The sequence below is a fragment of the Acanthochromis polyacanthus genome, chromosome 14 (assembly GCF_021347895.1).
Source record: "Acanthochromis polyacanthus isolate Apoly-LR-REF ecotype Palm Island chromosome 14, KAUST_Apoly_ChrSc, whole genome shotgun sequence".
Lineage (NCBI taxonomy): Eukaryota > Metazoa > Chordata > Actinopteri > Pomacentridae > Acanthochromis > Acanthochromis polyacanthus.
Window position 1 is genome coordinate 38,950,539 of NC_067126.1, and position 576,716 is coordinate 39,527,254.

Sequence of the window (576,716 nt, forward strand, 5' to 3'; positions counted from 1 at the left end):
GAAGACACCCACAGCACAGCCCATTAACAGGTTTTTAATTAGCTTGTTTTGGTAATGAGGAAGGGAGGGATTTGTGTGCTGGGTGACTGAGCTTTTAAACATCACCATACAGTGTCCCTGTGGACAGCAACATGATGTAGAGGAAAACCAGAGTGTGCACATGGCGACTCATGGCTTTGACTTGCTCATTTTCAAATCACCTCTTTATGCATTTTCATTTTTTGTGTGTTTGTGTCTTGTTTCACTTCCTTTTGCCCGTTTTAAAAATAATACTGGCTTGCAGACCATTTTGCCCAGATTTGAGCAACACATGCTCTAAGCCGTTTGAACACAGCTCCTGCTTGAAATCAGTTAGATTTATGTTGCTGTAGTCTGTGGCAAAGAGAGCGTGGGTGAGATATTGTCTGTGAATTACTTGTTTTATGGGTCCCGGGAGTATCATACACAACAGTCTGTGCAGCTAAACAGAATATTCCATGAAAGCTTTCTTTCATTTTGGGCTGCTTGAGGGAACGTCTGTGTTTCTGGCTGCCAGGCAGAACAACAGCGGCCTTTCTGATACGCTAGACCACAGACAACCCCAGAGAGCTCAGTCCTCTGTCACCAGCATGCAGACGAGAACAAAGTGGGGCTAAATTTAGGCCTCGATGTGGCTTTAGACCCGAAGTCCAAGACCCCTCTATCTTCTCCCAAACCCGGCTCCACAATCCTCATCAATCATGCATCCAACAAAGAGAATTTCAACACAGCGAGAGCCATGTCTGTTCTTTCTATAGCCCCCCTCAAAGCCCCACTTCCTCCTTCTCTAGGTGATTCACTTTCTTTAAAAGAAAAAAAAAACAAGATGATTCCAGTAAACTTCTCTTTAGAGGTAGGAGTTTGTTGCTGCGAGCAGGCTGTAGATGGTTGGTCACACTCTGCTGAGCGCATTGAACAGCCTGTGGTCCTATCTATTGCTCTGGCCTCATTTGTGGCAGTCCAGTGCAGAATGACTGGTTACAGCTTACATATCGACTCGGCCTCAAGCTTTCATGTCACCACCACGCGCTGTGCATTACAGAGGGGTGTATTTTTACTCCCTCATCATCTGTCTCGAGGATTTATGGGGAGAAATGAGTCAATCTGGAGAACATACATATTTACCACAGTGCATTTTTATCTGTCATGGCTGCCAAGAGAAGCAGGTTATAAATAGAAAGACAACGTCACTTAGGGTGCCACTTTTTTTTTGTATAGATACAGACTTAGGCTGTTATTTCACGCAGCTGTTGAAGCCACGTTAACCATTAAAAAAAAAATTGAGCCCATGGATGTAACATACACATCGATGCACTCGCAGCAGACATGCACACACATGAAAACAGATGTGGAGAGAGTTTCCCTCTGCAGCAGAAGCCTTTGAGTCATCATCTGGGATTCCCTTCCTCTCACTTCCAAATATGGGTGGGATTGTGAGAGAGCGGGAGGAAGAATGTGGAAGGCAGTGGAACCCCCTTGTGATGTCAGAGCTGTGGAACAGTGAGCCTCATGCTGCCTGGAAATTCGCAGGCAGGAATGTTGGGAATGCGAGAATCACCGAAATGCTATTCTTCTCATGCATGTTTGTAAAATCTGACTTGTAGCACGCATGCATCATGTGCACCCACACGCACACTCACAGCGTTTTTCGACAGTTCTCTCACTGGGGAGATATTCCTTCCCGTAAAGTCTTATTCCTCCCCCCCCCCCCCCCCCCCCCCCCCACTACCCACCCCACAAGATGGTGACTCCTTATTCCCAGCATCAGTTGCTCTGTGTGAGGCCTGTGGATGCATGTGGTATTTTCCCTTTTCCCTCTGTGAGAACAAACATAATGGCTTGAGCATTAGCTGGTGAGTGCTTGATGCAGTCATGTAAAAAAAAAAAAAAAAGTGCATTAAATTGTTGAGTTTCCCAACATGTTTGAACAAGCAAACCCTGAGTCTCTTTGAAACAGTGCCTAACAACAAAGTTCGTGACACATAAAAAAGATATTTTGCGGTCATTTTAAGTAAATATGAAAATCAGATCAGTCACACAGCAGGTAAATGTGGGTAAGTTCCTGCATTTATCCAACCTTTAAATCCATAAAATAAGATCAGGAGTTCCAGATTAGGTGCCAAATCATTAAAAACTGTGTTCATTTTATTAGAACCTGTCTTAATTTAAACCTCTGACATTGATTCTGCTGGTTTATTTCTTATTCAAATGTGTGGAGTCATCTTGCCAAGCTCTAGGGAGCTGAACTCTGAAACAAACAAACAAAAAAAGGCTGTGGGTGTGTATGAATCTGGCAATCGACCTAAATAGATCTCCTAATTATTTGGAATAAATTGTCCTACTTCGCAAAAATCATCTACAAGATTTCAAACCTCTGCCAATGATCAGACTGTTTGATGCTAAGAAAAGTTTCAAAGAACTCCAAAATGCCATCACAGGATCTGCAGGTAACTCTTGCAACTGTTAGTCCATCTGCAATCATTAAGGAACCCCCAAAAAGTCTTCGCTGTCCAAACAGAACAGAATTTCATAAGCACAGTTCGATGCTAGACATACAAGCAAGGTAGAGAATTTCTGGAATAATATGCTCAGGACACATGGATCAAAGATAGATCTGTTTGGCCACAGTAACAGTAGACATGTCTAGTGCCAAAAAAGACTGCTTTTCAAAAGAAGAACCTCAGATCAGCGGTGAAGTCCGGTGGTGGAAATGTTATGGTTTGGAGCTGCTTCGCTGCCTCGGGCTCTGGGCAGCTTGCAGTCATTGACTCAATTATGAATCTGCATCATATCAAAGAGTACTTCAGCATAATGTGAGGCCATCTGTCTGAAAGTTGAAATTGAACCTGAAGTGGACCTTTCAACAGGACAATGATAGTAAGCATACGAGCAAATCCACCAAGGAATGTCTAAAAGAAGAAGAGGTGGAGGGTTAAAGTCACAGCCCAGATTTGAATCCATTTAAAATCTTGCGAGGGGATTTGAAACAGGCAGTAGAAACCCTCAGATATCTTGGAACTGAAAGAATTTTGCAGACTGGACAATCATGCATAACGTCTACATGAAGTTATTTCAGCTGAAAGGGGCAATACCAGCTTTTAAAGTCTTTTTCCACAGAGGAGAATGACATTTGTTGATACTTTTGCTGAATAAGTAACTGAAAAAAACACATTTTCCTTGTGGTGCTCTTTTTCTGTAGGCACTATTTTCAACCAGATCAAATGTTTGCTTGTCCAAATATATTTTTTAAAAAACTATTAATTTCTTATTTTTCACATTCTAGTGTGCAAATTTGAAAACATTTAAAAATATTACAATATTTATTCACTGCAGCACTGAGAAGAAAACATTTTGCATATTTATCTGAGGCCTGTCAGTAGTTTACAGAATTTATATATGTAAAGTTAGAACGTTTATCAAGGCCAGATTAAGCAGATTAACAGGGTGGCCCCGAGAGCCTAAATGAGCCCTGGACCCCCGTTGGACCCCTTGTAATATTGTTTAAATGCAGGAGTGACGGGGCACACTTTCAGACACTCTCCTTGGGAACACATTCACAGCGTTGCACTGGGTTGTTCACATGAAAAGTGACAGAAGTAGTGTCAAGAATGCAACAAAGAGAGTTCAAGCCCTGGCTGCTCTCTGACCTCCACACAGCTGCCAAATCACAGCGACTGATGGTTTCAGAAAAATCACAGAAATGGACGGACATCAGTGAGATGAGTATGTTGTTCTCTTAGGACGCTTTCCTCTTTCGGTTTATATTGTGCTTCACATTCTGACAAACGTGTTTCCAGCTGATCAGATGATCACAAACTGGTGGTGCACGGCAAACCAGAGGATTTTGGGGTAGCTGTTCCCTTTTCTTTCTGAGTAATATAGCCTTGTATCTAACTGTCAGCCCATTAAGATAAAAGAACCCAGCTGAATTTTCAACTCTTTTCAAGCAAACAGTTCCAGGAGGAAATCTTAGGAGCTAAACTTAAGACAAAAAGCTTCAAGAAGTTATGAAAGTAAGGCAAATTCCACCAGATGATAGCTTTTCTGCTGCTGGACCTCAGAAGGACTCGAGAAGGCATGAATGTTAACAGACACGACTTTCTGCACAGGATTGGTTCTTATTGGTTCTTACGTAAGAAACTCTGAACGTCTGAATCTGTGTTTGTGAGATTTTCATCGGCATACTGTCATCTCAAGGTGGAAATGCTCAGCCGTGGTGTTGACTGCTTATTTTGCTCAAGATGTGTCTTCTAGTATGGAAAATATATCATATGGATGGATAATATGTTAAAAAGGCAAGTATATATAGATATTGTCCTCATATTTCTCTCTTCTAACTCTTCAGTGCACTAGCTCTTTCTAAGCAAACAGTTTGAGGAACTATGGAACAAACTAATCTCTAAAACTGAATTTGGGACAAAAAGCTGCACTTTGAAATGTGAAAATTTGACAAATTGCACCAAAAGGAACCTTTCTGCTGCTAGAACTCAGGTCAGAAATGAGGTGGCGCAAATGTAGGAGCTCCTTGATCAGCTCTTTCAGATTTTCTGTTTCCATTGTGGACGCACTACACTGGACACACATGAATTATCTTAAGTGCACAGAGAAACGATGACGAAAGTAGTTACGAGACCTGAGTCCAGTTCTTTGAATGCATAGAAACAGAACAGTTTAAAGAACTGTTGTTGTTTATTGTGCTAGTTTATATGGAGTATTTTATGTTTTTGATGAGGATGTTTGAGAACTGACTGAACAGGACATTGAGAGATCTCGCATGGCTAAAAAGTTCATATCACAGATTGTTTTCTTCCCTGAAACAGCTCTGATGGAGGTCCATAGTGGTGGTTCCTCCAGCCAGAACATGTCACAAAAGAAGCAACCTGCCCAAAAACAGCTCATGAGTTCCTCTTGTGGAAAATGGCCCAACGGTGCATTTAAAGCCAACGGTATTTTCCACAGAACAGAGCAACATGAGTGATTGTGTTGCTGTGTGCATTTCCGGTTGCCTGGCACCAAGTCAGATATAACGTATGAACGGAAGCAGCGCTCTCAAGCGACGTTCTCACGAGCGGGTTCCCAGCTTGTTTGTATCTCACGCACGTCGCTGAGGACGGGAATCACACGACACACATTCCTGCCAATGGTTTCACACTCGTCCACTGATTGCGGGTGACGACAACGTGCCAAGAAAAGTAGGCCTGAGCCAGTAAAATTGCAGGGAGGAAGGCAACTGCAAGCTGGCAAACAGGGACGTAAACAAATCAGTTTTTTGAATTTTTGCAAAATATCGGATCTGCAAGATTTTGGAAAGATGGGTAATGCATTGATCGGGTTTGATAGACATTTATAATACATGGATGTGCAACAGAACTTGAGAAGCATTTGCAGCAACTCAGAGTCAATGAATTCACATTTAAATAGTCTAGCAAGACACTAAAAATTCAACCACTCCATTGTGTGTGAGGATTTGTACCTTTTTTCTGTTAATTGAATACATTTGGATTGCTGTTTGCACAATTGGACATCCTTGTCTTGACTTCTGGGAAATTAAATGAAATTACTTTCAAAAAAATCATTGAATCAGTGACGAAACTAAGCATTAATCACAGCCCTAAATGAAGCCCTGATGTGTGGGGTTTGATAATAATTTTAACTTTCGCCCTCTCAGTGGGGCTTTTTTGTCCCAGACGCTTTCATCTGCCCATGATCCCTGCCTGTCTCCTCGCTCCCTGTTCTTTCCCTCTTTACTCTGTCCCACCTAGTGCACGTCCCACAATACACCCTCCCCAGCCCTAATTATTGTTTACCAGGATCAATCTCTCCCTCTCTCTCCCTCCCCTTCTCCCAGTGTACCAGGGACCAGAGATGATGTGGTAATTACATCTGCCGACTGCTGGTCTGCCGCAGACGGCTCCGCAAGTCTCTGTGCTCAGAGAAAAATTAGAGACTGCTCAGCACAAGTCCAGGGCTGTAATTAGAATAAGTACTCCACGAATGAAATGTGTTTATTTGTTTATTTATGAGACCCCAGAATTCCATGTGCTTCTAAGGTTGGGTCATGTCAGACGGAGGGGAGAGGTGGGGATTGTGCAGCAGAACCCCTGTTAAGAAAAGCAGAAGTTCTCCAGCGTCACTGCTTCACATTGTTTCGGTGCGACTGACACATTTCCAGAAATGTATTTGTGTTGATGGCTTCAGCAGAAGGAGAAACAAACACAAGACTTCAGCGTTTTGAGTTAATCAAATCAAGCGAGTGTCTTTTCAAAGTTGCACTACAAATTCAATATGTCTTTCCCTGGACAGTGGTTCTGGCCTGCGCCTCAGAGGACAGATCATAACACAAAGAGGAAATGTTGCACTAAAGCAACTGTAACTTTGGAAGACACCAACTCGATTTGACTGACTGCTGAAGCCTCGCTTTGGCTTCCGCTCAGCTGTGGTATGTGTTCTTGAACAGAATGAGGCCTGTGGATTCTGTCCACCTTCATACTTGAGAAGGGGATTTCTTTAAGGCCACTATGATTACAGTGATATAATAATTCCGTCATTGCATGAACATGTGGCCTCTCTTCTTCTGAGTTCTGTCTTCTGTCTGCTTTGTCCTTTTTTAGGTCTCTCTGCAGTACTGAGGAGAATTTGTCATCCACCTGAAATTGTCTCACATTCTTCCCAGTACACATTTTTCAAACCCATTTCCTTTGTTTCGTGAAATTTTGTATTACAAGTAAAATAAAAATAAGCTTTTAAAAAATGGAAAGAACACATTTTTCTTGTTCCAAATAAAAACGTGAAATCGCAGACTGTAAGAGTGCCCTCAATTCAATACTGAGAGCAGTCAAGGTGCAAAGCATGGGGACTTGCAGGTGAATTCCAAAACAGGGTTTTTATTTCACCCAAAAATACCAAAGTTACAAAAAAAATAAAAATAAATTCAGGTCCATTAAAGAGATCACAAGAATAGAACTTAACTGAGGTTATAAGCAGCAAAATAACAGCAAAGCATCTGCACTGATCAAACAAACTCAAAACAAACCTGAAAAACACCGGCTGATCAAACCAGTTACCACACAACAGGGGAAACAGAAAACACCTACACCTAAACTAGCAACAAAAAGCACAAAACAGTACAACTGGTGTATTTAAGCAAAATAATAATGATAAACAAACACAAAATATATCTAAATACCCAACATAAATTAAATGAATGAGGTAGTATCTATATCAAACAAATCCGGTCCACCCCTTGAAGCAGCAGGCACTTGGTATGGTCTGATTGGAGCTTTGGTATAAAAGCCTGCTGCATCCTGATGCAATCTTTTCCCTGAAATCAGCAACAGCAGAAGACTGGATATCCCAGCACTGGTAAGAGGAGTTAACTAAATGCTGCATCACCAAAGGCTAAATGTATTATGAGTGTGTTGTTTGAAATTATGAATTATGTGTTGCTATTTATGTGTTTCTGTATTTGCAATATGAGTGCAAACTGTTTGAACTGAAGGTGGTTACGTGGGTTTTCTGAAACTTGGTGTGGTTGGACAGTAGCTTATAGGGGCTAATTTTAGCTAACAGTAATGCCTTAATGGCCGTTTTCCCCTTGTGCCACCTTTACATTTAGTTAACAACTGAGGGCTAATGTGTGAGTTTTATGAGGTGACATGTGCAGCTTTCAGGCATGGATATGAAGCTGGTGCCAGTAGCTTAGCATAACAGACAGACTGGACACAGGGCAACAGCTAACCTTGCCCTGCCAACATGAAAAAACAAACACCTTCTGGCACTTTAAATATCTGAACCTTGGTCTGGTTGGCCATTAGCTTATAGTCGCTAATGTAACATTAATGGCTTAATGACTGTTTTCCCTTTGCACCAGCTTTACATTTAGATGAATAGTTAACATTTGATGACTTACATTTGAGTTTAATGAGATGGCAGATGCAGCTTTCATGTCTAAATATGAAGCTACTGCTTAGCATAGCAAGACTGGAAACGGGCCAAAAGCCAGCCTTGCTGAAATCTACCCTCCAGCACAAGAATCAAGTTTTAAATCAAGTTAATTTATATAACAGGTTTTAAAAGGTCTTGAATAGGTCAAAGTGCTATACATGGTATCTTGTATTTGCATAAAGCCACTGCTAGAAGCCAGTTGGCTCACCACAGCATAAAGACTGAAAACCAAGTGGCAGCTAGCCTTGACCTGCATGCATGAAAAAAATCAGTCTTCCAACATTTAGCCATGTCCCAATTAAGAGGCTTATTCTTCAAAAGACACAAAGGCTGTATGTGACAATTTGTTAAATGAGATGGTCTAACATACGATGGACTTCTTGCATGCATCATCATGTCCTGTCGTGCTGCTTCTGTTGTTTAGCTTCCCAGACTGTTGTTTTTTTTTTTTAATCTCAAGGGTAAGGATAAGACGACGTTGTAATTTCGCCACCTGAAATTCTGATCTTGTTTTTAATATTTTTTTAAATACTTGAAGAACTTCATGTGCTTGAGCTGTACGGATGTGCTCGACTAAACTGTGGGAAAAACAAGAAGTCTTCACAGCTTGTTCAGATTTGTTAACATTGGCTCTAATAACAGCTTAAAATATTATAAAATCACCACAATCTCAGTAAAATATAACTAAAACTAACATTGAAGCTGTACAGCTGCAAAGTAAATGTTTTAAATTGTACTGGCTCACATCAATACACAGCTTAACCAATTTTTTTAAAGCAAATTGTAAGTTTTTATAGTCTGTTGGGTTTTTAAGATTTGCATTGTTGACTATTGGAGTGAGCTGCAACACAAACTATTTAAAAGTCTAATCTCCAGCTGCTGATAAATCCATCCTTTCAGTGATGTTATGAGCAGTTTAAACTCCAGCTATTGACCAAACTGTCACTGGCTCACAATGGATCTTGAGATTTGTTGGAAAAAGGATGCATTCATCAGCCACATTTGAAGGAGTCTTCATGTCTTAATGAAATAGGACAGCAGAGATAGAGATAATACCTTAATGACTGTTTCCCCAAAGCCACAACATTACATCGAAAGTAAAAGATTAAGATTTTAGGCAAGGGTGCCAGTACAGTTGGAATCTTTCCATTTTTTTGCTACTCATTAAGAGCCTTACAGTAAGTTAGAGCAATCTAACCTTGAGGACGTTAATGCAGTGGTATCAGTGCTTTTGTGATTCAAACAGATGATGGAGTTGACATTGTTTCTCAGTTGAAGGTAGCACTGCTTTACCACTGTTAATCTGTTTGTTAAATTTGAGTGCTGAGTCAAGATTCCTGCCATGGGCATGTAGGTTAGCAGTAGGGCTGGGCGATAAATCGAATTAATTCGATTAATTCGCCTTTTTAAAACCTGACGATTTGAAAATTTGCCAAATCGGAAAATCGAGGCGAGCTTAAATATATAAAAATACAGATTCTTCTTCTGCCTTTCACAACTTGTGCAGTGGCGTTTGCTTCCTCTCATCTCCTTCCGCCAAAACACCCCCACCCCCGTCATGGCGGACAGAACAGCAGACGAAGAGTTGGTCGTGAGAAAAGGGCCTCATGTTACATCGATTATATGGAAGTGGTTCGGCTTTGACAAGACTGACACAGAGCAAACTACAGTCATGTGCAAGGTTTGCAAAAGTACTGTGAAAACGAAGAGTAGCAGCACAACTAACCTCTTTCAGCACCTCCAGCAGAGGCATCCTAAAGAATGGGAAGAGTGCTGGCAGCTACGGGAGTGCAGCATGGCTAGCACTAGCCATAGCAAACAGACCGCAAAGAAACAACAAAAATCGATTAAAATCGTAATCGTCCAAGATGACTAAAAAAATCGAGGTTTTATTTTTTGGCCATATCGCCCAGCCCAGTGGCTCTGAGTGGATAGTGATGGTAGTGGTGGTATTTGGGGCACTTTCATCCACACGTCATTTAGTGGAGGCCATCCAGTACTTTATTTCCTGGATGGAGTTTAGAATGGATGTGATAGGCGTGGGTTTGAGTGGATTCAAAGGCAGATATATTTGTGTCGCAATATTAGAAGACTTAATTTTTGCAGGAGATGGAAGGTAAGGATACCACAAACAAGGAAAATAAAACAGATACTGAGATGGACTCTTGAGGTACTGCACAGGCTTAGTATTCGATACACAGTATCGATCATGTCTTATCACTACAAACACAGCAGTTGCATGTGGTGGTTTTACGGGGTTTTGTGTGCTGGACTATCTCTTAACATTCATTTCCTGGTGGCTTTACATCACTGGGAGCTTGCCAGGTAACCAGGATCTAACATTCAACAAGCATCAGCGTTATCTTTTTATAGTCATTCATGGCCAAAGTAACACAGGCTCACTTGAGTAACGTATGTTGTAGTGGCATGTCATTTCACTTAAAATCCCTGATCGATCATTGATTAAACCCTTAAAAATTCTGTGTGTCAAGGTTTCATATTTAGAAGGGTATTTTCCAGTGAAAATACTCCTGTCATGCCTCGAAATGATTTAGACCCAGCCACCCTTTTACCACTCGCTGCAGCCTGAGCACATCAGCTCACCCATGGCTCTGCTCAAACACTGTAATACTATTCTCAATGGGAATTGTAATGCTATAGTAATTTAGCCAGAAACGGATTCTGAAGAAGAATAATGACACAGAAAGCCCCACACTGCAAGTGTTGGGTTCCTTATGAAACCCCAAAAGTCTAAATTTGTATTTTTGAGACAGTTATTGGTACACAATAATGTGCCTTCTATCACCAAGAAACACCATAGTAACATGGCAAAAAAACCAAAACAAAACAAAAGACAACTTGATTTTTACCAGAGAGGGTCTTACTTGCCGTCTTTTCTCATCCAAATAAACCAATTAAACACATAAACAGATTTTAAAATGTGAAGGGACTAGGCAACTACACCATTTTGGTTTTCAAAAATGTCTTCTTTTGCAAATATCCTGAAAGAAAAGAGCCTTTGCAAGACACAACAGCCAGCGACCTGTCAGTGCCTGTACAACTGCTGTCTTCTCCTCACTACCTTCCCACCTGCAGGACTTTGGGAATCTCTCTGACAAAGCAGAGACGCACAGTTTCCTCCTCTTCCACCATAGCAGTACTTATTTCATTTCACTTTGACGGGCTCCATTTTCAGACAGAAAACAGTCGAGGAGACCCAGAGCTGCCGAGGGGCGCTTTCTCCACTCCCAGATTTATGAGCTGCGCAATGAGACAGTTGACAACTCAGGCCATTAAAAGATTATCTGGATTTTTCACAGGCATACTGGGATAATTTTGGAGCAAAGTCATCATGTTCATTCTGTTTAAATCTACAAGGTGGAAGGTATCACACTGGAGAGAGAGCCGTCTGTTCCACAATCTATTTGGAGTATGCACTGTGACACATCTGTTACTTTACGCCTCCCTTAAGACGTATAAATTCAACATAAATATACAAAGAATGAATAAATATGTTCATGCCTTTCTGCTTTGTAGAGGACAGTTGTGATTGACAGTTTTTGTTTAGTTAGTCGGATACCCATTAGTTGGCTCGTCACCCTGGTGCACATATTCAAAGACGCATAAACATGCAGGACATGACGATGGCGTGACAGGCGGAGTGACTTCACAGCAATGGCAGGTAGTGGATAGCTGACAGCCGAGCGTGTAGCCTTTAACTTCTGCCTCGGAAGATGGATTGACCCGCTGCTTCATAAAATAACTAGCCCGGTCTTTTAGTGAAATTGTTCCCATGATGGATCTATGCTTTTATGTCAGAACTGTCATTTTCCACTAAACTAAAGCAACTCGTCATGATTTCGTGTGCTCCGAAAGGACTTCACATTAGAGCCGGTGCTGAATTTTCACAATCAATAAACACATTGGCATTTTGAACAATCATTTTTAAAGTAATGCCTGGAATTGCGTATGTCAGCAAATATTTATATAGGGACAGGAACGGGCAGACGGTGTGTAAGGCTGCCAACGTCATTATTCATGAGCAGAACACATTACTCATGTGACCTAAGGATTTGGGCAAATTTCCATGTGCTATAGGTAATAACTACTTTATTTGCCAAAACCATTATGTCAGAAATTTAATTCTACCACTAAGCTCTTCTCACTAGACAACAATAGCTAAACCAGACGCTTTCATCTCAATAGTAAAATCGGTCATTACTCTCCAGACCGGATCCAGCCTCTCAGTCTGCATTTTGTCCTTGGCTTTTCAGGGATAAGGGTCTTGGCATGAACCGGCCGAGTGTAATGTAATCGAAAAAAAAGGCAAGACCGTGAATCTGGTAGTGTGATGTCATCACTATGAGACACTTGTGTGATATCATAATTATGAGGTAATGGCGGGAGGGGTGTGGAAGTTTATGACTTTGGCACACGCTCAGTTTACCGTCAGCCGACTGCAACAGGGTACTAATGAGAATAGATGGCCTGCCTCAAGCTATCCATGTGTGCCTATGTGTGTACGAGAGAAAGAGAAAGCGAGTGTGCGTTCATGCTACGATAAATTGATGGTTGTTGGCTAAATAATAAAGTCAAGAAAGGGCTGAAGTAAATGGCCTCCAGGTACACAGCAGAGGAGGACACGTTAGGAGACCACGTGGAGTCAACAAGTTGTACGTGAATCTGATTCATTTTCCATTGACACACTCAGTTTCAGACAACACAAAACCGCTCACCAGATGAGTATCGCTGTGAACTCAGTCAGATAGAATGACCGGAGGCTGAGTCTATTTCCAAATTTACTCAATGTGGTCTGAGCAATCTCCACAGCGTCTTACACGTTACTATAAAGCAGCTGTAAACTTAATGCTTGAGTGTGAGTCTATGTGCGGTCTTGAATTCTGGTAGTTGGTCAGATAATAATAAAATCAAAGTGTCTTGTACTTCTGAGCTCTTTTGGACTCATTTGGAATTACAAAATCAGTCCAGTAAATTAAATATAAATGTAAATGTCTTCATTATAAGCTTCTTCCATTTACGTTCGGTTTCCCCATTCTGTCACTTGTTATTTTTGTCTACTCTGTACATTTGACATCTAATGCAGGTCACTGAAAAAGATTCTTCCTGCTGCTTCATCATATTTTCCTCTGTTGAAGAGTTTTTCAATAGTTTTTCCTCATCCGAACCCAGGGTGTGAGGATAGCGGGTGTTATACAGTATGCCAGTAAGTTTGATTGGCTGGTTGATGGAGGTTCGTATGAGTTAAACTGATTTAAATCTCGGATTTCTTTGGACAAGCTTTACCCTATGAAAAAACCTTGTCAAGGCAGATGGCCACCCAACCTCAGTCTGGTTCTGTGGGATGTTCCTTCCTGTTAAAAGGGAGTTTTTCCTTCCCACTGTCCTCAAGTGTTTGCTCAAGAGGGAAATGGTTAGTTTCTCCCCATGATACTGTCGGGTTGTGACCCTAATGTGTAAAATGCCCGGAAGTCTTATGCTGTGATTATATACATGTGTGTATAATTTTAAACTGAAATGAACTGAGGTGTGTCAAGTGCCTCTATCTTTAAAAAAAAAAAAAGATGTATACACTACCATTCAAAAGTTTAGGTTACCCAGATAATTCCATGTTCTCCATGAAAACTCCCGCTTTTATCCATGTGCTAACATAACTGAACAAGGGTTTTCTAATCATCAATGAGCCTTTCAGCAGCATTAGCTAACACAATGTAGCATTAGAACACAGGAGCGATGGTTGCTGGAAATGTTCCTCTGTACCCCTATGGAGATATTCCATTAAAAATCAGCTGTTTCCAGAATAGTCATTTACCACATTAACTATGTCTACACTGGATTTATCATTCATTTAATGTTATTTTCATTGAACAAAAATGATTTTCTTTCAAAAACAAGAACATTTCTAGTGACCTCATGCAATTTTATATGTATATATATTTAGGTCTTCCGGAAATATGACAAAATCTGCTGGGTCAAAAGTCATGTCCCTTGGCCATTTTTACCTCAACTAGGTGCTTCTGGTACTGCTCCACAAGCTTGTGGTTGTACTTTTGACCACTTGTCTTAAAAGAATCGGTACGGTTCAGCTAAATTTATTGTCTTTTTGAAACACACTTGTTTCTTCAGCACAAACCACAGCTTCTTGATGGGGTTTAAGTCAGGGCCCTCAGAATGGCTGGTCTAAAACCTTAATTCTAACCAGATGTAACCATTTCCTTACCACTTTTGATGTGTGTTTGGGGTCATTGCCTTGTTGGAACATCCACCTGCATCCAAAATCGGACCTTCTGACTGTTTTAAGTTTTCCTGAAGAATGTAGCCTCCTTCATTGTCCCCTTTACTTTGTGTAAGACACCAGCTAAATAACCCCAGAGCATCATATTACCACCACCTTGTGAAAACTGCTCAGGAACAGGTCGAGGAACACGATGTAGAGCCCAGAGTGTTGACTCAGCCTCCAAACGCTTTAGATCATAGTCTATTTGATCATTTTTGCCAGAACTATCCACAGGATACACCCACACATCAACCCACAGGACCCAAAGGATCCACTGCCAACACCCTTTACCAAACACCACAGGACACCCCCACAGTTCCCGTGTCCATGGCCTGACAGTTCAGAACTCATGAGTGAGACCCACTCAGTGTTAGTCAGGCCATTTTAATGTGGTGCTTATCGGTGTGTACATGTTTGTGGTGAAATTCACAGGTAGAAGGAAAGGAGTCAACCATTAAACTGTAAATGACTGCATGCCGAAGAAGGAATAGCCAAAACATCTGTACATTTTTCCCCGTGCTAAGGTTTGATGCTGACGGCTGAAAAGTGAAATGTGTGGAATGCCCATAAGTAGGTGAAAATATATTTTAATTCTCCACCATTTGATGTGAAAATTATTGCTGTGCTAGAGACCTCGTAGAAAAACGAGGCCAAATAGTGTGAGAACTGTCTGAAGTATTATTTAAGGGTGCACAGATGGAGAAAGCCTCACTTACAATAACTAGGCACAAGCAGTCGGCTGCTGGGAGCACAAAAGCACGCAGAGAGCACATCATAAATTCACACATTAATACACCCTTTATGATGTAATCAATAAAGAGCAAAAATCAAGTCCAAGCGTCAATCCAGAATCTGTCGAAGAATTTGCCGATTAGAGGAAATGAGTTCAGAAAATTAACCCCGCTTCTTGTGAAGGCAAATCAAATAAATAGATTGCTGACACATTATCAAACCGTTACTTCTGACTGTCTAATTGGCTGATAAATTTGACGGAGCTCAATCTGCAGCAGTGACCCACTGTTTCATTGTCAATTACAGAGAGTTAGAAGTGAAAGTGTGACCTCACCCAAGCGATCACATGTGCCAAAGTCACCCTGCAGAAATGACATCATGGATAATGATGTCATCCCAGGATTCCAGACCCTCTCCCATTCCCGCTTAAATGCTTTTAGGCTTGGCTGCACACACACACACAATGAAAGCGTGTGCGCGCCCACATGCTTGTGCTCACACACACACAGACTGGCATGTGAACACGTGCACACACATAAAAAACCCATTCGAAGAGCCTCACCCAAGACTGAGTCGTGATATAAACAAGACAAACACACAACAGATGCGATAAGGATGTCATTTGGCCTCAGAACAAATAAAACAAGTCTGCAGAACTAAAAATGCCTAATAATAAGCTTGTAAACCTTCAGGATTCTGACAGAAGCCAGGCCACAGATTCTCATATTCTGCTGTGCCAGGAAAAAAAAGCTACTTCTGCTTCTTAATGTAATCACATTGAGTCCACTTTAAAATGCCTCAAAATAGTATTGTAAGCCACTGTGTTAATTTTTGCTACCATATATATATATATATATATATATATATATATATCTGCTCACTAAGTAAAAAGAACTTCATTTGCCTCGAAGCAAGACCTTTCCTGTGAGTGTGAAAAGAGCCGTGTGTGTTCAGGAAGAAGCTTTGATTAGAACCCAGTGTGTGAGTCTATCTGAATATTGAAATGACTGTATTATCTGGATACCTACTGAACTTCTACACTAAGCAGGCAACAATCTGTTGAAACAGTTATGCTCCTGTGCATTTGTTTGCAATAGGCTGAACTAAATAAATAATAACGATCGCGGCAGTGGACTGCAATTAAACTGACTCGCCTCGCTCTCACTCGCTCTCTCAAACCCCTGCACAGGCTCCCCCACGGGCGCCGTGCCCAGTGCCTGACCTTAGTAAATACGTGGCTAATTTGAAGCATGTGGCGGCAAATTGGAAACACTGAGCCTTTAAAACTGTGGACTTTTCTTTTGCACATGCTAATTCCTCCCAGGAGATCCCATCAGATGAAATGACCCAAAACATGTCAATGTTAGGGCGACATTTGGGCCCACAGGGTGAAGGGCGGTGGGGGGAGAGCAGGGGCTTGGAAGGGTGGACAAAGAGCGGCTGAAGGGCGGAGGATTGACTTAAAGAATGTGTTTTTAAAAGGGGAAAATCAATTCAAGTCATCCACTGCTGGCATTCTCCTCCTTTTTTTACTGTCTCCCTCTTTATCCGTCAGTTATACACACACACACACACACACACACACACACACACACACACACACACACACACACACACACACACACTCACCTCCCACGCACAGGTGGAAATTCTTAGTGCTCTACCTCCTGTTCAAGGGAGAGCTGCATGATCCATATAGGACAACAGGTGCATGCAAGGCAGGAGTGCACATGCGCTCGTGCACGTGCGTCTGAACGGATGTGTGCGTCCGTGCACGTGTTCACACTACAACTCTTTACTTTGAGAAGTGCAGGGAGAGAGTGTGAGCTTTTGGCTGTGGTCCACGTCTCACTCTGGGTGGACTTCTTGCCCAGCCCCCTCACCACTGCAAAAAATGTCCTCCCCACTTCCACCGAGGCTCGTAGTCCTGTTTTCTCGCCTTTATTTTCACCATCTAAGCATCAAATTATTCCCTGATTTTTGCTTTAAAAATGTGTTAGAGGGGCACTTCAGGACACTCTAAATGACAGTATTTACCATAACTTAATGGCGATCCTGCACCGTGCTGCATCAGTTTAATCATCAAACAATGCTTGTTTTGTGCACTGCATTTACATTGTAGGCTATCAGCACTTAAGCAGTCCATTGTTTCTGGCACGACAGATGGTAGAAGTGTAGAAAACACCACGAAGATGAGATCGAGACTAATCACCACAGTCGCACAGACTAAGTTATAGTAAGAGTACGAAACTGCAGCCATGCTAGCATCTCTGTAAGACTGTAGAGCCTGAGGGTTAAGAGGTCACAAGATGATTTTTAGAGACCAAATAAAATTTACTTTAGAAGAAAAGTACTACTCATTTTGTTGTACTACTACAACAAAATGATACAAATGGAAAATACTGTAGATTTTGTGTCTTTTTATAACAATTTTGTCCCTCCTACTGTAGATTTGGGTATTTCTACGGTAGTTTTGTCTCATATTGCAGATTTTTTTAGTTTTTTTTGCAGTAGTTTTTTTGCCTCTGTGACAGTTTCATGTTTCATATTATATTGTTTCTCCATTTTTATGGTAGTTTTATGTCTAATATTGAAAGTTTCTTATGTTTTTATAATAGCTTTGTGTCTGAAGATTTTTTGTGTTTTTTTATGTTATTTTATGTTTCTATTGTAGTTTTGCTACTAAAATTTTTCTACAATTACTTTAGCTGTAATTCTTACAGAAGTTTTTTTTTAACATTGAATAAGCTGCTACTACATACTGTATGTTTACCCAGTACTACAGTACATAGAGATCACTCTGAGTGATCTATGCTGCTACTACCCAGTCTTCAGTTGCTGCAAAGTAATTGTGATTGTGAGGCTTTTGTGTTGTCATTTTGTCTGAATGTACATGGCTAAATGTGAGTGTTTAAACCATCGTCGAGGATGGTTGAGATTAATATTTTGGAGGATGGAAGCTGAAAAATTTGGTGTCGGCATACTAACACAAGCTCTTTCCACTGTGACATAAAAAGACAGTTGTTGAGGCGTTTCATTAAAAAACATTCACGACAGCACAGGAGAAAAAGTCAGGAGATCACCATTAATTAAGATGCACATTCTGGAAGAAGAAACTGCTTGTCTATTACCCATCCCTTGCAATCATTACAAATAAATGCATAATATTCCATAAATATTATTTTTAAAATGCTGTTACACTTGAGGTCTTCAATATTTTTTGCAGTAAATACCCTCCCTCTATGCTTGGCACAAAAACGACGGCCCCAGTTTTCCAACAATCTGGAGGATCTCTATCCCACCTCGCGTCCACAAACGAGCTTCCTCGTTGGGCTAAATTTAGCCCCAGTCCCCTCTGGAGGCTGGAGCAGGTGGAGGTGACGGGGGCCTTGGCCTGCACTCATGGGACAGACGGGTGAACGCCATGACCAAAGCCCTGAACCTCACCATCTAGTTATAGGACTAATAATGAAATCCCCCTACCTAAACACATACACACATCCGTCTCTAGAAATCAGTCTGCTAATGCCTCAAACTGATGCTAGTAATCTGTGTCATGCTATGTTACATCTCCCCGGCTGAAAACAACTGATTTCACTGGCAGACTGTAAAACCACTTATCAAAACTCTTCAGCACAGCCACCAGAAAACCTCCAACCATGTCTCAATATTTTGAGACTTGCCACGTGTAATTTGAGACCAGCTTTTGCGGTCACACAGTCTAGAAAAGCTCACTATTGTCCGAGACAAAACACAACCAAAAAAAAATACATTTAAAAAAATGCTGCGACTTATACTTCTCCATCATAATGACTTCGATATCTACTACTACACATGATGTCTATCCCCGCCGTTTCTCATTTCAGAAACTTGCTGATCCCCGTATTGCTGGCCCATTCAACAGGATGACATCATTGGTTCAGACGGTGCCAACTGTGCTCAATAAAGCCCAGGCGTGTTTCAGTGTGGGAGTGCCTCTGCTGCACTGAGACTCCTATGAAAGACGTGAGTGAGAAGATCTTTGTACCAAATTAGTCATGGCAAAAAATTTGAGAGTATTGCTTGTCACCGGTACTCGGCGAATAATTGTAAAGAAATTGAATCATTACAACAACATCCTTTCCTACCTCCAGCGGAGTAAAGCTGAGCTCAGTAAGGCGAAGGGCTGCGTGGTGATGCCTTTTATTGTAACAGCTTTCAGCAGGCTGTTTTTATTGAAGTATAAAGTGGTAATTTGTGAGTCTTAGAGATAAATGTCGGTAGTTCAAGACCGTCTGACCAATAAATTCCCCAAAACGACATATGTTTACATTTTGGACAAAATCCTCTAGCAGTCATTGGACGTGTAATGGGAGGAAAGGAGGTTGTGTGGAGGTTGGGGTGTATGGATGGGTCAACAGGATCAGGAAGTAATCCGTGACATAATCCCTTGTGAAAAGGTTAACATTATCTTCTTAATATTTTCAAGATTTTTGCATGAATTAAACAAACAGGACATAATTTGCTACATTAGTATGATCAAAATGGGCTGTAATTTTATAATTTGAGACTGTCTTTAAAAAAAGAAGTCCCAAAACGGCATATGTTTTCATTTTTGTGACAAAGTCCTTTAGACTGGAGGACAGAAGTAAGATGACATTGTTATTGAGCTACATAATGTGCTTAGTGAGGAGGTTGGGGTGTATGGACGGGTCAGTGGCACCAGAAAATAGTTGATGTTGAGATATCATTATTTTGATTATTTTCTTCTTTTTTTGTAAAAATTAAACAAACACGATGCAGTTTGTTACATTAGCATGTTTAAAATGGGTTGTAGGTAGTTTGAGACTGTCTTTCCAAAAAAAGAAAGTCCCAAAAGGGCATACATTTTCATTTTTGTGACAAAGTCCTTTAGACTGGAGGACAGAAGTAAGATGACATTGTTATTGAGCTACATAATCTGCTTAGTGAGGAGGTTGGGGTGTATGGACGGGTCAGCTGCACCAGAAAATAGTTGACATTGAGATATCATTATTTTGATCATTTTCTTCTCCTTTTCTTGCATGAACTGAACAAAAAAAGATGCAATTTGTTACATTGGTGTGTTTAAAATCGGCTTGTGGTGGATTTTGTTACCTTTTGGCAACGCTACGCTAGCTGTCTCCCTCTGTTTTCAGTCAGTATATAAAGCTAAACTAACCGGATACAGCCTTAAATTCAATGTTCCAACAGTTACCAATGAACTCTTGGCAGGAAATAAATAAATCTATTTCCCAAAATGTTTGAATTATTCCTTTAGGCTCATTTGTTTACCCAAAATCTCGAACCAGAATGTTAAGTCCTATATATAACCGTGTTAACAACAGACAATAGAGCCAAAAGGAATTCAGACAGTCTGTGGCACTCCTCCGTGCACTACTTTTTTTTCCCTCTTAATGACAGTTTATGCTGGGCTTTGTGGTGTTATAGTTGCAGCAATGTTGTGTAATTAAACTAACTTGCCCCTCTGAGCCCTCTCCCCCCTCCCTGAGCCATTTCGCCACACCTCCACACTTCTTTCTCTGCCCTCGCATCACGCCACTACCACTCCAAAGACCACCTCGCCTCCTTCTTTTGTGCGTGTGTTTGTGTGTTTCTGCCTTCCTGGCAGTCCGTGTCTGTCTCTCTGATTCTCTTTGCCCTCCTCTCTGCGAGCACTTGTGCTAGCGAGGCAGTTTGGCTGATGGTCTGAGTATAGCGGGTGTGTGTCAAACAGCACCTTCCCTCTGAGGAAAGAGGCAGGGGGAGGGCTGCAGGAGGAGGAGGAGGATGGGGGGGGCACACACACTCATACACATAGCACAAACACACATACACTGCATGGTGATGTCATCTGAAATGACATCATCCCATGGAGGGGAGCCAAGGGACCTGATGGGTTAGCATCCTCCAGTGAGTTAAAGGGAGAGAGCAAGAAGCAGACAGAAAAAGAGAGAAAGAGAGAGAGAGAGGGACTTGTAAATAAAGAGAAAGGAAAAATAGGCATGGAGACAATATGAGACACAATGACAGGGATGTGAATTTCCATGCTTTGTTTTCTACAAGGCGGCTTCTCGCTCCCGTCAATCTTCCCACAGCCACGCGTGTCTCTTTCAGGAATACTTGCTTCATTTCCATTTGCAGGTGTTGCCGTCCTGAGGGAAGTATGCATGAGCGCCGCTAAAGTGCAGCTAGAGTGCAAGTGAATCAATACCAGAGAGCTAATACAAACTCACACATAAATGCATAACACACACAAATGCATTTGTGGCAGGCCTACGTGTGCGGTAGGTGAACGCCTGCTATGTGCACGACAGCATATTTACACGTATGCACATGGACCCGGGCTTCACGGATAAACACGCTGTATTACATATTGGGTTCTTTGTAAGGACACCTGTGTCTCTGCGTGTTTCCATTGTTGTCCACTTGGCTGTGCTGTGCTCCACACTGTGCTCCCAGCATGCCTGCCATCTGAAACCAGACACCTATATACCAGCATCCTGCTTGGAGTGTTACACCTCTCCTTCTCTGGAGCCACTGCCGATGCTGAGGACATTCTACTGGGCACCCGCTGATGTGTTCATTGTTTAAAGCCCACTTTAATCTATTTATCTGAGCGCAAGGTTATGATTATGCCCACTTTTCTTTGTAGCTGGGCCGTATACTTTAATGAACTGCCGGTACCACTCAGTGTTTCCTTTTAAGAGAATATTGATAGATGAAAGCCGGTGTTTCTAATACGTGATGATTCAATCTTTCTTATCGCTCAGTTGCTGTCAGTGGCAAACTGACTCAACAGTATAAATAGAGAGGCATGTAGTGTGGGACAGAGAGAAGCAGGGATGAGAGATAGGAAGGGAATGAGGGAGGGCTCATCGTGATGTGAGGGTGTGAGTCCACACAATGGAGAAAAAATTTGGTCAGGGATAATCAAACAAAATAACTGGCAAAGATGAAGCTGTGAAATTCTCCTTTTGCCATGAAGAGCATCTATTCTTGGCAGGGTTATTACTCACAGCCATGTATCAATAAAGACCAGCATAAATGGGATACGAGGGCACGGACTACACGGATTGGGTGGCCTTGTACTTTTTCGAACCTTCCCCGTGTCACGACTTGTAAATTGAAAGGGAAGCCTTCATGGCGGTAACTTGTTCAGCTAACTTCACAAGCAGGATACGCGTGGAGCAGAGAAGAGGAAGCAGACGAATTTAGTGATTACTTCCCCTTTAAGTCCCTTCACTTTGTGTTGTGTTCGGCTGGAATGACTGTTTGCATGCTATCCTGCGCCTGAGCGTAAAAATAAAGGCAGCACATGTCATGCAGACTGTCTGATGAGCACAGAAAGTTAATAATTCACAACCACAGACATGCATTTACACACGTTCTGTTCATGATTTATGAACAACACTCTAATCTCACACACAACATGCCTAAATGTAAGTCTTTTGGGGTCAACAAAATGTACATGTTTACTTAAATAGGGATGTGTTGCTGTGGCTTCCCACTCCACACACTCTTCCTATTTTTGGTCTTATTTGGTGTGTCCGTGCACGGTCCAATCACCATCCACTCTTTCCTACCTTCTTTCTTCTCTCTGCAGTATTGGTATGGCAACATTGGCACAGGCACACTCCTACTCTTTTCCGATGTTAGTCATAGGCCTCACTCATGAGGCACCAGCTGAAGCCCTCCAACAGTTGATATGTTTGGTCACTTCCGTGTGTTTTCTCTCCGCGCCTTTTATCACCCTCGCACACATACTGTACAAATGCAAATGGTGCCTGACTCCGGCTCCCGTGTGAGAATAAAGAGGAAACAGGATTCAGATGAAGGTGCATTCTGCTTGTCAGGTACGTTGGGTTGTTGTGTGTATCGGGGCAATGGCGGGATCTTTGTAGGTCAGTAGAAAAGAAGCATATACTCTTGGTGGTTGGCCATTGTGTTCTCATTTTTTCTGGGAAATGCGTGTGGCTCAGGTCGCTAAGTTACCTGTTGCTTCACATTGTCTGGACAGACTAAGCAGAGTAGGACAGGATACTTATCACAGGAACACTTGCTGTCCCTATGGACACCAGTCCAGCACTCTGTGAATATGGGACACCGTTTGTCCGTGCAGACATGATAATAATAATGGTTACATTTATATAGCACTTTTCAAGACACCCAAAGCGCTTTACAATGAATCCATCATTATTCATTCACTCACACATTCTCACTCTGGTGGTGGTAAGCTACATTTGTAGCCCTGGGGCAGACTGACGGAAGCGTGGCTGCCAATCCGCGTCTACGGCCCCTCCGACCACCACCAACATTCAAACGCATTCATACACCAGTGTGAGAGGCAAGGTGGATTAAGTGTCTTGCCCAACGACACATGACTAGGCGAGAGCGGGAATCGAACCACCAACCCTTTGATCATTGGACGACCCGCTCTACCACCTGAGCCACATGATGCATGAGCGTCTACGTGCATGTGACTTCCTGTCAGCTAGTGTCAGGTCACGCTGTCTATATTACATAACCATAGACTGGATGTAAGGTTGGAAGCAAATGCTGACAGTTTTGCAGTGTTTCTAACCTACAGCTTAGAAGCCCTTCATCTGTGGTTGCATTAAATCGTCTTTCTTCTTACAATTGAAATAAAAGTGCTTATATTGGACACTTATCTAGGAATAGACCCGGCTATACGGACTGTGTTTGGAGCTCCATGCAAGTTTGCTGATAAGATTTGATGAATGGCTTTTAAAGGTGCATCAGTAAATATGCAGAATACCTGTCTCAATGTGCATATATGGATGTTGTTTTAAGTTAAGTTACTATAAGTTGCCACCAATTTCTGCAAAGTCTTGATTTACAGTCCATATCACCGTTTATTATTGTATATAGCACCTTTTATTTACTTCTGCATTTAAATTCAGTTTTTTCTTTCTCCTTTTTTGCATGTATTTGCCTCACATACTGTACTTTTTTGTTCTCCAGTGAAAAAGCACAAATTTGGTCCAGGTTTAAATACACCCTGCTGCTTTACATGAAGGCACAGACAGTAGCTGGCTGTTTCATGTACACTGAACATCTTTCAGTGTAAGTTGTGATGGAGACAAAGGCAGGGAAAGAATGGGGAGACCTCTGAACTTACTCAGGCAATTTGCCATTAAAAAAGCGTAATTGGAGGGGTCCAGTGAAGGGCTCAACGTGCTCTCAACCCACTCCCTCAACTAAATGGCCGACGGTTTATTTAAGGGGACAAATAGGTCAAACAGTCTCTAATTATCCCTCAATCGAAGGCAAAGATTTTCTTCTCCTGCCTTTTTTTCTCTCCTCCTTTTCTTTCCTGTGTGTGTGAGAGAGCAGCATCGTTCCAACTCACCAACCAGCGGTCTCTGTTGACCTAGTTCTGCTCTGGACACAGGGTGCTTTAGAAGGGACAGGCCTCACCCACTGTCTTCTCTCCGGGCCTGCAGACACACAGTCCTGGACGTAAACATATTCACTCCGAGAGAAAAGCTATACGCTGTCCCATCCATAACCTCTCTGACATTTTATCCATCCGGTTAATTGAGTGAACATCATTGATCTTGGATGTGTCCCCAGCTGACAAGGATACCATTGACAGAGTGATGGTTGTGTTTGCATGCTGGCAATGCATTTTCAGTCTGTATGACATGAGTGGAGAGCATGGGAGTCATGTGAAATGTGCTCTGCAGCTGTCAAGATCTTTGGTATCTGAATGTAAGATTTAATTTCAAGAAAAACAGTCACCATGGAGTGAAAAGATGTAGTACAGCATGTTCATTCCATAAGCCACCTTTCCCATCCTACACTCCTGGACATATGTGATTGTGATTGTGATTATCATTATATTGTTGTTGTTTACTGTTACTATTGTTGCTCTACTGTATGATGTATGCTGCTGTAACATGGGAAATTTCCCCGGACACGGGGAGTAATAAAGGATTATCTTATCTTTACTTTGACTTGGCTTCAGACTAAATTTGATCTGAGGCTAATGAATGAAGTTAAAATTTGCTTGTACAAGTTAACAGGTCGTTTAGGAGAAACTTTTTCATTTCTTAAACATCTACTGGCTGTGTAATGGATAATCTAGAGGCGTCTTCACGGTCTGAAAAGCTGCTGAGAAGCTGAGCTGTGTCATGTGCGCGATTACACACACACACACACACACACACACACACACACACACACACACACACACACACACACACACACACACACACACACACACACACACACACACACACACACAAACAAACACAGACACAAGCTCATGGGTTTTTCGTTTTGAGTCATATAGATTCCACCCACACAATATGACCTTTCTGTTGCTCCTAATATTCTAAATATCTAAATTGAGTAAAAGAAAAGGTGTGATGTGTTTTTTTTTAACTGTTCTATTCGTGCGCAATAACGCGCTCCTTTGGTGCGCTTGGATACATTTTCCTCACGCAAAGGCTTCAAATAAATAATCGATTGGAAAGTTAAAACTGTAACACTTTGTAAAATAGTTATAAAAAGTGCAAGGAAGGGAAAATTTGGACCAAGCAGCTTTATATTTGGTTGCTTTTCCTCTTTTTTAACCACACTCCAGACTGCTCGTAGACTCACATTACAAAACACGACGTTTAGATGCCCATCTTGTTAATCCAATTCACAAATTAACATTTAAATGCATATATATTGCACAAAAGAGCTGCTGATTGCTGATTTGACAGGCTTTGGGAAAGTAGAGATGCATTATGATCAACTTAGAGTCGATTAAAAAAGTTCCAAATGTTTTTTTTAATGCGCATCTCTCTATTTTCCAATTCAAACAAATGTTAAGGCAGAAAAGAAGAAAGAAAAAACACACAAGCGTACACAAACTTTCTTGACATGTGAGTTTGCATGTATAAATGTAGAAATTATAAAGTCTCTCCACAACTATTTTGGCGCTCCCTTTGCAGTCTTGTTTCTTCATCGATGACCTTTAAGGGGAACCGCAGCCCGACAGATAATTGTGCCTGATTACTGTTTCTTCTTTGCATTCTGACTCTGCATCAGCCCACACATCGGGCAAATATTCAAATACTGCTGCATAACTGAGCGTGATACTCCCAAACACACACACGCGCGCGCAGAGAGAGCGTCTTTACTTACTTTTCTTCCGCTCTGTCAGCTCCTCTCTACATTTTACGCACAGAACTCTGGAACATGAAGTTGTAAACAGTCACTGTGCGTAAAATAAAGCAAATATAGGTGGCAAAATATTATTATGGGTGTATTGAGGACTTGTCATTCTGTTTTTTCCAGCTCCTGATAGTTCAGGAGTGAACTTAAAGTGGGTTTCTGAAGCGCAAATGAGTTCTGCCAAGCTCAGTATTTAAAAAATCTTGTCACGACAATTAAATGTTCGCATTTTTCCATAGATTTAACATGTAAATGGGTAATAAAATCCTATTTTTAATTTAAAATCTCCCGTTTCTCTCAAAGAAACGGAGCAGCTCCGTGCGTTTTCCTATAGTGAAGCTTCTCCAATCCGAAAACAAGTTGGACATTTTATCCAATCAAGTATTTAATATTTAAATACTCATAAGAAGAGTAAGGCTGGACATACTGCAGCACATTATACTTAAAAGGCTGTAAACGAGCTCTGTTAATGCTCATTAAGTTAGTAAGTTTAAAACAGTTAAAGTGAGCTTAACATACACATTGTTCCCCCTGTTTGTTAGATGTTTGTTTTATCCTTTGCCTTTATTATCGCTTTGCAGCACCACGTATCTGCAGCCCACTCTTTGTAACAGGTGACCTGTGGCGCATATAAGCCCTATGCTGCTGGTGCGCAAAAGAAAAAGCAGGATCAACGTGCATTGCATCGCTTTAACATCGATTTAACCTCGATTTCCTCTGTTAAATGTGTGCTGTTTGGACAATAAGAGCGTCGTTAGTGACAGGCTGCATGGTGAGCGAGTAACCTTTTGGATTTATGCTCCTGATAACAAGCAGCACCTTTAGCTCTCTTGCAATCGAGGCTCAGGCAACGTGGGTGGCAGCTTCGCCCTCTTCCACTTGTACACTTTGAACAAGAAAAGTGATGGCACGATTGGTGGACACTGCGCAAAAGTAATATGTTACGTCAGAAGCAGGATTTTATCAACATTTCCATCAAAACTCATCAGACTTGTACACTTTCCCTGCTCGCACTGCGTCTTTTACGCATGCAGATTAGTGTTTCTGCTCCAAGCCAACTTAATCATACAATCTCCACAGCCTGCGAGGTGTATAGAAGGGGCTTATTGTGGAGTTGCTTTTGCAGATTATCCTTCGCAGGCCTTGATTTTTATGTTACTGTTAGGAGAAGACATTTCCTATAGCTTCAAGAGAGTTTTGTAATATATGCAGCAGGCCTGAAAGTGCAGGCCTATTGTGCGCAAAAGGAATATCTCTCAGGCGTAATGGATGTTCTTGGTTTGTTGTGATAAAGGTGTCACTCTCATCAGATATGCATTTTTTTCTCACTTTCCCCCCCTCAAAAAAATTCTCCCGCAACCTTTACAATTTCACTTCCTCCTCACTGTAATCTGCAGCCTTTTTATTTATACGGTACCAGCCGCAGCCTCTCTCGCTGTGAGGTCAAAATATTTTCAAGGACATTTAGGAACTGAAGGCAGCTGCTGATTTTGATTTGATGTAGGAATGATCTAAACGGTCTCTCCCGTCAAGCACACGCCGCTGTAAGTCGTCAGGCTGGAGGGAGAGAGAAGGGCGTCTTGATGGTGACTTCACTGACACCAACAACTTCCTGACGCAACGCTACTGTAACAGCGGCGGAGAAACAGGGAGCTCACCTTTTTATCCGATGAACCAACATGATCCTATTTCTGCATAGTAAGCCGTCTCAGCTCTCTCCCGCCTCTGTTCCAAGAGCGGTGACGGACGCGTTGCATCAAAGAGGAATCTGCTTTTGCTTCATTTGTTTGGTTTTTCTGTTATTCTGGTGGAAGTGCCATTCGTTGCACCATACTTGTTGCATTGCTTTAAGGTCCTCTTTGTGTGAGAAAACAAGAAATCAAATTTACCTGGCCTGTAAGAGATGCCCAAATTGTCCTTCCATGCAGGGAAAAGTGAACTTTTTCTGCCTTCTATTTATCATCTGTGGTAGAAAGTAACCTGTCAAGAGGAGAAGTGGATGAATGAAGGGGAGAAAAGTCTGATTCAGTCCGGCTGTTTATGCTGAAGGAACCGAGTTTAACGGCAACGACTTGTTTTTCTGTTTGAGTGGAAGGAAACTGTAAGTCTCTCTACTCCTACTCGCTGCTGCTGCTGGTAACGCGTTACTCTGCGTCTCGTTACCGCCCTGCACTGTCCGGGAACTAGCAGAGTTTGAAAAAAAGGCGTGCAGGCTGCGTGCGTTTTGAAGACTCTGGCTCGGTGAAGTAACAAAGAGGAAGCCTGTGAGTGTCACCGAGAGCGAAGGAAGGACGCTTGTACGCGGTTCTGAACCGGTGGGTGTCTGGAGAGATCCAAGTTACCGAGCAGGGCTATGCAAATGTCGCCCCCCCGTTCCTCTACGCGCGCACGGGCGCACAGACCTGTAGTAGCCTGATCTTGGAGAGCCTATCGGACCTGGGCACCGTGAGCTGAGCAGCCTGCCTTGTTTCACTTTGAGAGGGATGCTGGTCGTCCCGGACACGTGAGCTGAGCTGATGAGACGACTTTATCGCGGATTTGGATGAGGGGGTTTTCTGTGCGTTAACGGCCAGGCGTGCGAACCAGTGTATGGTGCGCTCAGATGTTTTTTCTTCTTTCCTTTCTCTCTCTCTCTCGGTCGCTCTCCATATCCACCGCTCCGCCTCCCTCCCCCCTCTCTCTCTTTTCGCAACATTGACGCAACCAAAAATACTGGAACAAAAGAAACAACTTCCTTGAAGCTTTGCTGAAACTGCACTTAGTCGGAGAATGGAAGCTTGTTGTCAACTTGCCGTGGATGGAAAGCGTCGAGGTGGAGGGGTGTCACCAGTAGACCGGCTGGCAGCGACGGGAGATGCGGTCGATCACTCCGAAACGCACCAGGGCTGTCGAGTAAGTGCCATTAAACATTCAGTGGAGTAATTTCAACTTTTTGCCGTGTGACCTCTCGACTAAGTTGAGTGTCAGTCACGCAAAAATAAAGTCGTTTTGGTCGATTCCCCGCGACGCTGGGCACAAAGTAAAGTCAATTTACCGTAATGCTGTCGAATAGAACAGAACTTCCAGGCCTATTTATTCATTGTGAGAGATGTCAATGTGCGTGTTTGTTTCTAAATGACAAGTTTGGAGCGTTTTCTCATGGAACAGTTTGCCATTTCGGAGCCATTGGGGGTTTAACTATACTGCTGTCAAACCAAAAAACACCTATCTTGTGGGTGAATCAGTTTATATGAGGTGAATGTAGGAGTAAAAAAGCACTATTTGAGTTGTTATGAACGTGTTTTGCTCCGGAAAATCTTCCACACAGGCTCCCGGTTTATTATTGTTATTCATGCAGCAGCCTTGAGCAGTCGCCGGTTGCAAGAAGATCCCGGTGATCAACACAAACAACCGCGCAGCAGCAACCGCGAATCGTTTTATTTGGCCGAACGGACGCGGTGTCATCATTTCGGGACGTGTGTGTGTAACTTTTCCCGCGAGCTTCGGTCCGCAGTTTGGGCGGACGACCACTGTGCTTTGTCGCGTCGGTGTGTTTTTTTGCTGCATGAACAAAGGACTGGATGGAGTAGTCGGCTCGGCACAGAGCGTCGGTGGAGAGCAGGCGGGCTGTTTACAATAATAACACGATTGCGGTGACGTCACTTGACCGACGGCGCCCTCGGCCAATCGGGGCGCCGCTCAGCCATCAGCAACACGCTATATTTGGAAAGTGGTTACATCATCGAGCTACAACAGCGGACCGCGGAGGGCGGGACTTCCGCAGGAATTCTCAATTTGTAGTCCAGAAACAGGACAATGAATATACCAGTTTGCTTTCTTAGAAGCTGAAATCTTTATTTTTTAAGAGCTTTTCTTCTTTTCAAGTGTTTGCTGCTTGCAAAGTGTGCCTTAAACACTGTTTGTGACCGTGTCAGTACAATACCAGCAGGGTCAACTAATTTAATATAACCTCTAGAGTGTCAATGGAAAATGTAAGTATCTGTCATCAGCATGCTTCTAGCTTCATTGCTAAATATATTTAGTTGTGGAGCAATTTACATGTGTACAAATAATTTCTCTGACACTGTTCACTCCCCCAGTGCAGTGACGGGTAGATCTGCACCAGAAGTGCTGCTACTGTGGCACCTGCATCTTTTTATCAGATGTCAACTTTTGTAGGAGAATTAGACATAACTTTAAATCCATTTCGATCCATCTACCCACTTTCTATACCCACTCTATCTGGTGTGCGCGTCGTAGGAAGGTGTATGTAAATACTGACATAATACTTAATGAATATTAGGCTTTAAATAGCTCATCACACTCTCACAGTCATCTCACTGTAAAGGATTTTTTTCAGTAAGAGATAATATTACACGACGTGAAAACTGCATTTTATATAAAACTATGACCTGGTGTTTTTTGTATCGCCTTAAAATCTGCAAAAAAATACAGTCAACAGTAATCGGATGTAAATCTTACAGCGCAATCTTGTTAGATTTTAGAAGAAACTGGTTTCTCAGCTGTTAAAAACTAGAATATCTGTGACAGAGCTGACGTATGACGAAAAAGCAGATACACTGTGGATAGGTGGCCAGTCCAAGTCACAGAGAGATAGCTACAGGGGCTGATTTAGAATCATCAATTAACTTATCATACATGTCTTTGGACTGCATAAGGACACCAGAGCACCTGCAGAACACTTGCTAAAGCACAGGGAGAACCTGCAAATGGCACACAGAAAGGGCCAAGCTGACCCAGAGATTCACTGCACCACCGGGCCGCTCAAATCTTCTTCCATTTATTCCTCAATACAATCACACAACAGCAATGCAGTCACCAAATGTCAAATAAGTGATTAGCCGTCACCTGTCCCCGAGCGTCGTGCCGTCAGCCCCTGCAATCACTGAGAGAAAGAAGAAGCAGAAGGAATAAAACCTGCAAAAATTGGCCATTACCTTGACTGTTATTAGAAATGTTGTGAACTTTTAAACTTAGAGGAAGGCATTCAGCTTCAACACTACGCATTTGTTTAACTACATAGAGCCAGAAAAGATGCAAAAAAAGAGAGTGTATCCAGAATGAATTTCAGTTGATGTTCGTAAAGTGTCTTCAGAAGGACTGCATGTACAGTCTTTGCCACCACAACAAACACACGGAATTGTGGTGAGCTGCATTACCGCTTTCCACTCGTCATTCTTGTCATTATTAGAGCTGGTTATAATGTAAGACTGTAATGCTTTTGTTATTTTACACTCCACTTTAGATCCAAACCTTCTCATAGAATTAAAGTCACAGTTTTTGTCCATGCATGATGCCTGCTTCGATATCACTCAGTCAAATTGAATCCAAAAGTTAAGGTGTCTCTTCTCACTGCTAAACTATAAAAAGATGGAGTGACTTTCCACTCTGGTCACAATTTTTCATGAGAGCACAAAATCATTAATTACAAGCGGCGTGGACTTGAGATAATCAGTCAGGAGCTGTGGTTGTTGTCTATTCCCTTAATGTAAATACTGACATAGTGCTTAATGAATATTTGGCTTTAATTAGCTCACTGCACTTGAGAAAAATACAGTCATCTTGCTGGAGAGGATTTTTTTTTTAAGTTTTAGATAATTTTACACGATGAAAACAGTGCAGAGACTTGAAAACGGGGTGATATTTTTCATCAAACTATAACTTTAATGTCAGCTACTGATATTGTTAATGGTAAAAATCTTGTTGGATTCTAATAGAAACTGTTTTTGAGCTATTAAAAAGAAATTCATGAGAATATTGGTATGCTCTGGAATGAAAAATGCACTGTACATTAAACACTGTATACTCCATGCATGTTTTTGACATATTCTGGTCACACTCTTAGCATCCAATCTAACAACTTGAATGTTATCAATTGCGCCATCTGTGATAACTCATTAACCGCTTCACAATTTCAAATGTGTGTTTGAGTGTATTAAGTGTTGCTTATATTTGAATTGTGTGCACAGCATTAATTGAACTGTGTGCAGATTTTGAGCAAAAGTGACACAAACTTAACCTAAACATTATCTAACCGCTGACATTTGTACAGTACGACCATAGGAATGAGGTTAAATGCAATTTCTGAAATCTGTTGGAGGCTTCAGTGGCTTTTAGGTGCGCTGTGAACTTGAAAATAACATTGCGTGCCGCGACCTAAACGCAGCTTCAGGACAGTTAAATGTAGTAAATGGCAACTGTAAACACCATAGAACTTGCACAGAGCTTCAAAGAGGAAAAAAAGTCAATTAGAAGTGTCTTCTCGTGGGACGCTTTTGTTATGTGAGGATCCGTTAGCCTTTTGAATGCCACTAGAGCTCATGAGAAATCTTAGAATTATGCTGTACATTCATTCCCAAAGAGTCTATTTGGCCTTGCGGAGAATGAGCAACTGTCTCAGGCTTTTTGTTGAATTTCTTGTCACAAAATAGATTTAGAGTACCTTTGACTGCAACCTGATTTTAAAAATGTGCTATTTTGATTAAACTGCGCTCAAATATGCGTTTAAATATTGCTGCTATCATTTATTAATGTTGTTTCTCTCTCAGGTCTCGGTGGAGAGCTACAGCATTTGTGTTGAAACTGCTGTTCATGTCATACTTGTATTTGGTTTGCTTTTTTTGCCACAATTATCTTCAAATTTAATGATAAAGAATGTAGACACAAAATATCCCCACTCATCAGCTTCAAGAGGAAAAAAAAAACAAAACAGCGCTGCTAACATCGGCCTTCAAAAACTTATTCTTCAAGGTAACTCCACTGGCCCAGGATTAGATCTTGTTTGTGTTTAGCCTTCTCTGTAATCCCTCTCAGCAGTCTGCCTGAATAAAGAGAAAAAAAATACTGAGGGGTGTGGACAATTCAGGCAAGATAAAAAAATAAAAAATACTACTAGACCAGGAAGCAACATGAATAATGTTTTGTTGGGGGATTTAAACCTATCCCAAAAATAACATTTCTTTTGAATGGAAAACTGCTCCGCTCTGAGGTTATTAAGTCAATTTTTTTTTCAAGCATCATGCATGGGAATCCTTTGGCTTTTTGGCACATGACTCAATGTTTAGTCTGAAAAATACGGTATACTCATAGACAACTGGTGTGAGATGTATGACCGAGTTCAGCGACAGTTCTGTGTTTGCGGACCACACAGCTCGGCAGTGAAGCTTTTACAGTCTCAAACCAAAGATTTTCTGAATGGAACGCCGTTTTTCTGTCACCACTGGAGATAGTTTCTCCTTAATTGTCCCATGTTTGTAATGCAGTTGCAGCCTGCTGTATGAATTATGCCCACTTAAATTGATTGCCGTGTGTGAGAATGTGTGTAAGATTACGGAGAGACTGAGAAAAAAAGAGCTTCTTGTGCTGTAACATCTGAACTTGCTGGCCAAGCATGTGATAGTGTTTAGCAGAGCTCTGGCTATAAAAGTCTGTGTCTTTGCTTTAACTTTTAAGCTAAATGATTTATTTGTCATGGGATTGTGTTAAGGGAAAAGTTTGTTCGAAAGCAAATAGGAATATTTTCACACGATTTCAAATGGAGATGCAGAGAACTTGCGTGTGTGTGTGTGTGCACTTTTTATTGCGCTCGAGGGCTAATGTGACCACCTCGCGGCCTTTGTGCTAAAAAGAGGTCAGAGGTCTCTGTTGTGTTTTCAGGATGACCTGCTAGTGACTATTAGCCATTGATAAATGTGATGTCCCACAAGTGTGCGGGCTGGACACCTCCAAAGGGGGAGGTGTCACAACACGCCCCACGCTAACCTCTCCGCCAACCCCACCTCAACTAGTGCACACACACATGCAAACACACACTCTGCCCTGCTGACAGGAGCACAAGGGGGCAGCTGCTACAGATGTCTGAGAGGGGGAGGGGAGCTAAGGAGACATCAATGGAGAGTCTCTCTCTAGTATGGAGTTCTCAGTGGGGCTCATTGTGTTCTCTAAAGACCAAGACGAGGGAATAGGCCATGTTAATATAGTAAGCCTATAGTCTCTGACACTTTGTTTCAGGGCGCTGCTCCGTTTGACTGTCGGGCTCTGTCTCGCCAAACGTCCTTAAATATCATACAGGTCGATATTTTCTTAGACGAACAGAAAAGTGACTTGTTTTCTCCACTTATTCTGTTCTGTGGCGTTAAACATAAAAAATATAGCAAGTTGTAAGAGTTGTCGGACGTTTTCGATTCAAGAAAGTGAATTGAACGAACTTCAAATGCTCATTTGTGATGCCTAATTTAATTCAAGGGTGTGCATGCTCTCAGTTCAGCAAACACCCACAACAGGAGACGTAAAATCCTCGAATTGACACGAAAGCTAAAAACTGTTTTTCCTTCTCTGATGCAAGGGTGTTTACCCCCGGTTTAATTTCATCCTTGACCTTACTCAACCCCTTGTGGCTGCTTTCAGGGTGTCTTTTGTTGGTATGTTCTTCACTTCGGTAATAAAGGAGGGTTTGTCCATGCTGCTACTACGGCCTGTTTCCCTTAACGTTTGATGCCGCGCCGTCCCGTGTCTGGTCAGTGGTGTGAAAGGCCATCTTTTGATTCGCATAATGCAAGGAAGAACCAAAAAAAATTAGTAAAACTCCTCATGGAATGGGAAGCAGCTGAGTGCAACAGCCAACCATGCACACAAGTCATCTAACATGAAATCAAATTACGTCGAACTAAAACTACCCCAGCATGGCAACTTTGCAGCCGGGTTTGCCCGCTGTGGCCAAACACCGTGATACATGACACTGTGGCTCTTGTTCAGCTCGTCTACGAGAAGACAAGGGAGAGCCCACTCTGTCTCAACCCTCCTAATGAAGAGATGCATTATGATGTGATTTCATTTAGGCACTGCAAAAAAAAAAAGAAGCTGCTGTGGATAACAGAGCAGTCTGAGTAGCATGGTTCATTTGTGTAGTGACATGTGACTTGTGTTTTCGTGAGTCATAAGGATCTCCTGCCTAATGGAAGGCAGTGTGTGCTCATGTGACGGTGACACAATGCAGGATGAACTGTATAGTATTCACAAGAGCTCAGCTTGGCTACTGTTTTGGCTTCTGCTAATAGAAACCCATGAGTGTCTTGTTAATTTTTGTCATAGAGAAACTAAACAAACCACAATTTCTGCTCGTGGCACTGGAGGGTTTTGGCTGCAGTGGTTCCTGTGTGTTGTTTTCTAAAAGTCAAAGCCAGAGTTTTTTGTTAGTTTACTAATCTGCAAAGCTGGAAGGACTGCAGAAGTGTGTTGTAGATATGAATGCACGTGTGTGTGTGTGTGTGTGTGTAATGTCTTTGAGTACCTCATCATAATCTTCCCATGGTCACGGTGGTGTTTTTGCTGGCTCATCCCTGCCTCTCCACATGCCTGTTTAACAACACAGAGCTCCTCCTTACTGGCTTCCTGTCCAAACCAGTTTATCTGTAAACAAGTGTGTTTTTTCCTCTCCACCCTATTGTCCACACTACAACCCGAATGCATAGACAATGGGCGCCCTCTCTCTCCCGGTCTGCTTTTGTGCTCTAAAGTAGAAAGCATTATGTTTTTACTATACGGCTCACAGCAATGCAAAGAAATGCCTCTTGCTCAGTTCCAAAGAAAGTTTCAAGATGTCGTCTGCATGATTGAAAAACATGAATTTTAATAAAAGCAGGAATATATACCGAGTTGTGCTCAAAATATTGGGCTCTGATCACCTAAATGTACCCTATAACTAATAGCAGATTGCTGCTAGTTCTTCTTCCAGTGCACCCTGGGGAGCTAACTACTGACATAGCAGGTGAATGTTATGTATTGTTATTATGTGTGCATTGGGATGAAATGGCTGTCTCTGTTTATCTTGCCCGAGGTACACTATGCTACAGGAGATATGATAACAGCAGGGTTATTGTAGCAGAGCCCAGTCCGTCTGTGCTTTGGCCACTGCATGTATACTACGGTGGCGAGGGCACTTACATGGTGTTGCCAAGCTAGTCATACATGAAGGGAAAGCGATTATGCCATAATTTTCTTTCTTATAAGCTAGATTCCAAAGTCCCTTTAAAAGGTGTGGAAAGCAAATTCAAAAAAAGAGGGAAAAAAATGGGGCAACTAAAAAGCTAACCAAAAAAAACTTAATTAAAATTAGAGAGGGCAATGTGATGTCACAGCAATTTAAGATAAGAAAGCAATGTCCTCATTCGAACTGTGGAAAATAAGATAAAACCAACTACAGAATATGATTGAGAAGGAGAATATAACTGCTGCATGAGGCTGTTTACCTCACTGGTTCAATGCTTTTCCCCTCCTTTTTGCTCCCTAACATCATTCGGTTTGCCTTAAGACTTTACTTGTTGACCTACACACATACACCAGATGTTATACTTCTGTCATGTGCAGCTGCAATAATGTGTTTTATTTGGCTATCCTAAGATTATCTTTCATAGGCCCTGTCACTCCAAAACAAGCACTATTGTGCTGACTGAAGACTAATAACCATCCATTCTATAAATAAGGACCACAGTCTGAGTAGACATTTACAGTGCTCATATCAAACATTAGCAAAAATTTGGCATTCTAATGCATACTGCGTTCCTTTACATGTACTTTAACATGAAAATTATTGCTTTTATACACAATATGCTGCAACAAATGGTCAGTTTGCGTGCGTGTTTAAAAGTTGTCTTGTGCAACGGAGATAATCATGTGTGAGTGTAAAAACAGACATATTTTAATTGGCGTCATCTCAGTGAAGAACAGTGAATGGCAACTCAGTGGTGTTCAGAATCAGAAATACTTTATTGATCCGTGAGGGGACATTGCCTACCTTATCGCTGCTAACAAGAAGTATAAACAGTACAAAAATATATAGATAAACGTAAGTACAGGGTGGGCCATAAGTTTCAGTACATAGGAAAAGTAAACTTTTTACGTTGGACAACCGTTTTTATTTATATAATGTGCTCTACATGATTACCATTGTTTCCAAAATACATATTAACATGTGTTTTCCACTGTTGACGAACTTGCATTAGCACAGTTGAAGTTCTGCTTGTAATGGCGTTGGTGATACGTTCCTGGAGAGGATTTATGTCTCGTATCTTCATCTTATACACCATGGCCCCCAAAGATAGCATCAAAGGCATCTTCTAGGGTTTCTGAAACATTAAAAAATAGACATTATACATTTTCCTATGTATGGAAACTTATGGCCCAGCCTGTAGAAATAAGTGTAGGCTATAACAAGTGTTTTGTTGAAGGGTCACTATGGAGTGAATGTGCTCGGGTATGATGGCACAGACATCCTGTTTACTGTTTTGGGTAGTGAGAAACTTCAATATTCTTAAAAGTGTTGATTTTTGTCTTTATAGTACAGGCCTAATAATTGGATTTGAATTGGATATTTGGATTTCACTCATTCTCCCATTAAATTGCACGGAGTTTTGTTGTTATTAGAATAGAGGCTACGTTAAGAGACGTCATTTCTGTTTTTTAAAAAATAATAAAAAATTCAAAGTTTGAACGGGGAGCTTTTCTCCTCGCTGTGGGAGCTGAAGGGTTAACTTGTCTCTCGCCGTCGATCGCTGCTGCGGTGGACTGCGAGATCATTCGAGAGTGCATTTTCAACGGCCAATCAGCGGTGCCGAGTCGACTCTGCCGCCAGCCAATAAGGAGGATGGGAGGCTCTATCGAATTTGAATGAGGAGTGTATCTTTCGGCGCCATTTTCGAGTGAGCAGCGATTGCCTCAACAGCTGCGGGGAGAGGATGCTGCGAATGTAGAGAGCTCGCGCTGAGGACGGGGGAGAATCCGAAGCGCTCGAAAAAAAAAAATAAAACTGCGCTCTCGGAGACGGGAATTCGCGCTAATTTCAACGGAAACACAGGTAAAGGAAGCCTCGAAACATTTTAACGGATTTTTTAAATCGGGGAATGAGCGGGCTGGAGGAGAGGGATACGTGGAAAAGAGGAGAGAGAGAGAGAGGGAGAGAGAGACCGTGGCGGGGAGACGTTAGCCATTTGGCCAGCTTTGCCAGCTTGTTCTACTCCTAGCTGTTAGCCTGCTAGCTTAGCGTGCTAGCTCACAGAGAGGGATTTCTGACTTTGCTGCGCTGTAATGGTAAGAAAAAAATGTTATATCCAGGAGCCGAGGGGGATTTATTCGAGAAAAAAAGCCCACGACTAGTTTGGAAAATTACCTCACATTAACGAGACACTTTCCTTTAGGTATTATTAATCAAAGTTGAAGTAATAACGGATAATTTATTTCGCACCGGAGCCCTGTTTTTTTCCTTTTGTTTTTTTCTTTTTTTTGAGCGGGAGGTGCAAAAGCAGCCAGGCTCCAGCAGAGGAGAAGCACAGTCGGCAGTGTCAACAAATGCACACGGCACCTACACAGGGCTTGGGAGGGAAAAAATCAAACCGAGAGACCGGGACAGACACGGTGCCTTTTTCTGGTAACTTAATTTTTTTTACCAAGCTTGTTAGCTCAGGCAGACATTTTGTCCGAGCTTGGTAAATTGCATATGTGTTGATGCGAGCGGGTTTTTATTTATTTATTTTTTTTAAAATTTTTTTTGGATTGTTGGACAGAAAACACCTGGTAAGTTTATCATTAAATCGCTGTATGACCTCAAAATCAGGCAGCAATGACGGAGTTAGTTTTATTTTCCCCATCTGTGAGGTAAAGTGGTTAAGGTTGTTAGTGACAGCTCGTGTATTAATGCAACCCTCATGGCCAGTGGCAAATATTTAACTTATCCGGCGTGAAGTTTCTGCTTTATATTTGTTAAGTTCAAATACCTGAGATTAACGTTGGATGATCGATGTGGCTCCCAGCCAAGTGACAACAATCATAGGTCGCAACTTCTCATGGTTCAACTTTTAATAGCTGTGCTAATCGAATGGCAGTCATAACCGCTAACGATGCAATAAAGCTGAATTAACTTGATAAAAGTAAGAATTGTATAGCTGGTTGTGGTGCTGCCCGTGGCACACAGTAATGTTGGAGGGATTTTTTGTTTTGGCTCATCGTAGTTCGATGCCGAAGATTTTCACTCATTGCTTTCTGTCTCCCTTTGCCTTTTTTTTCTTGCTCTGACTAGCATCGCTGCACTTTTTTTTCTGTTTTCTGAACCCTGATTAGATTCAAGCACTGTGGAGGAAAAGAAAGACAGCCTGCGTGGTCTAATCGTGTTACTAAAGAGTGACCAAACGGACCTAATCATTTATTGCTTTAGAGGTTGCATGTGTGACATTTTATGCGACATTATGCCATTTTATCATGAACATGACTATTAAAACACATGAGAGGAAAAGAGAGGCTCTATATAATTGTGTGTCCAAACCCGCCCCTTCTACTTCCTTCTAAGTAGAGATCGGTTTAATGTGTTACATAATGTGAGGCCTTCCTATCTTTTAGTGTTGCATTTATTCTAAGAAATACGGGTCCACGTTGTTCAATATCTTGTTTAAGGTTTATTAAAAAATCGTATTTCAGCTGAACATGAGACAGAGTGCAGGCACCTCTCTTCATTTCCCCAGCAATGCCATTTTTTTCCTTAGCCCGTCACATCTGACAGTGTGCTTACTAATAGCATTTTTTCCAGGATTTTTATTTTGTCATACATATTCTGCAGCAGTAAGGAAAAGAGTTGTGCTTCCACTTCAATTAGATATGCATGACCTGAATGAAAACGTAACTAAATACCAAAGGTTTAGGCACTGTTGTGTTCACTGGAATTGCAGATTGTACCCTTGGTGTAATAATTGTTGCAAAAGTGGGCCATCATTTTCATAGTGAAACTCCTGTGGTAATATTTTGTTTATTTTCATAGACTTTAGTTGGGGAGGAATTAGCTAATGTGGGAGTCTGAGACACAAGCAGAGCAAAGAGGTGCAGGATGAGGAAATTACTGTACAGTAACATGTGGTGTGTCTGACTTACCAAAAAAAAAAAAGCTTTAATTTGTGGAATTATGAAACACAGTGAATCGTATGATGGCTTAAAATGTGATAGGCATGTGATCATCAGCTTCAGGAATTACACACACCACATGGTGTATTTACAGTGGATGGATAACTTATATTTAAACCAAGTTCCCATTTCACTGTACACATGAGGTGGTGTAAACTGACATTCACCATTATGAAATACAATTGCTAAATAAATCTACAGTTTATTGCTAATTATATAGGTATACTGTGTCATGTTAAATTGATATACACTACAGCTGAAGTCACTACACTTAAGCTGCACATTAGTAAAATGGGTGTAAAGTAACACATGGACAGTGTGGTCATTCAGACTTCTAATTGTTTTTATGTGGTGGATTCTAAACATTTTTACTAGTACTAGTCTGATTTATGCATCTAGTCAAACATAATGACAAACCTGAGTACACCTGCCTGCTTATTTTGTGGTAAAAGTTGAAGCTGTCAGTCTGAAGGTTTGTCATTGTCAGTTTACCAGATAGGTGTTAACAGTTTTGAAGATTGGAATTTAAATGACTCTAATGCTGTAAATAGATAAAAATGCTACACAGTGCTGGGGTGTGTAAGTATAGATGTAAAAAAAAAAATAAAAAAAATCACACACACACACATCGATGGTCTGATTCTCAGTGTCAGCCTATTTGTTAAAATGGGAAAGGATTAAAATACACTTGTTATAAATACTACTATATATTTTAGTTGAGGCACCATAAATAATTATTAAAATCTAATTTTAGTCAGTTTATTAAGGGATCTCTTATAATTAATTTTACTATACCAGCTGCAGTGTGTGTGCTTATTGCTGATATCTATGTTTGATAAAAAAACTACACATTTGAATGTGTGCATCTAATGTCTAGAGGAGAGCGGGTAGCAGTTTGTCAAAATGAAATTTAATGATCAAGAGTCTTAGTAATACTTGCTCTCTTTCTCACTGGTTGCTTGGTTTTAGAATATGCCCATGCAGGTGACGTTGGTGTAAAATATTTTGCTTGCACATTTTTGCTATGAAGCAATACAACATTGTTGATTCTGTCCCTATATGCAATTGTCAAATTACTGCTGGTGCATTTTAAGTTTTCTGTTTTATTCTTGTAGTGCTTAAAGTTAATCTCCTTCAAATGCTACAGGTTTATGTTTCCTCTCGGTTCTGTGGTATTTGCCTTTTCACTCTCTTTGTAGAGCACCGTTGTGCTGTTTCAGACTGTTAGCATGACATTCTGTGACTCATCATTCTGTCTTCTCAGACCCCTCTGGCAAAATGGGCTCCCACCCCCATTTCCTGGTGAAACTGTGCCTCTCTTCTTGTACTTGCTCACATGTGTTGTAGCCAGACTGCAGAGCACCCCCACCCTTCTCTTCCTTCTTTCTGCACCACTCAGCACAAACTTTATAGTATTCAAATTTGCTGTGATAGGAACAGGTTTTCACGAGTCTTGTTGGTTATTTTCCAGGAGTTGGCCTTGGTTTTAGTTCTGCGTCTCAGCAGCATTAAATAGAAGCTGTCAAATGGTCAGATTTCTTGCACACATAATATTTTAAGTTCTGGAATAATTTAAATAGTGGCCATTATAGGTGAGCCTCAAGTTTAGATGTGTGTGTCTATTTGACCATAGCGTCAGTTAAGGCTGATAACAGTAGTAGCAGCAGTGCAGAATATGATGGTGCCAGGTCCTTGCATGCTTCTTACAAGCATATGTTTTGCATTGGCTTAGATTTTTTTGCATACAGTAGGTGCTGCATTGTCACAGTGCACACAGCTTTACACTTGTTTGACTAAAATGTCTAAAAGTTAAAAAAAAAGAGTTTACAGTGGTTGGAGTAATATTTTCAAAATTACTGTCTGTTATGTACTTAACTGGAGTTACTGTTTATGTATACATCACATTCTTAGTAAATCTGTTAAGCTGGAGGAAAAAAATGTGCCTTTTTGTAACGTGCCTAAAGTAAAGATAATGTGTCATAAACACTGATGAATTTAGGCTGGGCAGTATGTTAAAAATGTTAATACATTTTGAAAAGGTCAAATGCGCTTCTCTACAGATCAAAGCTTTGTGTGCCTATGTTGCACTCAAAAAAAGTTGCATTTTTAAAAACAAAAAAAAGCTACTATCTTGTTTTTGAGTGGAGTGATAGGCATACTTCTAGACTTGGACAGCATGACTAGTAAGACGTCAGCTGTTTCAGTGATGGTGAATTGTCTGCTTGATAATTGCATTTTAGGTAGTAATATGATAACCTGCAACTGCACTACCAGTAAGATGTGACACAGCAGCAGCCTGCCTCCTGACTAGACACACATGGTGTTTTCATTTCTGCACCACCAACCTTTTTTTCACCTGAGGGAGCTAGATTAACCCACAGTATTAACTTGTATGCAATTAGATTGGAAAGATTTCAGATGATTCAGAATATTAAAGTCGGGTTTTATATTCCTATTTTATTAGCCTTGAGTTTGTAAGCAGGGAGACCTCAGTCACTGCCTCTCCTCGTGCAGTGTGCTTGGGTGCACAGAGACTTGATCTTTTCACTTAGTGTGACAAACAATATTTCGTTTGGTCAGTATTAAAAGTTGCACTAATTGGGGGAATTTCCAACGGTAATATCTGCCCTCGTACTTTTGCTTTTGCTGCTGTATTTCATGTTGGTCTGCTGGTGTGTAATCGTCACCATACAGTTATGTAGTTGTAAATAGGTTGGTCCAGCCTAATAAGGGACGTGGTTAAATCAACAAACGTTCTTCATGCCTGTAATTACTTGTCATTAATTTGTTAGACTTACCACACACAGGAGGCATAATACACTTTGAATAGTTCATTTATTTTTGCTTTAATTGAAAGCATCATAATTTTTACTATTTCTTTTATAAGAATATTTTGGTTGTACTGTGTGAATGCATTAAATTTCTTTCTTTTTTTTATTATGACCAAACCAGAATAATGTTGTGCAACAAACAGAGTATAGTCTCTTTGTTTGTGTAATTTCTACATGAGTGTATGGGTGTGTGATTCCACTCTTACACTTTTGCTCTGCTTCCCCTTTTGCCCGGCTTGAATGTGTGAGAATATGCACATACAACGTGCATGCTTGGTTGGATCGTAATTTCAGCCTTACCTGTTTTGTAAGTACTGAGGCACTGAAATTAAAAAAAAAAAAAAAGAAGTTGAGGCAGTCAGATTGTTTTGGAAATTTGAAATGTTGAGGCTCTTCTAACTCTGCCCTCTGAAAGTAGTTTCATGCTATTGGTCAAGTGTGAATCAAGTCCCCAGGTCGTACTTTTGAAATTGCATCACAGTGTACTGCTTTGTCTGCATCCTGTTTATTGCTGCTCTGTCTTTGGTGACAGTAGGGGGAAGCTTGAAATAGTTTAAGCAAAGTAGTAAATAACTGGAGAGATCAGAAATTAATTTGTTGTACTGAGTTGAACTGCACTGTTTATACTGTAGAGGCAGGTACAGCAGTTGTGTGTTTGGATTAAATATTTCACCACACACATTGTGGACACACTGGTGTATTTAGATGACAGACACTGCTGTTAGTCATGGGGGAGCCTTATAATTTGGCCCATACTTTTGCTGGAAGTGGTTAAAAAAAGAACTTAACTATTAATAAACCTTTAAAGACATGTTCTGTCCTGCTGTAAGACATGCTCTCATTACCGGATTTGACACAGCACAATGAATCAGATTAATCATTACTTGTTAGATGGTTATTGTGCTTGGACCAAATCCGTTTCAGGCCTTATTTATATCATACTTTATATTTATTATTTGTTAAAACAATCCAGTGTTTTTTTATATTATTTAGTACAGATGCCACATACCTTAAATGTGTGAGGTTGTTGTGTCAGTCACCAGACAGTAAATAAAGGGAGTAGCGTATACAAGTAGAGTTAAAAATGACTCAGAGGTCACCCACTTATCTGCTAGTGTTGTCCCTTGAAATAGGTTTATTCAGCTGTTCATCCGAGGTGTATATTTTCACGTTTCTATTGTGCATTTGTCATGATATGGCTTTCGCTTCCAAAGAATCCCAGTCACTTTGCATGTGCCTGTGCTTTACATGTTTTGCTGGGTGTGCAAATGTAACAGGCTTTTCTTGGATTAACACATACCGTCACAGCACTGGTGTTTTGTATGGAACAAAGCAGTTCTTCACTGGTAGCATCCTTGGTCTTCTATGAACAGTAAAACTATTCATCACCTCCTGCGTTGTTGCTTTTAGACTTAGCACACCCTCCCCGAGTATTATTGGTAAAAGGTGATGATTTTCTCCTGTTATCACAATTGAGTTTCTCGTTGTTATGGATGAATTGATTTTGCACCACGATGTTGAAAAGATCTCATGCCATGTAAATATTCCCCCAGTAGTTAATGAAGCATTTTACCCTAACTTCTAAAGTTGTGGCGGTATCCAAATAGTGTATTTGTACTATGTGTACTTGTCTTGCCAAACGCAGGACAACAATAATTTGGCTGGCATAATACCTGGTGTTTATCTGGCTTAAATTTTACAAGTGGTGGATTTGTAATTGTGCAGGGATGCATTTTGCCTGCATGCCAAAGTGAAAGCGAGGAAGCAGGGCATCTATTCTTGCAATCATTGTATTCTGGGTTGGCTAATTAGTATTTATCAACAATGTTTTTAGTTATTTTTTTTCTGCATTGATCTTTTCATGTGGATAGATGTGATTCCCATTCAGTCTTTCCCTCTGCTTAGGATGTCAGTGGAAGTCCCTTTAGTTTGTGTTTGTACAAGCAGAAGATTGTGTAAAACAGACCAGAAGAGGCCGTTCCAGACCAAATGATCTGGGGAGGTGATGGGTTGTCATGTCCATGTCTCTGTGCCCGACAGGGTGTAGGAGGTTACATGACCTTTCAACCTTGGGGTCAGGTGACTCTTTGAGGTCATTGTATGGGGAGCAAGTGTCGTAGGAATGGGTTAAAAAGGCTGAGCGGTGAAGGTGACACGTCCGGGCATGCTTCCTTAAAGGAGAGGGAGAAAAATAGGGAGAGGTTAGAGTCAATGATGCGAACTGTTCCACCTGGACTTGTAGAGAAAGAATCAACTCTAAAGGAAATTACACAGCTTACCTGGTTTGTTGCAAAGTGTGTCTTTGTTGAGTATTTTATAAGGATGGACAAGGTGAAATGGTTGTTTTATTCCAGCTTCAGTTAAAATTCATGCAGTAGTGTATAATTTTTTTATTTTTTTTTTTAAAGGACACTTAGAAGCTACACATGAGATCAGGAAATGATGAGACAAATTTTCTGTAACAGGCTGTTTACTACAAGGAAACAAACCGGCCACATCAGTAGTAGCTTCCAATGCTACAACTCTTTTTTTTTTTTTTTTTTTTAATTAATTGACTGAACCTTTTCTCTTTTAAATTAGCTTATTAATTTGAAACCATGTCAGGCACTACTTTCCACCTTGCAGCTTTTCCAGAGCCCATTCACAGTTATAAATTTCTTATTTTGTCTGAACTGATTCTGCTTCCAATTATTAAAAATGCAAATCCTCATGATTATAAAGCAAGTTATGATTTTTTTTAATTTTTAGCTTTTTTTTTAAGATGCATATTTCAATTTCAGTTGCTCCAGTGCTGCTTCCAGTAGCTGTTGTTGTGCTCCCTGACGGAGGAGGTGGACTTTATTAGCACAGGACTAATACGAGATTTGGTCATGCCCCACAGATCTAGCAGTTACACACCCTTGATGCGAAGTTGTAAATTAACCACAGTGGCTGAGGTATCAAATGTCTTAACTGTTTGATGCCTTGTGCGTTTTAAATGCTGTGTTCTCGGTGAAATTATGCTTTTCAATAAAACATTAACACGGTATTTAGAATGTACAACAGATTCTGCATCGTCTGTGCAAAATATGGGCGTTTGAAATTTTGAAATATCATCGGTGAAAAGTTTGCGTGAGGAATTGCTCCGTTTTGCCGCCAAATTAACTTGTGATATGTTTGTCCACACAGTCACTATAATTTTTTTTTTTTAATGTATTGTGACATGAATGATTTGTAATTAAATGGCTTGGCTTCTGCTTGGGGGGAATTAAAAGTAGAGCAGCAGTCCTGGCTGTCTTGCCTCCCTCCTGCTACTGTCAGGTGTGTCTGACGGTGAACAGCACTGTTGCATCTCTGCTCTCTGCCTTTTGCTAATCTAACAGATTTCAGATGCGGTTATTAATGTCCGCCATAAAGAAAGATAATTATTAATGCATTAAGATAGAAAGATGACACACATTCTGGATTGTTGCATATCAGTAGCACCTGATGTACACTGGAAAAGTTGTGCAAAAACATGCTTTTTTTTTAATCACTGCTTTCCTGCTTCCTTGAGTATTAATAGACATTGGAAGCAAATTGATATACTGTAATGTGTGTGTGTGTGTGTGTGTACTTGTGAAGGCATTGGAGGTTAAATTAATGAACATTCTAGACAGCATATTAGAATATATGTTATCTCCGCTGTCCCATAGTTCGTGCTGCTTTGTTTTCCTCTGCCATGCCACAGATTTTTAGATTGACTTCTGACCTTTCAGCTCACTGTTGCTTGAGACGTACAGTTGTGCTTTTTTCTTTTTTTATGCATGATAATGTCACATAGAGCTGTGACCATTTTAAAAACTGTGTTTTTAGTCTTTGAGGGACACTGACATCCAGAGTTTTAAAGTCAGATTGCAATAAGGCTTTTTTTTTTTTTAAATGCAAGAACACAAACAGATTAGTCAGTCCCTCACACAGGGTTTACATTCTGAACTTCATTCAAAGACAGCACTGCTGAAAAAAGCAGTGCCTTTATACAGCAGTTCATTTTTTCATTTATTATCCCTGATTAAATCCTCATTATCACGTGGGGGAAAAAAAATGCTGCTTGGAAGAATTAAAGTTACATATTTCCTTTCTAAAAACGAATGAATGAAATGCTTTTTAAAAACAAATATGTCATTTACGCAGCGCTCTAGTTTGTGAGTAAGAAAGGAAAAGAAAGGGAAGAACTGCTTGACTTATCAGCATCTGTTTGGAGTGGAATTATGTTGGCGATTTTATTAGCTATCGAGCTATCAGGTCTGTTTCATACTAAGGTCATAATTACAGGTCCATTGAGACCTCTAGTGGCAACACAATCGTTGGACCCAATCTCCCTCGGGATTACTTTCAGGACAAAGTTTCTTCTTTTAACACATTTGCACGCACACTAGTTTGCGTTCAAAAAGCTGTCGACACGTTGCATTTTTTTATGGCAGTTTTTTGATCCCTTCAGTTGGGTAATTTCTTTTTCAGTTGCTTTCTTTTATATTCCAGGTCTTGCCATTTGTGGTCTGTCTAATAACTTGATACTTTGGCTTTATTAAAATGGGATTTTTTTTTTTTTTTTTTATGAGAACAGATGCCTTTTTTCCTACTTTATTTTAAGATTTTTCTTTTTCTTTTTCGGGGTTATGCACGGTAGTCTTTGCCGAGTACACCGTTAGCTGAGTACAGTGGAGTGGTAATTATCTCTGAACCTCAAACTGCTCGATCGCTGACTGAGATACTGCTCTCTTGCTCCGACGGACCATCAGCGAGGAATGCTCGCTTTACAGTTAAATGTCTGCGGATTACCTGTCAAAAGCACTAGTGCATTTAGTGGGGATAAAAATGCTGCAGTGTTTGTACATTGGCATTAAGAAAAAGTGAATGATGAATTCTGAGCAATACAAAATATAGATTGTACCTTTTTCCCTCCCTGTCAGCCCCTACCCCTTGGTTTCACACAAGGCAACCTTTATAGCTTATCAGTGTCGCAAACTATTACAAAGTAAGTGTCTTTGCTGTTATATTTCATTTGCTATCTGTCCTTCTAAAGTTGCCACACTTGTTCTAAACATACTGAAGTAGAAACACTTGTTATATTTTAACTCTTTACTCAAGATGTGAATTCTGTTGAGTACACTGTACGGTCAGTGGACGACCTTGTACTCCAGACTTTTAAGTTCCAGTAAAGGATAGTCCTAATGCTATTTCAGACAATAGTATGCTTCTAGTGTTGTGGCAACAGTTTGGGAAAGGCCCCACTGTGTTTCAACATGAAAATCTAACTGCATTAAGCAATATCTATGAAGAAATTAGGCTTTTTTTCCTGAGTTTGACATAGTGTAGACCTGCAGAAAGCCCTGAGCTCAGCCTCATCCAGCAGCTTTGGGATGAAGTGTGAGCGGACCGTTAGCTCTGTCGTGTCTTTCAGCATCAGTCCCCAGCCTCACATCGAGGCTAGAAGTGCTCATCTCTACAGGCAGGCTCTGGAAGTTTGTGAAAGGTTTAGCTGTTAGAGCAGCACATCAGTCCCCATATTTCTGAAATTATGTTTTTAACAGCTGTGGTGTCCGCATACTTTTGACCATATAGAAGACATTAATGCTTAGCAGTGAGATTCTGACTGACTTCAAACTCTGCTTTCTCTCTGTGTGTGTTTCAGGTGGAGAGCTTCCTGGCCTGATTTTGGAGCAGTTAAATCTGATCCTGGTGATCATCTGGATGTCTTTAGGTAGAAAAACGATAGGTGATCTGTAAACGTGGTACGGATCAGAAACCGTGGCCCGTGACAGTGCAGAAGATTCTGAAGTGGACGGAGCACGAGCGCGGTTCTGGTGATGCTGTAGCAGCACGGAATGGTTTGTGGGTTACACTGAGATGCAGGCCATACTGTGCTGCCGCAGGAAAGCCTGAATACTCAACCTGTTGCACTGCCTTTCACCGAAGATCGACTGAGACAAAGGACAACACGCTACATACGATTAAAAACAAGAAGTTGGTTCACTCTTTTTCTGGTCGCCTTACTGTAGCAGCACGTAAATATTGGAGTTAAGACTAGCTGAAGCCTCCAGTATTGATCGTGCTGCTGAAGCAAAGCTGACCACTCCCAGTCAGCACCACTAACCCGCTCCCAGTGTTCCCAGACCAAACACGTTTACAGGTACAATGTTTACACACATTATCTCCTGTTGACAGTTACAATGTGTACACAGCATCTTTTCAGACTGTTCTGTTTGCAAACTTGGAGAAATAAAAAAATAAATTGGCTTTTTTTTGTCTTCCTAATGTGTTCTGAACATCCTAAACTTGCTGTTGATCAGAAGGCTGTCCGTATTTATTATATTATGCGACGCCTCAAGTGTTCCGGACAGTGAAAATCCCGCACGTCTTTAAGCAGCAGCGCCATCCGCATAGAAGAAAAGCGCACTGCGGCCTGCGTGGCCTCGGTGCTGCTGCTGCTGCTGCTGCTGGGGTGTCTGGGCCTGTTCAGGGGGGGACACACTGACTGCGGATTTAAATGAACACCGGAACAGATTGTATACGACAGTTATTCATTAAATATTAATTTTCTTTCACTTTATATCGTGTGTCAGAATGATTTTTTTTGTTTTTGTTTTCTGTTTATAAGACAATTTCTTCTGGGTTTTATCCAGACGGGTTTTGCGCATTTCTCCTTAAAGTCGCTTTACACTAATGCGCGTTCTCGCTGCTTTATACCTACGAATCTTTTGCTATATTCCGCAGTTATGTAAAATAACCGTGCAGTTCTGTAGCGAATAATATGGCTTCCCAGCTAAAAGCCTCCATTTTAAGTGGTGCTGGATCGGAGCGCGTTGCTGCAGTCTCTGGTGCGCCAGGACATCCGACGACGATAATCCCAAATCAGACTTGGTAAAAAAAAAAAAAACGCCTCCATTCACTTTGACTTACAGGCCTTTTGGGATAATATTGCGACTGTTTTTAAATCTCTGGCTTTCACTTAATTATAGTTCCTTTATACAATAACGTACGCAATAAAATAAAAAGCTTAGAAAGAGACTAATCAAGTGACCTTGGGTGGTTACGCACGTCTGGTGTAATTTACGCACCAGATCTCGCTTTATTATATGAAATAAATAAATTTGTGCCACAATTTCTTACTTTATTATATTTTTAAAAGTGGCCACTGAGCTTTCGTGATAACACTTAGAGGCCTCGTGATATTTTGTCACGAAACACACGCACTTTTCCTCCATTTGGCCTTGTGGGCCTTTTTAAAAAATGATAATTCAGAATTCTATTTTTTGTGCAACTATAATTCTAAAGCAAGCGAAATTATGAAGATTTGCAATGAGGATATTTTTAAAAAAAAATAGTTTTAAACAGAAAATAGTGTACGGATTTTCGTATTTGTTTTATTTTCTGTGCTAAAACGTCTGCAGTTTAGAAATGGAAAAAAAAAAGGTTGACCTGTTTTTTAATATTCAGGTGGATTCGCTGGATATAATGTTAAAATGTGTGTGTCTTAACATGGTCAACTGAACTGATTATAAGCAATTTTATAAATATAATACATTTTTTCGTAAATGCAGTAATTTAAATGTAAAGTGTGCTGCGTATTTTGAAAATCAGTCACTCCGCACACCAAAATGTGGAAGGAGTGTTTATGTTGACATGTGGCCTTAAAATTGCACATTTTGTCTTACAAATGAGAACATTTGTTACTGCATTTTTTTAAAGAAAAAAAACATTACTTGTTTTTACATCGTCCGTGCATATTTTAATATCCTGTATTATTGAAAGATAACACAGCCAATGGCACGGGCTCTTTTTACGCACGGATATGGTTGGCAACCAGATTTTCCAGAAAACATAAAAAAATACTTCTATGGAAAATTCTTAAAATACCAAATAACAGAGAGGGAATGATGTTTAATATGGGGAATATTAAACAGGTACTTTCTTAAATGGTCACCACATTCTCGGAGCCACGGCTTATCAGAATATAAGTGCGCAATCTTATCCAGGGATGTGACTGTAATTGCGCGTCTTTATTTATAATTTTTTGCTGTTTATTTACCGCTGAATGAGTAGATGGTGACTTAAGTTTAATTTGATAAACTCTCACCATATTCTCACCTCTGATGTAAAGTGACTGGCAGTGCGCTCCAAGTATTTAGGACCAAAAAGCCTGAATTAAACGCTTACAACAGATTTTCTAAATTTGGATTGACTTTCTCTGGCTATATTTAAATTTGCGTGACATGGCAATTAAAATATTAATGTGGACTAGTACCTTTTATTCCCATCCTATATTTGCCTGGCAACAGAAAGCTATATATATGTACCAGCGTGCCATGACGTACATCCTGAATTATGGTCAGTGCTGACATCACTGATGCACTTTGTGGTCTGATCTTGGGGATTTATTTTTATTTTCACGTTTTTTAACCCCTTTCTAAAAAGTGCATCTCTGCTCAGGAGGGGAAAAAAAATAATGATTCTTACTCACAATTCTTTTTTGCTGTGACCTATTTTAATGATAAAATCCCACTGAGCAAATTTAACTTACACACCAAATTGCAATTTAGATATTTACAGACTTAAGAGTCAGTTTTCTTTCCATCCAGATGCATAGCGAGATAAAAACCACTGTGCACTATTAAACAGCCTGGAGTTATGTTTTGGGGGCTTTTTTTTTTTTTTGATTTTGCAACGCATGACCTGAAATTCATTTTGTGCAGAAAGAATCACTTCATTTATCTGATTGTGCAAATGCATCTGTCAGCTGTATACCACACAGCGAGTGCTCGTTATTTCTCCTCTTGCTGTGTGTCTGCAGCCTGCTGAATATTTCACACGGGGCCCTGTTATGCAACGTGTGTAACCTTGAAGAGGTTGCAGCATCACTGTGGTGCCGATGCGCTCTGTGGGGAAGAGGCCGTGGATCACACTGTTTTCCTTTCATTACTCACTCGCTCGTGTCCCCAAATAGATGATGTCGCACCAAATGGACAGAAACAAACATGGAAGTGACTTCAATTTCTCAGTTTTATTCGTCAAGATAATCTTGGACACGTATAAAAAAATTGTAATAGTGTTTAGAAAAAGAAGGAATGGATTTCACATTCGTGGCAGATAGTGTGATCTAGCGTCTAACTGCAACCTCTTGGGGATTAGTGGGTGATTCTGTTTGATTCTAGGGCTCCACTTGAGGTTACAGCTTGTGCAGAAAAAAAGAGAGAAAAAAAATACTTGGTAAACAATGAGGTGTCTTCATGTGTTCTCTAGCTGTGCGCATCTCACTTGGAGAACGATTCTGTAGGTGTGAGATGCCACAGACTGAGTGTTAAAATAACTCACAGCTGCCAATAAAGTGGACGGTGGAGTCAATTAACCTCCCGATGCCTTCCTGACCTGCAACCACCAAACTTGTGCACATGTCAGTCACTTCCCGCAGGTACACACCGGTGTGGCCGAGGAGCGGTTCGACCCTGGAGGTCACGTCAGCTGGGAGGCTGTGCGGCAGCAGCAGGGGGAGGAACAGCAGCAGCGACAAACCAAGGAACACTTTCATCCGCCTGGGCACCTTCATCCGCGAATCCCCGGTTCTGTAGGAGCCGCTCTCATGGGGGACTGAGATCTTGTCCACTTCTCTGAGCCTCAGCGAATCCCACTTCTTCACATCGAAATTACGCACGAGGGGACCCACGTCCATGTCTTTCCGGGAGGGCAGCGGAGTCTCCTTCAGGAAGCCCAACTTCTCTCGGAACTCTTGCATCTGCTGCAGGAAGCACAGGGGGTCGGAGACGCTCCTGAAGGACTCCGCGATGCTGAGCGCTCGCCTCTGGTCCTCCAGCGCTGCGCTCAGCTTGGCGATCTCCGGGTCGTACGCCTGCATCACCACCAGCTTTAGTGTTTCGAAATCGGACAGGATCTCGCTCTTTTTGCATTCGAGGGAGCCGATGAGTTTGTCGAAATAGTCCGCCACCTTCTCTGCGTCTTTGCTCACCGACTGAAGCGCCTTTTTCTTACTGGCTTGCAGTGTCTCCAGGCAGGACAGGATGTCTGCGCTCTGCCAGCTCTCCGCTCCGCTCCGCAGCTCTTCAAACGCCTCCTTCTCCCGCTCGTACGCGTCCTCCAGGGAGCTGAATTTGTGCCCTCGGTGGCCATCCGTCGTTGCGCAAAATCCACAAATGAGCTTCAGATCGGTGGCGCAGAATATGTTGAGCGGCTGTCCGCAGTGTTGTTTACAAACAGACATCTTGGGCAGAACCTTGATTCTGCTGAACTTCTCCACTATTTGGCGCAGGGCATAGTTGATCTGCAGGCTGTTTGCGCCGTTGTGAGGGGTCTCTTTGCGGCATGTGGGGCATTTGAAGGGTGTCCTGAAGGCTGGACTTCGGTAGCCCTCCAACAGTCCCTCCAAGCATTTCTTGCAAAAGCTGTGAGAGCACAACAACACCCGTGGGTCCTCGAAGAGACCGCAGCAGATGGGGCATGTAAGTTCCTCTTCTAGCTGTTCCATCGAGCCCTGCAAACACATCACCCAGGCGTCAAATCGGTGCTTCACTTAAAACACTGCACAGGCAATAAATCAGCGCTACATAACACTACGCACCCACACTCAGGGGCAGCAGGGGCAATAAATTACGCAAAAAAGGATACAGATTTTTTTTGCAGTCACGTTCCAGCTGTGTCTGGAGTATTCCCATCCTGAAAGTGAAACTGACTTGCATCGCTGTGCCCGCGTAAAAGGTTGGCACGAGCCCTGCCAGAGGCTCCGGTTGCGCATTCCAGGTTAAGTAACATCCTGGTTTTTCTCACGTCTTTCTGCTGCCAGTCGACGTGGTAAGAAACTTAAAAAAGAAAGCCCCGCGCCGCAGACTGGATATAAGTCAAATAACTTTACAGATGTCAGCTGTTAAAAAGCAAACGATTCCCCTCCTTCAGCTTTGTACTGCGGAGCAGCAGGACGGTGGGAAGCTGAGCCCTCATATTAGCCGTCGCCAAAACCAATCCAATGCGACAAATTATCGACAAACGGGGCTTCGCGTTAAGCGTCGCTCCTGTTGGCAAGGTACTGAAGGAGGGCTGTGACAGATTTTGCAAGCGCATAGTAACATGCAACTACTGGACCAAAAGAATCACTCACCAGCTGCTGAGACGCACAGTGCAACGCAATCATGGCGCTTGTTGCTGTGCAGACTTCGCCCTTTTCCGGGTATGGAGTTAACCGTTTCAGCTGCGCGCAACAAGCTTAAAATGCGTCAAATCTGCCTGCCATTGCGCAGGAATATTTCAGAATGCATAATATAGTGCGGCACTTGTGAAATGGCTTGATGCTGCCTGGTTTTTGACAGGTTTTTGGAGAGCTGGGGCATGTTTACGTTTCTGTCCTCGCTGGGTAATTTGCGGATGGTCCCCGGCGGTCGGATGGGGGAGGGGCTGTTGCTATGCAAAACATTACAGCGTGAAAAACTGTCAACTAGGTTTTAGTCCCAGTTTGGCATCGCACGTTTTCTCTTTTCTTTTCTGTTTTTTTTATTGCACTAGTGCCACTTCAGTCGCTCGTGTTGCTACTTGTGAACATTTACATTTGTGGTCGGTTTAATGCGTGAAATGTGAGGCGCGTTAGCTGGTGTGTATAAATAAAAAGGCTCTAGGCACCGTGTGTAAACAGAAACCGAGGGAAACTTAACTATCAGCAACATTGTGCAGCCCAAACCTCTGCGAGTGCTCCGCGATTATGAATGGGCATCACCGATTCAGGATTTATCCAAACAGTTGTCATTTGCCCCCAAATCCACTTCGCGCTCACTCGGGGTTATGTAACATCGATATCCAATAGTTACTTAGTCACGTGTAGAAATTTTGACCTTGATTTTCTTCCCTTGTTTCCATGCCATCAGGAGCAACTGCCTATCTTAGCCGCTGTGATTGGATACAGTGGGGGAGCAGGGGCTTATGCAATTCCGACCTCCGCCGCACGGGCTCGCTGTTGAGAGCGGCGGCGCTGTGACGCTTTGACGCCGGACGCTCTTTGGCGTTGGACGGAGTTTGTTTCCGGATGTTTAGCTTAGCAGTGCAGAGTGCAGAATGGCTGCGATGTTTACGTGTTGTCTCGGCTGCTGCGGGGAGGGAGGAACGGGCCACATTCCCCTCAAAGAGATGCCCACGGTTCAGTTAGACACTCACCACATGGGTAACCACGTTTAACTTTATTTTTGATCGCTGGTGTTTTGACAGTTGATGTCTGTTGGCGCGATATGACGGTTCGCTACGATGTCAGCTTTAGCTAGCTAGCCGATAGCTGCTAGTCGTTTGTAGTCAGCCACGATGCGAGGTTAAATGTGTTTCTTGTGGCATGGAACGGTTTCAGCTGGATATCCTGACACTTTTAGTCAATATAATTTCTATAGAAATATCAGTTTGCTAAATATATTGTGACTTCACATCAACAACAACCGGTTTAGCTCCTTGCTATTGCAACCGTTAGCTTCCAGGATTCATTTGATGTCATTCTATACTTCTCCTGCCACATCAGCGACATCTAAACGTGCTCTACGTTAAATGAGAACTCGTGTCTAGTGTGTATTTCCCATACAGTGGCTGATGAATGTTTAAAATCTACTCCACGTCCCTCACGGACAAGAACTGCCACTGTAAACACTAGGTACAATATGGCTGAAAATTCCCTGCAGATTTCCTTCTGCTGAAGGGTTCAAATGTCCACTGATGTAATTACATGACGGACTTTGGCTTCCAAGCTTTTTTAAAAATTCGCATTAATGCTGTAGTTTAACAGTCTTCATACCCAGATCGCAGGAACCTGACATTATGACTTTATTTATATATCACCTCTAACTGCGTTCACAAAGAGCTTTGACAGTTTAAACGTGCAAACACGGACAAGCAAGACGTAGGAGACAGGTCAGATCAGTCAATTAAAATAAATAGTAAAAATGCTAATAAACTAATTGAATCATTAGCTTGATTAGCATGCAACTCAAACAAATGAACTACACAGTTTGAAAATTAATGAACAAGATTGACGGGTAAAATAAAAGTAAAACAAATTAGAGAGTTAAAGAATTAGAGATACGACATCACACCAAAGAACCAGGCAGCTAAAATGAAACATGAGAATGTCTAAAATAAACCGGACATAATACAGAATAAAACACTTAAACTAAATAAAGCTAAAAATAGACTTCACATAAAGCAAGTCTGTAAAAGTGGGATTTAAGAAGTGATTTTAAAGAAGTTACCGACTCTGCAAGCCTTATCTTCTCAGAGAGTTGTCTTTCATGTTTCCTCAGTCCTCAGTGGTGTGTACATCTAGAGCCTGCATGTCAACAGACTGTCTCATCTAAGTTTTAAAAGTAATTTTCTGTATCCAGGAGCCCTCAGATGGACTGTTGTACGTTACTCATGGAAAGTGCAAGTTTAGTTTTTGTGTCAAACAGCACAAGAACAGGATGTGGCGCGATGAACTAAAAGTCAGTTGAAATAAACAAATGCAGCATGAAGAAATAATGCTCCCTGAAAGTAAATATAAATACAAATTAAAACCTATTTATCAAGTTATTAATATATTAGGTGCCTCGGCCATTTTCTGAGGGTTCGTTTCATAGCTGTATTTATTTCATAGGAAGATTTGTTTACTTGTTCATTTATAGAACATTGAAAAAAATCAAAGCAACATTCCTCAGCCCCTTTTCCACCCCTTTAGGAGATAAACTTGAAAACTGTTTTTCCTTGTTTGATTCTGCAAGAGCATCCTTTTGTACTGTGAGGTTTACAATCCCTCTCTGTTCATTAATCAGACTCCAACAGAATGACATATTTACAAGTTTTTTTCTGTTAAATTCTTTAAATTCAAACTCTCTCTTTGTCTTAAAATAACTTACAAGTATCTACACATTTGCTTTGTAGGCATTTTGTAGACTAAACAATTCCTTGATTTAAAAAAAAATGTATAAATGTACTGCAAAGTTAAACATGTTCTTCTTTCTTGCGTCCTGCAGGCACAGATGTCGTCATTGTGAAGAGCGGACGGAGGATATGTGGAACCGGAGGCTGCCTGGCCAACGCTCCTTTGCACCAGAACAAAAGTTATTTTGAGTTTAAGATTCAGTCCACTGGTAAGCACGTGGTTTTTTAGCTTTCTACCACCTCGTTTTCCCACTGCTGCTGCCTTCTTTCGCTGCCAGATTGCAATTTTCTGGTGCATTCTTAGTGGGAGTTCAGGACCAACACTGTCTTGTGACTGCATGCTCATTGATTCAGTGATTCACTTACAAAGGCAGCATTTGAAAACACAAACTAGCTTTTTTTTTTTAACTTGTTTACAGTCTGCAGCTCCTCTCTAGTCTCAAAACAGGCTTTAACATGCAGCAATCAGTTGCAAATGTGAAAAGCACACGTGTCTCTCATACTAAATTACTAGCATTTATGAAAAGCACAAATACAGTTTAGTGGTTAAAAAATGATTTAAAGTATTAAATGCTTGAGTGTTGTCCTTCGTGTTTAGGTGTATGGGGAGTCGGTGTGGCCACGCAGAAAGTGAATCTTAACCAAGTGCCTTTGGGCAGAGACACAAACAGCCTAGTCCTGAGGCATGATGGCTCTGTGTACCACAATAACGAGGAGAAGAATTGTCTACCTGCTAACAGCCTTCCTCAGGAGGGTGACATTGTGGTAAGTGGGCAAATCATTTTGCTCTACTTTTATTTATTTATTTATTTTATTTGTTTATTTTGAGCAGACATTTGTTGAGTTAACAGGGCGAGTTCAATTCAGTTTGTGCCCAAAAAAGGAGCAGAAAAAGTTCAGAGAACTTATCAATGTCCACTCCCTCCCAGCATAAGTCCACAATAATTTAAATTCAACAGTCAGAAAAACAAAAAACAAAAAGAAGCAAAAACAAAAGAATGCATTTCTATACATAATACATTTACAACATTACATAATACAATAAATACTACTGCATATTTTCAGTTGATGCCCTGATCTGTGAAAGATTTGAGTTGGCTCAAGAGGCTGGAAATGAAGAACTTTTGTTGCGGTGAGCTTAAACACAGAGATGGAAGCATCTAACTAGACTCTCAATAGCAAATCAGAGTTTTTTTTTTTGTCTGTTTTCTGACATGGGAGCTGAAATCCAAGAAGTTCTATCCAAGTAAAGGTGCAGCATTTATAATGTGAGATCTAGAAATCTATTTTTTAACCCAACATTTAGTTTTTATTAAAAGCATAACAACTCCTTAAGATGATTCCTTCAGAAATATTTCCCCCCCCCAGGCAGCTTCCTCATAGTGACAGCCACACTGCAGCGCATGCTCCGATGGGGACTGGGTTGCCTTCTGTTTGTGCCAAAGTTTGTGGCATGCACACCGACTTGTTCTTTGGCGTCAGATTGTAAATCAGATCCGACTTCTCATTACTGTGAAATAACACATTGATTGAAATTGTTTGCAAAGCTGTCCAGCAGGAAGTCGTTTTTAAAATCTGATTTTAATGAGCACAGACTTGGGGTTGGAACAGATGGATTGTTGGAGTGAGCTGGTGCAGCGGGGGGGGGGCTATTTTACAGCTAATTCAGATCTGTCTGTCACTGTCATTGTGTCTCTGCCAAAAATAGTGTTTGGCACATTGTGTCTGATATAACGTGATGAAGCTGTCTTTGTTTTTGTTTTCTCAGAGCTCACATACACACAGTCAAAAAAATCTGTCCTTGCTTCATATCGACTGATAGAAACTAACACTGCATGCATTTACCATGATTACTTTGGATACCCTTTAAGTTCTCTAGTAGAATGACAGTATTTGGGCGAGCACTGCTAGAAAGAAAAGACATTTCTACAGATGAACTTGTAGTTAATTTAATCACAGCACAAGGTATTTTCATAAGGAGGCACGTTTAGGTCAGTCACACCATTGGATAGTAAAACAGTGTCCCAAATTAAAGGATGCTTGCCCATTTGGGTGCATTTTTCCTTTGCTGGTTGCTAGTGAAGCTAATTTGTCACTGCAAAACTGTTGAGTTCATTTTGTGATGTTGCAGGGTGACGATAAAATCTTAAAAATAAAACAAACGGCAAACTACACCCTCAACAAATGCAGCTCTTTGAAGGCGACTTTTAAGATAAATAACATGAACGATGTGACTGGTTGGTGGCTTTTTGTCTATTGTTTATTTTAGTCTAACTTTTTGGCTACTGCTTTTTGTGTATGTGTCTGTTATTATTATTCAACCTCTAAAATACAGAGAAACTCCTTGATTAATATTGCACTATGATTAAATTGAAGCTGACCACAGTTGATGACTAATAGCCTGCAGGGTCATGAAGCAGTCTGTAAAACCCACATGCCCTGTTTTCTGTTCATTTTCTCACTTCTTCCTAGAACAGGGATCAGGAAAACAGACTCTGTCACATTTTCAATACACTGGTGTCTATTATATTTGATTTCTCCGCTAATTCAGGCGAGTCGCCCACACTTTGAAACGCTTGAAGGATACACATTTCCTACTCAATACTACAAACAGTCATGGGAAAATGAGCAGACCACCCTTGTTTTCTTCACTTTCTTGTTCATTTTAATGCCTGATACCACTAAAGATACATTTGTTTGGAGAAATATAATGATAACAACAAAACGGGCTGATAAGAGTTTAATTTCAGAGCTGATATCAGACGTTTCCATGGTTTTCTTGATAATAACCACAATCACTTCAGTTCTTACATCAATAGCTAAGGCTACTCATCTTGTCGTGTGCTAAGGGGCATTGTCTGGTTGGAAAATCCAGTCATTGGAGGCAAGAAAGAGTTTTCCAGCTGATGGAAGAAGACTGTTTTCAAGAGTAGCCCCAAGCATGACCTGGTTCTTTGGCCCTTTTTGTCATTTTATGTCTTGTTTATGTCATTTTGTGCCTCGTTTTTGTCGTTTTGTGTCTCGTTCTTGTTGTTTCACACAATTGCTTTCACCCTGTTCCGTCCTTGTTGAAGAAAACAATGGTGGTCTAATCATTTTTTCCAGCCCCGTATGTTTAATTTGACCTTGCTGAGCTCACTGACGTGTCATTTACGAAATCCTTGATATGAAAATTGAAAAGTAACAACATTTGTGAGCCAGCAGAAAATGTTTTGTTGTGTTTTTATGTCACGCTCATTTACAGCTTGGGCAGAAGTGTCAAATCATCCTAATTCTGCAGTGATTATTGAAGTTCAAGCTATCACAGTCCAGTAAGCTTCAAACCTGTATGAGCCTTTTCATGTTTCTGTGTAACTGGGATGAAATCTGGCCCAAACTTTATCTACTGTTCTTTTGAGAGAATTAAACACGTTCTTCATGTGTTCCTCGGTGTGTTCACGTGTGTGTTTGTGTTCCTCAGGGCATCACGTATGACCACGTGGAGCTGAATTTATATCTGAATGGAAAGAACATGCATTGTCCTGCCTCAGGAATCCGAGGCACTGTATACCCCGTTGTTTATGGTGAGTTTGTCTGTTCCATATTCTGACTACTTTAGCCAGGTTTCTCAATCTTAGCTTTATTTTTGCCTGATTTACTTCATGCCATTACAATTCCATACCACTAGAGGGCTGTATTTGTACATTTTTACAAAGATTGAGCTTTCATTCTGTGAGTTCTACTTAAAATGACTTTTCTTTAAATATTTTACCAAGAACGGTTGATGTGAGCTAATCAAAACATAGCCTTGAGCATAAAAAGAGACAGTTTTGCCACAGAGAATCAACTCATGCAGGTTTTATTTTGGTGAGAAGCTCCAGCAGATGATTTCAATAACCGGCCTCTCGTCTCCATTTCGAGTCGAGCTAGTCCGTGAAATCAGCTGGTATTTTTATTCTGGAATAAAGTACATGCAGGGTGTTGGTTCTTAGTGGCAGCTTTGCTTCTCGGCCTTCTACAGCAGCACCGATAAAGAAAAACTGTGATTAGGTCATTCGTTTCTCAGCCAACTAAGTAGCTTGAAGGCACACGTGGTATTTCCGAGCTAGAAAGTGTCATAAATTTCATTGTCATTTAACATTTGGCCTTTTTACTATTTAAGAATTTTCAGAAATTGCACTCATTTCTCTAAGAACCCCATTTTAACCAGTTTTTGCTGTTTTAAACATCCATTATTTGATGCCACTGATAGCATGGAGTGTAGATTGTTAACTTTGTTCTGTCTCGGTACTAATATACTCACATTAAGTTGTCTACTCATTTCCAAATTCAGCCGTTTCCACCAAATCTGTTGGTGTAAAGTGCCACAGTAGCATTGCCATTCCTCTTTTGAAGCGTGGAACATACAGGGTTAGGAGCTAATGTGTCACTCGATGACTTGTTTTTGAGACAATTGCGCAACTAAAATCCACAAACTTTACCTCTGCTGCCACCACGCCTTAGTCTGATAACTTTTCTACGTAACAGCGTCTGAGTGCGTGCCGCTGGTTCTCCAGCTGAGCGGCGATTTGCATCATGAGTCGGTCGCTAAGCCGGGCAGGTATTCCAGGCCACAGCTGAGGAAAACAATCCAGCACTCAAAGCTTACAGTGTTTACCAAACTATAAGGGTGATATTCTGTTCAGATATCAGTGGTGAACCTTTCTGACAGCACACTTTTTGGCTTGTTGCAGAAGGAAAAGTGCAGCAGGTGTAGCTGAAGCTTTAAAAGTGACTGTAGGTTGTGTTTAATTAAAACTGTCATAAAGTGAATGCATTGTGAGCTTGTCCCAGGCTCTTGATGTTGTGTATTTTATGCTTAAGTACCACTGTTAGCAAAATGATTATTCTTCTGCTGTGAAAAAGGATTTTTATTTGTATGATTCAGTTGACCTGATGAAAAGTAGCCTTTGAAACAAGCAGCAGAAAGGTTGGAAACTGCTCTATGTTGTATGAATTTGACACAACGTACCAATACGATGTACGCTTGACTTTAAACTACCAGCTCGCTCTGATGCTCTCACTGCAGACGCAGGATGTGGCCACACGTTATCAGACTGATCCAACCTTGTAGCTACATGTACACACATTAAATCACGCTTTAAATCTTTAACTCAACGTGTTTGAACAACCAGTTCAGTTCGTTCCTAGTGACAAAAGCACAGATTCTACTAATAACACGGCTCTGTTGGGTTCAAGTGTTCCAGTAAGCAGTGATCATGCCACTTACAGTCAGCGTACGCAACACCAGATCCCTGAAACCAGAGCACCTAAATGGAATCTTAACCCTTGATTAATTATATTATTTACACGTTCTGCTTCAGTGAAAAAGGTCTTTGTGAATTAAAGCTGCTACGACTGCATGATTTATCACTTAATTGCCAACCATTCTGATGATCAGTTTTTTTTGTTTGTTTAAGTCAGAAAATATCTGATTCCAGCTTCTTAAATGTGAATATTTTCTGATTTCTTTCCTCCTCTGTGACAGTAAGCTGGAATATTTTGGAGTTTTGGACAAAACAAATCAGCTGAAATTGTCACTCATCACCATTTTTCACCATTTTCTTTCATTTTATAAACCAGCAAATTAGTCAGTTAAGCAAATTACTGACACGTTAATCAACAATGGAAATAATTATTTGCAGCCCTTTTGCATAAATACCTCAATAGATACATTAGTGCAACTGTAATAGTTATTTCTATTTTACAATTAAACATTAAAGTAATCACCTATTTCCACATTTGATTCATCAGTTTGAGGAACTTTTTCGGACATACGTCTCCATTATCTGATTCCAGTTTCCTACATGTCAGTATTTTCAGTTTTTTTCCTCCTCTTTGACAGTAAACTTTAATATTTTGTGATTTTGGACCAAACAAATCAACTACTTTGATATTTGACTGGTATTTTTTAAAGAAATAAGTCTTCTTGCCTTCTTAAATGCCTCTTCTGATCGTAAACTGCATATTTCTTGACTATTCAAGAAAATATTGGCGGTGAATATTTTTCCCGTTGCCACCTTAATGACAATGAATTTACAGCGATTTAACATACAAAGCTTGTTTCCCAATTAAAGGTCCGGTTTCTTCTGGCCATGTTCCAGCAGTTCAGGTTGTGTCATGTAGGAGTGACTCAGCAATATTTCAGTTCAAATGATTGGTAGCAGTGGTGCAGTGGTTTGCTCATGTTGTCGAAAATCTATGAATGTTTTTCTCCTGAACTGTAGTTTTTATTGCTGCCAATTCGAGTATATTAAGATGCAGAAAAATTCCTGCAATTTTTGGAAGAACAAAAACATAAACAAAAGCAGGTTTTAAGAGCTCAACACATCTACTTGACTGTACCTTTTTGTTGTTCCAGTGGATGACAGTGCCATCTTAGACTGCCAGTTCAGTGACTTCTACCACACGGCTCCACAAGGGTTTGAGAAGATCCTCTTCGAGCAGCAAATCTTCTAAACGGAGCACTCCAGCCTCTCTTCATGTTGTCACCCTCCTCTATATCTCATAAAAAAAGCTCTGTGTCACTGCAGTTTGACCTTGATTTGTGGCTGTTATGCATCTTGTTTCGTTTCTCCTGATCACTCTGTCCGTCTACTGCTGCTCTGGATCGACGTTGGACCATCCCTGGAGATAACTGGGGATTTCCAACGTTTGCTATGATTGGCTGTTACTGTGCGCTAAGAGGAAACCTGTAAAATCATCACCTTGTGTCAGTGGCTATCAAACTGTACGAACTGAAGCGCTTTCAGTTGCTGCTTACATTCACAATCTGTGTGTGGAAACCTGACTTGAGGACGTGGCGGTAAAATGTTCCCACTTTTCAGGATCAGAAGCCATGTTTTATTGACATCGCTTTATGTTTTTGAACCTCCCACTTGCCGTACTGACGTCTCAGCTTACTCCCTGTATTTATTTGTATTTATTTAGATTCCAGATCAAAGTGACCTGATTCTTTTCTTTCGGCCAGCAGAAGTTTGACTAAAGGGTCGGCTGTCAACACTAACACGTCGGTCAACACTACCCCATTTACTCCTACGTTGCCTTCTTCTTGTACCATACGAATACCTGAAAAAAGGGGGACATTGCCTCAATTATTTTGACGTTCATTATCAATTTGAGTTGATGCAGAGATGGATAAAAACACTGGTACACCTGTGCACATTCCAGGAGGACAGGCTGCTTTTTCACTGAGGTATGTTGAAGGCGATGGTGCTGGGAACCGTTTTACAAAGTGAAGTATCTCATAAATAGCCGACACTGTCTGTGCATTTACAAAATCACTTCTCTGAACGCCCCTACATTTTTGTTTTTTTTGTCCTATATTTATTCTAATATCGGAATATTACCAGAGCCGGTGCTGGTTGTCTCTGATTAGAGATATATATCCGAAAATGTCAATCTGTTGTGTTGTATTGGCGTTACATATCCGCTGCTGAAGTGTGACAGTCAAAATATTTCAAAAATGCTTGTCTTTGTTTGCACTAATGTTACTGTACAAATCCAAATATTGTTGATTGATTAAACTTTTTGTCTCTGGAGGCATCAAACATCGACTCTTATGTGTTTATTAGATTTTTCTATGATGATCATCTTCACTCTTATGTGCACAAATGAGGATTTTATAGCATCTGGATCAATATACATATACTAATGGGACTTTTTGTGTCATAGTTGACATTTTAGCTGTTTACAGGCCTAAAAGCAACATGGCCGCCTATTACCAAACACCACAAGGCATTTTAGAGAAAGATTCTTTTAAATCTATAGAACTGAGTAAAATTGGAATTGAAAGTTATTTGAAATAAGTCAGAAAGCCTTGGAGTCTGGCCAGTCTTTTCTTCAGGAGGAAATGACATCATGTGGAGCAGGTCATGTGATCTGGAATTAACACACTTCCTGGCGAGGTGTTTTTGGAATGGGCAACTTAGTGGAAAATGATTTAATTTGTTATTTTGTGAAAAAATACCTGCCATGATTATCTCAACTTAATAAAAAGTCGAGAATCAGCTCATTATTGTTTAGCTCATTAGAACATGGTTGTTATTAAATTCAGACGGTTATTTAGTTGACATTTTAGTGATATCCAGTCATTTTTTTTATTAATAAGTGATTGTTTCCAAAATAAATAATCATGGGATTTGTAAAGACATGATCATAGTGAACATAAAAAAACCTTTTTTTTATCTTTACATTTTAATAATGTATGCAAGATTTAGCCCATGGACGTCAAAAGTCCCTCAATTATAGATTGACCCATCTGCGTCCAATAAATCACAGGTGGATTTTGTTGTCGGTGCGTGGAGACAGCCGTGGAAACCAGGACAGCCCAGGCAGGAGGCGCTGACTCCTCCCCTCACTCTGCAATCTGTTACGTCCTCCTCCTCCCCCTCTCCGGAACAGCCAGCAGCAGCGCAGGAGCTGCCGTGCCTCGTCTTTCACGGAGGAGATCCCGAAAGCCGGAGTAATAGCGAAGCCCCCCGTACAGCCATGGCAGAGAACGCCGGCTTGGAAAACCACCGCATCAAGAGCTTTAAAAATAAAGGGCGTGATGTCGAGGTGAGCTGACATACCAACGCGAGTGTAGGTAGCGAGAATCGAATTACTTTTATGTTGGGGGGGGGGGGGAGGAAAAAACCGACAGTCTGTGGGCCTCGTTGGGGAGCCTGGCCCCAGCTGCAGCTGCCTGCCAGTCAGCCAGCTAGCTAGCTAAGTTAGCTAGCCGCGCTAGCTGAAGAGTTCGCCATCAAAGGTGCTACCTTGTTATCGGTATATCTCCCCTGTAATTAAGCGAGAATAGCTGTCCAGTTAGCACCGTTTGTTTACCAATTTCCAGTAGCTGATGTTTGTTAACAGCTACTAACATCCCACTCGGTCCACTGGAATAGGGAGAATTACGGGCAGGCGATGTTGCTGTCACTGGCAGCTAACTAGCTAGTTGGATGGACACCGGTCGCAGGCGAGGCTGGGCCCGACCGGCATCATAGTCTTTACATTTGACATGTTTAACAGCCAAGCCGACTCTAAATGACACAAGTGCCAACTCGCGAACGTCACACCCAGTTGTCACCGTTAGGAAAACACTGGTTTATGCTGAATTAAGCGTCTGGTCCACATCCATCCTAACCAAATATTGCCCCTCCTTGCTAGCTTGCTAACGTCAAAGCAGGCGGCTAGCATGCGATACCAGGTGAGGCAGCTAAAGCGAGCTGCTAGCTGAACCTCTAAACGGTTAGCTGGTCGGTAATGATGCGATGACCTGAGTTTTACGGTTTATATCAATGTGGAATAACATTAAAAACTAGATAAGAGTCCATCCATCAGTGAGAACAGACACCTTCTTAGACGTAGTTAACATTGCTTCATTCTGACGATGAGTAATGCTGTAATATTATCTCACATTTATTAATGGTTATATTATATGTACTGCTATTAAATGTGTGTCAGCTTCACTGCTAAGTCACACATTCTAGAAAACACCATGGGTAGATTCTGTGCTGTCAAAAAGTGATCCTCTGCCAAAAGCTGTTAGCCTTCCATGGGGGCAGTTATTCTTATGTTTCTGTGTTCTTTTGCCTCCTCTGTGCCCTACAGTATAACCAATACAGTTATTTTTACGAGCAGACTTCGCTTTAAAGGACCAGTTTAAAGGGGAACTTCGTTTTTTTTCAACCTGGGGTCTGTTTTCATATGTCATTTCATACACGTGAGTGATGGAGAAATGAATTTTCGACAGCTTAGCAGCTCATCTAGTGAAAAGTATGGGCCAAAACCGGTGTTTTGGCGTGAGCTGTCGCGCGATTTCGGAACGAGATTTGCTTTCTAGCGTCCTGAGATTTGGATACAGACCACAACAAAGAGCGATCGCCAAGTAGTGTGGAGGTTTTCGTTCACTTCTCATCTCTAGTATGTTGTGGGACACTCGTTGAGACTATCTGAGCCAGTCAGTGTGGGGAAAAAAACACGTTAGGGCGCAGGGGGGCAAGTTGCCCCATACTTTATGCTAGCTCAGCTGCTAAGTTGCCTGTCTGGCTAAATACCGGAGCTATGTCAAAAATTAATTTCCCCATCACTCACATGTATGAAGTGACATATGAAAACAGACCCCAGGTTAAAAAATAACCGAAGTTCCCCTTTAACTCCTTTAAACCGGTTTTCTTCCTGCCATAAAGTGATTGCAGCCCCCACATTGGGACTGAAATGCTCTAAATGCATCAGAATGACTTGATTTCATTCATGAAGGACATAATTCTGTATTTTAAATCCAGTAGGATAATGGCATCAGATGGTTTCTTTATTTTACATATAAAACTAATAAGTAAATCTTGTTAATTAGTCTACACAAGGATATGAAACATACATCCTAAAAATAGAAAGCAGTATTACAGTAATGCATATTATGATCCTAAATATCATGTCTTGATTACACTACTTACTTCTTACTTACTTGATTACTGTGAAACGTTTCACAAAGGCACACTTTTGATATTCCCACATACGTAAAGTTATGTGTATTTGTATGACTCATCCATATAAAAGCAGCTGTAGACGTTTATAAACTGGCCAGCACAGATTTATCATAAAGCAAACAATCTGTTTTAGGCACAGCACCTGCAGATCTAGTCTAAACCGCTGGATATTGCAGCATCATTCAAGTGACAAGTCTAATTATAATCTCTCTGACAGCATTTGTCTGCATTGCTCGTTGACATGATGACCAAAGCATTTGGTCGAGGCTGTGTTCACTCAAGCCAAGCTAAAGGAAGCTAGCGCTGTTAGATCTAAAGATGTCAAATGAAGTAACAGATATCTGGACTTGTTTTAATTATGTGTGGAATGTGTGGAATTCATCAGAAAGCATCTCTCTTAGCTGTGGGGTTTACCAACAAAGACATACTTGTGCTGAGTTGTTCTGACCTCTGGGTAATCCTCAAATAATCCTAAAACAACGGTATGTCTGAGAAGGGCCCTACAAAATCCATCAGGGTGCATGATTGAAGTTTTTCTCCCTCAAAGCGCAGATTGGTGGTTGTTTTGAAAGTTTGAGTCAGTCTGACAAGCACATGGCTACTATGACAGACAGACTGTGCCAAGTGCATTCCTGATGCTATTTCAGGCATCTCGGATGTCTGACCTGGGTCCTCTTAAGAGCCTCTGCATGAATTTGAGTTTTACTAAATGGATGACTCAGACTACAGCAGAGGGGGGAAAAAAATGCCAGTTTGGGTTTTATTTATTTAGGTCAGGCATAACAGATTGCTCTTCATTTCTGACACCGTTAGGAACAGCACTGAATTACTAAGTAGGAACATCTCCCATGCCATAGGACGTTAGCTCCTCCTCTGTTTTCATTGATACTGGGTAAAATTTGGTTATGGTTTTGGATTTATCAAGTTTTTTTTTTTTTAACAAAACTGGCACATCTTTGTTGCCTCATGAAGCTGCAAATACCATTCTGACTTTTAAGGACCTACTATGGTACCTGTGTGGGCTCCAGCAGTTTTTTTTTGTTTGTTTGTTTTGGGGAGGACGTACCTTTTCATATTTCACCAGCTCATGTTTTGGCAACATCAACCAATTAAGCTGCTTAAGTTTCTCTTGATTATCAGATTGAACTCTTGTATTTTGGGGTTTGGTTCTCTGTAAAGGCTTATTTTTGTCTGGGTCAGTCTCATGGCATTATTGTTGTTTTGCAGTGGTTGGGAGACACCTCTCTGCTCCACAGCTTCCTGAGTTATGACTGCCCTAGATTACGTAAGGGGCTATTTAGGAAGGCAACATGAACCTCTTCAAACAGTCACAAGATCTGAGACCATCTCAAACTGTTCTGGATGAACTGGAGACCCAACGGACACACAAATGCAGTTATTGGTTAAACTGTCTGTCCTCGCTCAGGCTTTTTTCAAGGTGTCTAACATTTAACTGTTGGTGGGGGTTGTTTTTGTGTGATTCAGTCACAGATTTATGCCTAAATAATAATAATAACCTTACTCTCCCAGTGTTGTTTAGGTTTTTATCATTTTAAATGGATAAGGCATGCCATTTAGGGCAAAATATACAACCTGATATCTTTTGCGCTAGTATTTTGTGGTATACATTTTTCTCACCACAGTAAATGGTTGAAATTTTCAAAAATGTGTGTATAAAAACTTTTCACTCAGTGTTTGTCTTTCTTTGTTACAGACTATGAGAAGACATCGAAATGAGGTGACAGTTGAATTGAGAAAGGTGAGAAATGCTGCACCATCTGCACACACACACACACACACACACACACACACCTCTCTGAGTATTATAAATCTGCCTCTGATTACAGACCAGTGGAATTGGATGTGTTCTGGAAATTGAAAATTCTAACAGGAATTGTAAGTTGACAGCGATTAGAAGGCAAAAATGCAAACTTTTCACATCTTAGCTGAGTTATGAGCTCATTGTTTCTGTAGAAATTTGACAATGGAAAATATCATTAAACAGCACTTTATTTCTAACTGAAGGATTTTAATCGTAGATTATACCCAACAACTTATCCTGTAGGATTATATCCATCACAGTCAGAACTAAGAAGTTGTTCTCTTAAAAGATCGGTTATGAAGGTTCGTCTTTAGTGTTTTTTTTTTCTTTATTTGCTTTTTGAGTCATGTGGTGTCAGTGTTGTTCCTTTTTAGTCTCCTGGAATTGGAAACATAGCTAGATAACAGAAGGAGAAGCTGGCCTCTGATTTTCAGAAGTTCATGCTGGACAAAGTGAGAACTATTTAAATTCATCTTTTCCAAATGATGGACCTTTTACATGAGCTGTTTTTCCCCAATAATGGACATCTATATGAGATACTGGTTCACAAGCAGAGACTTGGCTTGGTCTAGGTCCAGGGCATCACCTGTTTGGTTGGTCTATCCCTGCAGACAGACAAGCTTTAGATTAACTGAAATTTGTTGGGCATTTATGGGTTTCTGTTGTTAATTTTTTGTTATTTTGTGATTGAAATGAATTCAGCTTGCCTTCTGATAAAAGCTTTTTGTCTATCAGTTGTTGGCCATGATATGTACAGTGCATGTACATGTATGTGCAATCTACCTGCCAGTATATGGTGAGATTTTTAATAACTACATTTTTAATTATCCCCCGCCTCCACGAAGTGGAAAAGGGGGATATAGGTTTGGCCTCTGTCCGTCCGTCCGTGCGTCCGAGATGAAGGGGGCAGCTTTTCTCGGAAACTATTACAGCTAGGATTACGAAATTTAGTGTGTAGCTTCACACCATGGACACCTTGATCAAGTTCGAAAATGAGACCTGTGCGATAATATTTAACAGAGTTATGGCCCTTGATCACTGTTTTGGATATAGACTCATAGACATCACATGTGGCGGGGGATATTGATGACCATGTCGTCTTGTTAGGCATGTTATCATTTCCTAGGACGCTAGCTTGGGTTTGGTATTATTGTCACCCAAACCGGCAGCACGTTAACCAGACAGCAGTTGTGTTTCGTTTGTCTTTAGACAAATGGAAGAGAAAGATAATGTAATCACTGTAATATGACAATGTAATCACTGTAATGTAATCACTGTAGTATAACAATGTAATCACTGATTACATTGTTACACTGTAGCCCAAATGGTATCACTGCATCTATACAGAAGGCATAGCACGAGTAGCACGTTGACAGACCAGCAACAGCTTCGATGCTCCTTCTGTCGACACAGAATACATGATGGCGCCGTTTTTAACTAAAAGACGATTAACTGGAGGCCGGTTGACAGTCACTGTAGCTTCATGTGTAAGATGCAGAAAGACAGACAAAAAGTGAAAGAATATGCTTCGGCTTTCCGGTCGCAGAGAGCAACTAAAGTACAAGGGGTGTCAAACATGCGGCCCGCGGGCCAAAACCGGCTCCCCAGAGGGTCCAATTCGGCCCACAAGACGACTTTGTAAAATGCAAAAATTATAGAGAACTGCAAATTTTCAATTTGTAAAAATATAAATTTAAGCTAATTTCTAGACCATGAGAAGTTGTTTTGATCATAAAGTAAAATACTAGATTACTCTTTTATCATTTTCTCATTTTTGTAATATCTTGTCTTGTTTTTGTCTGACTTTTGTTGCTTTTCATGATTTTGTCGTTTCGTGTTTCCTTTTTGTCTCACTTGTGTTTTTTGTCTTATTTTTGTCATTTTGTGTTTTGCTTTATTCATTGTTTTTGTCATTTAGTGTTTCCTTTTTGTCTTACTTGTGTTTTTGTCTATTTGTCATTTTGTTCCCTTTTTTGTAATTTTTTGTCTAGTTTGTCCATTTTTTTGTCTAAATTCTCTCTTTTTTTCATGTCATTTCTCATTTTTGTCATTTTGTCTCGTTTTTATAATTATCTTCTTTTTTTAGTCAGATTTTTGTCATTGTGATCATAAAGTAAAATACTTCATCATTCACTTCCAGATCTTAAGAAATGTCAGGTTGCTCATAATGTTTTGTAAAAAGGCAGTTAAGTGTGAACACTTTCAGAATGCAGCTTTTTGCACAAAAACAAAGGAAACAATTGGAGTTGTCGTTGCGTGTCGGTTGCTGTGCTGTGGTTTTACTGGTCTGGTCCACTTGAGATCAAATTGGGATGAATGTGGAACCTGAACTGAAATGAGTTTGACACTCTTGGTGTAGACAGTTGGCTTGTGTTCCATCACACACATGTGAGACAGGCAATGAAAAATGCATCTGAAGAAGCTGTACATTTGCTTTTGCTGCTGATGCTGTTCCTGCACGGTGGGCTGTTCCAGGCAGTTCCATCAAGATGTCAGAGATTTGTGGACCCAAAAGACCATTTGAATTTGCTCTTCTGAAAATTGGAAATCCTTTTGTGTATTTTCCAATACAATGGGATGTAGTTGTTATAAACACTTGCATGTGAAGAGCAAAATTAGCAGAATACAACAGGCTCCGGGGTGTTTTTCCCCAGCATGTCTGCTATTTCAGCATAGTATGTTTTCAAATGACGTTGAACTGCAACAATGGTTGGACGAGGGTCAGACAGTTGGCCTCACAGTTTTGATGGAACACTATTATCTGACCTGAAAACATGAATATAGTTTGAATTGCAAATTGTCATTTTGGTTCTCTATTTTGCCCTGTGGACCCAAAACAAATGAGAGGATTGTTTGGGGTATTGGTGTGTTAAATGACAACATGAATGCATCCTGATTGACTAAATTACGACCTCTAGGCATCACACAGCGCTGTTGTCATTGCTTCTCTGCCTTGTGCATTCATTCACAGCATTATTTCTACTGAGCTGGCGTCGGTTTGGGAGTTCTGTTTGCATTTATCCAGTTATTGCTCCGCTGCATCTTCATTCAGAGGCATTGTTTGAAGAGATTTATTCAGGTTGATTTGAACTTATTGCTTTCAGTCAGCTTCTGCCAGCAGCAGGGACTTAATCAGTGAACACGAGTAAGCTGGTTTCATTGTTAGCAAAGTGTGCTATGTGAGCCATGCCTACAGAGGGATATTAATCTCTTGCAAATTGCTCTTTTAACGCTCCTCCGTTGGGTCATTTGCACTTGCTAAGCCCCAGAATGCTAACATTGAATGTGTAGCATCGGATAATTAATACTGATGTTTCTATGAGTGCATTTATCTTTAATGCAGATCCCCACCTTGCAAAGTCAGGTTTGATATTAATAGAATTTTTGTGATCGCACGTCTCCAGAGTCAGAGGGAACCAGACCTTGACTTCCACATGTGATATGACACCTCGGGGCTGCTTCACCGACGCTCACTCTGAGGCGCTCTTTGTGAACGCTGACAGTGCCTGATGGGATATTTCTTGCAAATACTAATGCTTTTTTTTTGGTTGGAATTGTGAAGAAAAAAACAGTTTCTTAAAATAGCAGATACAGTACAGGTAGATTTGCACGGACTAGAAGCAGATCCTGAAGCAGCTGCAAGGTGAGATCCACAAATTGTAGCTGCGTGTTGTCAGTCATGTGTGGAGATCTTTGCAAAAAGCAGCAGCTTAGTTTTAGTTTAAAATGTAGGTCTGAAGGGTTTTAATGCAGTTTAACCTCTTAAACTTCAGTGTACCGCCGGCGGTACACCTACTAATTTGCATAGGAATTTCAAGAATGTCCGACGGCTGCAAACACGATTATACAAACACTATACGCCGATGGAAAGCTTAGATTCTCATGAATCCGCCGGTATAAACCACTTTCAGATGTGATTACCACAGCGGGTGAGAAAAACACATTTGTCCGACAAAAACGAATATTCATCCATCCGTTCTCTATACACGGCTTCAACGCACACAGCGCGACTCACATTTCCGGGTTCATTATTACACACAGATGAAAATATTCCACAAAAAACGGCCATAATCCAACCTTGGACATCCAGACAACACAAGCCAGTAAACTGTTTTGTCCAAAACATGTCTTGAAGACGGTATAAAATCCACGAATCGGTCGTTTTCAAGGAAATGCACCTCGCGATGTGTGTCCAATATTCCCTGTATTTTTCGTAATTTTTTTAAATTTAAAAATAGAATATTAGCGATTTTTTTATTTATTTTTTTTGTACTGAAAACGGCTGGAATTGACTGCAGCTTAAAGGGTTAACAGCAGCTGAGTTGTACGAGCTTTGAAGAAATCGGTTTTGTCGTGCACGGTTAGTTATTGGTTACATGCAGACGCAAATAAAACTACCGGATTACATCAACATGTGTCACACTAATTCAAGATGGACATTATAATGGTCCAGACCTTTGCTTTAATACATTTTCTCTGACTGGACCTCTTTGAATTTTAATTGGATACCCCTGATTTAAATGAATCTTTTCCAAGTGATGGGCCTGTTTTTTCCCTCCCAAAAATGAATATATGAGATACTGGTTCACAAGCAGAGGCATGGCTTGGTCTAGGGCACCCGAACTTGTGATTTTAATTACCTCAAGCACCACCGTAGTTTTGTCCTGTTTCGGTGATAGTCTGAAAATGCTGGTAAACAAAAGGTAGATGGCTGGAGAACAGTGGCGCAGTCAGGAGTGTTGAAGCATGAAAACGTCAGAGCTGTGGGGAGCTGAGGTGGTCTCAAGTCTAGCACATTCCATTTAGCTGGATCAGAGCAGCGAGAAGCACTGCACTAGCTGATTAGTCATCAGTGACGCACATCAGCATGATGCACAAGAATGTAGGGCAAGGGAATCTCCTCCTACCACTGACTCACATGCCCTGTACATTGATCCCAGAGGAGTATGGGCTTGATGGGATTGCAGTGTTTAAAGGTTACAGGGTTAAGGTTCACCGTCCCTTATAGAAGAGTGTGTGTTTGTTTGCAGCCTGCAGGCACTTTTCTCTGGATTAGAACTTGGTTTTTGATGTGAAGCTGTGCTCCATGAAGTAAAAAGTTTGCAAAATAGTTTGTGAGGTAGGCCTAGATTGGCCGTTACTTTAAGAATTCATGAATGCATTAATGAATACTTTCATCCCCACCCCTCATCCCTCTTCTGTCTTTTATCCTCTTGTCAGAACAAACGAGACGAACATTTACTGAAGAAGAGAAATGTCCCGCAGGAGGAGAGTCTGGAGGACTCTGACGTCGACTCAGACTTCAAAGGAGTAAGTGTGGGTGTGCGGTGGGTCTGTGCTTCAGTGGGAGAGATGCTGGGAGACGGGAAAGTCTGGGTAACCAAGGAGTTAGAATCCAGAGGGCAGCCTGTTTCATTTACAGTGGATGGAGGATTTTCAGACCCTCTTTAAATGGATTCAGACACATCAGTGGGATCTCAGTCAAATAAGCTTGTGATTTTTCAGTTTTTGCTTATTTTATTCCTTGTATTTGTTCCGATAGCCGGCATTGATTTCAACCTAGTTTGTTAACTTAGTTTTCTAGTTGAGCTTCATTAAAAGGTAATCCTCCTAAAATAGGCGGTTTCACATCACTAGGTGAGTCACAGTTCTCATGCATTGCAGGGAGGATGAAAGATCTTTCTGAAGATTGAAAACTCTGAAATAGTGCAATGTCTCGCAACAGGCCAGAAAACCACTGATATTTTGCAAAACTGAAGAGATATCATCAATCTTTGAAAAGATTTGAGTGAATCTGAACGTAGGCCAATTCTGTCGGTTAAAAACTTTCCCTAATAACCTTCTATCACAGAAGTTATTCGTATTAAACGGGCAGCTGTAGAAAAGAGTGTTGTGCAGTAAATGGGATTTGAAACTGCTTCATCCTCTTGATGCAGGATCCTTCAGAGCCTGGACGTTTGTGCTTAAAGCTGCGTCTCAGCCACCCTTAAAACGTTCACAGTGGACTCAGAAATGCAAGAAATCTTATTTTGAAACAGTTTTAATTGCTGATGAAAGCTGTGTTACAGTGGATGGACCAGATGGTTAAAAACTGCAGCATCTATGAGGGGATGATCTCAGCTGTTGGTGCCAAAGTGATCATTTTAAAATATGTGGTGCTCGTAACAAAAGCTTTTCTGCCATGATAGGAAAGAAAAATTTTCTTATGAGGCAAAATCATTTTCATGGCAGACAATATAACATCCTATAATGTCCAAAACAACACTGACTCCTAGGTCGCTATGGGAATATTTGGAGGAATATCATATTGTTCCCACAATCATCGTTAAAATGAACTTGTACGAATGTGAGCAGCAGGACAGCTTCAAACAGGAGCTGTGGGAGGCCTCTTCAAATGAAATACAAGCATGAGCTTTGTATGAACCCTCAAGTTTATTGGACTAGAACGTTGTAAAGACGGTATCAGAGAGAACAAACTGATAAGAAACTTTCTGTTCATGCAGGTAAAGCAGGTTGTAGTTTGAAATTCATTATTGCAGGTGTTTTCAAACTGAATTCTGCATAGTGTTTGGGAATCCAGCGGCTGTATAACACGGGGTTTTGTGGTATGTAGGTAGTTTTATGTATTTAATATTGTGGCGAGCTGCGTTGAAGAACAACTGGACTAAGGATATCTGCCTTTTATGCGGTCTGCAGCTGGCAGATGCTTTTATTTTGACAGCACCAGTATAGAAAATGTGACAGGAAGTGACCAAACACTTCACACTCAGGGTCCTGACAACAAAACACTAAACTAACTAGGCTGACTGCACCACAAAAACACAATAAAACACAAACACTAATAGCACTGTAACACTAACATAAACCACAGTAATGACAGCTAAACCCCCAAAACGCTGAGCTCCCATGGTGCTTTGCTGCACAACAGCTCTGTCATAGCGAGCAGCTGTGCCATCTCTGCATTAGTTTAATTATTTTTGCGGTAAAATAGGCATTTTCTAGCATAAAAAATTGAAAGCATTTTTAAAAAATTGTAATTAAAATGTATTAAATTGAAATAAAATGCATAGCTTACTGCATTCAGCATCTGGCTTCGTCCATTTCACACAGACGTCTGATCGCTGCCCGTAGTGTTGCTCTGCGGTGTGTGGAGAGGGTTTATAAAGGCTGAAAATATGTATAATTAATAAGATAACTATGGTTGCTACATTGCAGGTTTTTGCATATTGTGGGGTCGTTGGGAGCGTAACCCCCGCTATAGCTGAGGGACCGCTGTAATGCATTTTGAGTTGTAAATATAAATACATGGATCTGTACTACAAGTTTTAGACACTTGAGATGTTTAAATAATTACTCCTCACACAGCAGCACGTCCCATCCAGCAGCATAAGACCGCTACACCACGCATGCATCCAGCAAAGGCCCGAAAGAATAACAAGAAACCTGATCTCAGCATCAACAAGTCAGCCTGGGTTTACAGAAACAATGGAAGTGTCTTAAATCCACTGAACAGTGACAAGCTGTCAAAGGCACTAGGAGCAATCTACCTGGAAATTACTTCACAAAGCTGCACGTTAAGACAGTTTTCTTTCTGTTTGTTGCACTTTTGATGAATTTAAGTGATGAATCAAAATCGTTCTTGGAAGTTTGTAAGCACTAATGCGTCTGAAGATGAAGTGTGTGACATTTTTACAATGCCTTTGTAGATTTAAAGAAAAGGGGGGGTTGGGGGATCTGTAGCATTCCTAGAAGAAACTCCTATTTTCTGAGATTAATGTCTTACATTTCCGAAACCACAACTGAAATCTCCGAGGTTACCGTTAAAAGTTTACCAGCAAACATCTTGGAGGACGATGAATGGACCTCATCACACCACAGATGCTGACACTTGCTGCACATTGTGTCTGCTGTGGATAAACGGATCAAATTATGCTGCAACTGGATTTAAACATAAAGAAATGCTCGTGATTCCAGCCTGCAATTATCATAATTATCTGGACTTTGAAGAGGCGTTGCTTTAAATTGGTCCTACTGAGAGGAAAACAGCATTCTGATATGGATGAGGTCATTGTTTGATACTGCTGCAGTACATGCATTGCACATTCTCTGTTTACTGGGGGGTGAGTGTTTTTTCTTGTGTATTTGTTTTTTCAATCTTGAGGAATTAATTTTTTTCTTGCAAATTTATTGCTTCATAATCAGACAATATTTATGCTTTTTTTTTCAAATCAGTTTTTTTTCTTGTAAATGTACGACTTAAATCTAAGCGAAAACCCACGTTGTATCTACAGTGTCTTCTTTTTTTTTGTTGGATGTTTTTTTTTTTTTTTGCCTTAAAATATTGCCATGCATTCAAACCATTTCATCCGGTGTTTCTGTTGTAGGTGTGCATGTTAGACATAGAAGAGCTGTCAGAGTCTCATGTGAGCTGTAGTTTAAAGCACCTGCTGTTGTCGTTTCAGATTTTAGGGTCAATACTGGTGTAGACATACGTCATACAGAAATGTAGACAATTACTCAATGCTGTAATTAAAAAAACAACAAAACAATGCTAGCCTGGAAATGAAGTTGAACTAATTTCTTTTAGCCTAATTGGATGTTTAGAGTCACAGGCAAAGGCAGTTTCCAGTTAAGTTGAAAACGACAAAAGACCAAGATGCAGTGGACAAGCTGTCAAAGTCTGATGTGTGAACGGTTTCAGAACGTGAACAAAAATTAAACTTATGCTTTAAAACAGGGTCGGTTAAGTTCAGTATTGTCATACCGATGCTCAAAAGGAGCTACAAACTGCTCTCTAGCTATAAAATACTATCTAGCCTGTATATACAAGAAATAAAATGTACGAATATGTAATATGTGTCTTCAGCTAGTTCTCTATTTTGTTGTTGTTGCTGATGAAGTATGCATAGCAAGTTTTTGACAGTGCTAATATTCTTCCGCTTTTCTCTTTGTGCAGCAAAATGTCACGCTTGATGCCATCTTACAGGTAAGCACTCAAGTTTTCAGTTTTGCACTGACTTTACACAAATGTCTGAGCAAAAGCATCTTTCCTGCTGGCTAGTTGTACTGATCTGCACTGTGGCTGCTTGCTCCTGCAGAATGCTACCAGTGATAATGCAGTTATACAGCTCAGTGCTGTACAGGCAGCCAGGTGAGTGGCTGACAACACACACACACACAGATACACACACTACTAGCTGTTTTTCCATAATATGTTTCTGAGATTTTTTTTTCTGCTTTTTAATCAGAAAACTGCTCTCGAGTGACAGAAACCCTCCCATCGATGACTTGATAAAGTCTGGGATCCTGCCCATTTTAGTCAAATGCCTGGAAAGGGACGACAAGTAAGTCTGTCTGCAAAGGAGTTTGTGGTATTTTTCTTTTGCTCGATGAACTGAGCGGTCAGTTGGATTGGAATGAAGACTGCTGTGCAATTTCTTTATAGATTGCTGATGCTGCTGCATCAGAGGCTTTGTATGCATGAGACCGTTTCCCACTGTGTCCACACGTGAGAGTGTGTGGAGGCATGCAGGGCAGCTGGCTGGTCCTCTCAGCACAGGCCAAGCCAAATATATCAACATTCCTGTCTCTCGGAGTCCCCCAATTCCCAGGACCTTGTGTTCACTGAGGGGGGAGAATGAATAGTAGGGGTGGAAGAACATGTAAGGAAGGAATTGGACGGGTTTTACCATGGCAACCCTCAGCAGCTATCCATCCGTCCATTCTCTATACACCGCTTTATCCTCACTAGGGTCGCGGGGAGTGCTGGAGTCTATCCCAGCTGACTCGGGTGAAGGCAGGGGACACCGTGGACAGGTCACCAGTCTGTCACAGGGCTACATATACAGACACACAATCACACCTACTGGCAATTTAGAGTAACCAATTAACCTCAGCATATTTTTGGACTGTGGGAGGAAGCCGGAGTACCCGGAGAAAACCCACGCATGCACAGGGAGAACATGCAAACTCCATGCAGAAGATCTTCTTGCTGCAAGGTGAAAGTGCTAACCACTACGCCACTGCCTCAGCAGCTAGCATCACGTTAATGTGGAATCAAAGCTTGTATTGGACATCTGTTGTTTTGACATTACTGTAGTTTAATGCAACATGACTTCATTGAGAAAATAATGGTCAGAAAGCCAAGTGGGCCCAGTTTGACCTACAGCTTTACCAGGGTTTCTGCAGGGCATTAAAAAGCATCAATAGTCACTAAATTGATTTTGTGGAAAATTAAAGCCGTAAAAAGCATTTTTTAAAAATCATTAAATTTGATTCTCGGCGGCATTAAAAATTCTTTCTGCAGTTTTCAAGAAAAATATTTGACAATAATAATATATAGTTATAGACTGCGATTAGTCAGATATGTGCATCTGCGTAAACACGCTGAAGCGTTGCGATAATTGTTCCGGCCGGTGGGGTACAATTACCAGAAACTGCATGCTTTTAAATTGACCGACAGGCTGGAGCAGGAGGAGGAGAGCTGGGAAATGAGGAAATGCAAATTCCAGAAAAATGGCTGAAAAAAACAAAACGTGGATTTCAGAGAATGACTGCAGCCTGCTGGTGGTCAGGGGTGGTTTCCAGATTCAGAAATGGTGAAATGTAGAGACAGTTTTCACGTAAAAACATCTTTTACAACCAAACAAACCTGTGTAGTTTGAGTTCACGGTCATGGCATTAAAATTTTTACAGTATAGCATTAAAATGGCATAAAAAAGCATAAAATTTGACTGACTTCTGCAGAAACCCTGTTTGCACAGAAATGTGCTGCATGAAAGCCAGCACCACTTGAACAAAAGCAGTCTAAGGTTCTGACAAGGCAGAAGTAAATCCATCCACAGGTAGCTACAGTTTCTGGTTACAGCGCAAAGAACACCACTCCCTGTTAACTGTTTTACATCACAGCTGAAGAAGGTAGAGCTTGAGGAACCAGTAGGACCTCCACGTCGTGGTCGGTTGCCTGATGAAACGTTTAGTGGGGTAGACCATCCTTCACCACAGTTTACTAGCATTTGGCTCGTGGGTGGTGTGAGGATCGCTTGGAAGTGTGTGATTTCTAATATTTTGTGTCGCATCAGTTTTTCGTAAAATCGTTTCATGATGTTCCGCCACTTTAAACACAGCCTCAGTTTGCAAAACGGTTCGATATCTGGAGTCAGATGTGTTGTCAACCACTCAGACTGTGTGTGGTTGACAGTATGTAGTTATTATGAATCTATTTGCAAAGACAGTAATGCTGTAGAACAGAACGCCCACATGAGCAGCGCTTTTTCCTTTGAGATGTTTAGAGCTGGAAGGCCACAGACGGACAGGTGTATTGTCTTGGTGGTTGGTGCTTGGGGGGGAATACAAGAATGAGCCCTGGAAAAACATGGAATACAACTGGAAATGTACAGGCTATGCACATCTATGTTTGCCATTATTCATTTCCCCCTTTCTGTCCCATCTGCTGTGGAAATTAAACGAGTTTAATTTCGCTGGTTTTGTTTTCTTTCTGTCTTCCAGTCCCTCTCTTCAGTTCGAGGCAGCTTGGGCTCTGACCAACATTGCCTCTGGGACGTCAGCGCAGACACAGGCTGTGGTTAAATCCAGTAAGTTGACCCCACATTCTGTCTTTCCCCAGTGTTACCCCTCCAGTCTGTGTTTATACACTGTCTGCAGTCTGCCAAGCAAGCATATTTATTTGTTTCTTCACTCAGTGAGGCACAGTTATTCTTTGGATGTTGGCTTTCTTTCAAAGTAAGAGCGCACTGTTATCTAATCAGAACAACATGACTGCATAGTGGAAAACATGATCAGCATTCATGAGATTAGCTGGCAGTTACAAACTTGTCGCAATTTAATGTCCGACTAACAAATGTCACATATCTTAAACATACCCTAAATCACACATTGAGGTTAGAAGCCAAGCCGGTGACAGAGCCAATAAAGTTTTTTCCCAAACAAGACGGCCGTGTCCTCTGTGAAGGTTTTGCAGCTGAAAATGTGCTGTTAGCTTTAAGAGTTCATTTAAACTGAATGTTTCACTTGTCCTAATGGGCCTCTTTTTTCCCGTAACTGACAGTAAACAACTTTTCTTGTTATTGAAAATAATAAGTATGGCCAATTAGGAAGGAATGTTTACAATTTTTCAAAGCAAAAATCTGTTTGTTGTTGTTGTCTAATCCTCTACTGTTACATCCCTGAAAGTCAGCAATTAAACAAGTTTAAATATTAAATAAATACTTATTTATAGGCCTCATTAGCCTCAACTGTTGCATATGGTGACGCGGTTTCCACACGAAAAGTGTAGCGCTAGCAGCACGTTTAACAGAATAACGGAGGTCGATTCATCTGTGAGTTTACAGAAAAGCATTCAGAATCTAAATGCGGTCTAAATTTTAGATGTAGTGTTAAGCACTGGACAGAGCCCAAGACACAATGGTTGTAGTTATGTACGTAAATCGAAGAAAAATAAGCTGGAAGCCTTCTGGCCACAGCTCTGTGCGTATACTGCATGTGACGCGCAAGCTGTTAGACCGACGGCGTAGATAAGTGCACTAATTAACACAAAGGCCTATTGTTCTGTCACACTCAGAAACGCAGCTGAAGTGCTTTATTTGTAGATACACTGTTTGTTTTTAGCTTGTTCACGATCCACTGTAACTGGCAAAGGAAGCACCAAATGTCTGTAAAATTAGCTGCTTGTGTGGCGGTTCTGTGGATAATAACCCCCCACCGTCCCCCAATAAGCGTCATTTAGTCTAGCAGGCGTGTGCACGTGTTGCCAGTGTCACGACTAGTAAGAACCGTTCAGAAAACGAGTTCACAATGACTTACAGGGTCACAAATTTCAATTCATCTCCATGGAAACGCATGAGGTGGTATGTTCATTCCATCCCCTTGCAGTAAAGGGTTGGACAGAGCAGGCAGAGGTTTGGATCTGATGGTATGTGGAGAAGTAGTCGCACAGCATTGGATTCATGTTGAATGTAACTAGGAACGTGGTTGTTCTCAGTGTCTGATATGTTAATGTTTGCAGGGATGAGAATTTTCCGCGGATCCGTGGAATTCCGCGGATTTTATCATTGCCAGGGTCATTCTTGTGAATCGTCTAAATTCGAGGAGAAAATTTTTTTGGGGGGTGAGGTATGTTTATGGTCGGCGAGTCCTAATATCGAACGGCTGCTAATATCCACCGCGCTGAATGCTAACTGCCACTCAGTGAGAGCAGTCATGTACAGTACTGTAATCGAATCACCATGAAGTGCAGAGTCCAGGGATGGGAATTTTCCGCGGATCCGCCGATTTCATTTCAAGTTTGAACACTTTATAGTCGCTGATACTCCCGCGAGATGGTAACGACGTTAACGATAGCTTGTTAACGACGATTGTAAACGGCCCCACCCCCCGTCAACAACTTTCCACTGGAATCAGAACTTACTGATCCCATCCCTGTGTTTGTGCATCTAGATGCAGTGCCCTTGTTTCTGCGACTGCTACACTCTCCTCACCAGAACGTTTGTGAACAGGCTGTATGGGCTTTAGGAAACATTATAGGTAAGTGTCGCCCTCTTACAGAAGTGTGTACACCGTTTGGAAGCAGAGATGTGTTGACCTGCATCTGCTTGCCCAGGTGATGGTCCACAGTGCAGGGATTATGTCATCTCCCTGGGCGTGGTCAAGCCCCTGCTGTCTTTCATCAACCCGTCGATCCCCATCACCTTCCTCCGCAACGTCACCTGGGTCATCGTTAACCTCTGCCGCAACAAGGATCCCCCGCCACCCATGGAGACTGTGCAAGAGGTGGGTGTGTCTGCGCGTGTGCTCGTACGCCGGCTTTCATGTGCCAGACGGATGGATGCGTTTCTTTGCCGCTGACTGTGACGCTGCAGGCTGAGTCACAAAGAAGCTTCCGCAGCGCCTTTTCGGCAGCCAGATCGGCCTCATCACCCAGGAGGATTTCTGACTTTAAAGCTCTTTTGGCATCAATTGAATTCTGGTTGACAGCTCTGTCCCTGTGTGACGCTCTTTGTCTCTTTGCACTGCCCTGTTTTTTTTTTTTTCTTTTTACCTTCATGTATCCATCTATTCCGCTGCCTACATCCAACCCACTCACAACCTACTTTTCTTTCCCTGCAGATTTTGCCAGCCCTCTGTGTGCTAATATATCACACTGATATAAATGTAAGTATCACACTCAAATGGGATTGTTTAAGTCATTTTGTGTTTGCTAATTTGTGTAGACAGTGCTGCTATATCCCCACAGTTCTAGCATCATAATTATCGTATGTGTTCTCATGTGTACTTTCGTTTAGATCCTAGTAGACACGGTGTGGGCTCTGTCTTATCTGACGGACGGAGGCAACGAGCAGATCCAGATGGTCATTGATTCTGGAGTTGTTCCATTTCTTGTGCCTCTCCTCAGCCACCAGGAGGTGAAAGTTCAGGTGAGACACTGGTTTTTATTGAGCTAATTTTGCCTTCTGTCCACACTCAGAAGACCGTCATTTTCAACTGATCAGCAAAGTAATTTCAAGCTGTCGTTGCCTTCTTTCGTCCGCAGACGGCAGCTCTGAGGGCAGTGGGAAACATCGTGACGGGGACGGACGAGCAGACACAGGTGGTTCTCAACTGCGATGTCCTCTCACACTTCCCCAACCTGCTCACACACCCTAAAGAGAAGATCAACAAGGTATTTCACCACCGCCTGCATGTTGCTTTTGTCGTGTAAGTCTGGTGAAATCTTGCAGCTTTGCATGGAAGTAGGATGGAGGTAGGTGCTCTTTAAGAACTGCAGTGAAGTTCAAAGCTCTTCTGTTTCACTGTCAGGAAGTGTCATATAACAGGAGCACGTTTGTAGTGCTCATTTACTTATTCAGTTACACAGCAAGTGAGCTTACAGTAAAGTATCTGGGGGGTTTTTTCGTCAAAAAATGCAACTGTTATTAACTACACTACAATCATTTTCCAGGCTTTTATTTTTATCTTGTCTCATTTTTACTCACTGAGCTTGTTTTTCACTGCAATATAAAATCCTGCACCTCTTTGTAAACAACTTTTTGCAGTTTGACACAGTTGTAATACTAGAAATCATTAAAAAATGAAAACGGCATACAGAAAATAGATTTTTTTACAATCATTTATTTTACAAAAATGTGGAAAACAACCTGGCATCAACATCTACAGTTGTTTTCCAAGTGCCCACAGGTGTCACCAAACTCTACATATTAAAGATATTTTACTACTTGCACCGAAGTGTGCTTCAGTTTTTGTTGTTTTGCTGCAATTTTCTTATAATAATCTTATATAAGACATGTAGAATGAATTGATTTTGATTAAATATCCAGATTTTATTATATTGGTTGTTTTTCCAGACAAAATTAAAAGCAGTACTGTGAGTTGATGGGCAAATTAAAAGTAATAAATGCTATGATTGCTTCTGCTTTTACAGGTACTTGCTATGATTTTTTTAAAATTGTTTTTAAATAGAATACCTTCCAAACTATCCAGAGCGTTTTGTGGTTCAGTGGGTTAATAATGAATGAATATTATAGTGAATAAACATTTTTAAAAGCAGTAACTAGGGATGTCTGATAATATCTGCCCATCCGATATTGGCTTAAAAAGGTAATATCGGTCAATATCGTTAGCATTTCTTCCATAGCTTCAGTTGAAGTAGTTTCTTATTTTGCGACTACAGTGTTTACATCTGAAAGCCTTGTTGTATTTGAGAATGCATCCAATGAGGCCTCACAATAAAATGAGGCGTGATGTGTTAATTCCACCACAGGAGATATGTGATGTTACCTGAAATGAGTTCAATAGCCCACAGATATCGGTATCGGTTGATATCGAAATTGGAAATTGAGAGTTGGACAATATCGGCATATCTGTTATCGGCAAAAAAGCCCATGTCGGACGTGGACTTTTGTCATTTTTGGCCCTGTGAAGGTGTGCACTCATTGAAATCCAAGCATCAACACTCTGACATGTTCAGGAAATACCCACAGTGCCAGAGTTTTGTGCTAAATCCTGGAATCATTCACATTTGAAGGAATATTTCTGTGTTGAGGTATAATGCTGCTTGTGACCATTTGCATTTGGTCTGTTTGCAGGAAGCGGTCTGGTTCCTGTCCAACATAACAGCTGGGAACCAACAGCAGGTCCAAGCTGTGATCGATGCTGGGCTGATTCCTATGATCATTCACCAACTGGCCAAGGTTTGTCCATGGTGGAAAAAGAGCTTTAGATCTTCTATTCTTTCCCCACAGATGGTGCCAGACCCTAATTTTTTATGAAGTTTAATGTTGGCGTTACTCGACACGTTCTCTTTTCATGTTTTGTAGGCAGATAACCGAACAGCTCTGATAAATGAAATGCACACTGAATTGCAAAATGGCCTAGATTTTTTTGTGCAATATGCTGTTGTAGTACATCTCAGTGACAGCCTGGCTCTCTACAGGGTGATTTTGGCACTCAGAAGGAGGCAGCATGGGCCATCAGCAACCTCACCATCAGTGGGAGGAAAGACCAGGTGAGCTGGGTTGTGGGGCCAATAATGTAGAAATTTTACGATTGTATTTAACCCTACTGTTGTCGTCATTTATGGGCACCAAGACATATCGCTCCTTTCTCTGAAAAAATACAAAAATTCAGCAAAAAAAAAAATCCCCAAATTTATAAAAATTAGCAAAATCTTCACAAAGAAAATTCCAAAAATTCCTTAAAATTTTCCCTTAAAAGTTTTATTTTAAAAAATCACGAAATTTGGCAAGATGTAAATTTTTTTTTAAAAATGTAAATATTTTCCAAAAATTCCCAAAAAGTCCTAAAAATATCTAAAGTGATTCCATATATATTAGTACAATTTCTAATATTTTCTTTAAGAACATTTTTTCTGAATATTCTTAAAGAAATTTTTCTCCTTTTTCCACCAAAAATGTTCAAAAATTTCCCAAAAATGTTGAAGTTTTCACTGTGAAAAAAATCTTTTTTTCCCCACATTTTCAAACTGTAAAACGGGTCAATTTGACCCGAAGGACGACACGAGGGTTAAATGTGTTTGCCACTATGAGGGATGTGTATATTTAAAACTATTTTATTCAAACCTTAGAACCCTATTTATCCTGCCACACATGTAAGGTTTCATAATTTCACGCTATCGTTAAAGGATGAAGCTAGGCTAGACTTGTCCAGTTAAGAAGTCATTGTGAGTGAACTGCAGTGACGCTTTCCACACTTGTAACCATGTGCCTGTGTTGTAATCAAGTATGGATGTGGTGTGTATGTGTGGGTTTGTGTAGGTGGAGTTCTTGGTGGAGCAGAACGTCATCCCTCCGTTCTGTAACCTGCTGTCGGTGAAGGACTCCCAGGTGGTGCAGGTCGTCCTGGACGGCCTCAAGAACATCCTCATCATGGCAGGAGACGAAGCCAGCACTATTGCCGAGATCATAGAGGAGTGTGGAGGTCTGTATTTAGCGGATGATTTCCATGCATTACACGACAGGTTTTTCTGTCTATTTTTTAATAATCTCCTTACAAATTTAAAGTTTTGTATGTTAAACTGAGGAAAAAAAATTATTTCCCTACCCCAAAGACGGGAGTCGCACAATTGTCGGTTTATAATTTTTCATTTCTTTAACCCTCTGAACCCCCAAAGGAAGCTGGGTTTGAATGGCATGTTACTTTTTAACTGCACCAAATATCAGAGCAAGAAACTGTAAAAAAACAAACAAACATCAACAACCACGTTATTTTTAACTTTTCAACCGTCTTCAAAGTTATTGTTCATCTTTTGGTTCCATCTGGAAAAACTAGCAAATGCATCCAAAAGAAAACATTTTATTTTACGTATACAGGAAGTCCTCGTTTTACGACGTCCTCGACCTACAGCGTTTCATCGCTCTGTCAGAACCGGTTACATGGAACTAGTTGACGAGCGGAGTGGATGAATACGCCGTCACGCGGCGCTATAAGACGGCTTTGTTTCCATTCTCTGGTTGTACTCCACCTTGGATTGTGCTACGTTCACTAACTTTTTACCTTCATTATGGCTCCCAAGCATCAGTCAGACTCTTCTGATGCTTTGAAGAAAAGGAAAGCTGTCTCCATAGAAGTAAAGTAAGATCAGGAACAGGGCCAAACAGCGACCAACATGGATCAAGTTGTAGAAACAGGTCAACATGTTGTAGCGACCCTCTGTGATGAATGAGTGAGACTTTATCTGGTTCTCTGCTGGTTTATTGAACCTTCACACAGGATGCTGTGGGCCGTAGCCAACGCCAGAATAAGTAGAAAAACCCCATAACTTAGCTCCAGAATAAGTAGAAAACCCCATAACTTAGCTCCAGAATAAGTAGAAAACCCCATAACTTAGCTCCAGAATAAGTAGAAAAACCCCATAACTTAGCTCTAGAAGAACTAGAAAAACCTCATAACTGAGCTCTAGAATGACTAGAGAAACCCCATAACTTAGCTCCAGAATAACTAGAAAAACCCCATAACTTAGCTCTAGAATGACTAGAAAAACCCCATAACTTAGCTCCAGAATAACTAGAAAAACCCCATAACTTAGCTCCAGAATAACTAGAAAAACCCCATAACTTAGCTCTAGAATGACTAGAAAAAACCCATAACTTAGCTCCAGAATAACTAGAAAAAACCCATAACTTAGTTCCAGAATAAGTAGAAAAACTCCATAACTTAGCTCCAGAATAACTAGAAAAACCCCATAACTTAGCTCCAGAATAAGTAGAAAACCCCATAACTTAGCTCCAGAATAACTAGAAAAACCCCATAACTTAGCTCCAGAATAAGTAGAAAAACTCCATAACTTAGCTCCAGAATAACTAGAAAAACCCCATAACTTAGCTCCAGAATAAGTAGAAAAACCCCATAACTTAGCTCCAGAATAACTAGAAAAACCCCATAACTTAGCTCCAGAATAAGTAGAAAACCCCATAACTTAGCTCCAGAATAACTAGAAAAAACCCATAACTTAGTTCCAGAATAAGTAGAAAAACTCCATAACTTAGCTCCAGAATAACTAGAAAAACCCCATAACTTAGCTCCAGAATAAGTAGAAAAACCCCATAACTTAGCTCCAGAATAACTAGAAAAACCCCATAACTTAGCTCCAGAATAAGTAGAAAACCCCATAACTTAGCTCCAGAATAACTAGAAAAACCCCATAACTTAGCTCTAGAATTAGCCACCGTTCCCACACGCTACTGCTGAATCTCAGCCAATCAGAGGTGAGCTAACTAAACATGGCACGTTCACTGACATCAGGTAAATCTGAAGCTGAACAATAAACATTGAAACATCAACAACAATATCAGTCTGTTACAACATTCTGTTATCTTCTAGTAAAATGATTCATACGTGCATGAAAGTCGTTGATATTCATGACTTTTATGTTGTGATGCACAGAACGCTTTGTTTACATTTTCGCCAGAGTTTTAAGTTACGGTGAGAATCGACTTTCGTAGATCAGAAGGAACAGAGCTCTGATGTAAATCAAGGACCCCCCTTTGTACATTTCTAAATGGCACAAAATAAACTGTACAGTAACCAAGTTTGTGAAAATAAAATAAAAACGGCACTCCTTAGTGCAACTGAGAACCTTTTAGTGACTTTGTAATTTCCAGCAGTCATGTAACACATTTTCAGGGAGTTTTCATTTGAACTAAACTACAAACTGTAAAAAAAAACACAAACGCACGCAAATAGAAAATAAGTATGGAAACAAGGAGAAAGCAAGGGATGTCTGTAGCATGTACAGTCAGTAATTTTTCCACATCTGAGAGCACTTTGAAAAAAGTTCTACATGTCAATTCCAGGTTTCCGTTTATTAAAAAAAGGAATTATCAAAGAAACTCATCTATCATTTTCATTTTAACTTGGTCATTCTTGGTCTCACTACTCTGTTATTTCTGCAGAGGTGCAGTATCTTCTACTGCAGTGAAAATGAGTCTGCAGTGATTTAAAAAAAAAAAATGACGGGACTCTCAAAGTGTTTGCGGTTCAGAGGGTTCACAGCTTTGTTTTCTTGCACCTCATTCTGTACTTGAACGGTGTAAAGTGTAGCAGCGAGCTCATGTTGTCTTTGTCCTTGTTTTCACGTCCTTCAGGTTTGGAGAAGATAGAAAATCTGCAGCAGCATGAGAATGAGGACATCTACAAACTAGCCTTTGAGATTATCGATCAGTACTTTTCAGGAGATGATGTAAGTTCACCGCCAGTAGATTTTATTTTATTTTTTTCCCCTTCCTCAGTCAGCAACTTACTCCAATGCGATCCTCCGTGATTTCTTGTTTTCAGATCGATGAAGATCCCAGCTTGATCCCTGAAACCACTCAAGGAGGAACCTTCAACTTTGATCCAGCTTCCAACATGCAAACGAAGGAGTTTAATTTCTAAAATCCAGGATGTTTGCTTCAACCAGTTGCACGGGTACTCTGTAATCACCCCAGACATTCATCCATCTTTCCTCCAATCTGGCAACCTGGTACCGAAGGATTTACTTAGCATCACTTCAAAACGGAAACTCGCCACTGAAGAGTTTACCCACCCCCTCCTCTGCACTGTGGGGTGTTTTTTTTTTTTTTTCCCCCTCCTCTTCTTCTTTTTAAAACGGTCATCCTTCACCGAACACTGCAACCTTTCACAGGAGTCCTGGTTGTTCGACAGGCGCCGTCACCATCTGGCAACCCGCATCAGGAGGATTGTCGGTCGTCTCTGCCAGTGCTTCTGAATATCACACAAAAATAGAAGGAAGAAAAAGCCTTCGTGGCAAGATTTAATTGCCAAATGTCAAATCTTTACAAAGACAGGAAAAAAAAACACACAAGCACATTTTCCGACACAAACACCAGAACACGCACATATACACACTTTTTGACACTTAGAATTTGTGTGCATACTTCTGTTAGGAGCCACATATCATTTACGGGGAAGAAATACTGCTGTTTGTTTGTGGTTTATTTTGTGCTCTCCCTCCCCTGGATCGTCCTCTGGTGTTACTTCACCCACGCACACCGACACACATCCACACACTGATGACCAGGCACACCAGTACCCCCTCTCTCTCTCTCTCTCTCCCAGTTTAAAGAGTTAATCCCAGAGCTAAGCCATGATTAACCACGGACCCCCGCTGCCCTCCCTCCTGGGGCAGGTGGAGGGGGTGAAAGGGCTCTAAGGCAAAAAGAGGACTCCGTGGCAAACTGACTGACGGGACTTCTGACTCGATGACGTCACTTTTTTTAACGTGACCTCTGTTGAATTATCAGACTTAAATGTTTAACAAAAAAAATCAGCAAAAATGTGAAGAAAATGCCATAATTCTCTCTTTTTCTTTCAACACGTGTAACTGTAAGACCTGCTAACTGCCTGCTTCTGATTCAGCAGAGCCGCAGCATTTTTTCTTTCTTTTGTTGTTTTAACGGATGTGAACACCTGTCACGGGAGGAAATCACCTTTTTGAGTGAAGACACAGAGACTAAAGAGGAACACGTCGGCTGTAGCGTTTATCTCCCCCTACAGGAACATCCGTGTTCTGCAGCGTGAGCTCGGGTCGTGATCCGGCGAACTGTTTGCTCCAGACTCCCCTGTAATGTGAAACTCAGAGAGGGGGGTGGGGGGTTGGGGGTTTAACAAAAAAAAACAAAAAACAACTAAAATCGTTCTGAATCGCTTATCTGACCTTAAGGTTATTTTAATTTTTTTTTTTTTTTAAAGAAAAATTGTCTCTTCAAACGACATTTCAGCTTCCTTTGGTTGAGTCTGTGGAGCTTCCTTATGTCTTTATTTTTTCTTTTCTTCAGTCTTATGCACATGTCTGAGAGGCATAATGATGTCTGCCTGCAGAAAGGGACCTACACTCATTGAAGACTAGACTTACATGAGGAGTACAGGTCCTGATCTTTAACTACTTTCGATGAAGAGGTCACATGTCATCACTCAATTTGAATAATTGTACAAAAAAAAACGTAATGTGTATCTCTCCTTGCCGTCTAATGAATATATGAATATATTTACATAAAGCCTGTACAAAGCTGCTGCAGCTGACAGTCGTTGGATGGACGATAACTGTCAAAGATGGCTTGGGAGGGTTTTTTTTTTGTTTTTGAAGCAATATTTTCTTTGTTTTTATTTTTGACTTGCATATGTATTGTGATGACATGCTGATGAATTGGAACAGGCTGGTTTTTTCTTTTTCCTCCTCTTTGTAGTGGTGACGGGGCTCTTTAAAACGTACCGTCCCGTGTCCCAGTCGGTGTGCGGGTTCGGGTTTAAGGTGTCGAGCCTTAACCCCGGCTCTGACCCTGGTCTCGAAGACTTTATGATCCCCCTGGTTGGCTGCTAACTACTTAGAAGGGGGTAAGAGCGAGGGCAGGGTCGCACCGGGGTTTTAAATATTGGGTGGGGCTGTTCCGAGCAGCCCAGGCTTGTTTTTGGGACTAGCTGTTTATTACTGAACAAAACTATAGAGAGGGTGTACAGTCATGAACTAGCAGACTAGACCGAGCCACTTTAAAGATTTACAATTTCGTTGCCTTGTATCCGAATTGGATACAAGCTTATGTTTGTTGCAAGATTTTTACTTGCTAATGAAAAGTTGTTTTAAATAAAATAATAGGAGAAAAGCAACAGACAGCGTTTTGGCCTCTGATTGTTTATATCTTTTTATAAATTTTAGATTGAATTCTTCTCTTTAAGGTGGCTCATTGATGCTTTCAACTCTTGTGCATATTAAAGACAAGAATGAGTTGAAAATCATTGTGCCTTTTGTTTTTCATTTCAACTAAAACTTTTAGGTTTTATTGAATAGAAAAGACTCAGAGCGACTGGAGAATCTTTAAAGCGGGAGATGTGGCTACAGTAAATGTGTGAGTCTCCTTGTTGTTGGAGTTTGCCATGGGAATGGTCAATGCTGCTCTCTGCTGTTGAGAGTAACTGCTCCCCTCCGATCTTATTCACTGAACATTGTAACGCAGCATTTCTCCCGCTCATTACCCCCCCCCCCCTCCCCCCTCTCCTCTCCTCCCTTCCTCTCCCTGAACACAAACCATCATTGCCATATTTCAGTCGGGGGATTTTCACATCTCCTCTCATCTCGCCCTCAGGACATGATCTGTGTTTCTGATCCTAACCAAAATAAACTTGCTGTTTAGCCGTTGGATCCTTCGTGCTTGCAAGTGTTGTGATTCACGCATACTGTAGTGGTTTTAAGCTGTGAGAGTGCATGTGATTATCTTTTGCCAACGAGGGAAACAAGCGACCCGTGTTTTTACCCCCTAAGCTCAGCTTTGTAGTTTAACCCTCCTGTTGTCCTCATTTACCGACACCAACAAATATAGTTTCCTTTTCTGAAAAAAGATTTAAAATACAGCAAAAAAATTCCCCGAACTTCTGAAAATTTGCGAAACCTGAAGGAAATTCTAATAATTCCTTAAAAGTTTAATTTAAAAATTTTATTTACAAAAATCCCCCAAATTTGGCTAGAAAAATCTTGTGAATATTTTCAAAAAAATTAATGAAAGTCTTCCAAAAAAATCCTAAATATATCTAAAATGATTACATATCAGGAAGAGTTATATTTTCTTTAAGAACATTCCCAAAAAAATCAACCAAAATCCAGCAAATTTCGCTGGATTTTGGTAGATTTTTTTTGTGAGCATTCTTAAGAAACTTTTTTTTTTTTACATCCCCCCCCCCCCACTATAAAATGTTCAGAAATTTCCCGAAAATGTGGACATCAGAAGTTTCACTGTGAATATAGTTTTTCCCCACATATTCAGACTTTAAAACGGGTCAATTTTGAGCTGCAGGACAACACGAGGGTTAAGATCCACATCGCCTCCTCTTTTTAGGTTCTCTTATCAGAGAGAAATGGAATGTGCTCTTCCTCCCGTCTGGATCGCCCTTTTTCAGGTCAGATCGATCAACGACGAACCTCCTGATTCTGGATCTCGATTCTTCTCTTCCTTTCTGATGCTTGAATTTAACCCATAGCAGAGATATTTCCTGCAGAGGCGACATTTTTTCCACTACCGAGGAGTGGATGCTTGGAGTAGCTCGTTGTGTTCTGTTTGTTTCCATTAGCCAGATCCATGCGCGTGTGTCGGCAGGCAGCGATTAACTTGGCCTGCAGATAGTGAATTTGGGTTTTCCGTGGGGTCTGTTTAAAAAGCCAAAAAAAAGTGCAAGAGACAATAACAGGCTTCCAAGTGGAACATTAATCCTGCTTGACCCAGATCGGGCTGCAGCAGGTTTACTGTGTAGCAATTGTTATTTTACTGCAATTCTGAGGGGGATGTGCTACAACAGTAAGCTGTAAATTAAAATGGTCAAGGCAGCATTTTTAGGGTCAATGTACAACTGAGGGATTGTAGAAGTCAATGGGCTCTATCTTCCATTCACTTTAAAACTAATGTTTTTTTATGTTAATTTTGATCATGTCTTTACAAATTTCATAATTATTTATTATGGAAACAACCACTTCGTAATAAAAATGACTGGATATCACTAAAACGTCAACTAAATATCCGTCTGAATTTAATACTATAATATCTTTAGAAATAACTTTGCATTTTACTCTGTTGTGTATACATAATATTTAGAAGAATCTTTCTGTAAAGATGTCGTGGTGTTTTGTTAATGTTGATTTCAGGCCTGAAAACAGCAAAAATGTCAACTATGATACAAAAAGTTCTGCTATTATACATTGACCCTTTAGTTATTAGGTCCAGAGCACACTCATGGTGCATTCTACTCAATATGTGTAAATTATTGGAATGTAGATTTATATATAGAGAGTCAAATAACCCCAAGCTGACATCTGGAGTCCATCCTTGACCTTGGAAACAGCAGCAGCTGCCACACCACGAGGTCCATTTATTAGCTGTTCTCGAGCTTTTGGTCGTCTTACACAACTTTCCTCCACAGATGGAGATGCTTAGTTGTCATACTGAGGACACAAAGTCCCTAAAGTTAAGACTTGATGACAAATGAGCAAAATCCATCTTCTGAGGACGATCGTGATTATGTATTCTGGGAAACTCCACAACAGCTACAACAAGAATCTTGTCTTCAAAAGAACACAGAAAGTTAAATAACCAAAAATATAATAATGCTGCCTTTTGTACTCTGCCATCTGCAGGGTACCAGATGTTTTAGACTTTTAGAGAATGCTTTGGATCATAATTTCTGACAATTCAGGCTCAAACATTCTCCCTGACTGAAGAGTGATGAATATGCCAGTAATGTTCACTTCAGTGCTCAAACCAGAGACAATACATGGGAGACACTTAGCATTTAAAGAATCCTGAATAGAAATCTACAGGATTTCTGTCGGAGAATTCTGTGACACCAAGGATGACAGATGAATGACAAACATCTTCTACCCCCCGCCCCCCCCCAAAAAAAAACAACAACAACAACAACAAAAAACAATAGTTTGCTCTGGAGCAGTCGAACCCAGAAACATTTAACCCATTAACCCTCATGTCGTCCGTCGGGTAAAACTGACCCGTTTTACAGTTTGAAAATGTGAATAAAAAATATATTTTCACAGTGAAACTTGTGATGTCCACATTTTCAACATTTTTGAGAAAATTTTGAACATTTTTTGGTGGAAAAGTTTCTTTAAGAACAATCGCAAAAAAAATTGAAGATTTTTTTAATGTTCTCAAAGAAAATGGAAGTTTTACTGACATATATGGAATCACTCGATATTTTTAGGATTATTTTGCAAGATTTCAACTCATTTTTGGAAAATGTTTACAAGAATATTCTTGCCAAATTTGGGGGATTTTTTAAGAATAATATTTTTAAGTTAAACTTTTAAGGAATTGTTGGATTTTTCTTCCTGAAGGTTTTGCAAATTTTCAGAAATTTGGAGGATCTTTTATCTGCAGAATGTTTGGATTTTTTCAGACAAAGAAACAATATTTTTGGTGCCCATAAATGAGGACAACAGGAGGGATAATTATTCTATAAATGCAGTTTTTATGTCCATCACAGTTATGACTCTCACTTTATTTAATTAGGTAGTCGTCCAACTCACTGGCTGTGGATTGTTGTCATAAATCTTTTACTGGATGCTCATTTCATTCGGCCTTTTTTCACATATATTTCAAAATACATAAACTGCATAGCTGTATTCCTAAAATTTGTAAATGTGGAAAAAGTTGCACAATATCCTTTCGAAAGACGGGGAATTTATTTGGAGTCTGTACAAAACTTGCTTTTCGACATGTGGTAAATTTTATAACCTGGAAAAAAACGAAACTAAATAACGGCGCTAAATTTGTAAAGAGACAACATTAAAGCAGCTTCTGATTCTGATCGTTCGAGCACTGCCTCCATCTGCGATCGATTACTGAGGCCTTGCGATCACGTGATGCCATTTCCCCCCCCTACTTCCGTAAATAAGCATCAGTGGAGCTAGCAGCTTCAGCAGAAAGTGAAAACACAAACGGACAGTCCAGCGCGGCTCTCTCTGCCATGGTCACACCGTTAACCGGGAGACGTTAACGACTCCAGAACCTGACGGGTGAGTTTAACGGACGCGTTAGCAGCCTTCTTCTGTAGCCGTTAAACTTTGTTTCCGGTTAAAATAAAACAATTAAGCGCGGATTAGAGCGACTTTCCAACAGGATCGGTCTAGCTGCAGCTCCTCTCGCTTCTCTGCGCTGTGTCAGCGGGACTGTTTGCTGAATAATGCATTTGGGACAATAGCAAACGTTAAAAAGCGAGCTAACCGTGTCCGTTTAACGGTTTCTGTGACTGTCCCGGGTCTGCTGGCTGTTTCACCTCATACAGGAGGAGGGAGAATTAGCGTCGGTTTAGCAGCGTTGTTACAAAACATAAAACCTCAGTGACCTGGCTTTGGACACTTTCAACAGCCGGTAAGTCTGTTTTCACAGAAATCCTTAAGTCCCCTGGGTACAAAACTGTTTTCAGCAACAACAGTTTTAGTCAGATCAACATCTCTGGATGATTTAAAAAGTTTCTGTTTGGCTTACAAGTAAGTTTCATTTGAATTCTGAGGAGAAAAGTATGAATCCTCCTGAGACGAGACACATTCATGTATGTCCTCTGTAGTGGACATTTGTGTAATCTATCTATCTATCTATCTATCTATCTATCTATGACTCATTTGAGCTAACATATTAAATCCTGAAGTATCCAAAAATGTCAGAAACCTAAAAAATCCCAATAAATACTGTTTATATTTCATTATGAACTCTCTCACAGATCATGGTTCAGTGAGGACAATTTAGTCGGTTTTCATTAAAAATGTATGTTGAAGCTTTTTTAATACATTGGAAAGACCTACATATTAAATCCTGAAGTTTTACCTGACATTTTTTTTGTAAATTTTATTTCACATTTTGATTTTTTTTCCTTTTCATGGAGGGTTTTATTTTACATGTTGTTTACACCTATTAACCCAAGCCGAGGACGTTTCATACTGAAGAATAATTTTAGAAATTTCAGACTGAGAAATTATTATTTTTTATTTTAAAATGGATCAGTTTGATCCACAACATAACAGGAGGGTTAAATTTTCATTAGAAAATGAATTGACTTTGACATGTTTTCTTGTCAGCCTGTGATAATAAAAAAAACTAAAACTGTATTTTTGCAACCGTGTACTTCACAGGGTTAAAATACTGGCTGATACTGTGTGAATTAATTTGTGTAAATGACTATTAACAACACAGTCTAAAAGAATATTTATATTCTAGCAGCAGGATTAGAATTTACTCTTAGATAATACTAGTTCTGTATGTGCCTAGTATTTATGCTTTTTTTCCTGTTGACTGTGGGCTGAGGCTGGGCTATTGTGTGAAACATGATCGATCATATTTCCCATCATTAGTGTCAACAGATAGGACATCTGGACATGCAGCGTTTTTCCTGCCTCAGAACGAGCCTTTAGTGGGGAAGACTTACAGGACATTATCAGTCCATGTAAACAGGAAAACCAATGAATCTGTGTGTCCGTATTTGACAGAAAGGTCTGCGTTTTTCTGATTATTTCACAACAAAAATGTCCGTTCTGTGTGAGTAGATGAAAGCCAAAATAACAAAACTGATTTTAAAAATGTTTTCTTGTCATATTGATGCTGGGGAGTTTTCTTTAACTAGAACTTCTTTGGGGTTTGCCTAAAATTCTGCTGTGCAGGAAAAAAACTCAAATCAGTAATGGAAAGAATAGTTGGTTGTCTTCCATAAGGAAAAGTAACAGTACCACAGTGTTCAAATACACTGTAACATGTCCGTCATTCAGAATCTTTTCAAGCAAATAACATAAAAATGTACTTTAATCCATCTTAATCCAGTGAAATGGACCCTGTCAGTGTTACACTTCCTGTTAAAAGTATTCACTCTTTTATTTTTTTACAGTTTGAATCATGGTCAGTTTAATGCAGAGTTTTTGACAAGAATGTACAAACAGAAAAAAATTGTTCATGTCAAAGTGAAAACAGATTAATTTATTCACCCCGATCATTTTATCGCTCCACTTGCAGTGAAGACAGCGACTGTTTTACCGTATTTAACAAAAATCTATGCCTTTATTTCTGACTATTTGATGAAGAAAAATGCATATTCTGCAAAGCGTCTTAAGACAGTTTGACCTGTAATTAGCGCTGTATAAATAAAATTGAATGTTATCCCCGATTAAATGAAACCCCTATTAATAACATGAGCCTAAAAAGCCTTTTTTGTTCTCACTTCTTAATTTTCCTTTGGCCTCGGCTAAAACATCTTTGAGAAGTACTGAACTTTTTATTATTTTTTCAAAATATACTTTCTTCTTTTTGTGGTTCCGTCCATCTGTTGGTGCCTTCCAGCTGTTCTCCAGAAGTCTCCTAGATAATCTGGGAGCTGAGTGATGTTCATGCATCTCACATAATGGTAATTCTAAGAACTTTCACTCGTTTAAAAGTGTCACTCCAAGGAGCTTTTCACGTCGCACCCCTTATCTCTTTATGCTAATGTTGAACTTCATGACCCAGCTTCTAATCTCCTCTGAGATCATGTGTGGGTTTACTTTAGTTTACTGCTAAGCTTTACATCTCTGGGGTAGCTGTGGCTCAGTGATTAGGGCTTTGGTCTGCTGATCAGAAGGTCGAAGGTTCAAGGTCTATTTATTTTATAGGAGGACAGTTTATGTCCCATTTTGTGTCTAGTTTTTGTCATTTTATGTCTAGTTTTTGTCATTTTATGTCTAGTTTTGGTCATTTTATGTCTAGTTTTGGTAATTTTGTGTCTAGTTTTGGTAATTTTGTGTCCAGTTTTGGTCATTTTGTGTCCAGTTTTGGTCATTTTGTGTCTAGTTTTGGTCATTTTGTGTCTAGTTTTGGTCATTTTGTGTCTAGTTTTGGTCATTTTGTGTCTAGTTTTGGTCATTTTGTTTGGTCATTTTGTGTCTAGTTTTGGTCATTTTGTGTCTCATTTTTGGTCATTTTGTGTCTCATTTTTGGTCATTTTATGTCCAGTTTTGGTCATTTTGTGTGTAGTTTTGGTCATTTTGTGTCTAGTTTTGGTCATTTTCTGTCTTGTTTTGGTCATTTTCTGTCTAGTTTTGGTCATTTTGTTTGGTCATTTTGTGTCTAGTTTTGGTCATTTTGTGTCTCATTTTTGGTCATTTTATGTCCAGTTTTGGTCATTTTGTGTGTAGTTTTGGTCATTTTGTGTCTAGTTTTGGTCATTTTGTGTCTAGTTTTGGTCATTTTATGTCTAGTTTTGGTCATTTTGTTTGGTTATTTTGTGTCTAGTTTTGATCATTTTGTGTCTAGTTTTGGTCATTTTGTGTCTAGTTTTGGTCATTTTGTTTGGTCATTTTGTGTCTAGTTTTGGTCATTTTGTGTCTAGTTTTGGTCATTTTGTGTCTAGTTTTGGTCATTTTGTGTCTCATTTTTGTCATTGTCATGGACATTTTACATCAGTTTGTGTTCATTTTTTGTCGTTTAATGTCTGGTTTTGTCATTTTGTGACAAACATGGAATAGGAATGCTACCATTAATGTGGGAGCTGAGCCAATCAAGCCTTTGATAGTTTATTGCCTGTTACTGATGAATATGTAGCAGGAAATCGTAAAAGAAAAGGTTTATTTTGAAGCCCAAAGTTTTGGAATGACCCACATAATCTATTGATCATTGTGGGATTGACAGCGTACATATGTTAGCTTTACTCTAAAACTTGTGACAGCATCAAATTATGCAGTTCTTCTTTTCCCAGCTGAAATTCTTGTCCTAATAAGTGTCTTTTCTGTGTGTATTTTCACACCCGCTCACCGCAGTGACTGCAGCAGCTCTGGCAGCCTCGTCCGTCCACACCGTCCCCCGGCCCTCGTCCCCCGCCCTGCCGTCTCACTGAAGTTCATCCCTCTAACCTGCCGTCATGGTGGATGTAACCAAATGGCCCCTTTTCAGCCTGATGGGGCCTCAGGAGCTTTCAACCATACGGAAAGCGTGCGTGTTTGGAACGTCCGCTAATGAGGCCATCTACATCACCAACGATGACGAGGTGAGGCGTCCACAGGGATGTAAGGGATCTAGGGTTGTTTGGAGAAGTTAAGTGGTGCATAGCTAAGAGTTTAAGACATTTCTGGGTAGTTTTAGCTGTAATCGTGTTTAATTTAAATCACTATAATTTTCTTAAACTTCCATAAAAGCTGCTGGTAAATACTGTTCTCACCACATTCACATGAACTTTTAAAAGTGGAGAAAGAAGAATAGAATAGATCTTTATTGTCACTGTTAGAACAATGAAAATTGGTTTGGTACTCTCTGAATAGCAGCATTGAAAATAGACTATATAACACTAAATATATATACAACCCTAATTATACACAACATAAGAGCAGTGTACTAAACAGAAACGGTTTGTGGTTAGAGACCTGCTCTACATGTGATTACTGCACATGAAATATGGATTGCACTGATATAAATATTGCACTTGTGATGTGTGATGATGTCATTCAGGGGGAGGGAGCAGACATCTGACAGCTTGGGGAGAAAAGCTGTTTTTGAGTCTGTTGGTTTTGACTCTAAGTGTCCTGTAGCGTCTACCTGAGGGGAGAACAGAGAAGGTCCTGGGTGTGAGGGGTCTCTGGTGGTTCCTCTGGCTTTCCTCTGAAGTCTGCAGGAGTAAACGTCTCTGAGGGGAGGTAGTGTGGTCCCAATCACCACCTCTGCTGCTCTGACCACCCGGTGCAGGTCCTTCCTGTCCTCTGCAGTACAGCAGGTGAACCACAGCAGTAGGTCAGGAGGCTCTCAGTGGTGGAGCGGTAGAAGTTTATGAGCAGCTTTTGAGGGAGATGAGGCTGACACAGCTTAATGATAATATTAAATTATTGTTTGTAAAAACAGAGATATATACAAGCCTGTTAATTTCCACTTCTTAGAATGTTTACTGACAATTATCACACCAAAAATAATATTCTGGACTTTTAGCAGCTAGTTCTCAGCTGTAAACCATAAACATCACAGGGTTCTGTGTGCTAATCAGTCTAAATCAAAATGAGTTCTACCCAATACACAGAGAACAACAACATGTAGACTTGATCTGTGCTAAAATAATCTGAAATGTTCTGTACAGTAATGCACATTTTAAAATACAATAAAATACAGTAAGTAGCATTCTATACATTTAACAGTAAACCTGAGAACAATAATAAACAGAAACAATATTCCATATTTTTAAGTCATTTAATAGTTCACAGCTCAGCAAACATCATAGTGTTCTGCATAGAAATCACAAAAAGCTGCTCTCAGTAATCTTTCACAGTGAGCAGATGGTTTTCTCTCCATCGGTTACGCCGCCGATGATGTACTTCATGTTCTCAGATCGGTCAAAGCTTGGAAAAAGGGTCAAAAACATCAACAAAAACCGGGTCAGGAGCGATCGGACGTGGAAGAAAGCTGAAAAAGAGAAGGTTGCAGCAGGAAACGTCACCTACTGGAGTCCTCCATGGACCTTGAGTTTAGTGAGTAAAGTAAGAGCAGAAAGGGAGCTGCCACTCAGACGCCGTTCTTCCACCCAGAGAGGACCTCTTTCTGCTGTCGCTGCTACACAGACTGCTCTAGTGGAGGTTTGAGGTGGAATATTCCTTTTAACCAGCCCCTCAGGTCTTCAGAAATCCTCAACAAACTTTGATTCTCTTCACTGAACAGTAAAGTTTGTGGAGATCAGAAGGTAACATTAGTTTGATCGATGCCTTCAACTACTAGTAGACTTTATCTGGAAAGCAGTTTTCTGAAATGAGTTCTTAGTAAATCTGTCCACAGTCAAACCAAGAACACAGAAAGAGGAAATGTTTGAAGAAACAACTTGATGTTTTCATTTCAGACTAGAAAACGCTTTAAGACCTTTATCTGTTTTTGCTCTTTTTCATCGTTTTATCGTCTCTTCTGTTTAATTTGATCTTCTAAAGTCTAACTGGTGTCTTTTCAAATGTTTTGTCTTTAGTTTGATTCTTCTTAAATGTTTAGTTTTGCTCTTTTCTCACCTTTTATTCTTTCCTCATGTCTGATTTGGTTTTTAAATGTTTTGTCTTTTTAATGTTTGTTGGTTTTTTCAAATGTTTTATCAGCTTGTTTGAAAAATGTCCTTTTCTTTCCCAGTGTTAAATTTTTCGATTAAATCTTTAAGGTTTTTCTATTGAAATGCTTTACCACCTTTTAACGTTTAATTTTATTTTTAAATGCTTCATTGTATTTTCAGTTTAATTCCTATTTAAAGTTTTGTCTTTAAGATTAAATTTTATAATTAAACATACATTTTTTTAATTAAATGGTTTGTCTTTTTTAAATGTTTAATTATGCGAAATATTTCATCTTTAAGATTTAGTATTTTTGTCTAAAAATATTTTCATAATTGCATGTTTGTATCTTCTGTTTAATTATGTAATTAAATATTTTGTCTGTTCAATATAATTTAATTGTATTTAACATTTAATTTTCTCTTTAAGGTTTTATTGTATTAAATGTTTTTTCTTCCTTTGATTTAATTGCTTTTTTAATGTAGTTTATTTCTTTTTTTCTGTCCAGATTTTAACCCCAACCTTAAAAATGAAACAAACCCTTAAATCACAAAAAAATACTTCCGTTGTCACAATCATGAGTCGGTCACTTATTCAGTTTATCAACTCAACTTTGTTTGTTTAGCACAGATGACAAAACTACACAAGCAAAGAAAAAAACAATGCTTAAACTATGATTAAAACTCAAAAACATTTAAAAAAAGATTAAACATGGTAATAAAATGTGTTGTGTTCAGGGGATGGAGGGAGTTTATTGAAGTCTTCTTGGGCTCACACGGTAAATCATTTAAAACAGAAACTTGATATTCAGTCTAAGGAAACTGCAGAGCGACAGAAGAACCAACAATATCTCCTGTTTTCTCCTTTAATGAGTCGACTCTTCTGGTGCTTTCAGACCAAAGAACTACAGACTCTTCACAACCTGCTCAAACTCTTGGTACAGGACCTCACCACACGGTCAACAAGGTTTCCTTCTCATTTCTACTCTGAAGCTCACCTTCTCCTGCTCAAACTGCTGACAAATGTTTGTGCTGCTCTAAAGTCTGGTCTCCAGAACTTCCTAAAAACTCCCAAAGTCTCTTCTGCTGCAGGTTGCTTTGTAGAACTGTTCCAGAAAACCTCACTAAACCACATGGAGGGGCCTCAAGATAGTCGTCCAAATGAAACCGTACAAAAACCAAACCAGCACAACCCAAACGCTCAAGTCTCCTGCAGCCTACCAGAGAAGCTCTTTAAACAGAGAATCAGGACAGGAACTCTTACCTTCTGGATAACCAACGTTGGTTCACAAACAACCAAAAACCTCTAAAGACTCACTGCAGCCAAGATAAAGACACAACTCAGCTGCACCAAATCCACTAATCACTGCACACATTAGCACCATGTGCTAACTGTGGCTAAAGAAGCACATTTACCAAGACAACTATCCAGTACAAAGCCCTAAAACACACCAAGAAACACATTAAAGAGGATTTTACTGCTGGAAGCTGCAAGCCAACGCCTAAAGCAACGGAGCCAAACCCGGATCAGTGAAGAGAAGCAGAGGAAATGTTTGACTGCAGACATAAAGCAGGAAGACACTGAGCTGCTCAGGTGTTCCTGATGACACCAAGCAGCCACCTGGACAGCCAATAGGAACACAGCTTACTGGAAGTCCAGAGGGCTGGCTTAGTGAAGGAAATTTAGGGGCCGTTTACACAAGGACGCTTGCAGGTGAAAACGGCAAAATATTTCAACAAAACACCCTACTGTTTATACGAGGACGGCGTTTTGGGGGTTTGAAAACGCAAAAATTTGAAACCGGCCTCCAGAGTGGAAAAGTAGAAAACTCTCCGCCGTTACGTTTCCGTCTAAACAGCAAAACGCAAAACTTTGCCAAGATCTGACCACGTCGTGTACGCGATTACGTCACATACGTGCTTTGGTTTGCCGGCCGGTACAAGGAGGTAAACAAAGATGTGTGATTATTTCCATCCTTCCTACCTTCAAGCAACTCTGGCAGCTCTATGTACACTACAGGAGTCGTACCAACAAACGTACAGAATCTGTACAGATTCCATTCATGAACATTTACCACGGCGGAGATCCGAAAAGGGAGAGAGTACGCATGCACGTAGACATGGCAGAGTTTTATCACAGCGCCACCTACCTGCCTGGCATGCATATCCAATCGAATTCCACACACTATCGAGTCACCGTATATACGCAGATTTCCTTCAAAACCGCTCGTCTAAACGTGAAATGACAAGACGCCACTTTCGCGTTTTCTGTTAGGATGGTCCTCATGTAAACGGCCCCTGAGTTTAACGTTGAAGCAGAAAGTTAAGATAAGATAGACTTTACTGATCTCACAAAGGAGAAATTTACTGTTACAGAGCTCTTAGGAACAAACAGAGGGGTGCTAAAAGTCATGAAAGGTGCAAGTACAAGATAACTCTTACATACATTGTTATAAGATAGAAAACTTTTCTTATATACATTGTTATAAAATAAGATATTGCACATAATAACTACACAGTAGTGTTATACAGTCTTAACAGAGAAAGTTGAAAACCACCTTCTGATCCCTGAAATCTCTGAGTTTTCACACCAAGAACACCTGAACATGTCAAACTGGTTCCATAGTAGAACCTTCACTGTAAACACATCATAGTATGGTGTGTTGCTCTAAAAACATTATGACTGGCTGTCTAGGAGGAGCAACACAAAAACAGGACAAACCCTGGTTTGCAGGGGGTTAGGAGACTATTTATTTGAAAGAGTAAGTCTGTCTTTCGTTCAGCTGAAAATATTCGTTTTTGTCTTTTGTACTGACCAAACTTTTCAGGAAGTAGATGAAGAATAACTAAAGCTCTCATGTAGAAGTCCAAGTAATTTTGGATCCTTGTGGAGAGTTTAATCTTAGAGTTTGTAAAGTTGTTGAGTTTTTAGAGTCACATGGATTGTTTTGACATTTAATAACCGAGTCCTGAAATAAAATTACAGTTGTGGATTTCTGTCATTTAGTCTGGACTAAACAAATAACAGCAGCATAAATCTCAAACGTCTTTATGAGGAGTCTGGATTGAGGTTTCTCACTTGATAATGATCAACACATGAAATTTAGGTTGGTTTAAAGGAATATTCCACCTTAAATCTTTGAATGTTGAACTAAAAGGTTGGTTTCAGGAAGTATTCCACCTACAAGGTCCTCACACATCCACCTTAAAGGAACATTCCACCTTAAATCACTGGACATGCACCTAAAATGTTGGTTAAACCGAGTATTCCATCCAAACTCCTCAGAGACCTGAGGGGCTGGTTAAAAGGAAGTAGTTGACGTTTCCTGCTGCAACCTTCTCTTTTTCAGCTTTCTTCCACGTCCGATCGCTCCCGACCCGGTTTTTGTTGATGTTTTTGACCCTTTTTCCGAGCTTTGACCGATCTGAGAACATGACGTACATCATCGGCAGCGTAACCGATGGAGGGAAAACCAGCCTCACCAACCGCCTGATCAAGAACCTGCCCAACTGCTGCGTGGTCCATCAGGATGACTTCTTTAAGCCCCAAGATCAGATTGAAGTTGGTGAAGATGGCTTTAAGCAGTACGATGTCATCACTGCTCTGGACATGGACGCCATGATGAGTAGGATCTACGCGTGGCTGGAGAACCCGGTGAAGTTTGAGAAGTCTCATGGCGTTAATAACACCCTGGACACAGAGATGGTCCTGAAGTCCGACCACAAGGAGGAGGAGGAGACTCACGTCCTCACTGTGGAGGGCTTCCTGCTTCACACCTACAGGCCTTTGATGGACGTGCTAAACCAATGTTACTTTATTTCCATCCCATATGAAGAAAGCAAAAAGAGGAGGAGCTCTAGGAAGTAGACGGTGCCAGGAAGTGTGTTAATTCCAGATCACGTGACCTGCTCCACATGATGTCATTTCCTCCTGAAGAAAAGACTGGAAGACTCCAAGGCTTTCTGACTTATTTCATATAAAGTAGCCAGCAGATTTACTACAATATCTTTATAAATAACTTTACATTTCACTCAGTTGTATATATAATATTTAGAAGAATCTTTCTCTAAAATACCATGTGGTGTTTGGTTATAGGCGGCCATGTTGGTTTTAGGCCTGAAAACAGTAAAAATGTCAACTATGTTATAAAAAGTCCCACTATTATATTTCGACCCATAACATGATGTAGTAACCCACTTATTCATGTGATTATTTATTGCATAGTTGTAGATTTAATACTGAACACATGCTGGAATCAGATCATCGTCTTTGTGTCAGTGCTGTTGTTATATCCTGGCTTGGTGCTACCAGACCTCCACCTGCAGCTCTTATCAGTGCTGCCTGCTGCTGCTGTTTGTGTGTCTGGAAGGTGACCTGTTACCTACTCAGCTGATTGCTCTCTGTTTACCTGTCTTTATCACTGATCCACATTGCATATTTCCTCCCTCCACGCTCAGGTGTTTGTGTTTGGGCTGAACTGCAGCAACTGCTTGGGAACAGGAGACAGTCAAAGCTCAATCATGCCAAAGAAGCTGGACTTCCTGAGTGGCAGGAAAGTGGTCAGCCTGAGCTACGGCAGCGGCCCTCACATCCTGCTGGCCACAGAGGGTTAGCTTCAACAGAACATGTAATCCTCCTCTTCACAGTTGGATTAGAAAGTGCAGCAGATTGACTGGTCTCTGTGTTTCAGATGGAGAGCTGTTTGCCTGGGGCCATAATGGCTACAGCCAACTGGGAAACGGGACGACCAACCAAGGAGTGGCTCCAGTGCTGGTGTCTGCCAACCTGCTCAATAAGAAGATCACTGAGGTGGCCTGTGGCTCGCACCACTCCATGGCTCTGACCGACTCAGGGGAAGTGAGTGTCCAGGGCAAGAAAAAAAAGAATACTTTTATGACAAAATTCTATATAGAGCGCTATCGAAGAACATTTGAAACCTCTAGAATGACACAGTCAGGTTAATATAGTATTTTTGACAAGAATTTACAAAAACAAAGACTAGGGATGTCTGATAATAGCGGCCCATTGATATTATCAGCCCGATATCGGCATATAAATGCCATATCTGTCAATATCGTTTTTTTGTCTGTCAGGGAAGCCGAAAAAATAATGCCTGGATTTCCACTCATAGAGGGAGGAAGGAGGAGGAGAGGGAGAGTGTGAACTGTTGTTGGAGACATTAAAAAAAAAGGCATAAATATGACATTTTTTCCATGACTTAAGTTGAAGTAGTTTTCTTATTTTTCACAGACAACGTTGTATTTGAGAATGCATCCGATATATGTGATGTTACCTAAAATTAGCTAAATAGCCCACATATGTAGGTATCGGTTGATATCGGAATCAGAAATTGAGAGTTGGACAATATCGGCCTATCAGTTATCGGCAAAAAAGCCAATATCAGACATCCCCAAAATAGACTCTTTTCATGTTTATGTGAAAACAGATTTCTACGATATAATATCAAGTAATTAAAACGACAAAAAAAACAGCTGCTTGTGTACAGTTGTGCTCATAAGTTTGCATATCCTGGCAGAATGTGTAGAATATGTACCATTTAATGAAAACATGAATGATCAAATACAGTTATGTGACAATAAGTTTTCACATTTTATTGCTCTACAACAGTGAATCATGGTCAGTTTCAGGTAGAATTTCTGACAAGAATTATTTTTTAAAAAGACTCTTTCATGCCAAAGTGAAATCTGATTTCTGTGAAGTAATATCAAGTATTTAAAACAACAAAGTAAGTGATAGGTTACGCATTCACCACCTTTAAATTTGATGAATAAAAATGTATATTTTGCTTGAGTAAACCAAACCCAAATGGACCAAAAGTTTTTATCCTTTCATATTTCAGTTTTTGATATCATTCCATTTGCATTTTTAAGTTCCCTTTTATACTGGTAAAGAAATTTTCCTATTTATATTTCTACCTCAAGTTTTCTATCGCTCATAATTTCATACAAGAGGTGATGGAGGGATGAAGAGCCGCAACAGCTGGAGGAAAGGAGTGGAAACATGTCAACTAAATGGATGTTCTATTGCTGCGCTGTCTAATATTCTTCTTTTTTAATTATCAAGATGTTCACAATTTGTTAAAAACCAGAAAACAAATATATCAAACATTAGGTCATTCTTGTGTGGATGAAAATATAATACAAACAATAATACAAATGATTTTCCTTAAACAAAATGGCATAAAAACACCACTTATGGAGGAGTGTACGGTCCAATTATTCATGCATCTAAGCGTTAACAGACAAAGTGTATAAAATATTTTTGGACTGGAGAAGTGAGGGTCTACAGGTAAAACAAAGATTATTTTTACAACAAAACTCTGCAGAGAGTTGTATAGAAGCATGTTTAAACCTCTCTAAATACACAGGTGACTCAGCTTTAGGAAAGCTAGAAAACTGAGCTCAGCCATAAGGAATCTATTTTTCTTCACTGCTTCTCTCACTGTGAGCTTTAGTTTGGCTCAGCAAGCCTGCCTTTGCCCCCTTGTTTCCAGTTTTATTGCAAAGTTAGCCAATAAATAAGTCTACTTTTTGTATCTTTGCACTTTTCCTTTAAGCTGCAGTGTATTAATGTGAGTTTCAGTACAGTTTAAACACAATAAAATCATCATCATTTGTTGGATAAACACAGCAGCCAGTGGCTTATTTACCTATTAGCATTAAGAAGCTCAGATGCTGAACACATAAAGGAATATTTATAGTAATTTAACCTCCATTAAAGCTGGAGCAGAGAGCACAAGTGAGGATGAGTTCTGTTCTCTGTGGACCCTGAGATCAGTCAGATTAACTGATACACCTGCTAACCCTTTCACAAAGTGTCCTGCTTCCACAGCTTTTCACAGAATACCTCTCTATCATTTGGTGTCTCCCTTTTTACCTTCTCTTCTGCAGGTGTACGCGTGGGGCTACAACAACTGTGGTCAGGTGGGTTCTGGCTCCACAGCCAACCAGCCGACGCCCCGCAGAGTGTCCAGCTGCCTGCAGAACAAGCTGGCCGTCAGCATTGTCTGCGGGCAGACCTCATCGCTGGCAGTCGTGGATAATGGAGAGGTGAATGTTTCATTTGTGCTTGGAGCTCTAAATATATAAAATGATATTCTGCTCTGACTGCAACAACTCTCGTGCGTCTGTTTGCGTCTCTGCAGGTGTACGGCTGGGGCTACAATGGCAATGGGCAGCTTGGACTTGGAAATAATGGGAACCAGCTCACTCCCTGTCGGCTTGTAGGTCTGCAGGGTTTATGTGTGCAACAGGTGAATCCCAGTGCACATGCACGCTTATAAACTACAATGAGAATCTGTCTGTTTTTAGCTTAGAAACTTCATGTGCTCCATGAAAACTCCCACTTTTATCCATGTGCTAACATAACTGCACAAGGGTTTTCTAACCATCAATGAGCCTTTCAGCACCATTAGCTAACACAATGTAGCATTAGAACACAGGAGTGATGGTTCCTGGAAATGTTCCTCTGTACCCCTATGGAGATATTCTATTAAAAATCAGCTGTTTCCAGCTACAATAGTCATTTACCACATTAACTATGTCTGGACTTCATTGCTTTTCTTTAAAAAATAAGGACATTTCTAAGTGATCCCAAACCTTTAAAGCAGGGGTGTCAAACTCATGTTGGTCCATACGGCCTAATTTGATCTCAAAGGGGTCGGACCAGTAAACTTACAGCATAATTACAGAGAAGTAACAATAAGTCTAAGTTTTTCCGACGTCTTATTGTAAGGAGAACAAGTATATTAGAAAATTTTTTATATGTAATGAACTGTCCTTTAAAAAAATTATATTAGAATCAACCAGAGATTAAAGTAAGTGCAATTTCAACAACACTATGACTCAGTTTAACATTTATTTGTGTCACAGTGATTGTACAATAGCACAGCATATTTAGTCACAGGTATGTGGAACTTAAAAACATTATGGGATCTGTAGTTTGTGTGTTTTCAGCGCTTCATATCGTCGGACCGTTGCTAACAATAATAATAATAAATCAATGTAAAATGATCCCGCGGGCCTTGAGTTTGGTGTATGTAGTCCAAAATGTGAAAAGCCAATATGTCCACACAAAGTCATTCTCTGTCAAATCAGTTTTTTTCTGCTTTAAAAATCTGCACCAAAGGATTTAAGATGTCATTAAAGTGTTGAGATAACCATTAAAAGTCCTGCTGCAGCAAAATAAGTTTCTCATTGGCGACATGTTAATATTCCACACAGCAAATGTGAAAAATACCTTTTATGGAAAGAGAGACTAATAAATTCACTGGGACAAAGAACAGATGCAAACACTGCATGCTATTAAAAAAACAGCATCACTTTGAAGTTTAATTCTACATCGAAGCTCCATTTGCTGCAAGTCATCCTTTGTGCAATAAAAATAGCTGAATTAACTTTTGTTGAAACATGAATGCTGAGGCAGAGTTTGCTTTTAGGTTTAATTATTCAAATTACCAACACAGACCCTTTTAAGTTGCAGGACCTCCGAGTGTGATCAGATCCTGCACTTTTTAGTTTACTTTTCAGTTTGCGAGAGCAATAGAAACCCAACTGAACCTAGCTGAGCTTTTTGTTCACTTTACTCTTCTGCATTTATCAAGACAGCAGCAGAAGTGTTTTCAAATTTAGCGCCCTATACAGGATAAGTAACGGATACGTTTAATGAAGCACCCAAAGCTGAATGTGACTCTGTGCGTTTTCTCACAAAGCATCAACAATCATAAACATTTACGAAGCTGTAAGCAGCAAATTTAGACTAATCCATTTCCATTTTACTTGGTTGGCGTGTAAAAATGGAGGGTTTCATATCTGAAGTTTATTTTTTTCTCCCCTCTAGATCGTCTCAGGCTATGCCCACTCCTTGGCGCTGACCGACGAAGGGCTGCTTTACGCTTGGGGCGCCAACACATATGGACAACTGGGCACCGGGAACAAGAGCAACCAGCTGAGCCCGGTTCAGATCATGGCCGAGAAAGAGAGGTGAGAAAAACTAGCGACACACACCACAGACAAAATCAACCCACCTGTCGCTGCACCACCACCGACTGTCTTCTCTTCTTGAACAGGATCGTAGAAATCGCCGCCTGTCACTCCACACACACATCAGCCGCTAAGACCCAGAGCGGTCAGGTGTACATGTGGGGGCAGTGCAGAGGTCAGTCCATAGTGCTGCCTCACCTCACGCACTTCACCTGCACCGACGATGTCTTTGCATGCTTCGCCACCCCCTCGGTGATGTGGAGGCTCCTTTCCATGGGTAAGAATGGGGCTCTTCTGCTCAAAAGTGCTAATAATTATCCAGTAGCAATGAACGATGTTCACAGTTCGTGCTGATATTTTTCAATCCATTGTGCTGATACCGTTATGTGCACATAAGTCTTTCCTGCAGTGGTGTTTGCATATTATTACTACGCCAGGGAACAGCGGAGTTATGTGACGATCGGTGTGTGTTTGTCCGTCTGTTTGTGTCCGTGTGCAACGTTACTCAAAAACAGACAAACGGATTTGGATGAGATTTTCAGGGAAGGTCAGAAATGACACAAGGACCAAGTGATTAGATTCTGGCAGTGATGCAGCTTATAGTCTGGATCCAAGGATTTGTTAAAGATTTCTGTATCGTTGCCAGATAGCAGCACGGCCTCACTGTAACCATGACAACCAGTGAATACTACATCAGCTGAGGACCGCGAATGTTTCTGAAACTGTCACTGTGAATAATTCCTACTTTGTAAAGAAACATTTTAAAGTATTTTTGGGCCCATTTTAGTCATTTTGTCAGCCCTTCTCAGCCATCCTAGACCATTAACCCTCGTGTCGTCCTGCGTTTTAAAGTTTGAAAATGTGGAGAAAAAAAACTTTCACAGTAAAATTTCTGATGTCCACATTTTCAACATTTTTGAGAAATCTTTGAACATTTTTTGTTGGAAAAAAGAAAAGCTATAAATGCTTTTTAAAAACATTCACAAAGAAATCAACCAAAATCCAGCGAATTTGAAAATATTAGAAGTTATACATGTAATCACTTTAGACATTTTTAGGATTTTTTTTGCTCATTTCTTGAAAATATTTACAATTACAATTTTCTTCCTGAAGATTTTGCAAATTTTCAGAAATGTGGAGAATTTTTTTTAACGAAGTTTTGGATTTTTTTCAGACAAGGAAACAATATCTTTTGATGCCTGTAAATGAGGACAACATGAGGGTTAAAATATCTGGTGCAGAAAAAGTTTTTGGAACTGTGTTTTGAACTGCTGACCCACTGTGAACTTTTGGTCACACTAGATTAGCATTTAATTGTAATAAATGTCATCCACATTATATTGTTAGTTGTCAGAAACGAGATTGATATTACTTTTAAAATAAAGCACACAGGAAACCGGTGATACTTCCCGTCTGAGTTGCAGAAAGACAAGTGATAAAAGCCACTGCTGCAGTTTTCTTTCCTTTAGCTCGATGCGTGGATGTTTATGTGCCAGTTTCCTCCCTCCAGAGCACGATGACTTCTTGACCGTGGCTCAGTCTCTGAAGAAGGAGTTTGACAACCCAGAGACAGCCGACCTCAAGTTCTGCGTCGATGGCAAATATATCTATGTCCACAAAGCGGTCCTCAAAATCAGGTCAGGATTGAGTACTATGAAGCCGAAACCTATCACAGGAACATGTATGATTAAGCTGGATCTGTTCTACATTTGGTGCTGTGCAGGTGTGAACACTTCAGATCGATGTTCCAGTCCCACTGGAACGAAGACCTGAAGGAGGTGATTGAAATCGACCAGTTCTCCTACCCCGTCTACCGCTCCTTCCTGGAGTTCCTCTACACCGACAACGTGGAGCTGCCTCCTGAAGACGCCATCGGTGAGGCTCACACACACACACACACACACACACACACACACACACACAGAGAGACACAGCAGGATGATCTCTGCTGCCACATCAGTGCCATCACTAAACGTTCATTCTTGCGCCGTTTTCAGGGCTGCTGGATCTGGCAACGTCATACTGTGAGAACCGCCTGAAACGTCTGTGTCAGCACATCATCAAGAGGGGGATCACGGTGGAAAACGCCTTCTCTCTGCTGTCTGCTGCTGTGCGTTACGATGCAGAGGTCAGTCTTCACCCACAGTCCACAAACTATCATCTGTTTACATAATATATAATGGTCTATACATCTTCAAATTTACATCTAAAACAGCTTTTCCAGAGCACAGTTATGACGAAATCTGTGCTTCTTTAGTCCAGTAAGGAAGAAAAAAAATACTTTAAAAAAGTACATTCAATAAAAAACGATAAGCTTATTCATTCTCTTACTGAGAATTTGATAATATTGATTGATAATATTTGATTAACCTTCGTGTCGTCCTGTGGGTCAAAACTGACCCGCTTTAAAGTTTGAAAATGTGGGAAAAAAATATTTTTACAGTGAAACATTTTCAACATTTTTGGGAAATCTTTGAACATTTTTTGGTGGGAAAAAGAAATGTTAGAAATCAACCAAAGTGCAGCGAATTTTGCTGGATTTTGGTTTTACTGATATATATATGGAATCACTAGATATTATTAGCATTTTGTTGGAAGATTTTTACTTGTTGAAAATATTTACAAGAATTTTCTTGCCACATTTAGGGTTTTTTTTTTTAAATAAAACTTTAAAGGAAATCTTAAGGAATTATTGGAATTTTTGCAAATTTTCAGAAATTTGAGGAATTTTTTTTGCTGAATTTTTGGATTTTTTCTTCAGAAAAGGAAACAATATTTTTTGTGTCTGTAAATGAGGACAACAGGAGGGTTAAACAAACTGAGCAGCTGCTACCTTCAGGAAGTATTTGAAGATGTATTTGTTCCACTGTGTTGGACGTGTGAGAACATCACTTTGCAGACAACCAAAACCTTTTTGAATTATTGAAGATGTCTCTGATTGAACGTCTTTTTATTCGTCATTCAGGACCTGGAAGAATTCTGTTTCAAGTTCTGCGTAAATCACCTGACCGAGGTGACCCAGACCACCGCTTTCTGGCAGATCGATGGCAATCTGCTCAAAGACTTCATCTGTCGAGCCAGTCGCTGTGGAGCCTTTAAGAACTGACCTCAAGCCGAGGTGATGATCGGAGTAGAGGATGGTGCAGGACTCCTCCAAGTACTTCATCGCCTCTCACTGACAGAAGTTTTTAGATCATCACTGTTCAATCTGTTACTCGCCTCATTCCAGATGAGAAGCTGTCCATACTGGAACGATAAGCTGACAGGTAGCAGCATCGTTACATACTGTAGCTGCTTCCCACAGTGCCTGGCCTGTGCATTTACACATATTGTGTAAAGTGGGAGCTTAAATCCGTTGCGGAGCTTGCTGTTGCTTGATCGAGTTATTTCTTTTTAGCTTGAAAGGTTCTGGCCAGTCGCCTGATATCATTTGACGTTTTCTATTTTTCTGTTGAGTTGACCAAGTTACTTTAAGGGTTTGCACTTGTGTTCTGATTATCCTAGTTTGGATGTGCCGTCCAGATTCACGGTTTTCAGGCTGAGATCGGAGACTCTTTGCACTTGTCGCTGTTAGGATAGGAAACCATTTGGAGTGTGAACACTGATATTAATACTCCAGCATTCAAGGCTGGATTTAATCCGTTTAGGTCAAATTCATCTCAGTGAATATTAGTCCTAGTGGCCTCCACAGCTGCAGTGCTGATGTTCTGTTTAAGGATGTAAGTTACAGAGTCTGGTTCACTCTTGGTTTGAAGACGCCACAGGCTGGATTGTGTTATTGTGGGCAGCTACTGCTCCGCAACATTAAAGGCTTTTTTTGTGTTTCTGTCCCATGCAGACTCTATTCATACGAAAACAGATCTGTCTGCTGTATGAATGTGTTGCATTGCCTGTTGGTTTGAAAACACAGTGGGCTCTGGATGTTTCTGGCGGGCAGGCTGTGATAGAGACAGAGCAGCTGGTTGCAGACTGGACCGCTGGACTGTCAGCGTGAGGTCTGCAGAGCACAGTGTTCCAACACTTTGGAGAATTTAGAAGTCTCCACTGTGTTTGGGTATTATCCATGGAAAGAATGTAGAAATCAAAGACTCCCAATCATAGCTCCTAGAGTGATGAATTTAAAAGGTGTGGATGACAGAAAATCCCCTCGCAGTTTCTGCTGCGTTTGTTTTTCTGATCTGTGTGCTTGCAGTGCCTCCAGTCAGTGTAGCTCATTTTGTGACTTCTCAGAGGAGTCTATAGAGACAGATGATGGCCTTTATGCCATGCACTCCATTGGAGAGATATGGAAAGCAGAAATTAGCCTGATTCAAGGCCTTAAAGCCACAGTAGTCACAGATAGAGGGGAAAAAATGCCAAGTTGAACTAAATAGAAACTTTTCTTTAAGATATGTGGCCTTGCAGAAGCTTAGATTGTGTGGCCTTGGGTTTTTCTTTTTTCCATCTGCACGATTTATCTACTGTATCTTGAAAATGTCATTTTACAGTGTTAGCATTTATTACGTTTTTTTTAGAGACTTCTGCACTACTGCTGTGTGTATTTTGAAGAGCATATTTAGTCATATCTATGCAGGACATTCAAAATGAATAATTGTGTTTATTGATACTGAGTATTATGAAGTGCCAGTTAAATTTTGTGACCTCCACAAGCAAATAAAATGATTCTGATATGCTTGTTTTCTGTAAAAATAATGTTTTGAGTTGTCAAACTCACTGCATTTAACCCAAAAAAGGAAAAGATGAGTTTTAACACATTAGTAAACATCAGAGAAGGTATAATTGAGTTTTACAGAACAGTAACACAACAGAGGTTTGTTTTTGCGTGAGGTAACCAGAAAGTAAAAATTAATCTTTACTGAAAACAGACCGTAGCGTATGAAATATAGAACGTGACTGCAACATGACAAAAAAGTTTCTTTCATGATACATCACAAAGGATACGTAACTCCGACTGTTTGGCAACATCTTCAACCACATCTTGCTCAGTTCATCAAATTCTTCTCATTATTTCAACTTTACTTTTCCAAATCATTCAAGGTCTCATTATGGATTAGTTCAAATATTTCCAGAGATGATCAAGGAGGTTCAGATCCGATGACTATAGAATCACAGTCTGCATTCTATAGTACATTTTCAGTTGCCAAACAGGAGTGGAATACCGTGAAGTTTCACAGCTTTAACATCTGTTGTTGAATGAAATGGCTTCATAATGGAACCTACTGTATACTGGAGGAACTCAAACATGCAACTTGGTTTTGCTCAACGTTGGATAATTCTTCACATTTTAGGTTTTTTAAAATTAAATCTGTTTTCCACGAGGCTCGCTAGATATCTGTACAGTTTTGTCCAACTGTCATGACTTTTACAGAATCATCAATAAAAATATAAATATACCACTTTCATAAAGCATTAAAAAATAAAAATATGACAAAGTGGAAATAACTACTGGGACTTCCAGATTAAAAAACAAGAATAACTCTATCAGATGTCCACATTCTTACGGTAGCTGCTCGTAGACTCATTTCCTCAGCGCTGAGACGACATCTTTCATTGCTGCCGCTGCTTTTTGCAGTTCGATCCGTTTCCTTTGTAACTCTGTAACCACAGTGAGGTGACATTTAGAAAGCATAATTATACTAAAACAAACAATGTTGAATGTTGTACTCACAGACCTAATATACCTTAAAAAGTTCGACGTCAAAAATGGTTAACTCCACTTGCTCTTCTGTTAACACAATTAGGAAGCAATAACTTCTACATAGAAAGAGATTTCAAACAGATTTTTGTTTACTCCTGAAATGGTTTTCATTTTGCTGCATGATTGCACACAAAAGCAGAGCACTCAAATCGTTACTGATGGCGGTGAAAGGCACTTTGCCGGAGCTGTATTTATATTTAGCCAGATTATGGGGGGACGCTAACTAAGCCCAGAATGAATTAACCTTCGTGACCACAAAAGCATTTGTCATTGCAGTTTTTCAATTAAATGAGGTATTGAGACAATAGATTAAAATGAGTCCCAGCTGCAGCTCATCCCATTTGCATGAAGTGTCGCAAAATAAGAGTCGATGCAGGACTGTGCAGAAACAAAGTTCTCTGCTGTTGCTGAGGAGAAAACATTTAAACTAGACTCTTGCACTACAGATGGAAAGAGTAGACAAATGGCTTAATTCTGTCTTTGACTGTATTCAAACAAAGGCTGAAGGTCATTGTTATTTATCTGTCACTTAACATATTGAATATGAACTTCTTTTGATCAGCAACAGCACTAATATCAGCAACTGTTTGTTGTATCCTACTGTTCTTGTAGTGGCTCATGGTGCTGCTGCTGTTCTACTATGTTTCCTGCATCTCGCTGTAGTTTAATGCCACCACTTCTCATCAGCTATTAACAATTCATTTGGACACCTGCCACTGTAAATATGAAATGCCGAGGTGGTGTACAACATCTAAATGGTTCATTATTACAATTCACTGAAAGATACCGGTGTCCCCAGCATAATGTCTTAGTGTTACGCCATGTTGAATAATTATACATTGCTGCTGTTTGAACAGTTTGTGCCATCAGCAGCTTAGGATCATTCTTTACTAGCAGGTAAAACTTTAAGGTTAAAAGTCACTGATATAAAGTTAAACTTTGAATTTTAGTACAGGGAATGTAGCAAACCTCAGAAAAACAATGGTGAAGCTCCTGGTTTTTCGCAAAGCGTTTATTTACAGTCAGCTTTCAGCCTGATTTTGAACACAAATTCACCTGTCCGTCCTTCACTACTTTCTTAACCGTTGGAGCTTGTCTCCATTGCAGCTGCTTCTAAGTTTAGACACATCCACTGCCAGACAGCAACAACGTGGAATCGTTTTGTTTATGTGAATTTTCAGACTTTTCGGCAGGGTCATCGTCATGTCAAGAAACAGTTTAGTCATCCAAAATATTTCAAAAACGTCACAGTTTAGTATGTCATCCCAAATGTGACCAAAAAACATCATAGTTTAGTATGTCGTCTAAAAATGTCACAAATATGTCACATTTTAGCATGTCGTCCAAAATTTGACAAAAACATCATAGTTTAGTATGTCGTCCAAAAATGGATCTTAAACGTCATAGTTTAGTATGTCGTCCAAAATATGACAAAAACATCATAGTTTAGTATGTCGTCTAAAAATGGATCAAAAACGTCATAGTTTAGTATGTCGTCTACAAATGGACAAAAACGTCATAGTTTAGCATGTCGTCCAAAATATGACAAAAACATCATAGTTTAGTATGTCGTCCAAAATATGACAAAAACATCATAGTTTAGTATGTCGTCCAAAATATGACAAAAACATCATAGTTTAGTATGTCGTCCAAAAATGGATCTTAAACGTCATAGTTTAGTATGTCGTCCAAAATATGACAAAAACATCATAGTTTAGTATGTCGTCTAAAAATGGATCAAAAACGTCATAGTTTAGTATGTCGTCTACAAATGGACAAAAACGTCATAGTTTAGTATGTCGTCCAAAATATGACAAAAACATCATAGTTTAGTATGTCGTCTAAAAATGGATCTTAAACGTCATAGTTTAGTATGTCGTCCAAAATATGACAAAAACGTCATAGTTTAGTATGTCGTCCAAAATATGACAAAAACGTCATAGTTTAGTATGTCGTCCAAAAATGGACCAAAAACGTCATAGTTTAGTATGTCGTCCAAAAATGGACCAAAAACGTCATAGTTTAGTATGTCGTCTAAAAATGGACAAAAACATCAAAGTTTAGTATGTCGTCCAAAATATGACAAAAACGTCATAGTTTAGTATGTCATCCAAAAATGGATCTTTAATTTCATAGTTTAGTATGTCGTCCAAAAATGGACCAAAAAAATCATCGTTTAGTATGTCGTCCAAAATATGACAAAAACGTCATAGTTTAGTATGTCGTCCAAAATATGACAAAAACGTCATAGTTTAGTATGTCGTCCAAAATATGACAAAAACGTCATAGTTTAGTATGTCATCCAAAAATGGATCTTTAATTTCATAGTTTAGTATGTCGTCCAAAAATGTCATAGCATGTCATCCAAAAATGGATCAAATACGTCATAGTTTAGTATGTCGTCCAAAATATGACAAATACGTCATAGTTTAGTATGTCGTCCAAAATATGACAAATACGTCATAGTTTAGTATGTCGTCCAAAAATGGATCTTAAATGTCATAGTTTAGTATGTCGTCCAAAAATGTCATAGCATGTCATCCAAAAATGGATCAAATACGTCATAGTTTAGTATGTCGTCTAAAAATGGATCTTAAACGTCATAGTTTAGTATGTCATCCAAAATTTGACAAAAACATCATATTTTAGTATGTCGTCCAAAAATGGACAAAAACGTCATAGTTTAGTATGTCGTCTAAAAATGGACAAAAACATCATAGTTTAGTATGTCGTCTAAAAATGGATCAAAAACGTCATAGTTTAGTATGTCGTCTACAAATGGACAAAAACGTCATAGTTTAGCATGTCGTCCAAAATATGACAAAAACATCATAGTTTAGTATGTCGTCCAAAATATGACAAAAACATCATAGTTTAGTATGTCATCCAAAATATGACAAAAACATCATAGTTTAGTATGTCGTCCAAAAATGGATCTTAAACGTCATAGTTTAGTATGTCGTCCAAAAATGGATCAAAAACGTCATAGTTTAGTATGTCGTCTACAAATGGACAAAAACGTCATAGTTTAGTATGTCGTCCAAAATATGACAAAAACATCATAGTTTAGTATGTCGTCTAAAAATGGATCTTAAACGTCATAGTTTAGTATGTCGTCCAAAATATGACAAAAACGTCATAGTTTAGTATGTCGTCCAAAATATGACAAAAACGTCATAGTTTAGTATGTCGTCCAAAAATGGACCAAAAACGTCATAGTTTAGTATGTCGTCCAAAAATGGATCTTAAACGTCATAGTTTAGTATGTCGTCCAAAATATGACAAAAACATCATAGTTTAGTATGTCGTCTAAAAATGGATCAAAAACGTCATAGTTTAGTATGTCGTCTACAAATGGACAAAAACGTCATAGTTTAGTATGTCGTCCAAAATATGACAAAAACATCATAGTTTAGTATGTCGTCTAAAAATGGATCTTAAACGTCATAGTTTAGTATGTCGTCCAAAATATGACAAAAACGTCATAGTTTAGTATGTCGTCCAAAATATGACAAAAACGTCATAGTTTAGTATGTCGTCCAAAAATGGACCAAAAACGTCATAGTTTAGTATGTCGTCCAAAAATGGACCAAAAACGTCATAGTTTAGTATGTCGTCTAAAAATGGACAAAAACATCAAAGTTTAGTATGTCGTCCAAAATATGACAAAAACGTCATAGTTTAGTATGTCATCCAAAAATGGATCTTTAATTTCATAGTTTAGTATGTCGTCCAAAAATGGACCAAAAAAATCATCGTTTAGTATGTCGTCCAAAATATGACAAAAACGTCATAGTTTAGTATGTCGTCCAAAATATGACAAAAACGTCATAGTTTAGTATGTCGTCCAAAATATGACAAAAACGTCATAGTTTAGTATGTCATCCAAAAATGGATCTTTAATTTCATAGTTTAGTATGTCGTCCAAAAATGTCATAGCATGTCATCCAAAAATGGATCAAATACGTCATAGTTTAGTATGTCGTCCAAAATATGACAAATACGTCATAGTTTAGTATGTCGTCCAAAATATGACAAATACGTCATAGTTTAGTATGTCGTCCAAAAATGGATCTTAAATGTCATAGTTTAGTATGTCGTCCAAAAATGTCATAGCATGTCATCCAAAAATGGATCAAATACGTCATAGTTTAGTATGTCGTCTAAAAATGGATCTTAAACGTCATAGTTTAGTATGTCATCCAAAATTTGACAAAAACATCATATTTTAGTATGTCGTCCAAAAATGGACAAAAACGTCATAGTTTAGTATGTCGTCTAAAAATGGACAAAAACATCATAGTTTAGTATGTCGTCTAAAAATGGATCAAAAACGTCATAGTTTAGTATGTCGTCTACAAATGGACAAAAACGTCATAGTTTAGCATGTCGTCCAAAATATGACAAAAACATCATAGTTTAGTATGTCGTCCAAAATATGACAAAAACATCATAGTTTAGTATGTCGTCCAAAATATGACAAAAACATCATAGTTTAGTATGTCGTCCAAAAATGGATCTTAAACGTCATAGTTTAGTATGTCGTCCAAAAATGGATCAAAAACGTCATAGTTTAGTATGTCGTCTACAAATGGACAAAAACGTCATAGTTTAGTATGTCGTCCAAAATATGACAAAAACATCATAGTTTAGTATGTCGTCTAAAAATGGATCTTAAACGTCATAGTTTAGTATGTCGTCCAAAATATGACAAAAACGTCATAGTTTAGTATGTCGTCCAAAATATGACAAAAACGTCATAGTTTAGTATGTCGTCCAAAAATGGACCAAAAACGTCATAGTTTAGTATGTCGTCTAAAAATGGACAAAAACATCAAAGTTTAGTATGTCGTCCAAAATATGACAAAAACGTCATAGTTTAGTATGTCATCCAAAAATGGATCTTTAATTTCATAGTTTAGTATGTCGTCCAAAAATGGACCAAAAAAATCATCGTTTAGTATGTCGTCCAAAATATGACAAAAACGTCATAGTTTAGTATGTCGTCCAAAATATGACAAAAACGTCATAGTTTAGTATGTCATCCAAAAATGGATCTTTAATTTCATAGTTTAGTATGTCGTCCAAAAATGTCATAGCATGTCATCCAAAAATGGATCAAATACGTCATAGTTTAGTATGTCGTCCAAAATATGACAAATACGTCATAGTTTAGTATGTCGTCCAAAATATGACAAATACGTCATAGTTTAGTATGTCGTCCAAAAATGGATCTTAAATGTCATAGTTTAGTATGTCGTCCAAAAATGTCATAGCATGTCATCCAAAAATGGATCAAATACGTCATAGTTTAGTATGTCGTCTAAAAATGGATCTTAAACGTCATAGTTTAGTATGTCATCCAAAATTTGACAAAAACATCATATTTTAGTATGTCGTCCAAAAATGGACAAAAACGTCATAGTTTAGTATGTCGTCTAAAAATGGACAAAAACATCATAGTTTAGTATGTCGTCCAAAAATGGACCAAAAACGTCATAGTTTAGTATGTCGTCCAAAATATGACAAAAACGTCATAGTTTAGTATGTCATCCAAAAATGGATCTTTAATTTCATAGTTTAGTATGTCGTCCAAAAATGGACCAAAAATGTCATAGTTTAGTATGTCATCCAAAAATGGACAAAAACGTCATAGTTTAGTATGTCGTCCAAAAATGGACCAAAAATGTCATAGTTTAGTATGTCATCCAAAAATGGATCGAAAACGTCATAGTTTAGCATGTCATCCAAAATGGACCAAAAACGTCATAGTTTAGCATGTCATCCAAAAATGGACAAAAACGTCATAGTTTAGTATGTCGTCCAAAAATGGACCAAAAACATCATAGTTTAGTATGTCGTCCAAAATATGACAAAAACGTCATAGTTTAGCATGTCATCCAAAAATGGATCAAAAACGTCATAGTTTAGTATGTCGTCTAAAAATGGATCAAAAACGTCATAGTTTAGCATGTCGTCCAAAATTTGGCAAAAACATCATATTTTAGTATGTCGTCCAAAATTTGACAAAAACATCATATTTTAGTATGTCGTCCAAAAATGGATCTTAAACATCATAGTTTAGTATGTCATCCAAAATTTGACAAAAACATCATATTTTAGTATGTCGTCCAACAATGGACAAAAACATCATAGTTTAGCATGTCGTCCAAAATTTAGCAAAAACATCATAGTTTAGTATGTCGTCTAAAAAAGGACAAAAACGTCATAGTTTAGTATGTCGTCTAAAAAAGGACAAAAACGTCATAGTTTAGTATGTCGTCCAAAAATGGATCTTAAACATCATAGTTTAGTATGTCGTCCAAAATTTGACAAAAACATCATATTTTAGTATGTCGTCCAAAAATGGACAAAAACGTCATAGTTTAGTATGTCGTCTAAAAATGGACAAAAACGTCATCGTTTAGTATGTCGTCCAAAATTAGACCAAAAACGTCATAGTTTAGTATGTCGTCCAAAATTGGACCAAAAACGTCATAGTTTAGTATGCCGTCTAAATATGGACCAAAAACGTCATAGTTTCGTAAGTCGTCCAAAATTTGACAAAAACGTCATAGTTTCGTATGTCGTCGAAAAATACACCGAAAACGTCATAGTTTAGTATGTCGTACAAAATGTCACAAAAATGTTATTCTTTCGTATGTCTTCCAAAATGTGAAAAAATGTCATAGTTTAGTATGTCATCCAAAATGTGGAACAAAACGTCATAGTTTAGTATGTCGTCCAAAATGTCACTAAAACACCATAGTTAACAAAATTATAAAAAAGAGACACAAAACAACTACAAACAGATTCAAAACAACTGAAATCAGACACATCACTGCAATTACAAGCAAAATTACAAAAATAGACAAACGAACTTGAAGGAGACATAAATTCACAAAACAGACAAAAAATTGCTACGAGAGAGAAAATGACAAAAAATAGGCTGAAAACTACAATGAAACACAAAACAGTTGTAAATAGTCACAAAACAACAAATAGATTTATGACAACTCCGAGGTGACAGAAGACTGCTATGGAGAGACAAACATCCACAAAGAGAAGCAAACAAAGCAACAATCAAACATTGCAAAGAAAAAATTAAACAATCATTAACAAGGTCAGAGTTTGCAGAGAACAGTTATAAAACTTCAATAAAGGTACATAGACTATTACTATGAATACTACTACTACTACTATTATTACTAGAGACTACTATGTAATGACCACAGATGTTATATGATTACAGAGTGATTTAAGACAACCACACGTTGACAGAAAATGAATACAAAGACACAAAACATTTACAATGTGAGGGAAAATAATGATGCAACATAACAATCAGAGCTATAAAGTGAGCACAGAGAATTATGTAGTAGAAAGCAAAGGCTAATCTTTTAAAGTGAATTAGTATATTTACAGATTTGAGGATTCCATTTATCAGGACTAATCCGTTGTAAATGATCTAAGGAACAACTGATTAAATTGTGGGGGTGTTTCTGACTCCTATCAATTCCCGCCGCCTGCTACATGTACACGTATAACACACGCCTGTGCTCAGTACAAGGTAATTTTTTTGTGGGTACATCTATATTAAATGGCCACATTTTATGTTGCTGTGATTTTTGATCATCAATAACTAATAAAAAATGCTGTGTTTCCAGAAAAATATGCTGCATTTCTGACAATGAAATACATGGGAATGAACGGCCTTGGCAGAATACTGCGCTAACTGAGTGTTCTTCTCGTCTCTTCTGTGTTTATTTCAACGTGTTTTACTTTTAGACATAAAATGTTGACTGCACAGGGCACAGTCAGTTATACCTGTATATTGTCTTATCTAAAAATTGAACATTTAATATACTTGCATATCGCATGATCTAAAAACATGCAATGTTTAGCTTCCTTTTAGATTGCAAACATGAAACCTCCTCAGTAAGTTAGAGAAAACCCAGTTTGAGCTTCTAAAGCAGAGGCACGTCCCTTGTTCAGCTCAGCTCTGCATTTTAGATCGAGCAACAATCGGCTATCCAGTAATAGTCATCTGTGCATCTCAGCTAAACCTGCAGTGTCCAGCGTCAGACTTGGAAAAGCCCTGGTGTATATGTCTTCATCATTTTATCTGAATGCTAAAGTTCCCACAAGTGGCATTGTAAAATTACTCTAAAGTGTGTGACACATGCCATTCTTACAGTGACACTGTTTACTTTACCTTCCTCCTGTTTGGCCACAAGCTCTGACAGTTTCCCAGAAACGGCCATCACTGACAGTGCAAGATCATAATCTGAGGAAATCAGACACGGTTTAGAACCTAAATAAGGTGAGTCTGACATGTAACTTAGAAGTATGTCTTGTCTGTTACCTTCCTGGCTGGCCTCGTCTGACAAGATTCTGCTGGAGATTTCATTCATACCGTGAATGAAATCAGTAAAGATGGCCTGAGTACACCCGGCTGCATTGCAGCTTTTCCAGAAGCTGGTGGCGTCGATGCCGGACTCTGAGGACAGAATGGACACACAGGCAGTTTCTGGTGGAGCCGGGGTAATGGACGAGCTGGGGCAAGGAGACGACCGAGGAGACGATAAAGTTGATGGAGGAGGGGCTGTGGAGCTCTGCTGTGGGACGGAGGGTCCACTGGTGGGTTGGACAGGACTCTGCACAGAAGAGCACTCTAAGAATAGAGACAGTTCCATGTGTTATCACAGCGTATTACGACATTTCACTAACTTAATTCCTATTTATATTTGGAGTAGCTAACAAATTTAATGTAACTTGCACCTTTCTCATATTAATGAATGAGAGTTTAATATAATTTATTTACTTCAGAGGTCCAGCCATGTGGATTTATCTTCCGTCTTCCATCAGTTTATGCCTATTACAGCACTAACCCTTCTCACTGCACTGCCTCAATCAGTTTGAGCACATTTCTTACACATATTTAAATTAATATATCCAATAATGTGGAAAGTTAAAAGTGAGCACAGTTTTACAGAAGACTTTTTCCATTAGCTGCATGAATATCTGTGTGCTGCAGGGGTTGTATATCAGGGATGCAAACAGGTAAAAACTAGGGCTGGCCTGATAGTGGTTTCTGGCCTCCGAATATTCGGGCCCTATTAAAGACGAATATCCGAATATTCGTTCCGCCCGTAACGTCCGACAGGGAGGATGGGGGACGAATATTTGGATATTGGGGATATTCGGGTCCAGCCCTAGTAAGAACTCTACATGTAAAGAGAAAACCTTCCACAGCTAGGTGGAGTTCAGGGGCATGTTGATCTCTAGTCACTACGATGGTGTTGGCAACTGCCTGAAAACTAATTCTAACAGCTATTTTGCAGTAAAACATCACACAAAACATATAAAGGGAGTAAATGCATTAACTGATGATATTAACAAGACAAAGACAAGAAGAGAACCAAAAAAACCTGCTGGTTTGTCATATTAACACCAGAGAACCTTCTTCCTTCATGCTTTTAAACGCTATTTTGCTGTCAAGTCACAACTGAAACACCTAGAAATCAATCTGCTTCAGCTCAGCATCGCACAAACATCCACCTGGCATGATCCAGAGGAGCATGTCCGTATTATCTGTCACAAAATAAGTCTGCATGCTCACGATTTATTTCTTGCTAACACTTTCATCTTCTTTTATAGCCAGTCAAAATTCACAGTAAGAGACACTTAGTGGCATACACCGTCTAAACCTCATCTGTATCTTTTAAAATACCTTCAGCTTGTGGTGGTGATACAGGCGGACAGGAAAGCTCTGACAATGGCAAAGACTCAAAGCAGACGTGCACAGGGAGCAGCAGACTCTCTGACTCAGCATCCTGAGAGGAAGCAAACATCTCATATCACAACACTGCTCAACTGGTGATGATTAAGATACACTATATATGAACTGCAAATAGAAAGCAGGTATTAAAAAAAAAAAAGAAAAAGAAAGCAGGTATTAAATGTCCTTCTGAGGCAGATTAGGCATAAGTTGGGGAGAAACGTTGTACCTATCACACAGAGAGGCTAACCAGAAATGAGATGAGATGCAAAGTTGATTAGTAGAGTCTAACATGTTAAAGGGAGGACCAGGCGTGAACTAACCGTTTCAACGCCGAGAAAATGAAGCCCGGATTTTGCTACTTCCTGGTCGCTGTTTTGGATTTTTTGGAGCCAGTGACGTAAAAAGCGTCATCAAACAGACTGGACCGGAGAGCAACTAGGGGCAGGATTGGCTGAGGACTCTCTTATCCCGCCCACATTTTACCGCACAGGCTTCTGTTGCTGTCTATCAGGTATAGCCACGCCCCCTGGCTCCGCCAACTTTAACGATTTATTTAAAATTCAGTATTGATATATTTTAAGATCGGCCACCTGATCTCTCATTTTGACCATGAAAACTAACGGGGAAAAATCCTGAGCTGTAGAACATCAGTCCATCACATTTTATTTTTTCCAAAAATGAATGGGGGTCTATGGAGAAAAAGCTTTTTGGAGCCAACCCTAGCGGACGGCGTGATATTGCAAGTTTTTGACACTTCCGGGTTGGCTTCAATTCTGGAGCCAGATGCTACGTCCATCTTTATATACAGTCTATTGGGAGGACATGTCTCACTGTACTGGGGCAATATCTACAAACTCACTGCATTACCGTTTCGTCGTCATCTTTATTTTCATCTCTGCTTTCTTCCTCTTGTTGATTTCCTGAAAAAGGACCAGATGTGTTTACAGAACGACTGTGCCTCGTGTCTTAGCTGGAAACACAATGGATCTGCTGTGGATTTTTACCTGCGGTGGATCCAGTGGCGCCCTCAGTGTCTGTTCTGCGAAGAGAGAACACCGTAAAAAAAACAAAAAAACAAAGAACATGTTAATTGTTGATGGTGTGTCTGATATTAAATAAATAAATTCTGTGGTCAAGTTTTAATTTGTGTCGAACTGAATATGATGTAAAATGCAGATGATATAACTTACAACCTTGACTCAAGTGCTGTGGCTTTTCCACCTCTTTTTTTTGCTGTTTATTAAACCAATACTGGCCTGTTTTTACTGGTTTGCATGGTCAATATATGACCAGTCTGCTCCCATACACAGAAAATGTTGTCCGACACATTTTATAGCCTCCTTGTTGTGTATCAGCTCATACCTTCGAGCAGAGGATCCAGATGTAAACTAAACTGTTTTAAAAACACAATACTGACCGATTGAGGCTGCCGGGGTTCTGCAATGGATCCTATTGGTTGTATAACATGAGCAATACACTAGAGTTCAAAAGTTTGGGGTCACCCAGAGAATTTCATGTTTTTCTATGTAACTCCCACTTTTATCCATGTGCTAACATAACTGCACAAGGGTTTTCTAATCATCAATGAGCCTTTCAACACCATTAGCTAACACAATGTAGCATTAGAACACAGGAGTGATGGTTGCTGGAAATGTTCCTCTGTACCTCTATGGAGATATTCCATTAAAAATCAGCTGTTTACAGCTACAATAGTCATTTACCACATTAACTACGTCTAGACAGTTATTCTGATTCATTTAATGTCATCTTCATTGAAAAAAAAGATTTTCTTTCAAAAATAAGGACATTTATAAATGACCCTAAACTTTTAAACGGTACTGTACATGAATTAAAGTTGCTCTAAATGAGTTACAGTTGCTCTAAATGAACTGAAGTTGCCCTATATAAGCTAAAGTTAACATCATTAGTTAAAGTTGCTCTATATTATTTCGACTTGCTCAAAAATGAGTTAAAGTTGCTCTATATTAGTTAAAGCTGACGTACACTACTGTTCAAAAGTTGTCATCCAGACAATTTCATGCTTTCTTTGAAAACTCATTTTTATCACGTGCCAGTCATTTACCACATTAACAATGTCTAGACTGGATTTATGATTAATTTAATGTTATCTTTGTTAAAAAAAAAACTGCTATCTTTCAAAAATAGGGACACTTCTAAGTGACTGTAAACTTTTGAACGGTGGCGTAATATGCTATATGAGCAATATAAACAGTACATATGATCGGGGGTTATGACTTATGACTGAGACTGTTATATGTGAGCATCACTTGAATCCAAGACTAATTTCCCACTGGGGGCAACAGATTATATCGTGTCATAAATTAATAAGTAAGTTTAATGTCAATAAAATGCCAAGGAAAATGAAAATACCCATCAGAAGCTATAAAAGCCTAAGATGACGATAAGGATTTCAAACTTTACAGTTAAAAAACAGGAAATCGTACCTGATGGCCTGAGTCACGGTTGGCAAATGCAGAAACTAAAGCCAGGGGAGAAAGAAAGGACATTAGCTTATTGAACATCTTCTAATGATGATGATACTGCGGAACAATCAAAGATTAGACTTACCTGGTCCTCTGGAACACTGTTTGCACTTTCATCTAAATCAGACTCTAAAGGGGGGATCATTCCACTTTCAGGGTTAGTTTCATTCTCATCTGTCGGGAAAAAAGGGAATCACACGAATCAGTACGTTACCAAAACAAAGCTTAACTCACACAGGTTACATTTTCTGTTTTTACAAAAGGATCAACCTGAATCTGAAGGACCATCTGATACCATCCCATTCCAGTCTCCAGTTCTACGTTTGGAGGGGCTCTCCTCCTGCCTGAAACAAAAAGATCAGGCATCATAACAAGTGGAACTGTTATGGGTCATTCCCTATGAAATCAACCAATTTTAAGAAAACTTCCCACCTGACCCTCTCAGATTTTGCTAAGCTTTTACATACATTTAGTACATTTATATGATGGGAAAATCCAAAATTTGAATGCTTTATTGTCATTAGTTTCAAAGTTATGGCCATTTGAAGTAGGTAGGGGGTACCCTATTATTGCAGACAAAATTAAGACTTGAAATTTTCGACCATTTTCAGACTTCTATAACTTCTGAACAACAAAAGATAGAGATGTGAAATTTTCAGAATCATTTCACAGTGACCTATAGTCCTCAGAAATGTGAAAATATTTACTTTGTATTTTTAATTGCATGTTACAGAGAATGACAAAGTTGCGATTTTATCCATCACGAACTTCTAAATCATTACACAAAAACTAATCATCATATCCATTAGAGATTTTATGTGGTATAATTTGGCTATCTAAGGATTGGATCTGTATAAAATGAAAGTGCTATGGTATGTAATGCATGAAATATGAACAGCTGAAAATCAAAAATATCTGTCCAACCTTTGGATTCAAAGGTCAACATTAAACATCTGAGAGGGTCAGATGGGGACCACTGGTTGAAATGATATGGAACGGTGCAGCGACTTCCAATCGCTGGGCCGTTTACAATCGTCGTTAACAAGCTATCGTTAACTTCGTTACCATCGCGCGGGAGTACCAGCGACAATAAAGTGTTCAAACTTGTGAAATCGGCGTTCAAACAAATGAAATCCGCGGAAATCCGCGGTAAATTCCCATCCCTGAAAAAAAGCGGAATTCCACGAATTCGTGGAAAAATCACATCCCTGTTTATAAACACAGAGAGCAAAACAAAAAAAAAAAAAGAGAAAGATTTTGCAAAAGAAAAGAGCAGTCAGACCCTCCTGTGTCCCTACAATCCCACATTTCTGATTATAACAATTTAGAAGGAATCAGCAGAGGAGCCAGACAGAAATGGTTCATGTATGTCTATGTGAGATAACGCAAAGAAAGAAACACCACATGGACTGTATGTATTATTTGCAGTGTCGTCCAATATTGGCAGGAAAAAATAAGTTTGATCATATCATTGAATTTTGCAAAGACAAACTAAAACATGGTCCCTTTTTTCACTTTATTGTTGTACACAACATTTTATTTGTCATTCTTCCTATTAATAAGAATATAAATAATGAGAAAACAGATAAAAAAAGAATCCGCTGCTGCTGGACTGTTTGGTTTGTCTTTCTGTTTATTTTACAGCAGTTCAAAAAGCTTGTTTTTTTCTGATCTTGGATTAAAAGTGAGCAAAGTTTACGATATTGTTACGCTATGCTTCAGCACTTGGAGCTCAGACTAACCGTCGTGAACAAGCTCTTCACTTCTGCCCATATTTTTTTATTTGTCTCCAATGATATTTTTGTATCTTATTTAATAGTCTTATTTTTTATGTTCTAATTCAACCAAGGTCAACCATGTTATATGGATGTGAAACCTGGACCACTACAAATGACATCATGAAAAGAATTATTGCCTTTGAGATGTGGACATATAGAAGAATGCTGAAAATATCCTGGACAGATAAAATCACAAATAAAGAAGTCTTAAACAACATAAAAAATAAGAGCACACAATTAGAGCACATATTAAGACTCAGAAAACTCAGGTACTTTGGTAATCTCATAAGAAAAAATAACATATCAAGAATATCATTAGAGGGACGAATAGATGGAAGAAGGCAAAGAGGACGACCAAGAGCAATGTGGACAGACAATATAAAGGAGTGGACAGAAATGCAGTACAGTGAGGCAGTAAGAACAGCCGAAGATAGAAGTATGTGGAGAACTACCATATCCTCCAACCCTGTAAAGGACGGAACATGAAGAAGAGAGATGCTTCAGTAGTGATGGCAAAAGCAGCACGCAAGCTGTTCATTAATTAAAGTGAATTAGGGATGAATCTCCCTCCTGCATGAATCATACATAACAGCACAGTTTTAGAGATGAAAAATAGAAATGTATCGCATACTGTAGATATTTTAGAGAGCCTTCCTGACAAAGTATTTCCAAACTTATCTGCCCTGTTTAAACAGCCTGCAGTTCAGCCATAAAGTCACAGTTTTTTTTATCGTATACCTCTTGTGCTCAGTGAATCACTACTGGCTTCACTCTTGCACTGGGGGGGGGGGGGGGGGGGGGGGGGGGGGGCAACAGGACTTTTAGTTTTTTGCAGAACCTGACTCAAGCAAAGAATTTATTTTTGGTCATTTTTTTTTTAAATGAAACATGTTGAAAAACAAGACATTTTTGGTGAGAAGTGATGATTTTAAGCTCAGACTTGGTGACATTTCACAACGAAGCGCAAGTCAGATATGATTATTACGAAGACAATCAAAAAGTTTTAAAATCTAATGATTCATTCTGTGTTTACAGTTCCTGGCTCTGATAAATTGTCTATTTTTGGTGTTTTACTGAAAGAAAATGTGCTGTATAAACTCGGGCTGGACCCGAATATCCAAATATTCGTTCGCTACGGCGGTATCCAGATAGTAATTTTGGTATCCGAATATTCGCCCCCCCAGACAGATGTTCCGGAAACGAATATTCGGATATTCGTCTTTAATAGGGACCGAATATTCGGAGGCCAGAAACCACTATTCGGGCCAGCTCTAGTTTAAACCCCCAGGAGTTCAGTTTGGAGCTCAGAGGGTTAGAAAGGAAAAAAAGAATGAGTTGGGTTGCATGTTGGTTGAATACAAATAATAATTTAAACTGGAATGATGCAATGAGACTCTACACTCATGTCTAAAAATACAGAATTAAAAGAAGCTAGTTCAAATAAAAAGCCAATTCCAGCATGCAAAATAAGAAAATAATCCCACACTTACTTCTCACTCTCACTCAATGGTCTCTGAAAGCCAAAAAAAAAAAAAAAAAAATTTAAAATCTCAAAAGACATTTAAAATCTGTATTTAAGCCACTATTAAAAATGTGTGTACCTTGAGAGCAGTGCGTATCGTCCTGCTGGATGAGCTGCTGTCATTGCTGTGCACAGACGGACTGCCTGCTGTAGAATTACCTGCCAATAAGAAAAGCATCTTTAACACTAAAAAACAAAAAATAATAAAACTGAATATAAGATTCTCTGAGCAAGACTTACCATTTGTTTTCTTACGTGATAGAGGAGCATGTTTGTCACAATATACCCTTCAAAACACACATCTGGTTGTTAGAACGTGATCAGATATCGAGGAGTAGAGCAAGTAGAAACAGAAAAATGAGACTGTTAAATACTCACATAGTGATGCTATGAGACAAATTGTCCAAGCGGATATTTCCCTCTATCTGCTCACAAATCGGGCAATATGCCTGAGGAAAACAAAACATTGTCATGGTGGTGGTGCTTCTTAAATTATACGAACTCTACTTCTAGAAATAAATACAGACTTTGCTTAAAACTACAACACCCACCCAACAAGAAAATTTGAGTCTCAAAAAAAGCAGATGGGTCATTCCGTATGAAATCAACCAATTTTAAGAAAACTTCCCACCTGACCCTCTCAGATTTTGCTAAGTTTTTACATACATTTACTACATTATATATGATGGGAAAATCCGAAATTTGAATGCTTTATTGTCATTAGTTTCAAAGTTATGGCCATTTGAAGTAGGTAGGGGGTACCCTAAAATTGCGGCCAATATTAAGACTTGAAATTTTCGACCATTTTCAGACTTCTATAACTTCTGAACAACAAAAGATAGAGATCTGAAATTTTCAGAATCATTTCACAGTAATTCAAATTTTGGATTTTCCCATCATATATAATGTACTAAATGTATGTAAAAACTTAGCAAAATCTGAGCGGTTCAGGTGGGGACCACTGGTTGAAATGATATGGAATGACCCAGTTTTATAAGAAGTGTCTGAGGTCTATGTGGAAAACAGTTCTATCAATCAAACCTTAGATGGTCCAGCTTCGGTAGGACTTCTGGAGGGTCCAGGCTTTGTAAGTCCATTGACATAACCGTTGCTATCTGGTCATGAAAAAGAAAAAATTACGGCATAACATCTCATTGAAATAAACACCGAACAGGAAGAAGTACTTACTCTGTTGCTGGCTGTAGTGTTTCAAGCAGTACAGGCTGTTTCACAAAAACACATAAAAATACCGCGTCACAAAAACAAGGCACCATATTCAGCATTTTTCTAAACACGCAGGCGCTGAACTGACCCATAACATCCATTCTGTTCATCCTCTATTGTCTTGGCTCCATCTTGAACAGCACATGGGTAATGGTAGGACTTCTTGCAGCGTTTGACTTCACACCCAGCAGTGGCACCCTTTTTCTTACAATAGTGGCAAATCTGAAGCAAACAAATGGACAGAGCACGACTGATGACTGTTTCCAGCACGGCGTTGGTGGAATAGGTCAATAAGATCTGAGAACTTCAACAATCTTTACCAGCTTGTTTCCTCGTTTCACTTCTTTTAACACATCCTCTACGGAGAAACCAAACAGGTCATCAAACTCCGGTGAATTCTCGCAACAAATACCAGAAGAAAACAACTGAAAAACAAACACGACAAGTTTAGAAAAAGCAGACACAGTTTTCCAGATCTTGTTGTCTAAACATCACAAGTTCTTCTCAAAATGGTTTCTGATTAATTGGTTAACCGATCAACAGAAACTTGATCAACTATTCGTTTCAGTTTTGGTCTCTGTTATCCATTTTAATAATCAACTATTCTATCGATCATTCTGCCAATTAATTGAGTAATCGGATTCTGCACTTGGTATGCATGTTACAGCATCAAAAGTGGAAGAGAGCGCACTGTGCAACACAAATAGTCATCTATATGTGGCATAGTGTTTGGGTATTCAACTAAAATTTAGAAGTCCAGTCAGAGAAAATGTATGCCATTTTTACGGCAACACACTATTTTCCGCAGTAAATCACTGTTTTAATAATGCTCTTATGGTTCCATGGTGTGTTCCAACACTACTTAATGCAGAGAGAGGGGGTTGGAAGTAATCTAGTAAAGTTGGGACACCTGTAGGATTTGGTAGCTCCAACTTTCAAGGCTTCATCAACCTCCACTGCTGCAGAAAGCTGTTTCCGGACAAAGAGCTCCAATGTGCGGTTGTCATGTTAGAAACAAGAAGCTGCTGTGATAGTTAAAGTACATGATGAACCATTGTTTACCATAATAAATGTATGTATTTTCCATAGCTCTCCATTACAACAGCCTGGTTCTTTTTGCTAAAGTATAAGTGTGAAGAAAATCTGAGTGAACAAAGCAAGTTGGTAACCACTGTCATAATACCCATGATCTCTGCTTGGAGTTTGAGGTTTGATCAAACCACCTCAGAAAAAGAAAGCCTGTCTATGTCAAACTTGTTGAGCAGTACGACATTCTGAAATTACTATTTTCCTTGACATAAATAAACACAATAAAAGAATGCTGAAAAGGCCCAGACTGATGCAAAAAGATAAACCACAATGCAGTAAATTACTTTGAATACTTTGGAACAGGTGTTGTGTTAGAAAGTGATTTACATTGTGACCGAAATGATGTTTATGCATCTAAATGACTTGATTTCATTCATGGATGTGATATTTTAAAGATTAAGGTTGCATGTTCCATGTTAAACTTGGATTGTTTAGTTTATATACATCTGGGGCTGCTTTTTCTGACACTCATAATGTGCAAAAACGTGCAGCTTTACATCTGTGGTGACAGCAACTTTTACATTTCTTAAAATGGAACAAATGTGACAAAAGTAATATCTGCAGTATATTGATATTTAAAAATATTGGCTGCATTATAGATGGATTCTGATGTTTAGGCTGTATATATATATATATATATATATAAACTTTATTACAGACACAGTGGTCCAGATAAGAGCAAAAAATAGTACATAAAAAAATAAAACACAACATATACACAATGAACAATTAAAAAACAAAAAGTCAATTACCTAAGAGGATATTACATACCAATGCTTCCATATCTTGGACAGATAGCGTGTAGTGCTAAATTTGATGTTGTGTTGGACATGTCTGATATCTTTGTTTGTGTTTGGAAATTACACTTATGCTTGTATTTTACATATGCTACCAATAAATTCTCTTTGGCAGATAGTTTGTAGGGTAAAATCTTTAAAATATGACCCTCATGAATCAAATTAAGCACTTTAGATGCATTATTAATATTTCAGTTTCAGTACAGAGGCTGCAGTCTCTTTTTGGCAAGTGGAAAACTGCATTATATGAGTTGAATTGGTGCTTTAACGCTGTAAAATCCACTGTTGCAGAAATGCATCAGTTTCGTTTTTTATTATTTTTTTAATTAGTTAAATTATTAGTGAGGTACGCACACACACATAAAAGCAAATATATATATATATATATATATATATATATATATATATATATAAATTTTGTTTTTTCTAACTTTTATTTACACACATATATATATATATATATATATATACACATATATATATATATATATATATATATATATGTCACAGGCCAAATTAGAATCCAGGTAGATTTAGAATCCGCCTACGCAGAATTAGAATTTTGATTTCGCCTAAGCAAAATCAAAATCCTACCATGGTTTTAGTAAAGATTTCAATCTTGATATATCAATAGCCTGTATATTAGAAAGAATAACCCTAACCCTCTAACAGGATTTTGTTATACAGTATGTGAAAAAAACAACCCATAAACTACTTTGATAACATAATTTTTTCCCTGCTTATTTTGCCAAGTGTTGGGGACAAAAGTTGACATTACTTCTAAAGTAATTATTTACCTTGTATCTAAAACCAAATTTCAAGGTACATAATGTTAGGGAAAACAAATAATTACATTAAGATAAGACAGACCTGCCAACCTTGGCAAAATATTTTGAGTACCACTTAATCTCGCTCTCACACACACAGACACGTTTGTACTTCTATCTTAGTGAGGACATCCATAGGCGTAATGCATTTCCTCGAGCCTTACCCTAACCTTAACCATCACAACTGATTGCCTAAACTTAATCCTTACCCTAACCAAACCTCAATTCATACCTGTTCTCTAAAAACAAGTCTTCACCCTCAAACATGGCTGTTTCAAAGTGAGGACCGGCCAAAATGTCCTCACTTTGTAAAAATGTCCTCACTTTGATAGTTAAATGCAGAAAATGGCCCTCACAATGTAGCAAGTACAAGAACACACACACACACACCCACACACATTTTACCGTTTTAACCGCCAGCTGCTGCGGGTGGGGGCACGGGGCACGGGGAACGGGGAGAGAGGCAGAGGACAGGAGAGAGTGGGCCAACGAGGGTTCGGCAGACTCGTTATTCTCCGCTACTCTATGATGACTGGTTGAAATTGCACCACAACACTGCTGCATCGTGTTGTCAGGCATGAGTATTGCACGTCCACATTTCTAACAGCACTCACAGATGTCTGCAGCTTTTTGAGTAGTTTAATGAGGCGGAGCGTACCAGCGTATTTTGATGTCAAATTACATACCTGCTACGCAAAATGCGTACAGGTTGGCAGGTCTGGATAAGATAATCCTTTATTACTCCCCGTGTCCGGGGAAATTTCCCATGTGACAGCAGCATACATCATACAGTACAGCAAAAATAAACAACAATATAATGATAATCATAATAACAATCACAGGAGTGTAGGATGGAAAAAGTGTCTTATGGAATGATGTGAAGTACAAGAAGACTCAAATACCGCAAGAACTGTGCAGATTATGTGGTAAAGGATGATGTGATAGAGTCCAGCTTTGTGTTAACATCAGCCAGTGATGCTGATATAAAGTCTTATAGCAGATGGAATGGGTTAGGGCATATCATCTTCAAAACCCTTCAAATTTCAATCTCGCCTAGGCAAAATCAAAATTCTAATTCTTGCTAGGTGGATGTGTGTGTGTGTGTGTGTATATATATATATATATATATATATATATATATATATTACAGGTGAAATTAGAATCCAGGCAGATTTTAAAATTCTTGCTAGGTGGATTTAAAATCTGCCTGGATTCTAATTTCACCTGTAAAATATATATATATATATATATATATATATATATATATATATATATATATATATATATATATACATTGTTTTTACAAAATTGCAAAAATGCTATATATGTGATAAAGTTCTTGTATTGTGTGTCTTGCGGGGTTAAAACCTATTCAAACCGATTAAAAAAAACAGCTGGCTTGTTTGTCTCTTGAACAGGTCGTTACTGTAAATGAGAACCAGTTCTCAATTAACTTACCAAGTAAAATAAAGGTTAAAAAATATAATAAACGATCATTTACGGCACAGAATACGTAAATCACTTTTTGCCACAACATAGCTTCTCCTTCAAGCTAAAACTTAGCGCCTTTAAGTTGCCTGCTAACTTCAGCGTTAGCTCATTAGCTTCCGGTTGGATTTGAACGAGTAGCTAACATTGAAAACATGCTAATATTTACCAAACAGTTCTCATGAGCGGTGACTTCGTCTTTAGTCGACAAGGCTCCGGTTATCTTCGTCTCTTCGGACCGCTGGCAAAGTGCACAAAACACTTTGCTACGACGATGCATTTTTACCTCCCGTTTACCTAAAATGAACACTTTTTGTTAAGTTAAAACGGAGATACCCACTTTGCATGTCTCCGTCAATTCAAAACTGCTGCAGCAGAGTTTCAGGCGCCTCACCGCCCATCCATGTAGTCGCTGGTTGCCATGTTCTATCAGAAATATCCCCCACATCGAGCTCAAGAAAAGAAAATTTGGGTGAGCTTCTTCTTATAAATTTCCGGCAGGCTGGATGCCTTGTGGCACATTGCTGCCTCTCACAGGTAAGGGTGAGAATGCAGAATTTAGACCATTCCTACAAGGTGATCTTCTCTTACCTCATAGTATTTTACCTGCAACTTTCCTCAGAGATCTTCAGGCAGCTGGGTGAAGTTTCTCAGATATCGTTTGTGTATGGGAACATAGCACAACATAGACATCACATAAACATTCTCAGAAATAAAATAGAAAAACATATGTCAGGGCTGCACAGTAGAGTAGTGGTTAGCACTTTCACCTTGCAACAAAAAGTTCCCTGGTTCAAATCCCGGGGTGGGCCTGGGATCTTTCTGAATGGAGTTTGCATGTTCTCCCTGTGTATGTGTGGGTTTTCTCCGGCTTCCTCCCACAGTCCAAAAATATGCTGAGGTTAACTGATGACTCTAAATTGCCAGTAGGTGTGATTGTTTGTCTGTATATGTAGCCCTGTGACAGACTGGTGACCTATCCAGGGTGTCCAGGGCCCGAGTCAGCTGAGATAGGCTCCAGCACCCCCCATGACCCTAGTGAGGATAAAGCGGTGTATAGAGGATGGATGGATGGATGGATCTCATGTCAGACACTACATGTTACTGAAGAAGAGGAAGCATACATCAGATACAACATGGGCAAGAAGACTAAAAATTCCTTTAACTGTGATTTATTTCATTTATCTAATTTAGTTAAAAAGATACAAGACTGACAATTTTATGTACAATTCCAAAATGTGATTTTTATTCATGGTATGACACAGGGCAAAATGTTTAAGCGTGCTTATTTATGTATTTATGATTAGAAAGCCTATTTTTTTCTGAATTTTGAGGGATTGGGGGCTCTTAAACAGTCCAGTAATGACTGATCCTGTATAATTATGAAAATGTATGCTTGAAATGTATTAATCTTTTTTTTGGTGCTCTCTTGGATGTATGCAGTGACCTAAATGCATATTTTGTTGCCCTGTTTTTATACTAAAATATTTTTTTTCATATTTCAGTTCTGAAATACTGCATGTGACAGTATTATAATAAAATAATATCACAAACATATGCTTGCATTTTTAAGCATTTTCTTTCACAAGACTTTATATGTAGACTTCTCATCTGCTTTATTTTGCCTTTTGGAAAGATTTCCTGCTCAAACTTTTCTGAAATTTGGCCACTAGAGTCCCCAAAATCTGTAATTTTGAGTTTCTATTGGTAAAATGCAACATTTCACTCAAAAGACGGTTTCAGTTTAATGGCATTTCCATAAGATAAGATAGACTTTATTAATCTCACAAAAGAGAAATTTAACATTACAGGGCTCTGAGAAACAAAAAACAGAGGAGTGCCAGGGTAGCACTAAGTATAAAAGCTACGCTTAAAAAAACAAACCTGGCAACCCAGTTGAATATTTTCAGTTTCATTTCTGGCTTTCCTTACGTTGTCCCTCCAATCTCTGAGAGGACTCATCTGCTTGTCTTCGTAAAATCTGTGCACATACAGTAAGTGTGGCAGCACTGTGAGAGCTTGAAAACACAATAGGACAACAGCCTGAGGTCTTACCTAGTTCAGGTCAAAATTACATAGCAAGACTACAAGAAATGAGTGTTTCACACGTTTATGTAGGGCTATGCCCAGGAGTTGCCCATTTGGCACACCCTTGGCACACCGGATAAAACAGGCTGCTGTTCTTCAACGCTTCAAACCTACAGTTATAAATTTGGGCTCTACGGAAAGCTTACACTCTGAGGTATCATATCTCCTATTCAGATTCACTACTGGAATTACATTTATGAAAATTGATGTATAAACATGTAATAACACACCATTTGCCAAACCTTTTGCACAGAAGAGTCAAAAGAAGTGTTAGATGTGATAAATTGTTTTTATAAGTCAAACAGGATAGTATTTACAGTTATCAATGACAAATAGTAAAAATAACAACATCAACTATAATACCATGCTAATAAACTACAACAAAACACTCTACTTACAATAAAATACAACCTATTTACAAATGTCAGCGTGAAACTACTTCCAAAATTTGTTGGCAACATGCCAGTCATTGTAGCAATCCCGTCCAGCCAGGAAGCAAAGTGAAACATCACAGGTAGCACACTTCACGGGTGTCTTCTTGCGGCAGTTTTTGCACTTTAGCCGGCCGGCAGTGCTGTCCCCACTAATATACGTTATCCTGTGATGTTTAGCCCGAGCAGGAGCAGGAGCAGGAACAGGAGCAGGAGCAGGGCCTCGGACCGGCTTGTTTGGGGGGGCAGAACCCATCATTGCCAGGTCCTCTGCAAGGGTCTCCCTAAATGCTTTCTGGTTCATCGGCACCTGTCCTTTAGCCATGGCGAGCTCCTTGTGGATGAGAAAGGCATTCACGATGGCGATGTCCACAAAATGATAAAAGAATGTCTTGTACCATTTCCTGGTTTTGTGGAGGACCTTGTAGAACTGGATGAGGGCATCCGACAGGTCCACTCCACCCATGTGCCTGGATGGACAGAAGAACACCGTGAGAAAAAAAATATACTAAGACATACATATCAAGCATATAAATTACTACATTTCATATGACATGAAACACTGTTGAATATAGTACATACTGGTTGTAGTCTTTGACCACTGGCGGAAGGGTGATGTCTTTCACTTCCCACTGCCCATCTGCACTCCGGACTCGCCGTTTGATAGTCTCCCCTGTGTGTGCTCGGTGGAATGTCGAGCAGAGGGAGACATCCCTAGTGTCTCTCCACTGAACAAAGAGGAGGGAGTCCTTCCTGATCCATCTCACACTGCCACGGTGAGACTTGGAATCCAGGCTGTTCTCTGTGGTTCTGGGAAACCCGATCAGATTTGACCGAATGGTGCCGCATGCCCAGACCTTCATCTTTAGCAGGTCTTGAAAGAGTGTGGTACTGGTGTAGAAGTTGTCCACGAAGAGCTTGTAGCCTGTGCCCAGCAACTGGGGCTTTAGCAGCTCCATTACCGACTCATAACGAATTCCTTTCCCTGTGTTAACTGTTGACTTTCCCTCATAGACAAAGAAGTCCCAGGTATATCCAGCCTTGGAGTCTGCCAAGACAAAAAGTTTGTAGCCCCATCGCACAGGCTTGCTCTTCATGTACTGTTTCAGTCCAATCCTCGCTTTTGAAGCAACCATCCTCTCATCAATGGCAATCTCCTGGTTTGGATGATAGTTTCTCTTGCAGGCCTCCCTCATTTCATCATATAGGGGCTTTATTTTTCCGAGACGATCAAAGGCTGCAGTGCCTCTTCTCCCCTCATTCTCAGCATCCATTGCCGCACTGTTGAGATGGAGCGCCCAGATCATTCTCAGGAACTTCCGTCCTGCCATGACTCTTTTCGGAAATTGTAAACTGTACAGATTACTCCCCCGCCAGTAATCTGTATAGGATGAGCACTTCACCACACCCATGTAAATCAACACTGATATGAAGGAAAACATATCCTGTAAGTCAATGTTTGTCCATGGCTTTGAGGGCGTGGAGTAATGCGCAGAGCCATGTTCATTTGTGTTTTTCACAATGGTAAGCAAAACATCGTTACTGAAAAAGAGCTGGAAAAGTTTGACAGGTGTGTAATTTTCTGTCATGATGAGCTGGGGTCCTGGGGTGCGGTTAGGACAAAAGATTATCTGTGGTGGCTCTATGTCAGGAACATCCACATCATTCCACCTCTCCCCCGATGTGCTGGCTTGGTCAATGGGGCTTGGGCTTGTTCTTCTTCTTTCTCCCCTCCCCCTTCCCCTTCCCCTTCCTCTACCACTACACCTCTTCGGACTTTTGGCTGGAGTTAGGGGAATGGTCTCCTCTTCTCCAGAGGTACTGTCCTCTTGCCCGTGGACCCCTGCTGTGCTTGGCTCCCAGTCTTCATCAGACTGTGATGATGGGCTGTTGTATGAAGATAAGCAAATAACATTGATTTACAACTTGATAAAACTTTACCACTGTTCCAGTATTCAGCATTTCTACATCTTACAGTCTCACAGGTAAGTAATTCACTCCGTGAAACAAAGAGACACACACCTCCCCCCAGGTGACAACACCTCCCCCCAGGTGAGGGTCGAATAAACAAAGAAAGCAGGATTTTCTCTGAAATAACTCTTACTGCTGTCAAACGGATACTATACTGTAATATAATGTAGTATGATGGTGTAAAATAAAACAATAAAAAAATTGTATTGTGTACATAAATACAAAACAATATTATACTATAAAAAAAAATTTCTGAGTACTTACATATCGAGTGTGATGTCTTTCCCCTCTAAAAGAAATTCCTCTGCTTCTGAGTCGATAGGCGACACTTCACCGTCCTCCTCCAGCTTGTCTTTTCTGGGTTCATCACTTTGTCTGCGTGTGCAGGCATGGCAAACAAGATCAAGTCTTTATTCCATTTGAATAACTCATAATTTATTTTTTATAATAGGTTATCATGTGACATCCAGGAGATGAGGAGTAATATGTTTCTAAGGTTTAGAGAAAAAAATGGTCTGTTGATATTTGGTATAAACCGAAGTTACAAACTTATTGCCTTATAAAAGATAGGTACAGTGTGGAACCTTATGTTAAATATAATTTAAGCAAAAGACAGAGATCCCTGTGTGCACAGGTACGTTCAGGAACATTAGCATTAGCTTTAGAGACTGGGAGGTTTAATGCTACTCCAGAGGAGGAAACGCTTTGTTTGCTGTGTAATTTAGGTGAAGTTGAAAATGAGCTTCACTTTGTGTTTTACTGTCCTGTATATGAAGATGTAAGAGAGGTTCTTTTCAGTAAGACGTCCTCTGTTTATTTTGATTTCTTTTGGTTGGATGACCATGAAAAACTAGAGTTTCTTTGCCAGGCCTGGGATAAAAGGCAACATATTTTGTTCAAGGATCGAGGAACAGAATATTGTGTTGTTTCTGGATGTATTCTGCTGCCATGCTGGTATATCAGTGTCTTGTAAACCCATGAGGGTTGGGCACACTTTTGTGCATGACACGAAAATAAAGAAATCAATCACAAAAAAAATCTACCAACTCTTCAATGGTATATTTTCGTTTTCAGTCCATTTGGACATTATGTTCACTCCAAAAACTCAAAAACAACTCAAAAAAACACTCAAAAACAACTACAAAAACTAAAGCACTATTGCTAACACAGGACGCACGTGGAGAGCAGCAGTAGCTAGATACAGGTGTCTTAGTCTTACACACGGATCTGCTGGAAAACTCCTGTCTCGTTTCATATCATGCCACATATCGTTTTCAGCAGCTCACTGGCTACAAGGCCTGTCAATCAAAAGTTTCCTCAAACGTTATTTTCTCAGTCACTACCGGGGGGAAGGGGTCGTGCCCCATTTTGTCATTGTTGTCAACGGTTGGCTGTTCAGCCCTGGAAGGCCGACCAAAGTTACGAGATTGGTTGAAATGAGGTGTCAGTCAAAAGGTTAGAGTTCAGCGGCCATTTTCAGAACAAAAGAGCGCTAATATCTTACTTGTAAATAAAAATATGAAGAGAAATACAGGGAATATGGGACGGGCAGCGCGAGGTGCACGTGCACGAAAACTAGCTGTTTGTGGATTATTTACTGATTTCAAGACATGTTTTGGACAAAATATTTTACTGGCTTGTTTTATCTGGATGTCCAAGGTTGGATTATGGCCGTTTCTTGAGGAATATTTTCATCTGTGACTAGTTATGAGCTTCACAGGTGAGTTGTGCTGTTTACGTTATTTGCTGTTTGTTGGACAAATGTGTTTATATTACCCACTGTGATAATCACATCTGAAAGTGGTTCATACCGGCGGATTCATGAGAATCTACGCTTTCCATGGGTGTATAATGTTTCTATCATCGAGTTTGCAGCTTCGGTCCATTCAGCAAAATACTTTTGCACAGCTCAAAACGGCCCGAATGCGGGCCGATGAGGTTTAACGGGTTTGTAATGTCAATAAAATGCCAAGGAAAATGAAAATACCTATCAGAAGCTATAAAAGCCTGAGATGACGATAAGGATTTCAAACTTTACAGATAAAAAACAGAAAATCGTACCTGATGGCCTGAGTCACGGTTGGCAAATGCAGAAACGAAAGCCAGGGGAGAAAGAAAGGACATTAGCTTATTGAACATCTTCTAATGATGATGATACTGCAGAACAATCAAAGATCAGACTTACCTGGTCCTCTGGAACATTGTTTGCACTTTCATCTAAATCAGACTTTAAAGGGAGGATTATCTCACTTTCAGGCTTAGTTTCATTCTCAGCTGTAGGGAAAAAAGGGAATCACACGAATCAGTACGTTACCAAAACAAAGCTTAACTCACACAGGTTACATTTTCTGTTTTTACAAAAGGATCAACCTGAATCTGAAGGATCAGCTGATACCATCCCATTCCAGTCTCCAGTTCTACGTTTGGAGGGGCTCTCCTCCTGCCTGAAACAAAAAGATCAGGCATCATAACAAGTGGAACTGTTAATGCTTTATAAACACAGAGAGCACAACATAAAAAAAGAGAAAGATTTTGCAAAAGAAAAGAGCAGTCAGACCCTCCTGTGTCCCTACAATCCCACATTTCTGATTATAACAATTTAGAAGGAATCAGCAGAGGAGCCAGACAGAAATGGTTCATGTATGTCTATGTGAGATAACACAAACAAAGAAACACCACATGGACTGTATGTATTATTTGCAGTGTCATCCAATATTTACGGGAAAAAATAAGTTTGATAATATCATTGAATTTTGCAAAGACATAAACTAAAACATGGTCCCTTTTTTCACTTTATTGTTGTACACAACATTTTATTTGTTATTCTTCCTATTAATAAGAATATAAATAATGATAAAATGGATGTAAAAGAATCCGCTGCTGCTGGACTGTTTGGTTTGTCTTTCTGTTTATTTTACAGCACTTCAAAAAAATTGTTTTTTTCTGATCTTGGATTAAAAGTGAGCAAAGTTTACGATATTGTTTCGCTATGCTTCAGTGGTGATGGCAAAAACAGCACGCAAGCCGTTCGTTAAAGTGAATTAGGGATGAATCTCCCTCCTGCATGAATCATACATAACAGCACAGTTTTAGAGATGAAAAATAGAAATGTATCGCATACTGTAGATACTTTAGAGAGCCTTCCTGACAAAGTATTTCCAAACTTGTCTTATTTGTAAATAAAAATATGAAGAGAAATACAGGGAATATGGGACGCGCAGTGCAAGGTGCATGTGCACGAAAACTGGCTATTTGTGGATTATTTACTGATTTCAAGACATGTTTTGGACAAAATATGTTACTGGCTTGTTTTGTCTGGATGTCCAAGGTTGGATTATGGCCGTTTCTTGTGGAATATTTTCATCTGTGACTAGTTATGAGCTTCAAAGGTGAGTTGTGCTGTTTACATTATTTGCTGTTTGTTGGACAAATGTGTTTATATTACCCGCTGTGATAATCACATCTGAAAGTGGTTCATACTGGCGGATTCATGAGAATCTAAGCTTTCCATGGGTGTATAATGTTTCTATCATCGAGTTTGCAGCTTCGGTCAATTCAGCAAAATACTTTTGCACAGCTCAAAACGGCCCGAATGCGGGCCGATGAGGTTTAACGGGTTTGTAATGTCAATATAACGCCAAGGAAAATGAAAATACCCATCAGAAGCTATGAAAGCCTAAGAACGATACGGATTTCAAACTTTACAGTTAAAAAACAGAAAATCGTACCTGATGGCCTGAGTCACGGTTGACAAATGCAGAAACTAAAGCCAGGGGAGAAAGAAAGGACATGAGCTTATTGAACATCTTCTAATGATGATGATACTGCGGAACAATCAAAGATCAGACTTACCTGGTCCTCTGAAACACTGTCTGCACTTTCATCTAAATCAGACTTTAAAGGGAGGATTATGTCACTTTCAGGCTTAGTTTCATTCTCAGCTGCAGGGAAAAAAGGGAATCACACGAATCAGTACGTTACCAAAACAAAGCTTAACTCACACAGGTTACATTTTCTGTTTTTACAAAAGGATCAACCTGAATCTGAAGGATCAGCTGATACCATCCCATTCCAGTCTCCAGTTCTACGTTTGGAGGGGCTCTCCTCCTGCCTGAGACAAAAAGATCAGGCATCATAACAAGTGGAACTGTTAATGCTTTATAAACACGGAGAGCACAACATAAAAAAAAAGAGAAAGATTTTGCAAAAGAAAAGAGCAGTCAGACCCTCCTGTGTCCCCACAATCCCACATTTCTGATTATAACAATTTAGAAGGAATCAGCAGAGGAGCCAGACAGAAATGGTTCATGTATGTCTATGTGAGATAACGCAAAGAAAGAAACACCACATGGACTGTATGTATTATTTGCAGTGTCGTCCAATATTTGCGGGAAAAAATAAGTTTGATAATATCATTGAATTTTGCAAAGACATAAACTAAAACATGGTCCCTTTTTTCACTTTATTGTTGTACACAACATTTTATTTGTTATTCTTCCTATTAATAAGAATATAAATAATGAGAAAACAGATAAAAAGAATCCGCTGCTGCTGGACTGTTTGGTTTGTCTTTCTGTTTATTTTACAGCACTTCAAAAAGCTTGTTTTTTTCTGATCTTGGATTAAAAGTGAGCAAAGTTTACGATATTGTTTCGCTATGCTTCAGTGGTGATGGCAAAAGCAGCACGCAAGCCATTCGTTAAAGTGAATTAGGGATGAATCTCCCTCCTGCATGAATCATACATAACAGCACAGTTTTAGAGATGAAAAATAGAAATGTATCGCATACTGTAGATATTTTAGAGAGCCTTCCTGACAAAGTATTTCCAAACTTGTCTTATTTGTAAATAAAAATATGAAGAGAAATACAGGGAATATGGGACGCGCAGTGCAAGGTGCATGTGCACGAAAACTGGCTATTTGTGGATTATTTACTGATTTCAAGACATGTTTTGGACAAAATATGTTACTGGCTTGTTTTGTCTGGATGTCCAAGGTTGGATTATGGCCGTTTCTTGTGGAATATTTTCATCTGTGACTAGTTATGAGCTTCAAAGGTGAGTTGTGCTGTTTACGTTTTTTGCTGTTTGTTGGACAAATGTGTTTATATTACCCACTGTGATAATCACATCTGAAAGTGGTTCATACTGGCGGATTCATGAGAATCTAAGCTTTCCATGGGTGTATAATGTTTTTATCATCGAGTTTGCAGCTTCGGTCCATTCAGCAAAATACTTTTGCACAGCTCAAAACGGCCCGAATGCGGGCCGATGAGGTTTAACGGGTTTGTAATGTCAATAAAATGCCAAGGAAAATGAAAATACCCATCAGAAGCTATAAAAGCCTAAGAACGATACGGATTTCAAACTTTACAGTTAAAAAACAGAAAATCGTACCTGATGGCCTGAGTCATGGTTGACAAATGCAGAAACTAAAGCCAGGGGAGAAAGAAAGGACATTAGCTTATTGAACATCTTCTAATGATGATGATACTGCAGAACAATCAAAGATCAGACTTACCTGGTCCTCTGGAACATTGTTTGCACTTTCATCTAAATCAGACTTTAAAGGGAGGATTATCTCACTTTCAGGCTTAGTTTCATTCTCAGCTGTAGGGAAAAAAGGGAATCACACGAATCAGTACGTTACCAAAACAAAGCTTAACTCACACAGGTTACATTTTCTGTTTTTACAAAAGGATCAACCTGAATCTGAAGGATCAACTGATACCATCCCATTCCAGTCTCCGATTCTATATTTGGAGGGGCTCTCCTCCTGCCTGAGACAAAAAGATCAGGCATCATAACAAGTGGAACTGTTAATGCTTTATAAACACGGAGAGCACAACATAAAAAAAAAGAGAAAGATTTTGCAAAAGAAAAGAGCAGTCAGACCCTCCTGTGTCCCCACAATCCCACATTTCTGATTATAACAATTTAGAAGGAATCAGCAGAGGAGCCAGACAGAAATGGTTCATGTATGTCTATGTGAGATAACACAAACAAAGAAACACCACATGGACTGTATGTATTATTTGCAGTGTCGTCCAATATTTGCGGGAAAAAATAAGTTTGATAATATCATTGAATTTTGCAAAGACAAACTAAAACATGGTCCCTTTTTTCACTTTATTGTTGTACACAACATTTTATTTGTTATTCTTCCTATTAATAAGAATATAAATAATGAGAAAACAGATAAAAAGAATCCGCTGCTGCTGGACTGTTTGGTTTGTCTTTCTGTTTATTTTACAGCACTTCAAAAAGCTTGTTTTTTTCTGATCTTGGATTAAAAGTGAGCAAAGTTTATGATATTGTTTCGCTATGCTTCAGTGGTGATGGCAAAAGCAGCACGCAAGCCATTCGTTAAAGTGAATTAGGGATGAATCTCCCTCCTGCATGAATCATACATAACAGCACAGTTTTAGAGATGAAAAATAGAAATGTATCGCATACTGTAGATATTTTAGAGAGCCTTCCTGACAAAGTATTTCCAAACTTGTCTTATTTGTAAATAAAAATATGAAGAGAAATACAGGGAATATGGGACGCGCAGTGCAAGGTGCATGTGCACGAAAACTGGCTATTTGTGGATTATTTACTGATTTCAAGACATGTTTTGGACAAAATATGTTACTGGCTTGTTTTGTCTGGATGTCCAAGGTTGGATTATGGCCGTTTCTTGTGGAATATTTTCATCTGTGACTAGTTATGAGCTTCAAAGGTGAGTTGTGCTGTTTACGTTATTTGCTGTTTGTTGGACAAATGTGTTTATATTACCCACTGTGATAATCACATCTGAAAGTGGTTCATACCGGCGGATTCATGAGAATCTAAGGTTTCCATGGGTGTATAATGTTTCTATCATCGAGTTTGCAGCTTCGGTCAATTCAGCAAAATACTTTTGCACAGCTCAAAACGGCCCGAATGCGGGCCGATGAGGTTTAACGGGTTTGTAGAGTCAATAAAATGCCAAGGAAAATGAAAATACCCATCAGAAGCTATGAAAGCCTAAGAACGATAAGGATTTCAAACTTTACAGATAAAAAACAGAAAATCGTACCTGATGGCCTGAGTCACGGTTGACAAATGCAGAAACGAAAGCCAGGGGAGAAAGAAAGGACATTAGCTTATTGAACATCTTCTAATGATGATGATACTGCGGAACAATCAAAGATCAGACTCACCTGGTCCTCTGGAACACTGTTTGCACTTTCATCTAAATCAGACTTTAAAGGGAGGATTATGTCACTTTCAGGCTTAGTTTCATTCTCAGCTGTAGGGAAAAAAGGGAATCACACGAATCAGTACGTTACCAAAACAAAGCTTAACTCACACAGGTTACATTTTCTGTTTTTACAAAAGGATCAACCTGAATCTGAAGGATCAGCTGATACCATCCCATTCCAGTCTCCAGTTCTACGTTTGGAGGGGCTCTCCTCCTGCCTGAAACAAAAAGATCAGGCATCATAACAAGTGGAACTGTTATGGGTCATTCCCTATGAAATCAACCAATTTTAAGAAAGCTTTCCACCTGACCCTCTCAGATTTTGCTAAGTTCTTACATACATTTAGTACATTATATATGATGGGAAAATCCAAAATTTGAATGCTTTATTGTTGTTAGTTTCAAAGTTACGGCCATTTGAAGTCGGTAGGGGGTACCCTAAAATTTCGGCCAAAATTGCCTTGAAATTTCCGACCATTTTCAGACTTCTATAACTTCTGAACAACAAAAGATAGAGAGCTGAAATTTTCAGAATCATTTCACAGTGACCTATAGTCCTCAGAAATGTGAAAATATTTACTTTATATTTATAATTGCATGTTACAGAGAATGACAAAGTTGCGATTTTATCCATCACGAACTTCTAAACGGCTACATTTGGCCACCCATTACACAAAAACTAATCATCATATCCATTAGAGATTTTATGTGGTATAATTTGGCTATCTAAGGATTGGATCTGTATAAAATGAAAGTGCTATGGTATGTAATGCATGAAATATGAACAGCTACAAATCAGAAATATCTGTCCAACCTTCGGATTCAAAGGTTAACATTAAACATCTGAGAGGGTCAGGTGGGGACCACTGGTTGAAATGATATGGAACGACCCTTATGTTTTATAAACATGGAGAGCATAACAAAAAAAAAAAAAAAAAAAAAAGAGAAAGATTTTGCAAAAGAAAAGAGCAGTCAGACCCTCCTGTGTCCCCACAATCCCACATTTCTGATTATAACAATTTAGAAGGAATCAGCAGAGGAGCCAGACAGAAATGGTTCATGTATGTCTATGTGAGATAACGCAAACAAAGAAACACCACATGGACTGTATGTATTATTTGCAGTGTCGTCCAATATTTGCGGGAAAAAATAAGTTTGATAATATCATTGAATTTTGCAAAGACAAACTAAAACATGGTCCCTTTTTTCACTTTATTGTTGTACACAACATTTTATTTGTCATTCTTCCTATTAATAAGAATATAAATAATGATAAAATGGATGTAAAAGAATCCGCTGCTGCTGGACTGTTTGGTTTGTCTTTCTGTTTATTTTACAGCACTTCAAAAAGCTTGTTTTTTTCTGATCTTGGATTAAAAGATATTGCGACGCTGCACGCAAGCCGTTCATTAATTAAAGTGAATTAGGGATGACTGTATGGCGTCATAATTAGGTCAAAAGTCGCGCGCTAAGTGTGTGTGTGTGTGTGTGTGTATATATATATATATATATATACACACATACATACACACCCCCAACACATAAAAATAAAGCCATACAAAAGGATTATGTTTGCATCCAACAGAGGCAGATTTAATCTACACAATAGCAATAACAGTAATAACAGAATGCAATCCAGAAATAGAAAAATATAAAAACAAAAAAAAAAAAACAACTCGAACCAATAAACCAAAAAAAATATTTACAATATTTACAGAATCATCATGCAAGATGAATCACTGGCCATGATGCCACTGTGCAAAGCAGTTTTTTTTTTTTGCTGTGAGGCACAGTCATTCTCCTCATCATCCTCACGACTACTGAGGTGCAATGACCACAGGATGGCCTCAAACCGGTCCCGGGACATGTTCTCCCGGGGGAAGGCAAAGTTGTAAGGCCACTTTCTCCTCCAGTAATCCCCTCTGTTATGTACCTGGACAAGGCCAGAGAAAACAATAATTGAAAGAAAAATATAGAAGTCTCTCACAGTTACAGGTGCCCACTGAAACTTGAGCCCTGCCTCAATCCTTTTGGCAGCATTAGCATTTGTGTTGACAATAACTGTCCTTATGACTGATGCACTGAAAAACAGCTGGAAAAGTGAAAGAGGGGTCCATGCCGCTGTTCTGTCAAATGTGGGGCCAGGTTCCCTGGCAGGTGCAAATTTGAGAGGATCTAGTTTTCTGTCTTTTTCCTCTATTGTGCCACCTTTCCAGCCTAACCGCGCGAGACAACCCACGGCAACGAATTTAATTCTCTGCCAGGGTGGGTCTAGTTACCCTCCATAAGGCTTGAGGCTGGATTCTCCTAAAACTGGCCGGACGAATCACCATGAAGTGTAGAGTCAGAAGGCGAGCGTAACGAAGTGACGACAGAGGCGCGACGATTCTGACAGAAACAACCGGCGCACAATAAACAGTTATCTTTCCACTCGGCTTTGGCCACAGCCCTTAAAGATTTGAAGCTAAAATTCAACTTGAAAGATAAACAAAGGACGGCACTGAAGGGTTTCATTGAGAAGAAAGACGTATTTGGACTTATGCCGACGAGATATGGCAAATCCTTAATATACCAGTTGGCTCCGCTGGTTGGGAAGCTAATGGGACTTAGCCACAATCCGCCGGTGCTCTCGGAACTACGTCAGCCTATTCGTTGCGCTGATTGGTTGTATACCTACCCAACTGCTGCAGAGTGATTTGAAAGACAACCTTTTAGCCCGCCTCCCACCTTTCTCTTTCAGCGGCTGCAGGGTCACTTCTGCCACGCTTGGCTGGAGCTTTCCTGGGTTTTTGTTGTGCACAAGGTGAGAATTGCTCTGGCTGTGGGGGAGGGGGAGCTGATGCACGGCGAGAGAGCCTTCTAGATGGGGGTTGGGTCGACGTTGAGGACCTTGGCTCATCTTCCTCATCACTGTTGAAACAAGTGTATAAAGTAGTTTTACTCACTCGCCAACTCAACTGAATTATTCAACAAAAATACACGTTTGCTGATGTCTAAGAACCTAACTCTGGCATAAACATATGAGCGAGCGAGCGAGAGAAAGAGTGAGCGAGCGAGCAGGAGAGAGTTTGCAGTCGTTTCAGAAAAAAATATAGCGACACACTTTCAGTAATTATATACTATATATATATATATATATATATAAATAAACGTACTGAGCAGTAAAAAAGAGCTTACATACCTTATTTCCGGTGGTAACTGATAGTCGCTGTCACGACTAATGTCCGGCTGTGTCTCAATGTTGTCTTCAGATTACGAATCTTCAAAGATGACGTTTGTCCCACTATCACTGAGAATTATCTCAAGTGCTTGTTCAGCAGTGTACCGCTTGTTTCTCTTCATTTTGACTGTAAAAAACACGATAAACAGTCCAAGTTCTCCAAACTATCTGTGCGCTCTGCGCTCTCGTGCGTAATGCCCTCTCTATGCGGTACAACTGTTTACCTTTACGCCCAGTCATAACTCCGGCTACGATTGGCCGATTCTGGTGATTGACACCTTGTTGTAATCGTCAGGACCAATAGAATCAAATTCAGGTCACTGTTCTGAGATCAGCCAAACCACCAGCGAATCAGAAGGAGCCAAATCCACGTGGGGAAGATTGACTCACGCACGCCTTCCTCCAAACAAATCGCTCTCAAAGCGTCACATGACGGACAATCGACAATCGACCAATAAATGCTTGGAAGGCATCTTGCCAGTTGCAAACCGGAGTTATGCCGATGGATGCAAGTTTTCCTCACTTACAGCCAAGGTAAGAGCATTTCTGGCTTGTTTTTTTTGACAGCGAGTTGTTTTGCTCTTATTTGGCTGCTAGATCAGTGAATCTTGGTGCTATGGGGCATAAAATCGGTGTTGTTGGCATCTGTGGAGTCTCAGCTTTCAAGGGAAGTGCTGGGTTGTTGTCTGCATGATGCGGAGAACTTTCTGTGGACGTTTTTTGTCTCTATGGTGATGAAAATAGCACCCCCTCATCTACGTTCAGGCTGGTTTTTATACTATTATAGTTTAAATTGTGGTTTTTGGAAATGACTTGAGTGTTTAGAGGAGATTCTAAGCTTTCTGTGGGTATGTGGAATGTGTATGAAAGGGAGACAGCTGCTGACTTTTTTTTTTTGCATAAGAGGTTAAAAGAAGCCAGTTAAAAAAAAAGTCAATTCCAGCATGCAAAATAAGAAAATAATCCCACACTTACTTCTCACTCTCACTCAATGGTCTCTGAAAGCCAAAAAAATAGGGTAAATCTCAATAGACATTTAAAATCTTTATTGAAGCCACCATTAAAAATGTGTGTACCTTGCGAGCAGTGCGTATCGTCCTGCCGGATGAGCTGCTGTCATTGCTGTGCACAGACGGACTGCCTGCTGTAGAATTACCTGCCAATAAGAAAAGCATCTTTACCTAGGTTTGCACCTAACGACGCGTCGACGAGTCGTCTAAGCACGATAGGTTATCAAAAGCGGAAGTGAGCGCGCAATGCAACAGAAATTCCCTTCCGACCGGAGTGCGGAACACGGACGAACGCCAGTGTGGCATCGTGCATGTATAGAGAACGGGAATGTGACATCACGTCGCAAAGCATCTTGGGATTTGTGGCGGGTTTACTGGCAGCTTCCTTAAAACCTGCACATTTGTACATGTTTTTAGCGCGCAAACTTTCTGGCCATCAGCAACAATGAGGCGCACATGTTGTGTGGTGGGTTGCGACAGTAAGTCTCACCACTGGTCTGGGAGAAAATTGTCCAACGGACTGCAATATTTCAGTTTTCCCACTTGGAAAAGGCATCAGGGGAGCGCAATCTCGGAACTGACAAAGAGACACCGAATGGCTTGGATTGCTGCCATTAAACGAAAGTCAATCTCTTTCGATAATATTCCCAAGACGATGTTCGTTTGTTCCAGGCATTTCCATAAGGGTGAGTGGAATATTTTCGTCTTTGTGTAATAATGAACCTGGAAATGTGAGTCGCGCTGTGTGCGTTGAAGCCGAGAACGGATGGATGGATATTTGTTGTTTTTCAGACAAACGCGTTTATATTACCCGCTGTGGTAATCACATCTGAAAATGGTTTATACCAGCGGATTCATGAGAATCTAAGCTTTCCATCGGTGTATAGTGTTTGTATAATCGCGTTTGCAGCTTCAGATATTTAAGGAAATGCTTACACAGATCTCAAAGCGTCCCGCGGGCGGGACACTGAAGCGTAACAGGCTAAAGTAGCACAGTTAAACTAGCATAGATTGTTTTATAAAAACCAATTATCTCAATTTAGAAATCAAAAAAGTCAAAAACTGTTAAAGCTAGGCGTGTGTGACTGTGTGGCATAACATCAAACTAGCATGCTGAGAGGTGTTGATGCTTACCTTCAAACGAATTAAAGCTTTTTCTTTGTTCACGCGGAAAATCTGTAAATCCTGGACCCATCCGCTGGTGAATAGTTGGTGAGCTTTTAACGATTTATAACTTTTAAACTGTTGAGCTGTGTAGACACTTGTTCCACAAACCAGATAGGCGAAAATATCTGGGAAAGTGATGTTAGGCAGAAGGTCATAGTCACTGGACCAACTTTGGTGCTCGTATGGATCTATCCCACCAATTAATCCAATTTTTTCCATGTATCTTTGCTTGGCTTCATTGTTCAGTTTTTCCCTGTAGATAATAGACCTTTTTCCGAAACGTCATCATCCAACGTCACCGCCGGTCACCGGCCCTAGCAACGCGATTCCGCCATTTTAAGAGGGGTATGCTTTGCCTTGACGACCATTACTTTCCCATGTTTCCCTCCCGATTTGAACGACCAAAAGCAGATATGTCCAAAACCTGCGCTTTTTTTGGCTGTAGTTCTCAGTCATGGAGCAACAAGAACATTTCCTTTTACAGGATTCCGACTGAAAAGGGCCAGAAAAGGAGTTTATGGCTCAAAGCATTGAGGCGGATTAACAATAATGGAACCACATGGAGCCCACAGTCAAAATGGTCCTATGTTTGCAGTCAGCATTTCGTCAATGGTATGTTGTGTTTCATGCAATTATTAACCCTTAACTGATTTTCTGAAATTATTAATTAATAAGCTTAACCCGTTGCGCTTCAGTGTCCCGCCCGCGGTACACTTTGAAATCTGCATAAGCAATTTGCTAAATGTCTGAAACTGCAAACACGATTATACAAACACTATACGCCCATGGAAAGCTTAGATTCTCATGAATCCGCCGATATAAACCACTTTCAGATGTGACTACCACAGCGGGTAATATAAACACATTTGTCCGACAAACAACGAATATCCATCCATCCGTTCTCTATACACGGCTTCAACGCACACAGCGCGACTCACATTTCCGGATTCATTATTACACACAGATGAAAATATTCCACAAAAAACGGCCATAATCCAACCTTGGACATCCAGACGAAACAAGCCAGTAACATATTTTGTCCAAAACATGTCTTGAAGTCGGTATATAATCCACGAATAGGTCGCTTTCAAGGAAATGCACCTCGCGATGCACGTCCAATATTCCCTGTATTTCTCGTCATATTTTTATTTACAAATAGAATATTACCGATTTTTTTGTACTGAAAGTGGCTGGAATTGACTGCAGCTTATGATGTCTATAATTATCTGAAAAGTTGAGGGCTAGCTACTTAACTTAGGCTAGTGCTAGCTGTGCTTCCCACAAAAAGTCAGGGGTCTTTCTACTCACACTGCTATTTTTAAACCTTCTCTCCTCCCTTTCGTTCTGCTAACTACTATGCTGTAATCAGCAGCATTGTCCTCATTATTGTTAGCACCTCATACCCTTGGGCCTAGGGTGGGTAGAGCTCATTTACAGGTATCTGACTCTTAGTTTTGATAATGCACATCTAACTAATATACATACACTACTTCCACTTGAAATTAAAAGGTGTAATGGCTCACCCCGTTAGCTTAACATTAGCTTAGCATAGCGGAGCTGGTGTAGCCGTATCTTACAAGGCATTTATCATTCTGACATTGACCTGTATGCACAAAAACGTATAAATATAAGCATACCTCAAAGAAAACGTATGAGTCCAGGCTTTTATAAGCCTTCATCTTCTCTATTGTGTGGATGCCTGGGCTGTTGATAAGGTACTCGTAAATGGAGTGCCAATGAAGATCTGGACACGTAGTAGGGTCGTTTTCCCATGAAACCAGAGGAATTTGGTACGGACATGACTGCAAACCAACCAGTTCTATTTTTTCTTTATACCGTAGCTTGGCTTTTGGCTCAAGATTTCCGAAATAATCACCAGACGTTTTTCTCCGGGTCAAAACCGCGTGGTTTCGGCGGTCAAATCATGGTTGCTAATGACTTTGTTGCCCCCTCTTAAAATGGCGGCGTGCGTTGCTAAGGAAGGTATGGTCACGTGTCCCCGACTCTGACGTCACTGCGAAAAGGTCTATAGGGCATTTGCCTCTCTTTCGGTCCATTTTTTGGACGTAAACGATAGATTCCACGGACGACGCTTTTCGGCTGTTTACAATGCCAGGCCACAAACATGGCGGGCGCATCCCATAATCCACCGCGGTATGACGTCCGTTCCCGAACTCTATTATGTATGCACGCTGCAGCGCGGATGTCCGCGTTCTATCGTAAACATGGATGTCAGCGTTTACTATACAGCTGTATCTAAACGCGGACGTCCGCGCTGCATCGTGCATACATAATACATGCACGATGCCGCGCCGACGTTCGTCCGTGTTCCGCGCTCCGGTCGGAAGGGAATTTCTGTTGCATTGCGCGCTCACTTCCGCTTTTGATGACCTATCGTGCTGAGACGACTCGTCGACGAGTCGTTAGGTGCAGCCCTATCTTTAATACTAAAAACAAAAAAATAATAAAACTGAATATAATATAACATCTCATTGAAATAAACACTGAACAGGAAGAAGTACTTACTCTGTTGCTGGCTGTAGTGTTTCAAGCAGTACAGGCTGTTTCACAAAAACACATAAAAATACCGCGTCACAAAAACAAGGCACCATATTCAGTATTTTTCTAAACACGCAGGCGCTGAACTGACCCATAACATCCATTCTGTTCATCCTCTATTGTCTTGGCTCCATCCTGAACAGCACATGGGTAATGGTAGGACTTCTTGCAGCGTTTGACTTCACACCCAGCAGTGGCACCCTTTTTCTTACAATAGTGGCAAATCTGAAGCAAACAAATGGACAGAGCACGACTAATGACTGTTTCCAGCACGGCGTTGGTGGAATAGGTCAATTAAGATCTGAGAACTTCAACAATCTTTACCAGTTTGTCTCCTCGTTCCACTTCATCTAACACATCCTCTACGGAGAAACCGAACAGGTCGTCAACCTCCGGTGAACTCTCGCAACAAATACCAGAAGAAAACAACTGAAAAACAAAAACGGCACAGAATACGTAAATCACTTTTTGCCACAACATAGCTTCTCCTTCAAGCTAAAACTTAGCGCCTTTAAGTTGCCTGCTAACTTTAGCGTTGGCTAATTAGCGTCTGGTTGGATTTAAACGAGAAGCTAACATTGGAAACATGCTAATATTTACCAAACAGTGCTCATGAGCGGTGACTTCGTCTTTAGTCGACAAGGCTCCGGTTATCTTCGTCTCTTCGGACCGCTGGCAAAGTGCACAAAACACTTTGCTCCTACGATGCATTTTTACCTCCCGTTTGCCTAAAATGAACAGTTTTTGTTGAGTAAACGGAGATACCCACTTCACGTGTCTACGTTAATTCATGGCTGCAGCAGTTTCAGGCACCGTAACCCCGCCCATCTTTGTAGTCGCTGGTTGCCATGTCCTGTCAGAAATATCCCCCGCATCGATCTCAAGAAAAGAAAATTTGGGTGATCTTCTCTTACCTCATAGTATTTTACCTGCAACTTTCCTCAGAGATCTTCAGGCAGCTGGGTGTAGTTTCTCAGACATCGTTTGTGTATGGGAGCATAGCCTAACATAGACATCACATAAACATTCTCAGAAATAAAATAGAAAAACATATCTTGTGTCAGACACTACATGTTACTGAAGAAGAGGAAGCATACATCAGATAAAACATGGGCAAGAAAACTAAAAATCCCTTTAATTATGTTTTATTTCGTTTATTATCTATTATCTAATTTAGTTAAAAAGATACAAGACTGACAATTTTATGTACAATTCCAAAATGTGATTTTTATTTACCAACAGGTGGCACAGGGCAAATGTCTAAGCATGCTCATGTATGTATATATGATTGGAAAGCCTATTTTTTCTGAACTTTGAGGGATTGGGGGCTCTTAAACAGTCCAGCAATGACTGATCCTGTGTAATTATGTAAAATTATGCTTGAAATGTATTAATCTGTTTTATTTTGGTGCCCTCTTGGATGTATGCAGTGACCTAAATGCATGTTTTGTTGCCCTGTTTTTATACTAAAATCTATTTTTTCATATTTCAGTTCTGAAATACTGCATGTGACAGTATTATAATAAAATAATATCACAAACATGTACTTGTATTTTTAACCATTTTCTTTCACGAGACTTTATATTCAGTGTTTTCATCTGCTTTATTTTGCCTTTTGGAAAGATTTCCTGCTCAAACTTTTCTGAAATTTGGCCACTGGAGTCCCCAAAATCTGTAATTTTGATTTTCTATTGGTAAAATGCAACATTTCACTCAAAAGAGAGTATCAGTTTATAATTGTAATGGCATTTCCATGTCAGGGTAGCAGTAAGTATAAAAGCTACGCTTAAAAAACAAACCTGGCAACCCAGTTGAATACATTCGGGTGATTCCGTCTGAATTCACAGATGGGGGTTGCAGCACCATTTTCAATTTGGCTTTGGAAGATATGGTGGGAGATCATGATAAAAAAAAAAACTTTATGTGCAAAATTACAGGCATCTACTCCCAGTAGTTTTTGAGTTATGGCATTTTCAAATTTTAATAACTCAGGCCAAAATGCCCTTCCCCCAATCCTCCCCTGGAATTTTTATCCCCCGCCTCCACGAAGTGGAAAAGGGGGGTATAGGTTTGGCCTCCGTTCCTCCGTGCGTCCGGTCGACATGAAGGGGGCAGCTTTTCTCGGAAACTATTACAGCTAGGATTACGAAATTTAGTGTGTAGCTTCACACCATGGACACCTTGATCAGGTTCGAAAATGAGGCCTGTGCGATAATATTTAACAGAGTTATGGCCCTTGATCACTATTTTGGATATAGACTCATAGACATCGCATGTGGCGGGGGATATTGATGACCATGTCGTCTTGTTAGGCTTTAAAATGCTTATATCTCTGCTTCTGGGTATCACAGAGACGTGACTTTTTTCTCCAAGCTCAACATGTTGGTGATGTCCTAGAAACAACACACACACTCAGGAGAAGTCTCTACAGAGTAGGGGGGCTTGCCCAAAATGTATAAATTATTTGTAAAAACCACTCACGACTAGGGTTAAGGGTGTTAAAAATACCAGAAATCTTACAGATTAATGTCTTAGCACCATTTAGTATTGTTCTAGACCAGACTGGCTTATAACTTATACAGGGGGAGCCTTCTAGGCACATTATTTAGAGAGATGTGGACTGCTGAACATTGCCCCCCGTGAAAAGTGCCTAATTTTCAAGGACCCTGAAGTCAATGTAGCACAGGTGGTAGAGAGCTGCAAATTTGCACAGAAACTCATCTATCCTCTTACTATAGCCATGCAAAGTCCCAACTTCTAGCCATCACTGCATCATGCTCAATTCTACCCTCAAACTAGACCATTTTTGGATGTATATAGCCATCTTTGCTTGGCTATAGTAAGAGGATAGATGAGTTTCTGTGCAAATTTGCAGATCTCTACCACCTGTGCTACACTAAAAATTCCAGGGGAGGATTGGGGGAGGGCATTTTGGCCTGAATTATTAAAATTTGAAAATGCCATAACTTAAAAACTACTGGGAGTAGATGCCTGTAATTTTGCACATAAAGCTTTTTTATCATGATCTTCCACCACCAGCACCCACAGTAAAATAGAAGATGGTGCTGCAACCACCTTGCTGAATACTTGGTGTTTTGGGATAGAATAAGCTTTTCAGTTTCATTTCTGGTTTTCCTTACGTTGTCCCTCCGATCTCTGAGAGGCCTCATCTGCACACATAAATGCATCAGAGGATTCAGTAAACAAAAGAAACGACACAAAGGAGTTGTAAATTAGAAACAGCGAGCAGTGAGACGGCGACTCAATTATCACAAGTCGTTTATGTAAAAAAATTAGACAAGTCACAAAGTAGTGACATCACCATACTTACTGTACAATATAGCATCTCCATTAACAAACATTTCATGACAGACGGATATTAATGAACAATATCTACATTCAGAACACGATCCCTCTGCAGGGAATAAGTTAGCGCTATACAGTGATCTTTGATTATTCACACTGAGAGACATCTGTAAACTGTAGCATAGTATGTGAAGACCCATAAAGAGTTAGACCACGAGGCCGTCGGAGACATGAAGGGACACAAAGTTTGGACAGGTGGCAGATCAGGTTCCTAACAGCAGGTTGACGACAGACAGACAAACAGGAGGAGAGTAAAAATACAGCAAGGAAATTACAAGTAACTGAACATATGTGGGTGTTTCCTGCAAATAAATAAACCTGTAAAGGGAGAAAAGCAGAGGAAAACATCTCAGAAAACATTCATTTGAGCTAAACAAGCCGTACATATTCATCTCTGTCCCTCTTTTTTATGTACAGTAACAGCTGAAAAACAAACTTCTGGGTAAATTAGCACAGATGAACACACACAGCCGTCATTGACACACGATCGCTGATATTAACCCGCTGAACACAAACAGACGCATCAACTGAGATCAGTCCTGCTGGCCCATTCATACATCTATTACAATCGTCTGTCTTCATAAAAATAAACAGACACGTTTGTGACTAGAGGAGGATCCCTCGACTATCATGTGAAACTACTTCATGTAACGTGTACATCTGTTATGCATCAACAGCTAAACGTGCCATTGTCTTTGTCTAGGGTGCTTGTGCGTGATAAAAATAATGGAAAAATACAGCCTTCTGTGGAAAATATTCGTATGATGTTGGCAATACAGCACAGAGAGCGACGTGACGCGAGCGTTCAGGACGACAGAGAAAGTGCAGAAGAGTTCAGGGTTTGATGTCAGAGAAGCTTGTGTAGGTTTCACTGCAGCTGGATGATGTGCTGAGGTTTCCAGAGCCGCTGCCTTCTGTCGGAAACACAAGATTACCTTCATATGTAAGAATTGTGCTTTAGTGACTCACACACTTTATTTAGGATCGTTTGTCTGAATACCTGAGCTGGTGAGAGACTGACAAGACTTGGACTTCCCGATGAGGGTGATGAGATGAGCAGCAGCGATCCAGCCCTCCTTAGATGTGTTCAGGTTTCGTACAAACCTAGACACAGAAGTGCCGTTAAACCAGCTCTGCTGTTAGTTTTACTTAAAAATGGACGGCAGTAAACTGTGACGTGCTCACCATTGTGCGTCATCGCCCTCCTTGACCAGCTGCACCATGTCTCCACTCTTTACTGAGAGCTCTTCACCTTTCTCATAGTCGACCATCACTGTGTATTTACCAGCACTCTGTTCACAGTCAAGACAAGAAACAGGGAAGGATGAACAGGAATCAGAATATTATTTTGTCTTGCAAAGAAAGTCCTTGTTCTGTTTTCAGCAAAGAAATGTTTGTACTTGTGGATGTAAAAAGCTAAAAGAAAAACAAACAAATGAGTCTTGCGAGGCCTACAGACTGAACTTTCCGGAAACCAAGGACTATTGAGTGATGAACAGTTTTAATGTGATGTCTATGGTTTTCCCTGAAATGTTTCTGGTTACAAACGGAGTCACGTCGATCATATGAGGCAGCAATCATCAGTAGTGGACACGAGCAAGAAGAGCAATTACAGGCAATTAAAACTAACGTCCACACAACATTTCTAAATATCAATATGGGGCAAATTGCTGATAAAAAGTCTAAACAGAGCACTCATTAAATTGGTAGAGGTTAACAATCTGCAGCATGTTTTGAACATGGCTGTGGAGAGTAAACTAAACCTCAATTGGAAGGTTAACAACAAAAATTCATGGCGAAAGTATTTTTTATCTTTAATGCACGAACAATTCAAGCTCTCTGAGAGCTTTTCTTGTCTTGCATATTTGATTGCATGTTGCATCCATCCATCCATTCATCCATATACCGCTGAATCCTCATTAGGGCTGCAGGGGTGGAGTCTATCCCAGCTGACTGAGGGAGAAGGCAGGAGACACCTGGACAGGTAACAGTCTGTCGCAGGGCTACATAGAGACAAACAATCACACTCACATTCACATTTATGAACAATTTAGAATCACCAATTAACCTCAGCATGTTTCTGGGACTGTGGAAGGAGCTGGAGAAACCCGGAGAAAAGCCACACATGTACAGGAGAACATGGAGACTCCATGCAGAAAGATCTCAGGCCGAGACGTGAACTGAGGATCTTCTAACTGCAAGGCAACGGTGCTAACCACCGAGCCACTAAAATCTAAGAGATAAATTCAATAAAAAATTAAAGCGAACTGAAAGGTAATTAAGGAAGCCTTAGATTTGTTGGGCTTTCATGTATATTTCTGTCAAGTCAAAACTTTAGCTCTCATAAGAATTACTCTCCATAATTATTAGTGCTATGCTTAAATATTAGCATTAGTTAGATTAAGTTCCATGATAGTAAATACCGTATGTGTCTTAACTATATATTTTTATAATACTTGGCAGTCTATAGACAAAAGTGCTGTGCAAAAGTATTGCCTCCTACAGATATCTTCTATTTCTGTGCATTTGTCACGCGCCTAAGTAAAGCATCAGCGAAGGGGGCAAATGCTTTTTCCCAGCATTGGATAGATCTTTTTATGGTCACTAAACTGTAAGATCAGCTGCAGTTATTGAGCCTTGTTGCTCAACAGCTGCATGGGCTCGGTGCAGGTAGAAAACAGCTGTCAGAAACACAGAATGGAGTTAAACATGGGAGTTACCATGTGTTCATACTTGAGACCAACACTTGAGCTCTTTTGCTTCTGTTTGCATGTCCTTAAGAACCGCTCCACCTTAGCTAAAGACACCAGCAGTACTTTATTTGTTGAGGGAAGTAATGGATTCATCTGTTAAGGTGTTGCTGCAGGTCAATTCAACCCCCATGGTGGGTGTGAGGCTTTGGGTGATATTTTAGGATAGCGACAGATGTACAGATGTTTTACCTCCATGCTGTACATCCGTCAGCAGAATACTTGTGTGTGGAAGGTCAAGGAAACCATGTAATGAATCCCCCCATAAAAACATGTCAGGAGATGCAAAAACTCTGTCATAAAATAAGAATTATGGTGCCACATAGTTGATCTTGAGTCATTTGTTATTGTATGACTGAAGCAAAGCATCTGCAGTGAACTGAACACTCCTCCTCTGTTCTCATCATTTCTCTTCAGGTTATAGTTTATTGTTAGACAATGTCCGTGAGATATAAATTAGGAAATCAATGAGCGCCAGGACTCACCAGCTTCTTCCCATTTTCATCCTCTGGGTCAAGATGTTCAGGGGGAGTCCTCGGGCTGCTGGTAGTGGCCGTCATGTTCCTCCGAGGCGGTCCAAGTGACAGGGAGGCCTTGTTCCAGGCCTGAAAGAGCAATGCAAACACCGCTGTTTCAGTTTTACTAAGAACAATCCAAGCCTCAGCTGGCTGTTAATTATGTGCGTGACCTGCCAGTGAGAGATCTACCATGGTGTGGAAAGGAGAGAGGAAGACCCAACTAAAATACCTCCTTTGACGAGAAGAAGTGAAAATAAACCGCTTGAACCCAGGAATCCCAGCATGACAAGAGCAGTTCCACGACTACTACAGAAAGAAGACTGTGGAGACCTGGCATGCAACTTCATATCATAAAATCTCAAACAAGTGGAAAAAGTGGCAGGCAAACTTTTCCTTCATGTCAGTGGTGTTTCCTTTTTTGTTTTTTAAATTAATCTCAGTAATCTTAAAAGAAATGTGGAGAAAGGCAAAATGTAGAAAGGCCGCCTATAAAGGGGTTTACAGTAGTGACACAGTGGCCACACACAGCCAGTATACCTCTGAACTTTGTCTGTAAGAGACTAGAGGTGCTGAACCACCTGGTTCTGGCTCAGGGTGGAGGGGGAGGAGGGCCTGAATCTGAGGGACGAGAGGCAACGGAACACAGCAGGTCACTCACCCTGCATCAGCTACTGCCAGTTTAAACAGAACAACATCTTGGCTGTATTAAGCAGTGTGGAAGAAACAACTACCCAGACTGGGGAGAATAAAAGAAAAAGAGTAGCTACCTTTGAAGCCGAATGGCGTGGGGGTCGCTTTGGGCGTTTCGTCTTGTGATCTGGGGCTGGTGGGAGATCCTACCAAGGACAGACGAGGGCGGATGTTAAGAAAAAAAAGGCCTCACTACCAAAGTAATAGAATTCAAAAGGCAAATGGCTGATCGAGAAAGTGCACATATCAATAGTACAACAACACGTGTGTCAGCTGAAATGACAACAAATGCACAATAAATTACGCAGAAAGCTTTCCAGAGAGACACTTAACACAGATACACAATTAGTTCTAGAGAGGAGGCACCAGCAAAGAAAGCAGGCTTTAAGTATTGCACAGTTTTTTAATGGAAACCATTAAGGGACACCCTAATTCTTCTTTCACAGCAGGACATTTGAAGATGTTAACATGGTCAAAGTGAGGCGTGTTTTTCAGTTTCAGGGGTCCTTGATTGATTGCGCCACGCGGCTATGTGGGTACACCAGATCAGTCAAGCACAATATGTACGTCAAAATATCTTCTGTGAAAAAGACGCCGAGTGCACTGGAATAAATGAAACAAGGGGTCTAGAGCTGTGTGATACCTGCTGATAGGAAGATGGTCATGGGTAAAGTAAAACTTTTGTCATCAGCACTTGAGGGCTCTGTGGAGGGAAGCATGCAGCATGTGACCTACTGACCGAATGCCTTAAAAATATGGGATTTTTTTCTGTAATAATTTTTGGGAAATATTTTTTTCGCTTATTTGCTGAGAGTTTGACAAAAGATGCCACTCTCATGTTTGTACAGTAAAAACAAAGCCAAAGCTAAGCAGCCAGTTAGCTGAAAATGGTTAAAAATCAGCCTCAACCCGTCCAAAATATAATGAAATCATGATCTATGAGATATGAGAGTGGTCTAATATCTGACTGTAGTCCTTGCACTAAATAATAAAAGTTATAAACTTATTTATATAGCAACTAGATAGAAGATAGAAGCCAAGATGGGCCAGGAGAACTCCAGAGAGCTGTGGAGTGGAATGAAACGGATGACAGGCTTCAACAGACCTGCACCAAAAACTGAGGGAGACCCAGAGTTTGCTTCTGAGCTGAACCTATTCTTTAATAGGTTCGACACAACCCCCACCTCTGTGAGCTCAGAGAGTGGAGCTGGGTCTTCACACCCCACCCCAGCCCCCACTCACACCTCGACTGGAGACTCTGCCTCTGCCCCCTCCCCCACCATGGACACATCTCTGCCCCCCTCCCCCAGCTGGCTCGTGGCTCACACAGACAGTTCACCCCCACCCCTCCACCCACTCACCTTGGACACTGACATCACCCAGCACCCTTCCCCCTCCCTCTCTCCCTGCCTCACACTCACGTCCAGCCAGGTACAGAGGGAAGCTCTCCAACGCCGCACCAACAAAGCCAGTGGGCCGGACAACATCAGCCCCAGGGTCCTCAAAGCATGTGCCGGGCATCTTGCTGGAGTCTTTCAGCACCTCTTTAACCTCTCCCTGAGGTTGATGAAGGTGCCCAACCTGTGGAAGACCTCCTGCATCGTCCCGGTACCTAAGAAAGGACGTCCCAGCGCTCTCAGTGACTACAGACCTGTGGCACTGACGTCGCATGTCATGAAGACTTTGAGAGGCTGGTTCTTCAACACCTGAGGACTCTGCTCTCTGCTTTCTTGGACCCCCTGCAGTTTGCATACCAGCAGCACATCGGCATGGAGGATGCTATCAGCTTCCTCACCCACAAGGCCCTGACACATCTGGAGAGGCCTGGGGGCACTGTGAGAGTCATGTTCTTTGACTTCTCCAGTGCCTTCAACACCATCAGGCCCTGCCTCCTGGGGGAGAAGCTGCTGGAGATGCAACTGCATCCCGACACCACAGCTTGGATCCTGGACTACCTCACAAGCCGGCCGCAGTATGTCAGGGTGGACGACTGCATCTCTGAGGTGGTTACAAGCAGCACAGGAGTACCCCAAGGAACCGTCCTGGCACCCTTCCTCTTCACCCTCTCCACCTCTGATTTCTGGTTCAACTCTGTTTCCTGTCACCTCCAGAAGTTTCCGATGACTCCTCCATTGTTGGATGCATTACTAATGATGACGAGGGGGAGTACAGAGGACTGATTGAGAGCTTCATCACATGGTGTGACAGCAACCACCTGAAGCTCAACATCAGCAAAACCAAGGAGGTGGTTGTGGACTACTGGAGGAGCAGGAGGTCCCCTGCCCCATCATCATCCAGGGGGAGGAAGTGGAGAGGGTGGACTCATATCGGTACCTTGGGGTACACATCAACAATAAACTGGACTGGTCCGACAACACGGACGCCCTCTTCAGGAAGGGACAGAGCAGGTTGTTCTTCCTGAGGAGACTCAGGTCGTTTGGCATTTGCAGCAGGCTCCTGAAAACCTTCTACCAGTCTGTAGTGGCCAGCGCACTCTTCTTTGTCATGGTGTGCTGTTGGAGTGGCATCAGGACTGGTGAGGTCAACAGGATTAACAAACTGGGGAAGAAGGCCCGTTCTGTTGTGGGCCTTCAACTGGACAACCTGGAGACCGTGGCAGAGAGGAGGATCATGGACAAAATCAGGGCAATCCTGGACAACCCCTCTCACCCTCTCCATGAGGAGCTGTGGGACATGGGCAGCTCATTCAGCCAGGGCATCATCCCACCCAGAAGCAGAACTGAGCGCTTCAGGCGCTCCTTTGTGCCCACCGCCATCAGACTCTTAAACAGCAGCGGAGGCCACAGTACATCACTGCACTGACCCCCCCTGTAATTACTGTACATAACTCCTGCTGATTACTGTATTTAACTCGTTACCCTCACACTGTCACTTTAATATCACTGTCACTTTACCTCACTACACTGCATAGCTCAGTTGTCTACTCATACTGTGTGCTGCTACTGGTCAGTTTATTGTTTCCCCATTTATTTTGTTTATTATATGTCACCCTTGGTTTGTCCTAAAAACTATGTGTAATTACCCATGCATTCCTTGTACTTGCCCTGTGCTGCTGCAATACCTGAATTTCAGCTCTGGGGATCAATAAAGGATTATCTTATCTTATCTTAAATGCATCTCCAAGTAATTTAAATAAAAATAAAATAAAAAAAATAAAAATAAAAATAAAAAAATAAAAAAGCCCCAATATAAATAAAAAAGTGTTTAACACCAAAACAGACATAAAATGGTTCAACCACAATTCTCTGATTTCCACTAAATGCAAAAGATGATGTGATATGATGGATATTACCACTGACAACGGCCTGCAGTTACCTTTCTGAGCTTTGAGGTTACTGAAGCCCTGCAAAGTAAAGCGCTTTTTAGCCACAGCAGCTCTGTCTGAGGTCGGGCTGGTCACAGCCTCGTCTGACCCAGAGATAAAGCCAAAGATTGGACAGAGACAGAAAGAAGGAAGGAAGGAAACAGTAAGTTAGGCAGGTGTTAAATGAGAAAGTTTGTAAAGAGGGAAGAAGTTCTAGGATTCATGGGATCACAAGAAGTGAAGATAATGGGAGATGCCAGCATGTCGTCATTTGCTATGGTCACGTGGTACAAGACCGCTGTTGGTTGGCAAGAACCAGCAGTGACATAACGGCTTGCTACGAGAACGGTATCGGGTTTGAAAGAAATACGTAAAGTCATCGCTTTTCATGAATGAAATTGCACATGTATTTACCACAATGGAAATATCGTGTGTAGTTGTTGGTTGTACGAAGCGTTTTGAGAAGGGATCAGGCTTGAAATTTCACCGAATACCGATTTCAGGAGAGAGAAGATGGCGGTGGCTTCAGCCATCAACAGGAAAGCAGCAGAGATCGTGTTTGTGGCTCCCACTTTTCTTCAGGTAAACTATTCAACAGTTTAGCATGTTTAGTATGTCCAACATTGAGCTTATTTACCAAAAGATATTGATTTAGTGTCGCATCCTTCGCGTGAAGCGATCTCTACACTTTCGGTTTGGTTCAGTGTTGTCATGTGTTACCGATCACTTTTTGGGCGATGAAAGTATACTAAAGTCAAATGAAGTATATTCAATAACATCTCCTTAAGCCAGCAGCCTCATATTTGTAACCATATTTGTTTCTGTATGCGTCTAGCGATCGTTTTTTAGAATTGTCCTATTTTCGATCACCAATGCTGTGGGTCTGTTACTGTTACATAGAAGCCATACTACAGACAAAAAATACAGAGAACTTCTTGACGTTTCTTTGACAACTTGTTGAAGATTAACAGAAAATATATTATTTTTAATTCATAATTTTATATTTTTGGGTGGGTGAACTGCCCAGCAGTGTCAATCAAGTAAAAATAAATGTCGGTGAAGGAAATGTCCGGCCACAATGAAGGATCGTCAACCCACCCAGTCTTCAAATTGTAGGGATCTGGCAAGGTTTTACTGTTTCCCTGATATCTCAGCTTACTCACGTATCTTTGTCGGGCCTCAGGTGATAAGGATTGAGCATAATCGGACAATTTCACGGAAGGATAGTTCGCATTGTTATCGTCAGCCATTGATCCTCTGGTTCCTCTTGCCAACCAGCGCGGTAATCACGTGACTTCGTGACGTCACTGTTTGTAAACACTGGCGTCTCCCATAGGGGTCAATCATTAGAAGAAGGGAAGCAAAGAGGTACAGTAATGTGTAAAATACATTAACTACTATGCTAGAGACACACTGACAGTCTTAGTGGGGCTCTCTTGGTGTCTTTAATCACCTTTTCCTGTGGGCTTTGGTGAGGAAGAGGAGTTGACATCAGGGCTGCAGGGCTCAACTTTCTTCTCCTCTCCCTTTTTAAAGCTCTTCTGACCTGTCTTGAAAGGACTGTTAGCAGACAAAAGTAAGAATCTTCAACAACCTCAGCAGAGTTCAAAAAGGCTGATCACACATCAAACTTTAAATTAAACTTCCGAGGGAGCAAGACACCCTCCATAATCTCAACCTTAGATGAAAGACACAACAAGTTACGTTGGAGAAATTGTGGCAGAATTGGAGACCACACTCACATATTTTGGGAAAAAATGAAACTATTTTGGGAGGGGATTCAGGCAGAAGAAAGATTCATTTTAAGTGTTGATATACCACTTGACTCATTGTTCCATAGAGTTGGTTCAAGTCTAGAATAAGTAATGAACAAAAAGATGTTATATCTATTCCATATCCTACTACTGCGGGCAGAGAAAGTGATAACTGTGTCTTGGCTCCGCCCACTACCTCCCACCCTCCACCAATAGAGGTACAGGCTAAAGAAAGTGTATTTAACAGAAAAAATAACAGCAAAACTCCATTTGAAATTAGGTTCCTTTATGAATTTATAGCCCCATGTTATTGCTTAGTTTTAACTTAATTTGATTTTACATATTTGACAGGCTGGGGGAGATGTTTTTGTTTAAACTGCAAGTGGAGGTGTAATGATATTTGTGTCTGGATGTTTCATAACAACCTGCTGCTATTTAATTGAATTTATCTTTAAACTTAATTTGAAATTCTCCTCTTTCTGTGGGTTTAGATGATGCCACGAGTTAGTTGTGTTTCCAAAGTGTATGTTTGTTTTTGTTCGTTGTTTCGTCATACATCAGCTTCTGTGAGGACAGCTGTGTAACATCACGCACTAGGGTGACTTACAACAACAACAAACCCTGGTTCACCGCAAAACTCAGAAGACTCAGCCTGGAGAAGGAAAGGGCGTTCAGAAGTGGGGACAGAGACAGCTTCAGGGCAGCTAAGCATGAGTTTGGCAAAGCAGTGAGAGCTGCTAAACGGCAGTACGCAGAGACACTCCAACAACAGTTCTCTACTCACGACTCCGCTTCTGTCTGGAAAGGCTTGCAAAAAATAACCAATTACAAGCCATTGTCTCCCCCACTCCACCAACGACCTGTGCCAAGTAAACCAGTTGAACGAGTTCTACTTTGAAAGGCAATGGTCAGCTGATGACCCCATCCCCCCACCTCACACCTCCAGCCCACCTCTTCACACCCGCCCCATACCCCACACCCCAGCAGGGGCTCAGAGCCCCCCACAGTCCAACACTCCCCTCAGGCAGGAGGCTGCGGTCCATCAGGACTAAAACCTCTCGCCACAAGAACAGCTTCTTCCCCTCTGCTGCATCACTGATGAACACTGCCCGTGCCACTGTAAATCAGCTCTGTTGACTACATTAATTACTACTCCGTAGTAACTGTACATACCTTGTCTATTTTATCCATATTTCTTACATCTCTGTACTTAATATTTTACGTTATTTTATCTGTACTTGCACCAAGAGCACCAGAGAAAATCCCTTGTAAGTTTAAAAACCTACTTGGCAATAAAACCGATTCTGATTCTGTTCATCATGTGTATGTTTTGGTTTTTCCATTTTTGAGTTGCACATAATTATGTATAAAAACATGTAGTTTGAATAAAAATTTGATTAAAAATTAAACTTCTGAGGGAGAACAAATAATGTGTAGAGCACAGATTTACCTGAGATTTACTGTTCCACTGGGCACAGGTGGAAACTGGAAGATCTGGTCTGGTGCCCTCTGCTGGCTGGCGTCTGACAGAGAGAAAAACTGCTTTAAAACACCATAAAGCATAAGTGTGTCTGTTTCTGGTCAAATATGGATTTTACTCTTAATAAAGTTGGTAACATGTTAACATACCTCTGCATGCCTGCAACTGGGTTGTCAGAACCTTCCTGATCTCATTCACCCAAGTGGTTTTTACTTCAGCTGTAGGAGCCTGAAATGCAACGACGAAACATATTCAAGAGCACTGTGTAAAATCCTAATAAAAAAACGTTGCTCACATGCTCTTCTTTTATTTACCTGAACAATATAGACCTCTTCTCTGGAGTTGCACCAGATTTCAAACTTCTTGTTGTCCCCCTTTGCGTTCTCAGTGATCCCCACCGCACTCATCTGCTCAACAAACAGTGAAAAGAAGGTATTAATCTGTCCAACTTTATCGATAAAGATATGACAGTAGAATGCAGCATTGCAGATGCAGAGGTGCTCACACTCAGAGACTGCTTGAAGCTGTACGATGGAGCTTTCTCGTAGCCCTCCCCGTTCTCCTCCCTCCTCTTGCAGAACAGCAGGGCCTTCTCGTGCAGGAACAGGTGCCTCTGCATGGGCTTGAAACGGGCCAGATCCTTCACCTTGGCGTGACCCTTCTTGTGCTCCGTCCACACGCTGAAGGAGCCTTGCATCAGCAGCTTACCCAGCTCACTCATATTACCCTGAAAGCGGAAGGAATTAAAGGAAAAAATACAGTCAGGAAGAGCCGATCCAACACTCAATAGACATGTTCTGAATTAGCATAATTTGTAATTTCAGCTCCTCAGTCTTTGCTCTGTTTAATGAATCTGTGCCCTCTGAACAATGTGTCTATACATACTTAGAGGTAGCTCCCAAATGAAGAGCACCTGGGTCATTCCGTAAGAAATCAACCAATTTTAAGAAAACTTCACACCTGACCCTCTCAGATTTTGCTAAGTTTTTACATACATTTAGTACATTATATATGATGGGAAAATCCAAAATTTGAATGCTTTATTGTTGTTAGTTTCAAAGTTACGGCCATTTGAAGTCGGTAGGGGGTACCCTAAAATTTCGGCCAAAATTGCCTTGAAATTTTCGACCATTTTCAGACTTCTATAACTTCTGAACAACAAAAGATAGAGATGTGAAATTTTCAGAATCATTTCACAGTGACCTATAGTCCTCAGAAATGTGAAAATATTTACTTTATATTTATAATTGCATGTTACAGAGAATGACAAAGTTGCGATTTTATCCATCACGAACTTCTAAACTGCTACATTTGGCCACCCATTACACAAAAACTAATCATCATATCCATTAGAGATTTTATGTGGTATAATTTGGCTATCTAAGGATTGGATCTGTATAAAATGAAAGTGCTATGGTATGTAATGCATGAAATATGAACAGCTAAAAACCTTCAGATTCAAAGGTCAATATCAGCATGTGGGATAGGTGGTATCAAAGAATAAAAGACATCATGTGGAATTACAGGAATTTCCCTAAATTTTGACACCAAGCACAACTTGCTTCTATAAACCCTTCTATGTTTAATGTTGACCTTTGGTGTGGAAGCATAAAGCAGCATAAACTGGAAACAGTCAACTAGATTGCCTTAAAATTGTAGTAAAATGCAAATTAAATGTACGCAGTTACTTGGAACAACTGACTAATACAGAGTTATTAGCACGTTTTACTCTGCTTTAGTGTTTTCTAATGCTTTTTTCATTGTAGAGTGAACATTCTCAGTAGAAGTGTTTCCATTCTCTATATTCAGTCATTATGCCCCCAACAAATTTGATGAGAAATCCATAATGGGTTCTGTTTATTGTTTTTCAACCAGCTTTAATGTTACATATCATTGCACTAATACCCTCACTTTGTGATATCATTGAGATTGTAAAACAATCCCAGGAAAATTGACCCTATCTTATTTTTATTGTTGGTTTTGTGTTTCTCTTTCCATTTTCCTGTAGTAATGTCCCTTCCTCATTGTTGCTATTTTTCTTCCATGTAATTTAAGTTCACTGCACATTTCATGACAAATCATTGGGACTTTTACACAATGTCTCAGCACGCCTCCATCTTCCACATCATGCTGGTAACACGTCTACGTCTCACCTCGTATCCTGTAATGGCGATGAGGTGCATGGAGTCGTTGACAGCCTTGAGGATGCCTAAGATGGAGGTCAGCGCCTCCTGCAGATCGTCGGCCCCCTCACAACCCTTACTGTACTTCAGCATTTCCTGTAGCCAGAAACACACCAAGAAGCAGCTCAAAACCAGAGATCCCACTGAGAGGACGACTGATTTGTAGCCAGCAGACGATACCTTCAGTAGCAGCTGATATTTGGTGATCCTCTGAACCGGCTTCAGCAGATACGAGTCTAAACCCAGTTTATGCTCCAGCTTTTTCTGACACTCCTGAGCAATAAAAAAATGGAAGAATTATGTCAAATAAAACATGTTCTGACCAGAGTGAATGGACAGCGGCTACCTGTTCATGTTAGAGCAGACTTTAAGGTGCTGCTACTAACCTACAAAACTGCAATTTATTAACTCCGCCAAGGAGGTTATGTGACACCCGGCATTTGTGTGTCCGTCTGTCTGTCTGTTAGCAAGATAACTCAAAAACGCCTGGCCAGATTCACTTGAAATTTTGAGGGGATGTAGACTATGGTAAAAGGAAGAGCTGATTTAATTTTGGTGGCAATCTGGAAAGGATCCTGGATTCTGGATCACTTTGAATTTTTTAGTATGTTTTAGTATGTGGTCCAAAATATGACAAAAACATCATAGGTTAGTATGTCGTCCAACAAATTGGAACAAGGTGTCCAGATAGCTCAACTGGTTAAGAAGGTGATTCATAAACAGAACTGTGTCAGAGATGCAGGTTCGTTTCCAGCTCATGCTCCTTTACTACATGGGTTTCCTGTTTTCCTCTCTATCCTTGGTGGAGGTCTGCACTCTCTGAGAGCTTTTCTAGTTCTTATTGTACCTATCCAACCTAGTGAACCCATATGTCATCAATCGTGTTCTCTGTTCGCAGGGGAATGAGCTTCTGAGTGTATCAAAGGTCCATAAAAAGACGGCTGGCTTTTTCTTTCCGTGCACCGACATTATGGAACAGTCCAGCTGCTGAAATCAGTCAGGCATCTTCCACTGATTACTTTTCCATTTGAATCTTAAATTATTTGTTTTACACGTCTTTTATTGTTCTGTTTTTACTGTTTTTCTCTCTGTGTACAGCCCTTTGACTGAAAGTGCTTTATAAATAAATGTATTATTATTATTATTGTTTGTTTATTTATTTACCCTTATTTAACCAGGAAGTCCCACTGAGATTAGAGATTTCTTCTACAAGAAAGACCTGGCCAAGGTAGGAGTCATACAAAATTTAAAAGCTGTATAAAACAGATACATGATAGAAAAATAAACAATAAAACAGATTAACTGATGTTCAAGGACAGCGACATTCTTCCTTCACCGCATTCTTTATGATATTCTTAAACTCATTAATGGATATGAATGTTTCTAGTTTAAGAGTTTTTTGAAGATTTTTGGTGCATGATGGGAGAACGCTGTTCTGTCAAAGTCTCTTAGAGTCCGGGGAACATTCAAAAGCAGCCACTTGGAGGTGCAGATGGTAGCTGCTAGAACTGAAAGTGAGAAGGTGCTGAGGTATTCTGGGCCCAGCAGAGCTTTATAGATGAACATAGACCAGTTTTATTGTAATGAATGCTTAGTGACGTCTAGCCAACCAGATCACAGAGAACACAGCGGTGAGTGAGAGATTTAGCGTTGGAAATGAAACATAAAATTATAAAAAAGCGCTAAAACTTGGCAGAAGGTTTGTTCACCTGGAAGAAGGCGCAGTCGGAGCACTGCCTCCACAGGCTCTCAGAGCGAGGCTTGTTGTGGCAGTACTTCTCATAGATCTGCAGATCCGTCATCTGAGGAGGAGAACAAAAACAACTCAAGAAATCTCCTCCTCAGCTCAGTAAGAGTCTCCTAATAATTTACTTACCCTCTCTAGGAAACACCTTCCAACCAGCTCTGGGCAATCCGTGTACTGCTCCAACTCCCGAAGAAAAGTTCTGGAGGAAAAATAGACAAAATGGTGTTACTGAGAGAGGAGATGAGAGGGAGTAAAATGCTGATTGGACAAGAAACTGTCATGTCACGGTGCAGGTATCATCAGTGACAGCCAGATGGCGCTACGTCACCTTTTGTGGAAGTGGTAAATTTCTGGCATGTTGCCAAACAAAATCTCCTTTTTGTTCTGCAAAGGTGCAGGGATGAGGGGAGACATGGCTGGATTATCCATCTCAGAGGCATATCCCTGCAACAAACACAAACAAGACATGAAAATCCAGCCGCGGGTGAAAGACGAGAGGAAACAGAACTTGCTGTGGAGGGAATAAACAACCTGCAGCACACAGAGCAGCTCCTCCACGTAGGCTCTCTCAGTTTCCAGCAGCTCGTTCATGACATGCCTGCACACAGAAGGAGAATAGAATGATTCAGACAGAAAGGCACAAACAGAGAGGGATCGAATGAAGGATTCGGTGTGCTCAGAGGAGATAAATGCACAGCGCTATAGATAATGAGATAACTGTTTTCACAGAGCCCATCTGCTGTGTAACTTGATTACAGATGAAGGAGTTACTGCTGATCCCTCACCGCCTGAGCACTGCCAGGTTCTCCTCCTCCTCGGACAAAGAGGCATGTCTGCTGTTACTGTCTCCGTTCTGCAGTGGGCCGTTTCCCTGGGGAAAAAAAAAAAAAAAGGAAGATTAATGGCTGATCACTGTGACAAGCAACAAACAATGCAGACTTCACACAACAACACAATCACAACACTCACTTTTTCACAGTTGTTGCCAGAATTTGTCTCTGAGTTTTTCTCCTGCTGAGCTCTGTGTGCTGCAGATGAGGAGAGACAGTCGTCATTTCAGGTTATTAAAAATGCAGAGAACATTTTGACCTGTTACATAAAAGCCACTGACGTCAATAAGAGCAGACAAATCCATGCATATTTCAGTGGGTCCTCAGTCAAAATAAGATTTCAGGCACCACAGACTTGGTACTATATGAGAGAAACTGCATTCATGACCAGATATTTTAGAGTTTTTGGAAGAATGTGAATCAAGAAATGTTTGTGGTTTTATTGTTTATGCAAACAATCGACATGTAATATGATATATTTAGATTTTGATGTAATTTTGCACATTTATTGCACAAATAAAGAAGCTTTCAATAGTCTGACATACACAATGTTTAGCACTGCAGCGAGTATAAAAATAATTGCTTAAAATGTAGTTTTAGAGTTCATACTAATCATATTTCTTATTCATGTTGTAGCTATGAATCAGAGATGTTTTTTTCTGCTGAAAGAGATGAATAGATGTTAATAATGTTCAACATGCAGGGTGAATTTATACTGAGAGCAAATGGGAAACATTTAGAAAAAGTACTTTTATTTCTTTTTGTGAAGAAAAATACATCACCTTGCCTTACGTTAATGCAAAAGGTGCCCTGAAGACAGCGATTTAATGGTGTAATTACATTAAAGAAAGTAGGTTTTTTTCATTTTATATTAGAGGATGCCTTGATTCAATGTTTTTTTGTGTATTTCTAATGCAGACTTTACACTTTCTTCTTAGATAAAGGATAAAGTTTGCAGCGAAATGTAGCTTTGAAAAACGTTTGGCAGACACGGTACAGTGTCAGTGCAAAGCGTCACAAACAGAATCTAAATGCAGTGTTGTTAATGTGCATGTAAGGGCTAAATGTGTGGCTGTGTGAAGACTGACCAGGCGAGCTGAGAGGAGACTTGATGAAGGCTTCGGGTCTGGGGGCTACTGGCTGCACAGGCCTGGTCTGTTTGGCTGCTAGCTTCTTCAGACTGACCCTCCTCTTGTCAAACATCTCCTGCATGGACGACTGCTTCTGGAAAACTTTCTCCACTTGGTCCTGACACACGGGAAGCCATCAGAGATCAGTACGTGATGCTTGGGTAGCTCATATTTCTGTCAGCGGATCATCTAAAGTCTAAATCTTCCATAACTCAGTGATCTGAGACTTTATGTTGCACTGATTTTAGACAGGTGTTAATAATTTGGACACTTCTGCTGCATCAGGGTGTTCCACTCCATTTGAAATGTTAAAAAACAGCATGTGTTCTCCTCTTACCCTGAACTGCTGGTTCAGCACGCCGTCATACTCTCCCCAGATGGTGCTGAGGTCTGTCAGCTGATTCTGGCCGGCGTTATCCAGATAACGCTCCAGCTCCTGCAGGGCCAACTCCGCCCCCTCATGGGACTGACATTTGTCCACCGGCTGAGAGGCCAGCAGGTAGATGCCATCATCAACCCATTTGGATGCCTGCAGAGGAGGTGAAAGGTTAAAACCAACCAAAAGCACCAGGAAATGGAGGAGTTAGTGTGTGTTTAATCTTCTCACCTTCTCCAGTCGGTGGTGCAGCTCCATGGCTTTGAGGAGATGGTCCTTCTTGGCCCTCAGGCTGCTACTGACGCTCTCACTGACAGCCCTGAGCTCGCTGCATTTGGGCTGAATGGAGTCTTCAGCATAGTGGGAGTTCTGGATCAGTTCATCACCCTCACGAGACAAAGCCAAGGCTCTGTCCAGAATCTCCTGAGGACCAGGGCAGAGCAACAGGTCAGATTAGATTCTTTTTTTTGAAGAAAACTTGCCACAAATAATCCATTTTCACCAAATTCTTCATATCTGAATGAGACTTAATCCTAAAAGCTTTTTGTAAGAACATGTCATAATGTGTTCCGGTAGGATTTCTGTACATTATTTCATTTAAACAGTCACAACTTTTACATACATTTTACAGCTGCAAGCAGATTTTCCCCATAGATGTCTATACACTGGGGCTGCAGCCAAGAGCTATTTTCATTTTTTTTTACTGTGTTATTTGCTTGATTAATCAATTAGTCATTTGGTCTATAAAATGGAAAGAAAACTGGGGAAATTAATCAATTAATGAGTGTTTCCCAGAGCCAAATGTCTTTTGTTTACAATCAAAAGATATTCAGTTTGCTTTCATATAACAGTAAACAAACCAAATCATATTTGAATTTAAGAAGCTGGAATGAAAGATAATTATGGAGTCACAGGAGTATGGAGTGACAGGAGTGCCACATCAAAATATAAATAAATAAATAATGAAATATAAAGAGAAATAAATAAATAAATAAATAAAAATTTGTCTTTACTTTTACCTTTTCTGTTGTTTCCTTTTATTTATTTATTTGTTTATTTATTTGTCTTTATATTTCCACATTTATTTATTTATATTTTGATGTGGCACTCCTTTTACTCCATAGCTAATATCCCTTTAAAAAAATGACTCAAACAAATTAATCGGTCATCAAAATAGTGGGGGATTTATTTATTTATTTATTTGTCTTTATATTTCCACATTTATTTATTTATTTCTCTTTATATTTCCTTATTTATTTATTTATTTATATTTTGATGTGGCACTCCTTTTACTCCATAGTAATATCCCTTTAAAAAAATGACTCAAACAAATTAATCGGTCATCAAAATAGTGGGGGATTAATTTATTTGTTGACAAATAATCATAATAATCAATTAACTGCTGCATTCTATACTATAAAGCAATAAAATGACTAACTTTGTGGCCATGAGCAAACCTCAGAAACCCAAAAGAGTTTTAGTTTTTCCCTTAAAAAGAAAGCCACCATGTATTTAGATGCCGATGGATTCAGATAAGGATTAAAACTTGGGCCTATTCTGTATAGCAGTATATAGACGTATTATTTATAAATGAGCATTTGTTTTCACATTATTTTATAAGGGTTGTGGGGTCACTGTGGTTGATCTCATCATGATTTACTACGCAGCATCTCAAACTGTTGGAAGTTAAATAATTCAAACTAAATTTTTCATTTTATTTTATCATCTGCGGATCATCCAGCATGCTATGCGGATAAGGAGCTTTAATTGTGAAGGGCTGGGTGTGACTTACACAGGCTTTCTCCTCGTAAGTGGTGAGTTCACAGAAGATGTGGTCGGCGTGAGCGGGGCTGATCCCAACCTCAGAGAAGGTTGCCAGTTTCTCAGACACCTGATCCAGCAGAGCCCTCACCTGCAGCAGAAACACCGCAGTCAGTTTTCAAGCTTAAAAGGGATCATGCTGACTGAAGTCTAGTCTGAATGGTGTGAGCCGAGTTACCAGACTCCAGCTCACCTCTCTGTAGTTGTGCTCAAAGTGGCGCAGTTGGAGACACTGCTCCAGTTTGGTGTGATGCCTCACCCAGAACTCATCGAAAGCCCTTTCCGTCTCGTCCAGCTGAGACAGCAGCCTGACAGACGGTTCAAAAACAGGCGGTTGAGCAGAGCAGAAAGCAGCAGCAGAGACAGAAATGAATCAAGCAGAAAATGCAGACTGAGGTTTTTGGATCTGCTTGATTTTCTGTTTGCGTGCATGTGCGTTAGGAAGAAATAATGTCTGCTGACACGAGAATCAGTGCTTTCAGTGCAGTTTGAACACTCACTGACCTCACAGCTCGCTGCACTGACAAATATTATCTCTAACATAGGATGCAAAACAAAAAAAACATCAACTCAGATAAAGGAAAACAAAAAAATGTTTACTGGCTTAAATCTTATATCACCACTAAGAGGCTGCAGAATCCTTTTACATAACAGTGGTGGGACTTTATATTCTTCACTTAAATCAGTGATGGCAACAGCAAATTCTGATTTCAGCTGAAAGTTGTTGACCGGGGGAGGAGGGGGGGCCTGAAAAATGAGCAAAAACATAATAATACTACACTTGTTTAAGTCAGGGCTATTAGATCTATCAGGTGCTGTATTCTAACCCACCAATTACTGCACTAAGTCTGTTTTTTTCTTTGTAACAGGCTTTTGCTAGGAACACTAGATTCATAACATCGAATTTAAACAAAAAATGGTCTCAGATGAGTTATTTCACCGGTAAGCAGCTGTGTAATACACAGGATGATGTAGAGAGCTGATTAGATCATGGGTAGAAGCCAGACACGGAGCTGATGGGGTTCTATCCGTCTTGTCTGCGTTTATTTCACTCTAGCTATGACAACCTGCTAACAATATATTATTCCTCACATACATCTTACATGTGAAAAGTAATCCCACGAGCTCTTGTTTCCTTACAGCGCTCATTAGAGCATCCATAGGCTGAACAGAAATAACTATGCTGGAGTCAGAGGGAGATAGTGTGTAGCTTAAGTGTTGAGTGGCAAAACCAGCATTGTAAAAAATATCCGAGCACTTTGTATAGTAGCTACACGTGTGACGTTTCTAAAAAAAAATCAAACAGTTTGGCAATCGGTTCAAAATTCAGCGAATAATTCCACTTTGAGATTCAGCAGTACCTCTTGCCTCCGTAGATGTCTATACACCGCTGCCTCCGCTGGCCCCGGTTCAAGATGGCGGCGCTGTAAGCACGCCTCTCGACAGCCTACGAGGCGTCTATGTACATATGTCTATGGCTGGGCCGTTTACAGTCGAACGGAGTCTCGTGGACTCCCGCAATACAATAAAGGTTTCAAATTTGAAATTAAATCGGCAGAAATCCGCGGAAAATTGCCATCCCTGTTAAATATATTTTATTAACAAATGTGTTATACAAGAGCTTCTGACATTCATCGTCTATTGACTATTTTCTGATCGTTCAGATTATCCATAACTCTAAACAGTTAAAAAAAATCTGCTTTAGAAATACTGTATTCTCCTCATTGACAGGGTACAAATATCCAGGTTATTATTTCAAATATTATCGTAAATGAATATGAGAAGGTGAAAGTAAAGATCTGTTTGATAAATGATTCAAATGATCATCAGTTTAACGGGTCAGAGTGGAAAAATGCAAAATAAGACATTAAATGACTGTTTTCTTTCAACTTTTGTACTTGAGTAATTCACTAATCACTTATAAAGCTTGTTTGGCATTTAGTTTCTGAAGTTGTGGCTTTGATGCCTTATTATTCAGTGTCTACTGTCACTCAGATGATTATGTCTAGAATTGTTCTTGATTAATGAGATATCCTTAAGTATAACGGTTGCCACCCAAGCTTTCTGTCTTGGGAATAAAACTGCACATGTGTAGCATTTGAGCTCTGCACGTTCGGTTCCTTTTTGACTAAATACGTAGATAAGACCAGTTATCCTGATTCCGTCCTGCAGCTGCGCCAGCGTTACTACATCTAACCTTTGCACTGTGGCAAGGTTCTCCAGCTCATCCTGGTTCATGTTGTGGTCGGGGTCTCGCACCACCGGCTCATTGATGCTCTCCAGCAGCCTGCTGCCTTGACCCAGAGCCACCAGAATGTCCTCCTGCACACAGACAGACGGGTTAACACATCATCCAGACAGATAGCAGAGCATGCAGATAAGAAAACAAGGTGTGTGTGTGTGTGTGTGTGTGTGTGTGTGTGTGTGTGTGTGTGTGTGTGTGTGTGTGTGTGTGTGTGTGTGAACGGGGCTACCTTCATTTTGTCTTTCTTGCTGGTGTGTGTGCTCAGCAGGAGGGTCGTGGCCTGGATTTCATTTGGGAGCTCAGTTTCTGCCAGTTCAGTCCCAAAAGACTGCAGCGTCTGAGCCGTTTTCTTTACCATCAATGCGAAGCCTTCAATAGCCTGAAACATACACGATAGAAAAGAAACTTTAAGCATCATTTCAGTGCTTCGGTAAAGCTGATTAGGTGGACTGTACAGTAACTGTTGATAACATACATTTGAACATACTTAAATAACTTTTTTCCATGATTTTATCAAACAACATTTTAATGGTGGGATTTACAATGTAAACCGGATCTCCGATATGTTGGTGAATGAGGAAAATAAATTTATTAGATTCTTTTCTGTGGAACTTGTTGACCAAAATTAGAAAAAGATGAGTGGAATGTAACGGCTCAATGTTCTATTTCAGTTGCTGCAGTTGAATTATTATTTATAATAATAAAATACGTGAGCAGAAAGAAAAGTATAGGTAACATAACTGAATACAAGTGCTTAGGCTTAAATATCTGTTGTTGATCAGAAGTGATTTTAACGAGCTAAATACTGATTTAGCATAACACAAGCTCGTTAAGTTAGACGATCCGAACATTTTTATTTTTAACTGAAGAAGAACAGTTGCAAGGAATCCATTTACAAGTTAAAAATTGTGTTTCAATGCAGAAGCAGAATGTTTTTAGACATTGGAGTCACCATTTAAAATCCACGATCTTTGTATGTTTTAAAGTATGAATTTATCTTATTTATGAAGTAACTAGTGGCTGTAAAAGAGAACTGCACTGCTTTTTATTAAACTGCTTTTTGTTTCTTAGAACAAACACAGAGAATCTTTTTTGTCCTGTTTATATTTCTGACTTTGAATGGGACCAAATGTAACCAAACCAATTTCCCATCAGGGATCAATAAAGCATTTCTGATTTTGATTTAAAGAGCTGTTTTAGTGTCGATGCTGGCTTGTCAGTGGACCGTACAACGTGTACATACAGTGCGGTGTGAGATCCACTTGTCGTGGCAGTACTCCTGCGTTCCTCCGAGCTCCTGGGTCAGCTGGCTGCGGTCGATGTACGAGTGCAGCTCAGTTATAGAGCTGAGCATAATCACCTGAGAGGGAAACATCCCATTACACTCGAAGTATTGGATCACAAACACATTTACTGTATTCCTCAAGAAACCCAATTTCTTTGAAAGGTCTTTGACCTTATTGCCAGTGGGCTCGACTCAAATAGGAGGGTTTCTACTCGTGTACGCACCGGCACTTTCATCTTGAACTCATCCTTGTTGAACTTGAAGAGGATGTCGGAGAGAGTGCGCTGTAGGAGGGTGGTGGGCCTCAGAACCAGAACCAGCTGGAGGTTCCCTGGGAAGGAGCCCTGAAATCAGAAAGCAGACTGTATAAAAGAACAGGCAGGATCCTCCTCTTCCTCCTCCTCCACCCCGGGTCACTTTCTGCTGACAGCCTCCACTATCTATTCATTATTCCTCCTTTTTGTTTCTCCTTGTGGAAATTCTCGCTCAAACACATTAGAGCATGTGAAGAAGCTTGTAGAGCTGCAGAGAATGAGGAAAATGTGGGGGATGCAGGGAACCAGCCGATGGCAGGAACATTAATCTTCATGTCCCTGAGATGTTTCTGCACGAATAATAAGGAAGGACGAATCTCGATGCGCGTGTTCAGGTTTTCCTTTGAACCATTGTTCAGTTAAATTAGCATAGTTTCGATGCATTTTTGAATAAAAAATGCAGCTGTCTGTCCATCACTCTGTTCACCTCATGGCTGCATGGTGAACAGATGAAGGCATGTTCTAATTTGTGATTTGGGACAATATACATTTTGAATAAAATTAACTTGACCACTGATTTGTGCACAGACAGAAAGCAGAAACCTGTCTAGCCACATGTTTTCATTACATCCACATCCATCCTCTTTATATTCATGATGCGGTCTGCCCACATACGCTCAGCTCGGCCTGTGAAACCAATAAAACGTCAATTAAGCGTCGTGACTGACACCCATCGGCAGACTCCAAACTGCTGTGAAAGCAGTCAGACGGTGGTCTGGGGTAGACACTGATCTCCCCTCCTGAGGCAACACAATTGTTAACGCAGCTTTAATTAGCTAATGACCTAAATGGATGGCTCGCCTGATTGGTCGTCCTCCCTGAAGTGAGTCGAGGAATGCTGGTCTAAGCAGAAGCCACAGTGAACACATTGTTCATACAAAAAAAAAAACCTCTTGGGGAAGGAACTGTTAATGGAATTAATAAATCAATTCAGCGTTTGTCCTTCCTGGCTGACCTGCTGGAAGAAGGAAGATAACTGTGCTGAAAATGGTTATTAACTATCTGGAGAAATGAAACGCACCGTCGATGGAGTTTGCAGATGTTTGTAAATCCATGTTGTATTGGTGATTAATGGATCTGTCATCACTGCATAAAATAAGAAACAGGCCTCTTTAAAGCGTAAATCTGGCAAAATTCTCCATTTTTTCACCATCAACAAATCCATTTAAAGATCCAAACTAAGATGTGATCCTAATTAATGTGACTCTGTACTCCTGCTGCAAACATCTGATATGCTTCTTGTATACTTTGGTGGAAAAAAATAAATGCTAGAAATTTTCTTAAGGAAAACATTAGAAGTTTTATTGATATATATGTACTCACTTTAGATATTTTTTTAATTTTTTCCAAAGCTTTTTACTCATTTTTAAAAAAATATTTACAAGAAATTTTGCGAAATTTGGGGGGATTTCTTTTAAAATAAAACTTTTAAGGAAAACTTTTAAGGAATTAATTGGAATTTTCGTCCTGAAGGTTTTGCAAATTGTCTGAAATTTAAGGAATTTTTTGCTGAATTTTGGGATTTTTTTTTCAGAGAAGGAAACAATATTTATTGGTGCCCATAAATGAGGACAACAGGAGGGTTAAAAGTGGGTGATAAGTTCGATTATTATAAATAACACAGATGCAGTAGTAGATTCCTCTTTTGTGGAAAATAGCCCAAGAAATGCTCAATTTATTCCTGTTTGAGCGATGATGGCTTTAAAGCTGTTTGAGGACATTATTTTTGAAAGAAGAACTTAAATATTATACACAAGTGAATAAGCTTATAGCCACAGGGCTGCAGGCAGTTTTGGTTTTGCTGTTTTTATGGGCTTTGTTTCAAAATCGCTGTAAGATGTCAGCAGTCTTACTCCCTACAAATGTATAATGTGGCTTCAAACCATTCGACCGTGCTGCTGGGATCTGTGGCAGTCATGGTCTACTTGGTCTTTGTTCTCTGTCAATGGCGCGCACACACACACACACACACACACACACACACACACACACACACACACACACACACACACACACACACACACACACACACACACACACACACACACACACACAGAGCCAGATAAATGACAAGCTTCAGGGACTGAGAGTATAACTGGTGACTTAATAATGAACTCCAGTCTGTAAACACTTTCCGTAGCCAGATCCAACTCAGCTAGTGTGCACAAAAACTCTAAATCTTACCAAGTCTATTTGTCTTATTTTTAGTCAAAATGTCTCATCCCACTTGATTTAAGATAAATTCACGTAACAAGTGACATTTCAGCAGGTGGAGGGACTTGTTTTAAGACAGTACATCTTAAATATCCTGTTATCTTGAAATTATCTCGTTTTGAGTTGTATTTTACAACTTCTTCTTCTTCTTCTTCTTCTTCTTCTTTTTATTTCAAATCAGTACTGGGGTGCAATAACATAGTTCATACTTTTTACAACAAATAATAATAATAATATATATATATATATAAGTACAAATTTACATCCCTGTGATTTGAAAAGGGGATGGAAGAAGCTTACGCTTATAAGGCTCAAAATAAGTTTAATACATCTCAAATTAGGAGGTTACATGAAAGCAAAAATCTACTTTTGAGTGAAAAATTATTATTTTTTTAGCATGTCTGGCATATTTTAAGACACCAAAGCTTGACAATTCTGGTAAAATATAACTTAAAATAAGTTTTTCCAGCTAATCTCAGTATTCTAAATATCACATCTTATTCAGGAAATCTTCCCGACCCATTTATCATTTGTTCAACTCGCAGATTTTTTTCACTTATTTTAAGGTAAAAGTTTCTTGAAATAATTATTTTTCTTGTTTTGAGAGGAGCATTTTTTTCCTGTGGCAGCTTTCCTTGAAAACACACTGACCCACATTCACACGTATGCGCAGATGTTCTCAAATATACACAGAAGACCACAAAGACTGTCATTCAGCAGCATTAATGAGCTTATTTGCTCACTCATGCACATCCACGTGAGGATACACACAGACTACAAACAGAGCAGCGCCAGTTTTCATCATCATGTGTTTAGCAGCTTGACTCGATCACTCCAAACAGGACATTACTGCGGGTTGACTGAATGCCCCCTATTACCGGCATGTCAACCTGTAAAAGCCCCCCCTTGTGGGATTAATAAAGCTTGATTTGAGATGACTGAGCGAGTCTCTCATGTCCCTGGAGACAGTAGGTGGTGATATTCATCTTTTGGTATGTCTGTCTTTGTGCTTATTTATCATTTTGCTGCATGTGAGGATCTGTTCAACCCCAAGAAAATTATTTATGTAATTTATCCTCAACAACATGCCTTTAAAAATGCAAATATTCTTCTTTTTTTCCTATAAAGCAGCAACAAAAGTCATCTGTGCATTTCACTTGTAGGTAGCAGAAGCTCAGTGCTGATATAAATAAAGAACATGAATCAAGCGGATGGTCACCAGTCCATTGTTGTAGCCCAAAAAAGCAATATGCCCCTCCTTTATACACACTATGGAGCGCTGCCAGTGTTTCTTCACCTCACTATAGAAAACATGAAACACAGATGAACATACAGACAGTTATTGTTCACAACAAAAGCCTGAAACAACTTAAAGAAGCAACAAAAAAAAAGCAGAATCCTGATCATTTCAGCAACATGACTACTGTCACTTCTGCACATTACAAGAAGGTGGATGTCTGCCAAATAGGAGGAACAACAACCGTTTCTGTTTTCCTGCAGCAGCTGAAGAGTAAAAGAAGACAAAAGACTATTAGATAGCTGTTGGGCTGCCTCTCCTGAAGCACAGGAGACCTTAAACCAGTCTGAGTACCAGTTATTCATTCACAGAAATGACTCAGTATTGAATAGACGCAGAGATGCTGATTGAGGTACGCCATCTCCTTCTGTCCTTTGGCCTTTGACTGTTTATTTCCCCCTGTAGCTATGGAAACACATGCTCGGCTGTGATGGTGATGGGAGAGGGTATGAGGATGCGGGTGGCTCATATCAGCCCCCCGGGGAGGAAGGGGTATTAGTGGTGGAGCTGTGAAGGAGGGATGGGGACGTTCCAACACCTCTGAATGGCCTGACAAGTCTTTTTCCTCCAATGGGGAGAGGAAGGTGTGAGGCTTCTCAGTTCCCTCAAACAGCTGATTATTAAATGGACATTTATCTCCCACAGAGACTCAAAGACATTCAGACTGTAAAGCAGAGTCAGATCTGCAGACACAAAGACAAACTTACTGCGATACGAAGCAGGGTCCCCTTGACAGCCGCCCATCGGTCTTGCCGGCGATCAATGACCAGGATGAAACCCACGCCTGTCGACGACAAACTGGAACAGACAAAACAGGGGTCCATCAGGCTCAGGGGTGTCAAAAATGAGGAGATCACGATGATTTTTAAAAGACAGAAAAGTAGGGATTCCATAACGAACTCAAGAGCAACAACAAATTATAGTTTATTCTGTGACGCAACGGAGAAGCCAGCTGATTGTTCACAGCTTTCTGCTTTGCTCAGCTTCTCTTTATCTTCTCAGACAGCTGGTGCAGTAAATAAAGGGAGAAGATGTGGAGCACCTCCAGGTTTCTTGGCCGACAGCCTCCAGCTTTCAGCTCTCTCCCTGCATCCCCCCCCTGCCCTCGCTGTCCTCTGTGGTCTCAGGAGAGAGGAAGGCACCGTGGTTCAAACAACATCTGACTACTGCACGTGAAGCTCACCATCAGAATCCACCTGAGAACATGATGCATCTCCAGCACATGTGGGCAGCACTGACATTACCTGTCGTGCAGAAATATCCCAGCAGTCCTCAAGTGTCTGATTTCCTATCTGTCATTCTGCAACTTGCACAGGCAGAGTTAAAACAAAACGCAGTCCTTCCACAATAAGAGCCAGCACAGTAGAGGAGGTAGATCCCAGCGTGCTTCAGACCAAATGCTCCAGACCATCACAGACTCCAGCCTCTGCACCCCCCGCACTGCATCTTTAATCCATCCAATGAGAGACTGGGAGCTGCTGGGACACAAGCCAATCCCAACAAAGCAGCAAAGTAATGGCAGCTCTAGCAGCCAATCAGCAGATCTTTATGAATGTGGGCGGGCTCAAAGAGGATGTCAATATAAACACTGTCAGGTTCCAGCTATTAGGATAATAATGAATTAAAACATGTTTTTACTCCCTCTCACTGGGCTATTTGCATTTATATTGGCACTTCTCATCAGTTTCTTTGCACTTTCCTTCACCTCTCGTCTGTTTCTTTTGTCTTCATCCATCATCCCCTCCTCTCAATCATCAGCACAGACTCTCAACAGCCAGTGGGGCTCTCAGACTGTTTTACATCTTGGCTGCTGTGGAGGAGGAGGAGGAGGAGGAGGGGTGGAGCGGGACAAGAGCTTTTCTGCCTCTGAGACATTTATGACTGCTGAGATGAGAGGCTGGTTTATGCTGAACGTACAACACCAGAGGCTGAGAAGAGGAATATGAGAGGAAGATGATGAAATGGGATCCTGCTGCTTCTGTCAAACGACAATGACCCAAAGTGTGTCTCTGCTAACTGCTGTGCTATCTTCTGTTGGCCTGTGTTCTTTGTCTTATCTGTTTAAGGGCTATTTGTGTCGCTTTTGCACTGAACTTGGCACATTCACATTAGTGTTTTCTGAATATCAGTGCATAAATAAACAGATATGAATTTATTTTTTGGCAAAATGTATTATTTACACTATATCAAGATACCATAAAAGCAGCAAGTTCTAAATTAGGTTTTGTAGTGGAATTATAAAAATGTAACCAAACACACGGATACTGTAAATCCTGCTATGTTGCTTTGTAAAGACACGCTCTCCCACATACTGTATTCCTCGTTCATTTAAATATTCATAGAAATTGCCTGGTGATGCCACAGCTGCACATGTATGAGTGTCCTTATAATAATAATGGGATTTCTAAGGACACAGCACCACGAGCTGTGTGTTGAGCTGTGAAAAAGCTTTGCCTGATGGCAATGCAGCGATGAGGAGAAATTTGATGCATGAATGCAGACACAGCAACACACACTCCTATACGCTCCCCTCCTTCTACGGTGCTGAGCAAAGCAGAGAAAATAGGGTGTTAATATGAGAGCAATGATATATTAAATTAAAAACTGATTAAATAACCATGAGAGCAGAATGTGTTTCAGTTCTGGCTAAAAATCTTAGCGGCAACTGTGTCTCTTTAACATGTAACCTATCTACTAAGCCGGATTCCTGTGTGAATTCACGTGCAAAGCCAAAAAAAAAGTGAAGTTAGAGTGATGGGCACATGGTCTGCACATGTCTTAACCCTTCTGTTGTCTTCATTTACAGGCACCAAAAAATATTGTTTCCTCGTCTGAAAAAAATCCAAAAATTCAGGAAAAAAAATCCCCAAATTTCTGAAAATTTGCAGAACCTTCAGGAAGAAAATTACAAGAATTCCTTAGAAGTTTCCCTTAAAAGTTTTATTTTAAAAAATCCCCCAAATTTGTCAAGAAAATTCTTGCAAGTATTTTAAAAAAAATGAGTAAAAATCTTCCAAAAAAATCCTAAAAATATCTAAAGTGATTCCATATATATCAGTAAAATTTCTAATATTTCCTTTAAGAACATTCACATAAAAATCAACCAAAATCCAGCGAATTTCCTGCATTTTTCATGTTTCTTTTTTTCCTCAAAAAATGTTTAAAAATTTCCCAAAAATGTTGAAAATGCAGACATCAGAAGTTTCACTGCGGAATTCTTTTTTTTCTCCACATTTTCAAACTTTAAAGCGGGTCAATTTTGACCCGCAGGAAAACATAAGAGTTAAATCATTCACTGAGAGCTGTTTTACATGCAAAGTCAAGCGTGAATGTATTGGGATCCCAAAAATCAAATGACAAGACTGAAATGATTTCAATACTTAACACAAGCTGCTGTCAGTCTAGCAAATGCGCACATGCAAAGATTAGCAATTAAGTCTGCAATTAATATCGATCCAAAAGTATTTATTTCAAACAAGCAGCAGCTGTTCAAGGTCATGATACACAGATGTAGGACATTTGCCCCTGGACTTTGTGAGGCCTCTCGGGGGTGGAAGTCCCTCAGGTAGCTCCAACCATCTGTCTGCGCATTTACAACAGCTTGAGGCTCAACAAAATCTCCCCCCCAAAAGACAACCTTCCTTCAGAGAACGTCACCACCAAAATGCAGGTGAATTTACAACCAACGATCCACTCACTTCAGGGTCAGTGTATAACTGCAGGACTTTTTGTATCATAGTCGACATTTTTGCTGTTTTCAGGCCTAAAACCAACATGGCCGCCTTTAACCAAACACCACATGGCATTTTAGAGAAAGATTCTTCTAAATATTAAATATACAACATTAAATAAGTCAGAAAGCCTTGGAGTCTGGCCAGTCTTTTCTTCAGGAGGAAATGACATCATGAGGAGCAGGTCATGTGATCTGGAATTAACACACTTCCTGGAGAGGAGTTTTTGGAACGGGGCACTTAGTGGGAAGGGATTTAATTTGATATTTTCCATGTAAAATTTGATATATTGCCAAAAAGGAAATATCTGTCATGATTATCTGACCTTAATAAAAGAACACAATCCAAACTATTTGTGAATCAGCTCATTTTATTATTGTTTAGCTCATTAGAAGGTGGTTGGTGTTAAATTCAGACGTTATTTAGTTGATATTTTAGTGATATCAAGTCATTTTTATTAATAAGTGATTGTTTCCATAATAAATAATTATGGGATTTGTAAAGACATGATCATAATGAACATAAAAAAACATAATTTTTCTTTCTTTAAATAAAAATGCATGCAAGATATATCCCATGGACTTCAAAAGTCCCTCAATTTATATACTGACCCACGACTTGCATGTCTTAATACAGATGCACAGGTATTCATGTGAATTCAACACACACTTCCACACACACCATTTCCAAACACAGCTCTGCTCAGTTGCCTGTATGCATTATTCAGATTCAACCAGACAGAATCACTGCAGATTCTATTTTTACACGCTTTGCCGTTCCGGGCAGGATGAAGGAGGTTAAGGACGGACAGGAGGAAGAGCTAAATGGAGAAACTAAAGGACAGAAAAACAGCAAAGAAGAGACAAAAATGAGCCACAGAAAAGAGACAGGTTGAAGTTATGAGAAAAGAGATTCAGATGAAAGAATGCTTTTATGTCTCTTCTTATTTATAGAAGATGAAAATAAGACTGGTGCTATTTATTGCCCATATTGACGAATATCTGTTCAGAATGTGAGTCCAAATCCCTGAACTTATCTGACATGAGGTGTAATTAAGCATCAGCTGCCACCTACTGGCAGACTGGATGTATTTTCAGGTTCATCAGCGGTGTTGTGCTGCAGCATCAAGACGGAGAGAACGAGGCGATGGTGACACCCAGAGAGTAAACAGGGAGGACAAATGAGCAGCTTTATTAGACGTGAAGGAGACAGGTGATGTTACACATGATGTTACCTGGGAACACTTGTCAGGTAGGTGAGCACGTTGTGAAACTCTCTGTCAGTGATCTCCCCAAACGCAGGGAATTCTGGGAACACGATGATGGGGCTGCCGTTGTCTCCTCTACCTCCTACGAAAAAGAAAAGCATTGAACACTGAAGCTTTGCACATGAATATGAAGGAATTCTGTATCTCCATGGGGACGTTCGGAATCAGTGTAGCATAAAATACACAATGATATATTTGTGAAGTAAAGAAATCCTTGTATGCTGTTTTCTGGGGGCTTTGTTCCTCAATCTGGCAGGAAATTGACTGTAGATGTGCAGCTCGAATACAGGGGAGGAAGCGCTGGATAAGAAGAAAATGTGGCCACTGGGGGGCACTAGTGGTAAAGTCATATTGTGATGACTGGAGGGCCTGTACACAAATACCAATATCCATCATAATAACAATAATATAGTCTCCTGTGGTTCATTTTGAAACAGATGCACAGCAAAAAGAAACCACTGGTAACATGATAACTACAATTTTTAAATACAAAATGCTTTAATATGCAGGAAAGGAGGATAAAGCGGTGTATAGAGGATGGATGGATGCAGGAAAGGACAAGATTAAGATACCTGACGTGTCAACAATCGAGTTACAAATGGTTTATTGGTTCAACAAAACCGATATTGGATCACAAGTTTTTCATTCATGATTAAACAAATATGATTCCAAAAAATATCTTTTGCAATTAATTAGAATTAAACACTTGAAATCTTCCCAATCTGCTTCCTGAGGACTGCTTGAACTGGTTTGATGGGATTTAATTGCCATTAAATTCTGATTTACATATTGTTAAACCCTAATTAGTCCACAAACTTTTTTTAATTTTTCCAACTAAACCAAAGAGAAGAGCACAGAGTTAAAAAGAAAACAAATAAAAAGAAAATATTTATATGTAGTAGCTCCAAATGTTGGCAGGAAGCTGACTGAGTATGTTTTGAGACTCACCTCAATTACTCAACGTTTCAAGATGGGATAATAAAGTGAGATGAAGAAATGACACGATGTGCAGAGATGCTGCTGTGTTTGCACACAATGATTGATGCTGACACCAAAAATCTCACCTCTCTCTCTCTCTCTCTCTCTCATACAAACACACAAACACAGCATCTCCCTCCCTGTGTGGAACAGCTGCTCGGTCAGCGCATGCGACTGGAATATCAATCTGTCTGCCTTTTCTTCTCCCGTCACTATAGCAACAGCAAGTGCCTGGTCATGGTTTCGACGTCTGCTTAGATGTTTGTCCGCAAAATGGTTTCCAGACTCAGCTGCAGCCACAAGGTCACCTCCGCCACACGCAGAGACGACAGTTTTTATATTACTGCAGGCATGGATAGAAGAGGTGCCACAAATATCTATGAAATCCTGCTAAGAAGGACGCTAGCGGAGATGAAAAGAAGTTTATCGTGCACAGGCGGTAGTGAATTACAGAACAGGTAACAGTAGCGAGAAGATAGGAGGCGACTGAAGCAAAACCTGACGAGCAGCGACAAGGAAACGGACGAAGGAGGCATTTGAATAGCAAATCATTAGAAAACAGTTCAGATGCAAAGTGGAAAAATTCAAATAACATCTGACTGCAGGTAATTAAGCATGAAAGTGGCAGTGACGCACTCACGTATTTAACAACTCAAGCACACAGATAAGAAAAAACAAAAACAAAGCATCACCTGACAGGAAGGCAAACTGCTTTCTGAGGTCGGGGGTGATGTCAGCAGCTCGGAGCGGACTGCTGTCCAGCTGCATGATCTCATCTGTAGAAGAGAGAGAAAAGAGAATATTAGTGAAGTCACTGCATAAAGCTAACAAACACGTTCATAATGATTCATCTATAGGAGAGAGATTACAAGACAATTTAACTTGTCAGGAAATTCCAGACCACAGAACAGAGACAAGGACTTTAAGCACTGAATACTGTTTTGTTTACTCCAAGTTTGATGTTGGTTATTTTTTCTTCTATTATTACTTTTTCCAAGTCAGTTAGCATCTACTCTGTACGTCTTGGGGCCTGTTTGTTTGGCACATGCCTTACTGTTGACGACCTGATATACTTTTATTAAAGTCAGGTAAAGTAAAATGACTAACTTGTATTTATCTGAGCTACTCACATTGCGAGAGCAAGTAAGATAGAGCATGTTAAGTACTACGGTATAAATACAACTTGCTTGTGTTGAGACGCTTCACAATAATCGTGTTGAGTGAGTTATGCATAACTGTGTTTATTACATTTAAATTAATTGTGTTTATTGAAAACAACACAACCATTTTCATTACGTTTAACATAATTGTGTTAAGTAAAATCAACATAACTGTATGATGAAGCATTTAAGTAAGAAAGTTTGTTCAGATTTACCCTAAAGCATGCAGGAATAATTAGTTTATTTGACCACTTCCTATTTATTCAACCTAGTTTCATGGGACCGGTTGACATAACTGGGTTAAGTAAATATGATGTTTCATTTCTTTGAGTGTTCCAGAAGTAATGAACAATATTAACTGCTACACTGTCAGCGTACCACAGCGTACACTGTACCATATTAGACTAAAACACAGTTAAACTGTAATATCTCCAGTATATTAGGACTAATGGTTACTTTCAGCAAAGCCCTCTATCTGTCTCCTTCTGTCTTAGATAGCACACAGTATCGATAAACTAACAGGCTTCATTAACAGCCCTTCACCCCACATGCAGGCCCTTTATACGGATTAAAATAATCAGATTTAGGGTTCATTCCCCCAGTGGGACACTCTGATTATACCAGGGACCAAACAGGAGGCTGGGAAGCCGAGCAGGAAGTCTGTGACTATTTGAAAGGACTTTATTACTACATTAGGAGTGTAATGATGTTATAGAGGCAGAGGCAGTTGTGCAGCATCATAGTCTCAGACGTTGCAAAGTCAAAGCATAGAGATACAGCTGAAATTAATTCCCAGTCGGCCAGCTGCTAGAACCTCATGAATATGCATTAAAAGGCCCTGAAAACCTACAGTATGTCCTTAATCATCTTCTCACTGCAGTGTAAGTAATTAAACCATACGAACACATCATTTTCTCATTAGATTTGAACAGTTTCTGTGTTATCGCCTCGGTTCGTCTTGAGGGGGCTCAGCGGGAGAAAAAGGTGACCTACTTCTGGGGATCATGATCTTGCACTAATCGATTAAGAATCTGCTGGCTGAAGCTGCTTGCTGATGTTGCCGTTTTAGAAAATTCAGCTCAGCAGACATTAGTTCTGGTGAAAGAGATCGTCTAAGTTGATAAAAAAATTATGTTTTTTCCTCAGATTTCTCTCAGTTGGCCATGAAGATTTATGCTGTAAAAACATACAGAAGGTTTGAAGAGAGGATTTCAGAGGCTTCGAACATAGAAAGGATCCTATAATATGCAGAACACGCTCTGATGTATTCTGAATTATGTCTTGGTAAATGAAAACTGGCCAGAGTTCAACGTGAAACTGAGAGCAGCACAACAAAGTTAAAAACAGATCAATACCAAAAACTCCAGCTAGTACTCTACTATGTCTCTATCTGAAACTCTATTCTTTTGCTTGATATGCCAAAATGTACCTATATTACATTTCTCAAGGTGAAATTCATTCAGATGTCTACAGTCCAAAACATACATTCCTATATCATAGAACAACACAGAATCTGAGGTGTGTAGTGTTTAATCAAACAGCGCATTGGTGTCAGTGTGTAAATCCAATGACACTAGAGCTCTGAGGGAAGGTACATGAAATTAAGCAGGAACAATGTGATGAAATACTGCAAAAACAGCTACTCTAAGCTCAAGAGTATAAGTTCTTATAGCATTCTGCTTCACAAACATTTTGTGTTGAGATCGCTTTTGTGTCAAAAATACAAGTGAAGCTCAAAACCTGAACAGCAATGCCTCCGTTACTGGCAGCATCTCCTAAATGGACGTCCCAAAACGCCTGAATATTTCATAACTACCCTCCACAGAATGGGGCTTTTTATGGCTGTATGTCATTTAACTTTAACACAGACTGCAACTCAAGACAGAGCATGAAAAGCATGTGAAGCAGTAGCCCCTTCTGATTTTCCATTTTCTTTATAAAACCACTTTACCTCACAAAGATGCACCCGACTGGAGATCTGCAGCACAAAAATAAACCCTTTTAGGTGTAATAAAATCCACAAGCTTGTCTATCATCTAGAAGTACTTGAGGTAAAATAGCCTGAAGATGCTGAAACGCAAGTAAGAATGATGTGCGTTTTGGGAAAAGCCAGGAGATTACAGGACGTTCCCTGTGGATGCCAACACAAACACCCATGTTCAAGTAACAGAGAAGATAAATATTGACTTTTCATGCTGACTTTGTCTCTTTGGGTTTTCTCAGTAATCCAAACTGAATCAACACATCACTGTCACACTGGAGACTGTAGCTTCATTCTACACGAGTAAATGTCTTTCTGGATCAAAACAGTCCTTTACCTACAACCACAAGTAAAGAAAATTATCTTAGCTTTGTACATATACCCCCTGTCAAAAGTTTTGAGACACTTTCTCATTCAAATAAATTAGAACCCGTCTCAAAACAGGGGGTGTATATGGTGACAATTCACAAATGTTCCATTTAGATTTTTCTTCTTTTATCACACTATTACCAACTGTCCTCTAACAAACAAAAGGATCCACTCCCATCTCTTTTAACCACATTTCTTATCTCTTTTTCCTGTATATAAAAAAATGCCAAAAAGCCCCCTAAAATATCTTCAAACAAAAGGAAATCATAATATAAAGATAACAAGTACATTATGTATTGATTATCAGGTGTTTATATTGGTCAAGTCAAGACCTCATCAGTGGAAGAAAGCACGACAAAAACCACAAAATCTTAAAGAATCTTGACGGAAAGATATCAAAAACTACACAATGAATTTTCCCTCTATGACCTGTCCTGGGAATCAGCGTCCACCTACTCCACTTTCATTCTCACAGAAGCCATCAGTCCATCACAGAATCTCACAAATTGCTCCGTACACCGTTCCCTTCTTCATCAAGCTTGTGTGTTAATACGACTGTCGAATTACAGGCCCACTCCCTTCACTTTAAACCCTCCTCTAACTCTAACAAACCGAAAAGTCTGACTGTTACTCATTGTTTTCCTGGGTGGCTATCAGGTGACTTGGTCTGAGGACATCAATACACTGAAATTCATTGCTTGCTCTCCATCTTCCCCTCTCACATGCTCATAAACTGAAACTGTGTGTTGATAGGACTCCTTCAGGTGTGTCATTTTGGTTTGTTTAAAGCATTACTCCTCTCAGACCGGCTGGTGCAAAACAAATTCTACAAAGACAACACCAAAAGTCTGAGCTAATAATGGGAAATAAAGGTGAAGTCTGGAGAAACACGACTGATATTCACCTGGTTAATATGTGTAGATGGTTATCATGTACTGTAATGCCTTCTTTTCTCCATCTGTCCTCCGCTTCTCTTTCAACCTGTCCTGTGCACGAGCGTGAGCGTGCACGAGCATGATTGTGCACAGGACACCCTTGAGATTGGTCGGAGCCACTTTTGCTTGTTCGCCATTTGCAGAGCCAGGGTTGTGTACAAACGCCACATTTTAACTCGGCACACCCACAGAAACAACAGACAGCAGACGGTGAGGAGAAATTCACCCAATTCAACAAAACGTGCATCATCATACCATCACCGACTTTACCTTTAAAACAGAGTTCCTACACATTTTCCATGTGGTTTCAAAGTTTCTAAACTTATTGCCAAATAACTGCAAGAAGACTGTGGCTGCAGCTACTTCAGCTCCTACAAATCTAATTTTCTGTCTCAATGAAAGTCACAGCGCCATAAAAACATTTTTGTTTATATGAACTTTTTTTTTAAGTTCTGAATTTTATATTTTACAAAACAGAATAGAGGAAACAGTCTGGAAATCCAAATACATTTCCATCATGTCTTATCCTGGAAATTACCAAAATCTGACTCCATACTTTTTCATAATGCATAAGAACTCTTAAAGGAACACAGCAGTTTCTTTGTACGCAGAAACCCAATGACTATTGTACACCTAAACTCTCACTTCACATTATTGACCACTTGGATACTATTTTCCATTTCACAGAGCATACAATGCAATTCCAGTAAACACTCAAACACTTGATATATTCATTTTGCAAATGCGTTTGTCCGAAGCATTGTACATTTAATGCATCAGAAGGAACCTAAATGTCACACAAAGTGGGAAAATCTCACTGACAACAATCAACTAAAAGCGGTACTCCACAATTTAGAGAAGTTACTACACAATGCATGAGAAACAAACCAGGAAAAACCTATTAACTGATGAACCGTTCATAAGCACTTCCTGAGTAACTCTAGAATTACATAGTGAATAACAACGAGTTACCAGAAAACAGATGAATGAATCATGAAGGCGATGATCAGTTCATGAATATACATGTATTGGCATACTGTCAGTTTGTCTTAATCAGGACTGAGCGATACAAAACCAGAAATGACTATTAAAGACACAGTTTTCGGTAATGTGGACGTCAGGGGTCTTATTCAGCATGCATTATCATCAGATAGGCGTCTAATCAGTCCAAAATTTAATCTGTAGGATAAAGCAAGAACCCCAAAACTACAGGCAGCCTCAGAAAGAACTACTTTTAATAATAAGACATTAGTTTAGAAAGCAAAGAGCAGCTTAACTGTCACCGGACTTTGATTGAAATGTTGTGAATTCTGTGAGGGACACAGAACTAAGTGAGATTCTCAGTCATCCAGGACATAATCCTAAACTGAAGACAGCTGGGCTTCTTTTTTTTTTGGTTCACCTCTCATCTATGTGGCGTCTTTATTTCTAACTTGAATGAGGAGGAGGTTTTTAGTCTCACCCAATAAAGATTCACAGGCCTTAAAATGGTTGTGAAACTACCTGGGGATGGATCTGAGAACGGCATCATAAGTACCTGATACTTGGTGACGCACGCTCCCTCCTCTGCAGAGTCTACAACATGAGGTAGCTGCTCCAGGTCAGCCTTTCTCTAAAACCAACTGTCCTCTCTGTGCAGAATGTCAACATGGCTGACTGCTCGGTCTCGTCCTAAGGAGCTGACTTTCTTTCTTTCTTTCTTTCTTTCCCTTTATGGCAATTGTTAGGTCTCCATTCTATAAAGATCCGTGCACTTCTGGTTGCATTAGATTGCATATACAAATTTGCTCAGCTTGTGTTTTGGTGTTCTATCTGAAGTGCATCAGAACATTTTGTTTGCAGAAAATCTTTCAAAGTTTCTGACACACCGGCTACAAACGGGATGACATCGTTTAGAAATGTGATTTTCTCACAGGAAGCAGCAATCTCGTAAAAAGGCCACACTTGTTTCAGACAATTTGGCACGCATATAGAAGCTCTAATAAGCTTATGGAAAAAACAGGCTTTCTGGGTTGTTTAATACTACTATGAGAAGGAGAGACAATTCTAACAGAGAGGATACAAGGCTGCGGCATTGAACTGGTTAAGTTTGTCCTAAATGGTCCCATGCAGCCTGTGAAGCAGGTGGTTTTAAATCTTGCATGACAGCAGGAGACCTTTGACACTAATCTACCATCATCCAGGAGCACACACAGACACACTCGCTTATATGGAGTTTAGAAAACGGTACATGTTATTCACAGGGAGATAATTAACCTGCAGTCGACATGATGTTAACCCGTCATGACCTGATGTGCTATTCAATAAAAACACAATTTGCATTTGCGTCATTTTTAGCTTCTCCACTGGAAATCCTCTGTATCTGACATGATAAAAGGTTGCACTAATTCATGCATTGTAAATTAAAAGCCACTCTGCAGAAGTAATAATACTGATCACACATTTTTATGACCTGGTTCTGTGTTCATAAAACAATCCCTCATTAGAATCTCATCCGTTTAGTTCCTTTAACCCTCGTGTTGTCCTGTGAGTCAAAACTGACCCGTTATAAAGTTTGAAAATGTGGAAAAAAAACATGTTTTCACAGTGAAACTTCTGACGTCCACATTTTCAACATTTATGGGAAATCTTTGAACATTTTTTGGTGGAAAAAAATATTAAAAATGTTTCTTAACATTAACAAAAAATATGTGAATGTTCTTATAGAAAATGTTACTAATATATAAGTAATAACAAGATATTTTTATAATTTGTTTTGGAAGATTTTTACTTATTTTTTGAAACTATTTGCAATATTTTTGTCAAATTTGGAGGATTTTTTAAAAAATAAAACTTTTAAGGGGAACTTTAAAGAAATTATTAGAATTTTCTTCCCTTAGGTTTTGCAAATTTTGCAGATTTTTTTTTTATTTTTTTTCAGACAAGGAAACAATATTTTTTGATGCCTGTAAATGAATACAACAGGAGGATTAATTCTTACAGAGATTCAGGTTTTCTGCATCTGTTGATTACAAGCTATCTACTTTACAGATTAATTGAGACAGTTTGCTTTTCATCCTTTTTTTTCATATTACTCTCAAACAAGGGCCTAAACAGAAACCAGACAAGTGGAGTGAAGACTTGATAAATGCCCGCATCTCTGATGTTTGTAACTCGGTAAAGCGGTGTTGTCCTGTTGATAATGGCCAGCACCGCCTGAGGAGTTTGGTCACAAAGCTTCTGTCTAGCCATCCGCAAAGCGCTCACAGCTGCTCACACGCTCCTTACATACTCAAGTTCACACAGAAACCACCATCAGTTTCCTCACTTTCTCAGGCAGCCACACCTTGCCCCCCAGAAACTCCCACACATATCAAATCCAAACCAAGCCCCCACCCAGACCACCACTGGCTACACCCTGTTTCTAGAAAGGGGCTATTGTGTTACAGAAAAATCCCCTCAGTCTCCTCTTATGGTCACAATCCTCCCCCCCCCCAATATCCCTAACCTTCACATACAGATACACAATGGCCACACTTACTCCTTCATTTGAACCAGACTTCCTCTATATTCTACAACACAAAACCCCCTCTGGCCATCTGAGTGGAAGAAGATGAACCAGGAGCAGATACTACTGTATTTATCACAAAGGGAAAGGCAGTGAAACTACTCCAGTGTCTCTTCTCATCAACAAGTGTCACTGACGCCACAGCGATCATTTCATTCTTTATTTACTTACTTACCAGTCCTCCGTTGTTTAATATTATTCCTTGTTTATATTTGTTATTATTATTATTATTCCTGACTATCCTTCCTTCTTTTTGCCCTGTCTAAATTCGGTTTTTAAAAGGTGCTATGGGTAATTATTCTGTAAGCAAACAGAGAAACAAACAAAAAGCTTGTTAACAATAGTGTGTATTTTACTCATATTCATCAGCACTGCATTACATGACAGGTACACTGGAAAAAATGTCTCTAAAAACAAGAAAGAAAATATTTCAAGGAATTTTTACCTTGAAATAAGTGAAAAAATCTGCCAAAAGAACAAGTGAAAATGGCTTATTAGGATTTCTTCAAATAAGATATGATATTTAGAATATTGAGATCTCAAAATTAGCTGAGAAAATTTATTTTAATCTGTATTTTACTAGGATTGTCAAGCTTAGATGTGCTAAAATAAGCCAGACGTGCTAAAAAAAATGGCAGTTTTTCACTGAAAAATAGATTTTTGCTTTCATGTAACCTCCAAATTTGAGATGCATTAAACTTATTTTGAGTTTTCTTGTGAAATGCAACCCAAAACGAAACAATTTCAAGATTTTTTGACTTAAAATATTTCAGATGCATTGTCTTAACCCTCCTGTTGTCCTCATTTATGGGCACCAAAATTATAGTTTCCTTGTCTGAAAAAAAATCCCAAAATTCAGCAAAAAAATACCCCAAATTTCTGAAAACTTGCAAAACCTTCAGGGAAAAAAAAATCCAATAATTCTTTACAAATTTTGCTGAAGATTTTTAATTTAAAAATCCCCCAAATTTTTTAAGAAAATTTTTGTAAATATTTTTTTAAAAATGAGTAAAAATCTTTCCAAAAATCCTTAAAATATCTTAAATGATTTCATATATATATCAGTAAAACTGCTGACATTCTCTTAAGAACATTCACAAAAAAAATCAACCAAAATCCAGCGAATTTCACTTGATTTTGGTTGATTTTTTGTGAATGTTCTTAAAAACGTTTTTAACGTTTCTTTTTTTCCACCAAAAAATGTTCAAAGATTTCCCAAAAATGTTGAAAATGTGGACATCAGAAGTGTCACTGTGAAAATATTATTATTTTTTTCACATTTTCAAACTTTAAAATGGGTCAATTTTGACCCGCAGGACGAAACGAGGGTGAAAACAAGTCCCTCCATCTCACGTAAATGTCACTTGTTAAGTGAATTTATCTTAAATCAAGTGGGATGAGACATTTAGACTAAAAATAAGACAAATAGACTTGGTAGGATTTTGAGTTTCTGCAGTGTAAGTGGATGTTGGCAAAATATTCCCTCTTTAAACTTTGTACTTAAAAAAAACTTTCATCAATCTCATATTTCCTCACAGCTATTTTAACTTCATTAAAGCACCTTTTTCTGCTCTACAGGGATAAAGTGACTCTTGCTATTGAGAAAACACACACCGTAAAGGAGCTAAACGTTACTCTGATGTGCCACACGTAAACACACACTCACGTACACACCACCTGCTGGTTGAGGCGCTAATGTTCTTTAAAAGGCTTAGCGGTGAGGATTAGTGTCCGCTCACGCTCACGTTTGTGGGTGACGAGTCAAACGTTAGTGGGTCACAGTCGCACACCTGGACCGCCTAACACTACTGACACAGATTAGACAGACCACAGGGCTGGAATCCTGGCTTGGCAGGTCAGAAAGGCCAAAAAAAAGGCAAAAGAAATGACTGGCTTTTATCTAGTTAATCAGTGCTCAAGAAATAACTTCCTCAGCCTGGGCTGCTCTGTAGTTTCTTGACCTTCCCTGCTTTTGTGTAAGGATTTCAAATTCATTCCAAAATAAAGCTTAATCTGAATAATGGACAGTTCAGATTTGGGGGTAAGGGGACAGCGACTGAGGTGGGGGAGGGAAACAAGTGGGAATAAGGGGCTTACAGTCACGGTCATGGAGGAGGAGGAGGAGCAGAGATAAAGCAAACAGATGAGCAGTGACATAACAGAGAGGAAAAAGGTTGACAGGCTTCAGAAGAGATGATGGTTTAAAAGGTCTCGTCTGAGGCGATGATTAACAAGAGTGCTAATCTAACAAACAGAGAATACTGGACTCCCTCTAAAACAAGAATCATAAACGACATTAAAAACCAAACTCTCCTCTGCTGTACCTCAGCCACAACTCTATATATAGTTCAGTAATGCGTCAGTGCTGATCATTATCACAACATTACGTATGCTTCCGCACAAAATGGGACATGGATGAACACAAAGCATCTAATTCCTGTGTGATTTGCAGAGTTTATGCTTTCATTTTCAACTCATAGTGGATTTTACAGAAAAAAATAACAGACGTAGTATGAAACTGGACCGCCAAAAACAGTTAGGAAACAAATATCAAATGGTGTGACTCTAAAATACGAACACTAGTTGAGAGAAAAACAGGTGGAAGGTGTGGAGTTAAGATGACAGAAATTTTCCTTAAATTAAAGGACAAGGCTTAGAAAATGGAATAAATTGCCCAAAGTGTGACAAAGAGAGCAAGAGAGTGATGAGGAAATGATCAGTTTGTCATACAGAATGATAAAACATCCAACACGTACCACACAGCCAGTGGCAACGGCGGGAAAATCTGTAGTATCTCTCCACCTCCTCAAGACTGATTCGTACAAGACCTCCATTCTCTTCTCCAGGAACCAAGCACACATCCAGTCCTGCCTCCACATTCTGCTCTTTGCTCTCCTCGGTCTGATCATCTGTTTCTCCATTCTCCACTCCTTGATTTCGACCTTCTCCATCACCTCCTGCGTTTTCCTTTCGTTGCTCCAGAAAATCTGTGCATCCAGTAACCATGAACCAGTTCAACTCCTCTTTTTCCTCACATTCAACAGAACATACAATCATCTGCTCTGCTTTAGTGAGCTCTGAGTCTTCTGGGTTCATGCAAAACCCAGAATCTAACACAACTTCTGCATCCTCCTCCATGGAGAAGCCTGAATCCTCCATCTCCTCTCCTCCCATCCTGCTGCTCCAGTCTTCTTCACTGCTCTTCTGTAACATTTGTTCCATGCAGCTATGCAAAATCAAAACAAGGTATCACAACTGCTTCCTTCTCATTGTGACTCCACCTTTTCCCCAAACTCTACATTCAGTCTGTCAGGCTGCAGGTGCTCTACAGCCTGTGGACATTAGTCAGTAACTGAGAGGACTTCCTACTGCAAACTCAGGTTACCTTTCCTGTACACAAAAGCGACAGTGTAATGCTCGACCCCACCCTCTCTCTTTACCCCTCTACTTTCATCCCTCCCCTAAAAGAACAGCTACCTGACTGCAGCCAGCTCAAAGACAATGCCTCTGACCTGCTGATATACGACTGAGGCTGACCTCTGAAAAGGATTCAGACATGCCTCTTTGTGACACATCAGGCGACAGAAAAAAACCAATGAGTTATGTTATGCTACCATATTCTGTCACTTTGGTTAGATACGGCCTGCAGCTTCCAGCACTCATTTACTTAGTCCAACAAAACCCGGGATCCTTGTCTGCCTTATCTCAGGAGATGTGGACCAAAAGCACAAAGCCTCCATTCTGACTAGAACCATTCAAACACGGCCTGCATCCCCGTTAAACCGTTCACTCGCTGTATCCGTTCAGAGCCTCTATTCTTGTTTACTCCACTCAAAAGACTCCATTCTTGCAAACTTACTGAAAGACTTGATTCTAATGAGAACTCTCACAGAAAGATACTGTTTCTTAACAGAATGCAGCAATTTAGATTCAGTTTCAATGAGTTGTGTGGAAGATAAATTTCAGCCAAGACAAGCTAATAGACACCATTCTGTGTCTCCTAATTCAGCCATTATCCACTAATGGCTGCACCACAAGCACACACACCTGCACGTCCATGGACGCACACTTTACACAAACCATTTTACCAGCACCGGGCCCGGTGGTGGTAAAATGGTTTGTGTAAAGTGTGCGTGCATGGACGTGCAGGTGTGTGTGCTTGTGGTGCACTGTGTTTAAGGTGTGTTTGCTCTGCGGTCGAGGGCATGTATGAGGTTATCAGTGTCATAAACCTTGAGAGATAAAAGACAAAGCCATCAAAATGGAGAACTACATAACTAAAAGCAAGCAAGATAGCAAACAAAGGGACAGTCCAATAGATCAACTCAACCATTTCAGTGTGTTTTACACAAATGTGGCAGAAGGATGCAGTCTATCGAATATTACAACTCAAAGATGTATTCATCAGGAATTTGGCTAGCCTAGCCATGCTACACCCATGTTTCTGAAGGCACAAGGGTCTAGGGAAGCTCGACAGGGAGGGAGGCGGGCTAAAAGGTTGTCTTTCAAATCCCTCTGCAGCAATTGGGTAGGTATACAACCAATCAACGCAACGAATAGGCTGACGTAGTTCCGAGAGCACCGGCGGATTGTGGCTAAGTCCCATTAGCTTCCCAACCAGCGGAGCCGCGGAGCCAACTGGTATATTAAGGATTTGCCATATCCCGTCAGCATAAGTCCAAATACGTCTTTCTTCTCAATGAAACACTTCAGTGCCGTCCTTTGTTTATCTTTCAAGTTGAATTTTAGCTTCAAATCTTTAAGGGCTGTGGCCAAAGCCGAGTCCAAAGATAACTGTTTATTGTGCGCCGGTTGTTTCTGTCAGAATCGTAGCGCCTCTGTCGTCACTTAGTTACGCCCGCCTTCTGACTCTACACTTCATGGTGATTGGTCGGCCAGTTTTAGGAGAATCCAGCCTCGAGCCTTATGGAGGGTAACTAGACCCACCCTGGCAGAGAATTAAATTCGTTGCCGTGGGTTGTATAGTGTGGCTAGGCTAGAATTTGGCCATAGGTAGCACAAAACGCAAGAAAATATAAGTTTACAGACCCTCTCTGGTGAAAATAAAGATTTTTTTTGCCTCACTGAAAGTCCATGTGGTGCGTTTTAAATGCAAAAAGAAAAACACTAAGAGACCAATTCTGTCAAGTAGAGGTGTAAAGCTTTTTTTTTTATCATTACTGTTCTTCTTTACCAACTTCCAGTTTGAACATCCATCCATCCTCTATACACTGCTGTATCCTCACTAGGGTCACGGGGGGTGCTGGAGCCTCAGTTTGAACATGTGTGGCTGAATCCCTCCAATATTATAAACTGTGTAGTGTACAGTAGTTTAACAATAGCAGAGTTGTGGTGTGGTCAAGCTGCAGCGACCAGTGGGCATCAAAGGTCCGGTGTACAGTTACATTTAAGCCATTTCAGGACAAGAATGGATTATTTTAAAGGACAAACCTCTAAATATAAAAGTTTTAGTCACTGAAATTAGTTCTTAGTCCCAGAGAGGGACTAAAACATAAAAATAAAAAACTTAATCACTTAATTTTCTCTTTTTTTCCTCCTCAGATTTTGGTGCATCAAACTTTTCTCAACACTGTCATCACTGTTGATACCAACTTCACTGTTTATACATCAAAAATCAATGCCAAATAGTTTTTAATCTGTAATTACACGTCTTGAAGTTATATCTTAAATCCCCAACATGTCTTTTTCAAACTCACAAAAAAAATGCTTGAATGGTGAGAAAGGAAGAAACCTTAGGAAGACCAACAGAGGACCAAACCTCCTTCCAGGAAAATGCACATATAGTTGAATGTAAAAGCACTTTTTGCAAATGTTCTGCTACTTTCTATGTTATTAATTTCTGAATGACATTAAAGTGCTTTTAACGTAGTTTCCAATGTCCAAAAAAAATGTCAGTAAGAGATTAGACGTTCTATGAATGAGCTGCTTCATTTAGTAACATTTGTGTTTCTCTCTTTTTTTTTAACTTCTTCTGAAGCAGAGATCAGTCAAAGAGTCACTAAGAATAACTTGCAGATCTATTTCTTATGTGAGCAACTTAAAAATGCAAGCAATCACACAAAAAGCCACAAACCTACTTAACAAAAAAGATCATTACTTCTTTGCTATCAGCTATAGATGCGGCTTCAAGCTACAAAATCGAACATGTAAAAAATTCTCTCTTGAATTCTCCTCATTGATAATGACTTTACCAGCGCAGGGAGGCAGAGGAATGGAAACCTTTCCTCTGAGGTCTCACAGCTTGGATTTCAGAAAAACAAAACAGACAAGACAGACACACTGCATGTCTGGTCCATGCATGCAATAACGCAAATCCACAAGCAAATGCATTCATCCTAAAACAGAACAAACCAACACCAGAGTACGACCTCGGCGAGAGATGAGTCTGCCTCATCTCAGATGTGGACATTTGAAGGATATGCAAGGTCTCAGATGGACATTATTTCAGCAAGCTATAGGAAAATAGCTTACAAAACACAGAATGCCAGATTTTCCAAGATACAAAAAAATGCACAAAAGACACATTAAAACATCATCCGCACATCCTCTGACTCACGTGGCTTAAGCGGGACCATTTGCATCCCACTATCCCATTGAGAAGCGCTCTTCCTAGTTTTCCTCACCATGCTTTTCTCACTGCGTCTTAGTTGTCCTTTTCAAACTAGTGGCAAAAACCAAGGTCTCCGAGTGGCTGAAAGGACAAGAAACTGAAAGCTCAGCAGCTCTAATCAGCACTTCCCATTCCTTTGCTGCAGCTCATCTGCTGGTAAGGTGCTGCATGCTGCAATTTCTGCATTTGCTGAAGAACCTCTTACTGCTGTGGAAAAATGTCAGTGCAGCTGCAGGGATGTGTATGTTGGAAACAGTTTAAGCTGCGCAGTCACGCACTCTCACACACACACAGAAAATGTTGCGCACACAAAGACACACAAACAGCCCAGTGGGGAGAAAGGGAAGCCCACAGGAAACACTGTGTGAGGCTCTGGGCGAGATGCCCTGCAGAACTCTGGCCAGAGCTTCAGTCAGAAATGTATTATCCACAAATGTGCACACACACATGCATGCAGTGTGTATGTAGTCTCATGTGCCACTTGCCAACGCTGGAAAGTTGCAGATAAAGCAAGACACACACACAAACAATACAGTCCCTCCTCCTGTCAGTCTTACCATCCCAGTCTCTCCAGGAGTTCTTGCGGCTGGCAGGGTTGAAAGGGAAAGGAGTGCCCAGTCCAGAGATGTCCAAGTTCTGGATCAGATGACTGAACCGGTTCATGAGGCGGTACGACGCCTCCCCACCCTCCCGAAGAAACTCATGCAGAGACATGAGAGCCGGCTGCTGGTCTCCCACACTCAAACAAACTCTGTCATCCAGAGAGACCCCCTCACTGCACTTTCAAAGCTCTGCTGCACACTCTAATCGACTCCAAAGCGCAGCCTCCGAATGCAGACATGGGAAGAATCCTTCTTTGTTGTAATGCGCCTGGGTCACTCTGGATAACAGCGACACGCTCTCACTTGCATCCTGTGATGAGAGTTCTGCACTGGCCACATACAGGACGAGCCCAGTGTCCTCTGCAGAGCCACATTGGGGATTCGAGGAAACGGCACAGTGCACAGCCGGCAGAACGAGGAAAAGAGCTGAGTCACTATCTGCACAACCTCTGAAACAAACACTGTTCACACTGGAGGTGAGAACGAGCCCAGGTCTGCTCACAAAGACTCTGATGCACACACACAACCCATCACCGGTGCAACTCTGGACAGCTCAGGGAAGCGTAGGTTTCCTAGGAGGGATGAGAGGGGAGGGTGGAGTACAGCAGAAGCAGAGGGCAGCCGGTGGAGCACAAATCCCCTTCTGCTGCCCGGGCTAATTATATTCCTCCACTCCTTAACTAATCTGCCTTTTCTTTCCCTCTTTCCATCTCGTCACATTCCTCCATGCATTTAATTCCCAGTGAACCAGAAGAGAATGCAAAACGCAGGACAACTGCACTGAAACCAATCAGCTGCAAAATTGCAAAAAAAAAAATCCCAAATAAAACTTTATTTTTATAATGTGTTATTTGTTAATGTTGTCAGTAATTGAGGCTGGAGTAGCGAACATAGTGGTGCTTCTTTTGTGGCAGAGAAAAGGAGGCTCTTTTAAGTTTATATGTGTGTTTTGTGTGTTTGTCTGTGTTGCGTAGATAAAGCTGGCAAGCAAAAGGCAGCTTGCAGTTTATGGGCTTAGAATAGAGATGAGAGAGGAGCAGCACTCTTTCATACTGATGAGGAGGACGAGACACACATCAGCTTCCTATTCAGTCACCATTACCCTGACCCCCCCTTCCCTCCATCTTTTCATCTTCCTCTTCTTTTAGCTAATCAGGTCTGATCCCTCTTTTATGGCGTCTCATGTGTACTGCCTTTACTATAGTTCCTCTTCACACTGACTTGTGGAACATTAATACATGCTGACAAAAGCTCTAACCTTGTCTTTCTTTACACCAAATTAAAGATGCAGTCTGCGATTCTGGATCAAATACTGCTGATGTTTAGGATATTTAGCATATTGCAGTGCTCGATTTAGACGGTCGCCAGGTCGCCATTTGCAACAAAAAACCGATTTTGGCGACCAAAAATGACAAAAAAACACGCTGGTTAGGGACCCAAATATTTTGATTTGGGCTACTGACCTCCAAATCCAAGTTTCAGGGATGGCAATTTTCCGCGGATCCGCGGATTTCCGCCGATTTAATTTAAAATTTGAACACTTTATTGTCGCTGATGTTAACGTCGTTAACATCTCGCGGGAGTCCATGAGACTCAGTCGGATCCAGAACCAGCCCAGAATGTGGTGGCAGCATCCGGAGGACAGCACCAACTGAGCCTGAGCACCGCGAACGGAAAGCGCCAAGCCACCGGAGCTGTCATTTTTAACTAGGTAGGTCCCCGGTCACAGACTGCTCAGACTCCCCGGCTGGCTAGCTATCCCCCGCTAGCTGCTCGGCTAACACCTGCCGCTCCTCGCCGCTCACCTGCCCGGGACAAACCGCACCTGTTCCGGCTGTCAACGTCCCAGTCGCCCGCTAGGAGCTCTGGACAATGCGCTGCTTATTCGTGGGTGACTTTTCACGGCCATGGGGGGTTTTAAGGCACCCTTTGCCCAGCGACCAGTGATAGCTCGGCGGCTCCAGCTAACAAGTTGACATGGAGGAGGAACTGGATCTAGCCCCCCCCCCCCCGCCCTCAAAAAAAAAAAAGGATTAATTTTTTTGGCCACTAAAAGTTGATTTTGGCTCCTAAAAATGTCTAAATTGACGTATGTTGGTGGCCCAAAAAATGTCATTTGGGCGACCGGACCTCTCGGCCTTAAATCGAGCGCTGTATTGGGACAGCTAGAATCTACCAGGTTTGTTTTGTGAGACGTGTTTCTGTGTAACTTTTGAGTAAATCTGAAGTGAATAAAATGTTGGAAAAAAACAAAATGCAAACTGCACCAGAGCAAATAAACTAGGTTACATGTAACTGGACTCACTATATGTAGATTATATACAATATGCCTGTCATTGGTTGCACATTTCACACCATATTCTGCTCCCCTTTCACCGTTTATGTTATGCCATTTTCAAAACTCCTTTGCTACAGGAAACAATTTCCGGGGCACAGCCTGCTATGCTAAAATTTTCAAGATTTGCTCGAGTGATTGTTTTAAATAAAAACAAAACATATCAGAGGTTTGCGTTTCCTTTTGTAGCAGAAGGATGACATGATGCAGTCAGACCATTCTGCGGTTCTGTGACGATGCTAGGGAATAGTCTGGCAATGCAAAACTAGCCTGCACTGTTTTAGCATTACAGGCTACAATATTTGATGCATGGCTATAGTAAACACAGTAGAGAAACCCATCAACAAAACTAGTTGTGCTCACTCTGCCAAAAAACCTCAAAGACGAACAGGAAATGATCTAAACCACAAATGTCTGCCCTAAAACGTTACTGAACAGAGGAAAAGTCACGGGGAAACAAAAGTCATTAGGATTCATCTGTTGGGGATCACGAATGTCCGGTCAATCAGCTGAATGACAGCATCCACACAAACACAAAACTAGTGTAGCTAAAGACCAAAGAATAATTCAATAGTGTTGCTACTACAGGTTAAGAACTTCCTGAAATTAAACCAGAGCATTAGGCATTTTTAGCCAACTGCACTCTGAGCTGCAAGTTTTGTTTTTTTCCTGCTCATCACAATGAATGTGTTTGGTTTTCAGTATGTTATTGTACTTCTATGTCTGCGCTCTATTGTGGTTTCGTGAGAATAAAAGCCATATAGTTGAACCGTTCTGTGAATGTAAAGGCACGCCTAGAGAAATGAGCTTTAAACTCTGTGCAGCACGTCAGTTTTATGCTCTGGCAAAGCAACTATGTTAAACTGCATCACATCTATCAAATAAAAATAAATTCAGCTTTAAATACACACACACACGCACACTGCTTGTACTGACAAAGAATAGGCAAACGAATATAAACATACGGCATACGACAAACAGAACAGAGCTGGAGGAATTAAAACAAAGCTTTCGGATCCCTCTGCAGACAGTCCAAGGGATATTTTGTTTGATGAAACTTCAAACCAATCGCAACAAGCACATGCCACAAAACAAACTGAGAAAACTGTATTACTGCATCAATCTCTTGGCTTTGGGTACCTGCGTCTGTCTAGCTATTCCTGGCTAGCTGGAGGCGAACAGTGGCCTGCTGGATCCATCTGGCCATACACCTGCTCTGCCTTTAGGGATGAACAGCTCACTTAGTTTGAATGAACCCTTGACCTCAAGCTGAAGTGGAACCTGACACTCGCATTCTGTTAACAAAAAAAGTCTGACATTCATATCTGATTTATATCCTTCATAACCAACAGAGGGGCATTTGATCAATAACAAATGACTAAGATCAAACAGCTACCGTGTTCTTCTGTGACAGCCGGACTGCTTCAAGTTAACACTTTCATAAACCTGAGCTTTTTCCTTGTTCAGCTAAACTGCAAACTAAAAGGTTGCAAACACACAAGCAGAGAGGCGTGACCACACACCTGCCACATCAGATAGAATACGTGCCGTTTATGACACGATAAATAAAAACAATGACCCCCCCTCCTAAGCATGACCAGCTGCAGATGAACACATTCTTGCTGGAAAAGCTGAGACTGGTGATTCACTGGACTGGATGTGTCCATTTAAATAAATTGGAAGTAGGTCAAATGCCCAGTTAGAGAGTGGAGGAGAGGCGGTCTGTGAGAAAGGCAGCAGGAAGCAATGATACTCACGGCTGAGCTAATCTAATGTGCTTTTTTTGATTTCATTAGTCCAATAAAATAAAATGCTGCTATGGTAATGTCATTGTGCCCACATGGTGCATCACAATGACTTCTCTGATCTTCCCTCTGGCACCAAAATGTGGTGGTTTTGAGCAAAATGCTTCAACTACTGGATGGAATATTTGTAGCTACACACACACACACACACACACACACACACACACACACACACACACACACACACACACACATTTCCATGAGGACGAACTGCAATCACTTCAGAAATCCTTCAACTTTACATCTAGCACCATCATGAGGTCAAACTTTAAATCTGTCAAACACCTGCAAGAGTGTCATTCATTTCAGCCTCAGGCAAAGCTGCAAACACACAAAGCTAAGGTAGTGAACATGATACTTGGTTTTACTGAGCACAGACATGAGTTTAAGAATCTAAAACATTTACCCATCTCATCTTTGTGTGTCTATAATCAGCTGTGTGGAGCAGCTCTGCCCACTCATTGCTGCTGGCTAAACTGGAGGATGGACTGGACCACTGCAACTGAATATATTCACCAAAAAAGGAAAATGCAGCTACAGGTTGTGATGCAAATACATGTTCCCGATTTGTATCAGCTTGTGGTTTTTACATATGCACCCATGTTAACAGCAAAACACGGACCATCAGACACAACAATGTAACTTTTTCTCTGGGGAGAGGAACAAATAGCGCGCTTCTGTTTTCTGCATTTTACAACACTTCCTTTTCAGAGCTGTAGATGCGACAGTGCTAAAAATCCTTTTCATCCTCAGCTGACTTTGTTTCCCTGAGTCTCTCTTTCCGTCACTCTCCCTTCATCTCTGCTGTCTTATGTGATCAGTGTTAGACTCTTCCTCTCTGAGCCGATTACAGCTCTCATCCTCCTGCCACAGCACATTTTTGTCACATTTCCTTATAAACAGAGTGACTGGATTTATGAAAACGTTTACTAGAGCGCCGTGCACTTAACCCTCGTGTCGTCCTGCGGGTCAAACTGACTCGTTTTAGAATATGAAAATGTGGAAAATATATATTCACAGTGAAGACTTCCATATATTCAACATTTATGGGGACATTTTTGAACATTTTTTGGTGGAAAAAAAGAAATGTTAACATGTTTCTTAAGAATATTCACATAAAAATAAACCAAAATCCAGTGAATTTCGCAGGATTTTGGTTGATTTTTATGTGAATGATCTTAAAGAAAATATTAGAAGTTTTACTGATATACATGTAATCACTTTAGATATTTTTAGGATTTTTTTGGAAGATTTTTACTCATTTTTTTGAAAATATTTAGAAGAATTTTCATGCCAAATTTGGGGGATTTTGTAAAAATAAAACTTTTAAGGAATTATTGTAATTTTCTTTCTGAAAGTTTTGCAAATTTTCAGAAATTTTGGTACTTTTTTTGCTGAATTTTTGCATTTTTTTTCAGACAAGGAAACAATATTTTCTGGTGTTGAGGACAACAGGAGGGTTAACTCCTGAGCACGCAATAATGAAACGTGTGACAGGGTTTTCATTTTGATTTCAGTGTAGTAGAGTGATTCATCTTCAGAGATTACATATGAGCATTTTCACTCGTCTATCTTGGACATCGCCATGTTCCCCTCCTTCCTCAAGTCCACCCACTCACTCACTACTGCCATGCCTTCACCATATCTGGTGCTGAGATGGAGAGGAAGCAGCCAGAGCAGTATCGATAATTTCAGAGCCTAAACACACATAGAAGACTCAAAAACAATCATGCAAAAGGAACAGCAGACACTAAACACTATTTCTCCTCAGCATACATGATGTAGCTTTCCATATGCAGATGCAAATATAAACGATGTTCTAGTAGCTATGTTTTTTGAATGAGGTCTCCCAGCATTGTCACATGAAACAATATCAGCGTGAAACAAAACGTTTGCTGGCCAACGTGTGTGTGGAGTGTGCATTCATGCATGTGACAGTGTCTGTGTGCTGGCAGTGAGTGGATTAAGAGAGATCTCTATAAATGGATCAGAACGGAGGAGAAGCAGATACAAAAAAAAAATCATATTAGCTGCTTCAGTTTAGCAAAGGAGAAAAATCCGTCCTTTAATCAGCTGCATTAAATCAAGAGGATGCAGGAGCAACATCACACGCACGTTCAGAAAAGGGTCCTCATGTCAACTAAAAGGGCTCTGAAACAGCTCTTCACGATGAATTTGCACTTGAGCTGCAAATAAAAGGCAGCACCGTAAAATGTTTTCCTGCAGCGACTTTGATTCTTTTAAAATCAAACACAAAAGTGCCACGGGCTGAAAGAGTGGAGCCCTGCACCAAGCACAACAGCACAAACCTGACAGCAAAATCTACAAAAAAGGTGTGATTATCTGAAGGGTCAAGCTCACGTTAGGTAACCATTTGAAGGTTACAGAGAGGTGGATGATTCAGATATGGGTCACCGTGTCTCCCAGTGAAACATATTCCAGATATTTATCGATTAGGGTGGAGTACCGATAAAATAGGCCAGTGAGGCACTGGCACAGCACAAATCCTCCTGTCTGCAGCCTGCATTTCTGCACACTTCACACGCATCATTGTGCACAACAGATTTTAGGCTATTTAATGTGAAATCTGATAAAAGCACAACAGAGAAAGCGTTACGTGTGGCAAAAGTTCAACCTCACTGCGTTATAGTTTCAGCTCTTGTTCCACAACAGCATGTAACACATTGTATCTTATAGGATCAAATATTATGGGTCAGTATCTCATTTTCCACAGCAAGCATAAATTGTATTTGTAGGTCTTGTAACATAAACAGAGCTTGCTGGTCCAACACCTGCTTGGCTTGAGGCGGAAACATCGTGAACAGCAGAGTATTAAACCAAGCAGAAACAAAGCTGACATGACGATCCTGCATTCTCTGCAGAAATCTATTTGTTTTGCCTCCCATTTTGTGGAAATTTAACCAATCCAGAGGAACAATATTGCTGGTTAATGTCTCCGCATATTAGTATATTATCTATGTTGACGTTTCAAACACAATACTCAGCAATCAATGATACAACAACTAAGACGAAGAGCTTGTTTAGGCTGTGTTGTTGTCACCCACCTATGCTTTGGGTGACGGTCCTCAGTCTCTCCAGCAGCTCCCCCAGGGCCATCTCCTCCGTCTTCATCCACAGGATCATCCTCCAAAGGGACAGTGGAAGACCAGCTGCCCAGCCAAAAGACACTTTCACAGGAAGAAGAGACAGCTTGCCTGCTTTTTGCTGAACGCTGCTTCGGAGAGTGGATGACGGTGAAGAAGACGATGGGGGAGAAGGAAGCAGGGACTGTGACAAGCCCAGCCGAGGAGAAGGGACGAGGGAGATGCAGCAAGGTAAACTAGACGGGAATGTGACCGCCTGCCTGCTGCCCAATTCGCCTCAAGAATTCTTCAAGGAAAGAGATCTCAATGCAAGCGTGGGTGTGAGCAGCCTGGCAGCGCTGGGATGCTTGGGAGAGAAAACGACTGCTCTGGAGGATGGAGAGGATGCTGTGGAGACGGATGAGGGAGTGATGCTGAGGCTGCTACAGCGATGAGTCCTGCACAGAGGGATGCAGAGCGGCGAAGGATGGTGGCAGTGGAGATGGGAGGGAGGCGGAGATCAGGAGACAGCCTCGTTCACACATGCATTCCTCAGCCTCAGCACACATGATGCTGCAAACCTGTGCAGATCTGGCAGACAGAAAGGGGGAGGGGAAGTGAAGGTCAGCGTGGCAGTTTGTCACAAACAGCTGATGCAACAGTGACATCCAGTGGCACACCACAAAGACTGTAACAACTTGGCCTGAGAATGCACTCTCTAATCCAGGGATGTCAAACTCATTCCACAAAGGGCCGGTGTGGCTGCAGGTTTTTGTTCCAACTAAGCAGCATCACACCAGACCTGACTCATTTAATCAATCGATCTCAGTCTCCAGACAGGTGATTGGTCAGACTGTGTGCTGTAGATATGTTGGAACTAAATGCTGTAGCCTAGAGCACACAGATTGATTGATAAAGAATACAGCAAAGGAGTAATGTCCGTCTTTTCCTTAAGAGATCATAGTCCTTGAACAGCTGTCAATCTGTTTTATTGTTTATATCATGTATCTGTTTAATACAACTTTTACAGCTGCTACCTTTCACCTCTTATAAAAGAGATCTCCAATAACATTGGGAAATCCTGGTTAAATAAAGGTAAAAATAAATATGTTTGAGTGCAAAAACTATTTTAGATGTACAAACCTGGAAGACCCAGTTATCCGTATCCAAAGACCTAAAGCTAAATAGAATTCTACCATTTCACACCTGTGTTTTTCCTACTTTGACATGTCAAAAAACAAGAAGAATATAAAATAGGTCTCATGAACAGAGCTCCTGTGGAACACTTGAAATGACAAACAGTATATATGACATATGTGTCTCCTGAGGAAGATGTGCTAAAGCTTAAACTCACTCACTACATGTCACTTGAGAACACTAAATTTGAAAATAAAAGAATCTGGAGGTGATTTTACCTGAATCCTGCACCTTATATTTGCTTGGGATTAGTAGCTGTACTTGCTTTAAATCATATGTCCTGCTGGTGGTTGAGTTGCATTGTGGGTAATGTAGGCACCATTTTGACAAGCAAAAATGTAAAGAATAAAAGGCACACTATCCCTCCTTATGCTGCATTTTAAACTGTACAACAGAGTGTTACAGAAAGCAATATTCAATCTATCGAGAACACTTTTAAGATTTTAAGAGAAACTACAGTGAGAGATGCATGCTTTTGCAGGCAAAGAAGGAGATGTAGGGGGATTAAAGGGCAGGTGTGCTGACTGGTGGGTGGGATTCACCTGGTGGAGGATGGACTGGCGCCTCCTGCTGGCCACACAGGGAATGACAGAAAAGCGCTAAATTAATGGATGATAATTTCACTGTGGCATCATATACATCTTTAGAGAAGCAGTGTTTTCACTCTTTCTTTATTACAAGCAGAATGACAGTACAGTGCTTTGCCTTCATTTGCTACAGACAGGCTGGCAAAAAGTCAACAAGTGAACTTTTAAAATCTTTATCCAAAAAGAAAAAAAGAGGAATTTCTCAAAACCTGTTTAGTAAACGGTGCCATACTAAAGTTATGATATGAAGCGTGCCGCTCAGAGCACAGAAGTCGACATTTCAGACCTTTGCCAAGCTCAGGAGTGACAGGATGAGCACCTGCTGTTGTGCTGATGGACTTAGAAAAAGCAGTTTGACATTCTGATCAGCAGTAGAAGGCTGGTGCGATAAACCCATTGAGACAGAGGCTGACACCTACAGACAGTTCATTCCTAGTCAAGTTATTTGGTCACTTCTTTTTTTGTTTTAAATGTATTCTCACCCACTACAATCTTCTTAGAAAAATAACTTGTGAGGAAGAGTGAACTATAAACCTCAGTTGACAGACAATAGACCTTGTTTTTAGGGTAAAACTGATCTGTTGTAAAACAAAGTGCAGTGTGTAGTACGATTGGTAAATCTCTAACGAATCATATAATGTATATTTTGCTCTCATTTTGGTTACAAACTTGAACAGACATTCTAACAGTTAAAATATAGTCTTCTCTCTGAGATACAAAAGTAGCAAAAGAAATATTCACAATGGACAACACAAAAAATGATGAAAAAAAAGTTGTGAAAATTTGAGCTGTGAAGGACTCAGCCACTAAAAAAAAGAAAAAATAGACGTGTTCGAAGAATGACTACAAAGAATTCCCCCCAAATCACATAGTGAAAGTTAAATAGACCTTACAGCATTATTGTAGTAGGATTGTGACATGTAGAAAATGCCTGGATACAGTATGGCAACGGCACAGTGAGGTGGGACACTGCATTACAAGCACCAAGGTCTTTCCTTGAAAACGACTGAGGTCAGGATGTTGAAGCCCCCAAGTTCAAACACTTGGAGGCTTGTGGGCTTTGAGTGAAAACTAAAGGGGATAAATCCAGACCTCCCATCGAATAGATAAATCATCTGTGCCCCGGTAAAAAATAAAATACTTGCTCTTAAATCTATACATGTTGGCAGATGGTGATGTGTATGAAAATAAACTGTATAAACATACAAAAATGCTTCAGAATCTCACATTCAAAAGACTTCTAGAGTCAGACACTTCGCTATGTAACCCGACAGCTATGCTTTGGAAAAAAGACGACTTTCGGATGTTAGAAATGCAGAAAAGAGGTTCATCCATAATGAGCTACAATCTTCGGCTGGAGGACATGATGGACAAATCAGTTCAACATTCTCAGTGATTTGATTGTGACATCGCCGATTCAAGTCTCCCTCCTGCTTACAGCGAACTACAGCTAACACTCCTTCTCACTACAATATAGAGCAAACATTTTTTAAGTTACATCCATACATCAACAGTGACTGACATCAATCATTTTTAGAACAACAGAGAGAAAAAACTCATGGATTAATGCAACACAGAAGACAATCCCTTAATCACACTAACATTCATACATCAAGTTTTTGCATAACACAGAGCATGGCAGCAAAACACGCAAGCACGATGCAACAGTGAGGAGTAGCGAGTCATTTAGGACATCCACAAATTACAGAACCTCATCAGTCCCAGGACGCTGCTGCTGCTGCTGCTGTTACCCTACGTGACCACATGGTGGCAGCAGAGGGTGCTCACTGTTTCAAGAGAAAGAAGAAAAAAAAGAAAAGAAAGTGCCATGATATGTCTCGTGATAAATGATGTCTGGGACAAAGGAGGATGAGGTACGACGGAGAGAAGAATAGATCTGCATGCAGAGAGAGAGAGAAGGATCCGACATGCTACACTGACAGATAAAGGAAACAAAGCTCGACACGATCGTGAGGGTAAAAGAAAGTAGAAAGAGGAATAATAGACACACTGTACCAGACATATATGCCCTCTGAACCTCCTTGTACTCTCACAAATGTGTTTCAATTAAATATAATCCACTGAAAAATGGGTATCTATGAATTAAGGCAGGGTGGCTAAAATACTGCACATCCCTCTTCAGATTTTTCTCCCTCCTTTAGCTGATGGGCGTGTATGTGTAAGGCTTAGTAAAACACCACTTTTTATTTCTTTTCTTTTTTTTTTTTTAAACACCTTTCTCCTTTGGCTCCTAGCCTGCTGTTGTGTGGTTACCTGTAAGGCAAAGGTGTGTCACATACAAACATACAATATCAGGCAATTTCATGCGTACTCTCGCGCACATGCACACGCACGCACACCTAAAGGGCTGAGCTTGACGGCTACCCCTTTACTTGGCCAGACCACGTACTGTACATAAATGTTGTGTTTTTTTTGTTCGACAAACATTTACAAAGAAGCAAAATAAAAAAGGACACGAAAGTGAAGGAACAGGCAAGAATGTGAGACTGAAAAAAAAGAGGAATACAAAAGTGTGACTGTTCAAACAGGACAGTTCCACGTGGTTCCCCCTTTTTTAGTTCTTAGACTTTTTCAAGTAAGCGTTTGAGCAGGAACTTTGATGAGACTGAGACAGGGGCTACACTGGAACCAAAAAAAGAAAGAGACAAGTATGAAAATGAGGAGTTAGGGCAATATTATCTAAAGGGACGTCCACTCAGGTGTAGCCCAGGAAATGCACATGGTGAACTCAGCATGGAGTGTCCATGCTTCTGATGTGTGTTTTACTCTCTAATTCCTCGATCACTGCGATGCGGATCTTTGTCACGCATCCATGAGATTCGCGCACACATTGTTTCAGAGTCTGCGTTCACACCGAGGTCTCCGGCCCTGGAGCGTAGTAGGCGAATCCCGCCCCTGAGAGACGGAGCATGTAGGGGCTGAGGGAGCACAAGTCTGCCCCTCCACCTTCAGCCAGGTGGGCCAGCAGTTTGTGAGGAAGAGGGTCAGACCTGCGGAGCGACAGCGTGTCCACGGCGCTCAGGTGGAGGTGAGAGGAGTCCGTGCTCATGCCTTTGCAGGATCGACGAAAGGACAGTGGAGTGAGCTCTGCTGCGCTGCCCGGCAACAGCTTCTCTTCATCCTGCATGGAAACGGAGAAGGCACCATCATCAGAACATGTAGAACAGAGTAAAGAAGGTTAAAACTGACCCGTTTTAAAGTTTAAAAATGTGGAGAAAAAAATATTTTCACACTGAAACTTCTGTTGTCCACATTTTCAACATTTGTGGGGAATTTTTGAAAAATTTGTTTGGGAAAAAAGGAAAATGTTTCTTAAGAACGTTCACCAAAAACAAAATCAACCAAAATCCAGTGAATTTCACTGGATTTTGTTTGATTTTTTTGTGTATGTTCTTAAAGAAAATATTAGAAGTTTCACTCATATATATGTAATCACTTTAGATATTTTTAGGATTTTTTGAAGATTTTTACCCATTTTTTGAAAATATTTACAAGAATTTTATTGCCACATTCAGGGGATTTTTTTAAATAAAACTTTTCAGGGAAACTGAAATTATTGGAGATTTCTTCTTGAAGGTTTTCCAAATTTTCAGAAATTTGGGGATTTTTTTTTGCTGAATTTTTGGCTTTTTTTCCGACAAGGAAGCAATATTTTTTGATGCCCGTAAATGAGGACAACAGGAGGGTTAAAAGAAGAGAGATGTGAGGTGTGAGAACACGTGGCAGAAGGTTTGATGCATAGAAGGAAAAGGCAGGGTTATTATCTGAAGGTTTAGCATGTTTGTTTGCAGGTTTAGTAGTAATGGTGAACGACAACAAGTCATGGACCTCTTGATCAGGTTTAGTGAACAAACATTTTGTGTGGACACTAGATGGACTTCACTGACTCTGAAAATTCCCAATATGATTAACAGTCATGTTAGATTAACCCTCTGAACCCCAAAACCAGCTTGCAGGTATGAAAGGTGAATTATTTAATTACACCATTTATCAGAGAGAACACACAAAATATGACAAAAATTATCAGATTTTAACTTTCCAATGATTCGTGAATTAATCATATGTGACATGTAGCTCCATCAGGAAAAAACAAAACTCAGTAAAAAGTTGTGATATTTTTGTCGAAATCTATTTATCCTTCTTGTATCCTTTAATTTGCCAAAATGAACCTCTTGTCCTAAATGTATTTTGAAAAAAAAATAACTAAAAAAATCTGCGTTTCTCTTAACAGATGTGGAGCTACATAACAAAACCTAAAGGACCTTTTGGCAGAACTAAGATGAACTGCAGACTGTGTATGTATGCTGCATGAAACAGTAAGAAAACAAATTGAAGTCAAATCAAATCACTTGTCACTTGGAAGAATATTGTGCGTGTTGATTCCTTTTTAAAAAAAAAAAAAAAAGCAAAACTAACAATTAAAGAAACTCAACTTTTGCAAACATTTTAGAGTTTTCTCTACTTCAAGCTGTGGTCGTGCTGTGTCCATAGAACTGCAGGGAAAATGAGCCCACATCGAGGTAGAACGCGACCACCATAGATATATATGTATATCTATGGCGACCACAGCCAGTTACATCAACAAACTGCTTGAAGTTCAGAGGGTTAACTCAAAGATCACACTGGCAGTCCCGTTTCCAAACACCAGATGTCTCCAGTTTACCCGGCACACTTTAAATACACACTTCACAGTTTGCCAAACCGCCCAGGCAACCTGAGTAAATATTTCTTAGTCTGTGACATCAGTGTTGGATTAGGTGACCCACTGGTTGGCTTGCTGAGGAAAATATGACCTTGGTTACTAATTAAACACGAATAAAATCTGTGCTGACCATTAAATCATCATCTCATGTTTCACCAGGAAGCCTCAGAGCCCAGATACTTCACTTTGAGTCTGGTATCCATCTTCAGCTGCAGTTCAGGATCTTTAAAAAAGCACACCAAGCTGCTGCTGCTACTTGTTGAAATCCACATGACAAGTGGCAGCGGATTTTAAGTAGCCTGGGTTTATTAAAGCCGGGATGAAATTTCTCATTTGGCTGCTCCCCAGATCAAGTTAATTCCCGTCCCACATGCGGTGAGAAGCGCAGCACGCTTTGAAACCAGCACGGCACAGTTAATTGGGGATTGTGATTCCTGAAAGTAGGTTTGACAGACAGTAACACACCAACACAGGCCCAGCCCCCGCCAGCCCAAGTCTCAGCAGGACTCCACAGCGCATGCAATTCAGAGCAGCAGAAAGCGTCATGGCACCGGCGGCATTAACAACCAGACACCCCACTGTCAACACCCTCTGTGTGCTGTTACCATGGCGACCCCAGCCCACCTAGCGGGGCCGGGTGGGGGCGGGACTCTAGGGTTTGCTGGGCGGGGTGTCGTGGCTGCATGGCATCGTGGAGTCATACTTCCCAGCAGCCTTCCCTCCACTGTCTCCCTCACAGGTCCTATCAGGGTGCAGCGGGTCCCTCTCACTGCCTCCACCAGCAGGGCCGGGGGCCACACAGGCCTCCGGGGCCCCCGCTGGCCATACCGTCTGTGGATGACGTCAGAGGAGAGGAGGTGATAATGAAATCTGATCAAACCTGTTTAAAGCTGAGTGGAGTCTGTCTGGTGCCAGACGGTGTGTCCTACAAGAGCGGATCTCTGACAAAGCTCCGAACATCTCACAGCGGTCATAGCAGGGGTGTCAAACATGCAGCTCACGGGCCAAAACCGGTCCACCAGAGGGCCCAACTCAGCCCACAGGACGACTTTGTAAAATGTAAACGTTAGAGAGAACTGCAAATTGTCAATGAGTAAAACTATTATTATTTTAAATAATTTCTAGACCATGACAAGTTGTTTTGATCACAAAGTAAAATACCAGATTGCTCATTGTTCTTTTATCATTTTGTGTCTCATTTTTGTAACATTGTCTTGTTTTTTGTCTGACTTTTGTTGCTTGTCTCATGTTTGTGTTACTTTGTGTTTCCTTTTTGTCTCACTTGTGTTTTTTGTCCCATTTTTGTCATTTTGTGTTTTGCTTTATTCATTGTTTTGTGTGTTGTTTTTGTCGTCCTTTCTGTCTCGCTTGTGTTTTTTGTCTGTCGTTTTTTTTTCCTTTTTTGGCATTTTTTGTCTTGTTCATCTGCATTTTTTTGTCGCTTTGTAATTTTTGTCTAACTTTTTGTCTCTTTGTTTTGTTTCGTCATTTGTCTCATTTTGTGTCTCATTTTTGTAACATTGTCTTGTTTTTCGTTTGACTTTTGTTGCTTGTCTCATGTTTTTGTCATTTTGTGTTTCCTTTTCGTCTCACTTGTGTTTTTTCGCCGTATTTTTGTCATTTTGTGTTTTGCTTTATTCATTGTTTTGTGTGTTGTTTTTGTCGTTGTCCTTTCTGTCTCGCTTGTGTTTTTTGTCTGTCGTTTTTTTTTCCTTTTTTGGCATTTTTTGTCTTGTTCATCTGCATTTTTTTGTCGCTTTGTAATTTTTGTCTAACTTTTTGTCTCTTTGTTTTGTTTCGTCATTTGTCTCATTTTGTGTCTCATTTTTGTAACATTGTCTTGTTTTTCGTTTGACTTTTGTTGCTTGTCTCATGTTTTTGTCATTTTGTGTTTCCTTTTCGTCTCACTTGTGTTTTTTCGCCGTATTTTTGTCATTTTGTGTTTTGCTTTATTCATTGTTTTGCGTCATGTTTTTGTCATTTTCCTTTTTGTCTCGCTTGTGTTTGTCTTATTTTTGTAATATTGTGTTTTGCTTTATTCATTGTTTTTGTTGTTCAGTGTTTCCTTTTTGTCTCACTTGTGTTTTTGTCTATTTGTTTGTCGTTTTGTTGCTTTTTATTCCATTTTTTCTCATTTATGTGCATTTTTGTGGCTTTGTAACTTTTTTGTCTAACTTTTTTTCTGTTTTCTTTCATGTTGTCTCATTATGTGCCTCATTTTTGTAATATTTTATCTTGTTATTTTGTCTGATTTGTTGTCATTTTGATCATAAAGTAAAATACTACATCGTTCACTTCCAGGTATCTGTGACTAAATGTTGTTCCTCTGTAGACTCTCTGTGATCTGGAAGTTGTAATGTTTAAATGATAAACGGAGGCATAATATTGTTGAAATTGAACTTATTTTTCTGAAGAAATTTCAGTTTGTTCATGATGTTTTGTAAAAAGACAGTTAATTAAATACGAACACTTTCAGAACGCAGCTTTTTGCTCAGAAACAAAGGAAATCCTGGAGTTGTGGTTATTTATAGGTTATCATGCTGTGGTTTTACTGGTCCGGTCCACTTCAGATCAAATTGGGTTGAACATGGAACCTGAAATAAAATGAGTTTGACACCCCAGGAGTACAGGTTATAATGGAACTTATTCCCCTGGAAGCAATAATCTACTGGCTTAAGGACAAATCTCTGTTATTCTATAAAATTTGGAACCAATTTTTGAATTCTATCACTATAGAGAGTGCGCAGATCCTACAGAAGGGCCTCTATGGACTTATCTGGTCAGATATTCCTAGAAAGCATCATACATGGTTTATCTTTCATTGTATCGTCACATTTTTCCATATTTCATATTAACTTTCTGCAAATTTATTTTTACTTATTTGATTTTTTCTGTTTGTTTTCACCCTTTGGGAGTTGTTGTTCGCCATGTTCCGTGTAGTATGAAGCGCTTTCACATTTTGTGCAATACTTTTTTTGTATAAATTGAAAAAGTAATCAGGATAAAGCTGAGTGGAGTTTTCACCTGGCACTAAACATGTATTCTGAGCGACTGATCAGTTCTAACTGAAATGATTGCACATATCTGCCCTCGTGCATTTAGCAGCAGCTAATAAACTGAAGCAAACTTTGCATTATAGTCCCACTTCTCAAGTTTTTCAGTGCTATGAAGACACATTTAGCGTCATTTTACTACAAATAGTCGATAAATTTGACTCGTACTCATTTCTGTGAGTCTACATTTCGCTCTGGGCATGGCATAATGCATTTAGCGTGATTCAACTGTGATCAGCTCCCATTCAGAGAGCAGCATGAACAGGGCGGTGCTGCCGGACCATTCCTGTAAATCACATTTAGTCTATTGGATATTTAGAATCTTGGCTGCACTGGTTCAGTGATGGCAATAAATAGAGACTTCAGCTACCTCTGATCGGCATTTTAGGAAAAGAAATGACAGAAAACAGTGAAAACACTCCTCATAATTTGCAAGAGCTTCATGGATGCAGCTTTGCATGCCTAGTTTTGCACAAACAATACTATAAAAACACATGCATTCAGTTTAAAATGATACAAAAATCAGCAACTATTCATCACAGAACTGCTAGATCGATATTAATACTACTACACAGTGGGCTGCTCGGCTTATTTTTTGGAAAAAATGTAATATCTTGGCTAAAAATCATCCCCTGGTAGTGATTGAGGGCTCATTTCATCCGCAGTATACTTGGGAATACATCTAAAAAGATATCTTTAAATTATATTAAAAAGTTGAGGCTGCAGGGAGATTTTTCTAGACACAAGTGTAGGGTTCCACCGATGGAATTTGGTGATTAAACGTAAATTTGAAAGGCGAGACATGATATTGCCTTCAAATGTTTTATTAACTAATTCTATGCAGAGTAAATGACTACTTTACAAAAAACATAACAGTGAAACATGAAGTCTAAACTGGAAAAATCTACCAAATTTCAAGAATTTTTAATGAAATCTGCCCTAAATTGATGCCTTAAATGACCATTTTCAAAATTTGAAGGCAGTTGTTACACTTAGAGACATCTAGAAGTCTTTTTATACTGCAAAGTTTGTGTATATTAGAAGTACTACTTACAATTTGGACACATACGTGTTAACATCAATCAAAGGTCCACACAGGGGAACTTAGACCTTCTTCAGTAAAATTTGATCTGTGAGAGTTGCCATAAGTCAGATTTTCTGACACTTGTATTTTTCAACACCTGACATCCTATTCTTTCAGAAAATATATACTTTCCCATATCTGGCTTATGTCAAGTGAAAATATTCTGGGTGGTACATGAAAATAGTCTCAGAAAAAAAGTGAAAATTTACTATATTTTTTTCAAACTTTGCAGAAATCTTCTAAATTTAAGCAATTAAGAAAATTTGGAGCAGGTAAACCTGAATATTGTTAAAATCTCAGGTAAAAATTATTAATTTCTCAAAAAGAAATAGAATGAAAAGCTCAAATATATATTTTTTTACGCCTGTGGAATGTGTCATTTCCTGAGATTCAAACTGGCCGAACTTTTTAAAGAATAGACCGTTTGACTTGATTATTTTTTTTGTTGAACTGGATTTTTATTCTACTATAAGAAAAATAAAAATAAAAGCAATTTGGAGGGGGTCAAATTTTCTAGATTTCCAGGTCCCAGCCCACTGTGTACTAGTATACACTGTGTATGCCAGAAAAGACTTACAGTGTCCTAGTGTATAGTATGATAAATGCTGTAGGCCAAAAATACTAAGATGTTGTACTACATCTGGTTGGATGAAGCAGTGTGTGAGTTGGCCATTCTGACCCTGGCTTGCATGTGACAGTGTGCACTTTGTATGGGCAGCTGTACTCTGCAGCCACTGTTTGCAATTTTTACTTCTCTAACAGCTGCTAATTCATTTTTCAACTGGCACAGATTGTTGATATTTGGATAGATACCAGATTTACTGTCCCTCTCACTCCCATTCTCTCATATTTGATCCGCTTTTTATCCCTTTGTGCACGAGCAGGACACTAGTAGAGCTGTGTGGATCAGTCCGAACCACTTTGTTTGCTCCCCATTTACAGATTTGTGAGGGATTTGTTTTCAGCGTGCACACAGAACTCACAGCCAGCCAACAGAGATACTCACTGAATTTGACAGAAAGTGCGCTGCATTAAAATCGCCAACCGAAGCTTTAATTATTTGACTATAATAAAAAGAAGGAAACATTAGGATGGTGTTTTATATGCAGTCAATTCTGCAGGTGTCCCAACTGTGTCCCTATGTTATTCCTGTCAAAGAGCACCGGGAAAACCAAGCATGACGGCTTCCTACACCAACCATGACGTATCATCGTTCAAAAAAAGACGCGACAAAGTGACAACATGAAAGACAGACGTGGATGGGAAAGTGCATGCAACGTACATTTCCTAAATAGGAAAGGGGGCAAAAAACACATGAAATTAACACTGAAAATGGCAGTGACGGCACAATACAACCTGGCTTACAAACCAGACTTCATCAACAGCTAATAGTCAGTTTCACATTAAGCAAAGTGGTTCACATGCCGCCATGCAAACAGAGATGAGGGCATAAAAGAGAGAGTCACCTCCTCTTCCTGCTCCTCTCCTGTCTGTCTGGGCCAATCAGAAACTCATTCTGCTGGAGGACTGAGAAAGCATGAAGATGGTGGACGGCTCCACAGTAAGGCACGGGCGGGTGGACTGCAGTTACCACGACGGGGGGGTGAGTGCAGAGGGCAGAGTCACAACCACACAGGGAGAGATGGGAAGGGAGAGGGGACAGTAATGAAGAGGCAGAAAGAAGGAAAGAAAGGAGGAACGATGGGGGATGGTGTGAGTTGTGATTACAGCGATCCATTAGGTTGCAGTAAGAAAAGAGAAAAGAGGAGAAAAAGCACAGGAGGAAGAAATCTGTCAGAACTTTCACTCATTTTTTCCATTCACGGTGAAGCTTGCTTCACAGGAAATTAAGGCTAAGCCACAGGGAACAGGAAGGCAGAGTAAATCCCACTGATGCTTAAAGCTTTTATGGATCTTAATGGTCTTCCTAGATGATTAATAGACTGGAATAGATTTGTGGCTTGTGGTATTGAAATATGAAGTATGAGCCAGGATTTCAGAGAATTCTGCTTACTGAGTCACATTTTGGACACCGTAGTTTGTGAACCGGAATGCTGTTTAACAGCTGATTTTCTTTTAACCCTCTGGATCCCAAAACCTGCGGGTGGGTAGAAATGGCACGCTGTCTTTACAAAACCTAAGAATTTACATCATTTATAAGAGCTGCAAGCTGTAAAAACTGAAAAGAAATCATCAGACTGTGACCTTCCACTAGTCTTTGAACTACTCATCTGTGACTGGTCATGGGAAAATGGATCATATCTAAGATTATGATCTTCAAGAAAATCATTAATTTCTACATGTCTTATTCAAAAAATTATCAAAAATAAACTGTTTTCTCAAAGCAGATTCTGTATAAAAAAAACCCAGAAAAGTCTGAATTTCTTGGTCTAATTAAAAAGAAATTAGTCAGCCAGCTGCAACCAACAAGTCACAAAAAAATTTAAAAAATCAGACATTTTGGTTGAACTGGACTGAAAGAAGACGGGACAGCATGACAGCAAATTTAACTTTAAACAGCAAAATAATCATATCATGTAGAGTTTTCATTGTTTTGTTGTATCTGGAACACCTGAGGGCACTTGGAAAAATTTACACATTGATTTTTTGCAAAATAAATAAAGAAATTTAACTGTCTTTTTAAGATTTGCAGCATTTCATTTTTTATATATATGCAGAAAAGACATATTTTACTTTTCTGCACTTGTACTCGTGGTTGTGCTGTTTCCATACAGAACGTTAATTTGTGGTGAAAAATGAGCCCACAGTGAGTCAAAATGTTCCAGGAAAGACCCAGACAGGGGTTCAGAGGGTTAAAAATAGGAAGCATTCATTAGTCACTGGTTAATAGCTTTAGCAAAGCATTTAGTTAACACTACTACTACATGAAAAAAAAATCTAAAAGCTAATTTGGAACCATGACAACTTAAAGGTCGGTGCCAGGATCCCACCTGTGCACGCTCGGTGGCTGTGGGACACATGGCCCTGCAGAGGACCTTCTTGATGACATCTGGCAGCAAGCTGACTGTAATAAGGAGGATGATGCTGAGCCAGGCCGGGCCGCTGGACAGCATCTGCATAAACACGTAGTACATCCTCTGGTAGTTCAGGAAGGGCCTGAGCAGCGACAGGAGAAGCAGAAAAGCATTGATTTTCCCCAAAATGTACCAATAAACACAAACAGATAGTAGCTAAACCCAAAGCACGTCATACCAAATGATGCCGCCCCAGAGAAGAGAGAAAATAACATAGAAAAGTAGTGAGCCCCAGATGACAAAGTGATTGATCCAGGTCCAGTGGTGTGTATCCAAGGCAAGCTGAAACAAACAGAATACATACACAGTGAACACTAAACCAGTCAATCAGGTCGAAGCTTTTTCCTTTAGGGTTTACTGCTGTGCAAACTAAGCAGCGCGTGTAGTCAGTTGTTTATGTAACAGGATAGTTAACAGCATGCCAGCTCGTCCACGTATGGAGTCAGGAGCACATGCAGCGGTAATGACCTTATTGAAACGGAGGGATTATGTAACACTATTGAAGCGGTTTTCCATCCATTTAATGTCCAAACATACGTGATCACATACCTTGAGCGTAACAGTGAACACCAGCACAGTAAAGACCAGAGTCCCAAACGTCCAGTTTCCAAACATCTGCAAAGAAAAAGATGAAGAAGAGGGTTAACGGCCACATCGGTCACACCACCCTGCATTCGTGGGTTAGTGAGCATCCTGTGGTTCTACAGTGCATCTGTTAGCACCCGAAAGAAGGAAAAAAAAGAACACCCTCATGTGGTAGGAGGGGATGTGTTTAAAAATTAGCACCCTCTTGACTTTCTTTTAACCCTCGTGTCGTCCTACGGGTTAAACTGACCCATTTTAAAGTTTGAAAAAGTGGAGAAAAATATATTTTCACAGTGAAATATTCTGATGTCCACATTTTAAACATTTTTGGGAAATTTGTGAACATTGTTTGGTGGTAAAAAAAGAAATGATAAAAATGTTTCTTAAGAACACTCACATAAAAAAAATCCAGCCAATTTCGCTGGATTTTGGTTGATTTTTTTCTGAATGCTCTTAAAGAAAAAGTCAGAAATTTTGCTGATATATATGGAATCCCTCACTGCAAAAACTCAAAATCCTACCAAGTCTGTTTGTCTTATTTTTAGTCTAAATGTCTCATCCCACTTGATTTAAGATAAATTCACTTAACCAGAGACAGTTCAGCAGATGGAGGGACTTGTTTTAAGACAATGCATCTGAAATATCTTGTTAAGTCAAACAATCTGGAAATGATCTTGTTTTAACCCTCGTGTCGTCCTGCGGGTCAAATTGGCCCATTTTAAAGTTTAATAATGTAGAAAAAAATAATAATTTTCACAGTAAAAAAATGTTCCACATTTTCAACATTTTGGGGGAAATTTTTGAACATTTTTTGATGGAAAAAAAGAAATGTAAAAAAAGTTTCTTTAAGAACATTCACACAAAAATCAACCAAAATCCAGCGAATTTCGCTGGATTTTGGTTGATTTTTATGTGAATGTTCTTAAGAAAATAGTAGAAGTTTTACTGATATATATGGAATCCCTTTAGATATTTTAAGGATTTTTTTGGAAGATTTTTATTCATTTATATTAAATATTTACAATTTTCACAGATATTTTTTTATTTTTTAAATTTTTATTTCTTGCCGATTTTTTTTTTAAATAAACTTTTAAGGGAAACCTTGAAGGATTTTTCTTAATGAAGATTTTGCTTTTTTTTTTTTTTTTATAACTTTAAATGAGGACAACAGGAGGGTTAAGACACTTAGGCTTGAAAATCCTGGTAAAATAGAGCTTAAAATAAATCTTCCCAGCTAATTTTAAGATCTAAATATCATATCTTATTTCAAGAAATCTTACCGAGACATTTTTCACTTGTTCTATTTGCAGATTTTTTCACTAATTTCAAGTTACAAGTTCTTTGAAATAAGTCTTTTTTTTCCTAGTTTTGAGAGGGGCAGTTTTTCCAGTGCTTTAGATATTTTTAGGATTTTTTTGGAAGATTTATACTTATTTTTTGAAAATATTTACAAGATTTTTGTGTCGGATTTTTTTTTTTAAAAATAAAACTTTTAAGGGAAACTTTTAAGGAATTATTGCAATTTTCTTCCTGACGGTTTTGCAAATTTTCTGAAATTTGGGGAATTTTTTTACTGAATTTTTTTCCAGACAAGGAAATAATATTTTTTGGTGCCTGTAAACGAGGACAACAGGAGGGTTAAAGGATGTCGCCAATAAATAATAAGGGATATTTTCCCTTCATCTCTCATTTTTCTACCTGCTGAAATCCTAGAAGGGTTCAGGCAGACATCAGGAATGAACAGATGGAATGAGAGAATGGCAGAGGGAGGAGGGTGACGGGATAGGGAGATCAAGGCGAAGAAACTGGAGAACTTATGTAAGAACTACAGCTGGCTGTTGGAGCTGCTACACCTGTCTCTGCTGGAACTCCTTCAACAATTACTCCCTTTAATTTTTGAATAACAAAAATAGTGACATTTTCCATTTTTAAACCTGCTGGAGCAGCGAAATTAAAACCCAACCAACCCCGAAAGCTTCCAGCACAAACACACGGACAAACAGATACACGCACAGATGCACAAACACAGTAGACAGAAAAACAAACAGATGCTGGATCTCGATCTGTATTAGTGTTCATTTATTCACTACCACAACGAAACACAAGGATAATGTGGGGAAGCGTCTGAAAGATCTCTGCCATGTCAGTAGGGTTGTTAAGATCAGGTACTGTGCAGGATTCAGGTTTTTTTTTACAGAGATTAGGGAAATAATGGCGCACTAGGAAAGACTACACATTCAAATGAAAGTGCATGGATGATGTGAAGTGAGAAAGGATGAAACCGGATGAAACGGTCAAACTGAAAGCATAAACGAGACGACAGGAACTAAAAGAGCGTGAAAGACAGATAGAGCTGACAGGGAGGGAGACAGGCTTACCATCTGTGTGTTGGTGGTCATAAGCTGAAGAGGAAGAAGAAGAAGGAGAGGGAGAAGGAGGAGGAGGAGAAGAAAGAGGAGCAAAATAAAGAGAGAGGAAGCAGAGAGAAGGAGGGGGAAGAAAAAGAGAAAAGAATCAGGACAAAGGGTAAAATGAATTTCAGGATGTTTCAACTTAAAAAACAGGACCAAAGGCAATCGAAAACAGTTGACATGATACAAAATTAACAATACAGAGAAAGATGCTATTGCGTTGTCGATATGAATGGAGATCCAATGTTGCTGACCTACGGCGGGGCCCAAGGCAGAAACTTTACCGTTACAGAACTATGATAACTAAAAACACGACCACAGAGTCAACCCACTGCACTTAACCCCCCTCTGATGAGAATCCAATGGAGATGAGCGAGTGTTTGTTAAGACAGCACTTACTCTGCATGCTTTATCCTCTCTTTAACCCCCCACCCCCCCAAAAAAAGAACTGTGTCGCTTCTATTCGATTAACTACACTGACTGCCTCTGCCGACACGGAGACGGAGGCTCACCTGGCCGTTGCTGGTGAATGTGGTGTTGTCAAAGAGGAAATAGGCACCAAAGAAGAAGATAACAGCGTCAAACACACCCAGGCACGTCCAGTAGAGGAAGACAGGCCAGCGGAGGAGGGAGTTCTTCGCAATGTCCCTGAAAGAGAGACAGAGACGGGCAGAAAATTCTCATTCTAGCATCACCGACACCACACGAATGCCCACACTGGAAAAAAATGCCCCTCTCAAAACGAGAAAAAAAAAATAATTCAAGGAATTTTTACCTTGAAATAAGTGAAAAAATCTGCCAATAAGTGAAAAATGTCTCGGTAAGATTTCTTGAAATAAGATGTGATATTTAGAATATTGAGATCATAAAATTAGCCGGAGAAACTTATTTTAAGCTTTATTTTACCAGGACTGTCTTAACCCTCCTGTTGTTCTAATTTACGGCACCAAAAAATATTGTTCTCATGTCTGGAAAAAAAATGAAAGATTTATTTAAAAAAATTGCAAAACTTCAGGATGAAAATTCCTTACAAGTTTCCCTTATAAGTTTTATTTTACAAAAAAATCCCCAAATCTGGCAAGAAATAAAAAGTTAAATAAAAATACATATGAATGATGAGTGTGTGGTGTGTGTGTGTGTGCATATGGTGGGGGGTGTGGGAAGTCTGTGTTTTGTTATGTATTATTTTGTATGTTTGTTAATTAGAAACGAGAAATAAATTTGGATTAAAAAAATATTTCCTTTCTTAAAAAAAATAATTAAAAAAAATAAAAATACAAAAATTGTAAATATTTTCAAAAATGAACAAAAATCTTCCAAAAAATCCTAAAAATATCTAAATTGATTACATATATAACAGTAAAATTTCTAATATTTTTATAGAGAAATATTATAATACAATAGAAATATTTTTTAAACATTTCTTTTTTCCACTAAAAAATGTTGAAAAATTTCCCAAAAATTTTTGAAAATGTGGTAGTCACTTAGCCTATCCGCGCCAGACAACCCACGGCAACGAATTTAATTCTCTGCCAGGGTGGGTCTAGTTACCCTCCATAAGGCTCGAGGCTGGATTCTCCTAAAACTGGCCGGACCAATCACCATGAAGTGTAGAGTCAGAAGGCGGGCGTAACTAAGTGACGACAGAGGCGCGACGATTCTGACAGAAACAACCGGCGCACAATAAACAGTTATCTTTAGACTGGGCTTTGACCACAGCCCTTAAAGATTTGAAGCTAAAATTCAACTTGAAAGATAAACAAAGGACGGCACTGAAGTGTTTCATTGAGAAGAAAGACGTATTTGGACTTATGCTGACGGGATATGGCAAATCCTTAATATACCAGTTGGCTCCGCTGGTTGGGAAGCTAATGGGACTTAGCCACAATCTGCCAGCGCTCTAGGAACTCCGTCAGCCTATTCGTTGCGCTGATTGGTTGTATACCTACCCAATTGCTGCAGAGTGATTTGAAAGACAACCTTTTAGCCCGCCTCCCTCCCTGTCGAGCTTCCCTAGACCCTTGTGCCATCAGAAACATGGGTGTAGCATGGCTAGGCTAGTAGTCACTGTGAAAATGTATTTTTTCCCCCAATTTTTAAACTTTAAAACAGGTCAATTTGACCCACAGGACAACAGGAGGGTCAAAACAAGATAATTTCAAGATTGTTTGACTTAACAAGATATTTAAGATGCATTGTCTTAAAACAAGTCCCTCCATCTGCTGAAATGTCTCTTGTTAAATGAATTTATCTTAAATCAAGTGGGATGAGACATTTTGACTAAAAATAAGACAAATAGACTTGGTACGATTTTGAATTTTTGCAGTGCTAACTAAACATTTGGGGATTTTCTTGGGACCTCACCTGTACAAGGAGGGCTCCCTCTTCAGCGTCTCCATGGTGACGTGCTGCTCAACCAGGCTGTACAGGAGGATGGGGAGGGACGTGAAGCTGATGTTGTACAGCGTCAGGTAGGCGGTGTCGTACAGCGGCTGCAGGGGGGACACAACGCACACGGCATCACAACGTTTAAACAACTGCTCGGATGTTTTTGGAATTTTTTTTGGGAAGAACAAGTGGAAAAACCTGAAAACACATCAGACAGCCGCGCATTTTTAGACATCCAACGCAAATAAAGCAACATAAACGTGTATTTCTAGCTGCGATTTATTTGTCTACACTGCAAAAACTCAAAATCTTACTTAGTCTGTTTGTCTTATTTTTAGTCAAAATGTCTCATCCCACTTGATTTAAAATATATTCTCTAAACAAGTGACATTTCAGCAAGCTGGAGAAATTTATTTTAGGACTTAAATATCTTGGTAAGTCAAAAAACTCTGAAATGATCTTGTTTTGAGTTGAATTTTACAAGAAAACTCAAAATAAGCTTAAAACATTTTAAATTAGGAGGTAACATGAAAGCAAAAATTTATTTTTGAGTGAAAAACTACTTTTTTTTTTAGCATGTCTGGCTTATTTTAAAACACCTAAGCTTTACAATCCTGGTAAAATAGAGCTTAAAATAAGTTTTCCAGCTAATTTTAAGATCTCAGTATTCTAAATGTCATCAAGAAATCTTACCAAGACATTTTTCACTTGTTCTATTGGCAGATTTTTTCACTTATTTCAAGGTAAAAGTTCCTTGATATAAGTTTTTTTTTCTTATTTTGAGTGGAACATTTTTACCAGTGCAATATTTTTTTCTGTTATTTTTGTGCTGGTCTCAAGTGCTAAATGTTCCACTATGCTCACTAACTATGTCTGTCAGGTATCTGGAGGCTCTGCATGTATTTTAAATTGGGTTTATCAGAGCTTTTTCAGCCGCAAATGCCTGCTAGATGCTCTTAGAAATGAGACTGATGAAAGATGAGTGCTTGCACTAAAAACCAGAGCAAGGAAGTAAAAAAAAAAACCTCCACAGAGCTGAGTCGAAGAACAGATTCAGGATATAATTCTTTGAAGTGTCTGCGAACATTAATTACTACATGGAGCTACAGTGGAAACAAATACTCGGTGTACACATTGCATTACATGCTTGCATACTAACTCTGACACAGTGTAAAGCACTTACCTGCTGGGAAAACCCGCAGAAGAATTGATAGAGGAACTGAGGAAAGATGAAGCATACATTCTGGAGAGATTTAAGAGGAGAGAGAGAAAAAAAAAAACAACAAGTGGAGAAAGTGATAAGCTTGTGACAAGTACAAGTGAAGAGATTTGAAGAAATCTAAAAATGCTACTATCTACACATTTCTGTTTATGCAGAGATTGTGCGCTATAAGCTCAGTGAGTGGGCCGCACAGAGCTGGCCTGCCAAAAAAGAGAAAAAAATGAATCAGTTGGCAGGGCGCTGCTCGCTATGGAAGCCGCCCACACTGATCATCGCAGCCATGAATCCGGGAGAATGTTGCACCAGGGATTCATGAATCCAGTAATCTGTCAGAGTAGCTGCAAAATCTGGGTCTTTGTAACTCAGTGTTTCACTGGGAATTACGATAACGCGATTAAAATGTGTGAGCCACGGGAGAACGCCAGGCATTCGTCTGGTACCTTGTAGAAGAAGTACTGAACAAGCTCAGCAATTCGGATGTAGTAGTAGTGGCCGTGAACAAGTAGCATCTTCTTCAAGTGTTTAAACTTCGGGATGGCATAGTCGCTATTTCTCGCTGCCTGTCGGCCTTCTTTCCCCATGATGCCTGAGGAAACAAAAGATAGCGTGATATATTTAATACTCCTTTACAACTACCTGAAGTTTTACTGAGATAAAATTAAAAATCCAGCTGGAATACTTGGTGGATATTTTAGCAATTTAGCCACTTAATATGGAAATAAAATGAACCTACCAATGCCCACATGCGCTTCCAAGATCATACTGACATCATTAGCTCCATCACCAATGGCGAGGGTTATGGGGTGCTCCTTGGAAGCTTTAATTAGCTTCACAATCTGCAGAAAGAAAATCATTCCAATCAGTGCCACTGTGACAGGTATACGGTGGCCGACAGGTACAAACGCCAGGTCACTCCACAACGGAAGTGCACCAGACACGAAGAAGAAGAAGAAGAAGAAGAAGAAGAAGAAGAAGAAGAAGAAGAAGAAGAAGGCGTGCAATTTCTTTCAGTGTGAAAAGGTACGTTTTCCTTTATGTTTTCTTCTTCTTCTTCGTGTCTGGTGCGCTTCCGTTGTGGATTGAATTTGCAGCATTTTTCTCTTGCGGTTGTTCTGGGGGTTTGTGTGTGTTTTTATATATTTGCAGCATTTTTCCTTTGCATCTGTTTTGTGATTTTGTAAGTCTTTGCTTCTGCATCGCTTCTGTGATTGCAGCATGTTTCTCTTGCAGCATTTTTTTCTTTGCTTGTGTTTTACGTGTTTGTGAGTTTTTGGTTTTGGATCATTTCTGTGTTTGCAGCGCGTTTGCCCCTATCGGCCACCATACATGTGGGAAGCAGTATATTTAGAACAGGAAGTGCAGTTCTGTCACCTGTGCTTTCTGCAGCGGCGCCATGCGGCAGCAGAGCACAGCGCTACAGTTGCGACAGATCTCTAGAAAGATCTCTCTGTAGTTGCCGTGACCGGCGCTCTCCTGGTTGGGCTTTAACACCGCAGAAAGAGTCGCCCCGTCGATTATGAGACCAAAGTCGAGGCAGTCTACCGACAACCTGGAGAAACACACCACAAACCGATCAACAGGGACTTATCTACACGACCCAAATGATCAGAATTCAAGTGCACACATTATGCAGATATGCAGACGTGGGGATCCAGATTACAGAGAAGCAGGTGCATTATCTCATACCCAGAAATCGAGCGCTGTCTCAGAACTGTCCTGTTTAGTTCGAACAGAACGTCGTGCAGACTCTGCTCCTCTGTTCGTTTCTTGGTCAGCTCCAGGATCTGGGTGCTGCGACGGAACAGCTTGCTGGCGTAGCAGGTCGCCGCCGCCGTCTCCATCTTGTCCCCTGTCAGGACCCAAACTTTCATCCCGGCCTTGTGCAGCGACTCGATGGTGTCTGCAGCTTTCTCCTGCAGCCTGCGCATCAATAAGTCGATAAGAGTTTCAGCCTCCGCTGGGGTCGGTTGAAGCATCCATCAAAGCTTCAATCAATCCGTTACCAAGTGGAGATAACTTATCAATGCATGACCACCCCCAGCCCCCCCAGCAGTAGTTTATCTATTAGGAAATTAAACTGTCATGCAGTGGATCAATCAGTCAGGGTCAGTACTGAGTCCACCTCATCGGAGCACTAAAAAATCTTACATTAACACAAAGTGGAGAAAAATAAGTGAAAGTGACATAAAAAGGCCCTGCATCATTAACAGTAAGTCACCGGATCTTTATTGCCCCGTGAGTCATGACAACACTTTGAAGACAATACTTTGAAGGCAGCTTAATGATTCATTAATCTTCCCTTCTGTCCCCCTGCTGCTGCACCGTTTCTAAATCTTCCCCCTCCCTTCGCTCTTCCTCGCTCCACATCCACCAACCTGTCCTCCACTGCTGTGGCGCCCAAAAGGACAAAATCCCTCTCGATGATGTCATAGGCCTGCGCCAGCCTCTGCTCCCTGTCCTGCAGGGCCAGCTTGGCTTCCGTCAGGTGATGACACGCTTCCACGTATTCGGACTCCGACAACCTTCGATAGGCGACGCACAGAGTCCGCAGCCCCTCCTGGTGACACGGTGAAGACAGAGTGAGACTCGTGCTGTGATCTGTGACTTCATATGCAGACATTAAAAACTCTGTTACAAACACAGCAACATGGGCTTTGGAAAAATAACACCAGGACTTTAGGGCAGTGCAACAAGCTCACAACACTCACATATTAAGTTATTACACTGAACATTTTAACCAAAAATAGCTTTTTAACACATTCAGCAGACACAGACAGCATTAGTGTTCATTTGTAGGTGCACTTCTGTAAACTGGATGCATGTAGGGTCAATATTCCCTCTGTGGGTCTCCAGTATTCTTGAGGAAATATCTGACTCTAACCACTGCATGCTCCAATATCTTCACCAAGTAGTTACTAACTTTGACTGCAAATGGGTTTGGTGCAGGATAGGTTGCATATAGCGGTGATTAATAGACTTTTTCTGCCGAAATAGTGGTCGGCTACAGCTTCAAACTAAGTTGATTAGGGCATAAGAAGGTAAAACAGTGAGTCGTCAAACCAAAATAATTAGCTAAAAGACACTAAAATCCTTCATAAAGCTGAGGTGGACTGCAGAAGTCTTTGTTTAAATATGCCATCATCTTCACATTGCAGAAAAGTATCATTTTCACTGCAAATAAATAAAAAATATTAACTTTCTTAATGCCACTGATGGAATCATTTCTCAATGTTTTGTTAAATTCAGGAGAATTTAGTTCAATGAGCCCCTTTTTTTAACCTTGTATTTGTGTAACTTTGGCAGCTAAGGATGCATTACTGCCCTAATGCTGTGAAACATATCACTGAATTACATTTATGCCAAATCCGGCCTGCTGCCATACAGCATTAAACCCATTACACATCTGTTGGCCAAACTGTCCACTTACTACAGCATTCTGTTCCACCCGGGCTTTTACTTGTTCCACCTTTCCAGACACCACCCGTGGAAAAATGGAGGAGTCTGCCCCCTTACAGAACAGCAGGTAGTCTCCTGAGAGCCGCAAAGAAGCAAACACCTTTAATCAAACTGCAACATGTGCTCCCTTCTGATTGTGGCTTTATAAAAAGCATTAGCGCAGCATTCTGAGTGTGAGGACGTCGTACCTGAGCTGGACTTGACGATGACACTCATTCTCCTCCTGACAGAGTCAAAGTTCAGGACATGGAGCAGCTCAAACCTGCAGGAAAGCATCAGCAAAAAGGCAATTTTTTTATCAGCTTGTTAATTTACATAAATCTACTAATCTTTCATTGTTTTATCTCAAGTCTTGTATGAAGTAGTGAGAGTGCCACATGACAAAAATAAATATAAGAGTAAGCATATGCACCCCCTGTCAAAAGTTTTGAGACGGGTTCTAATTCATTTGAATGAGAAAGTGTCTCAAAACTTTTGACAGGGGGTGTAAAAGTGGAAATATAAAGACCAATAAATAAAACGGAAGCTAAATAATGTGTAAAATATAAAATAAAAGGAAGAAACGTGCTTTTCCTTTGCTTTAAAAGCGACATCACAACATTGTAATTCTTTTCTCTCATGGATTCTTTTTTTTTTGCTTTATATTGCTACATTATTAATTTAATTTATGAAAATAATTTCTCAGACAAATCCCTCACATCAAGTACCTTCTACAGCGTCGTTACATCTGCTTCTGACTGAATGTCTCCTTTTATATTCTAAGAAATGTAGACGATCTTTGAGCTTCCTAATGGGGAAGCTAGCCTTTATACTGACAGATTTGAGACCTGAATTAAAGGCATTAGAGGAGATTTAATTTCCTACGACTTTGAACGTAGCATGCGCATGATCACATACAACCTCTCCCTCACCCCCCCCCCCAACCTCCCCCCTCTTAACATTTACGAAGAAACGCCCCCCTCCAGAAACTTGCGTAGGACTCGTGAAGTTGTCTTTTACGGCTGGGTCCCCCTGGATCTTTATCTGCCATTATGTAAAAAAAGATGAGCAAAACAAGTCTCCAGCTAACTACGAAGCTACACCAAAGCAACACATACAGAAAACACGTAAGTCCAAGGCGTACGTAATCTACGTAACTAGGCCTGAGCCGGAAGATTTTTGATTGACAGGAAAGGGAGCAAACCAAACGCCTCGGTCCGAGCGCTTTGATTGGCTGATGTTTTTCAGGTCCTGCCATGTCCACAGTTATTTTTTTAAATTTCTTATTTTTTTAGAAACCATACATACAAGTCCACTAAAGGTCAGTATATTCATTTTATGTGAATCAGACAAATTAAACAAAAAAAAACATCCTCCATAATGCCTTTAAGCACGTTTTTACTGATCTGGTAATCTGTTTAGAAAGCCAAAACAATGTAGATTCCTTGTAAACAGCAAGTGTAGCTGTATTCTACACCATTTTCCCTCCAAAGTCTGAACAACTGCTGGATGCCCCCTCCTCCCCTCCTCCCCTGCCTCCTTAAAATAGCTCCCTATTGACAGGCCACTGCAGAGAGCGGTGGAGAGGGAGGGCAGCTACACGAACACATCCCGCGGATCAAAACGTTACACGCTTTCCACAGAGCCGCTCTCTGACGGAATCTCGCCGCCTTTCGCTCTTTCCCGAGCGTTTTGATCCGAGTGTGCGGTTTCTAAAAACAGCCCCTCTGCCCACTCTGTTGTGGTTGTAGCCGTTTCGTGGCCTCCGCTGAGCATGAAACACAACCCCAGAGCTGTTTGCCTTCCAGACAGCTGATGTGCGGCCGCGCCTCCATCAGCCGAATTACTCCCACAGTTTGCGGTGGTGCCACAGCAGACTAACCTTTCGATCTCGTCGTCTTTGTTGAGGATCTCCATGTGGTTGTCTTTCAGTCTCAGGTAGGTGTAACCCAGCCTGGCAACGAGAGCAAAGGGAAAAGGCGCCATTAGAAGTTTATTACCACAATTGTTCACTTGTGTCACACTTGGAGAGGTTGCCCTGACGCGTTTAGCGCAACCGGAGCTCACATGTATGCAGAGGACAGTACTACCCGTCTGTGGAAGAAGCCACATCCTGTGATGTTTGGCTCCACATATAGTGAAAATAGAACTGTGTTAGAGAACAGAGTATGACTGTGTTGATGCTCAAAAGTCCCTCAGTTATACATCGACCCAGAAACAATCCAGGAAGACCACTTTGAATAATAGACTGGACATTTTTCAAGCTAGTCAGACACTAAAACGTAGCATAAATGATAAAGATTAAACAATTTTGAAGATGATTTCTGGCCGTGATGTTTTGAAGTGTTCAATCAGGAACGTGTTCATTTGTTTTGCCACAATTTGTACTGCAGCAAAAGCTGAGCCAGGACCGACTTTTTTGTTGGATGACCTTGTATTTTTGGTTTTTCGCCGCACCAGGACCCCTGCTGTGACGTTCTCACCGACATCAATGAGGAGGCTGTGTTTCCGACACGGAGCTAATGACAGTCTGAACCCCGGTGTTTTTTATGCACGGGGCTGAATTCAAGAGCAGAATCAGTTTCCCTGCCAACTGCTGGGACACATTTTTTTCCATGCATCGGCTCTCTGTCACATTGGATTTAAAGTCAAACAATCACTAAGGTTACCTGTCTGTGCTACAGCTACACTGATGATTGATGCCAGTGTTCATATCTGTAACTACTTAAACATTAGAAGATTAGGAACCCGTTTTATATGAATTCCAGTGTTTTTAGGACATTGCCGCTGGATGAGGATGCCATTTTTTTTAGCCTTTATTAGACAGCAGCAATGGAAGAAAACATGGGAAAGATTCATTACTGATGGCTTTGGCGTCCGTGTGTTGTGCTCCCTAAGCACTCCTCAAAGGAAATAAAGTTATTTAGAGTCAGAAATCAAAGTGTTGCTGACTCACTAAGTCACCCAACAGTTTGACCAGACCGACAGTGAATATCACCAAAACTAGCAAAAAGTCCTTGAAAAGGTTTAGTGTGTGACTCCAGACAGTAATGAACTGCACAGTATTTCCAACTAAATATTAAATCTGACATTGATTAAGTTTAATTGAAACACATCTGCTAAAAAATGGGAGACTATAGACATAACGAGCTGCAATTCTTACACAGTGAATCACACAGAAAGTCAGAACTTTCAAATTCAATACGCTAATGGACAGAAGTAATGCAACAAAAAGAGCCGCCACTTCACTACTCTGGCTAATAATGCGATTTAGTGACTTTTACCTTTTCATTCCCTCGACCAAAGCCACCTCATCCGGCGAGGAGGAGATGTAGAAGGAGGTGGGCCGGCCCTGATGGATGCCTCTCTTGATGCCGTCCACCGTCTCCTCCTCCTTCACCTGCACCGTGTGGCACAGACACAGCGCCCGGAAAAACAGATCCTCGTGTTCCTGCAGACACGAATAAACACACAGCCGTTCGTTTTAACACGTTCCATCCAGGAGACAGGCTCAAAGGCACATCATTGAGACACAAGTAAAGAACTGCTCCTGAACTTCTGAAACATGACTGATTCTGTTTGTGTTTTCATACTAAAAACACAGCAATAAAGCAGGACATCTTTTCTGCACATTTAAGCTCTGGCTCCTCTCTCTCGCTCTAGTCGTCTGTGGTGACTACCGCTGCTCGTGCTGACTGCACAAGTTTTCTTTTATTAAATCTAAAATAATCTTTGTTGCCGTTGCCATAAATGCAAGGCTCATCACTTTGCTGTGTACCAGAGGACTTTTTTCCCCCCTGTAAGACAAAGCAAACACTCGGGCTTCGCAAAGAAAATGATAAAGTTTTCATGAAGTGGATGCAGGCTGTATAAGTGCTGTGTGCATCAGCAACTAAAACCAGAAAAAACAGACATTTATTCATATCGACACGTCAAAGAATATTACTTTAACATTCATTCTGCCTAAAAATACGCCCAATTTGTCAGCTAAAATGCTTTTTTCGCTCTCGTCTCCTGTTTGGTCGCAGAGGTAGCGATGCCAGGCTTCTACTCAGGCTGTTTGTTCTGCAAAACACACACACTTACCCTCCTGTATCCTCCAGGTGAGGAATCAATCATGTCTATACTGGAGGCAGCGCTGAGGATCTGGCCGTTGCAGATTGCATGTGGGATGTAGACGTTCCCGTCCACGCAGCATTCGATAAACTCCATGTTGTTCTCCGTCAGCGTGCCGGTCTTATCAGTAAACACATACTCCACCTGGGAGGGAGGACAAAGGAAGAGCACAGTGAGGGGACGTCTGGTTTCTAACGGCGTAACGTATGCAAACGCCTGCGTGCTCGTGTACCTGTCCCAGCTCTTCGTTCAGGTCGGAGGTGTTCACCTGAGCGCCCTCTCCCAGCTCCTCGTCAAACATCTCCTCATCCCAGGTGATGAAATAGGAGCCAAGAAATTTCTGCATCTCCACCGTTACGTACATAGACACTGGGATGATGTAATTAAACAAGACCATGAAGGCCAGGAAGTCTGTGAAGGCTCGGATCACCTGAAATGGGAAGAAAGACGAACAGCAGCTATGAAGGTTTCAGGAAAACGACATTACTCGGTGTCCAGATTTAGTTTGTGACTTGAAAGACGATGAACGGACCACGTGTCGCTGACGTTCGTTCTCGGTCCTGTGGTTGTACCAGGGCTCGTCTCGGTCAGGAGACCACTGCCAGGCGTATTTCAGAACCGTGTTGATGACCGCTTTACTGATCAGGATGCACAGATACACGATCAGAAAGGCGTTCATGGACCTGCAGAGGGAAGGCAAAGAGCGGTGAGTGCGAGGATATTAACCAATCCCCGAAAGAGCTCCGAATCACAGAGCCGGAGGGAGTCGGGACATTAATCATACTTTTCTACAGCAGAGCGCTTCTGAGATTTAGACTGGTAATTTAGGGCCATCTTGGTCTCCATGCCGGTGTAGACTGCAACAGCTGAGAGGAGAGAAAACACCGAGTTACAAAGAGAAAAACCGCTGTTAACCATTACAACATTCAAGAGAATCCACGTGATATTACCATAAATATGCTGCGTGTTCTTCAGTGTGGCTCCTCTAAGAAGCAGGTTCTCAGCCCCGAGTGGTCTGAAGGACATGGAGGAAATGTTTTCAGTCGGGCTGGGACTTTAACACGTTAATTAGTCACAGAAAAAAACTGAACATTGTAAAAAGTCTTTAAACGTTGAATATAATCTCTGTAACTGCACTTTGAGTTCGCAGTAATCCGTGAATGTGGCAGACAATGAAACAAACATTTTTTGTTGTTTCACCCTGTAAAGCCTGACATAGACGGAAAATTTTACTTTTTTTTGGAACTGAGATGTTTATTTACCTGTTCAACAAAACCCACAAAAAACATAGAAATAAATAAATTGCCATATAATTATTTTTTGTATCACATTTGATACTTTGGGCAGTTTTGGGAACTTTTTGCTCATTACAAAGTTGATTTTAAGAACAGAAACTAGTTTTGTCCTGCTTATTTAACCATTTTCCATGCTGATGAGATAGAGGTGTCAGAAACTCAAATCAAATATGATAGAAATGGTGATACAGGGTTAAAGTTGTACGTCTATTCATCGATTCAGTCGCCAACCAAAATTTATTTGAATTGAAAAATTTTGCTTATTGTGTCAAATATCGTTATTTGACCAAAATATATTTGATTAATTGATTACAAAGCCTCTAATTAATTAGATTAATTTTTTTAATAGCGTCCCACCAGTAGTTTTTAATTCATAAATTAGCACAGAAGGCCTTCAAGGACTCTGAGGGAAAAAGTCTGCCTTTTCAATCAAGCCTACAGCCAAAAACTAAACAAGAAAGTATTAAGAAAGAATCCACAACAACAAAAAAGCACACCCACCTCACTACAGGCTCCTCTTTGTCCTTGTAAATGTTGATGCGTCCCACAAATCTACAAAAAGTCACAGCACAATCAAATGAAGACGTGCGCAGCAGTAAGGTCAGATCTTATAACGGGTGCATCAGACTCACTTGTAGAGGTCGGGCTGCGGCTGTTCACATTCAATAGTGGCATGTAGCGAATCCACCTCCCGCTCTGTTCTAAAGGCCATGGTATCTGGTACAGCGTAATAGGTCTGAGACGCAAAGGTGGAGGAAGGGAGGAAGGAGAAGAAGACAACAGAGGGAAATGTCACCCACAGCCACTAATGAGAGCAGGGTTCATTAGACTCGTAAGCCTCAGCAGGTTTTCTAAATGACCGGGAGGAACCGGGAAGGTGGGAGATGAGCTGTTCCTCCCTGGGTCTGCGGGGGGCGGCGTGACGGGAGGGTGAGCACATCAGGGGTTTGCCCCCGAGGGCACGAATAAGTAGGATGGACTGAACTCAATGCTACGCTGTGTGTGTGTGTGTTCTTGTACTTGCTACATGGTGAGTACCATTTTCTGCATTTAACTATCAAAGTGAGGACATTTTTACAAAGTGAGGACATTTTGGCCGGTCCTCACTTTGAAACAGCCATGTTTGAGGGTGAAGACTTGTTTTTAGAGAACAGGTATGAATTGAGGTTTGGTTAGGGTTAGGGTAAGGATTAAGTTTAGGCAATCAGTTGTGATGGTTAAGGTTACGGTAAGGCTCTAGGAAATGCATTACGCCTATGGATGTCCTCACTAAGATAGAAGTACAAACATGTGTGTGTGTGTGTGTGTGTGTATGTGTGTGTGTGTGTGCTCTTCCATGCATAAGGTCATGTGAATGACATCAAAGAACATCGGGGAAAAATCATCATTATGCATTTGTGTGTGTGTGTGTGCATTTGTTGATTAAAAAGTGTATGGCTGCAACTAATGACTATTTTAATGATTTATAATAGTCATTAGCTGGCATATACGACAGCTTGTACCAGTTCCCGCCAATATCCAGCAACTTCGCACAGTCATTGCAGAGGAGTGGACCCCCCCCCCCCCCCCCCCCCCCCCCCCCCGCCCCCCCCCCCCCGCCCCAGTAAAACCAAGCTGCACCTTTCAGAGTGTCCTTTTATTGTGGGCAGTCTAAGGCACACCTGTGCACTAATCATGGGAGAAGAAGAATCAGGAGAAGTGCTCACTGTCACAGATTTAGACGGATTTGTGAACAATATTTGAGAGAAATGGTGATATTGTGTATGCAGAAAAAGTTTTAGATCTTTGAATTCATCTCATAAAAAATGGGAGCAAAAACAAAAGTGTTGCGTTTATATTTTTGTTGGGCGCAATAAATCTGCTTACTTTTTTCTTGATTAATTGTTGCTAGAAGACGTCAGAAATCTATTACAGCCCCAAAGTTACCTTTTTAAATCGCTTGTTTAGTCTGAAACCTAACTCTATTTGGGTAACTATCATATTTAATAAAGAAAAACATCCAATGTTCAGATTTGAGCTGCAAAAACTAGAAGACAGAGACATAGTTTTGCTCAGAAAATGACCCAAATATCAAAACAGTGAAAGAAATCAATTAATCTGCCTTTTTAATTATTATCTGTAATCAAATTTAAAACCAATTCACGATTGTAAAAAATAATGGTACAATAACTAATTAATAGGACTCAGACTCTAAAAATGTAAGATTTTAGAAATGACACTGAAATAAGTAACTCTAACTGAAAAATTTAATTTGAGAAGATGACAATAAATAGGCACAATTCTTCCCTCACCTTCCTTTATATTTTCATAATATTTAATCTTTACTAACTGCAGACATATGAAGATTGTCATTCCATATATATATTCATTATTTGCAATCTAGCGCCTGGAAACAGTCATGTCATTTTACTTTATTTTGCTGTTGATGTTAAAAAAATTTTCTGACAAATTTTCAGTAAAAAAAAAAAACAACAGCGAGTAATACCATAATAGCATTACATAACCAGCATTGTTCTGTGTGAGTAGGCAGGCACTGTCTGATTTCAAAAGGGCTTCTAGTTATGGTATTTTAGTGCTGTTGAAGGCCGTAAAGAGGCATGCAAACTGAGATCAAATGTGATATTTTAAAAAAGAAACCCAGTCCTGGCACCTTGTGGCTGGACTCCCCGTCCAGGCTGGCGGTGGTGACGTAGCAGGTCCCGTCATGGCGGCTGGAGGAGAGAAGGATGAGGTCGCAGGGGAACGTCTCGTCCTCCCTCACCACGACGATGTCCCCCACCTGACAGGAGGACAGACACGCCCCACAGCGGCTTTAACATCAATAATCAATGAGAAGTCTGCTTTTTTTTTTGTTCACATGAACACAGAGAGTAAAAGACAAACAGGCAGACCTGCGGGTAATCATCTGCTCATCCTTTACTATTCCTTTTTTTTTTTTCTCCAAAGGATTGAGAAGTTGCATAACGGATTATGTGAGCAGAGCAGCTTAAACTCTGATAAATCCCATCTCCACGGTGACCATACACATGACACACGCTCTCTGATTTTGCATGATTAATGTGTTCATCATTATTCCTGCTCCCGATTCACACAGCAATCCTCTGTTTGATCTGCGGCGGTGAGAAACCTTGGTGCAAGAAACAGCGGAAGAAAGGGAGGCAGACGGAAAGGGACAGTGACAGACAAAACCACACAGAAGACGACAGATTAAGAGTATTTTTACGCAGCTGGATTCAAACACGTCTTTCTCATCTGATGAAATTTGGGGGAAACTACTCGCGCTCTGCATCCTTTAAGTTTTGGCAGTTTTACTGAAGCTATATCACAAGCTGACCCTTCAACATCCCACACAGTCTCTGCAGTCCCGACAAGAAGAGCAAACGCAGCAGAAATGAGCTCGCCCGTTACATGCCTGCCAACACGATGGGGAGACCAAACTGAAATCCACCATGCTGTATCTGTAGATCTACACAGGAGGTGATGAGCTAGACACTCAAATTATGCACTGTTTTCATTCACGCCTGAGCGACACAGGAGAGATTTCTACTGAGCAGCGCGCCAGCTAAGCGATGCTGCTTTGCGTTTCTCCACAGAAATCTTGACATTCAACCCGACATCTGCTACCAGGACTGTAAATAAGACAAAATAAAATGAGTGTGTCTCATTTCCTCTACTACATAACCTACTGCAACGTCTTGGAAATTAACACTGTTGGAGTTGTTTATTTTTTATAGCAGAGTGATTTATGTAAAACAACAGTGACTGCAAACAACACCAACTTCTCACTGGTTAATATTATAAGTACAGGAGGTCCTCAGTTTACGGCGTCCTCAACTTACGTCGTTTCGTCGTTACGTCAGAACTGATTCCAGGCCGCCCTCGGTTTAACGTACGGCGTTTCGTTGTTAAGTCAGAACTGCTTCAGTGGAACTAGTGGATGAATACGCCGTCACACAGCGCTGTCAGATGGCTTCATTTCCATTTGCCGCCACATTGGATTATGCTACATTCTCTAACTTTATGGCTCCCAAACATAAGTCAGACTTACACTTTACATTTTCGCCGGTATTTTCCTACCGAGTTGTGTTTCAGTGTGAGCTAACGGCTGTTTTTGTTACTGCAGTTGTACAAATACATAAACCAATAGATATTGTGAGGCACGTAACAGCTTTGTTTGCATTTGCACCGGAGTTCCAACTTACAGCGAAAATCGACTTACGCCACACCGTAAGAGCAGAACTCTGACATAAGTGGAGGACCTCCTGTACAGAATGACTGAATGCATTTTGTGTTTTGGATTTTTACAGGATATTTTCAGGAAATTGCTTAAATGAACAAAGACTACAGACAACTGGACTTCTCTCTTTGGTTCTTGAAGAAGTTTCACCTCATCCAAGCAGCCTCTTCATTTTCCAAGTGATGGAAAACCTCATACACGACAGTTCAAAAGTTTGGGGTCACACAGGCAATTTCTTATTTTCCATGAAAACTCCCGCTTTTATCCATGTGCTAACATAACTGCACAAGGGTTTTCTAATCATCAATGAGCCTTTCAGCACCATTAGCTAACACAATGTAGCATTAGAACACAGGAGTGATGGTTGCTGGAAATGTTCCTCTGTACCTCTATGGAGACATTCCATGCAACATTTCCAGCTAGAATAGAAATTTACCACATTAACAATGTCTACACTGATTCATTTAATGCTACCTTCATTGAAAAAAAAAAGCTTTTCTTTCAAGGACATTTCTAAGTGAGCCCAAACTTTTGAACAGTGGTGTATATTTACTGTCAGTCCCTATTCACATGGCAAACAGCCCAATAACAGCTCAAAAGGCACACACGTCGATGTGAATGGTTGTGAAACTGCCTGATCATGGATCACTCAAGACAGCACTGTAAGTACCTGATAAGTGGTGTCACAGACCCCCATCCCTGCACAATAAGTGTGGTGATTCTATTGTATTAATTTTTCTTTTGGCAACAAACTCCATTAGAAAAGATGTTAAGCATATTAGCTGGAGTACGACACACTGTTAACCAGAAACTATCCAAGACATGCTCCTTCATCGCAAAAAAATGGCTGCAAGTTGTGGTTTCTTTCGAGTCCGTCCCATCTTCATTACCCCGTTGTCTGAATTTTACCTACAGTTCCAACAAATGCTAAATTTACTACGCTTAATGTTTGAGTAGTCATGAGTAATGTCCCATAAATTTGCTTGACTTGGCAACACCTGTGAATGCTAAGTGCATTTTGAAAATACAGCTTCCAGAGTTGGATCATAAATAACACGTGAGCTCAACGCTGGGAAGCAAAAGCACCTTGAGCAGCTCATCTGTCAGAAAACAAAAAGCAGAACCAGAGCGACTTCAGATTTCAGTCACCGCAAACAAAACACGGACTAAGAGGATTCCTCAAGGGGACGTTTTAATGAAGAAGACTTTAGAGGGCAATCAGCAGCTTCTTCATCATCAGTTGTCGGCGTTGCATGAAGTCCAGAGCGCCAGTTTGAAGTGGACATGAGACAAACAGACCCGGGCCAGAAACAATAAAAACGAGCAGAAAAAAAGAGGATCAGCGCCAGGTTTTAGGTGATAAAAATCATCGTCAGAAAGCCCAATGGGCCACGCTACCAAACTGTGATCCGCAGTTGCATCAGAGCGACATAAGAGAACATCAAAGGATGACGACAGGAGCATCTTCACTCATGAAATACATCAATCCTGCTCATCCTCTGAGGGACTCTTGTGTGCTGCACCAGGGGACGGTCTACTACAGTTTCAGGGCAATTAATTGGTGGGAAAAAAAGAAGAGAGCGCAAAGAGAGGCAGGAAAGAAAGTTAAGAGAGGACTGCAGAGAGGAAGAGGAAGGAGGGAGCGAGAGAGAGCGACAGTCGGAGAAAAAGCCAGCGATGCAGCACCACAGCAGTGTTGCTTTGTGGCCTCAGGTGCTACACTGCATCTAATGAGGCCATTCTTACCCGTAGCTTGTGACTCTGTGTCCTCACCAGCTTCCCCTGCTGCACCACGTCCACCGGACACTCGTTTATAGAGCAGTCAGCTTTGTGTCTGAGCCAGTCCTCGTAGCCCTGAGAGAGATGCAGCGACGGGGGTTTGCAGCGAGAGAGAAACAAGAAAACAAGATCGTAAGGGGCGAGGAGGAGGAAGTAAATGTGTTCGTTGGCAGCGCAGAAACGGAGAATATAGATCATTGTGCAGAGAGAAATTGGGGCCAGAGCGTAGCACGAGATCAAGACAGAGCGGGGGAGAGGTGAAAGTCATACTCTGTAATTAATTAGCATTGTGCTCCCTGAGCTTAGTGACCTGTTTCCTGGATTTCTAGCCAACTTGTCATGTTTTAGATTTATGTCCCAGTAAAGCTCGGGCTTCCTTAGCCAGAACCGCTCCATCTATCACTGATAGTACCCCATCCCTCAGTACAGGGGGGGACTCAGTAGAGAGGATGCATCTCCCAGGGGCATGGGATCCTCAGCGAGAGTGATTAACAGAGGAGACCATTCATTATCATATTTCTCACATCACCACACACACTCAATGGCGTGTCCTCTCGCTGGGAGAGGAATGTGTATTTACAGATAATAGAGCGGCCGATTGGTAGAGAGTGTGTGTTCGAGGCCTGGAAGCTGGTGTGCAGAGGAGGACGGCTGCGGGCAATATTTCCCAGAAGCAGCGCGTTTGTGTGTGTCCTACCTGTTTTATGGCGGTGACAGTGATAACAAAGAAGAGGGGCAGGCCGCTGGTGACCGGGCTGGTGGGGGTGTCGATGATAAGCTGCACAGGAAGAGGAACAGCGGGAGGAAGATGGAGAGTAAGAGCAGGGGGAGGGAGAAGAGGGGACAAAAGGAAATAAAGGAGAAGGGGGGAGAGGAAATAATGCAATGCTGAGTTTGGAAAAAAAATAATGCACCAGATATGCAAAAACATAAGCATCCTCATATTGAAATCAAACTTCATTCTGGGTTAGTTAAAATCAACAGATATGATTTGTTGTTATTTTTACACATGCCTACATTTTTAACCCTCATTTACAGGAACCAAAAAATATTTTTTCCTTGTCTGAAAAAAAAATCCAAAAATTCTGCAAAAATATTCCCCCCAAAAAAGAAAATTTTTGTAAATATTTTCAAAAAATGAGTAAAAATCTTCCAAAAAAATTCCTAAAAATATCTAAAGTGATTGCATATATATCAATAAAACTTTTAATATTTTCTTTAAGAACATTCACATAAAAATAAACCAAAATGCATTTGTGAATGTTCTGAAGAAACAATTTTAACATTTCTTTTTTTCCACCAAAAACTGTTCAACGATTTCCCAAAAATGTTGAAAATGTGGACATCAGTATGGAGTCACAGGAGTGCCAAATCAAAATATAAATAAACAAATAAATAAATAAATAAATAAATGTGGAAATATAAAGAGAAATAAATAAATACATAAATAAATAAATGTGGAAATATAAAGAGAAATAAATAAATAAATAAATAAAAAGGAAAATTTTGTCTTTGTTTTTACATTTTCTGTTTTTTCCATTTATTTATTTATTTATTTATTTCTCTTTATATTTCCACATTTATTTATTTATTTATTTATATTTTGATTTAGCACTCCTGTGACTCCATACATCAGACGTTTCACTGAGATTTTTTTATTTTTTTCACATTTTCAAACTTTAAAAGGGGTCAGTTTTTACCCGCAGGACGACACAAAAGTTAAAAGCTGCAAATGCAGAGAGCAATATAGCAAAGATATACTTTTTAGGTGACAAAAGAGTTCAAACACCGGTGCCGTGTCCCGTTTGTCCCATTAAGGAGGTGCAGTATTTCACACACTGCTGATAAAACCTGCAGCCAACAAAGAGCCCAGCTGCTGCTGTGCTGCATTCTGCCGTGAAGAAATGATCAGAAAAGAATGCAGCTTCTCCTCTTCTATGAGGAGTTTGTCCTCGGTTGATTATTCAACGTTTGGTGCAATATAGAGTCCCATGGAAAACAAGAGTCTGAGCAGTAATAACACTGATTATTCCAGGATGGTATCTTGTGTTGGTAATTCTCATCCAGGTTGAATTACTGCTTGAAATAAGGAAACAATGAGGGCAGTGAGCAGGTGCAGAGGAAAAGGTGCTGTAATAATTTCTGGGTGTAATATACTAAAAGTAAGAAATGATATACTGATCGCAAATGCTACTAAAATGAACTACATAATGATGAAGGTTGTGGTAACCTCTGATGTTTTGATTATGTTGTGTGTGTCTGTGGAGGAGAAACACAATTTTCCAGCACTTTGACTCACTTTTCTTACATTCTTTTACTAAAAACAGGCATCTAACTGACACTATAGTGTTAGATAGTTACGAGAAATGCAGCAGGTGTGAAAACTAACAGCTTCTCTGCAAATATTTAAGGCAGATTTACGGGGAAATTTAAAGTTGTATCACAAAATGCGACTCATAAATGCCATTTGTCTCCTGCAGCTTGTGAGATTTCAAGATGTTTCTGGACAGATCAGAGCTGGTAACATTTCCTTAGAGCTTCAAACACAAAGACAGATGAAAAACAACCACTGCTGCCTCACCTGGACCAAAAATATGACCAAGAAGTAGAAGTTAGCGATTCTCCTGAACTGCTCAAACAGGTTCTTGGGAATGAAGTTCCAGAAGGTGTACTGTGGAGCAGAGTGGCAGCAAAATTACCATCGAGACACGTGTAGTAAAAACAGAAAAGGAAACAATGGCACATCACAGCAGTCCCTCTGGCAAGAGCCACGGTGATAAACGGCTCGACAAACACGAGGAAAGTGAAGTGTGTCATCCTTAAAAACACGGCGACAGAGGAGATTACATGGCTGTCTGAATATGTAAGAAGAGAAAAGCACGATGACAAACAATGCGGTGGCGCTGACTCATGGGCTGGAGCTCGCTCACCTTGGAGGAGACAATGCGGTTGTCGGGATAACGCTGAGGGATGTAGGCCTCAGCTCCCGGAGGGGGTTCTTTATGTCCGATATACACCGTCCGACTGTCCACCCAGTTCTCCTCCCCCACACACTGATGAAGAAAGAGATGATATATGGGTACAAACAGCAGCACATGGAGACAGAATAAGGAAACGGGGTTAAATAACGCTGGATTCGCTTACAATTCATGATCTACTTGTTATTGTTTGATTTATATTCCTCTGAGCACATTGATTTAATTGCATGTTAATGTCATCCAGCTTCTCATGCCAAAATGAACATCCAAATACGTGCACAAAGGCACAGCATGCACATACATATACAGCACAGATGATGCTTCCTTGGCATAATATGATCATTTTTAACTGAATATATAAGTTAATATTTTGTTCTTAGTACCAGCAACATTTTATAAATCACAATTAATCACGTTTTTTTTTAATGATGAGTCATCTGACCTCTTGCACCAAACATCAGGTTCAAAAGAATATTATCTTTAAAAAAACATTAAAAACTACCAAAGTTCTACTATTCATCAGAGGGTGAAACCGTAATAACAGAAATAATCATCATATTTTTAACCCTCTGATGGTTGTACAGCTCTGTTCAGAAAATGTTCCAAAATAAGGAAAAAAAAAGAATATTTCATCAATTTATTCCACATATTTCATTGAAAAAAAACATCAAAAACAAATGATATGTAGAATCCAGACTCTGTAAAAAACAAAAACAATCTGGGATCCTCAGCGCTACTTTAAAGCCATTAGTGACTTTGCTGAGACCCACAAACACTTGATAAAAACTGTTTATTCAGCTCGGGCTGCGTTTACACAGACGAGACCAGAGAAAAGAATGAAAAACATCTGCAGTACGTAGAGTCAGTGTGTCCAGTCACAGTAACACCTGTGGGTGCTTAAATAAATGTTGTAGATGCTGGAACTTTTTTTATTTGTTGTGCATCACAGAAGACATATTTTTAGTTCTCTCTACTTCAAGCCATGTTTGTGTCGTTTCCATAGAAGGACTTTAAACTACAAAGGAAGTGAGTAAAAATGATGTGACAGAAGCAAAAAAAATGTCCGGAGCTGATTTGATTATTGGTTAAAATGAGTTATTTATCAGGCAAAATTATTTGTGAAAATGACTGATAGATTAATCCCCGCTGATCTAAGCCGGTATGCAATTTGTCATAAATGCAACAAGCCTAATCTGAATTATAAAGGAATGGAAACTGTTGATGCCTGTTCGCTTGTTTTTGATTTTTAACAGCCTCAAGAGAAACACTGACCTAACGGCTCTGGATTAAACACTGCAATCAAGAAACAGAGCGTTACACAAGACCGCGTTACACGACTTCAGTGGCTTCTTTTAACAAACAACTTTGCAGTGAAGGCAGGCCGGCTGAAGGATGAGTGTGTGTTTGGTGATGTGTGGAGGCGGGATCAGCTCTGAGTCACACTCGTGTGGATTTGTCATTTATCTTTGCACTTCTTCCTGCAGTAGCTTTCTGCAGCCGGCGCTCGGCTCCATTCTTCGATTACTCTTTTCCCAAAACAACAGTTATTCTGTCGGTCCTACAATTTACAATCGATTCAGTGTCTCGACACAAAAAATTAAATACACATCGGGTCCTGTGCGTGCAAACTTCCCCTATAGTTCATCTCTCATCCATACTAGATCTAAGTAGCTCCACAGGGCCTCACAGAGTGCATTCTGGGAGTTTAACGCTGCACATATTTTTCCAAGGTGTCCTTCATTAAACACTATTGTGGGAACTGAGCTCTCCAAGACAAAACAAGAGTCAAGAGAGCACAGCATTCAGCTGTTTGTTTCCTACGTGGCTCCCAGTGCTCGGGCCTGAGTGGGCAGTGTGAGCGTGGCCTTTGGCAGAGCGGCCTGCCTGACACGGCTCAAAGCAGAAGTGTTGACCATTAGCAGAAAAGTTCTGGAACAAGCACTTCAGTGGAAGCAGCGCTTCACTGCTTTAAACGTCCTCATCGCTTTGGCAGAGATGGAGCTCATTATTGCCAAAACTTTTAATGCATTTGCGCTCCGTCCACATGATTTAAAATTCCCCTCTATAATCCCGTTAAGTGTGTTTTTCACTGAACTTAATCCACAAGTTTTTACAAGTTTGAAGTTTGGACACAAGATCAAATGAATGTAATGTCCATAGTGAGATCAGCAGACATCGCAAAAAGCTCCGAGTCACAGATCTAAACTTATCCACCGTGATCAACAGGCGCTCGGCAGAGAGTTAAAAATAGCCGACAGCGTCAGCCGACTTGAGACCCCTCCAAAACATTAGCAGAGGAGGGGGCGGCATGACCCAGAGAGATACTGGGAAATGGAAAGAGGGAGAGAGATGGAAAGTGAGGCAGAAAGCAGAGTGAGGGGCAAACAACAGGAGCAGGAGACGAACGGGGACACCGGACACATTATGAGAGAATTAAACGGCTAAAAAAGGCAACAAGAAAAATGTGTCAATAAGAAAAAGACAGGCGAACAGGAAGAGACGATGTAGCACTTACTAGGATTCTGGTAAAATCTACTTATCAGGCCAACTCCTCCAAGTATGACAACATTTACTGTAGAATTATATATAATTACACCAACATATCCTCATGATCTCTTTAGAAACAAACACAAAGTCTTAATAACAATCACTTTTCTAATGGTGCCTCTAATGAAAGGAATCGTTCCTGTCCTTAAATGACTGCATGTTCTTTACATAGTTAACCTGAAAACCTCTTGGTTCCAGTCCAGCACAGTGTTCATACTCCTAAAGGTTTATGTTAAGGACAAAAGCTCCAGATGAAACAGGTTTCTTCAGACTTGTGTCTAGTTAAAGAAGTTCAGATAGCACAAAAAACACACAAGGCTGCGATCTAGAGTTGAACTATCAAACAAATTTACTCAACAATGACAATCACCACAGATTGCTAAAAACTCAGCATGCTCTAAGGTCCAGAAGAAAGAAAATTAGCAGCATCATACAGTCATTAATTAGGATGGAAGTAAACGACAAACGCAGCACTGTGTAAAGGAGCGCTGGTTCATTAACCCTCCAGCCGTCCTGCGGGTCAAAATGGACCCATTTTAAAGTCTGAAAATGTGAAAGTTCTGATGTCCACATTTTCAACATTTTTGATGGGAAAAGAGAAATGTCAAAAATGTTTCTTAACAACATTCACACACAAAAAAATGCTGGGTTTTGGTTGATTTTTATGTGAATGTTTTAAAGAGAATATTGGAATTTTACTGACATATATGGAATCACTTTAGATATTTTTTAGGATTTTTTAGAAGATTTTTACTCATTTTTTGGAAATATTTACAAGAATTTTCTCGCCAAATTTGGGGGATTTTTTGAAAATAAACTTTTAAGGGAAACTTTTACGGAATTATTGGAATTTTCTTCCTGAAGGTTTTGCAAATTTTCAGAAATTTGGGGAATTTTTTATTTTTTTTTGCTGAATTTTTGGATTTTTTCAGAAAAGGAAACAATATTTTTTTGGTGCTCATAAATGAGGACAACAGGAGGGTTAAAGAGAAAGAAAAATCAATAATTAGGACAAATAACCTCTCACACAATGAAAAGCATATTTTTACATACATCTGAGCTCACAAATAATTGGATGTTATCATTTACTGTCTTAAAGAGGAATTATAGCATAACGATATGAATAAATTAATGTTTCTAGAGTTTGGTCTCATTCTGACACAACAGTGAAACAGTAGACTGCTTTACACCTATAAATGCTATTAACACCGTGATAACGATTTCAGCCACATCACTAAGTCCACAGCAGCATCAGCTACTTTCCACTTTCACTTTTATTCTGACATGTTCTTCTTAAACAGGCACTTCTCTGATTTCATCCTCCATCCATCACACTTCTATCTGGACTGTTCCCCCGGCAGCGAGCGTCACACTACGACAGCGTGACTGCAGAGAGGGATGGAGAAAGACACAGAGAGATTGCATTGTGGTTCGCAGTTATCTGACCGTTAATCCTCACTGATCCGTATCAACCCTCGTCCCACAGTCCGCTCTTCTCTCCGCTGCTTCATCAGACAAAGTGGCTTGCTGGTTGGGTCGCAGGACATGGAGGCTTTGTCTTTATTAACAACAGTGAAACGGCCTCCGAGCGGCGAGGCTGGTCTTACATCACCATCAATCATCCACGATGACAGGATGGATTTGATAACAGAAAAACATCCCACCACTGCAGCTTCTCCTTTCATGTTGCTAACTGCACCGCGCTGCACTCTCTCGGGTGGAGAGTTTTCTCTTTGAACTCTGGATGCACAGTAAGAGAACAGAAGCAGGTCTGCTATTTTTAAAAGTTGAAATGCTGCTTTAAAAAGCCATGAGGGTATTTCTAGTTCTGGCATTCTCTATTACTGCGCCCACCACTCGCAGGTGCTTCATCAAAGCACTTCACTGCGCTACAGATGCATGTATTTTCATTGTGGAGAAGCTACCTTCCACCCTGGCAGTGCCATGATCTATCCATGCCGCCTCCACAGCGCAGCTCCTCTCTGCCACAGAGATGTAATAAAAGACACACACCATTAACTGGCTTGATTAAATGGTCCCGTTATATACTTCCTCCACTGTACTGCAATGCTGCACTGCAGAAGCATGTTGAGCAGAGATCCCTCATTAACCTGCAGATCAAATTCCTGCGACCGAGCTCTTCCTTAATGAACTCCTCGTGCTAACACAGGATGTATAAACATGCAAAGACGGTCATAAAACGCCTGCATGCATGACACGAGAGTAAATACATTTAGAAGAGAAGTTGGCAGAGTTTAGCTCGTCTAATGCAGGAAAGGTGTTGCACTTTGTTCTAAATCTAAATATAAGTGTTTAGAAGTGCACTTTTAGGCATCACTGTGTTGCATACAGCACAAACTACTGGTAGTTCTTCCATAGAAATTAGTTACAGTTAAATATTTGCACTGGAGCCTGACTAACATATCACTGATGTTGGACTGTCATAGATCCATCGGTGCTGGCATATGAGCGGTCCAACATGTGCCAAAGCTGTTTTTTTTCTCACTGAAGCAGATCTGACTCCAGCGTTAGCAGCACATGTAGCAGAGGACGTATCACAGCTGAGCAGATGGTGGTGCGGAGTCAAGCAGTGTCTTAACGGCACGATTCCAACAAGCTGGTTAAAATTAGCTGGAAAGGTAATAAACAATAACTGCATACATGTACAGTGTTAATGACATCAGGTCAGCATTAAACAACTGAGTGGCATATGTTAGGTTAGCATAATTAGGTACTTCATGAAGTAATTATTCAACTCTAATTAAACACGAGGCAATTAGCAAATCGCAAAGGCAACAAATCAGGATATACATCATATAATAGTCATAATCATTTAACGTGACTGCAGAATATGTCGTACTCAGACGCTGCTCCAGAGACATAAATGAATGATCGACCTGTTCAATGTCAGACACCGTTTACAGAAAGGTTTTATTACATTATTTATAAATTACTACATTGATTGTATTCACAGCCTCAATTTAAAACAGGTATTTTTGAGAGTTATGTCACAGTTTGTGATGCTACATTGATTTCCAGTTCACAGAACTGAATGCAACAGGGTCGATATATAACTGCGGGGCTTTTTGTATCGCAGTCGACATTTTTGCTGTTGTAAAACCAACATGGACGCCTATAACCAAACACCACATGGCATTTTACGCAAAGATTCTTCTAAATATTCTCAATACAACTGAGTAAAATTGAAATGTAAAGTTATTTCTACAGATATTGTAGTAAATTTGTTAACTACTTTATATGAAATAAGTCAGAAAGCCTTGGAGTCTTCCAGTCTTTTCTTCAGGAGGAAATGACATCATGTGGAGCAGGTCATGTGATCTGGAATTAACACACTTCCTGGAGAGGAGTTTTTGGAACGGGGAACTTAGTGGGAAGGGATTTAATTTGTAATATAATAAATAATGATGGAATTTGTAAAGACATGATGATAATGAACATCAAACACATTAGTTTTTTACTTTTAATAAAAATGTTTGCAGATATATCCCGTGGATTTCAAATCTCCCTCAACTATTTAAGACATTTCTTAAGTTTTCTTCAGTTAAATTCAATAAGTTCATTTATGTTTTAGTACCTGTTTGCTGATGCAACCCGGTGGTATTTCACAAGTTTTCCTGACCTAATGGACACTGTTTATTTACACTACATTCAAATGGGAGAAAGTAGCACGAGCTGCTGTAAGTCAGTCTCCTCCGTGTAAACTGAGGGGGTGACAATGTTGAAGGAAATGCAGAAACTTATTAACAGGAGCTGTGAAGTTTGTCGTCGCAGATAAAAAGAGCCTTAAGACCTTGATCAGCTAAAAAGGATGGAGATGCACCCCACTGCTACTCATTAGCCATTAATCACCATGGCAACACAGTATGCAGCAACAGACAGCTACGCCTCGTCTGCAATTTCGTAATGCAAAGTCACAGAACCACAAGGAGGCTTCATTACATACAGACTGAAGGTGGCATATGCAGGGTTTTCTCCTCACTTTAATGCAGAGTAACGGGATGTGACAAGCGAAAATAAGGCTCTGAGAAAACATTTTAAGTATTAATGCACCAGACAATATTACTAAGATCTTCTGGGGGTGTTTAGTTGGTTCAAATAGGAATCCTTACACTCTGTGGAAAACTCTTTCTTGGAGCAAAATAAAATGAAAGAGAAAACATCAAAAGCAAAATTGAGGAAGAAACTAATGAAATAGGAAGCTCAAGGGGAACGTAAGAGCCATTAGCTGTTATGATGTTGATTAGAGAATAATATGTGGAACGAATCGCTACACGGGTGAAAACAGAAAACACTAATTTACCAGTATTTTGGTAAGAAATGAAAGAAACACTGCCGTGACGTCTGCTCATACTAACTCAAACACTCGTGAGAAAAGCCACCAGATGCCCGATGGCGCAAAGATCTGTTTACCTGCCACAAAACCAAAGGATGAATGTGAGGAGATTACTTTAAAATGACAAAATTTGTATTCTGTTGTTGTCCCAGCTTCCTCTCCCACTTGATTCGCTGTGATCCAACAGTTACATAAGTCTTTAATCCAGCTGTGCTACTTCTCCTCTCCCCTCCCTCTCCTTTTTCTCCTGCAACCGTAATCTGCACGTTTAAAAATTTAAAAAAAAAACACTCTTTTTTTGTTTGCATATAACATTGCGGTGCTAATACAGGCTCACAATGAAAACTTTGTCTTCGGGCAATGCTGGGGGAATTAAAAGTCTTCCCTATGAGTCAGCACGGGGGTAGAAGCACGGCTGTCTTCTCCGATATACGCCACAGGCCGGCGGGCGAAGCTCAGCCCAAACACAAATCTGGTGTGTTTTTGTCACCTACAGCCGCTGTCTCTCCGCCAGGGCCTCATCTCCAAGGGGGAGGAAAGCGGACAGGAATAGATTGCCCTTAACCATTTGCAGCAGTGAGAACTAACGTGGCAAAAACAGTAATGTAGCAGGCTGTGTTCTGCCTTTCAACACTAGCCGGGGGGGATGGAAGAGCTGTAAAGTTGCTAGAAACCCTACTTAAGCCCCTCAGCACGCCTGGCCCTGCTGGCACCTTTCTGATCAAAGGGAGACATCGCTTGGCCTTTCTCTTTTATCTGCTGATACTTGGAGAGGTCTCCAGAGGAAAACAGTTCAGTTCAGTGATAAGATGTCGAGGAGGGTCGGGATAAAGGAGGGCAAGGGTAAATAAAGCTGAATACGGGGGAAAACGGTAGATATAAATGAAGATTGTGGGATTTTTGTAACACAGTTGACATTTTTGCTGTTTTCAGACCTAAAATCTACATATATAACACATAAACACATAAATCTAAAGCACCGATGTGGTTCAGAAAGCGTTAGCATGACTGTAGCGTTAGCATCATTTCTTTAAAGTTTGGACAAACATGTTTTGTTTTTGTTTTTTTACTAAAGATCCCATTAAATGATAAATAAAAGAGCTTTAATGGAGAAACAAGACAGGCAGGGGTTCAGATTAAACACTAAATACTTGAAATGTCCAAAATAAACTGCAGTTAAAGTCCTACAGGAGCGTAAAGTTAGCGCGTTAGCTGCACTGGTACATTAGCACAGTTAGCACGTTAAGGCTACAAAGGCAGGATTTAAATCTTCTACTCTGCTTTAATAAACTTTTTACATAATAATATGACTTCTGGCAGGTTTTTCATAACCTATAACCAAACAACACACGGCAATTTTACACAAGGATTCTTCTAAATATTATATGAACAACTGAGTAAAATGTAAATGTAAAGTTATTTCTACAGATCTAGTAGTAAACCTGTTGACTACTTTATATGAAATAAGTCAGAAAGTCTTGGAGTCTTCCAGTCTTTTCTTCGGGAGGAAATGACATCATGTGGAGCAGGTCATGTGATCTGGAATTAACACACTTCCTGGAGAGGTGTTTTTGGAACGGGGAACTTAGTGGGAAGGGATTTAATTTGATATTTTCCATATAGAATTTTATCTATTGCCAAAAAAGAAATATCTGTCATGATTATCTCACCTTAATAAAAGAACACAATCCAAACTATTTGTGAATCAGCTCATTTTATTATTGTTTAGCTCATTAGAAGGTGGTTGGTGTTAAATTCAGACGTTATTTAGTTGATATTTTAGTGATATCCAGTCATTTTTATTAATAAAGTGATTGTTTCCATAATAAATAATGATGGAATTTGTAAAGACATGATCATAATGAACATAAAAAACATGAGATTTTTACTTTTAATAAAAATCTATGTGAGATATACCCCTGGACTTCAAAAGTCCCTCAATTATAGACTGACCCATCAAATTCTCGTTACCGAAACATTCTCATATGAATGCAAAAAGGTAAAGCTGTGCAAATATGAGGGCATTTTTCTGCTTTTCCACGGCACCTGTTGTTTATTTTTAATATGAACAACACCCACACATGCCAGCATCCTTCTCAACCAGATCATGACCTCACGGCTTTTGCCAGTCTGAGGCATCACGCCATCGCTATTATTACCAGGGATGAGAAAAGGGCACCAAAGAGACCAACACAAAACAGGACCCATTCAATCCGCAGGGGGTCCTTTTACAGACACATCTAATGATAAATTAAATCTCTGCCCAGCACCAAGATTCCACTAACACGCCAGAACCAGTGAACACGCACCTCTTACATCTTATTGCATGAGGGCTTAGACATTCTTCTATGCCAGCAAGACGAAAAAAAGTTGAGCAGACTTAGGTTATTACGCAACAAAATGTCCCATTTAAACTTCACGCACTGCAAAACACCATGACACCACGTTTTTCTTTGCTATTTGCTGCACTGTGGGCCCGATTCACCTGCAATTTGTCCAGTCAGAACAGAGAACAAGCAGAACAGAATGCACTAACTTCAGAAAATTATGATTTCCTCCTAATTATGAAACGCTGGTTGGTAGACAGTCTGCATAAATGCACCTTATCTGAGCGTATCAGGCAACACAGTTTGCACACCAACAGTCAAGGTGAAGACTAAGGCATCTAAAATACACAGCTAATAACAAAGCACAGACACTTTTAAACCTGTTTTCTAGTGTTTGACTGGCTGTCTTTTAATGTCAGACATTGACTGACACTCTGTCTGTATAAAGGTTGTTATGCAGCATAAACACAGGTAAAAACAATGGAAATAAGACTTTATTATCTCCAGGAAAGTCTCACATGTCGTCCAGTTTTGCAATGTGCTCCATAAACCAAAGCAAATCCAACCAACGCTGTACAGGACAACTTTAAAACTCTAATTTCCCTAAAACACACACAAAGAAACAGCATCAAGGACAAGTCATAAGTCAGTGCCAGGGTGATAATAAAGAAACAAGGCACCAAGTGAAAGGCTCATAAGCTGTGGAGTGAAGCGGACTAAATCAGAGGCATGAGCTTTAATGGCTGAAGAAGATTTACTACTTCGGTGCTGTTGCTGTGTTTTTGTCTTGACGGATTTATTAAAGGATTGCATGCCGGCTACATGTGGCCGGTGACCTTGATGGCAGAAAAGGCCTCGGACCTGCCCCGCTCATCGCACGTTAATCACCTTGCATGATGTAATGTTTGTTCTACTATGTCGCCTCATTACGGGAGCAGCTGTTCAGAATATGGCTGGGTTAATAGGAGGTGATACACGAAGTAATAAGAGGCCCTGATACACACCATCCATTCCTCCGATTCTGAATCAATATGCGGATAATTGAATTAATGATTAATCCCTTGTCTGCTTGCAGGGTGAGGATGCAACAGGGTGACAGATGATGTCCTCCTCCCTGTTTCACTTCCCCTGATGTTTCCCTGCACACTGTCACTCGCCTGATCTGTAAGCTCAGAACGCTCAGAACACCGCTTGTTATAGACCCAACACCTGAGGCCGGCTTCGAGGTCAGGTGGAGAGGTCACGGTGTGTTTTTTTGCAGATGTGTCAATACTCCAGTGGTGCTCCGGTCTGATGAGAGAGTCAGAGTTGGTTCACTTTCAACTCAGCCGCCCACCAAAACCAGATGCTTTCCTGGAACCTGCTGGGTAATCAGACGGTCACAACTCAGCATCACTATGTGGACGCTTCCCACAACCTGCACAACTTCCATCAGGCTGCTCTGCTTCACTCCTGCTGCAGCGTGTGATGAGTGCCCACAAGGCCTCAGCGCTGCCAGCCCTAATTGGGATTTATTCCCTCTGCAGGACCAGAGATGCTTTAGTATGCATGCATGTTGTGACTCATTTAATTAGGCCAGCCAAGTTCATTCCTATTCCACACATTCACCAGCCATCGCTGCATCTGTAGCCACTGGCACATTCTCCATTCAGCTCCACAAAAACATTGTGGAGCCCCACGGTGACATGCAGCCAAGCAGAGCGGCTCCAGTGGAATCACTGCAGGAGCATTCATCACCCACTCATCCCTGCGTGGACGCTCACGCAACACAAACACGCATTTTGTGTGTGTGTGTGTGTGTGTGTGTGTGTGTGTGTGTGTGTGTGTGTGTGTGTGTGTGTGTGTGTGTGTGTGTATTGTTACATTCTGCCGCTACAGTTGTGACAGTGTTGACGGGGCCCTTACGTATCTGCTGATGATGTTCCGGAGCAGGGTGAAATCCATCCTTCAGACAGCTCCGGCGGCGGCTAAACTGCGCGACAGAGACGTTCGGCTCTCCCTGAATCTTCGTGGACGCTACCTGACGTGGATCTTTCCACCAGGATCCATCGCTTCCTCCACTTCCCGCCGCCACAGTCTGTGATAAGCGAGGAGCAGCGGTCTGTCTCTCAGTCAGTCGCCTGCTCTGGTTTTCATGGCATCCCTGGGAAGAGCCATGCAGCCACCGAGCGATCGCAACAAACCCCGCACCGTCTCCTCTGGCTACATTTCAGGAGGGAAGATTTCACCGCTTGCAAACCGCTCGGAAAAAAATAATTTAAAAAAAAAAATCTCCTTTTCGTGTTTGCTCGGTGCTCCCTTGTTTCTGCAGGGTCTCGTCTATTCGTGCAGGAGATGGTCCCTCATGGAGGCTGCCCGTGTCCCGCTCCGTGTTCTCAGCGGTGGCCCTCCGTGGAGCTGCTGCTGCGAAGCGTCCACGGCCGTCAGATGACTAGCTGCGCATGCGCACTGGCGTTTCTCGCATCTCCTGGAATCAAGTCTGCACTAAAAAAACAAAAAACAAAAACAAAACACATCAACATGCGAAAAGCTCAGTGAGAAGAAGAAACAATCATAAAACAACTATTATAACCACAACTGTATCAGATTATTGTCACTGTGGCTGCAGCTTGCAGGTGTTTTAGGAGATCTGAGTTAAAACAGACAAAATTTAAAAGAAAAATAAAAGAAAAACTGCATTAATGGTGGTGGCAAGAAAGTTGATCTTATACACAAAGTTCTGTGTTGGCAAAGTAAAATAACAACAACAGCAATTATAGTGATAAGAAAAGCTTTGTTTAATCCTCCTGTTGTCCTCATTTACAGGCACCAAAAAATACTGTTTCCTTGTCTGAAAAAAATCCAAAAATTCTGCAAAAAGTTACCCAGATTTCTTAAAATTTGCAAAACCTTCAGGAAGAAAATTCCAATAATTCCTTAAGTTTTTTTTTAAATCTCCCAAATTTGACAAGAAAAATTTTGTAAATATTTTCAAAAAACGAGTAAAAATCTTCCAAAATATCCTAAAAATATCTAAAGGGATTATATACATATCAGTAAAACTTCTGATATTTTCTTTAAGAACATTCACACAAAAATCAACCAAAATCCAGTGAAATTTGCTGGATTTTGGTTGATTTTTTTTGGTGAATGTTCTTAAGAAAAATGTTCAAAGATTTCCCAAAAATGCTGAAAATGTGGACATCAAAAGTTTTGTTGTGAAAATTAATATTTTTTTCCCCACATTTTCAAACTTAAAACCGAGTTAATTCTGACCTGCAGGACGACACGAGGGTTAAAGTTAAATGTGGTAACAGATTTACAAAATAAAAATAATACATCAACACTAAATAAAATGATAAAAAAAAAACCTCACTAAAGATGCCATATCACATTAAAGGGGAAAGAACATGAGGATTAAGAGAAACTAGAGTCTGAAACCATAAAAACAACAGTAATAATAAAAATAAATAACTGTAATAATAGAATAATACAGAAGCAAATAAATACAGAAACAAATAAAAGACAAAACACAACAAAACAAACAAACAAATCACACAACATCATTTTAGAACAAGTACACGACATGTACAGGATAGAGCGGCTAATTTAATTAGATTTAATTAGAAAATTAATGAATAATTAATAAAATTTGAATAAAAAACAAATTAAACAGAGCATATTCGTTTTGTTGAATAATTTAAACTGTGGACCAAAACAGTGGAAATTTGACACAATATAAGAAAAATAAAATGTTAAGGATAAAGTATTGAATGAAATTAAAATGAAGTGAATAAAAATGCAGAATTAAAGCACTTCCAATTCACACCAGACTTTATACATTTCTTAAAACTGTAATAAAAGTAGAAAAACCTGCCTTAACTTATTGTTAAAGTGGAAAATCTGAGTTCTAAGCTTCGTAGTGACTAAATGCTGTTTCAATGTCTGGCCTGAACGTCAATAACTGACCACTGCCTTTATCTGCAGTAACATCCTGGGCTCAGATCATTCAGAGACTTCTAGACAATAAGTCGGGCTTTAAATTCAGTTAAACATTTGACTGGAAGCTGATGCAGGAAGCTACGAATCATAATGTGTTCTCACTTCCTGGTGTTAGTCATTAATCTGGCAGCAGCATTTTGAATCAGCTGTGAATGTCCTCCAGTGGTCTTAACGTGATTCAGGTCGGTAAGAACCGAAGTGCAGCAGTTCATTCATTCTTCAAGTAATAAAAGCACAGAAAGTTTTTCTAAATGTTGACAAAGACTCTCAGCTTGTTGGAAGAGTTGTTCAGTTTATTTGCTAAAGTAAAATGCCACGACAAATATTAATACCACAGTGGAAAAGGCTTCATTTATGTGAAAGACCTGCATTAGAAGGGTCAAAATATAATTACAGGACTTTTTGTAGCATAGTTTACAGGCATCATAGTTGACATTTTTGTTGTTTTCAGGCCTAAAACCAACATGGCCGCCTACAACCAAACACCACATGGCATTTCAGAGAAAGTTTATTCGAACTATTGTACATACAACTGAGTAAAATGTAAAGTTATTTCTACAGATCTAGTAGTAAACCTGTTGACTACTTTCTATGAAATAAGTCAGAAAGCCTTGGAGTCTTCCAGTCTTTTCTTCAGGAGGAAATGACATCATGAGGAGCAGGTCATGTGATCTGGAATTAACACACTTCCTGGAGAGGTGTTTTTGCAACGGGGCACTTAGTGGAAAGGGATTTAATTTGTTATTTTCCATATAAAATTTGATATATTGCCAAAAAAGAAATATCTGTCATGATTATCTCACCTTAATAAAAGAACACAATCCAAACTATTTGTGAATCAGCTCATTTTATTATTGTTTAGCTCATTAGAAGGTGGTTGGTGTTAAATTCAGACGTTATTTAGTTGATATTTTAGTGACATCCAGTCATTTTTTATTAATAAGTGATTGTTTCCATAATAAATAATGATTGAATTTATAAAGACATGATCATAATGAACTCAAAAACATTTTTTTTTTTTTTACTTTCAATAAAAATGTATAGAGATATATCCCATGAACTTCAAAAGTCCCCTGAAATTGCAGCATTATTAACAAAATGTATGTAAAGAAAAGCAGCCAGTTAGATATGAGCAACACTCCTAGCTTGTTTTCACTCATGCATTAACATATAAACAGGCTGGTTGTAGTAATTTAACATTTTAGATCTTCTTTAAAGATGTTTAATATCTTTATCTGCAACGTAACCACATTTAATGAAGTACAACACAAAAAATAAATTACTAAAGTAGAGCAAAAGTATCTCAAAATTGTTATCAAACACAGCACTTGAGTAAATAAATAAATATTCTCCATCATTTTTCATCGGCATGCTCAGTTAGTGCTCGTATCCTTCTCTGACATAAGCATCCTCCCAGCAGTATATTTAACCTCGGAGTATATTTAGGGACATTTCACATGCTCTGAATTACAGACGCCTGTTTCCACAACACTCTGACTAAACTGCACACATCCAAGAAGTAACTCTACTACAGTGATGATGCAGCAATCCCACAAAGCTGGTATCAGTTTCTCAGCAGCGAGCTTGTCCCGTTACGCTGTTGTAATATTCCATGATGCCACTTTCCAGTCTGTAACTAATGTCTTTTTAAAGGTTAATAAACCAGTTTCGGGGCAGTTGTTTCCAGTGCCTTCATATAGTAATAATACAGCTAATGCAGATGTTAATAAACCGTTCATAAGGCTCATATTTTGCTCTAAACTGTGATGTTACATTCCTAAAAGTGTTAAATTCTGCAACTTTAAGTGTTAATAAGACCTTAGTGACAAGATTTAGATGAAGTGGAACTACTCAAAAGAGTTATTTTTATGATTTATTTGAATGGTTTTGTGAAATGTTAATAATCATTAGAAGTTTTGTTTAGTTACATTTATTTGGCGTCATGAGAGGAAACACATTACAAAGAGAACAATAAGAGCAAAGACTTGATCACATCATGCTACAAATGACATTTCTTTAAAATATCACAGAACTGAAGCAGAGAAAAATGAAGAAGCAGAAGCTGAAGACAAAGCTCACAGTGTCTGTTATGTAACAGCTGCTTAACCCTGGTGTCCTTCTGCAGGTCAAAATTCACCCGATTTAAAGTTTGAAAATGTGAAAAGAAAATATGTTTTTACAGTGAAACTTCTGATGTCCACATTTTCAACATTTTTGGAAAATCTTTGAACATTTTTTTGGTGGAAAAAAAGAAATGTTAAAAATGTTTCTTAAGAACATTCCCATAAAATCAACCAAAATCAAGTGAAATCCGCTGGATTTTGGTTGATTTTTATGTGAATGCTCTTAGAGAAAATATTAGAAATTTTACTGATATTTATGGAATCACTTTAGATATTTTTAGGATTTTTTTTTTGGAAGATTTATACTCCTTTTTTGAAAATATTTACAAGAATTTTATTGCCAAATTTGGGGGATTTTTAAAAAATAAAATTTAAGGGGAAACTTTTAAGGAATTATTGGAATTTTCTTCCTGAAGGTTTTGCAAATTTTCAGAAATTTGAGGATTTTTTTGCTGAATTTTTGGATATTTTTTTCACACAAGGAAACAATATTTTTGGTGCTTGTAAACAAGAACAACAGGAGGGTTAATGCAGCTACTCAGCAGCCGTCCTGTTGTTGTTTGACCTGCCGTCACACAATGTAACGTACAAAAACCCGGCTGCGTTCGGGATCAAGAGAAAGTCTAAAATTAGTTGCGTCTCCATCTGCGGGGATCCTCTGACAGCAGGGCAACAAGGCTGATGTCTGCTCCAGACGTTTCATTTGCCGAGTTATGACTTTCAATTAGCACAGACACTATTAATAATGCAAAGGGATCCAGCACTTTTAGCTCTGACCTGCTGAAGCTCTGATGCAGCTGTTTACCTCCCTCAGGACCTCAGGGCACTTAGTGTCTAATGATGAGTGCGCCTCAGTGGGCAGATTGCATGCTCTTTGTTTATGGGCTGTGATAATTATATGGAGCTTTAATGTCATTGTCGTGTCGGTGAGACGGTGCCTCGTGCCCATATTTGTCCCATAAAAGCATCATCAGTGCAATTACTTCTCCATCCTGGACATTAACCATTTGGCCTGTGTTATTATTAAAACAACCGGATCATTGACTGATGACAAAATCAGATTTTATTTGATGTTTTTTTTCAGTGTGGCCTCATTTCCAGATGAACTGGGCCAAAATTGCTGCTCAATTTGAAGGTTGATGTTTCCACTCCTGTTACTAAGGTGATCATTTCGTTGACTGGATATCACGGTTCCATCTGAGGAACTGGGTCATTGTTCATTTCTTCCTTCTGTCCTCTGCGTGGGCGATCTGGAGCTACATGTGGGGCAGTGGGTTACAGTCCTCGTGCTCCCACCAGACAAGCACCAAAAATATTTTTTCCCTTGTCTGAAAAAAAACAAACAAAAAAATCTGCAAAAAAATTCCCAAATTTATGAAAATTTGCAAAACCTGCAGGAAGAAAAATCCAATAATTCCTTTAAAAATCCTTTAGAAGTTTTTTTTTAAATCCCCAAATTTGACAAGAAAAGTTTTGGAAATATTTTCAGAAAATTAGTAAAAACTTACAAAAAAATCCTAAAAGTATCTAAAGTGATTACATATATATCAGTAACATTTCTGATATTTTCTTTAATAACATTCACATAAAAATCTACCAAAATCCAGTAAATTTCACTGGACTTTGGTTGATTTTTTTCTGAATGTTCTGAAAGAAACATGTTAAGATTTTTTTTACACCAAAAAATGTTCAAAAATTTTCCAAAAATATTAAAAATGTGGAAATTTTCACTGTGAAATATATCATCAAAAAATGTTTCCCTTAAAAGTATTATTTTAAAAAAATCCACAAATTTGGCAAGCAAATATTTTCAAAAAATGAATAAAAATCTTCCAAAAATATCCTACAAATATCTAAAGCGATTACATACATACCAGTAAAACTTCTTGTATTTTCTTTAAGAACATTCACATAAAAATCAAACAATACAGGGCCTGGAGCGCCACAGATAATACAGAAAATGGAAAATATGACGCCTGCTTGCATCCCACTGTAGTCTGTCTTCTTGTCAGTGTTTTATCATGATTTAGTGCTTACTGATGGTGCAGCAAAGCATAAGCATCCTCACATTGTTGCAAACATATGGATATCCTCCCAGGGGTCCTACAGCCTCTGCTTCACTCAGGCGTAAACTAACCGTGATGTCACCCGTTGGTTTCAACGCCGAGAAAATGAAGCCCGGATTTTGCTACTTCCTGGTCGCCGTTTTGGATTTTTTGGAGCCAGTGACGTAAAAAGCGTCATCAAACAGACTGGACCGGAGAGCAACTAGGGGCAGGATTGGCTGAGGACTCTCTTATCCCGCCCACATTTTACCGCAGAGGCTTCTGTTGCTGTCTATCAAGTATAGCCACGCCCCCTGGCTCCGCCAACTTTAACGATTTATTTAAAATTCAGTATTGATTTATTTTAAGATCGGCCACCTGATCTCTCATTTTGACCATGAAAACTAACGGGAAAAAAATCCTGAGCTGTAGAACATCAGTCTATCAAATTTTATTTTTTTCCAAAAATGAATGGGTGTCTATGGAGAAAAAGCTTTTTGGAGCCAACCCTAGCGGACGGCGGGATATTGCAAGTTTTTGACACTTCCGGGTGGGCTTCAATTCTGGTGCCAGATGCTACGTCCATCTTTATATACAGTCTATGGCTTCACTGCATGTCAGCTGTTTTTGGTAAGTTGATTAACAGCAAAATGTCTGGCAAATTTTCACCACTGAAGAAGAGCATCAACAATAGCGGGTCCTGCATTATTACCTGATCTTGTGGCTCTCAAAATCTAGTTTTCAAACCTTTACAGCCATGGCCATAAGTTTGGACACAAGTACCACGACGCTTGTGAATCTTAGAAAATACCACAAAATTGTCACTTACAATACAGTAAACAACTCCTGAGAACTATATTAAGTTTCATATTTAAAAAAACATCAAAAGAGTTTGGTGTCATTTTGTTATTCTTACCAAATTCGGTTGTGAAAGTACTGCATTTTTTTGTTATTTTCTTCTAATATTATGTTTTGGGAACAAAGTTGTTCCAATTGTTGGAATTTATTGATAATATTATATCCCTTGTTGATTTGTTGACTAATTAAACTGGTGCTGTCAAAAAATATTAGTTATGTTCTGTAATAGACATCAAAACAGACATAGGAAGTCATGCTGTGTCCAAACTTATGGCCATGGCTGTATTGTGGCATTTCATCAAATGCATTCTGCAAGTTGTGTAACTTGGAGTAGGTTCATAATAATCCAGGAGAGGAAATGCCCAGGTGTAGTCTGCTATATTTGCTGTTTACACGGGGAACTTGGGAGCATACACATGTACAGCTTAAATAGTTTAGCTTTATTTCCCCCATGCACAATTCAATAACATAATATTTAGAGCTTGTTAGCTGCTTTAACAATGTAAAACAAAACACCTAAATATATAGAATCAGTCGACCAACGTGCATATGCTGACATCTTGTATATTTTCCAAGCTGTTAAAATATTTATAGAAGAGATTTTTAGCAGCATTTTTTCCCCATGTTTTTGTGTAATGGTTGCAGCTCTTGTTGCATTGTGAGCAGCTGACACTGCACATTTGTCAGCACAAACACTGGATCCTATTATGCTGTAGATATGAATTATCCCCGTATCAACTCACTGGCTGTGGAAAATGAAGAATACGTGGCACCGGATGACATATGTGGGAAACAACTGCATCTATTCCGGATGTGCAGTTGTCGCTGAAAGCTTGGGGATCTGTGCACAATCTACAGCCATGGCCATAAGTTTGGACACAGCATGACTTCCTATGTCTGTTTTGATGTCTATGACAGAACATAACTAATATTTTTTGACAGCACCAGTTTAATTAGTCAACAAATCAACAAGGGATATAATATTATCAATAAATTCCAACAATTGGAACAACTTTGTTCCCAAAACATAATATTAGAAGAAAATAACAAAAAAATGCAGTACTTTCACAACCGAATTTGGTAAGAACAACAAAATGACACCAAACTCTTTTGATGTTTTTTTAAAATATGAAACTTAGTATAGTTCTCTGGAGTTGTGTACTGTGTTGTAAGTGACAATTTTGTGGTATTTTCTAAGATTTACAAGCGTCATGGTACTTGTGTCCAAACTTATGGCCATGGCTGTATGACAGAATAAAAGGCATTTATTATTTTTACTGAAAAATGTTTCAGATGTTATTGTCAGTGCTTTGAAATTAAATCAGTCTCATACAGTTCAAGAGGCCTTGCTTGCAAATATAATTGATTTCACTGAAACATAATCAATAGTAATGCTAATTCCATTCAATCACTAACTTTTACTTCTTTTTTGACATGAAATTTGACAGAAACAAACGTAAATAACTCATCTTGTATTCAGCAGGAGTGTATCTCAGAGATGGTCAATTTTAATGTGAACTACTTTTTTTAATTTATGGTTTTAATTTTTAGTATGTTAGATTTATTTTATCTTAAACTTTAAGCATGTGTCATCTGTTTCCTTATTTTGATATTTCATACTACTTTTTCTTTACTTGTGTTTATTTTTGTTGCTGCCTGACTGTCAGTAGTTTATGAAATCAAGTTTTTTTAAACAGTTGTCCCAAACAAAATCTATCTTGTGAGCTTTCGATCTGAGTTTTATCACAGATCCACTGGGTGTATCGTTGGGTCAATATATAATTGTGGGACTTTTTGTATCATAGTGGACATTTTTGCTGTTTTCATGCCTAAAATCAACATATATAACCTATAACCAAAAACCACATGGCAATTTTACAGAAAGATTTTTTTAAATATTATATATATAACTGAAGAAAACTGATCTGTCATAAGCAGATCTTGATAATGATCAAAACATGAAATTTAGGCTGGTTTAAAGGAATATTCCACCTTACATCTTTGAATGTTGACCTAAAAGGTTGGTTTCAGGAAGTATTCCACCTACAAGGTCCTCACACATCCACCTTAAAGGAACATTCCACCTTAAATCACTGGACATGCACCTAAAGTGTTGATTTAACCGAGTATTCCATCCAGAATCCTCACAGAGACCTGAGGGGCTGGTTAAAAGGAATATTCCACCTAAAACCTCAAATATAGACCTGAAAGGATGGTTTACAAAGGATCCTTCAATATTGACCAAAATGGAGGGATATTCCACCTGAAATGCAGACCTGAGAAGCTGGTTTGGAACAACATACCATCCTAAACATCCTTACATGTAGACTAAAAGACAGTTTGGAAGAAAATTCCACCTAAAATCCTCCAATGTAGACCTAAAAGGTGAGTTTAATGGTATATTCCACCTAAAATTGACTACTGTAGACCTTGGAGGTTGGTTTGATGGTATGTTCCACCCAACATCCTTAAACATAAACTTAAAAAATTCATTCAAAGGAATATTCCACCTAGAATCCTTCAACGTAGACCAAAAAATCTTGGCGTAAAAGAGTATTCCACCTTAAATGTAGACCTTAAGGATGATTTGGAGTAATATTCTACTCTAAAACCTTCCAATGTAGACCTAAAAGATTGATCTGATGGTATATTCTATCCAACATCCTGGAACATTTACCTAAAAGGTTGGTTTAATGACCATTGGGCTTATTGGTATATTGCACCCTAAATACTTGTACATATACCAAGAAGTCAGTGTAAAGGAAATATAGACCTAAAAGGATTGTTTAAAGGAAAATTTAAACTATTGTTTTCATTATTTAATAACCTGTTATCAGTCAGAACCCAGGCAAATCTTTTTTCATCAGTTTTTTTAGTGGAAGTCACAAATAAAGCAGCTCTTGGTTTTTCCCAGCGTTACTGAGTCAAAAGCTGCTGTTTCAACACGGACACGTTCACATGCATCCACAAACCTCTCAGCACTCAAACACCCACAGGCAGGCGGCCGGCCGGACCGAGGCTCGGCGGCATCCTCAGACCCACTATCTATCTATCTATCTATGTAGATTTGTGTCAAATAATATCGTAGAGTCTCACTTAAATACATCCAAATTAGTTCAGTGTATTTACATTTTATAGAACATTTCATTTCTTAATCTCAGTACTGTAGGGTCTGACCCTAAATATTATAATAATGATGTCAATTGAAATACTAAATAATATTGTAGTGCAGTCATCAGCTAAACTCACATAATGAAAATCACTGCACAATCTTAACCTGAACATTCGTATTATTGAGGTAAATTTACATAAATCCTGATATTCTAGAGTCTTAACTGGAATATTTCTGACATGAATCTTTGTGTATTGTGCTGATAAACAACAATAACCCGACTCTCAGATCATATTTATTGTCTAATTGTGAGACTAAATTCTTCCACATTCTGAACTTTCCCTGCAGCAGCTGTAGGAATAAATACAAATAAAATCTGTTCATTTCCACATTATGCACATTTATTTATTCTTAATATCTCAGACTGAATGGTAGCTGTCAGTAAAAACAAACTCATCTGGACTGAATGAAACATGGACAGAATTTAACACTCATGTAACCATGGCAACGCTAAAGTTTCTGCTTCTTACCAAAGTTCACAACAAAAGTAAAGATTTTAACGTAAAACTTCAGGGATGACTCCTAGCCAGAAGTATTCTGATCAGTACTTCATGATCAATGTCAGGACAGATGTTACTACTGCAGCTGTTCCATCAGACTGCAGTTATTCACAGAGAAATTAAAACATCACATTCCTCATAAAAACTAGATGGGGCTTTTATTAAATAAAGTGTTGGTGAATAAATTTGTGCGAATAATTTGTAAATTCATGATCACAATGAACATAAAAAATATTTTTTTATTTTTAATAAAAATACATGCAGATATATCCCATGGACTTCAAAAGTCCCTCAGTTATATACTGACCCTGTTATATTATGGGGGAAAATCAAGTTTACTTGTCTGCAGTAAACTCAGGTATGTGGTGCCATCTAGTGGTCACTGCACACAAACACACTGGCTGCCCTGTAACATGCTCATATCTGCCCCGTGGCTCTGTTGGTGCAGATTCAGGTAATTTGGCAGCTAATTAATTGCTTTGATTAGGCGTAATTGGAGGACCGTTAAGGCATGAGTTTACCCTGGATCATGGGAGAACAAATTAACAGAAGGTGACAATTAGGTCTGTGGTCTTTTGTCTGCTGTTTATTAATTCATGAAGCCTCAACAGTGTCAGCTACATTAGGCTGATTTGCAGTTACTTGACTGAATGAGTTTCTGAGTGTTTGGTGTGCGAGTGACTGCTCGAGCGATTGAGTGGATGAATGAGTGAATGCGTGTGAGCGAATCAGCTTACAGGGTTTAGGTGTGACCTCTTGACTCCACGTCAGAGGTGAGTAAATGTGGCCAATGCAGCTTGAGGGACTGAGATTGTGTGAGTAAGCACTGTGCACACCGCAGGACGCCGGGCCCTCTCTGAGCAAAGATAATAGGTGTGTTTGTGTCTCTGGCGGTGCTGATGTGCGTCACATGCCTTCTCTCCATGCCCAGTCCGGGTGCCAAGAGAGGGGCTTAAACCTGCGTCTGGAGATGGGAGCTGTGAGATCCCAGGGAGCGGATGCTTGGCACCGTGAAATAGGATTTGGGAAGGACCGAAGCAATGAAGCGAGAGGAAGAAAAGCAACTGCCAAGTCCTCTCCACGGATTTGGTGGCCCCCTCCTCACCCTTTAAACATATTCGGTTTATGCGTGCGCGCACACACACTAAAATGTGAGGGAGAGACTAAGCAGAGAGGAGGGGGATTGCGAATGGAAAGGGAGAGAAAAGGAAAGGGGAGTATAATAAAATGAACAGCGTTTGGAGCAATAACATAGTGCAGTCAGAGAGACAGTGACCTGAACATGTGTTCCTCACCGTAACCAACTCATACAACTCTCTAATCCTGCCAGAGCTTTACCAGGTGCCTCCTGCCTGCCTATCCCACATAGTGTGTTCATGAACATGAGTGTGTGCTTGGGTTCCTGCATGCAGGGTGTCAAAGTCATCTTAGTTCAGGTTCCACATTCAGCCCAGTTTGATCTGAAGTGGACCGGACCAGTAAAATCACAGCATAATGACCTATAAATAACCACAACTCCTAATGTTTCCTTTGCTTTAGTGCAAAAAAAGTATGTTCTGAAAATATTCACATTTAAGGAATTATCTTTTTACAAAAATATCATGAACCACCTGAAATATCTGCGGAAAAGAATTTTAATTTCAGCCAAATTATACCTCAGTTGATCATTTACACATTACAGATCACAGTGTTTCTGCAAACGAACACATTTAGTCACCTGAATGATAGAGTATTTTACTTTATGATCAAAACCACAAAAGTCAGACAAAAAACAACAGAAACGAGACACAAAATGACAAAAATCAGACAATGAAACAAAACAAAAAAAAGAGATTAAAAAATGAGCCAAAACAGTTACAAAGTGACAAAAGAGAAAAAAAATGAACAAATGACACAAGCGAGACAAAAATGACAAAAGCAAGAAACAAAACGACAAAATGCATAGACAAACAGCACAAGAAACAAACAAAAAAAAAACACCAAATGACAAAAAATGATGCTCAAAACAATGAATGAAGCACAACACAAAGTGACAAAATTAAGACAAAAAACAGAAGGGATACACAAAATGACAAAAATGAGAAACAAAACAACAATAGTCAAAAAAGACAAAAAAAACCAACAAAAACAAAACTAAAGACGAGACACAAAAACGACAAAAAATGCACAAATACACAAAAAATGCTGCTCAAAACAATGAATGAAGCAAAACACGAAACGACAAAAAAAGAGACAAATGGAACAAAACAAAACAAAAAAGACACAAAAAATTAGCCAAAGCGAGAAACAAAATGACAATATACATTCGAAAAATTATGTTCAAAACAACGTCTAAGCAAAACACAAAGTGAAACAAACAAGACAAATTAAAGCTGCAAGCAGCGATGGAAGGGTCCTCGTATCCTTGCTGGTCAGCAAATCACACCTGTCCACCAGGTGACGCTGCGACCGAGAGTGAATTTGGGCCCATTGATGACATCAGGACTGGACTCTGATCACACACGTAAAGTTTCAGGCAGATCAGAGCATGTACAGCTATTTATAGAGCATTTCCTTCCATCCACCAGGTGGCGCTATGACTTTGGATGTATATTTGCATGTGATTGTCATCAGGGCAGGACTTTGATCATACATGTAAAGTTTGAGACAGATTGGAGCATTTTCAGGGCAGTTACACAGCATTTCCTGGTTCATGGTGAATTGTACATTTCCAGGGGGCGCCATTTCCACGCCCTGAGACTTTTGCGGAGCATTTTGATAACTTTTGATCACCCAAGCCTGCTGTACATCCTGGCCAAATTTCAGCTCTCTCAACATTACCATGTTTGAGTATACAGCTTTTGAAAATGTGCAAAAATGATCAAAAATCGTCAAAAATATGACACATAATTCAAAATGGCCGACTTCCTGTTGGGTTCTGGGCAAAAGACAGAAAACAACAAAAACAAAACAAAAAATATTACAAAGACGAGACACAAAACGAGAAAAACTGAGACAAAAAAATTGGCAAAAATGTTTTAAAATGACAAAAACATGACAAAAAACTGCACAAATGTGACAAAAAGACAAAAAACAACAAAAACTAAACAAAATAATACAAAAATGAGACAAAAAGCGACAAAAACGAGACAACACAAAACAAAGCAACAAAAGAGACATAAAATTAGCCAAAAAAGTTACAAACTGACAAAAACGAGACAAAAAATTGCACAAATGACAAAAACAAGACAAACAAGAAGTTTTACCAAACTTGGACCACCCGGCGACAAAGATTACCCCTGTGACCTTGAAAATGAGGTCACGGTCACCAAATGCGAACTTGACCTGTGTCTTATTATGGTACACCTGTGTACCAAATATGGTGAGGCTACATCAATATTTTATCGAGTTATCGCGCGGAAACCAAATTGTTACAGACAAACAAGCAAGCAAGCAAGCAAGACCATGCAGCGCAAAACAATACCTTCCGGCAAACGCAGTTTTGTCGGGCGGTAACAAAAGTGAGAAACGGATTGGACCCTCTGGAGGACCAGTTTTGGCCTGCGGGCCGCATGTTGGACACCCCAAGATTAGACCATTCAGTATAAATAAGAGGACAAGAAACAGAGAGAAACAGGAGGATGGGAAATAAAGGGGCGGGGCTTCTCACATGGCTGTCATAGAAGGTGATTGATTTTCCGCCCCTGTTATCGAGGCCAGCAGCCACAAGGACCCTGTTTAACACACACACACACACACACACACACACACACACACACACACACACACACACACACACACACACACACACACACACACACACACACACACACACACACACACACACACACACACACACACACACACACACACTCTATCAGCAGCTCAATGCGCTTAAAATAGGCCTATCAAGTATCATCTGTCTGTCTCTTCCCTCTCACACACTCACGTGGTCATAACAAACATCTAATCAGCATAATTGGCTCTGAGGACGGAGCAGAGAGAGCAGGAGAAGAAAGGGAAAACATAGTCGGCTCGGTTCGTCTGCTACCGACGGGGGACAAGAAAGAGAAAACAGCTACGAATCCGGATGACAGAGAGAAGTGAGATGGACGAATCCAAGTGGCGTTTCTGCTTCATCTCACACATTTGTTTATCTCACACAGTGATCAATTCTGATCCGAGGGAAAGCATGGGAAGCTGACGGTGTTCCGAGGGAGACTGCTGTCATACAAAGAGGAGAAATCAATACACAGAGACTAAAATTTCAAGGCTAAGTAAATAAAAAATGAAAGTAGAACCACTGAATCCCTGTCTTCCTCACACTTTCTCTCCCTGCCTTCTTTTCTTGCCTCTTGTTCCATGCCCTCTCCAACCCCCTCTTAAATAATTTTTCTCTCTTTTTTTTTTTCTCTCAATTTTCTACAAAAGGACTTCTGCAATTTTGCCATTACTCATATTATTGCTGGTGGCTGCAAACCGAGTCTTGGCTCCATTCCTCAGGGGTAATTGGAAACTGCAGGTGTGAGAGGGCACATTAGCATACACAAGCCTTGCACAGCATACTGCTTCAGCCCTAATGGCAGCATGAAAAATACATCCATCACGCTAATGCCGAAGAGATGGATGTGTGCTGTAGTTACACCACACTGAGACCAGTCACAAAAATGTGATATCCTGCCGTGTTAGTGAGTCGGTGCACACTTTTTCCCCAAAGTGCGGCTATGCATGTTTACCTGCACCGGAAAGAGAGGGCAGTGAGCATCTATTGCAGGCTGCTAATGTAAAGACAATAACATGCAAGTTTTTTATCAAGCTGAATTTCCCAAATGTATAAAATATGTCACTGGTTTGATAGAAGCCAGGCCACTCTGCTAACAAGTTCCTTTGTGCAGCAAGTGTAGAAGTCTTACTGTGCTGAGTGGCATTTAAACTGGCAGGCAGATGGTATATAATCATTTCACAATCACTGAACAATGACTTCTCTGCTATGTATAGCATTCTGAGCTACTTGAGATTAAATTTAACCCGCGATGTCTTGATTTAATCTGCAACCACGGGTTTGAGATAATTCAAGTGGCTTATAGAACAAAATCTACCGCAGAGAAATTATCATCCTCAGAGCAGCTCTAACTGCAAAGTGAGCTCACCTCAAAAGCAAAAAGCAGAGGCGGCCATTCAGACGGGACTACCTGCAGCTAGCACAAACTGAAATGATATTTCAGTTTTTGTACGATTGCAGAGGAACATCTTAACACATTAGAGGCTCGGTTTATCCTGGAATTCCGGGAAATCGATGAAAAGTTGCCAATACAGGCGCTGCTGAAAATCTTTCTCTCAATTTTGAAATGTCAATATTGGCTAAAAGCATTAAAGAAATAGAGAAGCTGAATTACATCTCTGTAGATGCAGTTTTGGGCTGAATTATAGCTATAAAACATGCAGTGGAAAATGCCAACAACCTTGTCTTCAGAGGGTCTTTTTTTAAAAATAAAATACAGTAAAAATATATAAAAATATAGTAACAATACAGAAAAAATATAGTAAAAATACAGTAAAACATATTTAAAATGACATACAAATATAGAAAAGAATGTCGTAAAAATACAGTAAAAATATAGAAAAAATATAGTAATACAGAAAACATAGTAAAAATACAGTAAAACATATTTAAAATGGCATACAAATATAGAAAAGAATGTAGTAAAAATATATTCCAAATACAGTAAAAATCTAGTAAAATATATTAAAAATGCAGTCAAAATATAGTACAAAAATACACTTAAAATATACACTACTGTTCAACAATTTGGGGTCACACGGGCTTTTTCATGTTTCCCACTTTTATCCATGTGTTAACATAACAGCACAAGGGTTTTCTAACCATCAATGAGCCTTTCAGCACCATTAGCTAACACAATGTAGCATTAGAACACAGGAGTGATGGTTGCTGGAAATGTTCCTCTGTACCCCTATGGAGATATTCCATTAAAAATTTCCGGCTAGAATAGTCATTTACCACATTAACAATGTCTACACTGGATTTATTATTCATTTCATGCTACCTTCATTGGAAAAAAAATGTTTTCTTTCAAGAATGAAGACATTTCTAAGTGACCCCAAACTTTTAGTGTACAAAAAGACACATCATGAACAAAACAAACAGTCTGAAAAACACTGAATCAGACACTTAAGATTCCCTCTGGTTGAGGAACCAATCCTGTCAACTTGCAAAGTGGGATTTTCTAAGTCGTTCTCATTCCTCTGAATCACTGTCAGGCGTAGTTGTGGGTGAGCTGGTGTGCCTCAGCGGGGTGAGGTGGGAACTTTATAGATCAGACCGTTTTAAAGAGAACACCAGTTTCAAGCTGCATCTAAGATATTTTAAAGCAGTAAAGAATTATTTTAATGTTTAATAAACTCTTAATATGTAACTTTGATACACAGTGGGGAGGTCTGAGGAGTTTCATCAACAGCCTGACTGTGGTTTTAAAACAGCTCTATGGACTGTCTGTAATCTGGGTGTTGATTTATTCCTTTTACTGGAGACATATACTTGACTGGCTGATCCTCCCCTTCTAGTCAATACAACAAGGTACTATTTGGGTCACTTTGGCACTTGTGGTGCCATCTGTTGGCCAGTTTTTACATCCATCCAGAAGATGTGAGGAAGTATTGGGTGAGATCCACAGACAGGATCAATTGTATGGAGTAATAGGAGTGCCAAATCAAAATATAAATAAATAAATAAATAAATGTGGAAATATAAAGAGAAATAAATAAATAAATAAATAAATGTGGAAATATAAAGAGAAATAAATAAATAAATAAATGTGGAAATATAAAGAGAAATAAATAAATAAATAAATGTGGAAATATAAAGAGAAATAAATAAATAAATAAATAAATAAAAAGGAAAATTTTGTCTTTGCTTTTACCTTTTCTGTTTTTTCCTTTTATTTATTTATTTCTCTTTATATTTCCACATTTATTTATTTATATTTTGATTTGGCACTCCTATTACTCCATACAATCGACCTGCTATAGATGCCTTCTGAATGTGCTCAGTGGCAGCCAGAAACCCAAACAGAAGCTCATGCAGGTGTTTAGAAGGAGAACACGGACACGGAAAGACTTCAGCTGACCAGAACATGAATCTCAACCTATGACACTGCAAGAAAACAGACAAAACAACACTGTGAGTCTTTACATTGTGCTGATTTGGGCTTTGGTAGAGTTTGAGTGGACACATGAAGTATTTACAGCTATGACCTGCTTCTTCAGTCACCACAGAGCTTCAAGTCCAACCTCAACATTAGAGCAAGAAAAAAAGATCCAAATCTTTATTCTTGTTATTGATCCATTTGGTTAACATGTAATTTCTGCCAAAAATTCATGACGGATGGCACCACTGCATAGCTTAAATGATTGTGGCTTCTTTGAGAAATATTTGTTCAGTAATTACATTCTCGTTGATTATTGAGGAGCAGAGCTGGGCTCAAACTAATCACTGAAACCAGGAAAAACACATCAGGAAAACAGCATAGCATACTTTTGACACTAAGCAGCTCTACTGCCATATGTGTTAGCTTAATAATACACAGCCTTGCACTTAGAGGAAAAAGCATAGAATACTAGGAAATCTACGATTATTTTGTCAAGATTAAAATAAAACTAAATTCTTAAGTATTTTAAAGAAATCCAAATTGTTAAACGCTACTGCAGGATATTTTGTATATCTGGATATGCCATGAGTCCCTGTGGCACACTTTTCAATCAAAAATAAGTAGAAATGTGAAGGAAAGAGACCATTTTTCCTCTTAGGAGGTGAAATAATGACCCATTTAGACCCCCCGCTGTGTGTGCAAAGCTGCCCCTTCAGCTTGTTGACCACGTCAGAAAGCTCAAAGCCACACAAGTCTGTCTGCGTTATTTCCAGATCCACACTCACACAGATTCATAGAAGCCTGTCTTCAGTTGTTCTTGTCTACACAAGTGCAGTAGCAGCTTGTTAAACAGTGGCATCCGCCGACTCCCAGACTTCCCGCTGTGCACGCTGCAGTCGGGGCTTCATGTGCACGGAGCAGCCATCACTCCCCTCCTGTATGAAGGCTGTAGGTGGCTCATGCATGCACACTGTGAATATATAAAGAGATAAGCACCGGTCAGAGGCCATAACAGGTTAGAAAATGAGGAGAACAGGAGGAGAAAAGTGAGAAAGAACAGGCTAATTTGGTCTGAGTCAGCTCTTACCTCGTTACGGACTGCATAATGATCAAGCAGGTAAACGCACACACCGGCCAGCAGCAAACAACAGACAACTCCTGAGCTAGAATCCAAAGTTTAGCTCAAAATTAAAATGCATTAATATGATAATTTAGATTTTTCATGAATGCATCTTTTTAGGAGAATATGAATATTTATCAGCTGCTCAAATGTATTACTGTTTTTTGTGCTGTATTTGGGTTGCAAATGTATTCAAAGTCCAGTTAGAGGGGAAAAAAAATCATACAAATGAAATAATCAGTGCACTAAAGTTACCACAGACTGATGATGAAGTCTGACTGAAACTTTGGTTAAATCAGAAGACATCATAGTGAAATATCTGATTAAAAAATGAGGCTTGGTGCAGCTAATGTGGACACCACCTTTCTGCTAAGATTCACAGCCACTTAAAAAATGGCCAGCGTTTCATAACAAGTTGCAATCTTAAGATTAGTATAATATTACAGAAGATGACACAACAAGAATCACAACCTTTTTAGGTAAGTCACAGCTCCACTGGTCTGTCCTCTCAATCCTGGTGTTGCTGAAATGATACTTTATAGCTAAATATGTAACAAAATCTTGGTATGAATAGCTACTATTAGGGCTCACACAATGTTAGATGTTCATTCAAGATGATACAGGATGATCATGGACAAAATGATCCACAATAACAATATTGTTGCAATATCTGTGGAACATTTCAAAACAAAAATGCTAGTTTGTGGAGCAGTTTTTCTATTTTTTCTTTTTTTATCAAAACACTTAAACTCAAAATACAAGAGACAGAATCTGTAACTACAGCTCTAATGTCGGTTGCTTCTGTGTTGAAACACCAATCAGATAGTATGTCATCACATGTGTAGTATTTAAGTTGTTACATGTCACAGTACATCACTATATCCTTCCTATGCACACACCAATAAAAAGTGGAGCACACAAACCCGGCCCCTGTACACATGCAGCCTCACTTGAAACCTCCCATGACTGTAAAAATGGCTGAATAAAAACCTTATAAAAACACTTATTAGGGTAATCAGTGCACACATCAAGTGTCTATTCAAGCCACCTCTCTTTTCATACTTCGCTGTAAGCCTGCTCACAAGTATTTGCTTTTATTTACCATCATCGGGAACAAACTACCAGAATCACTCGCTGCATCATTAGGCCGATTTATGCTACAAGCCTGCAGCGTTGGTATTTATTATTTACTTCACTTTTTTTCTGTATCGTTGCATGGAATCACAGGAGTGCCGTAATAAAAGATAAATGCGTTTAAAAAAAACTAAGGAAATAAATGTGTAAATATAAAGAGGAATAAAGTAAAATAAGTTAATAAATAAATCTGTTAAAAAGAAATAAATGTGTAAATATGTAAATATAAAGAGGGATAAATGAAAGAATAAATAAAAAATAAATCTATTAAAAAAGGAAATAAATGTGTAAATATAAAGAGGAATAAATTCAAATAAATACATTTGTTTAAAAAAACAAGCAAATAGATATGCAAATATAAAGAGGAATAAATTTAAATAAATAAATGCATTTGTTTAAAAAATTAGGAAATAAATGTGTAAATACAAAGAGGAATAAATTCAAATAAATAAATCTGTTAAAAATAAGGAAATAAATGTGTAAATATGTAAATATAAAGAGGAACAAATAAAAGGATAAATTTGTTAAAAAATAAGGAAGTACAAATATTAAGAGATATAAACAAATAAATCTGTTTAAAAATAAGGAAATAAATGTGCAAATATAAAGAGGAATAAATTAAAATAAATAAATAAATAAATCTGTGAAAAAATAAGAAAATAAATACGTAAATATGAAGCGGAATAAACAAAAAAATAAATTAAAAAAATAAGGAAATATAAAGATTGTTTTTCCATTTTGCCTTTGCTTTTACTTGATGAACTGAGTTGTCAATCAAATGGCTTTGGGCGGGGCTTTCTGTCCAGGTGAACAGTCAGTACCTGATCACAGGATTCCTGCTGGGAGCTGTCAAAATATAAATGTCATAGTTGTGAATTCCCCCAAGTTCCAACATATAATCTGGAGGATGGATCTCTGATAATTTGAGGAGCAGACATTTAAAAAATACATGAAAGAATACAGATATTTTACCTAACCTCTGTGTTTAAGGGTAATATGGGTACTAGATTCTAACAGGCAGGAGGAATTCTACTCCGACTTTGACCATTTATGAAGACAAACACGTACATCCAAGTCCAACAGTGTTACATGAGGGGTACGCTACAGCTTACAAGCTTTTGTTTTGTCTGTACAAACATTAGCAGGATGCGGATATGTCCTGCAAACTGTGCAACAGTATCTCTGACATGTTTTACAGCGAACACACCAGATGCTGCCAGTGAAAACGAGAGGCAGCAGGTGAGTGTGTGTTTCAGAGGCGGGCTGTGCTTCTTGTTTGGAGGAGGCGTCTCTCGCTAAGCTCTGTTTCTCTTAGTAATGTCAACAGATTTGTTCTTTCGGGGCGTTTGTGGATGTCAGGTGTCAGGTTGGAGAGAACACGATCAACTGCTCGGGAGTTGTTGGTCCACATGTGTGATTTCATTTGCAGATAAATGGTGAAAACAGCGTCGGTGTTATGTGTGAGTGTGTGTGGGTGAGTGCACGTGTATTTGTGTGCATGTGTTTTCCTTGCAGGAGGTCAGGATACTCCTGCGCTGACTGACTGTGAAGGATTATTATGGGATTAGGGGTGTCTCGGTTACCACGGTGAGATGATAATCACAGTGGCCGTCCTCTGATCTCTACTGGGATAACGGCGTCAACCAAACCGGAGACGCTTAGAGATGAGAGGCAACACTGCTGCGAACACGTGTTGCGTGTTTTTCTCGGGGCCGGGTGTTACATGTTGTGCTCATGTGTGGATGTTTAGTGCGAATCAGCCGTCAGGTAGAGAGGAGGGGAGGGGGAAATGAGCGAGTGGTTTTGTTGTTTTTGTTTGCATCATCTCACCAGCAGATGAGAGAATTTATGTCTTATGGAAATAAAATATGGCCCTCACCTCCCTCCCTGCCTGCCTCCAGATGGTCCCTGTGGAGAGAGGGTGATTATCTGGCCCATCTGAGCCAGGGAACCTGAGAGTGTTGATGTTGGGTGGGCAGTGTGGTGCCACGCCAAGCCTCCTGTCCCCAGGAGCCTGAACACGATCCCCTTTACCTGCCCCCTGTCTCTGGTCCTCACCCTCCCTCCCTCCTCCACCTCATCACCGGCTAGACTTACTGCAACCCCTCCCCTCTCCTCCACCTCCTCCTCCTCTCTCCCCCCCCCCCCCCCCACCCTGGGATAGACTTTCTTCCACCTGACAAGCCTTGGCCTGGATTACTGGAATACCTGGACAGGTAAGTCTGCAGAGGAAGGTGTCAAGTGCATGTATGAGGCAGATGAAGGAGAGAATAAAGAGGAATAATTTGCAAAGCTTAGCAACGCATCAGCAGCAAAATAGCATAGACATGAAACATGGCTGCTGGCAGGGCGCTCTGCTCCAAAGTCCTCCTTAGTAATCCCATGAATAAATAACCAGGGGTCACCGGCTCCGTTAATAAAGTCTTCCTCGTTTTGATTTTCAATCTTCTACTCCCTCCTTTCTCTCCCCATCTTTCTTGTCCTGCCTGCTAATTAGGCCAGGTCTTCGGTTTCCCTGCCATGTGTGATATGAGTTTATCAGAGCTGCCTGTCAGGCTGCAGGGGTCAGAGAACGGCGCTGTTGGACCAGACTGCAGCCCGAGCCCCGACACAAACTCAGCCGTAGCACAGAAGCCGCCTGTAACGGATCAGAACTAAAAGAGATCCTATCATAGACGTTTTGTTTTCAGGCTCAGGGATGCTGCTAAAGGCCTCAGGGGAAGACAAAAACTCATTATGGGACGACTAAAAGATCTCACAGCTGCTGCTTGTATGTAACCGTTTCATTATTACCACAAATAAATACCACTAGACCTGCTCTTACACTGAAACTAAGCAGAGCTAAGGGTCATCCTATTCTTGCTTGCTGTGATGCTAAATTAAAAAAGTTGCACAGAGAAAGCTGTTCTGCAGACCACTTTTGGAATTTAAGGACTTTTCTTTAAAAGATGGAGGCTCCCTGTGAACCCACAAGCTGCTTTCCAAATTCTTTTCTGGTGTTTAAATTTTACTTGTGACATTCAACAGACAGTGAATAAAGTTGATATCGCCTTTTCCTTTATTTTCTACAAGATAAGATCAAGATGATAGTTCTATCAGCACTCCAGCTTCACATTTTCTCTGTTAATTAATCGGCACAAATCCAGTCTCAGAAACATTTATATGAATAGACACTTGAAAGGTTGACCTCTTTTTGAGGAACTCAAAATACAGGATGTCTGAGCTATTTTCCTTTTATCATTTTTAAATGTGACACACATACTTGAGCATCTATAGCCATATTATATGATTAATAGATGGTTATAATCAATGACATTACACACGCTGAAATTGTTATATTTTAGTAGATTCCTTCTGTTGAAATTAAAGGAAAGACACATTATTAAAACAAATTAAACAATTATTATAAATGTGTAAGGATTATCTCAGCTTCAGTATTTTACATTAAAAGAAAAAAACCTTGAAAGAAAATTACAAAATCTACGCTTAAATCCACACAACGTTCAAAATCTTAAAGGAGCTGGTTGAAATGGACGGCTCTCAAACATTAAACCAAAGATTACATGCACAGTTTAATGAAAGCACAGCTAGTTATTCATAAAGTTCACTACAGTTATGTGCCTTTGTGCTGCTTTTTTGTTTTCCACAAAGAAGAAAAGACGGATGATTCCGCTGCTTGTTTGTATGAGAACACATAGAATTAAAACTGAATTACATTTTGTGAAATACGCTTCCCAAAATGTGGATTTATTCCGTCTGTTTAAAATTGCGTGAGGTTCTCTAATATTCAGTTCACATCTCTGTTTTCCACTCCTGCAGCAGATTACTGGGATGCACTGCAGAGCATTCAAAAGAGGGCAGTGTAAGCACACATGCAGGGTTCGCCTCACGCCTTCCCCTATTTCTGCATCTCTCGCGTAAACAATGTCACAATCTCCATACAGCGTACGTATTTAGCTCCAACTTTGCACCTTTGCAAATCAAACTTGTATTTTTATTTTTGTTTCAAATTAATATTCTGTTTGCCAGGGGGAAAGCGTCTGGAGGGGGGAGAAAAAAAAAAGAAGTATGACTAATATAATTCCAACAGACATTTCAACAGTCTGAGTGAAAAACCCAGTGGTCAAGCTGTGAGGAAAAAGCTGCACCTGGTAATTGCTGCAACACCCACTGACCCCTGTGCAACGTGGATCAGCGTAGCCCTTCACTACATGTAAGAAAATTGCTTCATAGTTAGTGCATTATTGTTTCAGTGATGGCAGAGAGGTTGCGTTGCCTGGCCCTGGGTGGCATCATTAACGCAGGCTGGAGCAACACGTTTAAATCAGATGGCATTGTCACAGGTGTAACTACTGCTGTTCATGCATGTGATTAATGTCCCCTTTTTTGATTAATTTCCTACGTTGGCTGAGAAGCCCTCGCATTTGTGATTAATGAACCTGCAGCCTAATATAATATAATGGTGGTCTGGTACTTATTTTTTACGTGCGTGTTTGTGTGTGTGTGTGTGCTCGCTGGTACCAGTGTGCAGCATCCTTCAAATCCCAGTTCAGTCAATGGTCACAGTTAAAGGTCAGACTGGAGGAAATCACACAGAGCACATGGACTCCCTAACAGCGGAGTTTTTCTCAGCATGGAGCTGCGATAGAGGCGGCACACTGGGCTGCGACAGTAAATCTTGAAAACAAAGACGGCCGAGAGAATCTGGCACAGACCTAGAATGTAAAGTTAGTGGGAGGCTGATACATAAATCCACATAGAATGACGCAGCTCAGGTCTCATGGGTCTAAGCTTCTATCTCTGCCCGAGGGCTGGGAAGGGTGTGACCAAGACGCTGCAAACCAGAGAGGGGAAAGAAAAAAGACATACAGCTTGGTTATCCTCACTGTTGACCTTCTGATGTCTAAGTCAATATTCTCTGTCTTCCCCCCTCCCTGTATCCCCGGTGGTGACAGAGACAGAGGACACAGGGGTCTGTAATTAGCTGGTTGACCCCGGGGTTGGGTTGTGTGACCCCGGCAGCCGTGAAGCGCAGATCCAGCCTGATCAGATGAGTAGTTCTGAGGGATCAGTGGTTGAAAGACAGCCGCCTCTGCACCTCAGCCAACCCAGTCACATTAGCCAGCGCCGGCCGAGACGGGGGCACGGTTACAGGAGCCCAGCTGCTGAGCCCAAACAGAGCCGCAAACACCTGTCTGGGCTGGAGCACAAACGTATAGACGCATGCTTTTCAACATCCACGGACACCGATGCGACCGCAAAACACACTACCTGCCACCACTCAAGGAAAAGAAAGGAGGCGGGGGGTGGGGTCGGGGGGGGGCGAGGCTGAGGGGTAACCTGACCCAGGTAGGGGAAGGATAGGTGGAGGGAGGTGGATGGGAGGCGAGGGAGGAGCTGTCCTGGCCCTTGGTCAAGTGCCTTGTATTCCACAAACAGGCCGCATCCAGTTACACTTTACCTGAGAAGCTGAGCCTGAGGAGAGGATTCAAAGAAAAGCAACGCGGACCTCCCTCCTTTTGGTGCACCCAATGGAGATTTCACTCTCACAAAACACATTCTGATTCCTTCTCTGAGCGTGTATCCAGGGATTTAGTGAAACTTAAGGTCAGTTCATGTCCAAGTGTCCCTTTTTTCCCTCCCGCCAGCTGTAAGGATTATTCAGAGCATTGCTGGTTGATAATTGGTAAACGTGGCTCAGCTGTCTCCGCTGCCTCGGCGGCTCACTACGCTAATTAAAAACAGCGAGATGGGAGAAAGGGAGAGAGTGTCATCAAGGACACGCTGGGAGACGTTCACCTGAGACAGCACAGTCACCGATGCTCCGGGCACGTCGGTATGACCTGAACGCCGCACTGTTTGAAGTTGTGACAGTGAGAAAGACAGACAAAAGCGTCTGGATCTGAAACTGTTGCCCTTGGGGGGAATAAAGAGATGGGAAGAAATAGAGAGGAGAGAGCACAGAGTGGAGAGATGGAGACGGGGTTAAGCACAAATTTGGTAGCTGTAGAGGGAAAAGCAAAGGCAGAGCGTCCTCCCAAATGTCTGTATTAAAGTTAAGGCCTCCTCTTTACTTATTATTTAGTCTCACTTTCTGTTACTCATCTCTCATTCCTTTCTACCTCTCTACCTCTCTCAAGTCTTCATGTTTACACAAGCTGTTCCTGCCATCTCCCTGTTGTCTAACCCTCTGCTGTTTTTCCTCCTTCTTTCCCCTTCTTTCTTTGTCTTTTTCCTGCTGGTTGGAAATCTGCAAGGCTTGCTCATCGGCGCCAGCCTCTGTTAATCCCCTCCCAAAGCACCTTAGCAACGCTAGGAATTTAGAGATGCTAAAAAAAAACACACGACGACAACGACAACAACTGTTCTTAACACTGGGCTCATATTGGCAAGAGTGGCCACATCTTGAGATGTGTGTGTGCGTGTGTGTGTTTTCCATAAGTAGTTCAGAACAATCTGGAAGGGTGTGATAACCAAGGATCTCTCAAGAGTGTGTGTTTGTGTGAGTGTGTGTGTGTGTGCATATGGAGTGCGTGCATGCACAGAGTGTATGTTTATGTGATATAGTTCCTATATAACACCGGCAACCTGGTAATCACTGCATGTAGTCACCTGAGATGCTCATTATCTAGTCTCTGTACATGTTCTGTCTTTGTCTGAGCGCCGAGTCTGCACCTCGGCACACTCTGCACGCCGCTGGACGAGTCTCACAAGTGTTCTGTCTTTGTGCGGTAAGCTGCACACACCTGAACGAGTCAATGATAGACCGAGAGGCTTAAGCGAGCGGGAAAATAATAAATTATGGCAGATAGCAGTGAAACAATTTGTGTTACTACGGGTCCAACTTTGATGTTGGCCAAATGCCTTGATGAAAAAAAAGAAATCAATAAAGCAAGGTTGCAACACTCATCGCAATTACCAAGTCAGTTATTTTTCATTTATTGGCTTTGTGATGTTCACACATCAGCACAGATCAGCCCCTCCGCCTCTCGCTTTTTCTACCCAAAATCAATTACTTAGGGGCAATGGTAGAATAATTGAGGGCGCATTTAGGCCTTGAAATTAATACATAGTTTAAATGTTCAAACTTTTCTGCGACTTCTCGCTCTGAAGTATTAATTTACCTCTCAAATTGAATGTGAGAATAAATGACGTGAAGCACAATATTTTGTTCTCAGGCAGCAATAAGATGCAAGAGTTTATTTAATATGCGTTCTCTCACTTTTATTCTTTTTTTTTAAATTCTCCAGCAAACGCTATGTAAGTCAACAGAAAAACAAACCGTAAAATGTGAGTGTTGAGCGCATAACAAAGACCTGTCTCACAAGATGACATTTAATCCATCAAAAAAATATGCAGTTTCTTTCTCTTTTTTTTTTTAAAGAAGTGAAAACAGAAATTTACATGACATGTACACTCATGCACAGGAAATATGTTAATTAGAAAGCTAACAGCATATCCAAACAATAAATGCTTATTTTCTGACAGTCTGCCAGAGGTTTGTGTTCAAATGAAATTACCTGGTTCACACCGTTTCCACGCTGCACTGAGAGCCGAACAGACGAGAACGCTTCAACCGATTCTCTGGACCGACCGCCAGATCTTTACAAGTTTCCTATCGGGCTGGTCAAACAGCACATTAAATACACTCAGAGCTGGAGAAATATTCATTACAGGCATTTTGACGGATTTTACAAATCTGAAAATGCAGCGGGTTATTGGAAAACATGCCAACTGAGGGACTAAGAGTATTAAGACAGTGAAGCTGGCTCCATTGAAAGGGAATGGGGAAGGAGAGCTGTTGCAGGCACTGCACATTTTTTGTGTGTGTGTTTGTTTCTGCCAAGATGGATAAAATATAGGGTGGGGTTTGTTTTTTGTTTTTTTTGGTCAGGTAAGCCACTTAAGAGAAAAAAAAAATCCACATGCTCTGAAATCAGACACTGAGAAAAGGGTTTTTGTAATTTAGGGGTTAAAATTAGGTAGCATCACAGGGGAAAGAGTTAATGGGGGAAATTTCAGGCATTGGCTCTTGCTGACATTTTCCGAAAGGTCTTTTTCGCTCACAGCACCCATCTCCTGGTGCAATGATGGCTCGCCAGCAGAGGAGCCAAGGTGCTATCTGGTAACGGCAGTCCACCCACAGCGATCCACGTGCACTGCTGGTAGTCATGACTTTGCTGGAAGACAGAGAAACAGGGAGATGGACAAGCTGAGGGTATTGATTTGTAGGGATGTCAAATGTCAAAAGTCAATGCAGAACATACAGAAATACAGGGTGACACAAAAAACGGGAACTTTTTAACAATCCAATAAAATCAAGAGTGATGGAAGAAAAATATTTTATTCATAGTAATTGAAACCTTAAAGCATGCCGTTTAAGAAACAATGATGGAATTTTCATTTTTTAAAAATGACTTCCTGTAGATGGCGTCCTCCTGTACGAATGCATTCTTGAAATCTGCTGCTGAGATTTTTTTTAGTACAATTCAGTCATTAACAGTGTATCAGTCTATGAATTCAGTACAGTAACAAGTAACAAGTGTGTCAAGTTGATTACACGCACAAACAGTACAATACAAAAACAGATAACATTAATTACAGGGGTCTGCGACATCTTAAGTATAGTATATTGTATTTTTTCAAAAGTCTTGTAGTCTTTACTAATTTCTTATTATTCGAGTTTAAATGTTCAATTGAGGATAAATACGTTTTTAGGTCTGTTTCTGCAAAATTTGTCCAAGAAGGCACTCTGCTGTTGAGATTCCTCATTGACCGCTGCAACATCTCAGCTGGATACTGTGAATTTCATCCTGAATTCTCAGTTTTAACTCATCCAGAGTTCTTGGTCGAGTCGTGTACACTTTACTCTTGAGATAGCCCCACAAGAAAAAAATCTAAATTTTCCTGCAATCGTACAGGAGGACGCCATCTACAGGAAGTCATTTAAAAAAAAAAGAATATTCCATCATTGTTTCTGAAATGGCATGTTTTAAGGTTTCAATTACCATGAATAAAATATTTTTCTCCTGTCACTCTTGGTTTTATTGGATTGTTAAAAAGTTCCCTTTTTTTTGTGTCACTTGCATGTCATCTCACATAAGAAACACACACTGGGACCAGGTTATCAATTCAACGACAGATTAATCAAATTTATCCCGCGCCTTGATAGCCGACAACAATCTAATGGCTCTGGAAGCAAATTGAATGGGGCTATAATCATTAGGAATGATTTATCTGCTCCTCTTTGACATTTTGCGGTGACATAAGCATCCTTCACTTGTTCCGATCTGACCGATCTAAACGAGCCGGTTTGTTGATCACTTGACCCAGCGGGGTTCAGAGGTCGGCCGGTTCAAACGGCTATCAGCGAGCTGCAGGTTGTGGTCGGCCCCGTAAAACCGCTGCTTCTTATCTGAACTCTTTGACCCCTCATTAACCCCTTTTCTGCCGCTTGCCACAGATGAGCAGAAATCCTTTACAGCATCTGGTGGGTTGGAACGCGTGCGGCCCAGCGATAGACGGACGCTGCAGGTGTGTCGTACAGGACATTTATTGAGGGAATTGTCGAGTCAGTGAGAGTTGGTGGGCGTAGGAGGGTGTCAGTCAAACAGGGTTGTAAAACAAGAGTAAGAGTCTGCAGCTGTGCTTTGAACGACAGCGTTTTAACATGCAGATGTTGCTTTCAAAGCACGTGGGACGAAGGCAGAGATGGGAAGGCTGCACACGCTAAGAACACACGGGTTTTTACATCATGAAGACGGGTGTACGATTACAAAAGCGGTTGGAGGAGGATTCAAACATCGTCCATTAAAACGGGCTTTCGCTGATGTGTGGCATCAATATTTGTTTGATTTTCAAACTGTGAAGGGCCACTTCAGGTATAAGAGAGCCGTCAGTGATTTAAAAACTTGGATATTTAGTCAGACACAGGTATAATATTTACTGTGATCAACATCTTCAGTGCAGCGGAGGCAGATATTAGAGTCATTTGTTCCCAGATTTTCACCTGAGGACGGCACTGGCGGGAAATAATGTGGCGATCTTAAAGCCCACTGATTTGACATCAGACACTTTAAAGCAGACGTTGCACCTCATTGCACTAGTACACTTTTTAAAATATTTATTCTATTTACTTGTATAGATATATTTAATACTTTATGTACAGCTGTTTGGTGTTTTTGTTTTTGGAAGTGCCAACAAAGCTTCATTGCAGAAATGCATCGACAATAAATGTGCTTGAATCCTTATGGAAATAAATGATAACTGCAGGCGTGTTTTGGAAGATGATCAGTCAGTCGGGCAACATATCCATTACACTTCCTTTTCACCACCGATGAAAATGGGAAAACTGTGCGCTTCTTCTTGAAGATGGGGCAGCCAGATCTAATTGTGATTTTTCTGACAGATATTGCAATTTCATTTGAGATGCAACTTCTTGAAGTCGACCTTAGTTCAGTATTCACTGTGCAAGAAAATGCAAAACATGTGATGGAGCATTAACACATGAGATCCATCAAAAGCTGACTGTCACACGGAAGACGGCTTGAATCTGTCACTGAGCTGAAGCCCTCGATCAGACGTGCTGCATGGCGTAAAGTCTAAATTACAGCCTTTGCAAATCGTTAATTACATTGCTTCAAATTGTGATTTAGATGTAAAATGTATCAATTGTTCAGCCTTAGTTGGATTTTGTTGCGTTAGCTCCACCTCCCCTCTCTGGCTGAGAGGCTGATAGAACGTGCATCGCTAACCGTGCACGGCTTGTCATTTTATGCCAAAATGTTGTCACAGACGCTCAATTCATAACACTGTGAACGCAAGGACTCTATCACCGTTGTGTTGTCTCATCTGGCAAAAGATTTAACACATTTATTTAAACTAAATCTTCAAGATGGCCACTTTGAGGGATCAACAAATATATATTTCACTTCAAAAGGTAAACATGGCAAATGCACGACATTCCCTGACAATCTATCCGGTGCTGGTTGAGGCTGTTTAAAAACACAAACATCAACCTCATGGTGGCGGTAGTAGTAAAATTAGGATGCATCTTCTGGGAACCATGAATATCAGTTGTGTGTTAGCGCTACACTACAGTTATACTACAACATGTCAGGCACCATCATATGGACAGGACTTTTACTCTATCTTCAGCTCAGTTTTCTGCAAAAGAAAAAAAAGATATATCAACAAAATTCAATTCATATAATGCAAAACATAGATTCGCAAGCTGTTTATATGGGTCCTCTTAATTGTACGGTTAACCATGAAGGAGGAGAGAAACCAAACTGGAATTTTGCAGGCTTCTAGCAGCATGATAGAAGATAATTTATTCAGGGTTACAGATCTCTACCACCTGTGCCACATTGCCTTCAGGCCTCACCAAAATTGGTCACTTTTTGTGGGGTCCATACTTTAGCAGCTCATATCTTTCTATATGATACCCCCAGAAGTCTCCAACTTTGTAAGTTATCATACAATTTTGTTTTGAATAGGACAGAGTGGTCCTTGGGTCAACATTTATAATATTTCTAGTAATTTTAGACCCCTAAAACCTACTCGCGAGTGTGTTTTTCTTAATTTTTAGCATCTTTAGAAGGCTCCTGTAGTCTGTAGAGAGTAGCTAGGAGGCTGTGAGGCTACCTGTGATGTCAGATGGTTGCTGTGAACTTGTCTGCCAAATTACAGCCATCAACAATGTCTAGAGGCTGAGAAATAAGCAGTTAAATAGTGCAAACTTCTAGGCGAGGATTTAGGGGGTGGGTTTAGGTCCAAATTCTAAAAAATTCAAGATCCCATAAGTTTGGAACTAATAGAGCTAGAGCTCTAAATTTTTGCATGGAAAGTTGTTTTGTGTCTATCTTTCATCACAAGAAAATGTAGACAATTTGTAGATGGTGCAGCAATACCCATTATTGAAACCACATGAAACGACCCAAACATCAACCTCATGGTGGCGGTAGCAGTAAAGTTATGCATCTTCTGGGAACCATGAATATCGGCTGAAACTATCCTATCTTGAAGATATTGTACTGGATATTTTGACCTGCTGGTGGCGCTAGAGGAAAAGTCAGAGGATAGCCACGGTTGAAATCATTCTCCAGGGATTATAGATTCCTGTAAAAGGTCTCACATCAACACATCAACTAATTTCTGAGCTATTTCAGCGTGGTGGACCGACCGGACAACAGACGCTGTGGGTCAGACCGAGACATTGCTCTGTGTGGACTGGTTGTGCAGGAAAAAGCTGTTTTTCTGATCATTTTTCTGTTTTTTTTAGACCAATTAAAAGAACTTAATTGGCTGAAATAATTAGCTTCCGGCATAAATGTTTCATTTGTGCAGGAAAGAACTAGAAAGGAAGAAAAAAAAGTAATGACAGTCTGCAGGAGGTGCCGATACTTTCAAACTCTTCCACCTCAGCTCTCACCCCTGAGCACCACAGAATGCTCTATTAAAAACTTCTTATTACAATCCACATGCTTTAAAGTACGCAATTTTTTTCTCTCTCACTAATTGAAAAAAAAAAACTCTAATAACAGATTCAACTATGACTCAAGGTTACTGCTTATATTAAGTGAGGAGCAGGAAGCCACTTATCGCGCTTTCATTAACATTTTATTCTAAATTCCCCCTTTTGCTCTAGAACACCTCTATTAGTTCGACCCATGCTGCCAAACAACCCTAAGTTTGTTTGTCACCAAGACTCCATGAAAGAAAGTCTTTGTGGAACCACTTGTGCTGAAAGAGGAGAAAAAGAAGAAAAAACTGAACGGTAAACTCCAGGCTAAAGCTTCTTCTTTCAAGTGCACAAACAGGAGGATTGTAGAGGACACTTAAAACTTCTCACGTGACCCTTCTTTGTTGTTCTGTTTGGGACATGGGTATCAAAGTGTTTGGCTGACGTGAACAAAGTGCATGGAGATTCTGAGAAAATGGGGTTTACCTTTAAAAAGATCCCAGCTCTGGTGATTGCTCTTTTCATTTCCAGAATAAACGTGTTTATCTTTAACAGCAAATAACTGAGGATTTATCATTTTTAGTGTTTGAAGAGACTGTTGGATCTCATGTTCAAAGCGCCACCTGGATTTAACTCAGAAAGTAGCCTTCCATTGGATAATTACTGCACTTATGACGACAACTTTTTCAACTTGAGGAGCTTCTCTTTTTTAAATGTTGGAAGACATTTCCTGTGGTCATAAAGGATGCTAATCTGTCTCAGAAGAGTCAAATTATTGGCCTGCATCAAGCAAAGAAAACAACTAAGGAGATAAAACGACTAAAATCAGGTTAAGAACCGTCCAACAGTTTATTAAAACCTGAAGGATAGTGAAGAATAATCATCTCTGAGGAACAGATGTGGTCTGATGAGTCCAGATTTACCCTGTTTCAGAGTGATGGGGGCATCAGGGTAAGAAGAGAGGCGGATGAAGTGATGAAGTCATCATTTTTAGTGCCTACCAGCCTGTGGGGGTTAAGGTTCTGATCTGGGGTTGGTCAGGTTCACCAACGTTATGTTCCCAAAGAATGAGGTCAGCTGATACCTGAAGGTCTTTCCATCAGTGAATTAATGCCAGGATTCATGGGCTCACATTGAGAATGAGTGGATCGGGGAGCATGAGATGGATCGTCCTCCACAGAGTCCAGACCTCAGCCCCACTGAGAACCTTTGGGATGTTCTGGAGAAGACTTTGTCCGACTCTCCTATCATCAGTGTGAGATCTTGGTGAAAAATTAACCCCCCCGTTGTCTTCATTTACAGGCACCAAAAACTATTATTCCCTTGCCTGAAAAAAATCCAGAAATTCTGCAGAAAAAATTCCACAAATGTCTGAAAATTTGCAAAACCTTTAGCAAGACAATTCCAGTAGTTCCTTATTAGAAGGAAGTGTTGTATTAGTCTGTCTTGGTTTAAGCTAGATGTGAGCAATAAACTGCTGGACAGTGGGTTTAAAAAATAAAGTTTGCGTCATATCTTTATTTTCTTCTCCAAATAACCTGAAGATTTGTGTGAAAATTGCCCATTTTTTGCCTCGTTGGACCAAGTTGCCACATTGTGAGATCTCAGCATGCAAAAAGGTGTGCAAATTACAATATGAACTGCAGGAGATGGTGATAAATGATTAGTCTCTCAGCCAATGACAGACATGTGGTAGTCACAGCGGCACCAAATGTTTTCTTTAGAAGGGTGCGTGAATGATGCATTGCACAACAAATCTGCAGCCAAAAGTAGAGTTTTTTTGTTTGTGCAGAAAGTGAAAGTTCAGTCATGTCGAGCTATTTATGTTGCCCGTTTCGTTTTCCAACACGTGGAGTTAAAAAAATAAATTCACAGAGTTGTCACATACGCAGCTGCTGACTCTGTTGTCAATCAAATTAGCCCAACTATGGCAACGCTGAAGGTTTAAGCCGGTTATGTGACATCAATCCAGTATTTTATCAGTCATAATTCTGCATCGTATCATAATTAAAATGCATTTGGAGAATAAAACATGAAACATCGCTTTTGCCAGAAAAGGCTGGAAAGAAGGCGATGATGCACAGGATTAATTAGTTCGGCATCTCCTGCACAAACTGGCAGAATACTGAGTGCGATGTGTGCGCGCAGCCTTTCAGACGTGCGTTTCCTCAAGGTAAACTCAGCAGATCACTGTGAGTGATGGCACTTCTCAAACTAGAGGCTGTGGGCTTCTCATATATGATAAATCCCCGCTGCCATCAGAGGGCAGCACTACAGATCATTCATCATATCTTTTAAGTAACTGAAGGATTCTCTCACAGTTCAGTGCTCCTGCGATGCACATTTCAAACTTTACACATGAAGCTAAATGCATCTATTGGATTCATTAAAAACAACTTTAATTTTTTCTTTTTAATCATTTAAATGTGCTTTTTTAAAGCATTTTTCTGCACTTGTGATGCATCTCTAGCTCGCCTGTGTTGACAGACTCATTGAATTTGCAGCTGACAGACCCAAATGCTTTGCCTCATTTGAATAAAACGCCCACTTGTTTGCACATCTCCCACCTGTATGCCATCTCTGCTCTGAACACCGCACAGACGGGGGAAAGCCAGTCTTAAGGGTGGACAAAAGTGGTGTTAAAATTATGTCCAATTCAGTAGCTGTGCAACTGGAGTTAAATCTAACTACCCCCTGCGTCCTTGCCTCTAAACTCGTCCCCTACGCACCAACTTTAAACCGTGCTAAATCACTCCGTTGGACACAGTCTGCTGCTGAATTTTAGCCATCAGCAGCGTCTTTCTCTCCCATTCCAAGGAGCATGATGTTGTGAGACAGCAGAGATATCAGAGATTGGGGTGGAAGATTTGGCACACAACACAAACGACACCGAAACCCACACAAAGCGTCTGACTCTGATATGGGAGACTTCTGTTCTCAACACGTCTCACACCATCATAACTGGTTTCTTTACCCATCTTCAAGAGCTTTAACAATCTTACCCTACACGCCTGAATTTAAAGCGGCACAAACAGGAGTTTTGACCACTTGGAGGTGGTGGAAAAAACTGAAAACACCAAACTGGCCAATATCAACTTATAATATTGACATGAAAGACAACAGAAAAGATGTTTCTTAGCTGCTTTATACTCCACTTTGTTGCTAATTTAGTCTGTTGTCAGGGATCAGGGTTTTATTTTAGATGGACTGCGCAGGAAGTCACATTTTTTGGATAAAACGCATTGATTTAACCCTCCTGTTGTCCTCATTTACAGGCACCAAAAATATTGTTTTCTTGTCTGAAAAAAAAAAAAATCCAAAAATTTAGCAAAAAAAATTCCCCAAATTTCTGAAAATTTGCAAAACCTTCAAGAAGAAAATTCCAAGAACTCCTTAAAAGTTTCCCTTAAAATTTCTATTTAAAAAAAATCCTCCAAATTTGGCAAGAAAATTCTTGCAAATACTTTCAAAAATGAGTAAAAATCTTCCAAAGCGAAAATCGCTGGATTTTGATTTTTTTTGTGTGAATGTTCTTCAGAAACATTTTTAACATTTTTTTTCCACCAAAAAATGTTCAAAGATTTCCCAGAAATGTTAAAAATGTGGACATCAGAAGTTTCACTGTGAAAATAGATTTATTTTCCCACATTTTCAAACTTTAAAACGGGTGAATTTTGAACCACAGAACGACATGAGGGTTAAATAAGCTGATCAACCCTCGATAAGTTATTTCACAGCAGGATTTTATCACCTTATGTAAATTTGAGCAGATTTTCAGACAGAGATTTTTACTGTCCCATTCTGGAAATCATGTCTTCTGGGAAATGAGGATGATTTATCTTCTAAAATCAGACATGTATTATAGATGTTTGGCTCTTTTAACCCTTTTATCCAAGATCATAAGCTTTATTTTAACCTAGACGCCAACATATAAAGCAGCTTAAATAGTAGTTTTGACCACTTGGAGGAGGTGGAACAAGCTGGAAACACCACATCAGCCAGTATCAACTTATAATATTGATATGAAAGACAATAGAAAAGATGTTCTATCGCTGCTATATACTCCACTAGTTGCTAATTTAGTCTGTTGTCAAGGTTTTATCTTCGATGGATCGTATTTTTGGATAAAATGCATTGATTTCGGTAAATTGATGGACCCTGCTATTTATTTCACAGCAGGCTGGCATCACACTTTGTGATTTTAAGCAGGCAGAGAATTTCACTATTTGAGGCAGGCCTGAGCTCATGTCTTTTGGGAAACTTACAGGGTTTACATTTTACAATCAGACACCTTTTACCCATGATCTTCAGCTTTACCAATGTCAACCTAGACGCCTAAATTAAACTACAAGCTGCATAAACCGCTTTTGTGGCCACTTGGAGGTGGTGGAACAAGCTGGGAAAAACCAACCTGTCCACTTTTAACTTAAAATATTGATATGAAACACAATAAAATAGACGTTTTAGTCTGTTGTCAGGTGTCAGGGATGGATTGCTATGAATATAAGTGAGGTAGTTACGTTTTTTTAAATAAAATGCATTGACGTAAGCAAATTGATTGACTCTGCTAAATTATTTCACAGCTGGGGGGCATCACAAATGTAGTTTACATTCTACCATCAGATTAAACATATCTGGTTTATGAGCTTTGAAGTCCTGGTTTGGGATAAAATAATTAGACAATATCCCACTTAAATGACCAGGCACTGCAGAGGAAGTTTTGGTATGTTTCCTGTGTCCATGTTTGGATTTTGGTTTCTCTAATCAGAGCTTCTTCGGTGGTTTCTTAGGTTGGGACTCATGACCTGAGAGAATCCTGGCTGCAGAGAGTTCCTCCCTCACTTTCATTCAGTGATGGACAGTCAGGCCATCAGTATGCTGCACCCCACCTCCCACCTCCCACCTCCCACCTCCCAAACTTGCATCTTCTACAGACTTATTCTTCCCTTTCTCCTCTTTCCTCCTAAAAAATCCCCGGTTCCTGTGGAGTGGCTGTTTTATTTTTATTTTTTGTGTGGTCCCAGCACTGTCCCGTTTTTTTTTTATCACTCCCTCTGACGGGTTGCCCCGGTCCCCCCTCGCACCTGCGCCGCTCCCAGGTCCCTACAGGAATGCGCTGGGGCTTGTAATCGCCTTTGTGGGGGCCATTGAGTTGTACGGCTGACTGAAACTTCCCAACCTCACAGCGCGCTGGCCGCTGAATGGGGCTCAGCGTGGGGCGGCTCTCCAAACCACGGACGCTGCCAAATTCCTACAGTGGCGCTCCACAATCACTCCCACACAGGCCCCGATATACCGCCAGGCAGCGAGGGGGGAGGCTGGGGGGAGGACGGGGTGGTGGTGGGGGGTGGTGAGTGTGCGTGTTGGACAGAGGAGATGGGAAAACTCCAAACAAGACGACCACTTCTTGTTTTCCCTGCATGTGCGCAAACACTCCATGTTCTGGTCACTTTTTAATTCTTTGCTAACAGTGATTTGGGGTCAACAATAAATTCTGAATATCTCACCTCTTTGCAAAAAGTTCCCGTGCAGATGCTATTCCAACAACGGAGAAATCTGAAAAATAAAAAAATAGAAATAAAAAAGGGTTTTTTGTAGATGCTTGGACAAAGTTTGGAAATAATAAAGCAATTTCTCCTAACTTTCAGTGCATTCTGTGCTGCGTTTCGGTGCATTAGGTCTGTGTGCCGGCGTACAGCGTGCTAGCTGTGGGTAGATAGAGCAGCACTGCAGGATTAAGAGGCAGCAAGATTGTTAAACATGTCAACGTGTAATTGCACGATAAGGCCCTTCCGAGAAATTCATTGGCCCAGTTGCTTTCTCTATTCCGCGCTAATCTCGCCCGGCACATTCGCTCTGTGCAATCTGTCTCCATAATCTTCTGTGACAGAGCGGGCGACGAGAGCAGGCTGCTTGGTAATTTTTTTAGGAAAAGGGGGGAGAGACGCGGAGAAAATATGCAGAGGCGTGATAAAGTGACGCTAATTATCCCCATTTAGGACAGGGAGTGCAAGGGATCGGGGCTTTACGAACAACCGAGTGTGCGCCGGAGCTGATGGCCTCCTAGCACGGAATATATCGGTGGCTACAAGATAAGAGTATGGCGCGGTGGAGAGATTTATTGGCCGGTCAGCTAAACACGCGTGCGCGCAACCCACACACACGCACGCACAAAACACACACACATACGGCAACGGTGGATGCCACATCGCCTGTAAACCCGCTGCACCCTACACTTACCCCCTCTTTCCACCTCAAGGTGTAATTTATTCGGGTTAAATTTGCCAGAACGCTCCTCTTTTTAGCCTGGCGATGCGCCGTGACGCGCTCCGCCTCTCCGTCTCTTTCAGCGTTAATCCGCATCTCTTCACATCAACAGATAAGATGGAAACAGATGCAAAACACGCGAGGAGGCCATCCCTCCATGCTCCCCCCCTCCTCACCCTCCTCCACCCCGCCATACGGGGAGCATCGTGGCGCGGAGATGTCCTCCAAAGAGGCACCTTCTCCTATTTTGGAATTTAAAAACTCATTTCCAAGACATCTGTGGTTTTATTTCAAGAGATTAATGCGCAGCCAGACGTAGCACGCTTTTTATTTTCTGAAACTATGGGGCCTAACAGGTTTAATTGACACACCATGCAAGTCTTCATCAGTGTGAAATAGGCCCTTTAACTCTGTATTTGAGATTAATTGATTTTTAAAAACGCCTAAGTAGGCATAAATGTTCCTCATTTGAATGTGTATGGCTATTAATCTGTATCTTCATATGAGCTAATGAAAAAAGCAGCTGGTCTGTCAGGAAAAATGAAGTCATCCTCATTTTTTATTGTTTGAAAAGGATTAATGAAGATAAAATGAGGCGGGTATGGTTTGTCTTTAAAATCTACAACGTTAGTAAAAACAAATGATAATCTAGATGTCTGAAATCCTGATGAGTCAACAGTGACTCCAGAAGAGAGCTGTCAGAAGGTTGCTGACCGATGGGAAGTCTAAATCCAGTCTGTGCAACAGTTTGCCTGAACGCTTTCTGTTTTAGATCTGAACAAATGTGGCCTTGAGATTTTTTCTTCTGTTTCAATCACTGACTATTTATTCAAAGTTTCTTGCAGTGGATCGACTTGACAGTTTAAATCCCACCTTTCTGCCTCTACCAAGAGCAAAATACAGAAACATCTCTCCATGATGGACCAAAAAGCCACTGAAATCAAAGCTACTATAGTCATTTCTTAATTAATTTCTCACATTTGAACACCGTTTATTTGTTAAGTAAGATGAGCAAAAAGCAGCAAGAGGACTTTTGGGATTTTTAAAGTGTTTTCCTGCTGTTTTCTACTGCACCAATCAAAAAATACAAGCTGCTGTTTCTTCCAATAGTTCACATGTTTGTCCCACTTAGAAGCAATCAAATGGCAAAAGGCAGATAAAATGTGCACGTAAGACAAAACTGTTAAATATTGAAAATATTGTCATTAATTTAAGCTTTTTAAGAATAAAATCTTCAAACTGTTCTTTATATTTTGATCTTCTTGGTTATTTCTGTCCGAGTCTTCTGTAAAATGTTCAGAACAGAAGCAGTGAATTCCAAAGTTCACAGTAAAATAATAAGAATAAAAAATAAACAAACTACTTCAGTGCAGCAAAAAGATATTAATCTATTTTGGTAATTCATAGTTCAAGTGATAGTCATATTAATTTAGAAATTATAAAGTTATATTTAAACACATTTAGTGAGAGGTCGTTAAATTTTTCAGGAGCATTTCATAGTTTAAAATCTGGTCTACGAGCTGTTCAAGAAATAATCTTGGCACAATTTTGCAATTCAGTAGCAGAATTAAAATGTAATGGCAGATTAATATAATGCCACAACACACTACAAATAGATAAAAATAAGAATTAAGTCTGCAAAAATAAAATTCGAAGCTTAAATTTGCCATGAAAATTGTCATGTGTCTGTGGGAAATATTAAAAAATGTCACAGGCATCATTTAGAAAAAACACTTAACCCATTATTAAATGAGGACATTTCGTTAAATAAACTAACAGGTGGTTGTCATGTGAGGCCTTGTTGATTTTTTTTAAAATAAAATGTGTAAAAACAAACGTGTGAGGAATGATATTAATATGAAAAGAGAACGTTGGCCATCATGTTGGCCTGCATTAAATATGAAAAATGATTCTCGGTTATATTTTAGGCCTGCATGCCTCTGAAATAGAGAAAAAGGGGGAAAAGATTTTTCCAATTTATGAACATATTTGTAATTACCCATAAAACTCGAGCTCATGAAACCACATCCACCTAACAAAATGGTTTCCTTACAGCCCCGCAGACTGTAGGCTTTTATGCGTAATTACGCACAAACAATTGGTCTATTTAAAAGCTCGTGGGATCTGTGTCCAGCAGCGATGTCAAAAATTTAAGAGGAGGCTATTTTTTTTCTAGAACAGTCCTCATGACATCCTAAAAAAACGTGAAAACACTCCTGTGAGAAAAAAATAATCAATCTAAGACCGTTGTCTTAAGAATCAAAGCAACATCTTGTGAAATTTATTCAATTATTCTTCATTGCAATATCAGGGCTTTTCACTTGCAGAAAAGCACTTAAATTACAACAGCAGTTGCCCGTCATCCTTTGAAATATTAAAATTATTCACAATTTACAATAATTAGAGTGTTACAATAAAAAGAGATGATTTCCAAGAATTAAGACACAGGCTTCTGCAAAGGAACACAAATGTTTAAAGAATGTGATTTTCCCATATCTTTTAAAGCACTTTCTTATGATTATGACACGTTATCTCATTTTCAAATAACTTACAAGAAACTTCCCCCGCCCCTCCCCAAAAAATAAAAAAATATGAGACAATTGAAGCAAATATACCCCCATGTGAACCTGGCGTAACCCTCAACTAAGAGCGTGAAGTGATGGACAAAAAGATGATAGCACAATAACCAATATCTCAGCATCATACTCGTTATATAATTCCACTGGTGGCTATTCAAAAAAGCCGAGATGAATATGCTATTTACCCTTCATTTACAATATCATAAACATTCTGTACAAAATGCAGGTAGTTCTCGGGACCGGGGTTATTTAGAAAAGAGGTAAATATTTGGTTATGTGTTCGTTTGCAGTTTTCAATTATTCTGTGAGTTCTAAATGTGTGTTAGAGGGACCGTCCCGTTCACTCCAGCCGTGGCGCTCTGGTAATGCTGCGGCAAGGCATGGAGTCTACTTTGCATTGACGGGTCCCCCGGCTCTCCGGTCGGTAAATACATGCTTATCATCTCTCTCAAGTCTCCGGGGCAAGGACCCCGTGAGTGTGTGCTGCTGACGGGAGGGCTTACACTCGGCTCCGACTTCACCAGCGACCCTAACGTCCCCATGGCAGCTGAAGAGGAGACGCCGGAGCCCTGGTGTTGTGTGTAGGTGATCCCGCCGTAGCCGGATGGAGAAGCGTTCATGTAGCTCTGAGAGTTCGAGATGGGGCTGTACTGCAGGGCTGTCATGTCGTAGCGGTGCATGGGCTGGGGGTTGTGTGAATGATGGTGGTGTGAGTGGTGGTGGTGGTGCGCTCCGCTGCCCGGGTGCTGGCTGTAGGCTAGCTGAGCCTCCTGCATCATCGCAGCGGCTGCCGCGGCTGCAGCCACCTGCCCCGAGTACGCACCGTTCGCCCAGCCGTTCATGTGCGCGTAGCCGGAGCTGGCCGAGCCTCCGTGACCCCCGGGGCTTTCTAACCTCTGCCCGACCCCGGATGAACTCATGCCGACCCCTAAACCAACTCCACCGCCACCACTGGGCCCAGAAAGCAGTCCACCGGCCAGGGAATATTTGTCCTTTTTCAGCAACGTCTTGGTCTTCCGTCTCGGCCGGTACTTGTAATCCGGATGCTCCTTCATGTGCATGGCTCGTAACCGTTTCGCCTCGTCGATGAAAGGACGCTTCTCAGCCTCGGACATCACCTTCCACTCGGCGCCCAGCCGCTTGCTGATCTCAGAGTTGTGCATTTTGGGGTTCTCCTGTGCCATCTTTCTCCGCTGCCCACGGGACCACACCATGAACGCGTTCATCGGTCTCTTCACGCGCTCCTGATTCGCTTTGGACCCGCTATTCGGCCCCGTTTGCCCCGTGGTCGAGTTCGTTTGGGGGCCGGGGGAATGAAGGTCAGTTTCCATCATCATGCTATACATTCACCTGGTTTTAAACTTCGCCACCAACAGAGAAAAAGTCTATTTCAAGATAGGTGCGGCGCGCACAAGTGCGGGTGCGCTCAGGATGACTGGGCTACAAAATTAATAATCTAACCCCCAAATGAAGCAAATGCGAGATGAAAATTAATCCGAAAGGGCATACAAAATGTTCTCCAACCAGTATTTCACCCTGTCTTCGCCTGGGCTGGGTTCACATCCACTGTGATAGAATGCGCATTGGAGCCACTTTCCCTGTCGGAGTTGAGAAGTTGGTAAAAGCGGCAGCCATATGATGCGCACTGACAGCGGTTAAATGAAGCACAAGCGGCCAATGAGGCTCTAGAAGCAGAGTGATTTGCATGGCGTTTGGTCAGGTGACTGGAGGACCATAGAGGAAGAACACACCGGAGGAGGAGGAGAAGGAGGAGGCAGAAAGGAGGGTCAATCCCACAAATAGCACGAGGCATTTGAAATTTCCAAACACGCTTTTCGAGACTTCAACACAAAAATAACTAAGATTTGCTAGCAGTGGGTGCAGCCTGTAATATATATATATATATATATATATATATATATATATATATATAGTATAGCTACTGAATTTAAATTACAAATTCCACATCAGACACCTTATAAATTGAGACGATTCAATAACTGTTTTTTTACTCCCTATTTCTCTCCACACTTGAGATTGAAAGACAGTTCCTCCCACATTTAAACACTTATTCTCACGTTCATTGTGCGTCCTGGAAGCTTGGCCTCAACTGTATTTTTACGCACTGGAATTATGAGCTACAGTCTCTCCAATCTCAGACGACTTGATTCTGAAACAGCGTCTCAAAATAATTTTTCAGACCATCTCTCTCTCTCTCTCCTGCTCTCTCCCCCTCTCCGTGGCCCTCTCTCTCCTTGCAGGTATGTAATTAAGGTATGTAGTAATAGTAGGTGTCAGGGAGAGAAATTACGCACACTCAACGCAGAAAATGATGTGAAAGAGATTTGGTAAAAGAAAAAACTGTTGGTCTAAGAGGAGCAGCCCATGAGGATGGATAGCCACATAATGACGTGAAATTGCCGGGGCAAAGCGCCGTTACCGCCGTCTGCTGGTGACGGTGAAGGCGTCCTGGCCATGCCTCCGTGTCTGTGTGCAGCTGTACACGACAAGAAATGTAAACTACCACCGCTGCTGTCATTTTTTCACTGGAGGATTTTATTTATTTATTATTATTGAGGTACATTTTACGCCTCTTATTTAACACCCAGTCAAGTAGCCAGTTTGCAAACCCCGAGAGAGGAAGCGGTCTATGTGTCTTCGAGTCCGCGCATATATAATCCAGATTTCACAGCTGACCTCCCCTGAAAAGCCCAATCAACCTCTAATTGAAAGGGAAAACGAAATACCACTTCCCGCGGCGAGACTAACGATTTAATCATTCTATCGTTCTTTGCTGTTTTTTTTTTTAATTTTAATTAGAGCTTAGCTTGATATGGCTCTCTGTTCAGGGCCTGAGGGAGCGGGATCACTCGGACGGATCCACGTGTCTCTTTCCGGTAATAGGGTTAACGGCATGTTAACAGTGGTCAATAAACGTCTCCAGTGGTCCTCTGTGGCTTAAGGCCCGAGGAAGATGACAATATAATGATGGCAACCCGGAGAGCAAACAAACCCAAAAATCTGGAAGGAAACAACAACACTGGAGATAAAGATGTGGAAAAAACACCGACAGCTTTCACTGGCAACATGAACACTGCTCAACATATGGAAGTCAAATTTAAAATATTTAGCCTATATTTATTAAAATTAAAGATTATTACTTTACCAAACCTCATAAGCAACTTCAGCAATACAAGCCATTATAAAGCAGATTTTAACATATTTATTTTTTAAAAATTATCTAAATACATTTTCAGACTTCTCTGTTTTATTAAAATCCTGATCCAAGCTTTAATACAGGTTTTTATAGATTTAGGCAAACGTTAGAAAGCACTAATGCATCCAACATTTAATATTAAACAATTCGATGACAAATTTAAAATGTGAAAACGACCTGAATTTGGTGATTTTTTTTTAATCAATCGGCAGAAGTCATAAAATCCATTATTATTAATTATTATTATTATTCTAGTGGTTGAGTGGATCTGAGGTTGTACACAGAGGATTAGCCTGTACGGTGCCACCGGGACCCCGGTGGCCCCCTGTTTACTTCCTCTGTCATCCCCCCATCAGTCACTCCTCTTTTAACAAACCTCTTTTCAAACCTCCTCGCTCCTTTGTGCGCGGCCTCTGTGACAGGATGTGTGCGTGCGCGCTGTGATGATGGTGCACGACCGGGGACAAGGGTCAAAGCAGTTATCAAGCCCCCCCTCCACGCCGAACCCCCCCACGTCCCCACAACAAATAAACAAGAAACAAGTGAATGTCTTTAAATACAACTCCACGCGTCCAGACTCGTGCGCAACGGTGCAGCCATTATTCCGTTTAGTTCTAAACTCATCCACGCACCGCAAAACACACACCCTCATGCACAAAAAACTCCACACTGATTGTAACGGAGTTATTTCCATTTTTCTCTCTCTGTGGAACAGTTAACCTGAGCGGGGACAACGTTTTCCAAGCGCGCTGCGCTGCGTGGATGTGCCAGTACGCACAAGCCAGCGCGCTTGGAACAGAGGTGGTGTTAGTTTTGGGGCAAGAAAAAAGGAGTTCTGATCACCTGCTGATCATAAATCGGGGTTAATAATTGAACCCAGCCTGAGAGACAAAGCACCTGCTCGTGAGCTTCAATTTACAAAACCCGAAAATGTCCAGATGTGATGATCAGCCCCCGCCCTGCTTCCTCCGCCTACTGAAAAGTAGAAACTAGAGAACCACTAAACGTAAATACTGTCACAGTGACAGCCGCCAGCCAGTGGAACAATTTGTTATTTCTTAACACATATATTTCATAGCATGCAGCATTTCTTTTCTCGTAACTCAAGCCAAATAAAGGTGCCTCAGATGATAACCTCTCAGTCCGGAACAGATCAGCAGCCGATAACGTCACTTCGAGAAAATCAAACTGAGCCGGCTGGAGAGCAACTGGTAGCATCACGAGCCTCAGAACTGTGCGCTCTGTGCAGCCAAACCCATGTGGAGCTCGCTTGTCCTAAAATAAAGCGACAGCCTGCAGCTGGAAACACATATTATCTGCCCTGAACTGAACAGAGCTGAGCGCAGACGCTCCGAAATAAAGCTTGTCAACAAAGACGTTTCTTCCAGTCGGCGCAATCACTGAGATCAGAAAGCGTTCAAATTCGCTTTACCCTGCTAATTTTTTCAGCATTATTTCCACATCGCGTTTGGACAAAAAAGATTTTACGCACAACAGACAGGTTAACTACAGGTTAAATATGTATATAAATCGACTTTCCTGCGTAAGGAATTGGCATATGCAAACTTACGCACGTTCCCCTCGTTCCCTCTACTCCAGACAAAGTGGGCAGATTTCTCCCTCCATACTCCTAAAGCCGTCCTAAACCCCTCCAAAGCTTCATGTAAGACCGCTACTCCCACTACAATCTGGCCGCTCGAGTGCCAAGGCCATCCATGCCCGGCGCCCAAACCCACCACTCAACACACACTGAGGGGCAGAGACAAGAAGAAATGACATTTATTATACACTCTAAAAAAGACAATTCCAAGTTATTGTTTCTCTCTGCGAAAGGGGTTTGCTTCTAACATAATGAAGCGTCTTTTGTGTGGCACAGAACAATACAAAACAAGTATTCTAATAAATAGCCACTTTTTTTTCTTTTCTTTTTTTTGGGCTCTCCAGGATGAATGGGCTGGAGCGGCGGGGTTCTGAAAGGCAGCTGTGCTGCATTGGGGGAGGAGGGGCGAGGACTTGGCGAGGAGCCCCGCACCCCCTTCGCCTCCTCCTGGATACTGACTCCCATTACTGATCCTGGAACAGAAAAGGATGCAAAGGGAGGGAGGAGGAGAGGGGGAGAGAAGGGAAGAAGGGGGGACGTATTGACTTTGGAGCCTGTTTTTTTTTGTACTGGGGACATGCACTGTTCCCAACAATATGATCTTGGAATTATCAAATATTGCATCCACGCTGTGAAGTCCAGGGCATCCAATTAGATTTAGTTCATATGAAACTGCACAGCTTGTAAGCATGTGGTTCTGACAGCTTTCAGACAGACACACACACACACACACACACACACACACACACACACACACACACACACACACACACACACACACACACACACACACACACACACACACACACACACACACACACACACACACACACACACACTACCATAAGACACAGCTGGGCTCATTAAAGGTTCCTTATTTACACACAGGATCACACGTTTGAGGTGCAGCGACACACACTCTGCTCAGTCTGCTCCTCTCAACTCACTGCTGATTACCTCACAGATTAATTTCTTCACAGTCTAACCCTCACATGTCCCGCTTGTTTTGCAAACACAGGAGCAGAGCCTGGCTGAGCGGCTCCTTCATTGTTAATGAATCCGGCACGGTGCTGCTGCTGCTTCTTCTGCTGCTGAATCCCTCCTTCGCCTGTTGCAGCATCCCGGCTTCAGGGCTGCCAGAGCTGACAGACTCTCCGACTTGTAGCTGCTGTAAGCTGGCAGGTGTCTTTTGCTGCTTATATCGCATCCATCTGCTGACTGGGGGAGCCAAGGTGAAAAATTTGCAGGCCCCATAAAAGTAATTTGATGGCTTTCTGTTGTTTAGCAGGAAGGGGTGAAAGCAGAGATGTTTCACTGTAAAATTCATCACGTTACTGCCTAATAGCTTCATGAACATTCACTGCATTCTCTCAAAAATAAAAAAAGATCTAATTTTAAAGAGAAAATCATTTCATATACGACTTAAACAGAGGCCAACATATTTACTCCCTGACATTCAATTTCATTATAACCTTCACAGTGTTTCTTAGCTTAGACTCAATAAGTCAGTGGGGGTTAACCAACCTTTTCATTTACTAGAAAGAGAGAGCCACGCTGGAGATTAAAACAACTTCTACATGCTGTCATTTTTACTGATTCGCTTTCCCAGATGCATCAAACACACACAAGCCACGCGAGCAGGAGACTGACGCAGAGCGGTAGGCTAAGTAAAAGTGGGTGAGGGGGGCAAGAAAGGCAGCGGGAGAGAGAGAGATCAGATCAAGTTCAGGCCTAAAAGCGTCGAGGGAAGAGTGAGCCAATTGGGTAAAAAGCAGAGGTCTTAGCTCAGTTCATTTGGGATCTCTCCAGCACGTAAATCTCCACGACACTTAAAAACATCGAGAGGCGACAACACACAAACATCACGCAAAGTCAACGATTTGCAAAATGAAAAGAAGCATCGTGTTGCACGGCTGCAGATTTATATAGGACTTCAAAACATATTTTAGTAAAAAAAGCATAATGCATCGCGTCTTTATTGAGTTTAGAGCAAGATGGTAACCCCAAACTGCCAAACTGAAAGTGGGATTTTTTTTTTTTTTTTTTGACAAAGAGAGCGTAGCATGTCATTCAAATCTGGGGCACTCTTGTCTACAAGCAATTTGTTCTTTTGTTGCTCCATGTGCTCTATTTTCATCTTCTTCTCTTGTTAGAACCGTACGAGAAGAGCACATAAGGGCTTGATGGAGTGGTGAGTCAGAGGCAGGATGACATGAAGTGAGAAAAGTGAGAAAAAGAGTGAGGAGGAAAAAAGAGAGAGAGGAGGGGAGGGGAGAGAGAGAGAGAGAGAGAGACCAGGGAGGCCAGTGTCAATCCCACGGCAAACAGCAGCGGATAATCATGGGCTTTAGGAAAACACTGTGTCCATAATGCTATTACCCAGGATTACCTACTCCAGCAGAGAAGGCGAGACTCTCTTCACAATGTGCCACAGACCTTTCAGATAATCATCTTATCACAGATGACAAACCCAGAAGAAACATCCCATTATTCAAGAAGAGGGGAAAAAATCTACAGCATGTTTGGATGAAGACATATTGTAAGCCTAAATTATTCGAGTGGAAAAATATCAGATTTTGAAATTAGCACGCCAGTTGCTTCCCCACTCGCCTTCTTTCATTCTCTCACTGTCTCTTTCTCCCAGGGTGCTTTCTCCTTTTCCCGCAGGGCAATTAGAGACAAGATTTTATGCATTGTTCAGCTTATCAATTAGCCATAACACCTTCCCCTCTGATTGGTCTGTAATGAACATAATGGTTTTAACAGTCAGGAGTTGCAACTCTTAGAGGTGCTGTGCTAATGGTGTCACCACGGCGATGGAGTCGGAGTAACAGCTTTGCGGAAAAGCAAGAGGAGGAGGAGGAGGGTGGAGGGGGCAAGTCAGCTCTCCCTAACACATCTCTAATTAGAGCTCACAGTCAGTCATTACTGATGTAATAGGGTGTAACACTAATGGCTATCAGGCAAGCCCCCACAAACAACAGAGGGGGGCTCTTGTAAGGTGAGAGGAGCAGAAAATTTATGGAGGAGGAAAGAAAAAAAAACAGAAGAAGAGGAGGAGATTATGGCGAGCAGACGAGGTGAAATGGAAAGTTAGGGGTGTGCAGTGGGGAGGGAGGGGGGTCAAGGAGTGAGAGGAGAAAGTAGATAAGAAGGTTTTTAAAGTACAAGGTCAGGGACGATGTCAGAGCCCATTAATGGAAAAGTCTATTTATGATGATAGTGAAATCTGTCATGTTAGACGTTTTCCAGATACAGAGATTGAGAAGACGAAAAATAAATGAATTGGATAAAAATTAAGGAGGTATGAGCAGCCGGCTGGCTCTGGGTGAGACGGAGAGAGAGTGAGAGGGAGAGGAAGGCAGTGAGACAGACTCACAGTTAACCACTTTGGCACTTAGACCTTGTTAGCACTGATGCACTCTGCAGCCCCATTCAGCTATTGATGCATGTTTTTACACTTTTCAGCACTAAATTGCTGTAGCTGCAGCAAAACAGAGTGACAGAGGTAAAGATAAGGAAGATGGATGACAGGAAGCCGATGTGGGGAGAAATGAAAAGTGAGAATCCTGTAAAGAGAGCTACGAGTTCTCCTCACTGGCTCCGTCTAAAGAGAAGAACCAGAGTCTGCGCAGCTTTGTAAAAATCAGATCACTTTGACGTTAATAATTAGGAGGCAGAAGTGCATTATTTCAATAATTACACATTTGTTTTAACTTAAAATGTCTTCAGTTGTATGGAGTCACAGGAGTGCCACGTCAAAATATAAATAAATAAATGTGTAAATATAAAGAGAAATAAATAAGTAAATAAATAAATGTGTAAATATAAAGAGAACCAAATAAATAAATAAAAGGAAAAAACAGAAAATGTAAAAGCAATGACAAAATTTTCCTTTTTATTTATTTATTTCTCTTTATATCTACACATTTATTTATTTCTCTTTATATTTCTACATTTATTTATTTATTTATCTTTAAATTTCCACATTTATTTTTTTAAGTTATCTATCTTTATATTTCCACATTTATTTATTTATTTATTTCTCTTTATATTTCCACATTTATTTATTTATTTATTTATATTTTGATGTGGCACTCCTGTGACTCCATACAATTGTGTGTAGTTGAGGAACTAAATAGCATCAGGCACCTCATCTTTCTTGATATTGTGATGAAAAGTCAGACGTTTGTTGTCACAGAAGCCTGAAGAGCTGTAATTATCGACTGATTAATTGGTCAGGTGATTAAATTGGCTGGCTTTGAGATAATCAGCATCACCAGGAGGACGGCTAACGGGGGCTACACCGGGTCGGTCCGGAGCAGCTACTGAGGCCTGACCGGCTACCACGGCTGATGCTTCCACATGCTTAGTAATCCAGTAACTAAATTTATTTCAAATATCACGGATGCAGAGGAGGCACACCGAGCAGGAGGGAGATGCAGAAGAAAAGACTGAGGTCACTGCTACCTATCTGTTTAGCTAGCAGACCCGTGCTTGCTTGGTGTACAATTAGCAGGGAACTTTGGAGGAAAAAAATAAATAAAATAAAGGGACCAATCCTGTATCGCCATTCAAAATCAGGTGCAAAAGAGAGACGGCACAGAAAGGCTGAATAAATAGCAACATATCAGGTTTATACATCAGTTAACCACTAGCTGCAGTGCATTAGCTATGTAGCAGACACTTAAAACAGAGCCATCAGCATTATAATGTGGTTTTATTTATGTAATATTGGTTAAAACAGTCAATAAAGACTGTTTTTTTTACCAGTCTGGGGAGGGATCAATGAAGTAAGCAAATAAATAAGCACTCATTTGCACCACTAACATGGAGTTTTTACAGTTGTAGTGATCAAATTAAAGCTGGCTGACTATGAACCATGCTAACCTGTGATTACATGGCTACACTGGTGCATCTGTTCACAGAAGGTGTGCACACAAACGTCTATATTTAGAATACGTCCACGCATACAGGCACCCTCAGTGAACAAGGCATCAAACGCAAAATGCAAAAACCCACATCAGCTCTCTTGTAGCAGCCATGAGAAGACTTCAGTGTCTAGTTTTGCACCTCAGATATGGAGCTGAATCTTGGAGGAATATTCTATGTGTAACCTATTGTGTGGCTTTGCTAACGACAGGGGCAGAGACTTGGCCTTTGAGGAAGCTGCAGGACTTCGGAGGGGGGCTCTCTTATTCCCCAACTCTGCCTTGAAAGTGTGTTTGATTGTGTGTGTGTATCTGAGCCTTAGAGGGGGGGTGAGCTCCTCAGTTTCCTAACTAAAGTCCCTCACCCAGAATTTGAAATAAGGTCATCGTCCCCGGGAGGCCCCAAGTCAAAGCCTCCCTTCTTCACCTGCCCTTTAACTCTCCTCATCGCCTCCTTTTCTTAATTTAACTCTTCACCTGGGTCCCATGTTTCCTTCTTCTCCTGTCGTTCCTTCTTTTTTTCTCCTTTGTTTAAACACCGACAACCTATTCCCGTGTTACACTCCACAGACGAACACTCCCCAAAGAAAAGACACGAAAAAACAGCCTCACAGTGACTCAGCCTCTTCACTTAACTTATATTAAATTTTGTCCTTTACCTCAAAAGTTGGAGATTGCTTTTTTTATTAATTATTTGTTTGTGTTTTTGTCTTGTCTCTCCTGCAAAAAAAAAAAAAAAAGCTTCCAATAATGTCATCAGACTGTAATTTGATTGGTGAAATGAATTTTATGGATTAGCAAAACAATAAAAACAAAAATGGCATCGTTGGTAGATAAGACAGGTAATAAGTGTATTAAAGCCTGTGGTGTGTGTGTGTGTGTGTGTGTGTGTGTGTGTGTGTGTGTGTGTGTGTGTGTGTGGGTCTGGTGCAGCACAGAAGCATATCCAATAGGATGCAGAGTGAGCAGGACAATAACACACCATTCTTATGCTAATCAAGGAGGCTATTAATGTTTACATTCAAAATCAGGCCTTGCAAAGAAATACATTCACTCGCTGCTAAACTAGGATAATTAGTTCCCTCTTAAACCCATATTCCATTAACTCAGGTGAATCCATCTGAGTTTCATCAAAAATTTCGGCTTCATTTTGCATAATAATACAATTTAAAAGATAATGACACATTCAGACTACTCCGGGAAGAAGAGCACCTATAAGAAAATAAAAAAAAGAGGCTTTTTGTTCTATTTTATATGTATCTGAAAATGTTTAAAAGTGTTTCCTATAAGTCACTGTGACTGATTTCTGCATAAATTAAATCTTTAACTGTAAACAGCTTATTGGAGATTAGCGATTGATGTACTAAATGCTCGCTGCTGATTTTCTGCACACTTTTTATGTATGACACCTTAAATTACACTGTCATCCGGACGCTGGAAGGCTGACACTGTGTGAATTTCTCATACGAGGATGCCTCAATCTGCAGAGAACCCCTGAAATCATCAGCTTAGCTTCTGTTCTCTCTGTGTTTTGTCTGGTTTCCACTAAAAAACGGAAGGGAGGGAATGTGGACGTAAAGGTGGAATGATTCGCAGCTTCGTTTTCCCACAACTTCTGCAGCGTCACAAACAGAACAACTTGGCTTGAGTAAGTCGCTTTTCCCATGTGAGTGTGTGCATGAGTGCAAAAGAAAGCGTGCACCGTGCATGCATGTGTGGGAGAGAGTGCAATTCTATTCCACAAAAACATCAAAATGATCAAAATACAGCTAATTTTCCCGATTTTGACCTTTATGCATCATCTTTGAGCCTGTATATTCCTCTGTAACACACTTATTCTGCTGAAAACACTTATGGCTTATATAGGTAAGTAGCTTTACATGTCGCACACACACTTGCTCACACACAAACACACACACACACACACACACACACACACAGAGTGTAATGGATAGGAGCTGGCTGAGGGCGTCTGTCAGGGGCGACTGTTCTAATCAGAGCAGTGGGGAGAGAGATAAAGGAGAAAATAATGAGTGTGGCATCAGGCCTTTCATAGCGCAACAAAAGGCCACGGGATCAGATAGACACACACAATGTGGAGAGGAGAGGAAGGGAGGAGAGGAAGAGAGAGAAGAGAGAGGGAGGGATGGGAGGAGGCAGTGCAGAGAGAGAGAGAGAGAGAAAGAGGGATGGATGGGGAATGGCTTTGCAAATGTGCCTTCTTGCACTGTAGGCGATGCAGGCAACATTATGAAACGTAAGCTTATGTCTGGCTCCACTCGAAGGATGCCATCGAACCGGGATGGATGGATGTTTCTATGACAACATCAATCATGGCGTTTTTCCGTTTTTTTGCACAAAGTAGTAGTCTTTTCAGCCGGAACCGATCACAGATTCGTCTGCTCGTACTCATCCCTTCCGTTTTCCGCCTCAAAATACTTTGCTGGCCTCGTGCCCTCTTTCTTGCTGCTGATTAGCGCTGCTTCATTTACCGCGTGTGATAATTTCCAGTCATCCTTTGATTATTAATGCTTAATTTACCCAGATTACACTCCTTTGATTATTAATGCCTAATTTAGCCTGATGACACCAATCATTAGACTTCGCCTAAACTGGAAGTAAACAACCTTTGCGGTCTTCCAATGCACCGATACAGCCTCCTCTACAGATAATGATACTGTTCAGAGGAGCCAGCAGGCCTGTGAGTGTTAAGTCAATGCCCACGTTTTTTAGCCCAAACTCCCATCAAACTTTAAAGAGAAAAGAAATACTAATTAGAAACTGCAAGCTAGGAGAAATGAGCAGGCAGACTCAGAACAGAAAATCCTATTCAGAGACTTAATGAGCTTGTCGAAGCTGAATAATTGATTTCTAATTCTAGCCTGCAGCTGTTGACCCAACCAGGGAGTGTTTTGAATGGAGCTGAAATATGTTGCGCTCTGACTTGGCACTGTTGGCTTCCTGGTGACAAAACCGTCGCCAAACAGCCTTAAGTCTACCTCACGATTTCAGGTCTTATTTAAACTTTTCACATTTAATTGCCTGATTAGAGCGCGCAGACAAACACACTCAGGTTCACACTTTGAAATTCGTCACCGATAATTCCCGACGCCTAAATCCTCCCACAGATTAATATTTTAGAAAGGAGATAATTCTAATAAAAGCCAGTTAGATTTTCAGCTCGGTGAGGTAAAAACTCTCCCAGCGAATGAAAAGCGTTGGGAACCGCGGTCCATATCAGATTGTAGGTGTTTTATGTTTCGCTCATTTGCTGCGGAGTGATTCTTTGTTGCCCTGTGTGGACGATCATATCCTGGGGGCTCTGGGGCAGGAGCAGCATAGAGCACCCTGTGTGTGAACCACAGCCGCCCAGCGTCCCTGTAAGATGACCTCACGGAAAATAGGCCTAATTATTACCGTGACAGCCCGTGCTATCATATTCTGCCAGATCAGTCACTACATGGGAGAGGTGGGGCGGAGGGAAGAAAAATTAACAGAAATATATACCGCTGTGCCACCAACCCCCACCCCCCTAAACTGAGCCCATTTATTTTTAATACCCTAATCAGCAGGTCCCAAAGGTGGCTTGGCTGTGGCTCACCTGCACAGACAGACACAGGTGAGTACAGGTAAGGCAGCAGGGACAGAGGAGGAGGAGGTTTGATGTCAGGAAGCTTCTGCTGGAGTTCTGATCAAGAAATGAAAACTTCCAGCCGAATAATTTGCAGAAAAGTTGCCAACACATTACATATTTTTTAAACAGAAACTTTCTTCCTGTACAGCAGATAGGAGGACAAAGTGGTAGAAAAACAGAGGAGAGACAGGGGGCCAGGAGGACACGGCAATTACAAGACACAGAGTTTAAGGTAGACAGCAGTGATTAACCGGAGGACTGTCCTACTCCTGAAGCCATAGTCATTAGGTCTGGATCATTATATGATAGATTTCAGGGCTATTTGCCTGGTTTTGTTCCCAGAGACAGTATTCCGAGAGACACCCTGGGAATGGGACATACTACACCAATAGCTACCTCCGTGAGAAAAAACACGGCAAATATCAGTGCTCGGTGCCGATGTGTGCTCGATGCTAATGCTTTTACGTGCTTTGCTTTCATACCAGCCTCGTCGGAGGTCACAACACAGCGGAAAGAAATTTTACACGGTGACAGCAACTTTAGACAATTACACAAAAGTTTTGCTTTTTCTGAGTGGAATTATTCAGTTTCTGTCGTCCTTATTAGAGCTCCATTGACCTCACACGCATTATTTAAAAAGAGAATTCCAGTCTTTTACGAGCTGGGTCTGGCTTTTGTGGGTTTTGGTTTGTTTTAGTTATGATATCGCTGTATTCTGCAGGTTCACCGGCACCGTGTGAAAACAACAAGAGCAGTCAGCCACAGTATCTAACCTTTAAAAACCTCGAAAAGTAAAAGCAAGTGCACAAAAATACCTGTCATTATTTGTCTTGGTTGAAGAAAACAGCTGCATCAAACACAGCAGGTCAAATCTGGGATTATAAAGTGCACTTTGGGGAATTCTTTTATTTAAAAATAACTTCTATGATGGTCTGCCTGTTTGTTTCTTTCAACAAGTTCTCCAAACTGTATGACAAAATATGCCGATAGAGTCATTTAGAAGGACACAGAATGATGCGGTGCTGCTATTAACAGACGTCTATCTGCATTTCCCAAATCACTGTTTAAACATTCATCTAATTTATGTTACAACACAGTGGTCTGTTTGGGTTAAGGGAAAGACTGTGGTTTGACTAATACATTCACCCTGGACTTGGTTTCCCTCTAAAAATATCGCCTTACCTCCTCCTTTTCTTCTGTCATCGGTACTAAAACCACACACTTGTTTCTTTCCTCGTCTGACCTCAAGAGAGGTAAACAAACAAATTAGCAACTAAACGGCAGATAAAAGGAAAGCAGCATACCGTTTAAAGGAAAATGTTTGACATTAAAGCTCGGATGACAAAAAAAAAAATGTAACAATTTCACAATTTTTAGATGAAGAAATAGAGAAACCTCACAGGTGCAGACTCTTCAGTGCAGTTCTGGGCACTTTAGGTGCATCACAAAAACACTTAGATGGCTAAATTATATCTGCATTAAGGTGTGAATAGGAAATATCATGCTTTAGGTTTATTAAATATCCCTCTCGCAAATATTGAAAATGGAGACATATGATTAAAAGTTCTAATGAATATTCTGATATAAACGGTGATCCATAATTATTCAGTTAAAACAGAAACGGCTGTTTAACTGAATGATTCTGGTCAATTTAAACAGTAGACAGAAGGATAAAGCGAGGGTTTAGCAGTTGCTGAGGGATCGCATTACTAAAACTGTGAGGTTGCTGAAGAAGTGTCAGGTTCTTTTATTTAACCGGGTAAAATGCTTGAGAACCAGATGTCATTTACAAACACGACCCCGGCAGTACATAAGTCAGAATACTTTTTGGATAAAGTATTAAAAGGAGAAGCAGTGTGAACGTGCATGCATGTGTGCGCATGAGAGTGAAGAAGCATATATGAAATAAAAGAGAGTGGTTGTGTGTGTGTGCGTGCATATAAATGTGATCCAGAAGTGATCAACACGAACACCTCGAAAAACTCCATCTAAAAATCTGACATCGTAGCATTACAACAAAATACGAGGTCATCCTGCATCCGACAGACGCGCCGTCCAAGTTCCTCTTCAGAAGCACAAATAAACGTTGAGGATTGGAAGCGCAGTGGTCGGAGAAGGAAACCGGGTGCAGCAGACAAAGGCCGCATTAGGCCGACTTCTCTTCAGAATGGGAGTATATCCAGCAGCGCCATCAGCCTGGAACTGGCAGAAATCAGTGGGACCATGGGACATCCAACTACACTCCAGAGAAGTCGCTTCAGAAGTGTTCTTTGCATGAGACTTGGAGCCAAAAAGCCATTCCTGTGATGCAGAAAACAAAGCCAAGTGGCTCACCCAAGCACAAAAGCACAAGAACCGGGGCCCGGAGAAACGGCAACATGCGCTCTTGAATGATGAGTCGAAATCCGAAATATTTGGCTCCAACAGAAGGCGGTTTGTTCGCTGAAGGACTGGAGAGCGCTAGAAGTGGATGGTGGAGGTTTCATGTAGGTTTGGGGTTGCGGAACTGCAGACGGATGTAGGGATTTGGACAGAATCATCAGGCTTTACAAGTCTGATTATGTCCAAACTCATTGTAAAGCACGACTCCTCCAGACAACTGCATTTTCACTTGTGGGTTTCTGATCACAGCCATGAAGAACTAGAAGTCCTGCAACAGGTGGTATTGACATTATGAAGCCAGTCTGGGATTCCATAAAGAGATGGAAGACAATGAGAGAGCCTCAATCTGCAGAAGACCTGTAGCAAGTTCTTACAACAAACAGACTTCCTTGAGGAGATCTGGTGCTGCTTTCAGGGCAGCGGGTGGTCACAGGAAACGCTTATTAAATTTATGGGCTTTTTTTATTTTCTGCAATTTGCATGATGCTAATTGCTAAAATAAATAACTAAACACTGTACACGGCACATGCACGTACACACATACAGGCAGCAGCAATAAGCGAATAATGAGATTAATTCCACTGATTACAGAATCAGCCTCCTCGAGACGACTGCATTCTCATTTGTGGGTTTCTGATTTTGTGCACTTGCGTGCGTGTCGTTTTTTTGCCGGGAAAGAAAAGAATACAGCAGTAGCCCCTGTAACCCAGCCCTGCCCTCCACCCCCAGACCCTCTCGCTGTCACTGGCCGTGTGTAGTGTGTAATAGGCACTGACAGTTGTTGTGCAGGTCACTAACCCTGTGGCCCCGTCTAATTGAGGCTAAGGATCCCGGCTTGTCCTGCCATCTATAATTAACCACATCATCTGCAGCCGTATGAAAGATTCAGCTGGACTGGGAGTGGCCGACACATGATCCTGCCGCTGGTGTTTACCGCCTGTGTGTATAAATGTGTGTGTGTTGGTGAAGGCGTCGCAGCCACAGCCGCTTTGAAGGATCTCCTGATTTACAGAGTTAAAGACAAGTTAAAATCAGCTTTAATGCAAACGATGTTCCTGACCTCTGCATATGCTGACATGTTTGCAGATCTACAGCATGCATGGATTGCACGGAAGTTTACAGACAATTTGCTGCCTGTAAAGCAGGTGTGCCAAACATGCGGCCCGTGGGCCAAAAGCGGTCCTCCAGAGGGTCCAATCCGGCCCTCAAAGTGTATAAAGTCCAGAGAAGACATTAACTGCAGATTGTAAATTAGTAAAACTGTAAATTTGAATTTATTTCTAGACCATGACAAGTTTTTTTGATCATAAAGTAAAATATTATATTGTTCTTTTTGTCACTTTTTTCTGATATTTTGTCCTGCTTTTGTTGTTTTCAGTCTGACTTTTGTCATTTGTCTCATATTTTTGTAATTTTGTTTCTCATTTTGTCGGTTTGTGTTTCCTCTTCATCTCGCTTGTGTTGCTTATCTTATTTTTGTCATTTTGTGTTTTGCTTTATTCATCGTTTTCTTGTCTCGTTTTTTTTTCGCTTTGTCTTTTTTGTCATTTGTCGATTTTTTTGTTGCTTTGTGTCTTGTTTTTTGGAATATTTTGTCTTGTTTTTTTTTTGGCTGACTTCTGTCGTTTTGATCATAAAGTAAAATCCTCCATGGTTCAGTTCCAGATGTGACTAAATGTTGTGTTCCTTTGGAGACACTCTCTGATCTGGACGTTTTAATGTGGAAATGATAAACTGAAGCTGAATGTGGATGAAATTGAACTTTGTTTTCTTAAGAAATCTCAGGTTGTTCATGATGTTTTGTAAAAAGTTTATTCCTTTCGGTTTGTACCTTTCTGTACTAAAACAAAAGAAAAATTTGGAGGTTGTGGTTATTATGCTGTGATTTTACTAGTCTGGCCCACTTGAGATCAAATTGGGCTGAACGTGGAACCTGAACGAAGACCACTTTGATCCCTACTGTAACGTTATCGGCCAAAATCTTGTTTTAAGCCCAAAACATCCTCTTTACCTTCACCTCATTCCTGCTCCTTCCTTCCCAGCCTGATCTTTGCCATGACAGAAACTTGAAGTGTACTCTGCCCCCTTCAAACACCTTGGCTCTGCCTTCCCCTGCCCTCTTCGCCTCCTCCTCTTCCTCCTCCTCCTGTTCGCTCAGCTCTCCCAGCTCACCCTACCCCACTCAACTCCTCTCTCTGTCCTGTCGATGCCTTTGAAATACGGCTTTCAAAAATGCTGCTTTTTGAATTAATGAATCATTTTTCGCCAGGTGTCATTGGGGGAGGAGGAGGGGGGGGGGAGGCGGGGTGAGGGGCTAATAAATACAGAGTGGAGAGAGTCTCACCACTACCAATCCCTCCCCTCCATCACCCCCCACCTCTCCCCCACCCAACACACATGCAAAAACACACACACATGCAAACACACACACACACACGCCTTTGCTTTCCTCCCACACCACCCCTCCACCCCCCAGCCCTAGATGAAAGGCCTGGCTCGTTCCTGTACCTTTAATTTAAAGCTGAAAAGGAAAACGAGAGCGGGGGTGCGAAACACGCTTATGAATATGGAGAAAATTGAATGAGAACCGTCCCTTTGAATAAATCAGTATGAATATCCCCTGGCCTTGTTGGGAGGAAGGTCGCCGGAGACCCTTGGATATACAGATGGAGAGTAGGATGATGGCCCAGTGTGTGTGTGTGTGTGTGTGTGTGTGTGTGTGTCACTGCCATGTCCTATATGTGTGTGTTCTTATTATGCAGATGTTTTGTGATGTTTTCATGATGCTTTTTTCTTTTTTTTTTTTTTGGTCAGTCGATTTGCACAGAATGAGTCAGGAGAATTACAAAAAGCATTCATTTGTTAAATAAATGACACACTGGACTACTAGACAAGAGGAATTAGATTATTTCAATCAGTGATTCAACAGTTGTTTTAGCGTCTGTGTCGATAAGCACATGGCCGTACAAAACGTGAACAATCAGCAGAAAGTCTATTTGAAGTGCCGTTTTTTAAATTAATCTCATTTATTTCATGGTGGAAGTTCACTTTTGTGGATTTTATCAGCTTAAAATCACACTTTCTTCCTTTAAACTGATGTCGCAATTTCAGCAAAAGTTTGAAAATTAGATTTACTGCTCCTCTAGCATTGAACATCTGACGTCATAGCGGCAAATAAAAAACAACTGTTTTTTTATGGATTACAGAGCAAAGAAAGGGAAAGAATAGCAAATCTAATGACAACACTGTGTTTTATAGTTCATGGTTTGATAAAATGTATTTTGATCTGAAAGTCATTTTTTGACAGAACATAGCAGAAAAAGATGTTCAGGGTTATTTATAAAATCCTCTCACTGTAGCAGTAGGGCTGGCCCGAATAGTGCTTTCTAGCCTCCGAATAGTCGGGCCCTATTAAAGACGAATATCCGAATATTCGATCTGCCCCATAACGTCAAAGGGGGGGGGGGGACGGCCCGAATATTCGGATCCATTCGTCTGGTCTCCAGGGTCCAAATTTTGCCTTCGTTTTGTCTTCAGTTAAACTGAAGAATTCCCAAACAGAGGAGGTCTTCGGCATCTTGTCTTGTGTTTATGCAACGAAGTGAAGCGTGACGTCAGAGTCGGCAGCAACCCGGCCATTCAGGTGGTGGTAAGAAACACGAATGGATGAGCCGAGATGAGCCGAACATGCACTGTTGCCAACTCCTCAGTAAGGAAAGTCGCTATTGGCTGTCCTAAAAGTCGCTAGAAGTTGCTAAATGACGTCATCGCCTAATTTGCATATTTCCCAGTTTGCATGTAATTGTAATCAACGTTGTAGGAGAGAGGAATAACGTTGGGGAAGAGACCAAAAAGCGAGTATAAAACACCCAAAATATGTTGTTTTTTTTACTAGAGGCTAAATGCTGTGGTTTATTTTAGCATGACAATGAAGAAACATTTTCATTTATATCCTGCTCTGTAAGTCTGGATGGGATCTGTAGTGACTTTGCGCATGCGCGATTCATCTGCCGTCTGGCTGTGGAGTGATGTTTCCTCTAATCAGACACTGGGACTGCTGTGGGGTTACTGGACTGACAGCCTGTGCTTTGAGACGGAGAGGAGCTCACAGCAGCACCTGCTCATTCATTGAAAACAGTAACTGCAGAATGATCCCAGTTTTCCTGTCAGTGTCTCCAAAACGGCAGAAAAATTCGCTAGATTTGTCGCTAGTCGCTTTGGACAAAAAAGTCGCTAGGGGCTTTGAAAAGTTGCTAGATTTAGCGAGAAAGTCGCTAAGTTGGCAACACTGCGAACATGACGGAATGAGCCGAAGTGATCCGAAGGCGAAGGGAAGAGACGAGCTCCGAATAGTTTCGTCTGGGGGGAGGAAGGGGTGATCACACAGACATATGTGAAGATGTTTACGTGATCACAGGACGAGATGAGCCGATATGAGCCAACGTGGGCCGAAGGCGGGGGAAGACATTAACACCGCATATTCTTTCCACCCGGTAACGTCTCACCGGATATTCGGATACCAAAATTAATATCCGGATACCGCTGTAGCGAACGAATATTCGGATATTTGGGATATTCGGGTCCAGCCCTATGTAGCAGAGTATCACAGTTTCTTCCTCATGTCAAGATGTTAGTTAACAGTGACACCATAATTTTTCCCTACCTACTACAATTCTAACAAAAATATAATTAATGTCTGCCAACATTTGAGTTTTGAACTCTAAAATCAGCACCGACCTCAAAAATCCAGTATTGATCGGGCTCCACCTAAAATGCAACAAAAATCTTTGGATCTTCTTCCAGTTAAAAAAACAGCTGGAGTATGAAAAATAAACTTCAGTACTGTGTTATGCTCTAAAGAGATTCGAGTTCGGTGAGGGACAAGTCACGCACAAAAGACGGAGAAGCATCAGGACATGCTCTGTGTTTTGCAGCTCTTCAATAATGCATTGAATTCAGAGCCCAAGGTGAAATCTTAAAATATCCTGTTTTGTCAGACCACTAGACTCAAACCCAAAAATATTCAGTTCAGTCTCACACACAACACAGAAACACACAAAACCGTCGCACTGGAGAGGATAAAATCAGATAAAATTGATGTGTGCTTGAAGAATGACCTAAATAAGAGATCAGAATGTCCAAAAAGTTCCTCACTCTGCTGATTCATTAACCTTCGTGTCGTCATGGGGGTCAAAACTGACCCGTTTTAAAGTTTCAAAATATGGGGGAAAAAAACATATTTTCACAGTGAAACTTCTGATGTCCACATTTTCTGCAGTTTTGGGAAATCTTGAACATTTTTTGGTGGAAAAAATTAAATGTTAAAAATGTTCTTAAAGAAACAATCAGAAGTTTTACTCATATATGTGGAATCACTTTTTTCCTATTTTTAGGATGTTTTTGGAGAATTTTTACTCATTTTTTGAAAAAGAAGAATTTTCTTGCCAAATTTGGGAGAATTTTTTTTAGAATAAAACTTTTAATGAATTATTGGAATTTTTGTTCCTGAAGGTTTTGCAAATTTTCAGAAATTTGGGGAATTTTTTTTTGCTGAATTTTTGGAGTTTTTTTTCAGACAAGGAAAATATTTTTGCTGCCTGTAAATGAGGAGGGTTAACAAAGTCGTTCGGCATTTCTAGTGGATTTGTTCACGTAAAGGCAGTAACACTAAAACACAGGTCACGGCAAAGCGTGGACTCCTGGACATGTTAGTGGACAGTTACATATATCTGTTCTTACTGCTGCTTGTTTTCAGATACACTTAAATCCACAGGAAACACGCTTTTGTTGTAACCGCCACAGGTGATCAAATTCTAACCGTTATGTTTGCTTCCACAGCCTGATGGAGAATCGTGTGAACAGAAACCAAGAGGAACGGAAAGACGATGTGGGAGAGGTGGAGGACGGAGTCAGACAGAGGAGGAGCAGAGGTCTATCGTGAAAGAGGAGGCAGGGAGAAAATGAATTCACAGCTACTCTGGTGAACAAGGATGAACGCTGACTGCCTCATGAGTTAAATGCTAATTGAAGGCAGCAGAGGTTTGGATGGAAGTTCTGAGAGCCCAGCCTGAATGGCACGCAGCCTTGGACTGAGAACACCACAATAGAAGGAGCTAAAAGCAGTGTGTACACTCTCACTAGTGAGCGTGAATATATGGACAGTTTCTTTATCACTTGACACAGAATAACAGACAGATTCCATGCATGTACACACAGAAAAACGTTTGCAGTATCAACTAAATATCAACCAATATCTGACAATAATCTAATAATTCAAGGAAATCATTTATATATTATTTGGTTCAGGGGGTCCACGTGTAAGAAAAGACACTTTACAATACAAAACGTGTATTGTACCTTTGCAAAGCATTCGTAAATGTCGTCTCAGTATACAAATCTTAGTGTAAAATCAGGCCAAATAACCAACATTCTTTAATTTTCTTCTCGCTGTATTATTGATTTGTCAAGTGCCAAAGGGAAAATAGCGAGTTTTGATGTCAACTGTTGAAAAAATTTCAAGGATGCAAGATCCCCCCCCCCCCCCCCCAAAACTCAAAACCTGTGGCACAATTTCATTTTGGTTCCAATGAAAGTCAGAGGGTCGTTTTTATTTATTTATTATCGCACTAATAAAACGCACAGCTGTAGTTAAAAGCAGTCAGAGAAGGAGACTAACCTTCCTGGAAAAATGACAGAATCAGACATTTCAAAGTGTCCTAGTGGGTAAGAGGTGGAAGTAATCGTGCAGACTTGTAGGCAAAACCACAAAACTGGCTCTTGACCATATAGTAACTTTGGTCTAGTGGACAAACTGCATTACTACGACTTCAGCGTTTATCACATGACACTGGCCCAAAAAGCATTTTGTGAACTGCATTTTTACAATCATTAGAAAAGGCTGTAAAGTGGCGGATTGCTCATTCTTTTTAGTAGCATTACGAAACCCTTTAGAAAGCATATGTAGAAAGCCATATGATGATTTGGTTTTATCTCATTCCTAAAGGCGGAGGCCAGCTAGAAGTCATCCAGACACACATGCTCTCTGCCAGATTAACTGAGAACGATGCTAGCGTAAATAAATGAGCCCAGAAAAGTGGACGCATATAGTAGAGCATCCGGACACCTCATAGAACAAGCATTGTACTTTTTTCAGCCTATCTACCTCTGGGAAACTCTCACACTAATGCATGAGGTGCTCTCCTAAAAGGCCAGTAAAGTACTTCTAAACATCTGTGAGCACGTGATTTCGTCATCTTCCCAAAAACGCATGGAATAGATAAGACCTAGTACACATGCAGGGGAAAGAAGGAACTAAATGGATTAGAAAATAGCATAACGTCAACACCTCTGAGTCCATGATGTCAGATCAGTCCCTCCAGGAATTCGCGATGTTGCGATCGCGCAAATTCACGCGAAATCAACCAATATCCGCAAATTTTGCGCGGCCTTGCAATTTTGTCCGATCACCGCAACTTTCCCGCAATTTTGGCCGGCTCCTGGGAGTTCCACCAATTACAGCAGCTCCCAACGCAAACGTAATGCACGTACGTCACCGAATTCACTTCCTGTTTGTGGTTTGAAGATGCAGACGTGTGCGATACTAAGGTCTCTCATTTACCAACAAAAATTACTGCTGAAGACCGTGAAAAACAATCGTTGTTAGGGATTTCCCATTGAGGTAGTGGTACGACGTCTGATAGCAGCACGGTAACCATGGCAACAAGTGTACCCTACCTCAGCAGCCTGCTGACGATCACATGATTGTGATCCTACAACAAATCTACAACTGTGGACATATCGGAAATAACACAAGGAACAGTTGATTAAATTGTGGAGGTGTTTCTGAGTCCCATCAATTCCCGTCGCCCGCTACATAGTTAGGTATGTAAACACGCAGAACACACACCTGCATTCAGCACAAGGTCAGGTAATGAATAGTCTTGGTGAAGTACTGCGCTCTCTTCTTGTTAACTGACGTGACAAGCCGTGAGCGTGTGTGTGTGAACACGTGTACCAGGAAGTGAAATTAACTTTTTAAGCCACTGACAGATATGTACAAATATGATTCATTCCATAGTAAATTATCATTTTGTGCCGCAAATCTACCAACCACGTCCTGTTAAACCAGTATCTGGCTGCTGCTAATGTCCCACCATGGTGTGCCAGATTTTGTGCAAATGAGTTGGAACCCAAAATATTTAATTTCGGAATAAATATTGTCAATTACAGTGTTGAAACATGTTCTACAAGCTGGAAAAAATGCAGCTTTTTAGCAGTTGTCACTGTCTCCCACAATTTCATCACAACAAATAAGTTTAAAACATCACAACTTTTATCGCAATTTTTTAGAAAAGCTGCCGCGAATTCAGGCATTTTCGGCCGCAACAATCACGAAAAACACCCGCGAAATCCTGGAGAGACTGTCATATACACGTCGATAAGGGAGCAGAGTCTAGCATCCAAGCATAGTCGTATTAAGAGAAGAGGATACTATACTGCCAGTCTGTCGTTGTGTCCATTCATGGTATTGCAACAAAAGACACTTTTTCCTCATGATGACATTCTACCGTAAAAGAAAAAACTGTTGTCAAGATACCTGGGAAGCTGGGATAAGCTGGGAACTACTCCTTTTGCTCTGATTATTGAATGCATGGATATTTAGTCTCACTGATGGCGATCTTTATTTAAACAGGTCGAATACAGTAAAGGTGGAAACAAAATGGACCATTTTGGCTTTTAGAACAGGTCAACAACTGTCATTCAAGTCAGTCAGCCAAACATGAGTCAAACTAAAACATTTCCTACATATTTCCTACAGTTGGTGCTTTTAAATACAGCAAATTTCACTGTAAATGTTATTAAAGAAAATATTACAATAAAATATTAAAGAATATATTAACTTTTACTGATATATATGAATCGCTTTAGATATTTTTAGGGTTTTTTGGGGGAAGATTTTTACTCATTTTTTGAAAATATTTACAAGACTTTTCTTGCTAAATTTGGAGTATTTTTTAATAAAAATTTGGAGGGAAACTTTTAGGGAATTATTTGAATTTTCTTCCTGAAGGTTTTACACATTTTCAGAAATTTGGGGATTTTTTTGCTGAATTTTAGGATTTTTTTTCAGACAAGAAACAATTTTTTTGGTGCCCGCAGAAATGAAGAAGCAGGAGGGTTAATCTCCATTGGTTGAAACTTGAGATTAATACACAAATATTTTTAATAATTTAACCTTGGACACCAGATGTTCCTCACTTGACCAGTAAGTTTATTCTCAGTGCATGTGTAGCATCCCTTTTATATACAGTAAGTCACATATTGAATCATAACTGGCTTTAAAACTAGAGGTGAGGTCACAGATTCCCTCCTGTTTGCACCGATACGTCAGTCAAACATCCCAACAGATATTTTTTTGGTGCCACACTGCATGTCATAAGCTTCTGTTACTCTTTAACTACAGACTATTAACCATATGCTATTTGCAACCCGTGATGTGGCCTCCCTGATTAAAAGCTATTTGAGAATTTTGGTTGAATCTGCCGGGTTCCTCAAAGAACTTTAAATTGGCCATTAAGACCGAGGCACTGAAAAGAGAAAAATACTGTTAAGATATCATGGCAACGCTGGCTGTTCTCTGCTAACATTTCTGCTCATGAGTAGGGTTGGATATTGAAATTCGGTTCTAAGTAGGAACCAAATCAAAAACGGCGGGTATCTGGTACCCATAAAAATATTTACTTTCAGTTCTGCTTTTCGGTTCTTGGACGGACTTATAACCTTTTTTACAATGGCTGCATGTCTGCCAGGAAACCTCAGCGAGAGGGCTCTGGGAGACCTGTCTGTTATGTGACTACGTCACACATTCACGCTGATAGCGCTGATAGCGTGAATGTGTGACGTAGTCACGTAAAGGAAAAAAAAACAACACCGGAGAAACTTTGCTAACCATGGGAAACGCTCTGAAATGTGGCTTCACTTTGAAAGACAAAGAGATGAAAAAGGAAAGTGCAACATATGTCATAAGCTTATTAGCTGTAAGACAGGCTGCACGTCAAATTTGACGAAACATTTACGACTCCATGGCATCGAGCTGAAAGACTGTACAGTGTTCGATCTTCTGCGGACCGACACAGCCAGTGCTAATGTTGCTACAAGCAGCGTTAGCACCTTGCCAGCAGCCCCAAAAGAGAGACCGTTCACGTTGGCGAAAAGGAGGCTGACAAAAGAGAAAGCTGAGGAGTGTCACCGTGCGGTAACCAAGTTTGTAGTGAAAGGACTACATCCTTTCTCGGTCGTCGAGTCTCCATCATTCAGGTAAGTTAAATAATGTAACGTCGCATATTTCCATCCTAAATCCTGTGGTAAAAATACAGTATTTCGTCTTGTGTAGGCTTATATTTCCCTGCAAACGTCAATGACATGCAAACTATAAAATGGTTGAATTTGTATAGAATTAAATCAAGACGAATCTATACAATAAACACAATACAGACATTCTGTATTCATTTGAAATATTTTCAGCTCTTGTATTTGTGTATTTCTGCCACTGCGACACTGTAGTACTGATTTCCTAACAAAAAAACAGTCTGATTTGGGTTTAGTTTAGTATTCTAGCACATTTTATTTTTGTTTACAATTTTCCTAAAGGTAAAGGAATAAAGTTACTTTAGTTAAATAAAATATTGACCTTCTATTTTTTTTTTTACTATTTTGGAATCGTATTAAGGAATCGTTTGGCACCGGAATCGATAAGCAGAACCGGAATCGGATTCATAAAAATCCTAACGATACCCATCCCTACTCATGAGAAAGGCTATTTGCTGTTTTCCACACTCTTAAAGCTCCCCACATCAATATTTTTATAGGTTGCTCATTAAATTATTACCGTTTGTATGAAGCTGCTTTAACTGTAAAACTCAGCTCATACAGACAGTAAGCAGTGCTCTCAATTCAGCTGTGAGCCCTTCTCTATCTACCTTTACATTTAATATGTATACCGTTATTGCAGTACATTCACTCTGTTTCCCCATGTGCTATTTCTCCGAGTGTCCCTGGTCCCAGAGCTGGATGCTTCAGATCTGCGGTTGATGTTCCACCAGCTGGTCCAGTCTCCATCATGTCCACTGTGGGATGCTGTTGCTGACCTTCCTCCAGCCCTCTGCTTCCAGCTCCCCTTTTCCACCAGTCAACTCTGCATCGCCTTCACTATACTGTTATGCTAACTTACATACTGTTTGAATTTTACTGCTAGCTATATATGGAGTATGTTTAATGTCAGAGCCGTACATCATCAGAGTAAACTATGAGTCAGTTTTCAATGTTAGCTTATACTTTGTCTGTGTCACATATCCTGTCATGCATGTATCCAAATGTGTGTTGTGTTTTCCTTGCTTTCCCACCCCTCCCTCTTCTCCCATCCCTCCTCCTTGCCCTCCTCTGTCCTTCTCAACCCCCCCGGCCAGCAGGCAGATGGGTCCCCCCTAAATAGAGCCGGGTTCTGCTCGAGGTTTCTTCCCTGTTAAAAGGGTGTTTTTCTTGCCACTGTTGCCTTTGGGCTTGCTCTGGGGGTCAGGCTTATGGGTTCTGTAAAGCGTCTTGAGACGATTTGACTGTAACTGATGCTATATAAATAAAATTGAATTGAAACTGAATTGCTGCCATCAAGGTACAATAAATAAACGACCTACAGCGGCCTACAGGTCAGTAATGTTAAGGAAAATGTGTCTTTTGTCTCAGTTTTATCCCCTGTATGCATGCTGCTTCTAACACTTTTGTTTCAGGACATCCAGCACAGCACATGCAGACACATGGTCATCTCATGTTTTATCCAAACTAGGGCTGCAACTAATGATGCGTCGACTAATCCTCTGAGCACGATACGTCATCAAAAGCGGAAGTGAGGGCGCAATGCAACAGAAATCAGCGTCCGACCGGAGCGCGGAACACGGACGGACATCGGCGCTGCATCGTGCCTATTCTACAATTTCATTTAGCAGACGCTTTTGTCCAAAGCGACGTACAACACAAGCAAGAGTAAAGACATAAGGAAAAACCTGTAGTAAGTGCAAAAAGTGTGATTGGTCAAAGGTGTTGCCATCAAGTTGCAGAAGAATTGCTAACCCCCCCCCTTTTTTTTCGATCTTTGTCAGCGCTAAATAAGTGCTGGGTTTTGGACCACCTGACTTATTCTACCCCTAAGGTGGAGTCAGATTAAGTGCTTAGGTGTTCTCTGAACAACTGAGTCTTCAATTGTCTCTTAAAAGTAGAGATACGATACAGCGCGGACATCCGCGATCTATCGTAAACACGGATGTCAGCGTTTACTATACAGCTGTATCGGATACTATACAGCTGTATCGGATACTATACAGCTGTATCGGATACTATACAGCTGCATCCTGCATACATAATATATGCACGATGCAGCGCCGACGTCTGTCCATGTTCCGCGCTCCGGTCTGACGCCGATTTCTGTTGCATTGCGCGCTCACTTCCGCTTTTGATGACGTATCGTGCTCAGACGATTAGTCGACGCGTCGTTAGTTGCAGCCCTAATTCAAACAGGCTTTCAGTGTGCCTCCTCATCACCAAACCAATGTCTCCTCAACCAGACACAGCTAAAAATAAACTGAACATCACTGCTCTCTCAATAACGGATTCTCATTCTCAAGATTTTCTCATCCTTGGATTCACTTAACTTTCACCTGCCCTTTACAAGAACCCGATCCTATCTGCAGCTGGTCCCTCGTCTTTCCCAGACTAAAAGACTGGTATTCTTCCTGGCCAGCACATTTCCATGGGATCTCAGGGGCAGTGAATGCCAGCTCAAGATAAAACGGGGTCTTAACTGCATCCACTTAGGAAAAAAATGGGCGACACAGTAGGTAGGTAGGTCGTCAAAAATCAGTCAAGCGAAAGGTGACACTGGAGGTCTGGGCATTAGGGTTACACCGCTGCTTAGGGTATGCGCAATGAAATGTGAAAATATTACCGACAACTTGAGATACCACTTAAAGCTCAGCTCGTGTAAATTATGCATATTTATCCACTGTCAAAGATGCCGTTCAGAGCGGTGAAATGGAGAAAGTGGCTGGGTATTTCTCTGTTTATATGTTTATCTGTCAGTCATGTACAATGCTGTGGTTGCTGCTGAAACTGAAATGGTGCATCTCATTTTGTTGTGCATTTCAACTAGGCAGTGACGGCACTCAGCTGTGATCTCTAAAGCGTCAGTTTGTGAGCAAAACCAAACAGGCAACACACACATACATATATATATATAAAAAGCTAATCGTAAACGTCTCAGTGTTGCCATGCAGAATCCTGTAACACGGTGACAGAACACCTTGATCATCACATACAAAATACACAGACTGTAAGTGGTGCGAATGCAGAGAGGTCAAGTGCTGTGAGGCTAATTAGTTTTCCACGAGAATACAAATGAAACCATTTTTCTGGACAATGCATCGAGCAGTGGGTTCAGGGTGATGTGTAATGTTAAGAGTACTTTCTTCCATCCTTATCTCGCACGTTTAAAAATTTTAATTGACTTTTCTGCCCTTCCTCCATCACCTGTTTGGTCAAAACTCTGACACAGGATGTGAGAAGGGATACCGCTGTACAAACACGAATCCACAATCCCTCCAGCACCGACAAGGTCACAAGACAACTGACACCCATTTCTCTTCAACACAGCCGTAAATGTGAAGCATTAAATTCCAGGTAGAGACTGAGGTTAAGATTTGTCTCGATTTAAGCGTCTGCACACACACAAACACTGAGAGGCTGCAGGTTACATATAGGAATAAAACTGTACGCGAGTGGAGCCGGAATTGCCTTGATTTAAAAACAAGTTTGCTTTTATTTTTCTCTTTTTATTTTTTTAAATTGAGAAGCTCCTCTCAGGGCCATGCACCTCTCAGTGTTGTGCTAATTACAACCTTATTAGCCAGGAAGGACTCAGGTGCTGCAGAATCCTTCAGTGAGGGACATCTGCGACTGACAGCGCCAGGAAGGCTGTGTCATCCAGTCTTAATAGCTAATGAACAAACACAAGGATTTTCTCTCAGATTCATTATCGTCACAGTGAATGAATCCAAGGTCCTTTTGGTTGTCGTTCTCAGCATATTATCTTCCCATCAGCCTGCCAGTCACCTCAGCCCACAAACAAAACCCCATATCTAGCAGCACAAACATAGCTGCACACTATGCAACGCACACAAACACACAGATACACCCAAACACGTATGACAGGCGCGCACACACCCACACAGAAAATCAGATCAGCTAATTAAGATGTGGTGGCTGAGTGGGAAGTAAACTCAAACTGGGCCGGACAGATGTCTCACTCTGGTGGCTTCAAAAGGGAACCAAAGAACACAGGGCCATGTAATGTGATTTAGATATAATGCTTCCAGGTCAGGGGTGATGGCTAGACTGCTGGGCAGTGGGAGAGCAGCTGACAAGCGTGTAACTAACCATGACGGATGGGAATTCAATGGACTGCCTACTCTACACACTTAGAGCTAGACGGGAACAAATTACAGAGCTGACCACCTTGTCAGCTGGAGGAGACGAGAAAATTCATTTGTTCCCGGAATATTTTTTGACACACATGGGGACTATAATCAAGTCGGACAAGACAGCACTGTGAGGGGAATCCTCCTCTCTGACCCTGTAGCAGTAATGTCCAGTCAGCACACAACGAGCTGATGATTAATAGGAGGAAAAATAAAGCTTTGCTGTTCTCCAAGCATTCAACATGTGCAGCAATGAAGAGGCGGTTTTCACCAATCCCAACATTTACTCAAACACCTCGGTGTGTTTAAAGGATACCTTTACAGATTTTCCACAGTTTTCTTTATTGTCAGCAACCGTGAAAAGCCAACAAGGAATTGATCTGGCTAACAAGCATTGACTGTGTATCCAAAACCTGATTTAGCTCCTTCATCAGTGCTGTACAGCTCTATTGTTGTCCAAAAACAAACAAAAAAAATCCCAGTCTGACATGTTTCCTCGTTACTAAAACATGGCCACTGTGATTCATTTAGAGACTGTTCCACAGACTAATAACTCCAATCACTTCCTCAGTCTCAGGAGAGTAGATCCCATGAGGCAGAGGTAACAGCGCGTGTTTGGAGACATGTGCAGAACAAAAACATAAATGCTGCGTGTTATATATCATTTAAGTCTAACACATGTCATCTCCACAACAGAATGGATGCCATGGAACAACTAAGTTTGCATTTAATTGGACAAGACAATTGAGAGCGGGGTTACAGACCAAAATTCATGAGTTAACATGTCCACCATCATGTAGCATCACACATCTGCATGGACTTAATAAGACGGTCAGTGCTGGGTAATGGAATACCATCCAGCTTTCCTTAAATTGTTTGGCAAAGTTTGCAAACATCTCATGGAACAGGACCATGTTATCATCCATCCACAGCATCCCATAGATATGTGATTTGTGACATTTCTGGACAGTATGCAGGTCATGGTAGGACTGGAACATTATCAGCTGCATGTTCTGGTGATGTGAGCACAGACTGTTTCTTGCTGGTAAATAAACTCACTATGGGTGTGAGGTTGCCTAGCTATGCTAGACAACCCACGGCAACGAATTTAATTCTCTGCCAGGGTGGGTCTAGTTACCCTCCATAAGGCTCGAGGTTGGATGCTCCTAAAACTGGCCGGACCAATCACCATGAAGTGTAGAGTCAGAAGGCAGGCGTAACTAAGTGACGACAGAGGCGCGACGATTCTGACAGAAACAACCGGAAACAACTAGCCTAGCCGCGCTAGACAACCCACGGCAACGAATTTAATTCTCTGCCAGGGAGGGTCTAGTTACCCTCCATAAGGCTCGAGGCTGGATTCTCCTAAAACTGGCCGGACCAATCACCATGAAGTGTAGAGTCAGAAGGCGGGCGTAACTAAGTGACGACAGAGGCGTGACGATTCTGACAGAAACAACCGGCGCACAATAAACAGTTATCTTTGGACTCTGCTTTGGCCACAGCACTTAAAGATTTGAAGCTAAAATTCAACTTGAAAGATAAACAAAGGACGGCACTGAAGTGTTTCATTGAGAAGAAAGACGTATTTGGACTTATGCCGACGGGATATGGCAAATCCTTAATGTACCAGTTGGCTCCGCTGGTTGGGAAGCTAATGGGACTTAGCCACAATCCGCCAGTGCTCTTGGAACTACGTCAGCCTATGATTGGTTACATACCTACCCAATTGCTGCAGAGGGATTTGATAGACAACCTTTTAGCCCGCCTCCCTCCCTGTCGAGCGTTCCTAGACACTTGTGCCATCAGAAACATGGGTGTAGCATGGCTAGGCTAGGTGTGAGGCGCCTTCACTGCTGCGGCCTCCTAGAGTTGCTCTTTGTACCCTTTCACTTTTTTACCCTATTTTCTGCACATTATTTGTTAACTTCAGCAGCAAGTCATATTAGTTCTCAGTAGAACAATGTAGCTTTGGTCTTCGTTTCCTCTTTTTAGCACATTCTGAGTACTTTAACATGCCGCATTCCTGTCACATTCACACCAGGACCTGCTATTGAGCTCGCCAAAGGGTGGTGCAGTCAGCATGAGACAGGAAATCCTATAGCAGCTGAGGTTCACCTGGATATAGATACCAACTGTACGTTTCCTCTATCATAATGAGGAATGTAAGGCCGCTGGAGAATAAGATGGAAAAGTCAACGTCACTCCCAAAGAGCGAGAGCATATTTCAAGGAGACACGGCTGCATGACAACACATCGGACTCTTTTGTGAGTTTAGCTGGCATCAAGTTGACTGGAGTTGCAGCGAGAGCAGAAAGAAGAAGAATGACGTTCCTGTCTGTCTACCTTAAGAATTTCCTTCAGCTTCATCCTAATCTATTTCATTTAGATTTTACTTAGCCTTTAGATTGCCATCACTGAAATGCAGATGTGGTCTTTCCTCACGGCATATCCCTGTTTATACATCACTCCTCAGCCTACATGGGGCGTTGTCCAGACTACACTGGCACCGCATTGTGCACCTCTTTACAATGCCAAATGTGACATCTGACATCTGCTCTATACAGCAGAAAATAAGACTCGTCAGAGACAAAGAACATCCTCCATCTTCCTGGTGTGCGACGAACATGAGCGGTTGCAAACCGGAGCCAATTACGACACTGTTTTGCCGTTGGATCGAGGTTTTTATGTGCACAAGACGACCACAAACCAGCTTCAAGCAATTCCTCACAATTTGAACTGATATTCTCCTGTTGTGGAACCCAACAACTTCATCAGCAGTCTGTAGACGATCACAAACAACGACGCATTATGACAAGCTAACTGTGATGATCCTGATGATGATCCAATCATCTGTCAAACCACATATATGAAACACTTCCTTAGATGACAAATGCTGAAGACATTTAATAGTCTGGCTATGGTAACTTTCTGCATGCCAACAGCCTGCCAACAGCTTGCCTTTCTCTTGCCATCTATGGGATTGTGTTTTTTAATAAAGTAGCACTTTAAGGTGGTCTTTTACAGTCGCTGGTAAAATAACCGTCCTTCTACTGGTCATTATATCTGATCATTGTCGTTTAAAGTCACATCTGCCTGGAGTATGGATTAAGAGGTCAAGAAGTGTCACCAGGTGAGTAGCTTCAATTAATGAATTAACCCTTTTATAACTATAACAACATAAACTAGACATTAATTCATTCTCTAAGTTAGGAATGAAGACCATTTGCTTGCTGTGTTATTTTTTTTTCCAGTTTCTATGAAGCTGGCATTGAAAATGAAGTGCTCTGCAGAAAGCCGTTGCGGAAATTCAGAACACGCAATTTTTTCTCTTTGTGGTTTGTGTTGCAGTTTGGTTTGATCAGAGCAAATCTACTTCATATTGCTGTTCCTGCAGAACAGTATAAGCTCCTGAGCTGCAACATCCACACTCGGTTAAACATTTTGCTTTTTGCATTGACTGCAGCTGGAAAGTCTTCTTCTCCAGCAAGCATTTTTCTTTAAGAAACACCAGCTGAAATTATTCAATCAGCCAATCCCGGGGCAGCAGCAAAATGCATTAAAACATGCAGAAAAACGGAACCAGTTCCAGTTATTGTTCACATCAAACAGTTTGATTGTGGTATGATTGCTGATGCTCCATTACCTGCTTTGAGGGTTTCTAAAACTGCTGATGTCCTGAAATCTTCAACAGATGATTCTCCAGCACCAGCAGCATGAATCCATTGATCATTACCAATAGCAATCAATCATTTGAGTACATGGACGTAACTTGAGACAAAACTTGCCTTAAACTGGTTTTATGTATTGAAATGAGTTCTGTGGATTTCACTAGTCTCTTCAGTCGCCATAAATGAATCCAACAGAACACCTTAAGGATGCATGCATGTGCAGCTGACAAGTCTGCAGAAATGTCATGCAGTCATGTCAACATGGACCAGGATTTAAAGGAATGTCCATGTCTCGAGAAAATGATGCTACAATGACGTTAAATCCCTGCAAAGATAAGTGCAGCAGTGCTTGAGCGCACATTTTAAACACCCACTTTTGCATTTGTGCAGCAATACAGATGATCATTTGTAGGTGGTGTTGTTGATCTGCATACTGTGAAAGACAGATTTGTATCAGTTATCACTAACCTCAGCTAACTACCTCATCAAATGCCAGTGCTTAAATAAAGTTTCTTGCTCATTACAAAATTAATCTACCTCATTCAACTTATATTAGAGGTCATGATGCACTTTTAATGGCTGGATCTGCAGGTATAAGCCTGCTATTGCCTGCTCATTTCAGGTGACTTTCTCCTCCCTTTCTGCTATCTGTGCATTCTCATTTTAAAAATCCACATCACTGCAAGAATTTACAACAACCACCTCTGATGTGGCAATCTACCACTCTGAAAGTGTCAAGTTTTCCAGAGTGTCTGCATTACACTTGCTGTTTTTTGTTTATTTTTTGTGGAAGGGGACTTTGTGATTATCCATGTCATTTTCCTGCATGCCAACGTTCCACCAAAACAATTTCCCTGACATTACTTTGAGAGAGCACCAAACCAACGTCTTGTGCTTTGTCCAAGACAGCTGTGATTCGCTTAAAGAAATACAAACGAGTTTTCCCCCTATAGCAGAGTGGTAATGAGGTGCAGCCTGACCATTAAATGCCACGGAATGGGATGACTAAGCAAGACCAATAGCAAAGTACTGCAATATTTTTACAGCAATCAGTATACTCTGCAACACTAGTGCTGAGGATGCAAATCTTCGGCAACCTGTTAGCGTGTCGTCACGACTGTGGGTTCATGAAAGCCACACACGTAACGTCAGCTATAGCAAGCTTCCTTTGTATATTACATAAACGACACACAAAGCACTGAAGTCATTTTCACGCTAGGTAGGAAGGATGGTCATGATCGAGATAGCCGTATGATTACACAGGTGATCATGCACGGATTAACACACTGATAACACCTTATGTATCAGACGTGGGTTTATCATGTTGAGCAGCAATCTTCAGCTGTTCCGAGACAGCCAAAATGTGACTTTGCAATTATGACTTAAAAGTTGATGTGTGAAACTCCTAATTATGAAATCAATCCAATATGACATGAATGTGTCACAATTATCAGGAGGTCTCCCGAATGTTAAGTGTTGCAAAAACATCATTATGTTAATTAATGACGCACAACGAGCAGTATAAGTGCTTGTTGAAAAAAAAGAGAGGGGGGAAATGTGTTGTATTAGTGCTTATAGGCTGCAAGGCTATGATGTGCTGCAGTTAAAAGCTGATAAAAGTCTCCTAGCTACCTCAGATGTCAGTCAGCTGCTGTCATGGGAACCACCCGCAAATATTTCCATTAATTTCAAAAAAAAAAAAAAAAGGAATGTATCTCATCTTAAAAAAAAAGGAAAACCAGCCGTAATCCCTCCAGCTCTATTGCTTTTTTTTTTTTAAGTATTCTTTTACAAAATGGGAGGAAAATTAAAATTTATTGAATATACTTTACTGATAATATTTTGCCATGGTGATGAACAAAAAAAACCCCTATTACAGCCATGATCTAAATAAACTATTATCCATGTTGAAGTTACCTGAGAAAATGACAAAAACATTTGGGAATCATCAGGTTTTAGAGAAAAGAAAACTAACAAGGACCTTTCTGAAGCTCAAGAGAAATCAGAGGTGAATGAACAAGGGGTGGAAAGCTGAGATGAGCTATTATGCAGAGCATGCAGACATCACTAAAGGAGGAGGTGAAGGAAAAGAATTAAGGCACTGAGGGGTTAAAACATTTGGCCTATTATGCTCCCACTCTTTCGTACCCTCTGCGAAATTAATAGGAGAAATTAGCAAAGCAATTACCACTTTTAATTGGACCAATCCTTTCGGTCCTGTCACAGTTGCATCCAGAGGTACGGTTTTAAACCTCCTCGTACATGTCTTTTTCGCCCTTTCACAAACGCTATTATTAATTTCTGTGGACCTCTTTTAGCCTTTGACATCCGAACCATTGAGGGTGAACTGCTGTCAGCTTCTTCTTGATTATTATCTTCTGTTAGCATCTCTCCCTCTCTTGCATAGATGCACTACGCCCTCTATCCTTCTGTACTGTATCTTTTATTTTTTAACCCCTTGTTCTTAAAGGAAGGAGACGGTGGTGCAGTCATTTGTGACGGAGGAGGAAAGGATGCAATTAACAAACAGGCTTTAAGGTTGTGTATGAAATCTTTCTGACAAACAGTCCTGCCAGTGCAACCATGATGCCACTTATATTTGACCTTTGTGGGAATGGAGCCTTTAAAAAAATGCTCATTTATCTATTGCAGATCTTTTTTTTTTCTGTACACATAATTTCTTGTTGGCACATGGTATTAATACATTACAAAGCCTCTGCGACGGTTTATTCTCCTCAGATCTCTGCGTTGCATTTTTAAAACAAACTTTCTGGGAAGAGCCAGGAAGAAACCAAGGGTGCATATATGCTTATAAGATGGATATGGACCTCTAAAGATTATATATTAAAGGATTGCTCTTCACTTTTTTTCCAGACTCTGTTTCAGGGTAATCTGTGGCTGCCTTCTAACTTAGCCGCTAGGTGTTAGCATAGCCGTAGCCACTGTGAGAGTAGCTAACTTCCTGGTTGAGGCTTGTGTTTCTTGTTCAGTCTTTTAGCTTGAGAGGCCACAGAGTGATACAGAGAGAGTAAAAGTAGCACATTTAATATATCAATAATCGGCCAATAAAAACACAGACACCGAAAATCAAAAAAATGCCAAATATCGGCCACGATAATCTGCCAGGCCAATAGTTGGTCTATCGCTAGTATCTATGGTGTATACACGCATACAGTCTGAGTCTGTGCCATAGTTAACATGTTCTTAAAAATGTAGTCACACACTAGGGACACACATGGAGACTGCAAAGAGCTCAGTATGGGCTATGAGATTGTTCAAAGTGATACAGCATTAAAAAATGTGTTGTCTTTTAAGCACATCTAGCATTTCCACCACAAAATTAAAGTTCAAACCACCATTTCCCCATCTGCAATAACGGTGACTGCATTAGAAAGTCTAATCTGTGGTTATAAAACAAGATGAATGGAGGAATTCTGACGTCGCTGTTTGTAAATCACAGGGAAAAATGAATAGTGACATTGGGGAATTAAAGCATGAACAGCCCGATCACATGCGACACATTTTGGGAACTATAAATTGAAATCTATGCCGTGGATATTTATGGCAGGACTCAAGTTAACATCAATTATGAATCCAGCTCAACATTCTTGGTAGCACAGGACTGAGAGATGCATGCAGGAGAGATCTGAACAAAGATAGGACCAAAAGATGAAATCCAACACCGTTCAGTTTGACAAAAACAAAACAAAACAACAAAACATGTGACTGAAAAGAATAAACTGACCTACCCAGTGTCAGGCAGGACTCACTCTCTGTTGCTACCGTCGTACAGATGCATTGATTGAATTGATCTCCACGTGTTTCACTGGAGATGGAGTCAAACTATATTTTTCACACAGCAGGAAGAGTCGGAAGCATCTGTTGCCCCCGATAGCTTTGACTTATTTGACTTTTCCTGACACAGAAAGATGGGCGCCTGCTTTGAAGCCTCTCAAATACGTTAGCCACAATGCGTTAACCCGGGTCCATAGCAGCGATTCCCACTGGGGCCACTCACAGAATGTCCTGCCCTGATGGGCTGATGGGAATCGGAGGAAATCAATAAGCAATGATAGACTTCTGCTGTCCACTCAGCTAATCCTGTTAGCGATAGCTGTGGGTTTAATCGAATGGTTGCTCACACTACAGACACTCACACGCAGTGATATGTGAACACACACACACCTCCAAGTACACTTAACCCTATAACACTCTCATGGATAAGATCTGTAGATCTTCCACACTCTCTCGGCTGTCATTTTGTTGAGACAAGCAGCAATTTGAGAGACAATTCATTCAGCGTGTAGAGGAGAATCAGTCAATTTAATAAATCCTTTGCTCGTAGTCCAAGTTGGACCAGATTGCAGGAACATTTTCATTTGAGCTGAAGACGCGGAATAAAGACACATTTTGTCCTTATGATCACTCGATAAAGGATCTCTTTTTGATATGGAGATCAGTACAATGCATGGCAGTGTATGGGAAGCCGAGCAGAAATGGACTTCCTTTGACAAAGACGATCTCTCCACATGCTGTATACATATCAAAGTGACATAAACCCTGATAACTACTCTCAATACATGAGCCACACATCTGTTGCAAAGTATTTCTGGGTTAATACTTGCACCTCCTCCCCTCCTTCGCCCCCCTCTCCTCCTCCTCCTCCCATGTGTGAATAGACATTATAAAAGCAGGCCCCAGTGGCACATGTTTAAAGGTACATTAAGAGAGCACATCAATTGTAGATGACATAATCCCCGGCCCTCTTTTCAGTCGCTCTCTCACTTCCTTAATCTCTCCGTTCTTTAACCCTCATCTTCTAAGAGGCTGAAAGCTCCCTTCATCTTCTCCTCAAGCTACCAGAGAAACCGCGAGCTGCCTGAGGAGAGAGGAGAAGAAGAGGTATTACTGAAGTCTGATTAAATTAACACTGTGATGCAGATTTCTTGCCTTTTCCTCTCTCTCTCTCTCTGCCTCTTATCCGACTATGTGGCGTCTTTGAAAATTAGATGAACTTGTTACATGAGTGTTTGCACATGTGTAACGCTTGTGTGTACATGTGCCTCTGCTTTTAATTAATTTCTCCTCTTTGAGTCATTAGCAGGATCCATAACTCCTGATTTGCATAGGCGCCTATGACAAATAAATAAACGAATTTCAGATAATGCAGGATGAAGCCTGCAGCGTTTCTCTCTTCACCTCACGCTCCTCCTTTAACCCTGTGTAACCTCCAGGCAGAAAGCACAACCATCCCCTGCAGAAGTGCTTTAATTACAAGGCTCCTACATCCAAATAACAAGAGGTTTACATAACTCCCTCATGAGCCACTCATTATTCACAAACTCTTCTTGCCATCCTTGTCTCCCCTTCCTAATACAAATGGCGGTGAACAATGTGAACCTCCCACAATGCACATTCTGTAAGTTAAAGTGAAGAAAAGTTGTTCAACCCTACGTCCAATTTTACCCCCTTACATGTGAACTGAATTCCAGCTCAGACACTGATTAAATTCCATCTATTTGAAGCTAATTAATCATTTCCTTTGTGTGTAATATTGCCAAAAGAAAGGTGCTTAGTTGACACTCTAATTCATAGAATATGGCACCTCTCGTCTCGTCCATCAGTATAATATGCCAACAGTAGCAAGAAATAGGACATAGCTCTATGGGGAGCATTAATTCTACCAAATATAGATATCGACTGAAACATTACAGATGAAGACGATCGCATAAGCTGAACCTGCTAGCACAGTCAATTAACAAAGAAGATTTTACCTCAAAAACATACCGAAAAACAAGATGTGTCACTATTTCAAGCTAGTAACTGCAAAAAATACAGTTACACATTGACAATCACAAACTTGCAGGTCCAAAGACTAAAGACATGTAGTATACTAAATATAATCCTCCAGCTCACCCTCCAACCTTCCCTTCCCCTTCACAGAATTTCACAGCATCTCCTTATATCACATTTGATCCTAATTTATCAAAAAAAAAAAAAAGACACCATATGGAAATTGTGCAATTTTATTACTTCTGCCCATTCAGAGTGTGAACCAACGCCATTGTCCTGCTTCTTCTTCATTGACCCCATCCTGCCTCCACCCATCTGCTCCAACAAGGTGATGTTTATCTCCAGCAGGAGGAAATTAAAGCCTTGCTTCATGAGCAGCAGATATGCAAATCTTACGCAGTGCAAATAGATTGCGGAGCTCGCGCGGTGGACGGTGTGTATTGGGCCGAACCCATTGAGCCCCAATGATTTGAAATCCAAATCAAGACACGTGGAATTACACGACACACATGTGGCTCCCTAAAAAAAAAAAGAGAGAGAAAAATCTGGACTTTGAGATATTAAGGAAAATAAATAAAGCAGGAGAGGATGGAGAATTAATGGCGGGCCCTAAAAATTTAAAAAAAAAAAAAGCCTGATTATGTATTCAGCTGCTAGATACGGTTTAATAACTTTTGTTCAACCACAGGTGAACGCTTATCTGAAAGCTGTGACACACACACAGCATGGAAATAAGTTCCTCTGATATCACTATTACATGGGATATGTATTTTCTTGAACTCACAAAATTGGAAAGTAATAGTGGCCATGCAAAATGCCGTGCAGTTGTGGAGTATGTAATTTTGATATGCATTAGTGTTATTGTCAGGCGGGGTGTATGGGCTGTTTCCTTGTGTGATTGCAGGTCTGGCTCGTATTGTGGGAGGGAAGCAGACAGGAGAAGATAGTATTAAACCTGTCCTTGCCATTCCAATCTGTCTGCATGTTTCTCTTTATCATTCTGCAGTTTCTATCCACTTACGCTATAATTAAGTTTCCTGACCCCTGCCTTGCAGCCTTAACTAGGCATTGGGAAATATACAGCCACTGCAGATCTCTTAGCCTGATGTGCTCCCTCCCTCCCTCTCTCGTCTCCTTCCCCGTTTCAAAAAATCTCCCTCTCTTTCTGTCTCCCACCATCTCGCTCTCTTTCTTTCTCTCTCTGAGTCTCCATGGCACTGTAATGGAATAAGAATTATTAATCGAGTAATTGTGTGGAACACATTAGTTTGCGCTGAATTTCTCTCTCTCATTTTCGATGCTTGATTATCAGCCTGTGCTCACCCTCCCTTTCACGTCTCTCTACCCACCGCCACACTCCAAACACATAACACATGCCCACACACACACACACACACACACGTCCACCGGGCTGGATCACACTTCCCTAAATCGTATAATCTCTTCCTCTTCCTTACGTGCACGCTCAGACACACACGCACAAACTCGCACACTTACAATGGACTGGAGCGTGTTTGCATCGCACCTGATGACTGATGGAAAAGTCTCCTGGTGACGGGATGATATTTTTTGTAACGCCCCTTTAACCTCCAACCTGTCTGATTTAAAAAAAAAAAAAAAAAGCCAGACGCATAGAAAATAACCCCAAGCAGCCTGTGTACAGACATAAATTACAAAAACAGGGATAAAAAAAAAAAAAAAGCCTTAAACCCTAACATCAGAGACAGACATGCTGGCACTGACATTCATCATAAAAAGCCCCTCTTCAATCATAATTAGTCTAATTAATTTAAATCAGTGTTGGATGCCTATCTAAATACAGTGACAACACAAAATGAACATCCACCCTGCAGCACATAGCCTCAGCCTATACGTTCCCATAGTGAAACACACCCTCGTAGGATTAGAGCAGAAGAATAGGGGGATTATTATTTCATGACCTTTCAATCCGCTGCCTGTCAGGTTGAACTAAAGCCATATATGCTGCTGGAGGACTAATCTCCTTCTCCCTTTGTGTCCGCAAGGGATGTGTCATTTCTTTATCCCCTCTATCCAGATTTACTCCATAAAATAAACTTCCTAGCCTGATCTGATAAGAAGCCATCTCCTTACCGGGATAAGGCTGTGGTGCCTCGTCTCCCTGCTTCCCCGTAGCCGTATTTTTGGGTGTCAGATAACTCAGACGGGGATGGGAACAGTCAGGAAATGCCACTTTGTCTGTCTGGGAGCAGGTGACAACAAAACGACAGTGACTCTGATTAGAAAACACCACCACCACCACCCCCAGCCCAACCACCACTCTCTTTTTCTTTCTCTCTCTTTCTAAAACCACCAAAATCACATATTATCAACACTTGCCGGGTAGTGTGCGAAACACAAATAAATTGATATTTTGCCGGCAGGGATGCAGACGGGCAAAAAAAAAAAAAAAAGGAGAAAAACTGGATGCATCACAGACATGCACTCGTGATGATTCTGTTATCAGTCCATCTTAATTAGTGGTAAGTCATCACTGCTCCAGCTGTCAGTTTGAGCCCAGATCTGCTGATCTGACTGCTGCCGTCTGCCCACTTCCTACCGTCTGTTATTTTTCTTAATTATTTAATGGACATGACTCATATTTGAGCCGCTGCCTTGAAGTCCTCCGTTTTGATGGATATCATATTGATGCACACAGATATTGCAGGTATTTTTATACAAGCTTACACTCCCCCTAAAGGTCACAGCCTACAGGTGGCACACATGAGCATCATGGATTGGAAAAGCAGAGGTTTTGCAGCCTCATATTTAGCTAAAACTGCTCTAAAAAACATTTAGGCTGCCCCTGAAATTTTAGGAATGACTGTAAAAAAATTAACAGATTTTGCCATTTTAATGCCTTTTAAAAATTCCAACCAGAGGGTGACCACACCTAATCACACACTCCATTGTTAGTCCACACTCCACTGTACTTACTGGCAAGATTAAAACACTCTTGAAAACCAAAGGGGGAACTAAAAATAAAAATAAATGCTTGCAGGAAGAAAAAAAAACATGACAAGCTGTGCAACAATCAGCAGAGCGGAGTCGATTTTCTGCAATTAAATATCACTAAACAGAGACAAAAAGGTGTGAGGTAGAAGGAAGGAGAAATATTTGACTGGAACTGAACACATGACTGTATTAGGCCAAACAATTATTCTCCTTTAATGCTGTTGTAATATCTACTCATTTATACCAGGTTATAAGCCACATCTTGTTGTTTATTGATTTTTTCCCCTCCCCACCATTATGATGTTCACGGTTTATTTTTGCGCTGTGATATTGTCCGATAAAAGTATTTGCGTTCTGCTGTCGGAGAGACTGTCGAGACTATTACAGCCACTCAAACTGACCAATTCACCCCAACTGTAAGTGTTGCAATTCATTGAGAGGCAGCCAGGCGCTGAATTGTCCTTCTCCTCCTGCGGACCTCTCGCCGCGGCCGGACCTTAAAGCACCTATTCATCGGCTCCTGTTGATTTCAAGCCCCACTGTTCCTCCTCCTGCTTCTATACTGTACACAGCATTATTGCACTGATGCTTCAACGGCGCAGCATCTTTTTTATATATTTATTTTGCTTGTCTGCAAAACAGGAGCCGTTTTTTTTCCCCCCTTTCTCTTCTCCAACTCGACAGAAAAGGCAGGTGCGGGAACGCTGTGGTTATTTTATGCACAGGGTGCGTCACCAGATCTGCTTAAAATAATGCAAAAGGGATGATAATAATAAAAATAATACAAATAAACTCCAGGCTATCATAAAAGAGACAAAAATGTCTCTTTTTAAAATGTCACAGTTATGGCGATAAGAATCTGAGGATGCAGGGAGGACTTTGGTGAGAAGTGACTAATTACCCTGTGGACCGTCCTGATAGTGGAGAATAATTAGATCCACACAAAAGACCCCAAACCAGCATCTGAATAACAAGAGCAACATTTTCAATAGAAATTTTAATTTGATTTTGTTGCGAGTTCCCTGCGTGCACTCGAAAGGCAAACTGAGAGAAAAGCTTTATGAGGACATAAAAAAGGGGGAAAGAAAAGAAAAAGAAAAGAAAAACGTCTTCCCGGGACGGTTTCATGCCTGATTTGGAAGAGAGAGAAAAAAACAGCTGACAAAACCCACAGAAATCAAAAGAGTGCACGGCCTACACGGTATCTTACATATCCACAATTAGAGCGATTAGATAGAGAAACATAACGACTAAACAAGGATTAAATTAAATAACCTGCTTTATTAAGAAAGCAGTGAGGAGATCTTCTGCTATTAATTAGATTTTATTTAAAAAAACAATAAATATGTAAATAAAAATGTCATCAATTACAGAAAACAGTGTTAATCCAGCATTCATAATTTATTATTATTAGTTGTAATGCCAAAATTGACTGGAATTTTTTTTATGGGAAAATAAATAAAAACAAATTGATGAGTTGTTAACACACATGCACAGTAAACTGGCTATAATACTGTAATTTCAACGCTTAAATGCCAAATTGTGCATTTAAAAAGTCAAAGAAAAATTGTGATCTAGATGGTGAAATAGACATAAAACAGAAACAGGACCAGATCACACAAGCAAACCATTCTCCAATCATTGTGTGAGAAGATGCAGGTTTTTTTTCCTCCTGGCCTATATAGATGGGCATATGCTAACTATATAGGCCATACTACATGCAAATGGTGTAAAGAGTGCTTTAGAAGATTAGAAGATAGACACCCGGCCCACAGTGGGCTGAGAGGAGTGGGCTCTCCTCCAAGACTGTGTCCTATCTCCTCAGGACTGAAAAAGCATCCTAATCCTTTACCTTTCATAGTGATCTAAAGCCGATTTAAAACTGTCACTACCCTAGTTTGTGTTTATTTCATGTTCATCTGCAGCTCAAGGCGATACTCTGCACACCCACTTATGACATGAGCAAAAAGATGTGTGCGTTTGTGTGTGTCTGAGGGAGACGGAGAGCGAGAGACTGCAGAATAAAAGAGAGAGAGCGAGGAAGGAAGGCTGCACACAGCTGACTGACCAATGGACGAAGAAATACCCACCGTGCGCATGTGATCCGGCTGCACTAATTGTCCCGTATTTTTTTCCCTTTTCTGATTTTTTATTATTTCTCTGAGCCTCAGACATCTTATTTCATGCGTCGCCTAACAAAACCAGGCAACTCAGCTTGAATTCGCTTCCAAAAATACACACTCCCACACAAACAGATAGTCCAGAAGACAGATGCGTAAACACAAGTCTCCCTCCCACACACACAAACGCAGGTACACACACAGCAACAACACAAACCATTGACCGCCGAGCCGGCAGGCCTACAGGCATACCGCCTTCCTCTTCTCTCCCTCCTGCTCCTCAAGGCCTTACTGTATTATTCTGTAAGCAGCAAGAGCCCAGCATTGACAGAGCTAATCACTGGAGGCAAGAGCTCTCTCTCTTTCTCACACACACACACAGACACAGAATGATTGACACACAATGGCAGCAAGTCTATGCAGTGCCCCCCTGTCTTGCTTTTTGCTTTCTCTCTCTCTCTCTCTCTCTCTCAGCTGAAAAGACAAGGGGGGAGGTTAGCGTGTGCATGTGTGGATGTGTGTCGGGTTTACAAGTAGTGATGTCCAACAAAACCGAAGCGCGGAAGACGGCAAAAGATGAGCTTGTGACTAATGCCGCCGCTATCCCCACTCCTAATCCGCCCCACTCTGTTAGGTGCAGCCTGCAGAGAGCCTCAGCCCCTTCTCGTATGAAAATGATCCCCGAGCTGGCTGAAGCCCAGTGAACCGCTGATCCTGTTATCATCTCACCGGTGAGAGAAGAAGGAGAAAGACAGAAAGAGAAAGGGAAGAAGTGAGGAGCGTTGTTTATTATTTACTCCAGTGCCCCCCCTCCATACCGCACTCGCTCGCTATATTCCTCTATAATTTTGAACCTCAAGGAACCTCTGCCAGTGATATGTTATTTACATCAGCTCAGGTGATGGGGCCGCGCTGCCCTGTAATTGTAAGGTTGGTGCTTCAACACCCTAGTATCCACATGTAAAAAGAATTTTTTTTTTGTTTTGTTTAGTTTCTTTTTTTTTAAAAGCAAAAAAGGAAGAAACCAAATTTCCAAGCACTCAACGAGAAACGGCAAGAAAGACCGTATTTTTCAAATATCTTGGCAGAAAGTTCATCCTCTCACTGTGTGTTTAAATGCAAAAAAATATTCTGCCCTTATTTTGAAAAGCAAAATATTCCTACTAAGCTGTTTACATGTCCAATGGCAGTAAATATTCCACTAACGCTCCGGTTTAAATGCAGCCATGAATGTCCCAATTGCACACTAACTGTTCTTCATCGTCATCCGGTCCATTTGAGATCACTCAGTCTTTATTGTAGGTCTGGTGAATCCGATGTCACTGTGGGCCGTGTTTGTGAGGACACATCAAAATATGGAAAAGCGAACTGGCTGGAGTCACTTATTCCATTTGGGAATAAAGTTTCCCACCAATGTCAGATTTGTTTAACTGTTTCGAACACAGTCTTCCTCTTTCACGCCTTTAAAACCCTCCTGAATATGTTGGTGTTTTGCTATTTGTACATATTCAAAAACCTGTTAATGTCCAAGTTTTTCATAATGTTCAAAAGCAGATATTTTTCTTCTCCTTACTAGAACTATTTCTGCTTTGGGTTGCAGCTCTACAGCAGTCTTGCAAAAGCTTGGCAAGTGGGTTTGTGTAAAATACACAGCACTGACTGAAATTAGCTCAAATTAAAATACAAAGCGCACTGTATGCATCGGAACATACTCAAAAAATAATCTGGAAAAGTTGCCTTCAGAATCAGGCGGTTTTATTTCATTTATTTACCGTTTACGTGCCCCGTACCAAATACAGAATAATAGTGGGATGTTAGTGTGCGTGTGGACGTCGGGATTGATTTGTTGGTTGGTTTTAAAGCAGGGATGAACTGGGCAACGCTGTCAAGGCGAGTGTAAAATCATTGGTGAGCACCAGCTTTTTTTGTCAGACAAGAACGGAGAAAAAGCTCAATCGATCCCAGCAGGTCCAGGCCATCCTCTTTTGGAGGAATTTGACATCCTTCCATCTGGTCAGACTTTTAACTTTTTCTGAAAACTGCATCCAGAAAGTTCAAGTTTTCCTTCAGCCTAAAGCTGCACAAAATTAGCTAAAGGATCATCGACTTGTTTGCACAGCTTATCACTTCACCGGACTCCTGCTGTCTTGATTCCTGTTCTGTGATCACAGGAAGTTGAATCTTTTCATTTTGCTTTGTAGGGTTTATGATTTACCCCACAGCAAGACGGTTTCTTCTTGTGGGATGATCTGAAAAGCTGAACTGAACTGAAATTCAGGGAAGAATGTCGTTTTAGATAAAAGTTTCTGCAAAGTCTGGGGCATGATTTGATACTGCAGTTTACTGACTCATGTCAAACACAGTTCTGCCGTCCAAATTAATTATTCCTAGAAAGCTGTAATTAAAAACTTGTTAAGAATGTGTGGTTCAGATATTTGCTTCATGTGCATGAGTAATTTGTTGTGCTTAACAGTGGAGCACAGTTTACATCAGACTGATGATACTATATGAGATTTTGCATATTTTTATTGGAGTGATTCATATCAATATTGAGAGATATCCTCATTAATACAGTTCATTAATATGACGCTCAGCTTGAGCATCTGCCGCGACTAACATAAAGTAAGCCTGACTTATTTAATGTTGTTTTGACAGTGGGAGGTCAGCTGTTTTCGCTGGTTGCCCGAGGTGACAGGAGGCTCTGTGGTTAATTAAAGAGTGGACAGCACTCCAGAATCCACTCACACACTCCTGGTATTGTCATAAGCACCACTCCTACAACACACTCCTTCAAGAGTCATTTCCCTCTGTTTCTTAGGACATGGAGAGCCATGCCATGCCCTTTAGGGCGCTGAAGCACACTCTGGTGAGTCTCTTATGGACATGCGGAAGCATGGACGCGCACAACTCCACAGTCGCCATCGCTGCATAGACTCGTCCAGATAGGCAGCAGATAACGCTTTCAATTCAGCTTGATATTATCGTTTTCCTTTTACTAGAGAAATATGAACCCGTCACACGGGGCGCCTTACAGATTTGTAACATAGTTCCACGGTAGATAAATCCAACAATAGGGGCCAAGGCCTTGCCCCCGCTGCATGCACAGTGAGCAGGACTTGCAGCGCTAATCAGTAGCAGAGGATCACATCTGGCCTGACAGCAGCTGCATCACTGTTTAGAAGAGCTGCCAGTGTGAGAAACACACAGGTCGATTCCCTTTTCTCCCTGGAAAGAGTGGGTGTTCTTCTCATTCATTTCTTCTTTCTCAGTCCTTTTCTTTGAGCTAGCCAATTAACCTGGGAGCAGTGCACTAATGAGTTCCCTCTGGTGGCTCTGCACCGCTCAATGGAGGAGAGGGAAGAGCAGGGTGAGCCGAGAGGGGAGAGAAGAGAGGGGTCAGGGAGGGAAAGCTTGGGGGTGTGCAGGGGGGGTGGGCGCAGACATGGCAAAGGCGAAGGGGGGTAAGAGTTTTGAGAAAAGGGTGAAGAAGGGCTGATAAAGGGGTGAGGACAGGGGAGGGGCGAGAACAGAGGGGTCCGGGGCAAGGGAATATGGGATGGGTTGGTGCAGGAGGAGAAGGGACAGAGCAGCATCCAGTTGGCCACTACGGGCCTATCACCAAGACATTGTCAGCCAGACAATGGGCTTATCAGCCTCCTTTTCACACCAGTCTGATTAACTGGGAGGAATGGGAGGAAGAGGAGGGAAAGGGAAAGGGTACGTCCTTGTACCAGCCCAGTAAATGTCAGAGAATGGGCCAGGCACCCAGACTAGTCTCATGGATTGAGTATACATCAGTGAGAAAATGGGGACAGTTTAAAAACCCACATGCTGCCCGTATGTGTGCTGGCTGTGGAGGGAGGTTCGTCTGCAATAAATCCACAACCTCTGCACATGCATCTCGCTAACCAGATTAGCAAGGAAGTGATAAGCACCTTTGAGCACCATTAGCGAAATCTGTGTGTCATCAGTCACAGGAGCACCATAAAGCTCCGTGAGGTTAGTAGATGCTGCGTTCAGAGAGGATGGAAATAAGGGGGGGTGCATGTTCTAAAGGAACTGTTCTGAATCAGCATACATTCACTTGTCATTGTTGCAGTAAATAATAAAGAAAGCCATAGCAGCATTATTTTCATTGACGTTTTCAAATAATAATGTGATCTCTTGTGCTCCAAATCTTTCACTTATTCCCTAAAAAGATGCATCCAATTCTATACATGAAAAAGGCCAAAACATGAACAAAAAAAAATAAAGTTAAACGTGTACCAGTGAATAAATTCCTCTCTTGGTGGTTATTTATGGATTACTAATCATGCATGAATTAACTTTATGAATCAGAATATGTCGTTTTGTAGCTAACACATATTTCATCAAACTGGCCTCTCCTGCCAGCTGTACTTTTCAAGCTTGGCGAGAGCTGTACGGAACAACAAATGACCAAGAGAGGGATGAGGCGAAATTGTTTGTGACATTGTTCAGTTTGTCTCCTGGGATATTGATCCCAGCTTGTTTGTTTACTTTCTTACTGCTTCCTATTTGTGTGGCCTTAAGAGCCATCTGTCACACAGGGACAGAGTGAGAGACGGCAGGCAGGAGGTGATGGAGCGAGAGCGAAACGATGGCGATGGGAAGGTGGATGAAAAAACTTCTGACTTAATATATCACGGGGGAAATAAGGATGACAGTGAGATCCTTTGTGATAAAGAGTTTGAAACGTGAAATGGAGCTTTAATGGAAATAAAAATTCCTAATCCATTGAATCCATTAAAGTTTATGTTCTTGATGCTAAATGATACCAGTTGAACAGGGAGTGTTATAAACCGATGCTTGGAGCAACAAGTGGTCGCGGTCTTCTTGTTCCTCATTTCCTTCTTTTTTTCCCCCTCTATTTCTTTTTTTTTTTCCAAAAGAAAGGATGCAATAATTAGAGGGTAGACCAGGTGGAAGTACACAACTCAAGAGCCCAGTGCTTGCTCGCCCTCTCCTCCACAGGAAGATGGGAAGAGGGTAGAAGATGTGGAGGAGGGTAGAAGAGGGTGAACGTGACTGGAGAGGAGAAAGTGGCAGAAGAATACATCGAGGTAAAAACAGGGAGAGGGGGAGCGGCAGCCGGGCTTGGGAGCATATTGGGTCAAAGAAAATAAAACGTGTCATTTAGCCAAAGAAAGAAGATGAGAGCAGTGTGCGCATTGAGGGGTGGGGGCTCGAGCTGGGATGTCTGGGCGAGGTGAAGGGGAGGTAGAGGCGAGGTTAGCTGTTAAATAAGGTGGGGGTCAGAAGAGAGGGGGTGGATGCCCACCCTGATACAAATGAGGGTCTGCAGGCAGGGGGGCCACCCACAGTACAACTCGGCCAACAAAGGTGCTTCTGTCTTGGCCTCCCTCCTCCACAGACCTCCTTGAGTGGACAGGATTCCATTAGCAAGCTGCAGAACCTGGGGTCTATTCAGCCGCCCGTCCAGGCCTGACTGAGCGCGTTCGTGAGCGGCGCGCACACACACACACGCATGCACAATGACCCACACACGTGCTCACTGAGCACACATGCATGCACTCATTCACAGTCACTCACCAACACACATACACAACACCGCTAATTAATCCTCAGATTACCCAGCCAATTATTACCACACTTGTACTAATTAGAAATTATTTAAAGCATTTCCCAATTAGGGTTTACATGCTCAGTTGGGCAGGAGTCTGCCTCAATAAACCAACCGGTTTTACGGCAGAGGGGGGAGAAAAAATCTGTACGCTCGTTCGTATACCCATGCAGAGAAACACACTTATTTCAGGATCTGACGGTGGTAATCAGGCCGTCTCAGCGAGTCCCTCTGTTAGGACAAGGAGTATGAGGACAGACAAGAGGAGGAAAAGAAAGAAATAAAACAACAAAAGACATGCTCCTTCAGTGCTGCAGCAATACTGTAGGTCGCTCTTGTTAGGGCTGGGGACAGTGATTAGGAGAGGCCACAATAAGACCCGCCAGGAAACACATGCCAATTAGGTTACCAGGAGAACCACGGGCCCTCATCGCTATGGGAAACCCACTAGTCTCCACACCACACACACACACACAGGCACCCACCGCTACCTTTTTTCAACCCTTTGATTATTTTACGACACAGATAAGGGAAGGGCAAGGGGGGGGGGGGGGGGGAAGGTGGAAAAGAGGCGATGACATTGCAGTGTAATGAACAAAATGACTGTGGTGAGCTATGAGAGCAACAAGTTGAGGGAAAAAAAAGGAAAAGCAGCAGCTTAGGTTAGAGATCAAAAGTTGTTTGCTAAAAAGGATGAACTTTTCCAGTCCCCTTGTGGATTAAAAGTGTCTCTTCTGGTCAGCGAGGCAACGATGAAGGCCGAGAAAACAAGAGAGGGGAGGAACTGAAAAGCAACAAACAGGCAGCAGCAGGATAACAGGAGAGCGACTCCAGGGAGCATTATTAGCTGATAGAATTACAGGGCTCATCCATGAGTGACATGTAAGCCTCAGCTACACACACTCAAATGTTTACAACACTGATATTTTCTCAACCACGATGTTATCGGGCCTCGATGTAATACTCAGGGCTTTTGTTCTGACTGGCGCTGCAACGTTTCACCATGTCTACAGATGCAATAAGCAAGAAGCAGATAGCAGCGGCACAATGTTCGCCAGCAGCGCTGCTCTGAGAAGCTGTGACATGACCCGGGCAGAACGGCGGAGAAAAACTCTACTGGAATATTTGCGCTGATGTGATGATGGCTGAGATGTTGATTAATGTGCACGGTCCCTGTTATTAAATAAACAGGGTGAATACACAAAATATATTGAATAAATTAGAGCGTGAACTGATCTCCACTGCAACATCCAGCTCATTAGAATGCATGAGGAAACGATGTTCTGATTGCGACAAGAGTCACTTATTAAGCCATGTTTGTCCCCTGCCAGAGCACCACTCCCTGCATGCCTCCCCCACCCTCACCCCAAAACACTTACCCCTCGCACACTCCACACCAAATCCCTCCCTACTGAACGCTCTCCTGCTAAAAGCCCCCCCTGACTTAACTTCAACCCCCGTCCCCAGTGGACATCACGAACCAAACGCTAACCTCTCTTTTCACCCCCTCCCTCGTTTTGCCCCTCCACCACCTCCTCCTCCTCCTCCCCCTTCTCGGTTCTCCTCTGCTGGGATCTGTGTCATCATTTTAATTAATTTCTAATCAGGCGAGAGTAAACTAATCAGGGGAGGCGTTAAACAATGACAGCTCTGCCTGCTCAGCCTCACACTGGGGGCTGCCACGACTGCTCTGCATGCTGAGAAGAACTGCACACTGACAAACAACTCGGCGTAGACGGGGTCTATCTGCGCTCATCTCCTCCCCCCCGATACATGTTAATACCTCGGCCCATTTGCAGACTGGACGTGCAGCGAACTGCCGATTGGAGCGAGATTAAATTACTATTATTTTACATTTGTGTGATCACTTTTATATCCATTATGGTGCTATGTTAAACCACACAGATCTGCGAGTGAATAAACATATCAGTTCACGGTCATATGATGGAAATGTATGTAAATGATCTGAATGGACAAATAAATAACCTAACCCTGTCTGAATGGAACAGTATGTATCTGCCTGGAATGGGTTGCACAAAGACTGCAGTTATCTGTAGGCGGCCAGATCCCACCAAGGCTGAGCCATTCTGAAAAACAGACAGACAGAAGCAGAGAGAGAGAGAGAGAGAGAGAGAGAGAGAGAGAGAGAGAGAGAGAGAGAGAGAGAGGCAGGCAGAGAGAGAAAGAGCGCACTTTTGAGCAATACATTAACTGAGACAATATAACAAGGGAGCGCTGATTAACCTCTTCCCGGCTTAAACCTTGCGTCTAAAACACCTTAAACCAACAGAAGCAATCGTAATTGGCAAATTCCAACTATATGATTGCGTGACAATGAAGCTGATGGCAAAAAATTAGCTAATGACCACCACCGCATCACTTGCTCAAGTGAAATTTTATTGGTGCATTTTGAAACCCGGGGCCTAAAGTGCATGATTGGCACCGGAGCGAGCCTTCGGTCACGTCTGCAAACCGTCAACGCAGCCTCTGATGGGATGCGACTCCTGCGCTTCATCTAGGTGTTATGAAGAAAGAGGCTTTTATGTGTCTCCAATCAAAGCTTTGTAACCGGACCTGATTACTCCTCCTGCAAAGCGCCATGGCAACCGATGACCATCGACCTAAAGAGCAGAGACCATCGGCACAGCTCCCCGACACAAAAGCAAACAGACGCACACGTGAAGAGACGCAAAGAAACTCGCACATCTTCTCTTGCAAACTTTTCTTGTGTGAAGTCACACTGCATCAGGGCATGAGACAAGTATGAAATCAAAGTTTGAATCAGATGTGCTGCTGGAAACCGAAGAGGATATTTCAGTACGAAGAAGGAAAAAAAAAAACGACAGAGAGATGGAGTGTGTTTAAAAAGATTTTTTTTAAGACACCCCACCGCCCCCCACCCCGCCTCACCCTCCGTCACCACCACCACCTCCTTCCCTTGCCCTCTTTGCCAAGTATTAGATTCCCATGCCAACCGCTTTCCCTGGGATAGAAAAAGGATTGCGGAGGTGGGAAAAGCTGAAACCCTTCCACAACATGTCAAACAACGCTGGAATCCAAAACGCAAGAGGGAGAGAAAAAGGGTTAGAGGGAGATTTTCTACGGGGAGAAAGAAACTGTCACATCATCAGATTGGTTATTCTAAGTGGAGGGATGTGGGTATGGGGGCGGGTGGGGGGAGAGAGGAGAGGGAGAGGGGCGGGGTGGCAGAGGCTCGGGCTGGCAGAATCTGGCAGCGATACATGATGGCGGTATTTCCACTAAAATAATCAGCCCCCAGGCAACGGAAGGGGGTGGGGGAGTGTTGTAGAGGGAGGTGGTGGTGGTGGTGGGGGGGAGAGAGACAGAGAGGTTAGGGATTGTAGGGGTAGGAGAAGGAGACGGGGTGGGTGAGGGAGGGAAATAGCAAGATGGAGAGAAAGAAAATCTGGGAAGCCAACCAAGGAAATCCTGCTTCTCAGATATGCAGCTGTGGAATTAAAATTGGTATAAAAACACAAGAACAAAAATATACTTCACACTTCACAAGCCTATTGAAGGGCTGGGGAGGGGGGTGGGGGGGAGAGGGGGAAGATGTGCCACTCTATGCTGGCACTGATACCTCCAGCACAAGGGGTAAACAGCCATTCTCCTCACTTCACTTTGTCTGCTTCTGCAGCGGTTTCAGGGCGTGAGTGAGTAAGTGTGGCGCCTGCAGGGGTCTCATCAGGCCACGGGGCAAGCTCAAAAAAAAGAAGAAGAAGAAGACAAGAGCCCCTCAAAGACCAAGAGAGGGGAAAAAAATGCCCCATGAAACAATTTCTACACTTCCGCGTCCCCTCAAGCGCATCACAACGAAACAGCGAGGCATTGATTCATGATCAAACGACCGTGATCGTCACTCAAATTCAATAATAACAACCCTCACAATCACGAGCGCTCTAAATATACTGTACCTCCACTTCAGGCCAGGATTAGGCCTTTCTGTGCACACATTTATGTTGATGTGCCGCATTACGGAACAAAGAACTATCAGAATCGGAAACAAGCATGCAAACACACACAGATAAACGACGAATCAATTAATTTTAAATGTGGCAAAATAAACTATACAAACACAACACGGTGTTTGACTGCGGAAAACATGAATGGTTACCATGAAGAAATTCTACACAGGAGAGCGACGCACACCAGCGCAGGAAGCGCAACGTATGCGTCGACTGCAACTCCAAAAGGACTCGGAAGAACTCTGAAGTTGCATTTCGAAAACCGAGCAACTTTTTCCGCGATACGAGAAAAACTAATTAACGAATACGAGCTCTGAGAGTCATGTTATCAAATCCAGCCTACTGGAGTGTGACGCCACTAAAATAATACAATCATCAAGCATAATGAGTGAGTTAAGAAGTTTCTCTTATTGCATGTATCAGAGTAAATGGTTGCAGCTGAGCATTGTGTTATTTCATCACTGTAGAGACTTGATCTTAATACAAATCTCTGTGTAATACAGGCCTATTCATGCAGCCTGCTTTTCCCCTCTGGTTCAATTATCATGTGCTCTTTTGGAGAGATATTCAATTAAAATGGCTCCTCCTTTAGTTTTATCTGAAAATTATTTGGCAAACTCTAAATAATCATTTGAAAATGCTGTGTGAAGGCAGACACGTGCACAAGTTTGACTTGACCGAAGTGCGTGAAGTAAGCTGTAAGCCATATTAATTCTTCGCTCTAAAGGACAAATAATAATAACTAATTCAAGGAGAAAGGAGATATTTTAGTTTTGTATTAAGATCGTCACTAGGTAAACAAAAATGTTTTAAAAAAGTGGGACAGTGGAAAAGGAAAGACGATTAAGCGGCCATGAAGTCATAAAGGAAACGCAAAAGACAGAGAGAACAGCAGAACTACCTTATTCAGTAAGCAGCCTTTTTGTTTGGGAGTATTCTCCACTGAATTTGTCGGCTTCATTTCATTTCTCTGACATTCTCTCTGTCTGACCATCCAAGTCCTCTCCTGAGACAGATGAGTGGAAGCAGAGTTCCAGAGAGAGCTATCAGGATTAGGATAATTAATATCATCTCATTTCACTGTGATCCTCTCCACGGCCCGCTGCACACACAAGGACAGGATGCGGCGAATATTGTGGCAAAAGTATCCAGTCGGCTGTCAATCTAGGACAGCGGTAACCCCCCCCCCAACTCGCTCGCATACAGACGCCCCCTCCTCAGTGGCTAAATTGCAGTTTGAGAGACGACAGGGGAGAGGCAGCGGTGGCAGCGGTGGTGGAGGGGGCTGCCGGGCCCGAGGGACGCCATACAATGGAGCGTGCGGCTGACCAGCGTTCAGGTGAAATTGAATTGGAAATCTTCCACGGCTGTTAGCATAACAAAGGGCCTCGTGGCTTTAGACAAAGGCTGCTTCTCTAATGCACAAAATCAATCTCTCTACGGGCTTGGTGCATTGTTCCCTCCCGCCATACAGGTGTTCCTTCAATGGTCCTTAATCAAAAGTGTCAAAACAAAGTTAAGAGTTATCTCTGCTCCTCCGCATCTGCTTCTGCAGAGCACAGAGAGGGAAAGAGACCAGACACTCGGGGTAGCAGAACAGCTGAGCGAGTGTATGGGAAGCTGAATGCATTCGCCACATCCTGCGCCACGCTCTGTTGGTGCTAAAAAGTTGTGGCACCGAGGAAGACTAATCTCATTTCTCCCCGAGCCCTGTCCACATGTGAGCAACCAGTATTCTATGATGTGATCACTGAACAGATCCAGCCATGAAAAGAAGGCGGAAGTTTGTTCCTGCATGCTTATTTCACAGAGGAAGACGGTAATACAAGGAAGGAATCATTTCTGAAACATGTCGTGCTTTACAGATGGAGCCTCCTCATCATTTCTCATCTACCTTCAATCTGAGGGCCTGATTGGTAATATTGGTAGTAGCTGCCTCTCTCCCAAAGGTTGTTTAACAATGGCAAAACACAAGTACAGCTCTTATGAGAACCCCCCCCCCCCTCCATCGACTCCCTTCTGCTCAAATACACTAACACTCAACCCGCTCACTCCATTTCTCTGAAGGCCCAAGACCTTGACTTGTTCAGGATAGATTGAACGAAATAAGAATTGTTAAAACAGTAAATAGAGACCTCAGTCCATGGCCTTTTTCTCTTTCACTCTGTGTGTTCGCTAACCGATTCATCCACTAGGAGATGCAAAGTGTTGTAATTTCTCCCCTGCTTTTTGTGCTCCGTCCTGCTCCAAAGCTTCTTCCATGATACCATACACCCGAACTAAAGGTGGCTTATGTGGCATTGTGGTAGCCACACAGAAAAAATAAATACAGGTAAGCAGATATTTAATGACTGTCACACATCCTTCAACGCGTGTTTTCCCCATTTAACCAAGCGGCGCTGCATGAGAGCGTACTATACGCGCTTTATGCTCATCTCTGCTATATGGAGAGAGAACGCATTGTACGGCTGTTCTGATGAGGAACTACCACATAAATAATCTGTAGACTAATCTCCTAATAAGTAGCATCATAGACTCAACGCCGCTAGACGACCAGCTACCAGGACACCTTCACCTTTACATTAGACTGCACCACGTGATTTATAATGTCTGCTGAATGGCAGTGAAATCCCTTTAAAATGCACTTATAAATGACATTTAATGATGGTGACAAGGGGACAGTAAGGGGACAAAATCTGCACGTAGAATTAAACTTCAGATTCCTGGACTTGTAATCAGATGTACTATTTTACAGAATATACAGCCATGGCCATAAGTTTGGACACAGCATGACTTCCTATGTCTGGTTTGATGTCTATTACAGAACATAACTAATATTTTTTGACAACACCAGTTTAATTAGTCAACAAATTAACAAGGGATATAATATTATCAATAAATTCCAACAATTGGAACAACTTTGTTCCCAAAACATAATATTAGAAGAAAATAAAAAATGCAGTACTTTCACAACCGAATTTGGTAAGAATAACAAAATGACACCAAACTCTTTTGATGTTTTTTTTAAATATGAAACTTAATATAGTTCTCAGGAGTTGTGTACTGTATTGTAAGTGACAATTTTGTGGTATTTTCTAAGATTCACAAGCATCATGGTACTTGTGTCCAAACTTATGGCCATGGCTGTATGTCAAACGAAGACGATAAAATCCCAAAACTACACAGTGTAACAAAAAACAATCAATATAATAGTAATTAGACAATCATTAAAATAAAGTGATTTCCTAATGACTAGAGTAGCTCGGGCTGCAGGTGAGGGGCAGAGGGGCAGGTGTAGATAGATCTGCACATTCTAGAAGAAGGAACAAATTGTAATATGACAGAGAGATTCAGGGGTTAACCTCCTGTTGTCCTCATTTACAGGCACCAAAAAATACTGTTTCCTTTTCTGAAAAAAAAAAATCTAAAAATTCAGCTATTTCTGAAACCATGTCAGCAAACAGCCCCACAACATAGAAGAGAAATGGATTTCCTCACTATTTGTGTAAAGGATTCCTGTTTTTCTTCTAATTTGTCACCCATCTGTAGTGTATGTATATAGGTAGTGTCTACAGATACGGACACTTTCCATTTGCCAGACAGATACGGACCCGTATGCGAGTCTCGCGAGTCAAGAAGCTGCTAACCACTGCAAACTATTGAAAGGTAAGCAAAGGTTAAGGTCAGGGTTAGTGTTAGGGTCAGGTTTAGGGTCCGTACCTGTAGTACCGATGCTACGGGTCCGTACCGCTAGCGTCTACCGGAGTCACGTGACCAGATCTCGCGTATCTGATTGACAAATGGCAAGTGCCGTATCCGTAGTCCACAGGCTACGGGTACGGGTCCGTACCTCTAGCAACAACCATGTATATAGACAGTATCGGTTAAAATTTTCACAACACCCCAGTTTTTTTTATTTTTCTTTGGAAATTCTCTCTGTTAATGTCTCATTGTACTCTGAAATGAAAGCATAGAACAAATAAACAAATGAAGTTTAAAAAAAAAAATCCATTTAGAAATCAAAATGTATTCCAAACCTCTGACTCCTCAAAGTGCCACCTTTGGCAGATCTAACAGCTGAACACACTCATTCTTTCCTCAATGGAAATCAAATATTCTTCAGAAAGTTCTTCCAGCTCTGCAGCAGAAGTCCCCATAAATGTGTGGTTCTTGTATTCTTTGCTTTCACTCTTCTGTCCAGTTCATCCAAAACCAGCTCCATGGGGTTTAAGTCTGGAGACCGTGCTGACACTCCATGTTTTCAACCGTCTGGTTCTTTGTTCCTAAGGTGGTTCTGCAGAGCTTGGACTGATGTTCTGGGTCATTATCTGCTGTAGGATGATCCCTGATCGACTAGAACATACCAGAGGGTTCTGCATGGAGCTGCAGAATGCTGTGGTAGCCGTTTAGGTTCAGGGTTCCTCTCAGTCTGTAGAAGAACTGACCCTGGATCCAGAAGAACAGCCCCAGACCATCACACTTCCTCCTCCATGTTGGACAGCTGATGTTGCACACTGAGGAACCGTCCTTTCTCCTACTGGACGGCTACAAACATCCTGCTGATGAACCAAAGACTTCAAATGTTGATTCATCAGTCCATAACACCTTCTTCCAGGCTTTTTTTTTTCCTATTCTGATGTTTGAGCAATGTTATGCAGCTGTATGAATTTATTTCACTCACACACAGAGACAAAAGTAACTGAAGAGAAACAAGCGTTCCTGATGACTTCTGAGCCTGACCTAAACACAAAAGAGTCCCAAACACAGTCGCTGTTCCTAAATTCCTGTATGAAAACATCTTCCACTCTCATCAATATAGAACGTAAAGTTATCAAATTGTAATTTTCATAATTTAAAAATGGTGTACACATGGACTGTTGGATTTGTAGGCCAGTAGATAGGACTAAAAATTGCATTAAAGGCATATTTATGGTTTCTGCATAACCAATGTGAATCTAAAACTGGACAACAGACGCAGTTCTACTCACCATGCGTTGTTCTGCTGTGCCTACAGACACAGTCGTATCAGACACAGAAAAACAAACAGGGCTGCTGTGGATACTTCTGCAAGGTTACCTGAGACAGATTAAAATGAAGCATGCAGGGCTCCAGACTAACTTTTTTCCGAGGAGCACAGTGGCTCCTAACTTAAAATTTTAGGAGCGCAAGCAGAAAATTTAGGGGCGCACACCAAAATCGACTTACAAAGTAAATATTCACATTTCCTCTCATTTTCACTGTATTACTGATAATATTTGCACAATAAATGCAGAAACTAGGTTTTCAATTCACATTTTATAGTGCAGCAGTTGACACAACATAACGAGAAAATCACTCAGAGAGCAGTACTCCACCAAGGCTGCTCCATTGACGTATAATTTCCGATGGATGAAATCTGTCATAAAAAAAGACCTTGTGCTGAGTACAGGCATGTGTTATGCATGTGCATGTTATGTATTTATACCGAATCACGTGTGAATTACTCTTATAAATGTCTGTTGATCAATTCATCACTTGTTGCAAGCCTTTGTTTCGCTACTGTTAAAATAACCGTTTCCTCCAGGCTTTTATTTTGAAGGCATATTTTTAATGCTACGGGCTTTCATTTTGTGACCATTTCAGCGGCACAGGAAGTGTTTCTCTAAGTAGAGTTTTCTTGACACGACGAACACACCCGAGAAGTCCGAAAATTCACGTAAAGATGAAAGAAAACGGTTCCAGCTGTTGCTGTCTAGCAGCTTAGAAGCAGATAGCTGGAATGGGGAAAAACTCTTATGGCGTTTCCTGAAGAAAGGACTGAAGGACAAAAGGTGAATTTGTGTTCAAAATAAGGCTGAACGTGAATAAAGGCTTTGTGAAACATCAGGAGCTTCACCGTCATTCGTCCTCCGCTCTCACACACATTGGCCCGCCTTCTTCTTCTTTGGTGTTTGTCTCCTTTCTTCTTCTTTTGGAGTTATTGTTGGTTGGCAAACAGCTCATTTGCGCAATACTGTCTACTGGCTGAAGTGTGAAGTGTGGAGCAGAAGTTTGCAAGCCACAAGAAATATTCAGTAGTAATACTGAAATAATAAAAAAAAAAAAATCGGCAAATTTACTGGTCGCACATGCGCGGGTAGATGAAAAATTTACTCGCACTCGCTCAAATTTTGGTCGCAAAATGCGACCATTTAGTTGCAGTCTGGAGCCCTGGCATGGTGACAATGTGATTATTGCTGAGGTCCGGCAAACAGTCAGCGGACATAGCACAAGATATCTGGAGGTTTAGAACTTTACATATTGTTTGTGTGTTCTCGGTGGAAAGATGTACAAATTACAATAAGTCATACAACAATGACTTCAATTACCACCCTTTTCATGAGTAATTATAAAGGTGTGGATCATTGAGCACAACCTCCTCTCACAACAATCATGTGTTTATAGTATTATTTAAAAAAATAATTCTTCTGTGTATATACTGTTCTCTGCATTTTTTTGCACTTTGTGTTTCTGCTTTATACTGTACTGCCTTATAGTATTTTTTTTTCTTCTTGGAGTTGCTGTAAGGGTGAACTTTACCCACTGTGGAATCAATAAAGTTAATCTTATCTTATTTATTTTGCATGCATGCGTGCTTTGCAGATGAAATTACATCGTGTTTATCTTTGTGGACATGCAGATATGGAAAGCATGAATTGGTATCAAAAATTCCAGCACTGAAATTAAATGGAAAAGGGCAAGTATAAGGAGTGATTTCAGACTCAATGTATGGATTTGTGCCATAAAAAAGTTCAGATTCTCTTCCTGTTGTGCATGAATGGAGGGCGTCACTCTCAGGCAACAAGTTTGAGCAGTTACTGCTGCGAGTCCCAATTCTGCTTGATCTAATGGCATCAGCATCAGGACCTGTGTTTCTACAGTCATCTACTGGTGCACATTTGCAGTTTCACCATAGACTTGCAGAAGCAGCACCATGGTAAAATCAGGACTTCAGTCAACAGGCTCGGGCTGATGCAACCTTCATGTTAAGGACCACCGCTGATGACTAGAGTTGGGTCTGCAGCTGCTAACCAGAGACCAAACAGCAGTAAAAGAGTCTGCAGTCTTAGGGACTGAGGTCAGGAGTAGAATCAGGAACATGCTGTTCTCTTTGACATTACCGAAATTGCACACCATGAATCCGTCCTCCGGCGACTGTCAACACCGAGCTCTACAATAACGACCTGAGGCATCTGAAAGACAGCATGTGCCACAAGCAAACTAAAATAGGTGGTCGTGGCTCAGGTGGTAGAGCGGCTTGTCCAGTAATGAAAAGGTTGGCTGTTCAGTCCTTGGCGGGTTGATCTCTGGCACCTCCAAATGCAGAACTGTCCTTGGGCACTGAACCCCAAGTTGCTCCCAATGGCAGGCGAACACCTCACATTGGTACTTGAGTGTGTGTGTGAATGGGTGAATGGGGAACACATTGTAAAGTGCCTTGTTTGCCTTTTAAGCTAGCCAAAGTTAAAAGGTGCTATAGAAATGCAGGCCATTTAACTATAGAGCAATGGTAATTAGGGGAATCATCGTGACAACAGGCCTAAACAGTGTTGAAAATGTGCAGCTTTTTGTGGCCACAAAATAATCACTCACCACTTGCCCTACTTGCTAGAGTGTCTCCCTGCAACTTCTTCATCCTGAGCAACATTAAATTCAAGTTGTGTGCGTACAGCCTGTGTGTACAAATACAAAGAGTGCAGGAAAAAAGAAACACAAAAACCTGCCAATGAGAATAACAAAATCTGGATTTGTCCTAGAACTCAGCATATGCTACCACAGACGGCAAGAGACATTTCTGAGTGTGTAGACATCAGTGTTTACAGTGTGAACACGCTGTTTTCACTGCATTTGAAAAATTTGCCAGCTTACTGTGGATGTAGTCTGCAGCGTTTCTCACCTCCTCTATCTCCAGCCGGCCAACCAGCCCTCAGCTCAATCTCTCTCAGCCTCGGCTGCTCTGGCCCTTGGGAGGACTCATGCAGACCAGTTGATTAAAAATCACTTAGTGGAGAACACAAACAAAGCTGTCAGCCTTTGGCTTGCCCATGGGATGGAAGTGGGGAGGGCTGGAGGGGGGAGTGGAGCGGCGGAGGAGTGGGAACGAATGAACAAGAGGAGAAGAAAAGGAAGAAGACCAGAAGAGACAGCAGGCTGAGGGAGATTTGAAAGTCTGAAACTAGGAATAAGTTAGAATCTATTAAAAAAATCTTTATTTGTGATTCATTTTTAGGCTGCTTTAACAAACAATATACATTTTCAAAAATCCAAAAATGAGAGTTGGGTGCCATTGTCGGTATTAACTTTGTTAGAAAAAATTAAAAACTGAAGACACTCGATAAGCATGCAATGAGGCATCCGAAAATGAACGAATGTTGTCATGAATGTCTTTGCTTTTAAACCATAACTAAGAGACCGAATGCTTATGCAAGCAACTTTCAAGTCTGTCAAAGTTAAGTTTAATTGAAATGAAAGAAAACCATTTGATTAAAGCCTTAATTCTTCTATCATGAATTAGTCAGCGGCTACATGCAAACAGACACAAACAGGTGGCAGAGGCGCATTGAATTTGTCATCAATGGAATCCTCACCAGGGACACAACTTTCTTTTTGACTGATGAATAATTTTGTCTCGAAAGTCATAAGTCACGAAATACAGATAAATACCTAAAGATGAAATACATTCAGTTCACAGTTACACAAGAACTGAGCAAAGCGCAACATCTTCACAACGGAGCGAGCAAATAATTGGAATCTTTTTCCTTTAAAGCAATTTCAACTTACTTACTAATTTCTGAATGTGCCGATCATATCAGCTCAGCTGCTCACGTTACTGACAAGAATCAATGTGTCCGTACTGACACCGACATCTGAAGCATTCAGGTGAATATTCTGTTAAGTATTCTGATGGTCTTTTCAAATTTAATAGAGGAGAAAATAATCACAAGATGAAGCAATAACGAAAACAATCAGCTGATAAATTAAAATTTAGTCTAAATTATATGAAGAAAAAAAACGACGACACAGCTGAGGGGAAAGTGTTGCTCAGAAAAAAGGCAACACAAAAGTGAAACACCAAGTTATTGACACTCTGTATGAGTTTAACTGCAGCAGAACCACAAGGAAACTGGATGTGTCAGCACATGATGGCCGTTACTGATCACTCTGTGACACCCATGACAGTAATTAGTGAGCACATGGGACAAACACACACAGACCTAGTGCTGAGTGTACACATCAACATACATGTGCAATGGACACACACACGTCCACACAGCTGCCACTGACAAGGGTAGGGCAGCGCAGCTCCAACGGTCTGTTGGCCTTCACTACCAGATGGTACTTCCCACTGGCTCTCCTGACACACACACACACACACACACATCTCACAACTTTAAAGACCACATTTCTATGAGAAGATGTGAGCTGACACCGTCACCGAGTGTGCAAGTCCTCCATAATAGCCACTATTCCACCTCACTACTAGGTTGAAGGACTCGCTGCTTCTCATGTCCTCTGGCAGGTGCACCGTCGTGCTTTACCAGCTCTTCAGCACAAACTGATCAAAACTCCAAAAAACCGTGACATCCGCAGTCCTCGCTTTGTTGAAAAATTACTCGAGATAAAACAAAAATCTGACAGCATCAGAACTTTATTGACTCGCGTTATGCCTCAATAAGGAGAGGTCACACGTGAATATCCAAAGGCGATCTGCGCTCGGTGCCGAGCATTCAGGAGCAAGGTGAGAAGCTTCCCTGAGGAGAAAAGTTGAAAGAGAAATTGAGAATGCATAGTAAAAGAGAGAAGTGCGGACGGACAATGAAAGACAGATAACAGGTGTATGAAGGGAGGAAAGAAAAGGGACACAATGAATATGGACGTCTCCCAGGCTGCAGGAGCAAAGTCACCCCCTCGGTATGCCCACTGGGGCCTTTAAGGGTCAACTGAGAACTAAGAGGCACATTAGTGTCCACTACATCGCATGTTCAGATGACTGGAGAGACGATGAGAGAGACACAGTTGTGTTTGGTGAATTATACAGACAGCCACCCACACACACACACACAGGTTACTCTACGCCTCTCTCTTATGTCAACCTTTCTTCCCGGTGTTGTGAGCCTCCATCCTATTTGTGCTGACCTGTATGTGTCGGGGTTGACAGAGGTGAGCACACAATCTCGCGACGCCCGAACACAGAGAATTGGATCACCCCTGGGCTGACCTCCTTGGTGCAACGCCTTGCCTATCTGCACCTCGTGCTGTCTGGGGGACCGTTTAGGGCAGACGGTGACCCCTAGTCGGCCCCCGGGTCCGAGGCTCCTCTGCCTCGGCTGCCGGGCAACATGACAGCCTATACAAGTCCCTGTCAAACTCGTGATTGACAAGTCACCGCCCATTTCCAGCGACATTCACGCCCGCACAGGCAAATTACCCCAAAAGCCAGACAGATGACCGTATCTGCGCTTTTCTTGTCGTCTTCCATATGTTGCCCGCGTACAAACACTCCATTCTGTTCTGGATTAACTGTGTCAAATAACATAAAGCCGGCCGATACTGCAGCTCAGAGCAGATATCGCATCAAGGTAGCGGGAGCTGAACCAAGGCCATAAGACCGGCTCATTTTAAATAGAAGAACGGGTTACGTGGCGACTGAATCAGAACAAATGCACGGTATGTTATTTAGTCACTTCTACTTTTCCATCCTATTGTGAGTGATTTCGTTAGTGCTGCAGGGCAGTCTGATCACGCACTGCTCTTCATAAACCACAATGTGTCCCATGCCTTTGCTGTACCTGTAGTACAAAAACAAATCACAAGCACACACACGCAGGGAAAAAAAAACCCATGCACACAAACACAAAAAAAGGGTCCCCGCTGTGAGAAAAAGAGCTACAGTACTCCCTACATCAACAGTGGCCTAGATAAACACAATACGCACAAAAGAGTCACCCCATGAAAATAACCCTCCATCTAAGCATCACTGCACTTATCTACTCATAAACATAGGGATAAATCAATTCAGTGAGAAACACTTTTTTTTTTTCTGTCATTTGAAATTACAGCTGCGGGACCAAAGCTAGCATGATAGCATAGGTCAAATTCACTAACCTCTTCTCTCCATGGCAACAGTCTACCTCTTACAAAAAAACAGGCTCTGTGTGGTTTGTTGAAGTCATTGAGAGATGCTTTTTTTTCTCCCTCTCATTTTGTGACATGCGGATGTGTGCCATGAGTGTCGGTGCGTCTTTGCGTGCGCTTCACAAGGACACGAGGATGCGTTTTTGCACCGAGGTATATCTGCGTATCTGTGTTTGTGAGCGCGTGAGACGACAACCCTGCTATCACAGCGTCCGTATTAGCACTGCCGCGTCTCACCGCTTTGTTTTACTCTGACCTGTATAATCAGTGTCACATTAGCAACACAACAAATCAAACGCGGAGAGTTTCCCCCCTCGCAACCTTTCACACACGCACACACACACACACACACACACACACACACACGTCCTCCTTCATGCTCCCAGCTGGTCACCATACTGTGTCAAACAGATGTTAATTAATATGATAACTAATACCTATTACACAACATACAAAGCTCCAAAACCACTAATTTAATTTCTTCTCATTCAAAAGCAAAAAGATGAAATGGATCATGAACAACTCTGCACTCTGTTCGTATGCCAGCCAATACAGTAATTATCCGAGTAGGTGGTTAGATTTAACTATACTTCAAGTTTAACAGTACTACAAACAAGTAAAACATTTTCATTAACAGCGTCCGTTATCAATTTTATATTTCTTGTAATATTGAAAGCTTTGTCAAACTAAAATACTCTAAAGAATAAACATTATGCACTAGAACCTGACTGATTAGTTGAGCACAAGGGAAACTATTTGGATTTTTTATTTGTCTTACGGACAGCAAACTGATTATCTTTAGGTTTGGAGCCGCTTGTCAAATAAAACGAGAAATTTAACGATGTCAGTTTGGTCTTTAGTTAACAGTGAAAGGCATTTTCCACAGTTTCCTGATATTTAATACACAAAAGGATTAATCAAGAAACAAAGGAATTCTTCTGAATGGGTGTACACTCAACTAATACTTTCTGAAAACAAGTGACATTTGATTAATCATCAAATAAAAATATATACTGTTGTCACTTTGCCCAGTTTCATCTGAAGCCAAGGTCTGAAGATTCACTTTGATTCTGGATGCAGCTAGAGCTTTTGTTTTTAGTCACAACAGCACACTTTTTTTCTCACTGTTTTGGCCTAAAATGACACAATTCAATGGCAAGGTTTCAATTAAACAAGGATGTTGAACAATTAGACTGAGTTTTGGATGGCTGAAAAGTGAAAGCGAGAGCATGAGGTAGTTTCTTTGTGCTTCTTTCTCTTGTTGAAGATGACTTGTACCTGCAGATGTCAGAAAATGAGAAGCATAAAAAGGCGCCTAATCCAGCCCTGATGAAGAGTACTGTAAAAGCTCACAGACGAATTAATAAGACAATTCTAATACAGAAAAAGTACATATTGCTTGTATAGACCAGCAGCGATACAGAGTCTTGTTCTCCTTTCCTGACGTACGAGCAGGAAAGTCAGCATCCGCTCTGCTACTGTAAACCCTCCAGTTTTGGAAAAAAAAAAGGGGGGGAAGAAAGCGGAAGAGAGGAAGGAAGAAATTGAGAAGAGGGGAGAAAAACAGAGGAAGAAAAGCAGAGAAGACAGACGGAGACAGATGGGCAAAAAGACAAGTGCGGAAAGACAGACGGGAAGAGGGAGCTGAAAGGAGAAGGAGAAGCAGATAGAGGGATAGATTGAGCGAGGAGAAGGAGGCGTACTGTAGGAGATCCAGCTGACATTAGCGGGCGAGTTTATGAGATGTGATGATTAGCCAAATCCTGCTAATCAATGACACATTCACATGGGTTCCTGCTCTGTTGCTAAACACTAATTGGTCTATTCTGCGGCAAATAGGGAGATGCTGTTTGCCACTTCACTGTAAGCAATGCAAGCTGACACGGGGGCACATATGGGCACGCGCACACACACACACACATGTGCATGTCAAATGTTACTTGCATGCACATACTGTACATCTGTAGCGGATTCTGGTACATAAAAGGTCAAATTGAGACTGATTCAATTTGAAAGTGGATGAGGAGGATCCTGCTCGACTCCCTCTAACAATAAGGAGAGAATGGGATCCTAGAGCGGGGCCGGTTCAACCAGCAGAATGGGAGGCGGGAGAGGGGGGGGGGGGGGGGGGGCAGCCTGGAGAAGGAGCCCTAAATTCAATTTCACTTTGTTGAGTATTTAGATAATGTCTTCTAATGTAATGCCGGGCTGTGAGTGGGTCCACAGTATAGCTGCAGCAGTCATTAATCACAGTGCAGCAGCAGCGCCACCAATGTCCGAGCTCAGGCACTGCAGGCCATCACACCTCCAGGATGGATGCACCTGCAGCTGAGCTGGAAGCAAAATTATCTGAATGTGAAGTTTATGCATTTCCTACTAAAATTATCCACTGAACGTTTAATTCAAATACACATCTGCTTGTGCAACATCATGCACACATTATTCATAACTCTCAAAGGAAAAATTTCCAGGCTCTAAAAACTGTCCATAGGTGTATGAATGCACAATAAATAAAACACACACCGCATGCAAATACACTATCTAAGCCACATATACATATTGTAGCACTTTTTGCTGCTAGTATTTGCTTTCCTCTAACAGTTTGACCCGTTTGCACACATTTTCTGTTGCAGTCCTTTTCGTGATGCTCTAGAGGTGTTTCACCATCTTTTACAAACAGATATTTGTCTTTACTTATCATTTTGTCCATTTATTGACTGCATGTTAACGCTTGTCTTTCAAAATATGATTTAAATCCCCGTGTAAATGATTTAGCAGTGATAATTTAAAAGTATATATTCAAAAAGAAGACTGTCCGTAACCGTAACTACCAGCCTCATCTGTGTCCCTGACTAATGCACTTATTTCATTTCACATGCATTTTAGCATTAATAATATTTCAGTGAATCAATCAGTCAGAAAACTATCAAACACTGAGTTCTCTTATCACCTAACAAAACCACTTTCTCTGTTTTATTTTCCATTGTGAGCTAAATATCCTTGGGGGTTTTAAACGGTGCAATCCGATGTCAAGATGTCACCTTGAGAACTTTGTGATGGTAATTTGTCACCTTCTCCTGAACAAACAATTCATTCCATTATACCAACAAAATAATAGAAGTTAATGAACGTTAGCTGCAGCAGTAACATGTACTTTCACTGAATCTTGGGGGATGATTTTTGCTCTGATATTTTCGCTCGCAGGCAGAAAGCACACCGACACCCACAGCAGGAGGAGAGCGGTCAATGCGGGGTGTATTCCTCTCTGACTGAGTGCCGGTGGTTAACAGTGCTTTGCGTTGAAGAGGAGGACAAGAGGAGGGTTCACTCAAACACATGACTGTTACAACCTAAATATTAGTGCAGGGACTCTCCCTCGCTCTGCCGCCGTCTCTCTCTCTCCTCTCTGAGTGCGCCTCAGTATGTGATAGTGAGTCTCTGTATGTGTGTGCGGATGCAATTATGTGCAGAGGAGAGGCTGTTTGGGGTAAATAGAGTTGCAATTATTCTTTTAACCTGTTAGATTGTCAGCCCACGAACACACAGGGCCAGGAGAAGACAGAAAACAGACGGATAAGTACTGCATTTAGCCACACATTTAACTGAAACACTACATTTCTCTAAGACATATCAAAAAATTTAGTTTTTATTTGGAATGAATGAGGTTTAATGACTACATGTCTCCATCAAAACATATACAATTCAATGTAATTTCCCCCGCTTAAACAACAATAACTGCAGTGTGACCCCGAACAGACTAAAAAGCAACGAGCAGATGGATTCATGTGAACATATATTTCTGTTTTGTCAGAACTCCTTCGGATGCACGAGGAGTGCGTGCGGAGCAGGTGCTAATATTACTGCCATAAGAGATTTGATTGCCGCGTGTCAAGACATGATAACATTGAAATGATTTAATTTGCGATACACTTACTGTTGACAGCTGTTTGACTGAGCTGAAGTGTAACGCTCCAGCAGCAGCAAATGGAGTAACCCACTCAACACCAATGCTGCCGCATTAGAGTCAGGAAGTACATTTTATTTTCCCTCAATACCTTCTAAATGGCCTCATAGCGGAAAAAAAAAAAAACAAAAAAACAAAACACCCAGTGACTAGCCTTTGAGTTATTCCATTTTCCTGCAAAAAGATTTCAGGTGGGAGGAGAGTGCGATTCAGGCCTGATTTAGAACATACATTCAGCACAAATTACGCTGCATTCAGTAAATAAATATTAAAAATGAATTAATCGGATCTTTAAGAACGCACGTATCGGGAAGGGGTCAAAATAAAAGCATGTAAATATGTTTTATCTGCCGTTCAATTGCGGATGAGGCCTCATGATATCAAATACAGTATATAGAAATATTACAGCCATCTCCCCTCCCACTCTCTCTTGCTATATTTTGCGCACACTGAAGGCTAATAATGTTATCGGGCTCAGATCAGCAACTCAGCAGATCTCAACCGCATGTCACCTACAATAACTCAACACACACACACACACACACACACACAGATGCAGAGTTGTGTGCTCCTTGTCAATAGGACGTTAAGGGTTTTGGCACTAATGACCAGTGTAGAGATAAGAGAGGAGAGGTTAATGTGTTGCTGTGGGTGATCAAGATAAGACCGATCCCTTCAAGCCAGCAGACAATGAGACAGTGAGAAAGAGAGAGAGAGAGAGGATACAAAACCAGGAGAGAGAGGAAAAAAAAGAAGAATACAGGAATAGGCAAAAGCATTCTGGATGTGAGACGACGCACAAGTGTTCATCTGATGTACGAATAAATGGATGGATGTAGATTCAGTCCGTCTGAGTTGTAAACACAGCAGAGAAGAACACGAAACACTGGGAGAAAAAAGGGGGAAAAAAACTCGATAGCCACCAGCAGCCAATCCTGCCTTTCACTTGAGTGGGTTATCGGTGCAGCTCAAAAAAGACAAACCAAATTTACGAGCCTGTCTCAGGAACAAAAGAGCTTTATTTGGAATCTTTCTCTGTGCAGGTCGGGATCTACGTGTTTACATGTGAATGCAGCATCTACAGCATGTGACTGTTGGTGTGTTTAATGCATTTTCAGCATCAGGGGGTACATGCAAATAATCGTGATTGCTACTTGAGCACTTGTTCAGGTTTAGTAGACGCCCAATGCATGCATATATGTATCTACACACACACACACACACACACACACACACACACACCATCCTCCCTGTGAGTCAAAATAACATAAAATGCCTGGCCCCCCTATCTGTGTGGCCGGCTGGGTCGGCTGACATTTGGACACTTGTCAATCATCTCTTTCAATAGCCAAGCGGCAGGAAAAATGGAGTCGGGGGGTCAGCAACTCAGTGTATCGCCATGGCAACAACTGCACTGAAGTTCATACGCCTGCTGGGCCTGTAGTTCTGAGTGTGTGCGCGTCTGTGTGTGCGAGCGTGTGTGAGAATGTCCATTTTCGTCTCGGCTTTCGAGTGTGCGTGCGCGCCGCCTCGTGTGTCCAATTGTTCCCATCAGCCAGAGGCAAATACTCCTCCCATTTTAGCTCTTCCACCTCTCACCTTGCAACCTCACATGCAGCTTTAGCCTTTTCTCCCTCCTTCTCTCCCCCCCAGCTTTTTTTTTCTAAAACCTCACTCCTCTAACCAGCAGGTCAAGGAACAAGGCCCTGCAGGAAGTACCGAGTCCAAAAAATAAAAAAAGAGAAGTACTTAACCTTTCACCACCTCAGCCTCTCCCTCTTTTTGCCCCTCTGCCTCTTACCGCTTTCCTCTTCCTTGCCAGTGTGCTTTTTCCCTGTGATCCTCCACTTGCGGCCGCTCTAAATCTAATTGTTTTCTCATCTTCTACGGTCGCGCATTCATCTATTCGCCAAGCGCAGCGTTTGGTCTTTGTTGTTGAGTGGGTGAGAAGCATGCATGTGTTATCCCATACTGAGGTTCACATGTATAAGCAGCGCTGCGTTCAGCCAAAGCACGAGAAAACAGAGCGACTGAGCACGCAAACATGGCCACAACAAACTACGTGGAGTCTGCGCCGCTGGTGGTCTGTTTATAGGATGAATACAGAGGATAATTTGTGTTCTCAGGCAGGGAAAATAGCTCAGATTGAGCCTCGGAGGACAATCTGCTGACCCGTTTACCGAACACTTATCGCAGAGAGGTTCACCGGCACTATTCATGCTTCTGGGGCTCCAACAGCCACGAGAGCAACTAGTCCCTTCTGTCAGACTTTAATGACAGCAGCCACACAGAAATGAGTTCAATACAATGCAAGAAAACCCCCGAGAAGAAATATCTCACATGAAAATTTACACTGGCAGATTTTAGAAATTGCCAAAACACTAAAGTGCATTTAAATTTGTTACTTTTTGGCTCAAGAAAAATGCCCACTTAAAGTCAAAAAGCCATTGCTAGATGTATTTAATTTTATGTCCTTCCTCTGTACTATAACTAGTGACATTTTATGAGCAAAATCTGCCACTAATAGCTGTTTGATGTGGATTAACATGCTCCATTACCCCAATGTAACAGCACTGCCAGAATCATTACAGCCACATACGCAGAGAAATACTCGCTCCCTGACACAGACACCAACGCTGCTGCATCCAAATCTCCGTCTGACAATACGAGCACACACTCGCACTTCTTGGTCCAACACTCTCCCTCTTCCCAGTCCCATCAACGGACAAGGCCTGACTGGAATGGCGTAATTCTCGGGGATAATTCATGGATAATTTTGGGATAATCTCCAGCAACCCATTCGAAGCGCTGCCACCCAGTTTGCCCGCAGCCTGATTACCAGGCACCAAATGCCAGCCACTTGTAGTGACCATCACCGCCAGCAACCACTCTGGTGCATGCAAATAAACAAAACAAACAGGGACCTCAAGCAGGGGAAACATCCAGCTCCGCCTGCACAGATACTCAACAAAATCTGCAGGGTGTTGAAAGGAGTCGCACACAAAAGATAAAGACAAGTTCAAAACACACCATTTTAAAGGCATCTTGTTAAATGCAAAAGCATGCATGTGCAGCCCCGTCCATGGCCCCAACACACACACACACACACACACACACACACACACACACACACACACACACACACACACACACACACACACACACACACACACACACACACACACACACACACACACACACACACACACACACACACACACACACTTTTCCATTATGTGTGATTGCCATCTCGTGGCTGCAGCAACCATATGATTAAGACTAAATACATCACCTTTATTATGACGTGCATTTAAATCAAGTTTATACTCTAATCTATGCCACAGCAGTAACGTCTCTGATTTTCATACAATCTGCTGACATGAGAAAGTATAAAGCATTACCGTCTGAAATTGGGCACCAGTTTGCGTTTGCAAAAATTGTCACATTTTTATCTCCATGTTCTAAACAGCTCTAACAATTTGCACAAAAACAATGAGTCACACGCGAAAGCAAACGCACAATATCAGCACATATGCTTAGCTTCATGCTGGACTGGGTCTAAACGTTGCTGTAATTTAGATTTATATCTTGATAAATACTGACATCTAGTGGCTCAAACCAAAAACTCACATTCTCAGGTGCCCAAGAATTACACAAGCCGAGATGCAAGTAAATACCACCACCTCTTGGCCGACACGCACACATAACAAAAACAAGGAGGAGGAAGCTAAATAGTTTGGCTTTTTTGTGCAATTTAATGCAGTGAAGCAGAGGGCTCTAGCAACACTTCTGCTTCAAATGACATTTCTGTATTTCCATAAAAACCATCGGAGCAAAAACGCATTTTGTATTCTGACAACATTTTCCACATTCTAAGACGGAAGGGTTCTCACACACACACACAAAGCTGGATGCAGGTTAAATACCTGAGCACAGGTAGGTGAAATAGACACAATTATACTGTCAAAAGGTTTGGGAGCATCATCCTATCTTTGGGTTTCCTTTGCAGGTGACAGGTCAGACAATGTGCACAGAAAAACTTCTCACAGATGACATCGTCGCTACACTCCGTACACAAACAGATCAAGTCTCGTCTGTCAGCACAGATGCATGCAAACACCTCCCTGACCCACTCAGACAGACACACTAACTCAGTTCAAGGCCACCCATAAAGTGTCATTCCAGATTTACTCACCGTCAGTTAAGAGCTCTTATTTGTTACGGTGCAAAATCAAACCACAGGTGTTTACACTTTCAATTCTGAATTCCTGTCCTCAACATCCTCCACTGTCGCAAAACTCAGTCCAGGATGTAATCTTAACCACAAAAATGAGAAAAGGATAATAAAATGGAAGGTTTTCCCAAAGTGTCCAGAGGTATGAGTTTCTCCAGTCGGTTTGTCAGAGGAGTGATTCCTCAGTGGAAAGGTAAGCAGCTTAAGCAGGAAGCAGGGTCCCTTCAGTCACTCCACAGAGCACTTCAGTCCAGCACTTTTTGTTTTTTTCTTTCTGCTCCTGCTCTTCACGCACCGACAAACTCACTGCTTCATAAACTCAGCTGAAGGTGATCACGGAGGAGCAGCTCTGACCTCTGCAATTACAGAAGATAACAGTGAGATGATCTGCGTAGACCGACGAGCCAAAGTGGCAAAGAGAAGCTCACCTGTTTTTTTTCCCAGCCGCCCTCCCGTCTCCTGCCGGTGAGAATCCTCCTGTCACATTTATACCACCGCAGACTCACCGGTCTCTCCTCAGCTCCTCGCCTGTTACACATTGACTGCTTCTTCTTTTTTTTTTTGCTCTGCTCTATCTCTGCACTTGACCAATCCACTCCATCAGCTTCACCACTCTCAACTCCACACAGATTTGCACTGTGCAACCTATTCCATTTTTATGATACTTTCACTCACTTGCCTTCTCTCCCTCCCTCCCAGCACTGCTGTCAAACCAGTCACCTGTAGGCTTAGAGGTACTCAAAACCATTTGCCAATCTCCCGCCCTCCTCGCCTCATTCTTATCTCATCTATCGCTCCTATTTTCACCTCCCTCACTCCCACTCACTTTTCACTCCTGCCTACTTTTGGTCCTTTCACTTCCTCTAATAAATCCTCTGCCTCTACCTAACCATTACCAATTTTCTCTGACCCACTATTTGCTATTAGCCCCTTGTCTTCCTCCTCCCCTTCCTCTTATGCCTCCACTCTCCATCCCTGTCTCTGCCTATCCTCCTTATATATCCTCAGCCTTCGCTTTGCCTTCTCCCCATCTCCAGCGGCATGAATATATTATTATCTACACAATGGGGCCCTGCTTATTGTTTATGAATTACCAGCCTTGCGGCCAAACAAAGCCTATTTTCATAAGAAACCTCCATTTCATTTCAGCTCCAATTAGATTGGGGGCTAAAGAATAGGAGTCCTCAGGCCTCAGCCCCTAAGGATGGCAGGTCCATTCAGCTTCATTCAATGGGGCCTTATTGCTTTCCCATACAAAAGAGCACGTGGACGGGCTTTCAGACTGAAACACCAACCAAAAATGACTGGGAGACAGTACTGTACAATAACAAATCTTTAAAGAAAGGACACTGAGTGCTTATCCTCCCATCCATCAATTCATCCCTCACTCTTCGCTTTCTTCTCCTCCACTGTTCGTATATTGTAAGACCTGGACATTAATGACAGACAGTTGAAAGAGAAAGGGAGTGAAAGAAAGAGAAGAAGAAAGAGGCAAAGCAGCTCAGTTTTTCACAATACATGTCAAGTCTAAATGATCACTGGCTGCTGAATAGACAGAGGGAAGGGAAAAGAAATGAGTCGTGTGTGTGTGTGTGTGTGTGTGTGTGTGTGTGTGTGTGTGTGTGTGTGTGTGTGTGTGTGTGTGTGTGTGTGTGTGTGTGTGTGTGTGTGTGTGTGTACAGCTGATTGATTCTCTGCTTTGAAAAGAGAGAGAAAAGAGTGAAGGAAAGAGAGAGGAAGACCTTGATGCCTTTTTCTGAGCTTCACAATAGTCGGGGGGTCTGAGTCGTATTGTGGGGCACCCACAGTGACAAGCTGTCACTCCATCCTGGTTGGAAGAAAGAGTCGCAGAGTGTGAAGAGGGGCTGGGGCAGGTCAGAACCTTGATAAAACACATCTGCCTCTTCATTTCACAAGTTTCTCACCCAGCAGACACTTGACAGGAAGAAGAAGGCTCTTAAGTTCAGTGGAAGTAGAAATAAAAGGGAAGCTGGTGCTGGAAGCTCAGAGATCCAGGTAACCTTCAAGGCTCTCTTCATGGTCTGGTTCAACACCGAAGCAGCCGAGGATCTTCAGAGAGTCGTGACAGCAAGGTCAGAGGACTGACACAATGTGGTCTGGGTTTATCTGCCCAGATCTGGAACACGAAATGTGTCTTTGTTACCGGTGAAGGAATATTCAACGTGAAACAAAAGGCCACTGTTTTCATTACTAATGAGTGGGCAAGGTTGATATCTGTGCTTATTCATCCAGCAGAATGGGATCACCCCTCACCCACCACACGTGTCACGATTAAAAGTGTACACAACAGATTTCAGTGGGGTGTACACAAACATATACACAACCAGGAGCTGCATACGACACGATGGGACGTTTCCCAGTTCCTCCAGTCAGTCAGCTCATACCAAACAGCTGTGTGATGTCAATGCATAACATCAACAAACTACAATGGGGCGTCGTGTGTTTTTGCAGCAGGGATTCAGCCAGTCTAGTCAAGATGAGCAGTTTTATCATACGAATACACACAGAGATATTTGACATCCGAGCCCTAAACTTACATCACAACAGACCACAGAGTGACCGTAATGACGTCTACAGCAAAAACCCAGCAGAAGTCAGACAGCAGTCCAGACCTGCTTTGTCTGACCCTGCTGGGGTGACAATAACCATGAGGGAAAAAATGAAGATTGTATTCAACATTTAAAAAGTAACTTTGTGCAGAAAATTCAATGTTAAAATACCATTTCCTATTTCAGTGACAGAAATATGCACAAATATTAACCAAACTGTCAAAAATGAACACTCTTTAAGGAGGTTATCCCTCACATGTAATTTCATCGTCTGACCCACAGAAAACCCACCCAGGAATTAGTCTGATCCTTAGACCCTGTGAGTGTTTACAACCCCATCTTCATTCCAGATGTGGACCAGGTAGAGCACCTAACCTTTGTTCTGAACCTGCACCATTTACACCGTCCATATTGCCCTCAGGCCAACAGGGAATCTGATCTCTAAATGAAATGAGGTGAATAAATCCACTTAAGCGCAGCAGCAGGATAGCACATGGCAGCTATACAGCGGATCACTGAGACCTCACAGCCGGCAACTTGACTGTTTTTATTGACCTCATTTAGCAGCGACAGTGGAGCCGTTTTCAGCAAACAAACCAAAATAAACCTGGAATCTTCAGTGAAAAGGAACTGGGCAGCTCTTCTACACTCTTAAGGGAGTTTAACCTCTAATCCACGAGGAGTAGTTGGTCAGAAGGATCTTTACTTCTAACTAACTGACCTCAGATCGCCATCACATGGATGAATTAGAGTTTACACAGACCCACCATGTGTCACTTTTTTCAGCACTAAACCAGCAATTAAAAGCTCAATGTTTCCACCACAAGTTTGTCAGAATCATGTAAACTTTACCTGATGAGTAGCTGTCATACAAACACTTGCAACGCAAAATTGAATTGTCTTTTCCTCTTCATTTATGTTTTAAATGAGTGGTATTAGAGTTTTTGCTACCTTTGTTGCTGCAAATCCAACAAATCTGTCCCCTTCAGTTATTGGGTTGTGCCAAAATGTGGCCACAGCAGCGAAATCCAAGACATTAGTGTCAATAGATGCTCCCTAAAATGCAGTGAGTTGAATATTAGAAGATGAATTATAGTGAATCTGATGGTCAAAAAAATCTGAGCCCTTTAAACCAGAAGAGAAATGACACATTTAACGTTTTTATCCAAGAAAAACAAGAAGACCATTTGTATGCTGCATTTATACTTTTGTTGGGTGCAGCTTTACGCAGCTCGCTGAATAAAGAATATGAAAAAAACCTGGTCAGGTCAAACATCAGGAGAAGAGAAGAGCAAAGCAGACGAGGCCTAACCGTTGAGCGATGACTGAATATAAATCATGATTGGAAACTGTTTACTAACCTAACATGGTGGCAGTACGTCAATGTTTGCCCGGCTGTCCACAAATGCCAAAAAATTAATAAAAATAATAAAAACTGCTGTAACTAAAGTAAAGCTGGTATTTTCTCTTGTAACAGCAAGAAGAGCACCAGCGCTCCAAACCACTGTTATTCTGCACTGTATCTGAAACAAATTCATCTATACCATGCTTTTCATTTAGTTCTTTGAAACTGTGTCAGAACGCTTCTTGTTAAATATTAAGTAAAGCTGAAAGACACTAAAAACAACCACCAAAGGAAAGCGGAAACCCAGAAGCTCAGCAGCAACTTCAGCTTTTCTGATCCAGACCAGCACAAAAGCAGCAGGACTCATTGGAACAACCTGTCAGCACATACCTGTGAGCTGGAGCACATATTCCTGGAGTCTCAGTATAGATCCTTGTGGGAAAAGGAGATGAAGGCCCAAAACGTCCAGCAGAGAGGAAACCAAAGTGTCCAAGGAGGTTAGAAATAAGGATAAACCGCAGTGACAACTCCTAGGATTAACTACAGGTGAGGTGCGGACTTTAAGGGTCTAATTTAACAGGTAAGCTTGTTTGTTAAATGTTATGTAAACAACAGCAACGAACTTTGGGCAAATAAACAGCGCGGCGGCAAAATGGCAAACATTTTAAAGGCGCGGTCACGTTTTAAAAAGGTGCGTTTGTTTCCGCCATTCCGGAGTTGAATGTGTCACGTGTCAGACTGAAGTTTATTCTACAGCATGGTCACAGAATGCTGCTTTAAACTGCACTCTAAAAATAAAAATGTTCAATAAAAAAACAACAGTTGTAGATGTTGTTTAACAAATTTCATATAGTTTTGTTAGATTACAGATAATATGTAGTACAGAAACAGGAAATAACATTCACACCGAACATCTATTTCCACTGATGAGAATTTATTCTTTTTTCCATTTTGATTGCAAAATTAAACTCTATTACTATATTCAAATCAGCACAAAAATATATTGTAGCCTACAGATATTAGCTTTTTTCCTCCTTTCCTCCCACTATTTCCATACAGTTTCTAAATGTTGCAGCATTCTGATATTTTAAATTTATTATTTCTGGTATCCTTGCTGGTAGATTGTCTTTATTTTTATTTTGGTATAATGTCTTTAATGGAAATTGTTTTTACATTGTAGGTTAGGTTAAAAAAAATAAAAATAAATGCAAGTTAATCGGCACATATACCACAGCAATTCCACAAAATATTGAACTCCTCACCTGAACAGCACTACTAACTACCATTTACTACTAAATGTAGTAACTTTATGAGAATTCTAACCTGTTAGAGGATTCAGTGAGTCCACAGAGGGTTTTATTTGTAATAAATGACTCTAAATGTTTGAACTTATTCATCACATTTGACATTAGGATTAGACAAAAGAGTGTTTTCAGTAAGAGCTATTACTTGTAGTTGAGTTTTTTGTGTTTATTTATCTAATGAAACCCCTGAGTGCTCCCACCTCCTCTGGATTTACCTACAGTGATTGAAAAGTTTTGGGGGATGCATTTCCTTTGCTTTCCATCACATATCGAGCTTCACACCGTCTACATTTTACATACAGACTTCATTAGTTGATTATTCATCTCTAGACTAAAGCTGTTAGATAAATGAAATGAGGATGTACAATATGTGCCTTGAAAATGGAGTGAAATGGGAACTATGATGCTGAACTAGCTGGCCTTATTCTTTAGTTGTTGTTTATAGTTAATTCTGAGGCACCATGTGAGTTTAATTTTGACCTGTTCTATTTGATATTGTTTTTTTTCGGTTGCAATATTTTGCACCTTACCTTATTTTATTGTACAGCCATGGCCATAAGTTTGGACACAAGTACCATGACGCTTGTGAATCTTAGAAAATACCACAAAATTGTCACTTACAATACAGTACACAACTCCTGAGAACTATATTAAGTTTCATATTTAAAAAAAAACATCAAAAGAGTTTGGTGTCATTTTGTTATTCTTACCAAATTCGGTTGTGAAAGTACTGCTTTTTTTTGTTATTTTCTTCTAATATTATGTTTTGGGAACAAAGTTGTTCCAATTGTTGGAATTTATTGATAATATTATATCCCTTGCTGATTTGTTGACTAATTAAACTGGTGCTGTCAAAACATATTAGTTATGTTCTGTAATAGACATCAAAACAGACATAGGAAGCCATGCTGTGTCCAAACTTATGGCCATGGCTGTATCTTTATGTTATTTTATTTTTATCTTATCTTATTTACTCCATATTTTATCGTATTTCTTCACACCGTTTCGCACTGACTGAAGGGCTTTTTGCAATTTCGTTGTACTTGTTGCAATGACAAATAAAGTTCTATTCTATTCTATTCAATCTCCTAAAAACGTTTGCAATTAAACAAACTTAAACCAACTGAAACACACTTAACCTTTCCTGCTCTGGAAGTCTGTTTTCTCTACATCGTATGTTATAAAAGCACATGTTTCAGAGGATGCAGAGTCACACACTCACAGAAAACTCCTGGAACCAACATGGATTTGTTGTGCTTCATGTCTTTTCCTCTTACTTTGGTCAAGTTTCAGTTGAGCATTGTTAGAACCATTAGTGTTACTTTATCGGTGTTAGAAAAAGATTTTATTTACTCTCTAATTTACAGTTTTAATTACACATTTTTCAATTCTTACTCTGACCTGGTGATACGAATGTAAAAAAAAAAAAAAAAAGGGAAAATCTCTCAAGAGTCTCTTATCCAGACAGCCCAAGGTTGTTCATTCTGTTTTTTTACTGAATTAATTTGTGGATGTTTTAGAATGAAGAAACAAAGACAACAGAGTTATAAATAGGTGTATTTGGGCCCCTGGAGATCCGGGGCCACGGAGGAGGTGCTTGATCTGCCAGACTGGTGGTCGACTGTTCTCGTTTTTCTTTCTTTGTGTGTGATGATGAACAGCATAGCTTCTTTCTTACTTACGGGTCATTCCAAAATTGGAGGACATTTTACGCCCCAGCCGTCAAATTTCAAACAATCTGTGTACAAAATGCTAAAACATGCAGCTGGTGTGTAAATGAGACCAAATCTAAAAAAAATCATTTTCCTCTTGTCCCACCCTGAAGATGAACAAATTGACTATCAACTAAAACAGTGAAAATTACATTTTAATCTCATTTTTTGGTATTTTTTTTTTCACTGATGTCTCTTGAAATTGTGGGAACATTTTTCATAATCAACATAATATTGTAAGTAATAATTAATATGCATGGAACAGCAACCCTGTTAGCATGACCTTTTTATCTGGTAGAAGAAGAAGAAAACAGTGAATCACATAAAAAACTGGAATTAACATTCTCCAACAGAATGGGCAGAGCAAAGGCTTGTCCTTTTCTATTTTCCATCTTTTCATCCATTGTCAGCCTTGATTGAATGTCTCTCTCTACCTCATATTATCAGGATCAGACTCATTCTTTGGACTGTTTTCCATCAGTGGTCAGCAGTAACAGCTAGCTAAATATCTAGCTTCTACTGCTGAGAAAAAGATCACATTAGCATGGATTAGAGTAGGGTTAGCAACAACACAGAAAACATGGAATAAAAATGCTACCATTGATGTGGAAGCTGAGCCAATCAAGCCTTGATAGTTTATTCCCTATTATTGCTGAATACGCAGCTGAAAATTGGAAAAGATAAGCTTTATTTTTCAAAGATTTTGAAGCCTGAACAACCCTTATGATGTGGACAACACTCAGCAGCGACTCAGCCATCCTTGAAAGCACACATTTATTTCTCTCTCAAAGGACAAAGGCTCATATTTTTGCAGTATTTACATCATACAGTACAAGTTAAACATCTGTACAATTCCCGTAGGATACCCAGAAAGTGGTCAAACGACAAAGAGCACAAAAAAGATTTTTATAAAAAAGACACAAAAGACGAGTTTCCTGGCACACGCTTTGCTAACAGGCTAAAGACATCAAGCTCAGTCCGTGTCTGAGAAAGATAGAAAAAAAAATCATCCCATATAAAAATTAAATAACATAAGAGAGGCATTATTCAAGTTCAGAGTCATCCAAGGGCCTTTGTGACCATGAACGCCACTAAAGTACCGTTTATGTACCGCTGTTTCTGTGAAATGATTGTAAACAGAAGGAGAGCAGCTCTCTCTGGTCGTCTTCCAGCCTCCTGAACACAGCCAGAGGCGATAATGACGATGATGGATGAAGAAGTGATAGAAGTGTGTGATTCGTAGGGCTGGACCCGAATATCCCGAATATCCGAATATTCGTACGCTATGGTTCGACGTTACCGGGCGGAAAGAATATACGGCGTTACCGTCTTCCCTCCACCTTCGGCCCATATCGGTTCATCCCGTCCTGTGATCACATAAACATATACACATATGTCTATGTGATCACCCCCTCCTCCCCCCAGACGAAAACATTCGGAGCTCGTCTCTTCCCTTCGCCTTCGGCCCACTTCGGCTCATCCCTTCGTGTTCAGCTCATCTCGGCTCCTCCATTCGTGTTTCTTACCACCACCCGAATGGCCGGGTTGCTGCAGACTCTGACATCACGCTACACTTCGTTGCGTAAACACAAGACAAGATGCTGAAGACCTCCTCAGTTTAACTGAAGACAAAACAATGGCAACATTTGCACAATGGAGACCAGACGAATGGATCCAAATATTTGGGCGGACGTTACGGGGCGGAACGAATATTCGGATATTCGTCTTTGATAGGGCCCGAACATTCGGAGGCCAGAAACCACTATTCGGGCCAGTCCTAGTGATTAGTTCTCCTTTTGCTTGGTGTTCAGGGAATGTTACTGTGGAATCGATGGTCGAGGCAGTTCAGCAGTAGCAACACTCCTCTTAAAGCTCACACACTTCCATCTCCAACAATTACCTGTTCACTGATGCACTCTCGCTCACGCAACCTTAAATTATGAATGTCAGTGTGTGCATTCCACACTCACACACACTGCAAGCAAAGTCCACTCATGAGGATCCTTCTTCAGAGAGATTCGAGCCTCACAGGTTCGTCTCGTCCCACGTCGGGTCATTAATGCTCTTCAGCACCCTCCTCACTACTTTTTCTAGTTCCTTCCGGGCTCTCTGCTCCTCCTCCAGCGACCTCTTCATCTTCTTGTTATCCTGCAGCCGTAAACACCCATGTTATTCATGTCATTGTGACACGCAGTAGGTAGAACAATTAGTCACTGTGTCCACTGTGTCTCACATTTCAAAGCTCATAAAATCAAACTACCTCATCATAGCTTAGGAAACATTCCACACACTCGCCTGTTTCAGCTCTTGAACTTCATCCCTGAGGGCGTACACCACATCCACCAGGCTCCTGCGACAAAATAAAATGTACTTTTATGACTGCATCAATCAAAATCATTAAATTACATGTACGATTGTTGCTTTAACCCTCGTGTTGTCCTTATTTATGAGCACCAAAAAATAATGTTTCTTTGTCTGAAAAAAATCCCAAAATTCAGCAAAACCTTCAGGAAGAAAATTTCAATAATTTCTTAAAAGTTTCCCTTAAAAGTTTTATTTTAAAAATAATCCCCCATTTGGCAAGAAAAGTCTTGTAAATATTTTCAAAAAAATGAGTAAAAGTCTTCCCAAAAAAATCCTAAAAATATCTACAGTGATTACATATATATAGCAGTAAAACTTCTAATATTTTATTTAAGAACATTCACATAAAAATAAAACAAAATCCAAAGAAATTCGCTGGATTTCCACATTTTCAAACTTTAAAACGGACCCAAAGCACAAACCTGAACCAGGAAGCTTACCAATAAGGACAGCATTACTAACACTACTGAAAGGATAAATCTGAAAATATTCTGGATTTTTTATAGTCAACAAATTAATCTGTTATCGTAATTTTTTTTCTGCCAAATATCGGCATTGGCCTCAAAAAATAGATATCTGTCGGCCCCTAATACGCAATTATTAATCCTACTGATACAGCTTACTTCTGCATGCAGTAGACCTCCATTTTTGCAAAACTATTAAACAAAACTTTGATAAAGTTGCACATAAAGTAACTTGCTCTACAAAAACTCACTGGAGCACCATATGTATTAATCCGCAGGTGAAAATAGTTCGAAACAATCGCACCGTTCACCCACATTTAAGCACATTTTCATATGAATGTGCAGCACTTCTAGAACCATTACCTCAATCTGTTGTTTAAATTGTTGCTTTTTTGTCTTTACACAGGATACGATAAAGCAGGGATGTCAAACTCATTCCACAAAGGGCCGGTGTGGCTGCAGGTTTTTGTTCCAACTAAGCAGCATCACACCAGACCTGACTCATTTAATCAACCGATCTCCAGACAGGTGATTGGTCAGACTGTGTGCTGTAGATATGTTGGAACTAAATGCTGTAGCCTAGAGCACACAGTCTGACCAATCACCTGTCTGGAGACTGAGATCGGTTGATTAAATGAGTCAGGTCTGGTGTGATGCTGCTTAGTTGGAACAAAAACCTGCAGCCACACCGGCCCTTTGTGGAATGAGTTTGACATCCCTGCGATAAAGAGATCGATCAGTTATCTTACTTTTCTTCCACTGCACTCTGCCCGTTGCGGCTGGGATCCTCCACAAGGACTTTCTCCTCTCCGTGGATGATCACATGCAGCCCCGACTCCTTTCGAGGTCCTGTTATAAAAGACAACAGTTGAGCTTCACTCAGTCTCACCTCGTGGTTCGATGAGTCATCAGAGAGAAGCAAAAACGCGCACAGCTGGTAGTGCTAGAGTGTTAGTCATGCTCACATTTGATTCAGAGAGTCAGAGGACAGTGGAAGGAAATTAAGAAGCCGTGGACAAACTTCACAAAGCATTCATTCAATCATTAACAGCACAAATCTGTGTCATTTTTAAATGAATGACAGTTCCACCATGAGATCTGCCGTCCTCCAACAACAAACCACCAGAAGGCCAGCGTCTACCAAATGACAGATTTATTCAAAACTCATAATACAGCGTTTGGGACTCGAACACTTCAGCAGTGTAGAACAAATACACTGAAGGCGCTGTTTGCAGATAAGACATGGTCACGTGTGTGAACTGAATACAACATTAGAGCACACAGAGGACACCGTTGGTTAAAGACAACCCTGCCTGTCCCACAGTTTGACTTAAGTTTCTTAAACCACAGAATACACCTGTCACAAAGTATAGCACATGATATCAGGACAGTGAGATTCTCAGCTCAAATACTCATAGAAGGTAGAATGGATTTTTTTTCTTGCTCCGAGACGACTAGTATTTACAGATAGGGAGACTTTACCGTATGTGCTCTTTATATTTCAAGTCCACTCTGACAGTATTCTGAGGTTGAATGAGTAGCTCACATAGAAATGTTCCTGTATAATCGCAGTCTCTCGTTTCTTTTTTCTCTTTTCTTTTTTAAGCCCTCAATGCTACCAAAACACTGAAGGTGAGCATTTACACTACGAATGAGCATTTACTTTACAGAAACACTGAATACTTAAGTCTACCTTTAGGATATATCGTACACACTCTAGGTAGACGACAAAAAGTACAGAATTTTAACAGATTCTACCCCCGCCCACCCGCTCCCACCCGCTGGCCCCGTTACATGATTGTGCAAAATAATTCCAACACTTCATGTTATCAGTGTAAACTTCAATACAGACCAATAAAACATAGTTTTAAAAAAAAGAAAGAAAATAAATGATTCATCCAGGGATCATTTTGTAAACATTGACATACAGAATACAATATAAATAAAAAAAAACGCCTGTATACAAAGTAATAAATACAATAAAGAAATCTTTTCAGTTCAAACTGTAACGTGGACCAATATATTTCCATATGTCACTCACATTGCTTACTGTAAGAGGATGTCGACCTGTACTTTTAATACCAATACTGGAAAAATACTTCTTCATAAAAATAGTCATTAATGCATGATAGGACGGGGAGCCTCAGAGGCGGGTCTGGCTTCTGAGGCAGAGCATAGGTGCTAGTTTGCTGTGACACAAGGGACGTTTGCAAGTGATATCACGCTAACCGGTTCAAATTATCAGAGCATACGACATTAGCTACACCGCGAGGAAACGGATCGTCACGTTGGGAAGACAGATGTATTCGCTTTCTGTCAGAGAGTTAGACGAGCAGCTCGATACCACGCTAAAGTCAGCAGTTAGTCGGGTCAATATATAATTGAGGAACTTTTGTTCATGTGCTATATCTGCATACATTTTTATTAAAAGTAATAAAATTAATGTTTTTATCTTCATTATGATCATGTCTTTACAAATCCCATCATTATTTATTATGGAAACAATCACTTATTAATAGAAAATGACTGGATATCACTAAAATATCATCTAAATAACGTCTGAATTTAACACCAACCACCTTCTAATGAGCTAAACAATAATAAAATGAGCTGATTCACAAATAGTTTGGATTGTGTTCTTTTAGTAAGTTGAGATAATATACCAAACTTTACATTTTACTCAGTTGTATAAATAATATTTAGAAGAATCTTTCTGTAAACTGTCATGTGGTGTTTGGTTATAGGCGTCCATGTTGGTTTTAGGTGGTTTAAGTGTTGACTATGAAACCAAAAGTCTGGCTATTAGACACTGACCCAGAAAGTCAAAGAAATGAGCATTGGAGCAGAAACTGAAAGACTGAAACATGAACTTAGAGACACTTTCCTTCTAAAAAATGAGTGGAAAAAGGTCAGTATCTGCTCATGCTTGCAGCTGATGTGTTTAGCCACATGTAGCGTTAAAAAAAAAGAAAATAAAAGTAAAAATTCCCACTTGGTTCTATCAGCCAGCCAGCACATCTAAAGCTAAAATTAGGGTTGCCAGATCTGCAGCATTGTGTGTACACGTACCGATCTAGAGTCAGCTTGCTAAATTATTTCATTTAAAATTTAAAAAAAACCTTTTTTTTAGATATTATTCATGTAATTTGCATGCAAAATAGGCCTGACAAACAAACAAACAAACAAAAATATCAACCCAAGGCAACACTAGAAGTAAAAGTTGCCAAATTGGGGAGAAAACCACAGACATGGCAACTGTAATAGAAATAAACGGAACGTATTTAGTTTCTGTTTTAAAATAGCAAGTCTTAAAGGAGTTCCAATCCAGCCTTCAGTCTTTATGTGAAGCTTCAGGTTCACAACGAATGAACAGATATGAGGGCAGTATCGATCTTTGCATCCAACTCCAGGGAAGAAAGCGAGTAAGTGTAATTCCCAAAATGACAAAGTATTCCTTGAACTACCAGGAGACACTTCCACACCAAAGCAAACGCATCCGGTTTGTATGACAGGACTGCTTTAGGTTCTTAGCGCCTGGCTGGTACACTATGCCTGCTTTTATGTGATTTCCATTAATACAGCAGAGATTTAAAAAAGAGATTTAAAACGGCATAAATGCAACCCTGTGACAGTAACAGCCGGATCTCACTGGATGGAAGATCAGGCTGATGGAGGATGATGTTCAGGAGACTACACAATAAAAGAAGTTATTAAAATGAATGAGATCAAGGGTCAGCTCACTAAAAACACAAGAGTCTGGTATCTGGGCTTCCAGAAACGCTCGACATGTTAAATCAAAACTATCTGCGTGCTTCCAGACTATTAAAGGTAGAAACATGTTCTCTGTAATTTGGGTGAACTGACCCTTAATAGCCACTCTTCTAAGTCCAGCACACTGGCTTCTACCCAGTTTGCTCTTGACTAGAGAGTGAAGCGTATGTGATAATCTCCTCTTTCTGTAGCAGCTACGACAAACGACAAAGAACGGACTGAATTTCACAAACTACTAAAAGTTAGCAAGGGCTTTAAATGTTCACTAGCTCTTTGAATACGTTGGATCTTTTTCCGCTTAAGGGCCGGAAACACGACCAGAACTGCAAATTATGCTGACAGCGATGACGGAAAGCTTTGAGAATCTGGACGTTACACTCGCATGCTGCTATGTGGTCAGACAGCGGGGGAATGTGTGCGTGCTTGTGTCGCATCTGTGCTATGTTTGAGCATTCACACCCTTAGAAACACATACTGGAGAGACACAGTAAATAGAATACACTCGTTCCTGAATTACATCTGAATATCAGACAGGAAAAGCTCAGTCCCCGTTGCTCCCTCCCACCTGATCTCCCTCCCCGATAATCCACTCCAGAGTCCACCGCATCTATGGTCGAACAAGGGGAGCGGTCACATTCAAGATAAATGAACAATTAATTACCAAACACTTACTGCATGACAACTACAGAAAGAGAGGAGGCACATAAAAGGGAAAGTGGCAAAGGCAACAGGGAGATGCTTTAAACATCTTCAAACGAATTGGCCAAAAAAAATAAATAAACCAAATAAGTTAACCAAAAAAAATGAACGAATATAATAAAAAATAAATAGATAAATTAAAAAAATCTATAGTTTTTGTTTGTAATACATTGACGGTAAAAGAGGTAAGCGTGCTGTACGTTACATCGCAGCACGGCGTGGCAGTACTGGACGTTCTTTAGTTCTGGTGGGAGATGCAGCTCTTGCGCGGCACCGAGCCCATCCTGTAACTGTGGCTGGTCCAGATGGAGTCATAGTCAGAGTCCTCCGAAAGGTCGGAGGTCAGTTCTGGCCGCGACACGCTGCTACGGCGGCCCGGCGAGTCCACACAGGACTGGTCCACGTCTGCAAGCACGTGGTTGTGCATCAGGTCGGTGCCCTGCCAGGCTGGTCGGGTTGAAGGCGGCCGGGTTGCAAACGTGGAGGGAGGAAACGGTGGTCGAAGGAAGAGGAGCGAGGACGGAGCAACAAATGATAAATCATACAACCAAAGACAGATGCAGGATGAGATGATGGAGGAAATCAGAACACATGGAGGAAATTATAGCACAGTATGAAGAAAACAAAAAAGAAAAAAAGGAAGGAACTCAAGGTAAACCAGAGCAATGCCAAAGGAATGGAGGAGAGACGGGAAGAAGAGAAGAAACTGTTAGAAGGGTCAGTTCAGAATACCAGCGTTAAAGAAAGGCACTCAGCAAAGACAGCAAGCTCCACCATGAGCCGCTCTATACATGCATGAGTTTTAGTGTTTTCTTACTGGAGTTGAGAGTCTGCCTGGTTTTGGCGCTGGTGCAGTACGCCTCGATAACTTTCAGGATCTGAGCGTCTTCTTCCAGAGCCGCTGTACCTGAGAAACAGAAGGAGCAACGAATTAACACGTTCATGTGTCGTCTCACCGTTAACCGTTTAGTCTGTCCATAAATGTGAGAATCTGCAAACAAGAAAAGAACAGCTGGACATGTTGAGGAAGAGAGAAAGCAGCGGTTCAGTACAAAGATCAAGTCAGCAGCAGATGGTTCAGTCCATAACTGAGGGACTTCTGGAGTCCATGGGATATATCTGCATACATTTTTATTAAAAGTAAAAAAAAAAAAAGTTTAAATCTTTATTATGATCATGTCTCTACAAGTTCCATAATTATTTATTTTGGGATCAATCAGTTATTGATAAAAAAAATGACTGGATGTCACTAAAAGGTCAACTAAATATCGTCTGAATTTAACACCAACCACCTTCTAATGAGCTAAACTATAATAAAATGAGCTGATTCACAAATAGCTTGGATTGTGTTCTTTTATTAAGGTGAGATAATCAGGACAGATATTTCTTTTTTGGCAATATATCACATTTTATATGGAAAATATCAAATTAAATCCCTTCCCACTAAGTGCCCCGTTCCAAAAACTCCTCTCCAGGAAGTGTGTTAATTCCAGATCACATGACCTGCTCCACATGATGTCATTTCCTCCTGAAGAAAAGACTGGAAGACTCCAAGGCTTTCTGACTTATTTCATATAAAGTAGTCATCAGGTTTACTACTAGATCTTTAGAAATAACTTTACATTTTACTCAGTTGTATATATAATATTCAGAAGAATCTTTGTGTAAAATACCATGTGCTGTTTGGTTATAGGCGGTGTTGATTTTAGGTCCAGCAAAAACATCAGCTGTGAACAAATTAGATCATGTTTCTGAATCTAAACACAAATGTAATTGTTAGTTGCTACGTCCTAATGTTGCTATGTGGACATTAAGACGTGCATTCTGTTGTAAAAGTTGAATGTTCGTTGTTGAACATATGTTCTGTTAACAGCAAATAAACAAGAAAAGTAACATAATGTTTAAAAGCATCCCATTAATTACTCTCTGCCGCTAATCTTTACCTTAATACACCTTTATAAGTTGCAGTACATGAATACAAAATGCTCCCAGTAACTGGATCTGGCATCATCAGACTACAGATTCAGATTAATCAACAGAAAGAATTAATCTTCTCTTGGCAAGATGGAGATTAAGCCATTTCCCACAGTGTCAAACTATATCTGTAATGAGAAAATAAAAGACTCTAAACATACTCTTCCTCAAGGCAAACTCCTCTTCAGACTGCTTCCTCTCAGGTTTGCGCTTTGGTAGCAGTTTCTTCACACTCTTTGGACTTTTACTAAGATCCTGCACACAGAGAGCACAAAAAGGCAGAGAATTAAATATAAATTCTGCATTAAAAAGCAAGCACATACATTTTTAACCCTCCGTTTGTCCTCATTTGCAGGCACCAAAAAGTATTGTTTCCTTGCCTGAAAGAATTCAGCAAAAATATTCCTTAAATTTCTGAAAATTTGTAAAATCTTCAGGAAGAAAATTCCAACAATTCCTTAAATGTTTGCCTTGAAGGTTTTATTTTTAAAAAATTACCACATTTGGTGGAAAAAAAGAAATGTGAAAAGTGTCTCACATAAAAATAAACCAAAATCCAGTGAATTTTGCTGGATTTTGGTTGATTTTTATGCGAATGTTCTTAAAGAAAATATTAGATGTTTTACTGATATATATGGAATCGCTTTGGATATTTTCAGGATTTTTTTTGGAAGATTTTTACTGATTTTTAAAAAAAAAATGTTTACAAGAATTTTCTTGCCACATTTAGGGAGTTTTTTGAAAATAAAACTTTAAAGGGAAACTTTTAAGGAATTCTTGGTATTTTCTTCCTGAAGATTTTGCAAATTTTCAGAAATTTGGGAAATTTTTTTGCTGAATTTTTGGATTTTTTTTTCAGACAAGAAAACAATATTTTTGGTGCCTGTAAAAAAACTCCAAATTTGGCAAGAAAATTCTTGTAAATATTTTCAAAAAATGAGTAAAAATCTTCAAAAAAACATCCTAAAAATATCTAAAGTGATTCCATATATATCAGTAAAACTTCTAGTATTTTCTTTAAGAACATTCACATAAAAATCAACCAAAATCCAGCAAAATTCACTTGATTTTGGTTGATTTATTTCTGAATGTTCTTAAACATTTTCAACATTTCTTTTTCCCCACCAAAAAATGTTCCAAGATTTCCCAAAAATGTTGAAAATGTGGACATCAGAAGTTTTCTCCCCCACAATTTAAACTTTAAAACGGGTCAACTTTGACCCGCAGAACGACACGGGGGTTAAACTGCATATCATCCATCACCTCCTTGTAGCAGAGGGCAGCAGAGGGCCGCAGTGGGGGTGCAGGTCGCAGGCAGCTCAGGCTCCAGGGTTTGGGGGTGTTGGGCGGCTCCAGCGGGCCCCACATCATGGTGCTGAGGGAGGTGCTGTGGGAGGACGGGTGAGGCAGGGTGTGGTAGGTAGGAGCCACCGTCATGGACCTCCCCTCAGCATGCCGGGACGGGGTGAGGGGGTGAGACGGGAGCTGGGGATACAAAACAAAAAGCCCAGTTTGTTACCCGGTGAACGATTCTGCTGCCAAGAACAACGTGTTTGCTGACCATTTAGTAAAACACTACCCTGCTCTTTACTTGGTTTTTATGTGTGGATTTACATCACAGAGAGGTAGAAAACTTGTGCAAGGGTGCATTTATAAAGCACTAACAGGGTTGTTGGGGTACAGTTTGTACAAGGAAATTAATCAAATATTCAATGTGGAATCATCTATTTAAGTTCACAATTGCCATGTTTGCAATCGAAATAAAGAATCAGCTACTTACTAGTGCAAAATGTACAAATGAAGAATAGAAATTATATGCAGACGTATACATACACACACATATTATTGTTATTATAACTCTTATTAATACAGTACAGAGGACAAAACGGGACAAGATAAGATAAAATAATATAAGATAGTCCTTATTTCTCCCCACGTCTGGGGGAATTTCACATTGTTGCAGCAGCTTATGCAGCAATGAACATAGTAATAAAATATTAATAAAATAGTCGTAATAAAATTTACAATATATACAGGGATGAGAAATGAGAATGAAATAGGAAAGTATTGACACACTAAACAATACAGTACAGAGTGGCTTAAAAAATAAGTTTAAAAAGTAGAAAAAGATGTAGCAGTGCAAGAGCTGCTGTGCAAATCTGATGGTTTGGGATTATGTGATATGTGGTTAGTGATGCTTTGAAAGATGCTGCTGCTGTAACACTGGAAATTTCCCCTGACATGGCGAGCAATAAAGGTTTATCTTATATAGAAATCGATAGATACAGAATCACTGGAAAAGATGAGGCTGTTTGTAAAATGAAACTGTTTTACAGACATTTTAGATATTCATTCGAGTGAACCAGGGGAGGTAAATACAACAAATGACAAGTCTACAGGGTACTTCAGGGTCCGGCTGCATAAATTCTGACTTTTATGCTTTTCATTTGAATTGGATTCAGTTCTCGGTAAAGTGATGATCAACATTACATAAAATCCTGAATACTGTCATTCAAACACTTCAAACTTACATCTGAACTGCAGTTTTTATAACAAAAAAAACTACTAAAGACGGTTCTTTTAACATTATGTTCAGGCTAGAAGACGTCTCTCTAACCAGCCCAGACGCCCAAAACCCCAAAGCATCATCCAGCCAGATGGAACTGTAACTTCTCCAGTGCGTCTTGGAGATGTTGAGGGATTTACTCCCAGTTGGATATGCCCAAAATCCCCTGACAGATACATTTCTTCCATGTCTCACCTCCTTATTTTTAATCAGTCGTAGATTTATATAAGTTCTTTATGTGATAATCATCTCTTTCACAATGCAACCACCGACATACAAAGAGGCCTTTTGTAAATAATATTATCGTTACTGTTTAAAAGTCAATTCATCCTGTGGATAAATGCTGATTATTATGCCTTTGCATTCATTTCATTAAATGCAACTGTGCTTTGCAGCCTTTCCAGTGGGAGATATGAAGCGCTTCACATCAGGCTGCAGAGTCACTTCAGGTGATTGTCAGACATGAGGCGAGTCAGCCTCTCATGGTAACCTGATTTCTAGGGGTCACAGGCAGTGAGAAATCAGCTCATACATTCACAGTGTTTACGTCAAACTGGGTGTGAATGAACAGAAGGGAAAGGATCAACAGAATGATGAGCGGCTGACCGTGTGGCAGGGAACGGTGAGGGGTTTGTGGCTCGGCGCTGTGGCTGCGGTGTGTTTGATCTGCCTGCTCAGGTGCTCCACCCAGTCCTGCAGGTCCTGCTGGTTGGTGCACACCACCTGGAGACGGTCGAACATGGTGCCTGCAGAAAAAGCGGCAATGCTGTTCACGACATTTACTGGAAACCAAAAGAAAACCAGAGGACGCCGGCGATGCAGCTTTTTAGCTCGCTGTTTTTCAGTTTAAGTGTGCTTTTTTTCTTTATGCCAAATATTTTTACAATTATTCACGATTTAACCCTCCTGTTGTCTTCATTTACGAGCAACAAAAATATTGTTTCTTTGTCTGATATAAATCAAAAAAATTCCCCAAATTTCAGAAAATTTGCAAAATCTTCAGAAAGAAAGTCCAACGATTCCTTAAAAGTTCACCTTAAAAGTTTTATTTTTAAAAAAATCCCCAAATTCGGTGGAAAAAAAGAAATGTGAAAAATATTTCTTAAGAACATTCACATAAAAATCAACCAAAATCCAGTGAATTTTGCTGGATTTTGGTTGATTTTTATGTGAGTGTTCTCAAAGAAAATATTAGAAGTTTTACTGATAAATATGGAATCATTTTAGATATTTTTAGGATTTTTTTGAGGATTTTTATTAATTTTTTGAAAATAGTTTCTTGCCAAATTAGGGGTTTTTTTAAAATAAAACTTTTAAGGAATTATTGGTATTTTCTTCCTGAAGATTTTGCAAATTTTCAGAACTTTGGGGAATTTTTTTCAAACAAAAAAACAATATTTTTTGGTGCCTGTAAATGAAGACAACAAGAGGATTAACGGCTGCGGTTTCAAATCAATTTCCTATTAAGGATCAATAAAGTATATATTCTATTCTAAATCAATGAACTCAGCGTCTAGCTCCTCTCATGTGACCTCACCGTTGAGCTCAAAGGAGTTTTTATGGGCTTCACAGTCTTCCAGTTTGGTCACCATCATCCCAGCAAGAGGCAGTTTTCCCTGCAGAGAGAGAAATCAAAACATCAGACGCATGACAGGAAAGAGAAACGATCTTTTTTACGTGCTGCAATATGTGCAGGAGTGTTTTGGGAAAAGGAACTTTCCTGACCTGGAATATGAAGCCGCTCATCCTGGGACTGGCAGACAGCATGAGGAGGATGTGGGGGAAGAGCATGAGGTAACGCTCATTCTTCTCCTGACAAAACAAAAGAACATTCAGGAGAAAGACAGAGAGGGAGAAACGTAGAGGGGTTAGGAGAGAGTAGATGAAAGAGAATAATGAGGCATCAATCAGAAATCCGAGCTGAATTAACACTAAAGCTACACCTCTATAAGTGTTTATGTTTGCTTGCACCGGTACGTCTGGTTTGCACTTCAATTGCACCGCTAATATTCTAGCTAACAGTGGGGTTTTGATGCCTAAACGAGGGCAGTTTCAGTTACTTTTACTGAAATAATTGCTGCACAGAAGGCACGGAAGATGTAAAAGTCACTGCAAAGATTGTTGGAGTACCAGTTATTTGCATTAAGAGCAAGCCAGACACAATTACAGTCTTTAACATTCTGCCATTTGTTTAGACGAAGAATTATCTTTGCATGAATCAATACGATGCGCCCACACAGCATCTTACTATCATGCAGACTGTTACTGGGGAGGTTCCTGTCAGGCTGCGACTAAAAGGATTCAGCTCAATTAAGACACAGTTAACCCCTCCTGACGTCCTTTAAAGTTTGAAAATGTGGGGGAAAAAAATCTATTTTCACAGTGAAACTCCTGATGTCCACATTTTCCATATTTTTGGGAAATCTTTGAACATTTTTTGGTGGAAAAAAAAGAAATGTTGAAAATGTTTCTTAAGAACATTCACACAAAAAAATCGAAGCGAATTTCACTGGATTTTGGTTGATATTTTTGTGAATGTTCTTAAAGAAAATATTAGAAGTTTTACTGATATACATGTAATCACTTTAGATATTTGTAGGGTTTTTTTGGAAGATTTTTTCATTTTTTTAAAAAAAATATTTACAAGAATTTTCTTGCCAAATTTGGGGGATTTTTTTAAAAAATAAAACTTTTCAGGGAAACTTTAAAAGAGTTATTGGAATTTTCAGAAAATTTGGGGAATTTTTTTGTTGAATTTTTGCATTTTTTTTTTCAGACAAGGAAGCAATATTTTTTGGTGGAAAAAAGAAATGTTGAAAGTGTTTCTTAAGAACATTCACAAAAAAATCAACCAAAATCCGACCAAATTTGCTGGATTTTAGTTGACTTCTATGTGAATGTTCTTCAATAAAATATTAGAAGTTTTGCTGATATATGGAATCACTTTAGATATTTTTAGGATTTTTACTCATTTTTTGAAAATATTTACAAGAATTGTCTTGCCAAATTTGGGGGATTTTTTTAAATAAAACTTTTCAAGGAAACTTTAAAGGATTTTTTAGAAAATTTGGGGAATTTAGGTTTTTACAAATTTTTTTGAAAATATTTACAAGATTTTGGTTAATTTTACAAGATTTTTTTAACAATAAAACTTTTAAGGGACACTTTTAAGGAATTATTGGAATTTTCTTCCTGAAGGTTTTGCAAACTTTCAGAAATTTGGTCATTTTTTTGGTGGATTTTTTCTTCTGACTGTTCTTAAGAAACATTTTTTGCATTTCTTTTTTCTATGAAAAAATGTTCAAAGATTTCCCAAAACTATTGAAAATGTGGACACCAGACGTTTCAGCGTGAAAATACTTTATTTTTCCACATTTTCAAACTTTAAAACGGGTCAGTTTTGACCTGCAGGACGACACGAGGGACAATGTAACATTTGCAAACTTCAGACCGTATATTTGTGACTCTTTGACATGAATTGGCCAATATAATATAACTAATAAAAACTGTGGTTTGTGCATGGTGAGATTGACTTTTTGCAGCAGTTCAGAGCAGGGTGAAGTGCAGGGGATGCTGTGACGGTGTGGGTACCTCTGATGCATGACTCTGGACTAACACTTGACTCATGTAGATCACAGAACCCAGCGTCTTGATGTCGTCTCCCTCCCACAGCCGGATGGACTCGGTGAGAATCTGCAGCTCCAGCTCCTTACGTTTCCGCACCTCCTGGCACTGAGCCTGGAGTGATGGGAACAGACAACGGCTTCAAGGGCTGCTATTAATTCATTTCATCTCGTATTAAGTGTCTGACCGGAGCGGGAGCGTGTTCAGCTTACGGAGAGGTTTTTGAAAGACGCCATGCACTTCTGGATGTCTGGCCTGTCAGGATGGCTCTCCTGCAAGAACAGAAACATGCCGCATAAGAAACACGCAGCTCACAACAAGAGACGGCTGTTTAATGCGGAGACACACACCTCCATGTGCCGCTCCAGCTCTTTGAGCAGAGTCGGGTATTTGTCCAGTCTCATGAAGGGTTTACTGAGGCCTGTGGTCAGGGTGAGGATGCCAGGAGTGACGGCACCGCGGCCCTCCATAAACTCCCCCAAAACGTCACTGCAAGACAAAGACAGAGAAAAATACAACCTATTCTGAACATTACCTCTACATCAAACACTGCAGGGTCATTCCGTATGAAATCAACCAATTTTAAGAAAACTAAATATATTTAGTTTGAACATTAAACATAGAAGGGTTTATAGAAGCAAGTTGTGCTTGGTGTCAAAATTTAGGGAAATTCCTGTAATTCCACATGATGTCTTTTATTCTTTGATACCACCTATCCCACATGCTGATATTGACCTTTGAATCCGAAGGTCGGACAGATATGTTTGATTTGTAGCTGTTCATATTTCATGCATTACATACCATAGCACTTTCATTTTATACAGATCCAATCCTTAGATAGCCAAATTATACCACATAAAATCTCTAATGGATATGATGATTAGTTTTTGTGTAATGGGTGGCCAAATGTAGCAGTTTAGAAGTTCGTGATGGATAAAATCGCAACTTTGTCATTCTCTGTAACATGCAATTATAAATATAAAGTAAATATTTTCACATTTCTGAGGACTATAGGTCACTGTGAAATGATTCTGAAAATTTCAGATCTCTGTCTTTTGTTGTTCAGAAGTTATAGAAGTCTGAAAATGGTCAAAAATTTCAAGTCTTAATTTTGGCTGCAATAATAGGGTACCCCCTACCTACTTCAAATGGCCGTAACTTTGAAACTAATGACAATAAAGCATTCAAATTTTGGATTTCCCCATCATATATAATGTACTAAATGTATGTAAAAACTTAGCAAAATCTCAGAGGGTCAGGTGGGGACCACTGGTTGAAATGATATGGAATGACCCAGCAGCTTCACAGGTTCTAAAGCAGGGGTGTCCAACATGAGGCCCCTGGACCAAAAGTGGTCCTCCAGAGGGTCCAATCCGGCCCTCAAAGTGTAAAAATTACAGAGAAGACATTAACTGCAGATCGTAAATTATAAAACTATAAATTTCTTTGCTGAATTTTTTTCAGACAAGGAAACACGATTTTTGGTGCTCGTAAATGAAGACAACAGGAGGGTTAATGATGTTAAAAATGACCTCACAGTCAGAGCAGCAGCTCTGAGCCGGCTTTATACAGTCAGTGTGTGTTTCAGTCTGTCATGATTTGGAATTTGTGAACGATTCCTAAACCCATTTAGAATGATGGACAGCTTAAAAAGCAACAAATGGCATCATTCAGCTCAGCCTCTACCTACTGAATTATCTCCTCTCTGAAGGTCTTCACAGGTCGTTTCAAGTCACCACGACTGTCAAAATTACATCCAGCCTATCAGCTCCAGATAATCTTGTTCTATTGTGTTGCGTCTCGACACATTGGTAAAGAGGAAAAATGCAGTTTTTGATCTGCTGGACCTCTGCTGGTCGTGACCTGGTGGAGCATGAAGCTGCTGCTGTTCTTATCGTCACATTTGCTTCGGGGCTGTGAGGGCAGCCGGAGTTTAATTAAAAGGAAAAAGCATGCCATTCGGACCCCAGTTGTTTACTCATTAAAAACCTCCAAGAAAAGGATTAAACAAACACATTTTGGCCATCTATGAGAGAAAAATGGACTAAAGTCTTGAGGAATTGTTTTTCTTGTTCATTTATGTCAGGTTTCTATCTCCTATTACACACATTAAGTCTTTTTTAAAACAAAGCTTTATGTGTACAATAGGAAATGTACTCAATTCAGCAAAATTGAGTACATTTTTGGGGAGTTTTGTGCTTTTCATGAAACCTTTCTCATGTTATACTTGTCAAATATGGGATGGAAATGCAGCTGTGTTGATCTAGAGTGAACTTTTTGACCATAATCCTCCACAATGTGATTTGCAACCACCTCCTGCAAACTCATTTTTCTTTCATTCCGTCTCCTTGGATTGTACTGAAATTACAGGAACATGCTACAACCAGCAAACAGCAGCTAAACAAGAAAAACTGAATCCAACTGATGTACACGTACCTGTGCTGGGTGAGGACATTGACAGCAGAGGGATGGTTGGAGCAGTAACCCACATAGAGAGCCTTCATCTGTGGCATGAGGTTGAGGAAGAACCCGCCCACCCTCTGCTGGCTTTCTGGAAGCCTAAAGAAAACAGAGATCACAGATGGACGACATACTTAAATATATATGCAAATTATACTACAACTACAAAATATTTTTTTTAGTCTAAATGTCTCATCCCACTTGATTTAAGATAAATTCACTAAACGAGACATTTCAGCAACATAGAGGGACTTGTTTTAAGACAGTACATCTGAAATATCTTGTTAAGTCAAACAATCTTGAAATTATCTTGTTTAGAGTTGAATTTTACAAGAAAACAAAATATTTTTAAAGCATCTTAAATTAGGAGGTTACTTGAAAGCAATCATCTGTTTCTGAGTGAAAAACTGCGACTTTTTTTAGCATGTCTGGCTTATTTTAACCGTTTTGTCATCCTGTGGAATGTGGAAAAAACATTATCACAGTGAAACTTCTGATGTCCACATTTTCAACATTTTTGGGAAATCTTTGAACATTTTTTGTGGAAAAAAACAAATTTTAAAAATGTTTCTTACGAACATTCACATAAAAATCAACCAAAATCCAGTGAATTTAACTGGATTTTAGTTGATTTTTATGTGAATGTTCTTAAAGAAAACAATAGAAGTTTCACTGATATATATGGAATCACTTCAGATATTTTCAGGATTTTTTTTTGGAAGATTTTTACTCATTTTTTTTTTAAATATTTACAAGAATTTTCTTACCATATTTGGGGGATTTAAAAAAAACTTTTAAGTGAAACTTTTCAGGAATTATTGGACGTTTCTTCCTGAAGGTTTTGCAAATTTTCAGAAATTTGGGGATTTTTTTTTGCTGAATTTTTGGATTTTTTTCAGACAAGGAAACTATGTTTTTTGGTGCCTGTAAATGAGGACAACAGGAGGGTTAAGACAGTGAAGCTTGACAGTGCTAGTAAAATACAGCTTAAAATAAGTTTTCTCAGCTAATTTTAAAATCTCAATATCATATCTTAGTTCAAGAAATCTTACCGAGCCATTTTTCACTTGTTCTATCGGCAAATTTTCCCTCTTATGTCAAGGTAAAAGTTTCTTAAAATAAGTTTTTTTTTGGGAGGGGCAGCTACAGAATCTAAGCATCATTTTCACATTCTGCGGTCCAGCATCCTGTAGTACACGCAGCTCAACACTAGATGTCGCTCTGCTTATTGTGAAACCCTGAGGATGCTGCTGCAGTGGGGCTGTGGGTGCGGGGAGGGACTGACTTGGTGCACTCCTCCAGCGATTGGACGAGCATCTGCTGGAAGGTGCTGATCTCCTCCAGGTTTCCCAGAATCAGAGCCACCTCCGAGCCGCCCAGTCTGCGGGAAAAACGTGACATCATTCAGCCACACGTAAATGAAAATCAAGTGCTCAGGACATCTTTGTGGTCGGAGCTTTGTGTAAAAATCTCATGTATAAAGGTAATGATTTCTGTCTAAATGAGTCATACTTGTCAATGCTCTGCAGTGGTCGCAGGTAGTTCGTCAGGAGGCTCTGCAGGTCCTTGGAATATTCTGTTTCTGTTTCTAAAATGTTCTGTAACACCTAAAAGAAAAAAGAAAAACGGCTTAAATCACAAGAGTCCATGTCTCATAGGGTTTGGTAGAACAGCTGTGTTCTTTATTGCAGTCAGGATTACAGTTAGATTTGTTTATTTCATGCACTAGTGCTACAGTTTTTGAGTTATGAATCCATAAAAGCACAGCAAGTCTGGCGTGTATTCCTGATCCCACAAAATTCACGATTAGCTGATCCTGCAGATTGGCTCAAGAGACTCAAAACACAGCAAATCTGTCTGAAGAATAAGTTTAACTGTGTTGAAATACTGCTTCTAACATGTTCAAACAACACTGTGTGCCAAATCTAAAAAGAAAAACAGCGAGTCATTCTTCATACAATGAAGGTTTTTGTGTTGCATCCACCAAATCAGAGGTGGGTGAGACCAGTCGGCCAACTCAAAGTGTCACAAAATCAGCATCAACAACCCAAATATTGATTCAGTTCCATCAGTTACCCACAATCAGCCACATGTACCAAATAAACAGACAAACAAATGTGTCCTACAGCTACTACTACAAGATGCTTCCTACACGGTGTGTGAGGCAGAAAATAATTTGACTTTTCTTATCAGGCGACTGTGATCACAGTTTAGATAACTGAGCAGAGAGACTCTCTCCAAGGAGGGTTTACAAATGGAAGCAGCACAGGCAGAAAAACAGGCATTAATAAAGAAAAAAAAGGCCCTCAAGGAGCAGATAGTATCCTTGAATTTCAACACGATGTTAGTGGGAAAGGAGAGAAACAGGAGAGTAAATAAAAGCAAAATAAGACCGACAGAAGACTGTTAAGAAAGAATTGTTTCCTCACCAAGTTGTAGTACGTCTTGCTGATTGCAGAGGTGTCGAAGCCTTTGGGTGGGCTCTTCAGGGTGCCAGACTTGGGGGACACTTGTTTGTCTGCATCCAGAAAAATGAAAACGGTTTAGAGCACATACTTCTACTTCAGCAAACACCAAACCGGAAGCAAGTTATGCCTGAAACTGGACCGAGAGGCAATATTTTGGCCTTTGCAGTGCTTACCTACAGGATATCTGACCACTATGAATGATTATGTATAGATTGGTCAAGAAGCAGACAGGAAAGAAGGGACAAGAATGAGGGGAAGACCTGCAGTAAAGGACCGTGAGCTGGAACTGAAGCCAGGCTGCTGTTCATGGGTTGGTTGCCCATTCAACCGGTTGAGCTACCTGGGCGTCCGACTATGTATTTTTATAAATGTTTCATGACTTTTAGTATTTTAATGGTCCGTGCATGACAGTTAATTTGAACTAAATTGTATAAAAAGCAAATATTTCAGTACAAATAATGATTATCATCCTGAGAAACAGGGGAAATAATCGTCAGTGACATGAATTTTAGAGGGCTGCACAGTGGCGTGGTGGTTAGCACTGTCGCCCTGCAGCTAGAAGATCCCAGTTCGACCTTCCTGAGGTCTTTTGCATGGAGTCTCCATGCTCTCCCTTGTTTTCTCCAGGTTCTCCAGCTTCCTTCCACAGTCCAGAAACATGCTGAGCTTAATTGGTGATTCTAAATTGTCCTTACGTGTTTGTTTATCTCTAAATGTTGTCCTGTGATAGACTGTTACCTGTCCAGGTGTCCCCTGCCTTCACCCTACATCAGCTGGTATAACCCTGTAACCCTAACGAGGACTGAGCGTTGTATAGATGATGGATGGAGGTTTGAACACTGGCTAACTTTGAGTGGATGTCATACTGCGTGTTTACTAAGATGTGTGTCTACAATAAATCATAAAATTCAGGTAGAACAAAACGCTTTGTTTCAGCAACGTCAAAGCCACAGCATCTTTTCACCACCATAATGCCATTCATTTCTCATAGAACTGTGGTACCAGTTTATGCCAACACAGCAAATGCATGAGGCTGAAATGTATATGTTCATAGAGAAATTAAAGAAAAACAGGATGAGCCAATGAAAAAACTCTGGCTAGTACAGTGCAAACAGAGTCCAGAAAACTCCCAGATGCCCCAAAAGTGTCCTAAAGTGACAAGAGGTTGCAAGTTTCTGAACCATACTTGCAGTGGATTTAAGCCTGAGCAGAGAAAGCACGTCTCGTTTTCCTCTGCGTATATTTACAGAGACGCCACATGGCATCTCGACCTGTTGCACAAGCAAATAAAAAACATCTGCCAGAAGGCCAGCTGGAGCAGAGACGAATGCAGCTGTGATGCTGTGGAGTGGTCGCAGAAAAGCTTTACTCACAGATGTACGCAGAGGCAGGACGCTTATTTAGAAATACGTGGTTTGAGGGATGCAACTGCTCATTTTGGAGGTTGCACCAAATACTCAGAGGTATTAGCATCATGGTGTTATAACATAGGAGTGTTTCTACACACTGTTGCACTGCAAAAACTCTACATCTTACCAAGTTTATTTGCCTTATTTTCAGTCAGAATGTCTCATCCCGCTTGATTGAAGATACATTCACTTAACAAGAGACATTTCAGCAACATAGAGGGATTTGTTTTAAGACAATGCATCTGAAATACCTTGTTAAGTCAAACAATCTTGAAATTATCTGGCTTTGAGTTGAATTTCACAAAAAAACTCAAAGTTTATCTTCGTGTTGTTCTACAGGTCAAAATTGACCCGTATTAAAGTTTCAAAATGTGGGGAAAAATATATTTTGACAGTGAAACTTCTGATTCTGATCCACGTTTTCAACATTTTCGGGAAATTTTTGAACATTTTTTGGTGGAAAAAAGAAATGTTAGAACATACAAAAAATGTTTTTTACGTGAATGTTCTTAAAAATATATAAGTTGTACTGAAATATATGTAATCACTTTAGATATTTTTAGGATGTTTTTGGAAGATTTAAAAACATTTTCTTGCCAAATTTGTGGGATTTTTTAAGATAAAACTTTTAAGGGAAACTTTTAAGGAATTATTGGAATTTTCTTCCTGCAGGTTTTGCAAATTTTCAGAAATTTGGGCAATTGTTTTGCAGATTTTTTGGATTATTTTCAGACAAGGAAACTATATTTTTTGGTGCCCATAAATGAGGACAATAGGAGGATTAACACATTTCAAATTAGGAGGTTACCTGAAAGCAAAAATGTATTTTTCAGTGAAAAATTGCTATTTTTTAAGCATATCTGGCTTATTTTAAGACACTTAAGCTTGACAATCCTAGTAAAAAAAAGCTTAAAATAAGTTTCCCAGCTAATTTTAAGATCTCAATATTTTAAATATCATATCTTATTTAAAGAAATCTTACCAAGCCATTTTTTACTTGTTCTATTGGCAGATTTTATTCACTTATTTCAATTTAAAAGTTCATTGAAATAAGCTTTTTTTTCTTGTTTTGAGAGGGGCATTTTTTCCAGTATGTCCATCTGCATCTTCTCTGTAATTCCCAATCACAGCATCTTTATCATCCGTCATATTCACGTTAGAAAAATGTGCCCACAGGTAGTCGAGGTACTCACCAGAGCCCTTGACCTCGCGCACGTAGTTGCTAGGAAACCAGCCGGTCTTGCCGTTGAGCATCCCCTCCCACCAGCCGCCCTCCTCCTGGCGAGTCACGCCGATGATGTCACCCTTGCTAAAGGTGAGCTCATCCTCGTTGGTCTGCTGGAAGTTGAATCGCGCCTTCACCAGCAGCTGCTGTCCGCTGTTTTCCGACATGTCCTGGCGAAGGAGGCGAGGATGTCACCACATGACAGCAGATACTGGGTAACACTCATTATTCATCATCAGGCTTATCTTGTCTCTCTGACTCTTTATCGTGTTGCAAGCAGGAAGCTTTCAGGTGAAATTCCACTGCGGTTTGGCCGGATTTCCTGTAATTACTCAAACTTTCTTGCTTTGATTTGATTGTATTATAACGGGTAGCTGGGTAAAAAAAAAGTTCTAGCAGTCAGCAGTTGAGGGAAATCCGTGTTGTTGGGCCAAATATGGATTTAATTTTGGACTGTTTGAAAGTCGCATTGTTCTTGATCATTTCTGTTTTAAGCAACTCACCAGTCTGTCATCATTCATTTGCCCGCGGCATAAACTGTAAGAAGGGGTGATTAGATTGCTCCACTGGTATGAAGTTTCAAAATAAAAGGCGTGACTCAAATGATCATTTTGTGGTTGAGATGTTCAGCATCATGTTCTTCGTATCCGCATACAGAGGCGTTTTTCACTCATTGTTCCTGATTAGATTTTTGCACAAAGTATGTTTTGATTTTTGTGTCTTAATCAATGAATATTTACATTCAACCAAAGCGAACAAAGTGGGGAAGCATTAAGAAAAGAAAAAAAATCACTGAAATGGAACTATTTACCAGAAATCTACAAGAAATAAAAACAATCAGCTGATTTTTCCTTTAACTAATCATGTGTGCTTTTGTCTGTTAACTTAATCAAATTTGAGTTTAATGGGATATTTTATTAATCTCACTTCATCCTACATGTCTCATTTAGAAAGTCTTCAAAAAAGATCTCTGCACCAATCAGATTTGCCAAAAAAAACATCAAATTTTGAGAAGAAATGAGTGACTCAGCTATGAACAACAGTGAAATGACAAAAATTCTAAGATATTTTAGCTAAATTCGGCTGAACTGCAGGCAGTGTTTACTAGGGCTGGACCCGAATATCCCAAATATCCAAATATTTGTTCGCTACGGCGGTATCCGGATATTAATTTTGGATTCAGAATATGCGGCGTTACCGTCTTCCCTCCGCCTTCAGCCCACATCGCCTCATATCGGCTCATTCCGTCCTGTGATCACAAACATATACACGTCTGTCTATGTTCCGCCCCCGTCGGACGTTACGGGGCGGAACGAATATTCGGATATTCGTCTTTAACAGGGCCCGAATATTCGGAGGCCAGAAACCACTATTCGGGCCAGCCTTAGTGTTTACACAGAGCAGATTGGAAACAAGTATGGAAACAAATAAAAAACCTAAGTTGTAAAATCACTACATTATGTAGAATCACATACTGTCCAGTGTCAGTAACACATGGGAGAACTTGGAAAGATGCTGTACATTTCAGGTTTGTTAGAATTTATTAAAAAAGATTCAACTTTATTTTTTAGATTTTTCGGATGCTTGCCATTAGATCGTTGGAATTTTGCCCAGATTGCACTTTTGAGTTCTCCCTGCTTCTAGCTACCGGTCTGCTGTTTGCATAGAGGTGCTAAAGGGCTGAAAATTAGCGTACAGCTCATACAAATGTGACAGGAGAAACAAACACTCAGGAGCTGCCTTGGAGGTTCAGATGGTTAATGAGAGGCAAACTGGATGCAACCGCCGGCTCATTAACACCCAGAATGTGGTGCCATCGTGTTGCTCCCTGCACGGAGCAGAAATAACCCAAAACACCACATGTAGGTGTGCAGGGCCTTTACCCACCCATTTATCACTCTGTCATTATTTGGCATACAAGCTTGGAAACAGTAATTAAGCATCATATTAAAACACCCACTGGTTTAATGCACTGAATGAGCTGCTTCGACTCATTATCCATTCAGCAGCTTTTTGGCACGAGTTCATCCAAAACTGAACGTTAAAAGCACCACAAAGGCAGCACAAACGGCTTTGGATTGAATGCGATACGGCAGGTTGTAAAAATGATTGTCTTAAGAGTCGCTAAACTGCGCCGTTAATGGGTGGAAGTGGTCTTACCAGACTGCGAAACTGGTTCTGCAGCAGCTTGGAGGATCGGCCCAGTGAAGCCTGAGAGGACAGCGACTCGAACGATTTGATGCGGTGAGCTGAAGAGTGTCGAGCGCACACCGAATCACTGCCCACGCCGATATCTGGTAAAATAGGGCAGAGTATAAATAAACCAGACCTGGTATCTGCAGTCAGCACCCACACACTCACAACTACCTGCCTGTCTTTCATAAAAAATATTTAAAAAACACACCTCCACACGCACCACGAAACTCACACATACACTGCAAAAACTCTAAATTTTACCAACTCTATTCGTCTTATTTTTAGTCTAAACGTCTCATCCCGCTTGATTTAAGATAAATTCACTCAACAAGAGACATTTCAGCAGATGGAGGGACTTGTTTTAAGACAATGCATCTGAAATATCTTAAACAATCCTGAAATTATCTTGTTTTGAGTTGAATTTTACAAGAAAACTAAGTTTAACCCTCATGTCGTCCAGCAGGTCAAAAAGATCCGTTTTAAAGTTTGAAAATGTGGAAAAAAAAATATTTTCACAGTGAAACTTCTGATGTCCACATTTTAACATTTTTGGGAAATTTTTGAACATTTTTTTGGTGGAAAAAAAAGAAATGTTAAAAATGTTAAGAACATTCACATAAACCAAAATCCATCTGGATTTTCTGTGATTTTTATGTGAATGTTCTGAAAGAAAATTTGAGAACTTTTACTGATATATCTGGAATCACTTTAGATGTTTTCTGGATTTATTTTGGAAGATTTTTACTCATTTTTTAAAAAATATTTACAAGAATTCCTTTTCCAAATTTGGGGGATTTCTTTTAAAATAAAACTTTTAAGGAATTACTAGAATTTTCTTCCTGAAGGTTTTACAAATTGTCAGAAATTTGGTAAATTTTTTTGAGGATTTCTTGGATTCTTTTCAGAGAAGGAAACAATTTTTTTTTGGTTCACGTAAATGAAGACAACAGGAGGGTTAAACATCTCAGATTAGGAGGTTAAATGAGAGGAAAAATCTATTTTTGAGTGAAAACTGCTTTTTTTTAAGCATATCTGGCTTATTTTAAGACCTTTAAGCTTGACAATCCTGGTAAAATAGAGCTTAAAATAAGTTTTCTCAGCTAATTTTAAGATTTCAATATTCTAAATATCAGATCTTATTTCAGGAAATCTTACCAAGCCATCTTTCACTTGTTCTATTGGCGGATTTCTTCATTTATTTCAGGATAAAAGTTCCTTGAAATACGTTTTCTTTTCTTGTTGTGAGAGGGGCATTTTTTTCCAGTGTGATGCTTCTAACTCACCTGCAGTCACTTTATTCAGGGCGACCAGACTGCTCAGCACCTTGGAGAAGTTCAGTCCCAGCAGCAGGTCACTGGCCTCGAACGGCTGCAGGTGAGAGAGAGAGAGAGAAGAAGAACATGAGCAAAGTGGCAGGAAGTCACTGACGGATGAGTTTCCTCTTTAGAAATCACTAATTCCAGCGCAGCAGGAATGTGTCATCGACCGGCCACAGTGCCAGCGCCGAGCAGCCAATCGATAAACCCTCGTTATCGTTGACAGTAGTGGTGGACGGAACCCACAAGCTCAGCGTGCGCACACACACACACACACACACACACACACACACACACACACACACACACACACACACACACACACACACACACACACACACACACACACACACACACACACACACACACACACACACACACACACACACACACACACACACACACACACACACACACCTATATATCTACAGCAGCTACAGCCAATAGCATTCAATCTTCTTACAAGTTGGGTGAATGATATACATCACTAAAGGACATTGACAGAAGCTGAACAAGCACAATACCGGCAATAATCAGATTTTAACCCTCCTGTTGTTCTCATTTACGGACACCAAAAAATATTGTTTTCTTGTCTGAAAAAAATCCTAAAATTCAGCAAAAAATTGCACAAATTTCAGAAAATTTGCAAAACCTTCAGGAAGAAAAATCCAATAATTTCTTAAAAGTTTCTATTAAAAGCTTTGTTTAAAAAAAATCCCCCAAAACGCCGTAAACCGAGGACCCGCTGTACTCACTAATTCCATCAAATGTGTATTAATTTATGGCTGAAAGCAGATCCATAATGCTGCGGACATATTCTGTGATTTGAAGTCTGTAAAGTCCTGTGTTTGAGCGTCATTTGCTAAAAACCACCGAGCCCAACGGTTTTAAGGAAGTGCCTTGGCGTTTCCTCGTCAAATGAAACCACATATCATTAACCACTTCTGTCACATAACTGTGATTTAATCAGGTAATCTCACTGGGATCAAGATCTGTTTTACAAGAGATGTTTGAGACAAAGATGAACAAACACACCAACATAACAAAAAGACAGATTAATAGAACCAACATAACCAGAAGAACTGAAGATTAACACGAGGAACCACTAACGGGTAGCTTAGCCGCGCTAGACCCAGCTCTGATGGCACAAGGGTCTAGGAACGCTCGACAGGGAGGGAGGCGGGCTAAAAGGTTGTCTTTCAAATCACTCTGCAGCAGTTGGGTAGGTATACAACCAATCAGTGCAACGAATAGGCTGACGTAGTTCCTAGAGCGCCGGCGGATTGTGGCTAAGTCCCATTAGCTTCCCAACCAGCGGAGCCAACTGGTATATTAAGGATTTGCCATATCCCGTCGGCATAAGTCCAAATACGTCTTTCTTCTCAATGAAACACTTCAGTGCCGTCCTTTGTTTATCTTTCAAGTTGAATTTTAGCTTCAAATCTTTAAGGGCTGTGGCCAAAGCCGAGTCCAAAGATAACTGTTTATTGTGCACTGGTTGTTTCTGTCAGAATCGTCGCGCCTCTGTCATCACTTAGTTACGCCCGCCTTCTGACTCTACACTTCATGGTGATTGGTCCGGCCAGTTTTAGGAGAATCCAGCCTCGAGCCTTATGGAGGGTAACTAGACCCACCCTGGCAGAGAATTAAACTCGTTGCTGTGGGTTGTCTAGCGCGGCTAGGCTAGCTACTGGGAGCTCTAAAGATAGAAGTCAGAAATTATTCAGAATCTCTTCATGATGTAGGCCTGGAAGACTGTAGGCACTGTCTGTATCTCTGGCCTCTCGGTCAGCATGAATGACAGCGATTGTATCTCCGCTGATGACTGTAGTTGTCCTCGCTCTTCCTGTGCAACGGCTCCAAGTGATTGGTTACTCTCGCTTCAGCTGCACTCCGAGATACGAGTCGCTTTCATCTTCCGCTCTGATTGCAGATATGTCCTCAGGGGATATGTGAATGAGTGAGTGTGTGTTTGGAGCATACATGGAAGTGTTTGCGTGTCAAAGCTACAAAACCCTGCGAGCGGTCAAGCACAAGGGCCCTTTTCCTGACATTTAAACTACAGCCCGCTTACTTAACTTTGCTTCTACTGTGATATCAAAGTGTGAGCCCCTTCCTCCATGTCTAAAGCCATTTAAGCAGCTCCTCGGTGACACACGTGATGGATGATGCATATTAAAGATTCATGTGTGGAGATAATGAACATGACAAGCTACAACTTGTCTGCAGGGCCTCGGCAGCGCAGTCAGGTAACGATCCCTCAGAGTGGGCTGAAACAATAGCGCTACGCCCCTCTGTGACTCAGCACGCTACAACACTGCAACAAACTGCTCCCACAGTGTTGTGATTGAGGAAATGAGTGTTTATCTGCACGGGGTATGATCACAAACTACTCCACAGATACTACAGCTACGGTCACATGAGTGGGGGTTAGTGAAATATACGGAATATTCCAAAATAAGAGAGGTTTTTATCGGTTTTAAGCGTGTTCACATTCACACTGAGTGCCGTTATCGTCCTTTTAGTTGGTTATTTATGCACAAAAATGGCCCCGCTTTGCAGACAATGCTGCTAAACATACAGCCAAGCAGTTTTTCTCTCTCTATGGCGACACAGTGGAATATTCTTCACCGGCCAAGTCGGTCATCTGACCTCAATCCAGCTGATCATGTGTTTCAGTTCCAAAAGACCACAGTGAAGACAAAAAGGCCCCCCAGACAAGCATTCAGTGAAGATTACCGCTTTCTAAAATCTGATTTACAACATCGGTCTGGCATATTTACTGAGCGTGGGCCGGTGACTATGAAAGCTGATTGTAAATGAATATGAAATGTACACTTATTTTACTCACTTTCAATGCGCTAAAAGTAGGAAGTAGCATCTAGAAATAATATTGGTTCATCTGATGTAGACTGAAGTAGGACTGCAAACATTTTATTCCAAGCATTTTTCAGTTATCTGTTAATTGGAAAATAGAACATGAAGAATCAGTTTCTGCAGGAGTTGCGTATAGAGATGAAAATGCAAAAAATGTCAATTTACAAAACCTATCAAATATTTGGCATTTTTTCTTAAAGATGACAGTAAGTTCTGAAAATAGTTGCAGCTTCATTTTTTTCTAGTTTAACTACTCAATAAATCATGTAAATGCGATCTTAAACTTGTAGTTTTTGCAGCTTTTCATAACATTTACTGCGATTGCAATTTGATTCGTGATGTAATTTTCTTCAGTTTCTCCTTCTCTTGAACTGTAACCGAGTTAAAACATGTGAAGGAGCGTCAACACGAGACGTTAGCGTGAATATTGTGACTGTCACACACGGAGGACGGCATGAACTCGTGGAAACATTTACATGAAGATCTAAAGCATGATGTATTTCCCAAACTGCAGCCGTAAGTATTTGAGATTCACCGTTTTGATTTGAAATCAATTAGTTGTTCAGGTCAACATGTTAGCAGATAAAAATACAGCTGAAAACACCTGTACAGCCAGCTAGGGTTGATAAAATCAGGTAAATAATGGTGAGATTTGTTGCTGTTTAACTGCGTTTCAGTATCACTTCATATATTTCCTGTTATCTAAAGACCTGTGCTGGGTGGTTTTATCCATTTTATGGGTCATTTAGAGATTAAACAATTGATCCCTTTGCCCTTTCTGCTCTCATGTTTGATAGCTCAGGATTTCATGCAGTAGTGTCCACATATGGAACTTTAATTAATCTCAGGGTAGATGCAGAGTTCAGTTACTATTCTCGAGGGAGTGCAGGGGTCATGGGAACTCTAATGATCACTTCCTCTGGTCAAAGGCATCAGAGGTGAAGGGTCAGCAACAGCAGCTGCTCAAGTGTCAGACGCGTCTAAACCGACTTTAACACCCAAATAAGACATAAAAACAGATCGACGCTGCTGATAAACTCCAACTACACACGCAAACGCAGCAAATCCAGCACAGCCAAACGTCCGGCTTAACTTAGAGGTAGGTCAGGACCGCAAAAAAAAAAATTAAAAAAAAGCGCAGCGTCTTTTCTTTCCATCCACCACATGAAAAGCGGCCACTGGCTCTAATCCACCGCCACCGCCACCTGGGGCCGGAGCCAGCAGGGCTCTGGAGAACATCCATCTTTTGCTGTACAGATGGTGAACGGTTGGACCGGCATGCCCCAAAACACTGTAATCCTGCTCTGAGTTCACCCCCAAAATAAAAAGCTGCATGCATCTGATCAATCAGGAATGTTGACGTCCTCCACTGAAGGAACATGAAGAAGCACATGAGACGTTACCAGAAAGAAAAAGCTAATTCGCTGCCACAACCTGTCCCAGTACTCAGCCAAAACAAACCAGAGGCCTTTCCCAGTGAAACCATGATGCACGTCTCTTCCTTCTCTGGAATTTCAGCTGTCTGGAGCTACTAAATGGTCGTTTCACACACTCAATATGACAGCGGACTGTGTCAGCTCCACCTCTTGTTCGGTGGCTCTGTAGGGGAGAAGCGACGCTGGAGAACACTGAGCTGCATTGTCAGGGCATGGTGGGTTCAATGACCCCTCTATGCACTCACTGGCCAATGCACGGCCGCAAACTGGACTTACTTTAGACCGCGGTGGAGCCAGAAGTGCACCACAAGCCCGATATTTCTGCATCAGCCTGCATGGGTGAGGTGCCTGATCTGTGGACATGTTTGGACCCATAATAATAATAAGGCTGTCATACCCGTGTTAGAACAAGACCTGCTTACATAACCGTTCAGCAGTAGTGTTCAGAGCTGCAGTGGTAGTTTGTGTAAAGTGTACACAATGGCCAGTGGTGACAATAAAGCCCCGCATGAGCCTGAGGACAAAGCTTTGCATTAATTAAAGAGCACAGAGACCAACAGGAAGCAACAACAGGCTCCAGAGTGGTGGCACATGTAAATTAAAGTCTTTAAAGCTGCCAAAAATATTGCATATGTGTCTCCACTGGAAGGGGTCAAAGCAAAGCCCTCAGAGCCCGGCGATGGGTGATTGTTCCCGGCTGCTCATTCACTCCTCCTCCCTCCCTGTCAGTCCACTCCACTCCACGGACGCATTGTCTATTGTCCCCACTGGAACATGCAACAAACTCCACATTTCCACCAGCTCCTCTCTGCAGGATCACAACACAGCCAACCCACATTTGAAAACAATAAAAGCTCACCCACCTCCAAAAAAATAAAACTAAATAAGATGTAGAAGCGCTTACCTCGACGCGGAACGATGTGCAGCCCTTCAGAAACTCCTTTATGTTGCTCAGACACTCGCCGTCGTTTTTCGGCTCCTGGTAAATCTGCAAAGACGGAAACGCTGGTTAGAGAGAAAAACTTCCCAGTTTGTAGCTGCGGGCGTCTCTGTTGGACTTTATCGGCTCTGAAAACGAGTCTTCTTGCGCTGCTTCTTTAAGGCGCATTCTCCAGAGTGTTCACGGCGGGCCTCTGACGCTCCGTCCGGGAGGGAGGCTGAACTGGAGCCGCCGCAGGAGGAGGAGGAGTGAAGCTGGGCCACGGAGGGAAATGACGCCGGAGACGCTGGGATCCCCGCCGGAGGGGCTGGAGCCTTTCGGCGCTCTGGTCTCTGCACTAGAGCTGCAGCGATTAACCGGTTAGTCATTAAAGAGTAAATTAATCAACAACTATTCTGATCATTCCATAGCCTTTATTTACCTGTTTTTCCCCTATGTTTAAAAAAATATTTATCTTATTTTACTTTATTTCTATTTTTTAATAAAATGTGTACTTTACCTATTGTTTTTCAGATTATTTTTTTATTGATTTATCTTATTTTTATTTTATTAGTATATTATTAATTTATTATTATTAATATTTATATAGATTTAATATTTTGTACATGTTTCTTTACTGTGCATATGACAATAAACCTTGGATTAGAATATTTTAAGATTTCTCTGAGCTGACAGTAAATTTACTTCTTTTTTTATTTGAAAAAAGACAAAATCCTCCTGATTAATGCATCTAAAGTAATATTTTCTGATTATTAAATGACTTGCCAACTATTCTGACATTAATAAACAAAATGAAATAATTTTAATTATTTATTTATTCGATAGAATAAAGCATTACTTCATCCCTGCATCTTAATTTAAAAGATCTGATGTGGAACCTCCTCTGTGACAGTAAATTGAATATTATTGCTTTGTTAAGTTAATTGCCAATTGTTTTGAAAAGGAACAATTGGTCAAAGTGATTTTTAAAGAAAAAAGTCAGAATTGTTTGCTTATAGAGTCTTAATTAAAATTATTTTCTAGTTTATTTACTCTAAGCTGAATATTTTGGGGGTTTTAAATGTTTAATCAGGCCTACATTTTCTGACTCCACGTACTTCAATTAGAATTTTGCAGATTTCTTTCTTCTTCGACGACAGTCAACTAAATATAATTAATCCGCCAAGGAACGCAGCAGAGTTATGTGACAATCCGTGTTGGTTTTTTGTCTGTCTGTGTCAGCAACATCACTCAAAACCAGACCAACGGATTTGGATGAAATTTTCAGGGAAGGTCAGAAATGACAAAAGGACCAAGTGCTTAGATTTTGGCAGAGATGCGTTTTATAGTCTGGATCCACGGATTTGTTAAAGATTTCTGTATCATTGCCAGATAGCGGCTTGGTGTCACTGTAACCATGACAACAAGTGAACACTACATCAGCTGATTGTGATCCGACTACAAATCCACCGCTGAGGACTTATCAGAACTTATCCATCAAAAATGATCCAAGGAACAGCTGATTAAACTGTGGGGGTGTTTCTGAGCCGCCCGCTACATATTTAGGTCACGTGATCCGGTATCCGTACATAACATACACATGCAGAACACACACGTGTGCTCAACACAATGTCATTTTGTTTGTGGGTACATCTATACTAAATGGACACATTCTATGTTGTGATATCTGATCAACAATAACTAATGAACAAATGCTGCATTTCTAAAAAAAAAAGAAAAAAGAAAAAGAGCCGCATTTCTGACAATGCCACATGGGGGAATGAACAGCCTCAGTGGAGTACTGCATTCTCTGAGTGTTTTTCTGGTTTCCTGACGAATACAAAGCATTCTCATGATTCAAATTTAAAGAATCCTTGTCAAAAATGTTTATGTTTTGCTTTGGGTTGACAGACAGACAAACCAACGCCATCGTCCCATAACTCTGAAAAATAAACTTCAGTTTTTCTGGTGAACAAACCGTGTACATAACAAAAACATATCTTTGGCATTTCTTGTTGGTTGCTAGCTGGCACATAAACAAAAACGTTCACATATTGGAGAAAGAGTGTCTAAACTATAAAGTTACCTTTAACTGCAGGTTCACATTACATCTTGCACTTGCAGCAGAAACTACTGTCTTTATATTTTCCATCACGATCCATCACGTTTTATACTTTTCATTTTTCATTCTTTTAATTTCCCTCACATTCCACCCCAGTTTCCTTACAAAATCAGTTTCACTATGTTTCGCATCCTCTGTGGTCCACATGGATGTTGTACTGCAGGTGTGTCCAGGTCACAGATGAGTGTGCATGTGACATGGCTGCTGAGATGGCCCACAGGAGGCAAAAGAGTGTTACCGATAAAAGGAAGACATTCTTTAGATTAGATAACGATGAATAGCACAAGTGCAACTGAGGCTGCACATGCTGTCATATCACAGCTTTGCATCTCCCTCTTGTATTGTAATGTGAGAAGGAGGAAACTGAGGAGGAAAGAAGCAATGCAAGGACTCCTGTTTGCATTTTTAGCCTGTAGGGTAACATCTCTGGCATTTATAGCAGCCGTGCTCCACATCTCCCACCATTTTTCTACATCGCAGGCCAGACTTACAGAAACTGCTCAGTGAGAATATGGATACAGGAACTCAGCCAAAACCGAGAGACAGAGATACTTCCTGTTATATAAGCAGGTGAAAGTGGAAATAGAAGAACAAAAGAGGAAGCACGGCATGAGGAATACATTAATAACAGGAGAACTGTGGGAGTTAGAAGAAATGATCACACATGTTAATGTATGGGGGATACATGCAGAGGTGTCTGTGAAGAGAACGCCAGAGGTAATCTGAAGGAGCTTCAGTAAAAAGCAACTGGATGTCTGTTTTAACCTCATCCAAGAGGCTAAAACAGACATCCAGTTGGTTTTTAATGAAGCTACAGATGTTTTATATTTGACATAATGAAGTAACGGTATCTTTGCCGACCAGAGAGTATCGACTGTCTTATTTTTTAACTACATGTGCTCAGTGCATATGTCAATAATTAGGATTTAAACGATATTGATTTTTCAGCGCCGATGCCACTTATTAGTAATCAAGAAAAAACGCTATTCGATATTTGAAACTGATATGCATTAATGTTTTGTATCTTAACAGCTTGTGATAAAAGGAAACGTGTAATGTACAATAGAAATAGAAGTGATGAAGTCAGAGAGTCACAGCATGTTAGGACGCTCTCCTCTGTTCACTCTGAGATCAACAGTAAACAGTTTGCCTTCTGCAGTACTTCAAACGAACATTATATTTCATGTATATTGCTTCCAAATATCAGCCTTACTTGACAAGCAATTATTAGTTTTGGTATCAGTTATCCCTGGTTTCAGGATATGGACCTTAGTGAGCAAAAAAAGAGAAATATGAAGGTTCATATCCTGAAACTATCTATAGGGTTTTTCAGGGCCGATACCGATAATAATAATTGTTTGTCAAGTAAGGCCGATATTTGGAACCAACATACACTAAATAAAATGTTTTAACAGCATGTGATAGCAGGGAATCTGTCATTTATAACGAGACATTTTCAATAATAAGGGTGACTATATCTGAATATGTAAAATAGGAATAGGAGTGATTAAATAAGGACGCTCTGCTCTGTTTATGTGGGTTCCACTGTTATTGATCAGTTCATCTCCTGCAGTTCTGTCTGTTGTTCTTCTCTACTTTATCAATATTTCACTTTTCTATCACTTTTGTTGTCCACTAAGGTTCACATCTTAAAGCTTTATTAGTCATTGTTTTCCAGACTCTGTTTCAGGTTAATCTGTGGCTGGCTTCTACCTTAGCCGCTAGCCGCTAGCCGCTAGCCGCTAGCCGTTGGCGTAGCCCTAGCCGCCGTGAGAGAAGCTAACTTCCCAGTTTGTGGCAACGCCTTGTGTTTGGGGTTCAGGTTTTGCAATCTCTGCTTGAGAGACATTTCAGAGACCACAGAATAGATCTGAGGCAGCACTTTTAATTCATGTGGACACCGATAATTGATAAAACAGCAAATATCAGCCACGATTATTGGCCAGGCCGATAATCAGTCTATCCCTACCTGCAACGTTATTACTCTACCAAGGAACGCAGCAGACTGAAGTGATGATCGGCGTCCGTCTGTCTGTCTGTCTGTTAGCAACATTACTCTAAAACAGACTAACGGATGTGGATGAAATTTTCAGGGAAGGTCAGAAATGACACAAGGACCAAGTGATTTTGATTTTAGTCTGGATCCATGAATTTGTTAAAGATTTCTGTATCACAATGTCATTGTAACCATGACAAGTGAACACTATGTCAGCTGCCTGCTGACGATCACATGGTCGTAATCCTGCCACAAATCCACCGCTGCCCACCATCAGTTGTTTAAAGATTTCATCAGTTGGCGGAGTACTGCTCTCTGAGTGCTTTTCTAGCTAGTTATTGTTTTCCAAACAGTTTCAGGCTCATCTGTGGGCTCATCTGTGTGCATTCAGATGTAGATGGTGAAAGCAGCGAATGTCCTGGTTTGTGGTGACGCCTTGCGGTTGTTGTTCAGTTTTTGTAGTCTGTGTCTCAGCTAGAGACATTTCTGGGACAACAGGTTGACTACAGACAAAGAGAGGCAGCTGTATCACACTCAAATGATGATTTACTTTATCAATAACTGGTTAATAAAATAACAATCCCAATAATTGAGAAAATGGCAAATATCAGCCATGATAATCTGTCTATCCCTATTGCAAGTCTTTGAAGGATACCTCTATAAAAGGTTTGTTTATGTTGTGTTTATATAAAAACAAATGTACACAACTGATCGATGTGAATCTTGTTTAATCGGCTGAAAAAATCTAGTATTGAACAGGCAACGTGTTATTTGATCAAATGGTGACATTTCTTGTCATTGTTCTTAAGAGTTATGGAGGCCTGTCTTCAACAACTGCTGAATAAAAACATTTAAAATCAGTTTTTCCCGCATTTACATGAGTCATATGTTCACATACATGTAGATTTATCAGATTAGTGTTTACTTTATCATTGCAACAGTTTGGTGATGTGAAAATACTGTTCTGGGTCAAGGCAAAATCTTTTAACCCATGACGGTTTCCAAGTTTTGCTAAATCTTCTTAGCAGCTGTCTGTAAACATGACATATTAAATCCGCTATAGCAGCAGATTAAACTGAATTCAGATCAGCAATATGTTGGATGATTTGGGCCACACTGGATCTCATTCAGCATCATGAGGGAGCAGTCACTTCCCCTGTCAGGACAGAGTATTTTAAAATGTTTCTAACCAACAGCTGATGCAGCCATGCGCGCAAAATACTGAAACACAACTCCTGTTACAGTAGGAAAAACCTGTTATTTAACATGCAAATCTCCCAGGCTCGTGTGAAGGTGCTGGTAGCCTCGAGCAGAACTATCTCCCTCTCTCTTTTCAGGAAAAACATTGCCTCCTTTAGGCTGCTGTCTAAACTGGCTGACGCTATACGTTGACAGACACAAACACTGCGCTGTTTCTTTAAAAAGGGAGAGGGTCCATCTCCGTCTGTGCGCCTTTGCAGTCAATGGCGGCCCACTCTTATAGCTGTGTACAGAAAGCCACTCATCCCTGTCTGCTGCCCGCTGCGTGGACCAAAACACACGGATGCACATGCCCCGGAATAAAGAGGAATATAAAACAGTGGGCATCGAACGATTACGCACGACTGTTGCTGCACTGAAGCATAATAACCGAGGCCTTCATTATAAAGATCATAAAACACTAGTGGATACAGCAGCTCCTGATCCAACAGATCAATCATTTTCCCTTGAAAGCAACGGTGCTTGTTTAAACCTGATCAATACGCAGTGGAAACAGCGGCCTTTCCGTTTTTTTTACGCGCTGACATGCGTATGTGCAGCTACAATGCCGTTATCGCAGACAATAACACGGGCTGCTGTGACCTACAAAAGAAATTGCCTCATGGATCAGTGGGCAGAAAGAGAGGCCAGACAACAAACCGCGTCGGTTTTCACGGATCCGGGCAGACACGCCGACGGGGCGGGCGGTTGGGTCTGCGGAGAGAGAGTGCGGTGGTTGTGGAGGGTGGTGGTGGTGGTGGTGTGGGGGGTGTTATTGCCCTTACTTTTTCCGTGGACCCCGGGTTGAGCCGCTCCAGCAGTCTGCACAAGACCACCCCATCTTTCAGGGAGCTCTGCAGAAACGCTTCGGGATCCGAGATGGTCTTCTTCGGCGACTCCAGCACCCCGAGCGTAATCAGCCATGTAACCGTCTGTTCCGCCGAATTCATGTCCAGTCACGGCGGATCCGACTCAACAACAAAAGCTGGCTGTGTGTGTTATTCTTTTGGTATCTGGTAACAGCTCACCGCCCTGGTTACGCTGTCATCTGTGCGTTACAACATCATTAATCCCCAGAAATGATGCATGAGGTGTGGGAGATAGAGAGGCTGCGGGAAACCCTCCACCTCGGGTGGATGCGGATGACGGCTGGCTGATGGAAATTCTGGTTCCCTCCCTTTCAGTGGTCTGTTTTTGCCCCCCTCCTTTTTCTCTCTAACCTGGAAAGCTGTCAAGTGCGGTTCGCCGTGATGCGTTCAGGCAGCGGACTGCATACATGCGCACCGCAGCCGCCAGCCGCTCATCCATTGGATGACATCACAGAAAGAGGAAACCAGCCAGTCCAACCAGTTGTTAGGGCACTTGAGCTTGTCATGAATAGGCTTTCACTGCGTGGCTTTGCATATCCTGCTCTTTTATCCGTTTATTAGAACCGCGCCACAGGCTATCTGTTGTTGTCTGCTATCTGCTGTAAGCTGCGTTCTTTTTTCCTTCTTTTTTTGGACAGGCCTCAGTTCAAAGAGCAGCTGAGCAGATAAACATAAATCTCTATCGAAAGACACATTATGACAGAAAGGTAAGGCATCATATGTTACAAGCAGGCAGGTTTTCTACCACCTGGACACGATGATCTGCCAGAATTGCAATTTTATGCAGCGTTTGTCAGATCTCCGCCACATCGAACTGACATTTTGCGTAAACACTCAGTAGTTTCGCCTTAGCAAGCCCTGAAACATTCAAATATGCCAAATTAATGTCATTATCTACACATATGTCATAAAAACATGCAGCCTTTAAGGTAAGAGACACCAGCGAAGGAGGATGGTAATGATTACTGCATAGTGTCATCCATTCATCTGCTAAATTTAAAAACACATTTAAAAAAGGTTGCTATTGTTATCCAAGTCTCTTATTTGAGTCCCTACAGCTTTTATTTTGTTATTCAAATACATTGCAAATGATGTCTCAGTGTACTCAGTTTTTTTCTTTTTTGAAAAAGGTTCATTGAGTTGATTGAATAAATGCTGATTTCCAGAACTGATTTTTTGCAGAAACACTAAGTAGTTTCGCCTTTGAAGGCCCAAAACAGTAAAATACACAGATTGGAAGTCACTATTATATAGTGTATATACATATTATATGAGTAAATATGTAATATGTTTGTCTGATCAGTAAAAACATGCAAACTGCAACATCTCACAAATTAATCAGTTAGACAAAGAAAATGAGTAGAAAGCAGCGCTAACATTTGACTAACTGTTCAATTTTATATTAAATATGCTGGGCTTTTTGACTGTCAGTTGGACAAATCAAACCAAACCCCAACATCAAATGGGGTTAATATCTTCAAAAGCAATCTGAAGATGTTACTGAGCACTGAAACAGTTGTGTGTCTGTGTAATATGTGTTCAGTGTGCCATAAACAAGAATACAAGCAGCAGCCTTCTGACTTTGCTTTTCTTGCAAAGGCAGTAGTAAAACATTGACATCAGAGTCACAGCAGCTGGTTCTGTAGCAGAGCAGAGCTTCACTTCTGCCACTGGCCACAGGGTGGAGCTCTCTGCTTATTGTACCCACTGATCTGCTCCACTCTGATCATCCAGTTACGTGTCGATGCTGTCAGGGTTAAGAGACACCTCTAGATGGCTGCTAGTGTATACTGTATGAACTCAGCAAGCTGCAAGTGACAACCCAAGAAAACCCCCATGACCTGTACAGTAATAATAATAATATGTTCAATTTATATAGCGCCTTTCACAAACCCAAGGCCGCTTTACATAAACAAAGAGAACAACAACAAAACAAAAACAAAACTACAAGGAGGAGGAGGCAAAATGATTATTGAAAAGATGAGTTTTGAGCAGAGATTTGAAAGTAGAGAAGGAGTGACAATCACGGAGGGATTGGGGGAGTGAGTTCCAGAGCTTCGGGGCAACAGCACTGAAAGACCGCCCCCCCACGGTGGAGAGTTTGGTTTGAGGGATGGAGAGGAGGTTGGAGCTGGAGGACCGGAGAGAGCGAGAGGGTGAGTAGGGGGTCAGAAGTTCATTGAGGTACGGAGGAGCCAGATTATGGAGAGCTTTGAAAGTGAGAAGGAGAGTTTTGAAAGATCAAAGGGCATTAAATCTACATATCTGAGGCAGAAGGAGACCATAACATTGATGAAACTTAGAAAATACATGTTAAGCTTAATAGTTTTGCACTTATATAAGTAGAAAACCGGCATATGTAGTCTTTTTTGTCCATAGCTGGCATTTTTGTTGTCGATATTGTTTGAAATTGTTTATGGAAACCAAACTGGTTTATCAATTATTAATTAGAACACCGGGGTTGCCAGGTTGTGAGCGGTGTTTATCCTCCTTTCAGGCACTCACTAAGCCCTCTTAGCTCTATAGTTGATCAGAAGACACCTTGTAATCTGGGAATTGATTGCAAAACACCTGGACCAACACACGTTCATAACAAAAAGCTTCATTATTAAGGAGCTAAGCAAAGTTTTAAACTGCAAAAATGTTGACATATTGAGTAATGAGGAACATATGACTGACTTATTATTGTTTTTACCCAATCATTGGTGTGTTTCTCTGCCTATTTATATTTTATATAAAGCACTAGAAAAGTACTTATAAATACAAGCACAAAAAGATTTAAACACCCAAATAAGTCCCTTTTATTTCATGGTTGTGTTGCCATGTTTGTTTGGTGGGTAGGCTTTGTGTTGATTCAGCTGCACTCTGCATGTACACATATGTGATAATTCATTTTACTTCTAATATTAAAGTTGCTGTTTAGGAGCAGGAAAGGGAAAACAGCTGAAAATCAGTTTAAAGGGTCAAATCTAAGTCCTTTAGAGTCTTTTAATGGGTCATCAATGGGCAGTATCCCTGTTAAGTAGATGATTAAATGAAATGAAATTAGGTTTACCTTCTTCACTGCGTAGAATCAGGGTTAGGGTTGACCTGCTGTCACTGATGTTTCTTTTCACTCCTGTTTTAACCATAAATAAAGCCATCATTACAAACAAAATAAACAGATGGATTATTAGAAAATGGTAACAAACTGACTCGGTTTCCATCTACCTGCAGGAATCTGGAAACCCCTCGGGATCTCCATGGCAACCAGAGCAAGCGGTGGGAACAGACATCGTAGCTCAGCTCAGCTCCTGCTCTCGTCTCCATCTCCACGTCCCTCGTTTTGCAACTGTGTGTCAGAGAGAAAGAAGGAGCGTGTTGTTAGGAGGGCTGGCTCCTGGGGACAGCTGTGTTCTGAGCAGGCAGAGTCGAGGGACGCCGTCGTGCCTTTGAGGTCCCGTCCTCATGGGTCTGTAACCAAGGGTGCAACTGGGTGGCCGTGGATACTGGCCCCAGGCATGTCGCATCCCTCCTCATCCACTTCATCCCTACAGTTTTCATTCTGTTCCAAAAGGAAAACACTGCTGATTCTTTCTCCTCATTTCCTGGTTTTGCGAGGATGAAATTCGCTGATTCAGTCTTGAGATACATTCAGAGGATTTCTCTCGTGTGTAAACGAGGAAGACGTATTCCTACATTACGACGAGTTATGACCTCATCTGAAGTGTCTCATTTCACATAAACAAAAACTGAACATTATTTATGTCATATGAATAGAATTTGTTGCAATGGATTGCACAGTAAAGTGGTGCCTGAATGCCACGAGAGGCAAAGCTGTCATCAACGCAAATGGGAATTATTTTAAAGAATCTAAAACATTCTGTTTGTTACAACACAATTCCATATGTGTTCTTTCATAGTTCTGATGCCTTCAGGAATCATCTACAACAGGGGGTCAAACTCATTTTAGTTCTGGGGCCACATTCAACCCAATTTGACAAAACATTCAGTCACAGGCATGTGGAACTGAACGATGTAGTATTTTACTTTATGATCAAAACAACAAAAGACAGATTTAAAAAAAAACATAAACAAGACAAAATATTTAAAAAATGAGTCGCAAAATGATAAAAACGAAACACAAAACGACAAAAAAATGAAACAAGCAACACGAAACAAAACAAAAAACAGAAAAAATTTGACCAAAAAGTTACAAAGTGACAAAAAATAGACAAATGACAAAAACAAGACCAAAAATTACACAAGTGACAACCAACATCAAAGATTACCAAAGTGAGAAACAAAACGACAAAAAAATAGACAAACACCACAAGCAAGACACAAAAAATGAACAAACGAGACAAACAATACACAAAACAATGAATAAAGCCAAGCACAAGATGACAGAAATAAGTCAAAAAACACAAGCGAGACAAAAATCAGACACAAAATGACAAAAACATGGGATGAACATTAAAAGTCAGACAAAAAACAACAAAAACAACACAAAATATTACAAAAAAAGGAGACACAAAATGACCGAAAGAACAATCAGCAACCCAGTATTTTACTCTTTGATCAAAACAACTTGTCATGGTCTAGAAATTATTTTAAATTTATAGTTTTACTAATGTACCCACGCAGTTAATGTCTTCTCTGTAATTTATACACCTTGAGGGCCAGATTGGACCCTCTGGAGGGCCACTTTTGGACCACGGGCCTCATGTTTGACACCCTGATCTACAATGTTGAAAATAAATAAAAACCACTGAATGAGGAGGTGTGCCCAAATATTCGACCAGCACTGTATGTGTGCATTATTAACAAGCAAACACACAGAGTAAATAAGATTGAATTAAAGGTGCATGTTGAATAATTAACTAGAAGAATTCAAACTCTCGTTCCCAAATGCAGCAGCTCAGTGCTGACACTTTAGAGTGATATTATGAAGTGGCACCGGCGGCTCAAAAAGCACAGCCCTGTAGTGGTAAAAGAAAGGACTGAGGGAGGAATGAGAAGCAGAGACGTGTTCCTTGTCACATTGTCACTGGTGCATGAAGACAGACAGATTCAGATTGTACTGACACATCTGACAACAAGAACCCGAGGACCTACTGCCATCATGAGCAGGGATGAAGCAGCATCTTTCACAACATGATTTCATTAACTGATCTCAGGAGCTAACATGCAAAACTGTTCATTATTTCGGTTTCTTAAATCTTGGTGTTTGTTGATGCAGTGTTTTTAGAGAGTTTCTGTCTTTCTAGAGGCCTCATTTTATCTAAACACGTCCACAACTCAATGCACAAGAAACAAAAAGGAGGACACGATGTAAATGAAACTTCCCTTTAAAACGAGGAAGCACACAACCCACTCACAAACACATTAGAGCTGAAATTCAGAAGAATCAGTAACTGAGATCAAGCCGGTGTGAAACCAGAAGATGAAGGAAGTGGCAAACCCTCACTGTAAATGCAACAGTAGCTCTGATCTCTGTCATGAAGAGCACAGATGTGGGCATTTAGGGAAGCTTTACTGCAGACATGAACACCAGCATGCATGTTTGATCTCTTCAGAAAGCTGCAGACTGAATGAGCTTCTACATCTGGACTCATAAAGAAGCAAATTTCAGTAGTTATCAGGGTCTACCATGCGTGCCCACTCTGTGACAGGTGCCATAAACAAATCAGGGGCGCTGCGTCTCCGGGGTGTGCAGCCAAAACCAAATTCTACATTTAATCAGTTAACATTCTCCCTATTGTCTGTCTTTATGAAGACCATGCCACTGTTACAAAGGCAAATGGGGGGTTTGAAGGATTACAGTGTCTACTTTGGCCCCTGAACCCTCCTGTTGTCCTCATTTACAGGCACCAAAAAATATCATTTCCTTGTCTGAAAAAAAATCCAAAAATTCAGCCAAAAAAATCCCTAAATTTATTTTAAAAAATTGCAAAACCTTCAGGAGGAAAATTACAATAATCCCTTAAAAGTTTTATTTAAAAAAATCCCCCAAATTTGGCAAGAAAATTCTTTTAAAAAAATAAGTAAAAATCTTCCAAAAACTCCTAAAAATATCTAAAGTGAATACATGTATATGAGTAAAGCTTCTGACATTATCTTTAAGAACATTCACATAAAATCTTTAAAACTTTTATTTTGATAGATTTTTATGTGAATGTTCTTAAGAAATATTTTCAACATTTCTTTTTTCCACCAAAAAAATGTTCAAAATTTTCTGAACAATATTAAAAATGTGGAAGTTTTCACTGTGAAAATACATCATCAAAAAAACTTTCCCTTAAAAGTATTGTTTTTTTAAAAGAATCCCCCAAATTTGGCAAGAAAATATTTTTCAAAAAGTAAATAAAAATCTTCCAAATAATCCTAAAAATATCTAAAGGGATTACATATATATCAGTAAAACTTCTAATATTTTCTTTAAGAACATTCACATAAAAAAAAAAATCACAAAAAGATTTTTATGTGAATGTTTTTCAGAAACATCTTTAAAATTTATTTTTTTTCCATCAAAAAAATGTTAAAACATTTCTCAAAAATGTTGAAAATGTGGACATCAGAAGTTTCACTGTGAAAACATGTCTTTTTTCCACATTTTCAAACTTGAAAACGGGTCAGTTTGACCTGCAGGACGACACGAGGGGTAATCAGTGCAGCAGAGCTCAAATAAATCAGTCTCCTCATCCCTCCCTCCTCTCTCCCCCAGAGCCTTCAGAGCGACAGAGACGGCTCGTATTTTATTATGACAAGACGAAGTCCGTGCGACCCGGAGCCACTTCACAGGCCAGAATGCATTAAGCAGAATAATGGATGGACTCAACAAGCTCACAATGCCAAGATGTCGGAAGGAGCAGCGATCAGACATGCATTTCTGCAGAGGGAACGTCGCCTAGAGCGGGAGACAACAAACTCATTTTTACCCACTATATGCTCTCAGTCAGAGGACAGTTTTGTGGGAGGCAGGGCTTTGCACACAGAACTGCATACTCCACAGAGTAAGTGATAAGGACACACAAAAACCAGCCATCTGATCCTATAGCAGTGAGGGAAATATAGGAAATGAAGAAATATGAAGCAATCTCTAACAGTGTGTTTGCCCAACTCCCCTCATTGGGAAAGCCTTACAAAACCGAGTTGGGCAATCAGGCTTAACATAAATGAGATATCATCAAAAATAGATGTGTGTAACACAGCTTTTGGGAAAGGTTCACTATCGCCATATGAAAGTGTTGCACATCCCCTTTTGTTTTTACTTTAGTAAATGTGGGAAAGGCCCCTTTGAGTGTATGACATTTGAAAAGTCTGATAAAAAGACTGATGTGACCCCGTTTACCAATATTTGTGTAAAAAAAATGTTTTGTGTCATCAATATCATATTGTACTTGCTGATTAAAGTGTGACCAACTCGCAGGACAAATATTAGCGGTGATTTATTCCACTCAGAAGGTTGTAAGAAAAAGTAATGATTCTCTGAAGAGGCAGTTCCCATCCATGCATCTCAATAAAATCTGCTGTCTGTTTAAAGCAGCTCTAATGATGTTTGCTCTAATCACAGCACATCACTTTCAGTCTGGGTTATTGGGCTCATTTTGACTTTTCCAGTAACTGCAGGAAGTTGTTTTCAGCAAAAAGCCTTAAAAATGTGGTGGAGAGTCCAAGGTTGGTGAGTTTATGGACCAGTTCATGGGGGATTACGGTGCTGAAGACAAAGTGTTGCATCCTAACGTAGGAATCCGGCTGCTCCAGGTGGGTTAGGGCTGTATGAAATACGACTCAGACAGCATCCTCTGTAGATCTGTTCATGTGGTACCTGAACTGATGTCTGTCTAGAGCTGTAGAGAAGCTTCTCCTAATGTGTTCCATCCTCTTCATAAGAGAGTGCCGAGCCGCTGTGAAGGCATGCACCGCCGTCTTGAATGGTTTAGCCTTTGTTTGAAGTACTTAAGGTGTATTTGTAGTGCACATTTAGTCAAATATTGTATGTTCAGCCTTGTTTTAAGTTGTACTAAAGGTTTCTTTGTCTTACCAGTGCTGGGGTACCTGATGTTCTGCTGCTGGGGTCATCTAACTGGCTTCAGGCAAAGACCTGCTCTGTGGGAGCTCCAGGCTTTTGTACCAGATGTACCACTCAGACCATACCAAGTACCTGCCACTTCAAGGGGTGGACTGGGTTTATTTGATTATAATGTCACTTTTAATTTGAATTCTGTTGGGTAATTAGATATATTTTGGGTTTGTTCATTATAATTTTTTGGATTAAATGGACCAACTGTGCTGCTTTGTGCTTTTTGTTGTTAGTTTAGGTGTTGGTGTTTTATGTTTCCCCTGTTGTGTGTAACTGATCTGATCAGCCAGTTTATTTACTTCCTATTGTTCAGTGTTTTAATTTCAACTTCTTTTATGGGCCCACATTTAGTATTGGCTGTTGTAACTTTGTCAGTTTTTGGGTGAAATAAAAACCCTGTTTTGAATTCATCTTAGCAGGTAAAGCTGGATTTTCAGACGAGTGCATGTGTGCCTGTGTGTAGCAGAAAAGGAAAAAGAAGATGCACAGAACAGATTTTTTCCTAGACAGGCACTCCTGTGATTCCATACACAATGAACATAAAAAAACATTAGTATTTTTTTTAACTTCTAATGAAAATGTAAGCCACATATATCCTAAGGACTTCAGAAGTCCCTCATTATATATTGTCCTGTGTGTCACATGTTGTGTTTCCAGCTTTCTGTTCCCAGGTGACCAAAGATCCGTGAATGCAGCTTCCGGGTGTCTGCTGGTCTGGATCATAAAACAGATCACATGTCTGAGTGTCCCACACTCTATTTTTAGCAGCTCTTTGCGACCATCACGTCTGAATTCACGCATTTCAAACTCACAGCAGCAGCGGCATCCTTCCACATCCACGGAGCTCGGCGGAGTCGTGATCTCCCTGCGTGAGCTGTGCGTGTGTGTCATCCGTGACGTAACACCGCCCCGCCCACATCTCCCTCCGTCCGCCTCAGCCACACACTCACACACTCTGAGGAGGATCCACGGCGGAGGATCCACGGACCGATGCCAGCGTCACGGCGGGGGGAAAGCAGCGCACCCACGGACGGGTCTCCTCCCGGGCATGGACACCGGAGGAGCGCTCTGAGCAGCAGGAACCATGCCTACTGCCCTCGGTGGCAAAGGGAAACTTTCCGTTGTGTGCTTTCTGCTCCGATGCGCTTATTCTCAGGTGAGGAGCTCTGAGTGGCTTCTAGTCTGGTTAGAGGAACATCCAGGTACCTTCATGTGGATCTGCTCCAGACAACACATGCTTCTAGTTTGGCTTTCTGGTGTTAAAGCTGCATTTGTGTTTAAAGTCTAGTTCTGCTAAAAGTGTCTTCAGGGATTTTGGGATTTAGTTTTAGGCTTTTTTCCCTTCTTTTTTCTGTCTTTTTTTTCCCCATTTTTGTGGCTTGATTTTAAGCTCCTTTTCCCTCTATCTTTTATTATTTTTGTGATTTTATATATACTCTAGTTTTTCCCTCATTCCAAAAAGGGTGATTTGATTTTTAGGCTTTCCCCGCTATTTTTTCTGTCTTTTTTATTTTTGTGGTTTGATTTTAGGCTCTTTTTTTCCCTCTTTCTCTTATTAAATTTTGTGATTTTATTTTTTACCTTTTTAATTTTTTCTTTTTTCTGGAATTTTCTTATTTGATTTTTACGCTTTTTTTCTTTTTTCTCTCTTTTTCAATTTTTGTGATTTTTATTTCAGACTATTTTTTCCTTTTTTTAAAAAAAATTGTGATTTGATTTTAGGCTTTTTTTTAAATCTTTTTTCTCCATTTTTTAAAAATTTGACTTTAGGCTTTAGTGTTGTAGTTCCATTGATGCAGTTATTAGACTTGTTTGTGATTTAATTTAAGGCTCTATTATCACTTTTCCCCTCCTCCATTGCCTTTTAAAATCGATTTGATTTTAAGATTTTACTTTGGCTTTCAGGTGTCAGAGTTGCAATGGTTTAGTTTTTAGGCTTTTTATGGTTTGATTTTAGGCTCTTTTTTTCTTTCATTTTTTAAAATTTGTGATTTCACTTTAAGGCTTTCAGGTGCATCAAATTTTGCGGATGTTTAACTCGCTTCTTTGCGCTTCAGGTATCCTCAGGAATTTCATGATTTTTTTTGTAGAATACTTGCAGCTAGATTAGGAAATATGAGAATTATTTTGTATTAATTCATACTGTATTGGCAACATCATACAGATTAAACTATGCATTTTAAAGCGCTCAGCACTGATGGAAGTGCTGTAAAAAAAAAACTTGAAATTGAGCATGACTCCAGTAATTGCAGATACTTAAAGAATGTAACAGGTGTTTACTGGTGGAGCTGGCTTGCACGCTGCTTGTTGCAGGTGTTATGATGGGTTGTGGTTTTGTTTGGCCCTGAGGGGTTTCACTCATCTGGGTATTGCACCACAGCAGAGTGGATAAAACATTTTGCACATGATAACATTCACACTAATGGGGCCATGGAAGTGTAAACCAATGAAGGAGGCCAGATTTTTTCTTTTTTTTGTCCGTGAACCGCCACGGGCAGCTAAAATACCGACTTGTCTGAGATTATGTTTTTCATGCAGTGCCTACGGCCTCCTATCTGCCTTGTGGTTGAAATAATCAGACAGTTTTCACACACACACAGTATTTTCCATCCGCAGGCTCTTAGACTCTAACCACTCAGACACTGACCTCAGTGAGTCATGCATGGGAGAAGAGACGTACACGTGCACGCATGTTGCACCACACACGTTTAGTAGTTGCTTCTTATGCTGCACAGACGACACCAAAGACAAGAATGTTTTTAAGATCTAAATAGGATGTAAAGTGTAGATTGTAAGTTAAACCTTGTAGACTGTAAAACTGGAAGGTGTAAGTTCAGCAGGGGATAATGCATAAAACTGTGCAGCTTCAGAATGATGTGAAGTTAAACAAAACCAGACGAATGCAAAGAGACTTTGATAGGATCAGAATAAACTGGGTCAATCTGTAACTGAGGGACTTTTGAAGTCCATGGGATATATCTGCATACATTTCTTAAAAAATAAAAATAAAATAATGTTTTTTATGTTCATTGTGAATATTTATTTATGAATCCCATAATTATTTATTATAGAAACAATCACTTATTAATAAAAAATGACTGGATATCACTAAAATATCAACTAAATAACGTCTGAATTTAACACCAACCACCTTCTAATGAGCTAAACAATAATAAAATGAGCTGATTCACAAATAGTTTGGATTGTGTTCTTTTATTAAGGTGAGATAATCAGGACAGATATTTCTTTTTTGGCAATATATCAAATCCTATATGGAAAATAACAAATTAAATCACTTCCCACTAAGTTCCCCGTTCCAAAAACTCCTCTCCAGGAAGTGTGTTAATTCCAGATCACATGACCTGCTCCTCATGATGTCATTTCCTCCTGAAGAAAAGACTGGAAGAAGTGTATAATATGCTCTAACTTGCATTAGCACAGTTGAAGTTCTGCTCGTGATGGCGTTGGTGAAACGTTCCTGGAGAGGATTTATGTCTCGTATCTTCACCTGATACCCCATGGCCTTCAAGTGTCCCCAAAGACAGCGTCAAACGCATCTTCTACGATATCTGAAGCATAAAGAAATAGACATTATTCATTTTCCTACATATGGAAACTTATGGCCCACCCTGTAGTGTGGGAGTCAAGTGTGGATTTATGGCAGGTTTACTACAATATTTTAAGAAATAACTTTAAATTTAAATTCTAGTCAATTGTATATATAATATTTAGAAGAATCTTTCTCTAAAATCTCATGTGGTGTTTGGTTATAGGCGGCCATGTTGGTTTTAGGCCTGAAAACAACCAAAATGTCAACTATGATGCAAAAAGTAATGCAATTATATACTGACTCATCTGCTTTCACTCACAAACAGACAAAGGAACTAAACTCACAGTCAAATGAAACTCACTCCCACACAGACACTACTGCACAGATGGGAAGGTGAAAGCAGCTTAAAGAATCCATCCTTTGTCTTCACACTCGAGCAGCATAGATCTGGGTTGAAAAGGTGAATGTGAATCGTGACCTGAATTGTTGAGGGACGGACAGAAAGAGAGAGAGAGAGAGAGAGAGAGTGGGGTTACCTAAGATGGATGGAGACAGAAAGTTGCTTGCAACCAAATCGGCATCCGGCTGATCGTCTGCAGCTGTGATTTCTAAGATATGAGTCATCAACATGCTCCACAGACCTCTCACAATGACTGCGCGTGTGTGAGACTGTAAGGCTTACTGTAAAAGCGCTGCCACCACTTTTGAATGCAGCAGTTAAAAAGGCGGGAAGCAGAATGCCGAAGGTGATTTTTCAAATTGTGTGCGTGTGTCTTTGTGACTGAGACTGAAACTTTGCATCGTGAGACAATGGCTGGTGAAAGAAATGAGTGTGTGCACCTGCTGTGTTTGTACTTACTCTATTTGTGTGTACATGTGCGCTGCTATATTTGTCAATCAGCGCGACTAAGTGTGTGCTGCGCTGCACTTTGCTCCAGCTAAGATGCTCAAATATAGTTTGTGTGCACCGTCAACGGTCACTCGGTCCGCTTGTGTTCGTCTAGTTGATGCCTAAACCTGCGTTTGTTGCTTTAAAGTGCTGCAAAGCTCCACCTGAGTAACTATCAGCAGTAACTTCCTGCAGCGTTCTCCTCATTCACAAATATGTCTGTTGTTCTGTTTGCTCAGGTAACAAGAAGCCAACACCGCACCTGTGCCAAAGAACTTTTCAAGGTAAGGAACAGCTTGATTGTGATATTTTTGTTGTTTTTCTTTAAAAGCAATTATTAATTGTTGCTTTCTGTTGTGAATCGGGTAAGAAGGCTTTTGTTTACACCTTTTGCAGGGAATATGTTGCAGAAAAATGTGAAATTAACAGAGTTAATTTCATTGAGTGACTCCACAACATGCACTTGTTTGTCATAACTTGCTTGTAAATCAAAATTTTTTTAATTTGTTTTTTTGCTCCTGTTTTATTTCTGTTTAAACTGGGTCATTTTGTTCCTGTATTTTCTATTTGCTGCTGTCCAAGAGGTTTTTAATCCCAATGGGATTTCTCCTGGTTAAATACAAGTTAATAAATAAATAATAAATAAATTCTGATATTTACTTCAAATCACCCTCTCATTAGATCATGTGCATCATGTTAAAGTTTCATTTTGTGTTTCTTAAAGTAGCTGCATTCGATTTTTGCCAAATTTTAGTCTTTAAACTCAACAGACCTTATAGGAGGTGGATTTATCGATATTTATCAATAGATTTTATACGAGGAAACACCAGCAGCAGTTTAAAGGGGCTCATGATTACATGCATTATCAGTTCATCTGCAGAGACGTTTCTCTGATTAGTTAATGAACACATTTACACTGTGCAATGTCAGAAAACAGCCAAATATCGCCTCTATGTTCTACAAAATGCAAGGTAGGGGAGATAAAAAATGCATGCCTTCTTGTGCGATAGTTTTTGGAGACGCTGGCACCAGTTTTTTAAATATTTTTAAAACATGCAGAGCTTTGTGCACCGTTTTGACTCGACAAAGACACACCTTTCTGACTACTTTAAAATGAATGAGGCTAAAGTGAAGAGCAGCTCACTGAACCTGTGGTGAAGAAAAGGAAAGTCACAGTGTGAAAACGGTGTAGTCAGAGGAGGAAATCACACACACAAACTGACACCACAATGCCTCCACTAAATATCCTTTTTTTCTTCTTCGGTTGCACAGATACTGTGAGTTGATCGCTTTGCAATGCATCTCTGTTTCATACATCACAGTAGGATTGTATCGTGAGTCAGTCTGTGATTCCCACGTCTAATCCAAAGGGATATACGCCCTCTGTCAAAAGTTTTAGGACACTGTCTCATTCTAATAAAGTAGAACCTGTCCTACAACTTCTGACAGGGGGTGTATTTCATCATATGGATGTGATCAGGGCAGGACTCTGATCATACATGTAAAGTTTCAGGCAGATTGGAGCATGTTCAGGGCATTTACACAGCATTTGAAATTTCATGGCAAAGGATCAAAATTCCAGAGACCGCCACGGACACGCCCTTTGACTTTGGAAAAAGATTTTAATAACTTTGGATCATTAAGGCCTCCTGTATGTACTGGCCCAATTTGAGGTGAATTGGAGTTTCCCCCTAGGAGGAGTTCACTCTAGAAAAAAATGAAAAATGGGCAAAATCGGACATTCAACGCAAAATAACTCACTTCCTGTTGGGTTTGGAATGTGGCTGTCACTGACTTTTTTGTTCAGCCTGATGTGCTGCATATGTGTACCAAATTTGGTAGATACACCCCCTGTCAAAAGTTGTAGGACAGGTTCTACTTTATTTGAATGAGAAAGTGTCCTAAAACTTTTGACAGGGGGTGTATTCACATATTTTGTCTGCTCAAAGCTCGGAGAGTCCAAACATTCAATTCGACATCAGAAAAAACACACAAAAGCAGCAAATCCTCGCACTGAGATGCTGTAGTCACACATTATTTGGTATTTACTGTCATAAACTATAGAACAAATCCTTACATTGGAAAAACTAGACGCAGGGAATGTTTAACATTTTCCTACCATCGCTGTTAGCTGAGCATTATAATAGTTACAGAATAGTCTGACTCACCGGATGCAGGCTGCAGATAGAAGCGTACCACTGGCTGCACATTTCACTTGATTTTCTCCTCGTCTTCTGCTAAAAATCCCAACACCCTGCAGGCTAGCAGCCTACTACACTGAAAAATTAAATGCTGGCCAGGATTTGGATTGTGCAGTAATTTTTTTCTGTGAATGATCCATTTTAATGACAGCTCCTGCCTCCCTGCGTGCCGGTGTACCGCTAAAACAATTCCGGTCACTGCAGGATTATTTCACAACATTAGCCATCTACTGGTTTTTTTCTCTCTCTATTGCAGAATGATGTTGAGGTGCAGTCAGACCATTCTTTGTTGCAGAATGATCTGACTATGCATGACCTGTTGCATATTAATTTTCTGGTCAGCAGCATTACAGGACGTATAATTTCAGCCATTATATATATATAAAAACCAACTGTTATTCTGTGCTATGTGGCCCATTGTCCTTCTGTCTTTTCATGCTTTGCTGGAGTTCTTTACTTCTTCCCTGTGTTCTTCCACTGGAGCAGGAGCAGAACAATATACTAGATACAGACAAGGAAGTGGGAGGAAGATAGCAACACATAACGCTCCACCTGGGAGACCTTGTTGTTGTTGGCAGAGGAAAGGGTTGAGGGCTGGTGCTGTGTCCTTTGTGACCGAGGGAGGAGAGATAATGAAGTGAAAAGATGAGCGGAGAGAGGAAACACTCGGCCTCCAGGGCTTACTGTGGAGGGAGGAAGAGGAGAAGATTTAGAGATCATCTACCGGGCTCATAAAAATGTGTCATCTTAGGAAATGATAAAATAAATAGCCTGAGATCAGACTTTTCTTGGTCTTAACCCTCGTGTCGTCCTGCACGTCAAATTGACTCATTGTAAAGTTTGAAAATGTAGAAAAAAAAAGTGTTTTCACAGTGAAACTTCTGATGTCCACATTTGCAACATTTTTAAACATTTTTTGGAGAAAAAATAAATTTTAAAAATGTTTCTTTAAGAACATTCACATAAAAAAAATCTACCAAAATCCAGCAAATTTCGCTGGATTTTGGTTGATTTTTTTATGTGAATGTTCTTAAGAGAATATTAGAAGTTTTACTGAAATATATGTAATAACTTTAGATATTTTTAGAATTCTTTTGGAAGATTTTTACTCTTTTTTAAATTTTTTTTTAACCAAATTTGGGGCATTTTTTAAAATAAAAATTTTAAGGGAAACTTTTGAGAAATTATTGGAATTTTCTCCCTGAAAGTTCTGCAAATTTTCAGAAATTTGGAGATTTTTTTTGCTGAATTTTTGTTTTTTTTCAGAAAAGGAAACAATATTTTTTTGGTGCCTGTAAATGAGGACAACAGGAGGGTTAAAGATCGTTTGAAATTCTGGGAAAGGCACAACAAAATTGGCCTGCATGCACGTCTAACGCAGCTATAAACCCACAGTAACATCACAGTGTGTCTGCTTTTGGTGGGTTTCGTTACTTTGGACAGATGTGGTCTCTCTTTTTCTAGCTTGTATGCTATGCTAAGCTAAGTAGCTACTGTCTATACCCAGATAGATGTGAAAATGATAAGAATCTTATTACCTAATGCTAAGAAAGACACTTAAAAAAACAAATTTCCCAAAATATTGACTTATTTGTTTAAGATTTAAGATGCACATTCTGGCTGCACTCAGCCCACCAAACGCACCAATCATCAGACATCAGAGCTGATAAAACGTGACCTTTTCCAGAGCTCACTCACTCCCGCAGCAGTCAAACAACCTCATGCCCTCCTTTACTCAGTGACGGCTACGTGCACACACATCACTGACAGAAATCCCACGCTTCCACATTATTACACAGCGGAAGAACCGGATCGTGCTGAAATGGTAAATGAACGGCACCAAATTAAGGCCACTTTTTCAGCAGCCTTGAGGTCTGGTTTGTCTGAATGTGACTGCAGGCAATCGAATCAGAAGGGATCATATTCAGAGCAGAGACAGTGTGCTGTGGCTGCAGAGCTTTCTGCATGTGGATGCAGAGCTTTCTGCATGTGGATGCAGAGCTTTTTGTGGATGCAGAGCTTTCTGCATGTGGATGCAGAGCTTTTTTGGATGCAGAGCCTTCTGCATGTGGATGCAGAGCTTTTTTTGGATGCAGAGCCTTCTGCATGTGGATGCAGAGCTTTTTTTGGATGCAGAGCTTTCTGCATGTGGATGCAGAGCTTTTTGTGGCTGCAAAGCCTTCTGCATGTGGATGCAGAGCTTTTTTTGGATGCAGAGCCTTCTGCATGTGGATGCAGAGCTTTTTTTGGATGCAGAGCCTTCTGCATGTGGATGCAGAGCCTTCTGCATGTGGCTGCTTTCCTCTGGACTGCAGAGAGAACAAATAAGATGCAAGGTGGATTCTCATAACAGGCCGGGTGTATGATCATGCAGATTCAGCGCACACTCTGATATGTTCCCTCAGGGTTATCATTTACGTTACTTTTGAGTCGTGCTTTGGTAAATTCTGAATATACTCAGTGAACGCAGGTCTTTGCCAAGCTCATCCCAACCTGTTTCTGGTTTTACACACTAAAGTTTGGACGCGTCTTCTCATTCAGTGGCTTTTATTTACTTATTTTACACATTGTAGACATCAAAACTATAAAAGAATACATATGGAATTAAGTTATAAACAAAAAAGTGTTAATCTTCAGTAGTAATCTACAATGTAGAAAATAATAGAAATAAATTGAATGAGAAGGTGTGTCCTAACTTTTGACTTGTGTTTTATGTGTATGGATGTTAATCTGCATCAAAAACACTTATGGACCAAAGAATCCTACTGATTGCTTATAATCCTATCTGGGAATGTTAGAATTTATTGCATTTAGTTATTATACTGATGAGGCACAGTTATGTGCAGTTATGTAGCACATGGATGAAAGGAATTGTCTGGATGAGCCCAAACTTTTGAACAGTAGTGAATGTGTTCTTCAGTTGGTCTGAGGATTTCTTACTGCAGTTTGAGGCGTCTTTTCTGCTCCTCTCCCCAGTGAAAATGTGTGTAGCTCTTGTGCAGTGAAACCATGATTTGTTCTCCTTTAAAACCAGGTCTGTTGTCAGGTTTTAGGGAACACATGCTGCATATGAGCTGCTGCTGCTGCACCTGTTTATGTATCGGCTCTGATGAGCTGCGGTTTCTAATGTACTCCACTCTGACTCATCACAGCCACTGAAAGCTGTGATCCGCATCTCAGCCTGCACTGGAGGCTGAAGCTAACCCACATATTCACAGCCAGACTCCCCCTGGTGGGGAGGAACAGCCCTGCTAATGAGAGCCAGCTGGCAGACATGGCTGCTGCACTGTACACGTGGAAATGGACGTTTTATTCCTAAATAAAAAAGAAAGAAATGAAGAAGGCTCTGGTGACAGGTTTAGGACGCCTGAATGTTCTCATCAATCACAGTGGCGTCTCACCATTGACCTCTGACCTCTCGTTCCTGTTCCTCAGGACATGACTCAGTCCTGGCCATCCCAGCAGGCCTTAGGGGGTGACCAGGCCCAGCGGATCCTCTACAACTCCAAGGTCTGTGTGAGTCTGTTTGTGTTCTATCTGTAATGATTAAAGAAAACTTTATACATGACTTTATGTGGTCTGTTTACATGTGTTTCTGAATAATGTTGCATTCAGGATGGAAAGTCTGTAACTTAGTGCAGTCAATGTATACTCAAGGGACTTTTATTAGTCCATGGATATATCTGCTTACATTTTTATCAAAAGTAAAAAAATAATGTTTTTATGTTCATTATGAGCTTGTCTTTACAAATTCCATCATTATTTATTATAGAAACAATCACTTATTTAAAAAAAAAATCACTGGATATCACTAAAATATAAACTAAATAACCATCTGAATTTAATACCAATCACCTAAATGCTACAATTTAAGTTTTTTAGATATTTATATAATTTTAATTTTTCCCCATGCATTTTTGAGAATGATACTTTGTTTTTTCTTTGCCTTTTCCCCTACATTTGACTGTAAAATTACATTATTTTTATTGCATTTAAATCCCCTAAAATGCTAATTATTGTGCAGATATTTGCTGTCATTTTCACTTTTTGTACACCTTTTGAATATTTCATTGTTTGTTTGTTTCTGTAGAACTTTTGCTGCCAAATTCTCACGTTGTTTTTACAGTTTTTTCTTTCACTTACAATGTGGATAATGTAGATTTTCAGAAGAAGAATAATGTGTGGAATTTTAAAAGTCTCTGCTTCTGTTCCATCATTTGTAGGAGTGCAGTGGTTTACCCGTTAAAACAGAAATATGTCTGACTTGTTCTTGTCATTTTTTCTAAAGGATGCGAAACAGCCGGCAACACAGCAAAGACCAAGTATGTATTTTTTCTCTTTTGGTTTCTGGTTTGTGCAATAATTTTCACCTGGTTCCCTTTAACCCTCGTGTCATCCTGGAGGTCAAAACTGACCAGTTTTAAAGTTTGAAAATGTGGAAAAAATATACATTTTCCACAGTGAAACTTCTGATGTCCACATTTTCAACATTTTTGGGAAATCTTTGTACATTTTTTGGTGCAAAAAAGAAATGTTGAAAATATTAGAAATTTCACTGATATATATGGAATCACTTTAGATCATTTTAGGACTTTTTTGAAAGAATTTTATTTGTTTTTTAAAAAATATTTACAAGAATTTTCTTGCCAAATTGGGGGAATTTATTATTTTTTGAAAATAAAATTTTTAAGGGAAACTTTTAAGGAATTATTGGAATTTTTTTCCTGAAGGTTTTGCAAATTTTCAGATATTTGGGGAATTTTTTGCTGATTTTTTGGGATTTTTCTCGTACAAGGAAACAATATTTTTTGGTGCCTGTAAATGAAGACAACAGGAGGGTTAATATGTGGTTTCTGATCTCCGGCAGGTCGGGGGGATGTTCAGCTGAGAGCGGGCCGTCACCCTCACGTGGCACCTCACAAATCGTAAGTGGAACATGAAGAAACACGATCCGCCAAAGGTCACCAAACCTGAACTGCTGCTGTGACACTCAAATAAGCGATAAAATACGACACACACAGAACTCAGCAAGTTCATTAAAATGTATTATGGACCCCGCCACAATAAAAGCCTGAAGGATGGGGACAGGGAGGGTGAAGGGACGTAGACTTACAGGCTCGATCAGTTCGCGGTGTTTCAGGCTGCAGGTCGGGTCAGGGGTCACTTCACATTCCTGCAAGCTGTCAGCGGAGACCGATGTGCTCCTGTTTGTTAACTTTTTACATCCTCCTTTTAATGTGAAACACATGTTCAGCCATGTAGCCAACTGCACGTCTCACATTATCCCACAGCCGTTATGTAACAGAGCAGTTTTTTTTGTTAGCTTCTGAAAAATATTTAGAAAAGGTCTTTTTTTCACACACGAGATTTGTTTTTGCCGTCTAATTGAGACATGTTTAGTTACGTATCCTTACAAGGCAAACAATTATGAGACCTTACAGCAATCTTTAGCAATTGAAACAATATTTTAAGCTGACTGGAAATATTTATCTCCATGGAAAATTCATATTAAAATCAAAGCTTATGAGAACAGACTGTACCGTTTTTGTAAACGGTTTATAAATTTAATTTAATTAACCCTTGACTCCAAGCAGTTTCTGAGTGCTTTTTGCTTCTGTGACTTTTTTTCGTCACTGTAAACTTTTTTTCACTGCAGTATAAAGTCCTGCATCTCTATGGAAAAAGCACAACAATGGCTAAAAGCAGAGAGAACTCAAATGCTTTTCTTGCAATATACCAGAGGAGTCAAACTCATTTTAGTTCAGGTTCCACATTCATCCCAGTCTGATCTCCAGTGGACTGAACCAGTAAAACCACAGCAGAGTAACCGATAAATAACCACAACTCCTAATGGTTCATTAGTTTTAGTGCAAAAAGTCCATACTGAAAATAATCACATTGAAGGAATTACCTTTTTACAAAGTTGAATTTCACCAACATTCAGCCTCAGTTTATCATTTCCACATTTTTTGGTGATTTTTTTTTAAAATAATACTTTAAGGGAAACTTTTTTTGATAATATATTTTCCAGTGAAAACTTCCACATTTTTGGAAAATTTTTGAAAATTTTTTGGTGTAAAAAAATATTTCTTGAAGAACATTCAGGAAAAAAAAATCAATCAAAATCCAGCGAATTATATTACAAGTTTTACTGATATATATGTAATCATTTTAGATATTTTGGGGATTTTTTGGAAGATTTTTTACTAATTTTTAAAAAACAATTTACATTTTTTTAAGTTTTACATTTTTTTCCTGCCAAATTTCACCTAAATGCTACACTTTAACATTTTTTAAAATATTTATATAATTTTATTTTTTCCCCATGCATTTCCACATATTTCCACATCATAACTTCCAGATCAGAGTGTCTGCAAAGGAACACAACATTTAGTCACCTGGGACTGACAAAAAGACACAAAATGACAAAAGTCAGACAAAATATGATAAAAATGAGACACAAAGTGACAAACAACACAAGCAAGACAAAAAATGACACAAAACGACCAAAACAAGACAACAAGACAACAAAACAACGAAAAAAGCAAAACACAAAATGAAAAAATAAGACAAACAACACAAATGAGACAAAAAGGAAACACAAACCTACAAAAACAAGAAACATGAGACAGAATATTACAAAACCAGACACAAAATGATAAAAGAACAATGACATGGTCTAGAAATTACTTTAAATTTACATTTTTTACATTTTTTACAAATTTACAGTTAATGTCTTCTCTGTAATTTTTACACTTTGAGGGCCGGATTGGACCCTCTGGAGGACCACTTTTGGACCACGAGCCACATGTCTGACACCCCTGCAATATACCAAAGTTAAGATAAAAAGATAAAAAAAAATAAAGCTGAATTTCTTTGATTATTTATATTACGCATTTTACTGTGAAAAAAAACTTTGGAATCAGTACACTCAACATTTTCCAAAGGTGCAACCAGGACTGGAAAACATCCTGCAGATATTCCCCTACGTCTACAAACTATTCATGTACTGCTCTGCATGTCGTCTCCAGAGAGATATTTTCCTGTGCTGAATGCATCTTAAGAACAGCTTGCTGAGAACTGTTTGCGAGCCATGCTACATTTATTCTGTTAAGTACGTCTAATTATGCTCCCAGCCTCCCTCATTTGTTTCCATCCTTCTCTGTTCTGTGTAAAGACAACCTGCTGTTCAGCTAAATAGCTTTTGAATTTTTGTCATGTCTTTAATGCTGAGGAGGCACAATTTTGGGATTTTTACAGAATGTGGTTACTACAGTGGTGTGTTTTTGGTTAGTTTTAGTGAGATTTTGACATTATTTGATTTCTGAGTATAGATTTGATTCATTTTCCTGAAAAAAAGTTATATCACTGAGGTTCAGAAAGTTGAAAATCATTTTTGTTAGAGGCGGCCATGTTGGTTTTAGGCCTGAAAACAGCAAAAATATCAACAATGATACGAAAAGTCCTGCAGTTATATGGTGACCAGACTTAAATGTTGAAATCTCGGGATTCACTGATTGAAGCATGTCCTATCAGACTGGGTGATGTTTCTGTGGAGTCACAGGAGTGCCACATCAAAATATAAATAAATGAATAAATGTGGAAATATAAAGAGAAATAAATAAATAAATAAATAAATATAAAGAGAAATAAATGAATAAATAAATGTGGAAATATAAAGAGAAATAAATAAATAAATAAATATAAAGAGAAATAAATAAATGTGGAAATATAAAGAGAAATAAATAAATAAATATAAAGAGAAATAAATAAATAAATGTGGAAATATAAAGAGAAATAAATAAATAAATAAATGTGGAAATATAAAGAGAAATAAATAAATAAATAAATAAAAAGGAAAAAACAGAAAAGTAAAAGCAAAGACAAAATTTTGTTTTTTATTTATTTATTTGTGTTTATATTTCCACATGTATTTATTTACTTATTTATTTGTCTTTATATTTTCACATTTATTTATATTTTGATGTGGCACTCCTGTGACTCCATAGTTTCCAACCACATAAATAGCTTTTAGTGTCAATTTCCAAGTTATTTCAAAGGGAGTGCTGGATTTGTGACTGTCTGTTTGCAGGATGCTTGCTGATGACCTGAAGCTGAGCAGTGACGACGACGACAATCAAAGGGTAGGAAACCATCATCTTTTCACATTAGCAACCGTTTCTTTAACCCTCATGTTGTCCTCATTTACAGGCACCAGAAAATATTTTTCAAATTCTGAAAATTTGCAAAACCTTCAGGAAGAAAATTAAAGTAATTCCTTAAAAGTTTCCCTTAAAAATTTTATTTAAAAAAAAAAAATCCCCCAAATTTGGCCAGAAAATTCTTGTAAATGTTTTCAAAAAATTGCTAAAAATCTTACAAAAAATTACTAAAAATATTTAAAGTAATAACATATACATCAGTAAAACTTCTAATATTTTCTTTAAGAACATTCACAAAAAAAATCAACCAAATCCAGTGAAATTCGCTGGATTTTGGTTGATTTTTTTGTGAATGTTCTTAAACATTTTTAACATTTCTTCTTTTTTTTCCCACCAAAAAAGTTTCAAAGATTTCCCAAAAATGTTGAAAATGTGGACATCAGAAGTTTCACTGTGAAAATACATATTTTTTTCTCCACATTTTTAAACTTAAAAACGGGTCAGTTTGACTTGCAGGACGATGCGAGGGTTAATTGTTCTTTAGAGGTTATTCTGTGAGGAAACCACGAAAGGAGCAAGAAAAAGAAAGTGCAAAGCAAAACTACTGCTGAATGTGTGGCAGCTCCTCCTGAACAATGCCTGTTTTTCTGGTAGTGTTTAATGGTGTTCTGACACACCCCTATGCCAAGTATGTGAAGACAATCAAGCAGCCGAGGTAATCCACTGGGACTTTCTGTTTGCTGCAGCTGTGAATGATAAGTTTCGTTTTTCTTTCCCTAAAGGCGATCCATGAGTCACTTTCTTGGGACAGACACAGGTATTCACTTTTGGTTATTGTGGAAATGATGTGTTTCTTATGTGTTTTTGTCTGTAAATGTAAGTCAGACTGTGTGAATAACAACAGTGCTGGTGTACCTCCGCTGACCCTCTCTGATGTTTACGTGTGTGTGTTGACTGACAGCCTGTCAGCACAGCGAGCACAGCACACAAATGGCAGGAGGCTGAGACATTCCAGCTCCAACTCCTCAGCCTCAGACTCCACCGCCGAGTCGGAAAGCAGCAGCCTTCATTCCCGGAGCCCCAGCCGGAGTCCAGAGGTTCACCCGGATCCTGGGTCACCCGTCCACACTCATCCGTCCTGCCACAACGAGGAGGTACGAAAAGCTCCTCTCCTGCTTTTCTGTCTTCGCCACTCGTGTCTTCCTGTTTGTGTCCGTTTGGGTGGATTCTCTACGGGGAGCAGTGGGCTCAAGGCAGGTGTGGGACGGGACGGAGGGACGGCGGAATGAGGACTGCTTGTGGGTTGGAGTGGGGGGTTGAGGGGCAGAGGGACTGCTGGGAATTAGTGCCTTGGTGTCATGTCAACAAGGCTGAATCTCAACCCTGCAGGTCAAACTGACCCTCTATAAAGTTTGAAAATGTGGAAAATAAAAACATATTTTCACAGTGAAACTTCTGATGTCCACATTTTCAACATTTTGGGGAAATCTTTGAATATTTTTTGGTGGAAAAAAAGAAATATAAAAAATAATGCTTCTTTAAGAACATTCACATAAAAATTGCTGGATTTTGGCTGATTTTTATGTGAATTTTCTTAAAGAAAATATAAATTTTACTGATGTATATGTAATCACTTTAGATATTTTTAGGATTTTTTGGAAGATTTTCACATTTTTTAAAAAATATTTACAAGAATTCTTTTTGCCAAATTTGTTTTTTTTAAATGAAATTTACAAGGGAAACTTTTCAGTAATTATTGGAATTTTCTTCCTGAGAGTTTTGCAAATTCTCAGAAATTTGGGTAATTTTTGGTGATTTTTTAAAAATAAAACGTTAAGGGAAACTTTTCTTGATGATATATTTTCCACAGTGAAAACTTCCACATTTTTGGAAAATTTTTGAAAATTTTTTGGTGTAAAAAAAATATTTCTTTAAGAACATTCAGAAAAAAAAAATCAATCAAAACCCAGCAAATTATATTACAAGTTTTACTGATATATATGTAATCATTTTTGATATTTTTAGAAAGATTTTTACTAATTTTTAAAAACATGTTTACAATTTTTTCAATTTTTTAAGTTTTAATTTTTTTTCTTGCCAAATTTGGGGGATTCATTTATTTTTTTAAATAAAACTTTTAAGGGAAACTTTTAAGGGATTATTGGAATTTTCTTCCTGAAGGTTTTGCAAATTTTCAGAAATTGTGGGAATATTTTGGGGGTTTTTTTCAGACAAGGAAACAATATTTTTTGGTGCCCGTAAATGAAGACAGCAGGAGGGTTAAAGAGGAAAGCCTTTAGGAGGTGGAAGTCACCAGAACTAGAGTTCATTTTCACAACAACAATGCACAAGAGAATATGGAGCAGTTGGGTTTTATCATTTCAAATAAACACCATTTGATTAGAGGTGTAGACACGGTAGGTCGGTATGATGGGTGTTTGGAGGCGCGGGGCTTTGTGGGGGTTTGGTTTACGCTTTACAGGCGACCAAGGGGAAACCTGCTCCTCTTTTATGAATGGAAGGCCCTGTAGCCGACTGCATTGCTAAACATGCACCACATCAGGCCCCTATAGAGTCAGAGAGGGAGGTGGAGAGTGTGTTTGTGGGGGGGGGGTACGCCATGTGTTTTTCATTTACTCCGGAGTGTTTGAGTGTCTCCCAAGGAAAAGCCTGGGGGTTGGATTTGTGGAAGCAGCAAATCCAGAGTTCCAGGTAGTGAGAGAAAAAGGGTGGGACAGAAAGAGAAGGGAGGGCAGTCGAGACGGTACAAGAGATGCAGTGTCTTCTCTGGAAAGAGGGCGAGCGATGAGGGGAGGGTGGGTGAGGTGGGTGAGGCGGGGGTCAGTGTTTGACTTGAGGAGTAGAGGGGTTTTAATTTAGAAACAGAGAACGAGAGAAAGAAGTTCGCTGTGGAGCCGTGAGTACCCTCTCTGTTTTGTGTTGCTTTCTGGTGTGTTCTGCTGATTCTTCTGGTTAGCAGTGGAGCAAACATTATGTGAGTCATTTGGAGTAATTGGATGGGGGTTGAGCCACTGTAACAGCACAGAGAGAGGGAGTCCGGTGTGACGGAGTCCATGTAGCGAGCACTGAAAGGAGGTCAGAATGTCAGCTGCAGCTTCGCTTTTTGGCATAAATCATAATCATAGTCTGTCTTCTGAAATGTAAGTAGTTCCTAAAGCATCTGAGCTAGTGAGGCATTCATGTTTTCAGGTTCTGTTTCAACATGCAGATGTTGATCCATCTGTCATTCCTCTGCTTGGTTAAGTATCACATTAACTCTCCTGTTTTCATTTACGGGCACCAAAAAATATTGCTTCCTTGTCTGAAAAAAAATCCAAAAATTTAGCAAAAAAAATTCCCCAAATTTCTGAAAATTTTCAAAACCTTCAGGAAGATAATTCAAGTAAGTTCCCCTTAACCCTCGTGTCGTCCTGCAGGTCAAACAGACCCAATTTAAAGTTTGAAAATGTAGAAAAAAAATCTATATTTTCACAGTGAAACTTCTGATGTCCACATTTTCAACATTTTTGGGAATTTTTAAACATTTTTTGGTGGAAAAAAAAATGTTAAAAATGTTTAAGAACATTTACATAAAAATCAACCAAAACCACTGAATTTTGCTGGATTTTGGTTTATTTTTATGTGAATGTTCTTAAAGAAAATATTCAAAGTTTTGCTGATATATATGGAATCACTTTAGATATTTTTAGGATTATTTTGGAAGATGTTTACTATTTTTTTTTTAATATTTACAAGAATTTTCTTGCCACATTTGGTGGATTTTTGAAATAAAACTTTTAAGGAATTATTTGATTTTCTTCCTGAAGGTTTTGCAAATTTTCAGAAATTTGTGGAATTTATTAGCTGAATTTTTGGATTTTTTTTTCGACAAGGAAACAATATTTTTTGGTGCCCGTAAATGAGGACAACAGGAGGGTTAAAAGATTTATTTTGAAAAAAATCCCTCAAATTTGGAAAGAAAATTCTTGTAAATATTTTCAAGAAATGAGGAAAAATCTCCAAAAAAAGTGATTCCATATATAGCAGTAAAACTTCTGATAGTTTCTTCCCATTTTCTTTTTTCCTTTGAACTGAAAATTGTATTAACCTTCTTAAGCTCTGAGCAATTTCATTGTTTTTGGCTCATTTTAGAGCTCTTTCTTCACTGCATTGTAAAGTTCCGCACCGCTACAGAACAACAGCTAGAAATACAGAGAACTTGGGAATGTTGTCTGTGCAGCAGTTTTACCATAAATCATTAAAAAAACATTGAAAAAAGCCTGGAATAAACATGCACAACATTTTTCCAAGTGCCCACAAGCGTTACCAATGCTGGGGGAAATGGTAGCTCTGCATTCTTTAGATGTTTTACTACTTACACTTTTAATTCGTCTCCAGACTTTTCTTCCATCTGCTCTGTGTAAACACAGCCTGCAGTTCAAAAGTCACATAATTTTAGTTTTATTTGTCACTCTAAAATGCTATTTACACATAGTTACATCATTAATATTACAATAATATTAACTATATGGTGGGGTGTTCTTTATCAGATGTCACAGATCTCTAACATTTTAAAACTAAAGATGTCTCATATGAATTAAAGTCTGTGTAGCACAACAAATGGTTAGATTAATGCACTTTTCTACAACTCATGACCATGACGTGTACCAGCTGGACTAATTTCACACAGTGTATTTTTCATGGTTTGTTGTCATTAGGTGCTAAGTAGGTTTGTTTTGTCACACAGGAGAATGAAATTACTGATAAAGTTTTACAGAAAAGGAAATTCAATCAAATCCCAGAACCCAAATTGCATTAAAAATAATGTTTGTTTATATATAGGCTCAAAAAGTGTGTAAAAACTGAATGAATCTCAGCAAAGTTTTACACGTATTTACTTTCTGATTCATATTTGCCGTTTTGTCTCTTGTTTGTTTGTGTTTTTAAAGACTGACCGTCCCTCTGCTGCCCAGTGGCAGTTAGATAAATGGCTGAAGAAGTCTCAGAAAAAGTCTGCCCGAAGTGAACCAGATCCCTCTCAGAGCATTCCCAGACGCCTGCTCTCGCCTCACACCCAACGAGCCCCATCTCCAGCCCGGTCGTGGGACAGCAATCAGGAATACAGTCCCAGCCAAAGTCCCATTCCCAGCCCGCAGTTCAGCTACAGCCACAACCACGGCTCCTTACCGAGCCCCGGTTACAGCTACTGCCCCAGCCCCAGCCCTTTCCCCAGCACTTGTCCAAGTCCCAGCCCTAGTCCAAGACATAGCCTGATCCACAGTCCCGTTCCGAGTGTTTGCCCCAGTCCGTGTGGAAGCCCAGAAGCTAGCCGTAGCCCTAGCCCTATACTGAGGGATCCTCCAAGAAGCCCAAGTCCCAGTTTACCTGCTCCTTCCAGGGTTTGCCACTACCCTGAGGTGCAGAGCCACCACCAAACACAACCTGGCCTGACAACCAATCCCCACAGGACAAAAATCCGGCCATGGATTGCCCCTTTGCCTAATGCAGATACGAAGAGCAAGCCCTCAAGTAATACTCATCTTCAGCACAGACCCAAGCATCGACCCCCGCCGGACCGAGACCAACACCAAAGCAAGAAGATTTCTGTGGTTTTATCCTCTGATCAAAGTCAAAGCCGCAAATCTAGACCAAAACCTATTTTTCATTCCAGCCCTAAAGAGCTTGCTGAGGTTCCTCAAGCTAAGAACACATCACATGTTGAACGATTCCAGAGTAGCAGGTCCAACCACAAGTCCCGACCTCCGTTTCCACCGAGCTCACAGCAGAGTCCCACAAGGACAAAGCGCTTAGTTCCCTCTGGTTGTGAAGCCAACACTGGTCACAGTTCTCACTCCCAATCTACCTCTAAAGCTGCTCATAATTCCAACACTGGGTTGAACCCTCGGCTTATCTCTAGCCTGAAGCATAGGTCCAACTCTTTGGACGCTACAGCTCCAACATCTACACATGTTCACCAGGCAAAATCATCACAGAAGAAACCAGAAGCGAAGGAACAGGAAGTGGAACACAGAAGGGATCATCTGACCCAAGTAGACAGGAGAAAACACGAAAGAAAGGAGGACAGACACAGGGAAAAACTACAAGGGAAACGGGAGAGAAAGGAAGACAAGAGGCTGGCGGAGGAGCAGCTACTGAGACGTCCCTGGATCTACAGTTCGGCTGAAGAAGAGGAGGACGACGAAGTGATAGAAAGGCAGAGGAGAAGAGAGGAGGCAGCAAGAGGGGAAAGCAGGAGGAAGAGGGAGCAGCAACACCGACACGAATGGCCAAAACAGAGAGGGCCGAGCAGCACCGAGCGACACCGCCTTCAGGACGACTCGCACCATCAGGGGAGGACAAAGAAGGGACCCAGGAGTGAGGAGGACAGACACCTCTCACCTCCTCCTCCTTCACGTTCCCCATCTCCTCGTAGACCATCTTCCTCGGCCTCTTCCTCTTCAAATTCAGATTCAGAGTCTGAATGTCCGGCTCCAGTTGCCAAAGCTCCAGCAGACTCCACCTCCAGACTCACCAAGAAAGGCCAAGACTCCGGCAGACCTGACGCCAACAGGCCGAAGGCGGTACAGCCCAGAGGAGCCGGCTCAGGTACCCCAAGCAAGGGGCAGCAAAAACTCTACACCCTGGTCCCATTTGGGCGAAGTGAAAAGGCCCCACCTTCCTCCCAGCGAGGGCTGAGGAACCTGGTGGTGCACATAGACCTCTGTCTTCTCAAGAGGGTCCCAGATAGCACTACGAACTCCCCTGTTAAGAATCCCTCCTCTTCCTCCTCTTCTGCACCAAACAAGGACAAGCCAAGAGAGGCTATGAAACACCTGTTTGTCCCTGAGACGCCGACAAAAGACAACAAAAGGAAACGCAAGGTAGATGATGTGCGTGTTCGGTTTTCTCTTCTGCTGAATGTTTCTACAAGTTGTTGTGCATCGATATGTGGCAGAAACAGTTTCTCTTTAAATCATGCATTTGTGTGTTTGTGTGTGACCAGTTGGAGAATGGTGTGTCACACAGAGAAAGCAAGAGAAGCCTTCCTTATGCAAATGACCTCTCAGGCCCCACAGAGTCCTCATCTCTCACAGCTGAGAACCTCGTGACCGAAACCACGCACAACGGGTAAAAAAACACGTTTTGTCTCAGAACTGCGATTCATGCTTAACCCTCCTGCTGTCCTCATTTACAGAAATATTGCTTCCTTGTCTGAAAAAAAATCTGCAAAAAAATTCCCCAAATTTCTGAAAATTTGCAAAACCTTCAGGAAGAAAATTCCAGTAATTCCTTCATAGTTTCTCTTAAAAGTTTTATTTTAAAAAAAATTCCCCAAATTTGGCAAAAAAAAATTCTTGTAAATAGTTTCGAAAAATTTGTAAAAATTTTCCCCAAAAAAATCCAGCAAAATTTGCTGAATTTTGGTTGATTATTATGTGAATGTTCTTAACAGACATTTTTAACCCTCGTGTTGTCCTGTTGGTCAAAACTGACCCGATTTAAAGTTTGAAAATGTGAGGAAAAAATATGTTTTCACAAACTACTGATGACCACAATTTCAAAACTTGTTGGGAAATTTTTGAACATTTTTTGGTGGAAAAAAGAAATGCTAGCTAAGAACATTTATATAAAAAAAAATCAACCAAAATCCAGCAAAATTCCCTGAATTTTGGTTGATTTTTATCTGAATGTTCTTAAAGAAAATATTAGAAGTTTTACTGATATATATGTAATCATTTTAGATATTTTTAGGATTTTTTGGGGAAGATTTTTACTCATTTTTGAAAGTATTTGCCAGAATTTTCTTGCCAAATTTGTTTTTGTTTTTTTAAATAAAACTTTTAAGGAAAACTTTTAAGGAATTATTGAATTTTCTTCCTGAAGGTTTTGCAAATTTTAAGAAATTTGGGGAATTTTTTTGCTGAACTTTTGTCAGACAAGGAAATTTTTGGCACCAGTAAATGAGGACAACAGGAGGGTTAAAGTTTCTTTTTTTCCACCAAAAAATGTTCAAAGATTTCCCAAAAAATGTTGAAAATGTGGACATCAGAAATTTCACTGTGAAAATACTCTTTTTTTCCCCACATTTTCAAACTTTAAAATCGGTCAATTTTGACCCGCAGGACGACACGAGGGTTAAAAAGGTGCGATTCCAGTCGCCTATTAAGTGGTGTTTGCTTCCGTGTGATGTGTGTCCTTGCAGGTACTTGGAGGAGTACTTGGACAGTAAGAGGCCACTGTCCCCACTGTCCCCCTTGTCTCCTCTCCCTCAGAGCCCCGAGTCCACCAAATCTACCTCCAAAACAAAAGCTCCAGAGCAGCAGAACACTCCCAAGAACAAGGACAAGAACAGAGATTCAGCCATAAAGGTAGCACAGAAGAGCCGCTTGTTTAGATCATCACAACTACACTGCTGCTTTATTTCACCTCTTTTTCCGCACTCAGCCCAAGATGGAAGTGGAGTGTGTAAAAGTGTCAAAACAGCCTCAGCCACCGTCTGAGACGTGGGGCCCTGCAGGACACCGAGGGACTTTACCAAACCATGAAACGTGAGCGATCACACCGAGACATCGCTGCACAGCCCACACGGGATGTTTGTCAGATAAACACACAGCAGACACTTCTGTGACTTACTGATGGCATAAACACAACTCTCTCTGGTATTCCTGTGTTTTTGTGTCATTTTCCAGTCCTCACCATGCTGAGTACTACTTACATGAAGCTAAGAGGATGAAGCACCGCGCTGATGCCATGGTGAGTCATTGATCTCTGATGGACTATAGATTGTTGGCTGTGATGTTGTACAGTCACTGAAAAAACCCCCCCACAAATATCAGTTATAAAAGCAGCTTAACGCTCCTGGTGTCTTCATTTACGGGCACCAAAAAATATTGTTTCCTTGTCTGTAAAAAAAATCCAAAAATTCAGCAAAAAAAATTCTCCAGATTTCTGAAAATTTGCAAAATCTTCCGGAAGAAAATTCCAATAATTCCTGCAAAGTTTCTCTTAAAATTTAGTTTAAAAAATCCCTCAAAATGTGGCAAGAAAATTCCTGTAAATATTTTCAAAAAAAAAAAAGAGTGAAAATCTTTCAGAAAAAAGTCCTAAAAATATCTAAAGGGATTCCATATATATATATATATATATATATATATATATATATATATCAGTAAAACGTCTGATATTTTCTTCATCATCATCCAAAATCCAGCAAATTTCGCTGGATTTTGGATGATTTTTTTTTGTGAATGTTCTTAAAGAAACATTTATTTTAACATTTCTTTTTTTTTTCCAGAAATGTTGAAAATGTGGACATCAGAAGTTTCACTGTGGAAATCCATTTTTTTTCACATTTTCAAACTTTAAAAATGAGTCAGTTTGATCCACAGGTCAACACGAGGGTTAAAGAAATCAATAACCTGCTATGGAGTAGGACTATTTCAGCTTCGAAATACAGTAAAAAAAACTACAATTTGGCGATAGTTCAGGTAAACCAATGACTATGTGGAGCTTTCAGCGGGCAAAGAGGCAGCTGACAAACACTTTCTGCTCCACTGGTTTACAGAGAGAGAGAGAGTTTGTAGAGATTTGTCCTGATGTGTTTAGCGTAGCTTAGCATAAGACCTGCCTAGAGGTCACAGAGTTAAGAGAAACTACAGATCATGTTGCAGTGATGCCTCTCTGTATGTTGTTGTTTAGACTCTTAGGTAGCCTGTTTGGTAGGTATTACAGCACTATTACATGACTGCACTCATGGGTCGGGCCACATCTCGGTTAAACACCCGTCAGGTTTCGTGACCGCATCTTGCACGGTTGCAGTTGTGTTGACAAGATCTGTCCACACACAGACAGACACATAAACACCCATCAGAGCACTCAGAACTACCTTTGTGGTAGTTCCCTCTGCATGCGCTGCTTCCAGGACCACAATTTGCCACGATGGCAACACACACAAACACAGACGAACTCCAAAAAGGTGAAAACACAACCAGCTATGCTTTCACAACAGGTAAAATTATGAAGCCTCCAAGTGCACCAAACTGGTTAATTACACTGCAAAAAGTCAAAATCTTACCATGTCTATTTGTCTTATTTTTAGTCAAAATGTCTCATCCCACTTGATTTAAGATAAATTCATTTAACAAGAGACATTTCAGCAGATGGAGGGATTTGTTTTAAGACAATCTTGTTTTAACCCTCGTGTCATCCTGCGGGTCAAATTGACCCATTTTAAAATTTGAAAATGTGGGGGGGGGGGGAAAGTATTTTCACAGTGAAAACTTCCACATTTTCAAAATATTTTGGGAAATTTTTTGATGGGAAAAAAGAAATGTTAAAAAAAGTTTCTTTAAGAACATAGAAGTTTTACTGATAAATATGTAATCACTTTAGATATTTTTAAGAATTTTTTTTGGAAGATTTTTTTACTCATTTTAAAAAAAAAATTACAATTTTCATTTTTTAAATTTTAATTACTTGCCAAATTAATTAAGGAATTTTCTTCCTGAATATTTTTCAAATTTTTATAAATTTGGGGAATTTTCTGCTGAATTTGGTGCTGTAAATGAGGACAACAGCAGGGTTAAGACAGGGTTTCTTGTTTTGAGAGGGGCATTTTTTCCAGTGTATGGACTATTTTCTCCTCCAGACGGGTCCAAAAAAGTCCCCCGTTTTTATTTAGAATCACAGAAGCATGCAGAGCAACTTCTTTTTAATGGAATTTAAATCATGACTCTCAGCTGTGTATGTTTATTTTGTCACCAAGACAAAACTCTGCCATTTTTAAGTCCTGCCACAACAGATGAGTCTTGCTTCTGAGCACACTGTTGAAGCATTCTTTTAATCTTTGCTTCTTTTTTCTCTGCCTTTTCTGGTGTTTTCCTTCCAGGTGGACAAGCTGGGGAAGGCTGTGAACTACGTGGACGCTGCTCTCTCCTTCATGGAGTGTGGAAAAGCCATGGAGGAAGGGCCGCTGGAGGCAAAATCTCCTTACACCATGTACTCAGAGACGGTGGAGCTCATTAGGTGAACTTCACACATGCGAGTAATTTGAATTTGGACATGGAGATAAACACAAACTGCAGCTCCAGAGCTAACAGCGCTGTGTCTTTAGGTATGCAATGAGGCTGAAGAGCCACTCGGGGCCCGGGGCGAGACAGGAAGACAAACAGCTGGCGGTTCTGTGGTGCGTATGTCATCTCCGTTGTTTATGTCGCATCTATCATCACGCTGAAGGACCTGCACTTTCAAGATGATTTGTGTTCTGTGCGAGTCTCTTTTCTCATTTGTGTCTGTGTATCCGCAGTTTCCGATGCCTTGCCCTCCTTTACTGGCAGATGTTTCGTTTAAAGAAGGACCACGCACTGAAATACTCCAAAGTGCTGCTCGACTACTTTAAGGTGCGTCTAAAACAGGAGAGTCAAACTCATCTTAGTTCAGGTTCCACATTCAGTCCAGTCTGTTCTCCAGTAAAACCAGTAAAACCACAGCAGAATAACCGATAAATAACCACAACTCCTAACGGTTCCTTTGTTTGAGCACAAAAATGTTCACATTTAAGGAGTTATCTTTTTGCAAAATATTCTGAACAACCCAAAATTTCTGAAGAAAAACAAATTCAGTTCCATCCACATTCATCCTCAGTTTATCATTTCCACATTTCAACTTCCACATCACAGAGTGTCTACAAAGGAACACAACATTTAGTCACCTGGAACGGAATGATACAGGATTCTACTTTATGATCAAAGTCAGACAAAAATAAAAGACAAAAGACAACAAAAACAAGACAAAATATTACAAAACCGAGACAAAAAATGATAGAAATGAGACGAATGACACGAAACAAAACAAAAAAGTGACTAAAAATTAGAAAAAAAAGTCTCAAAGCAACCAAAAAATGGACAACGCAAGTGAGACAAAAACAAAACGGCAAACGAAGCAAAACACACAATGACAAAAATTAGGGGGGAAAAAAACAAACAAGCAAGACAAAAAGGAAACAAAATGATGAAAATGAGAAACAAAATGACACAAACAGCAAAAAAAAAAGACAAAATATGACAAAAATGAGACACAAAATGACAAAAGAACAATCTAGTATTTTACTTTATGATGAAAACTTCTCATGATCTATAAATTATTGTAAATTAATAGTTTTACATCGTTTGTCTAAAAACAAGTCTGAGTTTCCATTTCCACTCAGATAAGAGGACTTTTTTCTCTTTATGGACAGGTAGAACACAAACATTTAGGCGTGGATGATTGAAGCAGCCTCATTATTTTCTTGTGATTACAGAGTTCTCCCAAAGTGCCTACCACACCACCCTGCTGGACCGACTCTGAGAAGTAGGTGGATAATAACTCTGCATTTCAGGCTCTCTGTTTATTCCTCTTGGCTCCTCTCCAGCCACTGAAGCTTCACTCTTCTGCTCTACATGTTTTCACTCCCAGGGGTGCAGGAGGACCCCCTTCTTCACTCTCACCTAATGCCAAACACATCAGCCGGGGTTCACACGGGGGCAGCAGCAGCTCTGCCTCACTCATAAGCATTCCCCAGCGCATCCACCAGATGGCAGCAAACCACCTGAACATCACCAACAGCGTCCTGTACAGCTATGAGTACTGGGAGGTGGCAGACAACCTGGCCAAGGAGAACAAAGGTACATGTGGTGGCAGCAGTCTGTCATGGAAAAGTGAAGTGTCTAATTTCTGTGTTTTAGATTCCTTAAGAGCTCCATCTTCCTTTCTAATTCCAGAGTTCTTCAACTACTTGAATACATTGTCTGGGCCATTGACTCTGCACAGTAGCATCGCTCACGCCGTCCAGTACACCAGACAGGCTCTTCAGTGGATTCGCATCAGTGCCAAACTGAACTAACACAGAGAGCTTTTACTGGAACCTGCACAATGGATCTCCAGGATCCTCTACTGTAGAGGAGACTAAACTCTGGATCTCTATGCAGCTAACCGGACGGCACTGGTGTGGATACCTGCTGTCCAATAAAGAGGATGAAGTCCCACAGAGCCTGTCGTCCATGGAGTATGTTGAGGTGCTTCCTCATTGTGTGCAAAACCTCCTGAAGGAGCAATCTCCCCGTTTACCTGCACACATCTTCTTCCTCATTACTGGGTTCGTCTGAGCTGTGGATGATTGATGTCTCCAACCATTTGCCAAATGTTCCGTGGACCTGAAAGAAGTCACATGCAGTCATATGTACAAAGCCTTTGTCACATTCTGGACTTTTTCTCTGGGGCCAAAACAGGAGAAAATGCTACAAAACAAAGGACCAACCAATCCTATACCACTTTCTCCAAAGTAGAAAACTTGTCTGCATCGTTTGCTAATGAAGGTTGTTCTGACTTACTTTTAAAGTATCTCATATTTTTACTTTCATGTGTTTTTACTGTGCAATATTTGATGGATTATTTGTTTTTAGAAAAAAAATGAAAAAGTATGAGAGAATAAAATGTTGGTGAGTTTATCTGCTAAAGTTTGAGGTCCTTTCTTAAAGAACTTTACCTTTTCCTCGCCTTGAGTGTTTGCTTGTGTAACCAGAGGAAATATGAGGTTGACTAAGTCACATGTTTACTGTGGTGGCTCTGGTTAAGGAACACAGGATGAGTCACACATTTTATGCTTCAGCTTCACTGGAGACAAAGATTCTTTGAAGCACCAGTTTATGACACTCTGTAAATCCAGACGATGCTAAAATATTATTTTGTTGCAGCTCTTTAATCCATTTTTTAAAAATGATTTAATCATAGAACCTGGGGACGTTGACTCAGAGGCAACAAAACATTTTGCAAACGGTGAACTGTATGTTCAACTGAATAAGTGCTTACATCATTAACTTAGGTAAAAGTATATAATAACTAATCTTAATTCTATAGCACCTTTCAAAGCTAGAGATTCTAGATTGTCTCTTGGGAAACAAAGGAGAGAAGGAACTGTCAGACTACAGAGCAGTTTACAGTCTCAGCTGCTTTTGCTTTGCTTTAAGAAAATTCTTCCTCAGTCAGCTCTCAAGTTTAGCATTATTTTTAAGCAAGGTTTATCCAATAAACTTGCAAATGAGTGCAGGTGGACACACGCTGAATGCTATGTTTGATACTGCTGCTTTTTAATATTTGGTATGGATTCATGAACATTTATGAGCTGGATACTCTGTTATTTGGTGGTTTTTTTTCACAGCTAGAAGATCAGATTGACATCCCTACCTTTTCAGGATCTTCCTGCATGTAATCTCCAGGTTCTCCAGCTTCCTCCCACAGTCCACAAACATTCTGAGGTTAATTGGTGATTCTAAATTGTCCACAGGTGACTTAGGTTCACCCTCAATCAGCTGGGATAGACTCCACCCACTTCGGCCCTAATGAGGATTAAGCGGTGTGCAGATAATGGATGAATAAACATCTAATCATATTAATCATTTCATTGTTTTCAGGATGCTTTCATGTATTAATGTATTTGGGATCTTATAGGTTGTTTCTCACCTTTTCTGCCTTTCTTGCTGTTAGGGACACACACACAGAGTGGTGTTTCTTATTTTAGAGGACATTACATGGATTTTCTGCACACTAACCTAACTGCTGCCCGCCTAACCCTTAAAAACCTTAAACCAAGTCTCTAAAATGCACTAATTGAGCCTATAGGGACTTGCTTTGTCTCCAAAATGTGACTCTAAACTGATCATGAGCAACACACACACACACACACACACACACACACACACACACACACACACACACACCGCTCACCCACCTCTGACTCTCCATCACTGCAACCACTGACTGCTGCACCAACACATACGTCGTGGATGAAGCTTCAGCATCCGACGTCTGGTGCCATAGCAACAGAGAACAACCAATAAGGGGGGTTCTACGGGACACCCACCAACCTTGGGTCAACAGCATCTGTGGCATCTTTTATTCCAATGACAGACGACACTTATTCTTATCTCCTTCTGCTGCTTAATTCCCCTCTACTTAATATAAAGGCAGCTGTATGTTTATACAAGCGTCCTCCGCTGCTTTAATTAATCTCAAACAGCTCGTAGGTCACGTGTCCAAGTCCAAACTGTTGTCTGATGCTGATAGTTCTTCTATGTGCTGCTATGATGAGGTCCTGCTGTGTAGATATGTTGTAGCTCCGTACATATTCATGTGGACATAAAGAGAAGAACAAACTAGAATGTAGTCTAGAGGATGACTTTCACTGAGGCAGGGGCTGGTCAACATATGTTTTTTGGAGGCAGATACCAAATAAGTCCCATAACTGATATCTGGAACCGATATTTCCTACGACTGCAGAAAACATTACAACTTTGGTGTCAGAATTTAGAATAAGAAGTTTCAACACAAAACTTTGTTGACATGCTACAGAATTATGATATAGATACGAGATACTGACAGAGATAATCAGAAAAATGCTAAATATCAGATCTGATTATTAACCTTTCGACCCCTTTAACTAAAAAAAACCCATCTGATCAATCTCTGAACAATAACAACCTTAAAAAGACTCAAATCTGGGTTTTGGGGAGACTGGAGAGTCTGCAAAAAAAAAAAAAGCATTTAGAATGAGTCAAAGTTTTAAATTTTTCAGAGAAAACTAAAATACGTCTACTTCCTGTCTGGTGCCATAGCAACAGAGAACAACCAATAAGAGGGATCACTTCGGGACAGGACCAGCCTTGGGTCAACAGTGCGCATCTTTTATTCTGTGAACCGTGTGGTCTGATGCAAACTAACCCAACCACAGGTGACATTTATTTTTTATTTTCCTGGCTGTGACCTACTTTACTCCTGAACACTCAGACAGCTGTATGCGTGTAGAGGAGGAGATCTGAGAACTAGTTGACAGTTTGTCCTCTGCTGCCTCAATTAACCTGAAAAAAAGCTAATGAGAGTCACGTGTCCAGATCAAATCAGGCTCTGACGTATGAAGCAGAGGGAGGTTGGGCTGATTTCTGCAGCTGGATCTGATCCAAGAGCGGCTGATCTCACTGCGTGATGAGGATGATTCTGCAATGTGCATATTCTGCTACTGTATTATTCTGATTGTATGTGTGTGTCCCGCCGTGACGCTGCAGCCTCGTTCATCCCGCACGTGCCTCTGCGTCACGGCCGTTACTTGCCTGCGCGACGAACCGGCCATCTGAGGACATCCGAGCCAGACAGCTCACACACACACACACCGGGAGAAAAAACGCTAGACTGCTCCCGATAGACCGTCTGCCGCAGGAAAGCAGGCATGAACACAATGTACACAAACACGTCCTGACGCGCCAGAACCAACACAGCAGCTCCGCGCCGCCAGGTAACATGTGCGTAACCTGTGCGTAAAAGCGCCGCGGAGGTGTCGGAGCGACTGGGTCAAACCCGAACCTCACACAGCCTCCAGGAACTCTCACGGTCAATTCAGATGACATGCACTCGGTTATCCGCATAGTGGCAGTGTTACAGCACAACTTGGAGCTGAAAACAAGAAGCCGGGGGACGACAAGAGTCAAGCTCGAAACCGAAAGGCGCACGGACGCAGGAAGTGGAGCGCATTTGGTTTGAGAGTAAAATACAGTTTATGCAAGACTAAATGCTGCTGCAGGAAGCCTGTTTAAAGCGAGGTGAAGCTGAGCGCAGTCTTGAGGAAGTAAGCGACTGGATACAAAAAAATATTCGTGTAATTCTGTAAAATATTTTGTCAGACTTATGAGAATTCCATGAGAAGTCAGACTGGTGATTTTTCTTCTTCTTCTTCTTGTTATTAAAGTTAAGATTGCCTTAAAATAAGATTAAGATTATTAAAGATCTTACCCAAAAAGTTTGTATAAGAGTTCACTATCTCCAAAAATGTAACTGCCACAGCCGTGAGATTTGGTGAAGACAAAGAACAAATAATTTCCAGCAGACAAAAATAGTTTAACGGTTCCAACAGAAGTCATATTTTTATTTTTTGTGAAAATAGCAAAAAACAAACTGGAACCTTGGCTTGCAAAAAGGGATGCAGACACATTTAAAAGTCAGGTCAAGTCTTGTTTTTTTTGTTTTAAATATATACATTCATCATGTCATATCTGCACATATCTGCATGTAAATTCATCATCATGGGATGATTATGAGCTTCAGTCTAGATATATTATATTAGAACTGTTTGTGTCTTTTGGCATGCTCACAAGAAGGTTTTGTAATCAAGTAAACAGAGGAACGCATCTAAAAAGCCAGATATCTAAGGTTTATCTATTTGTTGTATTTGAAATAATTGTCACACAATTAATATTATCATCCAGCATCGTTTTAGGATCATATATATATATATATATATATATATATATATATATATATATATATATATATTGACACATATTTTGGAATTGTTTTTCTGTTGAGGCATTTTTTGTATTTCTCAGTCCAATGGACAATAATCATTTTAATGTGCAATAACACTTCATACCGAGCATTTCACTGCATCAGACACTTCAAAGCAGATGTTGCACCTCATTGCACTACTACACTTTTATACTTTTATTTAAAATACATGTTCTATTTACTTGTACATGTTTATTTAATAGTGGTTTTATACGGCGGTTCATTGTTTGTTATACTATGTTGTTTTTGTTTTTTTTGGAAATGCCAACAAAGTTCTGTTGCAGAAATGCTGTGACAATAAATATCCTTGAATTCTATTCTATTCTATTCTATTCCAACATGACCCCAGGAGTCAGGTCAACTCTTGTTTTATTTTGAAATTCCATCCCGGACGTTGTCTGCGCTTTGCTCGCCTGCCTTGACAGCCACCGAGACAGAAGAGAAAGCGGAGGGATCAGGCGGTAGAAATGGAGAGCGAAAGGACTGGGAGGGTGAGCGGAAATGTTGGAGAGCCATGGCATGGCGGCATGACAGACTAAAAGCCATCCCAGTCCACCGAAAGGACTCCTCCGAATAGCAAACTCCGGGCCGGGGAGTCGAGCCGAGCATCCGGAGGATCCTCGGTTCGCTTCGGTCTTACCTCGTTTAACCGAATCAGCGCGCACTCAACGCTGCTGCCGATCTGCAGGGAGAAGTCTGAGGCTAACAAACCGAGTCTGACAGCACGAAAAAAGGTAAGGAAAAAGCAGGAAAACAAGTGGCTGGTGCTGTGGGGCGGTCACCGGGGAGCGTTGTTTGTTTACAGCCGTGATTAGCGCCGTGCTGAAGTTCCAGCAGCCGCTTCATTGTTCGGCGGCTAACCTCCCTGCATTGTTAGCAAGTCCGGGGAAAACTCTTCTTCCACGCAGACCGCCTCGGATCCACGTCTCTGTGGACCTGACAACACGGTGTGACCTGGTTCAAGGGGCGCAGTGACACGCACGTTCCCCAGCCAGGCATCGCTCACGGCGGCTAGGCTAACGCTAGCTAGCTGCTACATGGGAGCAGAAGAGGAAGTGGCTAAAAAGTGCCACATGGGGGTTTGTTGTGACCGACCTGTCAGAGGCAGAGAACCTGCCCGGACATGTCCTTGGACCCCAGTCTCTCCTCTCTACAGCCTGCAAGCTTAAATAACTCTACTCAATGTAGATACACTCATAATGTAAGAGTTATAAATGTCACCTGTTAGCACTGTTTGTGTCTTTAACATGCACACAAGAAAGTTTTGTATACAAGAAAACTTCTCCAAAATGTCACAGTGGAAAATCTAATACATGTGGTTGTATTTGAAATAACTGTCACACATTTAATTTGTATAGTAATCCATCATCATTTTAGGATAGTATGGATGTAAATGTTTACATATCTGCATGTAAATTCATCATCATGGGATGGATATCAGTAGGTTTGTGCTTTAGTCCAGATAAATTATAACTGTTTGTGTCTTTTGGCATGCACACAAGAAGGTTTTGCAAACAACTAAACAAGTAAACTTCTCCAAAATGTCACAATGGAATGTCAGATACTTAATATCTACGGTTGTATTTGGTCGTCCGTCCTCATTTTAAGATAGTATGGATGCATATGTTTGCATATGCACATGTAAGATCATCATCATGGGATGGTTCTAAGTTTTAGTCTGGATATATTTTATAACTGTTTGTGTGTTATGGCATGCACACAAGAAGATTTTATAATCAAGTAAACAGAGAAACGCCTCCATTTGTATTGTCATCCATCATTTTAGGATAGTATGGATGTAAATGTTTGCATATCTGCATATGAACTGATCATCATGGGATGGGTGTTAGTAGCTTTGTGCTTTAAACTAGATCCATTTGAACTCTTTTTGTCTTGGGACTCGTCCTTGGACCCCAGCCTCTCCTCTCTACAGCCTGCATGCTTAAATAGCTCTACTTCATACAGATATTCTATTATAAATCTTCAGTTCACCCTTATTATTGAAGAAGCGTAATTATAAAAGACGGGTTCCCTGCTGTCACATGCTGTTAAAACATTACATTTATTCTATAACGATTCCATCAACCTTTCTTGATTTCCAGTAATCAGCAGCAGCATCAAACCCACGTCTTTCAGTGCCTTGTAGAAACATCTACTCAGGACCTGTTTAGTTTAGCAGCAATCAAGCAGTGTGGTTTTTGAATGCGTTTTTCACTTGAAATGTCTCAGTTTAGACTAATATCTCCTCTGCTGTGTTTTCAGGTTGCTCATTATGAGTCGAGATGGGTGGATGAAGAAGAAAGCCAGTGCCGGTGGGGACAATGGTTGGGCGGAACGAGTGAGTCTGCCGTCATACCCGACACTCTCCAGATGCACAGTGTGCTTCATATGACATGTGTCGATTTCATGTCTGAATAAGCACCCTAATCAGTTATTTTTCTGTAAAAGTTCCAATGGTAATCTGACCAAATTGGATCTTGTGACGCAGCATTAGTTTGAACTTCACACTGGAATAAATGCTCTCTCAAAACAAGGAAAACACTTTTACCTTTGAATAAGTGAAAAAATCTGCCAATAGAACAAGTGGAAAATGTCTTGGTAAGATTTCTTGAAATAAGATCTGATATTTAGAATATTGAGGTCTTAAAATTAGCTGGGAAAACTTATTTTAAGCTGTATTTTACCAGGATTGTCAAACTTAGGTGTCTTAAAATAAGCCAGACATTCTAAAAAAAAATAGATTTTTGCTTTCGTTTAACCTCTTAACCCTCCTCCTGTCTTCATTTACAGGCACCAAAAAATATTGTTTCCTCGTCTGAAATAAATCCAAAATTTCAACAAAAAATTCCCCCAAATTTCTGAAAATTTGCAAAACCTTCAGGTAGAAAATTCCAATAATTCCTTAAAAGTTTCCCTTAAAACTTTTATATAAAAAATTAAAAATCGCCCAAATTTACATAAACAAAAAAATCATGGATTTTGTTTGCTTTTTTTTGTGAATGTTCTTAAGAAACATTTTTAACATTTACTTTTTCTCCACCAAAGATTTCTGTTCAGAGATTTCCCAAAAATGTTGAAAATGTGGACATCAGAAGTTTCACTGTCAAAATCTTTTTTTTTTTGACACATTTTCAAACTTTAGACCGCGTCAGTTTGACCCACAGGACGACAGGAGGGTTAAACAAGCGTCTGATCAGTCATTCTAAACATTTCAACACACACTGTATGTATTTCTGATAACATGATCGTATGTTGACGCCTCATGATGAACCACACCTGCTCAGTGATTGTCTCTGTGTTTCTGCCTGCCACTGAGCTTCTTTTTCCACGCCTCTTCTTCCTCTTGTGTGCAGGGCGGCTACATGGCTGCCAAGGTTTCTAAGCTGGACGAGCAGTTTAAGCTCGATGCCCCCAGAGAGAAGCGCAAAGAAGGAGCGTGCTCCAGCATCTTCAGTGGAGTGGCTATTTATGTCAACGGATACACAGGTAACACACTGTACATGCTGTGACAATAATACTACTGTAACTTTTTATTTTAATGGTTTTCCAGCCCCTTTTCTTCCCACAATTTATTCGGTCAGACCCATAGTCAGTCTCTCCAGGATTTCACGGGTGTTTTTCGTGATTTTTACGGCTGAAAATGCCTGAATTCGCGGCAGCTTTTCTAAAAACATTGCGATAAAAGTTGCGATGTTTTAAGCTTATTTGCTGTGATGAAATTGCGGGAGACAGTGACAACTGCTAAAAAGCTGGATTTTTACCAGCTTGTAGAACATGTTTCAACGCTGTAATTGACTATATTTATTCCGAAATTAATTATTTAACGTTCCCACCCATTTCTACAAGCTGTTTGTTGTAGGATCACAATCATGTGATCGTCAGCGGGCCGTTGATGTAGCGTTCAGTTGTTGCCATGGTTACCGTGCTGCTATCAGACGCCGTGCCTTTTTGTATTCCACCACAGTATTGCCCGGGTGTAAAACCGTTTAGCTCCGCTTTGGTGAAGAACATCAATGAATTAATTGTTTATCACAGTCTTCAGCAGTAATTTTTGTTGGTAAATGAGAGACATTAGTATCGCACATGTCTGTATCTTCAAACCATAAACAGGAAGTGAATTCGGTGACGTACGTGCATTAGGTTTGCGCTGGGAGCTGCTATGATTGGTGGAACTCACGGGAGGCGGGGCAAAATTGCAGGACAGTTGCGGTGATTGGACAAAATTGCAAGGCCATGCAAAATTTGCGGAGATAGGTTGATTTTGCGCGATCGCAACATCGCAAATTCCTGGAGGGACTGTATAGAGAATGAAGGACAGAATGCTGTTCCTACAGATACACGAATGAACTCATCAGTTGGATATTACCATTAAAAAAGTCATTAAACGGCTGAGTTTGGAGTAAAACAAAAGCATGTACGTTAGAAGTTTTCTTTCACGTCCGTTTTGGTTATTGTTTGTATTTGCTGACTCGTTTTATTTACTCGTTTACAGACACGTTCTTCCTGTGTTTCTGATGTTATGTGCAGATCTATAAATGAATGTTTGACTGCTTTGTTCAGAAGTTTTTCCTTTGTGTTCAGATCACTGCTTACTGCTCGGTTTGGGACGGCACTAACGCTGTATTTTGTCACGGCTTACATCGTAGAAGTAGCGTACTTTCTGGACTATAAGCCGCTACTGTTTTCTCACGCTTTGAACCCTGCGGCTCATACAACGATGCGGCTAATGTGTAGATGTTTACAGGCTAAAATACATTAGCCATCAATACGTTTATCCTCGTCACACCAATATTAAAAATATCTTTCTGTGTAAATGTCTCCTGTTACCACACTGACGCCTGTGGCTTATATACGTGCAAAACTTTTTTCTAATTAAATTTAGCGAGTGTGGCTTATATTCAGGTGCACTCAGTTGCCTGGAAATTACAGGAAATAAAGCAGCTCAGATGGAGTTTGTCTGGTGCAACGTGCCGTTCACCTGCCGTGTCATTTCATGTACACCGGTTGACATTTATTGCACACAGTGGACTAATTACAGAGACAAAAGATGCCAGCCACGGCTGCTTGGATGTTCCAGAGTGACGATGATAAAATTACTGCCTCTCTAGAGAATTGATGCACATCCACACTGGGAAATAAGACGGTGGTGTGACATCCTTTAACGTGTAGGGATCCGTGTCAGAGAGCTGCCTGAGGTGTACTGAGCTGTGTTCACTGCTGGAGGTGTTCATTGAGTTTTAGTAAATTGTCATTATCATTTTCATGTCTTTTTTTCTGTGAACAGAGCCGAGTGCAGACGAACTGCGCAGACTGATGATGCTGCATGGCGGGCAGTTCCACGTCTACTACTCGCGCTCCAAGACCACCCACATCATCGCCAATAACCTGCCCAACAGCAAGATTCAGGAGCTCAAAGGGGAGAAGGTCATCAGGCCGGAGTGGATCACTGACAGGTCGGTGCAGACGATGTTAACCCCATTCCCACTTCTTACCGTCAATCTAACAGCGACTGCATGTGCTGGCTTCATGTCTGAATGAGCAGGTCCCTGTTCTGTAGAAGTAGATCTGGTAGCATTTCTGTATCAGCAAATCTGAAATGCACCCAGTCACATTAGCCCTCCTCTGCCTCAAAATGACCCGTTTTAAAGTTTGAAAATATGGAGAAAAAAATATTTTCACAGGGAAACGTCTGATGTCCACGTTTTCAACATTTCTGAGAAATCTTTGAATGTTTTTTGGTGGAAAAAAAGAAATGTCCAAAATGTTTCTTAAGAACATTCACAAAAAAGGATTTTTTGTTCTTGAAGAAAATATTAGAAATTTTACAGATATGTGTGTTATCGCTTCAGATATTTTTAGGATTTTTTTGGAAGATTTTTCCTCATTGTTTGAAAATATTTACAAGAACTTTCTTTCCAAATTCTGGGTATTTTTTTAAAAAATCAAGCTTTCAAGGTAAACTTTAAAGGAATTATTGTAATTTTCTTCCTAAAGGTTTTGCACGTTTTCAGAAATTGGGGGATTTTTTTGCTGATTTTTTTTGGATTGTTTTTACAGACAAGGAAACAATATTTTTTCACAGAGAGGCTTTCCTCTGACTTTATTAAATACCTGAAGCATCTCCAAAGCAACAGGAAGCTGCACACACAGGTGGAACCACAGCGCTGGTAACTTCATTAGTTACATAGAAATTGTGAAATTCACTGGATTTTAGTTTTTTTTTTTCCTGAATCTCCTTACAGAAACATTTTTAACATTTCTTTTTTTTCCACCGAAAAAGGTTCAAAGATTTCCCAAAAATGTTGAAAATGTGGACATCAGAAGTTTTCACTGTGAAAATATCCCCTCCCACACACATACACACACATTTTTAAACTTTAAAACGGGTCAATTTGACCCACAGGACGACTTGAGGGTTAACAGACTGATGAGAGAACAGTTCCATATCTCTGAAAGGGGCTGTTTCCTCCATGTAATGCTAAAGGCAAAAAGACAAATTTATTTATATAGCACATTTCAACAACGAGGCGATTCAAAGTGCTTTACAAAGACATTAAGACAGAAGATGACAATTATTAAAAGAAAACATTTAAGAAATCAAAAACAGAAGTCAGAAAACAAGGGCACAATTATTAAAAGAAAAACAAAACGATAAAAAGATTAAAAACAAGAGTCAGAAAACAAGGGCTGTTTAAAATAACTGTCATAAAATAACCTAAAATAATTTAACCCGTTAAGCTTCAGTGTACCGCCGGCGGTACACCTACTAATTTGCATAGGAATTTAAAGAATGTCCGACGGCTGCAAACGCGATTATACAAACACTATACGCCGATGGAAAGCTTAGATTCTCATGAATCCGCCGGTATAAACCACTTTCAGATGCGATTACCACAGCGGGTGAGAAAAACACATTTGTCCGACAAACAACGAATATCCATCCATCCGTTCTCTATACACGGCTTCAACGCACACAGCGCGACTCACATTTCCGGGTTCATTATTACACACAGAAAAAAGATTCCACAAAAAACGGCCATAATCCAACCTTTTACATCCAGATGACACAAGCCAGTAAACTATTTTGTCCATAACATGTCTTGAAGTCGGTATAAAATCCACGAATCGGTCGTTTTCAAGGAAATGCACCTCGCGATGCGTGTCCAATATTCCCTGTATTTTTCGTCATTTTTTTAATTTAAAAATAGAATATTAGCGATTTTTTGTACTGAAAACGGCTGGAATTGACTGAAGCTTAAAGGGTTAATCAAAAGCAGCTGAGAACAAGTACGTCTTCAAAATGGACTTAAATGTGCTGAGAGTTTCAGCTGATCTACAGTTTTCTGGGAGTTTGTTCCATATATATGGGGCATAGAAGCTGAATGCAGCTTCTCCGTGTTTGGTTTTTACTCTAGGACCTACTAGAAGACCTGATCCAGATGACCTGCTAACTGAAAATGCGTGCTTTTCCTTTATGACAGCATCAAGGCTGGCCGGCTGCTGCCCTACCTGCAGTACATGCTCTATGCTAAGCAGAAAGGGCTGCTCTTCCCCGGCATGACTCTCCGTCAGACCTCAGAGATCGCAGGACCGAGTCAGCTGAACGCCCGTCAGAAGCTTCATCTGCCACAACGCAGCGTTCAGGCCTCCGTTCTCGGCCGTGAACCGTCTTCATCCGGCTGCCAGAACAACTCCGTCCCTGTCTCCAGCCACAGCGTCCCTCAGTCCGTCCAGCACAGCTCTGCTACCACCCAGCCAAGTCTCTCAGCATCCGGTCAGCTCATTACAGAGCCCAGGCACAGAAACCCTCCACACACCCAGCCGCTGTCTAACCCGAGCCTCACAAAGCAGCCACACAGGTGTCCACAGTCCACTCCCCCACAGGAAGCGGAATTAAAGATGTGAGTATGCTGAGTGAGAAAGTGGACTTTAGTGGACTTTAACTGTTTTTATTATTTGTTCCTTTAACCTTCCTGTCGTCCTGCGGGTCAAATTGACTCGTTTTAAAGTTTGAAAATGTGGAGAAAAAAAATATTTTCACAGTTCTGCTGTTCACATTTTCAACATTTTTGGGAAATCTTTGAGCCTTTTTTGGTGGGAATAAAAAGAAATATTAAAAATGTTTCTTAAGAACATTTACAAAAAAAATCAACCAAAATCCAACCAAGTTTGCTGGATTTTGGTTGATTCTTTTATGTGAATGTTCTTCAATAAAATGTCAGAAGTTTTACTGATATATGTAATCACTTTAGATATTTTTTTATATTTTTTTTAAAAAGATTTTTACTCATTTTTTGAAAATATTTACAAGAATTTTTCTGCCAAATTTGGGCGATTTTTTTTTTTTAAATAAATCTTTTCAGGGACGCTTTAAAGGAATTATTGGAATTTTCAGAAAATTTGGGGAATTTTTGTTGCAGAATTTTTGTATTTTTTCAGACAAGGAAGCAATATTTTTTGGTTGAAAAAAAAAAGAAATGTTGAAAATGTTTCTTAAGAACATTCACACAAAAACCAACCAAATTTTGGTTGATTTTTGTGTGAATGTCCTTCAATAAAATATCAGAAGTTTTACTGATATATGTAAGCACTGTAAATATTTTTGGGATTTTTACTCATTTTTTTGAAAAATTTACAAGAATTTTCTTGCCAAATTTGGGGGATTTTTTTTAAATAAAACTTTTCAAGCAAACTTTAAAGGAAGTACTGGAATTTTCAGAAAATTTGGGCAATTTTTTTGCTGAATTTTTGTATTTTTTTCAGACAAGGAAGCAATATTTTTGGTGCCTGTAAATAAGGACAACAGGAGGGTTAAAATTGAAAACTTTTTGCACAGGAATACATGCTAAATTCATTCAATCTTATTTTCTTCACCTCTTTTTATCACAGAAACGGATTACTGCAGACCTCACCGGACACGAAGAGCCATTCAAAAATCGACGAAGTGCAAGAGTGTGGCGGCAAAGATCATCCTGCTGGGGCCTCGAGGGTGGTGAAGGAAGCCCCCCTGAGCAATGGACACGCTCACCTTGTTAACGGTGCCTTAAAGCCAGAGGAGCTGTGCCCTGCTGCAGATCAACCCTCTGCTGACGGGGACCTGCTCAGACGCAGAGCCAAGACTTCACCAGACAAACCTCAGAGCTCTCCAGTGCAGTTCCACACCAAACCCGACCCGTACGAGTTTCCCCACAGTCCTCCGAAGCAGTCTGACCAGTCCCCTGATTTAGAGGAACAGTCCAGTTCACAGGGAGCAGAGCAGAGACCTAAACCCCCACCGCCCACCCACCACGAGGCTGCTAAAGCCTCTGAAGGTCACCTCCTCCCCAAACAGCCCCAAACACCTCCACAGCTTGATAAGACTCATCCGTCCCCTGCATCTCTCTCGCTTTCCTATTCTTCGGTTCGACTGAACGGAAGTCACCACGATGCCTTTCCATCTGACGCCGCCTCCCTCAGCACAGCCAACACAACGCCTGATCGTCCTGCTGGCAATTCATCGTTCTCATCTTCATCCAAGCCTTCAGCTCAGCTTCTCGAACAGACGGGCGGTTTGATTTCAGAGTTCTACTCACACTCACGTCTGCACCAGATCTCCACCTGGAGGACCGGCTTTTCTGAGTACGTCAACGAACTCCACAGCAAACGAAAAGCAGCGGGAGGCGCCTGCTTTCCTGGGAAAGACCGACTGAGGAAACTGGTTGCTCAGCGACCCACAGACAGCCAGGGTAAGAAAGGATGGGGCTCTTTGTTTTTCTCTCACTGCTTTGTGTTCTTTTTTTGTTGAATAAGAGGTGAGGTGGCCCTGTGACATCTTGATGCATCGTTATGTAAAAGAAATCCAGTTTGGAAGTCTGTATTCAAGTCGTAAAACATGACACAGGAAACAAAGGGCTCTTTAGCAGATGGCTGCTACATTTTAGGGGATGCTTGTGACACAGTTTAATGCTGTGTTGTCTCATTTGTAGATCCTGAAACGGTTTCTGCAGGCCATTAATAGGCATTAATAGTCATTAAGGCCTTATGTAGCATTAAAAATCATTAAATTTGATTCTCGGCAGCATTAAAAAGTCTTTCTGCCGTTTTCAAGAAAAATATTTGACAATAATAATATGTAATTATAGACTGAGATTAGTCAGATATGTGCATCTGCGTAAACACGCTGAAGCGTTGCGATAATTGTTCTGACCGGTCGGGTACAATTACCAGAAACTGCATGCTTTTAAAGTGACCGGCAGGCTGGAGCAGGAGGAGGAGAGCTGAGAAATGAGGAAATGCAAATTCCAGCAAAAATGTCTAGAAAATGTGGATTTCAGAGAATGACTGCAGCCCGTGGGTGGTCAGGGTGGTTTCTGGATTCAGAAATAGTGAAATGTAAGGACAGTTTTCACATAAAAATCACTTTTATAAACAAACAAACCCCCGTAGTTTGTTGAGTTCATGGTCATGGCATCATAATTTTTACTGTATAGAATTAAAATGGCATAAAAAAGCATACAATTGTTTGGGATTAAACTCGTATGTTACGCCTAGTTTCAGGTCTGCTTTTCAAAAGTTTTGTTCCTCACTTCATAATACTTTTTGTCCAGCTCCTCCACACAGGTCTTGTGTTTATTGTACCTCTCGAGGTTCTTCTCCTTGTTTGTCTCTGTGTCCTCGAGGTCTTTGTGGATGGCTGCAATCTGCCTCTTTTTATCATTAATGGCCTGGTCCACAGACTGATTTCTGCAGAAACCCTGTGAAAACTGTCCACTGATGACTCGTTATCTGTTTGTCTGTCAGGTACTTCGGCAGCAGTCAGTGTTAAATCCTGCATTCTCCATGTGGACATGGACTGTTTCTTTGTGTCTGTGGGGATCCGACATCGACCTGAGCTTAAAGGCAAGAACATTTGCATCTGTTTTACAAGTGACATGCTTATATGTTACACAAGGAATAAAAGTGGTACCATGTTAAAAATCCAGCCAGTGCTCCTGGCTGAATGAGTGTTTTTGTTGCAGGGAAGCCTGTAGCTGTAACCAGTAACCGTGGTCAGGCCAGAGTGCCGCTAAGACCCGGGGCTAACCCTCAAGTGGAGATGCAGTACTACCAGAGGAAATACACCCATCCTCAGCCTGGTGAGATGCTTATATGTCTGACTGGTTTGTCATGGAGAACTCTGACGGTGACAGGCATACCTGACCTGATAGTAACTCCGTGCACCTCTGCTGTTTGTCAGAGATGACCGACGACGACGATCTGCACAGAACTCCTTCACAAGAGAGTCCTGACTCCCACGCCAACGGGATGCTCCAGGAAACTGCTGCTCTCTCAATGGCAGAGATTGCATCCTGCAGCTATGAAGCTCGGTAAGATAAACACAGATCATTACTGTTTAATTCTCCCACCAGCAGGGATGTGAATGTATATTCTTTCCTTCACAGGCAGGCGGGCGTGAGGAATGGGATGTTTTTTGGCAAAGCTAAGCAGCTGTGCCCTACGCTGCAGTCTGTCCCGTATGATTTTGAGGCCTATAAAGAAGTGGCTCTGAGCATGTATGAGATCCTGGCAGGGTAAGAACATCACTGGTATCTGAGTTCTGCTCACGTGCTGCGTTTTGTTTGAATGATAGCCTAACCCCTCCGCTGTTCGGTCTGTGCAGTTATACCCATGATATCGAGGCTCTGAGCTGTGATGAGGTGCTGATAGACGGTTCTGCTCTGCTGGCCGAGGTGGGCGTCAACCCGCACGATCTGGCCAAAGCGATCAGAGCAGATATCTATGAGAAAACTGGATGCTGTGCTTCAGTGGGCATGGGTACGTTTATATCTGCTCCATACTGTAAAATAGATAACCCTGGTGTCGTCCTGTGGGTCAGAGTGACCCGTTTTAAAGTCTGAAAATGTGGAAAAATGAATAAATTTCACAGTGAAACTTCTGATGTTCACATTTTCAGCATTTTTGGGAAATCTTTGAACATTTTTTGATGGAAGAAAAGAAATGTTAAAAGTGTTTCTTAAGAACATTCACATAAAAATCAACCAAATCCATACTGTAGCAGCAGGGCAGCAGACGCTCTGAGAGGGGATTTTTTTGTTCAACCCAGGGGTTTTTGGAGGCTTCTCTGTGGAAAACCATAAATTCCGCCGTCACAACATATACATGCGTGAAAAGAAGAGACTTGGGTTTTTTTTTTTAAGACAAAAATGAAGTCTGTAGGTGAAAGTATGGCTCAGCACGTCATAAAACACGGTTGATTTTTATGTGAATGTTCTTACAGAAAATAGTAGAAGTTTTACTGATATATATGTGGAATCATTTTAGATATTTTTAGGATTTTTTTGGAGATTATTACTCATTTTTTAGAAATATTTGCAAGGATTTTCTTGCCAAATTTTGGGGGATTTAAAAAAAAATAAAACTACATTTTAAAGGAAATTTTTATGGAATTATTGGAGTTTTCTTCCTAAAGTTTTTGCAAATTTTCAGAAATTTTGGGAAATTTTTTTTGTATTTTTTTCAAACAAACAGGAGGGTTAAAGACGGTTTCTAAATGACTGATTAATGTGATCTGTTCAGGGTCCAACATCCTTCTGGCTCGACTGGCCACTCGTAAAGCCAAGCCAAACGGGCAGCACTTCCTGAAATCTGAAGAAGTGGACGATTTTATCAGGGACCTGCCAGTGACCAGCCTACCAGGTAGATAAACAGCGCCACCTGCTGGTCATAGTCATCAACCAGCAGTCTTTCAGCTTTTCTGCAGCAGATCTTCAGTAAAGTGCTCCTGTAAATGTCTTCTCCAGGTGTTGGGCCTGTTATGGGCAGGAAGCTGGCTGCTATGGCTGTGAGGTCATGTGGGGACCTCCAGCAAGTGTCTCTCTCTCAGCTGCAGAAGAAGTTCGGACCCCGTACTGGACAAACCCTTTTCCGTTTCTGCAGGGGTCTGGATGACCGGCCGGTCCGCTACGAGAAGGAGAGAAAGTCCGTCTCTGCTGAGATGAACTACAACATTCGCTTCACTAAGGTTGGAGCTGCTGGACGTTCTTCATCCGCTGTGATCCTGATTAACTTCAAGTTCCTAAGCCTCCTGTTCTGTCGCTCACCAGGTCGATGAAGCGGAGTGTTTCCTCACTAACTTATCCATGGAGGTGCAGAAGCGTCTACAGGACGCAGGGTTACGCGGTCGCAGAGTCACGCTGAAGGTCATGGTCCGTAAGGTTGGAGCACCACTGGAACCAGCTAAATATGGTGGTCATGGCATCTGTGATAATCTGGCCAGGTGAGAAAGAGACCGTATGCCTCTCTCCATGGCTTATTAAAAGCATTAGTTCTTTGCATGCTCATCTTTATTCGTCTCGCTTTCTGCAGGACCGTGATGCTCGCTCAGTCCACTGACAGCGGACAGCTGATAGCCGCTGCAGTCATCAAGCTGCTCCATGCCATGAAGCTGCAGGTTCAGGACCTGAGAGGAGTCGGCATCCAGGTTCAGCTTCTGGAAGGGAATCAGTCTGTGCGCCAGGACGGCAATGGGCTCCGAAAACGCTCCATCAAAGATCTGCTCTTTGGCCAGGAACCGAGTGCCAAGTCCAACAACAGAGGTTTGTCTCGTTTTTGTGATTCAGTGCAAGTCTTTGTCACTGTCTCTAAACATTATTAATAATAATATGAATGCATTGGATTTGTAAGCGCCTTTCTCAACACCCAAGGTCACTTTATAATAGAAACAAATACAGCAGAGCATATTAGAACAATACATACAAGAAAGATGCAATTACAGTGAATCAATAGTCGTGAACAGGTGAGATTTGAGTCCTGATTTGGTGAAAGGCAGAGAGTCGATATTACAGAGATCTGGTGGGAGGGAGTTCCACAGTTTGAGAGTAGAATGGCTGAATGCTCTGATCCTCACGGTGCCGAGGCGGATGGAGGCTCCTCATGGTGCTGTGGAGGACGGAGGGCACTGTGAGGTGGATGGACAAGGAGGATGTGAGAGAGCGGGTGAAGGAGGAGATGTGAAGGAGATCAGACAGGTAGAGAGGGGCGAGGTTGTGGATGGTCCTGAATGCATACAGGAGGATTTTGAATTCTGTTCTGGATTTGACAGGGAGCTGGTGGAGCTGCTGTAGGACGGGGTGATGTGCTGAAATGAGGGGCTTTTGTTTTGGAGATGATGTTCTGGACCAGTTGAAGCTTTTGGAGGGATTTATGAGGGAGACCAAAGAGGAGAGGGTTAAAAAAATCAGTGTGGGAAGTTAAGAGGCTGTGGACCAGGACAGAGGTGGTATGGGGGGTGTAGGAGGGAGATGGAAATATGCAGACTGAGTGACATTATTGGCGTGGGATTGGAAGAAGAATGAGGAATCACAGATGACGCCCAGACTCTTAACCTGAGGGAGGGAGAAACTGTCAGTTTGGATAGTGTTGATTTAGTGCCAATGAGAAGAATCTCTGTTTTGTCACAGTTTAGTTAAGTCCTATTGTTCTAAATACTACAGACTCACCCCAGGAAAAGACTTCTTCTACAACAGCTCCATCGGCTTGCTCTCTTCCACATCCTTTGTCGCCTGCTGAGCCAGTCCCCGGAACAAGCAAAGAGCAGCCGGCTTCCAGACAGACGCCCAAACGTTCTCGGTCACGTCTCAACCTCAGCATTGAAGTCCCCTCTCCTTCGCAGGTAAGGGCTGGATGGAAATGTCTAGTTGATGAAATGAGAGCTCAACACATTTTTAGCTAAACTGTGCTTCTTTCTGACCTCTAAGGTGGATCGTTCTGTGCTGGAGGCCCTGCCTGCAGAGCTCAGAGAGCAAGTGGAGCAGTCATGGACCAGGAGAGACGGGAGACAGAATAACTGTCGTTCTCCTGGCCTGCAGCTGTCCACTGCTAACTCCCGTCCATCCTCCCCTCCTCGACCTGCTCCTGCCTCTGTACCTGCACTATACACTCCACCTGTAGGAACGTTGCTCCTACAGATTCCTAATCAGCCAGACAGTCCAGGAATTGTGCTGGAGCTACCGAACTTTTCACAGGTATGAATGCAACAGGTTGAGATTTGATGTTCATTATTAGAATTATAAGGTGGTTAGTTAACCCTCGTGTCGTCCTGCGGGTCAAAATTGACTCATTTTAAAGTGTGAAAATGTGGAAAAAAGTGAAACTTCTGATGTCCACATTTTTTACATTTTTGGGAAATTTTTGAACATTTTTTGGTGGGAAAAAAGAAAAGTTCATGTTTCTTAAGAACATTCACACAAAAAATCAACCAAAATCCAGGGAATTTTGCTGGATTTTGGTTGATTTTTGTGTGAATGTTCTAATATTAGAACTATTACTGATATATATGGATTCACTTTGGATATTTTTAGGATTTTTTTTTTGCAAGATTTTTACTCACTTTTGGAAAAATATTTAAAATGTTTTTTTTTTAAATAAAATTTTTAAGGGAAACTTTTAGGTTGGAGCGACTGCAGCTACAGACAAAATACTGTGTAGCTTTTTGTTCAAAAATTGTGCTATTTTTAATAAACCGTAGCCCTTAATGAAGCCTCATTTCTGACTGAAAGGCATCAACACCTGATTCATCTGACTCTAATGTTCCCTTCTACTAGCACAGACCTCATCCTGTTACTTTTTACTCGTCTGTATGTTCACTGTTAAAATGAAACTGCTCCATGATTGAAAACCACGTATTGTTTCTTTCTTAAATTGATTTCTTCAAATAGATTGTTATTCATACTGTGCCATTGTAAAAGCAGAAGTACACAGAGTAATAACAGTCCCTCATCCAATTTTAGGTGATGTAATTATTGACCGTGGTCAGTTTAATTCAAATGAAACGTGGTTTGTTGGGTCTTTGGGCTGTCTTTGATTTCAGTACTTCACAGAGACAAGGTGTGCCCACGTTAGGAGTGATGACTAGATTGAAGAGTTCTCACAATCTACAAAGCTGTTATCAGTGGAATTGGGTGTTTCATCTTGGTTCTTTGACTGCAGGTCGATCCAGACGTATTTGCTGCTCTTCCCAAAGAGCTGCAGGAGGAGCTGAAGTCAGCCTACAGCCGTGTAACAAACATCCAACCCCAGGCCAAAATCTGTACGTCGACATTTGGATTAGCTGTAAAGGAATCACTTCTGCTGTTACGAGTACAGCCGCTATGCTCTTAATCCTGATGTTTGACGTGTTGGTTTCTCTGCAGTGGAGCCGAAAAATCCACTGCTGCAGCTGAAGCAGCCTGGAGTAGGACTCGGTCGGGTGAAGCGGCGCTACAAGAGGAAGAATGCAATCAGCCCTGTTAAAAAGGGAGCTTCACCCCTGAAGAAGCGTCAGATGACAAACAGCCCAGCCAAAACCCTAGCACCTGCTATAAAGCCCATTAACATACTGAAGGTGAGTCCAATGACAGTTTGGTAAATGAGAATGAAAGTCTTTCTCTGTGGCATTTAGAACTCGATGAACGTTTTTAGCTCACATGGTTTCACCTTTCCAGACTGAAACAGATCCCTCCACGTCATCCTCACATCCGGACATCCCAGAATCGGTGACTAAGCTGATCGCTCGTCCTGCTCCAGCGCTGGCCGGAGCCTGTGACCTGACAGACATTAAAACACTCCTTCGAGAATGGGTCACCACCATAACAGGTACACAGTGAGGAAGTATACAGTCATGAGACAAATGATCAGACCATCCTTGTTTTCTTCAGTTTCTTGTTCATTTTAATGCCTGGTACCACTAAAGGTTTATTACCTGAAGAACACAATGAGCAGGACTTTAAATGCAGCTGATTCCATCATACTTTATGTCCTATCTGACCTGCCTCAGCTTCATTGTATTCCAGGGTCTATAAGAGGACATTTCAAAGGTCTAGAGTGGTTTCCTGCTGACATTTAAGCTGTAGAACAATTCAGAAGCTGTCAGCTCTCACATAACGCCTAAAACTAAAGAATTCTGTGAAGCCACAAAGGCAGCCATCATGAGAGAGAGACAGGTAGAGAAAAAACTGAAGATCTCCAAGACAGACGTTCATCACACCAAGAAAAACAAACCCAGCATGGTTCTACCAAACTGCTGGCTGGTCAGGAAACGTCTTTCTACCACCAGTCATTCATCCAAACAAATGTAGCTTTAGTGGTTCCAGGCATTAAAATGAACAAGAAATTGAAGAAAACAAGGAACAAGGGTGGTCTAATTGTATTTCCATGACAGGGTGTTATACTTTCACCACATATAGTTGTGTGTGTTGTTGGTTCTAAGTTTGCAAGAATGAATCGATTTAATAGTTTCCTCCTTTTTGTTAGAACCCATGGAGGAGGACATCCTGCAGGTGGTCAAATACTGCACTGATTTAATTGAGGATAAAGATCTGGAGAGGTTGGATTTGATTATAAAATACATGAAAAGGTGAGTTCTGCATCTTGTGGCTTCTTGTATGTATCTCCCTCGCCCTCTTTCTTTTTTTTTTTTCACTTTTTCCTCATGTTATCTGTTGGTTTTGTCCTGCAGAATCATGCAGCAGTCGGTGGAGTCTGTGTGGAGCATGGCTTTTGACTTCATCCTGGACAACGTGCAGGTGGTTGTACAGCAGGCCTATGGCAGCACCCTGAAGATAGCATAAGGAAGAACTGAAACGTTGTGTGTCATCGCTACACCACCACATCTCGCTTTGCTACTTTCCCAAGGTTATCTGCATTTGGAATTATCAAGATTATGACATCTAGATGCTTATTATTGTCTTTCTCCACTGTGACATGCAGCATCTGCCGGTGTTCAGCAGCATGAGAAAGAGCCATGACCGCATTTGAAGAAAATGTAAACAACACAAACATTTCTGCACTTACTCAGTAGTTTAAGTTTCTAGTAAGTTAGTTAAAGTTAACAGAAACTCAAGGACAGAAAATGTGCTCAAAATCTACTCATCAAAACCCAGAACAGTGATAATCGTAGCAGCTTTTTGGCAAAATCGTCATCTTTCATACGACTACTTTCCATTTGTTTGTCAGATTTTCTTTGCAGATGTTTGCAGGTGTGCTTATCTATTTCTTACATATCTATACTAGCCAGGCCTTGCAAGATTAGAGTGTATTCCATCCCATTTAACAGCTGGCTTTTCCTTGTTTGTCCTCGGATTATATGATTATGTATAAGGACACATGTTATCATGTTTAAATACAAAGCGGTTTTTGGCAGTTTTAGCATCTGTTAGCCTTGTAGCACTTCTGGTACATCTGACAAATGACAGAAAAGGTAGAACAAAAGTCTAATATTTTTCCAACATTGTTTTGTTTGGTGCTCCTTGCCGCTAGCACTTATCTGTGAAATATCTACAGCTGCTGCATACAGTAGTATCTTGTCTCTTTCAAAAAAAGAAAAGTGCCAAACTCTGTTACTGCAGCATGTAAATAATGTTTTTAAAGATTCTTGTTAAAAGTTTTAAAAGAGAAAACCTGTATGTGGAGGAATTACTTCTTGTATTGTTTACCAGTAGTGAATTCTTAGTAATGGTCTTTAAATTGTAACTCTTCTCACTCTTTAATCATTTCTAAGTGTTCCAACGTGGAAATCAGAAGCTGGCCAAAGTACTTCATATGAGGTTAACTGTTGATTCTCAGTAGCACTCTGATTTGGGAGGATAACAGCAGGGGTTATGGCAATCAATAAGTAGCCTATGCATTTATTTTTTATCACTATCAAGTGAGATGTCCCTTCAAGACAAAGTAACGCTTCATACAGCATTTGTATCTGGAGTCAATCTGGTATTTGAGTTTGTTTACACAGGTTTATTAAGTATAGAAATAATACTGGATTTGCATTGGAGCAGGTGATCTGATTTTATCTCCAGGTTGTGTAATTTCCACCCTGGAGACGCTCGTATGGCTCGCGGCTTCATTATTGCATTTCTGTGAAGTTAGCTTTTATGATCGGTCATTAGAAGGACTCAGCAGATGCGGCTGGCTGGCTGGCTGACTCGTGATCTCGCTATAAAAAGATAATATGCGCGGGGCTGACACGTTTGTTTAAAGGAGTTTCTCTATATGCAAACCAAATCAGTCTGTCATCTTTTTAAACTTGTTGACATGAATGTAATTCAGAATGTGCGAGTCTCCACTCACTTTCAAGACGTTGCTTCTCTTCACCTGTCATATCTTTCGTGAAGGGAATGGCCAGAAGTTCAAATTGGCCAGTGTTGTCTTCTCTAAACTGGCTCGTGCCTGAAGACCTGAAGCTGTGAACTTGTTTGTAAGTTTTCTAAGTCTTGGTAATAAACCTTAAACTCTGTATTAACTCCTGTGTCGCTGTCAGTTTTTTGTTGCAGCCAAGTTTGTAAAGAAGTGTTAAACTGAGATAATTCTGGGTCTGAAAGTTGTCTTTCAAGGAGGGAAAAGGATCTTTTTCTTCTCTCTGGTATAGCAAAGGATGTTTAATCTAGAAAGATCCATCCATTTTTATTGCATCACATCCTAATTCTGACAGATGAATTCTGAAATATTTCAACCTTTGGCACCCAAAACACTGACTTTCTTATCAATGCAAGCTTTTAGTTTTCCTTTTCATTGCCTTTGCAGTGTTTACAGACTTAAAATGTGGAAGTATTGGTTGTGTGTGCCTGCAAACACAGTGTGGTGTCAGGACAGTCAGTAGAACTAGATATAGTGGTGTTTTTACCTGATTTTGCATTATGTTAGAGAATTCTGCGATGTTGAGAGACGAATGAAGAGGCAGATTAAGACACTCTGGAGACTCAGATGGCTTAGGTTGAGAATAAGGTTTGCTAACGTCAGGAGAAGTGATAGAACGAGCAACACAGTGCTGTGAGCATCAGCAGCATCAATTCTGAGGATTCTCTGCAACCTTTGGGTACAGAAAGTGTTAGGAGGAGCACCTTACTGAGATTACAGCCCAATATGGAGACAACTTGTCTGTTCCATAACATCAGACTAAACAATACCTAATCGTAACCAAATCGTGTTTTTCCTACATCAGTTGTCTCTCATGTAAATTCTTTTGCAGCATCTGCTTTTCTCATGGCCAGATTAGGGACAGAGAGTGTAAACATGTTTACATCTTCAGACTGGGAGAAGCAAATAGGAACAAGAGTCAAAGGTGAGAACCTGTAGGATAATTTGAGGTGATTAATAGGATTTATAACTTGGTTTATAGTGACTGTAGTTGATAGATAAAACCTGCATGCTATTCTAGGATGCCTTCAGCTAACAGCTGTGAGGAAATACCTCAATAAGAGGAAAGAGTACTTTTTCCTTCACACATTGTTTTTTTATTTTTATCAGAAGCTTTCTCTTGTAAATTGTGGCCATTTTTTGTAATACTGTGCTATTGCTAGTGATAAATATAGAATAATAAAATAGTAAATAGCATCGTTTGTTTACACACAGTGAACGTCTTATTTCAAAAATGTCTTTATTTTTTGTTTAATTATATGAAAATGTTTTCAATCAGAGGTATAATTTAATATATATATATAGATATAGATATAGCTTGACAGCACGTATTTTTAATTGAAAAAATACAAAACAAACAAATGAAAAAAAAATTCAGTTCGAAAATTGGAAAAACAATTTTCTTGTTTTTGCGTATTTCCTGAATCGGCCGGATGTAGTTTGTGTGACGTCTGACGGGCCTACTGTGACGTTGTTTTCCCGCATAAAGTGAATCGTCGCCGGGCTCCTGTCACTTTACCAGGTAACGATAATAACGGTGGTTTGGTTGGAAGTTGTATGTGTTATTATTCAGAAAGCACGCCATTTAATGTAGTGTCATACGCTTAGCAACGGTTTCTCTGGTGAAGAACATCTACGAGAATCACAAGGCTAACGTTAGCCATCTAGCATAGCAAGCTAAGTTCTAAACCATAGACTGTATACTGTCTATGTTCTACTTTTATAATTATTAATTGCCGACAGAAGTTAGTACGCCTAACTGAATTTTCTCAGCTTGTATTATTAACAGAAGGCGAGAAAGGGAGCTATCCCGCGATAACAACCGTAATAGGCGACTAAGTAGGTTGCTAACGCTGGGCTAGCGGTAGCTAGCAGCCGGCAGAAAAAGGTGTGTCCAGCTGTTAGCATGGCTTTGTCTCAAACGTTAGCCAGCTGAAAGGAGCATTGACTCTCTAACTTAGTAGGCTCTTCTTTGTTCACAGTACTGGTGAATAGTAGCAATTAAAATAAATATAACAGTAAATACAGGTATTTACAAGCTAGAAAGGAATATATAAACACAGTAGTGCAAAATAATTGCTTAATGATGATACAGTGCAAAAAGTACTGTACACATCCGTTGGTTTATCGTACAGGTGTGGAGGAACGGCTCAGCTGTTTATTCGGCTGATGGCAGTGGGGAATAAGCTGTTCTTGTGTCTGGTGTTATCAAAGAGTTCCTGTAGACTGAATTAGTTTGAGCAGGAGCTGCAGTTTTCATACAGAACTGTATGTTTTTACATTGATTGATGGCGTCTAAACTGTCGCACCATTAACTTTCCTGGTTTGGCATTATGTCTCAGCTTCCATAATCTGTTTTGATCTCCTCAGATTCAGAGAGAGCTTTCACACTAAACACACCACCATGGCCAATCAACCAATGGACATCATAACAAAGGTTCTGGAGCAGTCCGCCAAACTGGTGGAGGAGCAGGTGGACGCACAGCTGAGCAAACTCAATGAAATGGATGAAGATGACTTGGAGAGGCTGAAGGAGAGGCGATTAGAGGCACTTAAAAAAGCGCAGAAACAGAAGCAGGTTTGTGGGACATTTTGTACATTTTTTATGCATTTGTTGACCAATACAGGGCATTGTATTGCTTTACTGGCTAAAGTAAAGAAAGAATAAGATAAAATCACCTGAAGCATTAATTACAGGCACCTGCAGAAAATATTCTTCCACTGCTGTACATTGAAATGTTCTGTCATTTGAATGCTATTACTTACCTCCTGCAAATACATATGAAGTTCCTCATACTTTGGAGGAAGAACTGTTGAACAATCTTAAGTCAGAAATCTGTGCTAGAGCTCTTTTTTTCTCAGCTTGTCTCTTGACAGATCCGTATAATTAGATGTTGTTTTGTTAACAGAGAAAAACTGCACTGGAAATTCACTAACAGCATAAATGCTACAGAAATGAGCTTGAAAGCCAGTTTTTTAATCAGTAGAAAACCTCTCTGATGGGCCATAATGGGAGTCCTGGAGTAATTTATAGACTAACTCTTGCTCTGAACTTATTTTACACATCAGGAAGTGGGTATTTTAATCTGGAATATGGGTCATTGTTCACATTTCCAACTAACCAACAAAAGAAGCCTCTTGTTCTCACCGTGCTCCAACATGAAAGCCAGTTTTTGATGTTTTGTTCTCTTATTAATCTGATCTCTCTGCTTTTAAGGAGTGGCTGTCCAAAGGCCATGGGGAGTACAGAGAAGTCCCCAGTGAGAAAGACTTTTTCGGTGAGGTGAAGGATAGCAAGAATGTTGTCTGCCACTTCTACAGAAATTCAACCTTCAGGTACTTCCCTGGTCCATATGTTTATATCTATACAGCCGCTGAGTGATGCAACTGTGCGTGAATGAGTAATTTAATCAAATGCTACAAACATTTGTCTGTTATTTTTGTTACAGTGGTAACGTGATCATGTTTGTGTTCAGACTTTTCAATGTGTCTGCATCTGGCAGATCACAAAAGGATCCATCACTGTGCCTGCTGATTAAACCACTGTTCATCCTGGAAACTTTACATTCTAAATGTGATTTGTTACATCTGTAAACTTATCTGCACCTATTTATGTCATCTGCACATCAAAGCAAATTCTCATTTGCACATTTCTGTATCTAGTCTTATATATTTTGTTCATATAGTATATTTTCCATATTCTTATTTTACCTTTACTTTATACCTGACTCTAATATTCTGTGTTGTCTTGTTGTTGACTACATATAAAATTATGTTAAAACTTTCAGCTGCTGCAGTTTGCTGTCATGAGGTGGCTGAACCTGTCACCCTGTCTTCTGTTCCCTGCGTGTAGATGTAAGATCCTCGACAAACACTTGGCCATCTTGGCAAAGAAGCATGTGGAGACCAAGTTCCTCAAGCTGAACGTGGAAAAGGCCCCATTCCTGACGGAGAGGCTGCGCATTAAAGTTATTCCCACGCTGGCTTTGCTGATAGACGGAAAAACAAAGGACTATGTGGTTGGATTCTCTGACCTGGGCAACACGGATGAGTTTCCCACAGAGATGCTGGAATGGCGACTCGGCTGTGCGGATGTTATTAACTACAGGTGAGACTGACTTCTTCATCATGTCGGTGTACAGAACCACAGTTCCTCAACCATGTTTTAACACCGTCCTTTTTCCTGTCCTAGCGGGAACCTGATGGAGCCCCCAACAGTGACGCAGAGATCAGGCACAAAATTCACAAAAGTGGAGAAGAAAAGCATCAGAGGACGAGGATACGATTCAGATTCAGACTCTGGAGATGACTGAAAAGTTCTGACAGCCGGCTGGTTTCCTCTCTCAGGGCTACCTCATTAAAAAGTCTAGCGGACAGCCTGCTCTCACTTTTCTTCTCTTTGTGACTTATCTATTCATTGCGTTCATTTTCACGTTTTAATTTACCATATCTGTGGATTGATTTTATGAAATCAACGGCGCATTTCTTTCAGCCTGCTCATTCAGGCAGTTCTGTCTGTTTTATCCGTTTACTTGTCAGTGTGCGAGAGTCTTCTGTTTGAACAGAGACGAATATGCATGTGGGTGCCAAGACTAGGGTTTAACATCAGAATACATTTTTACTAGGGCTGGCCCGAATACTGGTTTCTGGCCTCCGAATATTTGGACCAGGCGTAAACTAACCGTGACGTCACCCGTTGGTTTCAACGCCGAGAAAATGAAGCCCGGATTTTGCTACTTCCTGGTCACCGTTTTGGATTTTTTGGAGCCAGTGACATAAAAAGCGTCATCAAACAGGCTGGACCGGAGAGCAACTAGGGGCAGGATTGGCTGAGGACTCTCTTATCCCGCCCACATTTTACCACAGAGGCTTCTGTTGCTGTCTATCAAGTATAGCCACGCCCCCTGGCTCCGCCAACTTCAACGTTTTATTTAAAATTCAGTATTGATTTATTTTAAGATCGGCCACCTGATCTCTCATTTTGACCACGAAACCTAACAGGAAAAAAATCCTGAGCTGTAGAACATCAGTCTATCAAATTTTATTTTTTCCAAAAATGAATTGGGGTCTATGGAGAAAAAGCTTTTTGGAGCCAACCCTAGCGGACGGCATGATATTGCAAGTTTTTGACACTTCTGGGTGGGCTTCAATTCTGGAGCCAGATGCTATGTCCATCTTTATATACAGTCTATGATTTGGGCCCTATTAAAGACGAATATTCGGATACCGAATTTAATATCCGGATACCGCCGTAGCGAACGAATATTCGGGTCCAGCCCTAATTTTTACATGACATTTCCTTGTAGCAAGAGTTTGACTTGACTAATGCAAACTTAATAAAAAGCATAAAAGACATAAAAATCTGCGCTTCAGTCATTTTTGTATTACTCCTTTATAAGGTCTTCTCTGGAGCACTTTAAGAAGTGGTTGTAAAATTCTGATAGCACCTAGTGATTACATTTTGTTGTTTTGCCTTTTGTTTCCAGTAAAAACATAATCTGTGCAGTGCCCCTTTAACTGCTATTGTAGACGTGCATTATCAAAAGTCAAAATTTCTTCATTAATATGAGTGAGGCATATTTATTATTTTATAGTTGATAAATGTCTGCTCAGATTACAGTGGGTTGGAGCTAAGTCAACAAACATGTCCATAAAAAGAAGAAAAAATGTAAAGCTGAAGTGTGACGGCCCTCCACCTGGACAGGTGTACCTGTCTGCTGGAGCTGAGGGTCGTCAGCTGATGAGCCACACCTGGGATCAAGTGGTTCAACTCCAAAGCCTCCCTTACTTCTACTGCAGATCTGAGAGGAGCGGCTCTCTGCTGGAGCCTCAGCTGTGAGGTTTGTTTGGTTACAATGAAATAATTTTTAGCCACCGCACCATGTTTGTCTCCCTGCTTTGTTGCAGCCTTCGAGCCACACTGTAACAAACTGTAGCTCATCAGTTTCAACATTCATCCTCAGTTTATCATTTCCACATAACAACTTCCAGATCACTGAGTGTCTACAAAAGAACACAACATTTAGTCACAGTTATCTGGAACTGAACCACAGAGGATTTCAAGTCAGACAAGAAAAGGACAAAAAACAGGACAAAATATTACAAAAATGAGACACAAAATGACAAAAGTGAGAAACAAAATGAGAAAAACAACATGAAGCAAAAATAATGACAAAGTTACAAAGCAATAAAAAAATGGACAAAAGACAAAAAAATCCACCAATGACACAAACGAGAAAAAAATTACAAAAGTGAAAAACAAAAAGACAAAAAATCAGACAAAGTTACAAAGCAACAAAAAATGGACAAACCACACAAGAGCCAAAATTTTGATTAAGACAGCTTCACATGTGGAGGTTTATAGAGAAAGAATATAAGTGGACCCTCAGTGTACATAACTTAAACTGGCCACTGGAATAAGATCTTAAAATTGTCACTGTTAGTGTGACTCAACAGAGAATGAAGAGATACAGGCCACTTTTCATTTATGAGTTTGATAAAGAATCTGAGGCATTACAAGTTATGAAATCATCATGAAAGATAAACTGGGAACAGATAGTCCTGCTGCAGGACAATGACTCCTGGTTTGCTGAAGGACTTGTGAAACAGGCTGACGACAACATTTCTCATATTCATCTGATGTTTAACATCCAAAACCTCTAAACACCTCCATGCAGTCCCTCTAAAGTCTGCCTGATGCCACAGACTTGTTCAGAATCAGAACAGGAAGCTATGAAGCACACATGACTGAAATGAAAAACTGAACCATCAACTGATACGACTGGCAGCAAAGTTAGGATTCGATTGCCTTTTGGTCTACAGGCTGGAGGAGGCGACGTACAATCAGCTCTCCTTTGCTGTTGATGTATGTCTCGGCCATGTCCTGTTCAGCGGGAAGCCCATAGGGAGTCTTCAGTGGCTGTATCCTGAAGGAACCAGGAGACAGACAGGAAGGATCACACAGATAATGTTACTATACACTTAAGGTTCAAACTGATTAATCTCATCAAGCTGATTACTTTATACTAAGTCACAACACATCTATACTTTTGTTATGTCATGGTTTTATTGCATGGCACTCTTTAATTAGACTTAATTACTTTTTTTTTTTTTACAGCAGGTGGGTGGTGATTTTGTGTAAATGATTCTTACCTCACCAGGTGTTTGATAAACTTCAGCTGCTTATTAACTGCAGGTGTATTTTTGTGGATTACAGGAACCTGAGCCTAAATGCAAGACAAAGACAGACCAGAGTGAGTACAAAGAAAGAATGAAAGGCTGCGAGTTCAGGAGAATTTTGACTCTAGAAAATGATATAATAAAGGTTGTTGGTGCCTCTAGAGTGGACAGATTCTGTATCTTTTCAATATGATACAATTATAGCTAAAACTTTTTGGGATCATCCTTCCACGCTGCTCATTTGTCTTGATAGAAACTGTTTATTTAGAGTACAAGGCAGCATTCAGGCACTAGTCAGACTGCAAATATCTTCAAGAAGAGCAGAAAAATAATGAGACCTGACATTGGCATGTGTTTATATCAAGCGTTGCACATGAGTCATTTACACATGATTAACCCTCAAACACACATTCCCATTTTTGAATAGCTTTAATGCATGACGAAGAAGCAACCTAACCTGCTGTGGGCTTTAATAACGACAGCAAGTTTACCTTTTGCAGCCCAAAGTATTTCACAATCTCCTTCTCCCAGTACGGCCTTCGGATCACACTCTTGACTCGTGTCACGACGTGCAGTTTATGAGGCTGGTCTGGATCACCTCCATATTTCTCATGTTCTTGTGATCGCTCAGCAAAAAGCTGTAAGAAAGAAAAACAGAGATTGTGATCACTGACAGCAGAGCAAATGAGCTGCAGGACTGTTTCAATCAGTTACAAGTGAGAGACAAAGGAGCATCCTCATTAGCTGATGCTGCAACTTAACTCATGCAGATTGTTTTACTAATATACAGCTCACTAAGTCCTGTGTAAGTGATATACAGCAAATCTAAGACTGTTGCTTGATTCTTACCTCTCTTGGAATTCTTGCTTTGGAAAACTTGCTGCGCGCTGACACAGTCCACACGCAGGATGACAAAACTGGAGCTTCTGTCAGGGCCTGTAAAACATGCAGGGAGGAGTTAAAAAGCAAAGCACGGTTTTATATCGCAATGGCTACAAGGCAGGTTTACACCATCAGACTGTACAACTCATCGCTGAGTGTTCAGGGGGTCTCTGTCACGATCACATTAGGACTGATCCAATGTGACTGTAAAATGCACCTTGCTTTAATACAACTGTTTCACTACTGCCTGTCAAAGTCACTATAAATCCCTCAAATTCACTTTAAATCACGGTGCCTTGAAATGAGGAAATATTGCATATTGAATTTTAATTACATTTAATATTTCTGTAGATTTTAAAACTCCAAGTGTTTTTTATAGTATTGTACAGCAAGTTTTTCAGAGTGTACACTAACCCTGAATGTTACTAACCTGCTTGTCTTGTCTGTTTGTTATTTGTGTTGTATGTAAGCTGCTTAACACGTGAATTTCCCTTTGGATTAATGAAGTATCTAGCTCTATCTACTTGGTTGTTGTTTTGTTTGTTTTAGAATTGGACATTTCAATACTATAAAAAACCTAATTATTGCGCTTACCTTTCCCGATAAGAAGTTTAAACCACGACAGAGAGCTGACATGTTGTATTTTGGAGATACAGCTCCACTCCAAGGTTATACCGCGCTGCTCACCGCAAAAGAACACCGAGTGTAGCTGAACGTTATTGAAAAAAAACCTGTGTTTACCCTAACTGCATCAAACTTAAACGTAAAATGTTCATTTAAGGCCGAAAAATAACAGTAAATCCGAATTATAGCCACGTTCGTGTCATTTTAAGTCATGTCTCCTCCGTGTGTCGACCGGAAGCGTTTAGAGTTACATTGAAATGTCTCCGATGTGGCACATTTTCTTTGAACAATGTTCACATTCTTGGTTTTCGGAATATATTTGAGATCTTTAAATCAAATTAAATATGTTATGTTTAATATCTTACGATTTATTATGATTACAGATACCTCATCTGTATGTTTTTATCGAAATTGTACGTGGAGCATTTTTTTCAGCCATTACGTTTCTCCGGGACTTATTTTTGTGGCGGACACGGAAGGTTAGCAAAACTTTGATTAGTGGTTTTCTGTCACAAGTGAAGCATGCCACTCTGTTAATTTCATAGGATGTTTTAAAAGACTACAGTAGGACCTAATAATGACAGAAAACCACGTAGCGGGGATGGAGGTGTCCGCCGTGTCCGTTCTGAGGCGGGCGGTGGAGCTGGACCACAGCAGCCGCTTCCAGGAGGCTCTGGTCTGCTACCAGGAGGGCATCCAGCTGCTCATAGACGTGCTGAAAGGTCCCGTTCAACCCCTTTCTAAACAATATAGACAGTACAAGCGGTCCAAAAGATAAATCATTTTTGTGTTTTCTGTCTCATGTGATCAGTTGTGAAAGATGACTCAAAGAAAGGACACTACAGGGAGAAGATAAAGAGCTACATGGACAGAGCAGAGCAGATCAAAGCTCAGGTCAACCAGATGAAAGAAGGTAAATATCCACTAAAGGTGTGTGGTATTTGACCTAAAATGCATTTATAAGAATAAAGCATTTACAGTCATGGAAAAATGATTAAACCACCTTTGTTTTCTTCAATTTCTTGTTCATTTAATTCCTGGAACCACTAAAGGTCCTTTGTTTGGACAAATAGAATGATAACAACAGTACTTCATAAGAGTTTAATTTCAGAGCTGGTATCAGACATTCTCCATGGTTTTCTTGATAATAACCAGAATCCCTTCAGTTCTTACATCAGCAGTTATGGTATTGTTCTGCCAAAAACAGCTTCTAGGATTCCATGTTTTCTTTTCTGTCTGTTTCAGTCCCATGATCCACCAGGAGTTAGTACTGATCCAGAACCATTGTTTCTGATGTCTCTTCATGCTTTACCAGCTTCTGATCACAGCAGCCCATTCCTGTTGCACTCATTCTAACTATTCTGCTTTGTTTTTGGGCTTGTGGTTCTCCGTTTAGCATTGGATGATTTTCCACAGGTTTGCAGTTGGATTTAGATCTGGTGATTGATCCAATGTTCTGGTTCTCCATCCAGGCTTTAACTGACCTTGTCTTGTTGGAAAATCCAGTCATTGGAGGCAGGAAAGAGTTTTCCATCTGATGGAAGAAAACTGTTTTCTAGAGTAGCCCCAAACATGACCTGGTTCATTGTCCCTGTTCCACCCAGACTGAAACTACCCCAGATGGTCACTGATCCACCCCCATGTTTTACTGTAGGGGCAGACAGTCTGGTTTGGAGCTTCTCCAGGCTTCCTCCTCACCAGTAAGTTGGATGGAGTGGAAATCAACTGAAAACTGGATTCATCCCTGAAGAGAACCTTAGCCCAGTCAGACCCAGATAACGCGTGTTTGTGTGTTTGAGGTTAAACACAGACCGATATCTTTTACTGAAAGGCTGAAATTCACAGGCTGAAGTCTGTCTCCTCTGTCCTCACAGATGGGAAGTACCATGAGCAGATCAGAATATCAGAGGATGCCACCGGTTACAGCTATGAGGTTCTGTTCAAGCCGTACATCAGCGGCGCTCTCACAGAGGTCTGGGTGCAGGATCCATACATACGACACACACACCAAGTAGGACATTTCATCTCATCACTGTTTATTATGTGTGTTTTTTTATTCTCTTTGCTTAAAGCTGAAGGTTTTAACTGAAGGTTGCAACTGCTGTAGGTTTTATCAGTTTAATTATTTTATCAATTAAAACGAGGATGGCATGCTGTATTACCCTTTATTATTATTATTGTTATTTTTATTGTTACCAAACATGAGCTGACTACGATGTAAAAATCCCAGTTGTTTTGTGTCACGGTTTTGTCATCTTGTGTCTCATTTTTGTCATCTTGTGTCTCGTTTTTGTCGTTTTGTGTCTCGTTTTTGTCATTTTGTTTCTCATTTTTGTCATTTTGTGTCTCGTTTTTGTCATCTTGTGCCTTGTTTTTGTCATTTTGTGTCTTGTTGCTGTCATTTTGTGTCTCGCTTTTGTCATTTTGTGTCTCATTTTTGTCATATTGTGTCTCATTTTTGTTATTTTGTGTCTCGTTCTCATTTTGTGTCTCGTTTTTGTCGTTTTATGTCTCGTTGCTGTCGTTTTGTGTCTCGTTTTAGTCATTTTGTGTCTCGTTTTTGTCATATTGTGTCTTGTGTTTGTCATTTTGTGTCTTGTTTTTGTTGTTTTGTCTCTTGTTTTTGTCATCTTGTGTCTTTTGTCGGTGAAGTGAATATTTAATCAAATTACACACCACTGGAACATTGACATTTTGCACAAATAGTCTGCATATTTGAGAATCTGCCATAAGAAACAGATTTTTTTTGTGTTGGACACATGGCTTCTTTCCGTTGCTTCAACATTAATCAGTTATTAGTTTGATTTAGTGCATAGTTTTACATGTTTGCCTTTACATTTTAAAAACGGCAACTTGTCTTCTTTTGTGCTTAAATAATAATAAACTAAATTAATGACAAAGCGAATGTGTAAAATCTTTAGTCCATTTAGTCAATAAATTTTTTGCCTGTTCTGAAACTGAAAAACTTCACTAGTAATATCACTAATCATTAGTAAATGGATTTTAACAATTGTTAATGTGAATAAAGTTGTAATAGCATTTTACAGTGAAGTGGAACTTAGTGAAACAGAACTCTGAAACTCTGTTTTGTGTGTGTTAACGTGTTTTTTGTTGTTGTTTTTTTACAGTAACTGAAGCAGCTTGAACCTGTAGTTTGAATAATAGTTTAGAACAGTCAATAGTAGTTTACCACTTCAACAGAAAACTCCACCAAACTCCTACAACAATGGCGATTAACCCTTTCCTCCTCCTCTCCACCACAGCTGTTTAACTTCCTGCGGTTCTGCGAGATGCTGCTTAAAGCCTCCTGCAAGGTGAAAAAGATCCATCTCCTCACTTCACAGGATGAAGTAGGTTGTTTAACTAATGAGGTCACGCTGCAGTCAAAGCGTAGCAGACACAGCAGTTTGTGCTTTTGTTTCACCGACGCTCATCCCGTCCTGCAGACTGACGGCAGCCAGCAGAGCAGCGCTTTGGCCGAGCTCAAGGAGAGTCTCAGCGCTCAGGGAGTCGCTCTGGATCTGCAGTATTCCTCCTCCATACACGACAGGGAGGTCAGGTACACGCTGGAAAAAATGCCCCTCCCAAAACAAGAACAAAAAAACCTATTTCAAGCAACTTTTACCTTGAAATAAGTGAAAAAATCTGCCAATAGAACAAATGAAAAACGGCTTGGTAAGATTCTTGAAATAACACGTGATATTTAGAATCTTTAGGATAAAAATTCCTTAGAAATTTCCCTTAAAAGTTTTATTTTACAAAAAATCCCCAAATCTGGCAAAAAAAAAAAAGTTAAATAAAAATACAAAAATTGTAAATATTTAAAAAAAATGAATAAAATTCTTCCTAAAAAATCCTAAAAATATCTAAATTGATTACATATATATCAGTAAAATTTGTAATCAACCAAAATCCAACGAATTTCGGTTGATTTTTTGGGACTGTTGTTAAAGAAATATTTTTTAAACATTTCTTTTTATCCACCAAAAAAGGTTCAAAAAATTCTCAAAATATGTTGAAAATGTGGAAGTCACTGTCAAAATGTATATTTTTTTCCCAAATATTTAAACTTTAAAACGGGCCAATTTGACCCACAGGACAACAGGAGGGTTAAAACAAGATCATTTCCAGATTGTAGATATTTCAGATGCTTTGTCTTAAAACAAATCCCTCCATCTGCTGAAATGTCTCTGGTTAAATGAATTTATCTTAAATCAAGTGGGATGAGACATTTTGACCAAAAATAAGGCAAACAGACTTGGTAAAGTTTAGAATTTTTGCAGTGTGTGTGTTTGTCCGTGCCTTCTGCGAGTACCTTAGACTTCATTTTTTCTTCAGGTTTGACAACGGTTGGATCATAAAAATCGGAAGAGGCTTGGATTACTTCAAGAGAGCAAAGGTGAGGCTTTGATCTTCATTGTCTGGTCAGTATTCCTCCTTTAGTTGCTGCTTATCTGTGAATCGGCTCTTCTGACCGTCGTTCTGTCCCACAGGGCCGCTTCTCTGTGGGATATTGTGACTTTGACCTGAGGCAGTGCCAGGAGACCACCGTAGACATTTTCCACACCAAACACACAAAAACACTATGAGACTGATGAAGCTGAAGTTATGATTGTGTTTTTCTAACGACACGTCTGCATCCTGGTACGGGACTGGATTTAGAACTGCTTTACTGTTTGCTTCTGCTGCACTGCTGTCTTAAATTTCTGCTAATTGTTTGGTTTAATCCTTTTATATCGTTATGGGGCCTTTTTAAGACTCTCTATTTTTTATGGAATTTATCTTTTTTATTTGTTTTCTTTTTAAGGGTTCTTTTCTAAAAGCCATCTGTTTTTTTCTTCTAAAAAATCTCTTCTGTAGCTGTGATGATCTACAGAGAAGAAGCTTTTTGGCTGAAAAATCTGTGATTTCTCAAAAAAAAGAATTCCTTACCAACTGTGTTCATATCCTAAATGTTTGTGTTACTGTTTCATTTTTAAATTGTATTTTAGTGCCTCACATGTACAATTTTATCATTTTAAATTAAATACTTACAAAATATAACAAAAAAATCAATCATTTTTGAGTTTTATTAAGAAAATTATTAATGCTGTTCCATCTAGTGAATAGAAAATGCAAATATTCAAAGGGCATTTAGCAGTGAAATAATATGATAAATATCCAAACTGTGAAAAAGAATCACGTCCTCCTGAGAACCGAGGAAAAAGGCAGCTTTAAAAATGTAACCTTTTTTCTTAATTTCTGCCTTTTTGGAGCTAAAACAAGTCAAAATTTAGAATTTTCAAAAAAAATCAATTTTAGATTTTACATCTTGTCCACTGTAGTAGAGGCTAAAATAAATAAATGATTAAAGCGACACTTAGAAATAATTAAAAAAAAAAAAACCTGACAAGAAAACATGCCGATCCATTTTCTAATGAAACTTTAAAATAAATAACAATAGTGTAAAATTTAAGAAGCTGAATGAAACATAAACAGCAGGTTAAAAAAACTCTTTAGAAGTGTGGATAATTTCCATTTGTTGTCTTATTTCTGACAGGGCTGAATTTATTCATTTTTAGAAATATAGTAACACATTCAAGATAACTGTAAAGTTATAAAAAAAAACAGTGGACACATCAGGTTTTTGTGGTAGTTTTGTTTTTCTTAAAGTACCATTTCTAATTTACAAAAGAATCTGATTTTAGGTTTAGTTTAGAACCTGTTCCAGAGCTCTGGACCGTATTAAATTGTCTTCATCAAGTCATCATGGAGCAGCAGGTGTTCAAACTGTTGTGAACGCTGAACCAGAACAACCGTTTCCACAGAAAAGAAAACCTGACAGCTGATTGTACAGACGGCAGGTTTGGTAGATCAGATTACTTTACGTGTCTTTCACTGAAATTCAGCCCAATTCCACCTTAAAACAACCTTAATGTTATTTTTGTTCTGTGTTTGCTTCACTCAGCTGATTCTCTAAACACGGTTTGTAAAGGGTTAAAGCTGCCTTTGGACAGTTGGAAAGATGTCCTTTATATATTAACACATTACTGGCTCTCATGAAAAGCCCACATTCACAGCTAGTTAATGATTAATATAAAAATCTGAGCTGCTGAAAAGAACATTATGTAAAATAACACAACGAGAACCTACAGATATGTGTGAAATTCTGTGAGAAAGGTTAGTGGTTTGTTCAGGTTTTTGAAATAATGTCAAGTGTCCTAAAATCAATCCAATACTGGTCAAATTCAAATGTAATTGATGAGAATATTCCTCATAAATTTTAAAGGCAAACTGCTTGAATGGGTGGAAACCGCCATGAGTTCAAACGGCGCTGTGATCGGATTATCTATCGGCCTTAATCTCGATATGCACAGTCCTCATCTGGGCTCTGAGGGGAAGAAACTATAATCCATCAGGAAACCACACGGACCAGAAACGAGCCTCTGCTGCAGCAAACGTCAGCGCCTTTATGTTCAACAGCAGCAGGAAGATCCAGAGCAGTTCATTATGTCCAGACAGGAGGACACACACGAGCTGTAATCACATTACACTTCATTACAACACAACAACACAAGCCTGGGTGTGTGTTGTCCTTTATGTGTAGATTACACACAATAAATACATGAATGAGGGAATTAAACCTCCTGTTGTCCTCATTTACCGGCACCAAAAAATATTCTTTCCTGTCTGACAAAAATCCAAAAAAATCAGCAAAAATTCCACAAATTTCTGAAAATTTGCAAAAACCTTCAGGAAGAAAATTCCCATAATTCCTTAAAATGTTCCCTTAAAAGTTTTATTTTAAAAATCCCCCAAATTTGGCAAGAAAATTCTTGTAAATATTTTTTAAAAAATGAGTAAAAGCCTTCCAAAAAAATCCTAAAAATATTTTGAGTGATTTTTTTTCCCACATTTTCAAACTTTAAATCTGCAAAACTTTCAAGTAGAAAATTCCAAGAATTCCTTAAAAGATTCCCTTCAAAATTTTATTTAAAAAAAACAATTTGGCAAGAAAATTCTTGTAAATATTTTCAAAAAAGGATTAAAAATCTTCCCAAAAAATCCTAAAAATGTCTGAATTGATTCCATGTATATCAGTAACACTTCTAATATTTTCTTTAAGAACATTCACATAAAAATCAACAAAAATCCAGCAAAATTTGTTGGATTTTGGTTAATTTTTATGTGAATGTTCTTAAGAAACATTTTAAACGTTTCTTTTTTCCATCAAAAAATGTTCAAAAACTTCCCAAAAATGTTTGAAAATGTGGACATCAGAAGTTTCACTGTGAAAATATTTGTTTTTTTCCCACATTTTCGAACTTTAACATGGGTCATTTTTGACTCACAGGACGACCCAAGGAATAAATAAAACCTCATCCCAGACTGACTCGTGTCGGTGTGGTACCTTTCATGTAATCCAGATGTCAGCGGCTGGATTTATGCTCTGGTGAGAGGATTTGTGTGGTTGAGGAGCCTCATCAGAGAAGCTGCTCGGCTTCACATCCAGACACACGGATGTGGACGTAAACGTTCGCTTTCCCGTTCCTGCCGCCCTCCCTCCTGCTGATTGTAGCCCAGTGGCCTACATAGTGCTTCCATCTCTGGATACTACCGTGTGTGAACGTGCGAGAAGTTGGAGTTTGATGCTGGAACACCAAGAATTTTGCACAGATTGTACATCTTCAATGTTAGAGCCACTTCTTATCGTATTATATAGACCGTTTTGTGTTTTTAGACAGTGGAGATGCAGGAAAACACACAGAAAAGGCTCCTAATCTTGATATATTGAAGTTATCTGGTAAACGTCTGAAAAATGAGGCCACTAGGATGCTAAACCAGAAGTGCTTATTTCTCTCAAAACAGGATCACTATAGCCACAATAGAAAGCTCTAACAGATTATTTTAGCTCCAGTTTCTGCTCCATTTGCATTTGGACCCTGGATTTCACCCAGGCTGTGAGATGACTCATTCATAGTTGCTGTTTATTTCTAATTATCCTGCAGATCTCACACATACAGATAGATTCCCCCTCTGCGATCGTCATGGAGGCTGAGAAACCTGGCTGTAACGTGTAAACAGCACCATGAGCCATAATTCCTCTATGCATGTCCTCTTTCCAACTGGAGCTTTATTTTTTTTCCCTCTACTCTCATTTCTGGGCCTAAAATCAGGTTAGCGTTTTATAAGGAGCTTAGCGCAGAGGGCCACAGTGTGCCACTAATGTAATAGAGTATCTCCCTCCCTCTCCCTCTCTCACATTCTCATCTGTCCTCTTTTCTCTTCGTGCATTTGCTTACCCTGTCATGGACTGACCTTCTCTCTCTCTCTGTCTTTCTTTTCTTTTCTCCTTGCCTGTTTTTTTCCTTTCCCCCTGCATCTCCCTCCGTCTGCTGATGTGGACGACGTAAAGCCCGAGGTTTAAACATTAGAGGCAGAGACGACTCCGAGCAGAGAGGAGGACAAACAGGAGAGGTGCTGCTGTTTGGTAAGGTCACTCTGTTCTTTATTTGCTTCTTCTTCTTCTGGACAGTGTGTGAGTGTGTGTGTGACATTCCCTGTGAATGTCAGGTGAATTCTGTGCTGCAGTATGCAGCGAGGGAAGTTTGTGATTAAGCCTCTGTTGTGGATTATTACGGTGCTGGGAAATCTTACAAGGATCTCTCTGCTATGTCAATAATCCACCGGATTATCCTGTTTCTCTGGGGGGCTATAGCTTTGGCTCAGTGAATGGCAGAGCTCTTTTAGTGGAGGTTATCTCACAAGACAACTTGAAATTTATTCAGGGAGGTTCACATCTTATGTAAGTCGAGCATCATGTCGCACGCCGCTTTGAGTCCCGTGTGCTTCTATTCTTCTCACCAGGTTGAACTCAGTGATGTGTGAGGTGGACTTTGCATGTTTATCCATAACCTCACACATCTTGTGTTATCGGGCAGCTCTAAAGGATCATGACTGCAGCTCCCCGGCTACATAGGGAGAGCTGTACGAAGCACAGGACGTGCTTTATGCACGTTTCAAACAGGATGAATTAGAAAGTGTGTAAAATAAAGTTAAAAAGCAGCCTGAACTGAACAACCCCACCTGGATGTCTGCACTGCAAAAAATGCCCCTCCCAAAACAAGAAAAGAAAACTTATTTCAAGGAACGTTTACCTTGAAATAAGTGAAAAAATCTGCAGTAGAACAAGTGAAAAATGTCTTGGTAGGATTCCTGAAATAAGGTATGATATTTAGAATATGGAGATCTTAACATCAGCTGGGAAAACTTAAGCTCTGTTTTACCAGGATTGTCAGGCTTAGGTGTCTTAAAATAAGCCAGATATGCTAAAAAAAAAAAAAGGTAGTTTTTCACTCAATAATAGATTTTTGCTTTCATGTAACCTCCTAATTTGAGATGTGTTAACCCTCCTGTTGTCTTCATTTACGGGCACCAAAAAGATTGTTTCTTTGTCTAAAAAAACCCCCAAAATTCACCAAAACAATTCTCCAGATTTATGAAAATTTGCAAAACCTTCAGGAAGAAAATTTTGATAATTCCCTTAAAAGTTTTATTTTAAAGAAAACCTCCCAAATTTGTCAAGAAAATTCTTGTAAATATTTCTAAAAAAAAATGAGTAAAAATCTTCCAAAAAATCCTAAAAATATCTAAAGTGATTCCAGATATATCAGTGAAACTTCTTAATATTTTCTTCAAGAACATTCACTTAAAAATCAACCAAAATCCAGTGAATTTCACTGGATTTTGGTTGATTTTTATGTAAATGTTCTTAAGAAACATATTTTTTCAACATTTCTTTTTTCCACCAAAAAATGTTTAAAAATTTCCAGAAAGTGTTGAAAATATGGACATCAGAAGTGTCACTGTGAATACTGTTTCTTTGTCTGAAAAAATCCAAAAATTCAGCAAAACAATCCCCCAAATTTCAGAAAATTTGAAAAACCATCAGGAAGAAAATTCCAATAATTCCTTAAAAGTTTCCCTTAAAATTTTTATTTTAAAAAAATCTCACAAATTTGGCAAGGAAATTCTTGTAAATATTTTCAAAAAATGAGTAAAAATCTTCCAAAAAAAACCTCCTAAAAATATCTAAAATGATTCCATGTATATCAGTAGAACTTCTAATATTTCTACATTCACAATATAGATTTTGGGTGATTTTTTTGTTGTGAATGTTAAGGAAATATTTTCAACATTTCTTTTTTCCATCAAAACATGTTCAAAAATTTCCCAAAAATGTTGAAAATGTGGACATCAGAAGTTTCACTGTGAAATTTCTTATTTTTTCCCACATTTTCAAACTTCAAAACGGATCTATTTTGACCTGCAGGACAACACGAGGGTTAATAAAGCTGCCTGTGAGCAAGATGTCAGTTTCTGCTTTACTCATACATGCTGCGAGAAACATTAGAAATCCTCCTGTCTGACCTGCTGTGATTTTCTGCTTGATAATCCTGCGTTTTATTGTCTTTTGTACTCCAGCCTCTGTTGCGTTGATCTTAAGGACTGAGTGTCCTCACACCCCGCCTATTTACAGTTCTGCTTAGTGCTGCACCGATAATGAGCAGTCATAAACCTTTGAACCTTGGAAGGCCCTTATGTTTCCTCCGGATGCCACTTGAGATGCCCTCCACCGTGTGACGCCAGCCTCTGAGGACTGTGTGACTTCTGCTGCCTTTCATTAAACTCTTTCCTCTCTTCTGTTCTGTGGGATCAGACCGATGGAGTCTTTCTCTGGAGACACAGAAGAAAGCACGGAGGACGTTCCAGGTGAGATAGTATCACGTGTAGTTTAAGATAAGAGCCTCCAATCAAAGGGAAGCATTAGGGACTGTTTATTGTGACTGATAACGCCGATTTACAGCCCGTACGTCTGACATAACAGTTGGATTCGATCACTAGAATATACAGACTGTAGAGACGGGATTATGCAGGTTCTGCTCTTGTGTGTCTGCGAGCTGCTGTGACCAGGATCTTTTTCTACCTCGATCCACAGGACGTAAGAAGTCCAAGCTCAGGTCTCTGAGAACTCGCCTCTTCAGGAAAAGCAAGAAAGCAGGTGTAGAGGAAAACACCAAACTCAGCCAGTCAACCAGCGACATCACTGCTGCAAAGGGACTGGGATCGGATGAAGACTTGGTGTGAGTGTCAGCAGGGCAGGAGATCTTTGTAAATGTTCATTCTCAGATCTGTTTCTTATCCTGATTTTCCTTTTACCTCAGATGCTCCCAGGCGATGATGGGGTCCCGGGCTCTGTCCCATGACAGCATCTTTCTGGCTGGTGAGGTTCTGACAGACGATGAACCGACCAGAGGTTCATCCCAGCAGAACGTTCACAGCAAGATCAAAGCTCTGCAGGTATTTAACCTTCTTTTATTCTGGAGGGAAGTACAAATACAGGGACTTTTTTTTTTTAACCCTCCTCTCGTCCTGCGGGTCAAAATTAAACAGTTTTAAAGTTTGAAAATGTAGAAAAAAAAATTTTCACAGTGAAACTTCTGATGTCCACATTTTCAACATTTTTGGGAAATTTCTGAACATTTTTTGGTGGAAAAAAGAAACGTTGAACATATTTCTTAAGAGCGTTCACAAAAAGTCAATTAATTTCTCTGGATTTTGGTTGATTTTGATGTGAATGTTCTTAAAGAAAATATTAGAAGTTTACTGATATATATATATATATATATATATATATATATATATATATATATATATATATATATATATATGTAATCACTTTAAATATCTTTAGGATTTTTTGGAAGATTTTTACTTTTTAAGATTTTTTTTTCCAAATTTGGGGGATTTTTAAAAAAAAAATAAAACTATTAGGGAAACTTTTAAGGAATCATTGGGATTTTCTTCCTGAAAGTTTTGCAAATTTTCAGAATTTTGGGAAATTTTTTGCTGAATTTTTAGATTTTTGTCAGACAAATGAACAGAATTTTTTGGGGTGCCCATAAGTGAAGACAACAGGAGGGTTTAAAAAGAAAACACACTGTGCTCTGCCCTTATAGACAAAGCTTCTGCAGCAGAAGTTGCATTTTGGGCCTCCACCTGCAGTTCTGCCAGTCAAGCGTCAGGAGGACCCGAGCATCCACTCAGAGGAATCTCTGGACCACAGCCCTCCTGATAGCCCAGGAGGAGATGCCACATCCTATGGAGCCCTCACCAAGGTGCTTTATCTTCAGAAATATTCAGACAGAATCAACTATCTGCTAACGTGATTGCATTTGTGGATTGTATGATATGATTTTGCTATTCTGAGGTCCACTTGTGGGTAGTATCATCAGTCAGGTTCCTCTTAGACGGATTTTCAGACCCAGATTCAAACCATAGCTGAACCTTTTACTGTTGCAGGGACAGACAGTGAAGAGAAGCACAGACAGACCAACAACATGTGCACATTTTATCCTATGTCTTCCTATCAGTGCTGTTAGAATTTAGTACATGTTTGTGTAAACTGCTGAGCCTTTCTGGGCGTTTAACTCTTTAAAAATAGGTCAGTAATATATAGTTTCATTTATGAAAATAGCATACAGCGTGTAATCCCTATAACAGCTGGACTCTGATTATTTTTGTAAGCAGTTCTTACTCAAATAGTAGTAAATAAGTAGTGCACATGGTGGGTGCTATTTTAGGACAGATTAATACGTAGTTAGAGCACATGTTAGGATTTGTAGTGTATGTGGGACTGACTCAGAATAAACTACAGTGGCCATTTTTTACTGTAATGAAGGAATATGTCGTTCTGGGCAATAGTGTGGCTCACTGATACCTTTTTAATTACATTTGGAGAACAATGGAGGCCTGCGGCACTGAAGAATTAGCCTTTTGAGTGGGATTAATTCATTGTTTTCATGCGGTTCGTTGGCAATTTGAAAAATTTCAGCTTTATCCTTTAAGATCATGCAAGTAGGAGAGGTTTTTAGTGAATTAAAACAATCCAGAAATGTTTAAATAATGAAGATTTTTTGTGGGGCTTTCTCTTCTATAAAAGTTTTGTCATTTTTTTTATTCCAGACAACATCCCAGCCAGCCTCTTGTCCATTCAGCCCCATTCCCAGATCTGTACCGACCAAATCTCTGCCTCCAACTCCATCCCATTTCTTTCCTTCTTATGGCCCCACTACTTCTGCTTCTGCTGCTGAGGCTCCGCTAGACTTCAGTACACCAGCACAGTTCTCTCCTTGCTTGGATACTTCTGCTGCACGTCACCGGATGTCGATCAAACCCAGAAACCAGAGAGCCACCTCGAAGAAGAAACTCACTGTGGTGAGTGACCATACCTTTATCATCTGTAAAGACATTAAACACTCAACACGCCTCCTTCACTTATCCTTGATGTCTCTTTCTTTGCAGACCCAGTCCCTGTCTCTTTCACACGCCCTAAACAACGTCGACAATTTCAAATCTGTGGAGGAACCAGAGCAGCAGCATGGTGTTCCAGAGGAAGAACAAACTGTTTTACCTCAGCATCTTCCTTTCAAATCTGCAGAAATAGCACCAGTTCTATCACAAGTGGCACCAGTTCCATCACAAGTGGCACCAGTTCTATCAGAGGTGGCACCAGTTCTATCAGAGGTGGCACCAGTTCCATCAAAAGTGGCACCAGTTCCATCAAAAGTGGCACCAGTTCCTTCACAAGTGGCACCAGTTTTCTCAGAAGTGGCACCAGTTCCATCACAAGTGGCACCAGTTCCATCAAAAATGGCACCAGTTCCATCTCAAGTGGCACCAGTTCTCTCACAAGTGGCACCAGTTCCATCTCAAGTGGCACCAGTTCCATCAAAAGTGGCACCAGTTCCATCAAAAGTGCCACCAGTTCCATCACAAGTGGCACCAGTTTTCTCAGAAGTGGCACCAGTTCCATCAAAAGTGGCACCAGTTCCTTCACAAGTGGCACCAGTTCCATCACAAGTGGCACCAGTTCCATCAAAAGTGGCACCAGTTCCATCACAAGTGGCACCAGTCATATCAGAGGCAGCACCCAAACCACCCAGCCCAAGTCTTCCCCAGCAGGACCACGCTCTACCGTGGACAACGGCCTCTGCGCTTCGGGTCAAACCTTACAGGCGTGTAGATGCTACTTCCAGCAGACGGCCACACTCATCCTACATAGAGTCGGAACTGATGGAAAGAAGAGAGGCGGATTTTGAAATACAATTAATGTCCCACGACAAGAGAAGTGCTCTAAACAAAGCTGGAGTGGTTGAAGTTCCCCCGGAGCCACCCTCCTCTAACTTCAGCCTGGTGGCTGCCTTCAGGTCTACCTCTCTTCGTCAACATGTTCAAGTTGAGGGCGACAGCACTAGAGCAATAAGGAGACCTGCCCCCGGATCTGGCTCCTTCCATTTGTCCATCACCACTGCCAGAAACCGAGACGGAGAAAGACCCCGATCAGGCAGTTGTGCAGAAGTATTGGACCAGACTGAAGCCAAGAATAAGCCAATCGGGGGAAATGAGGACAAGGAAAACAGAGGCTTACAGCCCAGAGGAGACCCCTTTGGAGTGGGACGGCTTCGGCAAGAAGATCCCAAAGGCCCGGTCCTTCCATGGGACAAAAGGGAGAGCCTCAAAAAGGTAGAATTAGCAACACAATCTAAAAGTGGACCTACAAATGCAGGTGTTGTAGAGGCAGAGGAAGTGGAGAGCAGCCAGGAGGAGGTGGAAGAGGCAGTGGAGGCAAAGGAGATCCAGGAGGAGGATGGAAAGATGGCATTTGGCATCAAACTGCGCTCCACATCTCAGTCGTTTAGACTGCGCCCTAATTCCACTTCCACCCACGATCCAAAGACTGTACTGTGTGAGGACCCAAGGAACAAACAAAATCAACAGGAAATAAGAGGCCCTGCCATCTACACGTCTGAAAAACTGCCATCCAACACATCTTTTACACCAACCAACCTTGGAGAATCCAGACCAAGAGGTGAGTCTTACAACCCCTAACGAAGCCAAATGTTCTGATTTACTCATCGACTCTCTATGAAGCTGGAAATACAGCTGCGTTAGAAAAAACAAATAATAAAGGAAAGGAATGAAGAGTAAAGAAAGTGTCTCAACCTAAAATATGCTACCCCATAAAAAATCTGCATACTTACACCAATAATCAGATCAGAAACTGTCAAAACAGAGAAATATATATATAGATATTTCAGCTTTCAGATGGTTTTGAACTATTCATCTGCGAAGACCTCTGGAAAAAAATGAACCACATTCTGGCTTAAAATTAGGATATTTCTTAAAAATGACTTTATTCTGCATGCCTTATTTAAAAACCTGCCAAAAATAAATACATAACATGAACACATTCTGAAAAATATTAAAAATTCTGCATTTTTCATGGCAAGTGAGAAGGAATTAGTGAGTTAGCCGTGACCAACAGCGACATCAGGGAGCTGAACTGCAGGTTGTTCACAGAAAGCAGATGGAGGGATTTTTATTAGTAAATAACGATGGGACTCAGTAACACCTGTGATCATCTGGAAAAAATGGTGTGCATGACTTTTCCAACCTTCCTAGGATAAATAATCAAGGAAATTCAACTTTTGTTTTTCTTTTGTCGTGACTGTGGGATCTGTAACTGTGCTGTAACGGACAGAAGTCATTTCTGAGCTCCTTCTACTTCGAGCTGTGGTTGTGCTGTTTCCATAGAGGTGCAGGACTTTATGATGCAGTGAAAAATGAGCTCACAGTGAGTAAAAATGTGACAGGAGTCCCTGAGAAAGAAACTCCCTGGGATTCTGAGAACAACAGATAAGAACAGAGTATCAATCACAGATCTTTGTCTGTGACATGCTGTGTTGTTTCAGCTGCCTATAGAGTGAAATATTGCTCAGATTCATGCTGCTTTTTCTGTGGAACAAGATAAGTTTCACGTGGTAAATAATCACTCTTGTAAGATAAGATTTCACTGATCACAGGGGAACTTTGTACTCATTAAAGCACCACCGAGGCCAACATTAACAGTGCTGCCAAGCATGTCTAACAGATCTGTGTCACTCCTCAGATCCAACCCCGTCTGGCCTCTCCCCTCCGGTGAAGCACAGCGCTCCGTTTACCACCGATCCTCCCATCATGCCTGCAGAAGTCCCAGTGACCACTTCAGACCCCAGAGAAGCAGAAACTGCCCCCCAGGAGCCCCAGCCTGCCCCCCAAACAGCCACATCCGAAGTGTCCTGGATGAGTCTGGCGATGGAAAAGACCAGGAGCCTCCAGCAGCTCTTTACCAGTCGATTCCCCAGAGATTTTACGGGCATGCAAACTGCATCTCGACCACAAGCACAAGCCCCGCCAGCAAATCCAACGGAGACATCGGCACAAATACAAACTGTAAAGATACAGGAAGGTTCAACACAGCTGGAGGCTGCAAACCAGCCGTCAGCAGAAGCAGCTTTAAGTAGAAGTCAAGCACAGACTGTCAGATCACCACCAGTGGAAGCGCAACAGAAGGTGACTCCTGTGGCCTTTAAAGAACCACAAAAACAAACCAATCAAGAACATCCAAATACATCTCAGTCACATCCGGTGTTTTACCCGCAGGCCACCTCATGGACAACCCCATCTCCAGTGCACGTCCCTTTGCAGACAGAGCCCACTCCTCAGTTCACTTCACAGCCATCTCTTGCACAATCTTACCTTTCTTCAGGCCAGCAGCAACTCTCCTGGAGCAGCCGAGGTCCTGCCACCCAGCTCAGATCCACAGCTGAAACCCTGACGCCGGCTGTCACATCGCCTGCAGCTCCTCCTTCGGTTGATAGTTTGGGAACAGGAGAAGAGGACCCCACCGGGAAAAATGAGGCTCCATCGCTTTCTGTCAGACGAGCAGTTTGGAGCGGTTCAATCAGCGACCGGGCGGTGTTTTTAGAGAAACGAGCAGAGTGGACCCCGTCGCCTGGACCCAAGGGGGTTTGTGGTACTTCTTTGTAACTGTCTTTCATATCAGGAGGGAGTGTGTCCTCTCAGGACTGGCCCAAATCCAAACCTTGTTTCATGCTGGAGATGTATTTTTTAAAATCAGCTCATCAGTTTAGTTCCATTCTAAAAAAATAAAAAGCAAACTCACCTCTTGAAACAGACCTGAAACTGAAACTGACCTGTTTTAAAGTTTGAAAATGTGGGAAAAAAATGTGTTTTTATCTCCACATTTTCAACATTTTTGGGAAATTTTTTGAACTTTTTTTTGGTGGAAAAAATAAGAAATGTTAAAAATATTTCTTAAGAATATTAACATAAAAATCAACCAAAATCCAGTGAATTTCTTAAAGAAAATATTAGAAGTTTTACAAATATATATGTAATCACTTTAGAGATTTTTTGGGATTTTTCTGAAGGTTTGAACTAATTTTTTGAGAATATTTAGAAGAATTTTCTTGCCAAATTTGGGGGATTAAAGAAAAACTTAAGGAATTACAAACAGAACATAACCTCTTTCTTTCTTTCTTTCTTTCTTTCTTTCTTTCTTGCTTACTTTCTTGCATTTTATTGTGCTGGATTGTTTGTTGTTTTTGCTGCTGGCTGCACCAAAAATTGCCCCGCGGGGACTTTATAGATTTCTTGACTTGACTTCTTTCTTTCAGGTGGAATTAAGGAAACCTCAGACAGATGTGCAGACATCAGGTGAAGCCACCACCTTGGTAAAAGCCACATCTCTAAGCAAAGATGCAGTTGCAGAGGGAAGACAAGGGGTGAAACTTGCAGGTGTGCTGACACACAGCTAACTGTAATAATGATAACTGTTGTAGAAACACCATTGTGCAGCAGTGTGACAGGGTTTTCTTCTTTCTCTCAGAGTCAAGTCCCGCCAAAGTTCTAGAAAGGCCTCTGGAGGAAAAATGGCCACGGAAAAATGTGGTGGCATCTTCCCTGCGGTCGTCGCCCCCCACACTGCCATCGGGGCTGCAGTCCATGTCAGACAGCAGCCAGCCGTCCTGGATGGAACTGGCCAAGAGGAAGTCCATGGCCTGGAGTGATAAGACCATGGACTGAGAGAGGAAGCAAGAATGTGAACAGCCCTGCACACAAACACAACCTTCATCAAGGTGCTGAGTGTTTGCTGAGGCTGCTGATTCAATTCTGTGGTCATTTTTGAGGCTGTTTGTATTTAATTGTAAAAAAAAAAACAAAACTGTTAATGTTTTATTAAGAGACAGAAAACCAGAGAGACAGTACGTAATGAATGTTATCTACCATAACCACTTTAAGACGAGGGTTGTTTGAGAATAATGTCTCATGTGATTCAGCATTTCACTGCACTTAAAAGTTTATGTCAATGAATAAAATTTCTATTGTTGAGTTTATTTGTTTCCAAGAACCTCATTGTGAGAAGAGTGAGGAGAAGATGTTAAATGATTTAAATACATTATGCAGCATTTCACTTTAAACCGAATCAATGAGAGAAGAAATTAGCTGGAAAAAATATTCTAATAAAACACCTTGTTAACTAATGAGGGGGTAACCCTCTTATTGTCCTGTGGGTCAAATCTGACCCGTTTTAAAGTTTGAAAATGTGGGAAAAAAAATCTATTTTCACAGTGAAACTTCTGATGTCCACATTTTCAACATTTATGGGAAATCTTTGAACATTTTTGGTGGAAAAAAATATTTTTCTTTAGAACATTCACATAAGAATCAACAAAAAGATTTTTCAAATTGTTCTAAGTTTGGGGAATTTTTTTGCTGAGTTTTGGGATTTTTATCAGACAAGGAAATATTTTTTTGGGTTCCCGTAAATGAAGACAGCAGGAGTGTTAAAATATGTAACATGAGAAAGGTTTGTACTTTTGTTGTAGCTTTTTTCTAGATATTATGCAGACAGTGTGGGCAAAACTGAAGCGTGTATGACTGCAAAAAGAGATATGAAGTGAGAATACAGTAAGGATGTGCATGCTAAGAACTGATATTATTTGAGTGAAACAGCAGAAATCATCCACTGGAGCCTGCTAGAACATCAGCAGAACTCAGTTTGGGATCCAGTAGAGGGAAGTGAGGAAGCTCTAAAGCTTTATCATCTAAAAACCTCATCTGCAGATGATTTATTTTTCATGTAGGAAACTAATATTTGCAGCATGCAAATGGTCTTCTTTTCTGAATTTAAGAAAAATCTCAGAATCTAATTTCTGTTTCTCTGATTAGAAACGGGTTAAATTTAGTCAGACGTGCACAGAGAGTTAATGAGCTGTAAAGCTGGTGACAAATTCTCCACCACTTATCCACACCCTAGGAGTGGTTTTAAAGAACAGCGATGAGATAATGTGACCAGTACAGAGACACTCCTTTAACCAGGGACTGTAAAAAAAAAAACATCTGAAAATGCAGCTTTACTCAGTGGTAAGGGCACAGTTTGTCAGCTAAGAAATGTTTCCAGACAACGTGGTCTGATCCTGTGATCCATCCTTAAGCGTCTCTCACTGACAACCTCATCAACTTTATGTGTCACAGATGTGTGACTTTATACTGATTTCTGGTCTACAGCTCCACTCTCAATCTCTCCATCCATCCATCCTCTATACACCGCTTTATCCTCACTAGGGTCATGGGGGGTGCTGGAGTCTATCCCAGCTGACTCGGGTGAAGGCAGGGGACACCCTGGACAGGTCACCAGTCTGTCACAGGGCTACATATACAGACACACAATCACACTCACATTCACACCTACGGACAATTTAGAGTAACCAATTAACCTCAGCATGTTTTTGGACTGTGGGAGGAAGCCGGAGTACCCGGAGAAAACCCACGCATGCACAGGGAGAACATGCAAACTCCATGCAGAAAGATCCCAGGCCCAGGCCGGGATTTGATTTTGGATTTAATTTAATTTCCCGCTGCCAGAAGATGATTCTAGAGGGTTCATAGGACGAAAGAAAATCCAGTAAATATGTAGGACCATTAGAGGCTTTATAAACAATACAAAGATCCTAAAATTGGTTCAAAAATAAACAGCCGGTGCAGAGACTTAGTATTGAAGAATACTGCAAGTCAGTTTAATGCATTTTAAGAAGCAGTCTATAAACATTTCTGTCTTTTCATAGTACGTAAGCGTCTGGGACTCGCAGCATTTTCTCTGATTTATGCAGCAAAATGTAACAGAGATTCTTCTGAAGGTGTTTCAGTACAGAAGCACGGCAGTTTAGGTGCTTTTTCTGCAAAATGAGACTAGTCGATTAGTCCTGCATGACCAACACATGCCACAGTCTTACAGTCTGTGTTTGGCAGAAATACAATAATCTGGAGAACTGAACAATGCACAGATCCTGCACGATGCACAAAGGATTCTCCTACAGAAATAAGCTTTTTAGTCATACCTGTGCAACATATTTGTTTTTGCAGAAACACATTACTGGTGGACCGATTTGTCAAGAAGCATTAAGGATTTTTGAATAAAAGGTACAGAGAGCTGTGATGAAAATCTGCCAAACTACTGAGATGCACAAACACCATTTCTTGCAGATCTGCTCTGCTGCTGGTGTGAAGAGGCTCAGAGTCTGTCAGCAGTTTCATTTCATGTGGGGAACAGCCTCAGCATGCAGGTTATAAAACAATCCCCCCTGTTCCACCAGCAGGGGTCGCTGGAGGCTCCACGGCAGCAGAGAGCTCGTGTTATGAAAGCACCGACACGTGAGTCTGACAGCCAGGGAGATGAGGACGGCCTTTCCCCCAGCTCTCTGACATGAAGCCCCGCTGCTCCCCACTGGCCCCGCTGGCCCTGCTGGCCTGCTGCCTTGCCCTGAGCCGGGGCTACACCCTGCGGAGCTCCGTGTCCTGGGCGGTGACCTCCAACGACGTGGTGGAGGACGCGGACCTGTCGGAGGAGGTGGCCCCGGCGCTGCTGGTGGACGGAGCGGGGCTGTGGAAGCAGGCGTACCCGTCCCCAGACGTCCTGGGAGACGGCGTGGAGAGCCCCGGGGAGCTGGTCAAGCCCGAGAGCGACGGCGTGGCTCGGCTGTCCTCTCGCCTCTTCTCCTACCGGCTGGAGAAGGTGAAGAAGTCCGCAGGAGGCTCTCCTCCTCCGCACCAGGAGACCGCCAGGACCGCCAGATACATCTCCCACTACAGCGACTGGGGACACCTGGCCACCATCTCCACCCTGGACAAGGTGACACACACCTGATTTACTGGTGTTTACAGAATTAATTTACGTTGTCCAGAGGCTCAAATTGACCAGTTTTAAAGTTTGAAAATGTGGGGAAAAATATATATTTTCACAGTGAAACTTCTGATGTCCACATTTTCAACATTTTTGGGATATTTTTGAACATTTTTTAAAGGAAAAAAGAAATGTTAAAAATGTTTCTTTAACAACATTCACACACAAAAATCAACCAAAATTCAGGAAATTTCACTGGATTTTGGTTGATTTTTATGTGAATGTTCTTAAAGAAAATATTAGAAGTTTTACTGATATATATGGAATCACTTTGGATATTTTTAGAATTTTTTGGAAGATTTTTTATTAATTTCTTGAAAATATTTACTTTTTTATTTTTAAATCTTTATTTCTTGCCAAATTTGTGATTTTTTTAGAAATAAAAATTTTAAGGGAAACTTTTAAGGAATTTTCTTCCTCAAGATTTTGCAAATTGTTATAAATTTGGGGGATTTTTTTGCTCAGGTTTTGTATTTTTTTCAGACAAGAGAACAATTTTCTTTGGTGCCTGTAAATGGGGACAACAGGAGGGTTGAAATGGCACAGAGGGCCTTCTTTGACGTTCTGCTTTCTCTTTATTATTTCCTCTGGGGGGAAAAAACGATTCAGAGCGACAGGCGCTTCATTGGATTTTCTCTTTAGGAAGATGTCTTTGGTAACATCCTGTTTTTCCTTTTCTCTCAGATCAAAGGTCTCCCCTTTGGGAACGTTTTCTCCGTCAGCGATGGACCGCTGGACAACAGCACCGGAGTGATCTATTTTTACGTGACTCCGATGGACAACACTGTGTCAGACCTGAAGAAGAACCCGTACGCTTCGCTCACCTTCTCCGAGGCCGAGGGAGAATTCTGCAGGTAAATTAGTTTGTTTTTTTCTGTGCTGAAATATTTTATATCTTATTTTGACAGAAGGAACATTCTCTGTGGAATAACTGAAACAATGAAAGTCTTATTGAAAACAGAACCTTTTTGAACACACGGCCTCAGGATACAGCAGTGAAGCAGCCCTCATGCTGCGGACTTTATCATGTCTGCTGATCTGGAATTTTTTTAGTGTAATAAACAAACACGAAGCAGTTGACATGCATTAATCCTGGGGCTTTTAGGGCTCCTGGGCAGTTTGCTACATAAAACTCTTTTCAGTCTGCTCACTTATGCTCTCCTTCTGTGATCTAGTAATCGCTCCCACTCATCTTCTAATTGCTTAAATTCACCTGAAGGAGAGGAGGAGGCTTCTGGAGGAGCTTGGAGCAGGGAAACACAGGAAGTCTTATGTAAAGTGGCAGAATGTGGTTTGATCTGACAGGTGATACAGCTGTGCAGGACATCATTAGTAACTCAAGACTGATGCTCTGTAGTGAAGGATTTCTAATTTTCTCAGTTCTTGTTTCTCTTCCTCACATCTTTTTCTTTTATTCTTGCTGGAAGGAGCTAAGGTGTGACAGGAGAAAAGAAAGTGATGCTAGCACAATGAAAAGCTCCTGCTGTGTGTTGCACTGTGTTTCAAGGCAAATGGCGTATGATCCAGAGGACCCCAGATGTGCTCGACTGACGCTAACGGGGAAGATGGTGGAAGTGGCGCCAGAGGAGCTCACGTTTGCAAAGGAAGCGATGTTCTCGAGGTAACTGATCCAGTGGTGGCTGTGGTTGTAAGACTGCATTGACACTCCTGTTGTTGTCTTTTACGGCACGAAAAAATATTGTTTCCTTGTCAAAAAAATCCAAACATTCAGCCAAAAATTAAATAAAATTTGCAAAACTGCCAGGAAGAAAATTCCAATAATTCCCTAAAAGTTTCCCTTAAAAGTTTTATTTTAAAAAAAAATCCCCGAAATTTGGCAACAAAATTCTTGTAAATATTTTCCAAAAAAATGAGTAAAATTTTTCAAAAAAATCCTAAAAATATCTAAAATGATTACATATATATCAGTAAAGCTTTTAATACTTTCTTTCAGAACATTCACATAAAAATCTACCGAAATCTAATGAAATTCGCTGGATTTTGGTTGATTTTCTTAAAGAAACATTTTTTTAAAAATATTTTTTTCTACCAAAAAATGTTCTAAAATTTTCCAAAAATGTCGAAAATGTGGAATTTTTCACTGTGAAAATGTATCATCAAAAAATCCCTTAAAACTATTATTTTTTTAAAAATCCCACAAACTTGGCAAGAAATTTTTTTTAAAAAAATGAGTAAAAATCTTCAAATAAAAATCCTAAAAATATTTAAAGTGACTACATATATATCACTAAAACTTCTAATATTTTCTTTAAGAACATTCACAAAAAATCAAATTGATTTTTATGTGAATGATCTTAATAAATATTTTTAACATTTCTTTTTTCCACCATAAAATGTTCAAAGATTTTCCAAAAATGTTGAGAATGTGGACATCACAAGTTTCACTGTGAAAATATATATATTTTTCCACATTTTTAAACTTTAAAACGGGTCAATTTTGACACGAGGCTTAATTCAGATGTGAAACACAGAAAAGCGACATTTGGTGCATGTAACTTTGAGCGTTGCCCTGTTTTTTTGTAGACATCCTGTGATGGCTAAATGGCCAGTGGGACACAAGTGGTTCTTCATGAAGCTGGAGCTGATCCAGGTGTGGCTGCAGGACTGGTTCGGAGGAGTATCGCTCATTCCACTGGAGGACTACTTCAAAGCGACGCCTTTCTGAGATATCCCTCCTTTCCTGCATCGTCTGCATTACAGATATCGCTCCAGTAAGGTGGGAGATTCTCACAGCAAAGAATATTTCACTTTTTTAAAAGAGACTGTTGCTAATTTCATTTGCGAGAATGAATGTTCTTCACAGCTGCTTATTTAAAAACTAAATTCCAGCTTGTTACACGAGATCATTTAATCAGTCTTCTTTGTTTGACGTGTGAATGTATGTATATCATTTTATTAAAGGCTGATTATAATGTTATGGGTTTGGATTAGGATATGTGTGCCGTTTGAAAAATAAATATTAACACACCCAGTTATTGAGCATACTTTTACTGTATGAATATTGAAAGGGAACTAAAATGTCAACACTCCTGACCGTTATTTTTTCACGTTGGGACAAAAATGTGAATGAAGATCATGTTTGTTGCTTAAAGTTACATGACTCAGGTTATTGTAAAAATGAATAAAAATCAGCAGCACAGTAGCAGCTGTGAGTGGAAATAGGTCAATACCCAGACTGCAATCTCAGCTCAGGGTGCATTTAAAAGTGGTTCTAGAGCTTCGATCATGTCACATTACTTTTTTTAAGTTCAGATTTCCATATTTTTCTGAGCGCTTGAACTTCCAACTTCCAGGACTGAAAGCTTCCAGAATATACCTTGAGATGAGACTGTTTGGTCAGCTGCTGTTTCCAAAGTCAAAAACAAGCTCCTAAATTTGTAATTTGCTCTGATATTATGTATGTACTGTTGGTCAAATAAAGCATGATATCATATCTACATGTGTTATCTGGCCCATATGTCTGAAAACACATAAGAGCGCAGTGTATGCATGCATAGTTCAAGACAGACTCTGGTGCAAAAGGAGCGTTTTTGAACCTGATCTTCAGATGTGAAGATGTGTCTCGTGTTTAAAGATTTCTCATTTGAATGCTCTGACATTTGCTGTTTGGACCCCTGTGATGGAACAGATTGTACAAATAACATCTACATCAATGCCGCACATCCACTAGATGGTGCACTTCTTACATGTAGGATGAAGATGGGCTCAGCAGAGACTCAGAAAACATTCTGGTGAAGTCCTTAGACTCAGCTGCTGGTGAAAATTAACCTTGAATTATGTCAGTCTCGGCTCAGTGGCAGCAGTTTTTTGAGTTAGGCTGAATAAATCTAAAGTTTCTACAAGAAAGTGGTGCACAAAAGTCTATTCGGAAGAAGACAACTACTGATAAGAATGAAATGGATCAGTAGAATCAATTAAAATATGGACCATACAAACAAAAGATAAAGGCCAGGATTTTAGAGGGTTCATAGAACAAAAGAAAATCCCATAAATACGTGGGACCATTAGGAGCTTTAACCCTCCTGTTGTCTTCATTTACAGGCACTAAAAAAATATTTTGTTCCCTTCTCTGAAAAAAATCCAAAAATTCAGCAAAAAATTTGCAAAAATCTTCAGGAAGAAAATTCCAAAAACTCCTTAAAAGTTTCCCTTTAAAGTTTTATTTTTAAAAAATCCCCAAATTTGGCAAAAAAAAAAATGTAAAAAATAATTTTAAAAAAATTGTAAATATTTTCAAAAAATAATAAAAATCTTCCAAAAAATAATCCTAAAAATATCTAAAATGATTCCATATATATCAGTGAAACTTCTAATATTTTCTTTAAGAACATTCTCATAAAAATCGCTTGATTTTTGGTTGATTTTTTTTCTGAATGTTCTTAAAGAAATATTTTTTTAACATTTGTTTTTTTCCAACAAAAAACTTTCCCAAAAATGTTGAAAATGTGGAAGTTTTCACTGTGAAAATATACATTTTTTCCCACATTTATAAACTTTAAAACGGGCCAATTCGACCCGCAGGACGACACGAGGGTTCAAACTGATGACAGAATCTTAAAATGTGTTCATAATCACACAGATATCCAGTGCAGAGGTTTTGGTGTAATGTGACGTCTCACTGCTGGTCTTGGTCAGCACACGTGCAGCTGAAGTTGAGATAAGTTCTTCCAGATAACTGAGCAGGACAGAGGCCGACCCTGCAGGTTATAAAAGCATGTAATGATGGGGATTGGATTGAGAGAGAAATGCTTGGACTCTGGCAGCATTCTTCAAATGTTAAAATGCAATTATGATTATATTTCTGATATGAGGATAAAACCTGACATTTGAGTCAAAGATGCTTTCTAGGTTCTTCACTTGTTGACATGGATCTAATGCCAGTGATTTACTTCTAGATGAAGCTTCAAATCAGCAACACAATAAAAAAAAAAAGAGGCTGCATTGCATTCCAGAGCGAGAGGATGGCATTAATAAGACAATGAAGCTAACCCAACCCCAGTCAGTAATATGCTTTTCTTGTTGTTCCTGCAGGTGCATGTTAAGGATTTACAACGGTGAATGGTATCTGTGCAGAATAGTGAGATGTTTTCACCTTCATCAGCCGACGGTGGAGAGTTTATTCGGTGTCATTTCCAAGGAAGGGCCAACAAGCACAATTTCTGACATCACAATTAATTTGAAGCTAATTGTGGTGCAATATGTCAGTATGTTGCTCTCCGGTTGTTGATTAAACCCCTAAAATCTCATCGCAACGCACCAAAATGATGTATTTTAACGTTTTACCAATGAAAGCATTCATTTAACTCTACGCTGGTGCCTCAGCTCATCTCCAATTTTGGCCGAAAAAACAACTTCTCACTGTACAATGACAAGTTGTAGTACTGTGTTAATCCAGTCATACATGTTGGAACTGGAAATCGATTCTGAGGAAGAAGAATAGGAAACCCCCCCCGCTGCAAGCTGACAGGATAAGGTTTACTTGGTGTCAAATCCAGGAAGTCTGACTCCGTGTTTCTGAAACTGTCATTGCAACACCGCAGTTTTACAGAGAAAACACTCTGACATGGTGCTGACTGCTGAGTTCACTCAACATGTGTCATTAAGCCAAAGGAAAACACCGCAAGGACATTTTACCAGAGAAAAACACTTGATGCTATGGAAGCCCATTTCTGCCCCACCACAATATGGTTTCAAGTTCTTATCAATATTTACATTAAAATATGTGCATAAGGTAACACTGAACAAGGTAAAAACATCTGCAAACAGCACATAGTTTAGAGTATATTGTGTTTATTTTTAGAATTTGGAGCACTTCATAAACATTACAACATTCTGGGGATGTTTTATTGCTTAATTTCACATTTATTCGGAAGTTTAGATGTATTTCAGCAGAAAGTGAGACTTAATTTAAAGGTAAGTATGTGGAGGTTGTGCATTCAAAATTTTAATTAAATTATCTAGCATCTCATGTGAAATATGTCACAGCACGAAAAAAAAAGTTTCAGCTCAAAGTGTTGATGTAGATGAATTTTAGATGATGCTGGAATAATTATGGTTTCATTATTTCAGTATGTAAATAGCAAAAGTGTAACTTAGACTGAGTGTTTAATAGAGAAGGGTAGAATCAAAAAATGATTCGGTGTCCGTTAGGGTTAACAATCAGATGTTTATTCAACATCAGTCATAAAGAGCACATTAAGTTTGACTCAGAAATTCAAACTTTATGCCTGAACATCTGAATGTGATTCAAATTCAGATCAAATTAACTTGAATCAAATTCAGAATGATTCAACCTAAATATGATTCAAATTCACAGTGAATCAACCCCAATATAATTTTAATTCAAATTCAGATTAAATCAACTTGAATTTGAATCACATTCAGAATTATTCAAACTAGATATGATTCAAAAGCACTGAATCAACCTGAAACCGATTCAAATTCAGACAAAATCAGCTTGAATCAAATTTGGGATGCTTCAGTCTAAATATGATTGAAATTCACACTGAATCAATCCAAATATAATTGAAATTAAAATTCAGATCAAATCAATGTGAACTTATATCAAATTCAGAATGATTTAACCTAAATGTGATTCAAATTCGGACTGAATTGACTTGAAAATGATAGAGAAAAATCTCCACCATCCTTTACTCGATATCTATAACACAGTTAAAGGGTAGCATGGATTGGCCCTACGTAATCGATCATTTCTATTTGCTCCAATAACTGTATCCAGCCATGAGTAGTAAACATGGATATCTGCTGTATTTTGAAAGTCCCAGCGGAGGAGCCGTTAGTAACACCGGCTGACTTGACAGGTGGACGCTGCTGGTTGGTTTGAGGGTGACGGTTAGCTGGGTGTAATGTCTGAAAGCACGAATTTGTTTTAGGCCGCTTGTGAACGGAAGTGAACCCAAACTACTCGACCACAGACGACAGAGAATCTCGGTGCTCGCAGGTTGACGGACCCCGGCGGAGTTTCAACTTAATGCTAGCTCGGCAGCTAACTGGCTAACTGTGTCGCAGTCAAAGCGGGTCGATCGGCTACCACGACAGGTTAAAAAAAATAACTTGAGGCTCGACGAGTTAGCGACACCCTGCTTGTGGTTTTGTTGTTCATCTGTTGCCGGTTGGAAGTGGAATCAACGTGATTTGAGGCGTATCTTTCCGGACGCCGTCAGAGAGCCAGCAGCCTATCCCGAGGATCCGCCGCTTGAAATGCCTCCGACTCGGAACTTGTAGCTGAAACACCACCATGGGTCGTATCGGCGCCGAGCTTTTTCTGCGTTAGCCGACCATGTAAAGCCGCGTTAGTCACGATAACTAACGACTTGTAGGGCGGTACAGCAGCGGGAGCAGCAACGAGCAGAAAACACGCACCGAGACGCCGTGCACTCCCCCCCTCCATCCGCCCCTCTCCGTCAGCGCACCAGTCCGGCTAAACTGGAGCGGGTTACCGTTTGTCGCGCCCATATGCCCGCGCCTACGCCCGTCTCACCATCCTGAAGCCACACAGAGACGGACGGACGGAGGGAGGCGACGGCAGCTCCGAGGTCCCCGACCGACACTCAGCCGAGGAGAGGCATCGCTGAAATGAGATGAGGCTCAGAAATGGAACTGTGGCCACTGCGATTATTTTCTTCACGTCTTTCCTCAGCCTCTCCTGGTACACGGCATGGCAGAACGGCAAAGGTGAGGTTTGCTGCACAAACACGAGGTGTGATGTGGGGTTTCTGCGGCCGGTTTTCCCGGACAGGGCCTGGTTACCTGCCTGGCAGACATCGAGCTGACGTGTGTCGTCAGAGAGCAGGTGTTGCTGCTCACCTCGGACCGTTCAGGCTCCGTTCAGCGGGCTGGAATGAACGGGAAACGTGTGTCTCCACCGGTTGTGTCAGGTGTTTTAAGGCACACATTAGCACAGGTGTAGCAGCTTTGCAAACCTGTAGCCAGTCCTCATCTCCTCTCTTCCAGTAAGTCATAAATATGAGATGTTAAGTCAGAATTATGAGATAGAAAGTCATAATTATGGGATATTAAGTCAGAATTATGATATATGAAATCATATTTAACAGGTATAAAGTCCTAATTATGAGTTTGTATCTCATAATTATGAGATATAAAATCATTATGAGGTATTAAGCCATAATTATGGGATTTTAAGTCATAATTCCGAGTTTATATCTCATAATTAAGATGTTAAGTCAAAATTATGAGATTTTAAGTCATAATTCTGAGTTTATATCTCATAATTGAGATATTAAGTCATAATTCTGAGGCATTTAATCAGAATTATGAGATAATTAGTCATAATTGTGAGATAGTAAGCCATAATTATGAGATTGCATTTTTTTTTAAGTGGCATAAACCGGCTTCCATAGATTCTCACCCCAGGAGACTTTTGATAATTGTGAGGAGGGAATCTTGAAAAATATATTGTTTCCAGTCAACATTCAGTTTCCATATCAAATGTTTGTTTTCTGTAATTATTTTTGATGTTTTCTGCTGTTATGCCCGGTCACTTTGCAGCACCAGGTGGAACACTTCTACATAATAAACCATTCAGCTGCATTCTGCTTCCCACACAAACATGAAGGTCTTCCACATGTCCCGTCAAACATCTGGGAATATTACACATGTGTCTGTGTTCCACTTGTGCCTGAGGCTGAGCGCTCACAACACCAGGACTAACCCGGTCCGCGTGGGCAGGGATATGGGCCTTAGTGACTTGTTATCAGCAGTGTGTAAATAATTGCAGCCTTTAGATAAATTCCAAGCAAAGGCTTCATGTTGTGATTACTGTGGAGCTTATCAGCTTGATGAAATGCTTTCCTTTAAATGGAGTCCGGTGAATGTGAACACAAGCTGCAGGCTGGTCAGATGGTCAGATGGAAGTGTGTGTGTGATAAGTTAAGGCCCACAGAGATTATTGCCTCATTTCTGCAGAACCTGTTGATACAATGCAGCGGTCCAATCAGCGCTACTGAGAGCAGACCCTGTTTAATCTGACGTAAATGTCACGAGACACAGCGATGATCACGTAAGGTAAAATTAGGCGCTCGTAGTATCGGAGCCGTCTCAGGTGACCAAACCTAAGTGGTGCTAAAATGTGCGTTGTTATTGTAGGTACATTAAGATGTAAGAGCCTTTCCACACTGGCGGCTTTATCACTTATTTTTTATTTTTTTTATGTGTTTTATGTGCAATACTGATTTATGTGTTTTATGCTCAATATTGTTTTTTTTTATGTGTCTTATGTGCAATATTGTTTTTATGTGTTTTTTGTCCAATACTGGTAGCACAGCTCTGAGTCCAAGACAAATTTCCCCAAGTGGGACAATAAAGTATATTGAATTGAATTGAATTGAATTGAATTATTAGTGAAACGGTCACATTCACCATAACCACTGTATTCATTTAAATGTCATCGTATGCAAACATCAGTTCTAATATGAGTCAATAAATAAAACTGTTTGAGAAAGAGTAATATATTATGATTAATCATCAGACCCAGATGAATGCATTTCTTGTTTGTCTGTACTTTCTTTTTATGCTTATTTGTTTTGGTCAATTTGTTTTGTTATTTTGTGTCTCATTTCTGTTGTTTTTTGTCTTGTTTTTGGTGTTTTATGTCTTCCTTCGTCGTTTTGTGTCTTGTCGTTTTGTACCTTGCTTTGTCATTCTGTGTCTTGTTTCTGTCATTTTGTGTCTTGGTTTGACTTTTTGTGTCTTGTTTTTGTTGTTTGGTGCCTTGCTTTGTCATCTTTGTCTTGTTTCTGTCTTTTTCTGACTTGTTTCTGTCATTTTGTGTCCTGTTTTTGTCTTTTTGTGTCTTGTTATTGTCATTTTGTGTCTTGTTTTTGTCGTTTTGTGTCTTGTTGTTGCTGTTTTGTCCCTTGCTTTGTCATTTTGTGTCTTGTTTCTCTCTTTTTCTGTCTTGTTTTTGTCGTTTTGTCTCTTGTTTTTGTCTTTTTGTGTCTTGCTTTGACTTTTTCTGTCTTGTTTCTGTCTTTTTGTGTCTCATTATTGTCATTTTGTGTCTTGTTTTTGTTGTTTTGTACCTTACTTTGTCATTCTGTTTCTTGTTGTTGTCACAGACAGTCTTGTCACCATAGCAGCCAAATCTCAGACTCCAGTTTGTTGTCATATTGTCCTGTGTTGTAAAGTTATGAACACAGATGATGATGTGAGGCTTTTCTTATTTTTCATAATGAGGAATAATCCTATCCAGTTTGACTTCAGGCTCAGACCCTTTCATCATGTCCATTAAACCAGTGATAACATTTATTCAGCAGTGAGTCTGCAGTGGCTATCACATCAAAATGTAAACTAGAGGCATATAGCTAGTTAAAAATACCAGAAAGAATTGGTCACCTGGAGTGGTACCGGTACTGGACATGTTGGGTCTGGGCCCATGGACTATAGGCACAAATGTGAGCGTGATTGTGGGCTTTTAATGTTTGACTTTACATTGGAATAGTACTGAGGATTCAGAGGGAATTTGCAAGGATGACCAATAGTCCATTTAGAAGGAGTTCTTTTCACTCAACATTCACCATGCTGCATTTAAGCTCGCTATGCGAATGTGACGGCACAAAACCAGGCCGCTGGGGCTGAAACAGGAAGTGAATTCATCATTCTTGTATTTACCTGTGGTTTCTTATCATGATGAAAAAGGCCTGTGAGCGTCACTGATGCTGCTATTTAAAGGTGAATGGCAGACAGAGCTCAGCACGCTGCAGCTTAAAGGCTCCCTGTAGAGGGTTTGACCTCTCGTAGGGCTATTGAACTGCTGTGCTGTTTTTATGAGTGGCTCCTCATTTTGTTTGTCACGTGCACATTGGCGTGCGCACACACATGCCAGGCCACTTGCATACAGTTGACAGGATAGAGTCTGATGGTGTCGCTCCGTTCTGGTGACGGGAACACGCCAAAATGTGCAGCAGTAAGACAAAAAGAAGACTGCAAACTGGTGATTATTTTGGATGCTAAAAATGAATGAATACTCTGACAGCGAGTAAGGGAATAATAACTCTAAAACAGAGTGTTTATTTCTGTTGTTTTGTATTCTATATTTGCAGTTTTTGTATCTCCAACACGTGTCTCTATGTGTCGTTGGCAGATTTCACAAAATGATTCTTGATTTGCAGTTCTTTGCTTATCGCTGCCTTCACATTTACTGTTTATCTTTGATCTACTTGTCTGTTCATAACCTGCTGTGCTCTGTGAAACATGGTATTGGGATTTGAAAATGGTGTTTGTTTATCACAAGTTCATCTCAGTTTAGACAAATATTCACCTTCTTTGGTTTATCAGGGATACGAGCAGCAATGCAGAGCTCTCTTTGGGCCTGGAGTTAAAGTTAAAGCACTTTTTTTTTTTTTCCAGTAAATTCCTTGCATTCTAAAATCTGTAATTCTTTGCACATATTTCTGGGTTTTTTCTGTCTTTTTGTGACAGATGATCAGATGTAGCAGTATCTTAGCTGGGTAGAGGGACAAATAAAAAGAAATGCTAATCAAATGTCGTAAATAAAAAAAAAAAAGGATTCGCAGACATTCTTTTGAAATGGTTTGGTCACTTCAGGATGCCTAAAGCTGGACTGTATGTTATTTATCAGTTTGCGTCTGTGCGTGTTAATCCCAGGGTGCATCAAACTATTAATGTGTTCGCTTTACGTCACAGGTTTTATTCTCGTACTTTACCTGGCGTTGCTCTGACTACCTGCCTCTGTGTTGTTTCTCGTCTTAACACGTTAAAGTGCAGCTTGTCTTTCCTTCTTTTTTTAAACCTGTGAGTCTCTTTTATGTCCCGTATCATTTCTCCCTGCAGTTGTAGATGGCTTCTCCTGTTGACTCTGCCCAGCGTGGGTGTTCAGAGTGTACTTGGCCTCGGGCATTGAGCCATTTTGGAAATGCAAATTTTCAAAGTCCGTTCTGGTATTTGTATACCGGAAACATATTTGTAATAAGGCTCACGACGGCGCCGTGTAATTAAATCAGTGCAGCTTCAGGACACATTTGCTCGTCTTGTTCCGGTTGCTACTGGGGAGGAGAGGTAATCTTCGGTGAAGTTTTGATTTATTGTTGCCGAACCCTTTGCTTCTGACAGCCCGTTCTGTTCCTGGTCACTCGACTGCTGTGAATGAGGGCTGTGCCAGTCAGCTGTCCAAACACTCCACGTTGAATGACTCTCCAGAATGTGTACTTCTCTGTCAGAGCCTCCTCCCTCCCCCAGTGAGACACCGCTCTCTGCTATCTCTGTGGTAACATCTCAAGTAGACCATAGGATATTAATGCAGAATAAATATTGATGATAAATATGGAGCTGGAGATGGACAAAAGAGGATGATGTAGCATTAAAGTGCAACATTTTCCTCTGTGAGATATGTTATTGATAAACTGGCACCAAGTATCAATGAGTTTTAACCCTCGTGTCGTCCTGTGTGTCAAAATTAAACCGTTTTAAAGTTTGAAAATGTGGGAAAAAAATCTATTTTTACAGTGAAATGTCTGTCCACGTTTTAAACATTTTTAGGAAATCTTTGAACATTTTTTGGTGGAAAAAAAGAAATATTAAAAATATTTCTTAAGAACATTAAAATAAAAATCAACCAAATCCAGTGAATTTTGCTGGATTTTGGTTAAATTTTTTTTGTGAATGTTCTTAAAGAAAATATCAGACATTTTACTGATATATATGTAATCACTTGAGATATTTTTACTCATTTTTTGGAAGATTTTTACTCATTTTTTGAAACTATTTACAAGAATTTTATTGAAAATTTGGGGGATTTAAAAAAAAAAACTTTTAAGGGAACCTTTTAAGGAATTATTGGAAATTTCTTCCTGAAGGTTTTGCAAATTTTCAGAAATTTGTGGAATTTTTTGCTGAATTTTTTGATTTTTTTCAGACAAGGAAACGTTTTTGGTGCCCGTAAATGAAGACAGCAGGAGGGCTAACAGAGTAAGGGCTGTCTGGGGAAAAGTGAGGTGGATATGTGTTTGTGTGACTGCAGGATAGAAAATGCACAAAAAAACTAGTATCCCAGGGTTTCTGTGCCTCGTCAGCATTCTCATTCTTTCTGTCCGTCTTACAGCCCACCTCAGGCTCTTCTCATTCTCTCTCTTGTAAGATTTGGTCTTTCTACTCTCTTCTTCCTTCCAGGCCACTTAGGATTTGTCTGGCAAACTGCCCTACCTCACAACGTGCACGAGCTGAACGTACACGCACACACACACACACGGTCAGATACTACAACCTAAAAGAAAAACACAATGTGCGAGCTGCATCCTCTCCGTTCTAGCTGCTGAACTCCAGCCTACCTTCCAGTATCTGCCTGCTCATTTGCCTCCTTTACTGCAATAACAGGAGCTATTTTTGGCCCCATTGTTTTTGGAGTGATGCGATGATAGAAGAAAGCCGTGCCGTTTACACAGCAGAGGAAGGAAAAGGTATAGGCTCCAGTAAAGCACGGAGGAAGGAAGAGTGTTTTATGCTTTGTAATTGTTAACTGAACAAATCTGCTGAAGCTGTGAGCATCTCAGAGCGTCTGAGGCTGGAAATCACACAGGAGGTCTTAATGTGGTGCTCATACAAACAGAGGCATCAAACAATGAGTGTCATTCCTAAAACGTCATCATTTCTCCAACTAGAACCTTACACTGGGTTCTCATACTAAGCAGGGTTTGTTCTTTACTGAGCTCTCCTGTTAGCCTAGCCCTGCTAGACCCATGTTCTGAAGGCACAAGGGTGTAGGAACGCTCGACAGGGAGGGAGGCGGGCTAAAAGGTTGTCTATCAAATCCCTCTGCAGCAATCGGGTAGGTATACAACCAATCAGCGCAACGAATAGGCTCATAGAGCGCAGGAAATCAGAGGATGCGGTAGTTCGGTGAAGCCTTATTTATACAGTCAATGGGTGAAGCTCAAGTATATTACAGACATGTTAACAGAAAGATTATTCAGAGTCGGTGCTAATGGAGCTCAACGACTGTTGTCGTTTTTGTTGTTGACCCTGGCAGAGAATTAAATTCGTTGCCGTGGGTTGTCTAGCGCGGCTAGGCTACTCTCCTGTATGTTTGTGCTGCTGCAAACACTACTGAACTATTTAATAACGCTTTCTATGGAGCGGTTTGATTCATTACTTCACTATTGCTCTATGAAAAGGGCTGGATGGTAAACGCTTATATCTGCAAACCATCATCTTACCCATGTTTTCATTCCTTTATAGCAGTGATCATCAACTGGCAGCCCGCGGGCCGAATACGGCCCGCCGAACCGTCCAATCCGGCCCGCGACCGGATTCCAAAATTGTGAGGATCAAAGAGAAAATATCATGTGGTCCACACTATTAAAGCAGTCAGTCCAGTCATTATTAAAGGATCTGTTTTCCACATCAACTTTTCGTTTCGTGGCCTTAGAGAGTGCCATTTTACCCGTGTTAAGAGGCCTTTTCCTGTCACTTCTGCGGTGTTTCTTTTTCAAGTGCTCTGTGAATAAAGTTGACTTGAGATGAGGCAAAATATCTCTATCACTCCTAGTGGTTGACTGTGGTACAGGTGATAGGAGCACTGACTCATAAAGGCTAAAAATGCCTTCAGTTTTGTAATGAAATGGAAAAAATATAAAAAATAAACATCAAATAATAATGTTATGCCAAAATTCGATTTTTATTTAATTTTTGTTTGAGGGTCCGGCCCCCAAAGTGACTGTCCGGTAAAATTCTGGCCCTCTGGCAAATATAGTTGGTGACCCCTGCTTTATAGTAAAAGCTGCTAAAACATTTTAACAAATCCTAACCAGGCGCGATGTAAACAACCCGATTATCAGAGCAGACATCACGGTTTACGCTGGCTGCAAAGGTTTCTCCTGACTGGAAAAGGCTGCGGTCCTCTACTATGCACCAAAATGCAAAAAAAACACTAATTCCTCGGTGACATCTAAAAGATCTACACACTGATATGTTAACATTTGTACCAGTGTGTGACTGACTTGTTGTTGTTAAGCAAACAGCTCTGAAGACATTTCCTTTACAAGAGATTCTTATCACAATTAGACTTCCTGAACAAAAGATTTACTCACTGACTGACAAAAACCACAGAAAGTATTTTTAAAAAGTGGGTTTGATTGGAAAATGTAGACATACTGCGATTATGGGGCTAGACTGATACTGTCCAACACATAAGGCTGACGACAAAGAAGTTGGCGGATGGTAGATTACGTAATCGTTGCCGAGTTTGATTTGATTGCCGCTGTGAAACCGAACAGACACTTCCTCTGCTTGGCTCATATCGTCTCATCAGTTTAAAGCGAGCAGCACAAGTACGTTTTCCTTCCACTCACTCTGCTGATTTTAATACGATAAACAAGAGATGTCTTCAAGCTGCAACACTACGCTAAACCTAACCGGCATCAGTCTCACTCTTAGGAACCGTATTCAGACTTCCAGTGCATTAAACCCTCCTGTTGTCTTCATTTACGGGCACCAAAAATATTGTTTTTCTTGTCTGAAAAAATCCAAAAATTCTGCCCAAAAATTCTCCAAATTTCTGAAAATTTGCAAAACTTTCAGGAAGAAAATTCCAATAATTCCTTAAGTTTAATTTTTAAAAAAAATCTCCCAAATTTGGCAAGAAAATTCTTGCAGATATTTTCAAAAAATGTGTAAAAGTCTTCCAAAAAATCCTAAAAATATCTACTTCTAATATTTTCTTTCAGAACATTCACAAAAACATGTTTGTTTATTTTTTTGTGAATGTTCTTCAGAATCATTTTTAACAAATGCCTGTTTTTCCACCAAAAAATGTTCAAAGATTTCCCAGAAATGTTGAAAGTGTGGACACCAGAGGTTTCACTGTGAAAATATGTTCTTTTTCCCACGTTTTCAAACTTTAAAACGGATCAGTTTTGACCTGCAGGACGACAGGAGGGTTAAAACAGACGTCCTCTGCTGTTAATAAGTTAGCAATCATTGTTGTGTCCCTCCTCGTGATTCCTTTCACTTCCTCCGTCCCACAAAGCTCTCCATTCATTCATACGTTCTCTTCATTTGCTTCCGGACTGAATTCTCAGACAGCAACACAATTTGCCCTCAGTATGGAGGGAAAAGAGATGGTGATTGTTGGACTCTATTGAACAATCTGTCGTTTAAGCCCTCTGCATACACTGGGACGGGTCTGTACATGTGGATTATCTCGTAATAATTAGGGCTGGACCCGATTATCCGAATATTCGTTCGTTATGGCGGTATCCGGATATTAATTTTGGTATCTGAATATTAGAAGACAAAACAAAGGCAAAATTTGGACCTGGGAGACCAGACGAACGGATCCGAATATTCGGGCTGTCTACGCCACAAGCCGCGGACGTTACAGGGCGGAACGAATATTTGGATATTCGGCTTTAATAGAGCCAGAAACCACTATTCGGGCCAGTCCTCGTAATATTTTGAGAGATTTTGCTCCAAGTCCGCAATTTTTGTGGTAAAAGAAGTAATTTTTGCTGCAATTGATGCTAAACAAGCAAGAAAGCATGTTCCCCTATGGTTAGAGAAGGTTGTTCCTATGTTTGTAGCACAGTACATCTTTTAAAATGGTCTGTTGGGGCAGATTTGACCTTTGATAGGTTTTAGATTGGTTCCTCAGCCTTAACATATGGGTCATTCCATATGAAATCAAAAATATCTGTCCGACCTTCGGATTCAAAGGTCAATATCAGCATGTGGGATGGGTGGTATCAAAATAAAAGACATCATGTGAAATTACAGGAATTTCCCTAAATTTTGACACCAAGCACAACTTGCTTCTATAAACCCTTCTATGTTTAATGTTGACCTTTGAATCTGAAGGTCGGTCGATATTTTTGATTTTTAGCTGTTCATATGTCATACATTACATACCATAGCACTTTCATTTTATACAGCTCCAATCCTTAGATAGCCAAATTATACCACATAAAATCTCTAATGGATATGATCATTAGTTTTTGTGTAATGGGGGGCCAAATGTAGCAGTTTAGAAGTTCGTGATGGATAAAATCGCAACTTTGTCATTCTCTGTAACATGCAATTATAAATATAAAGTAAATATTTTCACATTTCTGAGGACTATAGGTCACTGTGAAATGATTCTGAAAATTTCAGATCTCTGTCTTTTGTTGTTCAGAAGTTATAGAAGTCTGAAAATGGTCGAAAATTTCAAGTCTTAATTTTGGCTGCAATAATAGGGTACCCCCTACCTACTTCAAATGGCCGTAACTTTGAAACTAATGACAATAAAGCATTCAAATTTTGGATTTTCCCTTCATATATAATGTACTAAATGTATGTAAAAACTTACCAAAATCTGAGAGGGTCAGGTGGGGACCACTGGTTGAAATGATATGGAATGACCCATATACCTCAGAGGAATTTACAAAATAAGAGCTCCACATGTGCCGTTCATCCTTGTGGCCACACAGATGTTCAACTTGGGCTTTAGGTTGTTATGTAAGGGCAGATTTCACCTACTTTCTTACAGGTAGTATGCAACACAATGCACTGAAATCACCTCATGTAACTACATCAATATATTATTATTCTATAATCCTTGTTGATTAATTAATGTGCTGACATTTTAATGATTAATTTATTCATTTTTCTGCTTATTATACCATTGTAGTGTAAAGTGCCCTTTATAATAAATGTATAAATACTGTTTAGAATACTCAGCATAAAAACATTCAGTTTAACATTTTAAAGACCAGGAATGGCATTAAATCCTAACATGTCAGAAGCAACAGCAAGCAAGTGTTTTTTCATTCTTACTTGATTAAATAGCAGATTATTCTGTGCCTGTCAACTAATCAGAGAATCAGCAAATCCGTCGGCCCTAAAAATAGCCTTTAATGGACTCTGAGCTCTGGGTCCCGCTGGATATCATTAAACGATTGATCGGGGACGTCGCTGAAAGTGAAGTTTCCAAAAAAGAGAGCTGTCCCTGGCCGATCGTAGCCTCACAGCAGCCAAGTGGAGCCAGAGGAGTGGAAGGAAGCCAAGCAGGGCCAGGCTTTCAGCTCGGTGCTGTCAGACATTACGCCCTGCCACAAAGACAAACGGGAGCTTATCACGACTTCCAGCACAGGAGAAGATGAGCGGTGGGTGGAGGTCAGGAGGAGCAGGGAGCCCATGGAGAGGAAGCAAAACTAACAATCTGGTTTGGACAGTTGCCGAGGGGCCAAACATTAGCCAGGCTTTTCCTGATACTTCCCCACTTATTGCCCCCACAATCTTTTTTTGTTTTCACTTTTACTCTCGTGTCGTCCTGCAGGTCAAAATGGACCCGTTTTAAAGTTGGAAAATGTGGGGAAAAAATACATATTTTCACTATGAAAATGTCCACATTTTCAACATTTTTTGGGAAATCTGTGAACATTTTTTGGTGGAAAGACACAAATGATAGAAAAGTTTAAGAACATTCTCATAAAAATCAACCAAAATCCAGTGAATTTCACTGATTTTTTATGTGAATGTTCTTAAAGGAAATATTAGAAGTTTTACTGATATACATGGAATCACTTTGGATATTTTTAGGATTTTTTTTGGAAGATTTTTACTCATTTTTTGAAAATATTTACAAGAATTTTCTTGCCAGATATGGGAGATTGTTTTAAGGGAAACTTTTATGGAATTGTTGGAATTTTCTTCCTGAACATTTTGCAAATTTTCAGGAATTTTGGAATTTTTTTTGCTGATTGATTTTTTTTTTTTCAGACAGAGAAATGATATTCTTTGGTGCCCATAAATGAAGACAACAGGAGGGTTTAGTGAAGTGAAAGCTCTGCGGCGGCGTTCAAAAATAAAGGGACAGAATGGGATGAAGGTGCGCATTTTCTGTCTGCAAACTACCTGGAAGCGTTCAGGGAATATCAGTTGCCCGCTCATGGATCGACTTGCACTTCTTGTCAGGAAAATACCACCAAAAATCAATACTACTACTCTGTGCGTGCGCAGTATTATTTATGTGTGTCGCTGTGCTTGTTTTTTCGTTTTAAGAGGAGTGCTGGAAGATGTGAACCAAAAACTGGCATTAACTATTTTACTTTTTGAATGATTAGTGTTTGGATCTTTACTTTAACCTGCGGGTGTGGAAACGTCTCACACATGATAAAGCGGCTAAACTCTGAGCTGTTTGAAGACTGTAAGGTGTTTTAAGTTAATGTTGGAATATCTGTCATCTTTGGCATCTGCTCGCTAAACGCCAACACGCTCTGCTCTCCGTTTAAGAGCCCGGTTAAACGTTTTGTGTTGCACAAAGCAGCTGCAGTGTAGAATCACATGGCCAGCAGCTGCACCACTTGGGGGGCTTCATACATGCATAATGAATGTGGACATGCTTTTCAGCTACTAAGGACTGTCCAGATTGTTAGGGTTGGTTGTATGGCAAAATATGAATAAGAGCTGAAGGGCTGTCGAGGTAGATTAGTGGCTGAAAACTGGCCGGTGGCGCGCTGCTCCTGGTTCTGTGGCAGAATGCTGATTTCGACAACAGGATGCTGCTTTTCTGGGAAAACATGTGGCTTATTATCCACCAGCACATCAGGATATTACATGTCAGATCGGTTAATAAGAGTCAGAGCGAGTAGGAAGTAGTTCCAGTAAATGATTGCAGATTATTACCAGGGACACTGTTTCTGTAAAGGCGCATTTTGGTCTCATAGGTCCCACACAAAATCATCGTTTATTTCCAGTGATCCCCAATGAGGATATCTCTGAACACCAGCAGATGAAGCAAAATCTGTGGCTGCAGTGGAATATCTTCTGTTTCTGCATGTGTGTGTAATTGAGTTAAATGACCCTTTAAACACAATTTCCTCTGAACAGCTGCTGTAGAGTCATCTGCACCTCTAGTAAAAATTCAGCTGAGCTTGTATGATTCACTGCATTTTCACAAAAGCGGTTTTTAGCCGATTCTTTCTCCAGTTTACAAGAGCTGCTTGTTTGCCGGTACGTGCTGCACGCAGAGATTTCCTAATTGCTTGTTTGGATGTCATTTGAGGTAGATTGATTGTTAAATTGGACCGTTGTGTGCCTCAAAGTGAAAATGTGCCTGAAAAGCAGAATGTAGCTGTAACAGGACATCTGCATATCATGTCATGCAGACATAAACTGCACAAGTCCCTCATCAGCACTCACCAAGCCGCCGTCAGCAGCATCATCAGCACCGAGGACGAGGTCAAGGACGAGACTGCTGGGAGGCTTCTGATGAGCTGATGGATTGATAAAACTCTCAGCGCTCCGCCGAGTTCAGGGCTGGATTTTTGTTAAGTAATTCTCAGCGCTACGATTATCCTCGCCCTCACTTAAACTTTGAAATTCATTCAGAATTTAGATTTGGAGGCTCAGAGTGTGAATCTGTCTCACATATTCAGCCTTCAGATGCTTCAGTTACTGTAACTGAAGTCAAGGTGAGGACAGTTATTATGTAGCTATAAATGCATCTGTAGATATCAGAGCGCTGAGTGTCTAAATGAAAAACATTTCGAGCTGCATGTTTTATAAAACCACTCATTTTGGATGCTTTAACCCTCGTGTCGTCCTGCAGGTCAAATTTGATCCGTTTTAAAGTTAGAAAATGTGGGAAAAAAATATATTTTCACAGTGAAAACTTTCACATTTTCCACATTTTTGGGAAATTTTTTTAAACATTTTTTAGTGGAAAAAAGAAATGTTAAAAGAAATGTTTCTTTAAGAACATTTGGGAAAAAATCAACTAAAATCCAGAAAATTTTGCTGGATTTTGGTTGATTCCCTCCCCAAAATGTTCTTAAAGAAAATATTAGAACTTTAACTGATATATATGTAATCCCTTTAGATATTTTGGGGATTTTTTTTGGAAGATTTTTATTCTTTTTTTGAAAATATTTAAATTTTTATTTTTGAATTTTTTTATTTCTTGCCAAATTTGAAGATTTCTTTTAAAAATAAAACTTTTAAGGGAAACCTTTACGGAATTTTGTCTCTGAAGATTTTGCAAATTTTTAAAAATTTGGGGTATTTTTGTAGATTTTCTTGGGATTTTTTCAGACTATTTTTATTGTATTTTTTGGTGACGTAAATGAGGATAACAGGAGTGTCAAAAATACGACTGATCCAGGTAATCAAAGTTTATTTGTATAGTCCTTTACAACAGCCCAAAGGGTGACCAAAGTGCTTCACATTAAACAACAAGATCATAACTTAAAAACACCACAGCAGAGGTTTTAAACATGCGGCCCGTGGACCAAAAGCGGTCCTCCACAGGGAGGGATAAACCGCAATAAAACGGCGCTAAATATAACATCTAAAAGAAATAAAAGTAAAAAAAAAGTCACCATGCAAGGTTTTAGTTGTGATTTTAATCACATCAAATCATGTTTATTTATACAGTATATTTTAAAACGGTCTGAATTGAAAGTGCTATACGTGTTGTAAGCCGTGAAATATGTGCAGAAACCAAGAATGAATGAAGATTTGTAAAATCAATCCAGACATAAACACTTTAACACTTGTTCTTGAGACCCAAGTTCCTGTTTCCTGGGAAAAGCAATTCAGCAGATGTTTTTTACAGGAATTAGACAAAAATAAAACACTCGAGCAAAGAAGAGATGGAAAATGTATTAAGCCACTTAGAACTGAAGAAGCCTCTTGGGCGAAAGAAACACAGAAGAAGTCCAGTTGCCGTCTACTGAAGCTCTTCAGATCATCATGACCTGGATGGTCCACAGACGTGAAATATATTAAGACACTACCAAAAGCAGTCTTCTTAAAGCGTCTTTACTCGTCTGTCTTCATTTACAGACACCAAGAATTTGTTTCCTTGTTGGAAAAAAATCCAAAAATTCAGCAAAAAACTTCCCCAAATTTCTGAAAATTTGCAAAACCTTCAGGAAGAAAATTCCAATAATTCCTTAAAAGTTTTATTTTAAAAAAAGTCCCCCAAATTTGGCAAAAACAATTCTTGTAAATGTGTTCAAAAATGAGTAAAAAATCTTCCAAAAAAAATCCTAAAAATATCTGAAGTGATTCCATATATATCAGTAAAACTTCTAATATTTTCTTTAAGAACATTCACAGAAAAATCAACCAAAATCCAGTGAAATTCGCTGGATTCTGGTTAATTTTATGTGAATATTCTTAAAGAAACATTTTTTCAACATTTCTTTTTTTGCACTAAAAATGTTCAGAGATTTCCCAAAAACGTGGAAGCTTTCACTGTGAAAATATTATTTTTTTTCCCACCTTTTCAAATTTTAAAACGGGTCAATTTGACCTGCAGGACGACACGAGGGTTAAAGCATCTCTAGGAATATGAGAATTAAAGCACCACCTTCAAGTACTGTATTTTATTAGTAGTAGTAAAGTCTTAACATGTTTTTTGTTTGTCAGTGAATATGAGGCCTGAGTGTGTTTGTTATGAAGGCTTTCTGTTGAATGTCCAGCATGCATCCACCCCCTCATTCCTCCTACATAGCTCATTAATAAATAAAATAAACTACACAATAGAATGGAGGATGACACATAAGGACAGAACATCTCAGGAGGGCGGTGGCTGTGAAAGCAGAACAGAGGTGTATGCCAGGATTAAAGCAGGAACGCCACAGAGCACTGGCATATATAGGCCTCTAAAAATACTGAAATATGAACAACGGTGTGAAGAGAAGAGGCTGGATGCTAACGGAAAGGAGAGGAGACGTTGTGAAGCTCACAGCCACTTAGCCCTTCCCCCACCGCTCATGTTCTGGAGAGCCGAGAAGAATAATGAGATTTTATAGATATAGTCCAGACCTCAGGTAGCTGTAATTATTTAATGGATTTTTCAGTCTCATTCAGAGCAGGAGTGTCCAACATGAGGCCCGTGGGCCAAAACTGGTCCTCCAGAGGGTCCAATCCGGCCCTCAGAGTGTAAAAAATTACAGAGAAGACATTAACTGCAGATTGTAAATTATAAAACTATAAATAATTTCTAGATCATTTTGATTATAAAGTAAAATAGTAGATTGCTCATTTGTTATTTTGTGTCTCATGTTTGTAATATTTGTGTTTTTGTGCTTACTTTTATCATTTGTGTCACATTTTTGTTGTTTTATGTTTCCCTTTTGTCTCTTTTTTTTTTTGCTTTATTCATTGTTTTGGGAACCGTTTTTGTCTTTTTGTTTCTCACTTTTGTCAATTTTTTTCTCGTTTGTGTCCGTTTTTTTGTCGATTTGAACTTTTCTGTCTAATTTTTTTTGTCTTTTTATTGTTTTGTGTCCTTTGTCTCATTTTTTCTCATTTTATTTCTTATTTTTGGCGTTACGTGTCTCGTTTTTGTAATATTTTGTCTTGTATTTGCTGTTTTTTATGTGTGTTTTTTAAAGTAAAATCCTCTGTGGTGCACTTGGTTGAGTTGGAATCGAGCTTCAGAGGTTGTCTGAGACCGGATTGAGACCATCTTCTCTCAAGAAACTTAGTGCAGTTTGTCGGTCTGTGGCCAACCGGAACCAGGAGGGAAAATGAGCTAGAGTCTGATTTAACCCTGCTGTTGTCTTCATTTACAGGCACCAAAAAATATTGTTTCCTTGTCTGAAAAACATCCAAAAAATTCAGCAAAAAAAGTCCCCAAATTTATGAAAATTTGCAAAACCTTCAGGAGGAAAATTCCAATAATTCCTTGAAAGTTTTATTTAAAAAAATCCCTCATATTCCTGTAGATATTTTCAAAAAATGTGTAAAAATCTTCCCAAAAAATCCTAAAAATATCTAAAGTGATTACATACATCAGTAAAACTTGGAGTATTTTCTTTAAGAACATTCACAAAATTCTTGGGCCACATGTTTGACACCCCTGGCTTAAAGTATCCGACTGTGACGTCTTTAATTACAGATCAACCTAAAGTAAAATAGTAGATTGCTCATTTGTTATTTTGTGTCTCATGTTTGTAATATTTGTCTTTTTGTGCTTACTTTTATCATTTTTGTTGTTTTATGTTTCCCTTTTGTCTCTTCTTTTTTTTTTTTTGCTTTATTCATTGTTTTGGGAACCGTTTTTGTCTTTTTGTTTCTCACTTTTGTCATTTTTTTTTGGTCTCGTTTGTGTCCGTTTTTTTGTCGATTTGAACTTTTCTGTCTAATTTTTTGTCTTTTTATTGTTTTGTGTCGTTTCTCTCATTTTTTGTCATTTTATGTCTGAGTTTTGGCGTTGCGTGTCTCGTTTTTGTAATATTTTGTCTTGTATTTGTTGTTTTTTGTGTGTGTTTTTTAAAGTAAAATCCTCTGTGGTTCAGTTCCAGGTGACTAAACGTTGTGTTCTTTTGTAGACACTCTGTGATCTGGAAGTTGTAATGTGGAAATGATAAACTGAGGATGAATGTTGATGAAATTGAGCTTCTTTTTCTTCATAAACTTCAGGTTGTTCATGATGTTTAGTGAAAATATAGTTCCTTAAATGTGGACATATTCAGAATGAACCTTTTTGCTCTAAAACAAAGGAACCATCAGGAGTTGTGGTTATTTATAGGTTATTATGCTGTGGTTTTACTGGTTCAGCTCACTGGAGATCAAGCTGGGCTGAATGCTGAACCTGAACTAGAATAAATTTGGCTCTCCTGGTCCAGAGGCTGTGGACCAGTCAGGTGTGCTCACCATTCACCAGCATTCACCTGAACCGTTCGCTGTGAGATGTTCGGCTCTGTTTTGTCACTTTGGTACGTCCTGTGAGCAGGTTACAGATGTTCTGTGCGTATTGAGAAACCTGCGCTCCCAGATCAAACATTCGGCAGTTTCCCCTGGAGCGTTTTGGCAGCTCACCAACTGGGAAAATACTTTACCACTTTTAATAAATGTGAGCGATTCATCGGCTTTCTGCCGTACGGAGCTCACGCTGAGCCAAGCACAAATTGTTCTTCTACACCAACAATTGTGCAGTTTCTTGAAGCTGAAATTGCACTGCTGGTTAAACTAAGTTCTATAAAAAAATGCTGCACCTGTCTTCATGGACACTTTCCTGCTTTATGAGAGCTTTTTCCTGTTGATAGCGTGCAATGTTTGAGGTCTTCACTGTTATGTATGACTGTGGACAATTAGGTACTTATGAAGATCTTTGCTCTTTGAAAATTTAAGTAGAAAAAGAAAGAAGCTCTGGGGTTTTTTTTTGTCTTCTCTGCTCCAAACCTTGACTTCAGTCCTGATATTCACTCTGAGCTGTGAACTTGGTGCACGGTTACACCCTTTTCTTGAATTTGATAGTGATGCCACTTGATTGACCCGTTTTGTTTCTGAGCTTGAGCGACAGGCCTTTTATTTCTCAATAATGGGAGTGACTCTTACCTGAAATGCCAGAAGATTCAAATTCTGCCCACTGTTCTTTGGCATTAACACACTGATCAGATAATGCCCTTCTTGAAAGTGAAACTGATGATTGATACACGAGAAAACGCCCACAGTTTCACCACCTACACTGAAAAAAATGCCCCTCTCAAACTGAAAAGAAAAAAAGTAATTGCATACATATCAGTAAAACTTCTATTTTCTTTAAGAACATTCACATAAAAATGAACCAAAATTTGCTGAGTTTTGGTTTATTTTTTATGTGAATGTTCTTAAACATTTTTAACATTTCTTTTTTTCCACCAAAAAATATTCAGATTTCCTAAAAATGTTGAAAATGTGGACATCAGAAGTTTCACTGTAAAAATTTATATTTTTTCCCACATTTTCAAACTTTAAAACGGGTCAATTTGACCCGCTGGACGACACGAGGGTTAAACTTATTTTGAGTTTTCTTGTAAAATTCAACTCAAAACAAGATAATTTCAAGATTATTTGACTTAACAATAAATTTCAGATGTACTGTCTGAAACCCCGTCCACACGAAGACGAAACGAGGTCTAAACGCATAAGCGCATCGTCCACACGAAGACGAAACGAGGTCTAAACGCATAAGCGCATCGTCCACACGAAGACGAAACGAGGTCTAAACGCATAAGCGCATCGTCCACACGAAGACGAAACGAGGTCTAAACGCATAAGCGCATCATCCACACGAAGACGGCGTTTTGGAGGTCTGTAAATAATCATTTTTGAAAACGGGTTCCAGAGTGGAAAGACTCTGAAACGCCGTTTATGCAGCTCCGTGTGTCCGGGCGATCCGCTGCTTTTCAGAAACGCTTGCGTCATAGTTTCGTATCTTCATTGACACGCATGCGCCACACACAACCACGACAACAACAATGGCGGCGTACAGTGTAGCAAATGTGCTGATGAAGCTCTCTGCTTACAACTTTTGCCGCAAGTCCGCGTTCCCACAGTTTTTTTTCTTCTGTTTGCGTGTTTCCGTCATATCGTTACAGCGCCCCTAGAGGTCTGGCATGTGTTTTACAGCGTTTCCATGCGTATCGAGTGCATTCATGTAGACGCACACAATTTCTGAGACGCCTTCGTCTTTATGGCGATCGTTTTTGAAACTGCGCAGCGTTTCGTCTTCGTGTGGACGGGGCCTTAAAACAAGTCCCTCCATCTTGCTGAAATATCACTTGGTAAATGAATTTATCTTGAATCAAGTGGGATGAGACGTTTTGACTAAAAATAAGATGAATAGACTTGGTAAGATTTAGCGTTTTTGCAGTGTACTGCACGGGAAATGTACAGTTAAAGAGAAACCGTATCAGTTTGTTGTTCCTCTTCCTGCCGTGCTCGATGTGTGTCCTTTTCTTTGCTCTGAGGGTTTGCAGGTGTGGTTTTAACTCAGCAGACCTGGAGTCCTACAATCAAAGCACTGATGTGAAGATGAAAGTCTCGTCTTAGTTTTGAAGCTGCCCTTTTCGTGAGCGTCGGGCCAAATGACAGCAGCTGTCTGTGTGTCTTAGAGATCAACATTCGGGAGGAACAACACAGATTCTGTGGTGGACAATAGCTCAGTCAGAGCAGTGATGGAGAGGGAAAGATAAAGCGAGTCTGGGTTTGGTAGCAGTGAAGGACTCCGTGAAAGGGCACAATAAATCTACCAGAGGAGGAAGATCAGAGGCAGGCCAAACCCACTGTCTCCCTGTAAGCTCCTAAAGTTTGGAACAAAGTCAAGTCTGTGCTACTGAGACTGACACTGGGACTTGCAGTGATTATTTCTAACGACCTCCAGTACTTGTTATTTTAACTATTTCCAGAGCACTTTATCCAATAATTCACAGACGACACGATAAAACGACGATACACTGATTCTTGTTTTTGTTGCTTCCTTTCGTGCCACCAGTGCAGCTCTGTCGGGGCATTTCCACCGGGCCTCTGGGAGTGTCTGGGGGTATTAGCAGGGGATCCTTCGGGTTTGTGTATTTCACGGTGGAGCCTCCTTGGATTGGACTTGTTCTGGCACGTCCTGTGAATGCTACATGAGATCTGGGGAGCTTCGTTGGGCTCTTTGTTGTGTTCCTCTTGTCGTTCCTGAGCAGTGTTTGCAGCGTGGGGGGGCACATTGTCCTGCCCTGGGGGGCAATTGGGTCAACTACAATGTGTAGGTGGGTGGTAGCATGCCTAAATGTTAATCACTTTACGTTTCAGGGGTTGATTGTGTAACTGGAAAGGAAAAAAAGACGAATTTGCACCTGAAGTCTGTTTGCTCTGGTCTGAGTTAGTTGAAGAGTTTGTAAAACTTAAATAAACCAAAATGCACGATTACAAACCACGGGAGAATGCTTTATTGTGTCTGGGGCTGAAGCAAAAGTCGAAAGCTCGCACCGCCAGAAGTCCTGCATTCTGGACTAATACATGGATCTGTGAGGTAAACATTACTACAGTTCGGTTCATTCTCAGGTTGCCTGCTGCTCTTACTACTACATCTACGCCAGCTGCTCCAGTTTGTGTGTTCTGTCACATCCTGGAAGCCCACCTAGATACCAGAGCCGAGAAACTCAAACTTGCACTTGGTTGAGTTGGAATCGAGCTTCAGAGGTTGTTTGAGACCGGATTGAGACCGTCTTCTCTCAAGAACCTCAGTGCAGTTTGTCGGTCTGTGGCCAACCGGAACCAGGAGGGAAAATGAGCTCGAGTCTGATTTAACCCTGCTGTTGTCTTCATTTACAGGCACCAAAAAATATTGTTTCCTTGTCTGAAAAACATCCAAAAAATTCAGCAAAAAAATCCCCAAATTTATGAAAATTTGCAAAACCTTCAGGAGGAAAATTCCAATAATTCCTTAAAAGTTTTATTTAAAAAAAGTCCCTCAAATTCTTGTTGATGTTTTCAAAAAATGTGTAAAATTCTTCCCCAAAAAAATCCTAAAAATATCTAAGGTGATTACATACATCAGTAAAACTCTTTACGAACATTCACAAAATTCACGGTCCACATGTTTGACACCCCTGGCTTAAAGTATCCGACTGTGACGTCTTTAATTACAGACCAACCTGCTAATGTACCCTCTTTTCCTTTTCCTTGTAGAGAAGCTGATAGCGTATCAGCGGGAGTTCCACGCTTTGAAAGAACGCCTTCGTGTGGCCGAGCACAGGACGCTGCAGCGCTCGTCTGAACTCAACAACATCCTGGAGCAGTTCAGACGTGCCATCGCTGAAACCAACAGCAGTAAAGATGCCCTCACAAACTTCTCAGGTAACACGGGACACGTGCAAACACGCACATGACAGCAGGCCGAGTGGTTTTTGTGCGGCTGACGTGGTGGCGTCGTCTGTAAATTCTGCAGTGTTTCAGTCAAATGTTCCACCTTTTATCGGCTCTGCATCCTCTGCTGTTTCGGTGTAAATCAAAAATGTGCTGCCCTTCCAGGTGTGACTAAAGGTTTTTCGTTTTGCTTGCTGTTCAGGTTTGTGACATTGCATTTTTGTGACAGTTTTTGACCAAATCTTGTCAAATCAATGACTTTAAGTTCACTTTTTTGTAATTGATTTCTGGGGATAAAGGGGTAGACATCATAAGACTCGTCTTCTTTCTGCTCCCTTTCATTCGTGTTTGGTGACTGTTGTATTTACAAGAAACTTTTTTTTTGTTTTACAAATGAATGAATGAAAACAAACAAACTTTCAGAGGAGAAGTGCTTCTCTGGAGTGAGCTTATTTCCAGTAAAATGAAATGAAACATCCTTTTACTTGGACTGAGTCGAGCCAGAGTTATAGAATGTAACCCTCCTGCTGTCCTCATTTACAGGCACCAAAAAATATTGTTTCCTCGTCTGAAAAAAGTCCAAAAATTCAGGAAAAAAATTCTCCACATTTCTGAAAATTTGCTAAACCTTCAGGAAGAAAATTCCAGTAATTCCTTAACAGTTTTATTTTCAAAAAATGGCAAGAAAATTCTTGTAAATATTTTTTAAAAATGAGTACAAATCTTCAAAAAAAAATCCTAAAAATATCTAAAGTGATTACATATATAGCAGTAAAACTTCTAATATTTTCTCTAAGAACATTCGCAAAATCCTGCAAATTTCGCTGGATTTTGGTTGATTTTTATCTGAATGTTCCTAAGAAACATTTTAACATTTCTTTTTTTCCACCAAAAAATGTTGCAAGATTTCCCAAAAACGTTGAAAATGTGGACATCAGAAGTTTCACTGTGAAAATATTTTTTCCCCCACATTTTCTAACTTTAAAACAGGTCAATTTGACCCGCAGGACGACAGGAGGGTTATGTCTCATTGCTTTTTAGTCTTTATGACATTTTGTCTTCATTTGACAGTCGAGGATAGGAAATGAGAAACACAGAGGGGCTATGAAACAAAGGTCCTCCAGTCTGTAGTTGAATCGAGGACATTCTGGTCATGTGATGTGCACCATGTCCCTGTAATTCCTCACTCCTGTCACCGTTTGATGAAACTGAGAAGGGGGGATCCGTCTAACTGGCTTCTTTGTGCTGCTTCCAGACGAGACACAGAAACTACTGAAGGAACTGGCAAACAGGAAGCCTCTCCAGGTGCCAAACATCTACCACCATCTGCCTCACCTCCTCAACAATGAGGGCAGCCTGCACCCCGCGGTGCAGGTCGGTCTGGGCCGCACAGGAGGTGAGAAAACGGACACACTGGGTTCTGTATAACAATAGTGCTCCTGATTTATGAGGCTTTTTATTTCCCTTTTAGAGTATTTGCTTTCTACAACATTTTGCATCACATTTTAGTTGTTCCGTCTCTGGTTTTATTTGTTTCGCATCATATTTTTGGTCATTTTCTGTCACATTGTGGCCATTTTATGTCATTTTGTGCCATGGTTTGGTTGTTTTACTTCTTTTTGGGATAATTTTTCACATTTTGATCATTTTGGCATCATGTTTTGGTTGTTTTACGTCCTTTTGTGGGTATTTTGCATCACATCTTGGTTGTTTTACATCATTTTGTGGGTATTTTGCATCACATCTTGGTTGTTTTACATCATTTTCAGGTTATTTTGCATAAGATTTTGCTTATTTTATGTCTTATTGTGGGTATTTTGCATCATATTTTGGTTGTTTTACGTCCTTTTGTGGGTATTTTGCATCACATCTTGGTTGTTTTACATCCTTTTCAGGTTATTTTGCATAAGATTTTGCTTATTTTATGTCTTATTGTGGGTATTTTGCATCATATTTTGGTTGTTTTACTTCTTTTGGGATAATTTTTCACAGTTTGGTCATTTTGGATCACATATTGGTTGTTTTACATACTTGTCAGGTTATTTTGCATAAGATTTTACTTATTTTATGTCTTATTGTTGGTATTTTGCATCATATTTTGGTTGTTTTAGGTCTTTTTGTGGGTATTTTGCATCACATCTTGGTTGTTTTACATCCTTGTCAGGTTATTTTGCATAAGATTTTACTTATTTTATGTCTTATTGTTGGTATTTTGCATCATATTTTGGTTGTTTTAGGTCTTTTTCAGGTTATTTTCTGTCTTTTTGAGAATATCAGTGTTTGAGCCTGCTGACATGTAAAGAAGGACAATTTACTTTAGAATATGAGACTCAGTGATGTGTTAGAGCTCCACAGTTGGTAATAAACCTCATAACGCCGTGATACACACTATCATATAGAACACATCACCAGAATCAGTAACTGGAAGAAAAGTTGACTCCACCAGTTTCAGTTTGACCCTGAAAGAAAGCCAGACTTATCTCTGAAATAAAAGCTTCAGCTTGTTTGCAGTATGCTGAATATGTTCATGTACACACGTGGACAAAATTGTTGGTACCCCTCAGTTAAAGAAGGAAAAACCCACAATTCTCACTGAAATCACTTGAAACTCACAAAAGTAACAATAAATAAAAATTTATTGAAAATTAAATAATCAAAAACAGCCATTACTTTTGAATTGTTGATTAACATAATTATTTAAAAAAACAAACTAATGAAACAGGCCTGGACAAAAATGATGGTACCTCTATAAAAGATTGAAAACTATTTGACCAGAGTGACATGATTAACTCAGGTGTGTCATTTAATTGACATCACAGGTGTTTCCAAACTCATAATCAGTCAGTCTGCCTATTTAAAGGGAGACAAGTAGTCACCCTGCTGTTTGGTGAAAAGGTGTGTACCACACTGAACATGGACAACAGAAAGCGAAGGAGAGAATTGTCCCAGGACATCCGAAAAAAAATGATAGACAAACATCTTAAAGGTAAAGGCTATAAGACCATCTCTAAACAGCTTGAAGTTCCTGTGACAACAGTGGCTCATGTTATTCAGAAGTTCAAGACCCACGGGACAGTAGCCAACCTCCCTGGACGTGGCCGCAAGAGGAAAATTGATGACAAATTGAAGAGACGGATCGTTGGAATTGTATCCAAAGAGCCCAGAGCAACCTCCAAAGAAATTAAAGGTGAACTCCAAGGCCAAGGTACATCAGTGTCAGATCGCACCATTCGTCGTTGTTTGAGCCAAAGTGGACTTCATGGGAGACGACCAAGGAGGACACCACTGCTGAAAAAAACTCATAAAAAAGCCAGACTGGAATTTGCAAAAATGCATGTTGACAAGCCACAAAGCTTCTGGGAGAATGTCCTTTGGACAGATGAGACCAAACTGGAGCTTTTTGGTAAGGCACATCAACTCTATGTTCATAGACTCAAAAACCAAGCATACGAAGAAAAGAACACTGTCCCTACGGTGAAACATGGAGGAGGCTCAGTAATGTTTTGGGGCTGCTTTGCTGCATCTGGCACAGGGTGTCTTGAAAGTGTGCAAGGTACGATGAAATCTGAAGACTATCAAGGCATTCTAGAGAGAAATGTGCTGCCTAGTGTCAGAAAGCTTGGTCTCAGTCGCAGGTCATGGGTCTTCCAACAGGACAACGATCCAAAACACACAGCCAAAAACACCCAAGAATGGCTGAGAGAAAAGCGTTGGACTATTCTAAAGTGGCCTTCTATGAGCCCAGATCTGAATCCCATTGAACATATGTGGAAGGAGCTGAAACATGCCATTTGGAGAAGACACCCATCAAACCTGAGACAACTGGAGCTGTTTGCTCATGAGGAGTGGGCCAAAATACCTGTTGACAGCTGCAGAACGCTCATTGACAAATACAGAAATCGTTTAATTGCAGTGATTGCCTCAAAAGGTTGTGCAACAAAATATTAAGTTATGGGTACCATCATTTTTGTCCAGCCCTATTTCATTAGTTTGTTTTTTTAAATAATTATGTTAATCAACAATTCAAAAGTGATGGCTGATTTTGATTATTTAATTTTCAATAAATTTTTATTTATTGTTACTTTTGTGAGTTTCAAGTGATTTCAGTGAGAATTGTGGGTTTTTCCTTCTTTAACTGAGGGGTACCAACAATTTTGTCCACGTGTGTATGATCTATCCTACCTCTTAGTTTGACTGAACAGGGATTCCCTCCTCTTTTTAAATCTCTAATTTCTGACATGTTCTTGCACTTTGAGTCTTTAAATCTTAACAAGCCTGTGATGCACACTCTGCTTTTTTAATGCTGTTTGCTAAAAAGAAAAAAACAAACAAAAAAAACCCAGTTAATACTCTATTGAAGGAAAGTTCACACTGGGAACATCAACTGAAGTTATTTACAGCCTGTTTAAAGTTATTATGCAAGTATGTTATAAGAGAATATCGAAGGAAATATTAATGTTCATTCGCTCAAATTTGGAAGTTTGATTTATATTGAAGAACTAAAACTGTAAAAAGCCCAGTGATATTTATACGCAAAAATTAAAGGTATTTTAGAATAATTTAAGGAAAATACTATGTAAGAAGTGTTTAAAGTTATTATGCAGATCAGATTTTGTATATTTATCGGGCGAAGATGAAACCAAAACTACTGAAAACGAACCAAAATATATTTATTAACCAACAAATAACCATAAATATTCAGCAACAAGTCCCATTTACTGGTACACAATGTTCAGGAGATCACTTGCTGACATATCCACCTTTCTTCTGGATCACAGCTATCAGACGCCTGTCAACCGAACTGGTCAGTTCTTTGATGGTCTCTTTGCTTACTCCATCTGCGGCAGCTTTCACCGTGTGCCAGAGTTCATCCTTGGAGGTGTACTGATTTCCGTTTCTGTTTATGACATACTTGCATAATAACTTTAAACAGGCTGTATTTTATTTACTCTGCATGTCCTGCCATTAGCCTCTCATTCATGGGAATTCTTCTGCTCCTGTTTCATGGTTTTCTATTCACTGCTATTTCCAGCCTGTTTATTTGTAAGTTTTTTCTCCTTTTTGCCCCTGAAGCAGCCGCATACAACATGTGACCTCTGCTGTATCAGGTTCTCTTTAAGAGGATTACTTATCTGGCTTTGTGAATGTGATAGGTGGAGTGAATTTGGGGCCCGGAGGAGGGAAGTTTAGTGGCTGAACGGCTCAAGTGGCGCTTCCACATTCCTAATGACAATGACTGAGGGGAAGGACAGAGGCCCTGGACAAATTACAGGAAAGGAAGGGACGTTATGACAGATGGTCGGGCATTCGTTACCTGCAGTCAAGGTTTCAGGACTCTTTGGCTTTCTTTGAGAGATGAGAGGGGATGCCTGCCCTCTGATAATGAGTTTGTTGCTGCCTGCTGCTTTGTTGTCACCAGCTTTCCACCCTGAAGTCAGCTGAGTTCATTGGAATTCACGGCGAGGCTGGAGGTGCTGCTGCAGGGAAAGGATGGCTGATCTGTGTGGTGGTGGGTCACAAACACTAATGACTGCACACAGACTCTTTGCCCCGTCGCTAACCGTGAATGCCACATGACATACTCGATCGGCCGCTGACAACTTTTGCCTTAAAGCGACAGCAGTGACTTTAAAAAAGCTTTTTTTCCCCAATTATTCTGTTGTGCTTAGGCTGCGTCTGCATTTTTCTTTTCTTTCGTTTTTTTTTTTTTTTTTTACGTTCACTCTTGTTTCCCTGCTAGTCTAAGCATATCTGACATTGGGATATTTATAGCTGCGCAAATTAGGACATCATCCCACTTGAAACCGAACAAGGATTATGGGAAGAAACAGCTGAGGCCACCTCTGGGACATGTATTGTTGGATGGGATCGACTCCATCCCCTTATCGACAGAATCAACAAGAGTCCTTTACCTTCCACTTGTGCTCTTTCACATAGAATAGAATAGTTTTATTGTCATCACACATGGGGGCATGACGGTGCATTAAAACGAGCTAAACTAACAACAATAAATAAGAAAATCAAATGTACATATAAAACAAAACTATATTAGCCCTCCTGTTGTCCTCATTTACAGGCACTAAAAAAATATTGTTTCCTTGTCTAAAAAAAAAAATTCAAAAAATCAGCAAAAAAATCCCCAAATTTCTGACAATTTGCAAAACCTTCAGGAAGAAAATTCCACCAATTCCTTAAGTTTCCCTTAAAAGTTTTATTTAAAAAAATCCCCCAAATTTGCCAAGAAAATTCTTGTAAATATTTTCAAAAAATGAGTAAAAATCTTCAAAAAAAATCCTAAAAATATCTAAAGTGATTACAGATATATCAGTAAAACTTCTAATATTTTCTTTAAGAACATTCAAATAAAAATCAACCAAAATCCAGCAAAATTCACTGGTTGATTTATTTTATTTTATTTTTTTTAATGTGAATGTTCTTAAGAAACGTTTTCAATATTTCTTTTTTCCACCACAAAATTTCCCATAAATGTTGAAAGTGTGGACATCAGAAGTTTCACTGTGAAATTTTATGTTTTTTCCCCACATTTTCAAACTTTAAAACGGGTGAATTTTGAGCCACAGGACGACAGCAGGGTTCAGAATTCCAACATATGCAAAAGAGGCAAGATATATAAAGCACAATGAGGAGGGAATGAGATCAAATAAAAGCCAGTAACATTGAATAAATACTGATAAGAGATTGCATGTAAGCAGCATTATTAAAAGTTACACTGCGTTATTGCTTAGAGGTTCGTAGTCTGATGGATGATGCGTAAAAACTTATTCAGCCTGTTTGTTCTATATTTTAAGGATCTGAGTCTCTTTCCTGATGGCAGCAGGATGACTTTTCACTTTGCTTGTTGTCAGACAACATCAGTTATTCTCTAAGATTAGTTTATACTGACCAACTGTTTAACATGTGACACTCAAAGATCTCTTTTTCTCCTGACTTTGGAATGCCTTTGCAGCAGTCTCTGTGGCTGCTGACTCTTCTTCTGGTCTGAGCCGAGTATAAACGGTCATCAGTGTGTGAATGTGTGTGAATGGGTGAATGTGGCGTATCTTGTAAGCGCTTTGGGTATCTTTCAGTTATAGTAAAGCGCTGTATAAATACAGACCATTCACCATGTGTCTGATCAGATCCACATGGTCCCAGACATTTTTCCCCCTGCTTAACATAACTTAACCCACTAGATGTCAAACCCATGTTAGTTCCACATTCAGTCCAGTTTGATCTCCAGTGGGCCAGACCAGTTAAATAACAGCATAATAACCTATAAATAACCACGATTCCAAATTTTCCTTTGTTTTAGTGCAAAAAAGTTCACATTTAAGGAATTATGTTTTTACGAAACATCATGAACAACCTGAAATTTCCGAAGAAAAATAAATTCAGTTTTAAAATTCATCCTCAGTTTATCATTTCCACATTACAGCTTCCAGATCACAGTGTCTACAGAGGAACACAACATTTAGTCACCTGGAACTGAATGATATAGTATTTACTTTATGATCAAAACGATAAAAATCTGACCAACAAAAACAAGACAAAATATCACAAAAACCAGACGTAAAATGGCAACAATGCAACAAATGACACGAAACAAAACAAGAGACAAAAAATTTGACAAAAAAATTACAAAGTAACAAAAATAAGACAAAAAAACACAAGCGAGACAAAAAGGAAACACATAACGCCAAAAACAAATGAAAATGAGACACAATATGACAAAAGAACAATGAACAGTCTAGTATTGTAGTTCATAACAGCTTGTCATGGTCTAGAAATTATTTATTATTATTATTATTATTATTATTTGGCTTTCTAGTCAAAAGCGAAGATGTATTTCTTTTTTGGGGTTAAACTATGGAATGATCTCAGTGATCAACTTAAGTTAACGAGTTCTCTGTCAAAGTTTAAAAAAACTATAAAAGCTGAAATAATTAATGGATACAGAATGACCATTTCTAATTAAGATTATGTATTATTGATTTTTAAGTGAGGAAATGTAATTATTATTTCGACTTGTACTTTATGACAAATGTTAAGCTGTCTTGGATAATGTTCTGGGTGGGCTGGAAAAAAAGCACTTGCTTCATGCTCATCCTATTTTGGTTATGATGATGAAATTGAGAATATAATGTTGTGTTGAAGTGTCTGACCAAAATAAATTCATTCATTCATTCATTCATTCATTCATTTTAAATTCATAGTTTTACTAATTTACAATCTGCAGTTAACCCGTTAAGCTTCAGTGTACCGCCGGCGGTACACCTACTAATTTGCATAGGAATTTCAAGAATGTCCGACGGCTGCAAACGCGATTATACAAACACTATACGCCGATGGAAAGCTTAGATTCTCATGAATCCACCGGTATAAACCACTTTCAGATGCGATTACCACAGCGGGTGAGAAAAACACATTTGTCCGACAAAAACGAATATTCATCCATCCGTTCTCTGTACACGGCTTCAACGCACACAGCGCGACTCACATTTCCAGGTTCATTATTACACACAGATCAAAATATTCCACAAAAAACGGCCATAATCCAACCTTTTACATCCAGACGACACAAGCCAGTAAACTATTTTGTCCAAAACATGTCCTGAAGTCGGTATAAAATCCACGAATCGGTCGTTTTCAAGGAAATGCACCTCGCGATGCTCGTCCAATATTCCCTGTATTTTTCGTCATTTTTTAAATTTAAAAATAGAATATTAGCGATTTTTTTTTGTACTGAAAACGGCTGGAATTGACTGAAGCTTAAAGGGTTAATGTCTTCTCTGTAATTTCTACACTTTGAGGGCCGGATTGGACCCTCTGGAGGACCACTTTTGGCCCACGGGCCTCATGTTGGACACCCCTGCTCTGAATGAGACTGCCCCCACAGGTCTCATTGCTCTTTGTTCACGCTAACATGTAGCCGGGGTCATGACAGGAGTGTGATCCCTCACTGGCTTCCCACTCTGAGGTGATGCTGGTTTGTTCGCTGTCACGTAGAACCCAGCTGGCGGCTCTGCTGCTGGGGAGTGAACTCGATTGTCTGCATTGGTGGGCAGGCGTTTTGATCTCACAATCTCTCCCAGACTGTCTAACACTGCTTTTGTTCTCTCTGTAACGGGGCACAGAGTCCTTATAAGTCTTGCCACTTGGCAGCCGTTTAGGTTACCGCCCCTGGCCGGTTATTTCAGGGCAACAGACCAGATCTCTATCTACAGGAATGAGGACGAGAGCCAAAACTGTAACTTCAGCGCTCAATGTGAGATAGAAACTGCATTTCTAAGAAGCTGCTCAAAACCTTTGGTGACTTCAGCCTATAATAAAGCTTAAAAAGCATTTTTAAACCTTATTTAAGCTTTTCACAACGCTGTGCTCGAGTCAGCACAAAAACACGATTGGCTGGATTTTCCCAGTTACAGAGCAGATTATTAGATTTAGGGGAGGAGGGGTTTTAGTTATGGTAATGGTATTTCTGGTATAGATTTCTATTTAGGCGTCTTTAAGTGGCATTTCTTTTCCTTCGCTAAAATAAAACATGCTGAGGTTAATTGGTGATTCTAAATTGTCTGTAGGTCTGAGTGTGTGTCCTGTTTACGCCCTCATGTCGTCCTGTGGGTCAAATTGACCCGTTTTAAAGTTTGAAAATGTGAAAAAAAAATTAAGAAATTTCACAGTGAAACTTCTGATGTCCACATTTTCAACATTTTTGGGAAATTTTTGATCATTTTTCAACAGAGAGAAAATAAATGTTAAAAACAGATTTAATTTTCTTTAAGAACATTCAGAAACAAAAATCAACCAATTTTGGTTGATTTTTTTTTCTGAATGTTCTTAAAGAAAATAGATGTTTTACTGATATGTGTATATATATATATATATATATATATAATATATATATATGGAATCACTTTAGATATTTTTTGGATTTTTTTGGAAGTTTTTTACTAATTTTTTGAAAATATTTGGAAGAATTTTCTTGCAAAATGAGTTTTTTAAATAAAACTTTTCAGGGACATCTTTTAGGAATTATTTGAATTTTCTTCCTGAAGGTTTTGCAAATTTTCAAAAATTTGGGGAATTTTTTTGCAGAATTTTTGGATTTTTTTTCAGACACACAAAGAATATTTTTTGGTGCCCATAAATGAGGACAACAGAGGGTTAAGTTACTGTGGTTTTTAAGTTCTTCTCTTGTTGTTTACTATGAAGTTCTTTGGGCTGTCTTAAAGGACTCTACAAATAAACTCTGCTTGATTCCTAGCTCGACACAGCAAAACTATCAATTCATAACAATACAAACCTCATATTTGCCCTACTTATCTGTAGTGCATCTCATTCTTTGGGAGTCATTGCTTGTAAGCTTTCTGCAGATGATCTAATGTGGGATAGAACCCTGTTTTTTTGCTGATTAAGGAGTCCAAGTGGGAGAAGTTGTGGTCTGAGTTCATTAAGCAGCACAATCTAATCAATAAGATCTAATCTGAAACTGATGCCTTTTACTGGCAGCTCTGTGGCTTTTTAACATTTTCTTCATCACTCTGTTTCCCCCTCTCTCTCTCTCTCACACACACACATACACCACAACACAGTGCTGACCTGAGCCAGAGTCGTGGAAATCAAACCTCACCGTTTGTCCGGACTTTTTAGGCTGAAGTTCGTTGACCAAAAACTGATTTGAACTGTCAGTGTTTTTTCTTGAATTTCAAAAATCGCACATTATTGAGCTTCGGTGTGCACCCTGTGTCAGCGTGCTGCAATGCAACACTGAAGAAATAAAAAAAAAAAATAGGACATGATTCTGTTTTCCAGCTGCAAGCAGCAGCGCATGTCCATGCAGTCGAGTTTCACACGGCAAAGCTCTCTGCGGCCAATGAAATGTGTGCATGTGCAGGTATGATCAGGCCCGATGCCCACATGTTGTTGACTTTGGAATGTAATTATCGGTTTGTTGTTTACTGAAGTTGTGGGCGTCGTGCATGGCAGACAGTGTGTCACAGAAATGTGCAGCCTCTCTCTGTAGTCACCTTACACCTTCAGACGATGAGGCTGCAGCGTGTTCTGTGGTAAAGCAGTACCGTGCACTATTAAACTGCACACTAACTCAGCAATGAAGAGCCTGAATCCATTGGTGGTTGGATAATGCATCTCATCTAATTGGGAGTTTATTTTAACGTGCGGTTGATTAAGGTTGTGGACTGAAGGTTTCTGACTGATGACCGTGGTTTTGAAGGGGTGTTCCTCTCATTCAAAAAAGCTTAAGAAAAGAACAAAAAGCATAACTCCCGTTGGTGCCTAACTGACCCATAAAGCATGGCAGCTCTGACTTTCTTACATTTTCTCAAAGAGCACTGTTTTACCGTACCTTTATAAAGGCATCCCCAGTGAGTTAATGTGACATCAGAAGCCTGCATGTTACTGTATAGACACAAACATGGGAAAATCAAGGAGAAACCTGAACCTTTACTGCTTTGGTTTGGGTTTAATTGTCTCTTTGGAGAGAAGAGTAGCTGCAAGTCAATGCATAATTTCTTGAAGTGATCACCTATAAGGAAGGGTTCTATTCTGTGGGTCTCATCCAGTATGACCCCATCCACAGACATGAAGGGTCACTGAGTGTTTTTATAGCATGAAAAGGATGTGAATCATAAGGTGTGCTCTTCATAGTCACCAGATCTCAACTCTGTGGGAGATTTTGGACCAATATCTGTCTCAAACAGTGCTCTCCAGTATCATCATTAAGTTAAAGAAACTTGTAGAATCAATGTGGAAATGCATTAAAGCTGTCCTTACTAAGTCACTTGATTGGTTTTTCTTTTAATTTGTCACTCGTCTATACTTATGCTGATTTGACCAAACATTGCATTAAAAATCATTCTAAAATGGAATAAACATCTCCTCATTTTATCTATTCCTTACTCTTTTTATTAACATGCAACCTTATCTAGACATTGCCTTGTTCATATTAACCTCTTTTTATTAGTTGCTGATGACAAATCGCATTATTTAGAAAGTCCATAGGTCAGTATATAACTGCAGGACTTTTTGTATCATAGTTGACATTTTAGCTAGCCTAGCCGCGCTAGACCCATGTTCTGAAGACACAAGGGTCTAGGACCACTCGACAGGGAGGGAGGCGGGCTAAAAGGTTGTCTTTCAAATCACTCTGCAGCAATTGGGTAGGTATACAACCAATCAGTGCAACGAATAGGCTGACGTAGTTCCTCGAGCGCCGGCGGATTGTGGCTAAGTCCCATTAGCTTCCCAACCAGCGGAGCCAACTGGTATATTAAGGATTTGCCATATCCCGTCGGCATAAGTCCAAATACGTCTTTCTTCTCAATGAAACACTTCAGTGCCGTCCTTTGTTTATCTTTCAAGTTGAATTTTAGCTTCAAATCTTTAAGGGCTGTGGCCAAAGCCGAGTCCAAAGATAACTGTTTATTGTGCGCCGGTTGTTTCTGTCAGAATCGTCGCGCCTCTGTCGTCACTTAGTTACGCCCGCCTTCTGACTCTACACTTCATGGTGATTGGTCCGGACAGTTTTAGGAGAATCCAGCCTCGAGCCTTATGGAGGGTAACTAGACCCACCCTGGCAGAGAATTAAATTCGTTGCTGTGGGTTGTCTAGCGCGGCTAGGCTACATTTTAGCTGTTTTCAGGTCTAAAACCAACATGGCCGCCTATAACCAAACACCACATGGCATTTTAGAGAAAGATTCTTCTAAATATTATATGTAGAGCTGAGTAAAATTAAAATTGCAAGATATTTATGAAGATATTGTAGTCACATTTGATTCATGCACTACTTTCTATGAAATAAGTCAGAAAGTCTTGGAGTCTTCCAGTCTTTTCTTCAGGAGGAAATGACATCATGTGGAGCAGGTCATGTGATCTGGAATTAACACACTTCCTGGAGAGGAGTTTTTGGAACGGGGAACTTAGTGGGAAGGGATTTAATTTGTTATTTTCCATATAAAATTTTATCTATTGCCAAAAAAGAAATATCTGTCAAAAAGAACACAATCCAATCTATTTGTGAATCAGCTCATTTTATTATTGTTTAGCTCATTAGAAGGTGGTTGGTGTTAAATTCAGACGTTATTTAGTTGATATTTTAGTGATATCCAGTCGTTTTTTATTAATAAGTGACTGCTTCCATAATAAATAATGATGGAATTTGTAAAGACATGATCATACTGAAGATAAAAAAACTTTTTTTTTACTTTTAATATAAATGTATGCAGATATATCCCATGTCCCTCAGTTATATACTAACTCGTTTGTAGATTCTAGTTTTTCTGGACATTGGAAGCGTACAGAGACAACTGAACACCAGCGCCTTGTATCTGTGTGCCGTGTCAAATCCGTTCTTTCACTGATGTGACAGAGACGGGCAGAAATGTAGATTGTTGTGTTGTTTCCTGGGAGCAGATGAAAGGCTGATCCAGGGACGGTCCTGGAGTCGGTCCTGCTGCACTAGCATGCATCATCACTCATTCACTGTCTGCCATCCTCCCTTATTCTGTCACTCTCAGTCTCCCTTCCTTCCTCCCACATTCTCCTTTCATCCTCGACCTACTTTCTTGGTGGTAGTGGTGGGTGTCGCTATACGACGTGGAGCTCAGCGAGGAGAAACACAAAGCAGAACTGGGACAGATTCTTCACGCTGCGCAGATCGCTCTGGAGGATTGCACCCTTCTCTCAGATCCACCGTGCTGTTCACTTATCCTGCACCTCAGCCTTTGTTTTGGGGCTTTATTGAGGCCCCTTGTGCCCCCACACCAGCTCATTCAGCATGTTTTTCTCATTTTACCCTCGTGTCGTCCTGCGGGTTTAGAATTGACCCGTTTTAAAGTTTGAAAATGTGATAAATTATATATACGGTGAAACTTCTGATGTCCACATTTTCAACATTTTTGGGAAATCACTCTAGATATTTTCAGGATTTCTTTGGAAGATTTTTACTCATTTATTGAAAAGAATTTTCTTGCCACATTTAGGGATTTTTTTTTTTAAATAAAAATTATAAGAGAAACTTTTAAGGAGTTATTGTAATTTTCTTCCTTAAGGTTTTGCAAATTTTCAGAAATTTGGAGAATTTTTTTGGCTGGAAAATTTTTTTGGTGGAAAAAAACAAATGTTTAAAAAAAATTCACCAGCGAATTTCGCTGGATTTTGGTTGATTTTTATCCAAATGTCCTTATAGAAATTTTTTTTAAACATTTGTTTTAATAGAATAATGGAAGTTTTACTGATATATATGGAATCATTTTAGATATTTTTAGGATTATTTTGGGAAGATTTTATACATTTTTTTGAATATATTTACAATTTTTTAAAATTATTTTTTACGTTTTTATTTTTTGCCAAATTTGGGGATTTTTTAAGGGAAACTTTTAAGGAATTATTGTAATTTTCTTCCTTAAGGTTTTGCAAATTTTCAGAAATGTGTAGAATTTTTTGGCTGAATTTTTGGAATTTTTTTCAGACGAGGAAACACTATTTTTTTTGCTGGCAGGTTCTTTGTAACTTCCAACAGCGCTATACCTTGTTTTCCTTTCTTTATTTTAAGCAAAAGATGCAAAGCTCCCTGCAGGCTGTGACTCTAGGGTTTCAGTTTAGTGAAGGGCAGCTATATGATGTATAGAAAAATAAACTTAAACATGAAAAAGAAAGCACACAGGCTAATAGATAATTTCATGCTACCGTCCTGACTTCTGTTCTTTTTAAGGACACGGTGTCAAATAACTTTCGTTTTTAATTTCACACCACTGTGGGGCTGATGTGCGCTCTCTTTTCTCAGCTTTCCCTTTCTCTCCAGGGAAAGTGATCCTCGTATCTCACAGAGTAAAGTGAACTGGTTTCATGTGTGCAACAGTCTCTTACATTGTTTTCAGGGAGTTCTTTGTTCTAGTTTTTCAGGAACTCTCAGTAATAACAAAGAGGCCGTCTGTTTAGCTTTACACAGGAGGAACAATAAGGAGATGATAATGTTCTGTTTTTTATCGTGTTGTTTGGGTCAGCTGAAGGTTAATTTTAGACAGATGCCATTTCTAAGCCTAAGGTATTAAATGTTCCTGTTTGACTTTATTTAACCCTCGTGTCGTTCTGCGGGTCAAATCGTTTTAAAGTTTAAAAATGTGGGAAAAAAATATATTTATTTACAGTGAAAATTTCCACATTTTCAACATTTTTGTGAAATATTTGAACATTTTATGTGGGGGAAAAAAGAAATGTAAAAAGAATATTCACAAAAAAATCAACCACAATCCAGCAAATTTGGCTTAATTTAAAGATGAATGTTGATGTTTTTGCTAATATGATCGTTAGCTTGTTCAGTAAAGGAAGGCAGGTTAGATCTACAGATGATCCAGAATGCAGCAGAAACCAGCCCAAAAGAGCTCATGTCACTCCCCTGTTCATCTCCCTCACTGGCTTCCAGTTGCAGTCAGAATCAAATTCAAAACTCTCCTCCTGGCTTACAAAACATTTACAAGAACGGCCCCAGCCTACCTGGATTCCCTGATCCAGGTCTACTCCCCTTCACGCCCACTTCGCTCTGCATGTGAGAGACGCCTGGTGCTTCCAGTCCAGCACGGCTCCATATCTCTAACCAGACTCTTCTCCTCTGTTGTTCCCAAATGGTGGAACAAACTGCTGAGTCCCTTTCTACTTTTAAGAGACAACTGAAGACTCAATTGTTCAGAGAACACCTAGGCACTTAATCTGACTCCACCTTAGGGGTAGAATAAGTCAGAGGGTCCAAAACCCAGCATTTATTTAGCGCTGACAAAGTTGGGGGGAAAAAAGGGGGGGGGGTTGGCAATTCTTCTGCAACTTGATGGCAACACCTTTGACCAATCGTACTTGAAGCACTTTTTGCACTTACTACAGGTTTTTCCTGATGTCTGAATTCTTGCTTGTGTTGGACAAAAGCGTCTGTTAAATGAAACTGTAGAACTGTAGATGAACTGGGTGCTGTGGGATTTTGAGCTGTTGCTGTCATATTCTCTGGACTCTGACCAAACAAGCAGCCGTAGAACGTAGCTTTGATGCTTTAATAGGTTAATGGTAAATAAACTGGAATAACTCTCAGCTCTGTTCTACCAGTTTTGTCTCCTCATTTCTGTTGGCTTTGACCTGTATGGTTTTTGTTTGTTTTCAGGATAAAGAATGATGCTAATAAACGCCGCTCACCGTAAACGTTTTTTCTCCTTATCTGAGGTCCAGTGGTTGTTTCCTTTACAGAGTGATTCAGTGACTTTTTACTTAGGTTATGAAAAGAAATAGTATGTGGTTTGCTTTATCCACGCTGTGTGTGGTCTTCGTTTAAAAATACTTTTCTTTAAGGAAATGCGAACATGGCAGGAGAAGCATTACAAACCACCTCCATCAGTCCTTCCCACTGCCATCTGTCAGTCTGGGCATGAATTTCTGTTCATGTGGATTTAGGCCAATGTAATCTGTTGTAGTCTAACAGCAAAGATTATTTGGTTTGTAAGCGCCTGATTAAATTGCCACCCCTCCAGCCTTGGACCCTTTCTGTTTCTCACCTCACGCTCTTCTTCCCAGTTACCATGGTGATGGGGATCCCCACGGTGAAGCGGAAGGTGAAGTCGTATCTGTCAGAGACGCTGCGTTCGCTGATAGACAAGCTGTCCCCAGAGGAGAAGCTTGACTGTGTCATTATCGTCTTCGTTGGGGAGGTGAGGTCTCACATTTATGAACTATGAGTCATTGCTTGGTGTTTATGCACTATAGATTCTAAAAAAGACTCTGAAAGCATTGTTTAATGTCTTCTTGGTACAATTTCTGCAGACTGACGTAGACTACGTTCACAGCGTGGTTGCTGGCCTGGAGAAAGAGTGAGTACAATTCCTTCCTGTCTGACACCTGCAGAAAAAGGTGAAAATATAAACCCTCCTGTTGTCCTCATTTACGGTCACCAAAAAATATAGTTTCCTCGTCTGAAAAAAATCCAAAAATTCAGCCAAAAAAATTCCCCAAATTTCAGAAAATTTGCTAAATCTTCAGGAAGAAAATTCCAATAATTTCTTAAGTTTTATTTTTAAAAAATGCCCCAAATTTGGCAAGAAAATTCTTGTAAATATTTTCAAAAAATTAGTAAAAATCTTCCAAAAAAATCCTTAAAATATCTAAAGTGATTCCATATATATCAGTGACACTTCTGATATTTTCCTTAAGAACATTCACCAAAAAAACTCAACCAAAATCCAGTGAAGTTTGCTGGAAAATATATCAGAAGTTTTACTGTGAAAATATATTTTTTCCACATTTTCAAACTTTAAAATGGTTTAAATTTTACCCGCAGAACGACACGAGGGTTAAACGTATTTGGAGTTTTCTTGTAAAATTCAACTCAAAACAAGATAATTTCAAGATAGTTTGACTTAACAAGATATTTAAGATGCATTGTCTTAAAACAAGTCCCTCCATCTGCTGAAATGTCTCTTGTTAAGTGAATTTATCTTAACTTAAGCGGGATGAGACATTTTGACTGAAAATAAGACAGACAGACCTGGTCAGATGTAGAGGTTTTGCAGTGTGATTCCTTCCTGTCTGACGCCTGCAGAAAAAGATGAAAATATTAAGGACTGAAAAAACATCAGAGAAAACCTTGTCTGCGTGTCACCGATGGCTTTCTTTCCTCAGGTTTTCTACAGAGCTGAGCTCAGGCTTGCTGGAGGTGATCTCCCCTCCAGCCACCTACTACCCCGATCTCACCAACCTCAAAGAGACTTTTGGAGACTCCAGAGAGAGAGTCAAGTAAGAAAACCACCACCGGGCGGGACGTCTTGTTTTGTACTCGGAGCTCTGACGTGTAATTAGAAAAAAACAATGACGGATACGATTATGGAAATGGTGGAGAAAGCAGGACTGTGAGAATTAAATGCAGGAGAGCTGTGATGAGGATTGCAGAAAAACCAGAAGGATGAGTCAGGGGGAAAGTGGGAGGGAGAGAGAGAGCAGCGAGGGCTTTTAGGTAGGCTGCCGAGGTGCTTAGTATTCCACAGGCGTCTCTCAAAGTCAGAGCAAGGTCATCAGCAGCAGCACCCTCTATCTCTGCCTCTCTGTAGTGCTCGCTCTGATTATCCTCTGCGCTTATCTTCTCTTTATAGCTGGCTAACAACTGGCTTCATTAGAAATCTGTTTATGGTGCAGTTTGTGCCGACACCAGCGGAGCCGGATAATCGCCCTGAGGCGGAGAGGACCGTGTGCTGTGTTTGTTAGTGGGTGTTTTTCAGCACAGATGCTTCTGATAGCATTCTGAACAGTTAGAATCCTGTTTAACATGGTGGTGTAAGTGTTATTTTAGACTGTGTGTGTTATTGTAAAAAGGTGTGTAATATACCCTCACAGCCAAAGCAGTGGCAGAGCTCGACCATCTAGCCGGCTTTAAGCGTGCGATTTAAATTCATGCTCTCATTTTTGGAGTGTCTCTTCACCTGTGCATTAAAAGTATGTGGGTTTGTGTGCACGTGTACCGCTGTGTGTTTCTCTGTGCCTCCTGCAGCCCTCAGTGACCAACTATTTATCGGACTGCAGCATCATTTAGATCAAACAATTAGTGTGACAGCTTTGGTTTGTAAATTATTCAGAGTGCTGTTGGAACCTTCCCTATACCTGAGAGTACAGTTCTGCTTTTTGTATGTAAATCAGTGTGTCTGACCTGCTTTCTGCTACCATAGTATCCCTGAATATATCTTAAAATGGTTCAGTTTTTTGTGCACATGGTTTTTATTTTAATGTGTTCCTGATTTTTGTTTAGATGGCGAACAAAGCAGAATCTGGATTATTCCTTCCTGATGATGTATGCTGTGAGCAAAGGGGTTTATTATGTCCAGGTAAGTCCTTAAATTCAACCATAAATGAACAAATGTCCCACTAGTGGTGTAACGGTTCTAGAAAACAGTTCGGGTTCGGTCAGTTTTGGAGTCGTGGTTGAAAAATAAAATGCAGCTGTCTTATTTTGAAAGATGGAAACATTCAGTTGATCATTGGCCAAAACTGTTTAATAATTAATTCACCTAAAACTAGTCTTTTGCCAAAAAGAAAATATGCAAAATAAAAATAAACTCGCTGGCATGTGTGCTCATTAGGACGAGTACAACATGTTCCTAATTCATGTCAGGTAATCATTAATTAGTAGTATGAACTTTTTATTTTATTAACTTGCATGGTCAGAAAATACTTTCTCTTTCTGTTGTGCATCATTGAAGACATACACACGTGGACAAAATTGTTGGTACCCCTCAGTTAAAGAAGGAAAAACCCACAATTGTCACTGAAATCACTTGAAACTCACAAAAGTAACAATAAATAAAAATTTATTGAAAATTAAATAATCAAAATCAGCCATCACTTTTGAATTGTTGATTAACATAATTATTTAAAAAAACAAACTAATGAAATAGGGCTGGACAAAAATGATGGTACCCATAACTTAATATTTTGTTGCACAACCTTTTGAGGCAATCACTGCAATTAAACGATTTCTGTATTTGTCAATGAGCGTTCTGCAGCTGTCAACAGGTATTTTGGCCCACTCCTCATGAGCAAACAGCTCCAGTTGTCTCAGGTTTGATGGGTGTCTTCTCCAAATGGCATGTTTCAGCTCCTTCCACATATGTTCAATGGGATTCAGATCTGGGCTCATAGAAGGCCACTTTAGAATAGTCCAACGCTTTTCTCTCAGCCATTCTTGGGTGTTTTTGGCTGTGTGTTTTGGATCGTTGTCCTGTTGGAAGACCCATGACCTGCGACTGAGACCAAGCTTTCTGACACTAGGCAGCACATTTCTCTCCAGAATGCCTTGATAGTCTTCAGATTTCATCGTACCTTGCACACTTTCAAGACACCCTGTGCCAGATGCAGCAAAGCAGCCCCAAAACATTACTGAGCCTCCTCCATGTTTCACCGTAGGGACAGTGTTCTTTTCTTCGTATGCTTGGTTTTTGAGTCTATGAACATAGAGTTGATGTGCCTTACCAAAAAGCTCCAGTTTGGTCTCATCTGTCCAAAGGACATTCTCCCAGAAGCTTTGTGGCTTGTCAACATGCATTTTTGCAAATTCCAGTCTGGCTTTTTTATGAGTTTTTTTCAGCAGTGGTGTCCTCCTTGGTCGTCTCCCATGAAGTCCACTTTGGCTCAAACAACGACGAATGGTGCGATCTGACACTGATGTACCTTGGCCTTGGAGTTCACCTTTAATTTCTTTGGAGGTTGCTCTGGGCTCTTTGGATACAATTCCAACGATCCGTCTCTTCAATTTGTCATCAATTTTCCTCTTGCGGCCACGTCCAGGGAGGTTGGCTACTGTCCCGTGGGTCTTGAACTTCTGAATAATATGAGCCACTGTTGTCACAGGAACTTCAAGCTGTTTAGAGATGGTCTTATAGCCTTTACCTTTAAGATGTTTGTCTATCATTTTTTTTCGGATGTCCTGGGACAATTCTCTCCTTCGCTTTCTGTTGTCCATGTTCAGTGTGGTACACACCTTTTCACCAAACAGCAGGGTGACTACTTGTCTCCCTTTAAATAGGCAGACTGACTGATTATGAGCTTGGAAACACCTGTGATGTCAATTAAATGACACACCTGAGTTAATCATGTCACTCTGGTCAAATAGTTTTCAATCTTTTATAGAGGTACCATCATTTTTGTCCAGGCCTGTTTCATTAGTTTGTTTTTTTAAATAATTATGTTAATCAACAATTCAAAAGTAATGGCTGTTTTTGATTATTTAATTTTCAATAAATTTTTATTTATTGTTACTTTTGTGAGTTTCAAGTGATTTCAGTGAGAATTGTGGGTTTTTCCTTCTTTAACTGAGGGGTACCAACAATTTTGTCCACGTGTGTAACTAGTTTAACCCTCGTGTCGTCCTACGAGTCAAATTAACCCGTTTTAAAGTTTGAAAATGTGGTAAAAAAATAATATTTTCAGAGTGAAACTTCTGATGTCCACATTTTCAACATTTTTGGGAAATTTTGAACATTTTTTGTTGGGAAAAAAAGACATTTTAAAAATGTTTCTGAAGAACTTTCACAAAAAAATCTCTGGATTTTGGTTGATTTTTTTCATGAATGTTATTAAAGAAAATATAATATTTACTGATACATATGTAATCACTTTTAGGAATTTTTTTGTAGATTTTTACTTATTTTTTGAAAATATTTGCACAAATTTTTTTTACCACATTTAGACGATTTTTTTTTTTAAACAAAACTTTTAAGGGAAACTTTTAAGGAATTGGAATTTTCTTTCTGAAGGTTTTTGCACATTTTCAGAAATTTGGGGAATTTTTTTTGCTGAATTTTTTGGATTTTTTCAGACAAGGAAACAATATTTTTTGTGCCTGTAAATGAGGATAACAGGAGGGCTAAATAAACTCTGTTGGAATGGTCACTACACGACACCTACTGGGGTCTTTAAGTTCACTTTGATCTCCACTTCATGGCTGGTCGATTTTGAGCCGAGGAGCTGCAGACTCCGGCCTCCCATAGAGGCTGATTAAAGCGTGTAGTCTGAGTGAACACAGTGTTATAGATTTATAAATCCCTGCTAGCATGCTGTAGCTGACAGACAACAGCTTGTGTAGAGCGAGTCACAGGACACACCGAACAGAAACATAGGTCATGTGCCGTACAGTTCAGAATGAATAAACCAAGCGTTGTGCCTCTACTTTCCTTTACAACTTGTGTGAGTTTATTTTAAGACAGGTCCTGAAGGCGGTTACTAACATGTCAAGGTGAAAGCCTGTCACTAGGCAAACATTGGTTTTCTTTGTGTTTGCCAGACCAAATTAAACATGGCGAGTGCTTGATGGAAACTTGTTGCAGTCGTTCCTCGGAAACAGTTTAGTTTTGTTATTAGCCTAATCCTCTTAGACTTCCACAGCTCTTATCTGTGGTCTTGCCTAAACTAGGCGTCATAAATGTGAACTGAACTGTTATTAATCTGTCATTTTTCTGTCTTGTTCATGGTGTGTTGTTTCCGTTACCTGCTCTCGCCTGGAGGACGAGGTATCGCCTGTTTGCTGTAGCGTCCACTGCTGCTGTAGTTTAGCGTAGCAACTCAGAAGTGTTTTGTAACTCAGAGGATTGTCCCTGAGTGAACGTAGACGAGTCCCCCTGCTGCTACTCACCCTCTCTATCAACTGTAAATCCTAACTCCTCCCCAGAAGGGATTTCATCTGCCTTACATTTCCAGTTTTCTGTGCCTGTGTTCCTTCAGCTGGAGGACGACATCGTGGCCAAGCCCAACTACTTTGCCACGATGAAGAACTTCGCCCTGCAGCTGTCTTCAGAGGACTGGATGATCCTGGAGTTCTCTCAGCTGGGCTTCATTGGTACGAGCCATTAAAGCACCCGATCAATACTCAAACAAAGCTGATTGCAAAGGCGAACAGTGGCATTTCTTGCCGAGTGGATTTTCCTATCCATTGTCAGAGTATTCACATGCTGTAATACTTGTAGGATTTATGATAAACCGTCCAATGCAGCTTCATCCGCTGCAACAGAAAGGATGGAAAATGTATTGATCGATGGGGAAATTAAGTCATCGTCGGTGGTAGGGAAAAGCAAGTCACTAAAATATGCAAATGAGGAATGGGTCTATTTATATTCTGTTCTATTTGTCTTAATCCAAGTAAACTGTTTTTAATGTTTTGTTTTTCAAATTGCTCATTAAGGGCTCTGTTAATGATGCCAGACAATCATTAATTAGCAGTATGAACTTTACAATATTTATTTTATTAACTTGCAATAATAACTAGTTTGACCCTCCTGTCATCCTGCAGGTCAAATTAACCCGTTTTTAAAATTTAAAAATCCATCCATCCATTTTCTTCCGCTTATTCGTTTGCGGGTCGCGGAGGCAGCAGGCGAAGTATGGAGAAAAAAATCTATTTTCACAGTGAAACTTCTGACGTCCACATTTTCTACGTTTTTGGGAAACTTTTGAACATTTTTTGGTGGAAAAAAAGAAATGTTAAAAATGTTTCTTTAAGAATATTTTCAAAGAAATCAACCAAAATCCATCAAATTTCGCTGAAGATTTTCCCTCATTTTTTGAAAATATTTACAAGAATTTTTTTGCCAAATTTGGGGGATTTTCAAAAATAAAACTTTGAAGGGAAACTTTTAAAGAATTACTGGAATTTTCTTCCTGAAGGTTTTGCAAATTTTCAGAAATTTGAGGAATCTTTTTTGCTGAATTTTTTTCAGACAATATTTTTTGGTGCCCGTGAGGACAACAGGAGGGTTAATAATCTGAGTTTAACAAAACAAGGATTTAGTTCTAGTTGAGCATAAAACTAAGTATTGTTACACAGCTGATAGTATGTATATATATATATATATATATATATATATATACAGTTTAACTGCTTTGATAAACGCAGATATGTTGATGGGAAGAGATGAAGGATTTACTCTAGAGAACATAATTCATGATCTGTTTTCTGCTTGTCTCTGGACAGCTGCTTTTTCCATCTTCCCCTTGTAGATTTTATAGTAATTCCTACCATCACTCAGCTAAAAGGTTATTTAAGGGCACTGTTAAAGGGGCTAAGCCAAAGCTTTAAGCCACTGAGAGCGCCCAACCAGGAATCATAAGAACGTAATTGACACGCTTAATAACCGTACTAATAAATGAATGTCCAACTCGTTTTAACTTGCCCTCCACACAGTGTCTTTATTGGCTTTCCAAAAAACTCCAAAGCGCACAAGCTCCCATTCATAGGTTGTCTTTCACGGTTCGGCATTCCGCGAACAGCATTCCGCGGTCAAAAACTGATTTGTCCCTTCTGGCTGGAAAGTCTACCGAGCCACAAAGGTTCCTACCTTATATAGGCAAAACTGACAATCAATTGTGAGTACTGACACCAATATAATTACAGTAATTCCAAATCTGCACTCTGCAATCAGGCACGTTTTAGTGATGTAATTTGTCGTGCCTTTCATGGTTTTAACAGACTGGTCTCCCCAACAGGAGCCTGTTTTGTTGTATCAGTTCCAGTTGGTGGTGCTCTTTTTATTTCCGGTGTAGCAACAAGTCCCCGAAGCTGTTTTAGTGGTTTAATCAACTTGTTGCTAGTAACTGGTTCCTAACGAGCCTCATCTAAAAACTTGTTCTCTCTTCCCTACAGGAAAGATGTTCCAGGCTCCAGACCTGAACCTCATCGTCGAGTTCATTTTCATGTTCTACAAGGAGAAGCCCATCGACTGGCTGCTGGACCACATTCTCTGGGTTAAAGTCTGCAACCCTGAGAAAGATGCGGTATGATGCGCTGTGGTTGCTGCGTACGTGAGAGCTTCAGTGCACATGGAACCGGTCTCATCGGTCTTACTTTGTCCGTTTTGTTCCCCAGAAACACTGCGAGCGGCAGAAATCCAGCCTCCGTGTGCGGTTCAGACCCTCTCTGTTCCAACATGTGGGACTCCATTCTTCTCTAGCTGGAAAGATACAGAAACTCACAGTGAGTCTCACGCCCTGCCGATTGTTTTCAGCAGCAGTTGAGTCCATTTCCTGTGTAGAAACATTGGTTTCCCCTCTGTCTAGGACAAGGACTTCCTGAAGCCATTGCTCCATAAGATGCACGTCAACCCTCCAGCTGAGGTCTCCACTTCAATGAAGGTATCGCTTCAGAATTGCTGCCTTTGCTGTCCAGTTATTACCCATTGTGTAGCTGATAGGAGGAACACATATGCAGAAGCCGTGTCTTGTGTCATGCAGGTGTATCAGGGTCACACACTGGAGAAGACGTACCTGGGAGAGGACTTCTTCTGGGCCATCACTCCCACCGCAGGAGACTACATCCTCTTCAAATTTGACAGGCCTGTCAGCATAGAGAGGTAAACATGAAGGGGACAGATGTTCATGTGCACAGCTTCTTCTTATTTGCAGTGAAATAATAAGACGAGTGTCCGAAACACAAACACACCTCGAACAAGATGAGCCTTTATTACTCCCACAGCGGGGACATGTGCAGTGTTAGAGGATATGATGGAGAAATGTAGAGACATGAGGAGAAAAGTACCAATAAATGGATTCTTTGAAACTTCATTTATTTGTTCTATGCTTTCGTTTCAGACATACAGATGTGAAAAACACTGTCTTCTGGTTTATTTTAGCCTGCTGTCCTTCAGCGCTTCAGGTCTAGCTGTAGAGTGCATGTGAGTGAGTTAGTGTGTCTGTTCCACTCTGGGGATCAGGGTGAGCTAATGAGAGTGCTCTAAATTAAGGTTCCTGCTCTCTGTGGAGCCGAGGTAGAACGGGAACAAGACGGCGAGTGTGAAGGGAGGTGGTAGCGGATCGGGCTTTGAATTTACGCTGATACTTGGTCAGATGGAGACGTGTTGATTTTATTCACTGCCTGTGTACAATATAGCATCAGGACAGGGACATTAACTCATCATTTAGGGGAAAGTAAGTAGGAAAAGAGCCATGTGGTGTTTCAGTGTGGGTTCTTGTCCACTTCTGAGTGATACCACGTTCTCTGGCTGTGACTCTTCAGACGCATCATCACAGAGCATTCTGTCTAAATCTGTCCCTGCCTCTGTTCCTCCCACTCTCTGGCTGCTTAGCATTCATTAATATAAATAAATATACACACCCACAAACTTGAGAAAAGGCTCTGTTTTAGATGAAGTGGGGAATAATTGTCCTCTATTTTCTGTTTTCTGAATCTTGTCAGAAGAAGCTCATATTTCACACTCTGCCTGTGGTTTGTGGATTCAAATCATCCTCCAGTTTGTCTGAAATCTGCTGAGCTTTTACTGGATAACAGGGCAGAAATGCCCGGAACCGAGATCCAAGAAGCACGCATGAATCCAGCTGACGTTTAGGCCCTGATGACGGAGAAGGGTTTACACACTTTCACATCTGGGGGGGGCAGAATGCTTATCCATGGATGAAAACATTAAAATGAATGCTTGATTTGATTGGCAGGTTCCTGTTTCGCAGCGGTAACCAGGAGCACCCCGGGGACAAGATCGAGAACACCACAGTGGAAATACTCCCCGTCTCGGTACGGAAACACACACACACACACACACACACACACACACACACACACACACACACACACACACACACACACACACACCACAGTCTGCCACCCTCCTCTGATGCGATGTGCAAACGGCTCTGATTAGATTACATTGAGTGGTTGCTCTGAGGGACGCAGCGTATTGATTATTGACAGGAATGTGAGCGTGACAGAATTGCTTGCTGTACCAGAGGTGATGCATTCTGACATCGTGATCCCAGCGCCTGAAGCCTCGCCATCCTCTGCCTGAAAGCCGCTCAAATTAGAAATCGTTAAGGTTTTAATTTGTGTCTCGCATTTTGTTCTGCCGCCGTCTTCCCACGTCAGGAAAGTGGACTGCAGACCAAAGAGAAGTACAAGCGATCTGAGGACCGCTTCTACAGGATCGGTGAGTGAGTTTAACGTATGAATGCATAGAAACGCTGAAACATCCTGAGCAGATTCCACACTGATGGCGCCTTATCGGTCACTTTTTGTTCGTATCACCTGTTTTAGTTTTATCTGTGTGTGCACAACATATTGGTTTAATACTTTAGTGTAAATCCGTTAATGTTTCCTTTCACGTTTATTTATTTCTTCCTCACTTGAGCACCTAGTTGACTGATGAATTATTTGCCGTGCACTCGCCCTATAAATGTGATTTATGGTACTGTCAGGGTTTTTCCTGGCTGAGAATAGGCCTTTGGGGGTTGAGTACACACAACAGTCAGTGTGATCGGTACAAATACAGTCACGGCACTGAGTCTGTTCCCTTTTTCACAGACATCCATAAGTTTTCCTCTTTTTTCTGACCATCTGGTAAACAAAAATACCAGTTTTGTTTGAGTAAATAAACCCCATAATCAACAAATGTGTTTTTTTGTCCACTCAGTCTTTAGATCCTGTTGAATTCTTTCACTGGTGCTGGTGGTTTTCCTCTGTGCAGTCCAAACCTTGACCTCATCCGTGCTTTTGTGTGTCGATCTGTGTTTGAACACTCAGGTCAGTTTGAGAAGGGCGTGGCAGAAGGAGCTGTAGATCCTTCCTTAAATCCCGTTCTGGCGCTTCGGCTCTCGGTTCTCAAGGACTCCGCTGTGTGGGCCATCCTGAGTGAAGTAAGTCGTCACACTGCACGTTCTCCGTTTAGTATTAAAACAAACACCTCTAGCTCCGTTCTTATTCAGGAACACAAACGGTGCTCTGCTCTCTCTCTGCAGATTCATATAAAGAGGATAACTGGCTGACTGTTGTGGAGGGGGTACATGAATCATGGCCCCTGGGGGACCAAAATCTCCTGGACTGCTTACGCAGAGCCTCTGGCACCTAGCAACCAGCAGTGAAGTCATTAGAGCCCACTCGAGTCGCTCGTCTGAGGAACGCCACCTCTCTGTCCCCGCCCCTCCTAATGTACCTTATTATTTTTGCTTCTCATCAGTCGCTTCCTCCCTTTCTTTCTGCATCTCTCCCTCACTCTTGTGCTCTTCATTTATTTGTGAGAATGTGAATACTACTGTCTGAAGAACAACAGCGGAGCGCGTGGAGACGTCCGTTCCCAGCTCTGGCTCTCAAAGCGACTGTGTTTGTTCTGCAGCTTTGAAAACAATCACAAAAATTCCTGGACGACTGAGGTTGAATCTTCACGTCTGGAGAGAACCAGTCACCTGGCCACTGGTGCAGATGCTGCCAAATCCTTCTCTGCTACTCAATGCTGCCACCTTCGGGCACGCTGGGGCATTGCACTGTCACTAGCGCCTCAGCACAGCCCACGATGATCAAGAATGTTGTCATCGCCAATGGCCAGTTGCTCTCTGTTCTCAGCAGAGATGAAGGAGCTCTAGATCAACACCAGCCCAAACTAAAATGTTTTCCCTCACTCCCAGAGTGTAGTAGGTCACATTTAAACACTCATCCTGACACACATACTCAGGATGACCTTACCGTTCCAAAATCCTGCCTGTAGCCAGTCGGTGACAACTTTGACCGTGGGCCAGTATCAGTGGTGAGTCCATCAAGAGAATCAGTTCCATGACACCATATCTGTCTCACCTCTTGTCTGACAGGCTGTTTGACCTCAGTGTCCATTTATAGTAAACCAATCAGACATTGCCTTGGCGCCATTTTCCTGAAGGAATATATTGTTATATTGATATATTATTACAGCTATGACTGATGATCTATGAAGGTGACTTAATTTATTTGAAATAAATCTTTAATTTGTACAAGAGGTAAAATATATTTTTATTCTATTAAGAGATGTTTATGGTAGCGCAGAGTCTGTGTTTTTGTGTACTTTTAGTTTTTTTCTAAATTGCTGTTGTACATTTTCTTTCTAGCAGCTACTTGGAGAGCGGTTTGTCTGTGGGTGCGAGTAGCTCGCTTCAGTCTGTACCAGTTTCTTTTCACTTGAACTAAAACCGTTAATTTTCACTGTTACACAAACACTGAACGGTAGGAAAGTTGTGAAAGATTCTGTTCCAGTAGTTGTTGATGTGCGTCAAAATTGGGAAACATGTGCCTTAAATCCAGGTCCCTTGAAATTGTCCCAGCAAGGTTATTACAATTTGTTCCCTCTCACTTTTTTTTCCTACAAGTAATTGCTGGATATACTAATATTTTTAAAGTAACACTCAACAGTCCAATTAGTGATTGGATGTCAAGAACAATATCTGAAATGCTGATGAAAGTGGTAAATCTGGTTGTACCAGGTTAGCGTCTGAAACGGCGTGATTTGCACTGCTTTTTCACTTCTTTTTTTTATTACAATCACATCCTTCATTGTACACAATCTTCCATTTTCCAGGTTTTTCCCTTCAAAGCCACATCCCAATCCATTTTGTCCGTTTACATATCTGTTTTTTTTTTTTTATTGGACAAAATATGACTACTAATTCTTGCAGAGTGCACCACTGATTGTATATATATAAAAACCAACATCAAGCATCATCTCTTCCTCTATCGCTCTCTCTTTTTTCCTCTCTTTATTGAAATCCACGTGGCATGTTTTGTGTGTGCGGCTGATGTGAGTGGGAACTTTTTTTTTTTTGTAGGTGAAACTTCACTCATTTTACATGGTAGTGGTTTATTCAAGGGGGTGCTGAAGTGCCTTTTGGTGGATCTGGTGTGAAAATGGGACAGTTATCATGCTTGTTCACATGCATGAATATTACTTGTAATTTATAAATACTGTTTTTTGTTTGTTTTGATGTTTTTTTTGGTCTGAGCAGGCTCCTTCACCCCGATCAAACCATCTACACTTGAGCTGTTCTCGAGAAAACAGAAGTGGTTCAGTCTTTGCCTCTTCCTGAAGTTATCTGAACAGGGAGGAGATGTGAGCGAGCTGCTTAAACTGTTGTTTTGAAAGGGGAAGGGCATTTTCAGTAGTGCTAGCGGGACTGGCTTATGCCCCTTTCCTGCATCTACTTACAGACTCTGAATGCATGAAAATGGCATGAAACGGTCGTGTGATCCTTGGATCTCCCCTACTGTGTTTATACAAAGTGGACAGTAGACAAAAAACAAACAAAGAAACAACCCCAGACACTCATCTGTTTATGTGCCTTCATCGTGTACATGTGTATGCCTGACTCTGATGATTTTGGCATCGTTTTTCATGGACATCTTCAAAATAAATGATAAAAGTTGTTAGAAGTCATGGCCATTTTGTGCTGTGTTTTTGTTCTACTTGCATCAGTCATGTCATCTGCATTGCCAGGTTTGATTTCAAAGCTACTCACTGCTCAAAAACGACCAGAAAACAAATCTGGCGTGGCCTGCTAACGTTTTACAAAAGGATTATTTTTGAAGTTCCCAACATACACGAAAAACTACAACTCCTCCCAGCATGCACTTCTGAGTCCGTCACATCCGGTTTCCCATCATGCCGTTTTAGGAACATGGTGGCTTACAGTTTTCATAACAATATCGGTGTCACTGGTGGAAACTAAACGATTCCCGCACTTGAGAGTTGATTTTTGAGGCGGCATTTGTGTTAAAGTGAATTCCAAACAATGCCGAAATATTACGAAGATAAAGAGGAGGACCACAGAGCATGCGCAGGGATCAGAGAAGACTTTAAGGCTTGTCTTCTTCAGCACGATTGTGTTGTTAAGGTAAGTTATACTACTGCTGAATGCGTTTATTCAAACCCCTCTTTAATTGTCAGTGTCACAACAAACCATACTTTGCGGTATCACAGATATCTGGTCATAACGGGAGCGCAATGGAAAGTAAAGGCTCGCTGGCATGTAGCTAACCGCTGCTGAGGTCATAAACGAGGTTAGCTGTGCAGCTAGCTACGCCACGCCAAACTATTTTAAAAAAACTGGCAATTTTATTTTATATGAATTCTGTACTTACAATGTTATCACATATGGCAGTTTTTTTAATCGACAGACAATACTGTTCAGTTTGGCGTCAGTGTACAAGTTCAATTTGATATGATTGTTTGCAAGCTTACTTGCTAACGGTGTGTTAGCTAACTTAGAGCATTGGCTAATTAACAGTGCTAGTGCTAACCTAGCGACTGTTTTTAGTTGTTTGTAACCTTTTGTCCAGTTTATGCCCAGAACTATTTTTCTGTCTAACAATGCATTTTACTACGAATACATTTTCCAGTTCAGTTCAGTGTGCTTTAATTGAATGAATAGCACTACCATAGCATCAACGATATGCTGTAAGATGTTTGTTTTTTTTAAAGACAAAAATTAGGTCAGAAACATGACTGTTCTAAGTAGGAAGTTGTTGGAACGACTTGTCTGAGGGGAAAAGGCTTGCAGAGTCAGTACCTTCTTTAAAATCACTTCTTAAACCCCACTTTTACAGACTTACTTTTATGTGAGGTTTATTTTTAGCTTTATGTAGTTTTAGTGTTTTATTTTGCATTGTGTCCTGTTTATTTTAGATGTTCTCTTTGGTTTTATTTTACTTTTAGCTGATTGGTTCTTTCATGTGATGTCGTCTCTCTAATTCTTTGATTCTCTATTTTTTTTAAACTTAATTTTAACCCTCAATCTTGTTCCTTAACTTTCAAACTGCCGGGTTCCCTTGTTTGATATGCGTACTCGTTAGGCAAATCATTCAATTTATTGTCATTTTTACTATTTATTTGTCATTGCTCTGACTTGTCTCCTATGTCTTGTATGATTGTGTTTGCATGTTTTAACTGTCAGAGCACTTTGTGAGCACTGTTCTGAAAAGTGCTATATAAATAAAGTGGTTATTAAGTTTAAAAAAATACAATAATAGAAATAGCTAGATAGCAGCAAGGTGTATGCATGATAGGCTATTCAGGCAGACACAAAAATCCTCAGTTAGTGAATCTGTCCTGTTCTGTATGGAAGTGGAAGCCGTTGTTTCTGCTCTTGTGATTAAACAACGCTGGAACGCTCAGGATGGGCTCATTGCATTCTAACTGGTTTCATTCATCAGGAGGGAAAGATGCCCAGCGAGTGTCTGAAGGAAGGCCACTGCAAAGCTCTGCAGACGTCGTTCTTTGAGTGCAAGAGGTCAATGGTAAGTCTGCTGCAATCATGAAAGAACTGGAATGTTTTATTGAAAACACATGACTGATCTTTGAATCAAATCAATGAGAACCAGAGTCACGCGTTCAGACTGACTGTTGTCTGCCGTCTGTCTGCAGCTGGACACCAGGTCGAGATTCAGAGGAAGGAAAGGAAACTGAGGAACCACCAGAACTCTGTGTGGTTGAGTGAATGCTGGACCAGCAGCTGTAGAAACTTGAAGTTGCTCATGTGTCGGCGTACGTTCGGCATTTCAAACACCCCGTCTGATGGACGTGTCAGGAAAGTGGATGCTGAAGGACTGCAGAATATGAAAGAAATACACTGACACAAAACAGGATTACCTACAGAGCTGCTGATGGATTGAAGCTTTTGGCGTCTTGATTCTATGAGAGGAAAATCTGCTGCGCTGGATGAATGAATACGGTGATTGTAATGAAAAAGAAACACTTCTAATAGCAAATAATGAATAAAATGTGAAATAAGAACTTCTATTAATTTCTTATTGAGGTACTATCATAAAAAACAAAACATATTTCCGGTGTATTCTTAAAAATTTATTTTTATGACAGTTTCATCATACTACAGGGAAACAGTCAGTTTGTCACTACGAATACTATCAGGTCTGAGTTCACCAGTTTTGTCACATCAAAACCTTCAAAAACTGAGCCGAATGTGTGGACTAGGGCTGGCCCGAATAGTGGTTTCTGGCCTCCGGATATTCAGGCCCTATTAAAGACAAATATTCGGCCTTCGTTTTGTCTTCAATTAAACTGAAGAATTCCCAAACAGCAGAGGTCTTCAGCATCTTGTCTTGTGTTTATGCAACAAAGTGAAGCGTGACGTCAGAGTCGGCAGCCACCCGGCCATTCAGGTGGTGGTAAGAAACAGGAATGGATGAGCAGAGATGAGCCGAAGGCGAAGGGAAGAGACGAACTCTGAATATTTTCATGTGGGGGGAGGCGGGGGTGATCACGTAGACAAATGTGTATATGTTTATGTGATCACAGGACGGGGTGGGCCAAAGGCGGAGGGAAGACAGTAATGCTGAATTATATTATTGGGGAGGCGAATATTCGGATACCAAAATTAATATCCGGATACCGCCGTAGCAAACGAATATTGGGGTCCAGCCCTAGTGTGGACAGAAGCAGTAAGAGTCCCTCATTCAGGTCGGTCATTTCAAAGCAGCCATCATCATCTGCTCAAACTTCTTCATATCCACCTTCTTCATGATGAAAGCTTTGTGAGTCTTCTTCATGAACCCCACAGTGTCCACTACCATCATGCCTCTGGTGTGTGTTCCCGTCAGCTCCACGCTAACCGGGTACCGGTCGCTTTCTAGGATGAATGAGTCGTCCACAGCTGCCGCCATGGCGTACGAATCGCAGGAAATGAATCCAGATCCGGTGATGAACTCCTTTTCGTAGCGTTCGGTCTGCGACACCTCGATGCTGTGGCGGAAGATCTGCGCCATGAAGCGAGCTTTGTCAGTGTCCTGTGCCAGCCAGGCGTCACAGAATTCCTGGAGGAACACAAACACGTTGCAGCACTTTTTATCGTCTTATGGATGCATGAATGTTTTTTATTTGAACAGGTAAAAATGTTTGAGAACCAGTTTGACTGCAAACACAAATAGACATAGAAACAAAACGTAGAACACAAGAAAACGAGGAAGAAGCATGGGAGCATGTGAGTGGAAAAAATGTGCATGAGGTATAAAAATGTGTGTTTCTAAAAGAAAAAGTCCAAAGTGATCAGCAGGATAACAGTCTGTTGGAGCTGTAGCTTGAAGGTGGTGAGTGGAGTCCAAGTTTGAGGGTGTTTTGTGGGATGTCCCATAATATTGGCCCGATATCGGCATAAAAATGTAGTATCGGTCAATGTTTTTATCAGGTTTTACTGCCTGTCATGAAAACCGATAGAATAATGCCTGGGTTTTGCCGGCACACAAATGATCTCATCAAACTGTCCTGAAGTGTTTAAACAAACCAGTAACAAGCTAGCTGTGCCTGACTAACATGTATCGATAACGGTTGATATTGATTTCTCGCTCCTTTATTTATCAGAGCTTTTAACTTTACGGGACCAATCAGAGCTCTGAGGTCTTCCAGTCAGCGGCTGCTTGAAGTACCCAGGTCTAAATAAAACCCTGGGGTGACGGGCGTTCTGGACCTAGCTCAACCATCACTGACCTGGATCCGTTTTAATCGCAACTAAAACCTTCCTGTTCTGAACGGCTTTAACACCAAGCAGCATGGTGACATCTTGCTGCATGGAGTCTCCATGTTCTCCTGCTCATGGTGGGTTTCTCCCACAGCCCACAAACATGATGAGGTTTACTGATTATTCTAAACTTGAGATATTTACAAGGTGTGATGTGCACATGTGCTGAAATGTGTAAGAGAGCGTTACCCATGGCAGTTTGCTGTAGCAGGTAAACTCCCAGCAGGCCAGGTATGTGGGACAGTGGTAGTCATTCAGCACAATGTATGCAGCTTCTGGATCAGCAGCAAAGTTAAACTCTCCACATACCGTTGTGTTTCCTCGAGCTGCAAAATAAAGGCAAGACGGAATAATTAGAACTCCTGAGAGACCAGGATTAGACTGATTCCACTACAGTTACAAACACTGCTCACATTTTATTACTGACTGATCCTTATGGACCATATTATCATCTGCATGTGTCCAACTGTCTTAGAATTCAGATATATTAAATTTACAGTGATAGAAAACATAAAAACAGCTCTTGTCGTAGCTGGTGTAATGACAGCAGCGTTTCTCATTCTCTACAAGATGTCCATCATTTAGTTTTTTACTTTTCACCTTTTCAGACATGAGATGAGGAGGGAGTGACTAACGGGGCGACCGAGTCATTTAAGTTTAGATAATCTGTCTTCTTATACTGTTCACATTGTTTTGTCTAGCTGAAGGGTGTCAAACATTCGGCCCACGGGCCAAAACCGCTCCACCAGAGGATCCAATCCGGCCCACGGACGACTTTAACTGTTGGAGAGAAGATATTATCTGCAAA

General features: G+C 40.3%; 19 protein-coding genes and 7 long non-coding RNA genes across 92 annotated transcripts in view; 13 read left to right on the plus strand and 13 right to left on the minus strand.

Moving 5' to 3' along the window:
• Window positions 1–36,921: 36,921 nt before the first annotated feature.
• On the minus strand, window positions 36,922–48,608 carry LOC127537001 (uncharacterized). Its single transcript, XR_007946269.1, has 2 exons — window positions 45,228–48,608; window positions 36,922–45,119 (listed from the first exon to the last, which is right to left on the minus strand). It is a non-coding gene; the product is annotated as an uncharacterized LOC127537001 (long non-coding RNA).
• A 3,343-nt stretch (window positions 48,609–51,951) lies between these two features.
• trim13 (tripartite motif containing 13) lies at window positions 51,952–54,121 on the minus strand. 2 transcript variants are annotated; one of them, XM_022197322.2, is made up of 2 exons: window positions 54,074–54,121; window positions 51,952–53,452 (listed from the first exon to the last, which is right to left on the minus strand). In XM_022197322.2, the coding sequence occupies exons 1-2, from the start codon at window positions 54,104–54,106 to the stop codon at window positions 52,268–52,270; spliced, it is 1,218 nt and encodes a 405-aa protein (XP_022053014.1). In that variant the 5' UTR covers window positions 54,107–54,121; the 3' UTR covers window positions 51,952–52,267. The 2 variants fall into 2 exon arrangements, with proteins under 2 accessions (XP_022053014.1, XP_022053015.1); XM_022197323.2 differs by lacking the exon at window positions 54,074–54,121 and adding an exon at window positions 53,540–54,063.
• Window positions 54,122–54,975: 854 nt separating this feature from the next.
• On the plus strand, window positions 54,976–64,424 carry spryd7b (SPRY domain containing 7b). The gene is made up of 5 exons (XM_022197324.2): window positions 54,976–55,123; window positions 56,949–57,065; window positions 57,455–57,621; window positions 60,317–60,419; window positions 63,236–64,424. Exons 1-5 carry the CDS (start codon window positions 55,018–55,020, stop codon window positions 63,331–63,333), a joined length of 591 nt encoding a protein of 196 aa, XP_022053016.1. The 5' UTR covers window positions 54,976–55,017; the 3' UTR covers window positions 63,334–64,424.
• Window positions 64,425–65,252: 828 nt separating this feature from the next.
• kpna3 (karyopherin alpha 3 (importin alpha 4)) lies at window positions 65,253–92,337 on the plus strand. The gene is made up of 17 exons (XM_022197325.2): window positions 65,253–65,433; window positions 69,058–69,102; window positions 74,386–74,475; window positions 78,122–78,151; window positions 78,264–78,316; window positions 78,414–78,509; window positions 80,674–80,759; window positions 82,621–82,707; window positions 82,784–82,953; window positions 83,290–83,334; window positions 83,466–83,597; window positions 83,714–83,842; window positions 85,266–85,370; window positions 85,613–85,684; window positions 86,454–86,616; window positions 89,283–89,377; window positions 89,473–92,337. Exons 1-17 carry the CDS (start codon window positions 65,365–65,367, stop codon window positions 89,569–89,571), a joined length of 1,566 nt encoding a protein of 521 aa, XP_022053017.1. The 5' UTR covers window positions 65,253–65,364; the 3' UTR covers window positions 89,572–92,337.
• A 3,223-nt stretch (window positions 92,338–95,560) lies between these two features.
• LOC110953366 (RCC1 and BTB domain-containing protein 1) lies at window positions 95,561–115,382 on the plus strand. 2 transcript variants are annotated; one of them, XM_022197327.2, is made up of 13 exons: window positions 95,561–95,707; window positions 98,016–98,079; window positions 99,467–99,693; window positions 106,168–106,318; window positions 106,401–106,567; window positions 108,622–108,780; window positions 108,876–108,983; window positions 110,570–110,712; window positions 110,799–110,989; window positions 112,223–112,349; window positions 112,436–112,587; window positions 112,710–112,840; window positions 113,678–115,382. In XM_022197327.2, exons 3-13 carry the CDS (start codon window positions 99,568–99,570, stop codon window positions 113,816–113,818), a joined length of 1,596 nt encoding a protein of 531 aa, XP_022053019.1. In that variant the 5' UTR covers window positions 95,561–95,707; window positions 98,016–98,079; window positions 99,467–99,567; the 3' UTR covers window positions 113,819–115,382. The 2 variants fall into 2 exon arrangements, with proteins under 2 accessions (XP_022053019.1, XP_022053018.1); XM_022197326.2 differs by lacking the exon at window positions 98,016–98,079.
• An 88-nt stretch (window positions 115,383–115,470) lies between these two features.
• Window positions 115,471–157,939, minus strand: phf11 (PHD finger protein 11). 50 transcript variants are annotated; one of them, XM_051958475.1, is made up of 27 exons: window positions 157,697–157,935; window positions 157,421–157,525; window positions 157,188–157,321; window positions 157,064–157,098; window positions 153,437–153,516; window positions 153,336–153,358; window positions 149,285–149,358; window positions 149,100–149,188; window positions 148,976–149,010; window positions 147,619–147,692; window positions 147,434–147,522; window positions 147,310–147,344; window positions 145,951–146,024; window positions 145,766–145,854; window positions 145,642–145,676; window positions 144,284–144,357; window positions 144,099–144,187; window positions 143,975–144,009; window positions 128,969–129,042; window positions 128,784–128,872; window positions 128,660–128,694; window positions 127,199–127,233; window positions 127,062–127,114; window positions 126,144–126,246; window positions 124,776–125,084; window positions 124,626–124,697; window positions 115,471–116,307 (listed from the first exon to the last, which is right to left on the minus strand). In XM_051958475.1, the coding sequence occupies exons 1-27, from the start codon at window positions 157,805–157,807 to the stop codon at window positions 116,231–116,233; spliced, it is 2,127 nt and encodes a 708-aa protein (XP_051814435.1). In that variant the 5' UTR covers window positions 157,808–157,935; the 3' UTR covers window positions 115,471–116,230. The 50 variants fall into 50 exon arrangements, with proteins under 50 accessions (XP_051814435.1, XP_051814437.1, XP_051814438.1 ...); XM_051958477.1 differs by lacking the exons at window positions 143,975–144,009; window positions 144,099–144,187; window positions 144,284–144,357 and having other exon boundaries at window positions 157,697–157,936; XM_051958478.1 differs by lacking the exons at window positions 128,784–128,872; window positions 128,969–129,042; window positions 143,975–144,009 and having other exon boundaries at window positions 128,660–128,667; window positions 157,697–157,934.
• Window positions 117,405–119,288, minus strand: LOC127536998 (uncharacterized). The gene is made up of 2 exons (XR_007946266.1): window positions 118,457–119,288; window positions 117,405–118,263 (listed from the first exon to the last, which is right to left on the minus strand). It is a non-coding gene; the product is annotated as an uncharacterized LOC127536998 (long non-coding RNA).
• Window positions 119,623–122,237, minus strand: LOC127536995 (uncharacterized). The gene is made up of 2 exons (XR_007946263.1): window positions 121,199–122,237; window positions 119,623–120,484 (listed from the first exon to the last, which is right to left on the minus strand). It is a non-coding gene; the product is annotated as an uncharacterized LOC127536995 (long non-coding RNA).
• Window positions 129,515–150,089, plus strand: LOC127536996 (uncharacterized). Its single transcript, XR_007946264.1, has 2 exons — window positions 129,515–129,636; window positions 149,969–150,089. It is a non-coding gene; the product is annotated as an uncharacterized LOC127536996 (long non-coding RNA).
• On the minus strand, window positions 133,368–137,714 carry LOC127537000 (uncharacterized). Its single transcript, XR_007946268.1, has 3 exons — window positions 137,593–137,714; window positions 133,543–133,580; window positions 133,368–133,444 (listed from the first exon to the last, which is right to left on the minus strand). It is a non-coding gene; the product is annotated as an uncharacterized LOC127537000 (long non-coding RNA).
• A 2,419-nt stretch (window positions 157,940–160,358) lies between the features above and the next one.
• On the minus strand, window positions 160,359–208,152 carry mcf2lb (mcf.2 cell line derived transforming sequence-like b). Its single transcript, XM_051958648.1, has 34 exons — window positions 207,578–208,152; window positions 193,090–193,173; window positions 191,387–191,501; window positions 187,129–187,219; window positions 182,821–182,940; window positions 182,555–182,671; window positions 181,541–181,690; window positions 181,264–181,388; window positions 179,260–179,374; window positions 179,038–179,157; window positions 177,477–177,668; window positions 177,207–177,398; window positions 176,828–176,987; window positions 175,879–175,937; window positions 175,695–175,780; window positions 175,441–175,507; window positions 175,238–175,353; window positions 175,039–175,108; window positions 174,872–174,964; window positions 173,343–173,435; window positions 173,133–173,258; window positions 171,485–171,706; window positions 171,294–171,386; window positions 171,129–171,207; window positions 170,950–171,022; window positions 169,199–169,305; window positions 167,757–167,849; window positions 164,462–164,566; window positions 164,389–164,401; window positions 164,309–164,342; window positions 163,698–163,817; window positions 161,648–161,754; window positions 161,463–161,566; window positions 160,359–161,376 (listed from the first exon to the last, which is right to left on the minus strand). The coding sequence occupies exons 1-34, from the start codon at window positions 207,732–207,734 to the stop codon at window positions 161,297–161,299; spliced, it is 3,678 nt and encodes a 1,225-aa protein (XP_051814608.1). The 5' UTR covers window positions 207,735–208,152; the 3' UTR covers window positions 160,359–161,296.
• Window positions 208,153–216,697: 8,545 nt separating this feature from the next.
• LOC110969713 (phospholipid-transporting ATPase IH-like) lies at window positions 216,698–264,645 on the minus strand. 5 transcript variants are annotated; one of them, XR_007946246.1, is made up of 32 exons: window positions 264,104–264,645; window positions 252,923–253,045; window positions 252,574–252,663; window positions 250,690–250,770; window positions 249,960–250,067; window positions 246,627–246,755; window positions 244,609–244,712; window positions 244,478–244,528; window positions 243,632–243,696; window positions 243,466–243,547; window positions 243,214–243,364; window positions 242,914–243,111; window positions 242,652–242,825; window positions 241,850–242,016; window positions 240,448–240,519; window positions 238,775–238,848; window positions 238,558–238,661; window positions 237,506–237,687; window positions 236,817–237,050; window positions 236,502–236,679; window positions 235,864–235,966; window positions 235,571–235,716; window positions 235,092–235,151; window positions 233,885–234,012; window positions 232,033–232,168; window positions 231,488–231,511; window positions 229,074–229,139; window positions 228,703–228,806; window positions 228,441–228,606; window positions 226,956–227,070; window positions 221,958–222,183; window positions 219,653–219,771 (listed from the first exon to the last, which is right to left on the minus strand). XR_007946246.1 is itself a non-coding variant. In XM_051958434.1 (31 exons), the coding sequence occupies exons 1-30, from the start codon at window positions 264,140–264,142 to the stop codon at window positions 226,993–226,995; spliced, it is 3,417 nt and encodes a 1,138-aa protein (XP_051814394.1). In that variant the 5' UTR covers window positions 264,143–264,645; the 3' UTR covers window positions 219,650–219,771; window positions 226,956–226,992. The 5 variants fall into 5 exon arrangements, 3 of the variants coding, with proteins under 3 accessions (XP_051814392.1, XP_051814393.1, XP_051814394.1); XM_051958434.1 differs by lacking the exon at window positions 221,958–222,183 and having other exon boundaries at window positions 219,650–219,771; XR_007946247.1 differs by lacking the exon at window positions 231,488–231,511.
• Window positions 264,646–291,442: 26,797 nt separating this feature from the next.
• On the minus strand, window positions 291,443–310,574 carry sox1a (SRY-box transcription factor 1a). Of its 3 annotated transcripts, none has more exons than XR_002596271.2 (3): window positions 310,373–310,574; window positions 302,247–302,295; window positions 291,443–292,456 (listed from the first exon to the last, which is right to left on the minus strand). XR_002596271.2 is itself a non-coding variant. In XM_022207024.2 (3 exons), exons 1-2 carry the CDS (start codon window positions 306,929–306,931, stop codon window positions 302,275–302,277), a joined length of 864 nt encoding a protein of 287 aa, XP_022062716.1. In that variant the 5' UTR covers window positions 306,932–307,335; the 3' UTR covers window positions 291,443–292,456; window positions 302,247–302,274. The 3 variants fall into 3 exon arrangements, 1 of the variants encoding a protein (XP_022062716.1); XR_007946259.1 differs by lacking the exon at window positions 310,373–310,574 and adding an exon at window positions 302,980–307,331; XM_022207024.2 differs by lacking the exon at window positions 310,373–310,574 and adding an exon at window positions 306,089–307,335.
• Window positions 310,575–330,628: 20,054 nt separating this feature from the next.
• Window positions 330,629–333,071, plus strand: LOC127536997 (uncharacterized). Its single transcript, XR_007946265.1, has 2 exons — window positions 330,629–331,666; window positions 332,399–333,071. It is a non-coding gene; the product is annotated as an uncharacterized LOC127536997 (long non-coding RNA).
• A 53,985-nt stretch (window positions 333,072–387,056) lies between these two features.
• On the minus strand, window positions 387,057–424,751 carry arhgef7a (Rho guanine nucleotide exchange factor (GEF) 7a). 3 transcript variants are annotated; one of them, XM_051958488.1, is made up of 23 exons: window positions 424,210–424,750; window positions 418,053–418,136; window positions 412,803–412,887; window positions 411,484–411,617; window positions 409,292–409,493; window positions 406,651–406,739; window positions 405,734–405,828; window positions 405,507–405,602; window positions 404,198–404,320; window positions 402,112–402,250; window positions 401,974–402,033; window positions 401,729–401,875; window positions 399,863–399,949; window positions 399,675–399,753; window positions 398,744–398,883; window positions 396,835–397,056; window positions 395,733–395,826; window positions 394,415–394,504; window positions 393,859–394,044; window positions 390,436–390,440; window positions 389,877–389,962; window positions 388,595–388,649; window positions 387,057–388,447 (listed from the first exon to the last, which is right to left on the minus strand). In XM_051958488.1, exons 1-23 carry the CDS (start codon window positions 424,372–424,374, stop codon window positions 388,325–388,327), a joined length of 2,586 nt encoding a protein of 861 aa, XP_051814448.1. In that variant the 5' UTR covers window positions 424,375–424,750; the 3' UTR covers window positions 387,057–388,324. The 3 variants fall into 3 exon arrangements, with proteins under 3 accessions (XP_051814448.1, XP_022062717.2, XP_022062719.2); XM_022207025.2 differs by lacking the exons at window positions 390,436–390,440; window positions 393,859–394,044 and having other exon boundaries at window positions 389,877–389,976; window positions 424,210–424,751; XM_022207027.2 differs by lacking the exons at window positions 387,057–388,447; window positions 388,595–388,649; window positions 389,877–389,962 and having other exon boundaries at window positions 390,266–394,044; window positions 424,210–424,744.
• An 8,155-nt stretch (window positions 424,752–432,906) lies between these two features.
• On the plus strand, window positions 432,907–460,644 carry aff3 (AF4/FMR2 family, member 3). Of its 2 annotated transcripts, none has more exons than XM_051958431.1 (19): window positions 432,907–433,514; window positions 437,037–437,081; window positions 442,434–442,508; window positions 443,287–443,320; window positions 443,866–443,923; window positions 447,091–447,142; window positions 447,943–447,977; window positions 448,122–448,314; window positions 452,110–454,050; window positions 454,164–454,288; window positions 455,364–455,529; window positions 455,606–455,709; window positions 455,851–455,914; window positions 458,049–458,185; window positions 458,274–458,345; window positions 458,466–458,559; window positions 459,459–459,508; window positions 459,614–459,822; window positions 459,919–460,644. In XM_051958431.1, the coding sequence occupies exons 1-19, from the start codon at window positions 433,443–433,445 to the stop codon at window positions 460,038–460,040; spliced, it is 3,648 nt and encodes a 1,215-aa protein (XP_051814391.1). In that variant the 5' UTR covers window positions 432,907–433,442; the 3' UTR covers window positions 460,041–460,644. The 2 variants fall into 2 exon arrangements, with proteins under 2 accessions (XP_051814391.1, XP_022062720.2); XM_022207028.2 differs by having other exon boundaries at window positions 432,908–433,514; window positions 452,110–454,041.
• On the minus strand, window positions 435,553–436,732 carry LOC127536999 (uncharacterized). The gene is made up of 2 exons (XR_007946267.1): window positions 436,253–436,732; window positions 435,553–435,927 (listed from the first exon to the last, which is right to left on the minus strand). It is a non-coding gene; the product is annotated as an uncharacterized LOC127536999 (long non-coding RNA).
• Window positions 460,645–464,919: 4,275 nt separating the features above from the next.
• Window positions 464,920–483,779, plus strand: rev1 (REV1 DNA directed polymerase). Its single transcript, XM_051958430.1, has 22 exons — window positions 464,920–465,261; window positions 466,790–466,865; window positions 467,881–468,013; window positions 469,812–469,980; window positions 472,009–472,428; window positions 473,417–474,252; window positions 475,307–475,405; window positions 475,525–475,641; window positions 475,743–475,872; window positions 475,948–476,076; window positions 476,166–476,320; window positions 477,083–477,202; window positions 477,307–477,527; window positions 477,610–477,782; window positions 477,872–478,101; window positions 478,999–479,177; window positions 479,263–479,529; window positions 480,494–480,593; window positions 480,697–480,887; window positions 480,988–481,138; window positions 481,796–481,898; window positions 482,001–483,779. The coding sequence occupies exons 2-22, from the start codon at window positions 466,800–466,802 to the stop codon at window positions 482,110–482,112; spliced, it is 4,101 nt and encodes a 1,366-aa protein (XP_051814390.1). The 5' UTR covers window positions 464,920–465,261; window positions 466,790–466,799; the 3' UTR covers window positions 482,113–483,779.
• Window positions 483,780–485,073: 1,294 nt separating this feature from the next.
• txndc9 (thioredoxin domain containing 9) lies at window positions 485,074–489,034 on the plus strand. Its single transcript, XM_022207037.2, has 5 exons — window positions 485,074–485,195; window positions 486,044–486,251; window positions 486,891–487,009; window positions 487,527–487,781; window positions 487,866–489,034. The coding sequence occupies exons 2-5, from the start codon at window positions 486,078–486,080 to the stop codon at window positions 487,984–487,986; spliced, it is 669 nt and encodes a 222-aa protein (XP_022062729.1). The 5' UTR covers window positions 485,074–485,195; window positions 486,044–486,077; the 3' UTR covers window positions 487,987–489,034.
• A 966-nt stretch (window positions 489,035–490,000) lies between these two features.
• On the minus strand, window positions 490,001–492,604 carry mrpl30 (mitochondrial ribosomal protein L30). Its single transcript, XM_022207038.2, has 5 exons — window positions 492,329–492,604; window positions 491,702–491,788; window positions 491,344–491,490; window positions 490,826–490,899; window positions 490,001–490,599 (listed from the first exon to the last, which is right to left on the minus strand). Exons 1-5 carry the CDS (start codon window positions 492,368–492,370, stop codon window positions 490,467–490,469), a joined length of 483 nt encoding a protein of 160 aa, XP_022062730.1. The 5' UTR covers window positions 492,371–492,604; the 3' UTR covers window positions 490,001–490,466.
• A 215-nt stretch (window positions 492,605–492,819) lies between these two features.
• mitd1 (MIT, microtubule interacting and transport, domain containing 1) lies at window positions 492,820–497,413 on the plus strand. Its single transcript, XM_022207039.2, has 7 exons — window positions 492,820–493,080; window positions 493,170–493,271; window positions 494,233–494,369; window positions 495,622–495,708; window positions 495,805–495,917; window positions 496,697–496,757; window positions 496,852–497,413. The coding sequence occupies exons 1-7, from the start codon at window positions 492,936–492,938 to the stop codon at window positions 496,945–496,947; spliced, it is 741 nt and encodes a 246-aa protein (XP_022062731.1). The 5' UTR covers window positions 492,820–492,935; the 3' UTR covers window positions 496,948–497,413.
• Window positions 497,414–500,520: 3,107 nt separating this feature from the next.
• On the plus strand, window positions 500,521–510,639 carry cracdla (cracd like a). 3 transcript variants are annotated; one of them, XM_051959218.1, is made up of 11 exons: window positions 500,525–500,828; window positions 503,058–503,110; window positions 503,337–503,481; window positions 503,563–503,698; window positions 504,358–504,516; window positions 505,364–505,615; window positions 505,703–505,882; window positions 505,925–507,269; window positions 508,350–509,248; window positions 509,920–510,040; window positions 510,132–510,639. In XM_051959218.1, exons 2-11 carry the CDS (start codon window positions 503,062–503,064, stop codon window positions 510,326–510,328), a joined length of 3,483 nt encoding a protein of 1,160 aa, XP_051815178.1. In that variant the 5' UTR covers window positions 500,525–500,828; window positions 503,058–503,061; the 3' UTR covers window positions 510,329–510,639. The 3 variants fall into 3 exon arrangements, 2 of the variants coding, with proteins under 2 accessions (XP_051815178.1, XP_051815177.1); XR_007946823.1 differs by having other exon boundaries at window positions 500,521–500,828; window positions 505,703–507,269; window positions 508,350–509,255; window positions 510,132–510,254; XM_051959217.1 differs by having other exon boundaries at window positions 505,703–507,269.
• Window positions 510,640–512,907: 2,268 nt separating this feature from the next.
• creg2 (cellular repressor of E1A-stimulated genes 2) lies at window positions 512,908–516,943 on the plus strand. The gene is made up of 4 exons (XM_022207031.2): window positions 512,908–513,434; window positions 514,170–514,339; window positions 514,993–515,106; window positions 516,030–516,943. Exons 1-4 carry the CDS (start codon window positions 513,009–513,011, stop codon window positions 516,169–516,171), a joined length of 852 nt encoding a protein of 283 aa, XP_022062723.2. The 5' UTR covers window positions 512,908–513,008; the 3' UTR covers window positions 516,172–516,943.
• A 3,259-nt stretch (window positions 516,944–520,202) lies between these two features.
• On the plus strand, window positions 520,203–571,815 carry mgat4a (alpha-1,3-mannosyl-glycoprotein 4-beta-N-acetylglucosaminyltransferase A). The gene is made up of 16 exons (XM_051958500.1): window positions 520,203–521,201; window positions 541,932–542,099; window positions 543,364–543,504; window positions 558,683–558,816; window positions 558,929–558,975; window positions 559,784–559,897; window positions 560,901–560,976; window positions 564,368–564,482; window positions 566,283–566,413; window positions 566,505–566,612; window positions 566,696–566,770; window positions 566,870–566,988; window positions 568,085–568,163; window positions 568,512–568,572; window positions 569,166–569,278; window positions 569,381–571,815. The coding sequence occupies exons 1-16, from the start codon at window positions 521,108–521,110 to the stop codon at window positions 569,405–569,407; spliced, it is 1,602 nt and encodes a 533-aa protein (XP_051814460.1). The 5' UTR covers window positions 520,203–521,107; the 3' UTR covers window positions 569,408–571,815.
• A 204-nt stretch (window positions 571,816–572,019) lies between these two features.
• Window positions 572,020–576,716, plus strand: part of LOC110959998 (cytochrome c oxidase assembly factor 5) — a 523,208-nt gene continuing 518,511 nt past the window's right edge. For both annotated transcript variants that reach the window (XM_051958515.1, XM_051958514.1), the window contains exons 1-3: window positions 572,020–572,272; window positions 573,591–573,674; window positions 573,802–574,479. In XM_051958515.1, coding sequence (XP_051814475.1) covers window positions 572,171–572,272; window positions 573,591–573,674; window positions 573,802–573,843 — 228 coding nt within the window. In that variant the 5' untranslated portion in view covers window positions 572,020–572,170 and the 3' untranslated portion in view covers window positions 573,844–574,479. The remainder of the gene's footprint in view (window positions 572,273–573,590; window positions 573,675–573,801; window positions 574,480–576,716) is intronic.
• Window positions 574,227–576,716, minus strand: part of si:dkey-4e7.3 (uncharacterized protein LOC402865 homolog) — a 5,869-nt gene continuing 3,379 nt past the window's right edge. For all 4 annotated transcript variants that reach the window (XM_022187471.2, XM_051958510.1, XM_022187472.2 and 1 more), the window contains exons 6-7: window positions 576,098–576,234; window positions 574,227–575,207 (exon numbers count right to left, since the gene is read on the minus strand). In XM_022187471.2, coding sequence (XP_022043163.1) covers window positions 574,860–575,207; window positions 576,098–576,234 — 485 coding nt within the window. In that variant the 3' untranslated portion in view covers window positions 574,227–574,859. The remainder of the gene's footprint in view (window positions 575,208–576,097; window positions 576,235–576,716) is intronic.

Coding starts and splice junctions, on each gene's coding strand:
- LOC110953366 (XM_022197327.2), top strand. CDS start 99,568: ATGGTGGATGTAACCAAATGGCCCCTTTTCAGCCTGATGGGGCCTCAG. Junction 108,984..110,569: donor AGGGTTTATGTGTGCAACAG/GTGAATCCCAGT, acceptor TCTCCCCTCTAG/ATCGTCTCAGGCTATGCCCA. Junction 110,990..112,222: donor GTGGAGGCTCCTTTCCATGG/GTAAGAATGGGG, acceptor TCCTCCCTCCAG/AGCACGATGACTTCTTGACC.
- spryd7b (XM_022197324.2), top strand. CDS start 55,018: ATGGCTGCGATGTTTACGTGTTGTCTCGGCTGCTGCGGGGAGGGAGGA. Junction 57,066..57,454: donor GTTTAAGATTCAGTCCACTG/GTAAGCACGTGG, acceptor CTTCGTGTTTAG/GTGTATGGGGAGTCGGTGTG. Junction 57,622..60,316: donor CTCAGGAGGGTGACATTGTG/GTAAGTGGGCAA, acceptor TGTGTTCCTCAG/GGCATCACGTATGACCACGT.
- aff3 (XM_051958431.1), top strand. CDS start 433,443: ATGCCTACTGCCCTCGGTGGCAAAGGGAAACTTTCCGTTGTGTGCTTT. Junction 454,051..454,163: donor GGAAACGCAAGGTAGATGAT/GTGCGTGTTCGG, acceptor GTGTGTGACCAG/TTGGAGAATGGTGTGTCACA. Junction 455,530..455,605: donor ACAGAGATTCAGCCATAAAG/GTAGCACAGAAG, acceptor TTCCGCACTCAG/CCCAAGATGGAAGTGGAGTG.
- mrpl30 (XM_022207038.2), bottom strand. CDS start 492,370: ATGTCAGCTCTCTGTCGTGGTTTAAACTTCTTATCGGGAAAG. Junction 491,789..492,328: donor TAAACTTCTTATCGGGAAAG/GTAAGCGCAATA, acceptor CATGTTTTACAG/GCCCTGACAGAAGCTCCAGT. Junction 490,900..491,343: donor AATACTTTGGGCTGCAAAAG/GTAAACTTGCTG, acceptor TCTTGCATTTAG/GCTCAGGTTCCTGTAATCCA.
- mcf2lb (XM_051958648.1), bottom strand. CDS start 207,734: ATGTCTCTGCATGAGTTTCTTCGGGAGGGTGGGGAGGCGTCGTACCGC. Junction 173,259..173,342: donor AATATCAGCTGCTACTGAAG/GTATCGTCTGCT, acceptor TTCTGGCTACAG/GAAATGCTGAAGTACAGTAA. Junction 171,208..171,293: donor AAGAGGTCTATATTGTTCAG/GTAAATAAAAGA, acceptor GTTGCATTTCAG/GCTCCTACAGCTGAAGTAAA.
- phf11 (XM_051958435.1), bottom strand. CDS start 157,807: ATGCATCGTAGGAGCAAAGTGTTTTGTGCACTTTGCCAGCGGTCCGAA. Junction 153,359..153,436: donor CGATACGCACTGCTCGCAAG/GTACACACATTT, acceptor TTTGGCTTTCAG/AGACCATTGAGTGAGAGTGA. Junction 147,345..147,433: donor ACAATGTTCCAGAGGACCAG/GTAAGTCTGATC, acceptor CCCTGGCTTTAG/TTTCTGCATTTGTCAACCAT.
- rev1 (XM_051958430.1), top strand. CDS start 466,800: ATGAGTCGAGATGGGTGGATGAAGAAGAAAGCCAGTGCCGGTGGGGAC. Junction 480,888..480,987: donor AGCCCATTAACATACTGAAG/GTGAGTCCAATG, acceptor TCACCTTTCCAG/ACTGAAACAGATCCCTCCAC. Junction 481,899..482,000: donor ATTATAAAATACATGAAAAG/GTGAGTTCTGCA, acceptor TTTGTCCTGCAG/AATCATGCAGCAGTCGGTGG.
- arhgef7a (XM_051958488.1), bottom strand. CDS start 424,374: ATGAATTCGGCGGAACAGACGGTTACATGGCTGATTACGCTCGGGGTG. Junction 401,876..401,973: donor CGTCTTTCAAAAACCTCTCC/GTAAGCTGAACA, acceptor CCATCACTCCAG/GCTCAGTGCCAGGAGGTGCG. Junction 399,754..399,862: donor TGAGCGGCTTCATATTCCAG/GTCAGGAAAGTT, acceptor CTCTCTCTGCAG/GGAAAACTGCCTCTTGCTGG.
- mgat4a (XM_051958500.1), top strand. CDS start 521,108: ATGAGGCTCAGAAATGGAACTGTGGCCACTGCGATTATTTTCTTCACG. Junction 566,613..566,695: donor GAAAGATACAGAAACTCACA/GTGAGTCTCACG, acceptor CCCTCTGTCTAG/GACAAGGACTTCCTGAAGCC. Junction 569,279..569,380: donor TGTGGGCCATCCTGAGTGAA/GTAAGTCGTCAC, acceptor CTCTCTCTGCAG/ATTCATATAAAGAGGATAAC.
- txndc9 (XM_022207037.2), top strand. CDS start 486,078: ATGGCCAATCAACCAATGGACATCATAACAAAGGTTCTGGAGCAGTCC. Junction 487,010..487,526: donor TACAGAAATTCAACCTTCAG/GTACTTCCCTGG, acceptor CCCTGCGTGTAG/ATGTAAGATCCTCGACAAAC. Junction 487,782..487,865: donor GCGGATGTTATTAACTACAG/GTGAGACTGACT, acceptor TTCCTGTCCTAG/CGGGAACCTGATGGAGCCCC.
- creg2 (XM_022207031.2), top strand. CDS start 513,009: ATGAAGCCCCGCTGCTCCCCACTGGCCCCGCTGGCCCTGCTGGCCTGC. Junction 514,340..514,992: donor GCCGAGGGAGAATTCTGCAG/GTAAATTAGTTT, acceptor CTGTGTTTCAAG/GCAAATGGCGTATGATCCAG. Junction 515,107..516,029: donor AAGGAAGCGATGTTCTCGAG/GTAACTGATCCA, acceptor GTTTTTTTGTAG/ACATCCTGTGATGGCTAAAT.
- mitd1 (XM_022207039.2), top strand. CDS start 492,936: ATGACAGAAAACCACGTAGCGGGGATGGAGGTGTCCGCCGTGTCCGTT. Junction 495,709..495,804: donor TCCTCACTTCACAGGATGAA/GTAGGTTGTTTA, acceptor CCCGTCCTGCAG/ACTGACGGCAGCCAGCAGAG. Junction 496,758..496,851: donor ATTACTTCAAGAGAGCAAAG/GTGAGGCTTTGA, acceptor TCTGTCCCACAG/GGCCGCTTCTCTGTGGGATA.
- cracdla (XM_051959217.1), top strand. CDS start 503,062: ATGGAGTCTTTCTCTGGAGACACAGAAGAAAGCACGGAGGACGTTCCA. Junction 503,482..503,562: donor GGATCGGATGAAGACTTGGT/GTGAGTGTCAGC, acceptor CTTTTACCTCAG/ATGCTCCCAGGCGATGATGG. Junction 505,616..505,702: donor CGAAGAAGAAACTCACTGTG/GTGAGTGACCAT, acceptor CTTTCTTTGCAG/ACCCAGTCCCTGTCTCTTTC.
- trim13 (XM_022197322.2), bottom strand. CDS start 54,106: ATGATTGCGTTGCACTGTGCGTCTCAGCAGCTG. Junction 53,453..54,073: donor ACTGTGCGTCTCAGCAGCTG/GTGAGTGATTCT, acceptor ATGTGTTTGCAG/GGCTCGATGGAACAGCTAGA.
- kpna3 (XM_022197325.2), top strand. CDS start 65,365: ATGGCAGAGAACGCCGGCTTGGAAAACCACCGCATCAAGAGCTTTAAA. Junction 82,708..82,783: donor GGCTTTAGGAAACATTATAG/GTAAGTGTCGCC, acceptor CTGCTTGCCCAG/GTGATGGTCCACAGTGCAGG. Junction 82,954..83,289: donor CCATGGAGACTGTGCAAGAG/GTGGGTGTGTCT, acceptor CTTTCCCTGCAG/ATTTTGCCAGCCCTCTGTGT.
- LOC110969713 (XM_051958432.1), bottom strand. CDS start 264,142: ATGGATTTCACCCTGCTCCGGAACATCATCAGCAGATAC. Junction 246,756..249,959: donor CACAGAGTCACAAGCTACGG/GTAAGAATGGCC, acceptor TCCTCCTGTCAG/GTGGGGGACATCGTCGTGGT. Junction 235,152..235,570: donor TTCAGTACTTCTTCTACAAG/GTACCAGACGAA, acceptor AAATCTCTCCAG/AATGTATGCTTCATCTTTCC.
- sox1a (XM_022207024.2), bottom strand. CDS start 306,931: ATGTATAGCATGATGATGGAAACTGACCTTCATTCCCCCGGCCCCCAA. Junction 302,296..306,088: donor TGGTGAAGTCGGAGCCGAGT/GTAAGCCCTCCC, acceptor TTTATTTTTCAG/ATTTCTCCGTTGTTGGAATA.